The sequence below is a fragment of the Battus philenor genome, unplaced genomic scaffold (genome assembly GCF_028537555.1).
Source record: "Battus philenor isolate CCGP_79_NKW_IND1 unplaced genomic scaffold, ilBatPhil1.0.hap1 SCAF_18, whole genome shotgun sequence".
NCBI classification, from domain to species: domain Eukaryota; kingdom Metazoa; phylum Arthropoda; class Insecta; order Lepidoptera; family Papilionidae; genus Battus; species Battus philenor.
In genome coordinates, this window is record NW_027181680.1 from 7,620,297 (window position 1) to 8,197,012 (window position 576,716).

Below are 576,716 nucleotides of genomic sequence, written 5' to 3' on the forward strand. Positions count from 1 at the left end.
GATTAATTTTTTTTTGTTTTTAATAAACAATTTGTATTACTAATTATTGTAAAAATAGGTCAAAAAGCATGTGTATAGGAAACCCTTATTCAATTTGTACTTTGTATAACGAATGCAAAAAGTTAAATGCATAAATTTTTGGCTTTCATAATCATCAGGTCAGCCGATAAATGCCCACTGACTGCACCGAAAAATCGTCTCGGTGCCCGGTCTTGCGCTGCCTCCAGCGACTTCCCGTGACCTTGACTATGTCGTCGTGTACTTTGAATATAAAACTGTCGCTAAGTGGACCCTGGTGACAGTTTTATATTCAAAGTATGATGTTTTTTTTTAATTAATATTTAATATTTTTTATTCAATGAACATTAAGTTAGTACAAAAGTTGAAGATTAATTTTTGTGTTTAACTCTTCCGCGAAAAATTGTACTGTGTATTAAATATTCCATTTAGAAACGCATTATGGAATTTAAAATATTATTAGTGCGATGGTTCATGTTGGTCACGCTGATTACAAAACGGCTGGCAGAGCCTCGCAGCCTTGTGAAGGACGCGTACGCGTCGCGGGGAAATGCTTGACACGTATTGTCGTTGTGTATAATGTACGGGAGTGGGCTGACTTGGTGACAAATGGGCCGAAGTAATATTGTTTAATCTTGTGCAATATGAATACGCTTTCAAAAATAATTGTAACATTCTTAATTAAATGAGTCGATTTAAATTTTATGGTTTAAATCATTTTTTTAGGATTCTCTAGCGGCGACCACGATCCGGCACGCGCCATATGGTGAAACTTTCAACTACAAGTAGACGACATAGTTGCGGGAAGTCGCACTAGTCGCTAAACGCTGGCACTGCAAGAGATCGGGGATTTGGTGTAGTCCAATGTCTTCAGGGGGCGTCTATCGGCTGACAGGATGAAACATTACGGAAAATTAAAAAAAGCTTAAATTTTTTTAAAAATTATCTTAAGCATGTAGCTTATATATAAAACAATACCCCAATAAATTATGTAAAATAATGAAAAATGTTTATGTATAGCATTACCAACGTATATACTTAAACAAGTAATATTTGTAACAGCATGTAATATTTTTTGATCTGTATTTTATTAGTAGACCAGGAGAAGCAGGCGGGGAATACAGCCGCTCGCTAAGCATGGGTGTGTAATGTCATAAAATCCATTTATGATTATATTTTTATTTCCTAAAAAAATATTTTATTGAATATAAAATTTCTATTTTATATTTCCTTAAAAATATATTTTATCCAAGTTTTATACCTATAAGAACTCAATCCCTTTACCGTTTGCGGTTGGGATTTCGTAAAATTCGTACTAAGGCGAATTTTAATTTTAGAGAAAATCCTCTTATATATATATACATATATATATATACGTATATATATATATATATACATATATATATATACGTATATATATATGTATATATATATATATAGTTATTTAACTTAATTACTTTACTTGCAATGTATTTGCTTAAAATCGCTTTAAAATATTATTATATCATATTGTATCGATGAGCATCGACATAATATGATATAATCGATAATCGATGAGCGCAACATTATTAGTGTGTATACGAATTTCGCATAATACAATACTCACTTAAAACTTATGAGAATAAAGTTATTACATGCAATTAAACAAAAATGTTGTTAATAATTAAGGTCAATGCATGTACTTGTGATTAAATGTTTCAATGTTTATGGATAAACATTTGTATGATTCAATAAATTCTGTATATAAATATATTTATTTAATAGGCTGCTTCCATATAAGTTTTTTTAATGTCGAAAGTTAATGTTTTTTAAATATGTTTATGCTTTTATAAAACCAGTAAGATTTGTTGCTATTTTCTGAACAGGAATAAAATTTTATTAAAATTAAAATTATGATGAACAGACGACCTTTTCAAGGTCCTCAGAAAATTTTGCATGCGGGCGGGCACCTTCTAAACGAAATTTATTTTATATGAAGGCCTACACATCATCGGTTTAGCCATACGAATAATATTTATTGGACAGTGGAAGTATGGCTGGAACGATGATGAGAGAAATTTTTTTAAAGTTACGCCAAAATCGGTAATTTTATGATTTTTGCAATTACCACTTCATCGTAGCCTAAGCTTCTTTACAAAAACTGAGCTCGAGAGCCAAAATGATGATGATGATAAATTATAGTAATATCTTGGAGATCATAGTGGTTTTCCGGAAGTAGGAACGTACACCGCAGTGGCGTAGCTAGGGGGTGGCGAGCGGGGCGGCCGCACCAGGCACCACAAGCAGGGGGGGGGCACCAAAGTTGAAAATAATTTTTTGAATGATGAATAATGAAATGTTAAAAGAACAATGAAAACCATAATTTAAAGTAAATAACATAAAAAGAATATCGGATTTTACTATTTTTGTGCTAAAAAGTTGTTAAATAGTATGAACATTAAAAAAAAGTAAACAGTTACAACAGTTCAGTAAGTTAGTGTTTAAGCCTTTCATTTGCAAAACACATAGTGTTTTTTAAAAGGGTCCTGCAATAATGCAATAATGTCAATAGAACATGAACTAGTCGACACTATTGATTTTGAAAATGTGATTAATGACTTTGCAGGCCAAAAAGCGAGGAATGTTCGTTTTTTCAATTTTCCCAATAAATTTTATTAAGATCTAATGTTATTTTATATATATTTATTATTATTTTGAACCAAAAAATAATGTATTTTCTACATTCTGTTCTGAATTTTGAAATTATTTTCTTTGGGGGGGGGGGGAAGGGGCACCAAGCCCCAATCTGCCCCAGGCCCCGAATACCATAGCTACGCCACTGGTACACCGTTTGAAAATTATAGTCCTTTTCTCGTTTCATTTTACTATTTTGTATAAAATATAGATGATAAAACATTAGTGATTTGACAAAATAGTTTTTATTGTAATATTCCGTTTTAAATATATAAAATGTAGTAACAAATTAACCCTAAAATTTTATAGCTTTCGGCGTAATGAATATTGTTACGAGCTCAAGCTTTTCCAATTAATTCACATTTCCTTTAACGGATAAAAGTTAACTTAGACATTTATTACCGTTGCCTTAAAAATGTACATGAAAGAAAATAAATAAGATTTATGACAGTCATAACATTCGCAAAAAAGAATTTCAGTTCTTTCACTGACATATTTACATTTTTTTATTTCCTCAAAATCATGGAATAATTGAATTGAATTTAGTTATACTAATGACATGATTTTATATTAATTAAAATTATTACAAGTAGTTAATTTTAAAATATAACTATTCTACAAAAAACTATGCAATTTGCTTTTTTATCAAGATATTAGAAAAAGGTTTTTTTTTTTTAATATTTCTTAACTAAATGTATTAATTTGTGGTAGTTTAAGGATAAGGAGATTTTAAAAATGTACAGAGTTAAAATAATCAATATTGTCCATGAAATGTGGTTTACATGAGTCAATACATTATTGATACTATATGGCTCTAATGCACCGTTTCGTTGTTAAAAAATTAAGTTTTTGTTTCACGTGTTTATTTAAAAATAAATCTATACTTTATTATTGCACACAGAAGGCTATGATTTGCTATAATTACTAGTCACGTAGTTAGTTATTTATGCTAATACATTTTCTTGCGCTCCATTCGAATTTCTTTCACATATCAAGGCATTATTTGGCGAAAAACTTTCTATTAGCACAAACTGCGAACATTGCTCAAACTATACCTGGTCCATTATCATATGTAACTTTTTTAATTAGATTTGTTGCCAGCCGCCACATGTGGTACAATCAAAAATTGGGATACATACATAGTACCATTCACAAACAACAAAATATATACGACAGGAATACATATTTTTTTTTATTTACGTCTTGGTAGGCTGCATATCTATTTTCGGCTTTCATTTTTTTTTCAAACTTAACGATACCAAGAAGAATTTAGTCTTTATACCATATTCGTTTTATATTTTTATACAAGGATAATTGTTTGAAATAAAAATTAACGTGACGAGCAGTTCGTATATCCGACGCAGAGTGTTTGCTGTTTTATTTATGTATAATTTCTTATATACATATGCATCTGGTAGACCAGTTACCTAAACTATTATCCAGCTATTCCAACCTTTTTTTTTAACCTCATAAATGGAAAGTTTTTAAGGGGTAAGTTTAAAATACGCTTCTTATTTATGAGGGGTCGTCTCCTCCCATAACGTCATACTTGGTGTTCCTATTTCAATAAAATGAAATAAAAATGAAAAAAATAGCTATTAAAGAAAATAAGTCTCGTTACTTTTGAAGTCTATGCAAGAACAATGTAAACAATTAAAATAATAGTTTTAGAGAAGATTACAATTTTTAAATAGTTTCGCGTCTTTTTAGCAATATGTGTTACCCCGTGAAATCCGTGTAATACAGTAAATGTAAAGAATCGAAATTTATAGAATCTAGTGGTGAATCGGTGTGACCGCGATGTCTCAGCCCCGGCCCAGTTGCACAAGTAGCCGCTTTGTTTACGCGGCATTGTCCAGCCATTCCACTGGGCCAACTGGTACGTGCGTACTTGAATATATTTAAATTTGGAGATGCGGTCGGGATGAGGCAACCCATACAGGCGGCCGCTATAAATACTGTTAGATTCCAATGGGGTGCACAGTTCACAGCTCCAAGCATCCCTGTGCACAACAAAAACAAATAAAACAAGATGGTCTTCAAGGTACGCCTTTTTTGGATTAAGTGAAGTGTTTTCGCAACTGTGATCGTGATAAAGTGTAATGTGTTCAAGTAACTGAAGGAAATTTCTGTAAATCAAATTACTTCAATGTATATATGGTTCAAATAATGAATACGATAATAGCTTTCAACGAGAGATTCAATTTCTTTTTATCTCCCTATAATTAATACTGTTTTAATATTTGCAGTTCGTGATCTTCGCCTCGTTTGTGGCTTTGGCTCACGCCAGCGCACCTGCGGCAATCGCAGCGGCACCTGTAGCTTATTCAGCTCCGCTTGCGAAGATAGAAGAATACGACCCACTTCCGCAATACAGATTCGGATACGATGTTGCAGACTCTCTTACTGGAGATTACAAGAGCCAACAGGAACAGGGTGATGGGGACTTCGTGCAGGGTCAGTACTCACTCGTCGACCCTGATGGTACTCGCCGTGTGGTTGACTATACTGCAGACCCTGTGAATGGTTTTAACGCAGTTGTCCGTAAAGAGCCTTTAGTCGCCGCTGCACCAGCTGTTGTTGCCGAACCGGCTGTTGTACCCGCTCGTATAGCCGCTGCACCGGTCGCGGTGGCAGCAAAAGTCGCCGCCCCCGTTGTGGCCCAGCCTGCAGTAGTTGGTGCTCGTTACGTTGCCCCCGCCGTTGCTCCCGTTGTTGCGAAATACGCCGCTGCACCCGTCGCTGCTCCTTTAGCAGCTGCACCTGTTGCTGCCCCGGTATACGCTCGCTACGCCGCCGCACCTGTGGTCGCTGCTCGTTATGCCGCTGCCCCCGTGGTTGCTGCTCGTTATGCCGCGGCACCCTTGGTCGCTGCTCGTTACGCCGCTGCCCCCGTAGTCGCCGCTCGTTACGCCACCGCTCCCGTGGTTGCCGCTCGATACGCCGCCGCTCCCGTGGTCGCAGCTCGCTACGCCGCCGCTCCCGTCGTAGCCGCCGGTTACGCCGCGCCAGTAGCTACGGCAGTACAGTCATCTCAAGTCGTTTACAACGCCGCTTACACCGCTCCCGTTGCTGCCGCTTACACCGCCCCTGTGGCCTACGCGGCCCCCGTTGCCGCGGTGGCTTCACCAGCCCGTCTCGCCGTCGCTCCTGCCGCCGCTGTAGCTCCCGTAGCACCTGTCGCCCCAGTAGCCCGTGCAACACCAGCGAAACTCGTCGAACCCGTTGCCGCTGGATACAGATACCCTTAAAAAATATTCCGATGGCATCCAATATAAAGACTTGATTTGTACATAAATATTAAATATCTTTTCATTATTTCTATCTCTTATTACCCTTTACAAAAAATTACTCTTTTATTAAAAAAAAACAGTAATAGAAGACCGTTTCCAACCGATTCTGTTGCAAATTTATGGGAGAGGTCTTTATCCAGCACTGCACGTATTACGTACGACTGAAATGATGATAAAAGATTGAGTTAGTAGGTTAAATAGGTGATTTTTTAAACTTAAAAAATCACTATACTGAAGAAAACTTAAAACGTAGTTGTGTGGAAATACATTTAATATCAATGACAAGGTGAGGGAGTACAAGGAATTTCTCCTAGAAAAGACATTTAGTTTAGTATATAAATAAGTTCCTATTACTTAATTAATACAAATATTTTTGTTCATGTTCATAAATCTTATTAAAACATTTGGTAAAACGCTTAAGAAAATACATGTTTTTTGATAATATTCAGATAATAATTGGATTGGATGAGCTTAGCAGTAGCGTGATAGTTCACCAATAACACCGAGGACCTCAAGAAGGTATCTCTCATCATTAAATTAATCTATAAGTAGGCCCCAAATACCCAAAAAAAAATTGTGTCTTCTTTTTGAATGATGTATATTCATTTGAACAAATAGACATTTTTCAGAATTTTGCACCAATAATGGAGATCCACCATTATAAAGCACAATGTTGTGAATTAAATTTATTTTCATGAAAGAAAAATATCCATAATTGTCGACACAGGCGACAATCAACTCAAGATTAAGACCAGGCCCTCCGTAATATGTCCTAAGTTATTTTGGTTACCAGACCTGTGGATAGTGAGAACACTTCGACATATTAATGTTTGTAAAGTAAGTAAACAGTTAAACACAATATTAACGGACAAGGATTCCCTATTACTACTACTTCAGGGTAAATAGGGGATAGGATAGTAAAAAAAGAGCTTCTAATCTATTCAGCTACGGCGTTTCAAGACGGAACCATTAGAAATAAAAAAAACGTCTGAAAAAAAGATCTGTTATTTTATTAAAAAGGTCTGTAATTGAAGTATGTAGTAGCAAATATTTTATTCACATTCAGCTAAGATATATTCTAAATAAGAATAAGAATGTTTCAAAATTGCTCATCTCTCATTCTGTCTTTTTTACGACTGTTTCTATCGTTTTTTCTAAAAATACATTACAATAATAAAGATTTGCTTTAACAGATAATAGCAAGCGGTTATGGTCGTTGCATCGTTCTTTGGGGGAGGCGTATGCCTAGCAACGGGCATTTAATTGTCTGGTATGATGATGTTAAAATTGCGAAACCAATGAACACGAGTGAAGTATAAATAAAACTATTTTAGATTTTTTTGTTGAAGAGCTTGTGTCAAAACGCCACCATCCAGGCTATAGAACCAAATCTTGAAACAATCTAGTTGCAGGGAAACGTTAGACAAGGAGACGTAATCTCTCTGAAACTGTTCACCGCTGCACTGGAAGATGCCTTCAAGTTTATTAACTAAAACGGGGTTGGTATCAAAATAAACGGTAAGAACAAAACCTAATGATGCAAAAGGATGATCTCATTAGTGCCTCCGGACAACTAGGTCTTAAAGTAAATATGGACAAGACGAAGTTGATGTCTAATGTCCATGGCGTGTCTACTTATGTAGTTGTCGGAGGTGCTACGCTCGACGTTGTCCCCTCCGCCTTGGTAAGTCCATCGTCAATAAAGAGATCACTTGCTGAATCCAACTCAGATGGGCAGCTTTCGGAAGTTCCGAAAAATCTTCTGGTACAAAATATCGCCAGGCCTGAAGACGAAGGTCTTTGATCAGTGTTTGTTGCCGGTGATAACTTACAATTTCGAGACCTGTTACTTAAAAGAAAGCTCAATATCGATCAGAGAGCAATGGAGAGAGCTATGCTTGGGTTTCGCTGCGAGATTGAATCAAAAGCAGGAGATTCGCTGAACTATCGAAGTCACCGGCGTAACTCAAATAATTATCTATATGGTCCCGTGGGGGTCGGAAGATTCTAAGAAAGGGTGGCGACCATGAGCTGCTAGAGGTGGCTATAGTAAGCCCCCACAAGGACCAAAGACATAGTTAAGGTCGCGTGGATGCAGGCAATGTAAGACAGGTCATCAAAGCGATCTTCGGGCTTCTTTCAGTTGAAGATAAGAAAGAGATTTTTGTTATTTCTTAATAATAAAATCTAAGTGGATGTTTCCGAATTCGTCAATTGCCCCGAATGAAAAATCGTAGAGGATGTGTAACATTAGTCGATGTAGTGTGTTCGGAGGGAGGCTGATCGAACTAATATGTTATAAAGTATGAATGTGAGGTAAGAAACTGTAAAACTGTAGCGTTCATGCTCTGTATTACTGGCCACTACGGCCGCAGCACTTTTATGTTACGGAAGTAGGTTACCGCCCGAGTACGTTTCTGATTTTTCTGCGATGAAGTGCACGCATTTAGTGGGTAGAAGTGATTTACCACCCGAGCACGTTGGATAGGAAAATGATAGCCAAGATTGATCGAGATGATGTATTCACATATGTACAAAGAGTATTTACAATTTACCCTAACGCAACGGCAGCGACCACATCGGTGTTCGAATTTAAATTCGTTACTCCTTAATCCTAATCGATGTGTACTCAAATCTTTTGCACTTAAGACCACACACACTAATTGACAGTTCGAGAGGTTTTGTGACGCTTTCCGTAAATTTACTATTTCTAACATAAAATAATAACACACAAAACAACAAAATATAATTTTTGCGTTGTAGTATTTAATGTTTTTTATAAAGATAATTTTTTAAATATTAGTTGTGTAATTTATTTGTTATTTTTAATTTTTACTTAACCGAGACTTATGCTCGACTTTTCGGAACAAATACCACAGTACTAAGTCGTTTGATGTATTTTGCCGTGTTTGTTTTGTTATTTTTATCGTTTTCCGGCATTCAACCCCGTGGTGAGTGAGACTAAGCAGAGTCTCATTCATAGTTTCAGGCAAAAGGCCTGACAAATGGGTAAAACAGATTAGCAGTATTATTATTGTATATATGGCAAACTAGTAAAGGATTATATCTTCAATAATGAAATTTATTGTGATTCTTGAGCTGTCATCACACATCAATGTTTAGAAACACAGCACGTATCTAACAAGGTTAAGGTTTAACACCTAACGAAGGTGGACACGACACTTTATACTTTAACACTGATTGAATGTGAATACGCGTGATCTATATACACATTAAGAAAGCTTTTTGATTGTAAATCGAGACGTGCAAGTATCGCGAGCGATTCGCGTAACCCGTAGCACTTTCTTCAATTAGCCACAATATATTTTGATCACGTCCCCTGTTACGCAGTGGACGATATATAACGCGGTCTTGCCCCGGGACATTCACAGTTCACTTCTGCACTGCCCATCCAGCCCCAAGCAAAAAAACATGGACTCCAAGGTATGTACAATCGTTGACTTTTGCTTTTTATGACAAAATAATAATCAAAAAAATTATCAACAAATTTCACTCATCCTTTACGTCGATTTTATAAAAAAATTACGAAAATAAATATCTTGATCCTAATGGACAAGGTAGCATTTCTATAACAAAAGTAAATCTTGCTTTTTTAATGAGAATTTAAAAAAAATTCTGTTTAGTTATCAGCCGTTATTTACTAATTACAAAGAAATAAATAATATTTTACAATCCAGTGAAACTGTAGTATGTAGCGGCCCGTACCGTGGCTTCCATGAGGGCTTACGAGCTTTGTTACCTTAATAGAGGTTTAGGCTAAGCGTCCTCTTTGCTCTGTACACTAGTACTCGCGGTATTGCAATAGCCACTGGGGCAGCAATGTTAGCCAGGTGAAAAAAATAAATTGCTTTTACGTATACATTTTTATAGCGAAGTATCAATTTTTTTATCAGATGTATTTTTACAATGTCTTAAATGCATGTACCGTATTTGTTAATTTGGATATAAACTATTAATGTTAAAATTAAATTATATTAAGAATTGAAAACAAAGTTTCTGTAATAAAGCACACAAACTTATAATCAATATAAATAGGCAGCTTACGTAGATTAATGCATTATCGTGCAACAGTTACTGTACAAGTTTATAGACGTGATAGCATCAAGCCGCGTGCTGCGTGACTCTGTTTATTGACCAACTCCCCATACTGAGTGCTTTGCGACACCGAAGACAACCGTCGCTTTCGTTTCGGACTTATTCAGGAATTCGTTTAGATTAGATTTAGTTTTTAGATGCATGAATGCAAGCATTAGTCACTTTAACGCTACCATTTAGCTTAAAAGTTTGTAACAAATGTCCTGAGCTCTTCATATTCCTTATATTTAGTTTTAATTTGAAAAAATTATGTAAATCTCAAATTTCTTTGAGATATGTTTTAATAAGTTAATATTAAAACATCCTTCTTTATCAGAATTATCGGCTGTAATATATCTCATTTATATATTTTAATCTTCTTTACTTGTATATATTTATGTCAACACATCATTCATTTCAATTAATATATATTATTCGTAGTGGTTTAATGTTTACTGTTGTATTCAAACGTCGTACCACAATTAATTAAAAATGTAAACTAGCAAAACTCTTGCCTAGTTGACCATAGACGACGGATACTTTCTTACGACGATTATCAATTTAATATTCCATCAGCAAGCAATTGCGATAGGTAACCCTTTCTTTTCGTACGACGTCGTGTCGTAAGTTGGACGGATTCGGCTCGATGTACAAGTCCCGCATATCAATGTATTAAGTAGTCTGAGCTATTCGAATTAATCTTATGCAATATTTGATTTTTTTAAACCGTTTGTAGCAATTGTACAGGTTCATTGCTCTCAAATATATTAGTTTTATTCTGATTCTTTTTATACGAATAAAATAAACAGTTAATTTAACTTATTTACCAGCAAGGGGGTTGAGGGGTCGTTAATAAAGGTCGCCAATCGAGGGACACATATATAAAATAATTATCATGCTTAAAAATGTTACTCTTTAATATTTTTCAGATTGTAGTATTCATCTGCCTGATTGGCGCGGCTTGCGCCAGCGCACCGTTGGTTGCGGCCCGCGTTGACCCGTTGCCCCAATACTCTTACGGTTACGATGTCCAGGACTCCCTCACTGGAGATTACAAAGGTCACCAAGAAAACCGTGTTGGCGATTTGGTTACCGGTTCGTACAGCGTTGTCGACCCCGACGGTACCAAGAGAATAGTCGACTACTCAGCCGATCCTCTGAATGGTTTCAACGCAGTCGTACGCCGTGAGCCTCTGGTGGTGGCTGCTCCTGCTAGAGTCGTTGCCCCAGCACCTTACGTGGCACCAGCACCATACGTCGCACGTGCCCCCATCGTTGCCCCTGCTCCCCTCGTTGCTTCTGCCCCCGCACCAGTCTTTGCTGCCAGACTACCCAGCCCTTACTATTTCTAGATGAATTATTACAATTTTGTTGTGTTGCTGTGTATCCTAAGGCTTTTTTTATATGATTGTTATTTATGTTATAAACTGAATTGAATTTGAACTTTATTTATTTTCCTTCGTACCCAAACTTTTAATTTTATTTCGTTATAAATTTAAAAAAAATATTCTAATCAACAATTAAAAAATAATATGAGTGAAATATTTACCTTTTTATCACTATCACTATTTGAACCGCAAAAAGACCACTGCTGGACATGGGTCTCCCAATAGATTTTGTAAAGCTTGGAAATGATCTTATCAAAGTCAACCGGCGACTCTGTGGGTGGAAGTCCTATTTTGCGCATGGCGTTCTCTAGTCTTCGCTCCAGGATCTTAGGGACTCAGCGGTCATCTGCGCGGTATGTGACCTTCACTTTGCCATTGTTGATCTTCAATCCACTATCTCATTTTACAGCTATAATTATTTAGTATTATTAACTTATTCAGCAAAAATAAATCAGGGAGTGCTTCAAACGCCTTGAAAACAATATTTCGATCAGAGCGCTTCTATCTACAACACGTTGAAAAATGGGCAGAGTTCTTCAATTCAGATTTGTGCAATTTATCCAAACCAACGGTTGACGCTCACTCCTGTTCAAATGACTATCAACGATGATTAATATGATTGTAAAATTAGGAGTCGTGCAGGAAATTTTCTAACGATTATTTTTTGAAAGTTAAGTTAAAAATTTTATCATAAAAAGTAACAATTGCTTAGTTTAAACATTTGAAATAAAACTTCAATTATGCATTCATCAATGTTAGAAGAAAAAAAAATGGTTTTAGAGATTCTGCGAATATATTGCGCTTTTCTAGTAGCCCCAAAAAATTTAAAGATCAGGCATGTATTTTGCGTGTGATTTTGTGAAACATACATATTTATTCATTGAGATATTACTTCTTTCTCCAAAATTACCCAGTGAACTGCTAAATGCTGTTTTGATATTGCCCTAGCAGATTTGTAAAATAAAATAATATAGTCTCGTACATTATTTATTAAGATTACAATTCTATAAAAATGTATAACTACAATATCAAAATTAATTATTAACGTTACGTATTATTATAAATGTCTAAAAATAGAATTGTCATGTAAAACTGTATAACTTTTATATACATATATAAAACTTTATAGCACTAATATTCAAATATCAAATATCTGAAAACCTAATGTATGTGATTTCGGAGGAGGCGTCAATTTCTTTTCTGGCCCGGGTATAACAGAGAGACCTTTCTGTTTAAGTTTAGTACGTACTGCCGTAAGATCTGCTCCTTCCCGTTTTTGTGGTAAGACAGAGAATCTTCGACCTGCAGGAAGTGCAGACATCCTCTTAAATAAAACTCGTGTTTCTATTAGACGAGCATCATCCATAACACCTAAAATTTGCCGCTGCCGTTGTTCGATAGCCTTGCGCTCATCAGCAGTGACCTGTTCTGCCATCATTTCAGCACATTTGTTGAGGAAAGCCTGGACTTGTTCAGGATCCTGCAGCTTTTTGGAATATTCATAAGCCTCTTCAACTTGAATTCGAACTTCATTTGCGTTTCCTTGCTGCATGTCGCCACTCATTAAGACAAATAATCCATTTAACCACCATGTTGTGTTTGATATCTCTTGAGCCTCCCGTTGACATCGTTTGGCATAATATTTGGCAAGGGCATAATTTTTTTGAGTCGACAGTAATCGGGCCATTTCGTACATTAACCAACACCTCATAGTTGAATTTTCGCACATGTCTAGTGCTGCAGAAACTTTACTGGTAGCTTTTTTAATATCGATAAATTTATATGGATAATTTCCTAAAACAGAATCGAAAGATGTCGGTCGACCTACGGGCAGTCCCATTAAGAAAGCAATGCGGCGTCTATTGCTACGTTCACTTAGCCTATAAGATAGCCGATGTTGACACAAGTATGCCTCGCCTACAAATCTATATAACTTGTCAATGTAAATCTCTTTATCTGGTAAAGTACGGGGAGTTTTCGCATCCAGAAACGTTTGCAGCCGTTCCGCGTATGACATTACTTCCATGACTCGTTTTGCTCGCAAGCTCCTATCGATTTGTTTTAATAAACGTTCAGCATTTCGTGCACCAATTTCACGTTCTTTAGTCAAAACATCATCTTTGTACTTATTTTGATGTTTAGATTCAGCCTTTTCTGCTAATTTGATTGAATAATATGGCCTTTGTACTCGCAACATTTCCTGTCGCTCAGTTAATGATCTCAGTGCTTCAGTTACAATACCTTTTAGTTCAGTACTACCTCTTGAATTAGCTGATTGTAGTCTGTCGTCGTCTTTAAGTTCTTGAATAAAGAACTTGTCATTTGCCATTGGTCCGAGATACTTCATTGCGAGTACACGGGCTAACGTGAGGTGTTTTCGAGCCTCCATTTGGGTCAATTTTTTTTTCTTTTCTGGACGCGGAATGCGAGAAACGTGTAAGGGTTTCTGAGGTTCATTTTCGTCAGCACGAGCAACTTCAGATCGTTTGATTAAAGGTAAAAAGTCCATCATCACATTTCCTGAATTGACTCCTATGCAATCTTGTATAGTTTCTAAGCCCTGGATAATACCTTCTCTAAAATAACCAGGTTGCTGTCGTATTCGAGCACCTCGATAATTTATTACCAGTGATCTTTCGAAGTCAGACATTGTGTACATAGCTCGAGCTTGCATGTTAAGAGCAATCATATTGTCAGGTTGTAATTTTATGGCAAGTTCAGCATCTGAATACGCTTGTATGGGTTGGACTGCATCAGAACATACCTGGCTGCGTCCAACGAGCATCCTCACATCGGTGGGACTATTTTTAAAAGCTTCATCGTACGAGGCTTTGGCTTTTTCAAATTGTTCCAGTCTACGTAAATAAGCTCCCCGTTCCCGATACACAGTCAATGCACCGTACAATTGTTTTTCTTCCATTTCAAAAACTTTTCGAAAAGCCTTTTTAACTCGATATGTAATTAATTATAATATATTACATAAATGTTTTTAAGTACACGTTCAATTAATTCTTATTTCACATTACAAGGTTGATGACGTAACATTCTGACGTAAAGATGTGAGAAAGATGTACGCATGAATATAAAAGAGGTTAGTTAAAATCTTTAATAGTTTAACATTGTAAATTATTTAATACGATATTTATAAATAGCAAAAGTCATATTTTAGTTATTTTAAAGAATATTATTTTATAGTATTTCAAAAGTAATACGAAAAGCTTTTAAGGTTATATATCACAGCAAGAGAGCTGTTTGTAACTTGAAAGCTAAAGATACCTTGAAAGATGTTTTAATGATGTATATATGTTTTATAAAGAAATAAATATTCTAACAGTTACTTCACAATACTAATTTGACAACATATTATTTATGGCCCTAAAACTTAATATTTATATTAAAAATAGCGACAAACACATGAAAAATACCAGAAATAATAATAAACTCGTAATGCTTAACATTCATCTTTAAAAATTTAGGAAATACTTCCCAGATCTGAGTTTACTCAAATATAATAAAGTCCAATGAGATATCTTAGACCTATCTTTTCTTAGTTAATCTAAAATTAAAGGGATGATCGATTTGTGTGGAACTTGGTTTGTTGACTCATTAATATGATTGTTATTATAATGCACACATGAAAAATGATTAAAAGCAACTGTTCAGTTTATCAGATTAGCGTTGCGAGCTAATGGTAGCTTCCTAGTAAGATTGTTGAAATAATTGATGCTTTAAAAGCCCATATAACTGCCTACTCGAAAAAAGATATTTTAAGTTTTAATTAGATTTTTGTCAACTTATTTACATGGTTGATATTTTATATGCATGTACATCAAACATTTTTAAATTTCATTTAAAAAGAGCAACTGTTCAGTTTCTGACTTCCAGCTCTTCTCAGCAGATCAGCGTTGCAAGCCGGTAGTAGCTTATTATTTATAATGTTAAATTATTGGCAATTAAAAAGTTTGTGTAAATGCCCTCAGATAATAAAGATATTTTCAAAATTAATTTGATACTTCCATATTTTTTAAAATATACAGGCTATTTTTATACAATGTTGTGGTTATGTTAAGACGACAAAAAATTAAAATGGGGTTTAAGAATGAGTGCATAAACACGGAGGCGCCCTTATGTATTTTAATAGCCTGATTTGATTTTAAAATTTTAAGCTACTAACTTAGCGATTTACCGATTACATGGCGCTGAAAATTGAAAAACAATAATGCATGCGTGTGAACTAATAACAGGCGGTGAAAAAGACCTGCCTGTAAAGACATGTCATTTATTATTTCTTGTTCTACATTATAGAAATCATATCCTATTTCTAATAGAACAAACTATTGTGATGAACAGAATTTTAATAAAAATATAAAGCTAATTGTGCAAAATTAAAAGTTTTATTGCATTAGAAAATCAAAAATTCTAAAAAATGTTTTTTTATGTACAATAATCAAAGGTCAAAAATTTGGAAACCGAGGGTATCTGATTTCGGCGGGGGAACTAAAGACTTTTCTGGCCTGGTATAACGGTGAGACCTTTTTGACGTAGTTTACTACGTACTGATGGCTCACCCGTTGCCTCTTGTTGTATAGGAATAACGGAGAACCTTCTACCAGGTGGAACAGTAGACATTCGCTTGAATAATACTTCAGTGTTTATTCGCAAGGAGTCACTCATGACACCTAAAATTTGTCTTTCCCGCTGTTGCACAGCTTTACGATCATCACCGGTAGCTACATCTGCCATCATCTCTGCACATTTTTTGAGGAAGGCCTGCACTTGTTCAGGATCTTGTATTTTTTTAGAATACTCTAAAGCTTCTTCAACCTGAATTCGAACTTCATTAGCATTACCTTGTTGCATATCACAAGTCATCAAAGCGAATAATCCATTAAGCCACCATGTCGAGCTAGAAATTTTTTGAGCCTCACGCTGACACTGTTTAGCATAATATTTGGCGAGCGGATAATTTTTCTGCGTTGAAAGTAATCGAGCCATTTCGTACATTAACCAACATCGCATGGTAGAGTTTTCACACATTTCTAAACTGGCTAATACCTTGCTTGTTGCTTTTTGAATATCAATGAATTTATAAGGATAATTACCCAACACAGAATCAAAAGAAGTTGGACGCCCGACGTGCAGGCCCATTAAGAAAGCTATACGGCGTCTATTACTTCGTTCGCTTAGTCGATAAGAAATGCGATGTTGGGATAAGTAACCTTCCCCTACGGCTCTATACAATCGATCTATATATATATCTTTGTCTGGTAGCGTACGAGGAGTTTTAGTATCGAGGAATATTTGCAGACGTTCTGCATATGATATTACATCCATTACACGTTTCTTCCTTAGACTTTTGTCGATTAACTTAAGTATTCGCTCTACGTCACGGGCGCCTATCTCACGCTCTTTATTGAGATTGACTTCCTTGTATTTATTTTGATATTTTGATTCAGCTTTTTCAGCTAACTTAACGGTATAATAAGGTCTTTGCACACGCAACATTTCTTGTCTATCAATTAGAGATTGTAATGCGCTATCTACTATGTTTTTTAGTTCCACACTGCCTTTTGAATTTGCTGATTGGAGTCTTGCGTCATCTTTAAGTTCTTGGAGAAAAAATTTGTCATACGCCATAGGTCCTAGATATTTCATTGCTAAAACACGTGCCAACGTAGCACGTTTTCGTGCCTCCGCCTGAGTTAATTTACGTATCTTTTTAGGACGAGGAATACGAGAAACATGTAATTGTACCTGTGGTTCATGTTCGTCAGAAAGAGCGACTTCAGATCGTTTGATGATAGGTAAAAAGTCAAGCATAACACTTCCAGCATTCAGACCAATGCAATCTTGTATTGTTTCTACGCCCTGACTAATACCTTCCTTAAAATAACCTGGTTGTTGACGTATTCGAGCTCCGCGATAATTTATAACTAGCGATCTTTCAAAATCAGACATGGTGTACATTGCTCGAGCTTGCATGTTAAGAGCTATCATATTGGTAGGTAGTAGCTTTAAGGCAAGTTGAGCGTCCGAATAGGCACGAATTGGTTGCACAGCATCAGAGCAGACTTGGCTGCGTCCAAGGAGCGTCCGCACATCTTCAGGATTACTTTCTAATGCCTTATCGTAAGAATCTTTTGCCTTTTCAAATTGTTCCAATCTCCGCAAATATGCCCCCCTTTCCCGATATACGGTTAACGCTCCGAACAATTGCTTTTTTTCCTCTTCCATTATAAAAAATATAAAATATGTGTAAATTTATAAAAAAAATTATAAATCTTTGTGTTAAGTCAAAAGCTGTTTTTATGACATTTTGATTGAAAGGCATAGAGCTATTTTTGTATCTAAAATATCTAAGAAGTCCAAAATCAAGGGAAAACCATACACGTAGAGATATTTGTAAATGATAAATTTAGATTACTAAGAATTTCGTTAAAAGTTAAACGTTCATATTAACAAAAAATTTCATATATATTACATAAAGACATATAATTATTTTTTAAAAAATTGCCTGAACAGCTATTTTAATCATGTACAAATGTAAGTATTGTTAATGTAGAAAAAATTTTGTTTAGAAAGATATAAAACATTTGCTCATCTTCGTTAGAGTTTTGTTAATATGATTGGTGTAATTTAAAGGATATTGAAAAGGGAATAAAATGAATTGAAAAATAACAAAAAAATATTAGTCAATTAAAAAATTTAATGTCCATTTTAGCAAAAAATCAGTTTGTCGTTAGTTAAGTCTTAAACAGCAACAACAGGCGCAGCTAGCCTGGGCACAGGTGAGTAGAGTGGCGCACTTACTCTCGCGATCGGGGCGGAGTAAGCGACTGGAAATGCGGAAGTATAGGCGGCTACTTTAGCTACGGGGGCGGTGTATGCAGCATAGCTTAGAGGAGCTGCTACCGGTGCCATAGGAGCAGCGGCGTATCTTGCTGCTACTACTGGGGCGGACGCGATGGGTGCAGCAGCGTATCTTGCTGGGACTACTGGGGCAGCAGCAATCGGTGCCGCAGCATATCTTGCTGCAACTACTGGGGCAGCAGCGACAGGGGCAGCGGCGATGCGAGCAGGTACTACTGCAGGCTCGGCAACTACAGCGGGCACTGCCGCAACCAGCGGTTCTTTACGCACAACTGCATTGAATCCATTGACGGAATCTGCCGTGTAGTCTACGGTGCGTCGGGTGCCATCGGGGTCAACGAGAGAGTACGAGCCTTGGACTAAGTCACCGAAACGTTCCTCGGTCTGGCTCTTCTGGTCACCGGTGATTGCATCAGATACATCATATCCAAATCGGTATTGAGGAGCTGGATCAAATTCCTCCAGTCTTGCCAAAGCGGGAGCAGCGACGACGGGTGCAGAGGCGACCACTGGGGCAGCAGCCAAGGGAGCTGCGACCGCAGGCGCGCTGGCACGGGCCAAAGCCACGAAGCAGGAAAAGACGATGAACTGCAATATAAATACTTCATCAATATCACCCGATACACGCCTACGACAAGGCAAAGTTCTCTCCAGAGATTGCCCTTCTGACCATTCTTGCTTTGCCCGTTTAACCTATCCACTGATTTCTTGCGGCCTTAGCTATTTTGTTGGTCCACATAGCAGGGGATCTCACAAATACACTTTGAAGCAAATCAACAAAAATAACACGTTTTTTACAGTTGTTTTCATTATTAATTTATATTAAACAACAAAAATTATCGTAACAAGTTTATGTAGATACTAAATGGTTCAAAATTAAAACATGGTCTCTATAGTTGCTTGAAATTAACACTCGTGTATGTAATTGTACTTGAAACAGTGACACAGTTGGAGAGGGCAAGATTAGTACAATTACGCAACACGTGCGCGGAGAAATTACAAACAAGCTGAGGACCGAGCTTGTCAAGGACACACCGGTGATGTCTCCTGCATCTGAATGAGCTTAGACGACAACTGGGCCGTCGTTGTCGTGACATTGCATTGTTAGAACGACTGTCGTGAATATTTTTACTAGGTGATCGTTTACACTTTGTAATTTAAATAAAAATGTATTGCATTTATGATACAAAAAAGTAATGACAAAAAAATGGATTTTGAACTTTAAGGAACACAGCTTGTTTAGATCTCACGGAATAAACTTTTATAGGCCTGTGTATATCTATATATCAAATTTTACTGCAACATTATAAATTATTAATGCAACTAAAAAAATTATTGAATAACTATTAATAAAAATGTATTTTGTTAACCAGCAAGGTGTGGTCGTTTTCTAAATTAATAACGATAAAAATAAACTTTTGAGAATTCACTCAAACGTTTGTTGTTGGGTTGGTTAACATTACAGAAATATGGTTTATCTAATTTGTTAATTTTAAATTTGCTAAATTATTATATGACAGTTATGAAGCACTTTTTAAATGACATAACAATTATATAAAAAGTGTATCAATGGTAATAAACGTTTTATGATTTAAAATCGATAATTTAGTTACAAATAATAAAATGGGTCCCTTGAAATTATCTATGCATCTCATATGAAACGATGTTTCATTAAGTAAAAATGAATTGGATTTATTGCTTCGTAACTTCAAATTTATTATGTATCGTATTTCTCATGTATCGTATTTCTGTATGGTAACGGAGCTTCACTGTTGTATTCTGTAAGGGAGCATTTCTATTCGAGGCAAATTGGACAAATTATTTTTAAGAAGATGCTACTTGAGCTCTTCGACTTTGATAAATAAATTATTGTAAAAGAAAGTGATGATTTAGGAAAAAGATCTATTACCTTAAATGCCATTGTTCTGAAGATGGTTGTTTGAAGAAGCCGAATGTGACTATGCTCCTGTCCGGCCCGCCAGGGTATATATACCAGCCTCGGGTTGTGACACAGTACCAAGTTCTCGCTTAGTATTATTCAGGTGCATCACTATGAATGTGCACGCAATTGGAAATGAGCAGTAATTTGTCAATGGCGGAAAATTCAAACGCGTTCTTGACTTTAGGCCAACTGTTATGAAATTGAAGCAGATTGGCGTGCGATACGAGCTATCAGCGGAGCCCGCTGACTTTTACATACAAAGTACATTTTCCTTGAAAGTAGATTCACTTTTTTTAGAACTATTGAGCGCGTGGACGTGTGACAAAAGTTACGAAAATTTATTTTTTTAATGTGCTTATTATTTAACAAATACTATAGGACTTCGTAAACTTTTACTTTCATTAAAAACAATGTAAGAATGTAATTTTCTTACACGTTTATAAAATTATCATAATTAAAACATTGTGCTGTCAATCTCGTAAGGCCCTTGGCCTTGGAGAGGCTCGACTACGGTTTATACTTATCATTTTGTAGACTGCTTTTAAGAGAATAAATTAAAAGCTTTTAAAGTACAAGTAATTTACTTGAAAAAAGATAAGTAATTTTGTATATAGATTGTTAATAAGGCACAAATGTTGTTATAGAAATTTATTCAAAAGTTGTATTTGATCTTTGGTTAAAAAATCATTTGCAGACTCGAGGAAATAAATGGTGTTACGGGAGTGGTCTGTGAGGCCTATGTGTAGAGCTGAGATGTACATAACACGAAGTGTTCATAATACTATGTAACATGATTACATTCATCACTTAATTTTTAACTTCATTTCATCTGGTTTCTTTTGTGTCCAGTAGCTTTATGATATAGAGCAAATAAATAAATTTATTAATATAACTAATAAATATATACATACATATAAGTATATATACATGCATGTACTACTTAAATATATTACTTAATATATTATATATAAAGGCGTTAAAAAACTTTGGGCACGAAATACCTGACCCACTTACTTAAGTCCAAGTTTAATGGCGTACGAATTGCATTTGCATAAAGGTCTCGCTCGATATAACAAATGTCAAGATTTCTTTTGAGGGCGTATGAAAGTCTTTAAATTCTTTTCGTGATTGCATTTGCATGAGATTCTTAAGATGTATTGTGCAAGCTATTTAAATAATAATTTATAATCAATTCATTTGTTACGTGAAAAAAAAATACTTTGTAAGTTAGTTCCTAATATAAAAAATAAAACTTGACACGAACTACTTCACAATATTAAATTATGAAGAAATAATATGATAAATCACTGATAACTTTATTTGACATTTTAGATTGCTTTCGAAAAAAAAAACACAATGTTTTATTCATTTTATTTCACACGTAGGATCATTTTACGACCTGTGTACGTCATGAGAAAATGCCAGAAGAGCTTGATTTAATAGAAACTAGAATTTGAGTGGGCACCCCTGTATTGGCACCCTTAAACTTAAAGCCACGAAGATTCGCAACGTGCACAGATCTGAGAAGAGTTCACACCAAACTTGTGTTTTGTGGTCAATTATAATATCCTTAATACAGTAGAAAAGAAATTCATTCCCGACCTTTAATATCCTATAAAATCTTTCGCTTGTAAAAAATCCTATTATAGTCATAGGATTATTTACATGTTTTTGTATGATAAACCTTTTAAATTTATTATATGATAATTAAGAGACATTACAGCACACTCTGTATATCACAATACCATACTGCAATCGCCAACTTGTCTGCAAGCGAGGCATTTATGGTATATCCCTCCATACATACCTTCATAGCCTTGAGAGGTGTTAAAATATATAGTAGCTATATATTAGTTCATTTCTTAATTAGGATGGACTACCGCGAGGTAACGCCTGATTCTATTACATATTTAGAGGTGTAAATATCTTTAGAATCTTTGTTTCTAGAGATAATCTTATTGAAATTACTATTTTTTAAATTTCTTAATGAATTAATGCATAAAACTGTCTGCCGTATATACATCGACTATGTAACTCCATAACATTATTTTCACAAAATTTGTATAATATTTATTGGTTTTCAATAGTCCGTTCAAAAATTATTTATAGCAACAACGCGTGGACTAGTTATGAGTCAATATGTTACAAGGAATACAACAGGGCTTAAGGTCAATGTCTTGTGAAGGTGCATTTTGCTGAAAGGCAACCATTATACCAGAAGAACCAAAAGTTATATCTGTGCTATTAATTTTTCTTTCTGACAACATTAGTCGAAGTAGTTTTACGTTATATTATCTAATTAAATAGGCACAAACCTAATAGATAGGCTGTAAATAATTAATAGGTGAAAATGGAAATTAAAATAAAGAGCCTAGCATAGAGTAATCATAAAAATTATCGTCAATCGAACTAAATAAGAATTAAAACGTCTCTGTCGAATAATGTTAAATGTATAAACGAACGTGACATTCATAAAAAAACATTAGATAACCTAAATTTATCTAAATGATGTTGAACAGGTTTATCATTTACAAATAATAAGTTAAAGAAAAAATTCTTCCGTATTTTGTATGCAAACTAGAAACATTTTTCCAAAGATTATTTATATTTTACCATAATATATGGGTGGCATTTTGTTCGATATCTTTTTTGTTTTTTTCTTTGTCTTCTTCTAGCATTTTCTCATAAACAAGCTACTATATTGAAAGACAACTTAATTAAATATTACAAACATAATAAGAAATTTGTTTATTATATACTGCAATAAATACACATTCTATTTACAATTAGCTCATGTGTTCAGTGGTGGTAGATGGGTGCGGAGTAAGCTACTGGAGCAGAGTGCACTACGGGCGCGGCGTGGTAGGAGACTGGCGCGGCGTGGTAGGCGACGGGTGCAGCGTGGTAGGCCACAGGTGCGGCGTGGACGACGGGGGCGGCGTGGTGAGCGACCGGGGCAGCGACCTTGGCGAAGGCTGCGACCTTCACGGCGGCGGGCTCGTTCTTGACGACGGCGTTGAATCCGTTGTGCGGGTCGGCGGTGTAGTCAACGGTGCGCTTGGTGCCGTCGGGGTCAACTACGGAGTAGGAGCCTTGTACTACATCGCCGTCGCGGGACTCGTGTTGTGTCTTAGAGTCGCCAGTGACGGGGTCCTGCACGTCATATGCGAAGCTGTACTGAGGGTGAGCGTCGTATTCTTCAGCGGCGAGCTTGGCGACGGGCGCTGCTGCGTAGGCGAGCTTGGCGACGGGGGCAGCTGCGTATGCCACGGGAGCAGAATGGTAGACCGGTGCAGAGTATGACACGGGTGCAACCGGGAGAAGGCCGGCGCTGGCAACGGCCACGAGGCATGTAAGGACCACAAGCTGTAAATTAATAATTATAATTAATAATAAAATCTTTCTGGTACAAGTTAGCCCATTCATTTACTTTTTTATTAATTTATTTGTGCCCGTTATAAACATAATATAGAAACGACAATAAAGAAGTGTAATTAGCGGTCTTATAGTATTTCGTATTTTAATACAGAGCTATCGACTGATGCAAAAAAAGAAGGATTTTCATTTTTATTTTAAACATAAAAAAATAGTTTTTTTCAACAAAAATTTCTTATTAGCTTCATTAGAATACGGTCCGTTTCAATAAATTCACGGCATCGCGTTTAACAAATATATCGTAAATTTATAACTTACTCTGAAAGCCATTGCTGTTTGTTTCTATTGGAACTGATTATGAGAATGATATTCATATGTTTACAGCTGGCGCTTATATATTCACACAATGCACCCGAAGGCATGACGAAGCTCGTTGCTTTTCCGGTCGCGGCCGTTGGACGGCTTTTTTAGTTCAATTGCAAAAAGTAGTAGAGCAAGGTCGTGGTATCGATATTTGAAAGAAGAAAGCAATATATATTATGTCATATAATACAATGAAAGTATACATAATGTATGTACCATTTGCAGACAGACGCATTGATTTCATGTTACGCAATACAAGTAAATTTAATGGGGCTTTAGGTCATTTAGACATCGATTTACTCTGCAATATGAAAGTGAGACGCAGCATAAGAGCCTTGTACTACATCGCCGTCGCGGGACTCGTGTTGTGTCTTAGAGTCGCCAGTGACGGGGTCCTGCATGTCATACGCGAAGCTGTACTGAGGGTGAGCGTCGTATTCCTCAGCGGCGAGCTTGGCGATGGGCGCTGCTGCGTAAGCGAGCTTGGCGACGGGGGCAGCTGCGTATGCCACGGGAGCAGCATGGTAGACCGGTGCGGAGTATGACACAGGTGCAACCGGGAGAAGGCCGGCGGTGGCAACTGCCACGAGGCATGCGAGGACAACGAACTGAAATAGTATAATGTTTATTAAAAAAAAGTACTATTGATTAATTTTATTGGGTGTATACGTACTATAAATAATTTTAAGGTGGTCAAGGTGGATAGACGACCTAGTTAATGTCGTTGAAAGACGATGGATTCAAGACGCTTCCATCCGGTTCTATTGGAAAACTATAGAAAAGGCCTATGTCCAGCAGTGTAGACCTGAAATCAGTGGCGTACCTAGGGGGGGGCGGTGGGTGCGGTCCGCACCGGGCGGCACTTATCTTGGGGCGGCATTTTTTATATTTACTTATAGTTGTAAAAATCAACTTATTCATTTCATATTTATTTTCTTTCTTGAATAATAAATGAAAATTCTGTTCCCAACATTGTAATTTTGTTAAGAATTTTTTTAACAATTTCAATCAGTGTCGCTAGTTGCGAAAGAAGCTTCTCAAAATTGAAGTTGATTAAAAATTATCTTCGTTCTGCAATGAGTCAATTAAGACTACAAAATCTTGTCAATAGAACAAGAAATTACAAATAATATAAATTTTGAGAGCATTATACACGATTTTTCTAGTATTAAAGCTAGAAGAGTAGGTATTATATAAATATGTTTACGAGTGCATACAAATATGTATGTATGTAAATTTACTCTGTGTATTAATTAATATTGATTAAATAATTTAATAATTTATTTAGGTAATGTATTATTTTATAAAAACCACTATTTGATTGACTTATAATAGAAAGGGCGGCAAACTGGAGATCGCCCCGGGCGGCAAAAGTTCTTGGTACACCACTGCCTGAAATGATGATGATGGTGCACGTGGGTAAAGTGATAATCAAAATATTGTACAAGTCTAGGTAATGGATTACAGATAATCTATTTGGATTTATGTCTATCTAGTGATGTTAGTTCAGAAGCAAAAAACTTTGAGGCATTTTTTTATCTCCTATTATAAGTAAAATAATTAATTGGTTTATTAATTTAGTGCACTTACTTTGAAAGCCATTGCTACTTGTTTCTGAATGTAACGTTGTGTTTAACTACGCCGAGTTTATATACGCTGCCATGTGTACCCCGAGGTGACACCGTACGTCGACCAGCGCTCCAAAACTTAAAGTTCTTGGAAATAAATTTAAGGCTTTTACTAATTTGTCTGTGCTTAAAATTGCTTATTGTCGCAATGACGAAAAATAATTGTAATATATACTTAGTGTTCCCTTATACGTTGTTAAAAAAATTTGTACGTTAAATATAACAATATTTATTTTTATATTGAACGTAACATATATTACAGTGTATTAGTTTGATCAATTCATATAAAACTATTAAAATATATAAAGCTTATTCGAAGTGGTTTTCATAGGCTGCAATATATTTAGTACAATATTGTTAAGAAGCTAAAGCTAAGGTAGTTATACCTTCTAAAAAATCTATCTCGATACACTTGTGCCGATATTTTGATACTTTTTGTCACAAAAATACAGCTCAGTCACTCTTTCATAGCTCACACCCTAAGAAACTATCACTGATGTCGAATAATGCCCATGGTGTACTCCGTTCACTAATTGAGAAGTTTCGTTAGAGATTTAGCCATAAATACAGTCATTTTGTTTGTTAAAATATGGCTGAATGGTAAAAATTTTCTCATCCGTAAACAAAATTTTTCCGTGATCTTCCATGGCATACCGCTTACATAATTGATTTGATTTTACCACCCGATTAATTTTTAAATTATCAATTAAGAAATCATCATTGAGTCTCTTATAGGCTGCAAGTTCTAAGTCATCTTTTGAAATTCGCGACAAGGTTTGACATGCTGTCGCCAGCTTCCGAGAAAAAATGACTTATTACAAATTCAAAAGTAATATTTTGTTTATTATAAAAGTATTTATCGCCAGACTAAGTAGTATTCTTTATTACATATTATTTAGTAATGGAATTTTTTTTTCGTATAATCTTATAGAAAATTCTTATATTTCTGGTGCATATTAAAATGTTGGATTACTTTACTGCAATAAAATAGAATTAAAACTATATATCATTTGTTAGAACTTTTTTACGGAGTTATTTGTTAAAGTTTATTTGTAAGCGTTATTCGAGGATGGTTTTTAGTTTGTATAACTAAACCAAGTTAGACAATATTGATCCTCGTCTGTTCGTATTTGGCTTTGGGATAGCTATAGCCTGGTGGTGGCTGCGACATGAGTAGCTCGCGGGCTTATTTCCCAAGAAGCTCAATTAGTTTGACTTACCTCTCATTATCACTGCTCATTAATAGCGAAGGAAAAATAGTGAGCCAACCGGCATGTTCTTAGAACAAAATATAAAAGACATCCACCAGCCTGCACCAAGTGCGTGTCACCACACGGCCACGGCATATATCTTGTGATAAAACGGTGTGATAAAGTAATAACAAAACGCTTTGACGTGCAGTGCAATATCAAAGAAATTTGTAAGGCATTAAAAAAATCTGAATTTTGTTTATTTAAAAGATGCTTACATTTTAATGCTTATTTAATATAATTAAAAAGACCTATGATCTATACTATTCAAGGTTTCTTAACACAATACTAATATAATATATACGATATACAATATTAATATTACTGTTCGCGACTGGTTAACGAAAATGACTTTCACCAGTCTGCATCAGACGCACGTGGTGGTTCACTGCATATTATTTGAGAGGGTTTGCGTAGAAGCAGTGACAACATTACAATGCTAAGAAACGAGTGATAATAGAATGCATTGAAGCAGTGTAAAGACTTCACCAAGACTCTTCTTTCGGACGTCCTTTTCCGGTACAGCCTTCCAGAGCTTAGCATTAGTCTTTTGACTTTGCTGAATAGCCAGAAGTCGCACAAAGCCAAATCAGACGAATACGGTGGTTGCGGAACGACATCTATCGATTTTACTCTTTTTTAAAAAAAATTGTCTGTGTTTTAGCACCTAACGAGACTTGACACGTTTAATAATTTAAACATTTGTCAAAAACACGTGTAACTCGGAGACAATTAAACCTTTTGGCAAATGTTATAAATAGTCCTACCAACCTAGAAAAAAAATTACTTGCTTTTCTAACGCCCAAGAGTTTTAAATGACTATTTCGCCCTGCATTTAGATCACAGTAATATACAGTAAGAAAATACTTGTATCTCTTATCTTTTAAAACCATTACTACCTTGGTATAAGCAATATTAAATAAAGTCTAAGTATTATAAAGTGTACAAAGCCATAATAGTATCATAAAGTAACCAAGGACTTATTTGTTCGAACACTTTATCAATCAGTCCTCTCAGACCGAACCGACTCGTCAGCACTCATTGGTGGTAGGAAAAGGCTACGTGGTAACAACTCATAATCCTACTTAAGCAAGAAAATAATTTGTACTAATTTCGCCAATTTTTTTTGTGCATGATATAAATAGCGAAATGTAAACAAAGAACAATACTCGCGTCATAAGAATAAATAATTACTAGATAAATCAGCACCAAAAAGTTCTTGTCCTCAAATAAAGGTGCAATCGCAATTTAAAAATTATTTCGAGATTAATAATGGAAAATTTGACTGGCTAAATCATTACCATCCTATAAAATGAAATCAATGTCATATATGATTCTTTATCTCTAGCGTAATGTTCTGTAAAATTCCACTTTATAATAAATTTAACAAAAATTTTTTCAAGTCTTGAACGCAAAGTTATATTCCGTTATTTATATTTTTTAACAGATTTTTGGTATTCTTCGTCGTCGTCTCCGTCCATGATCTCTTAAACGAGGATTTTGTTTTTTGTTTATTATATACTGCTATAAATACACATTCTATTTACAATTGGCTCAGGTGTTTAGTGGTGGTAGATGGGTGCGGAGTAAGCTACGGGAGCGGCGTGCACTACTGGCGCGGCGTGGTAGGCGACGGGCGCGGCGTGGTAGGCCACAGGCGCGGCGTGGTAGGCCACAGGTGCGGCGTGGACGACGGGGGCGGCGTTGTAAGCGACCGGCGCGGCGACCTTGGCGACGGCAGCGACCTTCACGGCGGCGGGCTCGTTCTTGACGACGGCGTTGAATCCGTTGTGCGGGTCGGCGGTGTAGTCAACGGTGCGCTTGGTGCCGTCGGGGTCAACTACGGAGTAGGAGCCTTGGACTACATCGCCGTCGCGAGACTCGTGCTGTGTCTTAGAGTCGCCAGTGACGGGGTCCTGCACGTCATATGCGAAGCTGTACTGGGGGTGAGCGTCGTACTCCTCAGCGGCGAGCTTGGTGAGGGGAGCGGAGTAGGCGAGTTTAGCGACGGGGGCAGCTGCGTATGCTACGGGAGCAGCATGATAAACCGGTGCGGAATAAGACACTGGTGCAACCGGGAGAAGGCCGGCGCTGGCAACCGCCAACAGGCACAAGAGAACGACCAACTGAAATTATATAATATATGTTAACAAAGTACTATAAACAAATTAAATTAACCAGTAAATTAAGAGAGACAAGAAGAACAGATGATCTTGATAAGATTGTCAGAAAACAATAGATGCAGGTGCATTCAACCAGTACCATTGGGAATTTATGGGGAAGCTTACACTCAGCAGTGTATATCCTACAGCTGAAATGATGATAAAGTAATTTTTTAACATGTACAGTATTAAAAAAATGTTTGTTACGAGTATAATGATACAGAGATCATCCCGTAGAAATTATGTCCATTTAATCGATGATGCTAGTTCAGAAGCGAAAAAAGTTATGGCAATTCAATTAATAGTTTTATTTGTTTCTTGCACTTACTTTAAAAGCCATAGCTACTTGTGATTCAAGTTTCTGAATGTAATGTTGTTTGACTACGTCGCGTTTATATACGCTGCACTGTGTACCCCGCGGCGAAAACCGTACGTCAAGCAGTGTTCCAAAAATTGCAATTTATTGAATCGTGTTATCTCGCTTTTAGTTTATAAAAATTATTCTCTTCTATATATAAATTAAATCTAGGGGTTTTACTAATTTATTTGCGCTTGAAAATACGCCCTTATAAGGCAATAAAGCGAAAATACTTATTATTACCAATATTTTTATTGTATAATATTTATTTTAAGATGTTTGGCAACGTTTTGATATAATATTATTAAATTATTTTTTTTTATATTTTTAGTGTATATTGGTACAAGCGTCCTTCGTGGCTTAGTTATTGATTACACAATTACAGTAGTAGCTTTTGCAAAGTTAGGTAATAGGTATTTTGGTTTGTGATAATTTCTTTATTTAATAGGTTAAAGGCAGCCTTTGGTGTGGGCGCCTGTTCAATTCATGAGAAGCAGCTCAGTTCGTGTGAGTTATTTATCACACTTTCTGCTCACAAATGGCGACGAAACGGTCGTGAAGAAGCCGGCAATTCCTAAGTCTTATTGTTAAATGATATCCACCAGTCCGCACCAGACACATAGAACGACTTAATAGAATTCTAATTAAACACATTCGAAGTGCAGTTCAAATATTATCTAGTATGACAGGAACAACTTCTTTAATTTTGTTTATGTTAAAATTAAATAATTTAGTTGTACTTATTTTATGAAATTAGAAAGACTTATGTTCTGTACTATTGAAAGCTCTCAGGATTTGCCGTTAGACTTTTCCGCTTGGTCATAGGCCTCCATCAAAGATATCTGATAAGACCGGTTGGCAGCAGCCTGCATTCAGTGTCTACCAACGAGCTTAACAAGGTCATCTGTAAGAATGACTCTTATGTACATCTTTTTAAATATGTTATCGAATAGCACTTCTACTATAAAATATTCCTCATTTACGTATTAACTTAAGAAAACATAGAATATTTTATTGAGTACGTTAAACGAGAAGGCTATTAGAGCGCCATAATAAGGATAGGCAAGTAAAATAAGGTAGGCAAGGGTAAAGGTATGATGGTAAGCACTCTTAGTGGTGCGCCATCGAGGACTACAAACTTTACAAGAATCGAAAACGCTATATCGCGCCAGTCCGGCGCCAAGATGTAGTATAACGGTTTAAGGACTATAGCATGTACATTTTGACACGTTTTTTAAAACATCAAATTGATGAGGAAATAACCCGATGGATTACTAATATCTTATGTTCAATGCTATTATTGATTGTGTACGAAAATAAAAACGCTATTGTTTGTTGGTATTCGATACTGCGTCCTAAAATTCTTAATCATGACAACGCGTGGACCAGTTATGAATTAATTTGGTACAAGGATTACAAGGCTTAATGTCAATGTCTTGTAAAGGTACATTTTGCGAAAAGGCTATATACCACAAGGACCAAAAGCCAAGCTAAACAATGTATCTTTTTGTTAATTTTATATTTGAAGTCAATGTATGTGAAAAAAATATATTTAAAGGTATATCACACTCACAATAATTTAGTACAAGCATTTAAGGCTTTAATGTACATTCACTTGCAAATCATGTAAACGTAGCAAGTTACTCCGCATAAACAAAATCAATAATATTTAATTAATTGTATAATTTTATCTGAAATAACCACGCATAAATATGGTTAAAACTGTACATTCTGGTTGCTGTTACATAGCTTCTTTTCAATCATAAAGGATTCTGTGGCCGATTTTGTGATGTTTGATTATTCGTAGCTGTGCTTTATAAGCAATTTCAATAATTCATTCATCATCATCATTTCAGTCATAGAACCATCACTACTAGCCATAGGACTCCGCCATTCATTTATTATTATTTTTAAATGTTATTTTATTAAACGCAACAAAAAGGGTAAGCATTGATTTTGTAAATATCCTTCGGTTTAACATGAAACACTGTTTTAGAAATACCATCTTTATGTAACAACTTACTCTCCTTTAAAATACGCCCTTTATCATTCTTATTTTTTTAACTTTACTGCTCAAAAACAATCAATCAATTATCATAGCTAGTTAATTTTCGTTTCCTGTAATTTGTGGGACCTTGTTCAAATTTTGGCTTACTAGGTAATAGTTACTGATTACCCTAATATAATATATAAAGATATAATTATAGTATAATACCTATCAAGCTATTGTTTATTTCTGAAGTATTTTTTCCTAACCAAAAACAATGTTTGCCATTGTCTTGAAAATTATAAAACTGTAATCTCTAAAATTACTGCAAGCTAACTAATCATAATGATATAAAATTTTAATTTGTCAACTTATCAGGAATAAAATTACCAAAGCGCTGACTTATCAAGTGATATATGAAAAGAAATATGCACTGTAATGTCTTACATTTAATGTTCTCAAAGCCCCAACACCTCAAATAATATGTGACTTTTGTCCGATTATTTCACTAGTTACAGCACTCAATAAACCGGAACATTGGCGACAGGAAAAGATTACGTGATATTAACCTAGACACCTTCTTAGAGTCATTCGTCGTTCCAATTCATAGCTCTGTCGTCGTTGTTTCAGCCCATAGACGCCCATTGCAAGGCTTAGGCCTATTAATTCATAATAAAAATATTAATGGTAGCAATACTAAATAAATAATAGAAATGTTATAACAAATTTGTTTATTATATACTGCTATAAATACACATTCTATTTACAATTGGCTCAGGTGTTTAGTGGTGGTAGATGGGCGCGGAGTAAGCTACGGGAGCGGCGTGTACTACTGGCGCGGCGTGGTAGGCGACGGGCGCGGCGTGGTAGGCCACAGGCGCGGCGTGGTAGGCCACAGGTGCGGCGTGGACGACGGGGGCGGCGTGGTAAGCGACCGGCGCGGCGACCTTGGCAACGGCAGCGACCTTCACGGCAGCGGGCTCGTTCTTGACGACGGCGTTAAATCCGTTGTGCGGGTCGGCGGTGTAGTCAACGGTGCGTTTGGTGCCGTCGGGGTCAACTACGGAGTAGGAGCCTTGGACAACATCACCGTCGCGGGACTCATGTTGTGTCTTAGAGTCGCCAGTGACGGGGTCCTGCACGTCATATGCGAAGCTGTACTGGGGGTGAGCGTCGTACTCCTCAGCGGCGAGCTTGGCGACGGGCGCTGCTGCGTAGGCGAGCTTGGCAACGGGGGCAGCTGCGTATGCCACGGGAGCAGCATGGTAGACCGGTGCGGAGTATGACACAGGTGCAACCGGGAGAAGGCCGGCGCTGGCAACGGCCACGAGGCATGAGAGGACGACGAACTGTAAAGAAAGCAAAATATTTGTTTGTCATATAACTTCAATATAAACAATTTTAAAAATACTTATTATGTTATTAAAAAAAAAAAATCTTTATAAAGGTATCAAATAATTAATAAAGTAATAAATTCTCCGGTTAATTTTATTTTATTACACACTCACTTTGAATGCCATAGTTGTTCTTTTCAACCGAGTGATTGAATGAATGTAGCGTGCTATTGAACTACTGTGCGTTTTATACTTTTTACATCGCAGCCTCGGGCAAGGTGGTTAAAACTGATTACCGATCAGAAAGTTCATGACAGCTTAGATATTCTTTTGTATGTTAGCACATTTATTTTCTTTTAGGTAATGGTTATTTTATTAATATTTATTATTAATTATTTGATTTTTTAATATTATTACATAATCAAACCTTGAAATAAATATTTTTGTAATTATAAAATTTTATTAAATTTTTTCCTGCCTAGTTAAACACAAAAACACTTACTAACTTATAGCTTTAGAGTCATTATAATTATAAAAGCATATATTTCTTGAAAATATTTATTCTTACCTCATTTAATTTGGGAGTAAGTAATCTAAAATCACTATTCTTCTTAATAATGAATTAGGAGATCAAAGATTTTTAGAAAATCGTGTGCCAAAAAGTTATTTGCTTGTACGTAAAATTTACTTTCGTAAAACCTGCAGCGTAAATAAATATCAAATTTACTTTAGTAATTTATTTATTTTAATAAATTCTGGGCAATGTATGGATAGTTTAGAAACAAAATCTAACATCTTCATTTTGTTAAAAAATAACTTGCAAAAGATCATCATTTTAACCATCATCATGTGTCGCATGGTGTGTATCACAGGTTAGGTATAAATTTAATTTAATTTTTCTCTGGAATAAACAATCAACCGACACATTAAAACCAGATCCAAAGTAGAGACAGCGGTCTGTAGAAGAAACTATCATAATTATAAATATGAAATCTAATATCCTAAAATCGAACGTGGAATGGCTTTTACTCTCAAAACTTAATAATCAAATGAGTAAGAAAACCTTGATCCGTGAATAAGTTGTAATGTTATTTGTATATTTTATTGTAACTATCGAAACAAAGAGGTATATATACAAAAACGACAAAATTTTCGTATCATAATAACTACAAAAGTTCCCATCATCTGCAAATACGTTACGACAAATATGTAAAAATACAATAACATTCGCGCCTTTTTTAAGTGTTTAAAAACTCTAAATTGTGGTTTACACTAGAAAAAAAAAATAAAGGCCATAAATCGACATAACAAGATCAAAAACTTTTGTAGTTTTTGAAGAGAAGTTTTGGAGCGCGGCTCGGCATACGTACGCCGCCGCGGGGTACACAGTGCAGCGTATATAAACGCGACGTAGTCAAACAACACTACATTCAGAAACTAGAATCACAAGCAGCAATGGCTTTCAAAGTAAGTGCGCAAAAAAGAAATTTCCTTAGGTTTAGTTACATAAATAAAAAATAATATTTAATTACCAATAAATAAAATAACAAATTTAATTACCTATTACATGAGATGTGGGTCGCCATATGATTTTTTGCTTTTGAACTATCCAAAGTTAATATATTTATGTAAATCCTTTCAGATTATGTGTGCTTCATCATCTAAGCTATTTTTTTATTGATACTGTATCTACGAGCAAATAAAAAATATACGCATCTTTCATTCAGACCTAGAACGTCCACTGCTGGACATTGACCTCCCCTATACAAATCCTATAGGACCGGTAGCAAAAAGCATACTTCCAGCGTCTTTGAACGACCTTAACAAGGTCAACTGTCCGCCTTCTCTACTTTAATACCCGATTAAAAAAGTTTATAGTTATTTTTAACAAACATTGTTTTATTTCAGTTCGTCGTCCTCGCATGCCTCGTGGCTGTTGCCAGCGCCGGCCTTGTCCCGGTTGCACCTGTGTCATATTCCGCCCCGGTCTACCACGCTGCTCCCGTAGCGTACGCAGCTGCTCCCGTCGCCAAGCTTGCCTACTCCGCCCCTGTCGCCAAGCTCGCCACTGAGGAGTACGACGCTCACCCTCAGTACAGCTTCGCATATGACGTACAGGACCCCGTCACTGGCGACTTTAAGACACAGCATGAGTCCCGCGACGGCGATGTAGTACAAGGCTCCTACTCCGTAGTTGACCCCGACGGCACCAAGCGCACCGTTGACTACACCGCCGACCCGCACAACGGATTCAACGCCGTCGTCAAGAACGAGCCCGCCGCCGTGAAGGTCGCAGCCGTCGCCAAGGTCGCTGCCCCGGTCGCTTACCACGCCGCCCCTGTGGTCCACGCCGCGCCCGTGACCTACCACTCCGCGCCCGTCTCCTACCACGCCGCGCCCGTCGCCTACCATGCCGCACCAGTAGCTTACTCCGCGCCTATCTACCACCACTAAGCACCTAGAAAATTGTACATAGAACGCGTATTTATTTCATTATATAATAAAAAAAATCTTACAAATATTTGTACAAGTTTTTTTTTTTAAATTATTGTCTTTTACAAAACTTATTAAGTTGTATAATGAACCTGTACAGCCTTTGCTACTTCTTTTAACTATTTCAACAGAAACAGTCACAGCTTTTTGTTAGTAAAGCAGCTTGACTTTAGAAATATATATGAAATAACCGGTTATTTTGTGCTTTTATATACTTATCAAAGCATAATAAAGTACATGGGTTCCTACGTTACATAATATCTTATATGTTTTAAAGCGAAATTCTTCTGAATAGCACGTAAATCGAACAAGTAGAGTAATTCCGTTTTACAATATTTAAATATTTACTAATACGATGTCACCGACGAATCTTAGGCTATGTAAAATAATTTGATTTTAGTAAGATTTTCTTTTTTGATGGATAGTAAAACAAAACATAAGCCAAGATAAGTAATAATATCAAGCAATTTCTAAAATAGGGTTTAAATATCGTAAAAAACAAACAATGATGATTACTAATAAACAATTTAACACAGGGCATTAATAATTGTTAACGTTTGAAAAAGTTCGTGTGAAGCTAATCACTGGTCATACTCAAAGCAATAACATTAAATATTTATTTCTGTAAGGTCAAGGTTAATATAATTGTATTAGTCGTTGTAGTTAAAAGTAAAATTAATCGAGTTAGGAAACAGAACCATTGAAAAATCTCTGATAACATTTTTAATCTAACTGACAATTATATTGTCAGTTCCAAAAGCGGACTTGCTTTTTTGTGAGGACCGATGCTAGAAAACAATAAGACGATGAAAATCATCTTAATAAGAAGCCAATTAAAAATGATATCACAAGGAATGCCAACCCCTGATCATATTAGACAAAATCGTTGCTCATTTCTCTCAGTCCTGACGCTTGCTAGTAATGTTAACCAGGCAATAGTAACTGATCAACGAAAGGTTCTACCCTCTCAAGCGGCTTACAGTTGAAATTCTAAACGCGTATAGAAGTACGTCAGGCCAATATTCCTTCTCGGTGGTCCCTGAGCCAGCTCTAGTCTGCGCCTGGATCTAGCAACATGGCAGCCTCCTATTCCTCTTGTACAATAGAATGCAGGGGTCCAAGCCGAGACTCCCGAGGGAGTCCGTTCAAAGCCACTTTGGGAGCAATGTTATCCAATCCAAAAAAATATCTTCTACAACATTATTATTTCAGCCGTATGACGTCTACTGCTAGACATAGTTCTCCCCAATTGATTTCCAAATATACCGATTGGAAGCGGCCTATATCAAACATCTTCCGAACAAAATGTATAACATTATTTAACCATCATATGCCTCCGACGCTTGCTACCAGCGGCTTGACTATGTAGTCGATCCTCCTAGTGAGGGGCCTACCCTACCTACCTACACGCTGCATCGTGATCGCCACTACTAACTGTTTGGCCTTATCGGCAATCAGTTGCATGAGTTTTGAGACCTACCTGCTGCCACTTCAGACGGGAAATTCTTCGAACTGCTTTGGTTATCCTACGGATCCACTCTTTTCTCATTCGATCTCGCTACAAAACTCCGAGCATAGCCCTTTCTATTGACCTTGAGCCTTCTTTTTCAAAGACCTTCGTCTTTAGTCATTGGGGTATTTTGAACTAGATGATGTTTCAAATACTAACAAATACTATAATTTCGCAGTGAAGTAATTTCGTGTGGCCAACATATGTTACAGATTTACCCATTTTTAGTAAAATACTTTAAATAGCATACCGTTAAAGGCATTTGCGACTTTAATTTTCTCTTATTCCTGTTTTATTTAATGATATCACAGTGTAACTACTACATTTTTAATTAGATGCTTTCTCAGTCAACGGTATTTTGACTGGTTGTGTTGGTGGTTTTGACCAGATACTAATATTAACAAAAGATACTTTTTGCATATTCACGTCTATGGGTCAGCATTGAATTACAATCGATATTAAAAAATAATCAAGTTTACGACTAGATGTGTTTACGAGTTGCGTATTTCTTTGAGCTTGGTTATATAAGATGCTTCCGACGACGTTAAAACTTTCAAGATTGTAATAAGTTAAATAAAATATATTTAATACAAATTTTACTAAAGAAACATATATTAAATAGCTGAAGTTACGTAAAATCCTTTCTTGTTTTCTAAAACACTTTCTATGTTATATATACAATTAGGTATAGTTGAGTAACGGTCTAAAATTGGAGCGTGGGAAGTCTGCATGTAATGATAAGAATAAGTAGAAGCTGGTAATAGTTCAGCCAACTTAAAGTTTACTAAATTAAAATATTGAGTCTGTAGAACCTTTTCTTAAAATCGCTAAACAAAATAAAATAAAAATAAATGCTTTACAGCGATAAACTGATAAGCAAACTAAAAACATGTATGAATAAATTAATTTCATTTCACAACAAAGTCGAACTTAGCGTAAATAATATTATAACAATTTGTATGACGGACTTAAAACCATTAAATATGAAAATAATATAGATATTCAAAAACAGAGAAAGATAGATATATTTTTTATATATCCTTTATAAAAATTTACTGCTTGTCATATATATATACCTTAATTCACATTATTCAATTTTGATTACATATCTATGTTTGTTATGTAATGTCCCATCTAAGTATTAAGTTCAAACCGCACCAAAGTTCATACCATAAAAAATACCCGATTTTATTGAATATAAATTTTACATTACCTACCAAAATCTCATTGCTTTTGCACAAAGATGCCCACTGCGTAACCGACGGGCGGGTTGGCGATCTCAGTGTGATATTATGGTTTGCTGAGGATGTGGCTGACTGATCTGGAAATTTGTTTGTGAGCAGTAGCAAACAAATTAGTTTAAAAACACAATTAATGCACAAAGTGAAAAAGGAATCGAACCCGCGACCTACGATCGCAAGTCCCAACCCTTTATTGCTGGGCTCGCACCACTGCACGTCACTACATACCACTGTCATCTATCTACCATAATAATCATTTTTACTACATGGGAAGATTGTCTATGTGTATAGAAATTTATAATGCGTGAATGTATAGTTCGTTTTCTGTCAATTAATGAATGGTACACCTCATATAAAAATTAATGGATTTGAAAATAATAAGTAATGTAATGATAATGCATAAATATACGTTTTTAAAATGATTATCGTTTATGATTTGTCCCTGCAGACTTTGTACTGCCAGAAGTTAAAGGCATGTCGCATTCCAAAAGTTTCAGTCATCACATTATACAGAGTAAAAACTTTAAAGTTTTTTGCTGATAAATGAAATTTACATTCACTCTTATTAAACTTTTACACGTTTTTTTTACGTAATTTACGTGTTAACCTACACGGTTTATAAAACAAGATTATACTATAAAAGTATTTTTCACTTAATTTTTTTTTGTAAAAAATCTCCTGAAGCTTATGAAAGTAATGTGTTTAAAGAATCGCCAAAAATTATTTAAGATGTTCCTGGAAGTTACACTGTGTCTCAGAATGTATGCCAAATATGACACAAGAATTCTGGAGCTCTTAGTTTTTATGGTCATAGATTAGAGCGTGTCTATGGTGTATTAAAAGATGATGTAGAAAATAGTTGATTTTTTTAGATACTTTTATTATCAATTAATTTAATCTTTCATATTTTTTATATATTTTTTTTTATTTTCATTTTAACTAGAAAGATGTGCTCATAATTTGGAATAGAGGTTTATAAAGGCGTCTGACGATTTAAAGTATAGGTACTGCGCGGTATGCGTCAGAGGCCACAACTTTAAAAAAAGCTGCATAAACGGCACCGGTCTTCTTGATCAAGAGGTCATTTTTATGTTTGAAAAAGCCTTAACAGTCAACATCATCGTCGTCATCATTCTAAACATAGGTCTCCCATATATTTCCAAGAAGACCGTTCGGATGTGGCATGCATTCAGTGTCTTTCGGCGACAGTATTGTTCGTCCACCTTGTGGGTGGACATCCTTGAAGGCCTTAGTTTCCATTTATTCTTCGTGCTTCGTCGCTTTTCTACGGATCTCTACTCCTAATTCGATCTTGTAAAGTAATAAAGAAATAAAACAACCCTTTTGCATACCGTTGAGCGATGCGAAGTCCAATTTCTTTCAACGACGGTACTAAAGCAATACTTCCAGTCTTAACTCCAATTATAATTTTGAGTTTTCAATGAGAGCATTCTATATTTCAGTAGGATAACTGTGGTAGTCTCAGTTATTCAGGTTTCTGAAGAAGCGTAAGATGGCGCTAAATTTATTTTTCTATATATTTCTTCCGTGTAAACGAGATATAAGCTTAGGCATGGGACATGCACTTAGAAATGGAATACAATAAGAATTTTAAGATAGATTAGGATGGAACATACAATAAAAAAATAAACCGATTAAAACTTAAATTTAATCATAAGAGTAAGTCTAGAGTACAGAGATAGAGTAGTTTGACCTCGATATAGTGTCATAAACTTTTACAGTGTCAATCAAAAAATAATGTTCGCGTTTTGCGTCTCACTGTCACATTACAGAGTAAATCGATGTCTAAATGACCTAAAGCCCCATTAAATTTACTTATATTGCGTAACATGAAATCAATATGTCTGTAATGGCAAATGGTACATACATTATTTATACTTTCATTATATTATATGATATAATATACATTGTATTATATGATAATGCAAAAATTAAAATAATTAAACAGTCCAGATAGCAAAATATAAAGTGCAAATAAGCTTTCTTCTTTAAAATATCGATACCACGACCTTGCTCTACTACTTTTTGCAATTGAACTGAAAAAGCCGTCCAACGGCCGCGACCGGAAAGGCAACGAGCTTCGTCATGCCTTCGGGCGCATTGTGTGAATATATAAGCGCCGGCTGTAAACATATGAATATCATTCTCATAATCAGTTCCAATAGAAACAAACAGCAATGGCTTTCAGAGTAAGTTATAAATTTACGATATATTTGTTAAACGCGATGCCGTGAATTTATTGAAACAGACCGTATTCTAATGAAGCTAATAACAATTTTTGTTAAAAAAAAAACTATTTTTTTTATGTTTAAAATAAAAATGAAGATCCTTCTTTTCTTGCATCAGTCGATAGCTCTGTATTAAAATACGAAATACTATAAGACCGCTAATTACACTTCTGTATTGTCGTTTCTATATTATGTTTATAACGGGCACAAATAAATTAATAAAAAAGTAAATAAACGGATTAACTTGTACCAGAAAGATTTTATTATTAATTATAATTATTAATTTACAGCTTGTGGTCCTTACATGCCTCGTGGCCGTTGCCAGCGCCGGCCTTCTCCCGGTTGCACCCGTGTCATACTCCGCACCGGTCTACCATTCTGCTCCCGTGGCATACGCAGCTGCCCCCGTCGCCAAGCTCGCTTACGCAGCAGCGCCCGTCGCCAAGCTCGCCGCTGAAGAATACGACGCTCACCCTCAGTACAGCTTCGCATATGACGTGCAGGACCCCGTCACTGGCGACTCCAAGACACAACACGAGTCCCGCGACGGCGATGTTGTCCAAGGCTCCTACTCCGTAGTTGACCCCGACGGCACCAAGCGCACCGTTGACTACACCGCCGACCCGCACAACGGATTCAACGCCGTCGTCAAGAACGAGCCCGCTGCCGTCAAGGTCGCAGCCGTCGCCAAGGTCGCTGCCCCGGTAGCTTACCACGCCGCTCCCGTCGTCCACGCCGCGCCCGTGACCTACCACTCCGCGCCCGTCGCCTACCACGGCGCGCCCGTCGCCTACCACGCCGCGCCTGTAGTGCACGCCGCTCCCGTAGCTTACTCCGCGCCCATCTACCACCACTAAACAAACACCTAAGCCCATTGTAAATATAACGCGTATTTATTTCAGTTTATAATAAACAAATCCCTCTAAATATGTAATCATTTTTTCTTAAAAAACGATGCCTTTTAAAAATTACCAATATATTTTAGTTTTTACAATATTAATAATCACTATAATGGTTGAGTAACAATAATATAATAATAGTAAAAATTAGAAACTGAAACTTCGTTTGTAAGAGACAGTTTCGCCAAAAATATTATTTAATAAATATATTAATATTTCTACAATCACAATTATGAATAATGGAATGTCAGCGCATTGCTTGAAAACCAAAAAAAATTATTTAAAACAGTATAGATAGAGGCTTACCTGTGAACATTTACTAAGAAATCAACGGAAACATTTAGAGCTGGTACTCCTGAAGTGGTCGATATTCCCTTTGGTATCAAAATCCATTTCTCAAGGGTCGACATAAACGATTATTGTTTTTTTAAGGACCATGGGACCATCTAAAACATTGAGTTTTATCGCTATTAATGAAAGTTTTTAATTAAAAAGTTGATGATACTCTACAAGTCGTGTTAAGTGTACGAAATTGTCATATAAAAGACTAATTTATTAGAAAGAATCGTTGCAGAACTTTTGAAAACTAAGTAAGTACATAAACATGCTTACACTAGTTCGTACAAGATAATATGTACGAGCGTTCAAATCTTCCAAACACTTCACATTTTGTCTTGATTTGTATTTGGTTTGTAGTATGACGCACGTAATAGGCAAGCTCGTTGTGGTAATTGGCAGATGCTGATTGCAGGCCGGTTCAAAATGATCCTATTTGAGATCTATAGAACAGACCAACGACCAGCAGTGAACGTGTTACAGCTTAATTTAAAAATAAAAAAGATTCCCATTCTCCCGGTAGAATGTTTAATACAATGCCACGAACCGATACCTCTGGTTAAGACCCTAAACTTTGATACAGTAAAGAGGCCTAGGCTGAGCGTCATTTGGCATATATATCGCAACCTTAGTGAAAGTGGAAATGCGAAAGTGTAAGAACAGACTAAAAAGCAATGACCATGCAAAATATTAATTTTATATCTATCTACGGTATACCATTACTTAATTAATAGTACCAAAGTTTAAACATGCAAAATAAATACGTAATTAAAATATATTACATATAATTTCATATATATTTCATGACCATAAGTAGCTTTAATAGAAATTTCTAAAGTATTCCAACAGGCAGAAGAAAAAAATAAAATAAAATAATGTGAAACAAGAGAACTTTGATTTAAAAGTTTGTAGATGCTAGAACCATAGACTATTCTTTGCGAAACGTTAACATTTTAAACAAATACATGTGTGGCGACTTTCTCACTCCACTAAATATTCAACGTTTCCAATGCCAAAACTAAACATCCCTGAAGTTACTCATGCGTGCTACTTGAAGACACACAACCCGTATCCAGCATTCCTATGACTTTAATCAGGTCTTCTGTCCACCTTATGGGCGAACGTCCTACGACTAGAAAATTTCTTTTTTGATAGAACTACATGCGGATCTGCGGTGAAGTTATGTACTTGTTGCTCAAAGAGGATGGTGCCATAATGGAGTGGTCATTGTAAACATATCTTGTTATGCAGGTAGAATAAGTAAAGAAATATACAAATTGATGAAGGTTTCCAATTACGAATCAAATTAATTTAATTAAACTAGCATAAAGACTACTCATCTTCCAGATTAACGACAGCTTATCTCTTATCTGTCTCGTACATTGAGAATCTCGTCAGGTAACTTAGATGATTCTACTTATTTTCAAAAAATTACAAAGTTTCCCAGTCGCAAAAAGCTTGCTCACAACCTCTAGATGGCTATTTTTTATAAACGATATAGGTGAGAGATAAGCAAACTTTTTATCGAACAGTATGTATTATCCAAATGTGGCGCTCAGAGATTAGGAAAAATAAAATTCTACGCAGATAGACGGAAAAAGTGGCTTACTTTAGATCTTCTCCAATTTTTGAAAAGCTCGAAATCATTACTTTTTCTGTTTCAAAAATAACGCAAAAGTGTATATAATAAGAATGATAAATTCATGATTATATAATAAATTATAACATTCAAAATCGATTTGAATATATTCTTGAAAATTTGAAATAATTCTCCTCAATATTTTCAATTTAGAAATGTACGTACAAGCTTCTATACAACAATAAATTTCATTATTTAAGATACAATTCCTCTTACTCTAATAAAAAAAATGCTTTTTGAATCAAATGCTCGATGGCTTTTTTTTCTATGTGTATGAGAAACGTATGAATTACATGTAATAAGATGGGGCAAATATAAAAATAATTTTATATGAAGATAATTTAATAAAGTAAATATAACGCACAAACGTTCTAAACAATATATGATAAAACTAAAAATATAATTCAGAATTTATTCATATCAATAAATATGCTAAAGTAATTTATAATGTAAAAAGTAATTATTATTGCATTTTAATGGTGGTAGATAGGTGCGGAATAAGTTAGGGGAGAGGCGTGTACGACTGGGGCGGTATGGTAAGCTACGGGAGCGGCGTGGTAGGCCACAGGGGAAGCGTGGTAGGCTACTGGTGCAGCGTGGACAACAGGAGCCGCGTGGTAAGCGACAGGGGCAGCTACCTTGGTTACAGCAGCGACTTTTACACCAATAGGCTCCTTGCGAACCACCGCGTTAAATCCATTGGTTGGATCAGAAGTGTAGTCGACTGTGCGTTGAGTACCATCAGGATCAACGACAGAGTAAGAACCCTGCACTAAGTCACCGTCTCGGCTCTCGTGTTGCGATTTCGTATCCCCGGTCACAGCGTCGTGCACGTCATATGAAAAGCTATACTGTGGATGGTCGTCGTAATCAGCATCAACTTTAGCAACGGGCCCGACTGCATACTTAGCAATTGGAGCTGATATTGCCACAGGCGCTCCATGGTAAGCAGAAGTATAGGATAGAGGTGCAGGAATAACGCCAGCGGTGGCCGCTGCCACCAGACACGCAAGTACTGCAAACTGAAAAGGAAAACACCTGGTTAATAATTCTTTAATGATTAAATAAGAGATAAACGTGCGTACTAGAATTAGTATTATGCTGTTTTTTACTGAAAAAGAAAAAAATGGAGATATATAAAGAAAAAAGTGATCGTGTTAAAAAGAAACCATCGCGTTTCCTGCCAGGTTCTTCTCGATAGAATCAACATACCGATCCTGGCAGTATATTTGAATGCAGTACATGTGAATACACATTTAAATATACGTTATATCTGGCTGTCTTGATTTTGGATACCTTCTTAGCAAAACCTATTCGAGAGAATAAATAGCTGTTTTATCGTTATTTATAACTCAAAAATGCAAGCAAGATATTGATAAAATTTTATTTTTTGTGTCGATCGCAATAAATATGTATTTACTAGATTTTATTTTTTAAATTTATAAAATGTACTCACTTTAAAAGCCATTGTTCCGATTTCGTATGTCTTAAAGAAGCGCAGCAAGGAAAGTGTGCAGAATGAAAAGAAATTTGGTATTTTATACCATAAGAGCAATGCCTCAGGCTACGCACCCTCGGACTTGGGAATGTACTATAGTGTAAGCGAGAGCGGAAAAGGTAGGCTGTTTTATTGAACTTCGTGGACGAACTCTATGTTGATAATATTCAGTAATGTTATCCACATAATTTAATAACAATTATTATAACATCTATATGTCGTACTAAAAAATGTGTAGTTTTCTAATAACACAATTTCATTCTCTATATAGTAGTACAAATATATTAAATTTAGAATTTCATGTTTTTTTTTGTAAAAAATATGTATTTATGATACTTGTTTCCAAGCAGAGGAATATCCCAAGGCTAACAATATGTTACGTGGAATAAAGTATTAATAGGTGAGGAGTTTGAAGTTTTGACTGTTAGGCGTTAGGTTTTGTACAGCTTCATCTAAATTAAGCTCGCGAGGAAGTATACCCATGTAGATGAATGAAGTGTGGTGGAAAATGCGAAGCGAAGACTACCACGCGGTAGGGGAGATATAGACCTCTTCACTATAGGCCTTTGCTTGAACACAGTCGAAGCTGACAGGAAAGTAGAAAATAATTGAAATAATATTAACTATGTTTGTAGAGCCAGTAATGCGGTGTGTGTACCCCCCCCCCCACCCCTAAAGGTGAACCGACGATATAATTATGGTCGCGGTTGCAGCAGCGTTAAACCTGCCAATGTGGTGATCTTCATGAGAGACCTATGCCTTGCAGAGTGCTCTCAATCGGCTGACTTGAATGGATGACCTTCGTTTAAATTTTTATAGTATTTACTTAAATAATAAAGAATCGCTGACGTCTCCGCTTATGACTGTCCGAGAGGCCTAATATCGAAACGCGACCGATGACAAGTTCCGATCGACCCATGAATCAAGCAGTGGCGCAAGGACTACCAGGTGGTAATGTCGAACTTAAAGACGATATGAATTTATTCGCTTTGCACAACGAGGACGACTGTTTACAGTGCAAAGGTTACCGCCATAATGCGTCTTGCATTATAACAGTAAAAATGCGCTTCAACTACTTATTCTACATATGATGTTTTGTGCTTTTGAAAATTATTCAATATCTAAAGCGACTTCTCCGTATTCTGACCGTATTTTAAAATAAGAATTTACTTTTGCATTTCCAAAAAATGTTTGTAAATGACACTATCATACATTTTTTAAATGATTGTTGCTAAAAATCTAGAGATATTGTTTTTACAATATTTGACCACTACATTTGACCAATAAATATATGTGTTAATCCACTATAGTGTTATAATATATATATTAATTTTCTTGATAATCATCATTATCATTTCCGCCGTATGTCCTTCACTGCTAGACACGTGCCTAGCACATAGATTTCCAACAGGACCGGTGAGAAGCGGCCTGCATCCAGCGTCTACCTACGATCTATAAAATGGGCAGGGCAGGGCTTTATAGATCGTTGATGTCCTACGCTGGCGGACCTTATTGGATCGTCTCCACTCCAGGATAATATAAATGAACTTTCTATAAGTTTCCCAAGGAAAGTAGAAGAAAGGATTGCATAGAAACAAATCGAGATTGCTTGAATCGTGGTATTTCAAGATGCACTCGTTTGTCAATTATGAAGAATACGATATTAGAAGATTTAAACATTTTCATAATAATCTCGTAAATGACTTTTATGTATAAAACAAAATTTTAATAAGCGGTAAATGACTTCTCTGATATCCTCGGTAGGAAGTAAACACGAATATTTTTATAGTTCTTTTAATAACATAATAAAAACAAAAATATAAAGGTGATGCTCCTTACATACTTAAAAATTCTCATCAACTTTCATCTCTCTATCAATATAGTCAGGATGTCCTGTAAAGATGGGACTCAATTCGGCGCATAAATCGGTTTGGATTACAAATATTTATAAAAATGTCAACGTAACTACGTTGTCATTTTTATAATTATTCTTTTCATTATTCACCAAGGATTATTAACAGCTATCACTGCACGCTATAATTCTTTTCATCGCATACAAAAGGAATCGCTAAAAAATTAATCACGTAAATTCTAGTTAATATTAGATAGATAGATAACTAATAATTCATAGTACAGAAAATATCAATGTGACATCAATTAGTATTAGGTTCAGCTCGTATATCATGGCATCCTTCAAATTAAAGCTATAGGATATCCAGACGCGCGCTGACCTTAGAAGAACCCACTAAACTCACACAGTTTATTTTTATGAGATTACTCTCACAATATTTAACACTTTGTTTTGTATGTTCTTTTAATTAATTGTATAATACTTTGAAGCTATTACATAGCAGTGTGTTGTAAAATTGTACATAGATGCCCATAAAAGAGTTAGTAATTTTATAGACGTATGTGAAGTAGAAGTATGTTAGTTTTCTAATTCACGTACTTCTACTTCACATAATAATTTGTATCATATAACTACCGTTATACGTACATAACTCAAGTTTACCAATCTTTATAGACTGGTTATTATATAAGAAATCAATGCACTAAAGTTTGTTAAAGACCAATTAAAAATGGTTGTCTAGTACTTCAGGAGATTAAGTTATTATATATAGTCAGACCGAATTAGTGAAGACTTTTGTGATTTTTTTAATAAATTATTAAACTGTTTTATATTTTGGGTTATTGAATTTTAAATAATTTTAAAGTAGATTACGTAGTTTGAATTAATTCTCCACTATCGCCAATTTCCCAACATTTTAACGGTAGATGTTCTCATAAGGCTCTGGTTTTGATCTAAATTAACGTGAAATATAATCTTCTAATTTGTTAATAATTCTAATCTGGTAAGAATTTAACTATTTAATTAAAAAAGTTTTTGAATTACGAAACAAGTTAAAATAATCGTTGTTCACTGTAAGCAGTAATGATTTCGTATGGCTTGTCCAGTTTATTAATCACACTATGCACATATGTAGTTTTAAGCAAACAATTGAAAAGCTCTTAGGATGTAAAATCTGAGCAGTGAGATAATTATATCTTCAATCAAAAAACAGTTTTTTAAAAAATAGTTTAAGTTATCTAATATGTTATAAGTCGAACTTAACATTGTTAAGAAATAATTTGGTTTGGATATAAAAAAATAAAGTAAAACTATGGATTTTTAAAATACTACTTTTGTGTACATATAATAAAAAAACAGAAATTTAGTGAAACATCTTTATTAACTTATTCTTATAAAAATAATTAATACTTCTTTGTTTTATAATGACTAGCTGATATCAAGCTCTTAGTGATGGTACACGGGTGCAGAGTACGCAATGGGAGCGGCGTGGACTACAGGGCCTGAGTGGACTACTGGCGCAGCATGAACTACGGGGGCAGCAACTTTGGCGATGGGTGCACCAAGTGGCTCCCTGTGTACGACAGCATTGAAACCATTATGTGGGTCAGAAGTATATTCGACAGTACGCTTGACACCGTCTGGATCAACTACGGAGTAGGAGCCTTGAACTACATCCCCATCGCGGGTCTCGTGCTGAGATTTCGAGTCACCGGTAAGGCCGTCCTGGACATCGTAAGCGAAGCTGTACTGCGGATGAGTATCATATTCTTCGGGAGCGACTGCAGCGACTTTAGCGATAGGGGCGGAGTATGCTACCGGAGCGGCGTGTACCACTGGAGCCGAGTGAACAAGAGAAGCTGCAGCGTAGGCACCAGGGGCTGGATGCGCAATGTAGGACACTGGTCCAACTCCCCCAGCTTGCGCCGCTGCGATAGCGCATACCAGAATAACGAGCTAAATTAAAAAAAAGAGTTTATTAAAGATTATATTTAAATAGACTCTTGTTATATTCTATACGCAGAATACTGTTTAAGCCTGTATTATTATTATTCTTTGATGTTTCACAAGCCTCCGGTGAGGGACGAGATATATAAGTTTTAAAAAAGGAAAATATGATGAAATTTACAGTCAAAAAGTAATGTTTGACTATAAACTTTTAAGTATGTATAGATTTTGTTTTTTTTATATAATTTTACATTATGTATCTAAGAAAATTTTAATAAATAAATATAATACCCACCTTGAAAGCCATTTTGTAGAGTACTTGTGTTAGCTCTAAGAAGAACTCAATTTAAATGTGTCTCGACAAAGCATCTGAGAGTTTTTATACGCCTCACCTCTGCCCGGGGCATTTCATTATGCCATTGCGCTTTCGTTTAACACACGACTATAAACCGGTCGCTTTTAAGCGTTGCATCACAAAGCCATTTTTTTAAGGAGTCAGTGCCCTTCCGAAACGGTTAGTATAACAAGATAATAAAAACAAGTGGGCTATGATCGATCTGTCACTTAAATATCATTCGCATTTAAATTGGGCCGGCTTTGCACCGACGCAAGAGTCATTGTGGATGTATTTTGTTGCATTTTGATAGATTTCATTCAGTCCTTGTTTTTTCTAGTAGTATTTTTTCTATTGAATTGCCATGTCTAATTAGATAAAATCAAAAGTTGTAAAAATTACAAGTTATAAAGGTTTTTGAAACTAGCCAGCTTAGTGATGGTTAAAAAAACATTTAAAATTCGAAAATAGAATTCTTTTCGTAAACTTTCCCTAGCAATCATTCTGTCATTTACTCTAGCAAATTTGCGCATCCCTAAAATGATATTAGAGCATTGTTATGTATTCAACATAATAACAATTTCATAGCCCAATTTTGAGGACTGACGAGACAGTTATCCAATAGCAAGCAAGTTTAAGCTAGCTTGGGTATTGTTACGAGTTAAGTTCTAAATATTTTGCTCAAGTATTTAGGTATTAGTATTTAGGCGTTTGGAAGCTTTCTGCTACAAATTTTAATCGCAGCTCAAAACCACGGTCGCATAATTTAATTTCGTAAAATTATATTGAAATTCGACGATGGTGCCTCAAATGCTGTATTTGACATTGTCAGAAGTGTCGAAATTCGGATCTATGGTTTTAATCCTAAAACTAACTTCTTCACAGTGGACTACACCGAAGAAGCAGTGGCTGTGTTGGAAAACTCTATATAAAAGATTAACTAAAATGAGTAGGGTTACTGTTTTTACAATGATTTTACAAAATCCAATGGTCGATTGATTGTCAGATAAGATAATCTTAATAATTTATGCTATTCTAAAACTGTCAGTGTCAATTCCCGTATTTATATTTTAGAATTTAACAAGTGCACTGAATTATTTGGTTAAAGTTTATTACATATACGATATATTATAACTCTTGAATAGGATATATGATGTTTGTTTTTTTAAGTTTATAACAATACAATATAGCACAAATACTTTGAGGAATAATTTTACACAAAAATGAACTAAGTTGAGTGTTTATTATTTCAAAAAAAATCACAGGAAAATTCTGTGGATTTAATAGTTTTACTTCATTGAAATGAAATAGATAATTATGTCATTACATTACTTAAAAAAATGTACAAATAATATTATAAACATTTCATAAAAGTCTTTACTGAAAAGTCTTTACTTAAAAAGTCAAGTATACCAGTTTAAAATCAGAACATCTTAAAGTGCAAAGGGGAGAACGTGTCAATTAACATATGTATATCTCGTAATCTTATAATTATCGTCCTCCACGTATAATCCTCCACAATTTAATTTTTCAGGAGAAATATGAGAACCTAAAAATAAAAATAAAAAATATTTAATATTTTAAGGAATATTTTATATAATAAAAGATTATATCTTCGTAAATGAAAACTAAATGAATTAAAACTTTTATAAAATTGCGTAACAAGAAAAACGAATATTTACATCGAAGATTTTCATTTATGCTCTTCCCTGTAAAAAATAGATATTATGTGTACCATTTAACAAAAATAATACGTATTATATACTTTATTTATATTCATTCATTAATTCAAAAATGTCTATGAGATAAAAATATTATTTCTTTTTTTAACATATACTGAATGATTTTGCTGCCTACCAGTAACTGTTACTGGTATTTACAAAACGTTGGATGCTGTTAAAAAAATATAATAAACAACTCAATGACAGATTATCTGAAATTGTCAAAGTATTTTAAATCGCAAGCAATTAAAATATGTAAGTATCTTATCAAATATGTTAGTACAGTAGTTCGGAGATGCTACGCTCAAAGTTATAGACTATATCCCTGCATATATAATCCTACATATAAATCCCTACGACAAACCTTCAAGCTAGGTAAGTCGAATCTTTGTCAAATCCGATCGATGGGCAGCGTTGGGAAAGCTCTGAAACATCCTTTTGTCTGAAATACCGCAATGCCTAACGGCTAAGGTCTTTCACCAATGTGTGTTGCTAGTGAAAACTGCGGATCGGAGATGTGGTCGTTTACGATGCGCCTTATAAGAAAGCTCAAGGCCACCCAGAAAGTAATGAAGAATACTATGCTCTTAATTTCGCTGCAAGATCGAATCAGAAGTAATGCGATCCACAGAAAAAAAGTCCTCTTCTGTAGAGGATGTGGGCGGGGCATATCGATCACGAAAGCGACGGTCGTTGGGGTCAAAAGGTTCTCGAATGGCGACCACGAGTCGGTAGACAAGGCGTGGATAAGCCATCCACTAGATTGACCGGCCACATAGTCCAGGTCCAGGATGTTCAGAGGACGCCTATAACTTGCAGAGGGCATCTATACGCTACATTATGATTATGATGATATTTTTTGATGATGTAACGGTCATGTTCAGCAGTAATAAATTCGAAAAATCTAAATTTATGGTTTGAGTATATGTATGCTATTAACTCGCGAAATCTGTTATCACGTGTAATTAAGAATATTAATAACAGATTCCCGGCGCATGTTTTTAAAAAAAATAAATACCGTGTTCACAATTTTTATAACAGGTAAGTGATTTTGTTCCAAATCTTGGTCATTGCAAAACATGGTATTTTTTTTTTTGCTGATCGGAGCATTGTCGGACAGACTTTGTGTTTGTGAATATAGATAATAAATTTTGAGACGTATTATTTATAGACACACAAATATATTTAAATCTGCATATAATATTTTTAACCAAACCGCCTACTTAGAAGTAATCATTAAAAACATGTTCCACTTTGCCTCTACTTCGGTGCAGTATTCAAAAGGCGTTTAATAAAAATCCGTACAAATTTTACTTAGCATTTTACCTTTTAAAAAAATTAAATACGATTCTAATTCATTTTAATAACTTTTCTCGCGATTTTTAACTTACTAGTTAGTGATGAAGGTAATTTAAAGGTAGAAAACATTCTAGTACACAAAATCTAGACATATAAGTTTAATGGGTGTATTGCAACCAAAAATGTGTTTAATGAGTGTATTGCGAATAAATGCCGAAACATATGTCCTATCGTTTCTTCTACAAATATTACAATGTATTTATAAATGATTTTTGTTTATTTAGTCGACAGTACTAATGTGGAGAAGGCGTTCATTGTCGCTGCTACGTACCGGGACTAGGGCAAAAATGCATGACCACTTGGACCACGTGACCGGCCTGGAAAAGCGCGAACTTTTGGCTCATCTCGCCGGTGACTGCGACCCATTTCGCATGATGGCTATAAAAAAAGGTTACTTGATAATCCTGCCAAATAATAATATTAAACGAATTGTCATTTTATAGTCAATGACTGTTTACATTTCTTGAATGCGAAAGTGACCACTTTATACAGAGTGATTGAAAAGGGGTGTAGAAACTTTAAAGATTTTCGCTAACGACTAAGCAATACAAAAATAAGCGAGAAGAACGGGCAAAGGATCTCTTTTCATGCTTATACGCCTTTACCCAATCAACCTGTATAAAGATGACGTAAAGTTGTCTTGAAGTTAACGACAATTTGTGAAAATACATGACAACATGGCGTAATGTACATGAAAATATCAGAAAAGAGTTCTATTGTCGATTTTTAATAATTTAATTTATTTTTAAATTATCTTTAAACTAGCTAGTTCGTCTTTTATTACTATCATATGAAATAAGTTAAGTTGTACATAAATTATTAAAATATCAAGTCGTTGCTTTATGAAGTCAACAACGATTAAGTAATGGTAAGTGCTTCCAGTCTAATTAAAAAAAAAAAATTAAGTGGCATATGTCCAGCAGTAGACGCCCATCGGCTAGAATGGTGGTAATGATGAAGTGGATCGCATAATAATACATTGCTATTTTTACCTTAATATATTTTTAGTTATTACTAATTTTAAGTAATATAATGCAAAACCCTGTGTTTAAAGCTAAGCTAAACGTTAGTGCGTCTCGTTGGTCTTGATTACTTTTAACTAATTATTATATCACATTGTTTGCACAACGCATTTTTGTAGACCAAACATATAAATCGATAAAGCTCCATTGCAAGTCATGGGCATTGCCCAAAGATCGCCGCGATGAACAGACTTACGCTGCATCCTGAAACTTCTCGCGACCTTAACTTTGTGGTCGGTCCACCTAGAAGGTGGATTACCCACGCCTTGTTTACCGGCTCGTGGTCGCCAATCGAGAACCTTTCGGCCCCAACAACCGTTGACTGCATGAGCGGTTTGCCATACTCGCTGCCACTGCAGAAGAGCAATTCTTCGAGCCACGTTGGCAAAAGTGATTATAGCGAATTATTTTTGCCATAGGTCCAGGAACGTGGCAGTGTCCAAACCTGATACCTAGTGCGTTCAATAAACGCATCGTTGGCTGCGTCTGCCATCCGGAGACCAACCACATTGAATACATGTGGTTGCACATGGGCGAACCGAAGCGGTGTGGATGTGGATATTGGTTTGAATTATGTCCTGTTGCTCCTTTGTGAATTACATCTCATTTCATTACAATTACATAATTTTAGTATTATTATCTTCAAAATGTTACGATATACTTTAGCAATAGCGGTTATAATTAATTTGCATAAATAAAGTAATTTCGAATAACTATACTAATGTTATTATCGCTACCACCTTTATTTGTCTTTTAGTAAAATGATACAATATTTTCACTTAATACTAGTACAACAAATTACAAACCAAGGAACATATTACAATTGTTACAATAATTGACATTAATTGTAATTCTTTAGCGCATAAGTAATATTTTTTGTTGAAATAAGATTTTTATAGCGTTTTACACGCTTTTTTGATGGATATGCTCGTACAGACACCGACAGTTAGACGTAAAAAAATATTACGTTACTTACATAATAACATTTAATCAGTTAATTTACATAATTTTTTAAACATAAAACTAACAAATTTTAACATAGAACCTTTGAAAACAGAATATAATCTAGACACCAGCTGAAACAGAAAACATGTTCTAGAATCGCTGTATTATACTATTGTTCGGGTATATTGCGGACTAGTAAGGTCACAAAGAGAGTCCGCTCGCCGACCCACTTCCCCACACAACCTTGATGTTGGCCGTTCCACCACTTCACTCCTTAGCCTTGCTACCGTATCCTTTTAATTGAATAAAATGAAATAAGTTTTTTATTGTTACAAATTATGTAATTACATTATTTCAACGTTAACAAAAATCAACCATATTTTGGCTATGATTTAAGAACTTTTCGATCAATAATACTAAAATACATGTATACAAATTTGAATTTAAATTGATGAATAATCGAAGTTATTTAACAGTCTTATTTGACAAACTGTAACACACAACACACACATACATACATTTATTTAAATCCTACAGAAGTATATGGTTAGATAATAATAGCTGCTTGTGAAAATACAAAACACAAACTGTTTTACAAAGAATTTCGTACAGAATTGAAAATCCAACGTTATTCCATAAATTTAAAAAAAAGAGGACTGTTTTTGCTTCAAACATTTCTCCGATGACTGCTAAATTAATAACCTAACTACGTATGACTATTATATCACAATTAGAACATAGTATTGTTCGAAACTTTAAAGCGTTTTACAAATAATCAAATTTTGTTTGACTGATAAGTCTTGTTAGGGATAAAGTATTCGCCTTCATTTAATGCCGGTCTACGCGAGCCTGGGTTACCTGGAGTGAAGTATGCCCGGTTAACCTTTTTGAAAACTGGAAGGTAAGGCCGACCTGGTAAGGTATTGTGGACGTAGGGTATAGGTGCTAAACCTATCGAAGCCTGATTGTGGCGAGTTTGTAAGCTGTAATCTGGAATCGGAGGATTCTCTGGCTCGTTGTGTATGACAGCTTTGAATCCGATTTTTGGTCCAGCTGTGTACTTGACTGTGCGCCGTATACCGTCAGGATCGATGAGGGAGTATGATCCGCGGACAATGCCGCCGTGTCTAACCTCCTGCATACTCTTTGCGTCGCCAGTCGAAGGATTTATCACGTTGTATGAGTAATTGTATTCCGTACTAGTGGGGGGATAATCTGTCACTATTATACTCACGACCGCTGGCACCACGCATGCACAAAACAACACCTGCAATGAAAAAACTGGTATTAAACTCACTGAATAATTTCGGAAGTAATGCAGAAGTAATTTATGTTATTTTACCCTTAACATATTGCAAGCCGGCTCGTTGAAAGGGTTGAGAATAAATGGCGCATATAGGTTCGACGCTGGTCGTATTTATAGAAGCAGGCGTTCACTCGAATGTTCCGTATTGCACACCTTGCTATTACTGTCACAGAGTAATGCACCTGTAAATGATTCGAGATTAAAATTATCATTAGTATATTGCATTCATCTATCGATATACATGACAACCGTCTCAAGAAAAAATATAAAAGTTGACAAATTTTCTTCGGTTTTTTTTATTAATAATTATAGTAATATGTTATCTTAAAAATCACAAGATGATACGGGTTTAATAACAAACATATTGAAATATTTGAGTTTAAATTTTGTTTATTATTCTGTACCACGTAACACAAATGAGTAATATTATTTCCTGTAATACACAACCGACGCAATGCTCTATATTCTTTCACGAATTATTATGTATGGGAAATAGGTTATTTTACCTTGGCAATAAACGTTATAAGTGATTTAATCTAAAATAATAAATCATATATATAAATCAATAAGGTAATGATAGCATGGGTCTCTTATATTTATTTTTATCAAATGATTTAGCAATGGAACTGCGTAAATAGAAGGTAATGCTTGAGTCGATTTTTGTTACGGAAAATTTTAGTTTATTTTCCGGCGCGTATACCAATGAAGATATACTTCGTTCATTACAGCTCATTGACAATAATTGGATCTTTTTCTAACGGTCATACTGCAATTTTTGCGCTATTTTTGTAACAAAATAGGAGAATAACGCGAACATAAGGCGACATTATTTATAGTTTAACACAGTACGATAAACTACTTACGACTTACTAAATTTCTTAACTAATGATGAATTTCAGTGCATGTACTCTTGGCTCCTACATCTACAAACAGAGCCTTGTCTTCTTTCATATACTATACACAAGTCTCTAGGTGTTTACTCGTGTTATCCAGTATCAAAAAAATGTAACTCACTTTTTTAATAATGCTAAATGATAAAAAAATTGAGCGTGCTGGTTACACATGTACTGATATTTCATTTATTTATTAACTGTATTAACTTCTACTAATTAATTGTTATATTATTTAAGAACTTGAAAACAAAATACTTCAAGACTAAAAGGTAGTACAAATAAGATAAAGCGCAATTAATTTCCTCTTTAACACGTAAGATAAATAGGTTGTCACGTCTTATCGCGATGAGAACAAATAATATAAAGATGCCAATTGATCTTTACATGTATTATATGTGAATTGAAGTAATCTCTTTTTAATTATTATCATAAATATGACGATTTACGATTTTTCTATCGAAATTTTTATTCGCCAAGATTTTTTCTCGTATATTAAATTATTTTAAAAAATTACCAAAAATATGTCGATTTTTCGATCCCGTTGTTCGTGTTGGTGATATCCGACACAAATGTAAAATTCACCACCGCGACCTTGGCCAAGTATTAAATAATTGTTAGTTACGATAAACATATTTATTTTAAATTGTATTTAAAATTTTTAAAAAAATAGTGTCTCAATTTTTTTTGAAAGGAAAAATTAAAATTGTCGAAAAAAGGATTGAATAATAAATTGAACAAAAAAATTACAAAACTCGTTATTTTAATGTGTAAGTTCGTGTCATTTATGACTGTTACGTCAATTACGGTAAGCATTTATAACTACAGGTAAATGCACAGAAAACAGCGTTAAATATTCATTACGCTTCGTTTCGTATAACATGCTATTACTTACGCCGAGCCATTTATAATTATTTCTCTTTTAGCTACTATTTGATATAAAGTCAATAACCTCTATAAAAGGAGTCAGATTCTTTGACGATAATAAAATGTGAATAACCAGTGTCAAATAATTTTAAGTGTTTTTTAAAATTTCATTATGTCAAAAAAGTAATATTATTTATGCACGCACGTTGTTTAAATAAAAGAACACCATTCTTCTATCTGTCCTTTTTTCCGGCTGTTCACTGTTGCCTTACTGGCATTTATGGACTTGTGATGTGGTGAAGGCAGAGAGCAAATGCTATTCTTAGATCAAGGCGCTATTAAAATTCTCGTGGCCTTCAAGTTGAAGGATGCCATGACAGAAGAACTCAATCTAATTCTAGTGTCTACAATTTGGGTTCTTCTAGCACTCTCATGGTGTACACTGATTGTCACTGTAATTATCTTAAGGTGATAATAATACGAAAAACTAAATAAATTCCGGAAACGGGACAAATTCATCTAGAGCTGATTGGACAGACATATCATAATAGATGGTATGGACACTGGATTATAAATTACGTGTATTTTATTAAGTAATTTAATTCTTAGTGACTACTTTCAGCATGACCGTTTTTATAATTTACATTCAAGATTTAAATTTCTATCTGTTATCTTCGTGTAAAGTAAATTATCATTAAACGTTTTCGGTTGTTACATATCTAAATATTATTTAACATGATTCCTTGCGAAGTGTAATATTTAAATATAAATAGTATCTGTTGATGTTAATGTTGCTAGCCCGGAGGCTTTTGGAACTTCATTTGAACCGATTTCGCGGAACTGTAGGATTCACGAACTAAAACTAGCCAGATTTCGCCTGTTGAACGAAGACATTCGCACAAAGATTGACTATACTCATGTGAGCGTACAGTATAATGAGAGTAAGTAAGGATTCGTCGTTCATTTATTACAAAGCTCTGAAATAACATAAAAATAATGGTTACATCTATGGCAAATTATTTGCATGTTTGTGTTGATAAGTCAATTATTTAAAAAAAAGCGTTGAACATTATCTAGTTTCAAATTACCGGTTGTAATAATATCGTAGGACAGATTAGACGAGTTCAAGCGACCGCAAACTTTTGTTACCGGTCCAGATTCGGATGTGGCGTAATATTTCTCACACGTAGTGTGTGCGCATGTAACACAATCTGCGACAAAAGCGCACATGAACAAGAAAACTACACATGCAGAAATAAATTGTAGGTGAAAGGGTATAGTGCGCAAAGGCCGTGTAATAATGAAATTTTTTTACATAAATAATGCACTTAAAACAAGTTCTGGCGCAAATAGAAAAAAAAAATACTCCTTGAAAACTTCTGTGTTAGTCATAAGAAGATGCCAACATAATGCTGTAATAAAATCTTGTTACTGAATCAAAACATGCCAGGAAGTCTTAAAGATAAACGAGACAGATATAAAAATATATATACAATGGCATAGTTCTAAAACAAGAAACTAAAAAGTATCATTATCCTAATTCTTTTTATGTTAATAAACTGTGTTTTGTTAAATAAGAACATACATTTTTTTTGTCACTATACTTCATAGATTCTTATAAAAAAATATTTGGATGCTGCTGACCCGTCTTGTTTTTTCCTCTCTCGTTACATTAATTAATGTAAGCAATTCATAAATTCTTTTTACAAATCAAATCTTGAAAATATAAAATTATATTTATCTGTTTTAATAAGCTGACTTTAAGTACGGATGGAGTCATTAAATAGCGCACTTTTCCGTTAAAATAACCTAAAACATAATTTTAGTGATAATAATTTGCATACAGTACGACGTCAATTTTAGGCTGTTTTAATGTGAAAAAAAAATTATGTATCATTACAGTAATAAATACTACTGTTGTCACACTTACTCAATGATCGCCGAGTGAAATATCTAACATACCTGGCTATCAGTTTCAAATTGTAAGATAATAATTCGATTCCTAATTTAAATATTGCTTAATAAATATTGTTGCCTCAAGCGACTGGACGCTTTGATATTGTGCACCTTTATTTACTTTTTGCTTAAACAAAGATTCAATGCGAACACCTGAGAGTAAATCGTTATATTTATGTCCGGTAAAAACAATTTGATTTTAATTGCTTCAAAAACCGCATTTTTATTTTTGGGTAATAATGATTGGGGCTCAAAATCACGCATGCTATGGCTATGCTCGGTGTTTCACCGCGAGATCAAATCAGAAATTAAGAGATCCGCAGAAGAATTAAGGTTGTGGACGTACATCGAACAATTGGTGGTCTGAAGTGGCAGTGAGCGGGGCACATCACTGTAGCCAGCGGCCTTTTGGGGCCGAAACGTTCTCGAGTGACGACCACAAGCCGGTAGACGTGGTGTAGGCAAGCCTCCCACTATAATGGACTGACGACATAGTCAAAGTCGCCGGTCATCGTGACGATCTTTGGGGACGGCCTATACCTTACAGTGGGCGTAAGCGGCTTGAAAGAAGTAGAAGAATTAATGAAAGATTTCCCACCCATGTACAGACTCATCACATAAGTCTTAGACACTTAAAATTTGGCAGGAATATTCCTTTCCCCGAGTAGATATCAAATGAAGTCGGACTTTACAAAATTCCAACTGCAAGAGGGTCCGACTAGTAATATTTTTAACCTATTGTTCCTGAGCTAGCTACGACTATTTTAGCGTGTTAAAATTTCCAATAATTTATTTTTGATTTTTGAAATTATATTGGTACAACTAGGACGAGGTACTTGATCATAGGTTTGTGTCATTTTCAATTTCAATTTCCTTTCAGTTCATTACACTTAATGAATTGACCATTACTTATGATAAGTATTGAGGTGTTCTAACCTATTATTAATGAATAACAATGTGTAATCGATATCTCGCTATTCCTGAAGTTTCTGAAGTATTCCTGAAATGTAAAAAGTGTACAATAAAACGTCAGAAAGCACAAGTCAAGCATTTGCTTCTTTTTGTTTGAAAATGCCAAAGCGCTAACAGCATTTCGCCATAAGAAAGCAAATTCTATTATTTAAGATGTCCGGATACAAAACTGTTTGCAGTATTATTTTATAAAATAACTTTCCTGCCGTTATATTCCTGTCGAGCCCTTGTACATTATTGTATATTTTATTACATTTACCTTGTATATTACATTTAGTATTCGCGTAACAAGATGGTGGGCGGGGAGTATTAGTTGCTCCATTCCATTAGACATATCCACCTCGCCGCGCTTTCCTAAGACGTGATACAGCGATTTCAGTAGCACTGGATAATCGTAGTGATAATGTTCAAATTACTGAAGTTAACTGTGTGCTTATGATATTTTAGTCCGATATTTAGTAATGATGGTAACTTCTAAAATAGTATTTTGATATGTAGTTTACGGACCCCTCCGTTCCGTGAACTCATTTCCGATGAAGCTGTAAAAGCCGCAAGGCTAACAGCAAAAACTCCACACGAGACTATAGACTATAGACTATAGTATTTTAATGATGCCGCAGTTGCTACATAACCCTTCCTTCCAGTGGTTTTCGATATGCTGCACCGTTAATAAATACGTATAATTAAAGGTTACCATTGCTCTCACTTACTGTAATAGTAAATTAAAACCAGTATACGATTCCTCTAATTTATTACTCTAGTATTAACATTGATCCACACAAACACTACATAATTAACAAAAATACATTATCGACAACGTAAACAATTCAGGTCACTTTAAAGGTGCACTTATTCTTACTTCATGCTTATACTTTTTTATATGTAATATTAAGACATTATCTAAAACGATACAAAATTTTTAAGGCAAACTTTATGAAAAAGTAGTTGTTATTATTTGAAGTTACAATGACGTTATATTTGTTTAAATTATTTTGTATCGTTTTCCAAAATTTGTATAAAGATTTATTTGAGTAACAATGGGCATTGTTCAATCGTCCCTACTGGTACGTACATATGTCGTGTATTTATACACATATATTACATATTATTTAATGAAGAAGTAATAAAACAAGTGCAATAGGTCATAAGATTCTAGTGCAAGTAGCCTGGTGCGACAGCCTTTACTACGCCACCAAGAGGTTCCTTGTGGACGACAGCGTTGAAGCCGTTGTGTGGGTCCGCTGTGTATTCAACTACACGTCGTGTGCCATCAGGATCAACTAAAGAGTATGAGCCTTGGACGACGTCTCCGGACCGCGACTCGTGCTGACTCTTAGAGTCACCTGCGTAAAAAACTCATATAAATAATAGAGAAATATTTTAAAATATAAATAAAATAAAAATCATTACTGAACACAAAGATGATGTGATTTTTTTTTAATTCGGCCTCTAAAAGTTCCAAAACAACTCTAACAAACACTTATTTGCATAGTATAATCGAAGCAAAGTAAATATTAAATAGTGTTAGCTCAGGATACCACATTTGTTATTTATGAACTGACCCAACGAATAGTTTCTTGTTTGTTTAAAAAAATAAATAGAGATTAGAAAATTATGGGCACACTTATCACTACATTTTTGTGTTTTCTTACCTGATAATAACAAAATATTCTGTGGTCTGCATGGAGGGTGCGAATCTAATTAGTTTTTATTATAAAAACAAGCTCATAATTTGTATTGCCAACGTGATTGATTCATTTATAGTTATTTATAAGTAAAATGCGAAATTAATCAATAATTTTTCAACTCGATAAACACTAACCAATGCATCCGTTAAATGACAGATTTACAGTGCGCGAATTCAAACGCGCGGGGCTGAAAGCGAACAGTCTAACACCGGAAAATAAATGCTTACTGTATAACGCATGATGTTGGTAACGACGCATGACGTTGTCAAATGCGAATAGTTCTAACAGTCATAATATTATCTGTTATTTTTTAAGTTTCTGTCAAGTTTTCTTTCCATAAAAACCTTCTTCTTTCTCTCTTATCTTCATTTATATATAGATATGGAGTTCTTTGAACCAACGGTTATAAACAGTATTTTATTATACCAAAAGGTAAATAAACATATAAAACATTTGTCTCGTGGTTATTCTTAAGCAGAAAAAATACTCCGCTAATGCCAAACCGAATATCGGTAACTCTTACACAAAACAGTTTCTTCAGACAGAGATCCAGTAGTATTAACGAGGGTTTACCTATGGAACAACGAAGTTCTAGCCACAAATTCACCAAGACCATTAATGTGCAGAGATTTTTTTTTAATTAGAGAGGATTTTCGCTTCGCATGGCTCGATATAAAGGAAGAAATATTATATTTTGTGTCAAACTGCCTAATTACCTACAAACTATAAAATTATTCCTATAAGACCTATAGTTTAAAAACATGAATTTTTAAATGAAGGCCTTCTAAGCTCTACATGCTTTAGCATGCATGTCTCTAAGCCAGTTCCAGAGGAGCCTGTGTAATAAATTTCCATCTTTTAAATAATGGACTTACCAGTCAGAGCATCTTGAATATCATAAGCGTAAGAATATTGGGGGTTAGGATCATAATCTTCGACAGGGGCCACCTTTGCTATGGCTGGGGCATAGGAAGCATAAGCCGGCCTTGCGAATGTCAGAGCCGGTCCAGATACCGACAGACCCAGAGGCCTGGCATAAGCATACGGTGCGGCAAAGGGTAAACCACCCGCAGCCTCTCTGCACACCATCAAAACGGCAACAAAAACTATAACCTGTCAGAACAAAAAAAAATTAACAAATAATGTTTACGAAATCAAAAATAATATATGGTTATGTTCTGTAAATAAATTATGTGGTATTTAATAATAATCCAAAGGTCTCATTATAGTCGAAATGGATTCCAAATTAAACATTTTGAAATACAAAAATAAATTTATTAATATTTTTACGTTTAATCACTCTCATACTCTCGTAACAGCGTTCTTGTACAGTTACGGGAAAAATTAATTAGTTAAAAAATAACACTAAATATCTAAAAAATAATATGCTAAATAAAAATATATAACGAAGTGTGATATTTACCTTCATATTGCAAGCCTACGGTAGAAGCTAAGACGTGTGTGCTTTTGAATGCATAGGGGTGCCCGAGACTCCTTATATACTCGTTTGACGAGGACTGAACGCACTGTTGCACCCACCTCGTAAAAACATTCGGATTGTCACGGCCCTATACCCTTTATCAGACATGTGCATTATTTATGCCATTCCAAATTCCAAAGCTTAATATTACTATAGTATTAGAGTTGTTATTTGAAGAAATCTAAAAAAAATATTAAATATAAACTATAATCTCATAAAAGTAATATCGAATAAATTCTTTAATTTCAGGACGCGTTTTGTAAAACTGTTTTGTTCTATTATTTCAAAATCTCTAATTTCCCATCCATAAATCGTATGTACAAAAATAACTTAATCATACCTTGCAATTAAAAAATAATTTGTTTTTTTAACAGTTAAAAAAATAAATTATATTAAGATTAACCAAAAAAATATATACTTTAAATGATTATCATAATGACGGTAAAATGTCGAATGTATTTGATGTATTATTCTCTCCTCAAAAAAATATTGTGTGCAATTATAGGTTATAGTTGTTCTATTTATTGTATCGCCGTTATTTGTATAAATGTCGAGAAGGAATTTATGAATTAAAACTTTTAATGTAATAAACGTTTTTTGTGTTGATTAATTTGATTTGTTGATATTAAGACACAAAGATGCTACCCACAAATTGTTAAAATAAAACAACAAACGTGTTTGAATTTTTAATAATAGTTACTAATATCATTACTTTGTTTTGCGCACATAACAGCTGCATATAGCAATAGGGAGGCTGCATTGCAAACATGATCATTTTTAGGTCACAGCTGCACCTTTACCACCGTGCTTACGTGACAGTGCATATAATTCATAATAGTTTGTCATCGGACTTATCGCGTCAGGTCAGGATTTATCCTACATTGCCAATAACACTTTTGAAAGGTTTTGCTAACAACCAAATATACAGACATTTGTAGACTATATACTTAAAATAACAATAACTATTATATCATAAAATACAATAACATCATACATGATAGAGATGTTTCATTATTTTATGTAGTTTTGGCAAGAATCTTAATATGTTGTATTAAATATTTAAAAAAAAAAACTCTTATAAATTCGTCTATAAAGAAAGATGAGCACTGATGTGACATGTATTGTTTATGCTAAACAATAGTATATAAACATCTATTGTGGGCAAATTTCATTACATTCTACAATATAAATGTCTTATCTTGCTCTATAAATAGAATAAAATTATTAATTAAAGATTTTTATATAAAACGCTGTAGACTGTCATCCCGTAAAAGCCGATCTATAAAGAAGTTTCAATTGAGGGAGGTAATATAGAGCGCTGATTGCATCAGTTTCCTTTCAAATTTAATGTATTTGAAGTATACGTGACTACAAGCTTTGCCTTTACAATTACATAGGATTCAAAAAACATATTGTTTACAATTGTTATTAAAATGACAGGCGCTGTCTTTAAAATAAAAATATATATTTATGACTGCATTTAGCAAAACGTCCATAAATATTTTAACACAGAAAGATGTTACACATTAACTTTATTACAATTTTATCAATAATTTATCAATATTTATCTAATAATTAATATTGTACTATAAATAAATAAATACTAAGAAACCCGGAAAAATCCTAGCTAACATAACCACCGATGATTGACCCTGGCAACATACAACGTTCTCACGTTACGGCCTGTCGAGAAGTTATTGTTTGAGTTCGAGGAGGTGAACAGGTTACGCTGGGGTATCTTGGGACTGTCCGAAGTCCGTGGAGAGGATGAGGACATAGTAAGTCTTAAGTCAGGTAACTTGTTCTACTTGTACTACTACGAGGCGTGGGTTTTTTGTCCTCGAGAATCTCGTCAACAATATTGTCAAGATCAAGAGGGTCTACTAGGGTTGCATATATGATACTCAGAATAACCAAACGGTATTCTTTGAAGGTCATACAGATGTACATACATGGCAATGTATGAAGATTTCAGTCATACGTGCCTCCAAAACTCACTATAAAGTTGTTACAGGGGACTTCAACGCAAGGCGTGGACGAGTATAGTGATAGGTTTGCGAAATAATAAATAATAAAATTTATTTGCTAGAAATATGGTTACAGGTTGTTAAAGTTATTATATGTTAATAACAACGTGAAAACAGAACAGCGTGTTCCACCACAAGTACCTGGTATGCAAATTTTGAGTAAATTAAACTACCGGAGTCATTAAAGCGGACATTTGAGAAGAAATATAATATTAACACATTTATTTAATACTTAATAAAATAACACGTTAAAATAATTACAACTGTAATAAATCTTTTTGGAATTTACTTATCGTGACATGTCATGAATTCATTGATATTGTAAAAACATTTACCAGTTTGGTACTAATCGAACTACCATAACCATGATATGCTACTAAGGCAGTCTTTTTACTCGCTAATTTCTTTAATACTTTAAGGCATGTTATTATACATTTTTTACATGAGCTTTCCAATTAAAAAGTTTATCAAGCTCTGCTCGAAGCTTCACTGTGAGATCGAATCAGAAATGAGGAGAACCGTAGAAGAATCAAAATCATGATGTAGCTCGAAGATTTGCTCGTCTGAAGTGAGAGTGGGCGGACACATATCGCTCGTGCAACCGATATAAAAAATTACTACTGCGTCAATTTTTATAGCGCCATCTGTTAATTGATGTTATGGATTTTATTTTATTACTCGCAATCTCATTGATTTAATACATAATTTTGTATTAATTATTTTATGTAGATAAAACATTAATTTTATTATAAAATCTATTCATATTCACAGTATCGAAAGTAAAATTAATCGTATATGACAACATTTTATGTTTATGAAAACGTCATTTGGTATTTCTTTTTTTTTATTAAACTCAAGTCTAACAAACACTGTGCTTTGTTATGTCGTTTGAATATAAAAGATTGTTTCTAATATCTTAAGTTAGTAAATAAGAAAATGGCAGACTTCGACGCAATATATCCGGACGAAACTGAAAGCGAGGAGAATATAGAAGAAACACATGTGACGTTAGTGCCCGACCCGATCGTCGTTCGTGGAGCTGGTAACATGACAGTGTAAGGTTTATTTTCTCAGCTGTTTACGCCACAGTGAAATTTTTGTTTTCTAATAATATTTCTATAAAATTGAGAACATAATCATGTAATACTTTCTTTGTCTTCGCCCGTGGCATTGAAGCTTTTCTCGAACGAAGGCATTGACCAAACGCCAATTCATGAAATTTAATAGGACACAAAATTGCAACAAAGCGAAAGTAACAAGCTTAATGTCAGTAAAGTCAACGACTACTTCATTATGACATAAATGCTCTTTAACACACATGTACCTGTTTTTCCTGCACTATAGAACTCCGAAACAAAAATAGATTTTCAGTCTAGCTGAAATATCTACGAATTGATTGCAGCTATATTCATAAAATTTAAGAAATGTTCAATGGTTGATCTTTTTGTTTGAAAAATAATGCTGATAAAAAATAACTACTTTTCATAAATCAAAATGATTATTATTACAAATGTCTTTAAAACAGAACTTTATAAAATAGAAGCTTTTTTAAAATAAATAGTGTGAATCATGAATTGTAAAATTTAAGGACATAGGAAACAATTGACATCTTTGGTAATTTTCTTTGTCTATTTATTTTTGCTATTGAGTTCCTACAATGATTGTAGAAAATGTAACTGAATAACTGCTATACAGATTTGTCATTGACAATAAACTAAACACTTCACTGTTTATAATTTTATACCATTAATTTCATGATCCTTCATAGAACAATGAGAGAAACTTTAGAACATTGAAATTACTTTTAAGTGTTTGTTGTTTTTTCAAACATAACTTGTCAATTATTTATTCTCATGTCTCATTAATAGTCACTGATAAATGCACACATTTACTTTATATTTACTGAATATAGTACAATCCATTTAATGAAAAAAATAAGTATCACATATCAATAAGTATCTATTGTACCAGTGTCTGTTCTTTTATAATATTCTGTTGGTTATTTTATTATTCGACAATTTCTGTTTTCAGATTTGGTTTAAGTAACCGCTTTAACAATGAGTTCCCTTCTGGCCTTCAATCCCGAGTCGCACCAGAAGAATATCAAGCAACAGTAGCTCGAATCAACAGTGTACTAAAGAAAACATTGCCTGTTAATGTGAAATGGTTATTCTGTGGTTGTGTCTGCTGTTGCTGTACACTAGGATGCTCTCTGTGGCCTGTTATATGTCTAAGTAAAAGGGTAATATAATTTTCTTAAACATTCATTTATTAAATAAAATTTCTTTCTTCAGTCATTTCTATAAGGATCATTGCTATACATATATTCTTAAAAAATAATCTGCATGACATCCTTTTAATATAACAGTGACAACACATGAAATACACCTCTTTTATAAAGAAACAGTTATATTTTTTAATATACAAAATCAATCTTGTACATGTAATGTTCATTCATCATTTTAACACATGTGGTGTCATTAAAACATAAAAGTATTATATTAATGTTTTATGATAGTTTATTATAAAAATCTATATTGATATTGATCTACTAAAGAGGCTAATGAAACAATATGCCTTATCTTACATTTTCACATAACTTATATTTTAATTAGAAACTATAGAGATACAGCTAAAATTATTTACTAATATATAATCATATTATTTATTGATTTATATCCACTAAGAATCATTAATAGTGACCACTTGTGTATGTCATGAGAAAAATGCCAAAAAGGTTATTTTAATAGAAACTAGAATCAGATTAAGTTTCTCTATAACAAATGGCATCTTTTAACTTTAAGCCACGTAAGTTCCATAGCATAGCATCTGCTTAAAGCCTTCAAAAAACTCAAATATTTTTTTTGAAGAAATCTTAATATTCTTAAGACAAAACAAGCCATTCATTCCTAAGCTTCACAATAACTTAATAAATCCTTCTTACTTCATTTTTATTACAAATCTTTGTGCCTGTCTATGCCAACAACTTATTGAACCAAACATTTTAAATTTTATTAAAATGAGATACTGTAGCAAATTCGGTAACCAGTTCATTGTAGCATCCTCTATATATATCTAGAAAGAACACCTTTTTGTATTCAGAATGCTGACGCTTTCTGTAAGTTAGCAAGACGTTCTTTATATTTTATTGTGATATTGAATCAGTTTTAATTAAATCTATTACATAACAATTCAGAGGCAGAAATTAACAAAAGAACCATTTAAGTGTAAAATAATCTACTGATAAAACTAATTTTATATAAACTCTTTGTACACTCACACAATGCTTAACTTTTTATCTAGAAATCCCGGAATATTTTTGATACAAAAAAAACTCATTAGTGTGTAATTAAACATACACTCAAATCTGAAAGATCATTAAATTTGGTAATTGTAAAAAAAATCCCAGGATATTTTGATACATATCTATTATAATAAATCTATAAATTTTGTATCATATTAGCACTAAAACTTAATGAACCTCTGCTTATATTCTTTAATATTTAACATTCTGTATTGTACCCATTTTAACATGAACAGGCAAAAATGTATATATATGTTGTTTATGGAATAAAATAGACTGGATAGCAGTTACTATAATATGAAGTCAAGTATTATTTGCTTACATATTTGAGTAGTCAAGGGTTGGTTTGAATAAATTTAGTTTGTTCATGCCATGTAGTCATGCTGTGCAAAATAAGTTATATTTATAAAAGATATAGGCAATTACATGTTTTTCAATAGATATTTATGTTTTGTCTGATTACATATGTACTATAGGTATGTTGTTTTTAGTTATCTTTAAGAACATAGCAACCATATTATTTAATAAAAAATTTGTGTATTCATAATTATATATTTTATAATGTTCTGGTTTACAGACTCAACACTCACTGAATAAGCTATTGGAATGGGAGAACAGTCGGCTTTACAACAAGCTTGGCTTACGTTGGCGACTAACAAAGCAACACTGCGATTCTTCTTCCATGATGGAGTATGTACTTCTTATAGAATTTATACCCAAAATACCTATATACAGGCCCGATTAAATTTCTCAATCAATATTATTTGTAAATAAATTTATACTTAATATTAAATACAAAATAATTTTTGACACAACTAACAATGATAAAATATAAAAGAATGGAATGTACCACGTACAATTTATTGTAAGAGTATCTACATAACACGCATTGTCATTCATGAAATGCCACTGTATATTGTAAATAGCGAATAAACAAGTACTATGTAGTAATAACATGCTTTTCATAAAAAGTAGTCCTCATATTAAAATTACAAGTGTTAAGTCATTTTAAGGATTGGCAATACACCCGATGATTGTTTAAACGACATTGTTGCTGTATTAGTAATTCTAAATTTAAAAATGAGGCTGGTAGAATATGTAACACAAAATTCAGTATTTTAATTTTTATGTTGCAAATAATATTTCATGATGAAATATAGACAATATAAAAAATTCCATCATGAATTTAACCTTCCCATACAAACATTGCTGCGGATGCCCCTATCTGATAGTTTATGTTGACTGCTTAAGGTAAACGCACATATCGAATATTGTAACATGTGGATCATTTGTTAATTTAATTAAAAATGAGAATAAAACTTTTAGACTTATTATCTCCTGGTCATACAGCTAGACATGGATTATGCACATCACAAAATGAAGAGCTTTTTGTAACTTTTCTTGATAAGGATCAATATAAATTTCTGTAATCAAACAAATAATTTATTGTGAATAATTTCATCAAATAAGTTTATCTTTAATTAGATTGTTATTATATACCTTTAAATGATCATAACAAGTCTTAACATATTAACATCAATTTTTATTAACGGTTTTTGTTGCTTTCTGTCCAAAAATATGTTTATTTATGTATGTTTTATATAACATGTACCTGAACGACGACTTTACCTTCGATGTAAGATTTTTCAGAGAAAAGAGTGTGTATCATATGCTTATTTTGTGAAATAACGTTAGGGAAACTTTTCGGGACTGTGTTATTAGGAAATTAATTTTGTAGTACGTATATTACTTTAGTGAACATTCTCGCCCTCTTTTCCCTTTTCAACATGTTGTGAACGAAGGTTTCAGTGGGTAGATGCTGTAATTGCAATATATATATATATATATATATATATATATACATTAAAACCAAAAAATCGAATTTTCTTTATATCAACAAACTCACTTAAATACAAACAAGGGAATGTTGTCTTGCCACCTCAATGTTTCTGTTGAGAACAACGGTTGAAAAGCGAACAGGGTATGTCGACATTAAGTTTAATTTAAGTGAATGTAAATATTTTAAGTACCTATAATATAGAATATTTTTGTTCAAATAATAAAACTCACCATGTGATGTATGTTTCTCTTCATATTCCTTTAATCAAGTTACATTTCACCCATGCATCTTACATAAAGGGATATACCTACCTATATGGAGTTTAGATATCTACATTCAGTTCATCTTTGATGTTTTTTTACAAAAATGTGAAAAACCATTTACAAAAAAGATAGAAACCTACTGAATCGGTGCTTGGTTGATTGCTACTATTTGATTATTAAGTTCAGGCGATAAAAGCTACAGTTATAGGTTGAATTGCGGTGATGAAACTTTTCAATATAACTTAAATTTTCATTTAGTGACAATTCACCATCATCGTCATAATTTCAGCTGACGTCTATTGCCGGACATCAGCCTACCCACAGATTTCCTATAGGACCAGTTGGAAGCGGCTGAATCCATCGATTTCCGACGAACTTAACAAGGTCTTCTGTCCATATTGTGGGTGAATGACCTACACTGTGCGTGCGGACCCTAGTCTCTACTCAGAACCTTAAGGCACCATCGGTCATATATTCTGCGCGCTTTGTAGCCTGCCCAATATCACTTTAGGTTAGGGCTTTTATGTTCGTCTTCTGATTCGGCCCCATATGGAAATCCCGAGTATAGTTCTCAGTTGACGTTGGGCAATTATAAGGTTACCAATGAGGCCGAAAGTAAAAGACTGTTTCAATGCCCTAAGTCAGTACTAGTAACACATTAGTGGTAGACTCGTCTTTATGTACTAAGAGATACTGGACGAGGTGCTTCGTATTTTTCCAAACGCAGCCCAGCCGAATAATTAAAGTTTATTTTATCACTATTGGCACCAATTCCGACTAATTGGATAATGAAATTGCCAAAGGAACTGTTAACTATAAGATTATAATTGCCTTATGTTTGTCGCAAATTGTCTACACCGAACATTGAGATGTTATTTAAAACACGATATAAAACTAATATTTATGAGGAATTCTTGCTTTTCCTATTTAAATTATTTCTACGCATGGAAAACAAAAATTTAAAGTATTTGGGGTAGGTAAATAAAAATATTAAGTAAAATTAAATAAAAAACAGCGGTTTTAGATTTTATTATAAGTTATTTCGAATTTTATATATAACTGAAGTTAAAAATACCTTTGTAAGGCACTATGTTATGGTCCCACCAGACAAAAATTACTTAAAAATAAAATGACACAAAAAACGTTAACGTAAGCTTTACAAACAAACATATACAACTTAATAAAATATTAATCTAGTTTAAAGCTACACATTATTTTTATTATCGACAAAACTAAACAATATCCTTGTGATTATCATTTACTAATTTCATAGGAAAAAAATAAAAAAACATTAGTAAAAAGCACTTTGGTCTCACAAAGTAGATTAATACTAATGACCACACGCGTTGTCTTAACATCGATAATGATATTAAATAAATTTTAAATCAGATCACTTCGAGACTACACGAAACTTTAACACAATGTACATACCAGTATTTTTTCAGTACAAACAAATCATACACAACTAGTGGTATTAAAGTGACATTTGCAACATTATCTTTATCGCACTGGCATATATACATACAGCTTATTTGCAATATCACCAACATCTCGCGGTATGTTTACGGCAAGCACATTTCGTGTAGCATGGTAATAAAGCTAATCACAATGTTGCCAACAATCTAATTGATTTTCTCCATGTAAATAGTTCTACCACCATTAAGGTCATAAATTCAAATATTTACAAATTAAAGCACAGATTAATTTTTGTAGTATAAACATGATTTTTTATTTTATTTCTGGTAAATATTAATGTATATATATTTTTTAAACAATTGCATTTATCTTATAGACGAATGAGGATTTTTATTTATATATTGCACATAGAACGAAATTGTTTGACATGATACAGAAAAAAAATCCAATTATTTTATTTTTAAGTCATTTGACAATAATTAGCTATTATATAGGAGAACATGAATTTGTATGATGTAAATTTGAGCTACATATGACATATTTACATTGCACCAAAAAACTTGACTGACTGGAGTACACACAGAATATACAATTAATATGACAGATATCAGTCTCTTATATAAAGTATCACAATAAATGGATGTATTTTACTTTATTATGTCTTATCAAAGCTACATAACGCAACGGTATTTTTAGGAGTATATCATATTTCGAAATTACAAAAAAAATGTACAAATGATTACAAAGTTTTAACATGTCAGTAAATAAACACAAAAATTCAATATGTAATATGTTTAACTGGGCGTATATTTCAATTAAATTTAATATATTCACAATAGTAAAATTAGTTCATCTGGCTTAGGTTTCAATTTATGGTTTTGATGCTAATGGTTACATAAGACATTAGCTCTTTAGAATCCGTATAAATTCCTCGGCCGGTATTACGTTGCCAATTCCAATTGTATCACATAAATATCACATGTATATTTCATAACATCGTCATTTATTCCTTTGTCCGAAAATGTGGTAATAAACTATTGAAAAAAGTGTATATGTTTTAATTTTCAATAACTTAATAACAGTTTAAGCTTTAAAATTAAAAAAAAATTCCGAAAGTAAAGAAAGTTTATATTCCCATCACTAGAAATTTATTTTCCTATACTCATTAACCCTCTTTATTTCTCTAGCTACCCAAAAAATACTTACAAAATATATTGTTGCAACTTATTCAACTCATTTGCACGTAATTCGAAGGAAATTGTCCTTTTAAACCGTTGCACTCACCGAAATACCACTCTTCGTTCAACATGTGTGTGACGTATATCGTGTCCCCGGCGGAAAACCGCAAGTCGCCACTCTGGACGGGTTCAAAGTCATAAACTGCGGTAGCTACTTTGACACTGGGCATACACGCGGTCTCATTTGGCAGCGGTACCTTGATCTCCACGTAGTTGGCCGGAAACAAACCCTGGACGCCGTTGCTCAGTCTACCGCAGAGCCATTCTTCGTTAATTCGGCTGATTAAGTATATCGTTGAATTCGCCTGCAAATATATTTCTTTGATAAGTAAATTGTTTTACTTTACAAGGGATATATATGTAAAAGCCTTTAACGGGTGAATGTACAGCTAAAATTTGTCAGCAAAAAGCTTTAAGACATCTATTTCCAATCACCATATTAAAACGTCCACTCTGATCTATACATTCATCTATTGAAATGCGTCAAGCATACTAACTAACTTAATACAATTAGTTTTAATACATAGTAATCCTAATTTTGAAAAAGCTTTTCTAACTATTTTATCATTATGTTATTATTTTTAAAACTATTGATTTTTGGATAGGGTATGACATATATTAATTAAAAGCCAATGAGCCGAACACGTCTAACCAATCAATCACCCTGTATAACAAAATGGCTCAACTGTAATTTTCGTTTATGAAAAAAATTATGAATTCTGTAAGCTGTGATTTTAGAAATAGTATATTATTTGATTATTTTCACTTGCAATTTATTGCAGCATCAAACAATAACACTGACATGGAAATCGTAGGTTTACAGAAAGAGCTTGTAAAGTATATGTATATACATGTTTTCAATGTATCGAAGATCAGGAGAATCGGCATTAAAAAAGCCTTATTGCGACGATAGCGCAAAAATAGTCAATTACATAACAAGTGATTAATGGTATCAATGCATTAACTGTAATTGGAAGGTTGTTGACTGGCAATAAGGTGATTGTTGACTAGTTGCAAGATGGTATTGCAACATTGTTTGCTAATGTATTTTTATATTGAATGGAATCGTTATTTTATTATCAATTATTGTTCGTAATTATTTGTCATAATATGTTTAGCTATAACAGTAACATTTATCAAAATTCATATAAACTGAATTATGTATTGTCGTCAAAATTTTATTTTCAAACTAGTTCATTGCCGACTAGTTCTTGAAGCAGTGTATGTTTTCTCACGTTGTATCCAAGTTCTATTGTCTGTAATTTTGCACGAAAACCAAAAATGAATCATACAGGTAAACAATTATAACGATAAAAACCGATTAAACTCAGATAAGTGAGGATTATTTGATAAGTGGGTGAATCATAAGGATGAAAAGTTTTTGTAAAAATATTTCTCTAACCATTGGCAACCCATTCCAGATATTAGGATAATGTTAATGTTTGGCATATTTTAAAATGAGTTCTGTAAGTGGTAGGCGATATCGTCGAGTTCCTGTCGCCATTGATACGCCGCGCAGTGAATGGAAACTAAATTATCGCATCGGCATATCGCTTTTGTCCCGCGAATCGACGCCCACGCACGCGATAAAAATGAATATAACAAAAATAACGTAAACAAGTCGCAGCACGCGCCCGTTGTGCCAACAAAAACATTCAACGCAATGTTATTGCGTCAAATCATACGCTCGATATTAGTTGGCATGCTTCGAAACAAACCTAACGACGTAAAAGTATCCTCATTAATTCTCAATATCTCGACAACATAAACATTAGGCATTTTATCATATAAAGAGTAGCGTTCACGTGAGAACTCTTCGTATTGGTGGACACTACATCCGCAATACTTTCTGTGTTAAATGATTCTACTGGGAGCTGGAACGCGGCATTGGCAACGTCGATTTTCAGTGGTGTAAGTTATCACCGGTATCACACGTTGGTAATAGACCTGCCACTAAGGGACACTAGACATTGGCATACTTTGAAACAAATCTAATAACGTAATATCACGCACGAAAAAACTGAATCGCTGTTTCGCTAACGTGATATTAAGTGTGCACTTTAAAAAACCTAGTAGCGCATTGTTTATAACATAACAAGTAACAATATATACATAGCTACACACAAACAACTTAGCCATTTATAATGAAATATATTTTCGCAAAATGTCCTCACTTCCTGTATACTTTCATGCAATTACTTCACATTACACGACTACCGGATTAATAAAAAATATATTTTTAACATTGCACCAAACCTAAATAGTTATTTGTCGTAAAAGTTATTTTACAATTATTTGACAAACAAATATCTAAAATTTATCATCAATTTGGCCGTATGACGTCTACCGCTGCACACATACCTCACATATAGTAGTGCGAATTGCTATATGAAAAATCCAATTATCACCAGATAAAGTCTACATAATTAGTTTTTATTTCAAAACGAACAAAAGAGAAAAAGTCAATGACTAAAAAGTTTGGCAGTTCGCACAAGCATTTTAACCGACTTAGGAAACTAATGTACAAAAAAAATACTTGGCCTTTACACTATCAAGATCGTTTAGTTTTTTTTTTGTTGAAACCTCAAGAAAATTATAAAAGATATTCATATAAATGTTATTCAAAAAGACGTTATATGAATCTGTAGTTTTTTGTTTAACAATTGCCAGTTCTTGTAAAAAGTTGCATAAAGCTTATTTATAAATTCTTCTCGCAAACGCACGTGTATATAAACAGGTACGTAAATAAAAAAATCCCTCAAATATCACCAAGACGGCCGGTCTTAACTGCTTGCTTGTGGTCACTACTCGAGTACCTTTTGGCTTCAGTGGCCGCCAATTGCACGAGCAATGTGCCCCGCCGCCCACTGCCAACGAGCAATACTTTGAGCTATGACAGCGACATCAATTCTTGTTTTTAATTCGAACTCGCATCGAAGCTATGTGCATCATCCTTTCTATTGCTCTTTGAGTGACCTTGAACCTATTTATAAGGCCCAAAAGTAAGTGAAGTAAAATTTTTAAAACCGTATCGTAAAATTAAAGCAACCAAATCATAATTACGCAATCTATAAAAGTTAAGAAATAAAATGGTATAGAATTGTGTTAAGATTATTTAGTTCTAAACGTGAGTTTTAAATTCCTGTCCCCTTTACATCACACAAAACCGAACAGAAATACGAAGCAGGTCATCGCTGATACATTACTAACAATAAGAAAACAATTATAATTGTCTGTCGATAATAACTACAAGACGGATTTATCAAACCACTGAATGGTCAAAAACACTGAATATTAGGACAATGAACTTAAAATTCGAGCTAAATGAACAGACAGGAAGCGTATATTTTGAGCATACCGAAGATTCCTGAACAAGTCATTGATATTAAATTTTGTACAAATGCTAAGGAAATATAAAGGAGGAAATATTTTTTTGACATAAATTTCGTTAACTACGTAGTAATAATGTCTTAAAAATAATGACAATCGAATGAAATGCCCCAGAACGCAATGGTGAGACTTTTAAATAGTTTAGAAATATGCAGAATATTACTACTCAAAACGTAATTACTATTTCATAGACTATTTTATGTAATGGAGTGGCGACCACGAGCAGCGGCGTACATAGGCCCACGCCTTAGGTGCGACTATATATTAAAGTTCGCGGGAAGTAGCTGACATATGACTTCTTCAAATATTTGAAGAAGTCATATGTCAGTGGGAGACTATCGGCTGACATAATGATAATGTTTTTATGGAGCAGTAATCATTTTACTCTTACTAAGTAATAACCATAATATCGTTAAAAGGAAAAATTCCTTTTAAAGCACCTACAATATTAAAATCTGTTACATAAAATATATGAAGACCATCCAAAATGATTTTCATTGACTTTTAAAAATGATTTAAAACGTTGATGCAAATTATAGGTACATTCACATACATGGAAAAATTATTCACTGTCAGTATTATGGATTGTTGTAGGGATGTTTAATCATCATGGCTTCTAGATCATGCCATAACCACTAAAACTATATAAATATTCATATTCGAGCAGATTAAGATCGGGAGTAGCAGAGTGCCAGTCTTCTGCTCTGGTGGAGTCTAATAGGTTCGTTACGCTTGGGTGGGTATTCCTTTATGACCTCGTGCAGAGTCCTGTTGAAAGTACCTTTCTTGATATATAGCAGACTAAAGATATATATGAAAGGTAACTGGAAGTTTTATGTTTCAGCAATTATTAAAATTGAAGGTGCTTTTGCAATGGATTATTAATGTGGGATAATTATGAAAAATGAAGTAACAAGGACATTGTTTTCAAGCAGGCCTTAGTGTCGCGGCGACATCGTCGAGTGTTGTGAGGCGCGTGCTGACAAAGGGCTATTTGTTAATGTAGTATTCTGAGTGTTTATTGGCTTTAGTAATTAAGAATGTTGTTACCAATAACATAGGCACAGATTTTACGACATTACTAATGAATATATAAATAATTATCAAAGTTTATAGACTATTATGTTATAAGATAGAAAACAAAGTCCATATTCTTTATTAACATTGCGATTTGAATGAATGTACTCGAGGTAAATTAGCATTGAATGCAATAAAGCGGCCGTTCCAATTGGCACGAGTGACACATTCGTTAACGGCTATAAAGTTATAATTCACGTTAATAAGTACGTCCGTGAACGGATATTATCATAAGCGATAAAAGTTTACACAAAATTATTTCAGGAAATAAGCGCCGGAGCTTTATTAGGCCAGCAGATCCGGGAGGAATAAACCAACTATATTAAAATTTTAATTCATGATTAATTTTATATATCATCATAATGTTAGCAGTAGGACGCCCACAGCTGGACATAGGTTTCAGCTATGAATTTCCTATAGGCCCGTTTGGAAGAGACCTGTATCAAAGAAGACACTATCTTTAGGCGACTTTGAGGTCGTCTATCCACCTTATGGATGTACGTACTACGTACGCTTGTCAGTCCCTGGTTTCAACTCTAGAACCTTAAGGCAACGGCAGTCATGATTGGTAGGCAGTTATGATAAGGTAAACTCCTTAAACATGGATTCATTCAGATTCGACGACACTCTAAAAGGCTGAACCGCTACTCGACTGGCAGCTATTGTCGGATTTTTATTTAGATTTCTGCTACATATTTACGTAAGATAAGGTTTAGTTCTAATAAATATAAAAATGTATTCAGAGTAAATGGTTATTGGTGTAAAAGGGGTGAACATATTGATCATTTGTTAGCTTTAAATATTTTACAGATTTTTACGCCGCTTTATCAATATTTATTACACCTATGTACTATATACTACATGACTTATTTATTAGATGTATTACGTTACATTAATTAATATTTTCTATTGGATCGCGAGAAGCCAATAACTTCCAGCAGTGTAAAGTCTACAGGGACAGATAGTAAAATACAATTAATTTTAATATGTAGTAATCCGTATTTTGTAAACGATTTTTCTTACAAAATTATCATTACGTTATTTATTATTTTTTCTGAAACCACTAATTTTTGGATAGGGTGTACCATACCTTAATTGACACCAATAGAGCTATAATTTTATTCTTTTAAAGCTTTTACACTCGTGAGGAATCGCCCTGTATAACTAACTCTTAGACAATCGATATAAATTCGCGACTTGTTTCGAATATGTATAAATCGCCATCGTATCACTATGTAAATCTTTACCAACGTACCAATTTGCGATGTCGTGACTACTTCGCGAGCTCGCGGTCGTGTAGTATCAACTTGCAAACTATTGCTAAACATCAAGTACTGCACACGATTATACTATACTGATAACGTTAATGCAAGGCATAAGCCTTTCGATAAGATCACCAAGAAGACGCAACAGCGACTTCTCGCAACCTTGACTATATCGACCCTCCACCGTGTCTACTGAGGCGTGGTCGCCACTCAAGAAACTTTCATATAGAATATTAATATAACATTGTATGCATGGATATACCCGTTCATCAATCTAGTTATCATTGCACTAAGTGTGTAAATCAATCTATGGGGAGAAGCGCGCAGCTGTATGCAAGTCGCTACATTTACATGAAAATATCAAAAACAAAATAAAACCCCTAGCTTAAATTAGTTACTAGCTGTATAGTTACGCTGGATGTACAAAAACAAATTCCAGTTGCATTTGTATCTATATATAAACAATCAAGACGTCTGTTTATAAAACGATTCGTAAACGTTTTCCACTCATCGCTCCTCGCTAGTGTTTCTTCTTACGTTAAAGCGGCAAAGATTTCAGTGGTAATAACACATGAATCTTATACTACACGGATAAATTGTTGTACATGGAATAATGAAATTTTTTTGAATGTAAGTTTAAATCAATGGGTGTTTAGAAATAGGTGCAAAGCTTCTACGCCTATTTCTAAACACCCTGTATACAGTTATTTCTCTGAAATATGTTACTTTAATTTTTTTATTGGAATGTGATAGGTCAATAATTTCTGCATGTCTGCAGGTACAGATAGAAACAATAATTATTTTGACATGTAAATCAAATTTTAAAAATACTTTTTCTTACTATATTACAACGTTACGTATTATTTCTGAAATCATCGATTTATGAATCCGTAAAGGACTTTATGTTTAAAAAAAAATAGGACAATTGCAAGTAATTAAAATTTGGTGCTTCCGTACCATTTATTATAATCTTAGTTCTTCTTTTCAATTACGTTATTTATGATTTCTGAAACCATTTATTTTCGGATAGGGATCGTACATTAATTGACATCAAACAGGCTATACATACACCACTTTCAAAGATTTTACACCTACAATCAAACATCCGATACAGACAAAGTAAACTAAATACAATCAAAGAAAACCTCACGTCTTTAGTAAATTATTTCTAAATGGTTAACAACTATGATGATAATATTTAGAAGCATACTCTAAAGGTAAAATTACGAATAGTAAAATATTGACGTACTTAAAAAAAATGTACTTCAATTGGCTTTAATGTACAAGCATAGATGCAATAACTTGTATGCAATTATAACGTACCAACGGCCCGCGTACCAACAATGAAACAATTAACTAATGTACATATAGCGGAAGTTTACTCCAATAAATATAATAACACGTATTACCTTCAATGATTTTTTATGATATAAGTACATACATAATGCATAAATCGGACGGTAAAAAATTATATTCTGTGGTGTATTTATAAAGCACTGTAAAAAACTGTCAAAACTAAAATTTTCGATTACTAAATATTATTGTATTAAACAGAATTACTTTTTTATAAAATTTTTAAAAAATTTATGTACCACTATTTATAAAATTCAAAAGGCATATTGAAAGTAAATTGTCGAAAAAGGCATTTTTATATAAACGAATATTTACATGACACATGTTTTGGTAGGAAGTGTCCATAAATCTTATTTCATAAAGCATAGTATAGCATTGTTAATCTTTTATTAATTTTATATTGAGGATTGTTGTTCTTCTTGCGTCTTCTCCACAACTATAATACCTTACGAAGAAAAAAGTCGACGATCAATAAATAGTCGTGTTAAAAGTTCCAATGTTTAATAATTAAATTTAAACTTATCTTTATAATGTAATCAGTTGTTACCGTCCCAGCAATGAGTATTAAATTGATTTCCAATGTTACAAGATTTTTTTATCTCAATTACTTAAAATATTTATGTACTACAATAACGAAATAATGTTATTTTAAATTAATCTCCATTGCATTGAAGCAGTCCGTTCAGGCCAGTTATCAAGCTTCGCAATCTTTTTAAGAAAATTCTTTACTTCCAATGTCATGGATTGTATCAGGAAATTTAAATTATCAAGTACTTTTACCTATGCCATATTCTATAAAAACTTATAACATATATAGTCTTCTGATGAGGTCCGAAACGTTTTTTTTCAACTACTCTCGGATGGATCGAAGTTTCTAACTCTGTGCTAAATCTAGCTGTTATATATTATTCTTGGTTATGTAATATGGTATTACTAAAAAGCTTAACCGCCTTTTTCAAAAATCGTGCCACGATACACTTGTTCCGATCTTTTGAGATCTTTTAAAAAAATATATGGTTTAGTCATTCCTTAATAGCTAACACCACACCAAACCATCACTGTAGAATAATACCGTCAAATGTTTTACTCTGCTGAATAATTGCAAAATTACTTAAGAGTTTTTTTTATAAACATTGGTTAATAATTCTCTCTCGTCAATTAATACATTTCTTGTTACCTTCTATATGATCACTAGCATTCCTGAGTTCTACAGAAGGTACTCGTAGTGCAAGGATAGTTTGTTCAAAATAATGCCCAGAGCATTTTTACGATCGACACCTAAAGTTAAAAAAACCTCATTGATTATAATACGAGTATCTCATCGTTTACAGTTCTTACTTAAGCAGTAGATAGTTAAAAGTTATTTAGTTTGAAGAATAAAAAATGTAAATAGATATAAATAAAATTTTTGTAATAATAACACAATTGTTTCTGTAAACAGACCAATCCATTACCGACAAAAGTTTTAAAAATTCCCAAAAAAACAATATGAAACAGAATATATTGAAACAACCAATTAGGAATGACCTTGAACTTGAAGGTGACGTGAGACGACCCGTACAAGTATCCGACGGAAGAAAACATCTATAATAATTGCTATAACAAATCTTCTATAATAAGACAGCAACTTGGCTTCGAGCCACGGAAAATATTTTAGCAACTCGATGTTTGAAGCTGGAGGTAGTTCTAGAATGCTTAAGGAATAGACAAAATAAATTTTCGATAATATTAAATTGTTAAGGTCGTTTGGGTATTTAGGTAAACTATACTTTTGTATATATTTTAAGGTAAGATACTTTCCTAGAAGTATTGTTTTTTAAAAAGGTTTTTTTCGCACCTAATGATCGGTACCGGATTATAATCTCAGTGGACATTTACAGTTTTAGCGACTTGGATACGGGAGAGTGCCTTCAGCACTTAACCTTTCGTGTGCTTGACCGCCTTGAATTGACGCTAGGAAGCAGCGTTCATTAAACCTAACATCTAAAGTATAATTTACAAAATCACATTAAAAGTTGTTTGTCGTGAATCTACGTTAAGCAAACAAGGGTAAGGTGTTTTCGAAAATATACTAATGGTTTCTTCGAGAGGGGTTCTTCGAGAACTTCGACCTTTTACGGTTAGATATTTCACCGAATTGGATCGTCGACGAGATTGTAAATAGTCGAAGGCGTTTTATAGGGTAGCCAAACAAAGAATGGGCCAGTCATGGAAACGCGTTAGGCATTTGGCCAAATTTGGCTTTAGTAAATAAACTATTAATGAAATACATGTTTTTCGTCGTATTTCTGTTAGTTTAACGGTCATCTCTCTTTAACGACAAAGCTACACGACGTAACGGTCCGCGATATTTTAAAACGGTATGAAGGTGCCGTCAATGAATTAAAGATTAAATTCCGGAGCTTTGCGACAGACGCGGGGTCACTATAGAAATTAATATTCCGCAAGCTAACAAGTAACAAGTTGTTTAGGTGGATTGCCTTCAAACATTCGCCGCTTTTTATTATTTTTTCAAACATAATTTCTATCTACTCCTCTAACTATTTAATTGACATTAATTTAAAAGACTTGAAAAACTTTTTCCACTTTCACCATGAACAAAAAAAAATATTATCGGTTACTTCTTTAAATAATATTCATTTCATACATAGTATATCAGCTTTGATAATTCGGAACGAGGTGACGACGGAATGATTGAGTATTTTTTTAATATTACTAACTAATGTGAAACAAAGTTACCAGGCATATTATTAGACTATTTTTTTGTATTATATGATTGATACTATAATTTAAAAGTCTAAGCTTTAAAAAAGGAACATGTATAATATTCTGCCGGTGTCCACACTAATTCCTATTTGATTTATTAATTATTTTATTTTGAGTTAAAACAAATAAGGAACTCACTGAAATTAAAAATATTCAATAGTAATATCTTTTATGACACGATTATTGTAATAAATAGACAATTCATAAAAGCATGGCTCATTTATGGTTTAAGAAAAGCATAGAAAAATAAACAATTGTACCTTACTGTACTCGAATATTTATAATTGAATTACAACACAAGAGATGATGTGATAAATGAATAGAAAAATAAACGTGACTAATGTATATAACCAATTGAAGCGACAACATTGCTCAATTAAATTTAATAAATCTCTTTTAAATCAACAATTAAAAAGATTACTATACTGTATTCCCCGGAAAGAGGTAGTTCTATAAAATGCCCAAAATATCTCATTGGTCATTGATAATGCCGTAAGGAAGCGTTTACATTATCATTTTTTCAGACGTTGCTTTACTTCGTCTGCTGATCTTCTCATTGAATCTAATCTAACGTTATTTGAAATATTTCAATATAAGCTTGTGTTTTATAATTCAACGGATTTGAATTAAACTTTCCCAAGCACTTATTAAACAAATTCAATTTAAAAGCATCGTCGTAATATTGTATCTGCCTGTAGCCTAGCTCTGGGTGCATGCGTTAGAAGCGTGTACATGTAACGTCAGTTCAGGTATTTATGATTATTTCAATAAACAGACTGTAACTAACTTCACCACACTAATATGTAAACCGGCCATATGCTCTAAGGTTTAAATTTGATCATCATTGCAACTACAGAACGTCCACTACTGGACCTACACCTCCCTACATAGATTTCCGATAGAAGGAGTTGTAAAAGACCGGCATTCAGCATTATCCCATGACCTTAATAAGGTTGTCAGTCAATCTCGTGGGTGGACGACAAAACCTCAAGGCCACGCTGTGTGGCCTGACTACTGCTGTTCCTGCTTAATAACTTCCTAATTTATGAACCGATAATAGGATAAGTCCCAGGAAATTCGTAAAAAAACCTTCAACGAAAATTTTCTCGTGTTACATTCATAGCGACACTGATAAGTAATTTCTTAAAGTTTTGGTGCCGCCAATAAATGAAAATCAATAACAAAATAATTTAATATACCTGAAAATATTTGTAGTGTTTTATTTTCGATTTATATAATATTTTTAAGCCGGCCAATCCTAGACTTTCAATATCAGTAACATATATTGGTACTCGGCAGTGTCACGAGTATGTATGTGTGTGTTAAATAAAGGCTACTGTGAGAACCGATATTTTTTAAAAATTTATCAAATGTCAGTTACAGTTGCAATTTATTGCAATATTACTGTAAATTTAGTATAACTACTTTAATATTTCTTTTGTTTTATATCTCTGAAAATTAGTGTAAAAATCGAATAACATTTTGACTTCATGTTTTATTACCAACAACAGACGAATATCTAAAAAAAAGAAATCTAAATTCTGAATAACTTACTGCAATTAGTAAACTATAGATTACTTATAATTGCTAACCTAATAATATTACCTTGTCCAAATACAACAAAAAAAGATCACTCACCGTAAAACATAAATCTTCGTCGTGACCAGTAAAGTAATCGAATAACGCCACAGCATGAGGCTCCGATTTGTTATCAGAAACTTTTAGATCTTCTACAAGGTTCTCGGCCAAAAACTCTTGGGCGTCTTCGGGCCACGCATCCAAGTCATCGTCAGTGATTGGCGGCGGTGGAGGCGGTGGAATAGTAGGCATGGGAGGAGATGATTCTCTTTCTGGTGAACTATCGTGATCCCAACTAAAAGGCTTTGAATCCTGGAGACAAAACATATAATTTATTTTTAATATAAAAAATACTGATATTAATATTTATTTTTATTATTATATTGAATATTTAACAAAACCAAAGGCAAGGTACCCTAGCATGTAATAAAGAGTAATGAAACCTTTGGAATCTTTAGTTATGATAATTTCAAAATAAGGTATAACACATCCTATTATTAATTTTATAGTGTAAAAGATTTTTGGTTTAATTAAAAAAATGTAAAATTAGTTTTTGAGTAACCAAAACCTTATGCTATCTATAGCATAGACTGCAAAACATAATATTGATATGATTATTTATCAGTTACAGATTAAATTAGTTCAAAGAATAGAAATTGTTCTTGCAAGATTAACAATTAATATCTTTTTAAATAGAGCAACAAGCTGACAATAGTTTACCTTAGAGGCATTTACATATCTGTGGATTGGTAGTGGGGTGAGAGTTGAGGGGATAAATTTAGTCTAAACCACCTATTTAGTGAGTTCAAGAATAGACATTAATCAAATATGTGGCATAAGTGTACCTCCGAGAAGAGACCTTGGCTTGGATTATAACTACATTAAATTGTAACGAACGGACGTTAAACTTTCCGGTGTCAATAGTGACACTATACTTATATTAATGAGATGTAATCCGGAAAAATAATATACAAAACTAAATAACACAACATTAGTACTAGTTACTTTAATTTAAGGTGGTATGTCTTGTTAATAAAACTCTTGAGCTGGCATGCTGGCTGCCCTTTTAAATGGAACACAGTACCATATGTACAGAGAATCCTGTCAATAGGTGCAGGTAATTTTTCTACCCCAAAAAAAAAGTTTTTTCTAAGAGAGACTTAAAAAATTACAATATAGGTTCATTGATATTTTTAAGTGGAAACCAAAGCTACTCCTATAATGCAAATAAGTACCTAACATAGCTACTTTTGCAACATTATACACCAAACATGTAGCACACAGGTCATTAATTATTTTCTACTCCTTCATCATTATTTCAGTTTATATTAATAAAGGCCAAACTCATAAAATACACTAGAGGAAAAACAAATTTGTACAATTATATTATTTTACAAATTTGCTGAATTTTACTGATTTTTATACATAAAAGTATCATATTTTCATTTTGTCATGCTGAAGTTATGTTTGCTTGTGGGCCATTTGTTTACCTGGATATTGGATGGCAAAGTTCTAAAGGCACTTTGCTCAGAGCATTTTAAAAGTTGGTGGAAACCATGAGGAGCCTCAGCTAGATCCATTACATATTCCAATGACCTATTTATCTACTTAGTAATAAGCATGGTATTTGGATGAAAATATCAAATCAATGTTTATAAGAAACAACTATAAATTTATTTGATATTTATCTTGTAACATTTACACATGTATTATTTAATTAAATTTTATTTTATGATATTTATATATCAATTAAAATTTTATTCAGAAATAAGATATTTTATTAGAAATTAAATTAATGTTTAAGTTGGTATTATAAAAGATGGATATTCTACTTTAATTACAATCTACAAACAAGTGAATTATGTGAAATACTTACAAAATTATCTCCAAATGTGTTGCTAACTTTCTGAATGGGCATAGTTGTATTCACATTCATAGACGTAATTGCCATTGTGCTAGATGTACCCTTCGGTATTGAGATTTCAGGTGGCTTGGGTCTTGCAGGTTTTGCTCTTATTATTGTTGGTCCTTTTAACACAGGATATGTTTGAGTATTACTTGTTAATTCATAAAGATCTCTATTCAGTGTTGGTTTCTTCATAATAGGAGGCCTTTGTGCAACTGGCTGAGGTGAAAATGGATCAGTTAGGATTAAGTCATCCAATGTATTCTCCTTTTGTATATTTTTTTTATTGCCAATAAAAAGATCAAAATCATCTTCAAATCCACTCTCAGCTTGTGAAATATTACCACCATTAAATAAGTTATGATGATTTGTGGATGTTGTAGCATCAGAGCCGAAGCTGTCCACACTGAGACCGTCACTGCTGGATCTTGTGGTGAAAGTTGGTGAGCTTGGTGGTGATGACAAATCAATCAATGCTCCTGTTTGAACATTTCGCATTTCACACTTTGGAAACATTTTACTAGTATCAACTTCACTGGGAAACTCTGACAGAGTGCTCTGTTGTTTAACTGTCCCATTTTGGTGAACCGACTTGGTTTTACGAGACAGAAGAGTAGAGAGAACTGTTGGTTTCCTTATGAAATGTGAAGGTTTAGAAGGTACATCAGGCTGCCTGGATAACTTAGGTGGAGGTGGTCGAGGTGGTGGCTTTTTCTTCTGGGCATATTGAGGTGTTGGTTCAAAAACATCAGCCCCGAAAGGATCATCATTCCAATCTGTCACAGGAGAATAGCGATTTACACCGTTCAGTGATGGTACAGATGGTGCAGGACGCATTGGGCCCTTCATACCTGGTAAGATGAAAAAATATTAAATTCATGATAATTTTTTAAATATGCATTTAACTAGATTATCAAAAAAGATTTCATGCAATAAAATAAAATTGTGTATTAAAAACCTGTTTCATAAATAACAACACTTTCAAAATATGTCTACGACAAATTTTAAAGAAAAATATTGCAAAAAACCTACCTTTTTTAAGTATTTTCAAAAATGTTAGTTTACTTATGTACACTTAAAATAGTTAAAACTGATGAACAATATAATGAACACTAATAACGCGGTACAATGAAGTTATAGTATCAAATGCTTTGGTGATCTACATTACACTGACCAGTTCCACCAAATACTAAACAAAAACAGCTCACGTAACGATAGCAATGCTGATAACGTCGAAATCCACCCACTGACGTACTCTTTTGCGTAGTATCAATGTATCACTAGCGGTCGTAGGTACCTGGTACGACGGAGAACGGCCTTGATTGGGTGTGCCGTAATAAAATGCATAAGATTTGTCTTTTACAAATTTTCCCTTATAACACTAACGGTAATTTAATTGATGGTGGACTTACATTATAAATGTCTTATTGTATGAAACTACGTACCATGCTTAAAAATGTCCATTATAAAATTATTTATTGTCCAAACTGACAGTTAGTTAATAGTTATTATTTGATTAAATTACTAAGATTGAATAAATTCGGAAAAATTTTCTATTATATATAAGAGCTAGTTAGATTTTAGAGCTATTAAATTCCTGTAAACAGTATAAAAATTTGCTTAGATATAGCGCCAACTAGTTGTTACGGGCTTAAGACACAAAGATGACTCACTGTCACTGTCAGAACTTGACAAATTTTAAAGTATCCATAAACGTAACGATTGTTGACAAGGTGGTTCTTATTAGGCGCATACCTTGTTGTATTTTTAAAGGAGTAAATAAAGACGTCAGATCATCGATACACGATACTGTAAAGAAAAAATGTCTATCTATTGGCAAATTTTAGAATTTTTAAAGAAATAATGTTATTAAATTCTTCTTTCTAGTAAATTGTAAATAATATACACCAAAAATCATAAACAGTATAATGATTCTATTACAAATTAAAAATTCAAATAAAAATGTAGTTATAAACACTTTAGAAAAAAATCAAAACCATTCTCTGTCTCCTAGTTACATTTAATTGCACTGAAAAACTGGTGTTTTTTTTTATTTGATCAATAAAGATGCACTTAAATTCTAACGTAAGGTAAAGCCAAAAATATCATGAGTACTTCAAGAATAAGAATAACAACTTTTAATGTCTATTACTTATAATATAGATACATACATACCTTTTGATTTGACATCTCAATAAAATTACTTATTAAGGAAAATTTATAAAAAGTATCCCACTATGTATAAGTTTGTTTATTGTGTGTTTTTTTTGTAGAATAAACTTATAATGTAAAATTTACTTTCAATAATTTCTATTGTTTAAAGTAAATTTACAATGTTAGATAATTGACTTATATTTTAATAAGTAATAGTATTATTATACTATTACTTATTAATAATTTGGAACTTGTGACCTTTAACCACAGCTTACATTTTTCATTAAAAATTAAATGTAATTGTCAGTGAAGTATGAGATCATCTCACCTCTACTGTCAACTGTCGCTGTCAACTGTCGTATTACGGGTGCAATCTAATTCAACTGTCATCTATCAATATTTGCGACATGAAATTACTCTGATTGGCGTTTAAATATAATAAACACAATGTTCCGAAAAAATATTTTTTCGTTATTAACAATGGTTCACCAAAAATACTATATTGAACATCACTGAGATACAAACTTATCTCAGTTACCATCTCCGTTTATACTCTAAAAATGCAGGGAAGAACTATACTGGAATTGCCGCTTGAAGTATTGGGAAATATATTTAATTTTTTAAACATATATGATCTGTGTAATTTAATGCGTACATGTAAAACATTCAAAAACTTAATTATACATGATAATGCAATATGGAGAAAGCGAGCTCGAGACAAATTAATAATTCGAAATCCATTAACTAGGTAAGGATGTAAATAATATACACCTTAATAAATATTGGATCACCAATTTATTATACATATATGTTTTTAGGGATCCTGAAAATCTGTGTTGGTATAACAGATGTCGAATTTCAAATAATTGGTGTCAAGGGATATACAAAAATCAGGTAAAAAAATTGGCTAAAAATTTTAAATTAATCAGAATCTGATAACAAATACTTAATTTTGTTCTGTTTTCCTTTTATCTATATGTATATCTATGTATCATTAGAAATGCATATTAAACCTAGGATTGTGTAATATGATACATACAAATATTTATAAATAATTAGGCCAAGATCTTGGTGAAGCCGCAAAATTTGTAAAGGTTGACATCAACTACTATGATTGAGTGAATCAATGCTGTAATATTTATATTTATTATCATAATAGAGTTTTTATACACTTATGGTCATATTTAAATCATTGCAAAAGAGGGTAAACTATTATAATAATAAGTCATTAGATATGGGCAATGCTTTGTGGCAATCCTTTAGGGAAGGTGTATACCTAGCAATGGGCTAATCTATTAAGTGATATGATAATTATAAAATATAGAGATTTTTATGGCAGTCTCACTATTTTATTTTTTAAAAATTCCTCATTGTGCAAAAAGGACTAAGATTCATTTTATTTAGGCGGTAATGGGGTCTTAAACTTAATTTTATTTTGAAAATAGTTATGTTTACATGTACTGGCTAAAATGTTATGACTGATAAAATCCATATTTTTTCATTGAATTAAAGAATGATGTACAGACTTGGGTGAGTATACAAAGCGTAAAGGATACAAGATTATATCAAACATATAGCAGTTCACACATTATACAGTATCTAAAGCAGTGGATGCTCTTTATTCACCACAGGTCTTTAAATAGTTCATTCTAACTTTGTTCATTCTGATCTAAATGGATGATGTCACTTGGAATGGGGTTCTTTGACTATTTACTGATTAAAGCAAATAAGAAAAGGTATGGAGATGATGAGATAGATATGCTTATTGTAACATTGTTAGAGAAAGGCTGTATTTGCTTTGAGCATATACCCAACAAGACATCCTAGTAAACAGGTCACTGATAATGGTTAGATATGTCAGCGATTATTAATAATTAGTGCACATTGTGACACCTTTTGCATTGCCAATTTATGACAATTTCACATAATGTATAATTAACATATGAATATCTTGTTCAGATAGATGTAAATAGCTATGACACTATGAGGAAGTTAATATTAAACGTGTCACCCAATATGAAAAAAAATCTTATTGGTCAAATGTCTTTACAATTAGTACTAACCATGCCACTAGCATTAATTTTCATAGCAATTTTTTAGTTTGAATTTTAATTATATTTAATATTTCCATGCAATTAATTGTAAAAATTTATACCGGACGTGGCCAAACTGCATCTCGTGAGCCACATGCAGCCTTTGAGTGATTATTTTTGGCTCTGATTGATTATCGAATTATTTTAATATCATTTTTATAACCTATGTCAGCTCCTTATTCTTCCTTATCCAATAATTATTAGTATTCTACCATGAAATTAGCGAAATTCAAACACCGATCATTATTAACTAACCGGCATCTTAATTATTATTAGGAGCGCTGTCATATACATGTAAATTTATATCTAATTTCAATACACGTTTTGTACTTCTGTCATACAATTTCAATAAATATAATTTTTGTAAAAAAAATTCGTTTGCGTGTTTTAAATACGTATAAAATTGCGTCCCGCGAAAAATTTCAAATTTCGAACAATGACTCGAACTGTCAAGGGGCGTGGCCATCCCTGGCTCATAAATTATGAACAAATGTGTTTTTGCATTCCTCAAATTATGTCCATGAATATATTATTTAACACGATCTAATTTTTACATATTAGTGTCACATACCATACAAACTTTGGCTTATGTATGTAAATATTTTCGTTTTGATCTATTGATCTCATTTTTGGTAGCCCTTGTTTAATTGAGATGGAAGGTGTTTAGTTGCTTCTTTCATAAGAAAACTCTAAGTGCATAATAATATAAAACTTATTTCTGTTCACAGAATCATCAATGAACCATATTATTAACTGTTCTAGATAGTCCTGCACCATGACACACTTTACATGCCCTGGCTTAAGTTTCATAATACAGAAATTTTACTATTGGCGCTCGGGTCAGATCTGTTCTGTTTTCCTACAGATAATAGAGGTTTTCCATACTGTAAATCCACCCTGTGGGCTTTAGATGTTCCAACTGTAAGAAGATATGATGTGAGGACAAACGACATATCAAGATTTGTTATCAGGGATAATATATTAGTTTGTGGAAACAGGTAACCTTTTTATCATTAATAATGTTGTGTTTTGGTTTGGCATTTACAGCATCCAGAGGTAAAGCTCTGTAGGTAATAAATTTTTAGTAGTATTATTTTTATAGTAACTAGATTTGAAAGTCTACAAGAGCTTCACTATGAACCAGTACAATAAATATTATACAGTATTACAAGGCCATTATAGTAGTCGTTTAGGTGAATGCTTCATAGTGTGTCCACAAGGCACTGTCTAAGATAGGAGCCATTTATCAATTACGTCACTTAAAATTTTCCTTTTTGCAACTCCTTCCTCCCTTCACAACACATTAAACTATCAGCAACTCCCCTCGGAAATATTAAGTCACAAAAGATAAACCTCCTGAAAACGGAGAACACACTATGATACATGCTGTTTTATAGTGGGAATATTCAACCAGTGGTATTCATTTAGGAGGCCCTTTGTAATGTCTTACTAAATGTAAATCTGTAAAAAAATAAATAGTATGACTGACCTTAGTAAAAAATATACTAAATTGTCACTTAGTGCACATGTCAACTGGACACTGGGGCCCACAAGATGGTCAGATATTCTTGTTAAGGTCATTAAAAGACACTGGATGCAGCCAGCTTCCAAACCGTCTTGTTAGAAATTGGTATGGGAGGCCTATGGCTGAAGTGATGATGATGATCAAAGAAATGAGATGTTAAATCAACATATGAAGTATCTCATTGACTAAGTTAAAGAAAGTTATAATTAATTTTTTTTGTAGAGATGGTTGTGTTGCTGTATTTCTTGTAAATAATCCAAGAAGGAAACCAACATTACTTTGTCATATTGAAGATTGCCATCATGGTGGTCAAGTAGAAGTGTCAGCAGTTGAAATAATTAAGACAGACAGCAGTTTATGTGTGTTAACAGGTTCACATAAAAGTTCACAACTGTGTATGTGGTCTTGGAGGCTAACACATAATGATTATGAATATTTAAGTGAAGAAATGCAAAACATGAACTATAGTAAGTAAAAACAAGTTGTGTGATCCCTAAAGAATTCCTCTCCTTCTCCGTCTTTCTCTCAAGAGACATTTGCTTTCGAAAATTTCTTTCAAACTACTTTCACTGCTATTGAGTGTTGGAGAAAAACATTAAGCATATGAAAATGTTTTAGCACCAAAACATTTTCAATACAAAGCAGATACGAGAGTCAGGCATAGAGAATCAATTACTATTTTATAATTATTACTAGACATTTATATGAAATATATACATATGTTCAATCACTCCTATCAGCCGATAGATGCCCATTGCAAAGGAAGCCCTCCCTCAGCTAGTGATTTCTTGCGAGTACATCGGTCCACCGGGGGTCTAACCAAGCAACCACTTCTCAGATCCATTTGTCATCTCTGGCAAACACACATTGGTCACAGACCTTCGTCTCCAAACATTACGGTATTTTATATATATAGACTTATAAATTCGGTATAATTAACAATTAAAAAAGCCTAGCACTATTTTTGATGGAAAAATAAATAGCCCATCGAAATATGAGAGGAAACTATGTTCTAACTGAACGAACACTTCTGTCACTACTGTAGGAACATTACAAGTAAACTATTAACGTTATTAATAAATGTAGTTATCCTTACTTGCCTGGTTAGAACCCTAAACATAAAAGTAAAACAAATCCACAATTTTTAACATTCTGAAAATTTTGTTATTTTAAGACGAGTTTTATTTACAGGAAATGACATCAAAACACTTCCCAAAAACCTTGGTGTTAGATGCCTTGCCACAAACAAGTCTAATGATAAAATTGCCATTGGTCTTACAGGAAACAATAGCCCGCTTGTACTTGACTATCAAATGTAGGGTTTATTTGTTATTTTTATTATATTTATGAGAATATAAGAGAATATTAATTGTAACTTTATTATTGCAGAAATGATTTTCAGCTAGACGTTGAAGTATCAAAAAATGGAAAATCTGTAATCAGAGACATACAATGGCATAATGAAAATACAGTAGCCCATGTATCTCATTCCGGAATGCTGCAACTTACAGATATTCGAATCAAGCAAATGGTTAATATTTATTTCTTTTGAATCTCACTAGTTTAATGATTTACTACCAATAAGTAAAATAATGTTATTTGGCATATGCCAGTTTTTGACACCTCCGTCTCATAGACCAATTTCAATATTTTGCTGGAATTGGTGGAACCCCTTGAGCGTCAAAAATGGAGGTTTTTATGCAACTACATTGCGTAACTAAACTACAAGTAACAGTCTCTGAGCTTACAATATTATCAGCCTATGTTGATAGCTGGAGTCAAGCCAATGTTATAGTTGTTCACTATCGAAAGCAAATATTAGTGGATTCCACATTCACCATCATTTCAGCCGCAGAACTTTCACTGCTGGCCTCTCCCATAGATTTACTATAAGACCGGTTGGAAGCAGTATGCATCCAGCATGTTTCAACAACTTTAACAAGATCCTCTGCAGATCTTGTTTGTAGACGATCTACGCTGCGCTTGCTGATCCATTTAATACGTTAATATGACTCTATTATTGTAAATATTAAACACAAAATTGTGCTTAAATAAAAAAATAATAATAGTAACTGACTTTTTTAGGTTTACGAGAGCATGGATCCATTTCAATCATCATTATATTGTGTAAAATCAGATGGCAACAATGCATTAGTTGTTGGTGCTTCAGAATATTCACGATGTGTACTTTTTGACGTACGACGACCCGCACGTCATGTACAGGTATAATAACATTTGAACTTGTTATTCAACATTTTCTAAAATATTTAGTTTGCTTTTTCAAAGTATGCGTAAAAATCTAAACTTTATATGGTCTGATAAAGTACAATGCACAAAATTTATTATCATGTCAGTAGATAGACGCTCACTGCAAGGCATAGGCTTCCCTTAAAAATCTTTACCGTGACCGGTCTTCCGCTGCCCGCATACAGCGCCTTCCCGCAATCTTGACTATGTCGTCGATCCATCTAGTGGTAGGCCAATTCATGTTGCGACTACTGACTCGTGGTCGCCACTAAATACCTTTATACTTTTGTGGCTCTCCTCATTTCTGATGCAAATTCGCAGCCCCCACCATAGTCCTTGCTCTCTAGCTGACTTTGAGCCTTATAAGGACCATTGTAAAATATAATCCAAAGCCTGTATATTTATAACGCCAGTTGCTTAAAATTGTTATTGATCATCATTCATTAAAACATGTTAGTTACAAAATAATGATAAAAATTTTTTATGCAACTTTCACTTCATGTGCCATAATTCAGGGAAATAAATTTTAATAATCATAAAAAAGTTTAAATAGGTAAAAAATACTTTAAACTCACAACATAGAAAATTAGTAAGTGTGTTGAGTATTGAAAGACAATATGCAAATCTATAAATGGTACCTAAATGATGTTCCAGATGTATTTCACACAGAAAAAGTCGTCGCCAATTTATAGCTTGGACTTCAGTTCGTCGAAGCTATTAGCTGCGGCTGATCGCAGCATAGCGTTGGTAAACTTTGACGTTAATCCTGCTGTTGCAAAAAAGCATGATTATTCCGATGTATTTGAAGTCATTGCAAGAAATTAATTTTTAATAAAAATTATTGCACTTGTAATAGTTGTATCTTTTTAATGTCCATTATCTGATTGCCTTCTTCTCTTTTCGACATCATACAGTTCCCACATAGCTATTTTGGATGTATGATGATAATATATAAGTTTTTTCAATGTTTCATTTTTATGAAAACACAACTAAAAATCAAGAAACACATATATAAATTCTTAAATTTTATAGAACATTAGTATGATGAAACGTTTGAACTTGTTCTATGATAAAATAATGTTTTTTTAATATGAAATTTAACGCTAATTAAATAGAATAAACAGCAAATAAATAATATGTAACTTTGACAAATACAAGCATTCCGAATGGAACAGTCATTCACATTCAGAGGAGGTACTTTCTTTTTTATAGCCTTTGTTCTTTGTACAAGTCTTTTCTTTCAATAAGGATAGAGAACCTCTCTACTGCTATAGTATTCTGGTCTTAAAATACTTAAAATCAAAATGGTATTTATAACATTGCGTTGCCTACTAATGGCAAAATAGTAGTAGCAACACAGTCTTATCAATCATTTGTTGTGATGGTTATGTCAGTGTCACAAATAAAAATGACACCATGAGTTGATTCAACAGAAATAAAATTTAATATTAACACACAAACTACATGCAATATGTTCAAAAATAGGCTATTCAATATATTAAGAGCAGTTCGAAGAATTCCATATAAGCTATCCGTCACGAAAATTCGAAATTTTACCCCAACAACACTTGGAATGCTTGCTACCACCGCATTTTGTGCAGAACAAGAAAATTTCGGAAGTGATTCCTATGATGGAAGTTTAGAGCATGAATTCCTTATACGGCAAGCAACCACTGTTAATGTAAATGCAGCTACACAGCTTCTTACAGTTACTCTTGTGGCAATACAAGATACAAGTGAGAGGTAGTTTATACAGATTCATTTAACATTAATTGTTATGGTCATTACTTATTGGAACTTTAAAAATTTTTACATTTGTAATAATGAAATATTTTGTCAAACAACCTTTTCCCAACAACTGCTGATAAACAATGCTCTGTTAACTATTAACTTGTTTAATATATACTTCGTGACTTTCTCAATGGCAAATTTTAAAATATTACTGTAGATTGAATAATTTTACCTTGCACTATGGTAATACATGAGTTTGAGAACAAAAAATCTTTTTCCTTCAATTCAATAGCTTACATTTGTTATACATAAATGCCACATTATCTTGACATAAACAGAATATGATTATATGGAATACATAAAAAAACTTGACCAGCAAAAGGGCAAGGGTTCTCTGGGAAACTAATATGCAATTAATATATTAGGTATAAAAATTTAAAGTATTTACTAACAATTAATGGCAATTTGATTGGTTTGTAGATTGTAAATTTTATTTTAATAATTTTCTTTAAAGATTAAGAGAAGTTCTTACAAAAGAGATATGCTTAGTCCAACAAGCGATGGAATGGGGTGAAACTACTCCACCACAACACTGGGATCAGCTAGTAGCCATCCGTGGTGCTCTTTGTGACTTGAGATACAATCTACGAACACTACACAGTATGTATTAAAATTTTTTGTCATTATTGTCAATGTAAAATTTTGGTGAAACCAAATCCAGTAAAGTAATTTTCCAGAGCAGACTAAGGTTGTCAAAACAGCCTTCAAGCTTCCTTAATGCAGAGGTCCAGTTTGAATACCTTTGCATTCTAAATCTCATAAATTCCAAAGATAAACAGCATTTTGGACCAAAAATTTAAGCCAATTTAATTTGCATATAAAAATAGGATTCAATTTCATTTACTGTTCCTTAATATCAAAACCTTTTATTGAAAGTTTAATAAGTTGATGCTATTACTTAAGTTCACAATAAAGATGTTTGAAAATGAATTATTAAACTTTTTGCTAACTTGAAATACATACATTCATTCATTAAATAATTGTTCAAAAAAATGTTGTCTAAGGTTACATGGATTATGCCGAAAAGCTAGCCACAGTTGCTGCAGAAATCTCTTACCTTTCTGGAAATAAAGCAGCATCTGATGCTATTTGTGAGAGAATAGATCATGCTACCAGGTAATATAAGAAAAAAAGTTAAGAAATAATTACTTTAATGCATATATAATTTTAATATAATTTCATGTATATTTCACTTGCAGTATTTTACATTTAAGCAATTAAGAGTTACTTATAACAAGAATATTTTTTTTTCACAACATTTATCACTTTAACTCTTACATATAATAGTAATTAGTACAAGTTGGGAAAAGAGAAACAAATATTTTACACATGTAATAAAAGCTGACCAATTATAAAATGTATCAAAACAAAATAAACCATATTCTTTTACTCCCTCTCTGCATTTTAATTATAAAAGCCATATAAAAACAATTTAATTAGGAACTACTTGTAACAAATACTGCAGATTTAAAACAATAAAGGAAAAATGTGTTGCATATTGCTTTTTTAATTTTAATATTATTAAAACTTTACAATATACAAAATTAATTTTCCTCAGAACTTGCAACACCGAAAAGCAGCTGAATAAAGTGCTTCAAGAAGAGAGCTTAGAATTACAACAGAAGGCCATCATCAGTGCTCCACAGCTTGAAGAAAAACTGAAAGATGATGATTTCAATGACAAAACGTCAAACATTGTTTAGTTATAAAAATAATAAGTATGTAATTTTGTATCCCAACAAGCACATATTATAAGGAAATAAATAGAACCATTAACTATATGCAACACTTATTTTTTACTCAATATGTTTATTTATGGTACATACAAAAATTTATCCTATTTTTATTAAAAAAAAAAACAAGGTATGTTAAACTGTTTATATATGAAATTTTGAACAAATATTCTTCTTATTATTATTATATTAGGAATTTAAATGAAAATAATTGAAATAATATTTCATAATTGTACTTTTATCTATCAAATTTGACATATACCATTACATTACCATTGTTTCGTTTTTGCTAATTTACTAACAAGTTTTAGTAATACAGCCAACTTTTTTGTATGTTCCTCATAGCTTGCAAATAAAAATCATGTAAGAACATGTGTAAATACAGACATGTTTCATAACTTTAAGAAATCATGCAATAGAGGTGCTAATGTTATTCTATTACATAAGTATTTATAAAGCAATCTATTATTTTTTGCAAAAATAGTTACAGAAATGCCCAGCCAATATTCAATCCATCGTCAAACTACAAAACATAAAAAGAAAAACTAAATTGAATTAAGAATAAAAATCAACATTGTTGTAAAATTTCATTGAGGTGAGCATGTTCATTACGGACTGGACTAAAAAATATGATCAGTATTTACTGATACGAGATATGTTGATAGATATGCTGTTGTCTATTTGGTTTAAAGAACTTTGTCTTTTCCCAATTGTATTATAATACTGTATAGATAAATTTCTATAAGCGCTGTCAAAATTAGATTTAAAAAATTATGAAAAAGCAGTTGGGTATATATTGGTATATAAAAAACAGGTTTAGTTATTATTCACAATTCTATATTGCCCATGGGTTGATTAACAATCTTTGGAGTATAATGCAAAAGTTTAAAATATTTCCTTATATTCCGTCTTTATTATTTTATACTTAAATAGTTGCAACACATTAGTCACTTGGTAAGTTTTCATTTTTTTATTTATTTACAATACCTTTAAAACGCTGGATATGTGTTTAAAACGTCTTTATTTAGGTGTGTCTCGATGTCAACGCGACAGATGGGGCAGTGTTTGTTCGTGCTTAGCCACTGATCGACGCACTCCATGTGGAACAGATGCAAGCAAGGCAGTCGTCTGCAAAACGATCATTATTCAGTTATTTATATCTCTTATGTAAGTTATAACAACAATGCTGAACTGAATTTAATAGAAACAGGGATCAATAGTCTGAGAAAAACCTAAGTCAGGTTTTAATAATATAATATATAATAGGAGTTATAGTAAACGGAGTTTGCCAGGGGCAAAGGGTAACTAACATGATAAGTATTTCTATCCTTTTTCGTTGGTAAAGAAAATAAAAGCCAGCTGTGATCTATCTGGTGTAAATTGAAGCGAGTATTACTATGATAGCTGATCCAAAAACAATAGCAGCGACCATCTGACTACCAGCCTGAATTAAGATCTATGTTGATATTTTAATTCAAACGTCACCAGTTTACATAAAAATGTGAATCTTTCGCACTGAAACAGATTTCTTATAGTTCTCATAAAGGAAGATTTTTTACGTAAGTATGTATATAAGTACATATTATCAGGTATTATTTGTATATATACATGATAATATACGGTTTCTTAGTGTTATTTGAGCAACGCATTAACGCATGTGTTCAAGATATTACCTGTTTGGAGAATTCAACTCTAGCGTTGACTGAAATTACATTGAACATTTTATGAGACGAGTTGTAGAGATGTGTTAAATAACATCCCAGATTCAGCTACTTTATTGTAATCGAAGAATGCATTATCTGAACGGTAAACTAGAAAATTTTAAATCATGTCATACCGTCTTAATGACGTTATAATTGTCCGTAAATGAAATGATAACTAATAAAACATCGAAATATATTTTATAAGGTCATTTTAGGTTTTTGTTATGATATATTTTTAGCTTAAAATAGTGTACAAAAAGCTTACATATTTTATTTTATGTATTATATTATCTTATTAATATTAGGAGTTCCAAAATTCATTTTTAAGCGGTAGATCCACGTGTCTTACATTCAATTATTTTTGCCGCCCACGCTGGGATCTATTTATAGAAACAAAAAAATATAATTCACTCCAATATTTGTATTTTGTACATTGGAGTAGTTCAATAAGCACAAATTATGTTACAATGCTTATTGTTATATTCAAAGGAATTGGTTATAAGTGTTAACGCTTTAAAGGGGTAAAGCTTTTTACCTATTTTTGATTATTTATACAGGATAGGACATTTATACAGGATAGAGCGATCACTATGAAATATGTAACAATAATTATTTTTTTCGGTTGGAATGCGAAATAGGCTTCATTTCATTGTCGGCTTCTTATTTCAAATTTGCATATTAGTTGTAAAAAAAAACAGACAAGAATTAAAAACAAAAAAAATATTCTGTAACAGTATGCAATACAATGTTCTTAGCAAATCAATTACGAGCAATTTTGAAAAAAGAACGCCGAAGATTTTGAAACAAGTTATTCAGGAGTTTTCGAGGAGGTTTAATGTGAAAATGAAGAAGTAGAGTAAGAATGACTAATAAAAATTTGTGTTTCAGTTGCCAACATTTGATCTTATAGAGAGTGCAGAGTATGTCAAAAAATACATTATCACAGCTATTTATTTATTTAAACTCAACTTATACAATGTATGTACTCGTATAACGGCGAACTTAACGCCCAAGAAATTTTCTACTAGTTAACCGTTTGGACGGTGCAGATATATATTAATGAAGGCAGGTGAAATAGGTAAACAGCATAAAAGATGAAGAAAAAGAAAATCGAAATGAAAAGGAAAGCAACAACGAAGGCACAAAAATACCTCATATGGATATACTATACTATAGTTATGTTATAATATTACAATAAAAATATTATTTATGACACCTATATTTAAACATTATTTATATATTTTATTCATTAATCATAAAATCACACGATTTTAAAATTCATTACATTTATATCAATAGTATATGTAGTTAATACATATGTTATGACATATTTATATATAACTAGCTGATCCCGCAAACGTGATTTTGCAAAAAAAAAAGTTTTTAATTAATAAATAAAAATGAGAGTTGATCGTAGAGGGATGAAAATTTAAGGTTGTATGTATTTTTGTATGCTGTACCATAAAAACAAAAAAATTGTTTAAAAAATAATAAAAATTTCAGGGGTGGACCACCCTTTGGTTTTATTTTTGGAACATTTAGGGATATGAAAAATAGATGTTGTCCGATTGTCCGCCCTGGCCGATATGCGCGCTAAGATTCACGAAAATCGGTCGAGCCGCTTCGGAAGAGTTCAATCACGCACACGATAATTTTATATATTAGATATACAGTAAGTAGCTATTAGTAAATTTATATAAGGCGTTTTTTATCTTAGTGATTATTTTCCTTCCCAATTTGATAATACTTTTTTAATTTAATTTTTGTCTTTTATGATATTAACTTGTTTCATTTACCTTAACTATATTATTTCTGCGCAGCCTAACGGTTAACTGGTAGCGAATGCTTTTGGTATTAAGTTCGCCGTTATACATAAATTGTATAATAAGTGTTTTAAATAAATAAAATCCAATTATTGTGATGACTCCGTCAGCTCGTCAAATAACAGCTTTTGAACCTTCCTTCGAATGCACAAAAATTCCTGATCATTCTAACATCGAGTAAAATCGCTTTCCAGAGAAGAATGGATTGCATTAAGTAGGCTGCCGAATTCACTTCCGTCTATTTAATTATTACTCAGAACCCATCATTCGTCAAAATTTTAAAAGAAAACAGTCTGCGGGATATCATTGGAAATAACACCATAATGTAATTGATTAATATTAATTTAAACTTAAACGTACATTAATTATGTTTACTTAATCTATGTATCTGGTTTGTGCTACTAATATAGCAAGGTACCAAACAGAATTAAAATATTTCAGAAGACGGAAAGATATAATATTTGTAAAGGGTTTTTGTAAAAATTCATCAATTCGTAAGAATGAAATTTTAATTATAATAAGTAATATTTGGTAATGATAACAAATTACGACAGATATCCACATCGGCAACCTTTATTGATTAATTTATTAAAATTTTCTAGCATATTAATTTTATATCATTAAATATATCAAATAATATATCATTAAATTTATGTACATTATCATAATTGAGCAGTGATAGACCAGCGGTTGAATACTGAGATGGTTTGTGGTCATACGTCGCTGGTCCGATTCCTGAGTGATACAATTCCCACTTAGTGCATTAATTATATAATATATGATTGCCACTGCCCACAAATACGTTTCCAGAGTATGGTTAGCAGCATCTTCGGAGTACCATAATATCACAGAGCGATTGCAAGCATAGCGATTATGGCATATCCCCCATAGATATTTTTGGGGAAAGCCTACGGCTTGCTGTGGGCGTCTATGGGCTGAGACGACGACAATGTCTGATGGTTAATATAATACACGACCCGATGAAGGAAATAAATTCTTGTGCAATAAAAGGTATTAATTTCTTCACATAATATTGTTAGCGAGTTCAGTATTTTAATTATAAATAAAAAATTATGAATATTTTATAAACTTATACGAATATACTTTATTATTGCATTATTTCTTTTCTGTATATTGGGTGTGGCGCCAATACCTAATATTACCATTTAAAACCCTGAATAAAATGAGGGGTTAAATAAGTTATTGTGAGTACAAACTAAGGCCAGCGCGTATTTAGAATTCTCTTAGCTTCAAGTTGTAGCCATTATAGACTAGTTTATTTTGATTCTAGTATTATTTCAATATAATTGCGCTCTTACGGTAGTGTTTTTCGTGACGCGTACAGATGATCCTATGTAAATAATCACATGAATAAATAAAAAAACAGAAATTTTATTTACTTTACCGACTAAAAGTAAAGAAGATAATTCTTGGCGACTGTTGTTATAATTAATAAAATTGCTATAATTCAGTTTTGTATGATAATTAACGCAGAGTTAGTTATTAATTTTATTATTTCATATTCCCAGTACAGTGTATTCATTTCATTTCAAAGTTTAATGAAATTTGTGGAGTTTCCTTTCGACTAATCATGGATTAACGTGAATAAATTTACATTTAAATAGATGTGTTGTTGTATTGCACTGCAAGGCATACACCTCTCCCAAAGATATCTATGAGAGGGTTATACCATAAATAGGCAAGTGGGTTCGCGATCGCTGCAGTAATATTATAGTACGCAGAGGACGTTGCTCCCCATCCTATGGAAAAAACATGTTTGTAACCAGTGGCAATTTTATTTGATTATTCCACAAAGTGTGAATTATTTAGGATTGTATTCCAGAAATAGAACCCGCGATCTACGATAGTAAGGCTCTGTACGGTTCCGCTGGGCTACCACTGCTTATTAACATTAGGGTTACCGTATACAATATTAATAATGTTTATTGATCTATTGCTATAGGTAAATTGCTGAAGCATGTAAAAAAAAAGTTGAATTTAACCGGTTATATGATTTTTAAATATTTGAAAATATATCGCATACGAAAATGTCTTTTCATATACGATATATTTTCGTATATAATTTATACAAGCCTCCTAGTCTATAAAAATTGATTGACTTGTTGGAGTAATCGAAAAAGATTACACGCATATGTATTTATTTATGTATTACACCACAACTTAACTTATTATTAACATGTGCATAAAATCAAAAAGAAATTGGTTTTAATTTAAAAATTGTGCTGTTGCATAGTTGTTCTATAAATAATTGGAACGTATATATTAGCCGTGAAAAAGTACCGCATAAATAAATATTATATTGGAAATATATGGATGTCATTCAGAGATTAGGTTATCGATGAGTGTACTGAAGTACGCAGTAAAGAAACGCGTGCGGAGTTGCCCCGTGTGACGTAGCCGCAGACGCTGGGGAATTACGGTTTACTTAAGAATAGATAGAATTGTCATCAATAATTATCTTTATTTACTAAAAATACTAATTATTTGTTGTTGTTTTGTTACAGAAATATTCATATATTTTAGTGTGGTTAAGAAAGATAATACTTATGTTTTGTAGTACCATTTCAAAACATTTCTAGTTTAAATCAAAGCATATAGGTTACATACCTAACCTCTTTATCGTCAAATATTTTTGAAGATTTGTATAGCATAATGTTCTCAAGAAGATGTGACGTAAATTTAAAATCTTGTTATAGCACCCGTAGTCACTGCTTTGGCGTTATCTCAAATCTAATGTATACATTAATAACCCATCTTTTCTAATGCCTTATCGAAGTTTACTTGCTAAGTCGTCGTACATAATTTAAAGGTTTTATTTTTGGAACATAATGAAAAGTTTTTTTTTAAATTAAAGAACACAAAAATATTCCTGTCTTACAAGATCTTTTTCAAAGGACATAGTTTGAACAATCAGTAAAATATTATTAACAATAAGAGAATATAATAAAATAATGTTATTATAACGTGGACATCCTTGTACCGAAAGATTCTTTTACGTCATTATTTTACGTCTATTCTTTTTGAGATTCACGTCTCTTCTTAGTCATTAAATTAAAATAATATATATCATGTTTTTTTTCTATCAGCGCGTTGACATTTCACAAAATTTCATAGATATGGTTGACTGAACATGTACGTCAAAGTATATATTTTAAATTAATTCCAAAGAAATCGATAGCAAATCTTTCTTTTAAAGTGTCTATTGCCTTATTGGCATTAACAGACTCGACCGATTTATGATCAAGTAGATACTCTTATTAGCCTAAGGTATTTTAATTTATCTAATACATTAGTGTAATCAACGTTCTCACTAAGGAATATGAATTGAAGTAGATATATTTGTACAAGCGTGAGGCTATTCCAATCTAGCGAACCCTTGGAATCCACAGCCTGGGCTGTTGTACAAAGTTATTACCCTATTAGTAAATCAGTAATTGAAATTATTAGTAATATCATCATTACTATTAATACTGACAGTATACACCTGTATATTGATATACACCTAAAGGCTGTTTACTAATTTATACATACAAATGACATTTCTGCCAAAGTACTGTATTTTACTTTAATGAAATAAATCAATAAAATAAATATGCATGTCGTTGGTGGTAGGAATATTTCTTATATAACGAGGTTAGTTAAGAATGGTTTTAACTAAATCAATCCACAATTGGTTTGAAGGCGTTCATTAAAAAAATTCTGACTATACAACTTAAAGATATAAAGCTTGGCTATATTTTTATTAAACTAAAATTGCAACCAAAATAGAACATTGTGAGCCACACAAAGCGAGGAGGAGGCAGATAATATAGAATATTATTTTAAGTGTCTTATCTAAATATTCATGAGCCTATAATGTGAATGCAGAAACTTCATAAAGCGCGTACCGGTTATTTGTATTTATAGTAACATCGTGCATTCGTATACACAGTATCAGTGAGCTTGCTCTGTAGAACGATCGTGTCTTGGCATATGGACAATTGTTACTAGTCGTATCTTATTAACAATATAACTACGAGGTGAGTTATTTAATACTTATATTATTATTTATTCCTTTTTGATCAAAATTTGTTATTAACAACAATATTATAAATTTTAATTAAGTGAGACATACATATATTATGACGTTTATGATCTCAACATAGGCCTGCGGTATAATGTCCAGAATAAGGTTCAGATTCTGGAAATCCGTGGGGAAGGCCTATGTCCAGCGGTGGACCCCCCTTACGACTGAAATAATGACGCTGAATTTAATGTTATAATATTTGCTACGATCACTGTTTATGTTCGTCGGTTAATATTACAAAAAGGAATTAATATCAAATGTAATGTAATGTACACACACTTAAGTTTCGATTTGAGGGGCTTGTATCTAGAATACATAGTTAATTTAGAATGTACCATTTAATGTTTTAAGATATAAAAGTTACATATATTATACTATATACAGGGATTTGTTATTAATTGCGGGTAGTACCACATTTTTATTTACGGTTCGAAAATGGTCATTGAAAAGCTACATAATCGTCTCGACAGTTATAGAAACTAGTAACAAAACTTGAAGTTAAGCGAGTAAAAGATTTCAGTTAATTTACTTTTTATTAAAGATCAAACCGTTCTTTGAATCTTATAACATACACGAGAAATAAGAATTAAGCAAAACGTAGAAAAATGTGCGAAATTAAAAAGAGTTTTTTGTTATTTACAGACACAATGGCCGCATTGCAGTTGGTTCTGCTTTTCGCGTCAGCATTTATAGCGATTGAAGCACAGAGGCCTTTTTACGCCGGCATCCGACCAATAGGATATCCAGAAATGGAAACCAATGAAATTTTGGCAAACAGATTTGGAGAAGACGTAGCAGCTCCTATTGAAGCTAGAGGGGACGGCAGCTTAATAAACCGATTGAACAAAATGCCAATCGACAACAGACCTTTTTGGTTCATTAATTGGCAAGCGTACGATGCTTTAAGAAATCGCCCGCAAACTTGGCCGTTGAGACAAAACGGCTTCATTGACAGAATTTAGAATAAAAACTATATTATTACGATTTAAAAGAAAGTTAAGAACATGGTTTTTAAACTATTTATGAAATGTGTACTTATTTAGTACATTCATGAACCAAAAATATACTTAAGTTTAAAGTGATAATGTAATTTTGCATTTATTAATATTAAGTTTATCAATAAACACATTTTTATAATATAGGTCCTTTTCTATCAACACTTGTAAAGAATACTCTTAAGTTTAACCAAACTGGTTGAAATCAGGTCATGTTTTGGGAATATTCGTAATGATCATTTAGAATAATGGCAAAACGAAAACGAGAGATTTCAACTACTAAATTATAAAAAAACTCATAAATAAAAAAACATGAGAATATTTATGATCTGCCAGTCAACTAGTTATTAATTATACGTCTATGCGTGCGTTTTAACTTAGTCGTCAAACTTTTGCTAATAATGCACTGGGGTCTAGGTTAACACTTCTGTTTGCTAATATTGCAGACGAAAACTTTTTTTTACGTGACCCTCATTTTTGGGGGCCTTCTGTACATTCTCCGTCTCTTCTAATTCTCTTGGGTACACAGGGACAATTTTGGCTTAGTAATATTTTATTTACGTTCTATTTTATTTACTTTCCTTACATTTATATTCATATCTTACACCCGTTTTTCTTTTTTCTCTTACATTATACCTCATTCCTATTTATTCCTTTATCTTTACCTGGTCTTGGCCTCTTTTTTTTCATCATCTGTTCCGGACTGCTACCTCAGAACATTTGTTTTGTTTTCTATATTTCTTTAACATTTTACAATTGACTTGTTATTTTTCTTTTATTATTTATATCTTATATTTTATATAAGTCACATTTCTGTCACATAATTTTAGTCGTAATTTACAATTTATATCCTTTTCCTACCTATATAGCGTTTCATTATTATAAAATAATTTTTTTAATATTTGTTTTGGCAGTAATTCAGAAAGATCTGGCTGCTTTTCTATTTGTTCACATATGAGGCGATGTTCCTTTCTTCTATCTTTTTGTGAAACTAAGACTGGCATTAAACCCTTAAGGCGTCAAATACTGGGTAGCTGGTAACTAAATGCACCACTGCGGATAACTTTTAGAAAGTAGTTATGGGCGAACAAAGTCTATCATTTTAAAGATCTTACCACCATAATACATCTGCAATGCTGAATTTCTGTTATAGTGTTATCAAAACCGCTGTACCGCACCTCAGGTATGCGTGCGGCAGACGAAGGGAAGTAAACCCTCTCCGAGTTCTCTTTTATGCTCGGCCCCCACCTCGCTGCGCTTTCTTTAATTACGGTACAGTGGTTTTCCTTAGTACTATACTATACAATTAAAAAAACTAGATATGTGCATTTTTTCGGGCATGTCATTAGATATATTCGAAAAATTGTAATGTAGTGAGACAAAGGCGTTTAATCTGCATGGTGTTATAAATGTATCATTTTTTTTTGTATCTCTTCTAATAAAAAAATATTTTAGATTGACAGTTACTTCAAAGAGTTCGGCAGTCTGTATTTAGCTGTGCCATTTTCACATTATCGTAGCCGCTCTAAAAATGTAATAGCCTTTGGGTAATGAATTAGCGAGGTTACGCTAAAAAAGAATGAAGATTTGTAAATTTTTTATGATGTTACTTTAATGCTGATACAGATAACCTATTGAAGAGCATGACAACAAAATTCAAAAACCTCTCAAACTATTTTCTAGATGGCAGCATTCTGAAAGCTCCGAAATATCTTCTTGTCCAAAATACCGCAATGACTGAAGGCCATAGTTGATTAGTGATGATATGGAGATGACTCGTGGTCATTAACGATAAGCCTTATTAGAAAGCCCCAGGTCACCCTTATAGTGATGAGGAGGACTAGGCTTTGGGGAAAAGTCGAATCAGAATTAAAGAGATCTGCAGAATAAACAAAGTTACTGGAAGTAGCTCGAAGAATTGCCCTTTGGAGTGGCTGTGAGTAGGCACATAGCTCATGCAATGAATGGTCGGGAAGGCCAAAAGTTTCTCGTGTGACAACCACGTGCCGGCAGATGCGAATCGTGATATTCTTATGGAAAGTGACCGGTCACCGGCGCAATCTTTTCGGCTAACGACAATGATGATGACCTATGGGGGTGACCTATTTCCAGTAGTAGAAGTTCTACAATTGAAATTATACTAATGATGCCATAGAATTTTAGTAGTATGAGATAAAAAGCGATTATATTAATGTTGCGATACCGAAAAACTGGCAAACAAAATTCTACAGTATTGCACCATATTTACACCATCATGAAGTATACGCCATCTTGACTTCCTATCGTCCAATAGCAAAAATAGACAGGATAAGTTTATAACTGTACTCAATACATTAGATCAATAATAGGAAAAATATTAATAAATATAAACTAACCACTATAAAAACAAATATACAAAATTCAATAACTCATGATATAAATAATATTAGTCACAACAAAATAATAATGTTGGTCAGTGGCTATAAATATGAAACAAAGGAATATCTTACGTTCGAACTTATGAAATACCAAAAATAATAATCTTTTATTTTATCAAATTGGTACAATTTCATTTTTAAGCCACATTTATGTAAACCTTAATTTTTTTACAGATTTGTTATACATATATCATATTGTTTTATTATGTTTTGTTGTTTGTTGTTTACACTATATTAAATATACTGTAATTGTGCAAAAAAAAAAGAATTTATTAGTAACTTTTTTCAAATCTATCAGTATTTAAGAACAACAATACGATATACAATTGACTATTATAGTGGTTTTTCCTGAAAAAGTGCATTATATTTAATTTTGTAATATCCGCAAACAGTTTTGTTTGTACAAAAATCATAGGAAATAGATGTGAAAACTTTAAAAGGGTGAATGTATAGCATATTTGTTAGTAAGAAGCTCTAAAGCTTTATCAGTTATTTTCAATAATTTATTTTCTATTGGATTACGATGGGTTAATAATTACTGTTAGTAAAAGTCTACAGGGACAGATAGCAACAATTATTAATTTTAATGTGTGGAAATCCAAAATTATGAAAAGTTTTTTTTACAGCATTTAGGAAATAAATATTTTTTACAAGGTTTCAAAGCATAGCAAAGCACCATAATCTTAACGATTGAAGGTATGTGCGATCGTAGTATTGTAATATAGTACGCACAAGGTGCTGCTTGCCATCCTCTAGAAACCTTTTTTGTAAACAGTGGCAATCTTATATAATTGATGCACAAAATGTGAATTATGTAAGATTGTATTCCGGAAATCGAACCCACGTCCTGCGATCGCAAGACCTCTACCGCTGGGCTACCACTGTTCATCAAGATAGGGTTTATCATAAATTAATTAACGGAAAATGAGCTTTATATTTATCACTGTGTAGCTTTTACGCCTATTTTCCTGTGTATTCTAAAGACTACATTAACATCTCCAGCTTTTTATAAACTCAAAATCCGTAATGTAATCACGTCTTGATTAACATCTTTAAGTTGTAATATCTCTAAACAAAATTACAAAAACGTTCACTTATAAAAGTTTAATGGCGGTTTGTTTTATAAAAAAGTCAGGAAGTTAATTGGTCAAATTATCCTGCCCCAGTAAATTGAGACGGCGAGCAGCAAAAAACGTAATATTGTTTTTTTTGGACAGTGTATTGTGTATCACAGATATTGCAAATGAAGACAACGAATAATTAGACGAGAATTATGTTACTGAATTTTAAAGATTTTTTTTAAGAAAATATAATCTTACAGATGAATATTTATTTTGGTCATATCGCCAGCAGATATAGATATTACTTTAAGAAACTATTGCTTGTAAACAAAATAGAGATCCGCTAATCTGTCTAAGCAAAGTTAATAACAGGACTTCCTATAACTACTGCCTCAAGGAAAGAGGTCCATAAAATGGCATGGAATCAGAACGTCATCAATTCCGTCAAGGCGTTGTAAGACGGACACGGCCTTGAAATGAAGAATGGAGATATTTTTTATTATTATATGTCTAATATCAGATAAAGTTTAGATGCAAAAAGGCATGATGTTTCTTGCACGTCCAGTAGCAGAAGTTGAGCAGTGGTAGCCCATCGGTAAAGGGCTAAGACTTACGGTTGCAGATCGCGGGTTCGATTAGCGGGATTTAATCTTAAATAATTCATACTTAGTGCGTTCATTATATAGGATTACCATTATTTACAAAAAAGTTTCCAGAGGGTGGGCATCAGCGTCATCTACGTACCATAATACTACACTGCGATCGCTAGCTCTGATCGGCGATTATGGTATATCCCCCCATAGATATCTTTGAGGCAGGCTTATGTCAGCCTAAACTTCGAAAAAGGCGTGTATGAACTGAAACGACGATTTCATATAGTTAATTTATTAATTTCATTCAAGCTCCTTATCATTTCTGCCAAAGGTCACCTGATGATAGCATCCGGCAGCAGCTGCAGCATAAATTTAAAATAGAACCGGTAGGAAGCGCTGAGCATCCAAAATGACGTCCCAATTTATTATTTATGAATTCCCGAGCAGTAAGGGGAAAAGGCATTAAAAACAATCTTTCTGTCTTGGTGATTAAGAATTTAGTAATCGATTAGTTAACTTTAACAACATCCATCACGAGAGTGCTCTGGACGTAATAGCACACAGATTTCACATCCATTGTCTCTCTCTTTTCATCGAAGCCATAAAAATCGTAATAGGAAACATAAATCAAATATACCTAGTTTTTTTTGCTTAGTGAAACCATTTGTAAATTTGACTGTTTTTTGATTCCAACCCGAGAATAGTAGAAGAAACCGTTACTTTTATTTAAAAAATCAACCCACCCACGTCCGAAACAAATGTATTCTGCAAACAGGACTGCGGCTTTCTTTAAGGTAATGCTCCGTATAATTACTAGCAGCGAGGCGGCTTTTTTAAACCTATATTTCGATTTTTTTTTACTAAAAGTTTAATTTTGATTTTGGTCTTCCAGGTCGTGACGTCGTCAGCAGCACTGCTGACCGCCGATCTCCAAGATGACTGCTTCGCTGACAGCACGTCTCTGGCGAAGAGCCTCTGTACTGAGGGACGGGGCACAGGCCTTGCCATAGTCCTGATTAACCTGGCGACATCAGCCCACGTGTTCTGGGTTGAGTTCGTCGACATTGATGCCGGTGGTGCAAGCGATTCAGCCGGCATGGTCGGCAGAGTCTGACATGGTCCGGTCCTGCTGGCAGCCAATGGAGGGCTAAATGGCCGCCACACCACAGTGGAAGCAATTTGCAGTCGTTCGCGCCCTGCCGTCTGACTGGCTATGATTGCTCGATCCGGCCCGCCGCCGCAGCTCCGGCGGCGTGTACGAAGCCTCGGAGACAGTCCAGAGTGTTGCTAAGGTAATTCATTCATGTACTGCCCGACCCCGACATGTGACAACCGAAGCGAAGAAACCGTTACTTGTAATTGAGAAAATCAACCTACCTACGTCGAAGCAAATGTATTCTACAAACAGCACTGCCATACGTCGACTGATAGAATATCCTTCCACTGCAAGACCACACGTTCACTGATAGAACATACGTTCACTGCAAGACCACACGTCCACTGCTAGACCCTGACACAATCGAAACGTGTTTTTTTAAACACGCAACCCTAAATTGGTGGCCCTGTCGAAGCAAAATGGATCAACAACAGAAAGAGAGAAGCCTAAACAAAAGCTGTTCAAGCCTTTTGAACAAACGGCACAAATAATTTTCGATTTGTACCTCGCCGGCGTCTCGATAGAGTCGGTATTATTACCGTTTTGGCGTGAAATTCCACGCGCATGGTTCGTACAATTTGAAGTCGTAGTTGAACCACTGCATACATCAGACTACCAGAAGTACCGCTACGTGATGCAACAGCTCCAGATGTAATACATTCCTCAGCTCACCGATATCCTATACAACCCACCGGCGACTGACAAGTACAAAGCGGTTATGGAGCATCTACTTGCCGTGTACGGCAAATCGGAAGTGAAAAACTTCCAATAATTGATCAGCGGCATAAAAATCAGTGACCAGAAGTTATCACAACTGCTGCGCAAGATGAGGGAGTTGAGCGGCGGTATGATCACCGACGACAGCCTCAAGATAGAGTTGCTCGACAAGCTTCCCACTCAATTCCGCATCGTACTCTCTGTAAACACGGAACCATCGCTGGACATACTCGTCGCCATGACCGATAAAATGATTGAGTACGCGGATACGTCATCCATCGCCGCCGTGTCCAGTCAGCCATCAGCAATACCACATCTCAAGGTCTTGGCGCTGCCATTACAAATATTATCACCACGGCGAACGGGCACATCGATTGCGCACCGGAGCTATCGCCGTCCTTTTTACTCGCGCTCTAAGTCCGTACATCGCTCCACATCAAAGCCCGGTGATCCTATATGGTTGTGCTGATACCATCATCGATTTGGAAATAAAGCGAGACGCTGCGAATCGCCGTGCAGCAAGAAGATGATGAAGATGTCGGAAAACTGACTCCGGCGACTGTGGCGCACATCGGTGTCCTTAGCACCACCACCATCGGCGCCGACTTCCTTCGTCACTATCAACTCCTAGTAGACCTGCACAAGAAGTTAATTGACAAGTTCACAGATTTATCTGAACTACAACTGAATCATCAATCTCAATTATGAGCTCCAATCAAGCTACATACTACATCGAGACTGCTCTCTATGTAATAAGAACTACTATACTATATAATAAGAATGTATTCTCTAAGCTCGACTTAAAGATGGCATACTACTGGATCCCTATAGCTGAAGAAGACAGACATAACACCTTTTGGCCTGTGCGAATTTAACTGCATGTCATTCGAACTTCGTAACTCAAACATTTCGGCGATTTATGCACGAAGTGCTTAAAGGAATCGAAGGTTGTTTCTGCTACGTCGACGACATAATACTGCTCTGATGATGAAGAACGACACATCAAGCTGTTACACAAAGTATTTGAACGCTTAAACAAGTACGACATCTCACTCAGCATTGATAAATGCGAGTTCGGTAAAGAGAAAACCAACTTTCTCGGCTACGAAGTATCGGCGAGCGGCATCAAACCTACTGAAGATCGAGTACATGCGATATTCACGTACCCGCAACCGAAGACAGTATTAGAACTTCGCCGCTTCATAGGCATGCTAAACTTCTACCGCGACTTCCTACTACATCAAGCTGAGCTACAACATGAGCTAAACAAGTACCTGCATAACACAAAGAAAAATGACAAGACGCCTATCGAATGGACACCTGCACCTGAAGAAGCTTTTGACAAATGCCACCAAAGCATTTTAGAAGCAACTACGCTTGCTCACCCGCATCACGGCAGCATCCTGGCCATCATGAACGACGCATCTGACTACTCGGTTGGTTCGATCCTTCAGCAGCGAGTCGGTAACATGTGGAGGCCACTGTCATTCTTCTCAATGTCGTTGAGCACTACACAACGTCGCTACAGCGTGTACGACCGCGAACTACTTGCTATGTACATGGCTGTAAAACAATTCCGAAGACTTATCGAAGGCTGCGAAGTCGACATCTACACTGACCACAAACCTCTGTCTCACGCGTTAACACCCCGCGGCTAGAACGGCAACTCCACTTGATTAGTCAATTCTGTACCGACATCAAATACCTACAAGGCGAAGAGAACACAATTGCCGACGCACTCGTACGCATCGAAGAGATCGAGTGCCCCACTGTTATCGACTACAACAAGCTAACTATCGACCAAAGCAACGACGAAGACCTGAAATAACTCAAACTGCAACGAAACCTAAGCTTCTTTGACTCTGGCGTTAGACTAATGTCAAGCCGTCTGTCTCTAATAAGTCGTGTGCGTCTTGTCAATCACGGCCTCTCTTGTCTCATTGATGACCTAGTTCATTCACGCGTTTTTTGTTTATGTATTGTGGAAGGAACGAATATGTCTGGGTATGTTAATCCAGCTAAGCTGATCGGATATTCTTCAAATTGCTAATCGACAGGCAACCGTTTAAATTTGAGTTATGTTAATTTTAATATTTAATGATTTCTTCAATATCATTGAGAAAAATTCAATAAAAGAAAAGACTGAATTGATTCTGTAATATATGTAAGTAACTATCGTGGTAAGTAAATACAACATGTTTTACATTATGATATTCCACATTTTCTTTGTGTTACTAAGGCTTTTTTTTAAAAAATAATCTGACTAGTGACGATATAATTTTAAAAGTAAATTAATTGTTATATATAAGCTAAGAATAAATTAAAGATTTCAGTGCACTACTTGAAGATGTCAAAATAATTTTTGTCAAAAGCGCATTGAGGCTAAATTAAGTGTCATTGAACACGTTTATTTTTCTTTTAATATATTTGCATTCGCCATTGGTAAATGTTTTTGCAGCATTGGTTTCGCAGCAGCATCAAATGGTACATTACGAGAGAACATAGGACGTTTGTTCATAATTTTTTTTTAAATGATCTGTTATAACGGTTTTTAGCTTTTACTTCAAGGTCATCATGACCCAGTTCTTATGGTGTATCGCCATTCAAAAATTTATTGAAAAAATTATTTGTATTGAAATGTACACTGGAGAAGAGTGCATGGCTTTTTGATAAATTTTCATTGCAATATTATACCCATTCATGATCATTACATTTATGTTGAGAATAAAGTTGCCTTTTAGTAATTCTTATGTGGCATTTCTTATAAGCTTTTCCAAGCATGTCGGTTACCTGTCTTTGATAAAAATATAAAAATCTACAGATAAATTAATGTAAAAGAAATTTCTAAAAATCACCGTGAATTGGTCAATTTAGTGAATAAAACTAATTTCGCTTACAGCCCAGAGGCTGGTATCGTGAACAGTGAACTTTATTTCTATCTGTTCACATTTACATCAAAGGCTCCGATAAATCGGCAAAAATAATGAAAGTATCATGAAAGAAATATAGACATAGGAATGAAAGAAATGACAATTGTACGAAATTTTACTAACTTGTTTCTTTTTAATATGTGACTTTTTAATGTCGTCAAAACCAGTCAGATGTAAATAGTACAACCAAAGAAATTTTATTACAAGATACATATTATTTGCGTAAAAAACTTTTAGCCTACCTATTATAAAGATCTTTTTTTTCCTAATAATAATAAAATATTTATTGCACATAATATACACAAAAGCCACAAATTTATGATAAAAATTAAATGAAACTGATGAAGTTACTATTTAAATAACTAAACTAAATATCTTTTAATATTTTTTCCTAGATCATTCAACAGACAACAGATTACATTATATAAATTTTTCAGATCTGATAAAAGTGGGCGAAAAAAACTTAATATAGAGATAAATTGTTTTAAAAGGTTAAAAAATTACGTTTTTAATAAACATTAAAATAGCCTGGATCATTCTTAAGTTTACAGAGCATAGACAGTAACGTTAAATGACACTGCGATCGCCAACCTACTTAATAAGCGTGGCGATTATACTATATCCTCCCGTAGATCTCTTTGGAGAAATATGAATGATTTTTTACTACTATAGTAAAGAGCAATATTCTTAAATGTATAAAATAAATAAAAACAAACTGTGCCAACGTGCCGCTTCGTAACAAGAATCAGATGTAAAACTGTTTCCCCTAAAACGTAACAAAGAGCAAAATTAGAAGCAAGAAGACAATTCATTGATAAATGCGCCCTTTTGCTACTGAACCCATCAATGTAAAAATATGAGCCTCGTGGAGCAATTAACATCGTTTTTCCGAAAACAAGCATTGCAGATAGTCTTAAAATTAAAAATTTATGCTTCATTAATTTGTTTTGATTGTTATCATATAAAAATTCTGCATAAATCATGCAGAAAATTGCAAGTAATAATTTGCTATTACTTAAGTTCACAATAAAGGTGTTTAGAAATGAATTGTTCAACTTTTTGCTAACTTGTAATACATTCATCTAAATAATTGTTGAAAAAAAAATGTTGATGTCTATGGTTACATGGATTATGCAGAAAAGCTAGCCACAGTTGCTGCAGAAATCTCTTTCCTTTCTGGAAATAAAGCGGCATCTGATGCTTTTCGTGAGAGAATAGATCACGCTACCAGGTAACATAAGAAAAAAAGTTAAGAAATATTTACTTTAATGCATATATAATTTTAATATAATTTCATGTTTATTTCACTTACAGTATTTTACATTTAAGCAATTAAGAGTTACTTATAACAAGAATATTTTTTTTCACAACATTTATCACTTTAACTCTTACATATAATAGTAATTAGTACAAGTTGGGAAAAGAGAAACAAATATTTTACATGTGTAATAAAAGCTGACCAATTATAAAATGTATCAAAACAAAATAAACCATATTCTTTCACTCTCTCACTGCATTTTATTCATAAAAACCATATAAAAAAATTTAATTAGGAAGTACTTTTTAACAAATACTGCAGGTTTAAAACAATATAATATACAAGTAATGTTTTGGTACATTTTACACTAAATATATTTTTGAAGCAACAGAAATATTTGAACAGTAAAAGAAAAAATATATTGCATATTGATCTTTTCAATTTTAATATTTTTAAAACTTTATAATATACAAAGTTAATTTTCCTCAGAACTTGCAACACCCAAATGCAGCTGAATAAAGTGCTTCAAGAAGAGAGCTTAGAATAACAACAGAAGGCCATCATCAGTGCTCCGCAGCTTGAAGAAAAACTGAAAAATGATTTCAATGACAAAACTTTAAGCATTGTTTAGTTATAAAAATATTATTTTTAGTATATAATTTTATATCCCAACAAGCACATATTTCTGGTTGTTACTTGGTTGCAATTTTTTATTATTATAATTAAATAGAACACGTGAAAAAAAGGTTACCAATAGATGAAGTAAGGAAATAAATAGAACATTAACTATATGCAACACTTATTATTTACTTAATATATTTATTTATGGTACATACAACAATTAATCTTATTTTTATTAAAAAAAAAACAAGGCATGTTAAATTATTTATACTTGAAAAATTTGAACAAAAATTTCTTTCCAAGAAATCAAAATCATTAAGAATAACAAAATATTTAACCAGTTTTCCTTAAATTTAAACACGTGTTATTATGGGCTTACACAACCCATTTTATCTTGTTTTGAAGAAAACATATTTTGTTTATATTTTATCCGAAAATTAAGGTAAGAATATTGAACCAAATATGACAAACATTTGCGCATATTTGACGAGATTGGACATTTGGTTTCCTATTACCTAATGTTGACGGGTTGACATATTATGGAAACTCTTTTTGTAACAAATGATGGATATCTATACCACTGCAAGTGAAAGGGCAAACATCGCCTGCTTGTGCGCAGGGTAGACACTTCCAAAAAATAAATAATTCTTATTGGTAATTTATCTATTAATATCTCAATATAGATGACTCCATAATTTTTTATTAAAAAAAAAATAAAGTTTTAGGTAAATACTCATCCAAATATCCGATCTTTGACATTATCTTTATCTAGTATTTGCTGTAAGTGAAAAATTTACAGGTGCTCATGATTATATATAAAGGTTGTCTATAAACAATGGTAATTAAAATTATAAACTATCGATTTTAGGTTTCTGGCGAAAATTAAAGATATATTGAATGTCTTAATTTTTCGATAAATATTTGCGCGGAAAATAAACATATATCAATAATCAATAAAAATATAATAAATAAATAATAAATAAATGTGAAAATTTTAGAATTCCCTGATCAATTATATTTATATTTGAAGAGCGTCATAGTAAGTTATATTGTTGTTTTCAAATTACAAGATACTTAATTGCAGATTTTATATTTAACATTCCCTATTATCAAGGGATTTTTAGAGTATCTCATCATTTTGTGAAACGAGGGTAAACTATGGGTCTTCCTTGCATCATTAGTTCTCAAAATAGTTCAAGTGAACCCCCAAAGGTACGTGAGAGACTTGATGGAAGTAGAGTGATAAAAAAAATGAACATTCACAATTTGTAAGTGGGAATCCACGAAAATTTATCTGCTTTCGATAGTGAAAAGTATGCCACCTGTTAATGTACACAGATTCTAGGAAGCCCAGCAATTGTTACACATATAAACTTGTAAATTTTATGTTAAGAGCTGTGGAAATATGGTAGAAATGTACATACAGGAGGTCCACCAAAACCTATATTTTGAAAATAGTCTATGGGAAAAAGTCTGGGAACCTGTTTTAATTGCTTAATAATGTAGACATCCTTATGATATTTGCATCTTTATAAAATATAACGTTGAGAGCTTATTCAGGATAAGTTAGTGAAAAAGATTTAAGTCTTTTAATACAATTGACTCTTTATGTCAGGCACTAGCAGCTACGAAAATTTAGTGAAATAATGTTGAAATATTTGTGCGTGTGTCATGAACGTATGTGACACTACATACATGTCATTGCTAATACAATAACCAGTGTGTTAGGAATTTAAATGAATATAATTCAAATAATATTTCATAATTGTACTTTTATCTATCAAATTTTACATATTAATGCTATTTTTCTTCCCAAGAGTAATAACTGTTGTTTCGTTTTTGCTAATTTACTGACAAGTTTTAGTAATACACCCAACTTTTTTGTATGTTTCTTATAGCTTGCAAATAAAAATCATGTAAGAACATGTGTGAATTATAGTAAATATAGACAAGTTTCGTAACTTTAAGAAATCACGCAATAGAAGTGCTAATGTTATCTTTATTACATAAGTTTTTATAAAACGATTTCTATTTTTTTGCAAAAATAATAATAGAGATCCATCGTAAAAGTACAAAACAGAAAAAGAAAAACAAAATTTATTTGAGAATAAAAATCAATATTGTTGCGAAATTTCATTGAGGTGAGCATGTTCGTTACAGACTGGACCAAAAAATATGATCAGTATCTACTGATATGCTAGATATGCAGTCGTCTGTTTGGTTTAAAGAACTTTGTTCTTTCCTAATTGTATTTTGATACTGTATAGATAAATTTCTATAAGCACTGTCAAAATTAGATTTAAAAAATTATGAAAAAGCAGTTGAGTGTATATTAGTATATAAAAAAACAGTTTTAGTTATTATTCACAATTCTATATTGCCCATGGGATGATTAACAATCTTTGGAGTATAATGCAAAAGTATAAAACATTTCCTTATAATCCGTCTTTATTATTTTATACTTAAATAGTTGCAACACATTAGTCACTTGGTAAGTTCTCATTTTTTTTTTATTTATTTACAATACCTTTAAAACGCTGGATATGTGTTTAAAACGTGGCGTCTTTATTTAGGTGTGTCTCGATGTCAACGCGACAGATGGGGCAGTGTTTGTTCGTGCTTAGCCACTGATCGACGCACTCCATGTGGAACAGATGCATGCAAGGCAGTCGTCTGCAAAACGATCATTATTCAGACATTTATGTCTCTTATGTACGTTATAATAACAATGCTGAACCAAATTTGATAGAAAATGGGATCAATAGACAGAAAAATCTAAGTCAGGTTTTTTGGTGATCATAACACAATTACACATAACAACAATTCATCTCAAGTTATAATTTTTATCATCATCATGTATATTTTTATTAAAAACTACAGTCTGGTTGCTTTTTTACCTGTTTTGGTTTGATAAACTTTAATTACATGAACATTTTATAACAAAAGGAGTAATAGTAGCAATGTAAGTCATGACGTCGCCTTTCGAGCCGTGAACGTGTTTGCTGGTCCTTGTCATATGTCGAACACATTGAGAGGAAACTGGAATACTCTATCAGATTGTGGAGTACATATGTAAAAAAAATACTAAAGTTATTCAAATAATTTGTTACATTTGTATTAAGATTGTCGATTAGGACTAAAATAATACTGAAAAACTAACAAATTTCATTTTATTGCGACCGTGGTGTACATGAAAATACAGTATGGTCAAAAATGTATTTTTTTAAAAAACAAACTTCATGTTTTGAACACTGATTATGATTTTTTTAGTTATGTTTTGAGCTTATTAGCTCTACTATTAAATACTCCAACATTATCTATTTGTTAAGGGGCACTCTGTATATAGGTAAACTAAACGACTGAACGATAGATACCTGCAATCGGAGTCAACTTCAAATATAGAGAGACAAATGGTGCACTTCTCGTCCTGGTGATGCGGCGCAGGGCGTGCATACGCATGCCGGTACGTATTACGCTCTATGACAGCACGCGATGCGCCGCGGGACGACCGGCTGGCTTCAGAAGCCGATGCCGCGCGCACCATTGCCGCCACATGCGTCGCCAACGACAAAGATGGGCCCTGACAAAAAAAATATAATGTTAATAATCATCATCATATCAGTCGGAACGTGTCCGCTGACATATGCTTACGACATAGATTGCCTTAATTAATCTGTGTGAATAAAAATGAAGCGTCAAATGTGTTCAAAAATCCTCCTTCCTTCACTTAGGGTTGTTTCTTTAATGATGGTTGTTTGAGGAGAAAGGTCGTTCATCATGTGAACCACCATCTCCTCGTCATGTAATCCTCTTAATCCACCAACTTCTCGACATGGCTTATGTTGTAGCGCCTACCTGAAGCTTTCCTACAATATATCGTCATTCCGAACTCCCTGCATGTGTTAATTAGGTTTCAGAGATTAATAAAAACGTTATTACTAGTCTTGCAGTGTACGAAAAAGAAAACTTTAATTGTTGGTACAAAAACATTCAATTAATTAATAAATCGATATCTAGTTTTAAACAGAAATTGGCTTTCTGGAGGTTAATACGCAAGCAAAGCAGGAGATAACTTGTATTTCTTAAACTTTGTTTTAACGAATACTTGTGTGAAAGATTGAAATTAAACATTCGACGTCTTGACAAAACACAGCTTTACAAAACGTAAGACATCAGATAATTGCTTTAGTTCTAACTTTCGATCTAATATCTTTCGATTGTAATAAATGAAGTATAATTTTTTATTAAAAGTCTCCAAATAATAAAACTTGACTGACTCAGATATACGATTTATTAATTTATTATAGTGGAATATGACAGGCTTGTTTTGACATAACAAAGACTTTTGGGATAGATAGTTGGTAACTAAAATAGGTTTTTAAAATATATACAGTATTTATAATTTACCATAACAGATGGCTGGATTGAAATATGCACATGCGCCGGGTTCATCTGCAGATGATGGTGCATGTGGTGTTGAACATTCTGGCCGTCGCTGCGACAATATCAAAATTGTTAGATCAAGAGAATTGTTATGTAGTATATAAGAGTGATTTTTCAATGAATTCTTAAAACTTACAGCATTATCGACATTTGCGATCCCTCAGTACGCTCAAGAAGATCAGGGAACTGAAATAATTAAATATTAATTAATTATACTTGTTATTAGTTTGTATTTATTAATTTCTTAAATAAAAATATAAAACTAAAAATTTTACTAATATATTCTTAGGAAGCAAACCTTGAAAACAGATTTAACAGTCTAGTCTTCACTTATTGTCTAGTTATTGTCAGTAATTTATCGACGACATTGAAGAAATTGTATCTACAAACTTAGGGTGAATCTAAACTAAATCAGACTTGTGTCTCGGGTAACCATATAGAACATTTATTGTTGTAACAACAATAATCAATATTTTGTTCTGACAATGAAATTTTCTTTTTCTTTTCTTTGTATTTGTATGTCTCTATAGTTTATATGCATTAAGGATGTAGAGTCAACTTTCATTGTATTTCGTATTTTTATTGTTCATTGTAATCACCAAACCAACCAACCGACGACCCAACTATTACTACATATTTGTACATAAATGTAGATCCTGATATCGTAATAAAAATAAAACCATAATGATTATTACATATATGTAAGTAACCAACTGACTCTTGGCCTCTTTGGCAAGTTGACAGTGGCTCAGCCATGGATAGGGCTAACCTCAGGATGTGTTCAAGGTCGATTCAGGATTGAAGCTCCATAGACAAATAAATGCACACAACATAGCCGAGTGGAATGGCACCCTGATGTGGTAGTAGGCAAGCCATATGGCGCGCTAAACTGATGTCTGCTGCCCCTTAAGGTTCTGTTTGTTTAATTGTTACCAGTCTTATTGAAAATCTATGTGGGATGCCTATTTTTAGCAGTTGACGACCTAACTGAACTGGTGATGATGAAGTAACTTTTTGCTAACCGAGAAATTGTATGATCATGAAAAAACATCACAATTCATTGTTTGCTTTATTGTGAGTGCTTTAGTGAAATAACACTTGTTAAACTTACAGTGAGATATGTGGTGGGTCGCAGTGGACCTCCATATGTGAGTGGATGATACTGATTCAAACCTGAGCTCAACCCTCCACTAGATTCGCCCATCATACTACGCCTTTGTACTTCCTAAAAATTATACAAACTGTTTGTAGTTTTGTGATTTGCATAAAATCAGCTGAAGGAAAATGGTAACATTATATCTACCAGCATGTGTTGCTGACGTTGCCATAAACGTTCATGGACAAGGTAAGGCGGTGGTATTGGCATTGTGTTTCGGCGACGATCTCCAACTGTAAAGAATAAACAGAAATACTATTGAGTGTTTAAAATATTTCCGATTCATACATTTCTTTTCACCTTAAAAAAATATTGATGTGACAAAGTACAATTATTATGCTTAGTATTGAAAGACTATGAAGCCAAAATTTAAAAATAACAACGTAAATAAAACAGTAGTTCTTGCAAATCCTGCCATTTTACCTTGTAGTTACTTACAGGCTACATTTAATATATACATATACACCTATATATAATATACAGAGGTATAACAGGTGAAATGATTATTACTTACGGTGCGCCATGGGCGGAGTGGGATGCGTGGTGGGGACGTGTGTGTGTGCGTTGGGAGCACAGCAGCACGTCGGACATGGTACCATGCAGGTCCCCACTCGTACTCTAAACAAACATTGAGATAGTCACACATTGTACTACTTTTATTGTCTTCATCATCATTTCAGCTGCAGGTCGCTCACTGTTGGTATTTCCAGAGCCTTCCCTATCTATGTACCATAACAAGACATTAACAAGATCGTCGTCTGTCGGAAAGCTCCGAATCTTTTTCTCACAAAAAATACCACAATTTGTGAGCATGAAGTTGTAACCCATACTAGATGCGGGCAGCGCATAACCAACTGCGCGTCTATTGTCTGGCATGATGATAATGACGGCGGCAATTAATTATTTTTTATAAAGGATAGCAATTTTTGGAAATTATGCTTAAAGTAGATTTAAGTATTTTTTTATTCATTGCTAATCTTTAACGGCATATAAAACACTGTTTTTTTAATAGATATTTATTAATGTTGATCCATTTTTTATTTTTTGAGATTTAGTACATACATATTTTTTATGAAGAAATGAAAAACGATGGTGATAGAAATACCTTGTACGAACAAAGGGATGGTGAGGAACAAGTGGATGATGTTGGTAGACGGGTGTATCATTAGGTCTCTGGTGCTCGTAAGTGCGCGTCCCGTACGGCGATCGACCCGACCGACAAGCCATTCGGGGCGTAAGCGACTGGGGTGCAGGTGTCGGCGTATTGTGATTGGGAGACTCCGCAGGTACGCTTGCGCCTGGCGAACTGGTTAGATCTATCACTTCTTGCTGCAAATAAACATTACAATTACTTAAATGTCATGTGAAATAGTCAACATAACATGCGAGTCTTCTTTTCACAGTCCGAGGGCTAATGGGCCTTCCAATGTCCCCAGATAGAGCTGCAGCAAACTAAGAAGATGTTATTGTGGTCTTTGACGGAGTCACGGACAAGTTTTCTGACCTGACCAGTAGTGACGCGACTTCTGCATGTCAGTGTCAGAAACGAATACTATTGTTTATGATCCTGTGGTCTGTAGTGCATCCAGTGATTTTAAACGATATTTTTAAGGTAATTCGATATAATGTAGCCTGCTTTATTTCGGTTAGATCGGACCCGTTCGCACCCAGGGAGTTTGGACAGATATGTTCATAGGCCATTGACAGGTTAATGATTGATTGCACAGCACATCTCGAAATTTTCACTTGTAATCTGGCATTTTTATTCTATTGGTGTTCATTTAGCATCTGGATATTGGATATTTATCAGAGTTTCTATACTAAGCTCTCGTTCCTTCGTCATTTCGTATCACAAACTATCTCTGTTTCACAAATGAACAACACTCAATGGGTTGTTGTAATCACAAGAGTCGAGACATGACTGACAAACATTGAATGGTTTAACAAAAACAATATTCTGGGAGCCAGAGGGATCACTAAAAACATTTATCTATTGTTTATAATATAAATTTATTATTGCTACTAATTGTATCTTGAAATATGATAAGCAATATTTACGATAAGTTTTGGTGTGTTTTTTGGAGGGTGCCTAATACTTTTGGCCGAGTCTGTATAAATGTCAGATTTTGTTATAAAGTTTTGGCATATTGACAAAGTTACAATGCTACAATAATAGGTAATTTATTTTAATTATTACATTTTTACATAACCTAATTTATTAAAGCACCAACATAGATTGCACAATGTATTCTTGAATTATTACCAAAAAAAGATTCTTAATGAGAAAACATTTTTGTTCCGATATAAATATTCAAAGAATAACATTAAAAAATAATTTATTGATCCTTCCAGCATTACAGCATTATTTAAAAATATTAAAGAATTGTTATGTTTTATTACTATTTTCAGTCTGCACTTTTTCTCACAATTCTACCAGAATTTTTTTTTTAATATAAGCATACTACATGCTCTTCATCCTATTGTCCAATTAAAATTATTCTATACATTTGGCTGTACCAGCTCTTTCTATATTTATAATAACAATAGCAAAGTAGACAAAAACTAAACTAATAAATACACACTATTTATGTGAATACAATTTATATAAACATTCTTTTGTTGACCAAATGAAATTGTGTTTTGAAATGGAACTTTCACTTACTTGATTATTCTCTTCCCCTAGCACTTGAATGTCGTCATCAGAGCTATCTGTGACCCAGTCAAGCTGAAGGTCAGGAGCCGATAAACCACTGTTATCTGGTCTTCTCTCATTTACTGTTTCATATTGAGTCTCCTGTACATAAACATTGTTTAATTTATTTATAGTATAATTTGATTTAATTATATTTTGTTACATTATCTTATTTGTTGCAAGAAATTTATTTATAAATTTAGCATCAAATAAAACTGGGTGACCAAACAATATAAATAATGAAACCAAATAAGCAAAACATTTATAATATAATAAGTTTTCCCCTTTCCATTATAAATATTACAACCTAAAATTTAAAATATATAATTAAAAAGGTTTTACTACAGGTTACCAAAGAGGTAAAGGTGGACCCACGGGGGCCATGTATGATTTGACGGGAGTCTACATTAAAAAATTGATTTAATCCACAATTTGTAAGTGGGAGTTGACTAAAATTTATCTAGTATTGTGAAGTGGGAGTGAAGAAGTAAAATATTAGCTTAACCTCTCCTGCCAATGTAGGTAGACAATATTTTAAGAAGCTCAACAAGTGTTAGTTGTAAAACTTGAATATTCCATATTCAGTAACTGCTAATAACCAATCAGCTTGTTTAAAAATGAAATTTAGAAAAAGGCTGTGCTTCTCTAAGCAAAATAAATGTAGGCTTAGTATTTCTTATCATTTTTTTATACCAGTATGTTTCCTAAGACAGAATAATTACTTAAGTAAGATGGTATATGGAATGAATTACACTTTTATTTAGAAAAAAAATTCTAAGGACTAACTTTATCTTTGCTGTTGTTATGTGCTGTATTGTCTGCATCACTGGCCTGGCCTGCACTTGTTCCTGGTTGTGGCGATCTTCCTTTCACTTTTCTATCGCCTCCTGCATCTATACTACAGCACCATCTGTTTCTTCCACTTGTATTAGGTTCTGTTTTTACAGCAACATTGCCACTACTTTCTTGGTTCTTTGGTTGACTTGAGCTACCAGGCTCCGTTTTAACTGGAAACTGACATCTTGACTCAGTTTTGATTGAGCTGACTGTGGCTACAGGTTGACTTTCTTCTACACTAGTTGTTTGTGTTGAGACAGCTTCTACTTTTACAGAGGCCTGTTGGTTATCAGGCTCTTCTTTGATTTGTGGATTATTGATATTCATTGAGTTAGGATTATTGCATGTACATCTAAAAACCCTGTGGTGGTGGTGATGATGGTGGTGGTGGTGGTGATGATAATGAGATCTATTTGGAAGTACATAGTGGTTAGAATTGTTCCAATTGTGTCCACAACTTCTTTGGTTGTTATCAGAGCTATTTGGACAATGGTGTGGATGAATAATATGCTGATTAGATTCTTGCACTCCTGATACATTTGGAGAATTTTGGCGGCAACCACTTGGTTCAGATGTAGTGGGCCAATGCACAGGACAATAGCTGTTGCTGGTTAGCCCATTGTTCATTTCATTTTGCTTTCTACTTGATTCTGCATCTCCACCTGCTTGGGTAGACACTTCAGAGTTGCCAGCAGGCTCTCTCTTGATATCTACTCTTGATGTAGCACTAGAATTATTTTCACCCTCATGTACAGGTACTTCCATTTGTATATTGGATGCAGATTGTCCTGCTCCAACTTCACAGGGTCTTTTCCTAGGGCCAGCAGCATTATCTTCTTCTTCAGAACTAACTTCAATTAGGTTTGAATTAACTTCATTCTCTTTAGATTGTCTCCTACGAGGTGAGATATTTAATTTTCGGCTTGGTCGTTCTAAATTATTTAAAAGGTTACTATCAACATAACCATTATCCGTTGACGAGATATGGTTATAAACATCACTAATATTAGGTTGCAAATTCTCATATCCCCTATGCATATTGTCATGTAATTGTGGAGGGTTTGAATGCACTGCATAGTTTATAGGTTGGTTTGAATAGCCTCTAGCTTCATTATGAACAATTCTATTACTTGCATATGGGGTAGCCATGTATTCCATTGGTTCTCTTACTTCTGTGTTTTGCCCATAATGACCATAGCGTGGGTAATAATAGTCTTGAAGAGGAGGATAGTGTTTCGGTTGATAACGAATATTTATATCAGCAAACCTCTGATCACTTATGTTAGTGCTATCTGCATTATTGCCTCCCAAGACATAATCCAAAGAACTTGAGCTATCAGGCAAAGGTTGGTATTCTTCAGGTACAGGAGTGTGTGCTGATCCAAGATGTGACAATGGAATATTCACAACATATGACTGACCTGGCGATGTGGAGTTAACATAGTCGGAAGAAACCACATTTTTAGACGCGGCCTCATTTCTAGCTAGAGAATATTGTTCAGAAACTGCTGGGAGTACTTCTACTTCATCATCACTCTCTGCAAAAAGCGGGTCGCACTCCATTTCTTCTGAAACAGAGACGTAATGTTCAATATGGTAAAATATTTGCCACTTTTTAGTAATGTAACTTTATATATTATTCTAGTACCGTTTCTTGGTTGATTGTCAGACGAAGCCGTAAAAACACTATCCAAAATAGCAGCTAATGAAGACGGTCCTGGTATGTCCCACGAAGGAGAAGATCGACCACCTTCGCAACTTTTTTCTGTCATGTTTTAATTAATTTTTTTGTAACATATTGTGAGTATTTGTTCCTCATTTCGCCATTATTTGACTTATGTCAACAATACAATTTTTACATAAAATTTATTTACAGTTTATGTCCCATTATTCAGTTCATTTAAGTGCATTAAATTATGAATTTTAGTTTTTCAAATACTATACACGAATTTAGACTAGAGTTTCTCACTTAAAAGTGCATGAATTCAATAAATTTCTGAAAGAAACAAATAGTGCGACATCACGACCAAAAATTTGATATTTTTCCATAGACTATTTTATTTACGACAACCTTTTTTCAAACAGGTAAAAAACTTCTCAAGGCTACTAGTTGTTTATTTTATTCAATATTAAATAAAAATTAAAAATAATTATTTATGTTTATTTTAAAACTTATGACTGAAATTATAATAATTAAAAGAATTTTAAAATCTTCAGATAAACTTGGTAGACATAATTATTTTAAGTGTGTAAAACTACAATATGTAGATTATTATAAAAAATAAATTTTAATACGTGGTACAATAGCTTTCATTGTGCTGATTTTCATTAAATGCACCACTGAACACGACATCGATATATATATACAAATAACTAGGTGAAAAAACTCCTGTCTCTTTTTGGTTTGCAGGTTTTATATGATCCAGGTTACCAATAGAAAAATTTATCGAAGGAATGATTTCCGGAGTCTTTACTTATGCGTAATAAATCAGTTTTTAATTTCACTTGTATAAACAAGTATAATTGTTCCTCTAGCTCGCTTTTTGTAACACAAAGTATGATAATGTAGCGTTTTATACAATAAGCTACTGAAATGACTTTCTATTTTACTTTTTTTTTATTTCACAAATTAAAATTAAAGCGAAAAACTTTATCCTATAGGCTTTTTATTCCAAAATACCAAATAATTAAAATGCTCGAAGCAGGTTCATTCAATTCGTCAAATGTTATATAACTTAAATGGGCTGTGAAAAGTGTAAAAAGTGCTCTGTGGCAAGTTTGCAAATCCGTCAAAACTCTGCTCTCACTATCAATCCTTGTACAGCGCTATTATGTGTTGTTCTTTAATATAAGTAATAACATCTCCTTTAATAAATAAGTAGATGCTTAAAATTAAATACAAGCTGGAAAATCTTCAAAAGTGTATAAATTCCATCGTCAGTAGTGGTTGGAAGGATTGAAGATTGTTGTAGAATTATTAAACTACTAATTTTTCTGTTGAAGACAGTCCAATTGAACTTATTTTAATGTGGTAATGATAACAGCTGGTAGGTTTGGCACGAATAATGTGATTGAAAAATATATATAAAAACATTGATATGTTTTCTATAAGGGTTTAATACAAATTTTTAGGCGTTTCATACGCCTAACCTTCCTAAACTATGGTCAACTCTGTGTATCGTCTATTGCAATTTTTTTAAACCCCAATCATAATGATAATGCAAAAATAAAGTAATTAAAACTGCCAATGCTACTGTTCCAATGACACCACCGTTCCCAAGCCCGTATAAAAGAGGAGGGGTAATTGTTGGGCTAACCCCTAGTCATGGTATGATGAATCGATCGTACTTGTGAACTATGCGAAGGTGGGCAAAGAAAATGTATACACTGAAGTGATCAGCAAGTAGTCTCCTGACGAGACTGCAGTCAACAACCTTTTTATTGTCAGAAGGAATTCCCCATAAAGATGTTAATAAAGTAACCTGGCAAGTCACATAAAAACACATACAAATGCAAGAGATGACCATAGAAAAGTATGGAGGAAAATGAACATCCTTAAGAATAATAAGGTACAAGAACTTGAAAAATTGCAGAAAAAAAAGATTCCTATCAAGAGTTTTCTTTAAAAAAATAAATGCCCTCCGTAAAGGCTTTCAACTGTGCACCTATGTCTTTCTTCCAATACTCCTTGTATTGGAAGAAAGACATTTTGGCAAAGAACATTGAAAAATAGAGCAAGGAAGAGGATTGTGGAGGAGACCAAAAATCAAAAAAAATTATACCGTTACAGGAAAAAGAAATTAATTCCAATGTGTTTTTAGTGTATCTGTAATGTGGCATATTAATGGCTAATTTTTTTGTTATATAATGTATAATGTTGATTTGCTATAAACTCTGCATTTGGCAAAGGAGCTTGCCCAGAAAATGACACAACCTCATGAGTAGAATCTTCATATTATTTTTCCCAAAATCCTTTTTATTCTTTTATGTGGTTGGTATACGAGACACAAATAAAAAGCTGATTAAAAACGATTTTTTTATTTCCATTTAACCAAGCCAACATGATGTTTTGCAATCTTTCTCTTATTATACTCTTTCCCTGTTTGAAAATTTATTTTAAATGCAGTGTATGTATGTCTACTCTTTCACATAATCGTAGTTAACCTAAATACAAAAAGATAAAAGAAATATGACACACCATAGGGCATCTGGTGCCTTTATAGTATTTTATAACGATCTTAAAATAATTTCTCTGTGGTAGGTGGAAATTTTCCTGATATTAACACAATTGTAGTATAAACAGTTTTAATTCTGTAATCATTATGTACCAAAGATATAAGTAAAACTCATTGGCATAATGTTTACAACTTTTAACAACAATTGTTTATCCTATAATCTAAATTAGCACACAGAGAAATAACTTATTTCTAAATCAAAATTGCATAACTAGAATGTGTCTTACAAGACATAGTGAAAGTTTCGGTCGATATTTAAACATCGAATTAGAAACATATATTTTAGTAAAATTAGTTATGTCATTCGAGAATCGAATAGTTTTAAATTTATTATAAATGAGAAGGTTATCAGCGTGTTACAAATTTTGTTGTCTCTCAGTGCAAATGAGTATATAAGAGAAAAGTCCTGTGCTTTAGTGTATAATAAAATTTTTTGCATCACACTTGCAAGTAGTGCAAGCACAAAACACCTACTTAAGCATTTTTTTGCAACGAATTTTATAATTAAATCGTTAGTACGATTCTATACAAATAAAATACGCTTATTTTGATATGAAACATCCATTATCAACGGTGGTAATAACATTTTAATTGAATATTTTGCCTATTGCGATACCAAGTACAGAAGCACCATTACATGTGGCAGTATATTTATGTTTTAAGTAATATGTCATTTTTGACAGTTGTTAAAATTTCGGACCAATTTCATTTCGGGTTAAAACTTCAATTCCAAGCATCATGTCTTACTACAATTATAATGCTTGTTGACTTGATTTATTTAACCTTTGTTGTAGTGATTGAAAACATTCTTGTAATGGTGCTGCGGAATACATATAGATATTACATGTGTAAAAAAGTTTAGAAAAAATATGCAATGATCAATAATTTGTATACAATAATCACGATACGTGTATAAATATATTATTCCATAATTAAAATAAATATCAAAATTCATAATAACAATACAAAATATGTAATAAAGAATCTGAATACCGGTTTTCATTAAAAAGTAAACAAATTTCATTTCATGTTCCTACAATGTCTAAAAATAAACGGTAAAAATTGACTATTAAAAAATGATTCATTCAAATAAATGGTACTATAAAATTTCATTACAAAATTATTGTAAATATGAATTATAATATTGCTATTCAGTGTTACAATTATTAATTTATTTGTTTCATGTTATAGTAAAAATGTAAAATTCAGTCTTTAATGCAGTAAACGAATTAACTATTCATTTTATTTTATCATTCGGTTTAATTAATATAAAGCTGACATTTAAAAAGTCGTTTATGAAATTTTATGTATGATTCTTTTTTCTGGCCTTTTTGTAAAGTATATCTATTTCATACAAAGCGCACTCCTACACCTTCTAAATTAATCAATAATTGTACTAAAATAGGCATGCTTACATACAAAAGATTATTTGTCAAATTGTTAGTACGTTACATCTAAAACAGTAGTAATTTGAACTTCATCTGATGCAGATGATCATTGAGAACACTTTATTTATTTGCAGTTTTTTCATTATGAGCAATTTTCAAATTTGAAATCAATTCTTTAAATGCATTTTCTTCTTCCTTTAAACTATATATTTTTAGAGTTATATTATTTCATTCTCATTTAATTTCCACATTGAAATGGTGAATTATTTGTTTTTCTAAAACATGTCACACAATATTCTTACATAAAGTAAATAATAGAAGTTGAATACTTATTAACTTTTTTTTCTCTAAACATGTTAGTCACCAACTAATTAAGACATTCTTTATCTATCTAAACACATCCAAATACTTATAAATTATTGCTTCATGCAATTTAATCATAAACCCCATAGCTAAATTACATAGCTACATTAGTAGTGTCTTTGTAAAAAAAATAGAACAGAACACTACTTTTTATAGTTTCATTTCCGAAATCAAATCGTCACGTCCGAAAGTGAATTACTAGTAACTTTCGTACCATAGACTACATGATATAAGTCTACCGACTGAATATAGTTTTGTCAAAAATGTCACAACCTTGTTGGAAATTCGGTAAGAAATAAAATATTTCATCCCTACTTATGCAGATGAATATCGATAATGGTTCTTGAGTGGGCCTTTAGCCGGTAGACGCGGTGTAGATAGGCTTCCCATTAAGTGGACTGACCACATAGTCCAAGTCACTGGATACGAACAGCGCAAGACCGGTCATCGTGGCGAGTTTTTGGGGGGGCCTATGCCTTGCAATGCGCGTCTATCGGCTGATATAATGATATTGATAGTGCATATCGAATAACAACCGCGTAGCACACATTGGTGTGCTGGTGTCGTTCACATGGGCGGAGGACCGCGGACGTAGCGAAGCTGGGGGGTGAGGGTTTGGGCGAGAGAGTTGAGGGCGTCGCAGCAGCGTGGCCGTTCCACCAGCCAAGCCGCCAGCAGCAGTGCCACCAGGCATAGCTGTATGGGCAGCGACGAACGCACCACACGCCACACCCACCCACTGCGCGGACTGTAATCAGGATCTCCGGCCCCAGTCTTATTGCTTCCCACTGTTCCCACGGACTCCCTGACAAAATACAATAAAAATATTTAATTTCCATTATTTATAAAACCTAGATCTCAAGTAATTAATATAAAAGAACTAGTTCATGAATTAAAGTGTTGATGGTATAATTTTTTTAAAGAAAATTATTTATAATGTATTAGATTACCCGGATGTTTCCCAAAAAATGGCTCTTTTGTTACATATTCTATTTATGGGAACATGTAATACGTTTGAATTTAGGTAATTTTTATTTTATTGCTGTACTTTTGTTTAAAATTAAAAACATACATTCAAATCCTTATAGACTATTCATGGGAGCCTTATTAATTAGGATTTAAGAGGAAACTTACGAGTCGGCATCTATTTTTAGATCGGGGATGCTCTTTTCCACGAGTGCCCGGCAAGATTCTTGCAAAGTTTTTACTTCGTTCTCGGTCTGCTCCATACGCTATAAAAATGCAGACATTAAAAAAGAAATCCAACAAAAATGTATTAAAATTGAGCAGGTACTATTTTATAAGTGTACAGTTAATAAGTGTGATGTTGGTGTGTTTCGATCTGCAATTCAATAAAATCTAAATAGAATCTTTTAAAATTTAACCTTAATTTTTCTTGAGTGTGTATGTTCCCACTAATTCTATCAGAAAAACGAGAGTGTGATTTAAAATCGTCTTTTATCTCACATGTTTACGCATTTTGTTACTTATCAAGACTTTCAAAGTCCGTTTAAATAAACTTCTCGAAACCTAACAGATCAATTTTAATAAGCAAATACGTCAATTATTTCCGAACTTGCTCAACAATTTACTAAAGATGTCGAAACAAGGCGACATACTGTCGAGATCATTGCACTTCATTCATTCATCATCTTCATCATTTAAACTATGAAAATTTTGAGCTGTGTTGATACGGAAACATGATGTGGATGCTTCACTTTTCAAATCGATTAACCCCTGTAATCAAGAAAAAATTGTAGTAACAATAACAAATGCTTTAAGTATATTCCATCTTATACTTTTTTCATGTCATCAGATAAAAGATGCGCTTGCAATAATACAGTCTACATCGTATTTTTGAATTTGTAATTTGATTCTTTTTAAAAGCTACATATAATATATTGTCATTTTTCTCAACATCTTATTTCATAGTTAATCGATTTGACAAGTGGAGCATCCATATATGAAAGTAAAAATGTTATGTGTCGGTTCTTTGGTTATGTGTCTTTCATATTTCCTTTGTAACTTAAATTCCCCTGATTTTTTGTGTTGCGTTAACAAGTGCATTCTATCTATATATATTTTATTTCAAGTTTTAATTAATATTTTGCAGTAATTGGTTATTCTAGTTTTAACTAAAATATTATCTGTGTGACATAGACGTGCGCACCTTGGCGATGGCGCGGTGCGCCGGCGAGGCGGGCGCGAGCGCGGCCTGCAGACGGCGCGCCAGCTCCCGCACCGCGCACAGACGCCGCGCGCGCCCGCCCGCCGCCTCGCTGTCCCCGTCCGAGATGCCCGAGTCCGACAGAGAATCGCAAGTGGACCCGCTCTGCAACAAACGTACGCAACTTCGTCACTGTTCTTTAAAATAATTAAACAAATATTTATTCGTTCCAATAGGCTTTACTTAGCACTTTCCAAAAGTTGTTTGTTATTAGCTCGCGTACATTATTAATATTAGTAATATGATTGATCATAAGGTAAAATATTATCGATGGAAAATTTTTGACAAGGAGATTTTTTTTATTGTCCAACTATTTTTTGATCTACTGTACGTAAGTCAGTTTTTCGGCAAGCATGCTGCGAAGCAAGCACAGAGAAACCCTTGTTTAAATATATATTTATACCAAATACAATTTTCTCCATACACTATTACGGCTAGGTTTGTAATATCGATTATATCGAGAAAAACCTGACAAGAAACTCGATGGGTACTGCAATTTTACGATTTTTCTTTATAAACCTTCTATTTGTTACGTAACAATCATGATACTAATCCCAGGCATGTTTATTAGCCTAATTAGTCAATCTCGTCTTAACATAAGCTTTGGATTTTTTCGCTGACAAATGTAAAATGTATTTCGGGGACTTGACAATAGAAGCGTATACCTTATCTCAAAAACGAATAATTAAGCCCACAGAACGAAGAACTTTATTTATAAATACAGTGTTTATCGTACCTTCTTTTTATCTACCAGAGAAGCGGCCAGCTGCCGAATTTGCTTGGCAACGTCTGGCTGGTCCCCACCACGATCTTTTAAGGTTTGCAGCGTGGCCATATCTCCACGCAGCGCACCTTGCAGCTCTCGCAGTGCACTCTCCCACTCGGCCCAGGCAGATACCGCCTTCTCCAACGATAGCAGCTCGTTTGATGTACTGCAATATAATCAGTGGTAGAATGTTAGTATTTTTTTTCTTTCGTAACGGAACAATGAACTACATCATTTAATTTTATGTTTTGATAAATGCTTATGATAAGTATAAAATTTTATTTCATTATATGCTTGAGAAATGTATTTTATTTGTTTTTTTTTATTCTAATGATTTTATGCTTGGCATTACTTAAAATTATCTCTCGTGTAAGTTATGGATAGATCAAATTGGACTCCCTTATAATCGCATCCTTCAACTTAAAACTAAAAGAGCCGAAAACAAAATAAGCCAGATTTTTTGTGATCGAATAAATAAGTTTGTGTAATCTTTTTACATCGTTTAACATATATAATTTAAGAAGGTTATGATGTTGTTTAATTTATAGTGCATCCTTATGTTTATAGCTTTTTGGTCCTATCCTTCCGTTATGTTATTTAGTGAATAAAAGAGAGAATGCAGACCGTTGGTGCGCGTCGTCCCAGGCCGCCAGCAGGGCGGTGAGGTCCTCGGTCAGGCCTGCGTCATCCGTGCCCATCTCGCCCAGGGTGCGACGCACCGAGACCGTCAGCTTCAGCATGGACACCTTGCATTCCAGCAGACGCGACAGCCGCTCCTGTAATGCGTGGGATACATTCACCAAATAATCTAAACTATCTTTATTATAGACAATTTAGATAACTATCTAACTAGATAAATTACATGATACAAAAAAAGATCTTTGCTATAATAAAATTATATCGAATGAGCATATTGTACTGGATTTGAAGTTTTGCGAGCTCACGTGTAGAGGGCTATGTTCGGGATCAAATCAGCAGTGGTATAAATGGTAAAGTAACCGCCGTAGACCAGCATATTGGTAAGTTAAAATAGCAGGCCACAAAGCGCGCAGAAAAGATGACAGCTGGAACCAGAATGTGGAAAGGAGACCACGGATCGGTAAGCCTAGTATAGACAAAGTGGACACATGACTTTGTTAAGGTGTTCGAAAGACGCTGGACACTGCTTTCAACCAGTCATATTATAAATCCATAGGATTAAACCAATTAAAAAACTAAATTCAATAATTATTAAAGACGTTAAACTAAAACAGTAAATAATTTTGTGAGTAATGCAGTATTATTTTTAAATTGGAAACATGAATTAAATAATCGTATAACTGACACTTGTAATTTGGTGATTGATTATATTGATAAGTGTATTGATAAAATTTATTAATTAACGTACATCTATCATTTCGTTTTTTATTGTTATAACACGTTGACGCATGTGAAAAGCCGGAAATTTTCGTATATGCTCTCTACGTAATGATCGTCAATGCAACAAATTTAAGATTCGCTACGGAGTCGTAAGAGCACGTCGTTAGAGATGCAAAGTGCATTCCACGCACCCAAAGACAACGCAACATCGGTCCAACTGCACCATACTTATATTTTTTCTAAGAAATAGAAATTGATGACCTGAAAGAAATTTTCAAAATTTTCTTTATGCTGCGTAGATTTATTACCTGAGACATTCCAACAAGTACGTACTATGAAATAAATTAATTAAGAATAACGTACAAATTTCCTAGCATGTGTTATGCAAATCAAAGGAACTGAGGCGTCTCCTAATAAAAATAAAAATGCTGGTGGAGTTACTTTTAAGAATAGGATCAGTATCAACTTCATCAGAGGTACGTTGAAGTTGTCGACATGACGCTTAAAGATCAGACGAAACATCAATATTGGTACGATCAGATTTTACGGAGACAGAAGACAGTCACGTTAATAGGAAAGTTCTGGAAAACGCTGAACAGAAAAGACAAGGTGACTTCAACCAGAAATAATGCACATAGAGTGAAGATAACCCAATGAGATATATAGGGTGGCAGAATTCGGATTTCGTACTCAAATTTTTGCGTGACGTTAGGCGAAAGAGCAGGGGAGAGACAACGCTAGCTCTACGGTTACGTGATGCTCTAACAGAAGATTGGGATCGTTCATTGTTGCGGAGGTTCCGAGCAACAATTTTAACAACAAACAACTCTCAGCCGGGGAAAAAAAGATATTTGGTTTTTCTTCAGAAACTAAGATTGGTCATAATGTATAAAAAAACGCGAGCAATAACAAAGTCAACTTGACGTGTTAAGAAAAACTGCATCGTATGGTAAACATTCTCTTATTGTATCTATACCGAAACTTTAGTTTAAATTGCCTCAAGTGCGTCTTTGTCAAAACATCTTCCGTACTTTTTGAAGAATGAAACATTTTGACTACTTTTAACGGCAATTTTTGTATACAAATTTTATGGTTAATCGTGATCACGTGGTCAAAATAATGTGCAGCGCACCAGTCATCGATTCTTCTAATACTAAAGGAATACCTTACTGTATAGTTTAGTGCGTTCACGTTTAGTTTAGTGCTTTTATATTCAAAGTCCTAAAGGTATAATTCACACAGCAGGTATTGATATTACAACGAGGTACATGTTAGTAATTTCATTTACGATCAGGTGATATATTCTTTGACACTTCGAGGAACGACTTATGGTAAAATTATAGTCTTGAGTTTTAATAAAATTTTACCTTCATTGAAAAAGACCACGGGTAGTTTTTACGGTATTATATACTAAACCTTCACAAAGCATTATATTCTGCGTGATGAACGGAATAAAACCAAATATTTCTTTTAACCTTAAGTTATGTTTTGTTGCCCTGCATATAGCAGATATTGTTTTTAGACGACATAAATGTTAGGAATGTCAATCACATCCAGATAAAACTTTTTAATTTCTTGTTCTCTAATGTCTTAAGGAGGAAAAATCTAAAATCCGAAAAATTTTATCAAAGTTATTTCGTTTTAATTCTCATTATGTTAGTACTCTGAAAGTCCCTCCTAGTATTGAAGCGGATTGAATGTTGCAAATCCTGAATAAAATGTTCTGTGAAACATGTACACCTTATATGATATACCGAAACCATTCATTTATGAGTGTTGCAATAATATTTGTCATCTATAACCATCAGATTATATGTAACACATACTTTGAGCTCATCAATTCTCCTATTGAGCTGTGCACGGGTGTGGGGCTGGGGAGCGCAGTCGTCGGGCTCGCAAACGTCGTCGAGTGTCTCCCGCAGCGCTGCGATTTCGCGACGCAGCCGACGAGCTCCTCCGCGTCGCAGAGCAGCAGCACGCAATGCCGACCATCTCGCGGACACCGCTGCCAAATAACAACATATATAAAGATACATATAAAACACATTATGTATATAACTATTAAAACCAGTGTGAGGAAGACGCGACTTTGGCGTCTATAACGCAGCAATTATCTATTTTTATTTATTAACTTTATAAATCAAAAGCCTCTACCATCATAGTTCTAGCCGATAGACTCCCACTATATGGCACATGGCTTCCCCCAAAGATCGCCACGATTACCCGTCTTGCGCTGCCTGCATCTAGCTAATTTCGGCGACCTTGACTATATCTTCTACCTAGTCTGGTCTACCTAGTGAGGGGTTTATCCACGACGCGACTACCGGCTGATGTTGATACATACTTATTATTAAATAAAAATAGATAACATAACTATTTAATAAAAACAAATTATTTACAAATCTATTTATACAATACTATACATATTTATAAGGGTAAATATCTATTTTTAACAGAAACGATGCTCTTCTTTGTCACGACGATGTGCTGCTGTATCAAAACGTAACTAATATAACACGTGTATATGTTTTCTGCAATATTGACTGAATAGAAACGTCCTTCTCTCCAAACTGAATATTTATGCCTTCGCGCCTATTGACACACGCATTCAACGGTCGTTGCATTAGAGAAATTGCAAATTCTGTTTCTACATATATTATCTTTAAGAACTATATACTGTCCCATCCACTTAGGATTCTCGCCTACAATTTATATCCACTAATGGAAACGACGCCAAGCAGATAACACAGTCTTTGAATAATAAACAGTACGTTATCTGCCACCAACTCTGTAGACATTTAATGAGCTTTTAAAGACACTTATTCAAATCTATCTTTTTCCTGCATACCACGCCTTATGAGTGTTTTAATTTATATTTCTTAATCATCGTCATCATTTCCACTGCTGGACAAAGGCCTCCCAATAGATTTTCAAAGGACCTGTTGAAAGAGGCCTGCATGCGTCGCGCAAAATAGAGAATTTTCTTGTAGAGAGAAGAAATGTAAAAACCATGAGAAAAATAATGTTCCGAGCTGTGAAACTTTGACGCTAATCAAAACTAAAAATGGCGTGTAAAAGAAATACGTATAAAGCATTACAAAGAAAATATAATAATGACTGAGGTCTGAGTAGAACACGTAACAGAACACCGGTATTTGTGGGTAAGCGTTTTTATTATTTAATGTTCACTCTAAATTTTTTTTCAGCGTCTTATGGTAGGTCCATCTATATTAAGGGCGTAGGACACAGGCCGCTCCCGAACGGCCTGTCTTCTAGAGGAGGCATCATTTACAACAGTGAACGTCTAACGGCTGAAATCACGAGGAATGACGAAGATGACTGTTAACTTTTTGACAGTAACAAGTCTTTCATGACAGCTGCTATATAAGGTATATCAGGATTAATATATACTGGTTCCGGTGCCCTTCAACTCGGAAGACTAATGCATTTGGCGCCAGAACTATACCCGCTTAATGGTACCTAACTGGACAGGTGCTAGTCAAAGAGACAACATGACCAACTTTTTGCTGTATATTAAATCCTTATTTATTTGTAATATAATAAAATATTTAACTGGATATTAAAGTCTTTTTCCTTGAAATTAATAAAGTATTTGCGCTGTAAATAGGCAAATTTACATTGGCACGGTGAAACACAATGCGCAGTTAATATTACGATTGTATTGTCAAACAACTGCCAACTGTTAATGGAGGTTACATAAGTTATTTTCAGGCATTAAAACTTGTATATTGGACTGCCGCAATCCAGTAGAAAAAATACGTAATAATGTATTTCAGGCTATTATTTATTGATTTAACACATTGTTTTGTATTTAATTTATGTACATATGTATTTTATTTTATAACAAACAACGATTACTTACAAAAATATGTTTTTTATGCGAACACTACATGTTTAGTAATATTGTTATTATTTATTCAACGGTTCGTATATTTTTTGTTTGATTACTTATTAACGCACTTCTTTGTTTGGTTTCGATTGACGTTAATTTTTAAAAGCTTTGTAGCTTGTATAGGTATTGTTTTTCTTCATAATTTTTTCATATTCTGGCAACACTATAAGACGAATACACTACGGTGGCATATTATTTACCACCAAGTTACTGGACGAATTACTTTATTTAAAAGATTGACACAATACGGACCAAAATTAGTTACACGTTATTATGAAGTTGTAACATATTTTGTTTGGTAATATTTTCATTACCATCATCATTATTGTTTTATCCGTAGGAGTCCTACCGCTGAACATAGACCGCTCACATAGATTTCCAATACGAGCTGTTGGAAGCGGTCTGTATCCAACGTTATTCGACCACCTTAATAAGAAGACGTAGAACATCTACCCAAGTTTACAGACGAGCACGCTGTGCGTGATTTCCACTCCTGAGCTTTAAGACCTACGACCAGCCTTTCTGCACGATATGTGGCCTGTTCAATTCCATTTCAACATTTCAGTCTACTGGGCTATGTCGGTTAATACCGTTTTTCTACGGATATCAATGTCAAATTAAATACGGAAGCAAAATTTAATGTATATTAATTTTACAGTTTTGCTTTCACAAATATTGTGTAATTTTTTTTCGTTATTTGCAATAGTTAAGCAAAATTAGGTATGTTTGTACAACGTAAAACGTTTTAAAACAGTTTTTAGTATGTGCTCTGATAAGAAATTTAGTTTAATTATATTTAGTGTTACTCATCCATTGGGGTCATTAACTTTTGCAGTTATATCGACGGAATTTTTTACGGTGTTTCTGTTTAAATAAAATTTATACTCAGTCATACCGCAGGTGTATGTGCTGTGTTATATTGTAAAATACCTTGGAACGCGTATCTCTGCCAATTTAAAATTACTAGACTAAGACAAATGCGCTTTATTACGTCTCAAGGTGAGGACTTTCAATACGATGCAATTCATTATCTTTCAAATTCGTGGTAGCGTTGTGATTTTAATAATAGTTAGTACTACCATTATATAGATGCAAATGAATGGGCCAGGCATTAATGTTATTATTACGCTTAACCAATATCATTTCTGTAGACAAAAGAAGGTAATAGACATAGCCCATCGGATTCGCTAGTAGTAGTAGTAGTGGGCAGGCGCACACATAGCGCAAAATAAATAGATGCTCGCTGTTGCTTTAAGGCTCTGGAATGAAGATCACGGACCAGCAAGCGCAGCCTAGGACGTCCTCCCCCAAAGCTGACAGACGAACTTTTTAAGGTCGTCGGAAGACACTATATGCAGGCTCATTCCAACCGGTCCTATTGGAAATCTATGGAGAGGCCTTTGTGAGAAATTTTTCAAACCAAATAACAAGACAACGGTTTACTTCAATATTTTACTGTAATGTAACATTATGAGGACGTTTAGCTTGTAGCCTGTGTAACTACTGACGAACAGACGGCTCGCTATAATAAACTGCGGAAGTCTAACGACATCCACCGCCGATCCATCGCTCTCTTATTATGAAACCGGTGATAACGAAACCGTGATATCAAAACATTAAAGGCGAGACTCTGGCAAGCGACCAACACTCTCGTATTGACACGGACATTAACCCAGTAACTCGAATACGCACGACCCGGGCACGACCCACATGCAGCCAGGCCTCTATTGCACGTAAATATATTAACGGTACAGATGTTTCAGGGCTGTAAGGATCAAAAGTACGTGTAAAATCTAAATAAACCTATGTTTGTGAAGGTCCCGGGAAATAATCATGAAATGCGTACAACTACTATATTCGTACAACAAAAGTCCTTTACTCTTTTTATACAATCAAATAATTACATATAACGTTTTAGTTTATATTTAAAATTGATTGCTTGTAGTTTCGTGGCACGACTTTGCTTATTACTTGAATTTTTTAAAAAAATGTTAATTTTTTATTCATGTGGCACTTAGCAATTACATAATAATATCGTTATGTACACCATTGTCCTTACAATCATTGGAGTTAGTGAAATGGATTTGGTTTTGCTTCAATAAATAAATAATAAAATAAAAACGTTCATCTATTTGTACATGACTCACTTTACCCGTTAAAAATTGATCCAACTTCAGGTTTTAATAAAGAAAGTATCGCCATTTTGAAATTAAATGTTGTAACTCACTCGCACAGTAATGTTACTAGCCTACGGGTTCTTCTTCATATTAAATATCCTATTGTAGTTTCTTTTTTCTGCGACATAAGTATTATTATAACAATAAGGTTTCAAGTTTTAATATTAAACCAAATCACTCTTCACTAAATAAAAACTTTTTATAATTGTTTTTAATTTTTTTATCTCGACGTGGATACTTACATATTTTGTCTATGTAATAAATATACACCGATAATGTAATATTTAATATTGATGCGTTTAAAACAAATTATTTAATTTAAAACGCTGTAATTCTATGTTTATCGTGTTAATATTTGGATTTACAACGAATGCCGTAGAATTTACGATTTATTAAAGGTAAAATTAGAATTCAAAATAAATATGTTCGGTTACGGCAAGATGACGCGTAGAACTGGCCGCGATAAGATACTGTCCGTTAACTGGATTAACTGTGAATGTAATTAACCATGCCTTCGCAGGTGACGAACGAAGAGCATGAGGTGAACGTCGATCAGACAGTATATCAATGTATTTTTATAAATCGAACGATGCTATAACAAATCTTTTAATAAAACTTTTAATGGACCTGAAAGCAATTTGTATATTTTTTATTATGTATTTCATTATAAAAAACAATGTAAGATGAATACTGTTGGCCATTATTTATTAAGTACCTAATTCTTACTTTGCCGCTGTTATTCTTATTGGAATTAGACAATAGAAACAACCCCCGTTTGTAGCCCTTAATACAAACGACACTTTTCGAACATACAGTAATGTCGGTTGGCAGGTTCGGCCCTCTAACGCAACCTAGTGTTGACAGTTAACTGGTACCGAGTGACGGCCCAAGCCTAGCTTTCCACTGAAGGGACCAAAAAGCTCGGTAGCCTCCCAATCCGGCAACAAGTAATAAATCCCAAAAGAAAAAAAAATAATGTAAAATTTTCAAAGAAATGCTCTTACACTGGAAATCCCTTTTAATTATTTTCTAAAAGATTTCACTCGACAGACCTATTAATACGTAATAAATACCTTAATTGTAAATCTTTGACATTCTAATACTATTGATTAATGTTTCATGTTTTTCTATTTAAATCGAAAATGAACGCGCGGCTATTTTCTCTGCATACACGATATCATATGATCTTAATAATTTAACGCTACAGTGGTTCAGATATCGACTGTCACTCTAGCGAATGTGATACACGATCCGTAACATCGGAATTTCTTGTGCAAGTTGTAATTATTTTTTCTTTAGTTTACAAGAACATGTGAATTTGATTTAAATCTAGCAAGCCATAGTTTAAATTACTTTTTTTAATCGGTCTTTGTTGACTACTTAAAATGAAATAAAGAAACTTTGTGAAAACAATTACAAAAAAAATCTGACAGAGTATGTTGTGGGCCAGAGTTTGTAACACGTATAGATTTATTTTAAGCTGAATGTTATCTATGGGGGGGGGGGGTCCCGATTTGATTCTAATGTCTTATATATTAAACATAATCTTGGCCAATTTTTATTTTTTGCATTGGGCGGTTAAAATAAATGAATAATATGTCTAAGACAAAAACAACTTTTTTAACGTATAAGTAACGAAACACTAATATCTTGATTACATGACAACACCAGCTAATTGACAATATCCTTTTATGAGCCCCGAAATTGTAATTTCACGCCGGTATAATGTACAAAGATCGGGTCCTTTGACCCGCACGTACTGTCTATTTTCGTCGTCGTTTAATTTCTTACCTATATAAATGTTTAAAAAACTTAAAATTTTCAAGAAATATTTAGTTTTTTTTTTTTTTTTTAACAACAGGTGGTCAAACGAGAAAGGGGCTCACGCGATGATAATTGGCCATCACCGCCCACATAACTATCCAGTTTTGCAGCTATACCAATGTATATTACCAGTTGTGAGTTATACATTTATTCACAATATTATCTCTATTGAATTGTGTGCAGTTAATGTCAGAGGAGCCCGAAAATAGAAACTAGAATGATATTGAGCTTCCTTATTCACCTCCATCCTTCAACTCAAAGTTACGAGAGATCCAATCTGAAAAGGAAGGATCTATTCTGAGAAGAGCCCGCAACATAGATAGATTGTTCTTTAAAAAAAACACATGATTATTTAAATTGTAACTAACAATCACGTCCAAAATGATTTCAAATTTTTAATATAACGAGACAATAACTGGAGGACAACCAGCTTAGCGGTGGGCGAATAAAATGAGACCTCTGCGGGAATCTGATGCTGTGCATGACGGAAGGCGTACGTTCAAGACTACACTTCAAATAGTTTATAGCTAAGAATAAGAAAACTTTAACGTGCCTTTATCGACACAATGTCGTATGTTGTAGTGCGTCATAATAAGCTTGGTAGTGCATAATTCACGTCGGCCGGGAATTTAACCTAGCTACTGGATCACGCATATACATCGACGAGGAGCAAAGAGTTGTCAGTTGCGCAAGCGGTGAAACGCGAACCGCCTGCCACTCTGTATGCAAATCGCAAGTTCAAAATGGAGTTATCGACGTCCATGAATAAAATCCGTGTGGAAGGAAACGTAGACGATAATTTTAATATATACAACGAGCGTTTCATTTCTGGAAAATGAACCGACTTTATATTTTCATTCCATAATAGCTATTTCTGATCGGATTTTGGTTTTAATTATTCTTCCATTATTATTATAGTACAATGGCAAACCTTTGAAATAAACTGCGTCAAACCAATATCATCATAATTTTATCATTATTTCATATCGTATGACGTTCACTGCTGGATATAGAGTTCGCCATTAATTTTCAGTAGGAGCGGTTGGAAGCGGCCTGTATCCTGTATCCGACGATATTAACAAGGTCCACTGCTCAATTTGCGAGGCACGCCCTACAATACGTTTGGCAGTTCATGGTCATAAGATTCAATATTTTAAGGCCCCGGCGTTTACCACTTCTGTGCGCTATGTGGTCTGCACCGATGTCACTTCAATCTGTTATCAGCCAATTCGTTAGTCTACGGATCTCCTCATTACTGAAACGATCTAAGCGAAATCCCGAGGATAGCTTTCTCCAAGGCTCCGTCAACAAGCTTGGCTATGCACAAGTGAGCTTGTCAATGTGGTTCAGAGTGCGAGACTATGTTCACGAGATCTACACACATTAAATCCAGTCAACATGTGAATGTGCACGAGCAAATAACATTCGTCAATGTCATGACGACCGGACATCGGACGCTCTATATTTATTCAAACTTTAATCAAATTGATTTATCTAGTCATCTTGCAAACGCCCTTCAGTGCCAATTGGCACTGCATAGACTTTATTTAGTGCACGCCGGTGCAGTTACGTAACCGCGTACAAATGCTAAATGAGAATACTGACGTATACGAACTATCTTCTTTTTTTCAGCCAGCCTTGCGCTGCTTGCATACAGTCACTTCCCTCGACCTTCACTATGTCATCGGACCCACGTCGCCTGTACTGGCTCGTGATCCACTCTCAAGAATCTTTAGGGGATTCCGTGTCTCTTCCTCTGCACATAATCTTGCAAATGTTGTGGTAAGCAGTTGTTATATTTGGAGTTCACAGTCAGTTCCTTGCAACAAACTCTGATAGCACTAAACCATTATTATCAAGGAAAGCAATCTGCATCAAGACGACCGTTTAATTTCAAACCAACTGGCCCACGATTTTTCTCCTGCTCGTCATTTAAAAGTCTGGGAACAAATTTTTCACTGACTCGTCTCATTTGCATATCATCGGTTCAAATGCTTTGCGCGGACACACATGAGACGCCCAGTCCCTTACCTGTTTGATTAAACCATTTTTGCTATTCTGCACGTTTTCCTCGGTTTTTGAGGTCGCAGGACGCTCCGACCTTTGTTAATAACATATTCATTCCCGCTTTTGAATCGCTCATACTACTTGTAAACTGTCATCACAAAGACATCATATTATCACTATAAACTAATTTTAACGTTTCTTGAACCTCTTTGGCATTTTTTGCAACTTGAAACAAAATTTTATGTTAATGCGTTGTTCAAAATCCATGATGCGCTACAAATAGCGAATATAACCACACTTTTCTAGCTTTTGAGCCTGATAGATTAGTCGCAACTTGTTCAAATTTATTACAGACTATCTCAATGAATCAGACTATCGAAAGTATTTATTCAAATGAACGTAGATTCAGTAGTTCCTGGAATAAAATTTAATTACTGTATTTTTATCACACTTCGTATGTTAACAGTTACGCTATATTTCATATATGCGTACATTATAAGTGGAAGTTAAATAACCGGATGGATGCGTATTTGTCTAAAGAATTTTTTTTCTCTAGCTATTGTAGATTGTTGTCTTACTAGAACAAGTAGGTAAAGTTACTTTTCTGATTCGTTTATTTGCAAAACGCTTTTAAAATTGCAAATTTATGTTTACAAATAAATACACCAACTAAGTATTAAATCGCCAGATTCATGATTCAGAAATCACAAGGATACATAATTAATCATAAAGCGTAACATCCATGGATTATTTATTAATTTGAAAATCACTCGTGAATCCACGATCAATGTTAATTTAAAGATTACATTAACATGTTCTATAGATCCATTCTGGTTTACGAAATTATTTATGTATTATTTTAAATTAAGTCGCAAGTTATTATTAAAAATAAGTAGAACGCCTTTAAAAAGGTTATTTAGAGCATTACTACTACGAATCTTAAATTATTTTCTTTTATAATGCTCACAAATAAAATTTCAGAGGACGGGCACCAGCGTCCTTGGCGTACCATAATACCCCACACTGCGATCCCCAACCCGTCTGCCAAGCGTGGCGATTATGGCATGTCCTCCCACAGATATCATTGGAAGTAGCTTATTTCATGCAGTGGCCGTCACTTTGCAATTTTAATTGACGCCTGTTGTCTGTTGAAATTTTTAAGAAAAACTTTTCTGCAAATAGATAATTGTTCTGTTTAGAATACTATTTTCTATTATGTATTTATACTCCTAAAAATAGCTATTTCAAATCAAGAAGAATATCTTAAGCGCGCCATTCATCTGTCAATAACTCGCATGAAGGTACAACATTTGAATGGATACAACGTGACGGGTTTTCAAGATATTCGCGCTTACCCGTGACCTTTCGGAAACGTGTAATATGACTTAAACAAAGAAACTATGTACATGGCTAGTGTATATCAAAGGATATTATTAACATAATTGCGTACAACTGTACGGACCTGTGGTCTGATCTTAAGGTCGTCGGGTTCTCATGTTACACCTTCGCTGCACTCTAAACTCGTATTACTTGCCGGTGCATATGCCAATGGATTCATATATTGACTAATAAATTTATCGAAATTATAATTTTATTATGTGGCTTACAGACGCTGAACAAAATGTTGCAATTCTGTATCTCTACGCGGTTAAATCTGGAATGAGGAGATTAGTAGACGAATGAAAGTAACCGACGTAGTCCAGCGTATTGCTAGCTTGAAGTGGCAATAGATAAGCCTGAAAGCGAGCAGAACAGATAGCAGTTGTTGCCTTAAAGTTGTATAATGGAGACTATGGAATGACAAACGCAGCCAGGACATCCACCCACAATGTTGATAGAGGAGTTTATTAAGGTTGTTAGAAGACGCTGAATGCGGGTTACTTCCAACCTATTTGAAATTTATTGGAGAGGTACATAGCAATAGATATCTCACAGCTAAAACGATTATGATGGTAAAAAACTTTCTCTTAATAAGTTAATATTGTGTTTACACTTCAATAATCAAACAATCAGATTAATTAACAAGCAATCAATTCATCTTTAAAATATTATTAGAGTATATAAGTTTGTTCGTATTATTGAATTGAAATGTTATTTAACTGTTATGTCGTTTGAGCTTAGGCTCTTTGAAGTGTATAGGTGAGAAGCGTCTCTGGGTAATTCGACTTGGGCTGTCAGTACGTGTTTAGTACACTGAAATAGTTCCTACGACACATTCGTTGTTCTTAATATTTAAATATTTTTTCTACGTTTAAACATTAACGGGTCTTTGATTTGAGTTAATTACTTACAAAACGATCCATTTATTTAGCCTGCATATTTTGATTTCAGCCCGAATAATATTTATACCCTGACCGGAACCGCTGTTCTTCGGATTGGGAATGTGCCTATACCTAATAGACGGACTAAAGTAAATATAATGGAAAGCTTTTTACCTCGAAGTGACGTTACAATTTAGTTGGGATATCTCTTAACTAAGATTCGTAGGATACAACACATTATTGCACATTTAGATACTGTATTATGAGTTATTTATGATTACAATGCCCACATACTATGTACTGATAATAATCATGATATAGAAGACCAGATGTTAGGAAAAGCTCATGGAGTTTTGTCTGTCGAACTAAAATATTTCATAAAGTGAAGCAATATTTTTAACAATAAATAAATGTGGAACAATTGTTCTAACGTAATAATTGCATTAAATAATATTAGAGCAAGAGTAAAAAACGTTGCGTAACAAGAAAAACTACTAATCAAGGAAATGTCTTTGTCCGTTAACGATTGCACTCTATCAAGCGATAATATTACTTAACTATTTACGTAACATTTAATACTATATTACTTATTTATCTTTAGCGAGTGTAAAATATTATTAAAAGTAACTACACAGTTCTCTAAATTCAATTCAAGTAGACACATCTTTCATTAGCACCTTCATAGCGAAGATTATTTCTAAGGATACACTTATTGTGTTAAGATGCTTTACTTTTTAGACCGGATTATCAATGTTGAAAAAGAGCATACGTAGATTCCGCGAATTTGAGGCGGCAAGTGGCAGAGAGCGCCTAGCCTAAGACCTCTTTTAAAGCAGCTCGGGGGAGCCTCGGCTCTGCGCATTACATTATATACGCTATTTCACCAGATCGGAAGGTCGCACAGTTCTTAGATCGCTTCCGTAGATATTTCATGGGATGACTAGGCTCAAGGCCCCACGAGAGTACCTGGGCTTGAGCTGTCGCTCGTCCATAACTTCGTCTTGATCGGTTACTGTTGCGTGGCTAATATCTCTACATCACTTCAAAAAGCGTTAACGTTAGAAGAGGGCGGTAGAAACTCCTGTATCGCTTCCGTCCGTTATACTCGGGGCTGGAGTTCCCTGTGATATACGATCTAACCTCGATAAGACCGGTCGGTTATCGAATGGTGAGGATGATGGCGCGCATTAAAATGCTCAATGCCATGATCTACCAATAAATCTCATTGTTTATGTGAAAATTAAATTTCCACATATATAATGCATAGTACCTAGCATTTGATTTTTCCCAGTAGTACAGAATAGTTAACATCAATTGTGTTTATAAAAGATTCAGATTTTCGATGTGTCAAATCAAACGCCAGCAATAAAATTATAAGATTGTTGGTGCTCACAGTTTTACATTATTTTCTCTTATTTGTTCCCAATTTCGAATATGCACTTTTCTTACAAAATCGACTAAATTACGAAAAAAAAAGCCTAACGTGGTTTCTACCGTTCCAGACAAGGTTTTTAAGTGACTTTAAAATACATTATTATTTTCGCTGTATATTAATTATTTTCCAATAATTTATAATACATATTTAATTATTTAGATTTTTAGTTTACAACATCACAATGAAGTGAATTTATTTTTCAAGAAAACGTTTTTATAAGTTTCCGCATATATGACAGGACGGTACACGATTCTTTTTTAACTCCAATATTTTGTAAGCCGATACTTTGATTGTTGCACTGGTAGTGAATGTCGTTTATTGTCAGAAATGACCTTCAAAAGCCTTTTTATTTTAATAGTTATAATTAATACACGTTATGAATGTTTACAAAACAAAACAAGAATTTAAACGCCTTTAATAAGATTTAGTGAATAATAAAACAAAAAATTTAGGAAAATACATTTATTAGAGTTGGTAATGTTTATTATAGTGATCGGTGTTAGACTATAAACTGGCAGTGAGAGAAATAGTTTACACGAGTTGGTGTATGTGCCAAAATAGCATTCTAAATGTCATTGGGTCCATGAACTTGTTTTAGATCTTTGATGTAAAACAGTCCAGTTAATATACGGTCTAAGGCATCGCCATCTTTTTGGATGTCCAAACATTTGGTCTGGTGGCGGCGCGCTTTAATTCGCACTACTGGCAACACTCAACTGAATATGTTTTAGTAATGTGTACGAATCGTTTGACCGTATTTGAACGCTGAACCAATTTGCTCACCGGAGATGAAACCAATTTGCGATGGTCGTTTTCGTCGTCCTATTACAACTTCCTACAGGGACACAAAATCGGTACGGAGTTGAATAAATAATACAGAGTTATATTGATTTTCTAACTCGCTCGGCCGTTGTTATGAGCGATAATTACAGGAATTACAAAGCCGACATCAACATGAACATTTTTGTGTTCCAATCTCACTTTAGTCACTGTTATTATTTTACGATTATTTACCTTTATACAAATCATGGATGGAGGGGTAATTCTGTCCTGCCTTTGATTCTGGTACAAAATAAATGGGTGAAGGCAGTGAGGAAGTCAAATTTGTAAGGCTTTTTTCAGTTTTGGTGCCCTAATACAAGTATACAAGTCGCAGGTTAGATTCACGGGATACAATTTTATGGTTGTTATTTTTGGGGTGTTTCATGGAGTATAATTGTTAATGCGAAAGCTGTTCTTGAATACACAGCTTTTTCTTCTTTTAACTTCTCTGTGTATTTTAAGTTATAGTTATATGATTGAAAGCAAATAAATAAAAATAAAATAAGATTAAAATTCGTAATAGAAAATGTATTATTTTATTACTTCTCGTTTTATACTGTTGTATTTAAAAAGATTGTACTCCTTTGGTATAATGTGAAGGTAAAATTGAATTACAAAGATTCGAAGAGAACTTTAAAAGAATAGTATCGGAAATAGTATGTACACTTTAAAAGTCGACATTTAACCCCTTTTTCATCATGTTTTTGGGCCATGAAGGTTATGCGTTAAAAGACAAAGAAACGTGGAAATATACGGAAGATATTAGCGATTTAAATTTGACAAAATTTAAATGTTCTTTGTTTCTTAACAAAATCAGTGGCACGTTTTTTTTTTATTTAAAAGCAATCGTACAAGGAAAGATTTACGACTATAAATATTAAGAAGAATGTCTACTAAAAGCTTTCTAAATTAATTATTAAGTGTTTTATATTGCTAATATTTAAATTTCTACCATATAACATAAAATACAATATTGTAGTTAAATATAAATAAATATTTAAGGAGTTAAGACCTCAAATGAATATGCGACTAAAAACTGGTTCTTAATGTGATATATAAATTGAAATTTATGTTATGTTTACATTGTTATTCGATAAAATAAATAAAGAAACTTGTAGTTTGGCCGGAATGAGTGAGTTTGAATATTAATTAAAATGATACCGGCCGACGGTGAGTTCTCTGCGTGGCTTTCCAAAGCGAATGCTTCTACCATAAGAGGATTCCAGTTCGTTACAACATGCTCACATCCTCACGCACGGGTGAAAGCAAACAAATCACTAGCTGGCTGGGGTTGCGCAGACTTGAAGAATTTGGGCAATTTACATTTGAAGCGTCTTAAACATCAACCTAAAGCCGAAATTACAGGTTAGGACAAGTTTACTAACTTAAGTGAAAAAAAAAACAATGATTGGTTGTTATAATGATGGATAGATTACCACAGGGTACATTAAATTAATTTAGTTTTTGAATGGCAATAATTATAAATTTATGTCTATGTCGTTTTCAATTCTTATAACGCAAACAATGACTCAGCAATTTTTCTCAATAATGTCACTGGTATAATTCGTAATCATTTAATACATAAAGTCTAGTCATCACAAACTTGAACTAGTTTTGTTCCCAGATTATATTTTTTTTTTCGTATTATTCAATTTTATTTTTGTCAAACATGAGTTTTTAAAATTTTCTAGGTAAAATGTAACCAAACAAATCATAATCCTAATTTCGCTTTTTTGCAGTTGACATGTTTACAAAGTGAAAATGGAAAATGGCGGGTGAAAATACTTAAAAACTTTTATTGTCGTGGCAGTAAGAAACAAAAATTACTCCGCCAAGAAGTAATTTTAAATATAAATTCTGTTACTTTGACGTGTTATATACATAACGATAAGTTTTTATTATATTAGATATATGAACGTCGTGTATCTCACACATCACAAATAACCCTACGGAAACAGAATGACATTCGTGCGACTTATCGGGGCGGGAAGTATCTGTAATCTCTGACCGAAACGTCCACTGTACAGTATGTATTTTTTTCTCAAATCTAATTTTATTAAGAATTCATAGCAAAATTTTCTGAAACATGTTACCTACAGTACAAAAAAAATTAGCCAAATATTTTAATTATTTAAAACTTAAACTCAGATTGTTAGGATAGTAATGTTATACTTCAGATGGTGACGAATGAATTGAGACAGAGTGAAAACTAACGCTAACTGAAGGCCATATAGTTAAGCCAAACAAAAATCAATCTTATTTACTAGGCCGTGAAACTATGAAAAAAGTAAATGAAAATTTGCAACGGACAATTCAGGTGCAATGCGGTAAATGCAAGGTGACCCCGTTAGACTTAAGTATCGATGTGTGAAAGGTCTAGATTGAAACATCAAAGATGTTGCGAAATAAGCGTGAATTTGCTAATGCCTTATAAAATTTAATAAACGTGAAGGTTATCAATGCAGCGTGTGGGTTATGTCTCAGAGCTTGGCTATCATTGTAGTGAGCACGTAAAATAAAACACATTTATGATTAAATATTACGTAATTACTACTTGTATAAAATCATTTTTTTTCAATAGAAATATAAAAATGTACACGTGTGTTTTTGCTTGTTTAAATATATTTTGAAATAAATTCGTAATTTTATTTATGTTGTTTGATTCAGGCTTTTGAGTTTAAAGTTTTAATGAAAACAAATTTTTTCATACTATTAAATATATTTCACATCCTCTAGAAACTAACAAGTCATTGTCATTTTTCAAATAATGGTCACTCTTATAGATAAATAACCACGTGTGAAGCCTGTTATATAAATACAAACAATCAATATAAATAGAATCATAACATTCCAATTGAAACACGTGTACAGCATAACGAGTAGTTCTTAACCCAGAAAATGAGACAGGAACCATCAACGTGAATGAAATTATAAAATTGTATAATGAATCACGTAACAGTCGCAAACCGGTGAATGGAACTGGACGATGGAATAGAAGTTAATTAAGATTCTTAAGTAGTGTTAATAATTATCGGTGAGGTCAACGCGATGATTGATTGGAAGCATTTAAAACAAAGTTAAGATTTATATGATATTTAAAAGCTAGTTAGTTATCCGGTAAGTGATTGACAGTTTAATTCCGGCGTGTTTTTAAATTTGATAGCCATTTAAGAATTTAATGATAAATCAAAACAACATTTCTAAAAAAAAAGTATTCCCGCAGCAGAGTAGGAGTCTAGAATTAATAGTATTAAAAGATATTCTAGACATGGACATTAAATGATAAGCCTTACATTGAAATTCATGAGCTGCATGAACGACAAAAAAAGGAGTTGATAAAAAGTCACCAAAATGTTATGTCGGTAATGGCAGAATGCTTAATAGATAACTGTAGAACTGGGAACAAAGAAAAACATGTAGAAAATACAAGTTGCGAAATAAACATCAATAACACAGCACTTTCTTCCATAATCTGAAAGTGACGAATCTTTTCGCCAAGGTTTACGTAAGGCGCAGTTGCAACATCTGCGGCGATAATGCTCACATAAAGGCTTAAATATAAAACTCGGCAGCCTGCAACGCCGCGACCTACAATCGACTGGAGAGTGCTAAATTCGGAACTAAAATTTTATTGACATATCACTGTATCTGATTATTTCCTTATTAATTTCAATTGTTATATTTCATTCCAATTTTAATAAATTGGAAGTATATTTCAATGAACACCTAAGTCGATTCATATTGAACAAAAAAGCTGTTTTACAAAGCTTTAAAATAAATATGTAATTAGTGGTAATGTCCAAAATGATTTCTGAAAAAAAAATATATTAAGATATTAAGCTACTAAATTACGAGTTGTGTCTGTGAATAGGCGATATAAAAGACCAGTACAAATGCAGTATTGCGTAGTAAAAGTTGCTTCTGGAGCTACTGGTATTGAACTATATATTGTATGTACACGTTCGTGTGAATTATTAGACAGAATGCGATACGCAATTAGCGAAGAGGCTTGAAGGAGAAAACGTTAAGTCGGAGCACAGGCGGGCGTGGGTCGCGACAAGCCGTGAGCACAGCCGTAGGCGAACCTGACTTGCGTTCGGGTCAAGTACAGTATTTACTCGTTCCTATTAAAGTTATAAGCGTAAATAAAATATTATCCCAATATTCATATGATAATATTTTTAATATACTATTTTATATATCATTTTGCACGATGTCGAGTACTGTTGTTCTGGTCGCTTCCCTCACTGCTTAAAATAGTTATATCTATCTCAATCGGTTGCTTGATGAATTGCAATATTAATTCATAAATGTGGCTGTGACATCAGATCTGACAAGCGTTTCTAACGTCTGCCACTCTGTCGGTTTTTTTGTATATATAAGTTATTTGAAGTTATTGTAATCTCTTGTCTGCACAGCGCGAAAATTTAAACTTTTGTTTTTCAAGGATTAAGTATACATGTGTGTAAAAAATTATAAACTTACCGATTTCCTCGTTGTTAACACTGCCTGTACTGGATGCAATGTACGAACTCATTTTGATATCACTGAAGGCACGTCAAAATGTTTATGCTGTCATATTTCTCTACAGGTTTTAAAATGGCCTATTATAATTTCGATAATTATTACAATGTCCACCTGTGTGAAAATTCGGGGTTGTAATGACAGAAATTTGCTGTTTTGCCTTGAGTGAGGGCTGTGGTCATACTGGCAATAAATGATTATATATGACTATAGCTCTCATTAATATAATTATATATACATCAGAATGAATTTAATTACAATAAACAATATTTGAAAATTTTCATTTGTTATTTACTAATCAGTTCAGTTTAGTTAATAGATATTATTTTCGTAATTGTTAACATTTGTAATAATTATCATAAATTAACATTATATCATTAGAGCAGAAATAAATGATATTTACGTAAATAAGCCATTATAACAGAGTAATGACTGAGCTCTTTGATTCTCTAGATTACTGAAGATTGCACATAGAAACTGAGGAGGAGGCACAACGAGTGATTTAACAATACACTGCTATTCTCTTTATGTTACGCTAATGTAACTAAATAGTTATAATATGTCCCGACTTTCACTTTAAGCTGCGTTATCTAATGTTTTAAATTGAACAAAGACTCATTCTTTTTCAAATACTCACAACATAAGCATTGTTTTTGGAAAATTAGTAGTCGCACATGAATCAATCATGGGCGGATTGGATTAGATGGGCCTCAGAATAAAGGAAGCGATCAGGAAAGCAGGTCATAGAGACCTGCAAGGGAAATCCGTCTAATCCTCAAGGAATACTTTCTAGGTAGAGCGTTACCTTCAGCAATGAAGATAAACGACCAAGAGGATGTATAAATGTGTGCGACGACAACTATGGTGTATTTAATTTATATTTGATGCTGTCAGCCTTTATGACTGTTACAGATCGCCGAACTCGCTAAAAGATTGCTGTGTGACCTCGCAATATTTAATTAAAATTTAAAAAAAATATATCGAAAATTGATTACAATAGTTCTTCAGATAAAGCTATGTAATGCTAACAAATATATTAGATAAAGATATAATGTCTATTTCCTTTATCAAAATAAATACAACAAATAAACAAAACTACGTAAGGCGAGGACACGGAAAGGTTAAATGAACGAACCGTAACTACTTTGTTTACTTCCAACGACAAGGACTCGTCACACTTCACGCCGGACGCTTAGACATCGACGGCACCGGTTAGCGGGATCAACTAGAATAGTCAGTCCGATAAACCGTTACGCATGTCGATCTAAATTAATTTAGGAGTTAACCTCTATATATCAAACAATAAGGTGCATAATTGCTGAAAATCAAAGGTCACCACTAAATTAAATTAAAAGTGATAGATAGTAACGAATCTATTCGAAAGTACATATTTTCAAAAAACTAGATACAACTTTCCGTCGTAAATTATCATTGTAGATATCACATATGAAATGCCATGCAATTTAACGATCGAAGAGAAAATTACTTATAAATTTGTGCTATAATTTACAACTAACGCTTGAACGTCTGGAAAATGATGTAATCTTAAAAAAACTTGACCGAAGTATTATATAATAGAGATCATTTAGAAATGTTTTGATTAATTTACAAAATATTACATAATAACACTTCGTTATATCTCTAATTTAAACTTAAATGCAATTGCCTATTTAATTATCACATCGAATTTAAAATTAACAATGACGGCGGGCAAAAATCGATCGCAATAAATTGAATATGATATTGATAGTTGATTGAGCATTCGTCTACATTGACGGCGATGCAAGAGATTGTATCGGGGCAGTAAACTCGATCGAAAAGATTTTTGGACGCGAAACCGTACTAGTGGCATTGAACTGTGCATTTTGACGAAGCCAAATATACTGGGTATCGCAAAATCGCCTGAAAGCCTTGCGCGCGAGAGTAAAAATTGCAATTGCAGTTTTCCACATAGGTTTTATTAAATTTTTACTCAGAACTTTTTCGGTGGTCAGAGACGCGTGTTAAAACAAAATTAAAACTGGCAACCGTTAAAGAAAGAACTGAATAGTCTTTTTAAAATTAACTTTTTAGGTTTAAGAAAAAGCAACACTTGAAAATTTATAATTTTTTTTCATGTCACTGTAAATTATACTTGTAGGTTGTTAACTGCTAAATACTTTAAAATTGATGAAAAAACATTAAACGCTTTACTTTAATCAATAAAGTTATTCTCGGAAGAATAGAGTTACGTAATAAGGTAGAGTAACTGATGACCGTGACCAGAAGAATACGCTAATAGATCATCCTTGAGTTCCTTTAGACGATTAAAAGCGAATAATACCAAGTTACCTTTAAGGGGCCGGCGGGCATACGTCTTTAGTCTTGTAAGGAGCGGCTATGAGATCATCCGTCGACGCAAGACTTATGCAGCCGTTGGAAATTTAAGCGACCCAGTAATATGTGAGAATAAAAACTTCAATCGTTTAAGACTTGTATAATCAACGTCCGTAAAAATATTAATCAATAACAGGGTTTATCTCAATAGGAACGGACGGATCGAAGCCAACCATACTAATACACAGCGATGTGGACCAATAGTACAGGTTTACATGTCAGTGGCCATAGGTTCAATCTAATCACAAAATTAACAGATTATTTATATAGACATAAGTCTTCTAATAATATTGATTTACTTCGTAATAACAAATAAATGTCGGAATTATTGGTAAATACTCCGAAAAATTTCGAAAACGTATTTAAATAAACATGTACAGTTTGTATCTATAGTTATTTATTTATTATATAATGTACCTAAAAGTATTTACTAAATTACAAAGCAATCGATTTGATTATACCTAATCCGTATTATGTATTGACACTGTTGTAAACTCTCAGTTATTATATTTGTTTTTAACTAATAAATAAGATAAAGAGTCTAGTAACATTAATTAACTTCATAATAATAACAGGTTATTAAAATGGCTATCGTATTTGGCTTTCAAAGCTTTATGTAACAATAACTATTAGTAAAATATTTTCGATTGTTATAGCACGATACGTGCAAGGGTCATCCGTTGACCTTTAAATGGTTTAATAACAAAACTGTATACAATTCGCTTAAATGAACTTTAACGTTTAAATCAGACATAAACATTCGTGTCCGCGTACGGTTTTAATCTATTAATATCGGAATAACCCGTCCAGCGTCTGCATTAGTGGGGATACGTCTTTATGTGCAATGTTCGTCCTCGAGTACAAGACTGCATGTGTCATGAGATGTGTGTAATAATATTCATGTAGCGCCTATTTATATTACACTTAATGACATTGATTTGTGACACTGATAAGTACTAATGATGCGGAATTAAATTATATAATTATCTGAAGTAATTAAAAATGTAATAACAAATACTAAAAATGTTTATATCAATGGCTTTATATTAAATGCCAATATACGGACGTTAAAATAATTTATGCATTTCTATTTTTGCATTACGTAAGTAAAATGATTCTTATAAATTTTAAAGTTGCGTTTTAAAATATGATAACTTTCACGCGACACAGAGAAATCGCCATGACTCGTATGGTAATCAAGCTGATATATGCAATTTTTTATGGTTAGTTTTGTATCGTCAATTTTTTTCAGAGAAAAGAGCATTAAGCGTTATTTACTGTCAAACATGGTGAGCGTTGAGTATTTTGTGTTTTTTTTTTTGTATATATTACGAAAATGGTCAGTATTGTTCATAACTGTAATGGTTTTTTATTCAATCAAATGCGAATCGACAACTGGAAATCTCAATTTATTCTAAATTATGTAATTTCGAAGTAGTGCTTGTTTAATAGCATTTATTAAGTATATTAAGCATAAATAGACAATGTTTAATAATATTTTATAAGATGAATAATAAGTATTAAATAACCGTTAAATTTTAAGTTCCTTTATTTATTATTGTAAAAGTAATTCATATATTATTATAAAAATAATACCCAAGTTATAATTACATCGAGTAGATGGCATTAATTGTTCATGTCAATTAAGACATGTCTGTGGTATATTTTATTATACGAAAAGCACTATATCGCGAGAGATATACAGTAAGTGAATTTTTTCAAGCTTGAGTCACGAAAGCTAATAACTAAGACACATTTACAAACAGAAATCTGTAACAACACGTAGGTTCCAGTTTAGAAAACAGTTATTTATGCTTGTGGATGACTGTACTGTGAAATGTACTCTCAATTTATATTGTGTAACATTTACCAGTATAAAGCCATCCTTTATGCAGATTATTCATGTACTAACGACACTTGCTTAGATTGTAACAATTTGACTAACAATAAAACTAGACCCAGTGACGTATTGCTATGTCATTCTCAGACTTATTATATTTTGATTTGTTTTATCTGCTTTTAACGTAATATCCTAAAGTTTAAATACATATTTTTGTACGATAACATTGTTTAATCTGTGCTTCGAGATAAGATTGTAGTATGAAACTATAGTAATTACAACAGTATCAGTGTCATGGGAATGTGTCGATAACATTTAATTCAACAGATATATCTTTATATTGTTATGAATTACAAAAAAATAATTTTAATTCGGGCACTATAAAAATGATTTATTTAAAATATTTTTATTCAAGTTATCACATGCACGCATTAATATACATTATATGTAGTAAGCTTCCACCGGCTCAGAATGCTGAGAAGAGACTGCTAGTCATTATATATAGCTCAACAGTTGCTCTTTTTAAATAAAATTGAACAATGTATGATGTATTCATTAATTATAATGTGGTGGGTTGATATTAATAAACAAAATTAAAATGAGTCAAAATAATTATTAATATATAATGATAAATAAAAATATAAGGAATCATATAAACCATAAAAATATAAGTTAAAATCTCGTGGCAGAGATACAATTTATCTAATAAAAAGCATTTTGTATTCAATCGAATTTAATGTTTCACAGTTTAGCAGCGTATTGGTGCAAAAATTGTGGTCACAGCGGGCAAACAATTGCGCGTCTAGACTTTATTTACACGCGAAGGCCGAGTAGTATATTTGTGTAGCTATTTTACGTAACATATTCTATTAGCATCGATAATTTTTTTCCACGTTACTACAACACGGCATAATAATGCAATCTCTAAATAAGCGAAAGTGTTAAATCACTCGAGCGCTTCTAGCTCAGTTTCACTCGTAATTGCAAAAAAAAATTTCATTACAATTTTATATTATGATTTCTAAGGCAGCAGAGAAATAAATGGTGTTAGGGTGTGAAAATATTTGTCACGAGTCGATAAAGAAAACCTTTCCAGGCACTGTTCACTCGCGAACTGTTATACGAAAGTATTTGCTTCGACGGGCACGTCCGTCGCACGCGACGCACACAGCTGGTCTACTGTATACTTCACCTTCAAAGCCCACAACACCCATCGAGCGCTTGTGACGACGTTGTAAATTACATACATAGAACTACCGATTTTAATGTGTATATTGAAGAGCTATTTAAAAGTTTAAATTTATCCAAACATAACAATGTTGAATATCAGCTATTATTTAGTATTTTACATTCATAAGTCACGTTTAAAAGAAATTAAGTCAGTAAGCGTTCCAGTTTTCTTTCACAAACAATACGTTTGCAACTCCACGAATATTAAGCATGTTGATTGACACGTATAGCACAGATTATGCAAACTGGGCCAATATTACAATAGAACAGTATGTTAACTGAATCCATTATAAATATTAATATCACGAACAAAGAAATAGCATCGACTATCATACATAAAACAGTCCATCAAAAATAATTGTTGTATATCTTAAAACAAATAATACCTAATTTGAAAAGAATGATTAAAATTCGAAGTTTGAAACACAGTGAGTGCTGAGGGCTGCTGGAAATAGGATTTACTTAACATTGGTGTACAGTTTTGTTCTCGGCAACCTTAAAAAAAGGAAACACTCGCCTTGCGTGAGTCAATTACCTGCCCATTTAGGAAGCATGTTCCATGCTGCAAGCCCGTCGCTTGTTCTCTGTTAGAAAATAATCGCAGCTGCACTATGGTTTGAAAGAGCTTTGTGTAATTGGTATTTAGAAAAACGTAATAACGCGCCTGACTTGTCAGTTGGTAGTGATGAGTGCGTACTGTCGGAATGTGGTCGGAGAGAAAAAAATATTAATGGTTATCGTGTAACTAAATAACATTCAACTAAAACACTACTTTAATGAACAATTAATCTATTAATATGCCGGAAGCACATGAGGTTATAGCTTCAGTACAATTCGTAAATAATGTATGTATTAATACTGATACTCCGTAGTTAGACTTAATATATATAATGTTTGAACCCTTTAGGCATGGATCTCGTAAACTTTATATAATAGTTCAAAAAATTCAATATCAAATCGACTTGGCTCCAATGCCAAGGAATGCATTATTGCGGTCGCCAATCCGACTTGCGCTACCTGAATACAAGATGAGCACGTACTGTTATTGCATCATAATTAGGATGAGATACATAAATAATTTACCTTATTATATAAACAATTACGTAAACCGACAAAGTTGTTTTCTACCCCCAATTGTAAGTCTTGTTACATTATGAACTATGATGGTAATTTAACTAACAATTATTGTAATATTTATTTTTTGTTATGGTAACGGAATGGTTTTTGATCGGAGTGCTAATAATTTAAGCCCAACAGTACAGTAACCGGTCAATGACGTGACAGCTCAAGTCGAGGTCCCCTCGCGGGGCTCCCGCTTGATTACTCCATGGAGCATCCGTCATAGCGATACGCATAAAAATCGTTGTAACGGCTCGAGTCAAGACTCCGGAAGAAGCCGACAAGCTTGGCTACCAAAAACGAGTTTATGCCTAAGGACAGTTAGATCCTGCCCGACTGATCTACGAAATATGTAAATGTTAGAAGGCAAGTTTAGTGCTCACCCGAGAAAGAAATATAACATGTTTGAACAAGGCATAAACATGAAAAATACTTTCAAATGATTACCGATATATAATACGTTAGCTCTGATTTTAATATCCTGAAACCAATAACCAGTATTCAATTATCTTAATTAATATTGAAATGTTTACCATTTCGCGTAGGTCGACGTGCATTCCGAACAAAAATAAGCACTTGCTTCATCAACACCATTTTTTGAAATGGAACCGTTCCAATCACAAAACTTAACGAGAATGACAAAGAATGGAAAACTATTGGTGCATAACATGCCTCTGATATTTAGTTTAGCATTTAACGCACTGATGTCATGATGTCGTGATTCCGATGTTTACATACACGAAAAAAGTATATTGACTATAATGCATAGAGTAGGCGAAATTCACAGTTGACTGTGTAATTAAAAGTACTTTATTTTACATTATTTTAAATTAACATTAAAATTTAGGTAGTTTTTATATTAACTAATAATTAATTGTATAATCATTTCAGCTGTAAGAAGTTTACTGTCAGACATAGCCTTCCTACATATATTTCGAATAGGACCCGTTAGAAGCTGCCTGCAACGTTTTTGACAAATTTAACAAGTTTGTCTGTCCACCATGTGGTTAGACATCCTTCGCTGCGCTTCTCAGTCTGTGATCTCAAGTTCAAATCACCAATCCGGTATTTTGTCGTAACCCGCTGGTTGATATTGGACGAGATATTTCGTAGTTATGATGAATATACGTAATATTAAAAGACTTTATTTGTTCATATTAATAAATTGCAGAATATCTGCTATTTGTAATATCAAGGTTAGAACAACCTACTAAATTTCCACACGTTAATTCAGTCTTTGCCTAAACTAAAAGGGTTGGCTAATTACACGAGCACAGGGCAAACCTTTGAAGTGTAATATGTCTAGTAAACACCCCAGGTAGGTTTTTTTGTAACATGACATCAGTTTCGTTTATATTTATAGGAGTGGAACGTAGAAAGCAATGTAATTTGTAAAAATGTATTTATTTTTTATTATCATTTACAAATGCAATTTATAGCTTCACCGAATTAAAAGGCAGAGAAGTTTTTAAAAAGCCGACAGATGTTCGAGTAAGTACGCGTACTTGAGGCTCGTCAACCCTCTTTCTCCCTTCCATCGCCTTAAGGACGAGTACTTGACAATCGCCGCGCAACATAGTCAATGATTCAACCGGTTTGAAATTTTACTCGTATCCCGTCTTGGCTCGCACGGATGACAGCACAGCAAATCGCGAACTCCATATTATTTAAGGATCCGAAACGGTACATGTGATGCTTTTATAAATGTCTTGGTTTCCGTTATCATGGAATTGTACAAGTCAGTTTGCTAGTTTGTCGCCGTGTCGTCGAGTTGAATAAGTTCTCGTACTTTAACATTGCGATTATTAAGCTTGAAAATACGTTAGGGTTGCTAGATTTCCTTTTCGGAAAGTGAGAAGTGATTTAAAGCAAAGGCTTATGAGAGTGAACCTCGATTTGAGCTGAAAGTCGAATCACGTTTAGCTTTTCAATACAATCGAAGGATATGAATCTTGTTACGACTTTGAAATTAATGTTTGATATCAAATCTTTTTAAAAAAGTTAGCCAATTTGATACTTGCTTTATATTGAACATGCTGACGTGACAAAACCGCACATAGTTAAGAGACGATTCGTGCAATGCCTGTAATGTACTGTCGAATGGTTATATTTATAGATGTGTTATTATTAACCTCGAGAATAAAGTTTCTCAGCCTAACCTCCCCTTCCTTGTAGAACGGGGGAAATAAAAGTACTTAAAAGTAACTTTGGTATAAATAAATGTTTAAGTAGTTTGGATAGCGCGGCGAAGTTTTGTTTATACCTAACTATGGAAAAAATGTGTTATTCTCGTAGATTGAGTGAAAAATGAAGTAGGCGCCATACCGTACGTGTCGAAGAATCCCATAAAGAAATCAACGTCCCCTGTTTGTTTGTCATACTGAGTAATTTATATGAAATTTCCGCCGGCGCGGTCAAATACATGTGAAGTATTATTAGATGTAAGAAAGGATCCTTTTTAAATGGAATACAATTTCCATTCTGTTCGTAAATGTGATGAATATGAATATTTTATAATGCAATAAATATAAATAATTCTTTAGATAATAGATAATTATTATAATTAGTTATAGATGTAAAAATTTTAATCTTAATTAAATATGTAGCTCATGTGATAGCAATTAATTTCAAAGCTTTTACACATATTTCTGATTTCTTTGAAGTGATCACTTTTTTAACTCGAACTCGATAGGCTAATAACTTCTACGGTACCAAGTCTGCATGATCATAATTTTGATACCGATTTTTCTTGCAATATTGTCTTAAGTTATTATTTTAAAAAAACATTGATTTTTAGATAGGGTACACTACAAATTAATTAAAAGCAAATATGTTATACATCCTCAAAGCTTTAACAACTATGACATTCATCCTGATTATTATATCAGATAACTATTGTGAGCCTGGGCGTAATGCATTAATAAAATTAACTACTTTATTATAAGGGAAATAAAAAACAAATTCATTTATCCTTATAATGACATCTTAATTTTATGGTAGAAGAGTGTGATGGTGTGATATTTGAGCTTTAGTATGTATTATCTCTTTTGTTACCAAGTAAATAATTCGTATTCAGAACAATAACCTCACAGAAGTATTTGTGTTTAGATATGACGCATGTTCCTACTATATATTGTTGCAGCTGTTTTAACTATACTTTTATGACGTTTGATCGCAATATAGTATTATGGTACGCAGGGGATGCTGCTTTCCATTCTGTGGAAACTTGTTTTCGAGCAGTGGCAATCATATAATAATAATATATTAATTCACAAAGTGTGAATTATATAAGATTGTATTCCGGGAATCGAATCCGCAACCTGCGATCGCAAGTCCCTGCCTTCTACTGATGGATTACCATTGCTTCGTAACTAACGTAAGTCTAGTAAAAGACAAATATAATTAACATTCTGAGTAGTTACGCCATCTCATAAGAATTAGAGTATTTAACTTTAAATCAAACAAAATGTAGCCTATAAGCAAACTCAATACGGATAAAAATACAAATTGTACAAAAAATAACAAAATAAAACCTTTTTGGGTGCATCGAGCGAAACGAAAACGTCCTTCTAAAATTTCCGCCAAACGCGACAAGCGTTGACAGATACTGTCTTCTATTTTTAAATTGTAGAAATAAAATAAAAGTTGCAAAATGAAAACCGACGTTTCCCAACTTCTACTGCAAGCGACATCTTTCACGTTTGTAGAAATAGATTAGCGGGAATAGGAAGAAATTAGTTGTTAAAAAGAAATAAATATGAGAAAAAAATAACGGTGAATATTATTTTAATATTTGTTTGTAGTATCGGAAAGACCTTAATTGAATAAATGTAGTGCGGATATGATAGGGCCTTTCATCTCTGAGGACTAGCAATCTGAAGAATACGGTTCAAATAGAAACATTATATTTATTAAACATCATCTTCGATTTTAGATTTTTAACTAAAACTAAAAGATTTTCTTTACATTTTATAATTTTTTTCCTTATTTTTCTTTGCTCTTGTCTGCGCGCTAACTTTGTACCAAAAATACACGCAAGACTTATTAGCCTTACTATATATTCAAGTATTTATAGGATAAGATATGAAATGTAAACGATGTTGGTTTCTGAGTTAACCAATATAATGTTTTAGTCGAAGGATGTCCGCTGCTGAATATATGCCTCTCCCATAAATTTCCAATAAGGCCAGTTGGAAGCGGTCTGCATTCAGTCTGCAAACTATCTTAACAGGATCATTTGTCCTGTTTGTTTGTGGACGTCTTACTCTACTTTCGCTGGTTCTTGGTCTCCACTACGGAACCTTAGGGCTCCTGCGGTCATCTTTTTTAGATGCTATGGCTTACCCACTTCCTCAAAAGTTTGCCGATTCGCTACGCAATTTTTGTTCGACTACAAATCTCCTCATTCGAGCTCGTAAAGAAATCTCGAGTTCACAGTCGTTCAATTACCCATCATTGATCGACTGTAAGCTTGCCAATGAGAATTGAAGAGGGACCATGTTTCATCGTAAATCACCCCATACATTCATCATCATCATCGTGTCATCCGATAGACGTCCACTGTAAGACATATGCTCCCCCAAAATTCGCCACAATGACTTGTTGAGTGGTGCCCATTATACGTACACACATTGGACATCGAAAACTATTAAACGTGCTGAATCATAACCTCAATCCTAAAAAATGTAAATAATGTAGAAGGTAGAGATATCTTCATTATAACAGCGTATAAGCTTTCCTGCACAAATACTTCACCCAAATCAAGGTAAAAGTTATGTATTGCCCTGAGTTTTACTGTTATGAATTGAGGTAAATCATTTAATTAAAACTTTGAAAAGTCGATACGGCGAAGTTCCCTAAATAAAAAAAATAATGGTCGCCACGATCGCGTCCGAGATTGTATAAGGCTAAAGTCCGCAGACCGGTTGGGACCCGTGCACCGGGGCACAAACGCTCGCATTTTTCTCGTACAAAATCAACGCTAACGGAGCATTCTCTTGTATTTAATGCAATCGCGTTCGACCATTTATTTAAAAAAAAAAAAAAAACGATACATGAACACACGGTTCATTTTACATACTGTACCGTAAGACAACTCTACCGTTCAACCTGCTTGGGGGCTCTAAATTTTGAAATCAACTATTCGTTTTTAGGTGATTTTGAAGGCTTAAAGGTCATGATATGTTTTTCAAAAATTTAATAATACGTCATGATATTAAAAAAAGTAACAGATAGTCAACGCAAGCCTTAAAATTATATTAGCATGAAACTTGACACATCCCGAGGTTGATATGTCTGATGTTAAAAGCAGAGAGCAACAGCATGGCTCTAGACAAAATGAAAGAAAGAATAAACTTTTATTCAAACAGAGATTCCCGACACTAGATTTAAGAAAAAACAGATCTTAATATTTGTAAAGAAAAATATTATAAAAGTTGAACAAATATGTTTAATATTATTATTATTGATTGTGTGAGTGTTTTAAAACTAGAAGTTGTTTTCGGTAACATTCGAATTAAATCGTGTTTTCACAAAGCGTTGCAGAAGCGAGAAATTCTATTATTTATGATACCAGTTTGTTCTCCTATAAAGAACAGACGTGTCAAAGGACTGCGTTTGTTTGTCCGATCCGATTAATTAAAATATTCAAGTGAGGCACATTGTGTATTTTAACTCGTCGATTATTTTTTTACCTCACAAAGTTTACTTTTAACTTTTTAACTTGATTTTATTGGAGGTAATATTACATCGGTTCTTTTTTTTAAAACCTGAATGTCGACGGAAGATGACGTGATTTAGTTCATTGAACTGTTGTTAATGCAATCGACAATTTTTTTTCGCAACATCCTGAATGACAGAAGGTGTATAGCATTTTTATTGATGATTTAATCGTGTCCTTAGCAAGTTTTACAATTAAGAATAATTGTTGTATAAATATCATTAAAAATTTCTATTCACAAAAAAAAAAACGTTTTATATTAAGGTATAAAAATGTCGATCGTTATTTAACATACGTATATAGTAATTACTATATAAAAAATAAAACTGCTCAGAATATTATTTTGCGATCGCGTAATCAAAATAACGAGTATCACCTGTTTTTAGTTTATATAAAGTATCTAAAATCTTCTGCTCCAAAACAGGTTTATAGTCGTGCCGGTGTATATTTAAAAACATTTATATACTATATTAACGAGGAAATCCGTAGACATAGGAAAGTTACCGACATAGACCAGGGAATTGGCAAGTTAAACGGACAGCAGCAGGAATCTAAAGGTACTATAGTGGAGACCACGAACAGGAAAAAACAGCGCAGCACGTCCACTCATAAAGTGGACAAGACATGGGTGAGGTCGTCGGAAGACACTAGATGCAGGCCGCTTCTACCCGATCTTAATGTAAATATATAAAGACATCTTACGAATCAGCCATACCATTATGATGACTAAATCTTATTGATAAAAAATGTAGAGTAATAATGTAATATGAATGGAATTAACAGAAACATCATTTGTATATAATTTTTCTTTTACGGGTTTGAGGTAGCAGAACGCTGAACGCCGCTGAGCTTTCGCCTAGAACAGTCAACGGCAACTAAAGCTCTCTAAAGAGTCTTAGCTCGGCTGGGTACATTATTTATTGCACCGTATTTACATGTCGCCCCTAATTCGTAAGACCATCCATGGAGTTCCTTGAAGGACCCTTGGAAGAGAATCATGATTTGTTTGTGTCCATCAAAATGTTTTTAGCATTTCGATTCGACGGTGCCCGACATGACTCGAGCGAAAAGCTCGACTGTTTGCCAGTATCGCATTTTCTTTAATATTACTATTTCTTTAGTTCTTAAATAGCTTTACGTTCAAAATATCCAAAATTTTAAAATCGCTACAGGCGTCAGCTAGTCTGAGTAGCGCAATGATATTTAATAAGTAAGATTATCTATGTGATAACAATATTATTCACTGTTCATAGATAAGTAACGTTATATTATGAATATCGATAGCACTTGTACTCTAGCAATAAAAGATTACAATAGCAAAATATAAGTATTTACTTCTTCTTCAGTAGTAGAAAGTTCGCTTTTGGACATAGGCCTTTCCCATAGATTGCTAATAAGAACTTTAACAGGGCAGTCTGTTCAACTTTTGATTGGACGTAATAAGCTGCAATGCCTGCCTGCATGCCTGATCGTGGCCTTCACTTCTGAATACTTAACTAAGAATGAAAAAAAATAACGGCTATATTCTATTAGGTATAAATCAAACTTGTAAAAGTAACAAACCTCGTATGTCTCTTTGCAAAGCAGACGATAAAACAGAGCCGTCCGCGAGTGCCGCGTCCAATAAGTTGATGTTTTCACGACACCGCGTTACGACCTCCGTCTGTGCACCGAAAAATAAAATTCAATTCGCAAATAAACATAATAACGTTTCGAAATCCATTGCAAGAAATTAATAACAAACATTTTTTTAATGAAAATTTATTTTATAAAACAGAATTGAAATTAAAAAGAAAAAAATGCTCATGCTTCAACTATTTCAAAACCAAGCCACGTTTTTATGGAATAGAATAATTTTTACTTTGAACTGTAATAAAATGTGCGTAAGCAAAAAAAAAAAGAAAATTACATGCCACACAATTAGATAAGCAAGTTAATCAGCTCAGAAGTTCTAAGGGACAAGAATATCTTTAAACTTAAAAAGTTTAATGAAATATTTTTTACTGTTGAAAGAGAAGGGTGTTAATTGACTGAAACTCCATTTATACTTTTCAAACTGACGTATTTATTATTGTAAACAATTATACAAAGTTCACTTTAATCTTTAACATTTTGTAAAAAATCAATTAACAACCTAACCCTAATCAACATTATGTTTAAGTAGTACATTTACAAAGCTACATTGTGAGATATTGCGGAGTTCAGTCAAATCACATTACTAATATATTATGCGAGACCTAAGTTATTGTTAAAATTACATAACAAAAAAACAACCTCCGTTATTTAAATGATTACACTTTATACTATATCACTCAATGACAAGAACTCTCGTTTCGAAATTATTTATCAAAGGTTATAAATTAAATAATTTAAGTACCAACATAAGTTAGATTTTCGAACGACGGTGAAACGTCAACGGTGACGGCTAACAGTTCAAACAGAGTTCTGTCGTACCTCGTCACTGGTAACTGTCAGTGCGAACTGCCGTGTTATCAACCGCCATTTAACTTGAATAGATATATGTTAAGAGTTATGTTACCTGAATATATCTAAAAGTTAGGTCTGGTCTAGCACCGAGTTATCACCACCAACATAGGATAGGAGATACTTTAAAGAATGAAAACCAACGAAATAAAGTAAAATAAGCAGTTAGTGAAAAAAAAAATCATAGCTACAAAAATCACAAACACAAGACCATAACAAGACACTTGTTAGTATAAAAAATGATTAAAACAAAAAAAAGGGAAATAAAACACGGGAAAAAATATCATAACTAAAATAATATTACTGGAAGTTTCACTTTCTCTTCAAAATGTCTTAATTAAAAAAGTGATGCTGCCAATTTTATATAAAGTTTAAGGTATACAAATATAATTGGAAAGGTTTTGATTTTAAGTACTTCAACCGTCAAAATCAAATTAACGATTTGACAGCTGTCAGTAGAGCAGTGCGATACAAAAATAATCATAAATAGGTTACATAATCTGCGTTTGTCAGACTTTAAGCATTTGTATAAATGCTTTAGTTTGTACAATGTAAAATTTATCATAAATCTAAATCGTTTACAAAACTTTATTTATACGTGTGAAATTGTATGTATGCGCGCGCGTTTAAAACTAATGTGTGCACAAATGGGCATTTTTGAATTGCATTCTGACAATCGCAGCATACTTAATACGTATACTTATATAGATAAGGATAAATATCACAAAAGCCCAAGCCAGATGTCATTGTAGGTGTATGTAGACAATGACTAAGACTGAAAAGGCAGCTACTGCTAAACAGATTCTGGCTCTCAAACATGCGGGGCGCCGGGCGGTCACACAAGAAGGCAAATCGTCTTCTGCTTCGGTATAGCTACTATAATCTGTATCGAATTGTGTTCTTACGTAGTCGAAAGCGCGCAGGAGATCCGGGGACGAGTCTTGCCTCGCCATTGCCGCCTCCGCGACTTCTAACTGCATACTGGACCTCCGTATCAAAGATTTCACTTCTTCCTCCGAATCTGAGTCTCCTTCCCAATTTCTCCTACTATGCTTCTTAGGGCTCGAAGATTCTTCGGAATCAGCACCTTCCGTAGACCTCCGTCTTAATTCTGATAATGCCACTTTTTGTAATTCAGTTTCGCCGTCTTTGTCTGTATTCTTTCTCCTTCTATTCAAAGAGTCTAAAATATCAGGCCGGTTATTTACTTCGGTGTACTCTAACGAGGAGTTGATTTCGTCACTGGTGATGTTAGAGCTGTGACGTCTTCGGCTAAGAGCTTGGATGTTGAGTAGATCGAATTCAGGTGAACGTTTGTTTTTACGATCGTTCTCGGTTTGCTTGCGTCTCCGGCTCTCGTTGCTCTCGACGCTGTTCCTGGATTTTTCCAAGCTGTCGAGGAGGATTTTCTTGCGTTCAGCGCTGGGGATGGACTTTTTAGGTTTCCTAAGGGGGGATTCTACGGGGGAGTTTCTAGTGGGACGTTTGTATCGAGGCAGGCTTCGTTCGCGGGACATTTCGGAGGGGGGTCTGCGACGTCGCGTGCCGGTGGGGCTGGTGTCCTGCTCCGGGTGAGCAGACAGGCTGGAGCAACAGTCGGACTGGGAGTCGAGGTAGGCGCGGTAGTCGTCGCCGAACTCCAGAAGACGGCGCGCAGCGTCCGAGTCCGGTGCTTCTGAGTACGGTTCCGAGTTGTACTTTTCCTGGTAGGGAAGAAAATTATTTAAGTCATTAATATTTATGATTTGCATTTCATAAAAGTCATATGAAATTATATCACTACTACCAGGTGAATCGACGACATAAAAAAGGTCGCAAATAATTGCTGGACGCTGGACATCGTGGCGATCTTTAGGTAAAGCGTATGGTTCATAAATAATTGAATACAATTTTCATTAGATTAAAAAAAATTATACCTTTTACTAAAACATCGGAAATAATTACCTGGTAGAAGTCCCAGGCCTGCTCTGAAAACGAACTGTGCTCCTCTGTACCAGCAGTCACACTCTTGTCCACATCAGAATCCTTGTCTATACACAAGTCCCACAACTGACTCGGGTCTCCTAAACTCAAAGCTAAAAACGACCTCTCCCTCTCAGTGCTCCTAGCTAGTCTCGGTCTGACTGATCCACCTTCTGGACCGAGTTTGAAGCTTGGCGTCTGTACGACTTCCAGCTCGTTCTGTTCTGGGATGGCACTGTCGGGTTCCTTAGTGGAAATGTGCGTCTTCTCAATACTTTTGCGTAGATGAGCGATGGCCGTCAGCTGCTGTTTGATGAGTTCCTCGTCACTGTCATTGCCGGATGTCGATGTTGTATCAAATCTGTAATCGATAGTTATGAGGATACTAAATTGACTAATGTTACGAAGTAGTTAGAAAGTCTTTTTAATAATTGGCCTATACAACCATAGTTAGATTAGCAGATGACTTAAATAATATCAAAGAGAGATTTTAAAATTAATTTAAAAGAAAACCAGGTTCAAATACTTTAAAACAACTGAGTAAAATAAACAAGCAATTAGAACAATAATATATAAATAAAATAAAACAAATGACCTCTGGGGCCTTAAGAGACTACAGACCGGTAACCATCTCATAAGTTAAGGTCTTATTGGAACCCTTTGGAAGAGGTCTATGTCCAGCAGTCGATATCCTATGGCAGAAATGATTATGATGAAGTAAATACACAAGTACAAGGTTTTAATTTTAAAATCTTTTCTGGAAAGAATCCGAGTGCTATCGATATTCGTTATATAACGTTATTTATCTATGAACAGTGAATAATATTGGTATCATACGTGTTCAGTTTTAAGAAAGATGTTAAGAAAGACAACATAGTCAAGGTTACGGGAAGTCTGTGGAAGCGGCCAACGAAAGACCAGTCATCATTAATTGATTGACAGCGATTATGATTAAGAAAGACAATGTACCTGTTCTTCCTGCTAGTGGCGGGGTCGCTGGCGGCACTCCTCTCATTCTTGTCCTCTATTTCGGGACTCAGTCGCCCGCAAAACGACAGCGACTTCACGAGCCGGTCTCTCCGCTCCGAGGCGTTGTGCTTGCGCAGCTTGAGTCTCTTCCGCCGCAGCCAGCACTGCTTCTCGTTCGCCTCCACGCACGACGTACACGCTTCAGTCATTGTGTTGGTGCTCGATACGTGTCCCTGAGTAGATATTAATTCAATATATTCAGTTTCAAAATAAAAAATATATGTACGAGTATATGTATTTTCATGTCACGGTTGTGTATAAGAAACTGCCTCGACTGATAAGACCACCATAGTATAGTACCGTAGTACTTTTTTAAAATATTACAACTTTGATTTTTTTTATTAATCATATACATAAAAAATAAGCTGTAAAAAATTGTGGCCCTCGGAAACCTTGACGTGGGCTGTCATTCAATATATCTTAAGCAAATCGATCATTTGCTATTAAGAGAGTCGACAATAATGATAGGAATAAATTTAAATATTGTGCACATTTTTACATAAGAAGTAAGCTATATAAGAGTATATAAAATAAAGTTATTGACAAGCATTGGAGTTTATTAACATGAATGTCTTAAAGCAAGAAAGCTACCAACTGGTTGCCTGTATTGTCAAGGGTACGAGTTTGTAGGCAAAGTGTGTAAATGCACGTTACCTGCACAGTAGTGGAGCTGCCGCGAAGCTTAGAAGCAGAGCCGGAGGGCGTGACCCTCTGCGGTGAGGCGTGGGCGAGAGTGTTGAGTGCGGACTCGGATATGGACATGCTGTGCGTGATCGCGTCCTGCGCGGCCGGCAGCTGCGACAGGCACGACACCGACCACGGCCGAGGTCCGCCACGCTTTTTGCGCAGTTGAACCTATTTGTTAGTGTTGGTTTGTTATCCACAATACGCGATGAATTACGAACGTAGATATTTAAATAACTTACTTAAGATATAAGTGATGTCATATGGTATTAATTAAAATGTTGTAAGAGACTTAAAATGTTTTAACCAGTCAGATGTGGCGTAATGAAAACGTAGAACTTTAAGGTTCGTTAACACAAACAGCCCGTACTCGGTTGCGAGTCCGACTTATCCCCGCGTATCTTAACCATTATTTTCCAGCCACGGATGACAGTACAATTTGTGTTATTTGAAAAAAATAGTTTTCTTATTACACATCCGTTTATTTACATTGTCGTATTGATTTTATATTTATTTAATTTACACGTAGAGCCTAAAATGGTCTTTAGCTAATATAACTATAGGTTATGCAAAATATTTAAAAAAAGACCTTATAGATTTATCTAACATCATTTAATATTGTATTTTCTAACAAATTAGCTCTAATTATTTGATGACGCCACACCGAAGAGGTCAAAACAAAAATAGAGAATATTTTCGTCAGAGGTCGTTACAATTCAACAAATCTATTAAGACAAAAGATATATTTGAATATTTAATAATGGCTGGTTATAATGAAAAAAGAATATGAAATGTAAAACGAAGGTTAATATTACGTATCATCTTTGTTAATTACAAGAACACGTTAAAACATGGTACAAAAGCATTTCAAATTTAGAATGTAGACGTAAGGTTTATTTTACCTTGGCCTGGTGTGTTGGTGTTACGGTACAAGTGGAAGTACTCATGTCCATCGACGAATGCAAGTTGCGCTCTTCAGAAGTCAACGAAGTGTCCACTTCGCTTTCCGTGGTGTATTCACCCGATGCGTCGTAGCTCTCCGTGCACTGGAAAGACAACCGTAACGTAATACTAGTAGGTTTAATTTTACTGTCGAAGAGAGCGGACGAAGTAATAACAAAATGACATTTAGGCCCTCCGAAAGGGCTATAAACACTCGATATATGTATATAGACACAAATTGAATTATAAGGAACAAATTCACATGTGGACTGCAACAAAACCGTAATAAGATATTATTTAATCAAAGATTTCTCGTGTTGAATTTATAATAACGTTGAAAGTTTTAAATATCCTGAACTTGTGTAAATAAATGGAAGAATGCACGTGATAAGTGAAGAGTAAAATTTTCGTGTTTAAAATATTTTTTTACTTGTACTTTTATTTTTCTATGTAAATAAATAAAAACAAAAATAAATACGTACCTGATTGCTATCGTTTTTTGACCGCTCGCCTTCTGTGCTCTGATTAAGCCACTCCTTTATTCGTGACATCTTGACCCTGGTGACTGATTTCCCTTCTTCTTCTAGCATTAACGGTTTGAAACTTCTAGAATTTTTCTTTTTACCCATTTGATGCTGCGCCTGTTTCTGAACCAATTCCTCTGCCTGAATCACCAACCTCTCTATATCCTTACATCTCGCGTCCACTTTGATTAAATCCGGAGTTGTTGACTCTAGTTTCGGTTTGGTTGCCGGTGATTTTTCCTTCTTTCCATCGGATGGTAGTTCACATTGAATTTCTATCGACGACGTCATAACATCAGTGGAATCTTCATTAGCGATTTTTGGTGTACCGACATATGTCCACTCCTCCTCCGACGACTCTTGTGATTTCTCGTCGGTCTCGATCATTTGCCTGCCGTCTGAATCCGTGTCGTGATGTCTGAAGTAGAAGGTGGCACAATTCTTTGACTTTCTATCGGTTTGATTGAATCTGGACGTGTCAACCGGTTTTTTTCTTTTTATAACTGTAGGCGGTGTTTTGGGTTGTTCGTGAAAGTTCATCGTTTCTGTCTCTTGTGTACTGAGGCCTGTAAAGAAGGGAAGCGAATGATGAGACGCGTCCTGCGTACCACTGCTGTTTGTTTGTTTAAAAACGTCGGTATTTGGACAATATTGTCACTAGTAATCGATTCATCGTGTCATTGTTTATTTATGCAAATAGCGCGGGCGGCACTCGTCAAGTGCTCTGCGTGAGAAAATGGAAAGTCGGATGCGTAATTTGCATTCACGGGATGGATTGTTATTGATTGAGCCTTTGTTTACCACTTATGGAAATTTCATGTTATCTATGCGAAATGATCCAACTTTCTACAATAGTCGTTCGAACCTTAGACATACTTATGTATCTTTCTTAGTTTACTCTAACGATCTTGTCGTGAAGTTTTAAAGTATTTAAAAAACTATTAATACTAACCCTACCTAGTAGTGGTAAACATAAAAAATAAGTTACAATATTGTCAATAATAAGCATAGATTATATAATAAGATGTATATGTACTACAATTGATTAATAGCAAAAAAATTATGGAGGCCACTTCAACGAGTTACTAAACATAAATTATTTTCGTAGGCAATTTGCACAGAAGCAGGTGTTATCAGTCCCACTCGCCTATGCATGTCTAGCAATTTTTATGTCATTAAAATGCTCTTGAGTAACGTCAACAAGCCAACTTTAGATTAATTGTCTAGGATCAAAATTCCCGAACAAAAATATTTACTTTTCTTGGAAACAAATAAGTTATAAATCTAGAAATATTTACTATAACATATCTCTTCTTAAATCTTACTTCTGCCGCTCCTAAATCTATGTCATTGAAGTACCTCGGAGGAGGGCGGCGGACTGTGAAAAAGGTTAACTTCATGACCTCCATGATTATGAAGGCCCTTTTAAGAGCATGTGACTAAAATTTTAAGATTTGTCTTTTGTCATCAAGGCATTCGAAATCGTATCACGAAGGAGTTATAAAACTGCCCGCAGCTAAAGTGGAGGTTATCAAATTCAAATTCTACAAACCATTGAGGCGGCTGTTGGCGGCGGGTAGTGTGTGTCCGTCCGTGACGTCCGGCACGAGGTGCTCGTCGTCGCGGTCCATGGTGCAGAGCCGGTCTTGCTGCTGCCACTCGCAGTCCGAGCCGAAGTTATGCCACGTGCACGTCAGCACATCGTCCGTTTCCTCCTGAACATAGTAATAGTTAAGCGTATTTGTAACCGACACTGACGTCTTGTAATAAAATCGTTAAAACAATAAGTTACCTCAGAGGCAGACTGCCGACTATCGATCGAGCGATTCCTAGTTCTGGCCTGCGGTGTGCGAAGTCGACGTGGTGAGCCTCGTTTGCTCAACCTGGGTTGCTTCAGCGCCGGTTCCTCGTCGCTATCACTCGCGGCCTCAATCGGCAGGAAGCCCTGGAAACATTATAAATAAAATAAATTGGTGTAACTTTCCATCTAACACTACTTGTGGGTTACAAGATAAGTTATCTATCTGTCGTTGTCAAAAAAATATCTCAGATATCCAACGAAAGCATTTGTCAGTATAAAATTTTAAGCATTTCAAACACCCTTAACAACTTTTAGCGACTATGATTCAGTTTTTCATACCAAAGAATTTGACAAATAGACTAGACGTAATATAGTACTACCGAATCCGCTGTACTTACAATACCGTGATTTCGGGACTCCGAATACCGGAATTTTGACCGGTATTAAAAACCGGTATTTATTTAAAAATACCGGTATTTCGGTATTACATTATTTGTGAAAATTGAATTTATCCACAATATAAATCCAATTTAAGATAATATTAAATAATTACAAGATTTTTTTTAAGACATACAGACAATTTCATTGTATTAAAATCTATATCAGGCACACAACGGAGCCGAGTATGGCACCATCGAGAAGCGGCGGTGTCGGCAATACAAAACGATTGTTTATGTTTTATGTCTACTGCCCGATGAATAGATCTCGTTTAAACAAAGACAAAGTATGTAACACGAAAATTATTAAATTTTTTAGATTTATATATTTTTTAATAGATTAAATTGCTTCACTTTGGCAAATCAGCTGTAGTGTTTAGAAGTAAAAATTGTACGATTGATTGTTTATGTATTTTAAGAGCATACTTTGATAAACAAAACGCAAGTTATTAATATTATTTTATAAATACTTTCATTTTAATTATAACATTGGCTTCCTTAATATATACTGTTCGTAAGCATTATATACTGTTCGTGCCAATTATATGTAAAATGTAACATAGAATTTAATATTGGATTTCATATATTATTTGTAAACAAGTCAATATTGCAACTGAGGTAAGTAAAAATAAACTAGTCATTTTTTTATTAATAACACCGGTTTTAATACCGTTATGTCGATATTTCAAGTATTAAATACCGGTATTAAGATTTTAGTTCGGTATTGTAAGACCTAGCTGTACTAAGGCATACCGCGCTCATGAGGACGTTCAGTACATGTTCTTTTTTCCTTAGTCTCTATTTTGCCGCGCTTTTCCAAGGCGCAGCGCAACGGTTTCGGTAGCGCTGTAATGAACTTATCGAAATTTCTAAAAATACAAATAGCTGATAATAATCTGACCGCGACCGCGTGTTTTTTGAACTACGTTTCTTTTCCAAAATACCTTTTTTTCTATATAAGACGATGTGGTACCTTTATTTAGAATGGAAGTTCGCATACATTAAGGAACATATTCTTCTGGTTTTAAATTTAAAAATGAAGGATAAAAAATAGCACTAAAAAAACTCGCAAGAATTACATAATAATAAAATTGCGTGAATGTTTTATTTGCTTCTACGAACGAGTGGTATTTTTGATTCTCTGCACTAAATAAATGTTGTTGTGTGGTCAGCGATTTCGGCTATATATCCTGCGTGGAGCAATATGTGTTAACCCCGTTGTGAGAATTCTTTCATTAAAAATAGTACGCCACAATACATATTGCTATTTATTTTCCATAATAAATTATTAAACACAATTAAACGACGTTCAATAACTTCGACCATAATCGTGTATACACAATAAATTTAATGTCCATGCCTAGTTAGGACTTTCCAGCTATTCATACGATTTATGAATCACAAAAATAAATTAATTTATAGCTAGATAACGTCATAGTAAAGCCCTAGAGAAACATTTCGTGCCCATTACATAAATTAAAAGGCAAGCCCCGAATACGGTAATGGAATTAGGTCAGTTCTAGCCGCAAATAGTAAATCTCTCATGAATGAAATGGAGCGATTTATGAAGCAAGGGGCGCGTGGCAACCCTTCATCCTCTTAAGTTAGGGGTAGGTCAACTGACGGTTGTTAACTTTGTTATGCAAACACGTTTCACAAGTTTATATTACGTTTTTACTTTGGCTACGTAATATTAGCTTCAAGAAAAAATATGTCAACGAGAAAAGTTTAAATAAATCTTTATTGTTTAAGTTTACACCTATTCTATTGTTTTTAGTTATCTTTGAATATGTTTTGTGTGACATGGGCGAATGTTATTTTTTTAATCGTTGTTCGTTTTGCTACTCAGATCCGTAAGAAATAGGATTTTTATTTATCTTATTTCTTTTTGTTTTTTTTTTGTGGGCACTTGATGAACATTATATAATTTTGACGGCTAATGTTCATTTGAACGGCGTGTAGGGGGGGGTCTTGTTTGCGCAAACAATCGGGCGACGGGGGGTCGATTGCGCTATTGTCGTCAACGCCCCGTGTCAAAACGACTAACGAGGCGTCGCAAATGAAAGCGAATTGAACAAACTTTTTCACGGTTCCGTCTGTCCAGCTCCTGTGTGTCACTTGCTTTATGTAATAGCGAGAGTAGCGACGAATCAAACTGCTACTTTCATTCGCTTTGTTGAACTATTAATTGAAACTTTGTACTCACTTAAAGCTGTGAAATAAATATTTCGATGCTTCTATACAACGAAAAAATAAAAAGTAAATTCCAACGTAAACTACCTGGGTAATAGTATCTGTATATCAATTTTTACTTTTTTATATTACCGAGCAAAACAGATTTTTAAAGGTACAAAAAACTACTCAAAATTATTTTCCTCAGTTTACAAGTTCGTTGAACTCATGGCCAGAGAATCATCTTAACACATCTGCGCTCATCGTTATAACTTGAGTTAATTCATGTAAAGTTAATCAAACACTTCTTGGAGGAACATAAACTTTTATAACGTTATTAATTATTAAGTTTCACAACTGTCTCAACCTCTCTGAGTCGCTATCTTGTGAACGCTGCCTTGCCATAGCGCATTCAAGTCTATCTCTCCTATTTGTCTATGCTGCGTTCATACACATGCACTACATTCAATCTGTAATTGCACCTCTATCTCAGTTAAACTAGCTACGGTTCCTTCAAATGGGAATTTAGTAAATTCATTATGTAGCATGCGGAGAGTTCCCGCACGAGACCATCTGTTCGCGTAAACAAAGCGCAGGGATTCAATTTATGAGTGTTATTAGAACCGACACTGCGCGGGATCATATTGAACAATCTAGAGACCCTGTCACTTATAGTCCAGCGAGGTGTAGGTTGCAAAAGCGCATGCGCATATCTAAGGCGCGGTACAGCGGTTTCGGTAGTACTGTAATGGAAACGGTTTTTATACGAAGTGCCATGGCATACTTGAACAGAAATCTCCTGCAGCAAGTTCTAACCAGCAACGTCAATAAGCCGTTGCTCAATACTGTCCAGTGGCAAATAAAAGCGCTGTGGTGATAACTACTTAAACAAACTTATGCAAATTGATTTGCCACCTATTCAAATTCAATATACTAGCCCATGAATAAGATTACCTCATGAAATACCTTCATTATCTAAACTATTTCTAATTTATTGTTAAAAAACCAGTTGTATTGTTTCGGACACGAATAACCGAGTAGTGTTAACCATAAACAAAGAAGCCATTGAATTCAACAATAAAAAGAATAATGAATCGCATGGTATTGTTGTTTAAACGACACAAAGTTTATTATCAATGCATTGACTGTATTTTATATCGATTTCAAAGCCTATAAAAATGAAGACGTAGCCTATTTTAAAAGGGTTTTAAATCAACGATATTCTAACACGATAGTAACTTTTAATACGTTAGGGTGATATCTTGTTTCCAAATACACTTTAAGCTTTTAAAGTGTCAAATCATGTTTCACTTTATCTAAAATTAAATTAAAACAGAAATGAAAATAAAAATTCAGAAATAAAATTAAAAATTCAGATTGATACATATTAAAATAGATCATAGTTTACTATGTATCTGTGTATACTGTATATAGTGTTTCGAAATAGGTGTAAAAATTTTAAAGTTTTTTGCTGACTTATGAGTTACATATTCACCCCTATTGAGCCTTTACGCATATACCAATCATCATCTATAATTAGTATTGTCTTCAGTTTATCTAAATTTAAAAAACCTTTATAGGAGTATGTATTTTATTACATATGCTTTTGAATAGTCTATTATTTAACATTATAAATAATAAGCTAACACAGGCTCGGAAAACTTAACAGTTGCTCAAATGAGTCAATAAACCAAGTTCCGCACATTTAGATTTACTAAAACTTCTTGAATGGTTGTTACCATAATAAGATTTATTTAATAATATAGTTAAAACTTTATTTTTAAAAGTAAAAAAAGAAGATCTAAGACACCATGCGGATCTTTATAATTAATACGTACACCCAAACTCACGGAGAAACCTTGGAAACCGAGTGCGAAGCGATATCTGGCGCGTCATACTTTTTGATAATAATAAGTATTAACTTTCTTGACTCTTGTGGTCACTTGAAAGTGGTACTCTGCAAGTATTACGTAATAATAATAATGATGTGCGGCTAGTTCTAGCAGTTGGTTAATGATCATTCTAATTGAAAAAATTGTGAAGTACATCGAGTGGAAACTATTCAATACAAGTAAATTAAAAAGTAAATTAAATTAATAATATTATTTTTATAATGTTTGTAAAAGGTGAGATTTTAATTTCATTTACAATAAAAAATGTGGTAGTTTTATAGAAGTCTTCAATCTTCAGGCAAAGACCACTGAAGAAGTATGAGGTTTGTTATACTGTCATAAATCCCTGGAGTACGAATTCGCAAGAAGGCAGGCTATGTAGTGCGCAAAATCGAAGGCCCCTGGAGCCTTTTAAGTTATGGAGGGAACACCATGTACCGGTAAGGGCAGCGTAGGACGTTCCGGTTCTATCGGAAATCTATGGAGGCCTATGTCCTGCAATCAATTTCTTACGGCTGCAATCATGCTGATGATACTGGTGTTATGTAAAAGCTCGGGCAACTAGTCTGTTATGAATAGAATGCATCGCTAATTACTGTATAAACCGTTAACTTTGTCTCCTGACTTTATGTTTCAAAAATAATAATAAAAATGACAATAAAAATAATGTGCAGTCAATTATAAAATAGTAATTATTTGTTTTGTTGTGATACAACAAAGAACGACAGAAGTAAAAGTGACGAGTGAAGGGAATTTATTATAGTTAATTAATGCTCCCACGTTTTTCCTTTGGGCAATTAACCTTGCGGCTTTAAGGTCGGTATTCTTGCTTAGGGATATTGACTAATGTCACAGCTTTCACACAATACCTCTACTCTCATCTGTCCTCATTAAATTGATTACAAATAATTAATATTTATACAAGAGACCGCAGGTAATAAGTTAATTTAACAATTCTTTTAATCGAAAATTTAATTAAGATTGTGATGTAAAATTATAGATACAAAAATTTGCGAAATGTTGTTTGGTAAAATAATTTACATCTAAAATAACTACTGAAGTCAGTTTCAATAACAAGTAAATGTAATATAACTTTTTGGACTATAGTTCTAGACGTAGTGGACCAGCCAGATTCCTATGGGTCCACGGAAAACTAGATGAATTCGTAAATAACGTTGGCTTAGCAAAAAAATGAGGTTTCACAATTCTTAAGAGGGGTTAGGTCAAAATTTACAAATGAAGAACAGTATTTGTAAAAACTTGTGTATTCCATATTCGCAACGCATCTTAGTTAGTTCCGATCTTCATATTTTTTTGGGTTTTGGGAATATGGTAGAAATTTTGGTACGAGTAGTACACCGGCATCAGCTAAATTTTAAAATTGGTCTACGAGAAAAGCCTGGGAACCTCTGTTTTAGACTAAAAATCATAGTTATACTATTACATCAAGGTATCGCTAATCGTTAGAGGGTACAAGGATTGTCGTATCAATTTGATTTTGAAGCTGTAAACGCTGTAAACGTCAACATCGACAAGTGTGTGTAGGGCTACATGCCTGTGTATCAGACTTGGCGAGGCAGGCCTCGAGGTGGCACTGCCACTCGATGGCTCGCAGGTAGAGCAGATGCCAGCGCCGCTCGAGTGCGCGCGCCGCGTCCCCGCCGCCGCTCAGCCGCACCACGGAGCTCACGATGCGCCCGTGGCATTCCACGTCGCGTTGCAATACCTGCACACAACAAAATAAACTAACTTAACAAACTACATACTACCGATTTAACCACGAATAAACATAATGGCAGACCTAATAATTGACTTCTTTATAGTCGATTGGTTGACACAGGGTTCAGCGGCTGAACTGCAGGCGTCCGTTGGTCTATCGATGGCGATTGAAAGTCAAAAAGGAAAAAATCATGCCAAGGAAATGAAAATAGCGGAGGTATAATGCTTGAAAATTACTGCTAGAATGGCTAAAATTAAAGGTAATCCAAAGGAATACACTTATTGAGACTCTTCATCGGTCTCGGGGAGCTGTAGTTATGTTCTAATAAGTAGACGCATAAGGCTCCTAGCCAACAGAGTTTAAATACACAAAGCATTGCTACTAAGGCGTGTTAGTCGCATTTGACAGGGAGACGGTGAGGGAACGAAGGGAGGGTGGCGCATGAGTGGAGGAACAAGCATCGCGACGGAAGCACCACAGTATAGTGTTTAAATCGCGACTGAATCGTGAACTGGCTTCGTTCAGCTCGACCGCTTAGCGACAAAAAGTTAAATAGGCGAGGGTTATAAAGCCAGCGTCGATTAAACTACGATATTTTTGGGCAGAAGTTTTGACGACGTCAAAAAGATAAGTATTACAATTGCTATAAGTTAGACATGATCCTTTCGTTGCCCCAATAAAGGAAAAGTATCACATGTAGGATTTCTCCTTGATAAAAAACATAGTGTAAGTATAAAACAATATAAAGAAAAGGTTTGAACTAAAATAATACTTCACATTTTTTAACCCGTGTAAACTGAGAAGTTATAACTAGTACACATAAAAAAGAATAAAAAAGATAAATCAAACATCGAATAAACATTACTTTAAAAACATTTTGGTATACGTGATACTTAATCGGCTTATCGAATCTAAAATGAAAATTTCCACAGCAGGAGGTATGAAGAAGCATACCCTCTTCAAAGCGTATTCAAAAATTATTTTATTGATAATCTCATTTTATTCAAAATATAGTAAAACTAAAAAGTCATTACCGAGTACACAACAAATACATATTTAAATAAATCATACATAAAGCACAATAGTGGCGGTAGAACTGGACAAAATTTATAAAAACACGAGTTAAATCCGATAAGAGATTTTGATGTACTATATTTTTGGATAAAATCTTGAACCCGTAGAAGTTTTGATTTATTCAAATTGCATGTATAATTTTTTGGTTGTATGAAAGATGTCATATAAATATCTTTTTCGTATAAAGCCACATAGGTAAAACTGTAATTTTATATTTTAGTAAATGCATTCTGTGTAAACATTTATCTATTTTAATAAGACAGTATTTGTAGTACCTGATAGAATTAAATAATTTTAATATTATAATGCCATAAAGCTAAAAGCAATTTCATAGCAGAACATTGGAATTGCATTAATGGTATCAATAAATGCCATAATAAATGCAATACAATAAACGTAATCTAACTGACTTAAACAAATGAGATTAAATAACAAACCATAATTGTGTAACATCAATCACGAATAAATCACAATATGTACGCACAAGTGCCGATTGCCTGCTAAATTACAATATATCGAGACGGTTAGAGGTCGTTTCGAATCCGATTTGATTACGCCTCAGTAAAATATGGCTCCGTTGAATCGAAAGTGTTCGCTTTAGTTCTAAATTAAATGTTTATTACTTCGGAATCACATTTAGTATATTAATATATTTATTTTAATTATCACGTTTATTTATTTAAATAGATTCCGGACGCATATTGATGTCAAGGCTGACATACCTCCGTTGGTTTTGAAAAGGTTTTATATTAGCAGCCCTGATTAAACGAAGCGATACATCGATAGCTGAATGGATCGGTTCGATGCGGTGTACAGTTGACCCTATAGCAGCACGCTCCAATATCCTTAAGCCGATTGAAAGAACGTATTCTAGAGCTAGACTAGACTAGACTTCTAGACTGAGCACTTGTGCTCGTCCTTGTGCTGCTGTCTTTTTATGTGATTGAAAAGAACTTTTAACCGCTAATAGTAAATCTTAGATCATAAATAGTAATTCGACTTTCAAATTTTCATTCACCAGCCAATGGGGCGACAAAATTACTCATTAAATTTACATAATGTGATTGCGTGGGCTGCATCGGTAAAAGTAAATAGCTTCCAAAACTAGTCGATGCTCGAATTGAATTTGATTTTTATGCGCATGCGGTGGTGAGGTATGCTTAACGTGCGAGTTTAGAATGTGAGATTGCGTCAACAAAAGCTCTGGTAAATAAACACAGTTCATTAGGTGAACGGTGTGTTCGTCTGTCGCCTTCCTTCATAGTTATATTATTGGTTATTTTTTAACGACATACATTTTTTTATTATCGTTATAACATTCACCATCGTTATTCACCAGCACGATAACTTTAAGTGTACCATTATAGTCCATATTGAATAATATTATCAGTGTTCTACAAGGCCATAACCATTCACAACAGAAACTATGTGCGGAATACATCAAATTTCTCGCTATATTTTCTTACTTTTGAAATCCGCGCCCGTCTGGAATTAAATCTGCAGCTACTATTGTTTAGTCATTAACCATTAGTAATAGTTCTACTTACTACTTACAATGAGCTATGTAGTATTAATAAAAACAAACATAACCAAAGCGATCATATTCTATTAATTTCTTAAAGAAGGTATATCCTTTCCATGTAAAAGCAATTAATAAATAGATCAAAAACTTAATTATCAAGCATACACAAAGGTTAAATAGTATAACATTCAATAATAGGAGTCTATTCAACAACTCAGCAAACGATAACCATCGTGGATCCATGCGTTGCATTGGTACTACCGGTGATGAGGTCAAACATCAGCGCCGAGGGCTCATTGTTTAGGCAACTTCGTTTCTATGAGTCCCATTGTTATCATACTTTATTGCGCCATAAGTAACAATGGCCCGAACCCACGTAGCTTTTTCTGTTAATTTACATCTTATAAAATTCTACAAAAGTATGGGTTCTATAGGTTTAAATTCTTAAAATCCATTTTGTCGACGACCACAGCAACATTTAAAAATATACAAACAACTTATTTGCGAAACAGATGTTTACCGATTTGTGGCAAACATTTCCGATTTTTATAGTAAAACTAAAAAACAAGTTTATATGTCAAACACATCGAGGGGTAATTTGTTGTTTTTTACGTTCTAATGCTGTAAATTGACGAGACTTGCAGGGTCTTCACCTGATTATAAGTGATACGGTCTGCCAATGACTAGGGTTACCTGATATTACGTAGCTGTCTACGTATGTAATTTAGCAAAGAGAAAGCTCGTTAACTTTCCTAAAGATGCACCTTGGCGATTGTAGTTCCCCCGAAATTTCTATCAGATTATGTTGAGTACGGTACTACAGATTTTCAGTCCTTTTACAAGTCCTCTAAATAAAACTATTAGCAGCTGTTAGGTCAGTTTAATATGGATGTATATTGAAGATGGTATCGGATAGAGTATCATTATAGCAAGAATAAGAGATTCATCCAGAAGGAGTTACTGAGAGACCGAAGATCTTGAACACAATGTTAGTCCGGAAGCTAAAGTACTTTGGTAATGTATTGCGTTACGAAAAATACCATTTACCGCCGAAAATGCTTCTCGGGGCTGTAAAATCTCAAGTAGTGATTCAAGCTGAACACCAGAATGATGTTCGAAGGAGAGTCGAGAGTCCAGTCAACCCAATGGTGGTCGGATAACAGTAAACACTTAATCTTCAAATACAAAAATTTTCACAATACATCCCAGCTCACCCTCCGGAAATACTGGATATTTAACGCCGAGAAGTCATCTTTTTAAATGTAATAAAGCATTTGAGTGCCTATAACATAAGCTTCGTATATTTTCATCGTTTTTAAGACCCTGGTTATTTTCCCTTTATTTTAACGCATTTCTAACCAAAGTTTCAAAATTATTTTGTAGGATAGGTGTTTCAGACTATGTAACTAACATCATTATTACTTTATTACTATTAGTCTCGAACGTTAATTAAGAAAGTCCGTTTTAATTAGACACTTATAATGTTAATAAGTAAAAGCTCGACAAAGCTACCGAGAAATTCTGCAGATTACTTAATGATTGCCATGTTGGACATAGTAGGCTTATATAAAAACTTGCCTTGCAAGCGACTAAAGCTTTTTATTATGGTATCATTTAAAGACATACCTTTGTACAATATCTGTGAAATGTAAATTAATTTTTCCCGTGTAAAAAAACGATTATTACAAATTAGTTAAATGGGATTTTAATATCAAGAAACAATAGAGCATTAGATTATTCCTGTACTGTAACTGTATTAATATCCTACTGTGACTTGTTTAAAGATACTCGGGTTAGATTTTATCTAAAGTTATCAAAAAGATCTAATTCAATCTCAAACTATACTTCTGTTATAAAATGTCCAACGGCTGTGGTGAAAGTTGAAACAGTTCCATTGTTTAGACAATGGGTCCTTTGTTTTATCGGGGATCACGGTTTGCCGGCCTTGAACAAAATTATGGTTTACATTATCGCTAAAACTATCAGTGACAAATGAAAATTGCTAAATTGTAAATAACTTGTCTTAACTTTTCAGTGCTTTCCCACTATAAATTAACAGTACTAGTGATTACTATTTTTTTTTTATATTTTACTGCAAACATTTACATTACGAACACTTGTATTGATTAGTATAAGCGAAATGCCAAAAGGAGAGAAGTCAAGGCTGAACGAACTAGTGTTGTCACCAGCGTGACATTATGAAGAGATTGATTTCGTGATATGCCGCGATGCGGGCGTGATGTTCTCGATAAAGTGACAACGGCGTGGAGTTAACAAAACGTGATACCGGATTTTTTCCAACAATTAATAAAAAAATACATTTATTGAAATAATAATTCAGTAGGTAATAATAAAAATCAAAAGTCATTAGTTCACTGAACGTTCTTTGAAAGTTGTGTTACGCAGTTTCAGAGTTAGATTAGTTCCATTAATTAATTAATTAAAATTTTACTTTACAGTTATTTGTAAAACCATAGTAAATTTTTAATTCAAGCTGGTAACGGCGCGGGAGCTGTTAAGAATACAACCAAATTGTGAAGCGTCCGAGTAATAGTTTTTAAATTGTGTGCAGCGGAAGTTGGACTGATTCACAGGTGTTCGTGATAAGGAAGGTCATACGACAATTAACTAAAAAATAAATGTCGAATATAAAAAAATTCAAATGAATTATTATTGTAAACCACAAATGTTATAGCAATTTTAATAACTACAGCTTATTCTAACAATATCCCCGATTGTCGGTGCATGTTTAAATGAATAAAATCCTGATAAAGCTATTGTATATAACTCGTTTTAAGCAATCACGTCGTAATTTGTATTTTGGGGAAAGTCTATGTCATGCAGTGGATATCGATATCGTATATTAAGGTGGTATACTCGTAGTACGTTGATATTAATTCCAAAAATAACTTTTAACCATTTTTCACAACATTAAATTACAAGTAAACGCATTAGTTAATAAAACACAACACTAAGCACAGTATGTCTCGTAGAGTGAATTAAATTGAAATAACATTTTGGATTAGTGTGTAGTACAATTCTGAAGAAAATTAGGCAAAGATAAAGATCGATGTCGAGACGGTTAAACCCAATCCAGGCAATAGTAAAGTCCAAAAAAAGTAGGAAAAAACTTATATAACAAATTATACGTATTCCTAAATTGCGTCAAAGCACGGAGTTACAAGGCCACTGGAAACATCGTTATAAACGAACGTCTCAAATGTACTACATCGTAACTGTAAAATTTTGAAAGCGGCCTTTATTATTACTTATTTCAATACCATTTAGTGATCGTTTGGAAATACGCCGCGCAAAAAATCCCTCAATATCGGCGTAAACATATTTAGGAATAGCGGCAATCTATTCAAAGTGGACACGAAAAAAGATAAATTGTGAACACCGGACAGCAAAAAGTAATATCGTATGACCTCCTCGTGTCGAATCGCTCCACTATACATCGACCGTGATCATTTTTTTGCTTCAGTCTATCGTCCGACTGACTTACCTTTACTGACTATGCCGGCTTTACAAATATCCACCTTACTTGAAAGAAATAAACTTGGTACTTGCAAATATACAAACTTTATTCATGTCGAACGATCGCGAACAGAGATATTTGAATTCTACGTTATAGTAATAAGATTGAAAGTTCATTGTAATTATGATTAACAGATTGATAGGTCGTGAAGTGCCGAAAATGTGTTAGAGGCTTTTTCGTTGAGACCATGCATGCAGCAAGCGCAGGCAGGTTGCGCAAACTGGGAGCTAATAGGCGGTTCGGCGGGCAAGTCACGATCAGTTCGTACACAAAGCTTTTTCGTTGGGCGTCAAAGGTATATTTAGTTGCTAACACCTGAACAGTTTGCTGGAAAACAAAAACAATCACTGTAGGGGCTCATGACTCACGCAACCACGACTATAACTGTCAATAAATTACTGTAATTTTTTAATTATTAAAAAATAAATATGATAAATAATAATCAAGCTGGTTATTACCATATGCCATAGTTTCAAACAAGTTTTAGTTGATTTTAATATGATAACAGTATGTACAATCGTTCCAAATCAGTTCCAAATGCTACCTATGGCTTCGTTGATAATCGACTTCGCACGTCATGGAACTTGATTCCTCGTGTTAATATTTTTTCCCGAACAAAGTAAATTAAATGGTTTTTTTTAACTTTATTTCGACTTGACATAAAACCACAACGAAGCCTTTATATGAAATTTGCAATAAGATATTTTCGTAGTCATTTTTAAACATATCAATTCCATTAAATTTGTCGAACGTCAATAAAACTATTTTTTAATCATTACATTGAAGTAATGAAAATTAAATAAACCAAGTTAAACTATCGTACAGAAATATAAAGTGTGGTTAAAATCCAGTCGCTTACAAGACGCGAACATGAATGTGAAAAAAAAAACAAAATCGCCCCTTCCAGGGTGGCCTATGTAAAATTCTTATATCTACCTCTCTGTTGTATTTTACATTTAATACAATTATTTCAAAAGCTGTATATGTTAGTTAGAGGCATAGACAATACCAGTAACCCATCAGTGAGACTGTATACGAGTACACCCTTCACTAGTTCAGACCTCTCATTACCGATTGTAATTGTGCACATTAAAATCTGCACCAGAAACACTCGTGACTAACCCGCGGTCAAAACAATGATATCTATTTAAAGATCATGATAATATTGTTAATCAATTTATTATTATCAGCTAGCATTAGGTCATAGTTAATTCGTGAAACACGCAAAATACCAATTTGGTTAATAAAGGAACTAAATGAACATTCATTTAATGATGTTACGGGAGACTTAGAAAAAAGGGGGGGAGTAGTTGAGGCGCGTATATGTGGGCCAGAAAGATAATGCTTAAGGGTGTGTTACAATTACAGGCGCCGAAAAAAAATTTCTCGTGACTTAATAAGAAGTCTTAATAAGAGAATTATGAAGGTACAAAGGAGGTTTAAGCTAACCGCTTGTTTATGAAAAAGCTCGAGGGATCTTTTAGGAGCCTTAACATCGATCGTTTTATGTGTGTTTCGCCAGAGAGTAAAAAAAATATTACTCTTAATTGGTATAAATGGATAGTAAGACGAAGTCGCTATTTAAAAAATAATTTTGTAAATGTATTTAAAAAAGTATCTCTTGTAGATTTATAAAAAAAAAAAAATTCAATTACTGAGAAAGAAATCAAACATGGTTAGATTCCCGGAATCATCAAATGAAACAGTTAAAACACAAACAGTAAACTTCCTGTTGGTTATAGCGACATAATATTAAATATAAAACTATAAAAATACATTTATTTGTTATAGCAATAAGACTTAATAATTAAAATCCGTTCATTTCCTTCATGACCTACTGGCTTATGATTGTGTTATGCCCGTAAATATTAACGCCTTGGACCAAGAGAGCTAAGGCCTCCACGAAGTATTACAGTATCGGTATTAGACAACAAATAATTGTCGCAATTACCGTTCATTCATCACGAATGCAACAAATCACGGGGGAGGGTCGGCGCGTGCCGGTTTGTTCCACTGCGGCCGGCATTGTGTAATTGTAATTTACCTCTATCTTACCCGCCGTGTGAGACGTGCTTTATTGCTTTGACAGCGAGAGATATCAAGACTTTGTTATATAAAAACGGCTGTAACAAAAGGGCAGACTGGTCGGCTAAATAATAAATTTAACTGTTCGCGTTTTTAAATGACCTTTCACCTCATATCATTCACCCGCCTCGTTAGTCATCTGTGTAGTACTGCTACGGGACTTCATTGAAACACGTGTTTATGTATGTAATGAAATACTTTGAATATTAAAATAATATAAAAATGTATCCCTGATTTAAAGTGCCTATATACTGAATTTAGATTATTGATAGATTAACATACATCAGTGAGGGACTGCTATAATATTATAAAAGGTGCGACACTGGTACGGAGGGAAAAGAGATGAATAAGCATGTACGCTTATCAAATAAGGTTATAACAGTAAGTAAAAAAGGGAGAGTTTTACTTTTTTTATAATTTCAATATTAAACAAATGCTCAAATACTTCTATTTAAATATGAACGGCAATTAATATTTCTGTTTCATTAAAACTTTATACGGCAACTGATGTCTCATATAATATAATACATGCGAATGTTAGAGTTACATTGGTAGTTCACGCTAAAACTCACATCCTGTTTCACGCAAAAACATCATATGGAAAGTTTTTCTGTAGTATCTGCATCGAAGCGTGTAGAAAATAACAAAGTTCCTTGGTTTTCGCAGAGTAGGTGCAGCTGGTTAATATTATATTGAGAATAATTTTTTTTCCATTGGTCTTAATTTCAATGAATGGTATTTTGTACTTAGACAATAATTGCAAGTCATTTTGTTAGTCTGATATTAGTATTACGTTTATCATCAGACAGTTTGATAACGTAAATTTCTTTATTTATTCATATTATTATCTACATAAAGGTTCATTGAAAATGACCTCTTGTATACGAAGAATGTAAGAAGAGCCCAATTGAATACAAACTAGTATCAGATTATACTCCCCTATAAAGCATCCTTCAACTTAAAGCTCGAGGGTTCCAAACGCGCGTCCTGATTTTAGAAGAACCCACGACAAACTCTGACCGGCTATTTTCTGTGATCATTTTAACCATATTCTTAATACTGTAATTATAGCATTTAAATATCAAGCTCTATAATCACTTAAAAATCATACAATACATCATTGTTATTAATAAATTAAAAAGAAATAGGAGTTATACACAAAAAAATTAATTGAATATACTTGGGATTTTAAATTAACAGCGGTAAAGTCCACATTAGCACCTTAGTTTACATAAGGTATGCCGCTGGAGTCATTGGCCGCCGTCAACGGAATTAGCCGAAGTCGTACGGAAATAGCCGAATGTCCAGAAAACTTGGACCGCCTTTTCAGCGAATTCTTAGACAAGATCTCACGGTCAATGGCAACGGGTTTGTTACATGTACGACGAAAGTTTTAATTACATTTGCTTTTATGTAACATACTGGTACTTACACTTATTTTTAACTCGAGGCAATTAAACTGAGATTTTACACGTGGACTACTTATTATAATGATAGAAATGTGTTACAATGGGTGAAATTTAATTTTATGTATTTAATATATAAAATACGATAAACATATTTTTCTCTCGTCTTGTGTCAGTTTATTATACATTAGAAAAAAGCCCTCAATTCTCGTGTGTCATAGAGACGTGAGAAATCAATTTCAAGGTTTAGATTGAAACGTTTGTAGAGGCGCACGGACGGTGGCACGTGGCTATGGCCCACTGTTAATAAAAAAGTGATATTGAGGTAAGCTTTATATTTATTGTCGAAGGGAAGTATGAAAAAACACATTCACCGTTCAAGGCTAGAGAAGAACGTATAAAAAGGCTATAAACAAGATGCATTCATAAAGACATGACAGAATGTTTCGAAATCGTTTACAGCGACTCTCTCTAAGTAAAATTGTTTGAACACTAATTTTACGATAAAACTGTGATAGTACAGTTATTTTTTAATCTATCATCACATTGACTAACATTTTCATCAACACGTGTGTATGTTTATAGAAAAATATCGCAGAAAAAGGAAGTCTGATAAATAAAATGTTTTTAAACCCTGACAAATGAATATAATATTCTTACGAGATGTACAAACACAGCATTAATTACTATTATTCGGGTATTTTAACAATATTTTTAAATGACTTAATTATTTAATTGTTATATGAAATGCTCAAATTCACCCAGAGCTTGAATAATTGGTCGTCTGAAGTGACAGTGGGCAACATAGCTCGCACAACCGACGGCGGTTGGGGTGGAATGGTTCTCCTGTGGCAACCATGAGCCGGTAGACGCGGCGTGGCTATATCCCCCATTAGATGAATCGACGGCATGGTCAATGTCGAGGGAAGTCGCTGAATACACGCACGCTGGTATGATCAGTCATCGTGGCTATCTTTGAGGCAGGCATATATGCTTATTTATTATTATATAATGATTATTTATTATTCAATTGTAAAATATGAGCATTTGTTCAAAAATTAAAGCTATAATAATCAAAACTTTTAAATTTTTTATTGATCATTCTGGACAGTGATTTCTTCATTTGTTTCTATACGGTCCAAATATAAGACAATTTCATATATCTTGCGCATGCGTCGCGGTAGTAATAATTTTTTTTTTTTTTTTAGATGTCATAAACCCTAAAACGGAACTTTATGTGTATTTTTTACTTACTATATCAAATTACTTTAATTCGAGCTCCTGTCATTGTTTTATGTGAATTTAAGTAGTGATTGTTAATAAGTCCCCTAACCACGGCACCTAGGCCAAGTATATTTAGCAAACCAACTAACTGTACCGGCGGATTGTCCACTCTTAGGCATCGGACATTAAATACGTTAGCCGACATAGAAATCCATCTAGAAGGAACCGTTATTAAATAGATTATGTCACCGCAAAAGGCGCAATTTCCTCCGCCAGTTTCATATTACCGTGTTGAAAGTTGATAATTTCTGCTATCTCTACTTAGAGTTTATTTAATTAAAATTTATTAAAGGAATAACAAATATTCTACAGTAAAATTATAGTATGATTAATCCGACAAATAAATATTTTACGATATATTTTGCGGTGCTTCCACTTTAAAGTATATAAGCGATGAATTGATGCACTAAATTCTGACAAAAACCTTCGACGCTGAAGTTATCGATTTTTAACTCATTATTTACAACATAGTAAAAGTAATGTAGTTGAAAGTTTATTCATGGATCTGAGAAAAAGGGCAACATTACCGATAATCACATACAGAGCGAAAGAACAAATAAAAAATGTAAATAAATTATCGTGGAACATGAGAACTTATGCAAACAGATTGGGGGCCCTTACCGATGCGGTGGCACGCGGGCGTACGTGACGGAGCCCTGAATAATGCATTAGGCAAGAGCATAAGTCACGGCACAGCACAAATGGATGCCGCATAGGTAACACAAGAAATCGTTGGAAATATTGATCAATTCGTTTCCATGCGAGGAGACGTACAATTTGATCACGCGGGTCGTGACTTACCGCCTGTAATGTTTGAAAGTAACATCGCAAGAGAACATACTTAGGGATGAGTTTGTTCTCATAAGTGATAAACAGTACCTATCGCACACATTTGTTAGAGGTTCTAATTTACATGATATGATCAGTTTTAAACCATTTATAGTGTTTACCATGTGTATCCACGTTCGAAAAACATTGTCCTTAGTTAAACACAACGGAATTTTGTATGCGATTTTAAGAATTATTCTTTGAAGGTTTAGTTTAAGGAATGCTTGACGCTTTTTTGCGCCAATTCAAGACGGTTGGACATACGGCGGTATATATTACGGACCCCCACACGTTCATTATTCGTTTGTTGATAGACAAGTTTTGTGTCTCTATATAGAAGTATACAACACACTTGTTGTATAGGTCCAGCGCAACTTGATATTACACTCCAACTCTATATAAATTGGACGGAAACTGTAGTTACGTACAGTTTTTGCCTGGAAATGTTTGTAAAATATGGATATATAATTTATAGACTTAAGTTGCATAAGACTACAACTATATTGTAGCATGGAAACGTGTGTAATCGTGTCGGTATGGCGAACTACGTCCGGCGCACACAGATAAACTTTATTGGTTGAGAGTCGTGGCATGCTTCTGTGAGAACGGCATAGAAAAATCCCGATGGCCGACGACGCAGTCATTTGACACGTCTTGTCGCGGTTATCGATAACGGTGAAGGTGTCCTAAATTCATCAATATGACGATTAAAGGCGGATGGCGGATTAATGTCACCATGCTGATCGTGAAAGATAACAAGGAAAGTCGGTGCGACGCATGTTCAATGTCCTGTAATAGTAGCCACGTCAACGTTGATGACCGATTACCAAGGGTATTTTAGTACTTAAATCATATTTATCCCTTTGTTCACAATACAGGCAATCCTTGTATTGCCTTTGACCTGAAAATAAGAAAAAAATACGGGAAGAAGTATCGGCCGCATGTTTTCGTCAATCAGCTGTAAACGCTCGCAGCGGCAACTCTAATACACTATTTTCCTCACCCGCTACATCTCATCGCCTTTTCCTAAGGCACAGTAGCACGGTTTCGGTAGCAATATAATACAAAAGGTACGGTTTTGTATTATCAACGATTGATCTTGGGAGACTTCTATCTTATTTTCCAAGGAAAAGAACGTCAAGAAACTTTCATTAAAATGTCCGCCATATGAAATCATATGAAAATGATCATCTATTTTTATTCTTCTCGTAAATTTATTTACATTGCTTCGTTAGCAGAAGCAATTACACTGTCGAGTTACAAATCACTGACAGGTGTATAAATAAGTTTCTTTAAATGTTACACAATAGTTCGTTGGCGTCTAGTGTTGCCAATACAAATAATTTTTTATCTAATTGTCAAACAAAAATACACGATAGCAACTTCCGTTCAAACGGATGCTGTAATACAATTCGCTTTCACGGTAACGATGGTCTTGTTCCTTTTTCAGTGAAACTTTTACACACCTGTAGATAATTACCAGTCACAGCTAATTGACTAAGGAGATTGCGACTGACAGACGAATTCAAGAGAAACGTCAAACGCTAAATTTTTTATAGGCGGCTACGGAAGTTATTCGTCAGACGTCTTAATTAGATACCCGATAAGGCAAAAAAAAACTTTATACCATTTCAAAACCGTGAAGTCTTTTCTTGACTTAATATCCAATTTTATGAATGTGATATTTATTAAAAAGGAATTAATCGACAGCTTTAACAAATTTAAATGCGGTTAACCTTCACATCCGGTGGCGTCATCCATTTATATTTATGTGTTTGAAACAGTCAAGACGATATTAAAATTGCATCTTTCAACAAAAAATGAATCAGACTGTGATCCTAATATCTAAAACAAAACTGTTATTGCAAGTTCCAATTTTTGCAATTAAATAATAATATTAGACAGTTCATTATGATTGTACTCAATGGTCAATATAAAATATTATTTTTTTATTCAACTTTTAATACAAGTCAGAGCTAAATTAAAGTTTTTCATGTCTACACTACTTTTTCTACGAATATGGAATAGGCTAATCTGAAACCTTACTAGCACGCTAGGTTCGAGATCCGCATGGATGACAGACGTCGATCAGCGGCACAAATACGCCGACGTGCCTTCACTTCCCACAGCCCCGCGGTCGTGTGCGCAATTGGCGCGAATCAGCACACACAACGCCGCCATTTTCAACGGCATAGCGTATTTTGTAATTAAGTAAACGATTTAATGTTTTATAGGACTCGAAACTGTGCTGTGAAACCTAAGCTATGTAGGCATGCTTTGATGTCACTGGCCTCGCAAATGACGACTAATTTTTAAAAATCATCAATCAAGATATCCGTGAAATGTTCTTTTGATTACATGTAGCAATTAATTATATGTTAACAATATTTAATTAGCCATTATAGACATTATAAAAATATTTCTTGATTAGATATAAAGATTGAAATCATAAATGTGGAACGCACGTTTTTTTTCAAGATTACTTATCTACTTAATTAGAATGTATTTTAATTAGTAAAGTTGTGTATTCGGAAGTAAATAAATTTTTGATTTATTTATATCACAATTGAGGTGAAGTGCTTCCAGAGTGTTGCTAAAATATACATCAAAAATTAATTTTATTTCTTAGACAGACATTTTGGTTTTAATACAAGCGTTAAATACGTGGTTTAACTTGTGTAAAATTAACATCTAGAAACCTAAATTGATGTAAATTTTTCGCTTGCCGGACAATATTACTTGTAGTGCCGTTTAGAATATAGGACTTTCGTCCGTCTTATATTCTAAACGGCGCGCAAAGTTGTTTTGAAAACATACTTAGCATTGTTACAAAAGACAAATGATAGCGCGACGTAACTGTACAGTAGCGCCATCTAGTGAATGGTCAGAGTACTTTTTCCGTTGAGAAACTAGTCGGCGACTTATCGATCCACGGTGCCGTGTATAACATTGCCTTTATTAAAATAGCTATGTAATAACATTATAATTAAAAAAGTAACAAAGATTATTGCAGTATTACTTCTACTTTTCAAAAGGGTTACACCGCGATGGTTTGTTCAGTAACGCGAACTAGTTTCAAGAGTAGTGTACGTAAAATTAATTTTGGCCAAAAGTTTTGCATTCTATTTTGAATTTCAAGAATTTGTGTATGTTTACTATTTAACAGCAAGCCGAAAAAAAGTTATATTTCTTTTCGTAAGTTACGAGATTAATATTATATAACTTGTAGAAAAAACACTGTTTAGTAACAAATATTTTACAAGTGTTGATTAGTACGCGAAATGGATTCCTGTCATCATGACCTTATTATATATTTCACATCAGCAGTCCGACAGTCTAATAATTTATAACAATGTATATGTCCGAGATCGATACAGATGTTTTGGACTAACAAATTATCCGCATCTTGTTTCTACATGGGCGATCAATGTTGATGAATGCAAGCGGAAACAAGTTTCTGATTTCGCCTTGTTATCTTTATAATAGAAACAAATGAAATATAATTAGACATAAAATAGAAGCAGCGGTAGCGTGTCTAATTCACAAAACGTTTTCTTAACTGTTGTAATATTTAAAAGGTCTGTAACAAAACGAAACGACGGAAATGATTAGAGAAACACATGGTGATGGTAACGCCTTGCCTATTTGCAACATAAACTGATCGCTTTGGTTGCGTAATCTTAATAAGTTAGAGTGATTTAGCAATCTTATATAAGTAATGTTAATTTTAATTTCGAAATAATAATATTTTACGCTATGCATTTTACATGTTTGTGTAGATTTACCGTATTAAAGTGAAAATTATTAAGGAGCAATTGACGGTCGTTGGCACCGAAAGGTTTACGAAAGGAATGGGAACTCTCTAAGAGAACAGACATCATAGTCAAAGTCGCGAGAAGTCGATAGAGGGCAGCGCAGGTCACTGAGGTCATCTTTGGGTTTATATTGTCACTAAAATTTATAATAACGTTTTTACTAATGTACAATATAAAATGGCACTCGACATATTATTACATTTTCTAGTACGAGGTTAGAAATGTAAGTTACAGATTTCCTGCAATCAATTTTTACCAAGAAACCTCGTAATTAATAGCTTTTAATACACCGGGTACAGACCTTTCTCCGATCGTGACAGTGCGACCGTAGAGTGAAATGTATATCGCGCAACGTACTATCTTAATCTATGTGCCTTCGAGCGTATCATGATAATAAAGGCAAATAAGTAAGTCGTGCAAAAATTACACAGATATTACTTACGCAGTTGTCAATACGGAGTATATAAAACAAATGTAATTATACATGAAAACTAATCACTTTAAATTTAATTCGACGATTCACAAAAACAACTGGATATCTTGGGTAGTCCAGTCCTCATTGCAGAAAGCCCAGCATTTGGATTGTACAATGTCCTATCACTAAACAATAATAAGCAATAACGGTTAAATTTTTGTTTCAAATATTATAAGAATACCGTTTCCCAGTGAAACTAATCAACATAGAAATTAACATAAGATGTTTAAGTCATTTTATTTCATACATTCATGGTTACTAAAAACAGAGCTCATTTAAAATTTTATGTACAAAGAATAAAATTTTAATAAAGCATTGACGAACTGGGCCTATATAAAACACATTGCCCTCTAGGGGATGACAGTTATATGGGATTTCGACTTCCTACCCCTAAGCGTATTAACCCTTGGTTATTCTTTAGTACCTTAGAGTAAAGCTAGGATCTCCTATCTTCAGTGACGAAAATATATTTCCCTGACACCTTCGCTATGCCTGAGCAACTGCTGACCACGTCGTGTTGCAACCGCCACGGTCATGTATATGCCTTAATTTTATAATTTTATTTTTCAATTTCGGGTTGATCAAGTCAACCTAGCAACTTTCAACTTAACTGAACTAACAACTTAAATGTCTAAGCTAATTTTAGCACAGGTTTATTTCACAAGATTTAATATTAAATATATACGAAGTAAGAAAATCACAATACAATTGTTGGTTCGGCTCAATGGAATTTATAGAAATCACGAAGCAATTAATATTTCTCGATTAACGTTTGGAATTAAATCTTAAGTAAAACACTAACGCTTATTAAAAAGGAAGGCCAAAACTTACAATATACAAAATTTAGCTTCACAAAAAGTAATGGATATGCTGGCTGAAACAATGCTTGAGTAATTATATAATAAAGAAAAAATGAAACAAAAAGAAACGTTTGGGCAATTTAAATCCGTTTAGACTGGCTTGAAGGGTCGTTAAATATAATTTAAAATTTTCACCGCACCTATATGCAGCTTGTTTCCGTTTCTTACTGAGTTACAAATAGTAAGATAATTCAACGTTTTTTTGTAACGAATAATTATTAACTATTAGGTTGAATTTTCATATTTAAGCAATGGAAGTTGGCCCTCTACCATATATACACTGTGGAGTTTCTTTGGAGGCATACCAAACGTTTTGACTCAACGTTTTTGATTCGCACAGCTCGAGTATGGAACGATCTGCTGGCTACCTTGTTTCCCCTAGAATTATAACCCATGTCTATTCAAGGTCATAGTGAATAAGTTCCTACCAAGTCTGCGTGCTTCATCTTTGACCACATCGTCGCTTTTCATCAGGCCAGTTGGTGGTAAAAGGCATACAAGAAAGCATTCAAAAAATTAATTTCTGTTTTTGTTAAGAAGTTATGAAAAAAATTCTGCTAATTAATAAGACAGTATTTTCGTAGTTAATCTTGTCTTTTCATAGTTTTATATTTGTCAACTTTAAAACATATCATGTATGTACAAATCGATAAACAATTTGTTAAAGGTATTTAGATATTTTTAGTACACAATATTTGTAATTGCAATATATGTAGTAGTATGTAGTAGATAGATCAATTATTCCTATGTCCCCAAGATGGGGCAGAGAGCGTCCACAGTACATCGCCATCCCGAGCGGACTTGAGCCTCGCGCATTACTTCGCTCCATGTCATTCCAACTGCCTTCACTTTTGCTGTGATCGTCCGCCACCAGGTTTGCTTTGGGCGGCCACGACTTCGCTTTCCTTGAGGATTACATTCTAGGGCTTGCCTCGGTATGTAATCAGGATTCCATCGGTGCGGTCATAGATAGTGGGTTCGATTTCAGGGATACGAACTTATATCATTCTAAATTCACACTTTGTGCATTAATTATTTAGAATTTACACTGCTCATAAACAAATTTACAAAGGGTGGGTAGCAGTGTTCTCTCCGTACCATAATACCACACTGCGATTGTCAACTGCGTACATGTCGCACAGATTTTTTTGGGAGAGGCTTATTCCCTGCAGTGCTATGCAGGCGCCTATGGGCTGAAACGACGATCACAACGACAACTCTTTGTTAGAATCAAGAAAATTAGAAAACCACAGACAGGATTATTTCTTAAAAATTATTTCATTCCTTATCGCGGCAATTTTTTATTAGTTACAGAGTGTTGCCAATAATTTCTAATAATTATTAACAATTCTCACTCAAAGCTTTATATAGTAATTTAAAAAAAATTAATCCGCTGACGTCAAGCGATTGCTTGAACGAATTGAGTGACACAACTTTAAAAAAAAAAGATAACACGAATTAAGATACGGTAATTTATCAATGATACTTTATTTTTATTTTGATAAGAGATTTATCATGAAAGATATATTTTAATAACTTTGTATTCACTTTTAATAACAATACGTAATGCCTTATGTCATAGTCAAATTTATTTCATTCTATACGTGTCACTCTCAATAGTGTACCGAAGTTAATATCCATAAATTAAAGATATGAAAACGACATGGGAGTAGAATCCGAATCGAATGATCAAATCACGCAAGGCCGTACCACTTGCGTTCCTTCAACCGTGCGAGGTGATTCATCGCTTGCAAAACCGAGTACGCTTAAATTGCGAAAATTGAACATAAAATAAGAAATGCAAACATACGTACATAATTTTTACGTAAAAAAATTCCATAGTAAATAAAATTAGTATGGTGTTTGCGTAACGGTTAACTAGCATAAGATTTCCACTTAAAAAAATACCATTTATAAAATAGGAAATAAAAGATTGGGTTTTATAGACCACAAGTTGGCAATATTACGATCCAAATATATAAAAAATTAAATCGATTCAAAGATTCTGTTTTAATAACGAAAGTTATGTTTTTGTCATTTTACAATTAATAATTGGTATCACAACAAATATTCTCATTCTTTTGTATTTGTCACACGTTTTCGATATTTTCCGTCGAAATACATAAAAAAAACTTTCGACATATAGATATAAATAAGATAATATCCATTTAAAACATTCAAAAGGTATCCTTAATGAAATTAAACTCGCATCTGACATGAACATTATCTTCTCATTTCTTAAAAAGTAAGCGTAGTTTCAAAACGAACATTATTATTATTATTTTGAAACAATTTACAAAGTAAATTTTAAAAATTATTACTCTGGCCTGTTATAAAAAACTTTGGAGAACGAGCCACAATTTCACAACCACAGATCTACTCAATTTAAAATACTTTCTAAAATATAATATCATACCTTCATCATAATTTGGAAAATATTCATGATTAGACGTTGCACCTTAAATATATCATCAATGAAGAAGACTTGAGAGTATTTATTTTATAGTGTAATAATTGCACCCATTAAAGGAAAGTAAGCAAGGATATAAAAAAACGAGTTAAGACATGGCGTAAACAAATAAAGGAAAAAATACTTTGTAAAATGGTCAAAATTTAGTTCATAAGTTTACTGTATATTTTCCAAAATATAGTATAGTTTCAAATATTCCGACAATATAATAAAATACATATATATTAATTTAAAAAAAAACCTAAATCAAAATGAATTAGCAAATATAAATATATAAGAAAACTCACTATGACCCCGGTGAGAGTCACAATATACTCCAGCAGACTACAATAATTGAATTGCACCGTACCACAATTTGCCAAGCCAATACTGCATGTGAATAAGCTCTTACCTGTAACAAGAGAAATAAATTATTGTTATGAGCACAGCTGTCAAAAATAAACGCACCGTAATATATGCAACAGAGTTTTGTACCGAGAGCAGAGTTCAAGAACCTAAACCACTACACAATTCCATATGCACACACTAGCGCAATGAAAATATTTTCAATTCCATTGCCGGCTCTCCTTCCCTTACACGTTAACAGTTTGACCGCATTGAAGTAATGTGCTACTTACACTGCGTTGATTTACGGAAATAATTAAAGAACAAAGGTCGCACTAATCCAGGTGCAGAGGTATTCGTTTAACAAACAATAGGGCTATATGCAAGTTTTAGTTTATACAATACTCGTACTCTAAGAGCACTGCTTTGTTTACTTGTTAATAATGTTGTTGGGTTTTGTTATTAAAATGTTTTAGCTGAAGAGTGCAGTTTAGGGAAGCGGGTTCAACGCGCTTTATCAATATGACTGTTTCAAAAAGTATTTGAAACTAAACAACAAAGTAAACGGTTTGTTTGTTTCATTTAATACAATATATAAATAATTTTAATAGGCATTTGATTTAGTAGACAATTCAATGTTTCAAAAATTCAGAATTTTTTACCTGTAAAACTCTTATCACGTAATAGCAATTATTTTTTTCTATTAAATTTTGCTCTGACTTTTTCTTATAAAATCCGTCCAATAGTATTACAAATGCAATTTCAAGAAGAAAAACAACTCATCGAATTATAAAACGTATCCATCATTTGTCAAACAGTAAATTATCATATCGAACGCTTGATGAATAGTCGAAAGACAGAGAAATTACAATGGTAATTTTGTACTGACTAACAACGTGGAAGTAATGCAGTAGGACGTTATCGCAAGATGTTGTGTAACCGGCAATTACGTTATGTTACAAGCAGCTTCGATGCTAAAATTAATGAAAAAATCAATATTAGACGTTGATTGGAATATATACGTTGACCTTTAGTATTGTACTTGAAACGTAATAACTTTTTAGCTGCCAAAGATTGAGGCAATAGTTAAGTGGTCGGGCTGCCAATATATTGCAATCGTAGGTGTGATTGATTTAATATAATCAAAATATCCACATTTTTTGAGAAACAAAAAATAAATATATGTAGCAAGCATGGAATCAACAATTCTTAATGAACATATTAACATTTTTCACTTTTGTTTCGTTATATTTTGCTGTAAATTATTATATGACATACCTTATCCAAAAACCAACGAAATGATAAATAAATGAGCGTTTTCAAAATTGGCATTACTACACACTAATTATTGTTGATTATCTGTCCCTGCAGATTGCGCAGTCAGAAGTAACTGGCCTATCGCAATCCAAAAAATTTTTGTTTAAATCACTCGATACAGGATTTACAAGTTGGAAAGCTTTTTGTGAAATGTGTTATACATTCGTCCCTTTACAGATTTTACACCTATAACCAATCACCTTGTATGTAATTATATAAAGACAATAATATGCTTTTAAAAAAAATTATTAGGTTTGTGCAAGGGCAATAGAAATAACCTTGAAGCTGTGTGTTTAGAAGAGAAACGGTAATTTGCTTACAAAATTAGACGTCGAGATTTGAGCTTCATGAACAAAGAAATAGACGATAATACTACGTAATTGCAGTGTTCGTAACACTGGTACGAAACTCTTTTGTAATTGACCGTCAATAGGGCTGCATACGTATCTATAATAAACATTTTTAATACGAATGCATTTCGAGTTATGCTTATATCCCTAATTATTGGAATAATAATTTTAATTTGAAATACCTAATTATAACAATAAATATACATAAGGCTTAATGATATGTTAGTTGAAGTTTTTTTTACATCTTTTATCTATATTTTTGTGTTAGTAATTTATCATATTAATCTATGCATCCATTAGTCAAATATGAACAAACAAAACTAAACAAGCTCTGTCAGTAACACCGAATAACAAACTATTGACAACCCTAGTTGAAGAGCTTTAGCCAACCTTGAGCGGTTGTTTTTAAGAACAATGCCGTGATACATATTTATAGAGCAATTTGTGTGAACGGATAGGAAGATAATTGTTACACAATCGCCACAATAGGCCCATTACTTGAAATTCGTTTTAGAAACTATTAATAAACAAGTTAACTTAATGGCATATCATATGTCTCCAAAAAACTAATAATAATTAACAGATGCTATTAATAACTAACAAATGCGATTAATATTTAAGAATCAAATTATTTATTAAAGATTATTTCCAACACCAGACGAGACTCCATAAAACATCAAAATCTCATAAAAATACAATCTCCATTTGCCTGACCGCAAAATGTATTTATTATAAATATAGATTATAAAAACAATGTTTCTATTATTTTTCTTTTTATTTTTAAATAAAAATAATTGTCTTTCCTACAAGTTTTGCGAATCATTATGCATTCATAGTTGTAATTGACAGCCTAAATATAATTTTCAAAAGGCAATACGTAATATAAAGCATAAATGATTTAAAGAAATCCTTTCAAACATTAAATAATCAATCGTATTTGTAAGATATGGGGAGAAAAAAATAGCTCCACGAGTACCGTCAAATAAAAGAGAATATATTATACAATAAAGTAGAGCATAAAGGCACTTTAAGCAGGAGCAATCAAAGAGGTCACAGCAATAGAATTAGCAGCGGAACACCGCAATGAAACATCCCAGATTCGGGCCATTAACATTTCGTATACAAGACGGGTTGTTCACCTCGTCTAAAAGTAAAATTACGTTCAATCAGCCCACACCCACGCGATTTACTAATGCATTTACGATCTTCGCGAACGGGCTTGTGGTCCCACGTGTGGGTTGGAAACGTATACTAATTCATCACGAACGATCAAAGGGTTAGGTTTTGAATTGACGTACTCTATTGGTACATGATGAATGGTTGCATGACAAAGCAATATTAGCCCGTATGCATGTAATTTGTTTTGCGCTCGCAATGCCGGCTTAGAATTTCAAGGATTCAAAATAATATAATTTTGAGTCCATTATTCATGGTAAAATTTTGTTGTAACAATAACATACTTTTAAACAAACATTACTTTTCTGCATTTCTTTATTATTAAAGTGTAAAAGTCCAACCGGTATTTCTACGTAATTCTATTTACGATCCAGATTTGATGGATATTTATTGATCGTTTCTATTTTTAAGCATCGGATATTGGATATAAAATGGTAGCAATAAAAACAGCTTATAAAACAATATTTAAATTTAATAACGTGCTCATATTTTAAACTTCTGCTGCGTATACTTAATTATGGAAACGTCGTTTAAAAATTATTTAGTCTGTCTTACATTTTCTATAACTAAAAGTTTTTTCCTGTAATAATTTTTACTGCAAAATATGTTTTAATAAATTTATATATTTAAACTCCGATATCATGGAGATCATTTTATCCAGAAAGATTTTTTTCCTATAAATAAACGATTGGTTTGTCACTTGTAAGACATTAACAACGTTCATTGAATAATTATAATAAAACTAAGGAACAAAAGTGAAAATAATTGTACCATTGATAATTTTAAAATAACGGAAGCTGATAAAAATTAAACAAACGTTGTGTATTACAGCAGATTTAATAGAAAGGTTAACTTATCAAAACCAAATAAGAGTACATGAAAAACGCAGATTAGGATTAAATTAGATAACAGATAATTAAATCCATGAGTGTGATCTTACTAAAAAAAAAATCACAGCTTATAAAAAGAATTATTGTAACGCCCACCGTACACTAGCAACTGATAACTAGGTTCTACAGACGAATTTCTTCAATTACGTTTACATGACGGAAGAGATGCTCTAGTCTCGACGGTGGTTTCAATTTCAGAGATTTAGCATTTCCTCAGATTGTGAGTGGGCGAAGTCGTGGATCTTAATCACGGAGTTACTTACGATGGGGAAGGCAAATTGAGCCATTCTGTAGTCCACGGACGTCTAGCATGCGAACAAGTTGGATAGTTTCATGACAGTGTAATTGCGATACGTAATCAACAAATTGATAAGCTAAATGAAAGATCCAAGCGAACTTACGGTACACAGTTATGATAAATTGTGTAATATTGTGTTTTATAATGCTTTATTATATTTGTGGAGTCAAACACAGTAATTGTTTCTGAAATTGAATTTTTAATTTCGTTAATGCTGTACCGCACACAAATTTATTGCAAGTACACAAATTGTGGATAATTACCTGAAATGAAAGAAACGACGATCAAAGCATTAAACTCCTATTAATTAGTTTTAACATTAATTTCATGATTAAAGATCAAAGGAAAGAAAAAAAAAACAAAATTTGTTTCACACAAGTTATTGCCACATTGACACCTAAGAAGTTATGAAATTATAGATAATTCAAATAAATTATTATTATTTAAAGTATATTTTATACGTTATTTCGAAAAAATAAAGAAACATCTTTGCGTTAACGAGAAATAAATATATAATAGACAAATACTTGTTCTGTGGTTTAGTTTCAGACCTTGGTAAAAAATTTAAAGTTGATTAAAGTTAAAGGTTGTCGGTTCAATCAGGAAACGAAAACTTCATTGTATTATTGCAATTAGTTATTTTTTTCTTAATTAAGTAATACGTTCATTCTTTTGTGTACTCTGAATTCTATGAGTGTGATTTAATTCCATACGAAGTTTAATAAAGGTCATGATCATTCATGATGTTAAGATTATATTATTATTAATACAACAGATTTAGAAATTTTTTGAAATGAATTAATGTGGCAAAATAGGTAGTAAGGATAAGGCCATGTTATTACAGTTTCCGTGACGAGACCATAACGAAGGATGACTCATAGAATTCTATTAATTTGCGAGCAAACTTCTTCGCGCTCGTTTCAAACGTCATTGGCCCATTTAAAATGAATATTAATTTCAATACAACAAGGGGCGAGTAATAACTGCACGAGTTGATTTGAATAACTGGTGTCGGTGCGCGCATTGATTGCAACTATTTGATTTCAGTTAATTAGAAACTTGACGGTTGTAAAGAATTGAATAAGTGCATAGAAAGTCTTTCGCTGTTTGAGACCGAGCAACTTTCAGGTTTGACTAATAGCGCAATTATAATGTTGATATAAAGTCCGTCGACGATGTTACAACCGCATCACATTTCCATGCGGTGTTGCGCACGATACCGTATTACTATTGTTTGAGGGACATCGCTTGATGCATTTTGTTACAAGTGACGACAATATTATAAATATAAAAACCTATTTATTACGTTACACATCCACTAACAATAACATATTTTTCTATATAGGATATAACAAAGACGAAAGTAGGCAAGGGTTGCTTGTGCTGGCCGGAAGGGTGATTCGGACCAGCGCTGGTTTCCAGCCTTTCCTTGTTTCCAATGGGTCCCGAGGAAAATTTATCTCATATCGTAGTGTACGCATGCATTTGTGTGCAAGTAATAGTTTGTATGTATATAAACTGAAGATTATGAAGACTCAATGGACATTTCATTCACTTATACCCTGACTTAAATTTAGTGGTACGTACATAGAATATAAAGAAATGTAAGCAGAAAATAAATCAATGCTGGACTACATTTACGAAGAATATGCGCAGTTATACTGTATGTGGTGCACTTTACCGTTATAATAATAGCGTTCAAAATAACTAGTCTTAATCTACTCACGTAACAAAGGTTTACAAATTAAAAGCAGAGCATCTTCCAAGAAGCCAATTGTTTACTTATACCTTCTACGTATTAGGACAGCATCACTGCAAGACTGATATAACGATGGTCACGTAGATACGATATTACAAACATTATACCCATTACCCTTGTTGAAAGATTGAATGATATTTGTGTTTCTATATAATAAATTAGTGTAGTATATTTAAATATTTTTTAGGTCAGGTAGTTCGATGGATTGCGAGTGGCTGTAGCTGAAGTACATCGCTCGTGTAACCAACAAGAAATGTTCTCGGGTCCACGAGTTGGTAGACGTAGAGTGGGTTGGGCCCATACTAGGTGGTCCGGAGACATAGTCTGAAGACCCTGAATGCGGGCAGCGCAAGATTTGTAATTGCGGCGTTCTTTAAAGAAAGCCTATAAGGCCTTATACATGCCTTGCAGTAGTTATCAATGCATATTGATTACGGTAATAATTATTCCCGTATTAAAATGTTAAGAAACCTATACAATAATGACACATAATCTTAATACGAGAAAATAAACTAAAAAAGTTTGGAAAAGTATCTATTCTCTTTGAATATTCCAAAAAATTATAGCTTCTGGATAGTTAGCAAACAACTTTAAAATAATTAAGTACTTCATATCCTATATATTATTAAACAGCCGTCAATATAAACAAGCTATACCGGATGTCTATTAAGGTACGTGATGAAGTGAAATGTAACTATAAAATTTATTTCTGAAGTTATCGCACGTGAATCGATTAGCAGTTGATTTTAGATAATACAGTGTCGGAAAATATTAATGTGAGGTCAACAAACCTTTACCGTTCCCCGCACGACACTTTATCTACCGAGAGAAATTAAGGCCGAATGCATTTCTTTGAGAAATTGTCGATGTCTGTATAGATGATGTCTATATATAAACTAAAAGGTATAAGCCGTTTTACTCTGATGGATGTTTCCATTACTTTGAGTAGAGCTCGTTGCACTTCGTAAAGGTTAACGACATACTATGGATATTGTTGCTTAGCGTGAACATATACAGAACTAACGAAGTAATAACGTCTCCAAATCATTGAAAATAATGGCGATGACGCAATGTAACATGAGATAATTTATTTCAGTACTTGCAACTTTCCCGAGCATTTTAAATTAGACATCATGTTACACAACAAGTACATCATTGTTAGAAGTTGAATCCTCAATAACGATAAGTAAAATATTAAATCTATACACTTCAAACTTCAGTTATATCTACAATGAAAGTAATTAGTCAACGTTTAGCAAAGGCTTAAAGCTACCGACAGGAATGTTAACATCTGTGTAGCCTCTTAATTATCATTCCTTACCGAGTAAAAGCTTCCGTCTTCCGTTAAACCTTCTCTGTTGTAAGCTTTGAATCAATAACGTCTTTGGTGATTGCAAATCTAGAAAGTTACATTCTCTATGCGTAAATTTCTATTTTATATTCTAACATACTATTAAGTGTTACTTAAGGTGACTTGTTGTTTGCATGGCAAATAAAACATTATTGATACAATGCATAAAGTAAAAGTTAACAAATAATTTAATCTTTCTGTGTCATTAAAATGAAGACATAATGTAGTTTAATATTGCATATTAATGTATATACTGACGAGACGGAAGCAGATTTTAACATGCAAAGCCATACTCGACACTACGTGTAACGTTTATGTTAATATAGTGTCAATATTATGTTTGCGTGATTAGGTATCGAGGCTACCAAGCCTCTAATACCACGCTGACATGTTAACTGCATAAGCTAATTTAAACCGACAATCACAGTCTTCTTTGAAAGAATAAAAAAATGATCAGCGCCATCTAGACAAATAAAATGTTTAAAAAATACGAACTTTTAATAAAATTTGAAAAACGTTATAGAAATCATTTCAGGAATTTTTAAATAAAGATACATGTAGCTTAGATGTATCAGATGACAAACGACATCGAAAAAAACAACAGCGCTGCACTAGGAATTGATTAAACATTTATTTTAAAAAAGGTTAAAGATATTTATTCTAATAAACAACAATGAATTAGGAAAATCGTCTCTATTTAATTTTAGTGCACTGATTGCAATTATTTATGAATTGGTTCAAATATTGTCATGATCTAATAAGATAAGAGTAATTAAACGACTAAGATGTTTTTCCGACAGTTTTTCATATTATTTGTAAATATGAATTGTCTTTTTATCTAAATTTATAATTTTTATTATTTTTATGAAATAAAGGCACATCTGCAATACGAAAATTCTTAATAATTCTCAATTACGAAAATATGAAAAAAATATGGCGTGAGAGTTGTCAAAAGTCAAACTAGTATCCGGCCGGTAATTTATTACGGACCAAATCAAATAATTAATAAATATGGTAATAAAAAAGAATAAATAGACCGAACGCACCCACGTTAAAATTTTATGTAGGAATAAAAAAGTAATAGTAAAATTACGATAAAAACAGTTGACAGTTATAGGTTCAAAATTAAATTTACATTAATAACAATTACTATTATAAAATTTAAAAAGTATAATAGAATTAATTAAATAGGTTACTAATAATAATTCACAATACACAATCTAAAATAATAATTCATCATTTAAAAATTCGTTAACGATATTGTCGGGTGAAATAAACTGTCAATCAGTCTCACAACGCGGTTTGTTAAATACACTCTAGTTTATTTTATTTTTTTGGAAAATGTGGTTTTGGATTTTGTGCATGTTGTATTCCGTTCCGCTAAACATAAAGAGATTTGTGCAAGTGTATTAATATAGCCTCGTGAGCACAGCAGTTTCGTAGATGTACAACGACGGTCCCGTGAGTAACCTCTAAGTTTCTTAAAAATGGCCGCCCCTTGGTTTCAAATTACAAATTTCTTTGTTACACGTTTTCGAATTATAAACGTGTCTATTTTATATGTGCAATTGCCCTTAAACATTATGCAATATCACAATGTGAATGATATGTGGCTATGATAGGCCGTTAAACGTTCAGATGTTTGTTTGTCTCGTATGAATGCGCGTATGAATATTGGCCCAATTTGGTCAGTTTTCTTTAACAATAAAAAGCTGGAGGTAGATTGCTGAATCTCAGTACGAGCTGTGACTGTAGACTAAATTTCAGTCTATACGGTTAATTAGTAATAACGTTTATTGATGACAGGATTAATTCCGTTTTAACAGCCCAGATTGTAACAAAAGATATCATTGGTTTAAAAAAAAGATGGCGTCCATGTTTTAGATAGGCATAATGGCGCGTGTGAAAGTTAATGATTCGCGACAGTAATCTATGCAAGAAAATACTTCTATTTTGTTGAAATTTCTCGACAAAATTAAAAAAAAATCCATGCGATCATTGTCTTGGAATCTTTATATACGTCTGAAATCTAATTCAATAAAAAATAGTCTATTGTCTTGGCTACTTGAAAATGTGTGTATTGATTTAATTTAATTTCTTTATAACTTTTTTAATATTTTGTAAGGTTCTTATGGAAAATGAATAGAAAACTTGATAAACTTAAGGAAATATAATGGAGCATTGAAACTGCGCGATTATTAATAGTTAAGACGAATCAATGTCTGTCTGATTAACTAATTGGTTATAAAAACCTTTTGCTAGTGGACATATTTTAAAGGTCCATGAAATAAAATTAATTGCTAAAGAAATTTACATGTACCTGCTTTTGTGAGTTTTACTCACGACTCTTTCGACTTAATCATTGTTAAGTTATCTGAACGCATCTAGGCCGGGTAATGAGCGTAACATAATCTCTGCCATGTTTAGCACCGTTACAAATCGCTGCAAGGCGCATGCGTCTGTGACTGTTTCTCCTCTTACGCATCAGTTTCCCGGTAACACTTATCGTTGAATGACGGAACGTATACTTATTCTGTTCCCATATTTATTACAAAGCGAGTGTTTTGTACATGACTTAAATGAAATATCAAATAGACTTGTGAGCAATAAAGGGTAGAGCGAAATTGAAACTTAACTGACTGCTTTATAACAACATATTAATTTTTTTTATTAATTATTCATATGATAATTATAACTTTCTCTGGGCTTCATAAAATTAGTAACTCTTGTGGGTAATCCCATACAAATTATCTTTTAATAGATTTAAGTTCTTTAAAAAACTTGTAAAAGAATTCTATGATAGACTGAAGATATTTTTAAGTAATAAACTCGGGAATGAATTGTTGTGCTACTGTCTTTAAGAATAATGTCAAAGTAACAACAATAAAAAAATCCGTCAGAGTTTGTTGTGGGATCTTTTCAGATCAAAGGACATTGGGACCTCTCTTAGCTTTAAGTTGAAGGATGCCATTACAGTAACATTTAATTTGATTACAGTTTCTATATAAATTTGGGCTCTTTTAGAATTATTATCATGACGTGCACAAGTAGTGTCACTGTATATATAATAATATGAAATAATGAAAAAACTGGTCCCCGTTTACCTGTCTCGTTATACTTTTTTTTGTAACCTACAAGAAGTTAAAAATTAACACGTAATAGGCATAATGAAATAAACATAAGTTATAAATAAAATATACAAGCCGTGCATATGGTCTAATAAATATGTAAGTTGGATGGTTATCCCCGCCCTGTTCAATAATTTTGTTTAAAAGAGCCGGCTGCTGGGGCGACTAACCCCTGATAAATAGACGAAGGACGGAAATGCGATACTAAACTGTACAGAGTAGGCTAAAGGCTAGAGGCATTAAATGAATATATTTCGACGTTAGAAGTAAAATTTTATCCGTTTTAGGTAAATATGTACACAATCGAGAGAACATTTTGGATATTTAAATAATAATATGGTAAATTAAAAAAATTCAATAATAATTAGATTTTTTTTAAAATTTTGGTACATAATTTTTTCAAAACATTAATTTATATTAATTGTACTAACAAAACAATTAATAATTAAAAAACAACACAAAGATTCTTGTTGTCCTAATACATATTCTTAGTTTACAAGGATAAAACATTAAATTCTCTTTCGTTAAAATACTCTGTGCTCCCTAACCACCAAGAGATAATTCCCCGAAGAGACTAAACATCCGCCCTCACTCGCCCGTATCCAACGAAGGTCGAGTTTAGTTTTGATTGAATTTTAAGTGTAAAAACTCATTATCGTGTCACGCTAATAAATCGTTAACGTTATCAAGTTTATATAGGGGTTTTAAGAAGTTTTTTTTAACAAAAAGTGGTAGATCTTTTTGAAAGGTAGTTGAATATTTGTCCATTAATGGTATTAAAATTTTAGTGTAATTTAGATATATTTAGTGAGTGGGCAGAATGCACTATTTTTTATGTACAGATACCCCACTAATAAATAACATAAACTTGGAAATATACCAGCCGCATGCATTAGAAAAGGAGTTATAAAAAATATAAACCAATTATAATTCTATTATTAAATGATATCAAAAAGCTATAACAATTTTAGCGATTGGTTATGATGCTATTTTTATAGCTTTGAACGAATCAATAAGTTTTTGGGTCAATCTTAATACATAACATTGCGATTCGATTACATTAACGATTAAGGTAACAGGAACAATTGCACACTATAGAGTAATACTAATAACTCCATCGACGATTAACAAGATTTTAAATGAACGTAATGAATGCCTGTCGTTTTATAAAGACATTTGAAAGTATAATAATGACGAAACTACTAGATAACGAAAGCAACGAATTATTCAATTGAATAAAATTAGAATCAGATTGAAGCTCCTATTGTTTATAAATTACCTCTCGCTATCTTAAAAGCATCTCTGGGTTTAATCGCGGGGTGATATAACGCATAGCGCGAGAAAGTCGAACAACGGTGCCATAACGCACGTCGTTTAGATGAAGTAATTAAATAATATTATAATTAATGTTGCAGAATATCGATAGACTGATTGCTGTATCTGTTATAGTGCACTAGATTCTCTCGCAAACGTACAGAGAGATTAGTTATAGGTGTACAAGCTTTAAATGGAATGTACGGGTCGTTTGTTGTCAATTCTCCAAAAATCTAAGGTTTCACAGATAATAAATAAATTAATTATATTATCTTTACTAAATTTGTGACGCAGCACGAAAAATCATTTCATAATTAAAAATACTACATCTTAAAATTGATTATGGTTTACTATATCTTTCTGTAGACTTTGTACTGCCAGAAGTTATTGACTTGTCGCATTCCAATAGAAAGAAAAAAATAATGTAACATTTATTTATCACTTTATAAAGGCGAAAAGAAATTACATGTAAAAGCTTTAAAGCTTATTGTTGACAAATGATTTATACATTCATCTCTTTAAAGTTTTTATAGCTATAACCGATCACCCCTGTAAATAGTAGCAAACAAAACATTTTTTCGTAAAATATTTGTACTTTACGTAAAAATGTTTACTTGTATATATATGATAAAGTGACCTTATACAAGGGTTAAACATGTGATATAGATAAAATGAAATAATTTTAAATAAATGTAAGTTACGAAGGCATGCTGAAATATCAAACTAATTTTGTAATCAAGCTATGGTGTTATCCGTTGTTGCCCCTTTCAATTTAACATCTCATAATATAATATCTTATTTTAAAACGATACACATTTATATGTTGAAATTTCGATTGTTCCTAATTGTACATAAGTTTTTTGGGCACTCAATTGCCCTTGCCACCGGGCAAATTATACGGTGGACAACTAACGTTCATTAATAGGACATATGTTCAATGTTCAAATATCCGTTCTAATGTAAGCGAGCAGATGGCCAAACAAACTCTATACCGTTAAGGCAAACTGAGACAATAAAATAGGTAATTTTAATTCGATGATAAATTTTATGTCGTATAACGCTCCGATCCTGCACGAAACATAAATTATAAAAAGGGCAGCTTGATAAGATACTGTGACAGTGAACTCAAGGCAACGCAACGTAACATAACCAGTTGTTGTTTTCACACGACTATTGGAAAACAGGTTTATAAAAGTCTATCAACTATCGACCTACAAATCATCTATAAAAACTTGGATGAAAGTGAAAGCATCACTAAATTACGAATCAATTTAATAGAGGTTGCATTTAGTTTAAAAAAATATAAATTTTTTGATAACTACAATCTCAATTATAAACAAAAAAAATCAGTACAAAGAATTGAAAATTATTGAATTTTTTATCTGTGGCTTACGTAATTGTTACAAGGAATTGTTTTGTTGTCCATCTACTAGGTGGACTGGCGGTTTCGTCGAGGTTGTCTTAAGACGCTGGATGCAGGTTTCTTCCAACCGGTCTTATTAGAAATTTTTAAGATGACGATAATGATAAATAAATACATGTAGCGTTCACGCTGTGTATTGCTGGCCACTATTCATCACAAAAATTTTTAAGTTTTGTTATTCTTGTGTGTTTGAATTTCGAACGGGGATTTGAATTCGGACGCCATCAGTGATGTTGTAGTTGCCATTGCATGCGGGTGGAAGTTGAAAAAGAACCAAGTGCTCGGGTGATAGCTCACCTCCATCCACCCTCTGAATGCGTATATTGGTGACCCCGACGTGAAAAAAATATTTAAAATAATAATAAATTAAATTTAATATCACGATTAAACTACCTATTTTGTAAATGGCACCCTCCTTTAGACTCAATTGTTCGATTCAAAACGATATAACGGACGTAATTCACATGCATTAAATGGATGCTGCATTAGTCGGTAATCGATACTTTTAATTCAATGGAGAATGACGGGATCAATACACGCCAAGAGTAATTAATCATATTGCACCCTAAGTGTTTTTTACAAGCCGTAATCATTTGCATCTATGATAAATTTTCTTCTTATGACTTTGATATTTTATAATTTGTTCATTAACAAATTTTTTTAATTAACTTATTAGATATAATCTACGATCGTTTCACTCTTTCATTCCTATAATATGTTCCTAAATCAGATAAGAGTTTTGACTATAATATATGAAAAGAAAGGAAGTTTAAAGTTTTTATAAAGACTATGAAAAGGTTGATACTTAAAATTCTTGTATTTTGTTACCGAAACCATAGTGTCCCTTAGGTTTACATGCGCTGACACAAGGGGGATTATCAGCCACCCGATTCATACAGTCCGCCATCAAAGCTAGAGATTCATTTTCATAGACTCTTATATAAATTAACATACAAACCTTAAAAACCAAAAACACGTGATGTATATTTGTGGTATACGTGTTACGAAGTATTGTATTAGAAAATTCTATGTAGCATTAGATGATGATTATGTAGATTTTGTAACATAAAATATTTAGAACGCCAATCTTTAATCTTATTGGTTCTTGTAAAGGATTACAAATATGACAACTTTCAATAATCGTCATGTCCACAGTAATTTTTTATATAATTTTGATGATGTAACGACGGTGCGGTGAGCGTACGCATTTAGGCGCACCTTTGGGAACGTTAATTTTAAATACCATAAAAGTCGTAACAATGGAAAACGCAGTGGTTTATCATTGTTTTGGTTGATTACAACATTATAAAATTGGGCAATTACTAACATAGAATTATTACTGAAAGTGTTGATTGCATTTGTAATTTAAGATATTCCACTCTACAGATAGGCAGCTCGCGAGTTATAGACAAGATATATATCTTTGCAAAAGATATAGTCACTCTCTAGTTCGCATGTGTTTCAATTATATCTCTAGGACATTATACTTAGGAGTCAAGTATCATGAGTTACGACTCGTTCAGGGTTAAAGAGATAGAGATGGGCTTATATAGCAATTTACAGGTAAAAGAGTGACACGGAGAGTTGTTGCATGTTTGTATTAAAAATATAAACCACGTATTTAGCGTTTAGCTTTTTTGTGCTTCACTATAAAGGCACGAAATTTCCCTTCTAATTTTTCTGTACTGTGAATAGACATGTAAAAGTGTTCTTAGTGGTATATATAGTACATATTGCAGTGTGTTTTTTTTTAATTTAAAATGCTCTTATTTTAACTTATTCAAAACGAACGTGTTTCGTTCTTGATAATTTTTCCTTAATATTAGATTTAAACCATCTGTATCTAGAAAATACTGAAAAAAGGTAAATCATTTGTACATAACGCGTTATACGGGTATTCCCGTACTTACAAGGCGGAACAAATTGGATATAGGGAGGATTACGCTAGATTTCCTCTTAGTTATTAAGAGAGAGATCTTCTAGTAAAGCTAGTTTACCAATACGGGGCTACATTTTCAACAGTTCCTTTTCTTATAACATCTCTGTCATAGCCCGGTTTGTGTGTATATTTATTATTAGTGTAGTTTTTATTGTTGTAGTTTTGTTCCACTTTATAAGCTAAATATCTATAAAGGCATTCTGTGTAATAAATATTTTATTATTAAATAATACACACAGGACACAAAGGATTGGGAAGAGTATCTTCATATCCTAGGAAGACTTGTGCTCTCAAGCGTTGAAAACATAATAACAGTATTAACAAAAAAAAATTGTTTATTACAATAGATACATGGTCAATTTTATCACTAACTAAGGCAACTAAAATTAAAGATTCAAATAAGCGTGAGCTCTCATAAAACGTGCTAGACCAAAATTGTTTTTAAATATCCTATGGCACGAATGACGGTAGCGTTTTTACTTAACCCTTTCAGGACCATAAGGTTACGGTACCTTATTTAATCAATTTAGCTAGATGTAATGTAATAATAGGCATCCTAAAAACATAATTTATACAAAAAATTCAAAAAAGTTTTACATGTTTTTTGGAAATTTATGGGACAAATATGTCCCTATGGTCGCTAAGGGTTACTTTCTACTTAAACATCTAAATTTTGGTTTTCTTATTGCTAAGTCTGTTTTGTTGTAAATAATGTACATTTGTTACGTAGTGTACTTTTTTTTACTTGTTTATGAATAATATAAATATAATAGGGTAAGTTATTTGTGGTACTCGGCGAAACAATTCCTGTTGTTAGATGATTGGTTACTGATTAGATGGATTGTTTTTTTGAGATGTTGAAGGTTCAGGTGATTCTTGCCGTTGAAGAGTCGTCGTTTCTTCAACCTCGACATCAAATACCCCTTGGTCATCATCCTGTACTAGAAGTCTTTGGTCTTCGTCATCAAGCACTAAGTCATCTTCCTCATCGCTATTGTCACCCACAAAAATTTGAAGAATTTTATTTTTTCGAAGTTCAAAAACTTCACATCCCTTACGAAACATATTCTGCGAAAAATATGAATAAGAAAATGATAGCATTTTGGTATATCACCAAGCCAAAAGTTAAGAAATTCCGTATAAAAAGTATCCCTTTACGCCGACAGGGACATCCGTGTCCCATAATCTTTATAACGATTTATCACAGAATACAACATAAATACATTACTACTAAATATTTAGAATAACAATTTACTTACCAGGTAATGATAATCTGACACTGTAAAAATTTGAAAAGCACTTTTACAATATCAATTATTTATTCCAAACAGCAGATCATTCGCGCCAAAAGAACTCTAACGTTCCAATGACGATAGACAATAAACGGTATTAGTTATCATGTATTTCCAGTAAAAAATAATAAAAAGGTACTTTCCGAAATGTTAAAACAAAAAAATAATTTACAATGGTTACGTAAACATTTAATTAATCCATGATTTTTGCTTGGGACACCAGCGTCCCCGTGGTCGTGAAAGGGTTAAGTAAGTGAGCATAGATGCAGGAGATCTAATTAAAGACCTTTAGGTCTTTAAATAAATAGACCACATTTAATTCGGAATGTTAAAAGGTTGCAGTCTTTAGAAACGTAACCTTCTCAAACGATAGTGCAAACATTCAGATTTGTTTTAATCACGTTCATTAAAATGAATATGAGTTATTAAAACTGCAACAGTAACATAAATAACTCTTGTGGTATTCATCATTTCATCAAGCCTTTATATTTTTCTAATTACACACATCGTTGTTCTCCAATTTAACTAGAACCGGTTTTTATTTATTATTATAACCCTTCTGAATAAACATCGACAATCTTTAGTTGTTTTTCTGTTCAAATAAAATGTAACTGGATAGGACATAGTATCGAGCGCCTTAAAATGATTTCCCATGGTCGTCACGTTACCCAACTATGAGGTCAAATCGCGGACAAGTACTGACCGAGCTTCACTTACAAAAAGCTGATAAAAAACCGTCACGGCTCGATGTGATTAGTTACGACAAAACGTATTGTTCTTGCTCAGTCCCGCGATACAAAGCGTACTGAAATTAAATGTAAATCAAAACTTTGTATTTCGATTTAATATCGAATTACACAGAATTTACTTAACATATGTAAATTTAATAATAATTACATTATAATGTGCCCTGTAGTGAGCAATGAAATATAACCACAAATAAATGCAGCTATATGTCAAATCAAGTAGTTACATCGATATCCTCGAACGGTCCCGACCGCATACTTTCCACCGAGGCAACGAAGGCTTGAGGAATATTTTGTTACACGCGTTAAATGAACTTTAAACACGTTAGCGGCCGGTTTTGGATTACAGTTCGGCAAAAAATATTAATGTACATTATTTTATTCGCGCAAATAAACCAGAACAATGTTACATACTTTCACAAATATGTCGCCTTTGTTAATTCATTACTTATTTTTTGTTAATAGGCATCGTCGTATTTTTATTAATGAATCGCATAACACTGTATAGTATATAGCGTTCGACCTATATCACGATATCTCGGGAACCATAAGACTCTGAGACTTGAAATTTGGTATCAAGTATTTTTAGTAGAAGTCGGCAATTTTTTATGAAATTCCTCCTGCGAAGGGGCAGAGGGAGCGGTTGTTAAAATTTTTTAGTTATGTCAATAAGGACTAAATAAGGATTTTGAAAAATTACGCCTACAAAAGACAGTACAGACCGCGCACCGTGGGCAGAGGATAGCTGGTAAGTATATTCAACATTTTAGATATTCATATGCTTGTAGAGAAATGTGGGACTTTCTATTCGATCTATCTCTTATCGACATCCAATACCGACGTAAAACAAATGTAAGCGGCATCTTTTTTCTGCGCTAACTGCGTATCGGCTCACAAGGCAGTACCTTTCATGTACATTCGCGGACCTGTTGCAAAAAAAACCTGCCCGTCAAGCATCACTACAAATAGTACACATGTTATAACTTTCACCAGGAACATTTCTAATCAAATAGATATCGATGATTATAGATAAATATCGAACACCTTGCACTGCTTTGCATTAAAACATACCGATACCTTGCCTTCGTCGATGTCACTAACTTAAATCGAAATTATCTAATAATCAGTCATATTAACATGTAATAAGGTTACAAAATTTGACATAATCGTAAACAATTACTGAATCTATTTTAAAATGAACTATATCGTTCACAGGTAAAAGTGCTTCTTGATGTGTACTACTGCCATTGCTAAAGTTTTATTATTTTGGTTGAATGGGTGATCTTTAGTTTCATCTCGATTATATTTCAAAATACGGGAAAGCACTTAATTTTTGCATTTAAAATATATCAGGCTATTGCTCTTTAACATAAGTCCACTTATGTTAAAAAAATTCTTTGATTTTTATGGGGAATGTCCTTGGTTACAGTGAAAATTATGGCCACGTTGTTAAGATTTTAGTGGATTTTTTATGCGGGATTCAAATAAGCAAAGAGGATGAATCATGTAGTCTGCTAGCACATGGGATACACCGATAGTAGTACACGAGGTGCGAAAGCAAACTAGCTTCATCAATTATTCATGAACTTGTTTTACTTCAACGAAAGTGTTAGCGCACGTAACGAATGTTTTGACACAGACATTGTCATTAACATTTTTACAAAGATTAATTAAACGGTCATAACTTTTAGTTTTCTTCTTTGAAATTAAAATGTATTGATTTTATTTTTAATTATCATTAGATTTATTCTCTAAGTTTATTCATGAAGTTATAATTTAATAATATTAAAGAACAAACCTTTTTAATCCAAAAGATGTCGAAATTTTCGTTTTGTACAAATGTTAAATATACGTTCATTAAATATAATGGGTAAAAGATATCGCTCTTTAATTTGTTTTTTACTAATTATAGTGATAGACAGCTGTCAGATGTCCGATTTAATCGCTAAAGAACCACGCCTGCTAAATATCTATTAAAAGAAATTGACATGAACAATTGGCTTTGTTATTTAAAAAAAAGTTGTGTTACAGTCAAATGATATAACAAGTTGATTGACACTAAACATTTTTTTTTATTTTTGATACATCATGAATTTTTTTGCAGAGACTCTAGAGGAAAGTCAGTCCAGCTAGGCTGATTTAACGTTTCTATTTTTAATTAATATACCAGTAAAATCTTAAAATGAGTAACACAAATTTAAAAATTCGAATATCAGCTTACCGCCATGCAATGCAGTAGCGTCACTTCGGAGGAACGGACTGCGGTAAGGAAAGGGTTAAGTTGGCTGCCCGTAGATACAATGGGAGACTAATCATAAGACACATAGTCATTAATAAAACCATCGTTGTGTTTAGTTGTCGTTAAATAAGTTTGCTTAAGTGAGCTCTAGCATTAACTACATCAATACTAAAGGTCCCAGTCAAATAGTTTTTTTTTTATTAATTCTAATTTGTGTATCACTAGTGTTGTGTTTACAATATTTTTTTTTATCTTTTACTAAGCGCACAGTTGGAAGAGGGTTTGGTCCTATTTGATATGGATCTTTCTTCTCTCAGCTGCGAGTCATGACAGCGTTTTAACATAATTGACAATTTTTTATGGGTAAATACGTCTAAGATTTTTATACACATAAAGAGTACAATTTGGAAGTTTTACTGAATTATAATTTAATTGGTACATCATTTTATTTCAAGTCTTCTCAAGCGCTACAGACCATTGACCACAAATGCCACAAACTCATCAATAGATTCCTGCCCTAGATTTTACCCTGAGGAGGTCCAGTAAGTTAGTCGAAGGTATAGTTACGTTTTTTGGATTCGAATCTGGAGCTGTGCCTGAATAAGTAGTGAAAAGTCTGTACTGTGGAGCCTTCACATGGGCAAGTAAAGAAAGTCCGAGATTTGAGATTGCTTCTACAACTTTATCTGACCTGAAACGTAATTAGTGATACCTTAAACGATGTGTAAATTAACCTTACATATTTTATTTTGAAACACAATATAATAACAATGCGTACAAACTTTATCAGGCGATAGCTGTGCAAAACCAGAACGGCGTAAGCAGCCGTTGCAGATATCTCTAAGACAGTTGTAACGTCAACAAACATGAAAGCAATCGCAGCAACGGTCACATCCAGTCCGTGATTACACTGAAGACTTGTCCGATGTCAGACCGCTTAAAGTCACAGAGGCGAGTACGGGCACGGCACGATCTTGATATCAATTTCACACTAATCATTCGTTCGAATTACTTACGAGGGATTGAACTACGGTTTTAGATAGATTATGTATAAACATTAACTTATTTACAAGGGAAATATTATCATTTGAAATATGAATTTTCTTCTGTCGTTCACAGAAAAGTTACTAAGTTGTAACGTAAAGAATTGTAGTCATTGCAATAGAAAAAACATTAGAAGATGAAAATATTCATAACTTTTTTGAAAAGAAATAATTAAAAAAAACTTGACAGATATTTTTAATTAATTTTCCGATGCTAACGGCTTAAAGTTGATTTTTGGTGCATCTGTGCATGGATAAGTTTTATTACAGTTAATTTTGTTACTAACACTACTTCATAAATTTCATTTACAAAATTAAATAAAATTTTGAAAATTACATTTGTTCATATATTTTTATACGTAAAATACATCAAAAACCGTTAAAGGACGCTTTAAAACCTAAATTTTATTCGGATAACTTACGGATAAACAAATTGAAACATTGATTCTTCATCGGGCGGAACATTCGAAGATGTTACCGCCTGAATGATGACGCACAGAGCATTAGATAATATTTCAACAATAACTCGTATGACACGGCGCCACACTCTGTTATTTGTAATCTATTAGATTACAGTATTCAATATAAATCCACTGAATTAGACATCGTTACCTACAGTGAATAGATTATCTTCATGCACTTTCTATCGCTTTTAATAAACTTGTACGCAGTGCTCGTCATTTCCAAAAAAACAGTAGTAAGGATGCGCGAAGGCACTTCTCGAGTTGATATGCTGAGAAACTATTCGGCATCTTTTGAAAATTCTAAGTAAAAACTCGGAAGAACGTAGTAACTTAGAATTTGTGCAAATCACTTGCTTCAATTTTAATATTTAGTATATTTAGTGATAATATTTTTCAACTTTTTTCATTTTTATTTTAATGACAGCATTTTTGTTTTTATTTTTGTTGTTACATCACAATGTTGTTCGGCTTTAGATAAAAGCGCTGAGGTAGTTACCTATAAAATTTAAAAGGTTGCAAACGGGCTTTCTCATAAATTTCTATGATCGTTTTGAATTGATTTTCATTACGAAATACTCGTAGTAATCAAATCAACGACACATAGAAAAAGGGTTTATTGTAAAAATATTAAAACTATCAATCACTTTAATTATCTCGTAACATTTATTGAATAATTCGAAAACTTACGTCAGAAATATTACAAAAAGATTTACCTCTGTGGTAATTACGCAGACAATTCACTTTCTCTGTTCTTCTGCGTAAAAAGTGATGACTTGCGTTACTTATCGCGCGAGGCGGAAACACCGAATGGCATTCCAATGACATTGTAACAGGAAAACTTAGGTACTCGCGAGGTTTCCGCAAATATTCCTAACATATGTTATTTTTAAGTTTGGAAGGCAGAACAAATTTAACCGGATATAGTATCGTGTAGACAGCTATAAATAAACAAAAATTGAACTTAAAGTTTTCTTGTAATAAAGTATCACTTTTTGAATCAAAACGGAACATGATCGAACACCCAAAAGAATTTTAATGTTATTAACGAGCAAATAATGCTCTAATTGCATTAAATATACATGTAAGAAATGCAGCTGCACATTCGCAGGGTTAATGTGCATCCGTTCTTGCAGGTGTCTGCACACCTTGAGCAACCCAATACAGGAGATTCGAAAAAGGACAAAAAACTAAGAGATCGGTGCTCGGGCAGCTGTTACTGTAAGAACCGGTTTCATTCGAAAAGATTTCAATAAAGTACGAAGACTTACACATCAAATCACTAATGTACAGAAAACTTAGTGAAGCCTTCCATCTTCACTGTGTGTATCAATTACGACCATTTTTATAACATAAAGTGACCAGACAAGTACAGCATTTATTTGATAAATATTTCTGATACGTCTACAAGCTCAATACAGCCTCGCTCCACTCAAGGTTTAGTACAATGTTCTGTTTAACAAAAGAGCCGTGTTATGCGTTGTTGAGACATATGCTAGTGGTGGTATTCTTATCACTTAGTCATTTAACTATGTAGATAATACCTTTACGTAGGCATTATAAAATCGGAGACTCTTTTGTGAGCAACTACGTAGGGGTATCACAATTCACTCCGGTGTTATATATGAATTATCATTAAGTAAATAAATATAAGAATTTTATTTAACAAAAAAACCTTAGTACAATGTAAAGAGTTTTTAAATAATAGCGAAGTTTGGATGAATGATTATATCGTGAAAGTAACTACAATGCGGGCTCTTTGCAGATTCGGGCGCGTTTGGAATCTAAAAAATCTAAATGTCACGTCTATCAGACTAGGCTGTTCGGACATGCTTCTCATAACTTACACAAGTGTTCACTACAATTACAGTGACCACATGGAGGACCGTGACCACTACGATCATTATCCTGTGTAAATATTGATATGAATAAATTACTGCTAATTTATAAAATTAACATATGGTAATCTTTTGGTTACGGATAATTTAGATGCCAAACACAAAGTATATCTCGGGATGATTTCGGACCAGAAAATTGAAAGAATCTCTGAAGGGTTTTATAAAATTCCACCTATATGGGTGAGTATGAGAGGGCGTTCATTGAAAAAAGCATGCTTTAGAGCTATAGCTCTTATAGGTATAAAAACCCTGGCCTGAATATTTTTTTTGGCAAGTTAATAATTATCAAATTTGGATTTTCTGAAATTACATCAACAGTACGGGTCAATTGAAGGGCGCTGAAAACTGCTGAATATTTATTTTAGTAACCATTTATGTTACTGCTTATCCAAATTAACGAATCGGTGAAATCAAGTGTGTCACAGATAACGGCATTACAGGTCAATAATATTTTAAATTTAATTTGTGTGTCGATTGTAATTTTATCTCTTAATATTGTGATGTCATATTTTATTTTTAAAAATACTTAAAAACCTTTGCAGTGCATTTATACATCTATAGTATTTGAGTACCCGCTAGGCCGCAGTTAATTATACCGGCTTGGTGTAATTTACCAGCTAACCAATTGAGTCGAGTGTTCCAACGTCCTTGAGAAACTTTTCGGCATGAAGCCTGTTTTTGTCGGCGGCACGAACGAATCGAGAACTTTGGTGCTCGTGGAATTCGTCTTATATAAATGTGAATTGGATAAAGCGACGTATGCCCTACGGTCGATATATCACTACTACACTAAATACAGAAAAAATAATTAGAAATGAATTAATTTGTTCAAGCGAAAATTTTTTGACCAATTTAAAGTTGCTACTATCTTAATAAATATTTAATTGAACGAAATTTCAAAAATACAACCTTGTAGATTTTAAATAAACAGTTTAAAATTATAACATCGGCAATTATTAGCGCATCATGCGTAGTTCGTTGTATTAAATAACTAATATAAGGTTTATTGACACTGAAATAAATAATAAAAAAAAGGTTTTAGCAATAATTAACGTAATTTTTTTTGTTTATAAAATAAAGTGAGAAATATTTGTATAGACAAAATCATAGCTTTAAAAAATCACGGTCATTTTTTACCAGCGGCCTCCAGTAGAGATACACAAAGAGATATTTTGCTCGTTGATCACGCGAACGTTAAATAAAATATTGAGTAATTACACGGCCTCAAGCGCAACCGCTATTGCTATAACGATAAAGTTGAAAATTTAACAAAAAATATTGCTTAAGGCAACGACATTTTTGTAGGTTTAAAGCCTAACCGATAGTTATTTGGGTACAAACAAAACTGAACTCTGGCAAGATGAAATAAAGTTGATCGAAGAAGTTTTTTTTACTTTAAATGGCTTTAGCATAAAAACATTGAGGTTAGATTACTGGCAGTAGCTTTCTGGGCCGGCGAGCCTTCGCGAAAAAACTGGTCGTACGAGAGAATCACAGACTAATTAAAACGAGATTATTGATGAAACGAATTGTAAAGGTACACTACATGACATATTACGTGCATTGTATTACGATTTAAAATAAAATTGAACCATATATATTCGAGTTTTACTTAAATATTACTAATAATTTTTCGGTTTACTTTAATCTAGTGACCCGATTGCCTAAAATGCTGCAATATATTTAAATATTAAATAAATTCACACGATTATATTTTAACAAATTTTTATTTTTACCAACAATATTCGTTTATCAACAACCTTTTGCCATCTAGTATACAACGTCTTCCAAGTAAGTAATGAGCTACCAAATAACAATCAGATATTGAAATGGGCAGAAACTACATAAGTTTTCGTTACCCCTAATTTGTTTATCAATCCAAGACCCCAATTTAATACTCCGGTTTAATAGATGATTTCACTAAAACCAGATTGTACAGATTTTACTGGTGTAGTTAATCGCAGCAATAATGGTACATATAGAGATTATCTACCACCTATAGTGGTCTATACTCCAAGAGTATCATAGCTACAGAAATTATAGCACTAAAAGAGATAACGAGAGGGACCTACCGCACCATCGAAGTAATTAACGTATTTTTGATATTGTGGATATTTTGCACTGATTGGAGCAGCTGCCGTTACAATCAGATTAACCTACTTTGCTTTTACTTTTAAAATAAATGAAATTTCTTTCATTTTCAGTTATTTATATTGTTATCATATAATCAAGTTACAAAGAACTAACTCTGCTTATATTCAAAGTATAGAAAAATTATTTTTAATTTTTTATTTCAAGATTGCACATTACATAAGACCGCTGCAACTTTTCTAAATTTAAAATTTCTTAATTTTTTTTAATTTCGGGAAGTTTATTTGTCATACATCCTGGCAAATAGTTTCGAAATTTATCGTAGTACAAACAACTAAAAAACAAAACCGTATAATTGGGCGAAAGTCATTAAATTAAATGGCGGCGCAAATTTGCACAAGGCTAACAGTAAAGTCTGTCACATAACTAGCAAAGACACTACGGAAAACTCAAGCCGACAAAATCGTAAAGAGCAAATGAACCATTAGAAAGCACATTCAAAACGCTTTATCATAGGTATCAATCTGTATATGAAGAACAATGCAATATCAAGATGCATTTTCACTTAGACTTTCACAACACTACATTGTCACCGCAAAGTGATTCAATGGCCACCAAGTCGCACGCTCTGACCGTTGTCGCGTTATCCGTCGATGTTATAAAATGTAATGCGCAAGTTGCAACTCTTAAGAAACACTGGGAAGTTAGAGGTTTACCTAACTTTATGAAAAACTAAAATAAAAGATGAAGGATTTTTTTTGCAGGCTCTTTGCCATGCATATTTTTGTTTATTTGTCTTGGTTTGTTTTGTAAAACAAAGAATTTTACAAAACAAACAAAACTAAAACGAAGCGTTTCAAGCTTACAACCTTGTTTTGTAGTATATTATGACTTTTGTGTGTTTACTGCCGAGAATACAAATTCACATCGTTATATCGCTTTGATGGATGACTTCACGTTTCATATTTTTAATTGTTACCTTCTGTACATGATGATGTAAGTGGAATTTCACTTTCATATATTTTATTAATACCAAAGTTAGTAGAATATGTAATTAAATAATTTCTAATACCGTAGTAAATAAATTTATCAATAGTTGTAACACTCTTGTAAACTTTGTTTGGCTTATTAATGGTTTATTATTAAAATAGTTTGGGTTAGTCATCACATTTAAATAACCCATATAAATTTATCAAAATAAAATTTTAGTCGCTGCTTTACGGTATAAATATTTAAAGAAACGGCTGTAAATTATTGATATACCGAAACGACCCGAATGAAGTGATTTCATTAGCATGTGTTGCAAAAAGTAGGTTTAGGTGAAGACTCTAACTTCAACTCTAACTCTCTCTCTTAACTAAGACTATACATGGTTTATATTTTCACAGGGCCATTGACTGTCAGTTAATGCGTGGTCCAAAATAGTTGCCGACGTTGCCATATTCCAGTAGATAAAAATATTAATTTGACATATTTCACGGTTACCACTTGATAAAGGGAAATGGGAAATATGTGTATCGCAATAATGCTCTCAAAGCTTTTACACCTATAAGCAACCAACTTGTATATTTCACTCCTTAATTCTTTGTCTTTAACCAGTTCCTCACTTGTACTCACACAAACATAATAAATGACTCCGTTAGAACTTGTGATGGAAGTACAATTGATATTTATATCTTTTACTACACTACTAATATTTACAGTAACTTTTTAATTAACATGATTTATAATTAAATAATATGCAGATAATATAATGATAATTTTCCGGCCAAGACGTGTACACAACAGACGCATTAAAACAACAAGTGCTAAATTAAGCAAGAACAGAATCTTGCGGTTTACTTCAAAGTACATTAACCGCAACATTAATAGGAGTTAGTGCTTATTAAGTGAACGCCGAGCCGATATTAAACATAGATTACTAAGAACTGAACAGTGTAACATTACATGTTGCCTAATGTCGCCAAGTAATATTCGCCTTTCGTACTTTGTAAGAATGGTAAGTATTTAAAGAGGTTTAGAAACAGTTTAGATAGTTCATTTGTGTTAAATGATGTGTGAATTATATGTAAATCATCTACGAGAGAACATCAATGACTTTGTTTAAATGTACGCATGTCTTTAGAGCAAAAGGGACATAAGGATTGTATTCTTATGGTAACGCTGTGCGGTTTTCATTTTCATGACTGCTTTCGGACCTCCGAACACTACATAATTGGTGTCAGGAATGGGATGACAAAGAGCTATTAAAATATTATAGTAAGTAGTATATCTCCTCACAAAAGTTCAATCTTCGGTCAGAATAATTCCGGTTTATTGACGTTTAAATAACAATATATGTGAATAACACAGCTCCTTCAGTTATAGATGTATCTACATAAGTACAAAAAGGGCATTACATGCAGGAAATCTGAAATCAACCAGCCGAGGCATCCACTCGATAACAGCAGTCTACAAAGATCAAACACAGTAAGTCTCATCTGTCTACGAGGTTCGGCTACGAGGAGTTGGCGAGAGAACAAGAGTGTTACAACTATTGAATAGTTTATTTTATTTACTGCGGTATTAGAAATTATTTAATCACATATTCTTATAACTTTGGTATTAATAAAATACGTGAAAGTGAAATTCCACTTACATCATCATGTACAAAAGGGAACAATTAAAAAGTTGAAAAGTGAAGTCATCAATCAAAGCGATATAACGATGTGAATTTGTATTCTCGGCAGTAAACACACAAAAGTCATATACTACAAAACCAAAACGAAACTTTTCACGCTTGTAAGCATAGATTATCAATCCATCATTAGAACAGATTTATTAGCGATCAATCAATTTAAGTCAAGACATGATTTTTATGCGACTGAATTTGTAGTGAAAGTGACAAGTGAATGGATAATAAGCGCCGATGCGTATGTTACAGTACACTGGTTTTATCGATTCATGTATATTAATAAAGGCCATGTAAGTATGATAAAATGTTTACGAAAATCTCTACGACTTAAGTAGTTTAAGTGAAAAAGGAAAAAGAAAACATAGAAAAATTCATAACTAATCAAAACGATAATTGCATATACCTTACGAGTAAGAAAAGAAATTCGCTCACGAGATCGGTCACGTGACTTTAAGTGGTAGTGTGAAGGAGGTAGCATGTAATTGGCAAAGCGGTGAAGGACGGAGCTCACTCGGTGTTTGGCAAAGGTCGGTCCAACATGTCATGAGGATGACCCGTGGAGGGGTGAAACACATGTAGAGTAGATTAACGGTGGTAGTTGTATTACGCATTGTTTACCGCACGCGCATTTATCGACGGACGGTGCACTTCATTGCACGACTACTGCTGCATAGCGGAAGTAGGTATATATTAGTTTCTTTCTTAGTTATTAGAAACTTTAAATTGTAAAACTGATATTTATATTTAACATTATCATTATGTACCACATAACGATATTAAAAAGTGATGCGGTATATTTAATAAATATAAAACCGCCGAAAAGAGTTCTATCGGTATGAGTTTCATAGTAGTTTAGTTAATACACGAAATGCAATGTTGTAAGATGTTCTCACAAGCAATTAATCTACGCACAGTACGTCTTTATGTCTCGAACTATATTATTACCGTCATAATTCATCTTAAGTCGACGCCAGCTTTCTTTGGCAAGTGTATTTAGTTGTAAACAAAGCGCTTTCGAATGTGCGGCCGGTTATAACTATGATAGATTTACGTGCCGTATGGATTACGTTGTCTTCACTGAATCGTGTCGTGTCATGTGTCACTGTTACAAGGGAACCCGCGTGTTGTAACAAAGACACGAACTGTCCTTGCACAATTTAGCATTAACGATATTTTGTTTAGGAAGTTGGTGTAATAAACTATTATTGCCGTCGATCGGGCTTTGGTTTGTGTAATAAATATTATTCTACAAAATACCTTTGTTACGTGGCTACTGAAAAGATTACTATTGTACTGATAGCTAGCTATTGACCTACATTGTCTTAATTAGTCCACGATTACATCAATGATTGATATAATTAGATTTAGTCAGTTGAAAAAAAAAACAGAGCGGTTACGTTACAATAATCTTATTTTTCGATTATTTTAAAACAATTTTTCTTAAGTTGACTACATCAACACAAGCGTAAGTTACAGCGAATATGCATATATAACAGTGACAGCGAAATTAATATAAAAGGCAACTTAAAATTTACTTCTCTTTCTTGTCTAAGGTCACATTGTATCGTAACAGTTCAAAATAACAATTAATCACCGACCGTTTGAGACAAGTCAGCATTTTTTCTTTAACTTATGTGACATATGATGAAAGGTCGATCAGCCTTTGTACTTTATGATAATGGCCCATTGGCAATTTGTGTCCAACTTTCACCCCAAGAAAACACGGGCAATGTGTAACTTTCGAATGCCGTAATGAAGGATGGTTTCACGACTACCTTGGATGGACCATAAGGACATTTAAAATGACTACGATTCGATTCGCCTAATATACGCCTAATTCGATTAATATGAAACCACACAAATGAAGTTCATTTTATTGAATTTCTATCGTTAGCAAATGTTTAATTTATGGAAAATTACACAATTTTAAATAATCGGTATTTGTTAAGCGGTAGCGTAACTACCACACCAAATTTCACTTAGGTATATATATATATATATATAAATATATATATATATATTGTCTCGCTCGTGCAAAAATAATGGGCGGAAAACTTATAAGTGTCGTAATTCAATTTCCCATAAAAAATAACATTAGCTTACTTTCGCGATCATTTCAATATCAATGTTGAAAGATTTTACGAATATTTTAATATAACCTATTATTGATACTAGTAAAAATTGTGTTTTATAATTCTCTCAATAAAACATTTAAGAAATGAATAAATAGTTGCACTCTGCTGTTAGTCATTTGAATAGACTGACTTAGTCATTGGCTGAACTGAGCGTCATAGACTGAAATAGTCCCGAGCCCATCGCGGACTCTACTGCCAATAAACAAAAGTAAACCACTTCTTAGACGAAGCCCGTCATAACGCGAAAGAAAAAAATCTGGAACATATCCACTAACCTTGAGCCCCTTACGGCGTAGTCAACTCACGCACGACTGCAATTTATAGATCGCCCCAGTTTTGAAACCAAACATCGACGGCCATTGTCCGACACTCGTGTTATTGTTGGAAAGATTTGTTTGAATATTTAAACGAAAATTTTAGTATTCATGGATTGTGGTTTAATTATATAAACATACATAAACAGAAACTAAAGCTATATAAAATACTGAAATGTATAAAAACCTAAATAATTTTAGCAACGATACATTTTAGTCTGTACAAGTTTTTATGACACCAATACCAGTGTTATGTACATTTCTCTTTTTTGGACATCATCGCAACGACAATATGGTTCCCGTAGTTTTATAAAACAAAAAAAGTATACCTAAGAATATCTAGTAAACTCATTTATACAATCTTTCGTCGATTAAAAGAGATCTAAATTTTCTATAATTTTCGTACCTACCTACAGTCGGAAAAAAATCACTGAGTTAGTTCAATTAAATCTTTTTGGTTTCGCCGTGTGGTTCCGGCGTAAATTATGCTTACCCAATTTCCTTCCGATATCGTATGAGGCAAAAGATGAATTGGTTTCAAGGGGTTAGGTAGCAATGTTCTCTCGTATCATAACACCACACTACAAATCGCCAACCCGTTTGCCAGGCGTGGTAATTATGGTAAATTCTCCATGAATGGTATCTTTTTGGCTGAGGGTTATTATTTGTAGTGAGCCTCTGTATGCCGATATGATTATATGCCTTTAGTTACTATTTTCACAAAAGAATCGGAATCTTTGACAAACATAAAATACAATTATGTAACAGTAGTAATACAGCGATTACTTCGCGATGCAAACAGCTGACGAAGCAACAACCCAATCATCACACATATTCACACTTTGATACACGCACGCACTTCTGCTACAATACACTTTAGCAAGTCTAAAGCCGCACAGCAGCTAAGAACGCCGCCGCAACGCACTCTTTACCGGTTTACACTTACTTTCCAGTGAAATTTTATGAAAAGCGGAATCAGCCCCCAACACAACCGCATTTGGCCGGCTAGATGCGAGAGTCTGCTTAGGGTTAATATACTACTGTCTCAGAAACTCTCCGACATAAATAAACTGCGCAAACTCATCAAAACATCTTTTCATCTCACGCAACTGCAAAACGGGTACTGCAAGCAATACCTGCATGGTTTTAAAATAATTGGCCGCAGTGCCTGCCCATCTGAAGGCTCCACAGTACATGCTCAATTTTAAACACTTTCTGAGAGCCTGTTTCCGTAAAAACCTTGACACACCGTTGATCTAGCTGGACTTCCTCAAAAAAGTATCTACTGCAAAATTTTTTGATGAGCTGTACCGGTATATTGCTTTAAACTTTATGTCTGCAGCACTTGGGCATCGACTTCAAATAAAATATAAGAAATTTAATGTAGAAATGAATGTAAAATTTAGTATTGCATAATATTTTACTTATTAGTAAAGTATCTATAAATATAATATACTTATGCGCATTTTAAGTGTACTCATAAGAAAAATTTTATGTAATAAAACGTCGTGGCTCGCAGCTGGTAAGCAGAAAGATCCGTACCAACAAGATTCGCAAGCAAAAAACCTTAGCAATACAAATTAGAATTATGACCAAAACCCGGACTCCTTTCTTATAAAGTTAAAACGATTATTTTTCTATTACCTTTATTTAATCATAATAATTTTCTAGTCCAGTTTTTAACTAAAAACTATAGGTGTACTACTATCCTATTGCATAGATTGTATGTTTTCTAATATTTATTGGTCATGTTAAACATCAACTTGCGTTAAGAATAACAAATATCGTTAAATTTATTTCAGTCATTAAATACATACTAATTCAAAAGCAATTAGCGACGTTATTTGAAACCTAAGCTTTGATCACAAAAGTATTTTTGCTTTTAACATCAACAGTCACTTAAAGCATCCATGAATTGCTCTATAAAATTGATGTATAACGTAAATACTTTAAAAAGCCCCCATCAGTGGGACACATGTTACAGAATGTTGAATCGGGTCAGCTCGCCGTGAGGGATTTTACATGGCCGTTATATAAAAAAGTCAATCAATTTAGGTTAGCCTCACCCGAGTCTTTTCATGTCGGTTACATTTTTTGAATAGCTAGATTGCGAGTGAAGAAGTGAAAGAAGTCGCTGATTAAATATGTTTACAAGTGAAAGTATAAATGTGTACCATTCGCGACATTTGTGACGTATATTTAAATAAAGCTTTTACCGGTTATTGATTTCGCATTCTCGTTTCGTTTTAATTCATGCGTTGTTCAATGATCACGGTAATGAAGTTTCTTTTAAGCATATGTCAAATACATGGTTAACATTATTGACAAGCAAAAGCATGCTTCATGATATTTTGACAAAATAATAAATTAAATTAAAAAATGGCGGTAACAGAAGTTTAGAAATAATGGAATACGATATGAATAAAAATTCATAATGTTAAGGAATTAACACTTGATATTGTTATTGTTAAATAACATTTTGTTATTATTGGTTTTAAACCGAACAAAATGGGAACACAAAAGGAGTAACTGATCAAAAATATTTTTGAATAAAAGTATATTTTTTCAGTTCAATAAATACACCTTCAATAAGATAGATAAAATGTAACGTTTATTTTTCCATCACGTGTAGTAGTTTGCGAACTTAGTTAATTATTTATAGAAGTTGTAAAAACTGTAATTCCAATCCGCAAACAAGGCTGTCAAAATGACCAAACCTGCTTTGTTTAATTTTTTTTATTTCGTACAATAACAACATACCAGATACATTTTGTTACGCAAAGCGGCATTCACTGAGCACCTATTTCATGTTACTTATTCAAATGCATCAGAGAAAAATCGTTAAAATGAGTCTCAATACGCAATTAACGAAGTAACAGCGAAATTGCGACCTCAACACTCCCGGGGCGCATTTCGGAATGATTGATAATGGCGATTAATTAAACAATAAGCATGACTAGATTTTATAATTAAAACGTTTACTCACATTTTTTATTTTAAAACTGTTGAAACTATTTCAGTTTATATATACGAAAGACTGACTTCTCTTCATAATTATACAAATTATGCTTCAGACAGGCCTGGGTAGTCTGATTACCAAACATCTATTGTTGGTTGGTGTTAGCGACGCATGAATTGTTAAAGAAATAGTCAGTACGAATATACGAACCTAACGCGCATTCCAAGCTTCTGTTCATTGTAATTAATTATTACCCACTTTTAGTAATGCATAAAAATTCTCGAAAAATTTCTCGGAGTTATTTTACTATTTCTACCCCAAAGCTTTCTTCCTCTTATCTCTTAATACAATCACACCCCATCGCTGTTCTGAAATCGACAGTGCGTCTCGAAAAAAGGAGCTTTCTTTAAAAGAACTACCACTTCAATCACATGGCTAGTCCATTGCTAATTCATTACGAAGTGAATGATGGCAATTAGAATCGGCGCTGTAGAATTTCTCAATCGTGTTGGAAATTCACAAACATGATTTATAATGCAAATACTGTATAGGAAAAAGTAGACGAAATTACGTTATTCTTAATTTGCAAAAAATGTGTCAAGAAGAAAAAACAATGACGCTAAAATTCGTTGCCGCTACCGATAAAAATAACATTTTAACGTAAATAATAATTGTTGCAATAGTATCTGTAAAATACCTTTTCCGAATCTCGCTACGAAACTATTGGATCTTACCTGAAAATAAAGAAACAAAAATTAGACAGAGTTAAAAAATTGTCATTTAAATAAATTTATCCAATTCCTTCTTTATAAATAACGAACGGCCAACGGTTCAAAGTGTCCCGTGTCGTCGAAATAGATGCGTCACTCCCTAAAATTAGTGCGACCGTTAATACTGGAGCAGCACGGCTCTATGTAATAATATCATCATAGTGTTAAAATCGCCAGATGTCATCTCACCCACTATTGAGTCCAAGGATACAGCGTTGAACCGTTCCCTTTAAATTTGAAGGTTTCGTGTAATAATAAAATGACTACATCAATTTATCGTGTTATCAAACATTATATTTACATATCAGATAAATATAATATTTGGACCAAAAAGAAAAATTAGCATGCTGCGCTATTTTTTGATATTGTATCGTTGTTACAAAGTTTATGATTAGAAATATACACTGGTAACGATAATCTTTCTCCAAATACACATTTTAAGAACGTCACTATATGCCCCGACAAAAAGCGTGTTGCTTTAGTATTAATCTTAGTGTACATTGTTAAACCACCCAGTACTATAATCGCTTAGCTTAAACAGATTAAAGTTATATAAGCACTTATTTTTTTAAATATAATTTTGTGAATATGTTATAAGTGGAAAGAAATAGTGTTGTTCGATTTCCTCTCTAAATATAATAACGCCTATCTCTGATAATCCACTATTTAATTTCAGATTTGCTGATTCTCGCATTAACTAATTAAAAGAATCTGTGATAGATGATTGTGATCAAAGTTTACAGTCCTTAAAGACGAGGTTTAAAACATTAAAAAGCTTTCGGATCGTCGTATCCTCATCATCATATCTGCTATAAACATCCACTGCTGACTAGATCCGACTGTACTGTACTACTGTTTGGGAACGGCCTGCATCGAGTCTTGCAATAACCGTAACAAAGTCATCAATCTGTTTTTCAAGTTATCTTGAAAAAGTTACATACACAGCTCTTTTGAAGTGCAATCGTAAAGGGTGAACAGAAAGAGAGCATATACTAATAAAAAAATCACTGTCAATAAGTTCGTAGAGGAGTGGGGAAATCGGGTCGAAAGGTTCTCGCGAGACGTTATCACGACGCGCCTGAGTACCGATATCAATCCTAGATAGCGCCGCGCTGATAAACGATAGCGCGACGTATATTAAACAACAACTTTATCGCTCCACCAACTTCTATTCCTTTGCATATGTTGCCATGTTATTAAATGCTTCATGTGTTGATTAATTTCGAATTGAATATTCAAAATACCCTTATTCAACTAAGCATATACATACTTTTGAATTGTCGGTTATTTAAACATTATAAGTAGTAAGCTATCATTGGCTCCGGATACCGATCTGTTCTGTTCTATCAAATTAACAAATATGCAACCATGAAAATGAGTTAACAAACTAAGTTCCACACATTTAGATCAATTAAAAATTATTGAATGTTATAAAAATATTTATCTAATATTAGTTTTAAAACTAACAAAAGATCTTAAAACTTTATTATATTAGGGGGACCGGAAAGTTATGACGCGTTCTTAAGTTAAATTCACGTGACTACATTTTTGACAAGGCTTCATTTCTTTAAACAATATATTCACCGGCGTTATCAACAACCTTTTGCCATCTAGTATATAAATTTTCAATGCCGGAGCGGTAAAAATCAATCGGTTTCTCTGTACCATATGTCGACAGAAAAGACATTACTTTCTGGTCCCCCTAATGCTCGTATATGCGTACATTCGTACCCATGAAGGATTTGTTAACTTTGAATACTATAACCACATATATCTGTAGCCAAAGACTGTCTAGATACTCTCGTAAATTATTATTCACGTTAGTCGTATCCCGTAAAATGACCAAGCTGTTTAGAATTAATCTCGTCTCCGAGTGACGGACTTAATCGTGACGTTAAACAGGATTTAGATAAATCCATTTACTAAACAGGGCATAAACATACACCACCTGTTGTTTACGGCAGTCCGGTTCGTTTCTGATAGTGGCAATTTAGACCTTCACCTAGTTTTACGAAAGAGTAATTATTAAACTACATTCTCTTAACGAAAACGTCTATATGTAAGATATAGATCCATAACATTATCATAATTTCGAACTTAGGACGTTAACTGCTGGACATAGGCTTCAAAGTACCGGATGGAAAGGGCCCGCAACCAGCGTCTTCCCACGACCTAAACCACAACCGGTAATCCGCGCAGCGCTCGCCCGATCTATGGTCTTCACTCTTGAACGTTGAAGCCCCAGCGACCATCTGTTCCCCTATATATACATGATGAACTAATAAAATGGTTTCTGTATTTAGATAATTAACCTTTAATAGTCACGAGAAATTCCATTAGTAATGTGTATAGAAAATTATATATTATTGTACTATGTCCTTAGTTCCAAACATTTTAAGAAGAATATTAAATTCTCTTTTCATATGTATAGTTCTGAATATGACTTTTCTTAATATATGTCCATGGCATCCTCTATGACAAAAATCTGAAACGTTTATAAAGTTAGGGCTTCATCACGAAACACAACTATGTTCAGAATCCAACTGTCTTCACATAGGATTAGGAGGACGCAACAATCGAATTGGGAAATAAGAATAAGTTTAGGAAATATTTTCAGTATATTTATTTAAATATACTGAAAAGTATTGAACCTTAATTTGAACCACGGAACTCTTCAGGAAAAAGCTGAATCAGTACAGCATTAATTAGAAGAAGCAAGGCCGTTTTTTCTTATTAATCGAACGATGCAACACGTTAAATAATTACAGAGTACGCAGTTTAATGATCGAGAGACTCACAATACTGGGTTAAGTACAACTCAATCGCTGAACGATTAATGTCTTTGGATACCGGGTTAAACGAATTCAAATTGATATTTTGATGAAGATTTCACTTTGCTCTGTCTGTGAATACACTTAAATTTTATTGCGTTTAGATCGTAGGTTTAATATATTAGAAATCGATTTTGATACTTCATAGTTAACGATTTCAGTGAATAACCATTTATGTATTTTAGGAATTCAATTACTAAAGCGCTATAATAAAAGACGCACAATTATACTGCGTAGTGAAATTTAACTTAAAGAACCAAGAAAGCAAACGGCACAATAATCGTGTGAATGAGACACTAAACCATACAAACGATTGCACGAGTTAGGTACGTATTGATTTCTGCTTACCGTTGAAATATTGTTATAACGTATTTACACCAAATCTCAGTGACGTAACGTCGACTGGACGAATCGTGACTAACTGACTACATGTGCTAAGTCACGTAAGCACTGAAATTGTCTAAATCCGAAGAATGTGATAGAGATGACATTGAAATATACCTTTTTTGTTTCGATAATTTTCGATGCGGACTTAGGATCTATGTGAATTTTATTATACTCTTTTTGACTTAATAAGCTGTATTTTTATCTACTATTGTTCATAGTTGAAATTATACGCCTCGTCTATAACTACGTTGAGATACTTAGAAATTGAAAAAACTGTGTAGTATCGTGCGTGCAGTATATTTATCGACATTGTTGTTCTTGATGATATGACGTTATTTTAGATTACTAATTTAAATAATTGCAAGCCATTATAATTAAATCATTGAAAAGCTATCACGTCTATACAGCAAACAATAGATAGCCACTGGGGCTTTAAGATTAAGAAGTGGAGACCACGGACGAGCATGCACAGGACTTAGTAGGACTTCCACCCTCAAGGCAGTCATACGAAATTGTTTAAGGTCGCCGTTTTTTATGCAGCTGCTTTTAACCGGTCCTATAAGAAATCTAAGGAAAGCTTATGCTCAGCAGTCAACGACCTACAGCTTAAATAAGCATGATGATAAATGGTTGTATATACACAGATACATATACAACATATATATATCTTTTTACCTACAATTAGAACAACTAATATAACATAAGTAACCGCCTATCGGTATAAGATGCAAATCATTATGGTAAAGGTTTTTACTTTCATGGCATTCTTTTTAAATGTAAGCGAGAAATAGATGATGTATGCTTATATATTGAAATTGTCTTTAATTAAATAAATACACGATGTCTTAAGCATTACAGCCGTACGGTTTTAAAAAATAAGTGTTTATAAAAAGCTTAAATCATTAACAATGTTTTTCAAATTACAATGTCTAAAATATAAATTGTTGAACCGGTATAACATTAAAAAGAAAATTATTAAAAAAAATTACATTTAAATAAAAAAGCGACACTATTTTAACAAAACAAGTACGCAAACAAATTCTCAAGTAGCGAAGATATCGATCGAGATATCGTTGACAGTATCTGCGATGAAGAATGTTCTGCACGGCAGACGACAAGGGGACAGCTTACGCAACCGGCATACCGGCAGATTATAAATAAAACCGGTAATAGGTCGCGTCTCGACATGTTAAGATCGTAAGGATATACATAACAATGTTTTATCTCGTAACTATCTGAGGATCCGGTTGTAAGAGACATCCGTACATACTACTAAATACTGTGATAATACAGCAACTTCAATGTCTATGTTTACTAACAGAAAAATGGACAGTGGAAACAGTTTATTACACGCTCTATACACACACACATATGCCCCAATAATACAGAATAATACTCAATTTAAGCGACATATAAAAATGAAAAAAAAAAAAGTTTGTAAATTAAGTCTGTATAATTTGTTCTGTTTATGTTTTATGACTGAACAATTATTTCGGATATTCTAAGCGGCCATCAATATTTACCTTCTAACACAAATATATTGCAAAGAAATGTGACAAACGAGCCTAGCAATGCGACCGTTCTACATTTTGCAATGTTTCTCCGATCTTTATTATTTTGTTGCATTGATTTCAGTTGAGCATTCCTATCCATCGTTTAAACAGTAGCGACGATTGTGACGATTAGATAATAATGCTGTATAAATTGTATTCCATTTTGTGTTATTTTTACTCATGGGAAACAAATTACAACAAAATAGACGCAGAGATACAAGAGATTCGAAAGTGCTAGGTTAAAGAAAAACAACGGAATAATAAAGAAAAATAAACCGACATATACATATGGAATGAAATGCGATAGGTGATCAAGAATAGGTCTATAATTGTTGACGTAGTTTAAAAACATCTCCAACTGGTTAAAGATTAATGTTACACAATTTAACAATGGGCCAAGATATCTGTGAAATTGAAATAACCAATACCTGCAACTTTGAACTAAATATTTGGCATTTTTGTTTGGAAATCTAGTACAACTTTGTCTCGAAATTTATTATGCGTCCTTTATTTGCTTTTTAAGGAGGAAACTATGTCCAGCAATAGGCATCCTAATGGTTGAAATAATGATGATGATATTGTATTTCATCATTATCATGTTGACCGATAGACATTCACAGCCAGGTATACCCCAAAGATCACCATAATTAGCGGTATTGCGCTGCCGCCTAATAGCGCCTACACTTGCTGCATCTACCGGCTCGTACTCGCGACTCGAGAGCCTTTTGACTCCTACAGCAGTCCGTTACATTGGCGATGTGACCCGCCCACTGCCACTTCTTACGTGCAATTGTCACTGCGTGATGCTTGCGTTTATGGAAAAAATAAACTGTCGAGCCATTAATTACATTTCCGTTCCAAAATATTTAACTAAAGACGTGCCTCGAGGACGGTTTTATCATTTCAACATAAAAAGACATTTTAATTAGTGAAAATCTCCAATAATCTTTATAGGTTGATATATTTACAGGTTAATAAGGAAATTAGAATCATGCCTAATCACTGAATCTTAGCGGAAGGCGTACATAAAGGCACCTAATACAGTGGCAGGAACGAACTAGATTACGAATATAAACCGTCACATAGGAGCAGCGGCATGCCCATTAAGCTATACGGACTTTGATATAATCGTTCAGTTACTTTCTAACCTTTAATTGTACGTGTAAAGGTTTCTTATAAGCCAATTACGAGGGAAAAAAGAAGACGGCGTCTTGGAATACAATTAAGTTAAACGTTGGTTGCGTAACGTCAGAATTTGTGTATAAATATACGGAGAGCCGATCGTATCAAGATTAGAAATAGCAGCATCCTGGTGATGCGGAAACCGGGTCAGTTATTATTGAGGCGAGTGCATTTTCACATTTGAACGTAACGGGTAGAAGTGAATCGGTGAGTAGCGACGCGCTGCGAGCCATCTGTACGCAAGATGCGCTTCACTCGCACCTCCATATGGGATTCATAATTTTTTCACTTTCTGTACTTGTTCCGTGCTCTAACTGCGTTACATATATTGCTGAATATATCTCGTATATTTACAATAAATGTTTCATCATCACTTTTATATAATACATATAGGAGTTTACGTTACATCAACTAGGTGCTTTTTTTTTTCGGTTCAACTTAAAGATTGCGCAGCGAAATCTACGCAGTATATTAATTTGACACAAACGTCATTTTTTTCATCTGACACTTAAAACTACAAACATGCACAATTCCTTCAGTGATCAAGTCGAGTTTTGTGCTTGACAAAGAAAGTTTTCGGCGCGCATTGCTTTATTTATTTAATAAAAAAAATGTTGAAAGTCATCGTTTGCAGGTAGAAACTTATGGCGAACACGTTTTACCAATCAGTGCATGTGAGACAGGTTTGGAAAATTTTGAAGTGGAGATTTTAATATGAATGATAGCGAGTGCTCTGGTAAACCACAAAAATCTGTAAACGAGTAATTGGACGATGACCCTACTTAAACACAACGGAAATTAGCAGAAGCATTACATGTATCATAAGAAACAATGAGCAGATTTATACAAGAAATGGGAAAAATCAATTAACCTGGTAAAGGGGACCTACGCGGTTTGAATATACGTCGAAATGGAAAATTGCTAAAACACTTCTGAAATGCTGCTTCAATGACATAAAAAGAAATCAATCATATCTGTATCAAATTGTGAGGGGTGACGAAGAATGTTAAAAATAAATATTGAAAATCCGTAGCAGAAACAAATGAAGTTCTCGCCTGGCAAAGGCGGTTCATCAACACCAAGGCCAAATCGCTTCGGAAAGAAGACCATGCTGCGTCTCTTGAAGTCCAAACAAATGATTCATTTACACTACGAATTAATCGAAAAACTAACGAAATAAGTCTGAAGACATGGCAAAGTGGTTTTGTTACACTACAATAATGCGTCGTTTCACACAACATTATCAGTGAAACACACCTTAAAATCGCTTGGATGGGGTATCCTTTCGCACACGCCTTGCGCCATCTGACCATCACCTCTTCGCATCAATGGCGCACGTGCTCGCAGAGTAGCAATTTCGAGGAAGTTTAAAAATGACTTGACGTATGGTTTGCAAACGACAAGCAGTTTTTCTTGTATACCCGAAAAATGGGCGAAATGTGTAAAAGCCGATAGTCAATATTATGAATAAAAAAAATTATCTTCAAAATTACGTTTTTTTACCAAAGATCGTTAAAACCTTATGCACACTCCTGGTAATTTTGATATCAGATTCTATCCAATTTGGCTATTGAGGTATTCTTCTCTTGACGTAATCAATGTTAATGATTATAGGTTAGAAAATGAAGTGTATAAATAAACATTGTGTTTATGATCCAAATTCAATGTCATTTAAATAAAAAAAATTACTACTTCATTCGTTTACATCTAATATGGTAATAGTTTTAGTCTGAATACAGAATATCTTTTAATGTCACGCGGAAATGAAAAACCGGCGTCACTAACACACCGCCGAAACTAACAGAGCGCACGTCAATTAAGCCGCTATCGCAGGCGTGCGCGATCGCAGCCGGAGGATGTATGTGACAACATATTGTTATTCACTGTGTTCATTAAAAATGTGCTCCGCTAAGAGATCGGAACAACTTGTCCATAATAAACGTCGCCACTAGTTTCCTCGAAAGGAAACCGACGCCATTAGCGTTTCCTCTGAACCTGTCACGCCTGAACGCCGCACTAGAATTACGTCACACGGAAATATTAAAATTTATCCTTTGATGTCGCCCAAGATGCGAATGATAAACGTTTCAATATTCAAAATTTTATTAAAAACTTTCCATTGTTTGCTTTGTCGAAATCAAAAGACTATAAAAAACTTTTTAGTTACTTCTATCTAGTTATAAAATGCACAAAAATAAAATAATAAGTGTAGTGCATAATCCACTCTCGTTAACATCTGTAATCATAGCAAGAAAATTAAAAATCGTACGTACGTATGAATAAAATCAACTCTTGGGTTAAAAAAGTTCACGAATAACATTAAAAAAAAACCATGTCTTAGCCGATTAGTAAGGAAGACTGTTTTTTAGTGATGAACTTCAATTACTCCGCTTATTTATTCTCAAACAAGAACAAAGAACTCTTTAGAGCTTTCTAATCACTACAACGTCTGCACAGACGATGCCCGAGGGTATTTTGTAAGAATTATATTATAACAGCTCTATTCTTTTGGCTATAAGGGGTAAAATTAAACTTGGCTCAGTTAGGCGCATCTTACTTTTACCACGTCGTTATTTAATGTAACTATTCTAAACGATACAGTTCAAGTGACAAGGTTGAACAGGTCAGGGTGAATGACCTGTTGCCTTTTGTTAGCATTTGGCACGTTATAGGGGCGAAACACGCCACTGGGAATCTAGAACTTTTAGCTGATTAGAAACCGACGTTTACTGTTATATGTAAGTAGAAAGCTCTGTTTTACTGGAATACACATCATTATTATTACACCACTATTACTAGAGTTTATACATTATATAAATTTGAAAACATTTCCGGATGTGGCAAATGAACGAGACGTTCATATAATAGTATGAACAGTGTACAGCTAAACTACTTCCAGTCTTGACATCAAAATATTTTTTATGATAATGTTAATGAAGATAAAACATGTACAAATAAAAATAGTAAATAATAAAAAAGCACCTAGTATGGTTCTTCTATATATTTATGCTTATATTAAAATTGTTAGTGACAAAATATAAAAGTAATTTTTATTTATTATATAAATATACTGGTAAGATACTTCTTGTGACTATAAGAAGAATCGTTTGTTTAATATTTAAGAATTTTATTAAACTGATAAAGTTACATTGGTCGGCTACCATCGCCGTCGTCGGGCGGGGCTCGTAATGCCGTGACACGGACAATATGTAGTGTCGTCAAAGTATTACAGCTTTTTACTTTTAAATTAGATCAAGCTTTTACAACAATGGATTGTCACGTGAAAATGCTGAAATATGTTTCACATTTAGCATTACAAATGTACAGGGTGTGACTTCTTGTTCATTATGAAATAAGACACTATTTCTGAAATTTGAAGTATTTTGGAACTAAACAAAAAATATAACTTTTTTAAACGACCTCTATTAAGGATCGAGAATAGTTTATCATCATCATCATAGCAGCCGTACGACTTACATGGCTGGACATATAATTCTCACATAGACTAATAATACTATCGGTAGGAAGTTGCCAGCATCCATTGTCTTCTGACAACCTGAACAAGGTCGAAGAAGCTAGTTTACGGAAAAAAATTAAAACTATTTTATAACACAATTATTTTAAATCATTGAAATTTTTCAAAGTATTACTCGATTATGTATCAAAAAAAAGTTAAGGCGGTCGAGACAATAATTACATTTTGTTTTTTAGCATTAGCTGAATTAACAATTTGAATGTTGTTTCAAGGGACCCTAAAGTAGAGCAGGGCGCGGCGAAGTAAAAACACTCCCTTGTTTAATACAATATGGTTTTAGTGCCTTGTCTTTTGAAAGAATAGAATTACGCGCTCTTTGTTTAAAACAAACTTTTTTTTAAAGAAAAACTATGTTTTTACTTTCACCAGAAAACCAACTCCCCGAAAAATCCCAGCAGACCCTTGATGTTGCTGGCGATCTAGAAAGGCACCATATCCAGGAGTGTAATAAGTTAAAATTGTTCACGTAAGTAATGAAATAAGCTACCAATTTCTTATTCTTTCACTTGCTACAAATTTAGAATTTTTAATCAAGTAGATATTTTCATGTACTGCACCAAAAATATGCACAATTTACACATACCAGAATTGAATAGATCAGCTGAGTGACTGTCAATGAAACGTATGTTCAAATAGAGCGGTAGTATAGGATTTTTCTGGGTAGTATTAAGATTACGTTCAACAGCAGCAGATGTTGACACACCTTATTGTCCCGGAGATTTTTTTTTATATATTCAATATATATCCGTAAGACAAACTAGATATTGTGACTAGCGGTAGCCGGGATATTCTTACAGCACGGTAATGATTGCAGCCTTTCAACAAACAACGTGCCCACGTAAGCCTGCAATGAAAGCAATGAATCGAATTAGACCGAAAGCGTAGCCGACAACAAATTGCATAGGCTTACATTAATCCGCTAACCTGTTGCGGGGCGGAACGGCCCGCTGTATGCCACACACCGCCTATTAGAGCGATTTGCGTTGCTCGGGTAAATATCTCAAATTATTGTTAACATGATATGCAATTAAACCTAGCCTTACCCTATTTTACGAAGCGAGTAGTAACACATTTCGGTAGGTTTTATATACTTTTATATATGTCGATCTTAGACGACCAAAGAGTTACCAGAATTTTACTAAATATATCAACGATGGTATTATAAAAATCTATTTTTCATATTTTATATTTAATAACTTTATTTGGACCAAAAGATGGAGGCATTTACATATAAATATGTACTTAAAGGGTTAGAAGAAATCATCTCGGAGTGCTAAGGTAACAAAAAACATATTTTATAAAAATTATCTTATTTATTCGGTGTGTGTGTGTGTATTATTTCGAATGTATATATAATGACAATAATATTATTCCTTTGAGAGTAAATGTACTACATTTCATCGACCTAACATCAAAGGGAAAAATGTTTTGATTTATATTTCTAATAGATTTATTTATAAGCTACAAATATAAATAGACATAAAAATACAATTAAGTCATTGTGGCCAGCGTTCACCAAGTTCACTAGTTGTGATGTAATACGTTAATGTGAATTGAATTGAAACGTCATCAACATCGTTCATACCCGTAGCTGTTGGGCGTTCACTATGAGACTTAGACAAGATCTAGTCAAGGATTTCCAATAGCACTAGCACCGAGCAGCCTGCATGGAACGTCTTTCGAAGACGCTCTACGCTGCACTTGTCGATCCATGATTTCTACTCCAGAACCCTATTGCTATAGCGGTCATTTGTTCTGCACGCAATGTGGACCGACTACTGCTATTTCAAGTGGTCAATCCGCTGAGCGGCTATGTTAAATACTTTCGTAGGTCGAAATGAACATGGTGTTAATGGTCATAAAAAAATTACATTTCAATGTTCTGCATAATTACGCATTACTAAAACTTCTCTGGCGAGGTAAACGGAGTGATATTAATAAATGTTATTTTATTAGGCTATAACGCCAGTAATCTCATTAGTGCACTGAGCGAAGACCCACCGCACGGCCATTCGCGCTAATGGAACGTACGTAGCAATTTAGCCCAATGCCAAAACGCCTCTAAAACCAAAGGATATTAGTCATATCCGTCTACTGCCTTGCCCCGCCTCTATTTGTTGCTATTAAAATGTTTATAGCACAAAAACTAACAATAGTTCCGAGCGTGGTTGAAATTTTAATAGCCTTGCGTAGACAACCTTGAACTAGAAGGAATTGTTCGTTAAAAATGTTGGTAATAGTTATTTTAATAGTAGCGTTGCATTAAAATATGCTATAAAGTCTAGGTCCACGTTATAATTCTTTATTTTCAGTCATATGAATATTGTTATCTGAATGTAAGGTTTTAATTTAAAAGTATAACTTAACGTATTAATGATTCCGACCGATATTTATTTAAAACGCCAGTCTAAGTGTCAGTGAGCAGGCCACATAGCGTATAAAATAGATGACCACAAGGTCCTTAAGGTAATGGTGTGAGGAATACGGACAAGGAAAAGCAGCGTCATATGTCCATCACCTACAGGATAGGCAGATGAACTTGTTAAGTTCGTCGAAAGATTCTGAATGAAGCTGCTTTCAAACTATCCTATTAGAAAGCCAGTGGGAGGCCTGTCCGAAACGATGATGACTATAATCCAACTTCATTTTATAATTCAATAATAATTTTCAAATTTTTGCTGAGAATATTAACAGATATATCTAAAATAAATTAAATAATTCTTTAAATATCGTGCTAATTGATATAAAATTTAACTATAAAAATAAACATTGGCTGGCCCTTAGTGTGAAATCTTGCACACAAACGAACGATTACGACTAAGTCAATCGCAGGTCAATAACCCGTGTCCGAAATGGCCAATACAATACATGCCGGTACAATCGTAATCGTATTTTTTAAGATCGATTCGCGAAAGACATGCATTGTAATCCCCGTACAATTTGTATAGACTCGACGTACGAGCTGATCGAATGAGACTTTAATTTGGTTCTGCTCTGTTTTTCGATTACCAATTTAATTATGTTTACCAAAACAACATATTTATGTTACATGATTGAACATGTTATGTAAACATTAGAAATTACGTGCGTCTCGTTAGTAATCATAAATTATGAAATGTCTGTGTACTACTTAAGTCGATATTAACAAAATTAGAAAGAAAAAGTCAATAATGTTACGAGTAGTATGTTCCATTTATTTTGTAAGAGAGGATAATAACTGTGTTATCAATCCATAATTTTAAAATGTTGTTTTTATTAAACAAACGTAAAAATCGTTTGATAATGTATTGATATTGTCAGAGTGAACACAAAAGTTATTTAACGGCGCGTTTGGAGCTTTCTGAAAGCTTTAAGTTAAAGGATACCATTATCAGGGACCTCAATCAGATCAATCCAATTGGGTCGTTTTTCATGACGTACTCGAAAGGCGATAGTAAGTTATCTTAGATGAAAAATAACATTAGTAAGTTAATAAATCAATAAATTTAATGCCGATTTACAACAATAACTTATAAATATTAAAAGTTAAATGAAATTTCATTTGTAATAGCCAAAACCGGAGTTCCAACAGCTATTGTACCTTCAGTGATTCTAAAGCGTATCTGATTACCAAATGGCCTTCGATTTATCGATTAGATCTAGTCTTTATAGAGGACGAAGACTTTACGGTCGTTCTGAAGGTCATCTATTTGAGCGCGGTAAATAATCGGCAATGTGCAGTTCATTTGTTCGATTCAGACTCTTCACTTTTAATTTTGTAGGATTTAACTAGCTAACGTTGCTGGTTAAATCCGTTATCGTCCAAATTTGTGTTAAGTTTTAAAAAATTTCAAAGTTTTTTTGTCAATTAAAAACAATTGACAGATGAAAATCAGGTTGAGTAATACGTTGTTTTGACCTATGTGTTTATGCGTCACGTGTCGTAGCCCAATTCCGCGGGCTCTTCTATTCGTCTTACCGGCTTTCTACTGGACAAGTGTCGTCAACTGTACTGGCTAATATTAAACGAATGATGTCTAAATCAGTATTTTCTGTTAGGTTTTAAAACATTTCATTTTTTGCAAACCCGTGCTCCACTACAGTAGACTTTCCAATAAAGTTTAATTGCGGCCTTTATCCAGCGTTTTTCAAAAACCCTAAAAAGATTATTCCCACCTTTGTTGCTCAAATGTCGTTAGGACCGTAAAGTGTAAATGACCTTTAAGTCACTAAATGTCTAGAACTGGTGCAAGAAATTTCCAAAACAATAAAATACTTAATTTCGAACAACGATAACATATTCAAAAAAACTAAAAGTAACGAAAAACCACGGTTGGTTTTCCTTCGCGCGTTAACTAATAATATAGGAAGTGAAGTGTTCGTTACGTAAAAAGTAATTACATTGTTCCGTAGAATTATTTAATAACAGAGAAAAGGGCCAAAGAGTCTGCGTTCCAAGCAATTAATTAAGCCGAAGGTGCACAATTAGAAAACAGCGAAGCAAGCCGTTGTGGTACGCGTGTAATGCTAATTTCTACACGGGTACTGGGCACTGGAGGTGTAACAAGGAATATTTCACTCAGTCACAAACCGCGACGTATTTGCCACTGAAATGTTACTTTATAGATACAGGTAGACAAGTAAAAACTCGAACTCAGGGATTTCGTTAGCGCAAGCTCCAAAAGCCGTAAACGTTTACACCGAATATAGATGAAACTTGACAGACATCATAAATTGATTTGCATCAATTGTTACTTCAATACGGTGTTTTAAATATAAAAAAATCTCTTTATTCAGTAAAGGTGTAAATCGAACGCTTACTAGAAGTGTTTCTTCAACGAAGCCATTTCGATCATGAAAGATTATTCACATACTTTACAATATTATAATTATTTTATTTTATTTACCTGCGGTGTATTAGCGAACATTTATTATATACTATTACTATAGGAAAGCTTGTAATAATTGTACTTTTCTGCAGGCATATATAAGGGTTATAAATATTTCTCGTACTAAACAATTTTGTATATTCACATGATTGGACACTCTGTGGCTCATTAAGCAAGACCAAACTCGCTGAATGAACCATGGAGACCGACCAGCAAGTGAGACGTAGGATGTCTACCCATAAGGTGGACAGTATTAATCCGTTAGGGAGGCCAATGCCCAACAGTGGACTTTCTACGGCTGATATAGTGATGATGACAGTAAAAATGAATATAAGCAAATACCCACCATTATAATGACATAAATGTAGGCACTGCGTGTATAGATATCAAAGTTGACAGTAGCAGCCATTTAAGGTGGACGTAGAGAAACATTTAAGCCGCTTTCATCGCGATGTCTATCCCGCCTTTATGCAGAACCGGTCGAGGTGTTACTCCGCACGCGAGTAGCAATTGAGACATTAACTACGAGCCTTCCTTTCTACTGGAAGTACGCACGAAGGATTTATGCTAAATCAATGAAAGTGAAATGTTGATTTAGCGATTAGCGACCACTAAGTGCCCACAGTATTTCAGCTCATTACACTGCCATATATATCACCATATACACTTCGTGTAATGCCGTATTGACATTCAGTAAGTGGACGTGGATACTGGACTTATCTTAAAAGAAAACTCGAAAACTTAAACATAATGTAAAAAGGAATTATTCATACATCGGGTAGTTATAATACAACCTTCACTAAGGACCATAACAAGCTTGACTGTTTCAGACAGCTGTTGCAAGGTTATTGTCTAACGTTGGTTTAATTTCCCCTCTGCAAAATAACACATTTTTAGCGACCGCAGTTGAACGGATACTCGTTAGTACGATCTTTTTTCACGAAGATATTTTGTAAAGAATAGTGCTACTAAGACCGCTGTACCGCGCCTTATGTATGCGCGCGGCGAGAGTGAAAATGCAGCAGCGCGAATGCTCTTTTTTCATCAGCGCCCACTGCGCTGCGTTTTCAGTAGCACTTCACGTATCGCGATATGTGAATTATATCTTCAAAAAGTGCACATAACAGATGTCTGTTACAATGACGCCTATCCTTTTTGCACAATTCTTCTTCAGTCAACAGACGCCAGCAGCAAGGCACAGGCCTCTCCCAAAGATTGCCTCGATGACCACTCTCGTACAATACTACTACAAAGTGAAAGTGATTATAGCCGGACGAGTCATCAAAGAAAAAATATTGAATCCCAAAACAAGTGCATATAATTCAATGTAAGTACTAAACTACACTTGTAAGGACAGTAACAAGTCTCGCTGTTTAAAACAGTCGTTACATTCTATATTTAGTGTGCAGCGTTCAAGGGAGGGTCGCGCCGGGATTGAACACGTGTCCCGTCCACTTCCGCCGTCGTGTTTACGGCGGACTGTTTCACTACACGTTTGCCTTGCTTTGTTACCCGGTTCACCTAACCTGACAGTTGCAAAGAAAGCACTACTTCGAATTAAGACTAACTTTCGACTCTGTGATTATTTTTAAGTCAAATATAAGGGGTTCTTATAGTTAACGGGCGCGACTAGGCTCCCCAATAGCCAAGGTCCACCGCGAAAGTCGCTGGATGCCGGCACCGCAAGACTGGTCATTGTGGCGACCTTTAGGAAAGGCTTATGCCGTGCAGTTCACGTCGATCGGCTGACACTTATAAAGGAATAGTTAGAAGGATCGTCATCGAAGGTCTACTGGGATTTTTAGGGGTTGAATTGACAGGCCAAGCCTGACGCAAAATATGTACAATTTCTTTTGGTTGCGGTAAACAACCAATATTGTGCTTATTATGTAAGTTAGCCCGTTACAAAATAACTTTTGTACATGCATTTCTTATCATCAATCTCAAGTAATACTTATTAATCGTCTTTACGTATTTAATTCATCAACTTCACAAAGCACATGCAATCATATAATACAAAATTACAATCATACACACAATAGCATCGCATTCATTGAACAGAATACAGTGCATGCAATGAGTCCCTAATAAAGTCGGTCAACGAGCAGTAAAGTGTTCTACTGGCATAGACAATTTTATGTGCAGAATTAAATCTTGTCTATTCGTTAGCGGCATTACATCTCTTGATTACTTTGGCACAGATCTTTTATGACTTTATATAAATTTATTAGTTTTATCACGGTCTAAGTTAAAACTAATGACTTAAGCAAAGATATTCTAAATAATCATAAGTATTACTAATAAAACGTACAACATATCCTGTGTATCTTCTAATATAATATATAATGCATGTAAATATATATGTAGATGTAAAATTATTGGCACATTTATTAATATTCGATTAAAATATCTTTATGTATTCACGTAATAGGAAGTACATGAAGATATTTTCTTCGGTCTGAAGACGCCGGGACATATAGGGGATAAGAGGTGTGGGTATATTCAGTAGTGTAAATTCTACGGCTTAAATGATGATGATGATGAAGAAATAACGAAAATTGAAATTTATAACTGGTCGTACTTTTTTATTAACTCTCGAGGACTGTCCATCAGACAATTCAAATAAATGAAAATGCCCAAAAAATAACTAAACATGTCTTCAGCGCTTTACGACGGAGAAGATGTAATTATTAACATAAACAGCGCAATTCCGTGACAGCAATATGTTTGGAGTGTACTGTATATTTTTTGTATGTAATGTTCATACAAATTGAATAGATAAATAGTGAATGAAGTAGCCGACATGTACGCATGCCATATGTATCGCAATTGTAAGCCGCGTCATACTTCTCTCACGGTGCGTGGGAGTTTGTATACACAGAGTAGCTTTCGGGCAGATGTAACTATATTAACTAATTATAACATCAAAATATTTTTATAAATTCTTACAAACCCTAATAAATTATTACTTTCATTAAAAACATTGTTGAAATTTTAATCTAGAATTCGCCAAACTGATAATAAATTCAAAAATTTACTCGATCATAGTTAATGTGGGCAAAAATTCGAAACATTTGGCACGACAATAACATAAACATAAATCGTACGCGTTCTGATAACAAAACATATGTGTGATAAGGTCGAGATAATATTGCTTGGCGAATTGTTACGATACTGGTAATACTTGATAATGGAAATTTGCAATTATTTCTTAACCTTAAAGCCTATGTTGCTGAATTTATCATACTGTGGTTATCTAGATCCTAGACGATGTTATCATTTATATAATTATAGCAATAAAACGGATTGCAAGTAAAGGAAAGTTGTACATTAATGAACTTTACAGTGTTAAATATTATACGTTGCCTTTGCGATACACTGACATTATTATAAAACTTTCTATAAATCGAATTTATTATCACTTACTACAAATTATTAAATTAATTATGTTAATATGTCATCGAAACATTGAGGTAGGTAACGGCTCACTTCAAATTCGCAAATCGTTAGCCAATATTGTACACAAACACACAATAATAAACCGTCACATAATTTTCCCATGATAAAATAAGAGAACATTTTAAATTAAAACGGTACCTTTTTTTGTCTAGAACAGTATAAAGATTTCTTACCTGAAACAAAGAAATAACAATTTATCACACTTTAGAAAGACATGCACGATTGAAATTCATATTAGATAAGATATCTTATTGATAAGTATAACAAAGCACTATGGATTCGTCGCGATATAATCAATTGCAATAAAATCAATTTAGTTAATACAATTTCATCACTACAATACAGTTTTTCATAATAAACAATACAAGTAAATAAGAGTTTTTTTTTTGTAGAAATAAACGAACCAAATTTCTCAGAGAAATACGAAGAAAGAAGTGGTTTCGTACAGTTCGTTTACTGGTCGGTCCAGTAGATTATCTATGTGGCTGGAAGTGCGGAATCTTTATATCATTTTATCATTTTATTGAAAACATTATTGATTACATGATAATTAATGAAAACAATTATACTAGTCCGTAATATTAAATTGACCGTATATGGAAAAATTAAATTAAATTTTACATAAAGATTTGAATTATTGATTATTTTTAATGAACTAAAGGTTTAAATAAGATCATTATATGGAAAAATATGAATTAAAACGACAAATGCCAAGAGACTAATTGTTAGACCACTGCGTTACTAATGCGATAACCGGAAGTGAAGTGGAACGGGCTGTTGCTTGGCATTAATTTACCAAAGGAAATTAAAGAACGTTTCGCCGAGTTAATGAGAATAAGAGACAATTGCTATTTATAGTTGCCGCATTGTTATTAGTTAGGCGTATAGTTTTTCCATCGCGTGAGCGTCGTGCTGAACTTGTCACTGCGTTGTAATAATTACAAATAGTTTTATATTAAACATGACGGAGTAAGCTGATGGCCTATACTATCTAATATAAAGAGTATTTACAAGTTTAGATATGCCGCAGTAGATTTGAACGTCGGAGGAGGTTATACAATGTTTTTCTCTAACATGACATAATTTTGACGGCAGGTTTGCCATGATATTCGTAAATTGCCACAGTGCCCACAGTGCCGCGTGAAGTATTTCTGCTGGCATTTTAATTATAGAGACTTTAAATTCTTCACTAAGATGTAACATTAACGCGATAAATGTAAGTAGGCAAAAGTATAACAAAACTCCTTCGTTACCCACGAAGTAGAAAAGTATTCTATGTAGGATTTTGCCAGATAAAAGGATTAGTGTTAAGTTCTCGACTAAGTCAGTATAAGGAATATAAAACTTTTTGGATAAAAACTGGCATAATTATAACAAAGACTGTACGCCACGTGTATATAAATAGGCATAAATATATAATTTTATATTTTTTTATATGAAAGTAATGTAAACTTATATATTATTTAGACGATAGCGTGCTTGAAACAAATAAACCAAACGGCGAGTAAAATCTTTTCCAGTGACTCACAACCTATTTGCCGTGATACTTTAGTGTGTTGACGAATTTTATAGTCCAAATGCGTTTATTTAAGTAATATTTTACTAAGAGACCTTGTACCGCTTAGCTCCGAAATCTTTACAATGCCACAACAAAGTTTGAGAATCACTGTCTTAAGATATACGACACTAAGTCTCATTGCGATCAATTACACTAGTTTAGGTGCCCTTGACACCGGGATCGCAGTAACACTTTGCACAATTAGCCGTTGACGGAAATATATAGACCGTCCTATTTAATGAATGCAATACAAGAATAACAACCGTAATCGTCGTATCATGATACTTAAGCGTAAAACTTATCTGTTGTTTCCTACCAGCATGATTTATTCTTTATGAGTTTTGACTAGGTGAATTTATTGCACATTTGCTGTCAATTAATATATTATACACCCTTTCCGAAATTCAATGGTTATAGAAATGATAAATAACGTAATGATAATATTGAAAGAAAAAACCTTTTCAAGATTCGTATTATTATGTATTAACATTAATTATCGATTACTATCTGTCCTTGCAGGCTTGGTGCTGACAGAAGTTATTTGTCTGACGCGTTCGAAGAGAAAAAAAAAATTAATGTAACATATTCCACTTCATCCACGGTGATTGGAAATAGGTGTAAAATCTTTTACAGCTGCAATCAATCACTCTATATAGCAAAAACAGATCTTAAATTAATATTCTTAAAACTTTAAGCCCGCAGAGCCGTTGCGTTAACATTATCGTAAGAGTAATTGAAACAATAAAGCGTAGGCGTTATCCGTCGCAACAGTTTAGGCTCGGAGCCACTCGTTAACAATTACACTTGTCGCTGCTACACTTTGCCCGCTGATCCGCAGCGACCTGACAAGGCACGGCACCAATGAACCCGAATAATACGTATTCAATTACATTTCACTTTAGTGGATGCATTAAGTATTGATTTTGTCAAGAGGCAGACGATAAACGCGGTACACAATCAAGGCTGTGAAAAAGTAAAATTGATTCCTAAAATAAATACATTCACTATTTAAAAGGAAAAATAAACTTATCACATTATTTTAAAACTTTTTTACCACACGCAAAAACTATAATTTTTTGGAATAACTTTTATACTTTTTCGTAATTTTTATTACCTATGTCCAATTGCGACATAAATACTACTGTAAGCGTGTAGACGTATCTGTACCTTCTTAGAGGCGAGATCACCAATATTAGCGTTTAGCGATTAGCGGGTGGAGGTGAACTATCATGCGTATAAATTTGTTTCTTAAAATCAATCCAAATGCACACATTCGACAGCGTCCGAATTTGAATTGTAAATATTCATCACACCTTCATTTATGTATAAATAGTAAAATTTAAATCCTCACCCAAAGTTAGATTACATATAACAAAGTTATAAATATTTGATTCCATACTAAATTGAAATAAAAAAAAACTTAAAATAGTAGAAATGGTATTACAAGATAAACAGGTCAACAAATTACAAAATTATTGAAGAACGGAATTTATAGATCCCACGAATAAATATCATAGGGATTTGACAAATCCGCTCTCTCCACCTCCCACGTGGAACACGAGCCATCATTTCTCAGCGACGAATGCCGCGACCCCGGAGCCGCAGTAACGATGCATTCATTGCACATCTCCAAGCCTCTAATTAGACATTGCATGCAATATAAAAGGCGTAGCGACGGCTCCATTCAGGCGCTGGGTAACGGTGGAAGATCCCGCGGTTGGAATCAAGACGTATGAGAAACTACGATCGCCGAGTTATTTATAATGTACATATTTACTATGAAACCATTACTTAGCCACGGAAACATGAGCGACGTGCGCGGTAATGGATTGTAACTTAATTACGGTAGTTGTCAGGGAAATGGAGAGGTAATGGATATATTTATATCTATTTGGCGTTAGCATTAATACGTTTTACCTCATTTGTTATTAAGACACAGCCAATACAAATGATTAGTAGTTGATTGTTAAATCATTTGTTTTTGATTTTCTGTTAATGAGAACCCTTAAGCCCAGCACGCAGTAATTTAATGATTCATATTAAAAATCAGAATCAAACATCAGTGAAAAATCTATGAATGTTAGAAAAAGATTATTCATGTATTATACGTTCATAAAAAATAATAAATAGCTTAATAAGAATATAAGTAAAATGATTTTTAAAAATTAATACCGTTAAATTTTTAAATTAATTATTATTATCTATAATCGGTCCCTGTAGAATTTATAAAAGTTATTGGCTCGTCGCATTATATTAGAAAAATTAAATTAATGTCATATATTTCACAGAGGACTTTTTATATAGGTTGATTGGAAAAAAAAAAGTTGAAGAGTCACAAATGAACTTTTACACCTAGAACTAACCATCCAGCGTAGTTTCTTGAGAACAAAGAGTGCACCGTTAGGAGCAGACGTTGTTATTTATCAGCTTGAACCAAGTTAACTCGCTCGCTTGTTACAATTTTAAAGTGAAAGCTTATGTTTCTATTCATGCAATATCATTACTTTGTACGAGTAACAATTTTTAGTTTGCCCCACGGGCCGATTTGTAACAAGAGAATAATAACATACATAAATTTCCATAAATCTAATTAGCCTCGATTGCAGTATCGGCGTCTAAGCACGAAGCTCACTTTCAAATGCGTACGCACAAATGTAAATAGCCTCGTGTGAGATAGGAAGAAAAAATTAAAAGGCAGTGTTTGCGTGAAGTTGTCATAAAAAAAGAAATGACACTGGCACTTTCACGCTGCTATAACGAGCGTCGGAAAACAAAAGGGAAAGGCCAAATCTAAGACAATCATTCAAATATCACTACAGTGCAAATTTCGTCTAAATATATAACAGTTTCCTCGTTTCTTAAAAATTCAGTGGATTATATATTATTCTCGTCAAAAATATCGCAATGTCTGAAGACGAAGGCCTTTCAGTGTGTATTGCCACTATTAACATATGGAATTGTTTTCGTTGAGATGCTATTGTTTACGATAGATCTAATAAGAGGGCTCAAAGTCGTAGATCAGTAAAGAGAGCTAACTATACGCAGTGTTTCACCGCGAGATCAAATGCAGCAATGGTTTTTCTGGTAGTTTACTAATGTAGAACTATATACAATTTTAGGTGCAGGTTTATGGCGTCTATCGGTTGACGTGAGGATGATGACTTTTGATAGATTTAACGTCTTGTTATATATTACTGCGTAAAAATCTGGATACCTTACTACAATCCAAAATGAATGCCTTGCATATGCACACACGATCACCAGGTAAACAAGGCTGTTCTACAAAAAAACTGTAACGGGCAAACCGCGATTACAAGTCTGAAGCTAGGTAATCAACGGACGATCTAAATGAGCTTTTTCATCGCGAGTTTGACTGGTCGCGTGCGACGCCGGCTGCTATAAAATTATGTTAATTGACTATAAATTAGGAAACTCGGGCACACGACAAAACTTGTATCGCCACAAGTACCATGATGCTCATCTGAGTAAAGATAAAGCTTATGTTCTTAACATGTTTATACACAATCACAGAAATACAATTTTATTTTATTTATATACTATGTGTGCATACGGCTTGTTAGATTTATAAATACTGAGGAGAATATTTTAAGTGAATATCTGTTTTATCGTGTAATAATCGGTATATTGCCTGTATTAATTTTTAACTCAGTATAAATATAGGATAATAATAATTAACATACAACAATGTAGAGGAAGGATAAAGCATTGTATGTATATAAATAGGAAAAAAGAATATTACGTAGGTACTAAACAATGTGAAAGATTAAGTATTATTATCATGCTTTCTTTAAAATATAGATTAAAATATTATTTACGACACCACGTTGTTGTATACCTTACTGTTAGCTTACTAGCTGACCTAGTTTTTTTTTATTATTATTGTAGATTTTTAATAATAACATAACCTCAAAATTACGTAAATAATATGGATAGTATGGAAAGTATAATATGGATTTGAATTAAAATTGCTCGGTGTAAAAATCACCAGAAATTACATCATATGATGTAACTAGCATCACAACATCGTAACTAAATAATCATTTTATTATTTTTACATAGGCATTTATTAAAAGAAAACGGTTTTTGATTAATCACATTATTTTTATTATTGCCACGGGTAATCATTGAACAGTTTTAACGACATTTATTCTTTTATGCAATAACCAAAAAGTATTATAACAATTTGTACGTACTTTATTACGAGCAATTTCGGGTGAATTCACGTGGCTACATAATTTATATGGTAGTAACGTAATTTGTAAGCAGGTAAGGCTACGACACTTCATTCTACCGGTATCTAAGCAAAGATAAAGCGTTAGGTAGTGTTGCAGGCCGCGTTGTGTTGCTTCCCGGCGCGCAATCGGCCGCTGCGATCTCGAGGAGTTGCGTGCCCGGGCGTAGCCCACGGCGTAAGGTGATTTGTCTTACCATGCCTTATTGTATTGGACGGCTAAATGTTATTTTAATGCAAAAATCTCGTGTTCTGTCACAACTATTTTGTACGAACTATTTCTATATTTCAGTCGTATTCTATTACTTTTAACAAAACTTTAAAGTTAGTAGCCGTAAAGAATACTAATAAGTCATACACATTAAAGTACTTATATGAAGTACAGTACTGATTCTTGTGACCTATGTTTTAGATAGGCTTATTCATGTTTAATACCCATTGCTATAAACTTGTTAACACTATTTAAATTATATGATTTGAGGAAAACCACCAACAAGAACAATAACGAACAGCAAATGATGCTAAAATGGACTTGACAGTAAACACAGCTGATTATTTTTGCGATTTTAGTTGATGTATGAAATGGTAAGGTTTATTTTCACAACATGATGTTTCACATAAAATAGAAAGTAAATATATAATATTTTGTCGCGAAAACAATGGCGAGCGTAACAAAATTTCAATTCAACAATGAAATTACGCCCGTCGGCCAAATAGTCTTTTACGAGTGCGGAACTGGTCATTTACGTGAATTCTCAAGTGTTTTCACTCGAATCACCAGTCGGTCACACTCGCTTAGGCACTTTAACGCGACTTTCTCGGCTTTATTAAATCATCAATTGAATCATAGTGTTTCGCTGGCGGGCCTGCGATCGACAGGCGGCCTCTGATCGATGTACCCCAGTGACAGCGCGCAGCACCGAGCATACTCATTATCCAATTTGTATTGGAAAAGGTTGCTTTGATTGAAGCATGGTTCGCTTGTTATTCAATAAGGAGCTTGGTTTAACAACTAGAGGGTTTAGAGCTAGTTGTTACGGGACATTATCCGCTGCGATTCGATAACACAAGGTCGATAGCTTGTATAGCTTTCGAACTTAGTATAAGAATAATTTGAAACCCATTCTATAAAGATAACACGCGGAGTTTTGGAAAAAACGTTAGAAACAAAATATATCTCCGGATTTACCTGTTGTTTTCTGAGAACTTTAATTGGCTGCTGTTATCAATGACAACTTCAGTTAGGTTCTTTTATCAGTTACATGTTTGTGTGGTCATTTATTGATGCATGTGGCGTTCTCTGTGATTTGTATTATTGTGGATAATTTTCTTTAAGGTTTTTAATTTTTTCTCCTTCTATTTGGACCAGTTAATATATAAATTGTAAGGTTAACTAGATAGTTTTTATTTACCATATTTATTTTACACTGTTCGTTGCATTTCCCTGATGAGTAACTTCGTTTATCACCACCTCACGCCTAGTAAATAAAATTAGTAGTAGGGAAAAAATTGCGTTAAAATTTGCTAAAGTGTAATAGCTGTGATAAGACAAGCTAGTTTTATAACCATTATTTCAGCCATCATCATTTATTCATCAGCCATTCATCCACCATCTTTCGACCTTGACAAGGTCATCTGTCCACAAACCAGTTTTTAAATCTTTTAAAAACCAATCTTAAGGCAGTACGATTTTTGTTTTGAAAATTTTGTAACTTTTTATACTTAAAATCTAAAAACGGGTGTTTATTTAAATTCTTTATTTTTGTTTATATTGACTGAAATCTAACCGCAAACTGGATTTCATTTACGTTATTCCTTTAAGACTATTCCAACTCGTAACAAATTATTGGCAGGAGGAAAACGAATGGATAACCATTAGTAAGAGACAGGAAACGAGAATAATGTGTCTGGGCAAAATAGGGAAACTATTAAGTTGTCACTGCTGGGCCTATCAACTGTAACGTAGACAAGACGGATTTACGAGTAAACGCACACGTAGTCAAACGACACGAGACCGAAATAGAAGTCACCGCAGCACTAAGCGCACGACCATTGTTTTTTATATATCAGGTATCATCTTGATTAATAGTGAATTTAGATAGTATAACTCTATATTACCACATGTTTAAACCAGCTGTGTGAATACATCGTTGTGTCAATCAAAAAAAGTGCTAAAATGAAAGTGTTGCACGCGACAAACCCTTTCTTCTCCTAAACGTTTCATAACGAGCATCTCCCGTGAGTTGACACTTCGTTACTATATATTTTCTGAAATTTATTTTGTCGCAGGTTAAGCAACTAAACATCTAGCAGCTTATTGCTCTCAATCGCGAGGATTTATTTATCGAATGTCGTTAAGAATTAAAATTATTTATGGATGAGATTACGAAGACGCGCTTAGATCGATATTCATAGATTATTTCCAAAAAGAACCATTAAATGTAAATATAAACCATAACTTTTAAATTTTTGTGACTGTAATTTAATTATTTTTACAATGATTTTAGGTAAACATTGCAAGTATATATTAGCTATATGCCTTCTTAGTAATTTTGATAATATGACTTTGTGATTAGCTAACGTGATGTGACGTGGTTTCTCAACGAATTATGGAGAGGGCTCTGTTCGGGATTTCGCTACGAAATCAAATCGGGAATGAGAGAATTTGAAGAAGCGTGAAAATAACCGATGTTAGCTGGGCTAGGATTGGCAAGATGAAACTGCAGTGGGCAAGTACACAAAGCGCGAGAACACATAGCCACTCGGGCCTTAAGGTTCTAGAATTGATTGGTGGGCGCAACGTCCCTATAAGTCTGACAGAAGACCATGTTAAGGTTGTCGGAAAACGCTGGATGAGTCTGCATCCGCCGGTCCCATTGGAAATCTGTGGAGGAGGTCTATATCCAGCACAGGACATGTATGGTCGGAATGATGACACATAATTAACAATTAACACTAAAGATTTTGTAGTGTGATCGCCAAAAACATATTCCAGGAATTTTAAAAATTTACAAGTTAATCTTTATTTAATATCAGATTTATTTTGTACAAATAGCAGATGATGGGTCGACAGTGATGTTGTTAAAAAAAACTAGTTTACGGCACACAGGTGGTCCAAGATCGGATAACATTTAAAATCAGTTTCGATAATTTCTCCATACACGTCTACAATAGACCACAAATTGTTGTCAATACGCCCATCCATCGTGGCTATTGCACAATGCATTGCGTGTCCGCGACTATTACTGTACCGCGCACGGAGTCGGCAGACGGCCGCCATAATGCCACGGTTAATTCAAAGGTTGCCTCATCCGAATATCGAGCGATTTACGTCGAAGCCTGTTATAAATGCCTATTATTAGTATAACTTTAGTTAAGTTACGAAGAGATTTTTTTTATTGCAATCTTTTGGTTGTTTAAAACTATCTATTAATTTATTTGACAAGTTTCCACCAGATTATATATACCTTAAGTTTAAAAAAGGTGTACTATAAAAAATATTCATAATATGATGCACCTGCACATTGAAAGCCTCGTAGCTTTAAGTTGAAAAATGCTTTTATATATTAATTTAATTGTATTTTCTTCCAAATCGGGCTCTTCAGGCACTGTTTCACTTCTTTATTGTAATGTATCGAATATACATAAATAAAAAATATTGACTATATCATACTTATAACTTCTTTAACTATTTATTCTTTGCTATTTATGGTTTCTGGCTTGTATAAAAAGGTAGAGTTAAATACAATTTAGCATAAACAGATCTAAAATAAATAACGATTATAGTTTTGTTATGAATTTAAATAAAAATAAATTAATCATTTTCATAATCTATGGTAAAAGACAGTACTTTACGATTGGGTTTGACTAGCGACATTAATTTGTAAGAACTGTTTACAAACTCCGACGAGAACATTAAGCGAAAACTTGGTGTACGCGTACTCTAAGTATCTATATCGGATCCATGTCCCGTATCTTCTCTTTGAATTAGGCGTATTCCAGTTTTGTGTATTCAACACCAATTATATGACACTTCCTAGAAATGACATTAGGATAGCCATACATTTTTGATTGAATTATTTTTTTATCACTATCATGAAATAACAACTTCGTTTCTATTTAATCTTGACATGACGCTGGATGTCTATGTATTATCTATTCTCTCATTGTTCTCCAGAAACGTAATAGGAAATAAATTATAAATACAACTGTTACTCAATAGAAACGTACAAAGTGAACCGGCCGCAATCTCGTCCATGAACTTGATTAATGACAGTAAGCTGTTTGTTTACTACAAGCCGGCAAACGTGCTTGTATTTGGGTCCGATGAAGAGGTTATCGCAGAGAATATTGATAGGAGGTATAGTATATACACGAGACTACTACTGCCTGACATAAAATAGAAATGTATGAACCGTAGTATTGTTATTGAAGTTAAAATAAAATGTTTATACACGAAGCACGATATCTATTGTTGACGGGTATCTCATTAAGTAGTCTAATGAGATTTAATATGTCTTAGGATAGCGTATGATATCACAGTTATGTTCAGTTCAAGGCGTACCGTCAGGTAAAAAAGAATTTTTTTTGCCTTAATGTAACGAATTATAATGCAGTGTTTTTAATTTTAATTAATTGTTGTTTAGTATTTGCCTCTGCCTGAAGCAGTCAATATAAAAAAAAACTATGTAACATATTTTAGAATCGTCCACTTTATACAGTATGATTAGAAATGATGGTAAAATTTTCATTGATTTTTCGCTGAAATGAGCTATACATTCATGCCTTTACGGCTTTTAGGCTTATTATGTATTTGAAAACTAATTAATTTTTTGTCTACCTCCCCCGTCATACCGCTCACACAGCTCAGGAGTTGAATAGCACTTGTACGCACGCTAAATTAATTAACGTGCCACAAAATATCAAAAGAAAATCATAAGCCACAGTCAAGACTCCGTTTAAATGCAATTGTGTAAGTAGTTCCGGTTTAAAAGCTCCGTAGCAAGTTTAATTAGTCGGCTAATGAGACGTACAATCTTAAGGTAATGAGCGCAAATGTGGTGTTATGCGGACCGTATCACTCAACCTCAGATGAAGGCTTGTTCATCTTATCGTTTTTGTACTACACAACAGCTGTAACGCGTAACATCGTATCGACTGACTTTCTTTCTTTTATTCTCTTGCTCTTATTTTGACATTTCCTGTGTATTCTACGTTTTGAATTGATTTTATTTTAACGTGTGGTTTGACGTGTTCTTATGTAGATTCCTGTTTAATCTTTGTTTCGGTGTGTACGTCGATATATATTGTTATTACACAAATACACTAATCGAAACGCAGCAATAGAGATTGGTTACATATTTTTCGTCAACTTAAAAGTACAAGGAAAAAATTAAATTATAAAAAAGTATTAAAATTGTCACATGACAATTTAAAAAAAAAGTAGCCAAATATAATGTTTTTTTACATTTCTTTTAAATTGTTGACGGCTTCTATAATCGCCTATCCTTCGCACTTGTAATATGTAAAACTTTATTTTTTCTAATTTCTAGTAACTGTAAACTGATATAGTAGAAGATTTTCTTGCGTAATACAATAATGTACATTCATACATTGATGGCTTGGGAATAACAGTTAGAAACATCAAGAATATGTTATGTACTATGTACGTAATAATGTTAAGTAACAGTGTTTTTTGTAGGAGGCCGTAGCACTCGAGCCTGTGATTAAGCTTGCGGGCACATTGGCGGGCTATAAACAAGCGCAGAGAGGCACAGTGGTCAAAGTCATAAACATTGTAATAATAATGCACGTTACTTCGGAACGCTGGTGAGCCGTGTTCAACCGAGGCAGGATAAATATTAACGACACCAGGAAGGTGACGTTTGTCGTGTATTTACAAAGTTGCCGTGTTATTCTAAAATATATAGATTATTAGACTAAAAACTGCGCATATGAAGTATGCATTGTATGCTTATACTTCGTAACTCTGTTCGTCGAAATCTATTCTCGCGTCTACTTGGTGAATGTGTTAGAATATCTATTTAATTATATACAGGGATAAATACATATCATGACACATAGACACACACGTATATATTTAACAATATTTCTAGAAGTTTTTAATGGATCAGAGAAAACAATTAGACAAAAAAAAAACACAGAAACTGTGATAAAAAGTAATAAGCAATAATTATTAGCGATTATCTTTTTATACAAAAATGCTTTGAATCGTATAATATAACATTTGAGAATCTCTTCACACAAGATTAAAATCCTTAAACAGAGAGGTAAGCCCGATAAGTCGCAAACATTTGTGTTGTCTCTTTATGACCATCAGCATGCTTCGTGCTCTGTATCTTTACCACCTACCACGCAATACAATGTTAATTCTTGCAAAAAATTGCTTATTCTAAGAAATAACTGGTAACTGCTATTGAGGTCAACTAGTTCAATGAACACGCTAAAGAGACCTCATCTGTCAAAGGTTGACAACGGCTAATGTGTTCTGCGAGCTCAACAAAGATATCGCAGTGACCAGCGTCGACAAAAACTGACCTGGTCCGGTTATCAAGCAACTGCAACGCGTAACGGTTACCTTAGATTATATTTGTAAAGACTCCACTTTCTTCTGGCGCGACGCACTTTTCGGTTTGCGTTTCTGATTCCAACAACCATTTGTGGTTTAACTTTGCCAAAGTATGAGGAACATAACTGGTAAGGTTTATATTCAAGCATATCTCATACGATATAAAAATGCCAAATAAAACTGATAATAGCCCTTTAGATAGTTAATAAACCTAATTCTTTAAATGTAATAATTTAGAAGCTTTTGTTGCTTCAACAAACGCTTTAATCGAAGTCTTAATTTTGTCTAGAATAATAATATGTTAAACAACCATAATACCACAATGCGAGCGTCAATCTATCTGCCAAGTATGGCGATTATGGTATATTCCCCCCAAATAATCTTAGGGAGAGGTCTACGCTTTGCCCCGGACGTATATGTAATTTCTTCGTTAGGGTGCGGTAGAGCCGTTTCAGTAGCACTATAATTTTCGTTAACACTTCTTTTTTTATTATTAAGTTACCGGTTGTCGCAAATATATATATAATATATATATATATTGCTCGGTGCAGTTTTTATTAAATACGTCATAGTTAAACTTTTTGCATAGAGCCGGTAGTGGTTTAACAACGACAATAGGTGAGAATATTACAATGATAAACTATCGGGATATCTAAAATTTCACATTTACTTTCGTATATTATAGTCGAGTTTCAAACAGTGTTGAATGTGTCAGTGGAATCAGAGCGTGGAGTGCGGAAAGCCGGACGCGCCGAAATCCGCACGTGCCTAATATGTTGTTTTACATTGTTATTATATGCCGACAGCGCACTGCTCGGTGGTTTCAAATTGTGCTATGTCACAAAAATATGCTATACAGACGAAATTTTAGAAGCGGTCGATATTAAACAAAAATGTAAATAGAGTATTTAAAATTGCAAATTATTCAAAATGGATGAGCGCATAAGTACTAGAACTGAAACCGCGTAGACATCGCCGAAATTATGTACTGCAATCCCACAAGGCGATGTTCGTAACGCCTCATATATTTGTAATAAATATAAAACAATTGTATTTATTCATTCAATAATAATATGATTAATAATTTTTAATTATTATGAAAATGTTTTAAATTTTATGAGGAGTGTTTATTTGAAATAGAATAATTTTAAAACCATGAAAGTTTAAAAATGTTTCCAAAACTTCACTAGGATTTGAAATTACATATATAAAACTACGTAAATAAAAATTCCTACGTCAAATTGAAACTTACGCGTGTCTGTTGGCAACAAAGCTACAAACTTCGCTTGGTGATACGAGTACTCACCAGACTTTAAAAGTAATTAGGGCTAACAGAATGGAGCATTGTGCCGAAAGCTATTTCGGGACTGACATAAACAGGAGCTCCGGGAACAAGGATATTATTGTGGATGACGTATGTACTAAGTACAGTCGCACACAAAAACCCAACCTGGAAGTAGTAAAACTAAATAAAATTATTTAAAATATGATGCTTAATATTAAAGCAGTTTGTAGCAATATATAGGAAAACCTCGGGGTTAAAACTTTAACACAAAAAGTCTGACCTAATACAAGCTCTTAGGAAAACCATTTCCTTTTTTTTTTTGATATTAACAAATGCCATTTTTCCCTCGGCATTTACGGCTTTATTGGACTTGAGGTGGCATTATGCTGAAGTCACTTAGACTAGCTACCTCATTATTGTAAGTTTGTGAGATCCCTTTGCTCCGGCATCTGGTTGTGACATGAGATTTTTTACCGAATGAAGCGGCAAATAAACTCTATTCCTCAATTTCTAATGTTATATACCCTAAAACCTTATACGGAATTTACAAAGTTTATTGAATGTTAACTTACAAACTTCGCAGAAATTTAGTGTAACAGTCGCCTGTCTTTATCTGTATCAAATATTTTGTTTTATTCGAGAAGCGCATAACTAATTGAAGTGGCAGGTTCCAGAGTAAAGACCACGAGAACTAAATTTAAATGTTGATGTTGATGAAATAATGATAACAACAATACAGATATACAGAAACGTGCTTTACTATATGTAAGTATTCTTGTTGAAGCTAAATAAATCCACACGCAGGTGAATGATATACTCATCTCATGACTATTAAAATATTAATAAATGTATAAAAAGAGAAGCGTTCAAAATGAATGACAGCAATCGGAATAAAGTATTTTATGGCTGATTAATTCATAGCTTTATTGGATTTGTATAGATGGAAACATGGACTATGAATTGCTTTCAGAGGAGACGATAAAAAGCCTAGCACTGATTTAACATCGGCTTTCTTTGTGGGTCATTACAAACATCTTAAACGTTGGTCGATAACATATTTCTTATTCAGTTTATCGTGTGGTATTTAAATATTTCTTACATTTAAAGAATCACATTAAAAAAAATTAATTTGATTCACTTATAGATTCATGATGATGTTAACATATAAAAATCATGTATACCTTTATAAACAAGTTTCGCAAAATTGCAACACGTTTGTCTTTACGAAAATTTGTAGCGTAATATATACCATTCTAAAAATTTTGCATATAAAAAAACACACGATTTTGTGCTAATAAACATTAGAATACTTTTACAGTATTAAACTTATATATAACTTACTTATTACATTATCTAGCTTCAAATTCGCGTCTAGTCTGCATAAAGTATTACATAAAGATTTATAGAAAATTAGGTCTATTACTTATGCTACTTTTATTATATACGGCATAATAACAAGTTATGGTGTCATATAAACTGACAATGAAACTACTTATGCTTAGTAGAAGGCAAATTCTCCATATTAAAGATAATATTTATGTCTGTATTTAAGAGCGGCTCGCATGCTGAATTTTACAATATAATTGGCGTTGTTAAACTAACGTTTCACTTAATAGCACTTGAAAGAATCGTTTGAGGCCACTGGCAAGTTGGCTGCGGCTGGCGTTCCACTTCTTTACCAATTAATTAAAAAGCAGGAATGCATAAACAACGACGAATTATTCGCTGACGTGACGGAGAAAGCATACCAGCGGGCGTTGCGGTTTAAATGTTTCAAATTTAAACTATCCCAAACGAAGCGCAAAAAAAATTGCGGTAACGTTCAGAAACATACTAAGAAGTGTGAAGTTTTAATTTAATATTTTATTCCAGCATTAGTAATATGTACAAAAAAATTTAAATCTCTCCACCAAACTACATTTACGAACAACGTAAGCGGAAAGATATTTGTCGTATTGGTAAACAATGCGTGTTTTGAAAACATCGCAAACCTCGGGTAACTTTTCTATTATACAAAATACGTAAATGAGGCACTTTGCCTAAAATTAACCGCTTTATAGCCTTTTCGCTAAGATCAAAGTGTACCGTAAAATTAATAAGGTTAATAGCATCTACGTTATAAAAACAAGCTATTAGTGCTCTATAGCAGCTATATATAATACAGTTAAATATTAATTAAACATGTAATTGTAAAGTTAAAGTAAACGAATGACCTTCTGGTTAGTTATAGGGGGTGATTGGTAATAGTTGTGAAAGCTTTAAAGGAGTTCTTGTATAGCTGCTATGACGAGAAAAAGATTCATAACTTTTTAACTTAATTTCAATCAATCCGTTAAAAGTGATCATACTGGTATATGTATTTTTTGTAATAAATCTTTTAGATTGTTACAGGCTAATAACTTTTGCAGTACAAATTCTGCAAAGACAGATAACAAACTAAAATTAATAAACTCTTATTCTTTTTTATATTTTTGATTATTATGTCTTCTTTGGACAGAATAAATTAATGTCACTTACCTAATGCAATGTATCATCTTGGTAGAACGTAGAATGGACAAAAAGACGGCGATGACGATGACGTTGCCAACACAAACGTACAAGAAAAATTGTACAAAAAAATAACTTTTTAAATAATCGTACTTTGTACTTATGTTTGACTTAAGAGCACTTGTTATATCACTAAAATATATTAATAAGTTCGTCTGCAAAACGTTGAGATGTGTCTTTTCAGTATACGGCCTCGGGTTTTAAGAAAACATGCGGAGAAAAAAAACGTGAGAAACAAACGCCTTTTAAATTCGTATCATAAAAGCATGCTTTGATTCAACAAATTGAACGTAATTATATGAAAACCATATGTATAAAAATGAATCCCTTTTTGCTCTAGTCACGCCATAACAAGAGTACAACTTTATAGATTTCAAGCGTCTTTTTAATATTTTTATTTATGTTTCCAGAAGACTCCTTTTTTAGAAGTTTTTAAGCACCATCGGGATATAAACGGAAAACGTTTAATGAAAATCAAAAAACACATACAGTTTATTTCCATCATTAGATTTTGTCATCGTTTCATAGAGGCCTACTGCGGCTACACCCTGAAATACGCCTTCCCAAAAGATATCCATGGAAGAATATACCATAATCGCTGCGCTCGGGAAGTGGCCGCAGTGTGGTACGCAGAGGACATTGCTGTCCATCCTTTAGAAACTTGTTAGTGAGCAGTGGTAATCCTATATAATCAAACATAAAAATATATAAAAATGAGAATTTTATAAGATCATGTATCGGGAAACGAATCCGCAACTAAAGATCGCAAGTCTCAGTCCTCTACCGCTGGACTGCCACTGCTCACTGTCTACAGTAACCTTAAACATGCTATTAGCACTCATAACTTTTAGCACACATGATTCACGAAAGTTGCTACATAATGAGCGGTTATTTAAATTAACAGCTGCGCAGCTGCTGCTCCACGGCTAGTTAGCATTGTTATTGCGAGTTCGGAACGTTAATCACGTAGTAAGTAGATCATTTCATATCGTCACTAGAGAAGCTTGTGAGAGTTTTGACAACCTCAATTTTTACTTTTTTTCGTGAAGGGTATAAATATACATTTAAAAACATTAACATATTTATTTCGGCATGCCATTCATATAGTAGGTGTATTTTTGTTAAAAAGCTAACTCACAAAAACAAATTTAAGGATAAGGATTGTATTGGGTAATTTGAAACTCTATTGTGATTTTCAGTTAGATAAGAGAATTCAAGCGCTGCGATAGCAAAAAAATACAGCGATGAAGTCACGTTTGAGACGCGAAACGGAGCGTGCAACAAGTGGCAAGAAAACGAACAAATTCACGAAAGAACCGACTCGCCGACATCACAGCACAAGGCGAGAATGATCTGAGATTTACTTATTCACCGTGTACGGTACACGACTTTACAAAAAATCAATTAATAGAAGTTAAGTGGAGGCTAAGTGGCGTCAATAACATCTGCTCAACCATTTGATTCATTTTTATTAGTGATGAATGAAATTAGTCTTTAAGCATTTGCTTTCTAAATCATCTATGCAAAAAATTGTTAATTACATGTAAACGTTCAACAAAAAATATACAACCTCGAAATTGAAAGTGTGTATCGAGCTGCAGTGATACTATATTGTAGGGTCAAGGTAAATCAGTCTAGTGATTGGGTTTGTGTGTTATTATCATATTAATATTTACACATGACCGTGTAAGGACTTCGTCCATTTATGATACAAACATCTGAGATGACGTCAACGAATTCAGACCAGACGAAGATACATGGAGATTCTACTTATCGTTCATAAGAAAGGCTGCCCGCATGCAAGACGCGGGACAAACGAGAATGAACAAACCGCACGCGCAAACTGGTTTTAGTGCAATATTATTATTAAGGGCTCGTGCCAATATACGGGGCAAAACGTGCACCAACAGTTAACAAAGCACCGCAGTGCCTCGTAAAAGAATCCTTAATTGCAACAATATATACCGAAAAGACACAAAATGCAACGTTAAAACAAATAAAAAAAATCACACACAGTCACTTTGCTTCGGCGTTCAGTTGTTTGTTGCGGTTAATCCATGCGAACAGTAGCAGCACATCCATGAATAAGGCACTATATAAGATTGAGTAAAATAACAGTTTTTAAAAAGTTAAAATAAATTCACGAATTGAGCGTAACAGACTGTCTGCACGAGTCGGCCACGCACGATGCCGGCGACTCGCAAACTGTTCCGTTTGGTTCGAACTGAGCATCAACGGCCACGCGGACGCCCTACCTTATCCATCTCCCTCACTTTGCACGGGGGTATAGCGCAAGACAGAGACAAATGTAACTCACGCGTTGTTGATGTCTTATCGAAGGATAAAAATTTACAGCAACGTGAATAGTTACAAAGCTTCACCACGAAAGGAACAGAATGATAACTTTTTGTTCGTTTAGCAGGACTTTCAATCGTTTTTTTTCTATATTTTAGATAATCTGAATGTTCCGACGCCTATCCCGAAATAGTAAATTATAAAAAAATCGTGAAGTATAAATATTATACGATCTTCTTTTTATATACAGAAAAAAAAATTCTTTATATGAAAAATTGATGGTTTCAATGCGGTTCTTCCCCCTTAGGTATAATGACAATGCAGCCTGGCCTTAGTATAGTACAATTATAGCATTACTGTCATTCATTCTTCACTTTTTATTTTATTTATTTTTATAAAAATTACACGCAAAAATTACCTGATGCTGTACGACCTGTTTTTTGAACACACACAGCACCCATACACAGTATTTTTTTAAACAAACGTCTATCCATCCCAGTGTACTATTTAAAACGCTTTACAATCAATTAAAATCGTATAACAATAATATTTTCGCACAACTGTTTGGTGTCTAAAAGAGGGACTGCATGTGGACATAGCAATCGGCAGCAAATCAATAAACAATAAATAGCTGCAGTTCAATTGAAGCATCTCCTTAGAAATTTTCACGACATCAAAGAACTGCACTGTCTTAAAAAATCGAGAAAGTATAAGAAATTATTATTTTAATAATTCAGTAAAAAGTATTAATCGTAACAATTAATTGTGAAAAAAGTTGATATTACACAAGAAATCAATAATCAAAATAAGGGATCCACAATAAATATTTTAAGAAAGTTTAAAATCATTTTAATAACGTGTCGTAACAAGTTAATGTACTTAGCGTGCAAAAGGTTTCACGACACGCCCCTGTACAATTAACGCCTGCCCATCCAAAGATTATGCTGTGCGACCTAAATGTGCCCGTTATCTAAAAAGATCTCATACCCATCATTTCATATCACGGATCGGCACGATATCGAATATCCACTTGGAAACTGTACAATGAACGTCACTATGACAGATAGCAGAGCATATAGGAGCATCAGGAAAACAAAATAAAAATAATACTGTGTCAATTTAATAATGAAAAATGTGTTATATTTAGTGAAGACAACAACATTGCACAGTGGGTTGGAAAGATAAAGTGGTAGTAGGCAGCCACCGTAGCGCGCAGAATCGACGGTTGGACTTCAAGGTTCTGGAGTAAAAACCACTGGCAAAGTAAACAGACTGCAAGGAAAAGTTTGGATGCAGACCGCTTCCTATTGGTAATCTACGGTGGAGAACAGAAATCTTACGATTGTAATGATGATAATAAAAGAAAATTAGTTATTGTCGACAGTTCGACATAATTCTCCTTGTGTTTTCAAAGTCATATTTAACAGCAAACAGAAACAGTCCCGCATGAACGAACCTTACTCAATTAGAGGAAAGTGATAAAATGAAACAAAGACGGCGCCGAGTTACACAATGACTGCCTTTTGTTTTATTTACAGCAACTTTAGGAAATTTAAGAGTACAACCAGTAGCAGTAGCTTCTAAACACAATGTGTTTACGTTTTGTAACAAACAGAATATCGTGAAAGAAAAATGATGAACCAAACAACGAAAAATATTTCTCAAATTCACGAACATAATTTATTTGTATTATATACAATCATACATAGTTTTGTAACAGAATCGTCGTCATTATCATAAGAAATAAGTTTTTTTTTAATTTTTATCATAATGTTTAAAATGTATCATAAACTAAATGTAATTTTTTTATATTTCACCAATTGCATTTCAGAAGAATCATCAACCACACTTACTTATTACAACGATACGACATTTTTAAGTCGTGCTATTATTTTTATAAAATATTTTTTTTATAATTTAAAATACTTAAACTATATTACTATCTAAAGATAATACCTGATTATGGTTTTAAAAATAAATTACATAAACTAAGCTCATATGTTCGAAGAGCAACCGCGGGACAATAAAACTCATATTTACATCAAAATGACGTTAGCTTATATGGAAAGGACTTTAATAATAAGTGTGTTAGGCGTCGAACTACACAAGTCTTTACATGAGCACAGCAGGCGCATACAGTTTTTTTGTTAATTGATCTACTCGTTGGTAATAACTTTCGCTTTCTTTATGTAAAAAGCAAACATAATAAAAAAAATATCGAAAAAATCAAAAGGCGCAAGGAAAGTAAAGATCATAATTTACCCATTGTCATTGCATACACCGAACTATTCCGCGAAACATTACCCGTGGAAATGACAGTGACGATTGAAGTATCGCAATTGGTAATATTCTCATGCGTATGTGCTTTCTCCAATAAAATGACAAATGTAGGAAGCGACAGTGGCGGAGACAACGTTGTTCATAAATGCAATTCGTAATGCGGAAATAAAACTATAATAACCGACGCATAGAAATTACCCGGCATAATTGCGTAAATTGGTGAGTGACTAAATTTATACAGACGTTAAACTTTGCACGAAAGAAATATTTTGAGAATACTTTAAAACTAGCATTACTTTTACAAATCGCCCAGAATTTACAATCAACCAAATAAGTGTCGAACATATAATCACAACGATATAGATACGGTCTAAAAATTATTATGTTTAAAACGATTATCAACAACGATAATATCCCGATGACGGTCATCGGAGAAGATGTTCACGCGTCCTTTCAACAACCGAGTAGATTTCACTAAACGTTTTGTTTCAGGTCAGGCGACGCGTCTGATGTACTTGTCATTTTTTTTAATTTTACTGCTTTAAACGAACATGGCTGGTATGTAATAAAGAGTGAATTTTAGATCACGATTTTTTGATAGAAGTCTGATACGTAGCAGATTCACGAAGTGTTAATTTTGGTTTTGTGTTTAATTTCATTAAGGCTATATCTGGTAAAGTGTATCTGTATAAATTCTTAATAAACTTTATTAAAGGATGTGTTGTCGTGGAGTTTCTTCATGCTTCTCCACAACTACAACACCTTGCGAAGCAGAGTAGAGTCAATAATAAAACAAATTAAGAAATAAATAGATAATAGGTTGACGATCAATGAGTTATTAAATGTTCCTATATTAAATAAAAAAATTTAATATCTTTTATCTTTTTAAGAGTAATAATCGATAATGGCGTAAATCATTAAAACTTCAGTCTTGTTTTTATGGTGATATCATAAGTAGATACTGGTCAGATAACCATTATATGATAATAAATAGACATTAATCTACGTACATATAATGCTTTTGCATATATCCAAAATATATGCAAACTACAGCGCCTCAAAACTTTACTTTACTTTTACTAAGAAATTATGTAACGTCATAATAGTAATTTATAAATGAAGAGGTCGTGCAAAATAACATGATTTAAAATTCTAAAATCCTAAATAGTAACGCTTTGTTAGGTTACCCATTGCATCGTAGAACTAGCCATCATACAAACGTGCTGAATAACTGGTCACTTTATGGTATAAAAAAGATTGGAAACGATGTACTACAAGAGAACCGGCGACATTTAAAACAACTTGTATTTTACATGCGTGCCCAAGCATGCATGTAAAATATGGGTAGAACAAAAGATTGATTGATGCCTTGAGACAAATCTGGATCGCGACATACAATAGTATGGACTGATTCACGAAAGATGTTACAAACTTTCACTTGGCCCTACAGACCGTAACATTAGGAACATTTCTCTTTTTAACTTACGGCAAATAGTAGGTCGCCGGTATCGCTTGCGGGAAGGTGTTTAAATAAAATCTTTGTGCAATTATACTTATTTGTCCAATTACACGCAAAATTAGATTAAAGAATAATGAACTTATAAACATTAAACGTAAACTACGTCTTGTCCCGTTACGGTACTTAAGCAAACGCAAGTAAAATAACAATCAAGCTTTTCCGTGTTTTGTTGAAATATTGGTTTATAATAAGTTGAAGCAAATTTATAATTTCCTAAATAAAATGCGCAGCTATGCCAACACATAAAGCCAACGCTATATCCGAAAGTTTTTGGCAACTATCGTGCTCTCCATAAAATGTTATTCAGAATCTGCTAAATTTAAGACGCCCGATAAGACCACAACAATAACAACCTTTAGCGTCAGTTAGTCGAAAGAAGCTAGAAGTCAAAAGAAGTATAATAATCATATAAATAAATAAACTTTATGTTAATTATTATATTATATTACAATTATTTAAAATATTGTAATAATTTATGCGTGCAATAAGAAATATGCATGCAATAGAGAAAATGATTGATATCGAGTAATATACATAATAAATTTCATTAGCATGGAGCAAGTTCGTTTCCATCAGTCAATAGAAACTGCGGCAGAGATTTATAGTTCAAAGTGAACCTTTGGCGTTAGACATGAGGATCAAGTGACGTTTGACATAGGAGACCTTTCACCTTAAGTTGTTGGACATGATTTACACATTTACATGTAGAAGAAAACAAATAATAAAAGAAATGATAAGGGCATTAACTGAATTGGTTACATGAATTATAACGAGAAAAAAATATCTACAGCATTTAAGATAATATTTTTAAGGCAAGGTTTGAAGAGATTCTTAATTATTAGTAATGATAGCATTATTTTTTACTGGTTATTGCTTTGCAATGCCAGTTTGCAAATATTGCACCTTTATTAATCAAGTGTCCAATTTAAACATCACGTAACCGAATATCTACTTACTAATGAATAAAAAATGTATTCTCGCGACGCTATGAAATAGTTTACATTTTAAATAAAAATAGAAAATCTGTCCATTACGAAACTCACGGGCAATGCATATAAAAGTACTTCCGATAAAACACTTCGCACCAATACTTGTTGAAGTTGATAGAGATCAGACGCGAAAGCTCTTTGTGTTTATAAAACAAATCAAAAGTTATGTAAGTAAATGGGGTGGACTGAATTAACACTGATTAAGTAATCTCGGATTCTATTCATTATGAGATCAGTGAGTGATATTTTACGTAACTTAATAGGATAGCTATATATTTTAGCGTCAAAGAATATCAGATTTATCGCGTAAAAGGTTCGTGTGAAATTGCCTTAATAACTTCTTAGATAACATTGGTGGTAATATTTTAGAAGCGTAATTGTATTCGCAATTTTATTGTTAATTACTATTTAATTATAAATTTATGTAACCTCAAACGTTTCAACATGTAAGCATTAATTGGAATGAATACTAAAATTGTGTTAAAGAATACGTAAACTATAAAATACTTTTAATTTTATTGCATTTAATTTTCTAACAGAGATAACATCACGGCCACATTGGGAGGTAAGCGGAGCTAAATCAGTACGCACAGTGACATCAGTGATTATAGTGCGTTGGTAAGGCAACTATCCTTCCTGGCGAAACGAGCGTTATCTGTACATTAGTATCAAGTTACAATTACTGCACGCTTCCCGGTGCCTGACGCGTTGCATGTACTTCCGCGCATAGGCGCCGTTGGATGCGCCATATTGTCGACATTTTCATCTAAACCGTACATAAATACGCTAAGTAATAATCAGATCTTAATACATATAAATATAATAAAAACTAACTTAAGTAAAGAATGCTTAGGTTAAACCCACAGAATTTTAAGTAAATTCGAACATGAGATGCGAAATGTCGACAACACAGAAAAAAAAATGACCGTCGGATTGAAAACATGAAACTTTTAAGAACGTGACAGCTTTCATTTTTTGCGAACCCACCTAAAGACCAGAACACGCATGGACAAAACATATAGAAGAAGTGACAGCAACATATGCAGTTATGATCTTCATCTGTAAGCGATCAGCTCGAAAAAGATAACTGAGAGATGATAAACAGAAAATAGACGCCCCTAAAAATCAATTGTTACAAAACATCGAACGAAACAGAGAATTCACTTGACAAAGGTTACTCATAAATTCATTCCCATGATAGACGAGCGCATCAGCTGCTGTTGCAACGCCGCCCACACTGCCCACCCACTATAATCGCGTACTTGCACAAGCCCTAGCTCGGAAACCCGAAAGTAGATATTTGAGCTTTACTAGATATCTCGTATTCGGTAACTGATTTAAAAGACAAGAATATGACGTCGTGGAAGCTGTATGAAATGACATTTCCCAATAATTTTACAAAAACATGTCAATGTGCTACGATTTTGAATTTCTGTGGCAATAAATTAAAAAATATACTTCTCCATAGATAACTTTAAGAAATATTCAACTTCTTTTACATATAATATTAAAACAGCAATATTATAAATTTCATCATTATCGTGTCAACCGTTGGATGCCCACTGGAAAGCATAGAGGCCGCCTTTAGAGATCGCCACAATGACCGATTTCGCGCTACTCGTGTGTATTTAAAAAATAAAGGTAATGCAATTTTTTCCTTAGCAAATTTTTCATTTCACTTATGCCTAGTAATGAAAAAGGTAAAATACATTACTTTGAGGACGAAAACATCGGCAACAAGTTATCATTATTAGAAAATTAACGATCATTTCTATAAATTTCTTTGACATTTAATTTTTTTTATTTGTAAACGTAAACGTTATCGGAGTCATAAAAAACTATAGAACTTAAAAACACAAGCGGTTCAGCTAAAAATATTTTTTCTTTTAGACACTGAGAATATAAGCCTACCAAAAGTCCATTTTTATTCTATGTAATAGAATGTGAGATGCGTATAAAAATGTTCCCACGGCGTCTCAACTCACGTTGTTTCATGTTTCATCTTACAACTAAAAACCGTTGTGGTCACAGAGAAGAACAATAGAGTTGAAGTGTTGAAAAGCTTGCTAAGCATTTCTGTACGGCAATGATTTCGTAAGTACTATTAGGCAAAAGCCGTGTTACTTTAATTGTTTATTGGTCTTCATTAGATAACAAATAATAGGTTATAACCTCTATACTTTACCGATTTATAGTTTATAAACGTGTACGAGTTAGATTTAATTTTTTAGTTAGGCAAGATGTGGCTTGCGATCCCATTTTGAAAACATTGGTTAAAGAAAATACTGATAAACATGACTTTAAAAATGAATAAAATGTGTGAATTGTTCACAAAAATTTATATATATAAGGTCAGCTATATATGTATAGCAATTTGATAATATTAATTGCGTACCACATAAAATTAAAAGTAAATAGTGGTATGCTTATAACAAAGTCGACTTTACTTTCTAGTACTGTTTATGATGCAATAGCCTATTATAATTAATTTCTTGTTCACACGAAAATCGTGCGATCGACTCGATTCACATTTTCTTTGTTGAAAGTACTTGCGGCCTATTAATTTTTCTTACGAAAATTAATATTGGCCAAAAGAAATGGCTTATCTTCTGATCAAAGATCAATTTACCATTAAATATAGAATTACAATGTTAGATATTGATATAATTAATATTGTAATACCGAAACAATTATACGTGTCAAGCGTAGTACTAAAATATTTATAAAAAATTGCAATTGGGCTTTATGAATACCTATTCAATAACGCTAAGAGACAAGAATCTCGTGTAAGTTATGAGAAACAACAAGTTACATAAACAACAGATCTTTCAAGCTGATGTTCGCATAGATAAATACTTAGACCTTTGACTGTGCGCCGTGGGCGAAACGCCCCCTGAAATGGGCTTCCTTTCACACATGTTGGTAACGGTTTAACAACGAAACGCAAATTCATTCAATCGTGGCCGATCGATTCGGTGTCATGGGGTGACGGGAATCTTTACAAGGGTCGGTATACAGTGTTGTTTTGAGTGACGATTTACATTTTACTTGCGAATAAAAGTATTTTCACTACCATAGGTGTCTATGTAAATTTCCATGGCATGTTTTTTTTTTCAAAAAAAAAGCAAGGCCTGGTGAAAAGTACCCTTTCAAACTAAGCAGTTATTACCCATGCTCTTGAAATACCGCTGGTCGTTTCGAGAAATAAAGGGAATTTTTGTGTACGTAAAAATATGTGGTACGGACGTACTTATATGAACTAGGTTCGTCAGCAGAGGATCTATCACCACACCTCATAAAACATTTTGCAAGCGGTCAAGTCTAAAAGCAGCTGTGAGGTCGTATAATAGATATAAACAGTATTACGCTTCGTTTACTCGGCGGTCGTTCTTTCATCGTCCTAATGAATATGTGTTTTACTAAGCAATTTTACTACTACTAGAAACATCGGTGAACAATTATGTAAATCTATATATGTTCAAAAGATTGTTACCACATTGGTAAGTAACAACTAGATAATAAGACGTTAGGACGGCGTCATTTTACAAAATAAGTCTTGTATAATTTACTTTATTTCTCTAGAGACTCCTATGATTTATTGCGGAAAGATATAGGAGTACAATTCAATTTTAATTTCAGTGTCTGTATACAATAAATATATATATACGCTACTTTATAAATTACTTTTAGTATAGTTAATAGCAAAAAAATGTCTGATGTTCGAGCAATGGTCGTATAGTTTGTATACAATTAAGGGTTCTAACAAATGACTAGGCAATCATTTGACCTGGTTCTGACGTTTGGGTCACGCACCGGTACCCACGTGTCCCCAACCCCACTACGTTATCGATCCTGGAAACAATGCGTTGCTCGTTACTACAGGCATTTTTTTTCTTTACTTCTCAATAGCAACGTAACAGAATACGAATGTGATATTAAATTGCAGTGATGAAAGTTTTAGTCAAAATTATATCAAACAGTCTATGCCCTGTTTCGCTATTTTATTGTTAGAAATCACTAACTATTTAAAAAAATAACCATTTACCACTAAACAAACAGTTGCTATCCACTGTTGGACTAAGGCCTATATCTAGCAGAGAAAACAGTATGACTGACATTACAATGTTTATAATGAACCAAATGTTATTCTAGCCGTTTGTAAAATGCTACAAGTTTAACATTGTCGTCGAGATGACATTTGGCTGTTGACTAATATCTTAGTAAACCTTTTCTGTAATTGTGTAAACAACTGGCAGAAATATTTCTGAAGCCAAAGTTCCTTCTCTCGTTTTAGTAGTATTGCTTAAAAATATTATATAAACATGACACTGTTTACATAATATTTTTGTTCCATAATTTCGATCGCAAGTATATTCTTATAAAATCTGATAACTCCATTCATAAAATCACAAGCTCATTCATGACCTCAGTAAAAGTAATATAATGTTTGCGTTTGGGACTTTAAAATGCTGTGAAATTTAGTAACACAATTTTTGGATTGAAAATGGCAGGATAATATTCGTTTTATTATTCGAAACCCAATATTTTACGGATCGAAAAACGGTCGTAATGTAAAATAAGTGAAAAGCCATTATGTAATTCAAATAAACAAATGTAAAACCATAAAGTAATACTGATATTTATTTATTCTGAAGCACTTCACAGCTGATAATTCATACATCCGAGTTGCAATAACAAATACATTAGAAGCCCGATATTCCGATTGGTTGTAGGTATCCCTTACCAGTGTACGGTCATCTCAATTTTAAAGCCATCACTGCTTCTAGCTTTCAACACAATATAAACGATAACAGATACACTACGCCAACTTCGAAGTACAAATTAAATTATGACAGTAGAATTAAAATAAAAAAGAAACAGGATAGGGTATTCTGAAAATATGTCCGAGTTTCTATGTTGAGTGTTTGTGGAATATGTGATTAATAATTTCACTTTAGTTATATATAGTAAAAAGTATACAGTACATATATTAAATCAGTTCATGAGAAGATATACAAACAAATTACTGTTTGGTGTTGCTTCACATATTTTTTATTTACCAATTTTTTTTTTTTAACAAAGTAGACATCTATACCGTTTTGTTTGAGTAACGAGTGGTATCGAAGGAGTCTAGTGAGGAAATATCCGGTATGCGAAAAAAATATTCAAAACTGTCTATAATATTAAACTTAACAAATATGCTTAATAAGATTCAATTTTTAACTTTTTTCTTAAACAACAGATTAAAGCTGATGAGACACCAATTAAGTAATTTATCAATTACTAGTTTCTTAAACTTGTCTACAAAACTGTTTATTACTTACATCATTGAGCTACAGTTGTTGAAAGCGTTAGGTAACATTATTCGCCGATTCATAAGATTATCAGCATTTAATTTATTCCACACAAACCCTTTATCGTTTCGATGTTGGCCCTTATTCCGTAACAAACGACGTCGATCCGAATACATACCTGCAACAAAGAACAATCATTTTAACAATTTTAACGATACTATCTCCTAGTTACGGGTTTGCGTTACTTAACAGCTTTCGTATAAAACGCGATACAAAACAAAAGATTTGTAAATACAATACACGCTACAAATAGACAAAAGTACTTATCAATCAAACGTATAAACGTTTCGTGCTCACATAAACCGGATATAAACTGTAGTATCTAGAACAGATAATTCACTTTCTAGGATTGTTAACTAGTTGGAGTTACTAAATAGTTGAAAGTAATTATATAATAAGTAGAAAATTCACATGTTAAATAAAAATGGAATACCTAACAATAATGTTACAAAATGTAGGGGACAAAATGCTCATGAACATTATAAATAATTTTCAACTGTTTAAGGCATCGATATAGATAAAAAAATTGAGGCATATGAGTTAGCATAAGCTGTTAGTCTTCTAATCAAAATTATTATTATGAAAGAGCGCGTTGAACAAACGAAAATATAAAAGTAATACGATATACAGCTCGTAAACAAGCTAAGAGATACGCTACAGATACGCACGTCGATCATTGTAAAGATAAGAAGGTTTCGCCCATAATGTTGCAAGCTCACTTTCCTTAATGCAGTAATAACGCGTCGGGGGTGTCGCGCCGAGTAACCAGACCAGCCTATCGATACATGTACTGTTTCTGTCTTAATGCCCAAATATCCAACAAGACCATATACAATACACGGTTCAAACGCGTCATTCAAAAATCAGGGGCGGCACTACAGCAAAAGTCTTATGAATAACTTTAATTTTATTACCACGAGCATAACTTTAGGGGCTGTCAAAGAGTATTTTACAAGATTCGGAATGAATATCTCCGGAAGAGAACGCATTAAGTTTTAGTGGAGATGTCTGGCGAAATTGAATCGGCGATGTGAGAATGAAAGAGATCAAAACCGTAGACGAACCAAATTGATCCACATCCCAGCGGGCTAGCAAGTATTAGTGGCAGTGGCAGGCCACATACCACGACCAACAGGTGGTCACTTGTACCTTAAGGTTCTGAAGTGAAGATTACGAATCGACACGCAAAGCAAACGTCCACAAGATGGAAAGACGGTTATGCTAAAGTAGTCGGATGACACTGGATGCAGACCGCTTCTGACAAGTCTAACAGGAAAAGAATAGAGTAAGGCTTATAGCCAACAGTAGACATCCTAAGGCTGAATTGATGATTTACGTTATACAATATATCTGTGCAGTAACATGTATATCACTTTAAAGTCATAAAACTTTGTTATTCTAGATGTAATATTTCTTGCAACATTTAGTCTCAATGGGCATTGCGTATAATTTTGATTATCAAAATCCTTGCAAATACACCACTGTTAATATTAGTTGACACAGTTTACAGTCATAATAATCAAATAAATACGTTTTTATCTATTTAAAAATAAAATAATAACCACTTGTAAGCCTCTTTGTGTGAAGCCGTTTAGGCTAACGATATTGCGCAAATATTAGTGCTTCAGTTTAAAAAGCGCTGTCGCTTGTGTAATTACTGGATTAGAAGTATGTACCATCTTTTGTGTCAAGGTGACAAACGCATAACAGTACTTATGAACTTTATAGAAAAATTAAGTCTAAAAAATAATACTGGTAAAAAAATAATGTTTTTTTTTTAATTTTATATTTTAAAATTAACCACGTCGTCTATCGCACCGACGTGGTTATTGGTTTTAGGCGTTAAACAGGCTAGTGCGTGTAGCTCATTTATCACCTAAAAACTTTAAACATTTTACACTTTTTTCAAAACTTCTTGTATAAAGTAATAACTTTAAAAAATCTTTTATATTGCCGATAACTTCAGGCTAAATAAAGTCTCCTGGGATGGTTAGCAAACAATAGTTATTTTAATATGAATTTCGAAAACTCTACTTATTATCTTTATGTTGTAAATTATTTTTAAGTTTATTGATTTTTCGATAGTGTATAAGTGTACAGTATAAAGTAACGCCGAATATAGATGTTCACGCGAATTTTTAAAAAATACTTTCTTTTTAAATTAATTTCTGAAGTCAAATTTTTTTTAATATATCTTCCAGTCTAAACAGTATAATCGAGACATTTAATTTAGATTTTCAAGCTAATCGTTTAAAAAATTCGTCATATTTTTCTTTTATAATTGATTTGAGGCAAAATATATTTTAAAGTATTCAAATATTAATAGTATGAACGAAACACCAAATAATTTTCATGTTTATTTTTTAAAAATATCTCTAATTATACTTTTCAAAAATTATTCAAAAAATATATATGATCTATATAACATATAGTATAAACCGTAACACCAAATATGGATTATGGCGCTAATCTTTTAAAAATTTTCTTATATTATTTTTTAAATTGATCCTAAGCCAAAATATTTTTAAAAAATCATCAAATCTAAATAGTAGAAACGAAACATTTATGATTTTCACGTTTATTTTCTATAAATACCTCATAATTTTCTTTTAAAATGATTTCGGAAGCTATAATAATATTAAAAATTCTTCATACTTACATAGGTTCTATGCATTAATTGACAACAAATGGGTAATCAATATAACTCTACTTTATTTTAGACACGCTTAATATATTTACTAGATCACTTTAGAATACGCGGCAGCTCAGGCCTTAATTATAGACGTCATAGACGAATTCCAATAACTACATACATTTATATTGGCAGATATAAGGTGATAACACACTGCTCACACACTGTTCCTCGTTGTGTTGATTATGGGAGCCAAAAGAATTAATTTCCAGGCTTTGGAGTTTTTTTTTTTGATACGTTTTATTAGTTTAAAACGGCTCAAACGTTAGAACCACAAACGATTAACACCACATTTTTTTTGCCACAATGAGCAAATAAATACATTGTTGTTTCCCAATCTAGAGTAGGCCGTTTTTACATTCCTTACGACCGCCACTGTGAAGAAATTCACATTCTGCTGACTACGTAATGTTCAAAACAGATTAACAGATTATTTACAAAAACGCGTTAACCTGAACATTTGACGTAAAATGTCCACGAATTACGTAAAACAAGCGCGTGTCGCTATCTCACGTACCTGTGACGTGCATCGACAATCGACACGTTACTGCACGAGTGTTGTGACTACTCAACAATTTATGAAAGGACATATATAACCGAATATTATCCCCAGATTGTATTTTTATGAAATATGTTTTGATGGGTTATAGGTGTTAAAGCTTTAATATATTATGTGTGTATAGCTTATTTGCTGTCAATTAATGTATAGTATGGAAACTATACTTTACGAAATAATAAAATAAGTAATGATAATTTTCTTATTAATTTCGTAATTGGTGTATTAAAAAATGAATTAATGTAACAAATCTCGAGAGTGATCACTTTATACAGTGTAATTCATAATAGGTGTATAAATGTAAAAGCTATTTGCTCAAAAAAGAGCTATATATTCACTGTCTTGAAACATTTATTTTTATAAACGATACCCCAGAATGGTACACCGTGATCAACAAAACAAACTTTAGATAAAACTATCTAAATTTTTCTACCACAATATGCACTTATAAACTTTGTGTTCGGTTGAAATGTGTTAACAAATCTGCTCGTAGATAGTCTTTATTGTAAATATCGACAAGTGAGACGGTTCTAAAATAAAATGATGGTTAGCGTTACCGTAATATAAAAAAAGAATATTGAGTCGCCAAAATAAAGAAAGAAAGAATAAACATTTTTTTTCTCGTTTTTTTTAAACGTCCAATAATATTATTTAAACAAATGGAGAGAAAAACAATTATATTGTCTATTTAAAAAAAAATATTGGTACGTAAAATTTGGGACGAGAAAGCGTATTAAATAAAACAAAGATTATAATATTAAGTGACTTGTAAAATGTAGTGTATGTGTGTGTAGAGTAAAACTAATTGGGAAATAATAAAAATAGTTGTAAAAGTATCATCATTTCAGCTATAGGACGTCCACAGCTGGGCTTAGACTCCCCCGTTCACCTTATAGTAGAAGGAGATGTCCTTTACTCCACTTGCTGGTCCGTTGTTACCAGAACATTAAGGCCCCAAGCAGCCATCTACTTTTCTCTCTCTCGTTCTTCGCTTTATGTGGTCTGCCCACTGCAACTAACTTTACAATCCGATGGGCTATTTAGGTTACTTTCATTCGTCTACGGAGCTCCCCATTCCTAATATTGTATAGGAATCTTTAACATAGTCTTCTCCAGTGCTCGTTGTGTGACAATAAGCTTGCCAATGAGGCCCAGAGAGAGAAACCACGTTTCTGTGCCGTAAGTCATTACTGGTAACACACATTGGACGCAGACTTTCGTCTTAAGGCACATATTGGACTTAAATCAATTAATTATGTATACTACTTTTTAATAATTATAAAGTAATTTTAACGGTATGGATATATATATATATTACTGAAAAATAGTTAAATGTCAATGTTTTGGTCCATTTCGTGTACCATAATTTGGGACATATTTTATGAAACACCAGGCACTGAAGGATTTTGGACGAGAAGATGTAAAAGTGTAGTCAGCGTAATACTATCTCGCAAATTTGTGGGATCGTGCGGGTCGCGAGGGTCGCGCACGCCGCTTCGCAAATACCTTCTCACCCCACGACGCGTGCCGCCACGATGAGGTGATAATCAAGTGCCAATTTAAACTTCGGTCGCTTTTCCTTCGGCGATATTGGTACGTGCAATAAATCTTTCTAACACAGTTCGACTATACAATACTGTATTAAAACTGCATGATGGAAATTATTGTGGTTTATTATACTATACCTAAACTTTTCACAGCCATTTTAGTTCATCATCATAATACTCAGGAAGTCGGTCTAATATTAATCCTAAAAATGATTATTTTTTTAATGAATTAAGACGCGATTAAGTAGTTTGAAAGTACCTACTAACTTGTTAACTACCTTTGAATAACCATAGCATTCGAACAGTGGTAGCCCAGCGGTAGAAGAGTGAGACTTGTGATCACAAACTAATATCCAGACGATGGGCAGCAGCGTCCACTGCGTAGAATAACTCAGCAAACTTCAGCAAACTCGCCGGGTAAGCGTGGCGGTTGTGGTTCATGCCCCTTAAGATATATTTGGGGGAGGCTAACGCCTTGCAGAGGGCGCCTATGGGTTGACATGACAAAATATGACATTAATAGATGGCCGCGCAAGACTTAAAGTTATGTAGTGAAGACAAAGGACCGGCAAACATGCAACGCAAGCTAAATAATAAAATTGTATCTAATACAATAATAAATCCGTAATAAATTCGTTGATGATGTTTTACAATAAAAAATAAAAAACAAGTAAAAATAATTACTTTTACTTATTTATTTTTTCTTCTATAGTTTTAGGCAAAATATTGGTCATATTTTTAATTAAATAAAGCTAGTGAGAGCACGTGCCGACCCTCACGATCTCTCCTAGAAGGACAAAGAAGGAATGGTTAATCTATTCTTATTTATTATCATATATTGATAGCGTAAAGTTGAAAGCTATTTATTGAATACGTATAACATATAACTTTAAAGTTATTCTAATTTTATGTGTACATTTAATTAAAACAATGAATATTGATATAAACTGCAACAATGTTATGATTTAAAGAAACAATCGATTGTGAAATCTATCTAACGTCAATATTGCACCAGGAAACGTGTCACCCTGTGGTTAAGCTAGGAAATGACCCAGATTCGAACCCGCCCATTGTCTCCCGTCAAAGCAATGAGACAATGTCACAAATTCGCAACAACGCAGGCATTGGAAGGCGACAAGGGGGAAAACACGCTCAGCGGTTGCAGCGCGGAGTTCCGCGGCCGCGACCCCACGCGACAGCCGTTTGCTCCGGCACCGCCGCACGCTTCCTTGAATGAGCGCGTAGACCTCTAACGAACAAGTTTTGTTAGTTATATACTAACTCTTAATTATAAATCAACAAGACTATAGGAAATCGCTCGAAATAGGTGAAAATTAAGGTAAAAAGGGCGGTTTTATCGCAATCAGTGATTTCTCGAAAACTACCATTATACGGACTTGGTTAATAAGCTAAATAAGACGAGCGGTCGTCAAATAAAAAGTGTAGGATTTGGATTTACCCATAAATAACAAATTACAATTAAAACGTGTATCATAAAAATAACTAAGTATTCCTTACTGGTCATTGTATATAATTTTTAGATAAAAAAAATATATGTACGTAAAATGTCATTGTAGTATACAAAATACGTCACAAGCTTTACAGGCCTCAGGAAAACAACTTTTTGATGCATAAAAAAAAATATCAAAAATTTACATAAATACATCGCAATTAAAATTACTATATGTCATGTTGACGATCTTTGAATAAAATTTTTTTTGGTTATAGGTGTAAAAACTATAAACATTTTTACACCTATTTCCAAACAACTTGTATAAAAGGATCAGTCGGAATATGTTATATATTTTTTTATTAAAATGCAACAGGCCTCTAACCTTTGGCAGAACAGTCTGAAGGGACAGATAGAAAACAATTATTAATTATAATATGTAGTAATCCCACATTTAAAAACGACTTTTCTAACTAAATTATCATTAAGTTATACATCGTCTGAAATCTATGATTTTTGGACAGTGTCGTCGTTTCAGCCTTTAGCAGGGCATAAGCTGCCCCCAAAGATATCTAATGGGGGCATATACCATAATCGCCATGGTTGGCAGGCGGGTTGGCGATCGCAGTGTGAAATTGTGGTACGCACCAGACACTAGTGCCCATCCTTTGGAAACTTGTTTGTATTTATACAAGGTGTACCATGCATTAATTAAAAGCAATAGTCTAATAACCAATCACAGAGTACATTTAAGAAGAACAAAAAGGAATAATAATCACGAAAAGGAAAAAAGATTGCATACATCAGCTTGAAAGCTTTCTATTTATGTTTTTTTTTAAATACGACAGAAGTTTTTAGTAGTTATATTCAGAGATTGTGGTTCTAATTACCGGTCTCCATAGATAAAGTCTTTACTGGATCAAATAATATGAACCTTGTGTATCAAGGGCATAAACGCCAACTAATTGCGTCACAGGATTTTGTGATGCAAAAACTTGAGCAACACACACTATTTTGTTAGTAGTAGAACATGTCACTTAAATCAAAACAAATGTTCAATTGGAAAATTATGTAACTAAAAATGAACCAAAAAACCAGCTTAATAATGAGCTTGTACCAAAATTAAACTGACGAAAATACAACTTTGCTACAAAGTAAAACGAACATATCTACAACACTATCACATAAGCTCAAAGACCATAAATTTTACGATTCTATTGTTTGAGGAACTGCTATAAGTTAGTAAAGCATATGTAATAAAATAATATGAGTACGGTAAGATATAATAGGAGATAAAACTTTGGCCGGGTCTGTTTTTAGAAATATAACATAAAAACTTAGGTATGCTTAATGAATGATTTTCGTTTCATAATCGTATTTATTGCCATTAATCGTATGTTAATAATTGTTGAACTGATAGCGTCAAATAGTACTAATAAATAAAATTTTAATTTGGTTTTTATTTATAAATCTAAATCTTAGCGATTACATACTATTTTATCTTTGTACCTTTGTGGTAAAATTTACTCTGTATTTTTTTATCAATTCTTTGATGAATTGTCATTCCTCAGTATCTCGAAATTAACAAAAAAGTAATTTGGAATAAGATTCCCCACATAAATATTAAAAATTACCCTACAAATGTTTCGATCGTGCAGTTCGAATAGGAAACGAATGAAAGTAAACATACCAATTACGCGGTTAGTTTATACTATAAATTATTACGTAGTATAATAAACACGTTGATCGTACTGAATGATGGAATAATTAACCAGGAAGTCGGTGGCGTATTGGATAAGACAAAGCCCTTCATTTACATCGCTATCTAATTAAAGTGATGTTAGAGAAAATCCGGCACACACCGACGGTGGTTGAGTCGAAACTGAGACAAATCGACGTCGGGAACTGGAATTAAAACATTTCTCCTGCCACCGTGAAACCAACTGGCGAATATCGCGCCGGTGATCTGTAATTGAAAACGTTCAACTACGGCCAAATGACGGTTTACGATCAGGAGCGTGAAATGAGATAATGGACTTTAAATTCTTCCTGTACGTAACGTAGTAAATGAGACGTATTTCGCATTTATATCTCTTTACGCGCGATTACACTGTACAAGTTATCTCCAAAATATGTGCAACCAATAATCTTATTTGATGGTAGACTTTTAAATGTTATGCGAAACTCCAAACAAATACAAGTCCATCGATTAAACCAAAAAATTAAAGCGATCAAGTTTGTATAATAAATCGTTGCAGTCAATAAATAATAAAAGATACATTTAGACTTCACCATTAGCAAGTAGTGAGGCAAAATTACCAGTGCCATAATTCAACATATAGACAGCAAAATACTAGCATTATGATAGTGAAAATCATGTAACAGCGCAGGTGTAAGTTGCGAGCAGTGGAACAACAAATTTCATTTGATTAACTGCTTGTGGCGGAATTATGAAATTTTCTGTCCAGAGTTCAATTTGCCTTAAGGTATCTAGATTTCTAAGTCCTCAGAAATATTCTAAGACAAACATAAATATAGTCACACATTTGCATTTTTTACAAAAATTGGGTGCTATTGTTAACTTACGACAAATGTAAAATGTATATGATCGCAAGTCACGACGGGATAGAGGTTGCACATTAGTAAATCAAAGAGATAAGCAAAATAATAGACAGTTTGCAACCTGAAGCCGATGTGGAAGATGACTGCACCCGAGTCGAGTGTGAAAGCGATGAGTCGAGGTCAACGAATAGTGTGCGAGAAGCAAATAAACGTTTAAATGAAAAGCACACTGTACTGCGATTTGAATCTCGTCACAATCTCATTACGAAACTGAATACGGATTTCACACAAAAGCGACTATTTTTTTGGGTCAAATCATTCATGATAGGTTTTTGTCTTTATGTGAAATTTTTATGACACAATAATATAATAATACAATAATAGACGGACATCGAACAGTTTTGGTATTTCGAATAAAACAGTTATAACTTATTTAAACAATAAATTTCACAGATTTCTTAAGGCAAAAAATTTCATATGCTCATTACATGAAAACCCCAACGGTGAAGAAAAAACATTAATTTTATATTTTTTTAGGATATCAACAATTTACGTTGAAATTTGCAATATGTTGATGTAATGTGCTACTGTTGACAGTCTATCATTAATACCAGCTAGATTATACCTAACGGTTGGTAGCGACAGCAGCCGGGCAGAACGAGTGACATACGCGTGAGCTCATCACACGGTAATGTCTGTGTGGTAACGGAAAATTGCCAACAAAATGACAGTCCAGCAAAATGGAAACAGGTCGACGATAGAAACGAACGTATGAGCACATTGCCTCCACCACCGATTGAGGGAATAACGGGACAGAAAAATCACGTGAATAATGCAAGTGAAAAATGAAATTCTGTTTGATTTTAATCGACAATGCATTAAAGAAACTAAAAGTTATTTGATTTTGCTATTATTATTACTGTTTTGTTTAGGTCGTCGGAATATCATAGATGGAGGCAGTTGCCAACAAGTCTTTTTGGTAATCTATGCTGTGGTCTATATCCAGCAGTCGATGTCCTATTGCTGAAATAATAATATTGATTGCGTTTGAGTAAAAGCCCTCTTTTATTTCGGTTATTCTTATCGTTATTAACAGAAATCTATTTTAAATTTGTAGTTTTTATAAATACCAATCTTACTTAAAATACTAAGAGATTTCCACGTCGAGATACATACAAGGAAGTTTTTAAAAAATTTACTGAAAAACCTTCCTAACAAATGGTAGAAACAGAAATCTTATCTTCCTATTCTCCACCGAGACGCCTTGTCACTATCAACAGGTAGCAAGCCGTAAACGTTTGTAAACATGACAGGAAAGTTATACAATAGCTGGCACGCCGGATATTTAGATTAGGAAAGGGTCTAACCTTGAGAAGCGTAACGGCCTTTTAGTCGCTAGAAATAAACTGCACGGTGACACATTTTAAACGAAGGTACGAACTCAAGCTCGAATTAAAATGTTTCCCAAGATTGTTACAATAAAATTTCGTGTCAAATTTTTACCAGTGACAGTTTTTTAATCTCTTTTTTAGGAGTGAAGAAATCATCCTCAGCACATTCATAGTCAAAATATTTGTAATTTTGAAACAAATTTACCACTCTGTTAGTTATCTTTTTGCTTAAAAAAGAGATTAATGACATAACGAATATGTAAATAATGTCTTATAAGAATTTTCCCTCATGTAAAATAGACAAAATCTAGAAACAATTTAAAGTATTAAATATGAAATAATTAACATAACGCATAGATTATAACAGGGTGGTTATTACCCGAGCTTTCCGGGCCCCACGTGCCGCGGTTTCTTGCGCAACGCGCAGCTTGAGTTATGGTGCGGCTAATACGTGCCCGATAGAGGCAAGAACACCTCGCGCTGCACTACCGACTATCGCGACGATTTATTCACGCGGGTATCAAATGCGTAGTCTAATGCTAGCATTTGATAGCGGAACTAAGACATGCAAGTAATTGAGATGAATAGTTTTGCGGATCAAACAAGTATTTATGTAATATACATCAAATTTTTCACAACTGTTATACAGCATTCTATTAGGAGCATATTACTAGCAACTATGTTTTCAAAGACGCCTTCAGTCACGATTATTACGTGGTAATTACTAAAGATAAGCGCTTTAAATAATCTAAAATGATTATAATTTGTAATTAAAAAAATCTTATTCTTAAACGCTATTACAAGCGGGTCATCTCGATTACAATCATGCCATCGCTCTACCCGACTCGTACCTTCCTAAAATATACAAAAAAAAACAAATTGAACCAGAAGACGTAAAAACGATATTTTTAAATTGTTGATATGATCAAGCATTAAAATAGTACTAAATGGATATATTTATAACCAATCAGTAACATATACTGTATATAAAGACCTACAATATTATGAAATGAAAAAAACGTTTTAAATAAAAAATGAGAACTATTTTTACTTGATATTGATATTTTGATACACGCTTCATCAATATACATGAGGTAACAACGTTTAACGCAATATAGTTTGATCAATAAATTTGTTGTCAGAAGCTTATCAACATCATCTTATACATATGTTGTAGGTATATAGTATATACATTCGAATGTCGAAAATTCACCGTAACAGAATAAGTAAAACAACTACGAATTATAAATATAGGAAGTTAGTTAGCCGCATCCGTCTTAACACACGCAAAATTTTTTGTAATAAAAGTTTATTTTAAACGGGATTACAAATTTTATAAAATTTCTCCATAGTTATTTTAACATGGTAATCCTAGCCGGGCCGTCGTATCCAAATGGTCGCAACGGCTGAATAAATAATTCAAGAGTCGATCGATATGCAATACGATATTAGCGTTATCAGCGTACCCTTTCAACAAACTCGGTTTATTACAAATTCAATACTATTGTTAGCAGAATAAATAGCTCACTTTGCGTACAGGCGATGTTAGCGCATTAATCACTCTTGCGACATCGAAATTAATTATATAAGCAGCACTGTATTTTGACTATATTATTACATAAATGTGTAACAATGGATAGTTGACATTCCATCAAAAATGTTACCCACATGTTCTTTGATTACCAAAACAAACCAACTATCAAAGTAATTAACATATACACTACATTATTGCTAATGAAAAAAAAAGAACTAGAGAGACGACTAAAGAAGTTCAGTTTTACTTCAGAAAATAAACTCTTTTGTTGGCAACTATGTTCGATAATACACTACCATGTAATGTCCCTGAATTACCATGCAATAAATTTAATAAATTTTTAAATAAAAAACTTTAATTATTCTACCATAGCCTAAACACCCCTTTACGCGAACTTGGGAATCAATAGCTTCACTGTTCTATTAATGATATTAGAGTAATGGCCACAAAATCGAAAAAACCGTCTTAGTTGGTTGTATGATCTTCTCAAATAAGCGCTCGCTTGGAACCTTCGTAGTTTTTAGTTGGAAAATGTCAACAAAGGGATTGCTCAATCATAGTGTAATTTCTATTAAATTTGGCTCGTCTGGCGTTCTTCTAATTACGTACAAATGGTCATTGTTGAAACATGTTTGAAAGTATGGTTATAAAAATACATTGTAGCCTTTCATTGAGAAAGTCACGAAAAGGTATAAAATCCACACACATACTGGGAAATACTGAAACGGAACAGGTCTCGGGTGTGAAGCATGTGAAAGTTTAATTAATTTAATCCAAACTATGGCCTAACGCGAGCAAACGCCCATTAGTGCGATAAGACTAAATATGGTCGTGTTGATGCTATCCGAAGCCTGGCTAGCACTGGATGCGAAAGACGAATTCAAACTAACGATGCCGTTAGTTAAGTACTAAAATTCCTAAGCAGATTAACGGATGGTGACAGAGTTAACACTGGGAACGTGAATTAACTAACGTGGTAATTATATTAGAATTCAAAAGCAGTGTGAAGACAGAGACAAATCTCTGTTGAAGATAAGACGCAGTCGGAACTGTTGGCACATCTCTTTACGTTTTCAACGTGAAATAACATTATAAGTAAATATTGCGTTATGAATTTGATTCGATACAGTAAATACTTTGAAAGTAATAAATAAACAATATTGCATTATTACGTTCTAATTGTAGATAATATCGACTCCGCATTAGCTCTTTTCACGTAATTTAAAGATACTTACATCTACCGCTTCTTTTTTAAAGGTCATTACAACTAATACTTTATAACTTTTAACAATTGTTTACATTGCAAATTTACAATGACGTAAATGTACGTAGAAATCGAAAATGAAAACTACAATGAAGTACTGGCGTTATTAAATGGAAATAATTTAGATTTTCTAACTAAACTGCAAGTGAAAGTTTAGAACAGTTGGCGAAAACAGGCAAGTGTTCGGAAACGAGTTAATGCCTAAGCCACGAGCATGTGATGGGTAGCGAAGTAACGCCTGACCCTTCGGCCCGCTGCCGACGGTGGAAGATAGGGCCCCGCTCGCCGGTAATTGGGAATTAAAAGCTTACGAATGGTTCAAAGGAAATTTATTGCGAATATCTGTTTCATCTCCGCCGCATAATGTTTGATGCACGACATCTGAATTGACTGTAATATTATATTATTGGCTTTATAATGTGCTTATAGGGAACCCGTCCTCGTGGGAAATAAATAATTAAATGTTGGAATTGATTAACTAAAACATTTTTTCTCAATGTAATAGAATGAATTACACATGGTAGGTCTCTTTGAAGCTTGTCTAGTTGGTGTACCCACTGGGTCTTTTTAGTCACAGGCAATCTTGTTGATCTACCCATGCACTAGGTCTCTTTAGAAACAGATATTTTGATTGGTGCAGAAGTTAAGTATCTTTATTAAGACACCTTCTAGTTAGTGTGCTTACTAGGTCTCATTGGGAAGAGGCTATCTAGGTGGTGTACCCACAGGGTCTCATTAGGAAGAGGCTGTCTAGGTGGTGTACCCACAGGGTCTCATTAGGAAGAGGCTGTCTAGGTGGTGTACCCACAGGGTCTCATTAGGAAGAGGCTGTCTAGGTGGTCCAGCAGGTGCGTTAAACAGTAATGTCGAAATGTTATCATGTTCTATCACACATAGGAATTTTGTTCAATAACTTGTATCTCAAACACGATGCTGCTTAGAATTTTGTATTATATTTGGTAAAATGTAACATGGTGAAATTTGCATTCATCATGATATTTAAGATGTGTTGTTTATACAATATAATTAATTAAGTAAATAATTAAAATGTACAATTTATAAAATAATTTTATTTTATAAATTGTACCACAATTTTTCTGTAATTTATTTACTCAATCTATACACATGTACAAGTTCTTAGTGTTACAACACTAGAACGTGTGAAAATTACAATTATGGCTACATTTAATTTCCGTGGGTAGAGCAGATTTATACGCAAAGTCAAGATAACTGCTTTTCCCTAGCCATACCTCACTCGGGTTGCCGGAGGCTCTATAGGCGCGTATTGTGGGGAAATTTTTACCACATCACATTATCTCATGTTACGCGTTCAGCTTTCGACTGGCTTTCTAAATTTACAGGCAGATTATGGTACAGACAGCTTTGAACACAGGCTACGATGGTGGTAAGAGATTAACAACCACTGGTGATAAATTATTGGTTGTCGTATGATATTAACTCCAGTTATTAGATACGCAAATAGTACTTACTTTTTATCAGATTTAAATGAGAATAATTAATTTATCTAATACTAAGCGCAACAAATTACAGTTAAAATCACTGCATTTATAATTTTATTTCAGAATGAAAACAATGCTGGTAATTCTTGAGTAAAGAATATTATTAAAAATTTTCATAATCATTATTTTTGAATGTTAGTGAGTATTTGTACAAGAAAGTAAACGACATATCTCAACGAATTGCAACTTGAAATGACATTCGGCACGCCAGGAAGCGTGTAGTGCAGACGGCCGCATGAACCTGGCGTTCTGAAGCGGAGACCCCGGCAACCGCTGCGTAGAACGTATACCCAGAAGGCGCAATAGACGACTTTGTGAAGGTTATCTATCGGAAGACGTTGAAAGCATCGCTAACTGAGCTTATCACAAATCTATGGGAATTTATGTCCCATCGACGTCCTACGACTGAATTGATGATAGGATAAAGAAAATTGCGCGTTTTACTATAGAGCACGAGACGCATCGAGTATACGCACGAGTTACATATTAATCTCGTTGATTAAATCCATACAAACAATAGTACTAACAAACCAACCGTTTGCCGATAGCTTAATATTACAAAAGCCGCTCGCGCCCGCTCGGAGCGCGCGACAAATACGTTCCGCCCCACTTACTCAAATGCCGAAGGTGCAATTATAGATTATAAATACGCTCGATTTATTTTCGTGTAATAAATTTCTCGTGGACGCGGCTATCGGCAGCGCGCGCTACCAGAGGGCGCGATACTATCGCGCGTCGTCGCTCGGAGAATTATTGACCGACGTTCACCTACATCGCGCTAAACGACGGCTGCGAACTGTACCTCGGCTGCGCTTCGACAGTCTCGCACAATATTTACTTTGTAGTAAAACCCTAAGCCGATGACACGTCTGATACCACGCAACAATGTGATTACAAATGTGATGTTTCTCAGGATATTGTCAGCACTAATAATGCGACTCTCACATCTCGTTTAAATAACAAAGCTTTATAGGTGGAAGCTCGTAATTAGCGAACTGATTTCATTCAACATTTTTTTTCATCGAAACTCGCCAAAGTGTATTTAGTAAGTTTTCATTGAATATTAAACAGGTATTTATAAAATACTAATCATTTTAGTACTTAAATAAAAATTTATAAAAAGATGACGAAGGAATGAAAGTCAGAATATGTAATGTTTCTGCGATATAATTTAGAGTGAATTAGGGTTAGTTTATCCTTAATGTCTCTCTAAACAGCCGATTACAATCTTGGCGCAGAACATACTCGTGGTCGATTCGGAACGCAGCGGCCACGTCGAGGCGGTCACATTCACGGTAGATTTCTTCAACAATAATGGCGTTATCTCACGCGCAAAAACACTTTGCGGTGAGATCATAGACGGATACGAATAAAAAACGCCGTTATGCAGCCTCCTACATTTGAATAAAGGGGAACACCATGCTTTAATGATTTAGACAAGGCTAACTTAGCTCTTTTCTTTCTGTAAGAAGCAAAGTAAGCAACGATATAGAGAAGTACATCAAAAACGTTCTTAATTAGTCCACTTGTTACATTCATTGAAATGATTTATTAGAATACAAGTTACTCAGTTAGTAGTAGTAAATACAGTTTACTCGTAAGTCATTAATGACTCGTTTTTTCTATAAGGTTTTAATTTGTAACCAAAACAACATTTAAAAAAGTATATAATTTTAAGCACGAATAGTAAAAAATATTGATTAGTAATCGACCGCACTGTCTCTACAGCGACAATAAATCATGGCTATTTTAGATGAAAAAAGAAAAAAAAATACCTGGTGCGTTGTTGCGCCTAAATATTATAACTCTTTAACAAATTAAATATTACTATATTACTCTCTCCGCGATCGACTTTTAGATAAAATATGTCAATTACATTGTGTATCACCATTAAATATGTTTACCAAATTAATTAAAACATACGTTAATGATCAATTAAATAGCAAAAGTTTAAGATGTTTCTACTAAGTAAAGCAACAACTAATCGCATCATTGGTATGTCTTTTGTAAATGTTGGCTAAACATTAAAAAAAATTATGTTTCGATCACTTCAAAATCTGAGAGAAGCTTACTAAAAGCGTTTGTTAAATTTGTTATTTGTCTCAGCATCAAACACGTGTACCAGATTATGAAATGAGACGTTAATAATCTATGACAAAATAAAGCTGTACCATTATATGTTTATAGTCAATATGAAATTTCTTTAAAATTATAGACTTTAAAGAAATTATGTCTTGATCAATGCAAAACCGGAGAGCGGTGTCTAAGATGCTTTAGTTAGATTTAAAAACATAAATATAGTCGCATAAATCGCGAAGCGTGTCGCGGTCCGCCCGCGGGAGCGAAAGCCGCTACCGGTCGGGGCCGCACCATTACCCACTCGTTAATCACTTAGCCGCACTATCTCTACCGTTTGTTTACCGACGCCCGACAACGCACCTAATTTTGACGCAGTAATTACCGCCCGCTGTAGAACATCGTTTAGAAATCGATACGCCGAGACCGAGACATTTTCATTCGGACGAGACAGTTTTATGGTGTTCGGTTTCGACGATGAATAATGAGTTCCAGTTAATTTAAACGTACACGTCGGTTCGGATGCACAATCGCTCCGGAAACGTATTCTTATATATCTCTAGCTGTTCCTTGCCTGCTTCGAGTAGCGTAAAATAACAGAAACATTCATTTTTTTTAACTAGCGGCCTAATTATCCGATCCTTCAAATATCCTTGTGGATTGAATTCCGCAAAATCCAATCTTAGCTGACATCCACACGGCAAAAGGAAATAAATAGATTTTCTATACAAACGTTACTGGAGAAGAATGAGGAACGTGTTATAATGTATTAATTAACAAAAATAAAATTACCCGACTTTAATTCCTATACAGTATAACATTGAAAACGGTAGTGCAATAAATATAAAAACTAAAGCACTTATGTGCAATAGAATATAACAGTGTATCTATCTGTCTATAGTTGCTATGCTGCCTTGCGTACCTGTGGTATTTTTAATGGCTATTTTAACTTATACATATAAAATTGTGTCTAACAACTTCTTATACCCTTTTGCCATGATTGAATTTAAACTTTTAATTTGAAAAGAAAGGAATTCAAACTTTAATTTTTTATCACAAAATAACACAATATTTATTTTGGAACATATATATTTAAACAAAATATATGCTGAAAAAAATGGTTAACTCCTGTGATTAATTCTAACATATCTAGTATGTTAATGATTGTTTGAAGAAAAAACTATCTATTCAATAAGGAGCCAGGAACGGGGCCCACATCTCCATTACGCCAACGTTGTTTATTACAAGCTCAACTACCATTAACGGAATGACTACTTATGGAATTATGGGTGTAATCAAAGGCAATTTGAATATAACTAGTTACCTCGTTATATGGAATATTGAAAAATGTTAGATTTTAATACTCCAATTATATTCAAAACAAATTGTTCTGAAGATTAATTAAAAATAATACTTTGATAAATACTTATATACAAGTCGATATTTGGACCATGAAGAATAATGTCGTTGTCTAAACATTATATGCTGTGTGCATTTTTTTTAAATTTCTTTATTTTGACTAGCGTAAGATGTTTAACAACTCAACATTTATATGAAAGACGCAAGCAGAGATGATCGCTCAAAATATGCATGATAAAATTTCCAAGAAAACTTTTATTCGATATCTTGACATGTTATTTTTTGAGCATTGAGCATGATCGTCATCTTTTCAGCTATAGGAACATCAACTGCTAGACAAACTTGCTTAATAGTTTACGAAAAAGACCTATTTGAAACGGTCTGCAACTAACGTCTTCAGATGACCCTAACAAGGTCGTCTACGGATGGATTTTTTACTGCCCTTAGCGGAATGTGACCTTCACATCTTAAGACCTCAGCAGCTATTTTTTTTGCGCGCTACTTGGCTCACTGCCACTACAACTTGCCAATTCTATCGACTATCTCGGTAAGTTCCGTACGTCTATGGATCTCCTCAGAGCCGGAGAGGTAGCCCTCTCCGGTTCGTTAGGTGAATGGACTTGCCACTATAGCCTGAAGTGAGAGACCACGTTTCAGTGCATTAAGACATAACTAGTTAGTTGTAAACCTTCGTCTAAAGCTCTTAGGAATATTGGACGTAAAGATGTTCCGTAGTTGACAACGATAACTTAATTGTAAATGCAACAGTAATGGGATTAATTTAAAGGCCATGATTTGATTTTCTCTTCGATTATACCGATAAATTATAATAAATATCTCTTAAATCATGAATTAATTAGATAAAGAATAAAGATTGTTACCAACATCTTTTAGTGGGTGAGCATAAAAAAAAGTTAGTTACAGTTAAGTTGCCCCTGTTACATTACCGTGGTGAAGAACAATCTGAATAAACAAGAGTAGGTACTAGACTATTGATCTAACTAAGATTTTTGTTTACTCACAATTAGGTAGACAATTTAATTTAAGTTTACTGGACTTGACCATGTTAAAAGTAAATGAACTTGAAGTCTGAATGTCCGCGGGATAAAATAATAATGATAATGCTAAAAGAAAAGAGAAATTCTACGTTATTGATATGTGAAATATTCTATAAGGTAAAATGGTATTTGGTCTCATTCCATATACAGATAAAAAGGCGAGAGAAATTTAATGAATATTAATAACGAACTGTTAATGTGTTTAATAGTTCATCGCCAAGTTTCAAAACTATAATATGTCAATAAGATATCCGAATAACTGAATAAATCAAGCCTATAAGTTCATATTCAAAAAAATTATAGCTCATTTATAAAAATTTAAAAATACTATTGGTTTATTTCAAAAAAAATTTGAAAAAACGACGCCTTGTTGGACTTCAAAACACTGTTTGGTTAGAACTACATTGAGTCAAATTTAAAATTCAAAGAAATTTTAAAGAAAGTATAGGAAGTTATAATTTATTTCCTACTGTAACATGAATACGAAGAACTTCACTGTATGAAGGTTGTAGACGGTAATAAAAATATGTAAACAAACACTAAAATACACTTATGAGGAAATCGTGTAACAACATGAAGCGAAACAAGGATATACAGGGCACCGCTTTGATGTATCCAACGCAAGTATATTACTGGATTCTGTGTGCAGCCATACGTATTGCTTGCGCGCCTTACATAGCGCTTGTCAGTATGTTTAACAGAAACATTTACAAGAAACAGATCATTATTTTTATTATATTGACAAAGTATTTTTATTTGAGTGCCAATATGCATGCCGTTAAAATCGCAATTTAGGTACATATATACATGTACCAGTTTACTTCAATCGCATTGAAAAATTGTGATAACTGTAAAATTAAACGAATAGAGACTGTGCCAACTCTGAAATTAGTAACTTGAAAGTCTCTTCTCAGAGCAACGATATTTGTTTTACGTTATGTAAATGCAAAATCTAAAGAAGATTACAAAAATAACGTAGTCACAAATCTTTACTCAGACACTTAAAAACTATAATACCCTTTTTTGAACAAGACAATATATAAAACAAAATAATTAGGATAGATAAAATAAGACATTAGGACAAACCTAAAAATTAAACACACTGTAAAAAATAGGAATCTTCGTTGTAATGCTGAGCGGCCGCTACCCGCACCTGGCGACATTCCGCGACATTAGTTATGTCGTCGGTCCACCTTGCTACGCACGCTGCGTGTTCCGGCTTGTGGTCGTCACTGGAGGACACGAGCAATGTGCCCGCTGCCACTTCAAACGAACAATTGTTTAGACTACCTTGGTGATCATGGTTTTTCTGCAGATCTCATTTGGGATCCCTCTCTCTATTTCTCTCTGGGTGAACTTGAGACTTCAAAAGAGCTAGTATCCCGCAGAAACCTATTTGAGCAAGTCCAGGATTATAATGACAACGAAGAGCAAAACTGTTGCTTATCTTCTTATTTTTCATTTAAATCGCATCATTTAAATAGTAACTACCATAGATAAAACAGGGGAATGAAAAGCTAAGACGAAGCTAAAACAAAGAGCCGAAAAATAATGGTGAAATATAACGAAATCAACATAGGAAATAATCCTGGCAATACGTGTCAAATATTATTCGACACAAACGCTTTATTCCTGCAATATCACAAGAACCGATACAATACCAAAGAAATATTAAAGACATTTAACGAAACTAGGCCAGGTCGAATCACAATAGACTATAAAGATAGGCAAATACAATTTTACACGGCGCCTAATAGAATCCTACGCTCTCTCACAAGCTAATTAAGAACAGGCGGTGTCGGCAGAGTTATAGCAGCCATTTGTGAACGCGAGCTGCAGTCAGTTCGCGTTGCCTCAATAATGTGGTATTGATGTAGTGTTATTGCACACTATAAATTCGTTACGAACTTGAGAGCGCCTAATCGGTCCCGATTTATGGGACGGCTTCGCAGCCGCTTAGCGCCCTTACCGTGTTAGTACTTAACAAAATACCACAGACACTAGGGTTTTAATCTTAAAGGTTTCTTCGTACCATTAGTAAAGATCCATATTTATCTAATCATTGTCCTTCTCTTAAGAAAAAATACTATTATTTTTCAACTCTAAAGATAAATCTAGGGTTTAATTTCTCCATCAACTAGAAAGCGTGCTCTTTATAGTTTAAATTTAATAACTCTATATATAATCGTAAGATGCTTGAATTATCGCCAACATTAGTTTGTAAATAGTTTTTATAAAATCACTAGTATGAATGTATTTACTATATGATAAATTGGTTATAGTGATAAACAGGGTGGTAGGAGGAAAGACAAATAAGACTGCAAACTGAAAAGGATTTTTAGATAAAAATTTGTTTTTTCTTCTACTTTCGCAACACAATGTTTAATTTTAATTGTATCTTATGGATATAAAGTAATAACCTTATATTTACATGATATTTTATACAAACATTACATAATATAACTGTTAAAATGTGTTTAATGATAACTGTTTCAGCAGAATTGCCAAAATGTATTTCTCCGAATTAAATTCACCGTAAAGTAAAAGTAACTTAAACAAAAATTTACCTTATAAATGTATTATGTTAAAGACTAGAAAAAACTAGAAACAGTTATAAATGCGACGACTAGATATAATGCGGATCTAAATCTTAATGTTAATAGTGCAACAGGTCCTATACGGATTCCTAGTGTGAATAAAATAAATATAAACTTTGTTGCAAAAGGATTAAGTATCATTTTACAATAAAGCCTAATATAAATAAAGTGTGCGTAATGTGGGCTATGGGAATAATGTCGTGTCAACGGCTTATCATATCTCACGGCGGCGCGGCTTACTGCTCGGGCAGTATGAAATGAATGGAACACGTAGAAATAAAGTCTGTTAACATACACAGTATTGCTAGTACTTTAGTCAGCATTCCGTATAAAGGAATATAAAGATGAATAAAGGTGAACAATGTTATTGAAATGATATTTAATTATTTACGGTATTCCCCTATCGAAACGTTTTGCTAAAAAAATCGCCGTAGTGCTGGCCTGAGGCATGTGTGCGGTGAGACAGGGATAATGTGATTGACAACACGCACACGGGTCATTTATGTACAGACAGCTTGACTTTTGTTTACATCCTACGTCCTGCAGTCCACATATCTTAGAAGGTGACTAGCACTTAGGCACACACTATAGTACTTTTTTTTATTATCATTTAAATTTAATAAAAAGGAAATAGTATGAATTAAGTCTAAAGCGTTAAATAACTTTACGATATTGTTATATTAATAGTGATCGTAGAAGGCAATAGTTCTAAACGTTTAAGATTTACGTTTAAGACACAATCGCTCTTTTCTACCTTTTACGATCATCAATATTATCGTTATACCAACCGCAATTGATTGTTTGTGAATTTTACAATCCCGAAGACAAAAAGGAGATACAGAATATTTCTCCTTCTTCTTTTCAGTAGCTAGAGGCTCCCAAAGCAAGGCATAGGCCTCCCCAAAAAATCGCCACGAGGACCGGTCTTGTGTTATCCGAATTCAGTAACTTCAGTAACTTCCCGCGGTTTCAACTGTTCTTGGTCAATCTAGTGGGTGGCCTATCCACACTGTATCATCAGTTCATGGTCGGCACTCGAGAACCTTTCGGCCCCAACGACTTTCGGCACGGTATGTCCCTACTGCAGATCTTTTCATGTCTGATTCGATCTCGCAACAAATCTACAACACCGAGGTAGCAATAATGACCAAGGTATATTAAGAAGCCCATATATATATATATATATATATATATATATATAATATTCATAATTTAATATACTTATCGACATTACGAAAAATGTCTATGCATTAAAATTGTGATGCAGACAAGACTGTGAAATAAGGGTACGATTCTTCACATATCTTCATAAAAAAAAACTTTATTACACTAAACACACTGGCTACCAATTTTTAAATATTATTTAACACTTAAATATTACAAATTTTCTAGTACTAGGTCAGACAGGTAGTGGTGTTGGTGACTCAAGACTTTTGAGACTATTTTAAGGTGTAACGATTATGGATAATTTAAAGTATATAAACAAGAGTGTACGTGTATTTGAGGAAATAATAAAACTAGAAAAAAATGAGGAATGTGAGCCTGGTGGTTCAGCATAGCACTAAGCCCACAAGTGATTGGACATCACTAGTTGTGGTTCAACCCATGTCATGTATTGAAAGCAACGACGATAATTGTAACATCGGTGTCCATAAATATTGATAGAAATCATATAAAAGAAATGGGTATACCTTAGGACCAAAAAAAGGAAAGGTATAAGACATCCATCTTTTGGCAGTCATGGTACGTAATTAATGATACTTTGTACCCAGAGCTTCGAGTAGTTTGATTTCCATTTGTGAAAATAAAATACTAAGTAAATTAAGGAAATTTAAAAAGAACCTATAGCAAACAAAATAAACATTATTCGGATGTTTTGAGTGACAATCTTTAAGTCATACCGATTTTGTCAGTCAGACAAGGAACCCCTTTAATATTGGTTGTGCCTATTTTGGCCCTCGTGATAAATAAGCTAACCAATACTATGTTCCAAATCCAAGTGACGATCTTAAACACAATATTACTAATATTGGTATAATAATCGGCGAAGTTCTCACATATTACCTTTTTATTTGCTATACAAATGCAAGACCTCTGACATTTCTCGCAATTGTTGATACTATATGAAAGCTAAGTATAAGCGGTAAGAAGGGATACAAATCCCTTCGGTTATTATGATGTTTGTAGATTTAGTATTAAGATGGTAGAAGAGTTGTAATTTTGCTTTGGTGTAACATTGTTGCCATTCCCCAAAAGTACTAAAATGCACTGATATTAATACTCCCACGTTAAATGGAAGCATCTTTCAACTGCCCATTATTTTCATTATAAATTAACCAGTTATACTTCATAGGTAGGTTTAGTTAATAAATGTTAAAAGATTGTAATGTCAAACAAAATATCCAATAATATAAATATCATATATCAAAAGCTTGAACTTCGGTTTCAACACTTTATTACTTACATCGTAAAATGACAAGCAGCAGTAAGATTTTAATTCACATTTTTTTAGTTTAATCAAAGTAACTTTATCATTTTATAATAACAAACAGAAGAACTTTGATAGTAAAAATTACAGAATTTTATACATGTTTTCTTATTATTTTTGTACTTGCGTGGAAGATTCCTGGCAAACTAATAAATTACTATGTGCACAAAAAAAATGTTTGACTGACATAAATTTAGCAAAGCACAAGAATACTCGGTCCGGACCAACCATTAGCTGATACTAAAAATAACTAAACTTCAAACCCTTTATCTACGAACTGTATTTTTAGACCAATTAGTGATAATACAAATGAGGCGACGCGGTCGCACTTTAAAAGGTGAGCGATAACAACAAATCTTAACAATAGTGTCCTTCGTAGTTTTGTAACAGAATGTCCTGCGCAAACCACAACTAAGGATAAGACCTTAAAATGGTCTTAAAATGAAAGAAACGAATGCTTCTTATAGATTAGTTACTTCTTGTAGTTTTCGTCACTTAAATAGCCCGTCAACCTCCGACAAAAAATGCAAACTATATACAATCAAACAATTATTCTAATGTTGTATTATCATGTTTGATCGGATTAGATATAATGCAGAAACGTACCCGACAGGGAAACAGGATATTTTATACCAGAGCACTACCACTCATTTGTACATATGACAATTAGTAATATCATAATAAAATGTATTTTTTTAAGGTTGCATTATAGAACCATAAAATTTACAGATATTAAGGTCTCAAGGGGAATTAATGTTTGTTTTATCATGACAAAACATTCAATTATGCATTTCATTTGATGTTAAAAGATTAAACAGGCTTCGTTATTAATACGAATTAGCTTTAAATATGAAATACATTGCAACGAAGTCACAAATCCATACAATTAAAATGTTAGATATGATATTACTTTATCATTTGATATAAGGATCAAGAAAAGGATTTGGCAGATATTAAAGGAGTAAAATTAAATAATAATGACGATCTATATTTTTATAATACTCAGAACATCTATTACATTCGAAATCTTTAACAGAAATGTAATTGAAAACCATAAAATCTATTGGCAAGCAACGTGTCAAATGTAACTTTGTTTCATCTATATTTAATAAATAAAACTAAATGTAAAAATATGAATTGTAAATTGAAAAAAATATATACTTATTTTGCGAACCATTTTTCTGTTCAATATATATTTATAATTAGTTGTCCGCCCACTTTGGGTGCCATTTCCGGATATAATTTCATATAATCCATTCCTGGTAATTATAACCTGACTAAAAATATTTATATTCTTATATATATTCCTTTTTCTTTTATATATATTCCAGACAAGTTTATTTCTAGATTAGATATACTTTAAAAATATGCATAAAGATGGTATAAATCTTTCCATAGATATTATCTGTACTAGTTTGTTCTTTAAGTACAGAAAATTGTGTTTAAAAAATTCCGGTATTGAAACACCTATAATGTTTAAAGGATAACCTTTAATTGATTGTAATCTTCTTCAAAACTATTATTTATCTGAACCTTAAAACTTGAATTAATACATAATAATATAATAAATCATTTACAAACCAGGTGATGCTTACTGAACAAACTGTATTTTGAATAGAATATATTTTCTGAGGCTGACATCCTTTCTAACGATCGGATATTTTTCGAGAAGAGATCACGAAGTACAAGAATGATAATAAGCAATTGCATAATAAACTAACACTTTTAAATAAAAGAAGAAAAACCTCTTATTAATTTTATCTAGTATGTTTGATTTTTTTTGTATTATCTACATTTTTATGAATAGAATAAAAAATCCGCATTTTCGATATCGATTTATTTCTTAAATTTACTGAAGAGCTGAACATACCTGATGTTCCTTCAGTTTCCTGAGCAGGTCGTGGTAGGGCGCAGAGCAGATCGCGCCGAGCGATGGCGGCGGCAGTCGGCCTTCCATCACGTGCAGCCATCGGCGCAGGCATCGTAGCTCGTGAGCGGGATCTAAAGTTAAAGTCAAATGTCATCAGGACAATGTAGTCAGGAAAGTTGTGGTCATGAGGTTCATTCGACATGCATTTCCTTTCCATAGATAATATATATGGATATATACATATATATACTATACACAGGGCGATTGATTATACATATAAAAGCTTTTAATGTATAATTCATTTACTGTTTATTAAATGTATGGCACCTTTCTAAAAATCAATGATTTCAGATATTATAAATAACGTAATGATAACATAGCATGAAGAGCTTTTTCACAATTCGACTTACTACATATAAAAATTAATTATTGTCTACTATCTGTACCTACAGACATTGCACTGTCAGAAGTTTCTGTTCCCGTCGAATAGATAAAAAAAATAATGTAACATATTTCAGAGGGATTACTTTATATCGGGTAATTGGTAATAGATGTAAAAGCTGTAATGCTTTTTACTAACAAATTTACAAATAAACTATACATTGGCTCCTTTAAAGCTTTTTCAAATATAACCAATCAACCTATATACAATCGAACAAAAATATTATAGATATAATTGTTACAATAAAACAACGTCTTCTTACCAACTGTATCCGAACAATCCCCTTCGTTCTGCTGCTGTTCAGGATTCAGTAGGTGCTTGAGACTCTCCCACTTCACGTTCAGGTGTTCCATTCGCCATGTCACCTGCAACAACGTCATGCAGGACATTAAAAATAAAATATTATGGTATTTTATTTTATACGCATCTTTAATGACTATTGGTTACTTAATTTTACAACGTATTATTATTCGCACTACAGTTTGCGAAGAAACATGCATTTATAAATATAAAACTAGACATGGAATATAATTTCGTAGTCGCTTCGTAGGTTTTCACGAAATGTATTATTTTTTTTCTTATATACAGATTACAGAATTATAGCATAACAGCTATCGATGATTGATTTTATCATTTTACAATGCGAGGAATATACAAGAAATTCTTCAATGTGCTTAAATAGGCGCAAATGTATTTGTTTAAACCTTCTTTCCTTTTAAGTTTCATAAAGGAAATGTATATGCTTCTAAAATATTAAAAATAACAATGGAACTATTTAAAGTACCGTAGACAAAACTTAATCTTATGGTAACACGGCATGTATCAAGTTTTGATAAAAAAAATCAAATAGAATAGTTTAAACTAAAAAAAGCGATTTGCTAACACCGCGATGTCGTCAATTAGCTTTGTTTTAAACCTAATAGAAGTAGAGCCTATAATATAAAGACATTTTCTCGCTGTGAAAGTCGATGGTTTATTCGTTGTACATATGCATGATTATCAATGTCGTATGGATCACTGTGGAAGCTTCACAACGCTGCCGTATACGCCGCACAGGCCGCTTATCGGTAAGCCGTGTCTTTTTCTTTTCTTTTTGTATGTTCTTTATACGTAGTATGTGATAATAATCTCTTTCTCGTACGGATTCTTGGTAAGCACGTGACAAGAAAAAAATCCCAACTGAGCGGCACTTAACCGTTGTCGCGAACAATAACTTTGCCGTGACATGTACAAACTTGCACGTTTTCTTAGCCATACATTTAACTGATGCCGTGGTCAAGAGGCCTTAAGGATATATCTTATTAATCTTAAATTCGTTCTGTTATCTATTATTAATTACAATAACCGCTTACCTCAGCTCCCGCCTCCGGAATGCGCTCAAGTATGGCGGAAGCTTGCTCGATAAACTTAGTGCGGCGTGGTTCCACGGAGATCAGTTCCGACATGCGGTTCTGTAAATTAAACACTCCATATTAAATATCCCATTTGCTGTACTATTACATCGACGCGGGCTTTAATATAAATGCTTTACTATGAATGAAAAGTGTGTCTAATGTATATAAAATATTTTTCTATAATTAATTATATAAAGTATTTTTCGGTTACACTTGCTATAGTGCTAAAGAAACAGCTGTATCGCGCCTTAGTAAAACGCAGCAGGCGGACTCCAGATACAAGTAAATTTGTGAAATCTATATGAACAAAATGAAAATTATTCAGAACAAAAATTATAATTAACTTGAGATTTAATTATTGGCAACCTAGCTAAGATCATCGCAAAATACTGAATTCGAGCTGGTTCCAACTGGTGGACATCTTAGAGCTGATATGATGATAAATTATAAGAATTGCTCACCTTTCTCAATTTTCTGCTGGCCAGATTTTCAGGAGTAGAGTATATTTCTTCCTGTACATGTGTGAGCCACTGGCATAACTCTGAGAACTCTCCCTTGAGCTGGCTAAGTGACCACTGCCGGTTGGCACCAGACATCGGATTAAGTAGCCGGGGTCCACCTTGTACGGACCAGTTATGGGCTAATAGTTCGCCGTTTGCCTCCTGCAATAAAAAAAAATCTCTTTTACGTCGTGAAGAAAGTTACAACTCATATACAGAATGATTGGTTATAGGTGTAAAAACTTTAAAGGGTGGAAGTACAGCTCGTTAGTTGTCAATTATTAAAAATAATCAAAATGTTATCAGATATAAAACATAAAGTAAGCATAATATAATAAGAAAAAACTTCATTGGAAAACGTCAAAAATAAATATAAAATAAAAAATAAAATAAAAACAGGAACTTTTAACAGAGTTCTAATTGAACGTAACTTATTATCTATTTATTTTTTTAATCTATTTTATTTTTTACTCTACTCTGCTTCGCAAGGTGTTATATACAGTTGTGGAAAAGAAGCAGGAAGAAATTCCACATTCTCGCTGTTGTGGGTGAAAATAGGTAGGAATGCATTGACGCTTTAAAACTTTTACACCTAAAACAAATCAACCTATATACGATCGTCGGTAAGGTAAATGATTTGCCTATCGATAGCCTATTCGCTATTTTTAAAGAACTCACGTCATACTTATGCAACGATATGTTTATCGCGATTCTTATCGCGTAATGCAATGAACAATAGTACAGTATTTACGGACCAGTGAAATGTGCACAAATACGGATAAATCGACGTTTAGTTACAGCTTTACAGCTTGGAGACTTACCAAAACGTTAAATAAATAACGGAATAACCAAAATGCTAGTGGAAATGTAAGCTCCAAATAAATGAATCAAAGAAATATACACAACATAATGTATTATACTTATTTTTGATAGGAGAAGTTAGATAGTTAAGTTTTATGGCAATTAATAATTTATAAAATTAAAGATTATATGATAATTTATTAAAGATTCCCCGGGTTTGGCATGTGTATGGCACAGGTGTTTAGGTGGTTAGGTGTTCACAAACTTTGTTGTTTTAAGAAGCAAATTTCGGGGACTGTCTCAAGAATCGTGGTAATCTGCTTAAGTGAATGTATAATAATGATGTTATTTAGCAATCCGGTGAAATAAGTAATATATATTAACTCTTGAGCTTTGTTATTGTGAAAAGATCCGGTTTAAACGCCCTCAGCTTTGTTCTACCTCAAACCCGACGAAGATGTAAATGACCACGGCTAAATGCCATCATTTGTCTATGACATTAACTTGACCTAATGTTTCTATGTCACTCGTGGGGCAGGGAGCGCCCATAATGTGTTACCATCCCAATCTGTCTTAAGAATCGCATTTCAACTCGTTCGACGTCTTCCCTATTTATTTCATCTCTGTCATTATCGTATTTCGTCAGAACTGCTTAGAACGACATACCAGATGCCAGTCTATTCTACTCTAGGGCTTTCCTCAGTGTGTGTTGAATGTTTGATATGCTGGAAGATCAGAGCCTTGTTGCAACGTTCCTGTAGATCAGCGTTGGTGATTTTCTCGGGCAAGTATATACCGACAATTCGGCGGAGGCAGTGGTTCACGAAAACTTGTAATTGGCGAGTTATGTCCTATATGGCTTTCCACGTGTAGAAGTTGGATCGAAATATTATGAGCTTAATTCTCCAATTTTCGTGATTACAGTAAAGCGGCGTACAGAGGCGGTGGTGCGCAAAGGTTGATCTCGCCTTGGTAATTCTTGAAATGGTGACAGCTTCAGTTTCTCCTGTTTCTGGCATTAAAATATGTTACAAATGTGAGATTTTACAAACCTTGCAAGAATCGATGATCTGATTATCCATGATGTAGTCATAGTGGTGCTGCAACAAAGGCCATAGATCATCACCAGCGCTGCCGCCGCTCGCTGCTGACCCCCAACTTCGTCGCCAAGCCTCTCTACACGGCTCTTTCCTGAAATAAATAATTAAAAACAACATTAAAGGCCTGTTTATACATGTATAATCAAAACTGCAATCACGTTTCACATTATGTTGAAAAATCTTGTTAAATTCTTGTTACCCTGCCGTAGATATCTGACAGATTTTTAAAGGTACATTGGCTAATCAAGGTTTAACCTGCTATTTTAATTTTTACGTCAGTGAAACTACGTTCTTGTTTTTCTCGTGCATCTTTTTTGTACCAAATTAAATTCATAATTTTTTCTTAATTTCAGCGTAAAATTTAAGACGTGGCTTAGCCATGTAGTGTCCTTAGATAATTAGAGACGCGATGTGATGATTAGCTTGTCAAGCTTTTGATATCTCGTTAATAAAAGAAAGACTCTACGGAAAAAACGATTTCAGCTGTTAAAGCTATTAATTGATGATCAAATGGAAATTAAAAACAATGTTATGTCGAAGCGTTCTAGCAATACAAATCATACCAAACAATGATTTAGAAGAAATAGTCCGAAAATTCAAATTAGATAGCCAGGAATTATTTATTTTCAGTAGGACAAATTATCAAATGGTGGCGTGCTGGTAATTAAATAAATTTCGTGCTAACCTCTTCTTAGTAAGACTATGGTAGGGCCGCTCGAGTTGGTCGCAGCGTCCGCCAGGCGGAGCCGGTGCGGTTCCGAGCGATGACAACGAGAAACTGCTCTTCATTGCAGAGTGTTCGAAACCTGCAACGAAACAATAATGCATACAGGCATATACATATATAAGTCATATGTGGAAAATCTTTTTAAGGGGTTGAATTTATAGCTCATTTGCTGTGGATTAATATATCGTAAACCCTATCAAAACTCTATAGCCTTAATGTAACGAATTATAATGTAGCGCTTTAGGCTAAGTCTCAAATAGTCGAAATTATATTTTATAATACTCTTATGTATGCACGACCTGCCAAATTACTGTATATTGATGGAGGAGTACGAGACTATCAACGCGCACATTATATACAAGATGATTGGTTTTAACATAAAAGGAATGAATGTATAACTCATTTGCTTTCAGTTTATCTATTTGTTTATAAAAATCAATGGTAAAGGAAATAATAAATATTGCAATGTTAATATAGTAAAAAAAAATCGTTATTAAAATTCGCACTACTACGTATTAAAATTAATTATTGTTTACTATCCCTCCTTTTATACCAATCATCCTCATCATACAGGTGTAACGCCCGTTGGAAAATAGTCCATACGAAAATAGTAGTACGCCTTTTTTTTGGTCTGACTATAACAACACAGTCTCAAATTTTTTAAGAAAATCATAGAATCACTAGTTTAGTTTTGTAGTCTATCGTGTTACTTCATTGTCTAACGAGCAACAAAAGTTTGGAGATACCCATAACCCAAGTTTAGCACCGGGTACCGTTGTTATTAAAACGCTAAAACACAAGCTACATTTTGCAATACTGCATTGTGACAATGAACGTAGTGTTATAAGTAAATAAACATTTTTTGCCAAACAAAGTACTATAAAGGTTTAGGGATATTAACTTGCCTGTCTGGCAATCAGATTCCACAAGCTTGGGATATAACTCAAGTTTAATTTAATATATCTTCAGTAACTTTACTCATATATTTAATAAGGATGTTAACTTATTAATGATGTTTTTCAGACCTTCTATCGGATTAACTTAAATTGCCTATCGCAGTGGTTATAGGTGTAAAACTTTATCATTGTTAATTATCTTTCTCTACAAACTGTACCAGAAGTTATTGGCCAGATTGAAATATATATGATATTTCAGTGGAAAAAAATGAATATAACATATTTTGAAGTGAGGACTTTATACAAAAATATTTTATGTGTTATAAACTTCTATTTCAAAGAAACCATTAGACCTATTTATACGCAATAAAAATGACAAACAAATGAAAAAAAGATCATCCAATGTTTACTTAAACCTGTATTCCGAGAACATCGACAATCAATAGGCTGGTTCGAGATTTTTCGACCGCGATAGTGTTCCAAGTTCCCGGAAACCTTTTAGAATATGAGAATGTTCATATTTTACGTGATATTCTTGTGTAAAAGTTCATAGTGGCCCGTAATCAAGACAATAAAGGACCTTTACAGAACTCAGAATTGTAACCAAAGCGTTATTTTCAAATATATATACAGTTAAAAGTTTAAAAATGTAATACATCCTGATCTACTGATATTTTAAATTAAATGGGGATGTTCTGGCAGATTGTCTTTTACTGTCCTCGAGTGATTAATATAATTGATTCAAAATGGAAAACTATGTATACAAATTAAGATGAAAATACTTTTGTTTAAATAATTTATTACTATAAATATAGAAATACTATACTCACTCGTAGACATCTTGATTCGTTTTACAGCGGGAACTTCTAAAATAATCAATTTACTGCTAAATCAACATTAGCATTCCCGAGGTCGTTTGTACTTTCCCATCAATCTCTGTTCTCTTTGTACTTCGGAGGGTGTTGTTTCGAAATCAACTCGATGTTTATAGTTAAAGTCTAAATTGCTTCGTTTTTAAAAGAACTACAGCGACTAGAATCGTTTATTTTTAAATAATAAGTATAATAAATAGCGAATCGGTCTTGATCATGTAATCTTGCGGGACTCATGAATTTGAAGCGTGCCTGGGGTGTTTTGGTTCAGTGGTCGGTGGTCACATTTTGGGTTCTTCTCGTCTCCTGTGCCTTCTTGTTCTTAAAAGTAATTTTTTCTCGGGTCGGATTCTGAAAAGAGAAAATACATAAATTATTATTTATTTCCGTTTATACTCCGAACAATTGTGCACCTACCCAACCAATCTCGATTTAAATATACAGGTAACTACCAATTGATGACAGAGTACAAGCACAGGACGATATAAATTACTTAACTTATAAATAAAAACAATTTAAACTCACAGTTACTCAACTAACCAAAGAGAGGGCTACATTTTGGTTTTCCCTTTGAGATCGAACCGGGAATGAGGTTTGTAGACGAAGGTAAGCAACATATTCTAGTAGATTGGAGAGTTAAAACAACAGTTATATGACGATATAACGTGCAGAACGGATAGTCGATGGGGTAAAGTTCTGGCGTGAAGATCATGGGTCGGCTAGCACATCGTGGGGCATCCACTCTCAAGGAGGATAGACGACCTGGTGAGTCGCTAGACGTAGGCCACTTCCAACGGGTAAAATTGGAAATCTTCAAAGGAAGGTTTATGTTTAGAAGTGGGCTTCATACGGCTAAAATGATGATTAGCAAAAATAATATGATAACCAAGAAAAAACTGCCAGTGAACAAAATCGGACAAAGGTAACGAAGGCTCTCCATAAATAACTCATTTTGACTATTATGATTGATGGCCCTCCCAACGCCATTACACGTCTTGCGCATCACAAGCACACGTTAAAGCCACAAGTTTCACTTTCACCGAAATCAAATCGGTGTATCGTTTTCACTTTGCTTCGGCGGCAAGGGCATACAATGTTACTAAAGGAAAGCAACAGTTGCCGCCGCAATTTTCCAAGTTTCACACCAATTTACTGATTTACTAGACAAATCGCCGAGGCACGAAGCGCTGTCGCTGTAGGCCCATCAGTTTACGATATTGGTCAATAAGGGATAAGAGTTATGCTGCCTTCTTATAGCAAAAGATTTATTCGATCATTTTATTCGTGAAATGCCGTTTGAAATCTAAAATCCATTTGTTGTTTGTGGACGTTTTCTCGTGTTGTTTTTAGGGCACCGTTCGTCGATACTATAGGCTTGGTGGAACGGAACCCGCAACTTATAATTTGCATAGTGTAAAGTATTACTGAATTTTATGTTTGCACTAAGCTCTAGAGCTCCTTCAGAAACACTAGTTTAAGTGTTAAATAATTCGTCGGATAGGGATCCGCAAAGTTCTTAGTTCGCTCTGTCACTAGATCAGCAATATTTTATATAAATATATAAATAGATAAAGTTTTATACAACTGACAAAATTAGGGCTATTCATACTTATCTTTATTAGTGTTAAAGGAGAATTTTTCCTAAATGTACAAGGTATTCTGCCCTTTTTAGGAGGTGGATAGGGTTAAGGGTGACCCCTACACTCTAAAACACATTCGGTGCTCAACCTTTGCGGTAGTGTGAGAGACCGCGATGATTCCATTAGGAACTTTTTATTTATACTTCATCATTATCTTAATAATTTCAGCCGTTGGACACCTTTACTGCGGAACATAGCAAAATAGATTTCCAATAGGACCGGTGAGAAGCGGCCGGCATCGTGTTCCGACTACCTTAACAAAGTTGTGTGTCCACTTTGTGAACGTCCTACGCAGCGCTTGCCGGTGCGTGGTCGCCTCTTTAGATACTTTTTTTTAATTTCCAGTAACGTCATTCAAAGGTCCGAATATCATTACGTTACTTTATATTAGTTCAATAACTACATAAAATGATAAACAACTAAATGTTATATTTTTAAACATTACATTGTGACGATGTACTGTGATATAGTTCCATACCATCCCTATCAATTAGGTAACGGGAACAAACAATGAAACTGTGCAGTAGAGTATAGTAGAAGCGAAGATGATGACCCTAACGGATCTAACAAAGAAAACGCACCGAGTGACGCCGGCGGTCGGAAAGCGGCGGTTCACACGCCCCTGACACTGATTATAACGTACGACGACAGGAACGCTGATAACCGTTGTACTGCGCCCACTTAATACTCTTATTGATTATGTCGTTTAAGCGAGCAATCGATTTATGACGAAGTCATGTTGTAAACTTTATATCTGATTTGTAAATACTCCTATAGAGGTGTACTTGTTTTAACAAACACCATTCGAGACACATTTTAAAATAGAATGGAATATTACATTAGAAGGCAGTTTTAAAATGCGTATTATAATTTTGTAAATGGTATCTTAACCTTATAAAATAAATAGAATAAATCGTGTTGTCACAGAAGTACCACGTTTTAAAATTTATCACAATTACTTTCAACCGTAACTGTGTGATATATAAGTAAAATTTTTATTGAATAAAACGTACATGCTTAAAAAAATCAAAAGTAACAGGACAACTGCTGTCACACGTTCCGTCTTAAACTTTCGTCGTTACGTCTTAATCTTTATAAAGTACAGAACTTTTAAGGAACGATTTAAAAAATATATCACTTTCAAAGTTTCTTGACAAAACAATTGAAATATATCTCAATCAAAATAAAGAAAATGCACTTGGGCAGCAGTGTAGGCCAAGTCATAAACATACTATTTCTAATAAAATACCTTCTAATTATATTACTCATATAACATTACAACTTGAGATTATCTATACGACAGTTATCCGAGTTATGCAGAAAATTAGAACCTGCTCACTAACCTAGAGAACGCAGGAAAAGGGCCCAATTGACCCCCGACAGATCTTGTACGACTATTTAATCTGTCTACTTCACAGTAACGGTAAATGCGCCGGAGCTTAAATTTATGACTAAGATAATGGTGCTACGTGACCAGAGGTGTGGGGAGACAAGACGGCCGATATAGGAACGCCAAGAATATAAGACCTGCAACCAATAAACACGACCACGCTACGTGTTAATGCAAATACGACCTCGAAATAACAAAAGCAACGGCAAGTTAGACATACATTTTAATAACGCCCGTGCAAGATTGGTAGTAAAAGAAACTTTATAGAAACAAATCCGATAGAAGCAAACAAAAAGTTGATTGGTCTCAGAGAAAGTTAACATATTGACTTAAATATGTAAGGAAATAACTGACGATCATTCGCCGGAGTACTCGTGTAATAATGATAAATGACTTGTTTAATTTAAAGCGTACAAGAATTACGTCGTGTTGTACTCGTCGAGATTACGCCGTGCGAAACTGTAATACAAAAACACTTGTACAAAAAAACGGAAGATTTATTCAAAACTTTCGCTTTACAAACAGTTAACAACGTAATGATGAAAAATTAATTTTTAATTTATTTATAATTGATTCTACATGCTATTGAATTCAAATGTTCAATTCATCACAATCCAAAACTGTACGTAATGTAAATGTATTTTACAATTAAAATACATGATTACGAAACCGTCTTTTATGCCTTCTACATAATTAAACTAGCCTTTAATACGAACGATATAAAGAAATATCATACCAGCCTGGGATCGTAAGCGAACAGTAAATACAATACAAAACTGTCAACTTATACGGGGCCCTTTTACGTTTCCAGGTTTTTCATTATTATTTATGATTATAAGAGGATGCCCTAAAACTTCCGTACTCCATTTCTTCAAGCATTAATAACATTCTGGTCATTGGCTTATATAATTTGCTACGTGTATACGTTCTTTTAATTAAATATGATTTGTCTCATCAACGTGAAACGGATATTTCTCACCAAAAAATAGTTTGAAGGTATCAATCACTATATTCTGAGCAATGGTAGCCCAGCGGGGAGAGACTGTGACTTGCGATTGTAACGTCGCGGGTTCAATTCCCGGTATACTATCTTAAATAATTCACTGTTCGTGCTTTAATTATATAGAATTGCCACTGCTCACAAATAAAGTTTCAAGAGAATGGGCAGCAGAGTTCCCTTTGCGTACCTTAATGCCAAACAATAATCCCCACAAATATCCTTGCGAGAAGCAACGAATTCTGGTTTGTGGAAGATGTTCTTATCAAGTTTACTAGCCTTACCTTCACATGTTTATAGACAATGTGCGTAGACGTGGTCCAGCACACGATTTTGTATTGCAAAGCGTATTTGTATTTACCTTACTACCACTAAATAGTCGTACTAGCTGTGCAACGTTATTATTTTTAGCATAAATAACCAATAACCGTAAAACTACAAAACCTAAACAGAGGTGACATCTAAACAAACTATGTATCACATTTATTTATTCATAAGCAATAATTATTACGACGCTTGAGACAGTCATCAATTTGTAAATGTTTATATCGATTTGAACAGTTCAATGATTTAATGTGCAACGGTAAACATGTTAAACTTTTCCAGTTACTTGTGTTTGATATTCAGAAAGAAGGTCTCTGATACGTGAGAATTTTTTTTAAATCGATGTCGAGGTGATGACCGGCGACATATTTTAGAATAACATATGCAACTATTTGTAATAATTCAACGAAGTTTTATTGTCAACATCCAATAAGTTTTTTTAGTACCGGTGTATAATCAAACTTTCGAATATGCCACATATTTCTGAGGCTTCATGTTCTGTTACCCTACTATTTTAACCGAATTCCCCCAACATACATTTAAGTATGTAGCCTGTGTGCCTGAAGCCTTTTTTGTTTTTGTAAATGTCATGAATAATTAAAAAAAAATTTTCACTTTAATTCGATCGCGTGACTGGGTGTTTATCATATTTCCGCCGTCAGATCTTAACTTTTGGTTCATGAAGGTAATTTAGCACCATACATGGCACGCTCGACGGATGGTTCCACATCGGGAACTAAGAAGTATACGCTTAATTATTTATGTATCTACGCTCTTCAAATTTTTATACACAGTTACCAAAAAAGAATGGGACAAAAAAAGAAATGTAAATAAAATAAGTGAAATAAAAAATCATTGCTATTTTATATACGTTTCTTAAAAATATTTTAAGTTTTTTAAGCTCAATTTGATTCATTGTACTGCTCGTTTTATTGTACTGAATTCAATTTCTATAAATATAAGGAATAATTTTATACTTTGCATAATTTACTCTATATTATTGCGTAAGAGCCATCATTGCTACAAGCAAGCGAAAGCATTTCAATCCGCCACCCAGTCCCTCGATCGAATATTCGATTGCCTGACTATCTTATCATGTCGGCTCCTACGGTCACGTTTCGGCGTAAAACGCGTTGTCTTCGATGAATAGCATTAAATTTGTAAATAACAGTACAGTTTTTCGCAGTTTGTCAGTGTTTAGTTGTCTGTATTATCATCAACATAAAATATTAATCAATCTACGGGGGTGATTGGTTATATGAGTAAAAGCTTAAAATGGATGAACGTGTACCTTATACGTTAATATAGCTTAGTAACTTTTACTCCTATTATTTAATCACCATGTATAAAACAATCACTCCGAAATACTATACGTTATTGTTTTTTCTACTTCAATGCGTCAGGCCAATAATACCACACAATAATTGACGGCAACTGAGCTACATTTATCATTTTAAAGCCTTTACATCGATAACCGATCATCAAGTATCTCATGTGCGTTTAGTTAAAGAAAGTCTTCATTACATTATTATGAAATTAATGTTTAATTATTAGTGATTACATCATTATAATCAGCTGTTTAATACTTGTATCTAATTACTTTTTATATTAGAAATGAAACAACGCCAATTAACAATTTTCTTATTAACTACAATTGATATATTTTGGCTAATGTAAAATAATAGAGCAAGAGTGTTTTAGTAAATACCTTTGAAATAAGGTCTGTGACTTCTATCGAGATTCTTGAAAGGAGACGATCTTAAATACTGATAGCGAGGTTTTATGTCGTAGTTAAATGAAATTCTATTAACTGCAGAAAGCTTTCTCTCTACATACATGCTATTTAATAGCGTCTTGATGCACACTGTTATACCTTTGAAGAAATATAATTGAATGTTCATTTTATATCATAATCATATGTACTATCTACATAAAACAATAGTTAACTCCTATCAATTGAAAAAAATGCAGTGGCAGCCTAGCGGTAGAAGTCAGAGACTTGCAATCATAAGGTCGCGAGTTAAATTACTAAGATATAATATTATAGTTCACAATTTTTGCATTAATTATATCGGATTGCCACTGCTCACAAACAAGTTTTTGGAAATTTTATGTAATATAAATGTATATGTATGTATATATAAGTATTATCTCTGTACGAGCTTGTGTTGACACAAGTTAATATACACATAAACAAATAAATATATGCATCACGAATGATTATCTCACCAAAACCAAATGCAATAAACAAAGGGCGCTATATAAATATAGTGCAGACTTAGTACACAAACTTAAACTAGGCAAAGCGGGTCGAGCAGGTGCGGTGCGTGCTTGTACCGGTTATCGGCCAAAACGTTTTGTAGACGGGAGCGCGAGACCGAGGCCGCCGCGAGCCGCTCCGAATGCACTTTAAAAGGAAACGGCACAATGTTCAAGGTACCAATGCAAACTGAAATAATAATGAAAGGTTTGCGTATAACCTAAAGACTATTTACGTTATAGACTTAAATTTATTATTTAATATAATACATTGATTAATCATGGTTTACAGAATATCTACGATCGAACGTAACTGTCACCAGATTTTAGGTATTTTTAATTACCGTTTACATATGTCCTCTGTGATAAATACTGTTTGCTTTGACAGATTCGCCAGATTTTTGACGACGCTGAATGTGCTAAGCTTAAACCTAAGACTCAACATTGTCATCACAGTTTTCCTGTGGACATTGGTAAGCACTTGAAGATACGATTCAGAGACTGACTAGGTGCGAGGCTCTTCGATTGTCACTCTATATAATCATTATAGCTCAACGAGTGCTCAAGAAAACTGAAGAACGACTCGATCGGTTGCATTTGTCAGGTTATATGAATTGTGCGATGAATTGTCTGTAGAACGACAGACACCCTCGGGCTGTATAACAGTGTCCATCATGTGGTGGTGGTAATATCACGTCACACGAACTTGTGCGTGTATAACAAGGGCTAGTCCCAGGATACGATCGCGAAAATCATCAATATGCCGAATGGGACAACCACCCGACAAATACTGCCGTACAACCATAAGATGGCAATATGGATCAGGAATGAGGAAGTGGTCGCACTTTCGTCGGAGGGCGTCATGAAAATAGATTAAGTGACTTAATAAGTATTGTAACATGCAAAAGCGTGAGCAAAAAAATAAATCGGAAATATTAAACGTAAACATAAAAAAGACAAGGACTCTAATGTCTGTAGAATATAGATTCTAATAATAATATTAAAAACTACTACATGTAATATTTGGACAAGTTTATGTTAATAATCTTCCCTTTGGTATAAAATGCGGTCTACAGCCGATTTCTCATTAAAAATCCTCAAGCTATAACGTACCAATTTTATTAGATTAATACTACTATATTCTTGTAAATAAAACCAACTTGTGTCCATTGCATTCATCAATGTTAGTCATTGAAATATACAAAAAAGCAAATATGTATAATGTGCATAAAATAAAGGAATTTAAAATGTAAACATCTACTCTTGAGGAAATCTAAATTTCGTGCGCTCAAAAGTAACAAGGTCGTGATTTAACAAACGTGATGTATTGTCTACACTAGCATCTTTATTAATTTTAAACCAACTCGTCTTCATTAGATAAGTTAATATTCAGTACAGATTAACAGGTTGTAAATGATTATATTTGATTGTGTTAGTAAAGAAAAAATGTGTTTTTTATCTCTTCTAACAAAAGTCCCTTCCAGTATTTCTAAAGAAGCGAGCACTCACAATTAATTATAAAGAAACTTGAGCGCATTCCTTTATTTCACTCTCATTGAAACTTATTGGACCACCGCACCAGTTATCAACGGTGCATCACGTAATAACACTTGTGAGGCGAAACGAATCCTGTTGGACGGACCGACAAAAAATTGAAGCTTTTTATAGTAAAGAATGCCAACAACAATTCTTTGACCTTATTCCAGACGGCTTGTTCCAGCGGCTAGAGTTGTTGTTATGTTTTATTTTCTTACCGCCCCAAGGTTAAACTCAGTTATATATAGTTCTGATATAAAAAATCGCATATGTGGTCCGTGGTAAAAATAAGAAGTTAAATAAGGTTTTTATTGCTTAAATTACACGTACTACCTCTCTTTTTTCTTTTCTCATTACCAATCTATGTCTTTAACGACTTCTGCATATCTCGAATCCTGACATAATATGACAACGTATCTAGACAGGTTTTGACCTTTTAAATATTTTTATTATTTTTCACTGTTAGGGCGCGAACCTCGTTTGCTGGTTGAATTCTTCACGTGTGTTCTTTTCCGATTAATGGATGTCACATAACTTTTCTATTCTTTTTTTTATCTAGGCAGCGATTTCGGAAGTATTCCGAAGGATCGAAATTGGTTTCCTAAAAGTCGACATATAAACTACATCTAAAAATCAACTATTATTAATTACACAAATTTATATTTATGTTTTTTTTACGTATGCCAACTTGCCAAAAAATGACTATTTTTTTTAAATAATTAAACAAGTCGATTTGAGTGCACACGTTCTTACGTGGTGAATATAGATAAATTTTGATGATGAAATTAAATTTATTCGCTCAAATAAATAGTTAATTTTAAATTGATAAATATTATACACCTATAAGAATTTTTCTACAGGGTTTTTATTCGTTAATTTTGTAAAAAAATAATTAATAATAATTTTTGGTCAAATAATTTGAGCTTTTTCTTAGTTTTGTTATCTGTGTTATATAATTCACAGAAGACAGACAGTTTTTAACCCTTTAAACAAAGTTCGTATGCGAGGATTACTGGAAATCTATTTATTTTAACCAGGGGCACTCTATCTTGTTTTTACAGTAATATTCACCTAAACAACAAAGTATAAAAGATGAATTTCCTTTATTACCTGTATAAAGGTACCTATTCACTGTTCACTTTCCTTTGCTTATGACATAATGGACCATGTCATACGCTAGATAAGACAAAGCTTGTCGCAATTTGTCATACTCGATTTCTTCGAGGCGGATAAAATCTCCAATTTCAAAGCAATGAACCGTTATTAGAAACATTATAGATACAATCGATGTCTACTAAAGCATTTTAAAAGTTCTTTAAGATTTTGTAAGCAATCGCTCGGAGCGATGTACGTAATGTATCGTGATGAGTACGAGGCGAATATCAATTAATCTATTTTTGTTTTTGTTACTACTTACGAGCTTATTACACCTATGAAACATTATTACGACATCTTTAACAGACTTTAAAAAAGACGACTACCACTATCGACAGATATGATAATTTTTCGTCGGTAATAATAGTGATCAGTCCTCCTTTCTCTATATCGACAGTAACCATGTCCTTAAAAGAAATTCGAGAAGGTATTAGTGTAATTTCTCGAAAATTATAGTTAAGAATAAGTTTAAAAATCATCGATCACAGTGTACTATCATGTGTGTCACGATAAAAGATAATCCGGTTTTTCTGTAGTTCCATCTCTTAAATCAAGAAAAAAAACTGTGATTCAAAAGCTAATAATGTAACTCGTAAAGGTTTAAAAAAATATTATTATTTTGAAAAAACCTCATTCCTGATATATACTAATTTCTCACGATATTTCTAACATTATTGGTTATGACATTGTTAGCGGATTTAACCCTCAACGTACCATAACGCGTCAAATGACCCATTTTGAACTTTTGCATTGAAAATGTAAAAAATGCGATGATCATTGGGCCAAAATTCTTATTTTTTCCGTTTGTAACAGAAATGGTCAATATACTATTTTGTTTAATTATAATAAATTAAATATTTATTTCCATCCTAACAACCACATTAAATACATTCAAGGTAAAAATAAGTTCCTAGTAAATGTTAGTATGATAAGTGTTAACTACATTCCTGCCATAAGGAGGTTGAGAGAGCGCTCATTAAAAATGCACATTGTAAAACTATAGCTATTATATGTATGAAACATGGCCACAATATTTTTGGCATGTTAAAAATTACCAAAAATGGGTTTTATGAAATTACACTCACAAAAGGCAATGCAAGCCAAGCGAAGCGTGCAAAGGACGGATAGCTAAAAATATATATATATGTTTATCTTAATAGAAATCAATAATTTAAGATAAAGTTCTCGTTACATTTAAATAGATATGACTAGTTAATAAAAGTGATTGTAATACTATGTTTTTACTTGTTTAAAATTTTCGTTCTGTCAACAAAATGCGATGTCACTAACACACAATGTCAAAACAGATCGAAGGCTATTCTGAATGCATGTATTAATCTGTGCTGTCGTCGGCGAGTCACGCATGAGGAATAATTAAGTGGAACAATGGAGCAATGTCCGGTGCAGCGTAAGCCATTGCTCGGACCTATCGGAACGTCTCCACGTGGAAGCTTACGTTAAAATTGCCTCTATTATTTTATGAAAAACTAATTTCAGTTTTATAAGTTGAACTATAATTACATCACTAAGTTCGAAAGCGCCAGTCATGTCATCAAATAATGTCGGGGCGTATCAGTTATAGTCAGATTAACGCCATGCTTGTGACATATTCGTGATATCAGTTTACACACGAGCTTAAAATAATAATCCGCTATTTTAGATGGTTTAGTAAAAGATAATGTAACTATTAAAGTCATTTTTCATAAAATATTTAACTTAATGATCACTTAAGTCGTAAGACGTCCACAGCTGGACATAGGCCTCCCTCATAGGTTTCCAAAACGGCAGGTTTTACGATCTTTGAAAAATGTCCAGCATAGTCCAAGCGATAATAATTAAAGATAATTTTAATATTTAAATCAACTATCATAAATAACCTCGATAGCTTCTTTTAGAATTCTTACTTGAATTTGCACTCTAATACTTATTATTCTAAGATTTCATTCTACGTAATCTGCTTATTTGTTAAACTACTTCACTACACTTCTTTCCGCTAGTGAATGAAAATCTAGCATTTAAAATCTCTTCTAGTACTATGCTCTTAATTTACTTGTGTTGGTCAAAAGCTTCGAAGTTCTCTGTGATTACTTAATCGAGATTTTAATAGGCCACAGAAAATAAATTTAAATGCACACAGCTCATAAAACCTGAAAAACATTCCCTTTAATATTTATCAATAAAAATATTGTCATTACACAGATTTTTATGTGCGCTTCACCCAATCAAATTCTCTTTCACTTAAACAGGAAAGGAAACGTTATCTATTGATTATACAAATACATGAGTAATTGTTTTAAAATATTATACCGTTTCTATTCTTTTAATTAGTATTAGTACATTCAGCACATAGTTCAACTGTAAAAAAAACGTCATTATTTAAGCTCAATACTATTGAAATGTGATAGTCTATTAATACTTTTCATTTAAACACGAGTAAACATAAAGATTTACCCATCAGTCACGATCTTATTACCATCGTGGACGGCGCAGCCGCAGTGATCATTAGCTCTTAACTACGTGTAACCGTATCTTCTTCACCAATGACGCAAGATTGGAGAAAACAGAAATTAATCACACACACACGCTTAACGATGGGCGCCTAAAATCACTTTCGCTTTAATGTAACAATCAATTTGTTTATACCCCAACCAACGTGAGCGCTCGACTTTGTTTTATAATCAAATGTAATGGATAGCGTGGACTTCATAATGTAAATGATTTTTTCTAAACTCGATTAAGGAACAATGTTAAATCTTAATTAATCAGCATAGAAACTCTAATTAAGAGACATCGTGTTTATTGTTAAATTAAAAAAGGACAAAACCGTTGGGATGTATACAGTATGCAATAATTCTTATGTAATGGATACTCGGTGCATGTAGAGACAGTTTCTTTTTCATTTTTAATGAGCACAGACAACTATTTTAATAGTTTTTCTCTGTTAATGTTTCCATCCAAACTTGACATGGATATCTTTAAGAAGAGAATTAACACTGTACTGCCCAAGGGTTTATGATGATAGAAATGATTTGGACTGCTTTTTGAATTTAATTAGAAAAACAAGTATGTAATACCTTGTTATATGACTGTATATTATACCAGTGATAAATATAATTTGTTTTTATCAAATTTTATATACTTATTCTTCCACTATTTCGTAATTGTTTCATTCGTACCCCTCTAACTTATTGAGGGAAAGGGAATTTAATATTTTTAATAATTTTTTTACGTGTTTTTTTTGTCGCTCTCTTCTACCAGTCTTCACATAATCGTTCATTCACTCTTTTAACATACATATATCACATAATCAGTCTCATTCATTCTAAATTTTCTTCGTTGTATCGCCTTTCTTCCTCTCCTCAATTATCCGTAACAATGTATCACAGTAAAGAACATACTTTGACTGGTAAATATGTTAACATATCTTTCTAATTTCTAATTTTAATTTTTTATTATTGCTTGACTTTGATTTATTAAATGTTCTTAGTGAGATAGTTGTAAGGTAACAATTGTAACTAATTTTTTATTTCTGAGTTTGTAATTTCTTACTTCCTTTTGTTTCTGTTTATCTCCAATAAAGTAAAATAAAATATAATCAAGTCCCTCGTTTAATTAATAATTGGTCACTTGGCGCAGTGTGCAGTATGCACTTGGCACAAGTGATATTGATAAAGCATAACTTTTTACACTAGTACAATGGTATAAAACAACGAAAATAACATTTTAACGAGAAGTATTCATCGTTGAGTAGCTCACGAAGAAGCTAAGGTGTAAGGCCGTGCATTGTAAACGTTTCGTGGCGCAATGTAAGCCCTAAGGTTCACAAAAACACAATATTTACACACTAAACATTACCGAGCGCTTGATGAGCAGCCGGCTGTAAACTTGACACGGACAATAGATAGTTACCATAAAAATTTCATTACCAAAATCACGCCTTTTTACAACAGAATAAAGTTCACTATCGTAACGATAAGAATATTATGTAATATTTACCCTCATTATACAGAGGTGTCGTGATTGTATCACAGTTATGCTGGCGTTTATTATAAACGCTTGGTAGTGCTCTTTTGAAAATGATCCTGTGAGTATATAAGTCAAGAATATACCAAAATTCCGCGTTTAAATAGGTGTCACTAATTAAAAGGCTTGTAATAAAAAAAGAAAACACAACGTTATTATGTTTACCTTAGCGTTGCAATCTTTTACGCACTACCGTAGTTTTATACCATTTGGCACTTCATGCCTAGATGCCACCATTGTCATTAAAACAATCAAATTAATAACTAGTGTATGATAACTCGTTATGTCGACCTAACAGCCCAAGATTAAAGAGTGCTTTCAATTTTATTTCAATGAGCTTTCAAATGGAACTATTAACAAATATATTCAAATAGCGGTATAGATAAATTTTATTAACTCAAGATTATATGGTAGCAACATTCTCTAACAAGTTCTGTCTGTACGACAAATTTATAACATATATTTTAATGGAGGTATTTAGTGGATACGTAGAATTACTTTGGATTTACGTTTTTGTATGATGAAATCATCGTCTCCAAAACAGGAAAAAAGATAGGAGGTCAAATAATACATTTCTCGACACATGGGCCAAAACTAAAAACCCATATCAAATAGGGTGAAAGTTCAACGGAGGCACCGAACGAAACAGCACCGGTTAACTGCTCGTTACTCCCCGGAAATGGTTTCTCGCACGCAAACACCTAGTAATTGCAGTAATCGCTAACTATGCAATAAACTTAACTATGCCTATTTAGAAAAAAAGTGCGATAGTTTACCATTTACACTGTAAACAATTGTTTTTTATAATTAATTTTCTTTTGAAAATTGGGCGTACACCGTAATCAAGGTTTCGTGTCCAGGACGAACTGATAGTATTCATATACTAACAATTTTAAATTTCAAATTCTAATACCTAACAATTTTTGTATTCTTAGACACATCGGTTTTATTCGTCCGTCCTTAAGCTGTGGTTCAAACCATAGAATATGCTAACATCGAGGATCTAACACATATTGTACAACTGAAAGTCATATTCCTTAATCACTTTACTGTCGCAGTTAACTAAGTACGCTAAAATACTCTAAGACAATTAAACATAAAATTTCAATTCAAGTTTATTATTTTACCTGTAGCTAGAAAATATTTTACAGTACAAAACATAAGTAGCAACAAATTATTAAGTAAGGGTATTATAAAAATATTAAAATATCATTATCACATCGTTAATAGCTAATAAATCAGATTAAATATTTTAATCATAGAAAACTAACCAAAGAAGTACCTACTCGTACTGTGCGCTAACATTATCGTTTTGACACGAGTCGAACTGTTTCGTCGACTGTCTGTCCTGACTGACGCAGGGAATTGGATTCGGCAAGGATTATTCGCGTGACAATTGCTCGCCGACACGCAACCGGTACAGAATACCGATGAGCTTCAGGTTTAGAATTACTTTTTTATGATAATGGATGTACCGAAATACCCGGAATACATCGGGCTCCGATGATTCCACGAAAGTGGCAATGACATGTTGTTAAAAGAGACCACAAATAAATGTGTCAAAATATTTGAATCGTAAATCATATCATTATATTACATCGTTATTTATCGAAATATATCGTGATTTTATGTAATAGTTAATCGGTAAGAATTTAAAACGCTGTGATTTTTATATAAACGTATATTTTGTATGAAAATTAAAAATATTTATGTAAGAAATGTTATAACATATGTAGATTTAATATTAGTAATAGACAAGATATATTTGACATAAATTAAAACGTTTTTCATTAAAACGAAATTCGTAAGATGTATCAAATAAAATTGGTTTTACCAATTTTTTTTTCTATCTTTTGTTGAGCTGAGAATATTTTAAATAAAATAATAAGAAAAGAATATAACTACTAATACATCCTATCCTTACACACCATTTACTTTAAATTGCGTGGTAAGTTTTGAATAAGATTATGCTGTGAAATTTTTCTCGTCAGTAGAATAAAACACCTGCGTCGATAAGAATTGTCAATGTCTTGGGAATATATTCTTCTCTTGCCTCTTCTCTAATATTTATTGATTCGTATTAATAATATACAGTTAAATAAAACATTTGAGTCTTGTGAATTTGTTTTATAATTTATAATAAAACATAATCATTTTATTACTTTTTAGTAATACAACTTTATTCCTTATTCAGTATATAACTCATATTTTTTCGTATCGCTCGATATTCCTCTATTTAAATAAAATCCTTTTCAATCCATCCAATAGCTCCAGCGTATGAAATTGCATAACGCGCGATAACACAGCCAATAGTACTTCTAAATTATTATTGTAGTGCCTCTTAAATGTATTTTATAACATTAAAATATTATTTCTCATAATTTTAAGTATGCGAAAGAATATTACACAACAATTACTTAAGGCCCCCCATTAGGTGGACTGACGACTTAGTTAAGATCGCAGGAAATTGCCGGATGCGGTCAGCACAAAGCCGGTCATCGTGGCGATCTTGTAGAGAAGCCAATGTCTTTCAGTTGGCGTCTATCGGCGAAAAAGAAGGATTTACTTAAGTACGTAAATTACATGTCTTGAAAATTCAATTAGTAGCCATATTAGTAAATACTAATATGGCTACTTCAAACCCTCATCTAATTTGTTCGCACAACATTCGAAGCAACATCTGTCTATCAAAGCACATGATACGACAATTAATACGTTTCTACGATGACTAATCAACATGTACATTTCCATCACACCTATACACCTAATGCCGCAATTAACCGCGGCTTTGTCTCGTCCATCAGACTCTTACAAAACGCATACAATTACAAATAACTGACCCAACGCCATAACAATAAAACAGCTGATTACGTGCCGAACAGGTCTTACACAATTTAAATTAACTTACAAGAATACACGCCTGTGATATGTTACTCGAGTTATAATGTTTAAGAATGATCATTTACTTTATTTTCAAGAATTTTATATGAATAATATACTAAACAGGTTGAAATGCTAATGCAAGCGAAAATGGTTCACAATATGCATTGATGAAAAGCGTACGTTGTTTTAGTCATTTGTACAGTAAAATATTTCTTTCTTAATAGTTACTAAATTTGGATATGTTAATTTCAATTAACTCGAATACAATTTGTATTGAATGCATTTGTACCTGGTTAACGGAAAAATATCACGAATTGTTATAAATATATTAGTAAACACTTTAATTTTCAGTCTCTTTGTCAGTTTCTGCCCAAGGTGATAATAGTTCGTTTTATTTATTAGTTGATCATTTTATAATCTTTTAAAAATCGCAAAACTTATACAAAAATAATAAATTAAAGTAAACATTATCCGGTCAATTTAATATTTAACCGCATAGTGATGCAAATAACCACAAAAAAGTAAACAATATATAGATTGAATTGTCGCCACTCGAAATACGAGGCGTATGTTTTTGCGCGCCCACAAAAACCTACACAAGACTGACCGGTCGCTATGGCAACATCCATCCATTCATTCATTCATATCCATTCGAGTCGCGTACATTGCGTTCGCGCCGGTATTCCGACCACACGCCAGCCACTTAGTACACGATAGTTACACTTTTACACTTATGCTCTGAGTAATTGTATCTTATACTAATGTGTTAAGAGCTATAATTCTTTGACGTCATTAGAATTTGTCTGCAAACCACTAGAGGATGATTGTCGATGTTTTTGCACAGAATATATCAGTGACTCCAGAATGTAATGCAAGTCAATTGAATGTCGAAAGCTGATTATATATGAACGTTCTAATACAAAAATTGTCATTCGAAGGAATCGTATGGTGGACGTAGTTTAACCTATATAAATAAAAAATAATCAGTCTTTTTACAGCCGTTAAGGCACTAGGAAGGATTTAATGAAGAAAAGTGAATAAAAAAAATACGAAAAAATATTTTAACATTGTCTTAATATTATAAACTAGAGAATAAATAACTTTGACTTCAAACAAAAATAAATCGTGTTGGGATCAAGGTCAAAGAAAGAATTACGTGTTCCGAAAAACTTTGTGAAGAATCAGAATTACGAAGTGAACAAAATATGTTACTTATTTTTGTAAATAATTGTTAGTTATTAATAAGACATTAAATCGATAAAGTGATGATGACTTTTTTTTGTATTTGCCTGCGACAGTCTTTTGGAAGTAAAAACACTGTTGAGGCAGCTAGTAATTATAATTTTTTTACTAATTTTGAACCAGTAGTCACAAGCCGAAAGGTTGAGTTGAAGCGACTAACGTAACGAGATTCAGCAGCGGAATGTGTCGAGTTGGTATAGGAGCGATGAGTCACCCCTGGCCGAGGCAGTGTCGCAAGCGGCCGAGTGGCTCACTGGGTCGTGACAGTTTCAGATTTATTTACACTGTTACAATAATCCGTCGAAGTTCAACGCGGAACTGCCACAAGATAGATATGTTAAAACAGTATGTTATTAGGAAAGTAAGTAATTTCTTAATATAAATATCAACAACAGTGTTGTCATATGAACTTTTTAAATTCAAGAGAAACACCGCAGTTTAGAATATTTTAAAGCACTACGGGTCACAGGAAGGACTGCTCAAAACCAGTGATCCAACATGATCCCCTGCATCGATTAAACTAACAACAATAATTAACTTTGAAAGTACTTCAGTAGAACTATTAAATAAATGTATGTAGAAGCCGGGTGTAAAGAACTCCGAACGACAGGAACAATATCAAAAACTGTTAAAACATTTAGGCGTTTTGAAAATAAGTAATTTAAATGAAAGCAAAATTTTCAAAGGTTCCTGCAAAAAAAATACAGTTATTAGAATTTAGAGATTACTCAAGTTGCCTTAAAAAAAACTTTTTTATGTAAAGGACTGCTTGGATGACTCCCTGGAGTCAAATTTTACCATCAAACTGTAGTGCATAAATAACATATTACTTAATTGAACTTTGTGACGGTAGTCAGTGAAATAACTATACCCCATGTTTATACTACATAGTAAAAACCAGTATTTATAACATTTACGCGATGAGACAAAAAAAAACTATAGTAATTTTGAAACGTTTCACATTTTAAGCTTATCTACAAATGCAGCGTCACAAAGGACATCTGATACCGGTTCGACGGCAGAAGCAACTCTCGTATGTCTCACGTGCATTTAACGACGTATCTGGAGCGAATAGCGAGAACTGTATTCACTGATACTGTCGCTAACTTTTGTGAAGAATACTTATGCGTGGTAGCTTAACAAGTAGTGAGGTGACTTGCGATGACAGGTTGCCGATTCCATTGCCGGGCCTACACACATCCTTTACCATTAATCATAGTCCGTGAAGAAAAACATTGAGAAAATTGCGTACTTTCGAATTAAAAATCCAACATTTTTTAAATACAAATGATTGTAAATAGGTGTAAAATCTTTAATGAGGTGAATATATAGTAATTCGACAGTAAAAAAACTTATAATCTGTTACATCTATTTCCAATTACCCTGTGTAAGTGATCACTTTAAAATATATTGCATGAATTCGTTTTCCATATAGCAATGCCAAACGCCAATAACTAGGGACGGCAGGTGTATAATAATTGGTTTTAGTTATGTAGTAATACTAATTTTGAAAATTCTTAAAAAAATCATCCTTGCGTTATTTCTGGATACGGTGTATCAAAGATTAATTACAAGCATATCAGCTAAATCAACCGTCTCTCAGATTTGAGTCATTTGACCTTATAGCACCCTACAAGACAATAAACCTTAGTTTAATTTTTATTTTACTATATCTTTATATTTTTTATAACGCACAATTATTGTTTTTCTAAATCACACATTTATATTTCAAGAAATAATCTAAAATCTCTTGTACTTTTTCTTCCTTAATAGCTACTTTAACTCGATTATTGAAATACACATTATCATAAAAAAAGATATTGGCTTATTATGTTTGCGTATCGAAAAAAATCTTGGATGCGAATCGGTGAATAAGAGGAATAACTAGACGTGCTTGTGTGCAGGTATTTTATGCAGGCATTGTACCTTTTGTAAACGTATTTATAAATATACCCCTGACATCGTCTCTATGAATGCGTAGCCAAAAAATACAAAGAAAATATGCAACGATTATAAGAACTCTACTAATGACCGAAAATAGTAATTAACATTTAAGAAAAAGACTAATATTTAGCTACTTCCGCTTAGCTTTATATTAGTCCTTTTCTTACTTAGGGTGGACTTCCGCAAAATAACGCCTGAATCCATTACATAATTAACAGTTGTTCAATACGGATTCAGAGAATATTATTAATCTAAAGTATATTATACTTTATACAAGTAAACTTAACCTGAAATTTTTTATCACGACGTAGATAAATGTTTGAGTAACGAATATATTAATAGATTCGTGCAATAGAAACGTGTGGTGGTGGGCGGTGGTTACTTAGCGCGTAGACAAATATTACAGAGAAGAAACGCCGAAAATTTATTAACAGAATTGATATCTAAATAAAATTTATTAAAACTATGTACGGACATTACGTATGAACAAAGTTTACATTGCAGGTGGTTTTTGTGGTCGCCTATTGGTAATTGATTGTCAAATGTCATTTTTTTTTTGTTGGAAAAGATCAGCATGTATCTTTTGGCCTTCAACCTTCGCCGGGGTGTAAGAAAGCAATTAGCCTAAACCTCTTAGTAACTAGAAGACTCTCTCAGCAGTCTTGACTGTGGTGGTTATATTTCATACGCCACCCAATTCGGGAGACCGCCAAGCTTTCACGTCGTTAGGCCAATGCTTTCTAGTGTGACAAGGCAAAGGGTTCCGGGAGCGGAAATCAGCTTCAGAAATAGGTTTAGTGTTCAGATTCGAGAGGGCCTAATGACAGAACAACGGATCTATCGGTTGCTTTCATCTTAACATTTTATAGATATGGAACTAAACCTTCTGTTAAAGAAAGCACCTATCGAAATGTAACACCCGCAAACATAAAACTGTGTAAGTTTTTTGATTAAATTATTAATTCACAAATAAGAAAGGACCAATATCTAGCCACCTCCGCACATGCAGTGGTTGTCGTGCATGAAAGTGCACCGCCCGCCAGCCCGCTCGTAAATGCGCATGCAAAACACCGAGTTTAGCACTAATCTGTGTAACAACTCCTGAAGATGCCCCGTGGAGGGGTGAAACACGTGTTGAGTGAATTTACGGTGGCGGTTGTGTAGTTTGCATTGTCTGTCGCATGCGCATTTACGAGCGGGCTGGCGGGCGGTGCACTTTCATGCACGACAACCACTGCATGTGCGGAGGTGGCTAGATATTGGTCCTTTCTTATTTAGGATGGACTTCCGCAATGTAACGCCTGAATCCATTAAATATTAATTCACATTTATGTTTTGTTTTCGTCACTCATATAAAGCGACGACCAAAACACATAAAAATCATTTAACTGTCATAGTAAATGAATACATTTAAATAAATTATCACTAATCGTTAAAATATTTGTACTATGATATATAAATATGATAAGATTATGTTTATGTAATTAGGATCATCTTAAGTATAAGCTTTATTTCACCTAGTATTCAATTCACGGAAAATAAAATAATTATACAGTTATGATTTAAGAATGTGTGTATGTAAATAATTTTCGCCCTTCACACGAGACAATTGACGAATATTAGAAGAGTGCTTGAGAGAGAACAATTGCTGAAACCGAGGCGGGTACCGTTCCCGTTTTGACAATGCCGTTCTCAATCGAAAACAATTTTCACACCGGTTACAATATAAATATGTAACTCTTGACCGTTAAACGACTGTTATGCGGAATACCAATGAGAATCCATTCAAAATTTTACGGGTTTCAAACAGTTATAAGTCCGTATATAATTTATGAACTTGTTCCCTTTTCTCATAGAACTACCGTAATTAGAATTATTTATTTGTATGGTGATTTTGAATTAGATATGAATCGTATTGTAAATAATATTGCATTGAAACTAGCTTGAAACGACTGCACATTTCTTAAAGTCAGTTTAAATTAATTTTTTTTTAAGATAGATTACAATAAACATAATTTACGTCACCATCGGAGTAAAAAGCTGAATATACTTATGTTCACTATATTATTATACTATTAATACTATTAAGAAGAATCTAAAATTACGTATTTAGCGACAATTGAAATAACTCTGAAGCGAATACGTTATTCCCAAGGTTTGATATCTCCTATTTAGTCATTTACAGTGTAGTAACTCTTAGTGTAGTGTAACACACAAAAATCCTTTGGCTTTTTTTAAATCTAGATTGAAACAAATACATATATAAAGATGTCGTGTTCGTGCACTATGATCGTATATTATTTAATTCTCATATAATATACCAAGTGCCTGTTAAAATAGTAAATTTACACATACGTATTCAATTCATACTTCAGTTTTTTTTGTTATGAAAATATGAAGTAAGTAGTCATCTTCGTGTTTGTTTAAGAACAAGACATTCGTCGTTTTGTTCAATTAGCAACAAGCTCTTAGATATTAATTGCGACTAATTAGAAAGTAGTGTAGGAGCCAAATAGTCAAACCACTCGCAAGTTTGATTGTTCTCAGAAATAACTTTCTTTGCTACTTAAGTTAGACTTCCATGGGACTAGATTAAATAAGGTTTGATTAAAATTCTAATTGAAAGATAGCGAACGATAAGATCAGACTGTAATTAGAATTTTGTGGGATAGCTTTAAATTAATTACAATAAGATTAACGATCGAATGGGAGTGAATGACTGGCATACTTTGCGCGGAGAGGTCGGTTCCGTACAGAAAAAGACACCATTAGCACAGTTATTGCTCTTGAGCTAATTCGTTATTGTAGTGCTTGACGATTTCACACGCGTTTCACGGAACTCTCGGGCTGTGAGGCAGCAGTTGCGCGGTACCGGTGCCGAGGAAACTGCTTTCATGTAAATTGCTCGTTACTATGATTACCGTTATCGTTCGTAGAGATGATCGATGGATTTTCATCCACAAGTTTTATTCAAACTCATTAAGCAATGGTTTAAATTACATTAACACTTTATTTACACAAAGGCGCATTTATTTAGAAGAAAATTTTAACACTTTCTTAATAAAAGGTTTAATATTTTTGTATGTAACATTTCATTTAATAATTGTTTAGAATAACATTGAACGATATTTAACTTGTAAAATAATAATTCTTTCTTTTTGCAGAAAATTATAGTATCAAGTCAATTACATCCATGGAAAAAGATCTCTTTAATACCAACGTTTAATTATGTACAATCATCGCAGTTTTATACAGGTTGATTGGTTATAGGCGTAAAGCGTTTACGCGTATAACTAAATAACGAGATGGATGCATAGCTCTTTTTGTTTTCTCTTCTATGAAGAAATGTACCCTATGAACCGTATCCAAAAATCAATGGATTCAGGAATAATAAATAGCGTAATGGAAATATAGTAAGACAAAACCTTTTCGAAATTTATATACCTCTAATCTAGGATTTTGCCAATATGATACGCAGAGCATCGGTGCTGGCGCTTGTGTCAGTGCCGAACAAATTGCAAGGGCCGTAAATAACAGGGATCGATTACAATTAAATTACTCGGCGCACTACCAGCAATAACAAACCCACTCAGAATTATTACATCGAACAAATGCCTCTGTAACTCGCAAAGCTATGCTAAAGCCATTTGCGCGCTCGTGTCATTCTTCTTATATTAATTACGTATCGAATGAGATATATAGTATTACATCCATAAATGTTTAAAAATCTAGTTAAATTTTAGCTAACATAAATTAAAACTATAGGCTTAAACAATACATTGAACCATTCAGTTTCTAAATATTTACGGTCAAAAATTCATCGCTGACCAAGGAAAAAATTGTGTAGTATTTAAAAAATAATAAAAAGGGTCATGATATAGCCTTCCCCCAATATTCCCCTAATAAGACGGAATAAAAGTGTTCTGCGTTCAACGTCTTTCGATGATATATAACGACGTCGATTCTATGTTGCCCCTCGCCTATCCGGTAGTCCCCAAAACCGTTTAAGCGGCCATCTCACCTGCCCACTGCCAGTTAGGCTATTTCGAAAATATTCGTTCGTAAACAAATGTCCTCGTTCCCAATCCAATCTCGTCGAAAAACCCCGAGCATAGCCCTCTTCTTCGACAACTGTAACCTTACCAAAGAGGCCTGAAGTTAGAAACTACGTTTCAGTACCGCAAGTCGTCACGAAAAATTGACTGATATAATAGATTAGTACAGTCCGCAGGAATCTTTCTTTACAATAACTTCTTTTAAGTTAATTGTGTTATATTACTAATATCACACCTAATGCCCGTCGGTCTAATGCACCTGATCTAGCGGTCCTTGGTTAAAATAATTACATATCATGCAAAAGCAAATTAACAATCAATATAAATTTTATTTAAAGTATAAACGCAAAATGTACCGGAAGTCCTCGCGTCAGTCAATTCTTTTAATCATCAATAGAAACAAAATGTAAATGTTTTCATGTTTTGTGCTATTTTAAGATTATGAATTAAAAATTTATAAGATAGTTACTGATCACCCAGCAGCCTGCTATGCCTGAATTAGATTAGGATCTGTGTAACTTAAAATAGTAACAAAAAGCCCATTTAAGTTATTCATTGTAACAACGACTTCACCACTATAATGTAACAATGTATGCAGCGTTTGTAAGACAGATTGCTGCCAGCTGTTGTTAACAATGGCCAATTCCAGAACGCTTTCTACGCTGGGATGCGATAAGGGCGTCACAAGTTTCTAATCTATTTTACACATTAAGAGATTATTTGTATGCTCTGAAGAATGTTTTATGCATGAACTCTCTCTCTGCTTGTTTATATAAGTTGGAAAACACGAGATATATGTAAAGCTAATTATCGTTATAGATAGATTCCTAATAAAAAATTGCGTAAATTGTCGCCGAAACATTATTTACGCATTTTAATATAGGCTGTTCATGACTAGAGTGAAAGAGCCGAAAAGATCCTTTTGTGAATAGCTACGTATTTTGTGAGTACCTGTTCTGTTAACGGAGAGCTTTTTACGTGAATTAAGATTATAGGAGGATTTATGCAGGACGCTTTAAGGCTTCACCTTAATATAAGTTTTATTAAATCGTACTAAAGGTATGACATCGACAAAAATATTATTCAATAGTTACGTAAAATCCTTTACATATTTACTTCCACGATTTGATAAAAATGAACATGACGAAATTCTGTTGTTTTTGTGTAATAAAAAAAATATTTTTACGGAGTTATTTTGATTACTAACACTTCATTGGTGCGACTTTTCCTCCCTTGGCCTGCAATGCAAAGGTCGGCTCACGGTCGTGCAATTTATATTTTGATCTGTGACCACAGTGATGTCATTACACAGGTATCAAGTATACATTTTTAAAATTAATTATAATTATAGATCAAAACGCATTCTTAATCTATTTAAAGATTAACCACTAAGTAATTTATTCATAGATATCTTATTTAAGAATAAAAAATTATTTCAAAACATGTTTATTGATTATTAATCCATTGAATGCATCGATTTCTTCTTTCAGTAGACTCATTTATCAAAAAAAAATTGATATCGAAATCTAATTGACGGACAATTTTTAAAGATCTCAAAATCTTGCAAATAGGATGTAAGCCACGAACATAAAGAACATCTGCTTTAATATTAGTGGTCGAAATATTTTTTCTGTTGTGTACTGGCTTTCGATTTTAGTATATTTCGATTATAGACTTGCACTAGTCGACGCATTCTAGCCTAAACCACTTATTAGATGCTATAGAACTTTACCATCGTTACTGTTTTAATATTTAGCCGTTGATTGTCCAAAAGAGAGCATAGCTCGTAATGAAATTATAGATTTACCATTCATTAAAGCTCGGGGTGGGGCCCCCACACATAAATAATGAAACGTGCGCGCCGCGGACAATTTCAATGTTTAACTACCGACTGCTCCTATGGCCTTAGGGTGAATGCGAGTGAAAGTGATATTATACGCTGATTAAATGCGTTGGGACACGCTCGATATCCTTGCATCATGTTACTTATTTCTATTATGGATATCAGCAAAAAATCGCTCGTTATTAAACATCTATAGCATATTAAGAATCAGTCTTTACGTCGTATTATTGCAGGGTCGGGAATAATTATTTAAACATAGTATTTTTTACATGCAATAAGTTTATTAACTATTTACGACTAAAACACATTAGTAATGTCAATAATATAATAAAATATATATTTTTACTTTTAAACCATCCTATTTAATTTAATTTACAAATAATGTCTAAAAGCTCTTTTGTGACCTATAAAAAATTATATTTTTTATGTCAATTTTTAAGGAGCGTCCAAAAATTAGTTTGTTTCTGGTGATGTGGTTGCTGCTAGCCCGAGGGGCTTTTGCAGCTTCATCATTTATCATTGTTTATAAAAACGTATCACATTGTCATAACGAAACAATTCACTTTCTTACGCAATGTATAATAGATACAAATAGTATAAAGTAATGAATGTTTAGTCTGCTGCATATAATAGGTATTATTTTTTTTAATATATTTTAGTGTAACAGATAAAATTGAATCGTGCATAATAATAATTAAAGTTAAATGTAATTTATAATCACCGAACCAAAAATACATGTTTTTATACTTGAAGAACCTGTCGGGGGAATACTGCGCGCTGGGAACCTTAATCGACTCATTACCCACATAAACATGTTATCGACCAATAGTCTTACTAGGAATATAAAACTGAATAAATAGTACTTGTCAACCAATCGCAATACAAGTCAATAACATAAAAAAAATTAAACTTGTTCATGCAATAAACGTAACGTAGTTGTACACGACACTCAAGTTTTATGGTAATGCAGTTTTGCAGCGGAATCAACAACGAGATAGGCAGTGATCATAAACTTTAAATCAATGTAATTAATAGTTAGAGAGCCTGATTGCATTTAGTGCAGGGATGATGAAAGTGGACTCTTGTCGACAGAATTGTACTACACGTTTTATGCAAACATTAGTTGTCAATAGTAATTAAATAATATAAACCAAATGGGTTTGATGTTTTATATCTTTTTTAAAGAAATGTCATAAAAAATAGTACACATTGGTGTATCTAAATATTTTTATTCAAATTTAGTGCGTTAAATCGCGTATAAAACTCTATTAACTAACTTAGAAACGTACAAAAAATAAGAATATATTCCTTCTTTAGTATTATATTGTTTAATTTATTCTTTCTTCATAGATAATGCTAGATAAAAAGAAAGAAGGCTCTTCATTATTACTAAAACACAATAGGCTTATAATAGTAATAATTAAACTTGTGATTAGAGTAAGACAGAAGTAGTGCTATTTTATGCATAATAGTATAAATTCATTTATGTAGACGCAAAAACTGGTATTCTTAATAAGCATTACATATACCTCTCGTAACATTATCATGAGAAAAGATCCTCTTCCACTTTTATGTACCGACATGCAGTTTTTTTTTTTACTTGAATAGTTTTGTAACAAGTTTACTCGTTCAAGGTAAGAATTCCAAGTTTTTAGCCTCCAAGGTTACCGCTTCTGCGAGCTACATACCCGGCAACATATATATATATATACGAGTATATATAAATAGTACTAAAATAGTAATATAATAGTAATAGTAGTAGTATAATATAAAGATTCTGCGAGCAGTGGTAGCTCGGCGGTAGAGGACTGCGTTCGTAAGTCGCTGGTTCGATTCCTGAGATACAGTCCTACATATAATTCATACATACATATGTCCGCATTAATTATATAAGATTGCCACTACTCACAAACAAGTTTCCAGAGAATGGGCAGCAGCGTCCTCTGTGTAACACACTGACAAGCGTGGCGATTGAGGTATATCTCCCCATAGATATCTTTGGGGTAGGCCTATACCTTGTAGAAGGTATCTATGGGCTGAAACGATAAAAATTCTGTAGTCGCTACTCATTTGCATGATTATGTCAAAACATGGTTCACTTGATCAGCGTAGTAATTTGACCGAAGATTATTATTGTAATACATGATACTGTCTGGAAAAATAAATGGACACCGAGGTGATACCCGTTTTGACACGACAAGCAGAAAGAAGTACCCTAAATAAATTATCTAAGAGTTCTTCATGTTTACATCTTTAATTCGCAGTTGTCTAGGGTGATCCCTAGGTATCGACGCGAGATTCGAAGGGTGTCTACATTGGTGTGACAAAAATGGTCACAATTCGTAAGAAGCCGTCCACGTAAAATAAGGCTTTTGATTTGTAAAGAATTTTAGGTCTTGGCTTGACTTAACCAATCAATGTAGGCAGATATTATTTAGTGAAGCTTAGCGAACGTTATTTGAAAAAACTTGCATATTCCATGTCAGAATTTTGTGGATATGGTATGAATGTAGCCAGAGATGGTTAATAAATGTAAAGGGGTACATCGGCTCCAGATAAATTTTAAAAATGATCTAAGAGAAAAAAAAGTCTGGCAACCTCTGGTTCACAAGAATGCTCACTGGTATTGCCGAGACCCTTTTCAACCGTCGCCTTGTGCTCTGTTACGTGACTATCGCACAAGCGGCCAAAGTTCATGCCATTCGCTGGCACCACCCTGCACGACGTCGCGATCTATTGGCGCAAATGTCAAAAGGTATGCTAAAGATAAATGAGAAGTAATTACTAGTGGTTCCTGAATGCTTTCAGATAAACCACCTTGTTTTATAAACAATCTGAAATAAAACAAAGACAAGACTTTTCTCTCTATAATAGTGTAGCTATTAAATTAGTGTAGCTTTGAAATATTAATACCTTACTCCGCCAAACAGCGAGCTGCATGATGACCCTCAGCGAGAGCAGTAGGTACCCCAGAACCGACTAGAGCAATGACCACGACCAATCCAACAAGAGTGCACGAATGGGAAGAATATTTTGCTACTCTTTTAATCAACTTTTGTAAACAAGTCAAAGAAACAAATGCTTCAACAATTTAATGAAAATTTTTGGTTTAATTACAAACGGAATATTTTTTACAAGTTTTGATACCATCTAAGTGATTTTTTTCCGTCGTCTTAACCTTGACTAAAAATGAGAGTTTTCCGATATACTTATATCATTAAATTGTTGTTCGTGAAATAAACACAAGTAAATCTAAGTAATGTATTAACCAGGTATGTAAAGATAAAGAGATAAAATCCATTTATTCGACAATGAAACTTTTAACAGGATTCAACATCAACTTTTTTATCTATATCATTTATAACTCTGCTTCGCATGGTGTTATAGTTGTGAAGAAGAAGCAAGAAATAACTTCACAAACAACATATTATTAAAAAAGTTTAACAAAATGCTCTATTATGCATAGCCTAAATTAAAACAAAATCAACAAGCAACGTCATTGCTAAAGATTTTTGTCATTTAAATATCCGTTTATTAAATAATATAGCATTTCCATTTATTTACTTTCAGTGTGCGTTTTTAAGTTTATAAATGGTAGCCCAATAAGGTTTTGCGATATTTTATTAAAAATGTGTTTCGGTTTATTACAAATGAATTAAGAGATTTGCAGTCAAAATTTTGGTATAGCTGGTTGTTCACGGTGCCTTGTAAATATACTATAGACCCTATTTTTAATACATATGTATCAACACCACGGCAAATTAAGATAAATCCAAAATCATGGAAAATCTTAAACTGAAAATGAACATTGATTAACTAATAATCAACAACTATATACATTGCGCATTTTGTGATATTAACATTATGTAGCGAATATGGCATAGTCCTTTTTATTGACAATTCCATGTACTTCAGAAAAGAATATTAATTTAGTTTTACAATTACTTTTGTGTATCGTGTATAGTGAGTACTTACTTTGATATTTTGCCTACTCTCTGAACCATTACGTATTATAGTAAAATAATTTGTGTGGTTAATGAAGTTGTTTGCCTAATGAGACATATAATCTCACAAGGTAAAGAGCAAATTGTGGTATTGCACAGGACATGGTAGTAAAAAACCATCACGTACCCCGACTTTAACGGAGTGACATTTATCCAACGTATAAAGATCAAAGAGATACTTTGTCCATATTAAAGGTATCTAACAATAATCTCAAGAATTCTTAAATTTGATGAAATAAATGATAGAATTAAAACCAACGGAACTTAAAATATGCTTTTGGCTATGAATCTGTTGATGAATATGAATAAAATAAATAAAATAAAACTCCCTACCGATATTAAGTCTAGTCACGTATGTAAAGTTTTACAAAAATAATGTTTTCCCGAAGTATATAATTACTATTAAATGTTTATTAGAAGTAAAAATAAACTCTTCCTTGTACAGATGTACAGAATCGTGATTACGATCATATATAATTGATGTAATTATATGAATTTATGTAAAGAGGCCGATTTCTCATGCAGAATTGCGAAACCATATACTGAAAGTTATAGCGTCCATTAAAATGAATTAAAATGGTCAATTGACCCAGCGGTAGAGGACTAGGAGTTCCGATTGTTGTTAGTGGTTTCGATTCTCCGGATGCAATCGTATATAATAACGTAATAAGCATAAATTGTTATATAAATCCTTTTGTCGACATTAATTCATATTATAATCCGGAAAATCATTTACATAATAGACAAACACTGCAGTGAACAGACAAATCAGGTTAATCTAGAGGAAATTAACAATAATTAAAGTAAACTTTCTCACATAAATTCTTTATAACGCAACTTCGCACATAAATTAAAAATGCAGCCGATGAAATTTAAAAATGAAGTGTTATTATCTATTAAAGAAACTAACAAACAATAATAAATATTTGAATTTGCAATCAGTAATCATATGTCGGACGTCAGTGAATTTATTTTACATAAATGCAAATGGAACTAGAAATCATGTGAATTATTTCGACCTACCAATATATTTTACTGTTTTAAAATATCTTATAGCGTAAACAATCTACTCCATAAGAATTAGTTTATTGTTATCGCCTTAACAAAACACAATTTTTAAAACATGTAGGATAACCTCAAAATATACATTAGCATTAGTTTTAATGCTCTCCCTAGATTGTTATTGTTTATAAAGTGATTATTCTAAGTTAACTGAGTAAGTTAAGTTGCAAAACGTAACAAAGACGATAAACAAAGCAATTGCCGGCCTGATTCTCTTCTAAAGCAACGCACTAGGGCTTATTGAGGACGCATTGGTACTAGCCGCACCTTCGTCATGTATTTCCTTTGTTTGTAAAACTGATCTTTGAAAATTTGCATGCAGATACATTTTTAAAATATTACTTACTTACTTTACTACAATAATTAGTGTACTACAATAGTAACTTCTAGAGGATAAGGGTCACAACAGCCACTACCGAAGATGTTTATTATTATCAGGAACAAACACAATTTGTCCGGCATTTACTTTTTCTTCTCGGAGACGACCAGGGTTTTGGCTGTCACTTAAAAATCATTTAAGATTTCGATTTATGGTAACCAAGAGGGCCTGTCCGTTGCTATTATCGCAGAACCAAAATTGTGCGAGAGCCTTTCTGTCAACCCTAAGAGGGGAAAACACAGAACTACGTATAATCAGTACGATTCAAAAGTATTAAGGGGATCGGAAAGTAATGACATTTCTGTCGACATATTTTACAGAAAAGACGATTGATTTTTACCGCTCCGGCATTGAAAATGTATATACTAGATGGCTAAAGGTTGTTGATAACGAAAGTAAATAAATTATTTTTAAGAAATAAAAACATGTTAAAAATGTAGTCGTTTGTATTTAACTTAAGAAAGCGACATGCTTCCCGATCCCCCTAATACAATGTACCACTTCGTTCCATTTACTTTTAACCGGGCAGGCTTGCGAAAATCACAAATAAATACATAAATACACACATAAATATAAGCCTTCTAACTTCTATATATTTGGTGTAAACACATGTTTAATTTTTTTCCTACTAATGATCGTAATAGAAATTGGTATTTGTTTATAACCTGCATAAGTAAGTTAATTACTACTTGTAATGATTCTATTATAACAATATGACGAATACGTGATTATCACGGAAAAAGCAAGATATCGTTAGAATCGATGTTAACTAAATCATTATCTAGAAACGTAGCAAAAACGAAAACACATATTAAATGAGTATAAGTACACTTAGTCACTTATACACCGGAGATCAACACATTAATAAAGACTATATTACACTTGCGAATTACATTTCTATAATTTTCACTTCTGCGTGATCAACTTAAACTAGATACACGTGCAATAAATACGTTATCTTACTCCAGGCTTTTAACTTGTAAAAGAGGGTTTATATATACCCCTGTTACAAGTACTAAAAAGAAATTAATTAAAATATTTGGCGACAAAATATAGGGATTTTATAAACGTGAATATATATCGTAATTGACATATAAATCCACTCTGTTATTAACCTTTCAAAATTGACTATAGACAAAATGAACCAATAAAAGTAATAATATTAATAAATTATTTGAATAAATATCACTAGCTCCAGTGTAACCTATAATATTGAATACATAAAAGTTACATTAGCCAGACGTCATAACCTCTGAACAAATAATCAATCATTACGCACATTTCATATTTATCGTACCACAAATGCCTTTCAAAATGACGGATTTGATAAATTACATAGTATACTGCTTTACTTTCGAAATAGGATGATATATTCGATAACTAAAAATAGCCGTTATGAAGGTTAGGCTTTGTCTGTTGAGACATGATATTATTCTATAAACTTCTTATGTAACCGCCAGTGGTAAAAACTATTACGATAGCTATCACTTTATTTATTACGACAATATATCTGTTATATTAAAATCCATTTTAAATTATAATGCTGGAATTTGACCCAAGAATAGCAATTACCAAGTAAATAGCGTAACATATACCGCAAAAAATAAAAACCCATTTCATTTAAAGAATCTAATTGTGCTTATTTCTGTAGCCAACAGCGACATTACCATTATTTATATAACTGCAATAAAAAGAGAAAATTTTTGTAACGGTTCACGAGTAATATATATTTATTATCTTCCGCAAATTTTTATTCACGCCGTACATAAATATTTAAAAGTGCAAAGAAAAAAGAGAATTATAGGTCTTTAACATCATTATAGAAGTGTATTGTCTCTCTATTAGTATAAATTTCAATGTAACAACAAAGTCCGCTACATATGATTTATTATTTAATCAAAACGTAAGTTATTTAATATAAGAACAACGCACCAATAGTTAATTACCAGAAATTTTTAATACAATATATGAATATTGATGCTGGCATATTGTCGTCGTTTTAGCTCGCAAAGTCCCACTGCAAAAAATAGGCGGCCAGCCCATGACCTAAATTATTTAAAATAATTTCTTTTATAAAATTCAGTCCGCGATATGATGTATAATTAAAGCGCCAATATTCAACAAAAAAGAGCATAATGCAGTACGTAACCAAAATAAAAAATGCCTCTTTATCATCCGCAATACGCAATGTAAAGATAAAATATTTTTCTTCGGACATTCGCTTCCTGGTAGCGTGCAAGATAGCCTAAGCACTAAACATAACAGTTCGTTACATAACGCGTGTGCCGTTCTAACCCCGCCGTGCTGTGCCGTATTACTCAGCGCAATGATGTCACACTAGTGTGCTATAAACAACCGACGACGGGACGTATTAATAGACAATATCCTGATCGAAGTCGCGTACGACACGTGACTTGCAATCTGAATCAAGCCCACGAGACCTCAACCCCGGCGAATAACGATAGTATAAACTAACTGAACAAAGTGTAATAACAGCACATTTTGAATAAATACAGACATTTTTAATTGTAACATACAAGTTTAGCACTTAATTTAAGTGATATTAAAAGTCTTACTGAACTATTGTAACTGAGATAGCCCTGGGGATTGGCCAGTTGAAATGTCAATGAGCAGATACAGATCACTGGGCCTCCTAGAGATTTTCGAGTGCAGATTAGACCATCAAATCAAGCGCAGCTTATGACCAGTACAAGCATAAAGTGGATAGACGACGACATTGTTAAAGCCGTCAAAAGAAGCTGGTAGTTGAACGTTTCCAATCGGTCTTATTGGAAGTATATAAGAACATTATGATTATTTTTTAATTGTAGCACAATCTTTAACAATAATCTAATGCTATGTACATAGCGGAAGTAGCTATATATTAGTCCTTTTTTACTTAGGATGGACTTCCGCAAAGTAACGCCTGAATCTATTAGATAATAATAAAATAATTAAAAATCTTCAATTGATACATTTCTTTAATTATTGTAGATCAAACCTACCTACGATTCTTAATAATCTAAAGTATTATTATTAGTAGAATATTCACCCTTTGCTTCAAAATCTTCGCTTCTGCTGTTCGTGCTGCGAATATTGAATATATACGGGCTATAAATACCCTTTTATATTCATTGATTATCCTTTTATATTCATAGATTCTATATTCATTGATAATTGCTGTAAGCCCTTTGGCTTCACTGCGTTTTAGTTAATAAAGCGCTGAAATCGATTAGCCTAAACTACATTGCAGTAACTAAATTTGAAAGCAGTTTCTGAAGGCTTATTCAAGCGACGATAATATTTATTCTACTAGGAAGCTACATAGCCGTTAGGTGACTTAACTGAGTCAAAAATAAAATAGATAAAAAAAAACATTAATAAGTTGACGATCAATAAAAATTGTGTTAAAAGTTCCAATGTTGAATAAATGAATTAAATCTTTATAATCTATATATCTTTTACCTTTTTTGTCTAACCGCGCAAAACATAAGGCACTGTACATCGATTACGGTAGCACTATAATAGTAACACCTATTGCATTAATAGTGTACATCGATATATACACAAAAAAATGCTCCGCTAAACCTCTAATCGAAAAGCATAATAGTAAAAGTTCCATTAAACATCTGTTTTTAATGATTTGCCAGCGAAAGCGATACATTCAGTCTTATCCCGCATCGCTCTCAATGCACGACATTGGTATTATTACTGACCTCAAAAACGATAAAAACAACCATACCATGAGATCTACACGATGAAATATTTTATGTTAATCATCAACAGATTTGTCAATTTTTTAAAAGAATAATACATACACCGGTGTTCTTTTTACAAATCACACAAAAAAGAACAAAAGAGGCCAGTCACCTATATAAAAATTTATATATGTTACATATTATAAAATTATACATCGATGTTCTAATCTTGCGTTTATTTTAAAGACAAAATGATTGCACTTCGGGCGCAGAGCAAATACTTTCGCAAACGATTGCTTAAATGCTAAACTATTCTTACCGGCAATTGCAAATACCGAGTCGATACAAAATGATAGTTAAAGAATAGAAAAAAGAGTAAAAAAATTCAATATTTAACTTTTTTATCTAATCAATAAACACGTATACGTAATAATGTGTAATATGTGTGCTATTCAAAATATAACCAGACATTATTATTTACTGCAACATTATTTATTAAAAGACTGTCGACCCCCTATAATCCTGTAGATAGACTCCCTATTGCATGAGCCCAAGTCGTATGAGTCATACTATACAAGTGAATGAGCTTACCGCAGCGTAAAGCAATCAGGAAAGTTAAACATGGTGACAATTTAATACATTTTGTAATAATCATTTAACAGAAAATATTTGTACATATTCGGACGTAAGAAAAGCTTTTAGAGTCGATAAATTCTATGTGAATAACAAATATTTGTATTTTAACTCATCGACAAATATTTGTTGATGAGTTAAAATTAACGAACTGACGTTAAAGATCTATAAAATCTTTAATATATAGTATTTCGTTTTACAAAATTTAACATATTAATTCAAATAATTTGTAACTTAGAACATACTACATTTAAAGGTACATCACAGCTTTGTAATTCCTTGTAAACTAAATCACTCTTTATTCTATTCTAATATTATTTGATAGGATAAAATAGATATTTTCTTTCGTATAATCTAGTTATTTTGACTCGAATCCTTAGTTTTTATACAGGATTAGTAACAACAATAAAAAGTAATAAACACCAAAAAATCGTTGGTTGATTGCTTGATTCAAGTAAAATAATTGATGTGACTGATGAAATTTATGACACAAATTTATACATCTGTAGTATCTACACATTTTTAATGTAATTAATTTTAAAAAAAGGGAGAAAAAAAAAGAGTGCAGATTTGTAGTTTTTAAATTTTCACAAACACACACAATTTTACACAAATCTGCCCTCTACTGCACGTACTGGCTTAAATTTTATAAAATTTTGAAAAAAGAAACAAACTAAAAACTCTTTGCGGGTAAACTAGGGATCAGAACTAAAAAAAAATGTTTATCCTGGAAGCAAGTGCTCTAAAGAGTTCAAAGAGGAACTGGTGTTCGATAAAATCGCGTTACGAACCGCCGAGCATTACCATTTAGTAACGGAGAGTCATAAAACTGTAATATCCTGCTGCATGTATAATCCGTTACCTATAAAACATGTCAAAACAAACGATACGAACGCAATACATTCAGGAGTGGCATATGTGGTTTTTGCGAAATTAATCGACTCTCAATCTCCCAAAAGTCATCCATTTGGTTAGAAATGATATTTATCGTAATAGTGTAAAACTGATATAACATTTTTTTATTAATTCTTATTTGTATCGCTAGTGTTTTTTTTACGATATTTTTTTTTCACTTTTACTAAACGCAGACAGTTGGGAGAGGGATGCTGCTATTTGATACGGATCTTTCTTCTCCCAGCTGCGAGGCACGACAGCGTTAAATAATTTTTTACAATTTTTCTTACACAATTTTCTCTTATGGGTAAATACAGCTAAAATGTATACATATTAATAATACAATTTGGAAGTTTTACTCAATTATATATTAGTTGGTACATTATTTTATTTCAAGTCGCTGCCCAAGCGCTAAAAACCAATAAATGCCTTGAGATTTACGACAATATGCCGGGCCACCTCATCAAAAGATTCTGCTGTAGATTTTTTCTTGAGAAGGTCCGGTAAGTTGAACAGAGGTATAATAAGAGACGACTTTTCACATAAGGTCACATGGTTACGTCTTTTGGATTCGAATCGGGAGCAGTGTCTGAATAAGTGATGAAAAGTCTGTATGTACTGTGAAGTCGTCACATGGGCAAGTCTCATTATCAATTATTTTAAAACGAAGAGATACTGCTTGCAATACCCGTGCCTGCTTTGTAGTTGTGTAATGTGTGTGATGGAAAGATGTCTTGATGAGTTTTCAGTTTGTTTATGTCGGTGAGTTTCGAAAGGAGTCCTATGGTATGTCGACCCTGAGCCGAGCTCTCGTATCTAGCCTGCCAAATGCGGTAGTTTTCAGCGCGGATTGCGCTCTTCACGAAATTCATTTACATTATAGTACAATAACGATGCTTTTTAACCAAATAATCATCATCATGCTCTTCTAAGAATCACAATAATGACCAGTCTTGCTCAGTCTGCATCCAGCGACTTCCGTGTCTATGACTATGTCGTCGTTCCACCGAGCAGGGGGCCCACTCAAGCTGTATCTACCGGCTCCTGATCGCCACTAGAAAACCTCATGGAACCAACAGCGGTCAGTTGCACGAGCGATGTGCCCCGCCCACTGTCTTCAGACAAGTAGTTCTTTGTGCTATGTCGGTGATTTTATTTCTTCTGCGGATCTCTTCATTTCAACCAAATAATATAAATAAAGAATAATTTGTTTAAATGACAAAGTAACATTGAATCCAAACAAGAAAAAATACAAAAATAACATAATAATTTGCTGTAAAAATAACAACAAAGTCAGTACAATACCGATAAAAAAACGAAACCTAACCTAAACCTACATATCTAGGCGTCGTAAACGAACTGTGACGAATCGAACTCAGGCGTCGTTCAAACGATTCAATTCCGCGGATGTCGTGAGAACATTCGCGTCAGCAAATGTTGCGCCATCGTTGTCTGCAGCGCGCCAGATCCCGGAATGTAGGTTAGTAACACTTTAGCAGCAGCAGTTAACAACTCGCCGCCTAAGTACAAAAACAGATCGGAATGGGCGCTTTGTTTACGATGTTATCGATGGAGGCTTTCGAAAGTAATAATGAGCTACGTAGATTTATAATAAACCAATAGCATTCCTTGGACTCAAACAGTTAACAGTTAAACAGTTCTTTGGGTGCGGATACCATTCATTACCAAAAAAAATTGGAAAAAGTCACTGCTCATGATGAAACTTTGAATAGCATTAAATACAAACTTTAGAATCGTCATTTATTTTAACGCCTGATTCTATTAAATATTTATTTTAACATTATAAGTAGCTACCACCGACCCGGAATGCTGATGTGCTAAGAGGAGCCGACTAAAACTAAACAGTTGCGCTTTTTGAATGAAATTTAACAATTTTTAATGTGTACTTTATAATATCAACAATGTTAATGAGTCGACAAACCAAGTTCCACACATTACAATCAACTAAAAACTCATGATTGCTAAAATGAGATTTACTTAAAAATTACTTTTAATTTTAGATTTAAAATAAAGAAAAGAACGGTATCTTAGACCGTGAATCTAGTAGAACTTTCTTATATAAGGGGGACCGGAAAGTATTTCTGTCGGCATATTTTATAGAAAAACAAATTGATTTTTCTGCTCCGGCATTGTGTATACTAAAACTTAATGTGTATACTAGATGGCAAAAAGTTGTTAATAACTAAGGTGTATACATTTTTGATTAGAAATAAAAACTTGTTAAAAATGTAGTTGTATTAATTTAATTTAAGAAAGCGATATTACTTTCCGGTCCCCCTAATATGTATACGCGTACTCTTAGATCCATTGAGATTTGTTATTTTTTGACGATAAAATTCAAGTGTTTAACTATATTTTTATAATTATTCTTGTTAATTAAACCCCCATATAAAATATTTTTGACACTACGTAAGGATTTTCGTGAAGAGAATTTTGAAATAATCTTATCGTTTAATTATTTTCTAATGGTCGGTCGGTCAATTGAAAATGTATAATTAATTGCAAAAATTTGTCCAAACAAAATTTTACTAGTATAATAAGAGACGGAAAGTAACATAACACTGATGCCATCTATTCAACAGATTTACTTCTTTTAAATAGCTGATAGGAAACCTGATACGATATGGAAATCGAGGAATTCGACACGCGGTATAAAGCAACGGGTTTATTAATCGGCAATGTTTTTAGAGTGGCTACAAAAAATTTGCTGAATACGTTTCCTTTAAATATCACGTTGTTCTTTAACAGACTTAAATTTAAATTTATCTTGTTTTGATTAAAATACAAAAAAAGAACTAATAACTCTACTGTACCTATAATTCAGTCTTATTTAGATTTCTTGTAATCGTAATATCCTTTTCACAAAATATTTGAAAATTTTAATTATAAATATTTAACCTCTTTGGGCTCAACTGCATAGTTACACTTTAACGTGATTCCATTACTGTCCGTAAAGTGTTTTTTTTTTTTAAATTAGATAATTAAATATAACATGTCTATTACGTTGTTCGTAAATTTAAAATTTATGGAAACAAATAAAATAAACGCACAATAACCAAGAATAAAATATGCAAAGCTAACTTACACGTAACAAAAATTGTACGAGTTACGTATAACGTTACTGTTTTGTATGTACTGATTTTATTTGAACGCGTCATATATAAAGAATGCGGACTTTTAGTGTCAAACCAATCATCATTTTAATACACGTAATACAAATGAATGCACTGAAAATATACCTAAAAATGATATCAAAACTAATCTCAATGCAAAGTGGAAGTGGTTAGGAAATCAGAAGACCGCTAATGCTAGAAGGCGTTCAAGGAAATAAACATAAACCTGTAAATAAATTCAGGCCGCCGACTTAAGAAGACTACTAAAGAACTGTAGTTCCAAGCTCCATTACGTTTAGGTATTATACGGCTATAAAATAACTTTAATAGGCAACAAGTAAACGCAGCTGATGGGGTTAGAACTCTTACCAAGTAAACCAACTATATATTCTATAAGTCTAACAACAATCGAGAAATTTATGTAAACTTTATTGTTTATAAATAGCTTTCAGGCTAGTTCTTGAGTGACGACACGAGCTGGTAGACGCTGAGTGGGTAGGCGCCCCACTACGTGGATGATAATATAATTAAGTTCGCGAAAAATCGCAGGATCCGGGCAGCGCAAGAGCGATCATCGTAACGATATTTGTGGGAGACCTGTACTTTGCAGTGAGCTTCTTCTACCAACCGAAAAGAAAAAGGAGAACTATCAATTGCAAATAAAACAATTATTACATTACTATAACACAAGGAAAATATTTCGGCAAGTAGCGACCAATCAATGCTTCTTTAAAAGGTCAACAAGATTTAAAAAAATGTTTAATTAAAACAAGGAGTCTTGATCATAAGCGCTACGTTATGAACTTCCGTCGGCTGTAACGTGCGAGCTCGTGTGCGCGCGGTATCGCCCCTGAGAATAATTGTTCACTAGACTGTAACTATAACACGTACGTCGTGTTCATTTACGAAACATCAACGAACGTAATAAATTTAGTATAAACACAACAAAAAATCAATTTAAATTCTGCTAATGAGTGATTTTATGGTTAGGGTTATGTTAAAAAAAGTACTTAATCTCTTTTATTTTTTGCAATTACTAAAGATTTAAATATAAATATGAGAAGACTTAATTTTTTTAAAACAGAACAATAAGACATTAAGGTGCGAAATATTTTTGTGATAAATCTTCCCTAAAAATTAAACTAAATTGCAAATAAAGTTAGTATGTGCCGGGATCTGTAGTCGTGATATTCGGATACTCTAAAACTGAATGCCATTATGTATGGACACTGAATTACTGCGAATTACACAACTACTACCGTTAAATCACTCAACACGTGTTTCACTCCTCCACGGGGCATCTTCAGAAGTTATGTTACACTGATTAGTGCCAAACACAGAGTCAGACTCGGAAGTGGCTATATATTGGTCCTTTTCTTACTTAAAACACGTAACATAAATCAATGCCCAACAAACATAAAAGAAAAACGAACAAATGTGTACACTCGCCAATAATGTACAGTATTATTATCATTTACAATAGACACAAATTTTATCATAGCGTATTTTGTACCAGCGCATGTGTAATGCACAATCAAAAAACAGTTTTTAAGGGAATAATTTTAATATAAAATTTGGTACACTCATCCTAGAAGTCGAATATTATATTTATTAATATGAACATAGCCAATGTATTTTTACCGAGTATATATTTGTTTCAATATTGATGAACAATGAACATTGCATAAACGCTTAACTTTTTGAAAATATTCTGTAGCGTATTCAACGTCGAAAAGTTATTTTGCTAAAAATCGCATAAGCCGTTAAAAAACGTCTGTTGCTCGCGCGTTCTTTCTACTGAACTTTAAGCGTACATAATTTTCGGCTGAAAAATGATTAGGATAATAATAGTTTGGTTTATATTTCCAATATTTTAACGACTCAATAAAATGTTCTTATGTTTAATTGGATCAAGTTTTGTTCATGTTTTTGATGGTATTCGGTCTCAGGAAAATAAACATGAACATAAACAAGATAATGCTCATTAACCATGTCTAATGTAAGCTCCACATAAGCATAACATATGAGCCAGATAGCGCGCGCAGAAAAAAAATAATCAACTTTATGAGAAGTGTGATGGCCAAAATATATAGGTGCTTAGGCATATCGTAGAACGACTAAAACCGGTTAGGTGATTAATCAGCATAAACATTTTAAATCTTTTTTTAAAATAGTAATTAGAAAAGACAACTTGCCAACAGTTTTTGCATATTAAACATACCATCATATAATCTAATATATAAAATTCTCGTGTCACGGTGTTCGAACTTGAACTCCTCCTAAACGGCTGGACCGACTTTTACCAAATTTTATATGCGTATTCAGTAAGTCTGAGAATCGGCTACTATCTATTTTCCGTACCCCTAAGTGTTAAGGGTGGTCCACCCCTAAATTATTATTTTTTATTTTTTAGACAATTTTTTTGGTTTTTATTTTATTATGATACAGCATACAAAAATTCATACAACCCTAAATTTTCACCCCTCTACGATCAACCCTTATTATTATTTGTTAAATAAAAACTTTTATTTTTTTTGCAAAACAACGTTTGCGGGATCAGCTAGTGTTTAAATATAATAAGCCGATGGGCATCTGCTTTTTCGTTTTCTTTTTTATATTTGTCGTATTATCACTGTGTTGCACCTTTGCTTTTTACAGGTTCCGTGAAATTAAGCAGGCAGGACACGGATGGCGCTTCTAAGCCTCGTTTCTCAAGCCAAGCTCCCAAAGGAGTTTTAGCTCATGCCGATACTACTACGTTAATAACGGATTAGTAAATTTCGTACTACAGCGACACATAAACAATGGCTGCTGAATTTTTTAAATTAATTATTATCTTTATTTAGTCAGGTTTTTTAGCGTAGCTTTTAATCCTCCGTTTTCTGTTTTTGTGTAATCGGGTGCACATAACTGTGATTGGGAGTAAATGTTTAAGTACATTTTTATATATTTCGACATATGTTAAAATAAAATTGCTTTGCAGCGACTTTAATGGCAAATGATAATGATAGATCAAATAGAAGATATATATCACATTAATAACGCGACACAATGAAAACGAAAGTCCTATTCATAAACCCTACCACCGAGACCATGACACTACGGCGTTGAATAGGCAATCGAAAGTAAGGTTCGGGTATTTGTTTCGATTGCATCGCCGCAGTCTCACAGTGCGCCGCGCTCCTTTTTTATATAATACAACCTACATGCCATCGTTTACAAATAATGTATTTACTGCCTACGTATTAGGATTTCAAATTGCCTGTACTTATTTTAGCAGGTGAAGCCAGTTGTTCTTTCGGGTACAATGGTGCTTCTCGTATATTATATGAGCTTATAGTAATTGCATGCTGCGAACAATGTCCTCGTGAATATTTAAATCCTCACTTTCGCTCACTGATAAAAGTTCAAAGATAAATTGGATATTGAAAATATGAGGAGATTCGTATAAGAACGAAAGTAACAGACAGTCTAGCTTGACTTGCCAATACAAGTTGAAGTGGCAGTGGCTAAGCCAAATAGAGTTAGGTACGGAAGCGAAGACCATGGACCGGCAAGCGCAGCAAAGAACGACGACCACCCAACGACAAGGTGGACTGACAGTTTTTTTAAGGTTTTCGAAAGACGCTCAATGGAGGTCGCTTCCAACCGGTCCTTTTGGAAATCTTTGTAGAAAGCTGATGTCCAGCAGTGGACGTTCTATGGTTATTTTGATGCTGATTATATTAAGTAAAGCATGATATAGAATCTGTGCAAAAAACAATTTTTATTTTTCACAATATATGATAGTCCTGGAACATGCTATTTAAGTTCTGCTATTATATTTTCATATTTATGAAATATATAATTTGAAGAAAGCGGCAACTGCTACGAAAGCAAGCAATTATGTCGCGACAAGAAAATTTTCTTCCCGAGTGAAAGCAACAGAATTTAATACTTTCCCGGACATCTTCGCATGTGCGAGATGCAAATACTCCGTGCAAATATAATTAACTAATGGATATTTTTAAATCGTTATATGATAGGCCTCCTGTGTGACCGAACTACATAGAAAAATTACAATTACAATTTGGATTGAGAAAAAATAATCTATTTTTATTCGTATGTAATAAAATATAGTTCATTTGATTATACAACATTCCCAAATAGCCCAAACTTTTATTAAAATAATGGTAAAAAAAAGAAATACGTATTAATGTCACAGTTAAAACTTTACCTCTTAATAGGCAGACAAACAATGGCTGTTTGAATGGAATGAAGCATGCTTACCTGTAAAAGAATAAAAATTTAATCAGAGATGTGTGATACAAAATATAACAGTTTTAAAAACAAAAAAATAGAAAAGTGTAGTGAAAAATAAACCGTAACCTGATACGCACAGGATATATTTCTCCTTGAAACGGTAAGTTTTTATCGCGTTACTGTACATTACACCCGTTACAGTAACTGCATAACACACGGTGCTTATTATCGAACTATTTATTAGGCCTTACCGCGGCGGCCTAGACGCGACCAATTACAGGATTTTCAACGTAAACCGTGATACCGAAGGAAAATTTTCTTAGTAAATAGTAAGGCTATGTTCAAGGACATATAATCAAAGATCGACGATCGAGCTGGAAAACGATGTGTATGAATCCTAACATTAATAATGCCTGAGCATTACGGATTAAAATTGAAAAACTTTGTAATGAAAAACCCACATTCATAATGATCTAATTCAATATCATTTCTGTTTTTCTTATATTTGGGTATCTTGGATGATAAGCTTGCCAACCCCTACAACTAAACGTTCCCCAGCAAACGCATTGCGTCAGCTGGTGCGCCGAGACGTGTGTCGCAGTGCCAGATGTTGCCCTTCGCCAAGTTGAAAGATTGCAAACTGGCCCTCTTGGTAGGAAAATCATTTTTATGGCTTTCAATTTCGTAAACACAAGTTATTTTAAACAAGAACTTTGAATTTCAAACCAAAATAAAGCAAAGTAGCTTCATGGAAAAATGTGGGATAAACAACCACCGCAATCACACAAATGTCGGTTTTTTTGTCAAAACATACATGGTTGTTTGGCGGGGCTATTACGCTTATCACGACGCGGTTTTAGAGTTTTAAGGCTGAAATTGATTCAATTGGCTCTTTGCATAGCTTTACCTTTAACATATCCTTAAAAAAAATAGACCATTGATGTTACATCGCTTGAATGGATGGCCAATTGACAGTTGATTTTACGCGAGTATGCGACGGGCGAACTTGGATTGAAGTAAATTAATTTTTCTTCTTGAAATCACATGAGTCATAACCATATCTACTCAAAAACATGGACTCATAGAAACAACCTACACACGTAGTAGTTTGATTTTTGGGATATGATTGAGTGTTTCGTGGTAAGCAAGTCCAGCCAATCTGATCCAAGTTGGCAACTAGTAATAAGAACAAGATAATTCAATTTAATTACATCGTTATTAGTTAAGTCATCATAAATTGTAGTTAAAAACGTTAGCTTAACACAAGCGAGAGCGGAACCGAAAGAATACGCCAAATCGCATAGTATTAGTTGATAATTAGCTAAGATCATTTCCTGTTACCAATTTCTTCTCCAAACATAAATTAAAACGATGTCTAAATACGGTTGTTAATTGTAAAATTATATACTAGTTTACGGCATTTTCAAATACAAAGATAATTTAGTAACAATAAAAAACTTTAGTAAGAAATGAGGTACAAATAAAAAGAAAACTTAGCCACTTGATATTTCAACAAAAAAATTAATAATGTCTTATGTTCAAAACCAAGTACTAAGCAAAAGATTCAGGTCACGGTTACCGTACGCACTTCATCGTGTGTGGGCGTGACGTCACCGCGAACTGATGAACTAACTTGTAATCACAAGAGATTTTATTGTTAACATAAGAAATAATGCTCCACCGAGTGCGCTCATAACTTCCTTTATCATTTGTACGTAGCTTGTAACTTAATTGCTGTCACCTCAAAAAATTACAAATTCACTTTACCATATGATTTTTTAATAGTTGTATTACAGAAGTTTAAAATAAAACTACATTCATTTAAACAATAATTTTTAGAATTGCCAGTCCTTGCGATACATTATTTATTACATTTTATCATTCAAAACTCTTTTTTGTACATGTACATCAAAAAGTAAAACATGGTAATATAGTAACATAATTAAGGTACATTAATTGGGGTGGTCTCTATAGGGTACTTTATGATGTTAGATTACTCTTCTTGCAATAAAAAAAAAACATTAGAGACGCAGCAAAACTTGTCCATTCAAATATAAAAAAGGAAAAAAAGCGTACTCAAACAGCGCGCAAAATTTCAATTATGTATGTAATGGAATCTAAGCATGTTCACTCGCATCTATCTATGCGTTTAATTACAAAGTTTTATAAAATTTACTTACGTGTTAATATCTTACCAAAAGAAACAAAAAGTAATGAATGTGGAAATGAGTATAAAAACAACTTAAGCCAATCGAACGAACAAAAAAGTGTACCTCTTAAAACACTTCCTTGTCGTCTACAAAACTTTGATGTTACGATTGAAGATGGCGTCTAACTGTATTGATCGTCATCTAAGGAGGAAAGCGAGTAGCTGGTGCAACTTTTGAATGGAGAGCGATACACGGCCGCTAGAAAAACACTGCTCAATGAAGCGCGAACGCGCCGTCGTCATATCGACCCTCCATTTATAGACGGGACAGGGTCAAGAAGTAATCTCAGAAGTATCGAACGTTTTTCTCCGTGTATTTATAAAAAGAATACTTAGATATTGATAGCTAAAAAATATGTATATATAACACAGACATATAAAATAGACGCTTCGACGTTAGAGTTGCGAATGTTCATCTTGATGACTATAATATAACCGGATTTTAGCATTGCAATTTCTTGAAAAAGTATTCATAAGGGGCCTTTCTTATAATACGTTCGCACTGAAGAGGAAATGGGTCGTTTAAGGTAACACGGGAGGTGAGGATTTAAGAAAACGTGACGTAACTATAATAATTTGTTTAGATAGATAATTACGAATTATTAAAACATCACTTTTTGCCGCTCCCAAGAGGGTCGGAAAGTGGACCATGATGTGACAACTCCATAGAAGGTATATACGTGTTTATTACTTAAAGTGGTTTAATAGAGATTTTGCTTTAAGCATTTCATTTAATTATGATACATGATCTTAACCACATCACTTCATTTTATTGTAACATTATGAACATATACTGGCAAAGCTAAATAATAAGTAATAACAATTTAACAGACCATAATCATACTTGAAGCAAAACAGCAATATTAACATTATAATGTAATACAATTATGGAAAACGTTAAAGCTAATAGCACGGTGTCACTTCGCTAGCATTACAAAAGTCGCCAGCAGCCATTCTCAGTCACCACTTCCCGCAGCATTTCCCAGGCTTTCCTTTATGAACTAGATCGACGATTGATTTATTATACAGAACGGAACAGCGACACAACTTATTAAACGACTATATGGATAAAATGTTTCAATCTGTTCCTGTACATTTTTATTAATTATTTTCACATTTTAGGCATTGATACCATAATAGTTTGGACAACGCTATTGACCAGCCTGCGTATACAATAACAATATATTCACAGAAAAGCAAAAGATAAGTTTAATAAAATGCAGTAAAAAAGGTGACGATATTAATACAAAATTATTGTCTGAGAAAAAAACAATTTTGTGGTAAGAGCCTTAATTATTTTCACATTTTAGGCATTGATACCATAATAGTTTGCCAACAACGCTATTTAACAGTCTGGGTGTACAATAACAATATATTCATAGAAAAGCAATAGATAAGTTTAATAAAATGCAATAAAAGAGGTGATGATATTAATACAAAATTATTGTCTAAAAAAAACAATTTTGTGGTAAAGCCCTTTATGTACTACTTTTTTGGCAATTTTATCCGATTTCCTTTTAAGTTCTCTTGGTGTCCAATAAATAATACTTAGGTAAAGAAAGCTTTAGTTAGAAAAATATAAAAAAGTGAAATTATTTGTCTTAAGTTGATTCGATGGTTTTGAATAGTTATTAAATCTGATATGGCGATAGTAGACAAATATAAAAATGCTACAAAAATAACTTGTGTATAAGAATAACACAAAACATACTTTAGCACTAAGAATCATAAATTTTTGTCATATTTTCGGTTCATTTAACTGACATAACTGTAATGGCCATTCAAACAAAAGAACTTTATACATCGACAAAACAAATAAAAAGTTGTGACCAAATTGATGAGAAGTACGGGAAGTGATATCAAATTAGCGCCTCTGAAGCTTTTAATCGGTGTACACTGTTAATCTTTGATACAACGTGATAATAAGTAATTGATGTTTCGACACGTTAATCGATATAGTTACGTTATAATCAGACGATTAATGTGTGACAACAATGTTCTTATATCACTAAAAAGAAGTTATCAAATATTATGAGTACATCATATATTACGAGTACATCATAAATATTATGAGCTTAAATTTTTTTAAATTCATAATTTACTCCTAATTATTCTAATTTTATTCATAATAAGTAAACGTCAGGTATGTTAGTATGGTTAAGGTCGTTAAAAAGAAACTACTAAATAGTAAATACAAGGTGATAGATTTTAGATGTAAACATAAATAGAATAAATGCATATGCAAAAAGCAATAATAATTTAGTTTTTTTTTTATTGGAATACGGCAAGCTAATAACTTCTGGCAGACTCTGCAGAAGTTATTAGCATATATCTGCAGGGACAGATATGCTTGTTTTATTTTAATATGTAGTCATCCGAATTAAGAAAACGTTTTTTATTTAAGGACAGAAAGAGTGTACCGTACGTTGATAGACAGCAAATGAGCAATAAAGTCACCAGGTTAAAACTTTTGCACCTATGACCAACCGGCCTGTATATAAAACATAAAAACAATATAGCAGCCCCTTGTAAAGTTAGACGCAATTTACAGCTATTCAAACAACACGGAAGCTTCAACAGAAGACTGCATAATCATAGGTAAAACGATGAATAACCACTGCTTACGTCTAGTATAACGATCGACAGAGATCCGCTGGGATCGGGCCCTTAACTTATGGCAATCTTCATTTATTTTACACTCACAAAACAGCTTTACATTCACAGAGTTTATAAATTTTTAATTCCTTAAAAAATTGAAATATTCAACGAAATCAAATGCATCACTTAAAAAAGTTGTCTTAGTATTCATTACACGGTTAACATTACAGTTTAATGTGACTAAAAAGACGGATGTCCGTCAAACTTTTATGTGATGACGTAAAGGGCATAATCACATTAAAATATTCAATTTGCAGTCTACGCATAAATTACCTGTGATATTATATATCAACCTATATTCTCTCTATTTTCTTCAATCTGACCGATAATTTAAAATTAATTATTTATTAACTTTTTTTTAGAACTAAGACGACACAGACTTTAATCCAAGAAGCGGGCCCAATACATATTAGTGAACGTACCAAATGCCGCCATGTACATACATAAATACATTGGAAAAGGATAACTATATATCTCAAAAACTAGAATATAATGCGACTAACTAAACATGAATAAATTTTCTTCCAAAATAATTTGTAATTGCCTTCACTTGCTTTTTTTCTAATGATGTTAATGCTGTTAGCCATAAGGCTTTTACGGCTTTATCACTACTGAGTTCACGGAGCGGAAGGGTCCGTCAACTAGAATTGTCTTTAATGTCGATTGAGTTTATACGGGTTACCTTCATAAAAAGAACGTCTACCCTCGATAATTATCAATTTAAATTTTTTAACGATACAAGTAAATAACATTAAAAAGTTATAAAAAGTTGCAAGTGAATAATAAAACCACATATTCGCTTTAGCAGGGCAGTTATTAAACTATAATATTTGAAGTAGATGATGATAAAGTTTATTTAGTATTATTTACGTTTAATTATCAATGAGACTTATAAAACTGCCGAGTAAATTGCAACAACGCACCGGAAAAGGGCCCGGACTCCGGACTAACGACCTTCGGGTTTCAAGCGTCAAGCACAGCGGTGCATTCGCATTGCCGATTCCCACTCGGACGTGTTTTCGGTGACTCATCTGATGACAATCGACCAAACTCGAAGCCACAACGAAATATTAAAAACCAATTACTTTTAAATTCTGCTCTTTATTTACAGCAAACAAAGATTACAAATCGCTCAACACAATAAATGTTAGTTGTTGCTTTATCGACAGTAAATTAAAAGAAATTTCGTTAAATTCATTTTAATTCTTTGAAAGCTTAAATGTATTTATACTTTAAGTGATCTAAGAGCTTGCGAAATATGCGGCTTAAAGTTTATAGGAATTTATATATACCTTTATTACGGACATCGTGCTTCTTTCTACATTTAATTCATTAATTTTTTTTTCTTGAGACGTTTCCTTTGTTTCGCTCGTTCGTATTTCGAACAAGACTTAGTATAGAAGTTTTTCTTTAAAATGTAGTGACATTATAGCTGCAATTAAAACTGTAATATGTAGGATGTCCATTTCATACACCTTGTATCGCTTGATGACCTCCAGCTCCGTTGGTGTGTGGAAGAAATCACCGTGTTCTATAAGACCGTCCTTTGTACTTAATTTTTTTTTCCCGACAACGTATGATTACTGTTCGTATCTTATAGATGTACAATTAGAAGTAAATAAATAATTAATACTATTATAAGAACCACGAATTTTTTTGTAGTATAAAATGATAAGTAAAACTAGTCCATGAAAACAGTGAGGTGTCACGCGTGATTTTGTAATGCCGATTACTGTTGAGTAATTGTGTGCAACAACGTTTACGTTTATCATTTTGAGGCATGAAATGTTGGTCCTCATTAGTCTCGTAACTCCAAAGCTAACAGAATCTTCAAAGCTAAACACAGCTTTAATTTCCAAAACTAGTGTTGTGGGCAGTTACGGCGTCTTTTATCACTGTTAAAGAAAAATACTTTTATATTTGAATTAGATATACACTTGATTATTTAGAAAATCATTAACATTAAAATGGTCAATAATTTTTATCTATTTACGGTTTGAATTAAAGAGAGAGGTTTAATTATCTATACAATAATTACCACTCTTCTAGGCTATCAGATATTTAATATATGATTTCAATATTTCAAGTATCTTTTGGAATGAATATCTATGCACGTTGCATTTTATTTCCGTAAACACAATTAGCCGTATAATGCTTAAAATTTAATTGGAATATCTACTCTTCGAGAAATATATTGCTAAACAATTCATCATAGCTAAACTATATCGAATATTATAGTTAAGAGTTAAATAGTTTTAATACGAATTAGTATATATAATTTTTTAAATCGAATTCGTTAAGAAATTCACACAACAATGTAAATGAATACCTTTAAAGTAGATTAAAGTAATAATTAAATCGAGAGCTAGAAAACTTGTAAGTGACAGGAAATGTTCATAACGCAGCGTATATCACTATACGGCGTAGTAAAGCGAGCCGCGCGTTTCAACGATATTGAATATCAAGGTTGCCGAGGCGGCGGAATCGTAAAAACTACGCAAGTCTCTGCCGAAGGAAGTAAATTGCTATTGTTACACAGGCGGCATCCTCCGCGGTTAGGGCTCCCATCTCGCACTAAATTTTTTATTGTCATATCTTTCTTAATACAATTTTAATTTCATTTACTTTTGCTAATGATAACAAATTCATATAATATCAGCTTCTAACTTTTCTTTTAAGAAAGTAGTATAACAATAAAATACTATTTATAATATGAATACTGTTTTTACTCATTTTTCCATCGTCCTAGGCTCAAATGACATTTGCAGCTTCCGTGAGTTCAAGACGGCGGGGCGCAGAGAGCGCCAAGCCCAAGACCTGTTGAGGTAACGAAGCTCGAGGACTTCTAGATGAGTCTCGGTAAGAGCCACTACATACAATTATTTGAACAGATTGTTAGTCTAAAACATAGGTACACATATTTTATATTGTATTATAAATCAAGTTGTATGTCCTAGAAATATAAAAACGAGACCGACCATACTCATTACGCCACTAATCCAACTTAATACCGCAATTAGTATGAAAATCTTTCGTCTCGCACCGAGAAATGTTACGTTTGCATTAAGTAACCGGGATCCGCTCTCCGAACATTTTATATTTGCGTACTGCGCACATTAATTTATACATATTATTATCCACTTCAGATTATTTAAAGTGATCACTTTATACATTCGAACGTCAATTGAAAAGTGCCGGAGCCTGATATAATAGCAACTATCAACTTACATTGTGGCTACAAGTGTTCTTTCTATACGTGTCTTGATGTGCGAAGAGACCAAAAAATTTTTTATGAATTTTTTAATCACTTTCACGAATACTCATAAAACAGTAGTTTGAGTAACTAATGCTTTAATTTTTCTACGAATTTTTGTCTAATGGTAATAGTATATTAATTATCAGGTAGCAAATAAGAGGAAAAAGATAATAAAGATTAAATAATGTAATTGAAAACTTCATGCCTTCCGAGTTAAGAAATAAAAATTGTTTAATTCTAAAACGGTAAACGGAACCAAAATAACAAATTAGTTTTTGTATAAAATGTAGCAGGGCACCAAAAATTTAAATTGAATTGATTTGAATGATACGTTAAATACATATAGAAATAACGTTTAAAAATAAAACACAAAATCATTGTTACACTGCGATCAACTTAAAATTCTAATTTATTCTAAATGTAAGTAGAGTAGGTCCGTTAGCTAGATAATCGTTCTAAACAAATAAATCTCAACTAGACAAGTCCAAATTTGAGAAAGACGTAAATCGTCGAACACAAAACAATTGGGCTTCGTTCTGGAAACTACGAAACATCTTCTCGTTCAATATCCTTCAGTACCTTAATATAAAAGTCTGCGACGAGTGTATGTTACTAGTGATAACTTACGGCATTTAAACGTGGTCTCCCTTTTCGCTTAGCGAGCTACGGAAACGGTTATGCTCGGGATTTCTCTACGAGATCGAATTTGATGGGAGGAGATCTGTAGACGAACTAAAATAAATACCATAGCCCAGCGGATTGATAACTTGTTGTTGCAGTGCGCTGGCTACAAAGTCCGGAGAAGAGATGGCCGCTGGAGCTTCAAGGTTTGGAGAGACAACGGACCGGTATGGGGTAAACGAGAGAAGAGGCTAGATAAGGGGAGCTTTAAATCTGTCCTATTGGGAATCTCTTAAAAAGGCTCATAGTCCATAAAACATATGTCAAAAATTATGATGACGAAGCTCAACTATAGATCGGTGGATAAAATAAATAACGCTTTTGCGTTCCTAAAGACAGGACATTAAAACTATTAAAACGAAATCCTTATAAATAATTACTTAAATAGTAAGTGTTTGTTAGTAATCAATATTATTTTTTTCCTCTGCAAATTATATTGTTCTTCAATGAATAATCGATGACTCACATGACGACATTGTACCGTCTTATATAGAGTTTGTGGGTGAGCAGGAACCGTCTAACACGTACGTAGTAAATAATAATCAACCTATCCACTCCCGCACTGATAAATATGCCCCGTAATTACAATGGGAGGCACACAGATGGGGCGTTTTAGGATATATCGCAGGGCGTTACCAGACGCCTCGAGGTGAAATTGCTTCATAATGTTAAAGGAACGTTTCGCCCTTATAATTCGCTGTTTATGAAAATTTTCCACTACAAAGTGTAAATTTAATAAAGAGTGTTTATATTTAAATATATAGTTTTCCATTAGAACAACTTAATATTTACTACAGCTTTATAAAGACAATAGTTCAACACAAGATTAATCTTCATATAATAGCATTAACCTACATCACTCTATTCGAGGTTTATCGATATTGCTGTTATTCGCTACAATCGTGGAAGCTCGCCTCTAACATGCATTATAAGCAAATATTTCACTCTACACAAACTAATTCCTGTGCAGTAATCAAATTACAAAGTCGCTGGATACAAGTAGCCATGCTATATGTCCAGCAGCGAACATCGCACGGTTCAAATGATGATAATTTTTTTTTTATTTTTCTTCATATAATAGTCTATCTAATGTTTGTCTTAAATAAACATCGCTATTTGCGATAACACCGCCGTCTATACTTCTTATGTCTATTTCTTGATTTTTATTATTTTTCTGTCTTGATAAAGAGTTAAATAAGTAAATAATAATATCATGTTTTTGATGAATGACATAGAAATCATTGTGAAGAAAATTCTGCGTGTGAAGAAAATTCTACGACAGAAATAGCACTAATAAATAGCATCAATAGCTTATTGATTACAAAAAGCGCCACAGCGACGATTATAAAATATGAGCAGATAAATAACTAAGTGCGGGAAAGTTATGTTTTTGAAGAATACTATCGTGTAGAGACACAGTTGGTATTGTTGAGAAATGGGGCCGGCGCGTTTGATTCACGGCCGGAACTATTAACGCAATCATTATAGCCTCTTATTTTTCTTTGATATATTTTTTTTTATTTTGAACATTTTTGTATTATAAACTATTACAAAAACCACAAATTTTCTTACAATTAGATTGTTTACTTAGTTTGCTTACAGTTCCTTAACGACAACGGTAATGAATAATTAAATAGTTAAAAAACTGAGCGTTATCTCAATCGTTTCCTAAACAGCGTAATCGCAACAGCCATCTAAACCTCGCTCCAATTAGTCGGTTCCCAGACGGCGTCTGCAATCAAATCATTAGGTTAAGGAACTCCAATAATATGCTGTTGAGAACTACTCAATATTACACTTTATATATTATACAATAAACACGTTTTGACATTCAGTGTTATGCGAGAAAAATTACTTCCTTTAATACTTCCGGATTACATGATGAGATATTTCGTTTTTAAATGGTTTGAAAATCATAGCATATTGTATTTCAAATTTAAACCGGTGAATTAGTAAAGGATCTCTTGTATTAATAATGTCAAGCAGTGGACACCTTACTTTTCGGTAGAGGCTTATCGCGGTGTTATCTAACGAGTGATGGTATCAAAATAAAGGTAAACATAAATCTTAAATATCATTATAGCCGAAATTAGAATGAAATTACACAGCATAGACGGTAAAAAAATATTCCAACTTAACTTTTCTTTACTTTTGTTGCGCGCAATATTACTCAAGAATATATTAAGATGCAACTAATTTTTCTGCTTGTAGGTTACCGTCATAATTCGGCTATTCTATGATATTTCTCTATCCAAATAGAATATACACGATTGCGATTATGTGTGTGTATCTATACTTTTTGTGCTGTGCTCAACCATGACTTTTTTAATCAAAATTGAATTCAAATTTCAAATTCTAAATTAAAATTAACGACTGTATATAACTACCAAATCACCTATCACCCATCGGAAAATCCTTGAGTTTAAAGTAAAACTTGATAAAGTTATACATATTTAATAAAAATAATAATTTATTATTATTCATAACATGAATGATTCTTTTATAATAATTAAATATAATTGTTAATAATTCTTATAATTAATGGTTAATAAATATTTTAATAATAAGTTAAAACGTCAATAAATATTTACATTCAAAACATCCGGTTTAACATGACTTCTTCATAGCATAGAATACCGAAGTGAAAATGGCTCGACATTTAATACTCCATGAGTCGTAATATTTTATAGTTCGTGATGTGGGGGTCAAGAAGTCGACATGGAGAGATTCCGATTTGGCTTTTCAGTCATAGGATATCAATCTGCTCGGGTCAAACTCTCGAGGGCGCCGCACAACTTGTTTTAGTGCAAATAAATCGATATTTATGGGAAATTGCTTTCTTAAACGCATGCAGTAAATCTAGTCGACAATCACCATATGTTGCTATAATTAGGTAATTAAAACGAGTGATTCACAAATATCAAACCAACAAAACTTGACTTTATGCTTTCGTTAAAACTTTACTGTTGTTACTAATTATTTAAATGTAATTAAATCATTACAAAAATAAACAATCTAAGTTTGGAATAATTTTCCTTAAAAATTATAAGGTAATATTATCATGACATGAAATCGTGGGAACATTACAACATACATTATGTTTTCTGTAATAATAAGACTTGAAAACATAAAGTTCTGCTATACGCTTCCGATTTACATAACAATAATGATCGTCAAAAATAATTGTTTTTTCTTATAAAAATATATTTCTAATATCATGATTTTATAGTCTATATAATCCTATCCTATAGATTTACAAAATGTAACTCGTGTGGTGTAATTAGAATTTGGTCACGTATCGTAAGTCATTTAAAATTTTGCATACTAATGAAAATAAAATTCAAATCAATAGTTACAGCGGTAAAAGAAATTACAATAAATTTACTTCGCAACGTGATCTATAATCCATCTGAAGTAATTTCGCATACAATAGAGAACAGAATCGGAACCAAGTATATTCGCAATTAACCGACTCCATGACCCAGTATCGAGCGTTTCGTTGGCGTTAATTAATTTCGAATCGGTCAAAAGCCTCATCGGCGTTTCTATGGCTGAGTGCGCACTAAAAACTGCAGATGTTTTATGCTTTAACCATATTTTAACTTTTAAAGCGCTTCTAAGATTTTTGCACCTTTAAACACAATCCAATTGACGACGTTAATTTCTTGGCTGCGTTATTATCAAAAGTTTTAATTAGGCAGACGTATGGTGCAATTATTTTTACACTTTTCTCCGACCCCGTTTCCGAGGTTTACTTAGTAACTTTTCACTTGGATTCCTGATTAGGAAAACCCGTCACGCATTTAGTCAACTCCGGTTGACATTGGCTTACATCTGCGAACGCAAACAGGTTTGTTTTTATTTACAACAAAGTAATGAGTACCTTTTTGGATACAAGGTATTAAAAATAAAAACAAAAATTATTTATTATTTGGTTTATGATAACTATTAGTATACTTTTATTAAAAAAAATTACAGTGTTAATCAGGAACTCACCGTGCATTAAGTGGGCATAAGGAAAACAATATGCAACGGTCGCGCGAATTCAATCACAGGACATCGCAAGGCTCTTTGTAAAAACGAAACGTATGTCTCGTAGTATAAGGCGACGATGACACTTCCACTAAATTTGAACTACCACTATGCACTGATGCAGCACTAATTCCGCTATAATAACACTTGGAAGCTCACACACGTTTCCTCACAGTTATCTGTTAAGACAGGAGCGTAACAGCGTGAAGCAATATCACCTTCGAATCGCAATGCGAAATTTGAACGGCAGAGTAGAGTTCGCTGTTTAAAAGCGACAGCTAAACCGACTTTACTGGTCGGAAACGTTCCGAATTCGAATCGGAAAGATATTCAAAGCAACGCACAATGAAAGTCACGAGTGAGCTGCGCGGGTGGCGCGAGCAAACTGAGGCACAGTCGCTCCACGAGGCGACGCGGCCGAACTTGTCTTCGTCCGAACGTGGACTTCAAACCCATTACGCTGCCAACTTAAGTGATCGTTTATACCGCTACAACATGTTTTTGCGTAGGGTGACTGTTTAAATTAGTAGTATAAGATGTTGCAAATAAGCTCGTTTGCTACAAACATGGTCATATCACTTGAGCAAGGCTCTCGCGGAATGACTGCAGGCGTGCGTGCAACAATTACGCAGTGGCTCTGAGCGCGTCGACTGACGGATAGCTCGATATCAGCTGCACACCAAGATCGCCACATTCTTATTTACTAGACATGTTGTTAGATCCACTGATATTAAATTCTTCTTTTAAAAGTAATTGGAGGAAACATTCTCTTTTAAATTAAGTTAAAAAAATATTTTTCGAACTACTTAAAATAAATTTTTAGATATCGAGTAACACTAAAATCAATAATAATAATAAATATTATTCAGTATAGTAGTATAAATAGTATTTAGCAAAAACTTAGATCTGATTTGAAAGTGATTTATCGTTTTAAGTTTTGTTGTATGTGTTCCATTTTAAAGGATACAACTGAAATTCATGTGTTTAGGTTATGGACAAATGAAAAAAATAAAACAAATACTTACTATTTCGAGTTTGCTATGCTAAACACTTCTAAAAGTCAGGACAATGACACAGTGTACATTTAAATATGTATTTATACGCAGTGTTATTGGTCCGAATTTTGTCCATATACTACTGCGAGGCAGGCAACATTTTTTCTCAAGTTAGCTAGAGCCTTGGTGCAATTGTAATTAAAATTTCTACCTACAATCCCAAGTTCTTCGTAATTTTGCGCAGAGCGTTTTGTTTACCATCGTGTAGGTATCATTTTCAGTAACTTAAAAAATTAATGCCATTAAGCTGTATATTTCCCATGAGTTGAACAGGTTTAATTTTTAAGTAGGTGCCAAAAACGGTATCTGTTATGCGCCGGTCTCCCACACCGACGTCTGCTGGCTGTCGACGTATCAATACTATTTGACCGGATGTAAGTGAGCACTTATTTCCTCAGACATCGACACGATTATTACATCGAGATAACATTATTGTGTAAGTCGATACATTAATGCATACTATGATTAAACGTTACCTTGTCAATGCTTATAAGGAATTACATTAATTCTTTAAATGACGCGTTATGTTCTGATGTAAGAATAGGTAAGTTGTTTTTTTTTTTTACTGAATTAGGACGATTTAGCATGATCCTTAAATAAAATTGTATTAAAACATATACAGAAATCGATTAGGATATCTAATACATACAGTATTATAGACAATAAGTTTTTAGCTGACTACCGAATAATACTTTCGTCCCTTTCACGCTTTTAAACCCATTTCTTATCAACCTGCACAAAAAAAATGAAATAAGTCGCATTAATATTTTTTTTCCATTGAGACAGCACAATTACTGGGTGGTGAAGGACAGGGAGGTAGTGTACAGGAGCAAATAGTGAAGAATAATAATTTTAATACACTATGTATTACTTTTGTAATACGAATTTTAAAAAGGCTCATTTTTACTATATCATTACGTAATTTATTATTTCTGAAACCATTGATTTTCGATACCAGACATTAATTGACAGATAGCAAATACGCACTACACACCTTCATTCACATTTTTAAAGCTATTTCACCTCTAGCCAATTACCGTGTAAAAGTGCTATCATGTTAAAACAGTTGCTTAATAATGATAATTTAAAATTCCAACATACATATATGTTATCATCTTTTTATCTTATTCGGTGTTCATTCTTGCAAAAATATATTATTGATCGTCTTGATGAAACTTTCATAACTATCCTTGCACTTAGCAACCGAAACCTAACGTGTCGAGCAAGAAGCGTGTCTAAAAATACCCAAACATTTATTATTAAACATAATCGAAAGGAGCGATGCGCATCCAAAACGTGTTCCATACTCGTCGCAATTAATATTAATCGACTTCGGAAGAATTACTATATATACTGCTAATGGACCCTGTATTTAAGCGTTCTGCTCTCAAGGTTGATGAATTGCAATAATTTTGAATTTATTTCAGCTCATTACGTTTCCTCGTAATAGGGCTCTTTAATTCAGACTGTAGTAAAAAGATAGAGAATAACACTAATAATTTTATTTTAGTTAGTAATTTGTGAGTGCGCTGAAACTAGCGTTTAACTACGAATCACATTGCTAGAGTTATAGGTATATGCACTTGCGACTGAAATAATGATGATAATTTAGCTTTATAAGTAACCTAAAACGAAACCAATTGAAAAAAAAACCAATTTTAAAAAAAATCTACATTTTATATGGTATTACTGCATAGTTATTAGCAGTACCTACTACTAAAAATGACCTAAGTTTGTCAAATTAAAAATAACTAAGACTCGTCGCTACGTACTCATTCATGAAAATAATAGCGGCGCTTGAGGCTAGCCGACGCCTTCATTGCGAGCGCAATTAAGAAATATGCAAAATAACAACTACTTCAATGCACTAACAGGATCATCCAGTTTATAAGCATGTGACCATTCCAGAATGAGCTGACCGACCGCCTCATTATAAAAAATAACCACAACAATTTGCATTCACGCGCCATTAGCTTCGCACTCGAGAATATCGGATTAATGTTGCTCGCACATATATTAATTACGCTTACATTGCCACAAAATGAACAAACTTAAACGGTAACAAATACTGTTTTATTAAAGAACTAAAAAATTGGGCCTACTTTATTATCATGTCAGCCGCTAGACGCCCACTGTAAGGGCATGAGCCAATCCTAAAAATCACCACGATGACCGGTCTTGCGCTGCTCGTATCCAACGACTTCCCGTCGCCCCTGACTATACCGTCCTTTTAGTGAGGGGTCCTACTCACGCACTCGTGTTCACTTTCGCCCCCAACGGCCGACGATTGCACAAGCCCAGCCAGACTTTAAGACTTTGTGTTTTTTTTTATGTTCATGGTCGATTTTATTCCAAACGCCGACCGAATGGTGCATGTACCCGGGGGTGGATAGTAGTGCGGAGGCATTAAGTACTGGCATCACTTTAAATGGCGTTAAATAGACGTTCTACCTAACGGATAGGGGTGGTGAGGCAGAGATAATTTTTTATTGCAAAACGCACCTAACACTACATTCGATTTGAGAATTAAACCAAAAATCCTCGTAAAAGTACATCGATAAAGATGTTTCGGGAAGCTATTGAAACTAAAAAAAACAATCAAATTACTCAATGTAGTAAATGGCTGGATACTCGATCAACTTGGGAACCTATTAATAAAAATAAACATAAAACCAAATATAACACTGCATTACTTTAAGATCTTGAGATCACTCTGCTTAGTACGGACCAACAACAATAATTATAAAATTTGAAGGTACCTTGGATTAACCATATATGTTAGGTTTATTTCAACTATTCAACAACTCAGCGCCACAGGTGCGCTTAAAACGACGGGAAAGAAAAAGTGCGCTAAAAACGATAAACGATGAAAATAACACTTTTCATTTAAAAACTTTTTATAACAACATATGACATACACATACACACAGAATCAAACTAAAATCACATTTTAAATTCAAAATATCTCTATTCAATTAAGTAGTTGCTATTTTTGTTAACAATAACACATTTTTGCCTATATATATGTTTAAGTGATAGCAGAGTGCAAAGTAATGAATGTCGTTTCTATCGACATGTTTTACAGAAAAAACAATTGATTTTTACCGCTCCGGCTTTGAAAATTGTATACTAGATGGCAAAAGGTTCTTGATAACGAATGTGAATATATTGTTGATTAGAGATAAAAACTTGTTAAAAATGTAGTCGTGTGAATTTAACTTAAGAAAGTGACATTACTTTCCGGTTCACCTAATATATTAAATAATTAAAACTACAAATCAGGTTACATTTTTTCATGTGAAATTATTGGATGATAAAATTAACATTTTTAATATTTGATTTTAATAATATATCGTTTAATTTCTCTTTATCTAAACTAAACACAAAACTTTACCGATTAAAAATGAAATATCTCATAAATAGCAACGTAAATTTAAATCGCCGTCCGGTAAACGGAAAAGCAGTAAACGACAATTAATATTCAAGCTGACTACACAAACGTATCAATATTTATGGGTTCGACTTTATTCCGTCTGTGATTAGTTCAAAACAAGATATACGTAAAACGAATGCACCGCCGTTGACTTAACAAATTATAAGAGACGACAGCTAAATAAATTGTGATACGGAAGTCTTCACTGAATACGTAAACAATCGTAAGGAACCTAAACAGGAAAAGTTATAACTTACGACGCTTTCATTGATAAATCCATTAAATTTTATTATTTTTTTCGAATTTATTTGGTGAGAAAAGTGCTCATGAAGCCATCGCAGAAGTTCGATAGAACTAACAACTTAAACAATATACAGAGTGGCTATAGGTGTAAAAACTTTAAAGGTGTGAATGTATAAATCATTTATCAGTAAAAAGCTTAATTTTTTTTACTTTTTTATTTTTCATCCAGTATTAATTGATCACCTCTGAAATTTGCATTTTTCTATTGTTGGAATGCGATAGGTCATTTACTTTAGCAAATTTAATTTTAATATGTAGTAATCCGAATTATTAAAACACTTTTTCTTACTATATCATTACGTTATATCATACGTATAGAAAACTTATCTGAAATCATCGGTTTTTGGATACCTATTCATTAACTGCTAGCATATTAAGCTATACATTCACCAGTTTAAAGTTTTTACACCTACGACCAATCACGTTTCCTAATCATGATGTTTGAGAAAATATTTTAAAAAGTTGATAATATAAATGTTAAAGAATACTTAATAAAAGTATTGGTAATGATACTTTTATTAAGTATTCTTTCAATAATAAGCTACTTACAGCTAAAGTTACTAATAACCATAACCTAAATAATTTAAACCGCGGATTGGAGAACTCTTACAAATATATTAAATTATTTGGGTCAGCGTGCTAGGCGTGTATTTCCGTTAAAAGTTTATCATTGTAAAATCGTCTACCACAGGTGTCGGTGATTAGAACTGGTGACTTCCTTGTCCGTCTTGATACAAAAATATTATTACCCAAAATCGTCTTTAAATAACTTAAATTATTTCACCTTGATTAAATTCTTTGTATATTTCCTTAAACTAATGTATATTTACAACAGTGGTTGTTTAACAGATTATTATAAATAAATATTAGCATATTTTCAACGTATGTGAATATTGTTGTAGGCAAAATTCATATGTTTATTGGTTTGATTGCCTTCGGATGATAGCCCGCAAGGACTTACATCGATTGGTGATTGATGCTGTTAGCCTTTAAGGCTCTTACAGTTTCATCGGACTGCGCTCCGCTGTGGAACTTTGGAGCCCCAAGGGTGCGCGCGAGAGACTGCCGCTCTGCAGAGCATGTGAAGAGCAAACATGCTGGAGCGACCAGTAGGGTAAGAATTAGAATAGCTCCATACCCCGTCACTATTTAACTGTGTAGAATAGGACTCCCCCAGATGTATATGAATTTTGACTTTTTTTTTATCTGTAGCAGCAACCCTATTCTATAGCGAAAGCTACTTTATTGAGTGGCCATTATGCAAAGAATGCTGAAGATTAAACTAAGAATAAATCTAGGTGCAATGAAATTAATGATGGTAATATCGTGATTATAGCGCTATACCCCAAGCGGATCCCGTATGGAGCGTAAATTGACCGTCTTCAACTATCGGCGAAACGACGTACATATGCAAATTCAAAGAGCAATCACTCGCCAACACTCACTCAAACATTAAAAACGGATAATAGCAGATGCAAAAGTTAATATTTCTCGCAGTCGGCCTGATTTCTTTATCAAAGTACCGACAACTACACATTGCAGAAACAGGAGTACATATAGTCGTCAAAATTAATTTTAAATTATTATCTTAATATTGAAACAAAAATACTGTATCATTTGGCCTGGTAAAAAGTGGGTATTTTGATAGGTAAAGTTTTTTTTTTCAAATATAATAATTAATAATAATAATCGAACTAACACTTACTGTAAACATCGGTGACATAGTCAAGGTCGCGGGAAGCTGGGTGCAGGCAACGCAATGAACTGTTCATTATCTATCTTTGAGGAAAACTTATGCTTTGCAATGGACGTCTACCCGCTGACATGTTGATGATGATGAAAATGAGACCGATTTCATTACACAATTTCCATTGTTAAATAATTCTATTAAATTAACGTTATATGAAAATTAAATAGCAATTAAACATAAACTTTGACAAGTTCTCTACAAAAATGAATCTTTTTTACTACATAGTTGTATACAACCTACGTAAAAATTACAAAAAGAGCTAAAAACCGTGAAGAAATATTAATGGAATGTTTACATTGAAAAAATTAAATTCTTGAATTTTGTCTATCCGGATGATTTTGATTGTATGCAATCTTATTCACGCCAACTTATAAATCGCTACCTAACTGATAATTTAAACCAGCGACTAAATAACATACGTCTTCCTGATATATGTAAGAACAAGCGTAATAAATTGTTCCCGTACATTTACCTCAACTGCATCGGTTACGTCTGTAGAGGAGAGGTAAGTCGTATGAGATAACCGTGCATTATGTCAAAACAATGGCCTGCGAAACACAACAAATAGCTGCATCGTGACGCTGTGCATCAGGGTTGGACGCATTGAGATTTGCACACAAGTATTATAATTTACTGACAGACAAAACTCAACGACTATTTTTTTTCCTTTAATATTTCTTGACGATTTTTAACAATTCTGTAATTTTTATGTGTACTATATATAATTTTATATAATGTTTCACACTTTAAATAAAACAGTTATAGAGGGTGATTGATTTCTAGATATAAAAGCTTTAAATGATTTAATTTAGAAATATTTTCTGTCAATCATTGTATGGTACACCCTATCCAAAAAACTATGTTTTTTAAAAAGAAACGTAATAATAATCCATTAAGGAAAAGTATTTTTTTTCTTTCGTATTATTACATAAAAAATAATTATTGTTTACTATCTGCCTGCGAACTTTATACAGCTAGAAGTTAATGGCCATTACAATAGAAAGAATAAATTAATGGTCGAAAATAGGCGGTACACTTATAAAAAATAAAAAGCTTTAAGCTTTTTGGTCACATATAAGCTATATGTTTTCTCCTTTAAAACTTTTACATCTATAAGTGATCACCTCGTATAGACTGCGACCCAAACGGGGAAACGAATACCTAAGCACGTCTGGGCATCACCGTTAACAACTCGCGTGAGAGACCGCTACTCTAAAAGCAGCGTTTACCCGATAGGAATCACTTGTTACAATTACAGTAACAATAGATAAATTGAAATATATTTCCCAGCTAAACACAGTGTCTAATAAATAAATGAGAAATAAAATTTAAGACAATTGAACTTATAACGTTCTTTTACAGCTTTGAATTCGCTTACGATTTTACTAATTTATTACAGAAATCAAACTCATATTGTTGGAATAGTAAACTAATTATGACCTAGTGATGGGAGTAAAGTAATTAACAAAACTAAATCTGTTTAATTCGAGAAAGTGGTGTGTAAGTGCGGAATTTGGTATTTTTATAAACAGAAAAAAAAAAACAAAATAACGAACAATAGTCATAATCCTTTACAAATTTTCCCTTGTAGCTATGAATGTAAAAAATAACAAAAGATTCAACGATGATATAGATTGTAATTAAATCTAGGTTACAATCATTTCACACGATTGCTTTAATTCTCAGCCGGTAGAAATGAATTACTCGAAAATGGTCACATCTTGATCTTTGCTTTTCGATAAATTTTTAGTTTTTAAAATAAGTAAGCCGTTCGAGCACTTTGTGTTATAGGTAACTCGAATGATAAAACTTACACTTACAGTGTACAAAATCATTGTTATTTACAGATGTATCCAATATTGCCATAATCCATTTTGATAACCAAACAATTGTAGTAATTATATTTAGGATTTTTATCTTCATTCAATCGAACCAACAGGCGCAAGTATTCAACCACAGTTTTATTATTTAAATGAAATATCTGATGCTATCGGTAATTAATACCGATTTTGTAATTCGCCCTTAAAAGTACTTTTTATAATTATGTCCAGATATGAGTCATAACAAGAACAAGGCTATAGTTTTTAATTCTAATAATTTCAGATCAATAGTTTTACAATAACGTCCATTACTAACATGTTAAATTACTACGCTTAATTATAATCTTCTGTCTGAAATATGAGTTTAGAATGGGCTAAGTTAACACTAAAGAAACCTTATTTGAAAGCAACCTAATAGATCTTATTAACATGTTTTATTCTCCTTAAAAGTTACAACGGGTTACACACCTTGCCTGCTCGAACATAACATTAACCACGTGTCTCTTACACTTATTCCAAAACAATTTCCAGACAGTTGTTTACTAAATATAGAACTTGGTTGTTTCACCCTAGACGCAGGTGATTCTAATTACACACGGCATTTGCAAGACGGCTGGTGTTTTCGATCCAAATTCTTAAGCTCCCTTCCAGCTGCTGCCTTTAAAAATGTTAAAGTTTTTTTTGTTGAATTATTGAAATACTTTATACGGTGACCTTTACCAACGTATACTTTGCCGGTGCAGCCATTGTGGTGGCCGGCACCTACGCGCCGAGTGTCCGGATCGGCAAGCCGGGAAACCTCCCGCCTGCCGGAACTGCCGACTAGCTAAGGCAGACCGGTGGGACCACGGCGCATTCGACGAAGACTGTCCTGTGCGGAGAAAGTGGGACACCATTGCACGGGCGTCCGTAGCGTATTGCTAAGGGCACCCAGGTGACTCACCGCACTCTCCGCGCAGGGCACCACCAGTACCGCGTGGCGCAGCTAAACCTGCAAAGGTCCAAGCTCGCTACTGCCGAGCTGATATGCGAAGCACCGAAGAGAGGCTGGGCGTTCGCATTGGTCCAGGAGCCGTATATCGGCGCTATTGGCGAGATGAGGCACTACCCAGGGACAAGGGTGGTACAATGTGTCGCGCGAGGCAACGGGGAGGTTGTCAAGGCGGCCATTGTGCTATTCGACGACACTATCGATATCACTCAATGTCCCCAACTCACGTCTGGCAACGTTGCTGTGGCCAGGCTGAGGACTGGGGCTTGGGAGATAGGGGTGGTGTCCGTCTACCTGGAGCCTAATACGCCCGTCGGACCATACCTGGACCGGATCGGCTCGGCCGTGGAGGGCTTGGGGACTGCCAACGTGGTACTGGGTGGCGACGTCAATGCGCATAACACCTGGTGGGGTAGCCGGTCCACGGACCGAAGGGGGGAGGAGGTCGCAGCCGCCCTCGACCAACTGGGAGTGCACGTGTTGAACCAGGGGTCTGAGCCGACGTTTGATACGTATCGGGGCGGTAAGCATTACTCCAGTCGCGTCGACATTACTGCTTGCTCGACCACCCTGCTCGACCGAGCGGTGGGCTGGAGCCTCGTGGACGACATATCCTCGTCGGACCACAGGGCAATTGTGTTCAATCTGAAGTTTGAGAGGTCCCAAGGCACGGACGTCAAGCGGACCACACGGCAGTACACTACCCGTAGGGCAGACTGGGGCGAGTTCCATCGAACTGTCGCTCGGCTGCTATCGGATCGCTGTCTGACGCCTACCGAGGTGAATCAGATCACCGAAAAGGGGGCGTTGGACAGCACGGTCGGTCGGTATGTGGAAACCGTGAGGGACGCTTGCGAGTTGGTCCTGCCGAAGGTCTCCAAGCGGAAGAGGACGGAATTGCCCTGGTGGTCCGAACAGCTCTCTCTCCTCAAGGCGGATGTCTTGAGGAAGAAGAGAAGGATCAGGGCCGCGAGGCCGGCTCGTAAGGAGCTGGTCTGGCGCGAGTACTGCGACGCGAAGGAGGCATACCGCCTTGAGGCGAGGCGCGCTCAGACCCATAGCTGGAAGCGTTTCTGTGAGAGACAGGATCGCGAGACCATGTGGGACGGGATCCACCGTGTGATGCGTCGCACGGAGGTGAGGCGAGAGGACGTCCCCCTCGTCCAGTCAGGTAAAGTGCTGGACGCAGCGGGATCAGCCAGGTTGCTGGCGGAGGTTTTCTTCCCGGAGGACGACCCCGGGAAGGACAATGCGGACCACAGAACTGTAAGAGCTAAAGCCGATGAAGTCAATTCGGGGGACCATGAAGGAACATGCGACCCCCCGTTTACGATGGAGGAGCTCCGATGGTCCGTATCGACCTTCAACGCCAAGAAGGCACCTGGCTCTGACGGATTCACCGCGGACATCTGCCGTGCGGCCGTCGCCGTGGACCCCGTTCTGTACCTCGCGCTCTCCAACCGGTGTCTCGCGCTTTCCCACTTCCCCACGAGATGGAAGGAGGCAGTGGTCGTAGCGTTGCGGAAGCCGGACAAGGAGGACTACACGCACCCGAAATCCTACAGGCCCATCGGACTCTTGCCGATTCTCGGCAAGGTCCTTGAGAAAATGATGGTCCGTAGGATCCGGTGGTACACTGCACCGTATATCAGTAGCCACCAATACGGCTTCATGCCGCAGAGGTGTACCGAAGACTCCCTGTATGACCTGATCCAGCATCTGCGAACCCGGCTGAAGGAGAAGGAGATCGCAGTGCTGGTATCATTGGACATAGAGGGAGCCTTCGATAACGCCTGGTGGCCTGCTATACGGTGCAGACTGGCAGAGACTCGCTGCCCCGCGAATCTGCGGCGTCTTGTTGACAGCTATTTTAGCGATCGCAAGGTGTCCGTACGGTACGCGGGGGCAGAGTGGGCCAGAGAGACCACCAAGGGGTGCGTGCAGGGATCCGTAGGCGGCCCAACCTTCTGGACCCTCCTCATCAACCCTCTCCTGGAGGAGGTGGCAAAGACCGGGACACACTGCCAGGCGTTCGCAGATGACGTCGTGCTGGTCTTCTCGGGGCAGAAGGCCCAGGACATCTCGAGTCGGGCCAACGCCGTTCTCGCCCATGTTCATGAGTGGGGGGTCAGGAACAAGCTGAGGTTCGCACCACACAAAACCAAGGTGATGGTGCTAACCAACAAGCTAAAGTTCGACTACCCATTACTGAGCATGGGAGGTGAGCCGCTTGGCCGGACTGGGGAGGTCCGGATACTAGGCCTCACAGTTGACGATAGGCTCACGTTCAACAGTCACGTGAAGAACGTGAGCAAGAAGGCACAGGGCCTCTATCGTCAGCTGTGCAGGGCTGCGAAGGTATCTTGGGGTCTGAACTCGGAGGTGATCAGAACGATGTATCTGGCGGTGCTGGAGCCGACGATTTTGTATGCAGCGAGTGCATGGGCGCCGGCGGCTAGGAAGCTGCTGGTCCGCAGGCAGTTGGGCGCGGTCCAGCGGGGCTTCGCGCAGAAGATCGCGAGGACCCACAGGACCGCGTCCCTGCACTCGGCCCTTATACTTGCCGGGTTGCTTCCCCTGGACCTTCGGGTCCAAGAAGCAGCCCGCTTATTTGAAATAAGAAAGGGTCATTCCCGGCAGGTGGTAAAGGACCGAGACCTGGAGGTACCGGTCAGCTACCTGAGACTACCACACCCGTCTGGTCAAGTTGGTGTGGAGTTCTCCTGTCTGGGGGAAAGTGCGGAGGAAGTCCGACTTGCCACCGCGGCTGCCGATCTGGTAATTTATACCGACGGCAGCCGCATAGAGGATAAGGTGGGTGCGGCGTTCTGCGTCAAGCGGGGCGCCGTAGAGTCATACACAAAGAAACTCAAGTTGGGCAACTTCTGCACCGTATACCAGGCAGAGCTGCTGGCTCTAGCTGAGGCAACAGGGTACGCGGCCGGCGAGTCAGCGCAAGTCTGCGCCGTACTGAGCGACTCGCGGTCCGCTCTCGAAACTGTCGCAAGATCGGACACCCTCCATCCCTTAGCGTTAAGAGTGAAGGAGAATGTAATGAAAGCGAGAGAGAAAGGGAAGGATGTAAGGTTGTTCTGGGTGAAAGCGCACGCGGGGATGGAGGGGAACGAGAGGGCGGACCAGCTGGCCAAGGAAGCGGCCCTGAAGAGTAAAAGACGACCAGAGTACGAGAGATGCCCTGTTTCATTCGTCAAGCGGCAACTGAGACTGGAGTCGCTCGACGAATGGAACAGGAGGTATGTGGAAGGAACGACGGCTTCGGTAACGAGGATGTTTTTCCCGGACGCCGTCTCAGCCTACCGCGTGCTCCGCAGCATCGAGGTGGACGCGGTCTCGGCCCAGCTCTTCACGGGGCACGGGGGGTTCTCTGAGTACCTTCATAGGTTTAAGCTCAAGGAGGACCCCTCGTGCTTCTGTGAACCGGGCGTGGACCAGACCGTGATCCACCTTGTGGCCCGGTGTCCCGCATTCGGGGGACTCCGGTTCGGCTTCGAGTGCCGGTCTGGAATTCAAGTCAGGGAGGAGACAATACCCTCCCTGATAGGCGGAGAATATAAAGAATCATTCCTATCCCTTTGCAAAGAAATAGCGGAAAGTGCAATGAAAAGAAACAAAACGTAAATATAGGAAATAAATAAATAAATATATATTAAAAAATTAAAATAGAAAATATAATTATTAACTATTAAAATATGTAAATCTGTAATAAAAATTATTATTGTATAAGAAACAAAAATGTGAAAGTAAAAAAAAAAAAAAAAAGCTATTGAAAATGTAAAAAGCAAGGGAAGAATGATAGATGATCAGAGGAAAAGAGAAAGACAGACGAATTGTGGCATGAAAGATTAGAACAGAAAGAAAGATTATGTGAAGAATGAAAGAGAAGAGAATGAAAATAAAATAACTAAGTGAAAAAATTTAATGCTTGTAAAGTCCCTATCCCAACATAAATAGGGGTACGAGAGGCCCCCAATAGCGGGGGTCACTGTAAAACAAAAAAAAAACGTATACTTTGAAATTGGTATTCTCGACGTCGCTCTACAGGTCTGACATTAGGCCGATGTATTAAAGAGTCAATAATCATTGCTTTTCTTTTTGCTTCGATCACGCTTCGCGGTTGAATAATGGATAATGATTACTGTTGACTTAATGGCTTAATTCTATAACTATGGATATATTTTTTTTCTATTTGACCACTACATAGAGCTTACGAATGTTTAAATTCATGAAAGTGTACTTCACGTTCTTCGCTTTGAATAATAGAATGCGTACAAACAAGGAACAACCAGCTGCCAGGATGATAAAAATATTAAAACTATAAACATAGTTTTCCTAGATTCTTAATCGGTTAATATTTCATTTTTTTTATTCAATCAACATTTAATATAATAAAAGAAACTTTCAAAAAGCTATATTTGGATGTTATATAAACGTCAAAACACACTTCGAAATAAAATTACCAATGGATCCAATTTCAGTACTCAAAACACAAAGTCATATTACGCGCCTGCAAGGGCTAAGCTGTCCCTGATGTAAGTGTCATAAATCCTACTGACTGCACTCCGGGCTTACGACCTAGCGGTTCCAGTCCCGAAAAAAAGACAAGAAGCAATCTAATTATAGCGTCCGGTATGCAGCAATGTCCGTCAGAAGTCTGCCCGGATTTAGACAAAGACTTCACTAATTTTCGTTACCTTTAGAACAATAACCATTCTTTAGTTTTTCGTGTTTTCCATTCATAATATAACCACCGTAACACCCACCTATTTACCTACTTATAACTTCGAAAGCACCAAAGTTACTTTCCATGTTAACTAGGTTATGAATGTTTGTTAAGAGTACCTGTGGATTCAAAACATATATGAAAATCAAACGAGTTTTGAAGAATTCACATAAGTTATATTTATATGTTGCATACATTGACAGGGCTTGAAATAAAAATATAACTGCCGCGCTTAATACTACACTAACACACACATACAAATGTACTTCAATTCATTCACTCGCTAGCTCTGTCTGTTCAAGTGTAGGTAGACTTAGTCGTATTTTATGAAAACATTGACAAAAGATTGATGGTTTATCAAAAACATATTGTTCTGAATAAAAATTATAACAAAAACATTGGACAAACTATAGTAATTATAATTATTGACAATATTAACACATTGTCAATATTTATTTTCACATGTCTTTTGAGAAAGGACTCGTAAAATTCAGGAAAACGTAATCTTCACCTTTAAAAAAACCGTATATGTTTAAAATCTTTGCATGTAAAACCGCGTCTCATCATATAATCGATCCGATCAGGTTCCATCGACCACATAGCCACAAGGTTGACGCGTTTCGCATCGCCGCTGCACAAAGTTTTTGTAATACCCATCTGCCCGCTGTTGAAACAAAAAGTATAGAAAACGAATAGAATAATGAAAAATAAAACCGGTCATCGCTGGATGCCATACTTCGGCGCGATCTTGAACAACAATCATCGGTATAATATATTGACATAAATATACTTTTGCATAAGACTTACGACATAGTTATAAACATTAACTGCAACACACAATACATGTATTACAAAGACTAATAGCTTTTATCTGTCTTGAACAATACACAGCCAAAAATTACGTTACGATATCATTAATAATATCACAATATGTATAAAATTTTAGTGTTATTTTACCAATATTTATTACATACTTCGTAAAGTATTCAAAATTTTGTATAAAAGAAGATTGACTAAAAATTTCGTGACAAAGCACAAATGAACATAATTTAAGCTCCATAACTAACGTTTTTAAGTTTTTGCTTGAACATTAGTAGCCTACATTATTTCAATTTAATAAATATTATTAGGTAAAAATTGGTACGCTACTCGAAATACATTATCGACAAAATAGTTATGGAGGCGGATTCTTACTTTTTCTAGTAAATAATTCCCATATATATTATTGATTACAAATAGACGTAAAAGCTTTAAAGAGATGAATTTAAAGCTCAATTGGGCACAATAATTTTAAAGCACTTATTACCAATAGCTCTGTATAAAGCGATCTGTCCAATAAATTCTGACAGTAATTACAGTCTGCCAGTACAGATGGTTAACAAAAATTTATTTTAATGTACCACATATATTAGGGAGACCGGAAAGTAATGTTGCTTTCTTGAGTTAAATTTACACGACTACATTTTAACATGTTTTTATTCCTTATCAAAAATGTATTCACCTTCGTTATCAACAACCTTTTGTCGTCTAGCATACAAGTTTTCAATGCTGGAGCTTTAAAAATCGATCGGTTTTTCTATAAGATATGTCGACAGAAACGACATTACTTTCTGGTCCCCCCAATATGAGCACTATATTATTACATTTCTGAAAACATAGTCTTTAGGCTAGGAGGTACCACACATTAATTGACAGCAAATGAACTATACATTCGGGGTGAATGTATAGTATTTTATAGCTTTTACACCTAATTCCAATCACTATGTAGCCGCCTAACTAATGTAAAGACTTATCACAACCATTATTTGAAGTTTATTGTAGATGCAGAAGCTGAGTTACCATCGTCTGTCAGATACACACATGCCATCGATTTACGAAACGACACACGTAACAACACAAGCTTCGCTATCTTGTTTAAGTTGTTTCACAAGATATGATACAAGTGTTGCAAACCGCAACTAATACGTCGCATTGTTTGTCAAATGACAAAACCATGGGCGTCTCGTGTGTCCCATTCACTTGCGCCGAAAGTTCGCTTATCATCGCTCTATTGTCGCACTATGGGTGGAGTCTAATGTTTGATTTATTGTACGCAAATACGTTTCGAAAAAATACATGTAAGGTTACATAGCCTCGTTAAGAATATTGTTGTTACATATTATGAACACAGTTTTCTTTTGCGATTGTCTATATACCTTTTACGTACCGTAGATTGATACGGTTTAAAATTGTCCGCAGTCTACGAATGTTTTTTTTAGAGAAAAATTCTATAGAACATTTTTTTTGCCAGTGACAACTGCTATTTGTTTGTTGACATTTAAAACTGCACCGGCAGTTAAGTAGCTGAATGCGTTTAGCCTACACCTTTTCGCAGAAATAAATATGGCCCCTCTCGAGAGCCTCAAGTCAGGTCTTTACAACATAGGTCTTTACACAGTGGAACTGATGACGAATACGAACCTGGAATTTTTATCTATCATACACATGGTTTATGCCGATTCTAGTCACGCTCGGCACGCGAGCGCTTTTTTTATTTTAAATATGTTCGAGAAATGCTACAGTCCAGTGTCTGTATATATTTTTCACTTTTTCGGCTCTTGGAGTAGGAATGATTCTACGTGCCGGTACCGCCACGGCAAGATACGATTATTATAATCAGCTAAATCTATTCAATAATTCTATAATGAAGAGTGATTTTATTGAAATGTTAATGTCCATTTTTAACGCTTTTAAACGAATATTAAATAAGCATCAACAAAGGAAGATTGTTTTGGTAACAAACAGGAGTACACGTTCATACGAAACCAGCTGGCCCCTTCGTAGATCTGTCACTACAAACAGAACTTCACTGTATGGCTTTAAATTATCTTAAGCTGTTTTGTAATCGGAACTGATAATACAACATGAAAAACATTTTAAGGTTTTTTTTACGTGAATAATTTCATTGCCTCTAGCTTGGTAAGTCGTATTGAAATCAACATTTCCCATAATAAAAAAATTATAGTATTAATATCAGCTAATATAGGAATATAAAAATTTATACAAAGAGATTTATATAGATATACAAAATGGAAATATTAATTTGAAAGAAATAATATAATGCATTTCATAGCACAACAGATTCCGTTGAAAGTTACACCACAACCATTGACGTGGGACAGGTGTCAAAACATGAAAGACGTTTACGTCCGACATTTCTTGGACACACGACTCTAAGATGTACAACGGTGAGTTTTATTGCGCAAATTGGTCAATGGTGTACGTTTACTTTATATGTGGTCAGCGATCAGTACGTGATAAACGGTTATCGGATTTACATTACAAATTACTTTAATTTCAACTAATAACTGAAAAATAACACAAAAATGCACAAAGGTGAAAAAAACAATAATTAAAAATTAGTTTTCACTCCGTATGAAACATATAGTCACTCTATATGTTTATACTTTCTCTGTCAGTTTTTTCTATTGGAACTTACATTGTCATTGCATCGAATAAGGTATGAACTACTAGCAGCTGGCAGAGAGAAACTGCATGATACTATATCACGTAAAATATTTGTTCTTATATGAAGTTAGTTTTGGTTCAATCATGAAATCATGCAATCATTTTACAATTATTTGGAATATAATAATTAAGACTTATTTTATTTATTAAAATGAACAACTCAATACGTTTCATTACATTTTTAATAAACAATTGTATTAGCTTAGAAACCCTACCGCTACTAGTTTCATTTTTTATTTATTTAAAATTAATATATAAAATATTTATTAATAAAATACCGAAACATTTTAAAATAAAATTTTACATTGGTGAAGGAAAATTTACATTACATATACATACCTCACGAAAGAGTTTCTCAGTACAAAATAAAAGTTAAACTAGATTCACCTGAAAAGAATGATAAAATGTTGATTAATAAATTTTTTTCTAGTCATTTATTATAAAATCTAATAGATATGATACCGAGTCAAGGTCTAAATAGCAGTAGATCACAATAAAAAGGTAGAAAAATGGGCTACAAATGAAAAAAACATAAGCACAATAATTTTTAAAAATTAACCATTTTTTTATACTTTTTCACAACATCTTTGATAAAGAAATAATTTAAAAATAAATATTTTGATTTTATGAACACCAAAGGTATTATAATAAATAGTAGCGCCAACGGCGTCACAATAGCTTTTAAAATAAACATGGATAAGACGACAGTGATGTCTAATATCCATGTCGTGCCTACTCAAATAGATGTCGGAGATTTTACGTTCGAAGCTGAGGACAACTGTTTATACCTGGGACAAGCCGTCCAGCTTGGTAAGTGCAACCTTGACAAAGAGATCACTCGCCGAATCTGTCCAAAATAGTGCAATGGTTGAAAACGAAAGTGTTTGACCATAGTGTGATGCCGGTGATGACACACGGGTCTGAAAAGTAGTCACATACGACAGGACTCATGGTCAACCAGAAAGCAATGGAGTGGGCCATGCTCGGAGATTCGCAACGAAATCGAATCAGAAATAATATCCGTAGAAGAACCACGATCACCAACGTAGCTCGAAGAATTTCTCATGTAAAGAGGCAGAAGGCGGGGCACATGGCTCGTGCAACCGATGGTCATTGAAGCTGAGAGGTTTTTAAATGGCGACCACGAGTGGGGGGCACTAGGTGAACCGACGACATAGTTGAGGAAGTCGCTGGATGCGGGCAGCGCATGTTATAGTATGTAGATCTTTGGAGGAGTCTTATGCCTTGCAGTGGGCGTCAACCGTCTGAAAAGAAGAATGGCGTCACAAAAAATACCGGATGTATGTTTGTTAAGACAATATCGGACATACTGGCAAACTGAATAGACATCACAATGCAAATACTTAAAGCGGGCATACGCTATACAAATGATTTGACTCAAAGCATTAGATCTAAGAGTGCCATAGAATAACTTTCTCGTATATTGTTATTGGACCCATAATAGGCATCGAGACTTAGACAAAGTGGAACCTTATTAGGAAATCCAATTTACTCGGTACTGAGTCATTCGTCCGATCACGAACTCATCAGTATCGGCCGACTATCGACGCGTTAATACTTTACCTAACGAGCCCTCTAATAAGATACAAGTGTACTGGATATGGAAATGTATCCTTTATTTCATCACATCATGTTTTACTACGCCACTCTTGTAAATTATATCAAAAACAAATGAATAACAGCTAGAAATTTACATATACTAGGATGTTAATAAAAATATAGTTACAATTTTGACAAAAACATAAAGTAAAACATTTAAGTCTAAATCCATTTCATTATGACATTTACGTCCATACGACCTTTTGTATTTATTGCCACAAGCGTGCCATAGTAGATAACATCATTCACCTTTAAAACACGGCTATTCTTTCATTCCGTCAGAGGTGCGTTAAACATTATGATGCGGATAAAATTAGATATAAAGAATTGGATCATTTGTTGCAGAACCATGTCAATCTTTTTCTTACTTAAAGACACTACATCTAGAACAAGTATAGAAAATAAATAAATACTGAAACAACCTTAATGAACGTAATTCGTAAATACATAAATAATATAAACCTTATAATCAATATCCAACGAGCATTGCGTGTGGCCGTTTAGAGATATCATTGCTTTGCTTATATCTACGTGTCTACAGTAAGGTTTACTTACTTTGTTCTAGTTAAGCCCCGCCTAGTTAAATTCCATAGCTTATAACTTGCCGTCTTATGTCTAAATGAGACGAGTGGATATTTGGTATTGCGACAAATATTTTATTACAAATTCGTATGTCGCACCGCCGCTATTCATCCAAATCCCTTCGCGAATTATATAACAAATGAATATAATCTTCGCTTAACATGGAAGCCATTGAATTTCAGGATGTGAAAGAGCCAGTGTATTTAGTATCCATCGATAATTATACCTGTTTGTACTAATAAAAAAACAGAGTACACCGGCTTATGCGCAATCCTAACTCCTTTTCTTAATTTATCTGTAAGTATCTCAATGGGTGCCTGTATAATTTTTGAGCAAAATTACCTTAATATATATGCATCCGTACTTATCACGTAGCTATCCATTGTACGGTTATTCTTTTTTATATACGTTATACTATACGTAAACCCAGTTTGTTCTACTAACATAAGTGAAATTAAAAACGTGAATATACGCTAGAGAAAGTGATGAAAATACTTACCGAAAACAAACTACCCAACTGCATTACCCGAGCGACCTATCGAGGCGTTTGAAACGAAAGTAAATCAGAAATAGAATCAATTAAAATGATGTGAGATGCAACAGGCGAGAGTGGTTTTACACGAACAGTTTCGTCAAATTACAATAGCGTAGGTACTGAGCCTATTTGTTTCGTTTTCTTTTTATTATCTTATATGGATCTCTACTGTGTCGACAATAAAACCATTGTCCCTATCACACCGACTAAAACCCCACGCTTTCCTCTTGATACTATAAATCAAAAACGAGGGAAGACTTTTATAGTCACGTCTTTATTCGCACTTTACTTATCTTAACTTTGGTCTTATCTTGCAATTTGCTTAAAAGTGTACATTGTGTATTTACTTTTCATGTACTGTTTTCTCTGTGACCTTCTCTATTAAGAGCATAAATTAGCGCAGTCAGTTTTTATAAAAAGGCTTACTTATTTAAAGGGACTAAAAGCGCAGTATTATCAATGAAAATCTCCTTTACCCTAAAATAATATTTTTTTAACAATTTGTTTATTTTTTTTAAATATATAATTAATCTTTAATAAAAGAGTAGAAAATAGGGACACCGTACAAAAAGTTACCGTTTCTATGGTAATGAAGTTAATTTAAAGTAAAGTACATCTGGATTCCGTCGAAAAGTTTATGGAGATTATAAAAATAATGTTTCTATTGACATATGGTGTAGTAGGTGTGATTACAATATCTTAAAAAATAATGTCTCAGTCTAGATATTCGTGATATACATAGGCAACTAAGAACGCCTGCATTGACCGATAAAGATATTATCAATTGCAAGTAAAATGCTATATGTGACAGGTAGATTTTTCACCAAAGGGAACTTTGTATAAAAGCAAGAATTTATGCTATTTTATTTAAAGTCTAAATATAAGAAATAGGCGTGTTAAAACCAGAAAAAATATTATACTTTAAGCGACGAACTGATGTCATGGATGAATAATTAAAAAAAAAAGCGTTTCTGGTAAAATAAAAATCACATCATTTACTTTGAACTAGTTTAATGTGGTGACACCATTGACTAAAAAGAGAGAAAAGAAAAGAAATAAAGGGTATATTGTTCATATAACTTGAAAGAAAAACTGGCAAATTATTACATAAGTACAAACAATGGGAACTGTTAGCTACGTATTTCAGTACATACTCAACACGTGATACAGGGCTGATTTGCAGTAAATAACCCAGTTGTTTGATTTTTGTGTTTTTATTAGCGGCCGTTACTCTTCGCAGCTGTAATTTAAGATGGCATTTTAAAGAAATACTCATAATAATATAAAAAAATAATACAAAACGTATGAATAAAAATAATTAAATAAGTAAATATTAATAATAAAAAATTAATAAAACTAGTGTGAGCAGCCAGTGATTAGTTAGTGTCGTGCTTTAATAAAAATCATCGAAATACGGGGAACGACGTAACAATTTGCGGTATTACTTGGCCGAAATTTTAGAATATACACAAGTTCATGCAGGATATATATATATAGTAATGGTATAGTTTAAGTTTACCCGCAGATATTGCAAAACTTAACCGATAACGGATCATTTTTTTTTTTCGAAGAAATCAAAAATAACATCATAACTTGTTTCATAGCCAATATTTTTGTTAAGATTTACTTTAAAATTACATAACAAGCCCCAAAAGAAGAATCGATCGGCAATATTCAATATGCAGCGTTAAAATTTTTCCTTTATAAATACTTTTTGAGAAAAAATAAATTAATTGGTATACGTAATATAATATGCTAGCTTAAACAAGCGCATAATTCGGAAGTTTCCTCTTGTGTAAATTGTGGGTAAACATTTATCAGGTCCACGAAGTAGTTTTGAGATACAAGTATGCCTACATATATCCCAACAAGAATGGTTCTACCCACACATTGCGCGCCAAACGAGAGCCATATCCGTGTAAACTAGATCATATCTCGCATCTGAGCCATTCGTTTCGGCGATCAAATGTTCACGTCTGTGCGGCAACCTTACCAAAGATGGCGACAAATGGACATAAAGTTGTTACCTAAATGTGACTTGCTTAAAAAATTTATTCACAAATAATCCCTTTTCTAGTTTAAAAGTTATTTTTCGAAGGACTTTGTGAAAGAAAATTATTATTTTATAATCAAATCAAGCTATTGAACGTTATAATAACAAGTGCTCTCGTGTGCTTATTTTATCTATTATTATAATAATAAAATAGTTTACATTAGTTACATTGTTCAGAATGTTGATCAATCTTATAAATCTCTATTAAAAACTGTTTATGTAACTTTAGTAATTTATTAATCTTCGTATGAAAGACAAGATATTAACGAAAATTCTTCTTATATTCGGCCGATATAAGCCCAATACAAAGCATATCCTCCACCAAAGATTGCCGCACTGACGGGTCTGGCGTTGCCGGCATTCAACGTCTAGCTGGTGGGAGGCCTACTTAGACAGCGTCTAGCGGCTGCTTGTGGTTGCCACTGGAAAACCTCTTGGCCAAAACAGCCATTGGTTACACGAGCACCGACTGCAACTGGAGACGAGCAATTCCTCGATCTATGTCGCAAATGATAATAAAAAGCACTAAACACCGTAACATAAGACGTCCTTGCAAACGTTCGACTTAAAACGGAAAATCTCCGTTATTAATAAATCATTTGGCAGTGTCGAAACTTCCTCCGTATTTATTACGGCAAATTATAAAGGGACTTCCGCGTCCCGAACCGGCCGCTCTCAGCTTGTCAGTTGAGAAAAAGAAAACACCGTGAAAAATAACAGCGGCTTCCCGCCTTCGCGTCGCCCATAAAGCTGTTTGTTTTGGGGGAAATAACGCTCTGGAATTCCTTTAAATCTAATTCGAACCGAATAACTGCTCCCGCTACATTTGTTTTATTACATCTCTAACTGATTTTCTTTAACGGTCGGGTTATGTTAAACAAAACCGAATAAGCAAAAAAGCAATGAATAGACAAAGACCTAAAAATAAAGATACGGAAACCACGATGACAAGATATCCTGGCGTAATGACGTTTTAAACTACTGAAAAGGAAATGCAACATTTCCTTAACCGTGGATAGCAATTATTTAAACATTTTTAAATTTCAAAACAATTACTCATTTTTTAAAATTAAAAATTTGTTTTTAAAAAATCTAGTATTAAATGTAAAAAAATATAGTAATGTACGCAAATAAATAATACACGCAGTAAGTAACAATGATTTTACTAGATGAGCATTGACGCTCTATTATCCTATTAACAACTTTTTATCGAAAACTTTTTAAACACGGTACAAAATAAACATACAAAATGGTTCATTCATTTTAAGTATTGGATTTATTTGTTTGTGTTTATGTTATTTTTAGATACTTAAACTATTGTATTTTATTATGTGTATTTGATTTTCACTGTTTGACATAAGCCTGCTGTAAATATACATATAGATTCTTTTGTCACGTATTTGTATGTATGAATTACTTTTATGTATTTTGAGTTGGTTTTTTAATCTGGACTGACTTTCTTCTTATTTCTGTTAGAAATTAATTAAAATTCATTCATATATAAAGAACTCGAATAAACCAGTCTTTAGTGCAGCATTTTAATATTATAGTACAAATGAACATGGGAATGCGCAGCGCAGAACATCCATCCAAAGAAGATGCATAACCTTGTAACGTCGTCTTATTGGAAATATTTGAGGATAGCCTATGTCCAGCAGTTGACGTCTTACAACTGAAATGATAATGTTGAAGATTAAAAATAGTAGAACTTTAATTAATTTAAGAGAATGATAATGGTAAATTAAAATAAAATTTTAATATTTTAAATAATAAGTCATCTGTAATATATTTTATTTACTTAACATAATTTATGATAAAATCACAAAAATGCATTGTGCAATGGTGAAAATCGAATGACTTTCAATTAATCTACAAAATCGATTTTAAGCACAAATACGGAAACGGAACTGATAACATTAACAAATACGATAAATTTCTTTTATTAACGTAAAAAGGTATCATGTATTCGAACTCCACTCTTCTTGCGTAAGCATTACGTCATAAAATCCTGGTGCATCGAGTTAAGACTATTTTGACGAAAATACAAATTAACACATAACACTGTGATTTCTTCTTATGAAAGTTGAGTAAGTAATATTGGAAACAAGTTCTTTATTGGTGTTTGTTTGTAAAGCAATTTTAAACCACATAATAATGTATGTGTTATTGTTTAGAGGTGGCGAAAGCTGCTTAAAGGCATCCATATTGTCCTAAAACGTTTCATATTTATATTCACCGACATTAAAGAGATTAGCGCATTCTTCGAATAAATTTCTTCAAGTAGTTACACATACTTTTGAATCGTCAATTATTATAACGTTGTAAATAGTAAGCTACATTGGCCCGGAATGTTGATCGGCTGCGGAGAGCTTACCAGAAACTCAACGGGTATTCTTTTTAACCATATTTAACAACGTTTGATATATAGAGTAATAACGTCAATTATCGACTATGAATCAAGGAATGCTTTTATACAAGTTCAGCGGTTGGAAGTAAATTATCACCCGATTAAGCATCGGCACCTTCTTACGGACGAGATCACCAGTATACAAGCTTAGCTGGCAGAGGTGTACTCCTAATCATGCATGTATTTTCCTCAAAATCAACCTAAATGTAATGATAGCGGTCACAGACAAAGCTCGATTCAAATCCGTGTTCGAATTTGAATTCGGAGGAGCAAGAATAATTTAAAACAAAAAGTATTGTAGCCGTAGTAGCCAGCAATACGACGCGTTTAGAAAAAAAGTAATTATTTAATAGCTATTATATATTAGTTCATTTCACAGATTATGACTTAACAAAAACGAATCATCACGATAAATGGAACGCTGGTCTACCACAGTTAAAAAACGGACGAATTTTAGTGTTCCTGCATCACCTGTAGAGTCGTTTTAATTCTAAATAAAGATCCTTCCTTGCTGACTCAGGAAAGAAGAATGTAGAAATAATTTTATTGTATATTTTAAGCAACACATGTTGCAGGTGCATATATATGTCAACAGGAATGCATTGAAGGCGCGCTGTTGCCAATTCCTTCTTAATTAATGTCATTGTCTAGAAATAACATTTTATAATTTATTTTCGCGTTAACTGCTTATGGACTCAACAAACTGTACACCATTCGTAAATGTCAAATTGAAACCTTTACCTATATTTATTTATAGAACAAGAATTCAAATTATCTTCATTACATTTCTTTAGTACTGACGTTTAAGGGTGATACCGTACGAACTGGTTTCGTGGAAGGTATAATTGCGTATAAAAAAGGACTGTGATGGGCATCAATCAACCTGTCTACATATCCCTTGGCTTTCTACTTGCCACCTACAGAGAACTAAATATCAAAATTCTCAATATTTATAAAAAGTAATACAAGCAGTCGTAGTCCAGCGAAAGAGAACTAAGACTTGCCATGACATGATCGCTGGTTCGATTCCTGGGATTCGGGGGTTTTATGTAAAATTCACACTTTATCCATTAATTATATAGAATGGTCCCTGCTCATAAATAAGTTTAAAGAAAGGCTGCAGCGTCCATTGTGTACTTTGATACCACATTGCAAACCTCATAGATATCTTTGCGAGAAGACTATGTCTTGCAGTGCGCATCTATGGGCTGCAACGACGAAATATACAAGGTCACGGTTACGGCTGTAAAAGCTTTAAAACGCGTGAATGTATAGTTCATTTACCGGCAAAATTTTTAACAAAAACAATACAAATGTTTAAAATTTGACCAAAATAAACCATCAATATTTGCAATAAATAAGCAAAGTAATGCTGAATGTATAGCTCATTTGTAAACAAAAAGTTTTGAAGTTATAAAACTTGTTGCGTTAGTTTATTTTTTTTATTGAAATGCAACAGGCCAATGTCTTTTTCTTTTAAACTCTTTTTCTTAGTATGCCATCATTAAATTATTTATTACTTTCGACTAATAATTTTGAACTATTTTACCGTTAACAGCAAATGAGCTATATATTAACCCCTATAAAGATTTTATATCTATAATCAAGCACTCTATTAGTATAAAAGGTGATAAATTATATAGGAACAGGTACAAGTACAGAACTCTTACCATTATCACTTTCACATTGAAACTCAAACATTTACCAAAATCATTCACACATACTCAGTGAAAATGTCCACTGGTAGTTAGGTAGTTGTGAAATATTCGACATTGCAATCGATAGTACTATCCTATTTACTTTTGAAATACGTTTTGCAATTACAAACGAAGCAGTTTTGTCCAATCAACCCGTTCCATCGGTGGCCAATAAAACTGGCCGCAGCGAGAAAATGTTTATCCCTTAAACGTTAAAGATATCCATCATATCGTCGTACACATCGCATTTTACTGCAAATGCACACATTTGTCCAGCTCCGAGACAATCGCTTTCTCAAACATCAAGACGAGAATTTGTAATATTCCACTGTCTCTTAATTTGTATGAATTATTTTCTTTCATGAACCACAGACTACTGCTATATATAGAACTTACATATTAAATATAAAATTATATATTACAATTAATAAAAAAATCTGTAATTCTAGTACATATATGGAACGTCCCTCTTGATCTCAAGGGTCTTGAAAATTATACAATACATATGTTTAGACTTAGAAAGACGAGAACGAGACCTTTACAAAGCCGAAAAGTTAAAAAACTATGAAGGCTGTAGTTAAATCGTTATCTTGTAATTGACTCCATTCGACTTTATACTTTTCAATGTCTTTAATTAACGATTCAAGCCTTTTACGCATTAAATTTATATGTATTAAGTAAAGGCATGAATTGTATTGCAAATAGCACAGTGCACGGACTTGTAATGTATTGGAAAGCGCTTTTACTCCGAAGCCTGAACAGTTTTGAACGTCCATACAATATAACAAGTTATTTTCCGATGTAATGAATGTCATTGAAATTAAATTATTTAAACAAATTTCAGAGCGGTATACAGTTCGGAAAACGTCGTTGTTAAAAACATTACCAAAATAAATTATAATACTTTAATTTACATAACCTCATCTTGTGACGTCTTATGACTACATTTCCATTAGCGTTTTACGAGAGTACATTTGTTGCCCTTTATATAACTTTAATACTATTTATTTTTACAATTTTTGCCATTACAATGGAAGATGCTTGAAGTCGATTTGATGTTAACCTATTATTTATTAAAATTCATAATACTTATGGAATCATAGCTTTTATTAAACCATATAAATGGAATGGAATAAGTAAACTAAATTCATTTTTAAATATGTCTTTAATGTAGCTATGAAATGACATATTAATGACAAAATATCCTTTGTAAGCTTATATTTTTTACTTTAAATTAATCGAGCACTTTCTAAAATAACTTACAGAAATTGTTGACGATTCCGCAAATATCATTCATGAAATCTCGTAGGTGGTGCGCGAGTAAACCAATAAGACAAGTAGAATTTCTGAGACAATGCTATCAGTGCAATCTCAATGATTCAGGTGAGATATTGCTCTAAATCCGAATGATCGTAGATCAATTGATAAGGGAGTATAAATCGGTTTTCACGAGACTAACAAAACAGATTTACAAAGTTACTGTTTGTCGACTCTTGTTTGAAACACTATTTCCAGAGAACGAACGCCCTCGGCGTGTTATGGAGGAGTGGCAATCTCATCGGCCCATTCATTCATGTTCGTAGGTGTGGCAAGGCGATTATGTGGTTTTCCAAATTCATCTCACGACTTAAAACACATCATCTCTATAAACATTTTTCACGATTAATTTAACAGCTTATATTTGAAAAGAAATTGACTTGCAAACTGACATTATTTCAAATTTATTTCAGATATTTAAAAAAAAAATTAAGTATTAGGCATCACGGTAACTATAATATTTTTTGTTCGATGCTTTCATCAGACTAATTTCGACAAATGTAAAAAAATGTTTTAAAATCAAAAACCCTGACAAATTAATAAGAAAATATTTATTACAACACTCAACATAATCGGCAATTATTTGTTCTCTGACGGTAACGCTTTTGAGACATCAACGCTAACTTTCACTGGTGAAATTTATTTTAATGCGTATCAATATTGCCGCTTAATATCAATTGGAACGATCGAAGAAATGAATCTTAGGTGTGAGAATCTAAAAATAATAAAAAAATTCGTTAGATAGCCAAAGCAAAATAAACACATAACTACCTCGCTTACTTATAATTTTCAACTGTATATAAATTGATGTTTTATCTTAATCTTTCATGATTATTAAATTTTAATTTTTTATTGCAAAAATAAACCGGTGCAAAAATAACAGATTCCATGTGATATTTGCATTGTTTTATAGAAAAAATAATAATAATAATAATGCAAAATGAAGACTGTCGCGTGGACTCAGCTTCTAGGGGAGCCTAGTTAAAGAGCTTTGTTATCAAAAAGGTTTAATAAAAGACATTCTAGAATTTTTTAACAAATTTGTATATTGCGCTAATTTTCGTATATCGTACAGATAAACATATACATACACATATTGAATAAAAGGGTAGTAAACACAAAATCCAAAGAAATCCTTTGTATATTACCAGTGATGACAGCATTGAAACGTAGTCGCCACTCTGGGCTTCATTGACAAGCACGCAGTCGCTCAACTATGTATGGAAAGGGACGTGGTCGAAATTTATCAAGGCGACTGGATAAAGAATGAGAAGATCCATAGACGTACGAAAATAACCGTCACAGCCAAGAGAATTGACAAGTTGAAGTATAAGTGAGCAGGCCACATTGAAGGCAGAACAGGTGCGTTAACTAACGATTGATTATTTACCGAAGAAAATTGAAAGTGAGAAGGGCAGAAAAGCTGCTGCACAGGATTCTGTATTTTAAAAAGTTACTTTCTTTTTTATAGACGAAAAGTAACTCGTAACGTTATCGTCTAAACCATAAGTTCAATCGTGATACAAATTTATACAATTAATAAAGCAAGGATTGTCTACAGCTTCTATTAGACTCTCGGAATGTAACCGAGCCGCCTGTTTACTACCCGGGCGCGAACGCATTGCATTGCTGATTGCTTTATTATGAATGTGATTTATCTAAATCACACCTATTTGCAAGTCCGTTGCATTATAGCAGCATTAGATGTCCAGTGAGGCAATGGACTTGGAATCCAATGAACATTTCATTCCAAGTACTAAGGCAAATCATACACGTATTATCATATGTTATATAATCTTTGGTCGTTTTAATCTTAATGATTTAATACGGAGATCCGGGTTAAATACATAAATATTTTTTTCGGTATATGAGAACGTCAAACTTTTGATTATTAAAACATTTAGCGTTGAAGTAAGTATCACAAAAATTATTCCTGTAGACACCTAACTCAGTCGTCGTCGTTTCAGCTAATAGACAGACGCCCACTACAAATCATAGGCTTTCCCCAAAGATATCTATAGGGAAATATACCATATTCGTCACGCTTGGCAGAAGAGTTGGCGTTCTTATTAAGGCACGCAGGGGATGCTGCTGCCTATCCTCTGGAAACTTATTTGTGAGCAGTAGCAAACCTAAATTAATAATGCACAAAGTGTGAATTATATAAGATTGTATCCCGGGAATCAAACCCGCGACCAATAACCGCGAGTCTTAATCGTCTACCGCTGAAATACAACTGCTCAACATATATAACCGTAATTTATTAAAAGTTAAAGTAATTTATTAAGTTAATTAATAAGCACGGTTTAATAACAAAGCTACAGTGCAAAATTTTAACCATAGAATTTCACATTATTAATGCGCAATAGTCATACGACATGTTACGAATGTCTTAGTGTTATAGCACAGAGATTTGATGTACATAGGAATAGAAAGCTACTTTTCTGTTCCTAATAAAAATCATTCTCTACGCACAATTCTTCAAGTCATAACAAAGAGAGAGCCTGCTATTTACAACATAACGGTCACCAAGTTAAGAAAATCATCGCCTACCCGCGCCGCTGTGACAGTTACAGTTGCTCATTGCCACCGACGCCTACACACACATCATAATTTGTTCTCGGATTGAGCAAACAATACTCCAATTATAGACGGGGTGCTTGAAATGAATACCATTTTTCGCACTCTGTTAAGCATTAAATTATATCATAGCAAACGTTGAATTAGTTGGTTAGTTAAGGTATTGGTGTTGTACAGTTGTGTATAATTTATTTTATTACATATTATATTAAAACAAGCAATAAAGCTTACAACTGTACAGTGATATTTAATAACATTTTGTTAACATCGTAACAATAGGTTAAAGCCAAAGAAAAAGAAAGATGAATGTTGAATTAATCATTTCACTTACTAAAAAAATATTATTGCTGGTTCGTACTAAAACTGTATATTTATTGAAAATAAATAATTGTAAAATTACATTGCTGCCTATTTAAACAATCTTTTAATAATGTCGAACATTTCGTGTGGAAACGGGTATATGTAAAACATCTATTGTATATTGTACAGGTGTTAGTAGTTTTTTGAATGAGTATTGCTTTGTTCGCTACGAAAATATTGTAGACGTGTAATCAATGAATATTACAAATATTTATACATATATACATACACTTAAGTAATATTATACATACATTAGGTTAACTCATCTATAATTTTCTATGCCGTTTTATTCACTGTCACAACTGGGTCCCGAGAATAGTTATGTCATAATCGAGCGCCTACGAATGGACCTCAAAGGCCATTCATATTCAATAAGTGTCGTGTTGTGTTTAGAAAACCGGTGTGCCCTTTGTTAACAAAATTGCTGTTTGGAAACTAGATACCATTTCAATTGATTGCTAATTTACATCGTATTAGTTGGTACATTTAAATACAAAGTCTTAAAGATAAAAGTAAGTCACGGACCAACCATACACAGTCATCCGCACAACCTAACTTAACCTAAATCAATATCTGGTATTTACGATAAGTATAACTAAGACGATCGTTAAAAATATTCTTTGTACCAGTGTGATAAAATTGTACTATAGTTAATTAACCGTGTAATATTTCCAGTCACATAGTAGCTCTATTATACGTAAATTCATTTTACCGAAACCGCTGTACTGCGCCTTAGGAAATCGCGGCGAGGGGAAGGACTAAAAAAAAAAAACAAAATCGCCGCCGCGAGCATTAACGGTAGACTGACGAAACGAAACTTATTCTCGCTGCACGCATACCTAAGACGCGCTTCAGCGGTTTTAGTAACACTATAGTTAAGTAGTCAGAACATCAGTCTCCAAAAATGCATCAAAAAATAAAACCAGAATTAGCCAAGATTCTTATTATTCTTATTATAAATATGGATGATGTTAATATTTATTTTTTTCTTACTTTGATCGCGGTATACGGCAAAACCTTTGAACATTTATATATAGGAAGGAAAGGATAAGTGATACACTGGTTTTTACGAAACGAATTTTACTATAGATCGAATTTTTAATCCCAGAGAGCAATCCAGAATAGATGTAAAGGCCAGATAGGCATCAAAAGGCAAGACTTAAAGAAATTAATTTGACAAACATCAAAGAGCTACCAATCAAACAAAGAATTGCCCGTTTTCACGATACGTGTATTTAGACACCGTTACACCGGCGAACGTATTAGAATTAAAATATATTTGTCTACTCTATATTTGACTTTACTCAAAGCTTTAGGAATTTCGTCTTAATTTGGAACGATCGAGTTCATTGACCTCCCTCGGTATAGTGCTACAAGGCCATCGGTAATGTCCTCGTGGATCGTTGTCGATAGCATTAAGCGAATCGTAATTTGTTTGAATGATTACGTAATACATTAAAATCTCTAAAAAAAGACTGTTTGCAAGAAATTTTTAAAGTTCAATAGTGTCCTGATTATTGTCAATGAATAATTAATAAAGTAGATGATAGTATTATAGTAAAGTTTAAGCGGATTAACAAATAATAATTTTAGCTCCAAATTCAAAAATATCTTACATCGCTACAGTAATTTGGCTGCGATGAAATTATTGGTTAATTACCTGGCATACACTTACTGTAGTAATGCACTAATAATGCTGATTACATTGTTCTAAGTAAAAAAGCAATCGTGTACGATCAAACTTGCGCTCTGACTTCTGCTTGCTTAAACTCACATCAGCGGACGTGTTTCTGTAAGAAATATATATTTTTTGAAATTCGAATCTCTTCTTAATTCATAACTGATACCTACGTAGCGGGTTAGTAAATTAAAGTGGCAGAACACAGGCCACATAGCAAGCGTAAAGCGTAACTGGTGCCTTAAACACTTTGCGGCAAATCCAACACTGGACGTCCACAAGGAGGACATATGGGGAAGACCGATGTCGGGCAGTGGACATTCTACATCTACATGTTTATACTATATTACAGTCTAAACATAAGATAACTTTTTAACAGGTTTTATGTCTTAACAATTGTTAGCAAGCATACATTTTTTATTAAGGATAATACTTTTGATTTCTCACTTTCATTAATGAAATATTTGTAACTGCCATCATTATTACAATATAAAAGCGGATTGATTGTCTAAAGTAATATCGGTGCAGGTCAAGCTACGGAGCGTAAAATGACTTTGACCGCTCGTAAGACTTTTGAAGCCACTCGACCACGTCGAGATAATATTATGGACTAATTATCCTTGACGTTCCATTACTTTTACATTGTATAATGTTAAATATGGATTACTCTATAATCTAGACACGATGAAGTTTTTCACTTTCTAAAGTTTTGAGAACGTAGTATATATCTTTATCAAGCGGCGAAACTATTGAGATGGATTTTTTAATATCTGGCAATGAAACAAAGTAAAGTAAGTTATTCAAGTAGCTAAATATTTTAATCATTATCATCATCATCATTTTATAAGGTGTTCTCTACTGGATATATGCTTGTGCCAAAGACTTTCATAAAGACCAGCTGAAAGTGTCCTGCATCTAACATCTTCCGACGACCTTGTCTTGTCTTGTCACAACAGGCAGATGTCTGCAATTAAGTCACAATTTGTGACTTTTGAAATTTACGTTAATAAGCGCGATGTCTATATCTGCTGTAAAATAAAAGTAGTCCAGGATTGCCATCTTCCGCTAATGACATTTCTGAGGTAATAAGACACTTGATCCACGGATATGGTCCATATATCGTGATGAACACGAGTATGATGGTATACAGGCTGATACGCCCTCTCTGGCTAATTTATTATTATTGTTATATATTGAGAAGAATGCCGGAAAAGTCCAATTTAATAGAAACTAGAAACAAATTGAGTTCCTTTATAATAGCATCTTCCAAATTAACCCTACCACCTGTGAAGACCGCTGTCACAAACATCTTTAGAACACGGTGGTTAATTAGTTTAATTAAGGCTTTTTTAAGAGTTTTTGTTTTAACTCTTTAAATTTACTGTATAATAATTCAGATTTATTATCAAGGAGTATTTTAAGACACTTGAAAATTGGTAAGTTTATTTCTTTCGAAGAGGAATCGAGTAGAGGTCAGCTTCGACAGATTCCATGAAATTACACTCGCAATGCATATCTTATAACTATCACTCTTATACGAATGTAACTAGGCGGGGAAATTTGTTTTAGCATTTTAAAAATTATCAAAAGTGAATTTTATGAAAAAAGCAAGATGGCCACGAGAAGCAGGCGGAGGACAGCTAATACTTATTAAATTAGATGAAACGGTATCAATGTGAAACTGTCAACATCTTCAATAATCCATAAACCACCATGTGCTATGCAAATTGAATAAATACTAAGAGATAAAGTTCGGGAATTGTGACATAATAATTTGTAAAGAGGTTAAGCGCATTTTACCGCAGTGTAGTTTGGAACCGTATCAAAATATTACTGCAAGTCGACGGAACGGTACCCTATAGGAGCTATAACTTTGATTTACATTCCGCTCTCTTTTTCCTAGTCCGGCATCTAACGAGATGGCCGCCCCGGCCTGGCGGATTGCCAACCGCTCGTATATTTCTGGAAGCCCTTTTAGGTGTTTTATTAATTTGTCTTTTCTCCGTACTAGCAGCTCTCACCGGTTCAATGTAATCATAACTCCTAATTGAAATTTCAAATATACCGAATTAGCACCATGATATGAAAACTATAAAAATATTACATCGTTCCAATAAAAACATATATTATATAAAGCGGTATTAAAAATCATTGCTGTTGCTTCAAACTCCATTTCTTATGATCTAAACTAAGGCCATATCGACTGAGCCATATATCGCCATATACCCGTTACGTATTTTATATAAAATTTAATATACTTAAGGCGTATACGAGGTTAAGGTGTTTCCCTAACTACACTATGACGGACTGAGACTTGCGGACGCAGGTCACGGGTTCGATTCCCGGGATACAATCTTATGTAATTCACACTTTGGTGCATTAATTACATGTTTGACACTGCTCACAAAGAAGTTTCAAACATCTCTCTGCGTACTGTAATACACCTCTGCAATCGCCAACTCGCCAGCCAGGGGGCGACTAAGGTATATCTATCAACAGAAATCTTTGAAGAACCTATGCCTTGCAGTGAGCCATAAACGTATGGCTTGAAATGACAATTATCCAAATCCATATAGTTCTCAATCAATCAACCGTTATAGCATGCAATTAAGTTAGAACCTTTAAATATTGACAACATGACTAAATTAATGAAATATAATTAACAGGTACAGCGAGAGAGAAAACAACCTAGAAAAGGAAGAAGTTTGAAATTGAAATTTATATATTTACAATTAGTTCAGTTTTTCTCTATCTTTGATAAATATAAACGTACTGTAGGCATAATAAGAGTTACACTTGGCACAACTATAGGTATATAGCAGCTGCTTAAAAATACACAACTTCGCATAAAACCCTAGTAAAATTTTAATGCTCATCAAGTTTGTACACAACTATTTTATATATGGCATATTTATAAATTTTATTTCTTGCGTTTTAACACAATAAATAAAACAAAGAAACAAAATTTTATCTATGCTTAATGACAATATTTTCATCTGGTGTGCAGGATACTGTTATTCAAGCTTGAGATTCTATTGACGCAGCATCGGCCAATACCCTTGGGAACTACATTAATTACAGCGAGCCCAACAGCAGAGATTGCGCAACCGGTGACATTTTAACGGTGCCATTCGGAAGTATCTTCTGATATTACACGTCAGTTCAATCGCCGAAGTTCTTGGTACCTACCCACGTTACAGCTACAAAACATGTCGTTGAATTAGTACAAATAAAAGTCTTTCCGGCATGAGCATTTTTTTTCAAACAGTTTTTAAATTAGATATTCTAAGTAAAAATAGGCGATGTCTATGGCAAACTGAAAGCAAGTTCAAATTCTATTTTTATCGTTCACTTTTTCGATTTCTTTATGTATTTTTTTTTCAATTACCAAACAGATATAACATATGATGTGACAAGCCTATGTTATTTTTAATTTCATTTAATATTCTATATCGTACACGCCAGAATACCTATAAATAGTTTCGTAATAATAAACATAAGTTATCTAATAGATGTTGCTATAAGATCTTACGTTTAAGATCTCCCGAGACACTAAATATTCATCTAGGAATCTTAGACCGCGAAATCGCTATTTGTATCATGTTAACAATTCATTTACCCAGCAAATTTAACATAACGCAACACTAGTTCAAACGTATTTGTGTTCGCTGGCTCAAATTACGCCAACTCAATATCCATTGAATCGACATTTAGCTGTTAAACATAGCCTCTGATATTATTTTAATGAACAACTACATTTGTTATATGTTAAATTTCATGTTTATATCAAAAACAAGTTCCAAAGCTTTATATGGGTAAATATATAGCTCATTTGCTGTGAGTTTGTGTATGGTACATTATCGCTCTTCCCTATCCGAAAACCAAAGATTTCAAATATAATAAATATTTTCTAAAATCACATTACTACATATCAAAATGAATTATTGTTTACCATCTGTACCTGCTGACTTTATACTGCCAGAACTTGGCCTGTCGCATTCCATAAGAAAAAAAATAATATAACACGTTTCACAGTGATCAGGGTAATGGAAGGAGAGGAAAAGTTCTTGAAAGTTTTTTGCTGGTAAATGAAGTATACCACTTTTAAGCATATACATCAAAAAAACATGACTGACGTTAAATTGCGTAGACAGACCAATGATCTGAATAAACAATTATCGTTTTATAAAGAATAAAAGGCCGATGTATTATCATAAGTAAAAGTACGGAAATCAAAGGGAGTGGAAAACCATGATTAATAGAAAATAGGTTTACATTAATTTTGCATCAAATTTTTTCTTGCTTTTCGAAACTTTCTCAGAAAATGTAAATCACAATTAACTTGCGAAACCGCCGTCTGCGCAAATAAGTACGTCAATGCACATAAGGCACCGTAACAATTTCTACGCAGCACATTTTGAACTGACCGATAGCCGTCGGCAGGAATGCTGATTTGTTGCAATTCCATACATTAAGATCTAGGAGGCCGCTCCATACTGTATCAAATAAGCATTCACCGAGAGGTTAAATTCCTTTCCTTATGGTTACCTAATGTCGCCCGCGTAAGGCAATATAAAATAGGTTGATAGCGATTTGCGATGAAACTACGCATTTTATATACACTAGGTATAAAATAATGTACAATAGAACTTTAAATTGTACCAAGACCGCTTCTACATACCATATCACACTTTTTTTGTCACGGATTTTTTGCAGTAGTATTTTTTTTATTGGCAAGTTGAAGTGGCAGTGAGTAGGAACAGATAACAGGTAGAGCCTTAAGGTTTTGGAGCGGAGAACACGGACCAGCAAGCGCGATGTAAGACATTCCCACACACATAGTGAACAGACGACCCTTTTAAGGTCGTTAAAAGACGCTGCATGTAAACCGCTTTCAACCGGTCTCATAGGAAACCTATGGGAGAGGCCAATTTCCAGCAGTGGAGGCCCTCTACTGCTGACATGATCATGATACAGGAGTACGAATGGCACGTAATAACGACGTTTTTTAACGCGGTGTCCAGTTTCGACAGCGCTCACAGCTTGACCTCGACCGAGGCTCACGTGTTATCAATTGCACTAGAAGCTACATTTAATATGCAGTATTCTAATGTGGCAACCTTGCCATATGTCAAGTGAGAGCGTTGAAGACTCTCAGCTTAAGCTTGCTTAAAAAGCTGAAGGGTTTGCCGGGAGGCGTTATCTTTCATACTCTACTAGATTAGGCGGATGCCTTCATAGTTAGGGCGCGAGAAGGCATTTGCAAGCTGGTCAGTAATTCGAAACGCATTTCGCATTCAAATTCCGGGTATCCAAGAGAGCGAACTCTCGATCGGTGGCTATTATCGGATTAAAAGAATGAATTAGACACATTGTTATAACTTCGAAAACAACTTCCTAGAAATTTGTATAATCAGAAAGTATTCCTTTTGTATTAAGCAATTTTGTTGATATTTGTAAACAATTTTTATAGAGATCCGATTAGTTCAATAATCTGTTCAGGAAATTATGTAACAGTAAATTAATATAATATTTGCTATCCCGTACCACCTTAATTTCGAGGCACACCTACTTAATTTAGTTCTCGTGTAAATAAAAAATAATATTAATAACAGTTGCAAGTACCAATTGTTTAATTGTGTGAGTCGTCTGACATGAGATGGCAGTGACTTTAATGCACATTTATAATGAGAGAGAATCGAGACGCATTTGTACCCGATACATTATTCAGTTTAGATAGAAATTTCAAGACAGTTGATCCCTCAATGTTCCTACATATTTAATCTACTCATGTTAATGCTGCTAGCCCGGAGACTTTATCCAACCTCAGTTCACCGCTCTGATGCTAAAGTCGAAATGGGAAAAGAGGATAGAAGAAGGTAGCATCGCATCCCTTATGGGCGACGATAACCTTCGCCTAGCATTCGTACAGTTCTGCAGAAAAGTGGTGCAGTCTACAACAGTAATAAGACTCAGGACAAGGATAAAGTAAAAAATGATAGAATAAAGAGTCTATTGAGACTCCAAAGAGTTGGGAAGAAGAATATAAAATCTCTGAAGGCAATATTATTTTCAAATATAAATTATAAATGTGAATGAAAATATTTAAATATGATAATAAAAAGTTCTTAAAAGTATTTAAGATGTTAATAATTTAAACAAATGAGTAAATATCTGTGATAATTTAAAAACTGTCATAACCAATAAAATCTGTGATCTGGGAATGTAGATGAGGGAAAGAAGGCGAAGCGTTGATAAAATATGTAAGCGAGGAAAAGTAGATTTTGTGTGACGTATAAAGTATGGTACAAAAGAAAATGCGAAGGGAGGAAAGAGAATGTGGTAAAAAAATAATAAGGTCCCTGCTCCAAACATAACAGGGAGGAACAAGAGGTCCCCAAAAAGGGGGACCGTAAAAGAAAAAAAAAGGGTCAACGAACTTAACTAAATATGATAAGACTAGCCCAGTTTCTTTTAATGCATTGAATCCAGTGCAGGGCAGTGAATATTGCCTTTAGAAGTGGATAATTAATGGATAACAGGTCTTCCGGTTGCTTAACTGTTCAATTTTGATATAATACCCCGGATTATATCCTGAATTATGAAGTGCTTCAAAATTCATCATTATGTATATTTCTCAGTTATCGAACCCGAGACCTGCAATCGGTTGCCACATTATTTAATTGTTGGCCTACGGTAACTACCTTCCAATTTTAAAATAAATGAAAAAAAATTGAGTAAATTTGCAAATATCACCGTGATTCTAAGAAACGTTCGTATTTGTGCGCAATTGGTATAGCTGTTTTGATTTATCTCATAACTTTATTATTTTCAAGGAAATCGCTCACTAATAAATTGAAATAAAGCAAACATGAATAATCTTTTTAAACAAAAATTTAATTTTCCTTTAAGCATTATAATGAAATGATATCATAATTAGTTGTTTAGCAGTGTACGAAATAAGAAGCTTAATTTTGTGATTCATCGTTGTTTATTATTAAATAAACAAATAAATCAACAAATAAAGTGATAACTTTATAATACACTTTTTATTAATTTTTCTATTGAACTGCGAGGTTTATAGCTTGACAGTACGAAGTTTATTGTGACAATAATATCATAAAATCTAAAAGAAACTAGAGAGTCAAAAAGAAAAGGATAAGTTAACTTGAAACAAGTGTATGGTTGAAAAAGATCAAGACATATACAACGTAAGTACACCGTAACCCGGGGTTAAGCGTTTCATATTCGTACACGAGTTGTTCAATCTGCTATGCTTCTTATGCAGCCGTTGTCTCGGTGCTTATAATAACGACACTCATAATAGTAAACCGCTTTATCCTAGAAACCTAAATGGTATCAGATGATTGGAAAGCGTGTAATTCCTAAAGTACAGTGGAAACAATGAAGTAAACGCTTTCAAATCAATACGTATAAATAGAGTCGGATTTTACACAATACGCTGTGATGCTTTCTTAATGCTTTTAAAAAATTACAGATGCACAAAAAATATGATACAAAACAATTCTAAGGGGACACAACATGAAATACGTAAAAAATTAAATAGAAAAGAAAATGGAATCAAATGATGTTTAGATATTAGAGACTAAACTATTAAACCATATATTTATCAAAGAAAAATAAAATATTCTTTGACACACTTAAAAAATATGCAACTTTAGAGTTCCATTAACTTTGTATTGTTTACATTTAAAAAAAACTATTAGTGGAAATTGCTTTCCCTAATAAATCAATAATTTAAGATTGGGTAAACACCCATCCATATATATGATCTCTTGTAATATAACTTACCTGTATCCATTCAGGATACATAGAATGTAACATTAAATTAAGATAAGTTAATATAAATTTTAATTCTAATTACAAAATGGAATGTCGTGTAGTTTATTTGGTTAGATAATAAATAACTTCGTGGTTTAGTGCCAATAACCACAAACAACTGTTGCAATAGGTTTTCTTTCCTTGCACTCTGTGTCTCTGGTCTTCGCTTCCTGATATCAGTTGATTACACATTGCATTATCTAACATTAGAAATACTTCTGCAATTTTAGATTATTAAATAAACTATAACATTGTAGTTGAAATCTCATAAATTACAGGAGAGAAAACCAAAGGTATTAATTATGTTTGTCAACTTATAGTAAGGTTGCGAAATAAATACATGCTCTGCGTTTGTATACGTTTGTACATCTGCTTAAACTCTACGGTCGCCCAACGATTGTTTGACAGTTTGAAATTGGGTCAACTACAAAAGAACAGTTTTAGTTCGATAACATATAACAACTGTGCAAAATAGGTTAAGAGCAGTATAGGTGAACTCAAGAAGTCGCTTTGCTCTGTAATGGTTTTATTTTGATCTGTAATGGAAAAGTATACTTTTAAAGACACAGCTTAATAATGTTAAATTTCAACGTACCTTTATCGTTATTTATTATTTTTAATCCAATAAGTACATTCCATCTCTATATTAAATTATTATGGGTGTGTATACAATTAAGTCCCCTCACGACCATTACCCTGATACTATCGACCACCTATAGGGCTCATTGCATTAAGTCGATTTTAGAAATAAGGCGGCCCGCAGCGACCGAATAAAAACTAAATGAAAATGTAGTTATTGAGGGTTGAAACTCGTGATGGTATTAATTATAATAAGTTCAAAAGTAAAAATTAAGTGGCAATTGTTTTAATAACACATTTTTATTTGCATTCAAATCATTTTTATTCACAATAGTTTTAGAGGAAACATCGAAAATGTCTTGAATAACTTTTCTACCAGAACTATAATAACTAACACGCTGAATTTAATTACGTTTCTTCACAATAACTACTACATACTTTTAAATGAATCGATAATCGTTTGAGACTTTTATAGAAAAAAATCCGTAATAGGTTTATTTAAAAAAAAATTGGCATGTAAAACTTTTATCCTGGTTGACTACAAATTAAGCGTCAATTATAGACGAACGACTTCTTCTCTGTTTTCAGGAATATTTAACTATTTTACCCAAGTTTATTAAATAAGCTTTGAGTCCATATTTAAACCGGAGACCAGATAAATTACAAGCTACAAGTTTTTCTATGGAATCGTCATTTGGTTCCATCGTCATCAGAAAAAGAACAAACGCATCAAATTCTTCTAGGTGCATTACGCACGTAATTATTTTTTTATCCCCTCACCGCACGATCCGGAGGATTGTCGGGAACTGAGGCAAGTTTTATTTTATTTCTTACCTATCATAATGACATTTAATGATTACCGCAGCCGTCCACCAAATACAAATTCCTTCTTGGTATTCTCTATCATACAACAAAAAATGCATGTCATTATAGGGATCTAATGACTGCATGGCGAGATAGAAATAATTTAATTTTAAACAATTTTTTTAGCAATTTGACTTACACTGTGAAAGTGATGGTATATAATATTTTTATTAAAATATGATAAAATATCAAAACTTGGTCTTAGTTTTTGTATGTTACAAAATATATACAAAAGATACAGGACGTACATTAAAGACGGTATCATTATGCCACAAATGTATAATTCATTCGGGCATAAGGATCCTTTCACGCGCATATAAATAGTGAAATTACTAAGCATTATAAACATACTCACACAGTGTTTATTATTAAAAATGACAAGCATAATATTAAATGCGTCTAAGTCATTCATTCATTCATGTATTCGTCAGACAAAAAAAACAAAAGTGTACAACTTATTGCAATGTTTAATAATAACAAGCTACGTATTTTAACACCGTGTGGTCATTTTGCTGATATGTTATTTATTTCTTGTTTGCCCTTAGTATCGGCTTGTTTTTAACTGAATTCTTTTTAACTTATACGTGACATGTGGAGATTGTAAAACTCAAACAACAAATATACAACAAATATAGAAACTGAAACCGACTTACGATTATACCGAAAAAATATAATAAATTCAGTGACAAAGCGGTGGTAGCCCAACGGTAAAGCATTAGGACTTGTGATTGTAGATTGTAGGTTTGATTCCCGGGATACAGTAATACTTAATTCACACTTTGTGCATATAACTATATAGTATTTCCACTGCTCACAAACAAGTTTACAGAGAATGGTCAACAGCACTGTAATCGCCAACCCACCTCCCAAGCATGGCGATTATGATATATCCTCCCATATGTATCTGAGAGAGGCCTATACATGTATGTTCTGAAGACGCCCACTGCAAGGACGACAAATAGTCAAATATCATTTATAATCCCTAGCAAGAGCGAATCAATTTGACAACTACACTTCAAATAAATTACTGCAGTGATCTAATACAAAACTATAAATAAAAAATAAATAGCAGTTCGTTTGTAGTATAAATTATTTTCATTACATATGTATGTTAATGATAGTATATACAATATAGGATAGGTATAATCATTATGATCGTAATAAAATTAAATTAAATAATTTACATGCGTTTTAGTATAAACTGATTTATTTATAATAATTCATATATATATATATATATATATATATATATATTATTTACTCATATATATATATATATATATATATACATATATATATGAGTAAATAATATTTTATGACGTATAAATTTCTATAATGTTTATTTGGAGGCAAAAGCTACGGTATATCCGGCTTTCGTCGTACTGTTAAAATATAATCATTGAAACTGTTACAAGCTTTACGGATACCTTAACAATGGGTCTGAGCGAGAAAGTCATTCTCACATATCAAATTCAATTTCTTGTATCCACTATAAGGGACAACAGGTCTAACAGGCGGTGATATATCGACTGTCGGTTTATTGGTTTATACAAGCGCCGTTCGCAATACACTTTCGCTGAACCGCCCTGCAAACGACACCGTGTTAGTCGTATCACATTTAATACAATTGATGTTAACTTCCCTGTACATATTAAAACAAGATATGAGGATTATTTTTGAACCTTAGTAATTGTTAGAACATCACTATCATCATTTTTTACTTGTCACAAAACAAAATCCAATTAAATAAATTAATATAGGGAATAAATACGAATCTCTAATACAGATAAGTACCGTAAGCAAATAAGGTTCAAATTGTAAGGATTTTCACTAAATGGTCGTATTTTTATTTTAGACGTGTCTTTGTCTTTTAAGTAATCGAACTATTTATTTATTGGTTTGCATGGAAGACATTGCTGTAGGTAAAAATATACGAGTATTGTAGTGAAACAATATCGTACAAAGCAATAACGTAGTCAAACTAAAAACCACTTACAAAAATTCACTAATAGCATTTTTTTAGGATATTCAAAAGCCTTATAAAAGTAAACTCATTGTTAGTTTATTATTTTATTTACAAAATCAAATGATCAAAGACAATCAACTCCTTATAAGTGTAGGTGGTAAGCATAACCTACTACAAAATTATCTGCGGTTAGTATTTATTCAAAGGTCTAAAAAATAATATGGAAATAGACACATCACAATATTGAGAAGCATAAAAATTGTTATCAAATGTTTGTCAACCGACGTCTGGAAACGACAAAACGGTTCCTCACGAACTTATGAAATCAGCCAACAAGCGCACAGTGGACCAAGTTTGGCAGACAAGTTTACAAACACGTGTCAAAACGTAAGCGCACCGCTAATGATCCGTTCGGTAAGATTCAAATCCGACAATCTGTTTACACTCTGCGTACAATCAATGCTTCACTGCACAAGCTACGCACCGGTCCCCGTGTGTACGCGAGCTAATTAGCGTAAACAAAGAATTACTACTGAGTTTGTAGAAACGTACTATTGAGTAGCTTTAGTAATTCGACTTGTTAAATATTACCTTACAACGTTTAGCTTTCGCGTAAAGTAAATATTTTTTTTAATTATCTCAACTCCAATTACATCTTTAGTAATAGCTTTTTTTAAGTTGATATATCATCTTCATATCTGTTGTTGGACTTCTACTGCTAGCTCTCGCCCTTCCACACAGATCTGTAGTACGAAATGGCTTCTATCCAATGTATTCTGACGACCTTAACAAAGTAATTTGTCTATTTTGAGAATCGACGTCTTTTAAAGCAAGTTGAAAATGAATTAATTTTTAAGCAATTTTATTAAGACCTGTTTACTGTCGAAAATAAAGCCTATATGCTTCGACAGAGAGTGGAAAAAGATAGTTATTTGTGGAATATAGGTGACGCTGAGTGCCCTCAATTTGAGCTCTTGGAGTGCGGCATCAAAACTTTACACAACTTGGGCCTGGAGTAGCCGTAAAGGAATATAGTTTATGCTTTACTAGGACATCATTTTTAGCTGTGCACTTGCCTATGATACTTTGTGTACGTTACAAATAATCCGAGCAGCTTCAACAAGTTTTTGATCTTGATAAAAAACGAAGAGTTGTGTTTGCTTTACAAAATGTTGCCTTTACTGCAAGGATATTCTATTTCTGCGACAAAAAAGTAAGAAAATACTATTTAATCAAAAGGTCAATTAGCATACACGCTTTTAAGGAGTAGAATATCTCTGTCGAATGAATACTTGTACACTTTGTTTGAAAAACTCTACGAACTTATTCTCTACCTATTATTAAATACTAATTTGACTTTTATTTTGAAATTGTGGCTGCCGTTATTTTATAATTACTACAGCTGTAAACCTACTGTTTTAGACAATAAACTTCAAAAACAGTTTTAATAACAACAGAAATTTGTTGTTATTTGTATAAACATTATATTTGACGTTCACTTTTTCATCATTATAATCATTTGAGAAGTAAACGTCAGCTACTGGATACAGGCTTCTCCTATGATCCAACGACGATCTTGTTTAGGTCGTTGAAAGAAATTTTGCTTACAATACTGAAGCTACAAATTAAAAAAAACTTTCATTATTTCAAAGGTAAGTAATGTGCTTAAATAACTAATGTAATTAGCTAAAATTTTAACCATCGACCTTATAGTCAACACATTTTTTAAAGTTATTTATAATCGATAGTAAAAGTTAAGAAACGAACTAATATATTTAAAACGAAAACGAAAGTTTCTCGAAAGTTGTCATGTAGATCACATTTTGTCGATGCAAACAACGCTAGGGCAGGCATCTCAGGGTACATGATAAGCACCACCCGCGTCGGCCGCCGCGCCGGACCTTTAAAGGCACCGTTTAGAAAGCCGGAAAATCGTGAACGATGTTAGATCGCCTCCGAAACTTGTGCGCGGACTGTTAGATTCTCCGTTGGACAGAATCAGTCTGATACGGAATGAATTCGAAACCATGAAATAGAATAATTTACATTACCTATTCTTACATTCAAACGGAAAATTAATTCGTCGTAGATCTGTGGAACTAATTCTCAATCGTTCATCTATTTTTTTTTTCTATCGACTTACTATGTTCAGTCGTACAAGGTGATGATTAAAGGTATAAAAGATTTAAAGGGGGCTTTGCTTAAATCATTTGCTGTCAATCAATGGTTACAGAAATTATAAATAACATAATAATAATATCAAAAAATTGTTTTGTTTGTACTGCCAAAAGTTACTAGAACTGTAGCATTTTGTAACATATCATGATACATCTATATCCAATCATCCTGTATAAAAAAAGAGTTTGAATAAGTTTTTAGTATCAAAATTACATACGATTGTATAAAATTTAAAGAGCGCTGTGACAAAACATATGCTTCCGAAACTTAAAGATAAAATGTGCATCATAAAAATTAACCAAGGAGTTATTTCTACTGAGTTTAAAGGCGCGTTACTAATAATATACTCCCTGTCTTATCTTATACCCCTTTGTGACGCACGTGCTCTGAATAAAAGAAGAATATACCCTTCTTAAAGGTAAAAATAAATAAGACAAAAATATATTTACTAACCAATGACACGAGTTTCTAGTGTAAATAATTTTTTGTAAAAGATAGAGTAAACACACGAATGCATTAACCTGTAACAGTACAAATATTACATTCCGTATGCAAAAAAAATATTCTTTTATTTGCGGTTTATATGGTCCAATCTCGAAACTATTTTTTGATAATTCTTATTAAAGGGCGTAAAAAAGTGTAAGTTTACGATTAAGCCCACGCTGAAAAAAATAAAGCTTTGCCTGGTCCGTTAGGGATTTTATAAATCCGATTAATTCGAACTAAAACCGTCTACCGCCACGATATATAATCTAAAACCTATATAAGGTGTGTTCCCCTGATTATAAATTAAAGTTACCTTAATCACATAAGATATTTATGTTATGACTTTGCAACAAAAACAAACTTAATAAAGATAGAAATTATTAGAAACACATATGCCTATTAAAACAAATTAAATAAATTATAATTTAATGATGATATTCGTTATTATGAAACTGTTAACAGTGCAATAGTTTACATTTTTTTATAAATGCTAACGTATCGTAAATAGCAACAGATGACGAAAATATCAATACCGGCAATTATCCAATTACTTTACTACCAAGTCCGACACAAATATTTTAATCAAATGTTTCCTTTAAACAAAGATCGATGGAGACTGTTATAAACAACAGAGATTCTCCTGTATTCTGTAACAGCTGTTTTTTTTTAACTTTTACAGCTTCGTCTATATAGAGCTTGGCTTACTTATGTATTAGTTGACTACTAGTTTGTCATTATCTTATATACATTAATGAACAGAAGGAAATGGTATAATCATATAGGGTTCGATTCTCACAGTCACCCTTGGTTAGTTATCTTATTGAAACGCCGAAGTTCCCTGTAAAGGTCCCTTGCACCTAGTCTCTTCATGGAGCGCCGACCTAAGCGTCTTAAGAACTTGGCGGAATCCCGATCAGGTGAAATAATGTAACGCTCAAAGATATCAAGGAGGCGAGAGTCGTGTCTTTTACATATCATATTTTCTTAACATTTCTAGACTATGGCACCTATTCGTAGCCGAAATTATGTTGATCTAGATTGCGACGATGTCTCTTGAATAATCATTGTTATTGCCAATGATTTTTAATTCCGTACACTGAAAGGTAGTCTCTCACTTCTGAGCTCATTATCAAGCACAGTCTCGGGATTGGTTTAAGAGCACTATCTCTCGGGATTGGTTTAAGAGATCGAATCAAAAATGAAGATATCCGTGGATTAACGTAAATAAAATGTAGTGTAATAGTGTCAGTAAGAAGGCCTCAAAGCGCACCGGCAAGCGCAGCGTAGGATGTTTATGTACTAAGTTGAAGGACATTGGCAAGTTCGTCTGAATACTCTCGATAAAGGCCACATCTACCCGATCTTTTTGGTAATCAATGGCATGAGGTGTAGAACTTCTCACCGTAGGGTCCAAATGATAATGATGATGATCAATTATAAAGACATATTATAAATAACTTTTAATTTCATTAATAATACTATATGTATAAAATTTCTTGGTTTGAATTGTTGTTTTAAATAACCTTTAAACTAATTACATAGTTTTCATACAAAATGTGGAGGAAAACAAAACATATTTACCTAATTAACCACAATAAAAAGATAGGGAAAACCTAACCGAATTCAAACTCATGGGACCTATGGGAAAACATTATTCACACATTAGTCTTGTCATAAATATTATTACAAAAAAAAATAACATTTTTTGATTGTGCGAAACATGTGCTGTTTTTACAGTGTGTTTAGTTTAATACATTATTATAAAACCATTAAAATATATAAAAAAATTTAAAGGACTGTATTGCAGTCCTTTAAACATTGAGGCCAGTTATCAATATCAGCACGCACTTTTTATGGTAAAAATCTCCACTGCCCATCATTTGGATTGTGGTAGAGACTGCAAATCGTCATGTCGTGTAGCCTTACTCTCTAAAAGTGACCATAAATCTTAATCCAGTGGATTATTTTAATATTTGAATTTAATATTAATTATTTTATTGGTAGATTATTATTTATTAAACTATGATAATTAAATAACACAATAATTTTGGAAAATTTCTTTAATTTATGTATTATTTTGATTAATAAACGTAGAAATGATATTTTGTACCCTAGCCCCGATTCCTACAGGTAAAGGCAATCCAACAACTACAAAACTACTATACCACTGAAATGATGATAATTGAAAATATGATCTCTAGTTTAATTAATTAAAATAAATTTTATATGTAGTATAATATTTAAATACATTTAAAAATTAACGTAATGCCTAAAACCGTAAAAAATTTATCATGTTTTTTTTATTACTACGCAGTAAACCTGTATGGTTGCATCTATAAAAATGAAGGGAATTCCTTTAAACTAAATCTGTAGTCGGAAAAGTTGGCAACGATTATAGCAACAAGATAGCTGCATTCCATCTACAGAACTGTTAGGATCAACTTCCGGGTACCTCGCAATAAGTATTTTTTATTATGTTTGACAGTGCGGAATTTTTTGTATTATATACCAGCCTAAAAGAAGGATATTTAATTATTTAAAAATATATCATGTATATGCAATATTTGTTACAAAAAAAAATCGAAAAAAAATTAAATTATTTTTATGTAAATAAAATTTTATTTTACGAATAAAAATGTCGACTAGTTAATGTATGGGCTGGAAACCTAACCAAACTAAAAAAAATACGTTTCAGATATTCCTTTTAAATTACTATATTTTTTTCGAAAATAACGAAATTGTTACAAAATTGTTTTGAGATGAAAACTTCATATCACATCGTGAGTTCATAAACTATGTAATTAGTCTGTGTTACAAGAGATATATACATTTTTGACGGAAGCTTCATAGTTGTCAAAGCAGTTATTTCCATGTCTCATAGAAGACTATCAAATATATTGAAGAACAAATGTTCTGGAGCGAAGAGTACGAACCGGCAAGCGCAGTGTTGTGGTTGACTGACGCAGGACACAGGCCGCTTCTAACCGGTTCTGTCGCAATTCTATGAGGATACTTATGTCCAGCAGTGGATGCCCAACAGTTGAACTAACGATAGTAATAAAGTATGAGACGCGGACGCTTCTCTTTTATATTCAGAATTTCCTTACCGACGTATCGAATTCGTACATTAGTAGCAGTTAATATAAAACGCCAGCACAACTAAAAACTTTCTCATTGTTTATAGTCGGAAAGCTAAATAAAATTACTATAAAAGCGTTTTCATTTCATTACGAAAGTGAAACAAGGTTTCATTTTATTACGTAATCCTTTTAAAATATTACACGTTATATTGATGAAGAACTGTAGTAAACTAAAAGGAAACGCTGTACAGACCGTTCGCGTACAAACTCGTCGCTTGTTTTATATTTTTACAAAAAGTTTACCGTGGCACGTGTTACCTTGTTACGTAAACGGAAGGCGACAGTAAATACGGCGATGACGTCGTAAACCTGACGCTATGTGCAACTTTTGTAGCGACGCCGAGTTTATCAAAAAGCCCACAGGTACCGTTACAAATTTTACCTTAAGTTATCAGCGGAATAGACATGTAATTGTATTACATTCATATCATTATCATTAGTCGATAGTATGTTTATATGAGGCGTTTTTTATAATTTTTTTGCTCTATTTTATGATATTTATTTAATTTACTGTAATTGTCGTTTTAGCCCATAAACACCCACTGTAAGGCACGCGCCTTCCTTAAGATATCAATGGACTGATAAACTATAATCGCTACGCTTAGCGGGCAGGTTGACGATGGCAGTGTGGTATTATTATAGTACGCAGAAGACGCTACTGCCCATCTTTTGAAAATTTGTTTGTGAGCAGTGGCAGATATAATTAATGCACAAAGTGTAAATTATATTTCATTGTACTTGAGTGAGCTACCTACTGCTCAAAGTGGACTAAAACTTATTTCACCGATCTTCATTAATTTACTCCAAAAATAAAAAATAACTCTAACTCACTGCTTCGGATCACTGCTTATAAAAAATTATTTTTTTATAAGCAGTGATCCGAAGCTTTATACAAGATTTTACACGTTTTTATTTGTAATTGATTACAAATAAGTGTACAATCTTTGAACCTTTTTGCTGCCATATGAGCTATACATTCACCCCCTTGAAGCCTTTACGCTTAATACCAATATACTTTGTGTTGTCATAGTTATTGCTAATATATGACAAATATTATCATTTTATTGTACGTAACATTTATTAATATTACAGTGTGTTAGTTGACATATTTGTTACTTTAAAGCATTCATATAAATCCATTAAAACATATGCAGCTTCGTATTATGCAATATAGTCCTTTAAATGTTGAGGTCAGTTATCAATAGCTACACGTAAAATTTTTCAATGTCAATCGTATGGATAGTTTCAGGCACTCCAAATTATCATGGCGTGTAGTGCATGTCTTACTCTCTCAAACTGACCATAAATCATTATCCAGTGGAATAAGGTCACGACCAGATAACGGCTAGTCTTCAGCTCTAATGAATTCCGGGACGTTCGTTTTTAACCAAGATTGGGTAGATCGAGCTTTATGACCCAGCGTTGAATCTTGCTAAAAGGACCATTACTGGTTATTGAACATAATGTTGTTAACGGGCTTAACTACCTTCTGTAGAATGGTATCTTATGCTGATGTTTTGATTCCTGTTTAACAAAAACATGGCTCAGTCACTCTTTCAAGGCTAACACTCTAAATCATCACTGAAGTCCGATTAAGTCCACATTGTATTCTATTAATTATTTGGGGAGCTTCTTCAGAGTTTTCAGCATAAACACAGTCATTTTCTTTATCAAAATATTGTTCAATTTTAAAAAATTTCACATCCGTAAACAAAGTTTTTCTATAATCTTCTTTCTATAATCTTTATCATTTCGTACCGCATAAGCAGTTGTTTGGATTTTGCCATTATATTCTTTTTTAAATTATCAATTAAGAAATGACCAATGCGTTTCTTATAGGCTGCAAGTCCTAAGTCGTTTTTTAAAATACGCGACATGGTTCTTCTAGCTGCTATCTTCCCCCAAGAAAAATCTCATCTTCTCTCATCTTTAGCTTTCGGAAAGGATTTCTTACTTCTTCTTTCCTTACAGCCTTGATCGCCTTTTTCATATGAACACTACATGGACGGCCAGATATTTTTCTATCACAAACCGAAAAGGTTTCATTGTACCTAGCAATAGCCCAGTTCATAAACCTTTGACTAATACCAAGCACATGGAAGATTTTAAAAATTGTATTTGGCACCGTACCTACTTTATGTAAAACAATCACAGAATCCGGTGTCTTTATCACCCAACTCCATTTTAATTATCACAATATATTTTACAACATATTGGCGCAAAAATATGGAAACGCAATGACCAAAATCATATGAAAATGATTTTTTATAATTATAACAGATTGATTGAGAAACTATTGGGCAGACGAAGTATAACAGCGCCGCTTACACGTTTATACTTAGACCATACGTCGTCGTGAGTTAGGAGATGCATCTTTAGTCTTAATTGCAACTATGCAGCTGCCAGCGTCGCTATTTTAGTTTTATACGGGTGCGGAAGTAATGATATTAAACATAATATTTTATCAGTCGTTAACGAGCTTGATGAAAAATAGACGATGTCGGTTGACGCGGCGGAAATCTGTATGTTGTAATAAATCCATCAAAATTTTACTTCATTTATCACATCATGAAAGATTACGTTAATTTAGAAAACAAAACATTTCTCAAGTTCAATTAAGTACCTACACCTAATTTTGGTTAGTCCGCGACAGCCGTTGTAGATAATTTATAAACTCGATGCTTTTATTGTATCTTAATTACTTATAAAGAACGATTATCATTTTAAAAAACGACGATTATTTGTATTTCAAAAGTCTCCCAAAATACATGGTTTAAACTTAGACCAGGGAGTTATTCCCAATCCGGTAAAATAGTATTATAGTATGCAGCAGCCCGAGACGCGGCTGCTCCGGGAGCTCCCGAGCTTCGCTGCCTTAAAAAAAGATCTAGGCCAGGCGCCCTCTGTGCTCTGCCATCTCAACACAGTCGTGGAAGTCGGGTCCAAAATATAAAGCGGGTAGTATATTAAACCACATAGAATCAGTTTGAAACATTTAAATTGGTGATACTACAGAACCAGTAGTGGTACAGGTCCATATAAGTGACTGGTACTTACATATAACTTTAGGGGGCGCCACAGCTAGGCAAAATACTATGTTAATGTGACGTAACGCAAAGAGACATAAATCTACCGATCGCAATGGCCCAAAGCGACGACCGCAGACGTGGTACAGCGCAGGTTATTTTTATGACTTTGCTTGTATTTTGATAATCTATTTAACTTAAAATTGTCTGACTACTTCTCTCCTCCAGAAAAAGAAACAGAATACTAAAATATTACTTCTTAAAATATTCAATCTGTTACTGTTTTAATTAACAATTGGGAGTCATTAAAAGCCTATCCATTTATTGTTTTTAATGCATAGTTTATTTTAGTCTCATGCCAGTGCAAGTTAATATATTGTCACAACTTAGTTATACTTTATCTTTCGTAACGAATATAAGGTCCTGATCTGTTTGAAGAGAAAAATAATATATCGTTCAATTTTTTTTCGTAATTATTTTCGTAAATTTTCTCTCCAATTTAGGTCAACATAAAATATACGTGTCTATATGTATAATTAAACAATAATAATAATTAATAAAGTAAATGCATAAACAAAAATTCCTCTAAAAGCTAAACGACTGTTAACAACATTTTTTAATAAAGTTTGTACAAAGAGCAGTTTAGAAAATTGAAAATAAAATTAAAGAAATAAAAAAGAGTTTTGATTAAGGTACTCAATTTTATTAGTTTAGTGACAGAAGAGGTAGTGCCGAGAAGATTATCGGCCGTCGACCTGCGTATGTAAGATCGTCCCGAAGGAAATAGGAAAGGAAGGTTGATGAACTGCGTGTACATACAGTTCCCACAATGTTTTATATAGATTTCAGGTACATACATAAAACCTTTTCGGTAGGAATTCAAATAGGAAATTATGAGTAAATTCTAGGTGTTTACAACATTTGTGCACTTTATATAAGCGCTGATATTAATTTATAAATAAATTCATATTTGTGTTGGGCGTCGTTTTAATCAGTTTTGATCGAGACCATAACATATTGTCTTAATCAAACGAAAAAAATTTGTTTTTTTTTTTTGTAATTTCGTTATACTTAAATAAAAAGATATTTTCGTAGTCTCTTTCGCGTAAACTAGTTCTGCTATCTCACTCATTTAATCACAAAAAGGTTTTACGAATTCATTTACCCTTGCCCATATTTTTATCTGTACGTAAGAATATATATATATATATATATATATATATATATATATATATATATATATATATATATAAATATATATTTATTAATATTTATAATATGTGTGTGTGTGTGTGTATATATATATACATATATAATATTATGTAAATCGGAACTCAAAATACCTAATCTCATAAAAATATAAAATCAGACCCTGTTTGAAAATAGGATCATAAAAGAAATTCACAAAATAGTATGAAATTATGCACATTCTTACAAGCATAATACATAAATCTACCATTGACAACCATACAGAACATTTAACACACAAATTTGTTCAAAAAAAATGTTAATAGTGTTTATTTAACTATTACTTATCACAACTATTATAATACTTCATGTAAAATGTGAGAAGGCAACCTTTTTTAGCAACCTGTTGTTAACTATACAAGAAAAATTACTAATAATACTAAACTGAAATATACATTAAATGGTAATTTGTTCAATAGTTAGTACTTAGTTTGATAAATAGCAGGAGAAAAATATCTACAAAGAATCACCCCTGTAACATTTATGTTGATGAGTTATTTTTAACATTTCGGCAATGTTTTGTTTATTTTACACCAGATATAATGCAAAAAATATCCATGCGAGACATCTGTTAAACATACAAATCACATGCAAGATGTGCAATATGTGCTTTGATGAGAAATTGCCTATATAACCGTAATAACTTTATGTGAACAAAATGGTTATGAAAAACATACTTATGACAAGCATGCATCACCATAATTTACTGATGGTAGATCTCCTTGGTAAATTGTCACATTAGAAGGTTTTACCATTTCCACCATTGCTATCACCAAATAGTAGCATACAAGCAATAAATAGAATTTTTAATATAAAAGTCACATTACTCCCTAAAATATCCAGACTCCTGATTATGTCATGGCCTAGTTACCTTAGTATAGAAATAGGCATAGGTTACTAAGATCTGAAAACTGGGAGCCTGAAAACTTCAGGTCATAGGATGTCGTAATAGGGTATAGTATCTGAAAATGCCTTCTTTGTCTAATAAAATTAAAATATAATAATAACTATTAGCTATATGTTGAGCAAAATTAATTTACAATAAATACTTAACAGAAATCAAAACTGGGCAAATATAAACTCTAAAAGGCAAGAAATCAAGTAAATACTTCATTTTTGCAAATAAACAACTTTTGAACATTCTCATTACATACAAAACAGTAACCCATGTTTCTCAATTTAAGGTCATAATCTTATAGAATGTCTCCTTTAATATTCAACATATGTACTTAGGCATATTTTTCTATCAAGTATCCAATGTGTGTGTTTTGGCGTTTAGTGCTTAAGCCTTTTCTTTTTTCAACAATGACAAAAGTAGTATTGTGTTATTTTATCATAACACTTAACAAAGATAATATCTGTAGCAACAATAGCAAAAAGTTAACTTGAACTACAATTTAAAATCAGTATAAATTTGTTATTACTCTAATAAACAGGTATATATGCAAAGGTCTAAATTGAAACCATCAGGTGTCTATCAATACCGGCATATTAAAAGACTTTGTTTTCTCAACTGTAACCTTAACATTATAAAGTACTATTTTCTATTACACAATAAAATGTAATTAAACATAAAGTAAACTAAAATACGACAGATAAACAAATATATTATTAACAATAAACACAACTTGTAATCAACATGTTTATACAGAGGATGTATAATGATAACTTAAAAAAGAGGCAAAAATAAAGCATCTTTTTTCTGAAATACTTAGTCGAAATACCGATTGGTATATAGCAACAGAAACATTTTACGTACGAAACTCGCAGCAGTAGGTGACGTAAATCGATAAATCAAGGTTGGCAAAATGCAATTGCAATTCTACGACATGTAAATAGACAAATTTATTATTTATGCAGACATTTGTACAAAAATAATCAGCAGAGATATTTTGTTATCACAAGAGGCTCTTAAGCTTATATTAAAAGTGCAATTAACAAAAATGTTACAAGAATTTAAATTATAAATCGAGTCCTTACCCGGCGACAGGTGGTAATGATTCAATAAATTTGTATTTTATGATAATAAACAATGGGTGTCCACTTTTTAATTCAAAACACACAATTCATTCACAGTTCAATTTAAGTTTCATACAGTATTATGTTGATAATTAAAGTGCATTACATCGTCATGCAAGTTTATAGACACATGACAGAACCGCCCGTAACGCATGCACGATTATTATACGATAGAATCTGACATTTTTACACATAACGATTTAAATCCCTAGCCCATTACATAAATCCATCAAGAGTTAAATATTATTTAAGATTTTCTCTAATATAAATATAGAGTTAGTACTAATATAAGTATTAAAAATAAATATTTATCGACAATATGTGCTAAAACGCCGTAGCGTCGTCGTAAGACATAAAAACAGAAAAGAGAATACGTCGTTATAATCTATGAGAACATGTCACTGTCAGCTATTTACCGATTTTCTCACCACGGCATCTGTTAAAGAACGTAGATTTCTTCTAAGCTTTTAAACGGGTTTTAAATTAATAAATTGTATTTTCAGAAAAAAATAATTGTTCCTAAACGATTTTTTTACGTATTAATAAGATATAGGTTTATCCGATGTATGCGAGGTGTTTTAGGAATAAAAAATGATGCAGGCGAATTTAACTAGTTACTTATGTATAAATTAAAATCATAACCTATTTTCCAAAATGCCCAAGTAGTCGTAGTTTTTCTATCAGTCTTACTTTCCGGAAAATTATTTGCCTATTAATGTATAATCCGATTTTTAGTGATAAAAAAGGACAACTATTTACTAAATAATAAAAATTAAAGTTTAGGGTATGTATATATATATATATTTCCTAGGTAATATTAATCCACTAGTTATGAGACAACAGAAACAAATAACATTTTTTTCAATGTTAACTAAAACAAATCGATGTTGAGCTTATTTTGCGTCGGTATCTGTTTGCTACAGTAGTATAAAATAAACAATACTAAATAAAGTTTGGTTTTGTAACTACATGTAAATTTAATATTTAGCATTTGTTTTGTATTCAATAATATATTTAGTACATAGATCTGAAACATATATCTGTTAGAACAAATAAAATCAATGGCTTGTAGCTATCTATTTATTTCAATCATTATTTTTAAGCCAGCAGAGTCTTTGGTGCACTAATTGAATGTTTCTTGAATGTCTTCTTTCGTGATACTCGAAGTTGATTTAACTGATTATAAACTTCACCCCAGATCTCACTTTGATCCTCAACTGGAATTGTTTTTCTGAAAGAACGATAGTAACATTAAAAATAAAGTGACAATCCGTTTAGCAGTTAACATCTAATGTATATAAAAAAAATGAAGTAATTACAAACAAAAATGAAGTTATAAATAAAACTATTATTACAAAACTAAGGACTGTTAATATACAAATTGTTAGTTGTGGACATATGTAAGAGTCAATAGCGTAGACAAAATTTTAAATGTTTTGTAATATACCTGTATTGTTTCATCAAATCATATTTCTCCCATGGTGTCTTCCTTAATTCTCTTCTAACTCTATCTTTCTCTTTCAAGTGCTCTTCTATGTTCGAAACTCCCTTGAGTTCTTGTCTCTCCCACCTTTCTAACCATGGTCTGGGTTTTAATTTTACCTAAAAATAAATTTCATTGCTAAAAAGTTAACTTCAACTGTATATACAATGACATAATTTTTTTTAATACACATCAACAGAGAAACATTTACAATGTTTTTAACATTAAAAGGAATGTATGTTAATTTTTCAGAATGTTAAATATGATGCATACACTAAATTTGATGTTGGTTTGAATGATAAAATTTGAAATTAATTATTAGTTTTAATTAGTTGAATGACAGCAATAAAAATAACTAAAAATAGAGTAACCATAATTCAAATTACCTGAATAGTATTGACTCGAACGGGGCTGCCTTCGGGAAGTATTTCTGGGGTCATATCAAATGAAAATGTACTATATTCAGGAAGAGCATCTCTCAAATACAAGAGTTTTTCATCTAACCGCTTTTCAAGTCTAAGCACTTGTATTGACTGGATGGTAGGATCATAGAGATCATAACGAATCTATGAAGAACAACAACTGTATTATTTTTTTAATTCATTATACTATATATATAAAATACCTTGTTCATTTTTACAAATTTTCTTTAGTAAGTTAAACATCTGTACTTTATTCATTTCTCATGAATAGCAGTCACAGAAGTAGTATTTTAGAATAATTTTGCTAATTATTTTTTGACAAAATATTTTATGTAAAAAGTTTTAAATTTTATTAGACAATCTACAATGTTATACTCAGTACATAGATATTTAAAGATACAATTTTATACCTCTACACCTTGATGATCTACAACATTGCGCAGTGTAAACTCGGCTCTTAGACCACAACCTTTTCTTTCAATGCATATGCCAACAAATCTATTAGTTTTACCTTGGGCATGTGGATCGGAAATGACAACAGCCAAAACAGAACCTGAAAGTATAATATTCATAGCATCCATAAAATACTTCAAAAATTAAATTGATGCATACAAATGCTCTGTCCCATGTAGTCTTGTCCATAAATATTGTTACAAAAAAAAACAACATTTTTATTGTTTGTAACATTTCTTACCATTAGTGTGTTGTTTTATACATTAATATAAAACAATTAGAACTATATACATTCTATTTCTATTTCTTATCTGAAGTGGTCTCTATTGTCTGCAAGACAGTCCTTTAAGTGTTGAGACCAGTTATCATATAGCACACACTATGGAAAAATTCTTCACTACCAATCATTGGATAATTTTGGGCACACCAAATGATCATGGCGTTTAAAGCAAGCCTTAGTCTCTAAAATTGAACATAAATCATAATCCAGTTGATTAAGATCATGACTAGGTGATATAAGCCAGTTTTAAGCTCTGATGAAGTTCAGAATATGTATTCCTAACCAAGATTAGGTAGTTTCAGCTTTGTGACCTGCCAAGTCTTGCGGAAAGGACCATTCTTGGTTATTGAACATGGTGTTGTTAAGGACTTAACTACCTTCTCAAGAATGTTACTTTGATACACTTATGCCATTGTTTTGATACCTTTTTATCAAAACATGGCACAGTTACTCCTTCATTACTAACACCCTCACCAAATCATCACTGAAGGCATGTAAATGCCCATGTTTTAGTCTGTTGACTAATAGAGGAGCTTCTTTAGAGCTTTCAGTATACATACAGTCATATTTGTTAAAATAATATTCAATTGTGAAAATTTTCTCTTCTTTAAGCTAAATTTTTCTGTGACCTTATTTTGTGTACAGCTTAAGTAATTGTTTTCATTTTACCACCTTATTTTTTGTAAAACAAATTTAGTTAAGAAATGACCAGTGCATCTCTTATAAGTCTTGGGTTATCTTTTCAAACATGGGACATGGTTCTAGATAGAATCTTCATCCACCGAAAAAGAATCTTTTGTTTTCAGACAGCATTTCTTTCATTTCTTTCCCTTACTCCTTTGATTGCCTTTTTTGCATGAACACTATTTGGATGGCCAAATCCCTTTCTATTGCAAACAAGAGTTTTCATAATATCTGGCAATCACCTGGTATACAAGCAATTGACTAATACCAAGAGAATGAAGGATTTTTAAAAATTATATTTGGCACCATACCCATTTTATGTAATACAATTACAGCAACTAGGTTCTCTTTATGACTGCATTCCATTTTAATATCACAATATATTGGCATAAAAATTTAGTAAACCCAATGAACAATCATATAAAAATGACAGATTCCAAATTCAAAAGTAATATTTTGTTCATTTTAATAATAACAGTATTTCAGTCACACATAAATCAATCAAACATAAATTTACAGTTAAGGGAACATTATTTTAACATTAAATTTTATATTTATATATACTACGTCTCTTCGGGACATATTTTGCAACTAAGGAGCACTACCCTCATTTTGCATGGGAATAGCTTTACTCAAGCTAATCCAAATGCTTGAAAATTCTCAACATATCCTTAATGGCACTGGTGTAGTAAATACTAATAGGATCTTTAAAAAATTTGCCTTTGCCAAAAAATCAGTTTAATGGAATTGAAACAACAATTAATAACTACAAAAAGATGTCAGGTAATCGTGACATTTTTTTAAGAAAGCACTAAATAATGCTTATTATTGAACTCACCAACAAAAAAATCTGGAATATCAATTTGATTTCTTCTTTTTAACATGTCTGCTCTCTCCATTTTTTCACGTAAACTATTTCTCCATTTGGGATTAGGATCCGGCAGGAATTCAGGATAAATATGTCGGTATTCTAGAGCAGGATTTTCAAAGTGGATTCTTCGTCCCATGGGTCTACTTTCTTTTTCTTGGTTCGCATCTTCCGCTTTCTCCGGTAATGTAGATAGGGCGCGAAACTCTATAAAAATATTGACATTTTTTTCTACTTATAAAAAGAAAAGAGATTTAAAAATTTCATAAAATAACCTCTGCGCAGTATGCATTTTGAAACAGAAATGATATCGAATGATGATTTTCGAAGAGTTAAAGCCATCTTCGTGTTAAATTCCAAAATATGTAACAGTAAACTGTTTCTGTTAACACATTTATAGTGTGAAATAAATATATACTTATATTCAATAAAAGTGTAACAGTGACAGTAGATTTGACAGATATTCAATGATGGGTTTAGGATTGCCGATACCTATCAACCTAAATCCCCTTAAATCAAAGTTTAATTCCCCAAAATCGGGTTGAAAAAACTAAATTCCCCACACGGAAATGAAGAAAAAAATCGTGCAGTTTTATTTATTTTTATAAAGGCTTTTGGCATATCTTACAATTTAGCTTAATAAATAATAAAATCACGTAATGGCTTCTAAACCCTGAGGTATTTCGATAACTTCTAATATTCTTCGTTTCTTTTTAACAAAATAATCACTTTGCTTGCTAACCTAATAAAGTATCGCATAGAATTTATCATATCATGAAAAAAAATTTCTATTATAAATGAAAATAAAATTAACAATAAAAAAAATATGAGATGTGAATAAAAAATCCTCCGTGGTTATATTTATTATTTTGTCTAATTTCATGTTTTAGTGGTACCTTAACCGGAGTCTATTTACTAGGAAAATTTAATAATTTATTTATACGCAATTTTTATGACAAGTCTTGAACAAAGGCGGTTTATTCGTCTTCAGGTTCAGTTTTGCTAAGGGTTGCCGTTGTCTACCGCGGTTATGTGAATTGTTGTCTGTAGGAACAAAAGTGATGTGCCGGTTTTATAATTTGTTACCAGTTGCTTTGTTATCAGTATATAACTAGGGGTGCTTTTAATGTAATAACCGGTTGTTCTTCAGTTAGTAGTTTTATATAGTTCTAACATAGTTTTATATAGCTCGTTTTCTTAATTATATGATTGCTAAGGTAAATAAAATGTATTCATTATAGTCGATTGATTCGAAAAATAAATAGATACTTAAATATAAACTTACAATTCACCAAAGAACTAAGTTAAACTCATAATGTAAAAGGATGTTTATTGAGGAAGATTGTACGTTCTGTTTAGAAAATAAATAATTTTGACAGCTTCTGATTAAAACTAGTTCTGCTGGCCATTAATTACTTATCCCACCAAAGAAAACATTCTCTGTGAAGATACAAACTTCAGCTTCACGAATATCGGTAATGCTTTGTATTTCTGTGTATATTCTGAGAATGTTAATTGTAAGAGCTGTAGAGTTCACGTAACATTATGCTTTCCTTTGCGGTAAGACAGTTAAGTAATCTTGGTGTTTCAAATGCCTCCATTGTCCACAGGTCCGTTTGTTTTATTCAATGTACTATATTATTACTACCTATATTAATAGGTCAATTTTATTCATACAAATTCTTTCACACAGAGATTAGATTTACTCCATTTCTTATCACTTTCTATTTAGATATATATTTAGTTGCCTTTAATAATTTCTAGAAACCAGTACGAAAAAGATATCTGTAATTTTTGAATTTTCTTTAGGAAGTAAAAGACTCGATTGCAACGCGTCAGCGTCGCCTGTATAAGTTCTAAGCGTTTAGTTTTTGTGTAGCTATAATAGACTCCGAAAAAAATTACTGTCATTTTATATTCCATTATTGTGTTAAAATACAATTTATATAACTGGATGGAATTTTGATACATGTGGGTTAGGACATGGGAAAAGCATCAGTTTGTCGATTTCAGTAGTCACATATTTTGTCACATTAGGGTCATTATCTGTAATAAAGTTAATGTCTCTTTTTAAATACACAATTGTAAATTGTATATCAGGTTTATAACATTTATCCATCGATTATCGATTAGATAAATGACCGATTTTTTCTTACAGGAATAACGCAGTACATCACTACGGACTTCAACAATCTGAGATTATAAAATCTTGTACTTGCGGATGTAAATATAGAGCGATAATTTTAATTTTTATTTTGCAATGACATCTGAATCCAATATTAAGAAAGGTAAGCCTTTGCATGGCCAATCTCGTGAAATTATTTACAATGTGTATAAGTATTTTTTGAATGAAGCTGAATTGTTTAAAATGACTAGCAACAGACTCTATTTCAAAAAGGTTCAAGAACGAGTTGCAGAAGCTACAGGAGTATCGAGAAGGACTTTAAACCGAATTTTAAATGAGATAGATAATGAAAACGAAACATCATCAACTTCACACAAATTTGATACTCCCAAAAAGGGAAAAGCTAAAAAAGAATACCTTTTACATCTCGACAGTTTTGATTATGAAATAATTAGAAGGATGATTTATGATTTCCATTTAAGTTTTCACGAGTTACCAACATTAAATTCGCTTAAATTAAAATTATTGGAAGCTATTGATTTTAGAGGATCAGAGAAAACATTGCGAAGAATTCTTAGACAGATGGGTTTCCGTTTTAAAAAAATGGAAGACAACAGAAGAGTATTAATGGAAAAATATGACGTAAGACTGAAACGAATAGAATATTTGGACAAAATACGAAATTATCGCACTGCTGGGAAAAATATAATCTACATGGATGAATCATATATAAACACATCTTATGCTAAAGGCAAAAATTGCAGTGACAAGAATGAGATAGGAGTTAAAAAACCAATCGCCAAAGGGCAGAGATTGATAATTGTTCATGCTGGAAATGAGAAAGGGTTTGTGCCTTCTGCATTTTGGATGTTTAAATCAACTGATTCAGCAGGTGATTATCATATAGAAATGAACAGTGAAAATTATGAAAAATGGCTTCAAACCCAGTTAATTCCGAATATACCAAATAACTCAGTATTGGTAATTGATGATGCATCATATCACAATAAATATGTAGAAAAACCGCCAAATTCAAATACTATCAAACAGGAAATGATAGATTGGTTAATGCGTCACAATATTCCAATTGATCAAAATCTTACAAAGCCACAAATATATGAAATTGTATGTAAACATAAGGGACAGCTTACAGAATTTTCTGTAGATAAAATATTAGCTGATCATGGCCACATAGTGTTGCGATTACCACCCTACCATTCCCATTTCAATCCAATTGAAAGTATTTGGGCTCAGCTAAGAGGATATATTGCTTCGAAAAACATTGATATTAATTTGACCGGATTGAAAAAACTTTTGATAGAAAAAGTAAATATGATTGGCCCAGAAGACTGGAAAAAGCATTGCGATCATGTAATAGAATGCGAAGAAGTGTATCGAAGATATGAGCATGCTTTGGATGCATACTGTGACCGTCTTAAAATTAATACCGCTGATAGTGATGATGACGATGACCTTGAAAGCACTGACAGTGAAGTGGAATTATAAGATACAATATTTACATCTAATATAGTTTAAGATATATTTTATTTTTGTGTATTGCATATTATAGTTTTTAATTCCAAAGTTATGGCTTTTAACATCAACTCTGAAAATTACTACTTCTGTTAAAAGTAGTTTTTATGAAAGTAAATCATTTCACATTAGCAAGCAATAAAACATAAGCTGTATCAATATTATTAAAACACACATGGTTGATGTAGTTTAAAACCATGTAGAGAGAATGTACAACAGTTATGATTTATTATTCATGTAAGATGTATCTGTTTTAATTTGTCATACATACAACTGGTTTTTACCCTATATATATAGCAATGTGCTAAAGCAGCTAAAGCCAGGTACTGTATTACAGTTGTATAATCTTTTACAATACTATTGCATCTAAATTATGAAATTTTAATTTTATTTTAAAAATAATTCTCAAAAATGTTTTCTTCCTTCCAAACTTTTTCATTTCCAAACTATTCATGACTTCAATGTTATGTATTAAGCAATCTTTATATCTTAGAATACTTATTACCTAGTATTACATCTTGATGCCACATCTATATAAATAACATTTATTTATTTAGTCAATGAAGAATGCATATAGATATCAAGTATGCAATTTGTGTTATTGTAAAGTGTAGGCCCCCCCCACTAGGTGCACCAATAACATAGTTAAGGATGCAGGAAGTTGCTGAATGTGGATACTGCAGGACAGGTTATCATGGTGATATTTAGGAGTGGCCTATACCTTGCAATGGGCGACCATCAGCTGCAAAGAAGATTAACACTTAAAAATCTTTTACATTGTTACTTGATTTTGAAGGAGTATTATTTTCACAAACTTTTTAAATTTATTACTTATTAATTTAAATATTAAAAGAGATGTAAAAGCGTACACTGCTGCCAACAAATTATTTAATATTTTTTTAAATTTAATGTACTGTTGTTAATTTGTAAAACTTGATAAAGTCAATAGATCTTATTATACTTTCTGCGCAAAGTGCTAGTCACTTCCTGAGATATGTGAGCGGCATGAAAGGCGAGGCAGACAAATGTCAAGCAGTCTATTCTTAATCGTCTCATGTGCGTCTAGTCAATCGCGTTTCCCCCCTCATGCCACATATATGCCTTAAGCAATAAGCAGCTCTTAGATAACCTAACTGGTACATACGCCTCTGAGTTTTTATGCCACATTTAAGTTGATTATTTTGGGCACTATTTACACTTTCATTTCAAGCATCTTACAGTAGCAAAGTTTTTTATAAAAATGAAGCATTTAGAATCTTTTTAGTTATTTTTGCATATTATAATTACTTTTTTGGTATAGAGTTGTCTATGTGTGAATTAATTGGTTCCATACAGAATGCCTGTGTTGTGGGTCTTTATACATTTGAGAAAATAAAAGTTTCCCATAGTCACATGGTGTATGAACAGCTCGATGGGCGACTTTTGCCAACACTGTCCAGTTACACTTTAGGTGTTACTTGAACTCCGGTGTCTGTCAACAAGACAATTATTCTCTCTTCGCTTAAAACGTGTCGTCGGTCGAAACTATCGGGTTAACAATAACATATGTAGCTCTAAAACATTTCGTCCAAAATACCGCTATCCCCGAAGACAAAGGAATTGTGTGTTGCCGATGATGACTTACGGATTCCTGATATGATCGCTTACGGTGGTCCTTATAAGAATGTTTAAGGTCACCAACGTTATCGGAAAATGGCTCGTCTGAAGTGGCAGTGGGCGCGGCACATCGCTTGTTCAAACGATGGTTTTTGGAGCCAAAAGGTTCTCGAATGTCATCCACGAGCCGATAGACGCTGCATGGGTAAACCCTCCACTAGGTCGACCGACGATATAGTTAAGATCACAGGAAGTCGCTGGAGGCGAGCAGCGCAATACAGGTCATCGTCGCGATCTATGGAAGAGACCTTGAATGGGTGTCTATCGTCTGAAAATAATATGTAGCTTCAAGTGTCGCAGCTACAATTTAGGCATGCTACATCTTTAAGCACAATCCGTTTTAACTAACAGCCAGCATGAACAACGTTTACAGTTGAACATCGGTTTATAATACTGTCTTACCTTTTAATGTTGCTTATCAAACGAGCTTTATAGAGCTTTATTTTTCAATAATATTATGCTTTTAAACTTAGAGCATTCATCCCAAATATTGCTTAAAAATCAAATGGCAATAAATAATGAAAAAAATTGTTCATTGAACTCTATTGTTTTAATGAAATTTTACAAAAACGAAGGAAATCATTAATTAGTGTTTATAAATGGCGACGTAAACGATGTATTTCTTTCTTGCTTGTGTTTTTAGTTATTCGATCCAAGTATACACCTGGTCAAATCTAGGTATAAAATCGGTCAAAATTCAGTTAGTATAACCAGATTACCAGTAGACAACTGTGTGTGTAATCACTGAGGTTGATGATGTAAAGCAATCAAAGGTGGTCGAAAATGATGACAATAGCACAGTGAATCCATTACATTGCTTTGGTATACTAGAGCCGCAAAATTTACATAAAGCGAAAAAAATCTTTCGCCATACAGTTGATGCTGTGGTTGTATGTGTAAATATTCAAATGCGTTTAATTGATGAGGAACGTGGAAATATTAAAGGAATATAAAAAGTTACTGACATCTTAAGGGGCACACCTAGTGTGACAGCCAGAAAAAAAGGCGATTTTTGGGAATTAATAAAAAAAAACTAGTGGATCAATCGTTTTAAAATTTTGAGAGTATATTTATACATGTTTTGAGAATACACAGTATAATTTTTGGAACAATATACTAAATATTTTTGAAATAACACGCGATCTCCGGCGGCGCCAAAAAAAAAAGGTCCTCCACTGCTGGAGTGATTGCAGCCTTCTCCGTTGATAAAACCTAAAAAAAATAAATTCTCGTTAAACAAAAACATATTGTCTGTACGATGACCCTCGGACGAATCAAAAAATCAAAAATTGACAAAATGGCGGCATGTTGAAAAAAAAAGTTAAATTTTACCCAAAATTTTGGTGGTTTTTGGCCTACCAAAATCCGATTTTTGATCAGATCAAAAAACTGGAGGGTCATCGTATGGAGAACTATATAGAGAAGATGTGAAAAAAATTTGATAGCAATCGGATAATTTGTCTCCGAGTAATCACTCCAGCAAATTCGAAAAATGCTGTTTCGAGAAAAACGCGTTTTAAGATAAAATGATCATTTTCACTGTTATAAATGGATTAAAGTCATACTTACAGCTAATCTGCTATTCCAGGTCCATATGTTTCACCTTCCTCTTCCTCAAAAAGGGCTGAAGAAGCTGTCCACAAATTTTTAAAACATCCATCAAAAGTTTGATGGTAAAATTTGCTTGCTAGATCCATTAGTTCGCAAAAAAGATTGATCCCATTTATTCCGACGTCCAAAAGACGCATCACAGCAACAAGACGTCTATTTATTTCAAATGCATTATCGACCTTTGATCCAGAATTAATGTACGAATTACCACATTCACAAATGATAGCAATTTTAAATCCCAGGCCTCTTGGACTTGCTTGATTAAAAGTAATTTCCTTGTGACAAGTTTTGCACATCACTAAATTGCTGATACCTGGAGGCTCACAATAGAAACCTGAATCCTATTTGCAAAGGTTGGAAAAGACGGTAGACTCCGAACAGTAGCTCAGGCATTTCCCGTAGCCAATGCAACTACCTAACTGCCGAGCGGCTACTCTTTTAAATGGCTGTAACTCAAAAACTATTTAAGATATCGATTCAAAATTTTAGTATGTTATTTTTAAAGGTATAACCTATCGAAATATGAAAATAAAAAAAAAAAACGATTTTTTGAAAATTTCACACTAGGTGTGCCCCTTAAGTCTTAAATTGTTATTTTTAGAGTATATCCTTAAATTTTGAAAAGATGTTCAATAAAATAAAATTAAATATTTACGCAATTGTTTTTGTTTGGCTGCAATAATAACTTTTGACTGAAATGGCTGGGCATAAAACACTTATAGTAAGGTAAGTTTTTGTTATCTTATAATAACCTGCCAGGCATTTTGTAAAAGACCGTTCCTCGAATTTTAGTGTAATACCAACCTAACAATGGGGAAACCATTATCATTTTCGCCGCAGGATATCTGCTGCTAGACAAATACCTCCCCTATAGGTCCAATAAGAACGGACGTATAGGTTCGTGTTCAACCCCGTTATATGGAAAATAATGCAAAGGGTAATTAACAAAACACAGTTATTTATAAGAATTTAAATAAAATATACTCTTTTTAATCTTCTTTCTCATAGTCATGGCAGCAGTCATAATTATTAAATAAAAATAACTAAAAATTATAACAAAGTTTAACTGAGACAAAAGAGACGCAAACCGTGAGTTAGAATAAAATTTTAACTTATCACCAAATGCAAGACAATACACAAAGCGGGAGGCTTTCGCCTACAGTGACCTGGGGCAAACAAGGGACGAATATTGAAGTTCAATACAGTAAAGTGAAAAAATGCAGAAAATCATCGATACATTAAACCAGATAAATTCGATAAAATAAAAGTTAATAATTAATTGTTTATTCACGCTATTAGTTCCCAAAATGTTACAGGCTTGAGTGTCTAGTGGACACCTGGGGTGCACGATAGACTTGTCCGAGTCTACGTTGGCATGACAAAAACACAAGTTCACAATTCGTGAAATTTTAATTCATGAAAATTTATCTGCTCTCGATAGTTAAGAACTAAAATGTCGGCTTGGCTCCGCCTATCAATGTAGGCGGATGATATATTTGTTGTAGAAACATATACATTCCTTATTTAATACCAATAAAACTTAAAATTCTAGATCTAATGTTTAAATTTTCGGGCAAGTTTTGTGCATAATATGGAAGAAACGTAGCTACGTCGGATTTACCGGAACTATATTTTGAAAGTGGTGAATGAGAAAAAAAATCAGATGTCTCATTTATACCATAAATGTAAGATAAACATTTGTGACTAAATCTCCGCGGATGTGATTCGCAGATTTTGTTAAAGAATTTTTTTTATAGTTAGCACGTTTCCTTTCGCAGCAGTTATTTATATATAATATATTAGTAATGGAAGAAGATTGAAGGAGTTTCAAGTATTAAAAACTAGTACGAAAATGTTCCCGATGCGGATTTATTTGTCTAGAACATATAAGTACTATAAATTCGTAATGCGAGTAAAAAACATAAAAATAATCAAATGTTAAAAACATATTTATAACTCAGCAGCGTTTCATACAGACAAACTTAGCGCACATCTCTCTGAGTGCCCTGGTAAATGTTGAAAATAAAAAAATAGTTATGCAGGGAAAAATAAAAAAATTTCTCTTCAAAACAGCAATCTATTTTAATTTCACATAAAGGTTACTATCGGAACCTTTTATTACTTGCGAATGCCACGTAAGGTACGGATATGATTTTTTTGGAATCTCCATTAATAACATGTTTTTTTTACTATTAACATGTTTTTATCTCAATTAAGATATTGCAAAATGTATTTCAGTTATACATCTTTTTTGCGTCATGGTTATTTTTCGCAACACTAGAGCGACACTGAATTAATTGTTAATGCATATCAACATTTATAACAAATCATAATAAATAATTTACCGATCAATAATTGGTGTTAAATAGCTGGCGCGGTTTCACATGTCCTAACTAGGTTGAAAACTCTAATTAAAAATAAAGAGGACGTTTTATATTTAATAGCAAAATGATTCATTTTTTATGATAAATTGCTGTGATAAGTTTACAAATATTCCGTTTTATGTTAGAGAACATTTATTGTATAAAATTAATATTGTCGTTTTGTCACCAACTGGAATTTCCGCAGCAGTATTACTCCCAGTTTTAAGGGTTGTCCTATTGTAAGCAATAATGACTTAAAATTGAGATATAATGAATATTGTAAACAATAATCATTAGCAGAGACTGCCAAATAATGGCAAGTATACAGATTTTGTGAGTAATAAACCAAAACAATTGGACGATAATCTTTATGTTACAAAAAGTAATTAAACGTCATTTTCAATGTGATATAAAAAAATTACATATCGTGTCTGTATCATCTGTCAATGTCAAACTGCAAAAATCAACAAAGTATTGATTTAGTAAGTCGACATTCGTTCATGTCATTAACTTAGTTTCTGTTACGTTTCATAAAAATGTCGTCAATTATTCAAAAATGCAATGATGACAATATACCTTTAGCTGACGACGATCCCCAAGTCATAATAACAGACGACATTGAAAATAATCGTTTAGACCATGGCCGCTCAATGGATTCTTTACCAAGTTCGTATACAGGAGGTTCATCCAGCCCGGGACTTAACGGTCCTCCTAGTTTTGACCCTGACTCCGGTATTGATGAACAAGAAGAAAAAGCTCGATTAATATCACAAGTATTGGAGTTGCAAAACACTTTAGACGGTAAGTATCCACTAATTGACTGATGAATGAACTGAATTCCACAAGATATGTTTCATGCCTCTGGCATTTTATTATGCTTTGCACGGATTAATGTAAAACATTACCGTTAGTAAAGCAATAACTACATCAAAGTAAATGAGAAACAATGGACATGATATAAACCTTTCTATGGTCACAAGTATTTTTTGCGATAAGTGGAGATGCATCAATATTTTTTTCAACTGGCTATGTAGACTATTATTGTTTACAATTATTGATCTATGTAACTGATGGATAATGATTATTGTGAATCTATATAAATCACCATCATTATCACCATATCAGATGCTAGATGCCCACTGCAAGACCTTCTCTACCAAGTGACTTGCCACAATTGTGACAATGTTGTCAGTCCATCTAAATAAATAAATATCTGTAGAAAACCTAGCACAAAATGTTAGGGATCTTTTTCAAGTTATGAAACATTTGTTTAAGTGGCCATGGTGTTAATTGCTTACTAAAGAGAGAAATGCTATATATTTAAAGTAAGAAATTCTGACTTTCTAATACTTTTAAAAAATTGTGCTTTATTTCAGATCTGTCACAACGAGTTGATTCTGTTAAAGAAGAAAATTTGAAGCTTCGCTCGGAGAACCAAGTTCTGGGGCACTACATAGAAAATCTAATGTGTGCTTCTTCAGTATTTCAATCAACCACCCCCAATGTTCACAAAAAGTAAACATCGATCTAAATATAATCAAAACACCAGCATTATTAAATATGCTGCATCTATTTTACTTTTGGCAATTAAGTTAATCATAAAATATATAAAAATGGTATAAATAATAGTTCTTAAAAAGAGTAAATGACAACATTAAATTTTATAATTAGAACTTATTTTGAAATTATTTTGTCTTAAGCTTTAATAACATAAAGTAATAATCATCTGATGTTGCAATAACTCTATTTGAGTGTCATTTACAAGGTCTGCATAATGAGGGGCCATAATTAGATAACAGAAATTTTGTTACACTTTGATTTACGTGTAGCCAACATAATAACCTTCCACAAAAAAAACAATTATGAAAACAGCTGCTTTATGAAAGCAGCTGAATTTCAATAAATTAAAAGAGCACAGACTTATTCACAGCTTTGGTATTTTTTTTAAGTTTAAGTGTAAACACCATTTCTATTAGATTAATATAACTGTGTTCAATGCTGTATATATATATATATATATATCAAAACTTACTTAAATGAATAATCACTGCATTCCATTGAACACTGAATAAATTATCCTTATGTTTAAGTTCTCTTAGTTAATAATAAATCTCAAGTATATAATACATACATTAAGATTGTTTTGTCTCATAGCTTTTAAATAAATTTATATCTTACTGATTAAGTGTATTCTTTTAGATATTTATCATGTTTGTTTACTATGTTCACAACCTACTAATGTTACACTCCTTAGTAATTAGGTAAAAAATTAGATTAATACTTTCTAACCACCTTGATTTTCCAGTTGAAAGATCAGAAGGTGCTTATGCAACTTATATAGTTATAGCCATATAAATAAAGAATAGAACCGTCTTAATTTTGTATGTTCTAATTAATCACAGTAGAGAAATTGTTAATTGATGTGTGTTTATTTGTCATCATAATCATCATGATGGTCTGGTCTCATCCGAAGATCGCAATGACATGTCTAGCACTGCCTGCATGCGCCAACTTCCTGCGACTTTAACTATGTCATGAGTCCACCTACAGGGAGTCCTAGGTGATATCTAGAGAGCCTAAATCTATATGTGTAACATATTCCTCAGTTGAAATAATTCTTTCTATAAAGATGATTTAGTACCACTATTAATTTCAAAATATAGAAAACTATTAAATTGTGATATATAATACAGTCAAGTTCTGTATAGTAAATTAAAATAAACCCTGAATAGATACCATTAAATTATTATGATAGTAGATATTTAATATGATAGTAGATCCTATTTTCGTATTTCAGGGACAAAATCCATATTTTGAATAATATTAATTTTGCCGTAACTATACTGACTAAGTACACTAAGCCTACTTAACTAGTTGTCGGAGATGCTCGAAGTTGTAGACGATAATATATATCTGGGACAAACCTTCCAGCTACGTAAGTTGCTACTTTAACAAAGAAATCAATCGCCAAATCCATCTCGCTTGGGGCAACGTTCTCGTCCATAATACCGCAATGCCGGAAGATGAAGGAATTTGACCACTTTGTGTTTTCGGTGATGTCTTACGGATCCTAGACATGGTCGCTAATGGTGGACCTTATAAGAAGGCTCAAAGTCACTCAGAGAGCTATGTTTGGGGTTAAGCTAGAAGATAAAATCAGAAATGAGATCCACAGAAGAGCTGAGGTTAGACGTACCTCAAAGAATTGCTTTTCTGAATATGCAGTGGGCAGGGCATATCGTTCGTGCAACCTATGGCTGTTGTTGCCAAAAGCTTTTCGAGTGGCGACCACGAGTCGATAGACACTGCATGGGCGCCCTACCCCACTAGGCAGACCTAGTTAAGGTCGAGGGAAGTCGATGTATGCGGAGAACGCAAGACCCTGTGATCGTGGCGATCTTTAAGGAAGCTAAGAAAATTCTTTACCGTTATTCACTGATAATTTAGAACATTATGGTGGAGGCTATATTTATTTATCTTTATTAGCTGTAACCTAAAGATATCTCCATCATATACTTCGCCAAATTTTTGAAAATATATTGTTATATAACGTTGAACATTAAAAGTATTTTTTATATTATTATGAATAAAACAGTTGTTATAGTTTCTCCTGCATTAATAGCTTTATCTAATGGTACGCCATGTTGTGTCATCACGGCATGATTCGTTGCATCGCTCACTTCCGGCTATTCTACATTTGAAACAATTATTCTAAAGCAACTTCTAAACGCTGTGTTTTTTGTTGGTATAGAATTTGCATCATTGTCTGTAACATGCAACAACACCAGAAAGCACGAGTGTATGTCATTTGGCACAGGCTATAGGCTAAGCCAATGCTCCAGCAACGGATCGAGTCTGATCTCAGCAGAACCGACCCAAAAACAATACGTGGTGATAATGATGGTGGATGGCTCATTGAAGCCTCCTATGTCACTGAAATAATTTCCCGAATTAAATTTGAAGCCTTAGGTCCGTCAAGGAAAACGTATAGCGTACTTTTGGCCGTCGTTTGACCAAAGAAATTATTTTTATCGATTAAATTCTTGTGGTGCGAAAATGTTCTAGTTCAGAACAAATTTTTAAAACCAGAAATAGTGTCTTCTATTCTGATCAAAAGTTGCAGTTAATTTAGTTTTTATTTGGCTTTAAGCCAGAACACGGGGTGCCCCTATAATAATGTAAGGAATTATATCAATTCTTAAAAAAATCAGCCGTTTTGGATTTGTGTCAAAAGGATTGGACAGAATATTGTAAAATTGATAAGATCTGCAAAATAGGGTAATTAATTTTGGTTTTGTTTTCGAAAAAGTGTTTTGAAAATACTTTGGGGAATTTGTGAATAGTGTATTCAATGTTACGATATTCTCTCTAACTATAATTTATATTATTGTTAATATTTAAAAATAAAGACTATTATTTAATTATCTTTTAAATTAAATGAATTGTGCCTGTTACAAATGTTATGATTTCTCTTTTAAGTAAATTGCTCCATGAGAAAACCTGAATTAATATACGAGAACACGTGTTAGACACATGTTGAACATGACCTGCATTCGTCACGAAGCATTAATTACGAGTTGGAAGCATCATGATTTCACATAAAAAGAAATAGGCACGCCTAGGCTTGGAAAGCATCGAGCAGTGACGAAGTCTATGACACGCATCACAAAATTTACCGTGTAAAGAATCATGCAGTCATTGAACGACAGCCGCGTGAAAATTGCGTGACCAGTACGTGACGTATCAGAACTTTTTTATTGCCTCCATTTAAGTTTACCAATTTATCAGGAGTATAAATCTTCAAAAATCCGATATCGTATTGTTAGTTTGACAATAGTACAAGATTTCGGAAGCACCGTTTTTTTAATATATATATATTGCAACATAAATATTTATTATAACAATAGTCTCTCGCTGTTTCCTATTATTCTAGATTGTATTTGTTTAATAAATTTTATTTAATGGATACATTTTAAGGTAATAACTGCATCATGACCTTTTTTTAAAATAAATTAATAAATGTATAATCGGTAATCATTTTTTAAACTTTTATGTTAATACAATGACAATATTGTAACATTCAAAAAAATAATCGACTTCATTTATGATTTTCAACGATGCTCTAATTATATATCATACAATAAAATCTTTAAATATTTTCTTTTGAAAGATATTGATGATGTTAGCCTTAAAGCTTTTACAGGAAGGGTCCGTGAAATATACAACCTTTACAGTTATTATGATTATAGTTAAGTAAATGAACTTCAAATAAAGCATGGGGACTGATAGGAACTACTGATAATCGTTTTGTATACTATCCAGTTGGCTTATTACTACTTATTTTAAGGAAGTTGATAAAATCTGTACTGGTAACATTACATGTGCTATCTCTTTTACTCTATATGAATAATTCAGTTACGTTGTGCCTTTCAGTTCCTAACGAGAATCGAAATCAGTAGATTTCTGACAGTGTTGTGTACTGAATGTATCGATCGTTTCACTTGTTTTAATACAAAGCAAAAAACTGTACTAAGAAAATGCCAAAAAAATTGAAAGTTGTTGTAAAATCCTTGTATTCTCATGAAATACGCAAAGATGTTGGCTTAGAAAATTTAAAATCATTAAAACTTGAAGACGCATGGCCCTTTATAAGAGATGAAATAGAGACCGAAATCGGCAGTAGTCAATTGATTTGCATCCCGCATATTACCGAAGCAGATTTGTATAAAGTTACGTCGCTTTTTGTGCAAAATGAAAGAGCGACCAACGGTAAAATGTTTACACCATTAGGTGAACTTATTCAGAATATTAATAAAGATAAATCAAATCCAGAGTACGTTCAATGGCTTCAACAAGACAATTTTCAAGATTCTGAATTCAAATTTCCACACGAGAGCGTGAAGGTAAGTTCAATATTGTCCTTTAAATCACATTTTTTTGTTTGATGACCTTGACCTGTCCGAGAAGTAGGCTTAGCGTGCTTTCGGGAATGTTTATTGTTCGATCCTCTAGGAAATGTTTATAACGGAAAATGAATTAAAATTTTACTGAAATATAAGTTTTATTTTGATATTACCTAACTTTTCTGAAAATATATATGTAGAAAGATTCATTCTTAAGCTCTTTTGTTCACTGTTAGCTGCATTGCAGTGGTGTTAATGATATAGTTCGATTTGTTTTTCTCATAATTTTGACAATGTTGTCGGTTTCAATGCATATTTTAACTTTACTTTATCTTCTAATAAAACGAGTTTTTTTTAATATTTTGCGTGATTTCTGTGTGTAATAGAAAAAAAATGTTACTGTATTATACATAAATACTCAACAAATTAAGGCACATATTGTTATAGAAAAATCACATACAATTAATAAATCCATATTTGCAATGTTAAGTTTAATGTTTGAACAAATAGAGATTTATTCTTGATATTTAAATTTTTACTCTTAGTATAACTATTTTTTCTTGATAACTTAAAAGTAAAAAAAAACTAGTTCTACTAAAAGGGCTGTTGCTCTCATTGTTTATATTATGTCATTAAAAAAATATTTGTCAGTTAAAGTACATTTCATAAGATTTTGAAAATTTAACTAGATAAATTTTACACCCATAGAAACATTTTCTTTTTACAACATACAGGGATCATATATTTAGATGCATATTCAGTTGGAATTAATTGTTGGCTTATGGTGTCGCACAACAAAGAAATATTAAATTGGTGAAAAAGACAAATAAACACCTGTTTCAGGAATGTATTACTAACTCATTAAAGCAACAATATGTATTACGCTAAATATAATTAGGTTTACTTGTGTCCTGAGTACTAAGATTATTGCTAACTTATTATTTTGTGTATTTATTTTTAGATAACATTGCAAGATGAATCCATTAAAAATAAAGTAAGAGTGATCATGGTCAATTTCACCAAAAATATGATTCCTAAAGACAAAAATCTTGTTAACAATGTATATCTGGATATTGATAACAATAAAGGTGTGTATTTGTAATTTACCATATCTCTGTAAGAACCATTGTGAATAAAGTGTTTTTTTTTTAATTAGCCTGATATTATGGACACACATTCCAGTATACTATAGTCCATTCCTTCAAATTTTAATCTGTCATTTTAGCATAAAATCACAAAATTTACTCTGCACAAGTTTGTGGAGGTGAAAATGAAGAAGCTGTGGAGAATTTAATAAATAAAAAAGTACCATATTAACCACTGTTTAAATATTGAATATCTTTTTACAAGCTTCATAAAATAAGCAACTTCCTTGTGTCTATAGTGACTACCATTTGAATTAACATATATTTAATAAAATTATTGTGCAATAATCATTATTAGACTTGAGAATAAACTGTTTTGACTAATGTATGGAGACACAAAATGAGCAAAGTGCCCTTTGGTTGCAAATTAGCCTAAAGAGACATGACTGTATCAAGAATATTTGTGGGAGTTCAGAAAAAAAACTTGACAGTATGATATATTTAAGCACTATTTTATTAAGGATAGACAGGCTTTTAACACTCATCATAAGACGCTCTATTACCTTATTGAATAAAATATATGTGATTCAAACAAATTAAGTACTTTTCAAACTGCTCTATGGTTTTGTTTTTTTTAGGAAAGTTACATTCATTTATTGTATGGCAATTTAAAAGAAACAGTTGATTTTCTTTAATTAATCTGTATGAATTATTTTAGATCTCAAAGGAAAGAAATCAGTGTATATGATTACAAATGTACTTATGGCAAAAACAATTGAGTTTAGAGTAACAATTGGTACATCATCAAGAATTTTCCATTTAGGAAATGCATCACCATTGGTCTTTGGAATAGAAGAATTCCTTATTGGTGATGATGGAAAGCTAATTGCCAAGGTAAGATGCTTTGATTTCTTAAATTTAAGACAATGTTACTCATTGAAAAAAAAAAAAGAATTATTGTGGATTATTTGGCTCATATGATTTATAAAAATAAAATACAGAATTGTTGAAGATATGGTGGACCTTTAAGACCTAACATATTCCATAAGCATTAATTTTCTTAAGCAATGAATTGTGTTCTAATAGAATTACTATGACCTAGTCATCAAAATAATTCAGAATAAATTCTTAGTGAATTATATGGTAGAGACATGAGAGAGATTTATGCCTTTCAACCAACACAGGTTTTTAAAGTAGCATTGGTAGGATCATTTAATATTTGGTAGGGTAGGAGAAGAGTTTTGTGAGTAAAAATGGCTTTCTACCAGTGCTTTACAAGGTGATGGCTGTTAGACTTGAGCACTGCACCTGTCTCATAGCCCTGCTAAGGACTGACCCAGCACTTGCATGAAAGTAAGCTGTGTACTGACTGTTACATAACATTCATGGCTATTCACTTCTTACCCCTGTATCTTTAAATCTCCAATCTTGTAATTACTCAGAAACTCCGAGCACAAGTTTAATTATATAATTAAAGCCTTTAAGTGTATTCACGGTGCACTGTTTGTACACACGTGCTTTGTGCATTGTTTTGTTAATGGGGTAAAGAATTTTGGTGACCAGCGTAATTGGGAAATTTATATTTTAGAAAAAGTATGTTTTGATCTATACAAAAACAGGCATAAATAACACTTATACATTACAATAAAACGTGATTTGCGCGGCTGATGTTGACCGAAATAAAAGGCGCTAAAATTTATGCATTGTCATAAAAAAATTGTAACATTTTTAAGAAGTTTTTTATTGTTCTTTAAATAGCTAATGAATGAAAATAAAATTGTTACAAATGAAAACATTGTAACTTAGCAAAAAGTTCCTTTCCTCCACTCCAGTATTTTTTAAAATTATTTTAGTTAGCAGATAAACAATTTTCGAAAATTTTTATTTGGTTCATAACTTCGCATTTGCATATGCAACATCGTAAAAGATCGCATAAAATAGAATTGAGAAAAACAGGTTTAAGTGTAAACAATTTATGTTTGCTAGACCAATAAAAGAATCCGGTTTTCAACATTGAAAATAGTAAATACGCTCAAAAGCAAAAACTACTTGTATAGATTTATATTCGGTTTATGGTAATTGTTTACTCCGTAGTTGTTAAAATCTGTAGTTGTACTTTCCTAGTACAACTACAAATTTTAACAACTACAACATACCACGTCAGATACAATGAGAACATTGAAAAGTTTGAAATCGAGTAGAATATATTGATTATATACAAGATTTTTAAACCATTAGTACTCTTAAAATGAAAGCTTATTTAATTTTTGATTGCTCTGTACGGTTGGATTCAATCTTGTGACTTAAGATTATCGCCATGTGGTATGCTTGGTTATTTTCAAAGATCAATATTTTTAATTGAAGCGGTACACATTTGTGGAATTTTGCCAAATTTGTTTGTCTATATTTTTAAAGGCTAAATCATTGCGTAAATTTTATATTTTAACGTGGTAATCGAAAGTGTAATTTTGATTATGAAACACATAGAAACTGAGATGAATTATGTCTAGTTAAATCTCATAGTTTTTTAAAACTAGAAGAAAAAACAAAACAAAGAAAGACGTTTGTCTAAGGATTACTATGATTCTTCCATAATACATTACAGTGTGCTATTTATATTAAATAAATATTTTTTTTAAATTTGTATGTAATATATATATATATATATATATAAACGCTCTCTGTAGTAACTTTGATCTGACATTGGTTTAGGTAATTCCCGCTGCATTTATCGTAACAAAATCGAGTCAAATATTTATCAAATTATTATCTATGTTTATTCGATTATCGGTGTTTATCACCCATTTCTAGAAATATTTATACAGACACCATTGTCATGTTGAAACGAAACAGCTAATCTAACCAATAGATCTGAACATTCGTTAGTACATTTGAAACCGAGGCTCCGTACTAAAATAGCCGACCATTAGAAAACTGCATTGGCTAATAAATTTTCCTGTCGCTGATCATTAACTATAATTGCATGGCCCGGGCAGTAACATTTAGCTTCAGCATTGTGATGGTATCGTATTACTGCATACACGAATCGTAATAATTTTTTTTCTTTTCAGAATGCTATTTAAAAAAAATTACAACCTTGTCACGATAACTGTTAGCCATTTTTAACGTTTATCTCAGATTGACTTCCTTTTTCCTCATATAGTCTTTAGAAACATACAGTATTTTTTATTCTTTATTATTATTTTTTATTTACGCACCATATTTAAAATACGAATAACTCAGTCTTATGATTTAGAATATTTCCATGTTAAATTCCCAATATATTGCCGTGGTGACTGTCTCTTGCATCATTATTTGATTAGTAATCGTTAGTCATTCGCAATGAAATCGCACAAGTATTATCACTACAAAGTTTATCCATGATATGTATGTTGGTAATTTTCGTAGCTAGTACCAAGATACAATTAAATACAATTGAAGAAAAAGCATTATTTTTTATTTAAATCAGCTTAGCTGTTTCATTAATTGTCACACTAAAAATCCCTATACTGCTTCAATATACTTAACATATTCCGTGCCACATGTGTGGCGTATACGACCCCCGCAGCACTTTCCGTTCAGGCCATTTGCAGTTCTCGTTGAAAAACATAGGATTCTTAAAAAATGAATTGTAGGTTCGAATATAGATAACTTCACATCACGTATGCACGTACGTAATGCATATTAAAATTTATAACTTTTTCTCGCTAATTATAGCTTTGCAGTATTGAAAAAGTGTAAAGCATATACGTCTTAAACGACTTTTTTAAGTTTTATAGTGCCTGTCGAAAATCTTCCAAAATCGCTGTGGCACGGAACGTGTTAAAGTAAAAAATCTCTTCAATCTAATGTTATAATAATTATAATAACCTGAGGTCAAAGAAAAAACCACCGATTTCAGCCATTACGTAGAAGTTTAGGGTAAGCGCCTTTAGCGCACAGCAACCACCATATGATGCTGGAATTGTTAACTAGAAAAAATAATACCGTATTAATGTTAAGCAATATTTTATAAACCAAAATAAAAAAAGCTTTAAATAATCAATATCTTATTAGAAATGTGAAACAAGGAAAATACGTGATACCGTCCGTTAGAAACTATTTTCTCATCCGAATAATTATAATTGAAAACAAAATAGGCTCCTTAAAAAAGTCACAACATCGAAATAGTAGAACTGTGAAGAACAAACTTAAGAAAGTGTAACTACATAGCCTGCTACCGATAGTTAAGGGTTAAAAGATCCCAGTCTAATAATATTTTATTAATAACAACTCCTTCTTTCACAGCATTATTTTGAGCATTTGGAATGTACGCGCTTTGTTAATTAAAAATTAAAATGTAAAGGACGATTAGTATTTTTTTTTATTAGAGATTTACAGGTGTTAATTTGTAGCTGATGCACTGTCAATAAATATATGGTACATCGTAAAATCATTGGTTTCTGAAATCATAAGGTATTGATAATATAGTAAGTCAAATTTGAAAATACGGATTACAGCATATTATAATTAATTATTGTTTACTATCTGCCCCTGCAGGCTGTACTGGCAAATGTTATACTGTCGCATTCCAATAGAAAAACACATATAAATGTACGTATATCTACACAGGGTGATCGTTACGGGCGTTATATAAGCACTTTATATATATATATATACATATATATATATATATATATATATATATATATATATATATATAGTGCTGTGCTGTGAATCTTTTATGGATAGTCCAGTAGTTGACTATATTCGTAGGTTATATTTGATCTTGTTCTTTTCCGCGATGACGTCAACAATTTTTTGTTCCACCGAGGTCATTTTGTATCATCGAACTGAATGGCGAATGACCAATGTTATAATACGTTCGGTTTAACGTCACGCGGTTATTATTACATTATGGTATTATTGACAAGGAAACAATTTGCAGAGTTTCTTATCGATTATTTGATTTAATGTTATTAATATAAGAAACCTTATCGCGCAATCACCTTTTTATGAAGAACTAATAAATTCCGAACGATAAATTTTGTTATTTATTTATATTGTTAATAAAATAATAACATTTTATAACTCTCTTATCAAATAATCGTTTAAAAATCTGTGATTTGTTACTATTCTTTAAATGCCCTCACTATTTAAGTTGAAATTATTTCATTAATAGTAGGTACTGGCCGTTATCCATCTTGTTTTTTTTTATTCTAATTAAGTATAGGTGTAAATATTTAAACCATGGGACTACTAAACTACCAAGCTACCACCACTTAACTGATTGGGATGTATAACAATAAGCTAGCTATAAATCGATTGGTTTGACGTAATAAAGTATTCACGCCTCCATATTTAAGTGGAGTAGACAGCCTGTCTGCCATATCTGTCGGAAGTAAATATGTGCTAAAACGTTCTGTTAAGAACCAAAGCAATGGAACAAAAAGTAATTGAAAAAATTAAAAAAAAGTTTATATTCATACAGATTTTCATTCAAAATAATAAGCGTTTTTAAATCTATACAGGTGTTTATAGTTAATTGTACATTTATCACCAAAAATAACAAAAGCTTTTATAACTATTTCAAATCAACCTGTATAAAGTGAACACTCTCAAATATTGAATATTTCTATTGGAATGGGATAGTCCAATAACTTCTGGCAGTACAAAGTCTGCGTAAATAGAAAGTAAGCAATTATTATTTATTATAAGCAGTAATCCTGATTATGAAGACTCTTTTCAACCGATACATGCACTGGTATTGCAATAGGCGACAAGGCATTGCCTTTAATAAGCATGTCATAGCTTGTACGTGCTCAACATATACGAATTTGAATATTAATTTGGGGCAAATATGCTACTTTCTAGCGAGATATATATCTCACTAGGATCTAGGGAGGCGTGGAATATAAATCCGCGTATTAGATATATATTATCTCTACACATATATTTAATTATGAGTTTTTCACGCATACCGTAATTGTATTAGCAGCGTTCATGTGCCTTGTCACGTACACATTATTTCTGCTACGCGATGTTATGCTAAACAATGCGAAGCTGAAATTGTTAAAGCATTTATTATTGATCATAATCTTACGAGGTCGTGCACTTTATTACTAAGTAATACTATTATAATATGTATGGGAATTATTACTGGCATGTGACAATAAATAACTTTAAGTATATCACTGTTTCTAGAAAAAAACAAAACCATACACGTAGCCGAGCGTCGACTATAGTCGACGGCCGAAATATGACGCGCATGGCTTTGCGTCGATTTTAGTCGTCAACCAAGAAATAATAACTTATCTCTGCAATTACAGTTTATTGTAATAATATTAGGTGAACGTAATGCGTATCTGTATAAGCTTGTAATGTAAAACGCTCTCATCACAAGTGTGTTAAAGATCAAGAAGCGCTCAGTGTCACGGCAGGTAAATTGGCTTTTTTCACCTGTGCCTGTCGACTTTAGTCTCCGTCTCTTACCGAAGTGGTTAACCATTTGGTAATTTTAGATTTGCAAATACTAGACGAAAAATTTCAATAACATGACGAGAGCAACGCCTGAAGGAAATCAACAAGGTGCACAGAGAAGATCAAATCCAGGCCGCTTTTAACTGGTCTAATTGGTAATCTATTTAGAGACCTAAACCATACAGTCCATGTCCTACGTCTGGTGATCATGATGATGAAACTTCCTACACGTTTCAAGTCCTCTGCCAGCCATTAGAATATCCGAGACTAGGTTTGGTCTGAAGACCAACTGGCTCACTCAAGTTAATTTTTTTTTATTTCTGGAGTTGCGATCGATGAGGCAAAGGAATATATGTCGCTAAAAATATATTATTTGTTTTTATGTGCAAACAAATGGGAAGTGAAGCTATAACAAAATTTTGTACCGGATTGATTAGTATAATTCACGATGTCCTAGTTTTGAACTGCAGTCTTGTTGCAACAGTCATATGCTATTTGGAAAACGAATAACTCGGCTCGCTCTAAAAATACCTAAAAGCAAACTAGGATTCTGGTCTTAATGAATACGCAAATGAACGTGAATTGTAAGAAGTATACGTGATATCCTGATAAGTCAACTGACTATTTATACAATTTTCCTATTTTTGTGTATTTACTTTTTTATATAATCAACTTAATTACGGTTGCGTGCAGTAACGGCTTGTTATAAAAATACCATAATCAAATAACTGGTGTTCCGTTACATGAAAATCAACCCTCTCGTGCGTTTTAAAATATCAATCCTTGTTAAAGATCGCGCGTAACTGAATATGAATGATATTTAGCTTTATTTAACACTTCATCGACAATCATTATCATCGATATGTTATCAAGTTAAATTTTTTTGTTTAATGATTAATTTATTTGTATCAAGTACATTTATGTTTTGGATGCGGCTATGCTATATATCATGATTTTATTTAAATCTCACCATTCTATTAGAAGTGAACTAAATAATTTACAATAAAGTAAAAAATAATTTTAGTTAAAATGTTATTACGCAGGCTAAAAGTATATGGAATAAAATAATTCTATTAGGTATCCAGCACATAAATCAAGTATAGCACATACTATTTTTTTCATTGTTTTAGCATGTTGTTTCGGCGTGGTTCGACTGATGAAATGTATTCATCAACAATTTTGTATTTCCGTGTGTACCAACAATTGTATCAACAATTTTGTATACATATGATGCACATAATTATACAATACGTATTTTATAAGATTTATGCAATCACAAATCCATCATCGTCATCATTTCAGCAATAGGACTACTTGCATTCATCGTCTTCAGACGACTATGACAAGGTCGTCTGTCTACCTAAACGTACTAAAACCGTAGCATATCAAAATTATTTATTTATGTAATGCAATTTCTTTCGCAGGAACCAGTGATAATTAAGTCTAAAGCACTACATTGGCAGAAGCTGGATCCATCGGACCATCTTTACATCCCCGACAAGAAGGAAGAAGGAGAGTCATCTGAAGATTAAGTAGTATTATAAAGTAGCATAATACTATTAGAATTTCACTTAATTAAAACAGACAAGTTATAAACTCATTACATTAGACATTTCCGAATGTAACAAAAGTATTACAATAAGTAATTTATTTTTACATTACTTTATGCAAGGAAGTTATGTTTGAAGAGAAGTGATATTTTGGCAATCTGTTGCGGTTACGATAATTTTTTTAATTAGAATGTTGGAAACATAGTCCAAAATGCTAACCATAAAACCATATTGAACTAGGGCAGTTACTGGCAACTTATAAAAATATTTTTTTCTCTACAAAATTTTTGTAAAAAAGAAAACATTTAATACAAATCGCCTTTATACTTTACACCGTAATATGCATATTAATTTTAAAAGGATATACATACATTCAATACTTTTGTTATTTGTTATATATGTTGACTAATACATCTGCAAAATTAAATTCCTTTTCATGAGGTTCCATGGTGTAATGGTTAGCACTCTGGACTTTGAATCCAGCGATCCGAGTTCAAATCTCGGTGGAACCTGATTTTTTACTACCATTTGCTTTTTTGTTGTTATTTAAACACATGTTTTTAGTGTAATATTTTTCACGATTTAATATATTATGAAAACACTTTGTATTAAGAAATTAGAATTCAAAACCGAGTTTTTATTTTGTTTTCTATCAACGCCTTGTTTACATAATGATGTTAAGAGAATTCTGTGTTAGTATTTTAATATTTAATATGTGTTTGATAATAGAGATATCAATAAAAATGTTATACATTAATTATTAATATTAAACATACACGAAATTTTATTTTAATTCTCAGAAACGTATGACACAGGAACATTCCAAAAAAAAATTTATTAAATCTGTTTTACATAATTTACCAGCAGGGTCTGTGATTTTTAATTGTTGATTTACCAGTATTTTTTGATGACGTACGTAAATTTTAGGTAAGGTATATTGCGTTAATTGTGCTTGGACACTTCCACGCTTATAGTTGTAGTATTGTGACTGATGAAGTAACGAGTTAATTTTTTTATTTTTAATTTTTATATTGTGATTATTTTAGTATTAAAAAGTACTTAATTTTTGTTTATGTGTGCACACAAGCGTAACTTAGACAACCATGTTTGTGTAAAAGCTTAACTAAAATAAAATGTTTGAAGGTTATTGTTTTTTATTTTATTTACTTACCTTACAGAATGAGACTTAAATGGCTAAGACCAAAAGACCTATTTAAAAATAAAAATATTTTGTCTTTTAAAGAAGTAAGCAAAACAATAGTTTATTAAATATATATACATGTACACCAACTAAACACGGTAGTCAGATTCTTAGAAAATGCCGACTTGTGGGAAACCGTGTATAACCAGAAGCTACAAAAACCTAGCCACTAAACCAGAGCTAGTATAAAAATAGTTGTTTACATTCCTAAAACTTGTTTTTTTTATTATTATTTTTATTAAAGTATATAAACAAAGCAAAAAAACATGGTACATTGCGCCGCATGAGACAGGTATTGTACAAAACATTTTTTATTGTCAGCCGGTCGAAAACCAACCAGCCTCGTCGGAATCGAGGTTGGCTCGTGTATTCATAGTGGTCGATAACGCCCAATCAATCCAGATAGAAATGTTGCTGGAGTTTCTTCTGTCACTCCTTTTACCAGCGCTAACACATTATGAAGATTGTAACTAGGAAATATCAAGACGTTATACGAGTATTACCGACGAATTACAGCAAAAGCCGTGGGGTCCTTTGTATCTAGTCGGTCCTTGAAGTGTCCGCCAAAGCAAATCTAAGAGCTTGGCAGCTTCCCAATCCGTTGAAATCGTAGTACGTAGCAGTCTGAGCCGAGACTTCCCAAGAAACTCTTGATTTCGTTACCATAAAAGAGGGTTAAGGCTAAGCGTTCATTACGTCCTGTCCTATTGAGTACAAAATATTAAGAAGACTAAAAAATTTAAAAGTATACCCTTTTGAATATGGCCGTTGCTTAATGTCTTTTGTCTACAAAACAATTATTTTGGCGTCGGTTGTGCTCGCGGTTTAACAAGGGGTCGATAAAATATGGAAGTTCAAAGGGTAGCTATAAGTTTTTGGGCTTAAAACTTGAATAATAAAATTTTCAGTAATTTTTGAGGGTAGTGACATTCCACATCCGGGGGGGGACGCCTGACCGATCACCGTGGTAATCTTTGCCTTGTATTGAACGTCCAGTAACTAAAATAAAGACATATTTCAAACTTTTTTTATTTAAATTGTCAAAAGTACATAATTTAATTGAAAGTTGCTTAATTTTTTATTATACCATGCTGATTTTAATTTAAAGTTATATTAATCTTCGGTTTTTTATTTATGTTTTGGTCGAGTTGTGTAAAATAATCTATACGTGTTTGTCGTTGTCGTTGATTATCGATATTAAATAAGGCAACACTACTAATGTCACAACTTATTTTGTTTCTTGTGTACCCATAGTGTAAAGTTTTCATTTTAATTAAACGTAGAACCAATATTTTTATTATTAACATAGATTAATATTTACAAATTCTGTAAAGAGTAAATATTTAACCAAAGTTATGGCAAATAATTCAATTGGCCAAGGCCCAAACATGCCTACCATAGGAAATCTAAATCAACAAAGCGCTATCCAATACGTAAACAATCCTTTACAAAGTCCCCAACTACAGGCTACATCAATACAGGGCTCTCCATCTCAACACAGTCCTATGGGAACACAACCACAAGTTGGAACAAAAGTGAACCAAGTTGGTAGCGGAGATCAAACGACACAGGTGAGTTTTAACACTTCAAGGTGATTCCAAATTGGTCTTTATAATGAATTGTTGTTTTATAGTGTATAAGTGTGTTTGGTATATTACGGAGGATTTTTTTTTGCAAACATTTTGTGCGTAGCTTATGCCTTTTTTACAGGTAAAACCTCATGTGTCATCACAAGATTTTTTATATATAGTAGAAAAGTTCTAGCAAGAACAACTTAATAAAGTTTATAGATATTGTAAGATGTTCGTGTACTCTGTGTACCCTTCCAAGTTTAATATCTATTCCGTTAGTAGGTACTTTGAGATTAAGTTAACTGCATAATGCCATCTTCTTGTAGTTTATTTCTCTATTTTTTGATTACGCCTGGTTGTCGAAGACTAGATATCAACATAATTAAAATTTTTTTTTAAGGTGCCACTCTAGATTATTAGAGTTATGAATAGAATTCCTGACTTTAGTCTTATTTTATTGATGAAGTAAAATACCTTTTTTTTTAATGACCCTTGCTATTAGAGTATAACCCTCCTTGGAGTAGCCTTTATAACTTCTTAATAAAAAAAAATATATAACAAATTGCTTTTGGCTATGTATTTTAATTGTTTACATTGTTTATTAATGGCAATTTAAAAGATATTGAAGTTAGTGTATTATAACAATAATTTTAAATGAGGTAAATATGCACCAAAATGTCCTATTGCTTGTAAGTCTTAAAATAAAGGGTATAAAAATAAGAAAATAGTTTAAGAATCATGTGGCATGCTTTCCTTGTGTGTATCGTGTTTTATTGTCTTTTACAATGTCACTTTTTTATGTATTGATAAAATACTATTGGCTGTAGTTAACAATAAGTGTATCACCAACTACAAACTAAGTTTTTGTCTGCAATTATTTATAATGATCTTCTTATATTTTCCTTGCATAACTTTCTAAACAAGTGTGATATTAACAATTCAAACTTAAAATTATTTATGGGTAGGATGTTTACTTGTCTCTTAGCAGAATTGTTATTATATAATTTTTTTATTATATTATATTAATTATATTAATTAGTTATTATATATAATATATGCAATATTATTTCCAGTTGCTTAGTAGACCTCGTCTGCAAGAACTGGTTCGGGAAGTCGATCCTACAGTACAATTAGATGAGGAAGTGGAAGAAATGTTACTACAGCTTGCTGATGATTTTATAGACACAACCCTGAATGCAGCATGTTCACTGGCCAAGCACAGACATGCACCTAATGTTGAGCTTAAAGATGTACAATTACATTTGGGTAAGTCAAATTAAATGTTTATGTAAAATTTAGTAACAAACAATTAAATATTTTGTCTTAAAAGGCTATTTTAGAAACAGAAATGATTTAGTGTAAAGACTTTGTTGTGTAAAAACCAGTTAAAAAATTATATAATTTTAATTGACCAAATATCTAACAAGTATTATGTTGTTATGTAATTGTTGGATATAGTAGCATTGATTTATTTTTAAAAGCACTTTCGTATTTCAAATATTTATCTTGAGTGGGGCTCTGAAAATATTTATTTTTGTTTATTTATTAAGTTAAGGAATTTATTATCAATTAATATTAGAAACTGGAGACAAAATATAACAAGTGTAAGGAAAGAAAATCTATTGTGCCAGTTCTTTGTGGCTATGGATATTAAACTACAACATTCTTTATTACATAAGCAAATTAAACATTGTGACTTACCAATTAGTTATTAAAAATAGGATTTATATTTAATTACATAGAAAAAAATATTTACAACACAAATTACTGAAAAAAATTGCATGCTGAAGATTTTGCATACTACCATTAATTTCACTTATTTATTAAATCATTTTTGTGTAAGTTTGACGAGTTGGCTTAAAATGGAAAACACTTGTGTTAAAAAATAATCCTGCAATGGGCAAGAAAAACAAGTAATTGCTTGTGAGAAAAATAGACTGTAAAAATTTGAGAAAGAGATACATTGTTGTTTTGGTGACTTATTAAAGCTACTTTCATTAGTATTTTAGCAAAAAAACATTTTAACTATGAATCTGGTGAACAATTATGGTTTGGTTTATGTATAGTTTATTTCCAATAGAATATTATGTCAAAAGTGTACTGGTAATTTCAATAAAAAAAAGGTTCTGTTATTAAATGGGACTACAGGAAATGTATCTTCAGAAATTTCAATTCATGTGTTATTGCAAACAAAGAATAAGATACATTATTAGTTATTGGTTCTTAATTTCACATGCCACACAAAAATGCAGTAAATTTTTTCACATGCAATGTCTTTGTGATGCTGTAACAAAGATAAAAGTTTTATCTCTTAAACATCAACTAGTTGTATACTTATATGAAACAAATATAAATGATTAATATATTTATCGCTTATTTGGAAATAAAATGATTGTTATAAATAATTTTTATTTTCATATTGTAGAACGGCAGTGGAACATGTGGATACCAGGATTCGGTAATGACGAACTAAGACCATATAAACGCGCAGCTGTCACGGAGGCACATAAACAAAGAATGGCACTTATAAGAAAGACAAGTAAAAAGTATTAACACAACACTAGATTTAAGAAAACTGTTCAAAAAATGGTTGTAAGTAAATTTAAAAGAATCTTAAATTGTTCTGAAGTTTCATTTGTTCATAATATGCTTATTTATTAATCACTAGCTACCCTCATTACAAACTTCGTACAGTTAAGAATGTTCAGTTTCAAGTACATATTCTATTGCGTGTATGCCCACATGGCATAGACCTTCCCCAAAGATCGTTACGATGACCAGTCTTGCGCAGTCCGCACTAAGCTAGTTCCCACGACATCAACTATGTTGTTGGTCCATTTAGTGGAAGCCCTACCCACGCCCCGTCTACTGGCTTGTGCACGAGAAGTCCAAAAGAATAATTTGGTTAACAAAATGTCTACTTTTTAAAAGATAGTTTCTGACAATATTTTTCTTTTTGATTGACGTCAATCGTTTGAGAAGATATGTGTTTTAATTTGGCCTATGGTTCATATAGGAAAATATATTTTTTATTTTGGTACAAATATTTAATTTAATTTCAAACCATTCAAGATTGTTAAGCTTAGGAACATGTTTGGCGTTTTCTTCTTCCCTAAATATATTTTCTTTTCGGCGTACCTCTTGAAGAGGATATAACCTATTAACTTGTAACTTGATATTCATAGATTTGTATTTTGTAGAAATATTTAATTTATCTAGAGACATTGTGAAAATTGTTTCTTTTTTTAATAATTTAAACCATTTTCATAAGAGGTCCGTATCGTCAATTTGTAGTGTCTAATTGTATAAAAGTAAAAAACGGTTAGGTCATAGGGTTATTTATTAGTAATTTTGTATAGTATTGTAATGTTGGATGCTATATAACTATAATTTTTACGTTCGCCAATAGTTTGTCCTTTTCTTTTTAACAAAACGCAACGCTTTTGAGGCTATGAAAAAGTTCAGTTACCAAAGAGAAGCAAAATAATAAATCATCAATGTATCCAAGAAATGTATATAATAGTTATTAGTATCAGCGTTTGTCTGTGTAATTTTATACTGTTAGGGTTTGTGTTATTGTTACTTAGACATTTGGTTTTAATGTTGAACGCAGCCGCCTATTTCTATGCTCATGTGATGATGACCACAAAAATTTTTAATACCCTTATAATGCAACAAATTTTCCATTGCCAAAAATTTTAAAAAAATTCAGCGTCGAAACCAGTAATATTTTCAATATAGGGTTACAATAAATAACTCGTAGCTTAAAGATATTTTAATAAATTAATCAAACTCATCTGATGTTGCAATATCTGAATAAATATTTTCTTCTGTCATCAAATATTGGTTAGGTACGTCCTCGCGTTTTATATCATCAATGAATTCCTTTAAAGCAAGTCGTATATCCCAGTTGTGGGATATCAGGCGTCTGAAACATGTAATATTATTCGAGCCTAATATTCATCATTAATAGTGACAACGAAACCGCTGTACTGCGCCGTAGGAGAAAACTACGAGGTGAACCAAGCAAAAAAGAGTACGAGCACCGACATCGATACTCTATTACTAAAACCCCCCTTTTCCCGTGCGCGTGCACAAGGCGCGGCACTGCGGTTTCTATAATATAACAAATGAAATCTAATGCACAAGGGTAAATTAAAGTCAAAATATTACTAGACTAGATTTGGCCTATTAAGTCCGATTAAAGTGGCGGCATTCGAAATTAAACATGTACTTTTTGAAAACAGATTTTTTTACTTTTCTAACATATAAAATTTATATACTTGTTACTTTCTATTCTAAATTTAATTCTTTAAAATATGATGGTATGATAAATAATGATATTCTTGAGATTTCATTATTTTTCAATGATAATAGTTGACTATAAATGAAATCACATAAAAGGAACCAAATATAATCACCTTTCCGCTTCAGATTTATTTAACGTTGTGAGATAAATAAATGCTTTCATTATTGGATAAGTTTCTGTTGGATCTGGATCTATGAGGCTTAATGTACTCATGTTTCTTGCAGGAAACTAAAATTAAAAAAAAAATAGTTGATGATTTTAAGTATGTAACTTGGTTGATCCAATGTTCAATGTATATTACTCATTTATCAGCAAGGTTTGCTTGTTTATTTATGCGAACCATATAAAATACACATATTTATAAGTGTTAATAATAATTTACGTTATTTTGTAACAATAGCTTGTAAAATGGATTATAGAAATTTCTTTTATACTTTTATTTTGGCCTTGTAAATTCAAAATGAAGTGATACCTCTAGGGTTAATAGAGAATTTAATGTAAAATGTAGTCATGAACCATGTTCATTGATTGCCTAACAATAAAATAAATAAGGTAAAAAAATATTTTTAAACCTGACAACTGTTCAAACTTTCTTCCCGTTTCGCTAAGGATATGCTAAACATTTCTCGCGTGATGAGATACGACGAGACGGAGTTGACTGAATATATGTTAAAAAGGAAAGTCCGTCGAAATCTTATGTAATTTTCCGGTGTTTCCTTATTTAAATTACCATTGTCAACGCTTTTCTCAATATAGATCTCGTTTAAAAAAACACTTTTCTCTTTATAGATTCCATCTAAAACTATGATCATATGCTTGTTCTGTAAACAAAATATTATTATATTAAATATTATTTTAAAAAGATCATCGTTTTTTTTTTCAATATAATTATTCGAACATTTTACTAATTTTTTACACATTGATCAGATATTCTATAGTGTGATCTATACGCAAAAAGTATTAGTCAAAGTTACTATACGTTTGTCTTCTGTTTTATAAGTCGTTATAGATTAATAATGCTTAATTGTTGATCACCTATAACCATCATAAACTATGGCGCCTTCATAACGAAACAATAATATATACTTTTACTTATATTTAGGCGCTGCAGGGAAATTTGGAATTTTAACACGTTCCGTGCCACGGTAATTTTGGAAGATTTTCCATTGAGGCCGCATGGGACGTATACGACCCACAATAAAAATTTTAAAAGTCGTTTAAGACGTAAGCTTCACAATTTTTTACTACTGCAAAGCTATATATAGAGGGAAAGTTATAAATTTTAATATGCATTACGCACGCGCCATACGTGATGTGAAGTAATCTATATTAGAGCCTACAATTCATTTTTTAAGAATCCTATGTTTATTAATGAGAACTGCAAATGGCCTAAACGGAAAGTGCAGCGGGGGTCGTATACGCCCCACATGGTCATGGAATGTGTTAAGATACCTACATTTGAATCATCGTGTAAAAGCCCACTTCAAGGCAGAGGATTACCCAAAAAATCCCCATTATCACCGGTTTCGTGTTGCCTGTATCCTGCTACTTCTCGCGATTTTGACTATGTTGTCGGTCCACCTACTGGATGGCCAACTCGCCACTCAAGAAGTTTTTGTCCTCAACGGCCTTGGGTTAGCAACACGTGCAATGTGCCCCGCCCACTGCCACTTCAGACGAGTAATTTTTCAAGCCAGGTCAGTGACCTTGATATTTGTTACACTCTACATACAACAATTTGACTAAATAAAATAGTGAAAACAATGACAGGACTTAAAACTTACATCCTTTAGCACAACAGCGACATTAAATGAATTCATGTCGTGCGTCGATTTAGGGAACTCTGAGAGCACCGAGGTAATAGTATCCCGGCCACTAATAAACCGCTGATTATTGTTTGTACATGTTGAATTTAATGCGTTACGTGAATATTTAGCGTAATGCGGCATCGCCAGACTTTCGCATTCTGTAAATATGCATTATATATTATACATATTAAGTTTTAAAAATGAGGATAAAATGTGATAAAATTAATGGTTCTTTTCTCTACTGGAACTAATTTCCTGCTTCTAAAGTACATACATACATGTACATGTAAATATTATGTAAGGTTAGTTTTATATTTTTTAGCCTCCAATTTCAGCAATTCTAGGACTACAATCATCATACAAAGCTAACAATCATCACTTTCAATCGATTTATGGCCTTGTTTTTAATTATCAACAAACAAGGAAATGGCGAGACAATGCATTTCTTTTTGCGTTATCTCATGTAGTAAGTACATAATGTCCGTGACAATACAAAAAAAAATTAACTCACTGGAGAAATCTGTAGACATGGACCAAACAGCATTAACATCGTAAAACATATTGATCTTTGTTCTCGGCGTCGTATCGTAATGTGCAAAGTATAGAGTTAAAAATTTCTCCACAACCATTTTAGTCTTTTCATCTGGTGTGATTATAAAATGTTTTGCAAAAGGGTACAAAATACCATGTTGATTTATTTTCACCCCATCCTAAAATTTGTATTCATTTTCTTAATTAATACAATAAAGATGTCTTGTCTTGTCTTGTCTGCCGGCTGGTTCCAGCATCAGGTAGGACCACTAGAAACTAGTTTTTCATCATATTGGGATGTTGCCGAGCTCACAGATGGATGCTGCATGAAGTGACTAAACTTAAAAGCTCTTATTGGGGAACCTTGGCTTGGATTGTCCCTCGTCGATAATATCCATTTAGCATACAGACACAAAGGCTCTGAAAAGGGTCCAGCCTCGACTTGATCAGTTGCTATTGACTAGTTCGAACAGAGTTAGTGCTGGAAGAGGAAGTGGTGGAAGAACTCTAGCAATGCTTCTATCTTGTATGGTAGGGGTTGGAATCACCAATGACATAAATATCTATAATATTACATAAATATCTATCTATAATATGCAACTTAGTAGTTGCACCAGGGCAGATACAGATTCCTGGCCTTGGTGGCCATTACACTATTTGTTGAACCGAATTGGAAATTGTCTCAAAACTTACTAATTCAGCTAATCTTGGAAATTTGACTAGAATCCTCTTAATATAGTCATTTGGCTCCATATCCTCACATAATGGGTTTCCTTCTAACCATAGCCTTTCAATTTTACTGCTTGCTCGAACCTGTTCGTCAATTGATGGTATCTGAAATTAGAGCACAAAATTTTGTTGATTGTTTTGATAAAATCATATTTTTATAGTAAATTTTTTAAACTTACATTGTTATTACTTAAGTTGAGTCCAATTATTTCCCCTCTTATGAAGAAATTTAGCACATTTAATGGCACACAACTGAAACATGGACAATACTATATTAGGGCATTTACCTGTAACTATACATTTATTAGTATTTTCATAAATGAAAATCCCTATTAAAAATAAAAAAGGATCTAAGGTAGTATGTTTCCTGTTTAGTAATGAAAACAACTTTTAAGAGAAAGTTTAAAATAAATAAATACACCTAGAAGAAAGATGTATTTTAACATTACCGTTGATTTCGTATCAATCTTTTATTTCTTTCTTTAACACATGCATCAATTAATCATAAAATTTACACATTGATCCAGAGTCAAGAATTTAGTTGAATAAACTTAACTGTATCAATTAGTAAAATTAGAGAAAATATAATGCCCATACTCTAATTTATTGTTGCTTAAATTTAAAATCTTCGTTATTTTGCCCATTCTTAACATCAGTATTTTGAAGTTTGCCAAAAGACTTAACTTGTAAAACTTAATTTTCTTGCGAATAAATTCTGAAAGCAGATAATTATATATTAATGCTTTGTCAAATAAATTTTACATAGGTTTGAATATTTCTGATGTGAAATGATATAAAATACGTATATAATTCATACCTGGGTCATTGCAAAAATTAGACAAATTCAATTCCATTTCATCATTCAATCTGCTCCTAATAACAGAAGTAACTATGTCATCAATTGTTGTTCTGGTCTCAAAGCAGTCAGTTGATGACTTACAATTGAACAGAATGTCCACTTCATATGTATTTCTTCTATATGTAATTCTGAAATCTAGTTTAATTATGTTTGCTACAAGGGTGAGGCTGCTTGTATAAAAGTAAATATTATTATTTTTTGAAAAACTATCCACAGGCACAAATGAAGCTTGGAAGTAATGACATATCATATTAAAGAGTTCTATATCATCTTCCTTCCAGTTTTGAACCTAAAATTAAATAAAAAAATTAATGAGTCAAAGATACTTTGCATTACAATATCCACCATCTAAACTATAATTTTGAAGAGTAATATTGTTACTGTAAAAGATTCTAGGCTACTCAAAGAAACCATTTTATGCTTGAGGCATTTTTATAAAAAGAAAAGTATTATTGAAATAATTTTACTAGAGGTTTATGAGTATAACTTGTATAACTATTGTGAAATAATTGTAGTATAAAGGAATGCGATAAACATTTTTCGGTTTTATTAAAATTTACTTACCATAATTTTATGAAAACAATGTTTGGTGAATTCGTCATCCTTTATCAATAAATTTTCTACATAATCTATTATTTCTTTTGAGGCAGATGCCCGATTTAATAGAAATTTTGGATAGGAAATACATTCAGACATATTTTATAAAGATTTAAAGTTGGCTCAAATATAACATATATATATATATATATATATATATTCTGCACGTACACAATACACACTAATGTTTTCAATTATAAATTTGACAACTAAATTGTTACCTTATCCTCATCGATGGTAATTTTATATTGATGACACAAACTAAAAGTAAATAACGTAACAGTCGACTTCTTATATCTTAATTTTAATAGTATACTATTAATCGTTATCATTGTAACATATAATGTGTGTAATATGTAATATGTTACATTGACTCTTAAAATATTAAAAATCAATGTCAGGAAATATTTATATGATTATAAGTTAATCAAACATTAATAGCTAAAATTATAAAGAGTTTACATTTACTATTTAAATTTTTATCGGAACACTGTATAATTTTTACTTCTTAACCAGAGTCTATTGTAACACATCATAAAAAATTGCGAATCTGTGATCTGATTGTAACATTTATAACAAAGAATATTGTGCTTACTCTCCGTGTTTATGAATTATGGAAGATAACCTATACTAAAGATAAATAAATATAATTCAACGTGGAAACGCGGAAAGTTTGAATTATCTACAGATTGATAAATAAATAGTTTTATTACAATGAATGTTACAATCTTTAATATTTGCAAAGTTATGCTTTTTGTAATAATATTCATGAGTTTTGTTTCACAAGTTGTTATAGGAAATTCTGCGCCCAAGAAATTGCAAATCGGAGTTAAAAAGAGACCGACGGAATGTACAATTAAGAGTAGAAAAGGAGATTTGCTGCATATGCATTATACAGTATGTATATAACTAACGATTACAATTTTTTTAATCTTTTTTCTGCATTTTCATTCGGCCTGTACCATATTCTGCCCAGTTTTTATAAACTTATTTTATAAAGTACTATATTGCAATAAATTTTGTCTGTAGTTGAGTGATGTAGGTTGAATGAAGTTGAATGATGAACATAAGCTCCTATTATTTTGAAATATAAGTTATAATATTTCATTACTACAATTACACTAGTAGTACAACATAGTTATACAGAAACACAACTTGAAACTCTATTTATTGTCACAGGAACTGAAAAATCATTGTATATTCACCTAGATAACATCTTTATTTGGAAAGCTTAGTTTTAAGTCCTAATCTTGCAAAGCATGTTGCATTATTTTGCTTGTTTTTATTTCCTGGCCTTGTTTTATTGTCATTTAATTACATTGAATGCACTTTAAAAAGATATTCTGGATTAACTAATGGCTTACAGGGATCTGTACATAATAACAATTTTTGAGGAAAAAATCATAAAATATTTTTACTTATCTTACAAAAAAAAGTAATGCATATTTATTTTTACCATTTCAGGGAACTCTAGAAGATGGCACTGAATTTGACAGTTCTATACCTCGCGGTAATCCATTAACCTTCACTCTTGGTTCTGGTCAAGTTATTAAAGGCTGGGATCAAGGTCTTATTGGAATGTGTGAAGGAGAACATAGAAAATTAGTAATCCCTCCTGAATTAGCATATGGAGAATCTGGTGCACCACCGAAGATACCAAAATCTGCAACCTTAACATTCCATGTAGAACTTGTAAAGATTGAAAGAAAAGATGAGCTCTGAGAAAAAAATGCTAATATTTCTTAATTATAATTAATTTTAAGTTAATGAGTTAGTCTGTGTAGCAAAATTTATTTATAATTTTCAAAATATTAATTAGAAAACAAACTATTATAAGTATGTTGTCTGCAATTTGCACAAAGCATTTAATGTAATGAAGAAATAATTTAAATATTCATTTAATAAAAATGATAAATTGGCTGTACTTTTGAACAAATTTTATTAAATAACTTGGACATTTTTTGTTTCCTGTAAAATTAAAAGTGAATTAAAGTTATTTAAAATGTATATATAGTCTTTATTACTGTTATATCATTTTGTATTTCCAAATATTAAGTTTGTTTGTAACTGCAAATGTATTCCCTAATTTTTTTTAACATATCCTATTTTCTCTCTTTTATTGTTTGTCATTCTGTGTCTTATATTTATTTAAATTACATTTTTTATTGTACATGGTCACAAAAATAAAGTTACCTATGTGAAAATTAACATAGGCAATAATCATTTCTTTAACTTAGTGTGACAGTTCTATAAAGTTTTAATTTTGGTTTAACTGTCACTTATTTCAAAGACCTTGCAACAGATATTTAGAAAAACAAGTGTAATAATTCCAATCCATAAACTTTAATTAGAGTTTCCCAATACCCAACAATGATTAAACATAACATTTTTGAAAAAGAATATGTTTTCCTGGTTAATACTGCATTAAAATATTAAATCAAAATATAATTCGGATTTCAATTATGTTTCCATCTAAAATAATTCTTAATAAAAAAAGGTTCAATGGCCGAAGAAACATCAAGTTGTCTTGAAGGATATAATACAACCTTGTCACAGACAAGTTGATTTCATTTCATTCATTATCAAACAGTAATATTGCGTTTTAGTTTTTTACTATCGCCCAATTGCTAACCCAGCCCTGACCGACGGTGCGTTTCAAGTAAAGACAGAATAATCGTCTTATCGTATGATAGTAGACGACTGATTTCGAGTAGTATTTCATAACTAGTATTTTAGCTGCAAGTCATTCGAATTAACACGCACGTTTGCCGATGAATAGGCTTGATAAATTGCATTCATTATTCAAAATCTTGTATACATTTAATAAGAATGATATAAATTGTTGGAATATTTTTGATATTGTTTTGCTTCTGAGATTAATTAGGTGTAATATAAATTTGAACGAAAAAAACTGCATAAACGATATTGGAATGCGCTTATGTCATAATAGAGTTCTGTTTATCATTTTTGAATACTATGATTTTTTAAATAAATATTCCAGTAATGTCGAAATTGACAATTTTTATAAAATTGTGTAGGTCAACTGCGGCAATGTAATATTTATTGACATTGGCAGTAGTGTTGGCGTTTGACGTCTATCAGTGACGAAACTTGAAACACCGACGGAAACAAATTATCATTTATTACTCGATAAGTTTTATTATAGTTTAATGTAATTTAAATCATTAGTGTATCGTATTAAAATTATCAAATATGGTTAAGATATTATTCCTTCATCCGGATTTAGGAATTGGAGGTGCTGAACGTCTGGTACTGGATGCCGCATTAGCTTTTAAGAGTAAAGGACATGAAGTAGCTTTTTATACTAACCACCATGATCCCACACATTGTTTCCCAGAGACTAGAAATGGAACATTTCCCGTAACTGTTGTTGGAGATTGGATTCCGCGTTCCATTTTCGGCAGGTTTAAAGCCGCATGTGCTTATGTGCGCATGGTGTATGCAGCGGTATATTTAGCTTGGTACGTGATACCCGCGGAAGAACCGACACTTATATTTTGTGATCTAATATCCTTGTGCATACCATTCTTAAAAATGGCCAGAGGACCTTTTCGGATTGTATTCTATTGCCATCACCCTGATAAGCTTTTGACTACTGAAGGTGGATTTTTGAAGAAATTGTATAGAGCTCCTTTAAATTGGCTAGAAGAAATAACTACAGCCCGAGCCGACAAAGTTCTTGTAAATAGTAAATACACAGCAAGGGTTTATCAGGATGCTTTTCAAAAAATCAAAGACATCCCTGATATTTGTTACCCATCAATCAATACAGATTTTTTTAACACCACAGTTCCCAAACCATTAAAAGAAGTTGTTCCTGTAGGTTTAGATAAGTTTATTTTTCTGTCAATAAATAGATATGAGAGGAAGAAAAATCTGCAATTGGCTTTAAGAGCATTAGAGCACATGAAACATATCCTCAGTGAGTCTGACTGGAATAAGATTCATTTGATTATGGCTGGTGGATTTGACCCTATCAATTTGGAGAATATGGAGCATTACATTGAATTGACTGATCTGGCAGCTGAGTTAGATATTGAAGACAAGGTCACGTTTATGAAATCACCTAATGATAATGAAAAGGTTTCCTTGCTTTATCATTGTAAAGCACTTGTTTATACGCCTTCTAATGAACATTTTGGTATAGTACCATTGGAAGCTATGTATTACAAGAAACCAGTTATAGCAGTAAATAGTGGTGGTCCTACAGAAACCATAGTTAATGATGTCACTGGATTTTTATGTGATGCAAGCAGTGAATCATTTGCCAGAGCAATGAGTAAACTTGTTTGGGCTCCAGAATTAGTGGATAAGCTAGGGGAGGCTGGAAGAAAGAGGTTTGAGACAAAATTCTCTTTTGATGCATTCACGGACCAGTTGGATGGAATTCTTACAAGGGAAAGACAGATCATATCAGAAGTACGAGCCATTGAATATGAACAGAGAAAAAAGAAATAACATACTGCTGACACTCCTACAATATTTGATATTGTTTGAGTGTTTATACTCAGAAAATAAATTTGTTCACCAATTATTACATTATTAACTATTTGTACAAGCTTAGCTAGCTTTGATTATATAACACTAAATGTTTATTGTAAATGCTTTAATGAGAAGTATTCAAATATTAGATAAATGGCTTGATCTCATTTATATAGCTTTGACTATGGTTATATTATGATAAAATTGTAAAAATAAAATAAAATTTCTGTATATGCTGATTACAAAGATGATTCTGAAAAATCTGGCATTTCAATATCTTATATAAAATGGCTAATAAATTATGAAAAAGTTAGACCCAAGGCCTTTTGGAAAGCTTATTCGCTTTTATAAACTAGTTGTGTTCTAATGTGACATTCTTTCATTATTGTTATTGCAAAACTAGATTTAAATATGTAATTTTATATTTCGTCTCTTTAATGTTTAAGGAATTTTTAAAAGTTGTTAACATTTAAAGATTAATTATTACTAATTAGCAAATAGCCCAGTTGTAACTGAATTGACATTGTAATAACACTTTTTTCTTATGTACATAGCAGTGTGTATAAATAGCATTTTAATTGAAATTTTCATATAATTCCTGTTAGATTTAAGTCATTTCCAGAGGTCTGATACTCAGAGGAATAAATACTTAATCTGTTTTGTGTTTTCAATCAGTTAATAAACTATAAAAAACTAGTTTTCGCCTGAATTCAAGCAGATGTAATTTATCATGTTATTTATACAAATGAGTATAATTATGCACATATCTCTTTTTCTTTGTCAAATCTGGTGATTTATTATTCTATATCTGATACAAGTGCTCTCCATAATAAGCTAATACTTCAACTTCAGGTAAATAAGAATCTGAATAGCAGATCTCTGGTTATGAGATGTTGTTTGTAAAATCATTTATTTATTATGTATAGAGAGGGGACACTGTTGTATAGATATAGTTAGGTTACGATAAAAAAAATCTTAAGTAAACATGTTGATAGCTTGTTTTATTTAAAAATTGATAACAATTTTTTATTAAATTAAATGTGACTTTTGTTAATTTTTCCAACTTTATTTTTGTACGTTACAAATTAATACAATCCATATTATTATAAATGTATATAAAAGGTTGCTTTGTTTTATTTTTTAATTCTTAAAATACTTAATCTAGCCTTAGTGTAACCATGAAAAATCTTTTTCCTCTATTACATAAAACGTGAATATTATAGATGAATATAATAAAATCAAAAATTAATGAAGGTGAAAATGATCTTCGTGTTGTAAACCCTAGTAAATAGTCATTTAAACATGGAGACCACTTATCAAAAGTCATGTACTCCATTTGGGGCAAAAATGTTTCACTGCCAGCGTTACGCATTTTTTCAGTTACTTCAAATTATCATGACCGGCTGGATGACTGCCAGTCTTCAACTATGTTGAAATTCAAAACGTTTGGTTTCATCCACGCTCGTGTGGATTGAGCATTTTGACCAGGTCCTCGGTTCTGGTGCTTTCATACCTGCTTTGTGTTCTTTAACCATTTTGGCTAAGGAATAAGGTATTATTAAGTCTTAACCACCACAAGAATCGTATCTTGTTATATTTGTGCCTATATTTTGACATCTTTACAAAAATGTAGTTCAGATATATATAGCTTATATAGCTGTCACTCGTTATGACAGCTAAAGACTAAGCAAAACCATGAAATTGGATAATGTCCACATTGTACTCCGGTGACTAAGTGGGAAGTTTCTATAGACCTTAAAACACTAAAACTTGAAGTAAAAAACTGTATTTTGATTATTAAAACATTGCTCAGTAGTATAAAATTCGCGCCTGTAAATAAAATATTTTGTGACTCCTGATTCCTCCATGATTCTTAAATTATCGGTCAATTACCAGTGGGTCGTTTATAGGTTGCCTGCCACAAATTTTAAAAATACACGTCATGGTTCATAGTGCTATATTCATTATCCCAGAGCTTACGGACAGGATTTCTTTGAATTTTTCTTCACTGCTTAATTCTTTTTTTGTATAAATAATACATGTCAAGCCGGATATTTTTCGGCTACTAACAGATGAGGTTTCATTGTATTTATTAATAACAGAGTGCTCAAATATTCGATAATGAGTTTTCTCTATATATGTTTTGTGTAATGTGGTTACAGTAATTTGGTTCTTCTTTACTCTGCTCCGTCTTAACACAAAAATATTTAACACCGATTGGCGTCAAATTGAGAAAACGCAATCAATATTCATTTTGACATTGAAATGTATTGTCTTGTCCTTTTTTATTTTAATTGGTACTAAATTCATAGCCAGACTAAGTATAAAAATGTAAAAATTTCTGTGTTCTCTATCAAATAAGACACCGAGCACGTTAAAATCAAAATCCTGCTTAACACTTCCTTTGTGAGAGTATTTGTGGTACCATGAGTATTTTGAGTACAAAATTGTACATTTTTTTCGACACAAACTTGGTGACGTGAAAAAATCATAGATGATATTACGAAATCTTAAATAAAACAAAAAAATAGCAATATTTGATTTATTTTCAAATAAACAATTATTCAGTAACGATCTTTTCTCCGGGATCGTAAATTGAATCTACTTTCTCTGGCGGCAAAGGATCCATGAGCTCGAACTGTAAGTCATACTGTTGATCGAGACCCAAGTAACTGTCGCTTAATATGTATACGGTGTACACGATGCGGCCTGGTAACACAGAATTTTTTTTTTAAAGGCATGTAATAAAATATCGCATCTCATTTTCTTATTTAACTGTATGTTTTACACAAAAAATCACGAAATTTAATAATAGTATTTCGTAAAAATATTCATGTACATTGCATTTTTATAAATAAAAGCTGTGAACTTAATTATGGAGTGTTAATTGGATTATCTTAATTAAATATCTATTTATATTTTGAACTTTATGGTGTATAAGATTAACAACATGAATTTTGAAAGAACCAAATATAAGGGCAAAAATAAAACTGATCCAAAGTGATTTTTTATTGTAAACATGCTTAGTTAATAGTAAGAGTTAAAAGTACGCTCTCTAAACAGTCTTAAATTTTTTGGTCTTTCCCAATAACAAATTAAGTACTTATATCATATAAAGATAATTTATCGTCGTTATCGCATCGAGATGGATTTCAATAGCGTTATAGTTCATTTGCGTTAACAATTTTCACTGTGCCATCGTTGTCCGCTAGCTCAGATAAGCGCTGTAACTGTTGGATGGAAGTCTCTGTTGGACTTAGCCATTGCATTTTAATAAACGTTTGCTTTCAACTGGTTACTGCATTTAATTCTCCAATTAGAAACGGTAAACGATTATTCTCTTAACGCGAAAGAACTGTATATAGAGTTAAAATATTCTTTGTTTCGCGGTAACAGCTTAAATTCAACTAGCTAAAATGTATGAATCCAGGATCTTACTTGGTTAACACGCAATCACACACACGTATCACAATATCTATGGAACCATAAGGTTTAAAGAATTGAAATTTAGTAGAAATACTCATTTTTCTGAGTAGAGGTCACCGGATTTTATAAACAAAAGAAATTCAGATGTGTCAGTTAAATTAGTAAATGGTGGTATGGGAGAGGGCCAATTAATCATTTATTTAAAATAAAAATTACCTTTCGACGCCGGAGTGTAAAAAGTGACTAGGGAAGTTCCTTTAGGAGATACACGTTTCAATGCGATCAGTTCACCGTACTCCGTGGAGCCGAGGGTAATGAACCAACCCTCGTTCTTGCCGCGCGGGAAGCGTGGACACAGAACGTTGTTGGGGTTACCGCCTCTACGCTGCATGTCTATCAATATCGTGTATTCCTGTGGCCATTGAATAATTTCGATTACATACTTTGACACTAACTGATACTATTATTATTTATACTAAACTGATTTATTACAATGGGTATTTCATGAACTTATCAAATAATAATAGAATATAAGACAAGTCTAGCAATGTATTAAAAAGTTCAAACCCAAACAAATCTGTGATACCAAAAAATAAAGATAAAGATTGGAAAATAAAAATGTACCTAGCCACCTAAGAGTAAAAAGATGAGGAAAGAAAGGCGATGAAAGCAAGAAGGAATGAAAGAACAAAAATTGCAAGATATTGTGAAGGATAAAAGGAAAGAATAAAATAAATTGAGAAGTATGAAAGTGAGTGTCGAATAAAGATAAAGCTCTGAAAAAATTATGTGTAAATAAAGTCTCTGTCCTAAACTAGATAGGGGGTACGAGAGCCTCCCAATAGCGGGGGCCAAAACAATGGGTATTTCAAACTATACATATTATTATACAACAATTCTCCCGTTTTATCATCTCTGTGAGAAAATACAACTGTCATACAAGTTGTGTTAAATAGAACATTGTATAAATATAAACAGCGTATTGTAAATGGTTAAATTTAATTATGCTTTATATTGTTTGTATATTTTTTACTGTAAATTGGATCAGGTATATATAAGGTAAAAATTAGTGAGCTTATCTATAAAAGCAAAAATATTATCAAATCTGCACCGAAACCTGTGTATCACGTTTTAGAAAAGCGCGGCGAGGTAGAGAAAAAATCATAAGCGCCGGTGCCGCAGGAATAGAGGGCAAACTAACAAAACGGAGCGGCAGATACTGGCCCCCGTCTCGGCTCGCACATACCCATGGCGCGGCATGGATGTTTCGTTAGCGCTGTAGTTAATTTTGTACATATGATAAATTTGAAATACACCTATCGTTGATGTAAGATTTCCATTTCGGAACTAATTAAACAATTTAAAATAACTTATTAATTGATATATATTTATTATCACCTGATCAGCGTGCAAAGGCATCCAGAAGTCCCTCGAAGGCGGCTGCAGCAGTCGTTTATCTTGTTCACTGTCGCTGTCGAACCATAGTCCACGAATATGGAATTTTAAGTCTAACGTCGGAAGGTCACAAATCGCCTGCATGAAGTAAGATAATATTATAGAACTTTATACGTTGTACAAGGAATTTTTCTTAATTTATTAATAAATAAATTAAAAAAAACATCTTTACAAAAGTAAAGAATTCTTTTATTTAATATTCAAGCAGTGTTTGCTGCTTACCGCCATCATCTAATTTGCAAAATCCAGATATAAAATTAAATCAGTTCACTAAATACAAGCTTCCACCGATAAATAGAAAAATATAACATAAGATTAATAAATATAAGGCAAGAAAATTTTGATGGGTATGAATGAATTCATACATAAGATAGAATGTCTGTAGGACATTAGTAATAAATAAAAAATACCACAAAGTCCAACTCTGAGTGCTGGCAAAATATTTATGAAATCTACACTTAACATTTTTAATATGAATGATACGATTAATAATCCGTAAAACCGTGAAATAATTCATCTAACAGATATGTAACATGGTAAATTTGGTGACATGTTCCACAACTAAAAAATCGAGCGAGATGAGCAAAATCCAATAATTTCTCTAACAAACCGTGCAAAAGAAGTTATTAAATCTATAATACATATTAATAAAACAAAAAAAAATATGACAAAAATAAACAATGTGTATAACACAATTAAAAACCAATTTTGCAACAATTCATCGCTACTTCATAACAAGCGTGCATGATTATGGCAACAGATTGGCCCAAAACCGGGGTTATGGTTATTTATATGTATTTTGTTGCTGTTTAGATAAGTTTTTTAAGCTCTGTCAAAATTAGAATTATTAAAATTTGTTGTGTTTATAGGTAAGAATAAATATAATACATTTTTTACAATTTAAATTTATTCGAACTACGATATTTCAAAACTATGTAAAAAGACCGTTTAATAGAGTTGGGTATATACCAACGTGATTTCGTCCAAGCTGACATTGTTCTTTTTTAAAAATAACCGTCGAGTCTATTCGTCAAAAGAATACACTAATAATAAGAAATATTGATTCTTTGATGTGTTTGAAGTTGTGCTGTTAGCTGATTTAGGCTTTGTGCAGCTTCAACGACAATTAGTCCGCGGAGACAAGAAGTCCACGGACCAAAAATTTACGCTGGGTGATCATATCCCAGTTACATAGAAGACGTACGCACAAAGAGGTACTATACTATTACAGGTGTATAGTGTAGTGAATGAGGTGTAGCGTAAGTTAAGCGAAGCGAGGATTACTCGGTGGTCGGGAGTGACACGGACCACTCAGGACCGCCCTTGCTTGAACGCGGGCTAGGCGGGCGCGGCTGCTCGATGTGAAGGGAATGTCCTAGCGTCGATATAATATTGAAGGTATCTCATGTCATATATGATTTTAAGTTTTGTTACTTACCCTGTGTATCTGCTCAATGTGATTCTCCTCAAACTCCTTCCTCATATACTTTGCTAAGAGTTCATAATTCCTCATACAGGCCACCTTGAGGCCATTTAGAGCTATGCAGGGCTTATTGGTGTCGCGGCTCATATGCGAGAATAGGTAGAGATGCTGAGAGTCGACGTGCGGCAGTGTGGTCAAGGGGGAGTCTGACGGCCACCGCGCTTGCACAATGCACTGCATCAGTATCTGGCAGGACAGACAGACGGACAACCAACCGTTTTCTGCTGAAGTGTCGATCATGGCCTGTAAACAGTGTGTCGTCAATTTCACTATTCTGATGCCCCTGGCCGATTAACAAACTTAACGAACCCGAGCCTTATAGTTTCAGAGACATCGTGATAAGTTTGTGATAAATAATTTGTTTATAGATTGCGTTAAGAATGCAGAGAGTCAATCACGATCCGTAAACAATCTAATTGTTCAAATAAAAAGTTCAGTTCATTGACCAGAGAGCTAGTTAGGAACGGCTAGCGGATAATAATAATTCGCTGTATAAGTAATGCGATCAGACTGTAGGTACAACTATGTCTCTATTTAGTTTAATATTATTATTAAAAACAAAAAATATACAGATAAATATCAAAATCTGTATAGTCTTTACGTATTTAACAATTAATATAACTTTTGTAAACAGACTTATTAATCTAGTTTAGCTTGAAGCTTTTATGGCGAAGCAATTAGTAAACATGATGTAGATGCCCTCCGGGCATCATTTTACAGCTTCATCGGAACTGAGTACACGGAGCGGAAGGGTCCGTGAACTTGAAACCTCTAAGCGTACAATCATGTTATTAAATGCGACTTTACTCAAGAACAATTCTTCGAAAATATAGTATGTATTTGGATACTAAAATTTAAAATAAAAGGAAAGTATCATTGTAATAATAATCTGAGGTTGACTGAAAGACATTTTTTTTTTCAATTTATATATCAGTAGGAATAAATCGAGGAAAAGAGTGCGTTATTTGCAGTGCAAATGGCAAAAGACAGGAATCTAAATATGAACATAAAAATGTTAATGTGGGCTTATGTAAAAATCCCTTTTTTAAGATTTATCACAGCTAAATAAATTACTATGAACTGTCTTAACTTTCATTTTAATTAATCTACCAGTAAAACCTTAAAATATTACCAACCGCCATGCAATGTGCACACTTCGCGGCAATTAGCGAACATAATTGTTTACCTGAATAATTCTTATAGCTTGATCCAACACAGACTTGGTGTCTGTCAAATAGTCAGTGTTAGGCAGTGGTATTCGTGTGAGATGCGCTTGCAGCAACAGGAAGGCCTTTACATTTGAAGAGTCAAGTGTCAGCGAGTCTACAGGCAGGCGACACTGCTGAGAGAGCTCCCTGGAAATTACAACATAAAGTTACATTACTTTATACAATTAACCCATAATTAGAATTTTCATTAAACTATTTTTTGTGTATATTACTTATAAATAAATCGCAAGCGGGAGTATCGGCCGCTTTGTTTACTCAGGAGCCCATGTATTTTGTCGCTCACATCTTATCGCACTTTCTCACGGCGCTGTATAGCTTTTTCAGTAATACGATAATAAATAAAAATAAGAAACTACTTGATGCAGGTGTTGGTTTTAATTGTTACGGATATAGACTTCGCCTCATTATATACAAGCATTTCATTACCAAGCAGGTTTATCACAAATAAATCCTTTTGAGTATACTAGTATTTCATGACAATATTTTGTTTGACACATTTTTTAAAGTATTTGTATGGAAATTTGAAACCATTGCGTATATGACGATTATGTATGCGTATTTCAACTTTGAAATACGAATCTTATAAATCGAACATATAGATAATGAAGATAGAGATATATTACTAGAAAGTAATAATTTAAGTAGGAATATAGAAGTTATGTATACCCGTTGAGTACATCCTCGTTATGGCGGACAGGTAGCGTAGAGTATTCCTCGGCGTCGGCAAGTACACGCAGTAAGTCATCCACGTTTAGATTCCCATGCAGGCGCGAGCTGAAGTGTGCCATTGTCTTGTGCGATAAGTAATAGTATGAAGCGATACGTCCCATCCATGTGCTGTGTATTGTGCGTTGGTCCTTACACAGAAATAAATTCATTAAGTTAGCCATACTAACACTGAAGAATTTCACAATAAAACATTTATTGACCTCTACGAACGTTTTTATTTAAGATAAAGGAGATATTCATATTTCATATTATTTTCATATTTATTTATCATTTCATCATATTTATTTATCAATGTCTCATAAATCGTCAATGTAAAAATCAGGTAAACAGTGTGAGTAAAAGTTTTAAAAATGTCAAAGCTTTTTTGTTGATAAATATTGTATTATCCAATTTTTTTTAATTTTCTTTTGTTAGCTAGTATGACTCGATTTAGGTTTGAAGTTGAAATAGAAATATTCAAGTTTTTTTTAATAATTACTAATACCTTTTTATGCTCTAATTTGTTTTTTTATTTAAATAGATATACATACAAAATGGCAGAGTTTTAGATATTATGAGTTAGGGTTAAAGTATTAAATTTTATTCATATATCAGTCACCCACCATTTTCATGGAACCTTGATTCAAAGCAATTAACATTTTTTATTGGTATTATTAACATTACTTGCAGAGAAAAAAATTCAACGAGGTAAGTCAACCATCCAGAGAATTTATTGAATTTATATATTTTTTTATTAATGTGGTTACTTAAAACGGTAAAAGGCAAAATAAACATGCATTATATATATACATTAAAAAGAAAGTGTGTGAGAATGTTCAAAGTACCTCTTCAATTTCAATGCAATTTGCGTTCAACAATGCGTCGAGCCGGGTGTGTACCAAGTTGGATAAATAATAATTAACATCCTGCGGTTCCAAACTGTCCAAATTATAGTAGGAGGGGTTCTTCAGAAGTCGACGGAAGAAGTATGTCCACGTAAGATAGTCCAGGATGTCTTGCTTCGTTTGAACAGTGCCTGCAGACAGAATACAATCGATACTATTAAAATTACAAAGTTTGTATTTTTTATATTACGCGCATAAAATATTTGAACTATTCAATTATTTATGCGTCATTATTTTAAATGTTATGAAAAATAGTTATATGATAAATTCATGAAATAAATATAAACTTGGTAATAAATCCGACTGTACGGCATATACGAGTATAATAAAGTTCCACAATATATTTTAGAACATCTTTTTCTTAGTTTCAATACTAATATTAAAAGTACATTTTTAATTAAATTTTACTACAGAGTTTTTAATTGATCAAAACGTGTGGGACTTGTTTCGTTAACATATTTACATGGTTGATATTATACTATATATATGGTTGATATATACATATAAAAATTAATTAGATTTCATTTAAAAACCCAACTGTTAAGTTTCAGGGCGGCCCTTCTCAATAGATCAGAAATCGGAGCCGGTAATAGCTTACTACATTTAATGTTAAAATAATAGACGATTCAAAAACGCATATAAATGCCTACTCGAATAAAGATATTTTGAATTAGACATTTATAGGGAAAGGTTTTTTTAAAACCCTAAGGTTTTTTTTTAATATTAGTAAGAACGAAAAATGATTACGTTAAATCCGAAAGAAATTTATTTCATCGGGAACGCCATCATTATCTATCTAAACATGCTGGTATATTAAAAAATAGTATTTACAATAGGATTAAAAAAACTTCAAATAAAATAAACAAAACAAGTAAATAATGTGTTAATACACACCGGCAACAATTTCCGCGTTCAAATGATCCGCTAGCACTTCCAGCAGGCTGGATTCCACCGGAAAGGGCTCATAGAGGAACTTCTTGTAAAAGTTCTTCTTCTGGTCGTGTACAAGCACAACGGCCACTCCTTCATTGTCATACTGAAATGTATTTTACATTAAAAGCTCATCTTAACTACTATACTTTCGAAAATTTGAGCTGGCAAAGAAATATCTTGGCCTGGAGGATCAAGCTACAAGTGGATTCTGGGCTAGTTTAGTAACAGAGCTCGGAGGCAACCAGGGAGTCTCCATAAGCTGGTTGTCGTAGGAAAAGAAGGGGGAAAGAGACCAAGAGGACGATCACCAATTGATAGACGGACTATTGTGGGTGGCGACAGGCTTTACAATAACGAAAGCACTCAGAAAGCACGTCATAGAGACCTGTGGAGACAACTTGTCAAATCCTCGAGCAAGGCTTTCCAGGAAAAACGCGACCTTCAATAACAAGGATAAACGACTAAGAAAAATATATTATGTGTTACTGCGTTTAGCGGTCGTGGGGGTTTCAATGAACTCACATCTGTGTTATACGCTAGGAGTTGCATCTCAAGTAAATAATTTGAAATTAATTTGTTTGCACAAGGGAAGTTTCCCCTTCTCTATTTTAAATAAAAGAGTATATAAAAAAGTGTATATATAACAACATAACGAGCCAAAAAGGTTTTTTTTATTTCTTGACACGACACGAGTATGAATTTTTGTAAAATTAAAATTATGTTTTAGGTATATATATATATATATATAGGTATTTCGGGTGCCTAGGTATTGATTGCAGATATGATGATACGGCGAAATATTGGAGATTTTTGTAACAAAACAGCATTGTAGACAAACCTTATAACTTATAATCAAATGAATGCCCTACTTATCTCGTTAGTTTTTAATTTGCATAAAAGAGTCTTTATTCATTATTTAAAATAGAAATATTAAGAAGTTGCAGCTGTTTATCGTAATTTAATTTAGAATTTATTCATTTATTGTTATTAATATCCACATAGGACCATTTATAGTGACTATTTATGTATGTCATAGCCAGAATACCCAAAAAATCAGAATCAGAATTGTTTTTTATGTTAGTAAAACTAACCTGTGGTCTGCCAGCTCTGCCCATCATCTGCAAAACATCAGTGATTGGCATATCCACGTATCTCTTCTGTTTGCCGTCGAAGTATTCGGTGCCTTTAATCACCACTAAATGAGCTGGGAAGTTCACGCCCCACGCCAATGTTGCCGTGCATATAAGTACCTTTATGGAAAGATATATAAAATTTAATACTAATGTACAAGAATGACAACGATTAACATTTTTAACAATAATACTATAATGTGCCTTATATATACATACACAAATATATATATTTATATATATATGGACCGACTATAGTAAACTATTGCGTCTTGCTTCGGCTCGAGCACTCTCGAATATTATATAATATAAGGCTAATCCAAGATTTACCATATATCGTCCATCAAAGCGTCCGACCGAGGACCTTATTAGAATTAAGAATAGCCACGTGTCTCGTAGTAGGGTAAAATATCTTATCATGAGGAAGAATTACAATGTAATCTGGGCAGAAGTACCCTACAAAGCCTTCGAATATAACATAGAAACTTAGACATTTTAAATCCTGAAACATTTACTCTCACTGTCAAAAAGTTACCTTTCGTCAAGAAAAAGGTTTTTATTTCAATTGTATTATATATGAATTAAAACAATCGTATTTCAAAAATAATAATCATTACATACCTGTATCTTCTGGTTGACAAACAGTTCTTCCACTGTAGTCCGATCTTTTTCGTGCAAGCCTGCGTGGTGGATGCCTATTCCAAAAGCCAAGGTCAGTTTCAGGTTAGATTCACGGATGTTAGACAAGATCAGTTCCATTTCAGATTCCTGCATATGCAGCCATTGTTTCGGATTGTCCTCTGCTGCGAGATATGCGATGAGATCAAGTGCAGTCAATCTTAAAAAGAAATTCGAAATTTAGTTAAGAACACATTCATATAAAGGAATGAAGAAAAGAACTATTTAGCAAGTTTAAATAATATGATTTTTAATAAATAGAATATTTAAGACTTCACTATATTTAACGCTGGAACGACATATAGACTTTAGAAAAAATATATGTAAGCCACAGTATACTATAATAATAAAACTATTTATAATAAATCATGACTTTTCTCTAAAGAAATGAAAAATGATGATGATGAAATGATTTATAACCGAATTAATTATGCGCTATTACATATTTTTATACAAAGTAAAGACTTTTCTCATTACGAAAGGCGTTTTGTACCAAAAAAAAATTTCGAACTACATAGTTACACGTGTTTATATGTGCTTGTAAATCCAAAAATAGCAATATGCCCCAATAGTCACAACTTAAAAAAAGCTTTGAATAGGATAGTACAAGGGCGTATAGAAACGAAACTAAATTATTCTTGAAAACGGTGCACAAATTAATATTATACAGAGTTACACGTAATACCATAAATTTTCATAACTTATATCATTGATTAATGATAAGGATGCGTTAAGCATAGGGTGCGTTTACACGTAGGCAATGTTTTCGTCTACATGTGATGTTTGTATGGTGCAGTTCCGTTTTCATGTGTGTCATTAATCGTTTTGATTTGTCAACGGTATAAAAATTACCTTTTCATAAATGTCTAACTCCTTACAATTCTTCCATTTGTATATGAAAGTGAGACTGAAAGATTGCTGTAATAACACAATGTATATAATAATTTACTTAAGAGTTACTGACCTGGTTTGCCGCCGGCTGGATACGAAGACCAAGGCAGGGGAGCAAGGTGAATGCGTGCGTATGGCCTGGAAGGTCGGCTTGTTCATGCTCATCATGCGAGGGCAGTAGTGCCGGCCCGGGTGCCCAGAGATGTGCACCTGCGATATACATATATAAGATATATTGTCATATACATATACAGCCATTTTATTAACATACACAAATAAACATAAAAATATTCTATCTGAATATGAAACCATTTTAACATTCACCATGAAAATCAAAATGTAAAAAGTTATATGTAACTTATAAGGAAAAAGTTTACATGTTACTAACAATGATTCTTCTCGCCATGAAGTATACCTGCTCCACGTTAACCATGAAAATTGGCATAGATATGTAGTTTTTCACGGTTGCATTAGTGAAAGAGTATATACAATTTTTTAATATTATCAGTATTATTTTTTTCAATAAAATGATAACATAAAACCGGTTGATAGTATAATTTGTATTTTAAAATCAATACAGATTTTCACAAACTAGGTGAAATTTCAACAAAGCCCAAAAAAATCGAATGTCACAAAATTACTTAAAAATATTGAAAATTTTGTCATATTTGTACCGTAAGTTCAATAGCTTTATAGGAAAATAATAATTTTTTTTTCGCTTTTTACAATGTGCGACGGTCTTACATATACAAAATAGAAGGTGTTAAAAAGGAAAAAAGTTAGCGATATATGATATCTACCAGCGCGACAATGTCTACCGTGGTCAGCTTACGTATATGCAAGTTCACATATGAATGAAGTCAATATTTACTACAAAAATATACAAATAAATATAACGTTACATACCTCTAAAGGCACTGGACGAACTGAAGGCCTAAAGTTATATAGTCCCATTTCACCGATATTCAACCAGTTCGCCAGGTCTTTGGCGTTCGCGAGGGCCGTCGACAAACCGATTATCCGAAGTCGTCTCGACGTATGCGATTCAATGAAGTTTGTTCTAAAAGTAATTATTATTTCATTAATTTTATACGTGTTAATGTCAATTAAAATAGTTATTTTTTATAAGAACGCTTTTTAACTTTGTAAGGATATTACGTAAAGATAGTTTTCGTGTATACAGAATGATAAGTTATATATAAAAGCTTTGAAATGGTGAATATATAGCTCAATTGACAGCAAAAAGGTTTAAAGTTTTTACACCTATCATATTCACCCTGTACAAAGAGATCAATCTGAAATATGTTACATTAATTTATTACAGTCTGTAGGGATAGATAGTTAACAATAATTGATTTTAATATGTAGTAGTTCGAATTAAGAAAACTTTTTCTCAGTATATTATCTTCAGGTAGCACAATTTTTCTGAAACCATTCATTTTCGAGTGAGGTGTATCATATATTACTTGACATCAAATGAACTATACATTCATCCCTCTAAAGCTTTTAATTAACCAATCACCCTGTACATATCGTTCATTATATAAAGTTTATTGTGTTACTTTTGCGTAAAAACTGCTGCTATAAATATATTTTTGTCAGGACAGTTACAATTTTTTTTACTGTATTGGTATCTGGCATATTTTTATTGATACCTGACACCTGTTAAAGTCACTGTGAGTAGAATTTCATAGTCGGTCAATGCTTTGTCGATGTTGGGAGCATAATCAAAGTATCTATAGCTTGGTTTATAGTTTCATTTATATGGTTGAAATTATGATGTGCATATTAAAAACTGTTAATTTTCTGTAATAAAGAGCGACTGTTTAGTTTCCAACTGGTTCTTTTCAGCTGATCAACTTTCAGAGTCGGTGGAACTTTTAAAGTGTAACAGATATTTTGAATTTTTTTGTTCGTTAGCTTCTGTGAAAGTTACCTTGAAACTATAACTTCAAGAACAGGCCCTCTGTCCTCACCCAGCAGATGTATCTCGTCGATGACGATCAGAGCGACATCCCGTACGTAGTTCCTGGTCTGCCACGACCGACTAATGCCGTCCCATTTCTCGGGAGTTGTTACTATTACTTGGGAGTTTCTGATCGCCCGTATATCGGGTGATACGTCACCTTAAAGAAACGAATGAAGAATGTAATTATGAATTATGTTAAAATTGCTCGTTTAAAATAATCTACAAAAGCGCGACACGTAGTCGATTGCAACGGGTTTTATAAGAACACTCAAGGTCACCCAGAGAACAATTGCGTGGCGAACAACAGATAATCAGAAATGTTGAGATCTGTAGAAGAACCCAGGTCATCAACATAGCAGGAAGAATGCTTGTCAGAAATGACAATGGGCGGGGTACATTTGTCGTGCAACCGAAGGCCATTGGGGTCGAAATGTTCTTGAATGGCGACCACGAGACGGTAGACGTGGTACGGATAGGCCCCTCACTAGCTGGACTGATGACAGTCAGCGACAGCGAGACCGAACATTGGGGAGACCTATGCCTTGCAGTGGGCGTTTATCGGTTAATATGATCACAAAACCGCTCATGCTAACTTGGCCACGTTGCGTGGAGAAAACACAATCATAACTAGAAAAATTCTAGAAGTAGGTGAACCAAAATACGATTCTGAAATCTCTGTACTTTCGACTTCATATGAAATAAAAAAAATTTGAAAGCAGTTAACCAGTTGAAGATTCGATTAGATCAATGTGTAAGCTAGAGTATATATAACAATAGGTTATTATTTCAATATATATAATAAAACTAAATTATATATAAATAAGTATCCAAATTTAACTCACCTGTTAATTCAACGACGTTTTTACCGAGTCTTTCCTGCAGTCGTACCTTCCAGTCTTTTATTCGTTCTTTGACTAAAGCCTTCAACGGTGCGATGTAGACCACCTGAAACCATTTTGTTAAATTTAAGTTACTTTTGCTTAAACGTTTGTGTTTGTTACTCAATAAACGACCCCTAAGAAAATTGTAATGCCAAGGCTGTCGATTGTTCAGAAAAACGTCAATGAAATCCTCCATATGCGTCAATATATTCAATATTTGCTTATTATTGATAAACCTGTTATAAAAATGACGACACGCGCCCACTGAAAAATTAAAATCTTTATTGATTTACTGAATTACAAACATCTTACCTTACAACCTGGATACTGGTTAAATACTCTAAACATTGCAACTTCGGCAACGATGGTCTTGCCGGAGCCAGTAGGCGCACCTAGCAACACGTTGTTGTCGGTATGGTAAAGGCAGTGGAATATCTGAGTTTGTATCGGGTTGAAATGAGTGAAATTGTATAGCATTTCAAAGGCTGTATTGTTCAGTGCTGTCACAGGTAATGGTTGAAGTTCTAGCAAATCTGAAACATTAACAATAAAATGTTAGTATTTATTTATTCATTCATTTATTTAAACCTCATTGTACACCAAAATAACAATAAAATACATCTAACAAGAAATGTGAAAAACATATAATATCTAAAACTTAAATACTTTATGCAGAGCTGATAAAACAGACAATCTTTGGATGGATACATATTTCATGTATAATATATAATAATATATAAAAATCTGATATCAAAACCGTTAGAAAGCATATTTTGCATTGTTTTAAAAGATTCAAGTTTATTTATTAACAGAATTACATAATAAAATTAGATGTATATATGTGTATTCTGTAGTTATGCTATAAATGTAAGGTGAGAAAAGTAAGTAAGATAGAAAAATAAGTATGTAAGATGTCATTTAATAACATAAAAATGCTAGTAATTTTTTTCTCTTCGGTTATATAAGTTCAAACCATTCAAACGACAAATAATATACATAAATAGTTATATATAGTTAAGGAACTGGAATACTAAACTAAGTGAAGACTTTTCCAAATTCCAGCTTTTGTTAATCTCAAAATAATCACTTTACGGAGTAACTACCTAATTGCCCCCATTATCATGGCGATATTTAGGAGAGGCATAGGCCTTGCAATGGGCTGATATAATGACTTATATAAAATAAATATATATTACCTGTATGTGGAGGATGAGTTTCGGGCAGTATTAAATGTTGGAATGTCAAAGGAAGAACACTCTCGGATCCCAACCATCTGTGAACAATAAAGATAAAGGTTTAGGAGTTTAGGATAAGGATTAGTCTTACCTTTCCAATTTTTTTTGTAATTGTGTTCGTGTGTGTTTGTGAGTTTGTTATAGTGGTATTGTAAAAGTTTATTTAATTTAGATAGTAACATTAAAACCTTTTACCTTTCGGATGTCGCTCTGATGTAATACTGGGGCGGCAGAGGTTCCGATATAGGAATTGTGATGACCAGTTCTTGAGGCTCTCTCGTGATCACCTGTATAAATTTATTAGTATATAGTAGTATAGTTAGCATCAGTAATAGTAAAATCAATAAAAAATTAATAATCAATACCCTAACATTTATTTGTGATATTTCTTTCAGTAGAAGGGATTTCGTTTTTAAATTTCTATGTAGATCATTTGGCGTAAGAAAACTGAGGTATCAGCGGAACGTTTACAATCCTTTATCAAAAGTAGGCAGTATTACTAAAACAGTAAATCATTTATCAATCAGTTTTTAATTGCAGTATTTTTCTTAAGGCGTTACGAATATAACAGATAGTAAATGAGTGAGGGAGTAAGTGTAAGAGAGAGAAAGAAATAGAAAGGTAATTTCATTCTTTCTAGGGAAAGAGAAAGAGAAAAGAGATAGGGAGAGAAATAAAGTAAATGATAAATCTATTATTACAAAGAAAGAATTACTTATTCGTTATAGTGAATAATTAAAAAGTTGTTCCTATTATAAATAGTCTCGGGCAAGAGTTTACTTTTCGTACCTGTTTCTTGGTGATTAGGAAGTATTCGTGGTAATACATGATATCTGTGTCTGGATCTTCGACCCAAATCCAAAAGGCTTCCGGAGCTTTGCCGTGGTATTTATCGTTCCATCTAAATAAATACAATATTGTAATTTTAAACAAATTGTATTAACATGTTTAATAATCTACACAATTTAAAATAATTTGTCCCATGAAAAAGAATGAAATAATTACTAAATTAAAGCGACAGACTTTCTTGTAATAATGTTTAGTATATTAGTTTTGAATATATTTCATAATTGTTATTGGATATTCGGAGTTATGTTCATATATGATAATTTTAGGTAAGAATTATGGATTCTGTAATTATGGCTTCATGGAGTTAATAATTTTGACTTACTTATTATACATCAGTTGTATTACTTGCACATAAGCATCCTAGGTGACAAATTTTTTAGATGCAAAAGTGTCTTTTCTATTTTAAATTAAAATAATTACGCATAACAACAAACAAATTATTCTATTTTTTATATGTTTATTTAATATATTGTTAGCGTAAAAGTAGGGTATAACAATATAACAATACACTTTCCTATATGATTTCTGAATTATCATGATGCAATGAATTTAATATGTTCATTTAACAAAAACTAATAAAAAAATAAAAATAAAATATAATGATAGTAAATCACTCAAAAAAATCCTTGCTGGAGTATGTACTGGTTCTTAAAAAAAAGTGTGTGAATTTGTTATGGCCTCTTTTCAGATCAGGTGTGTTCGAAACCCTTAAAGGTTTTTTAAATCGGGCACTTCTAAGATTTTTATCATGACGTACAAAAGTCGTTACTTTAAATGGCCATAATTGTGAATAAATGAACACATCAAATATTTTAATATATTACTTATATTGTTAAAGTGACTACGAAAATAAAATTGAGTATGTTGTGGGTACTAAGAACTCTCATAGCTTTAAGGTAAAGGGTGCCGGCTCCTGGCATTATTCCCTCAAGGCCACTGTTAATGTTGAAGTGGATAATATTTAAAAATAAAAAATAAAAACACTTGTTATTATTTTCGTTACTTGAAGTTAGGAGTGATGGTCAGCCGTATCCTCAGCACTGTTCTGGTGATGGGATGCAGGCTGGCCTCCATTTCGAGGAGAGGGAATTCGTCGGCGCACTTTTTCATGTGACGGGCAGTCTTTGGATTTCGTAAAAGATCACCTGCATTAGAATTTATTGAAATTTTAGACAAGTGAGTAACTTTTTTTTTTCAGTCAATAGACGCCCCCGCAATGTTTGACCCAAAGATATCATCGTGTGATGACAAGCCCTGCGCTACTCGCATCCAGCGACTTCTTGATAAGTAATACCTATCAAGAATCTTTCGACCTAATAGTCATCGGTTGCTTGATTGATATGGTTGTGCACTGGCACTTCAGACTTTTTGTTTGCCTTCTATGACTTGCATATTTTTAATTAATTGTAATTGTAATCCGAATTAAAGTTTTTAAATAATAATGAAAATATCAACCACCAGATTCCTTTAATTTTCCAACACATAAATAATTGCAATGTTTTCAACTTTTGAAATGACTTTTGTCTTAAGGTAGATTAAGAAAAGGACTAATATATAGCTACTTCCGCTATGCATTATGCTATTCCGTATAGCGGAAGTAGCTATATATTGGTCCCTTTCTTAGTTAGGATGGACTTCCGCAAGGTAACGCCTGAATCTATTAGATATTTAAGGTAGATTTACGATATATACAGGTTGCCATTTCAAATGATAGCATCATTACATTTTTAATAATGCTATCGTTATAAATGAATCGGAAAATGGATAGTTAACTGCGAAATTTAAGAATGGTTCGATAAATTTGATTTTTAATTTTTTAAAGTGAGAAATAATGGAAAAATTGCGAGAGATGTAATAAAATCCACGTTCCTTTTCATATATAAACTACAAAAATAATTCAAACATATGTCTCCTTTGTTTTGAAACATTTTAAGTCAACCATAACCAAAAAAAATTGCGTGCAAGGATATAATCTAATATAATGACAACTAGGAAATATTTAATTTAACGCCTCCTTTTTTTTCTTTAAATATAGTGCGAGTACTTGAGCAGTGGTAGCCAAATGGTAGAAGACTGAGACTTGAGTTCGTGCGTCGCTGGTTCGATTCCCGGGATACAATCTTAATAAAATTCACACTTTGTACATTAAATGGGATTGCTACTATTCACAAACAAGTTTTCAGAGGATGGGCAGCAGCTGCCTATGCTTACCATACCACATAATACAACACTGCGATCGACAATCCGCCTGCCAAGCATGGCTAACATGATATATCCTGACATAAATAACTTTGGGAGTGGCATATGCATTGCATTGGGTTTCTATGAGCTGTGACGTCGAGTGTGTGTATTTATTACTGATCTAGTTTTAAATCCATGTTAATTAGTTAAATAATTATAATTATAACACACTAATCTACTTCATTTATTAATTCATTGGTTTAGTTAATTCTGTTTTATTTTTCTTGTATTTTCTTCTAATTATATGTTTTCGTTGTATATTCAGTCTAATAAGTATATTATTATATAGGAGTTCTTACAAATAACACACACCAAGTTCTTTCCAATCCATGTCCCTGATCTGATCAGGTTTGAGCATAGGGTACTCGATGTGCTTCAGGATCTCGTTGGGGAAGCAGTTGAATTGGCGCATGTCGTTATAGAAGTCCCACTGCTGTAGTTCCATCATCTTGGCCAACTTGAGATACAGGCCCGCCATGTACGCGTTGTTCTTGCGAAGGGTAATCTCAAATAGGGCACGTACTATTCGAACTGCGTTCTATAAATTAAAATAAACATAAATATTATATAAAAATAAATATTATTTTGACTCTTTTGGCATTTATATAATTTAGAAGCTGGTTATCAGCAAACTTGTAGTCTACTTAGCTTAATGATTTATTATTGGCCTGAAAGCGGAATTGATAGCACACTGGTAGAGGGCCGAGATTAACTATTGCAGGTCACTGGTCAGATTCTATGGAAACCTATATATATATAATAATTCACACCGTGCATTAATTATATAGGATTATCACTGCTGACAAATTTCTAGAGGATATGTGCATTATCTTAGTACTGAAATAGCACACTGCGATCAATTCGCCTATCAAGAGTGGCGATTCAGGTATATCCCACATAGATATCTTTGAGGGATACCCTGCAGTGGGCTGCCCTGTTGAAACGATGACGACAATGAGTCTAAAAGCTTACCTAAAGTTCTAAAATAAAATAAAATAGTATGAAGTAACCCAACAAAATGATGTTAATATGAATAAATAAGTGTTAAAACATTTTTTAGCAGCTATATAAAAACCAGTCAACTTTTATATATAGTTAAATGATAGATCTTGCATATAACAAAGTAATATTATATATGCAGTATCTTGTATTTATCTAATAACCCATAGCATAAGGTAAATCCCTTTAAATTATACACGGTTATTCTTAGATTCTAGTTCTAGAATGAAAACAACAAACCGGTAAACGCCTCCTAAGACGTCAAGTCATATGGTGGACAAATGTCTTTGGTTCGTTAAAGTCGTCCGAAAATGCCGGGTCACCAATCGATCGACGGCATATATTCAGCAGTCGATGTCATACAGTTGAAATAATGATGATGATATCTATCCTATTCAATATCAAAAATAATAACCTGACTGATGTAGTTTAAATCTGACTGCAGTGAAGATCCATTAACGCGTCCCCGCGAGAGGTAAGTTTGCAAGAGAATGTTGATCTTCCAATGGATGTCCTCGGGGGCGTCTTCGATACGAAGCTCGCAGTATTGATCTTTTAGACTCCACAGTTCTGTGAGTTCTTCTTTTCTGACCTGTAGTTAATAAAACGTTTGTTTTTTTATTTCGTTAAAGAATAATAAGTACTTAATAGATTTCTACCATGAAAAAAAATCAAACTAATGGTTTTATTACTTTTTTTTTAAAAAAATTCGATCTTACCTAAATATTATTTAACGGTCCTAGAGAAAACTCATGGGAAAGACCAAAATTTAGCAGTGGACGTCTTACAGTTCAAATAATGATGATGACATGTCAATTTTTATGGAATAAATTAACGAAGTGTCAGAAGTCAAAATTAATTGATGAAATTTCAATAAACATGTATATTACTAACAAATAATGAAACGGCTTTAGCGAGTTAAATAGGTACAAATGATACTATAATAGTTGTGTCGAAAACATCCTTTTAAATTTATTTTTGTTCTTCTTTGTTATATTTTATAAGCTTAAATATACTATCCCAACTTCCACATGCGAACAAAGTGATGACTATGCAATTGTTCGTTTTCATAAAAAATTATATTTATCGATATTTTCGTACCTTTAACTGCTGGAAATCAGAGCAACGAGTTAGCATTTCCAAAACGTAGCCCTGGGTCATGGACTTCCGTACCATTGAGTTGAACACCTCCATCGTCTCGCATGTTATGTAGTAGTGACTCGCCGTACGTCCGAGGTCTGCGGAAATTAAAATTGTTGCTATGGAAGTTTACATAGTTACAATCTAGCTCCAAAATATTACCTTCGTGGAGTCGAATCAGAATAACAATAAAAACAAATTGCAAATTTTTTATTCTCCTCTCATGATGTATTAACCCTTTGCACTCCAGCCTAGTAATGCATAGAGGTTACCAGCAACTCCAGCACTATATTAGTTCCAAGTACATACCTATGATGTAGAAGAAAAATAGAGTCGTTCCAATAAAACAAAATTTTTATTTCTTAGCTATTTTATAAACAAAACATATTCTAACTTATATTATAAAAGAAAAACATAAATTTTAGGACTTAAAATTTCTTAAAGTGTGATATCTTTCGAAACAATTGCCCATATGCATTCGCGGTTTACCGGGACAAGTATCACAGTATTCCGAAGTTTCGCGTCTTTGTCCTTTTTCCTGTCTATTAGAACAAACAATACAATCTCTTTTCTTGCCTTTTCGCAATATGTGCAGTTTTTTGTCCAGTCTTGTTTCAGTTGCTGAAGTGGAAGGTCTTGATCGATCTTCGCGGAATTCACCTACAAGTTGATCGACTAATCTCTTGACGAACTTCAAATGGGACAGTGGTTTTTCGTTCTTACTTTTTTTACACACTTATATAAAATGTATGCATTTATTGCAGACATCTCTATTCCCCAAAAGAACAGCTTCCTCCACCACTTAAGAGATTTTCTTAGAAAACAATATGATGATGCGTATTGATCAGCGCGATCAACACCACCCATTGAAGCCGTGTAGTTAACAACAATTTTTGGCTTTTCCACATTTTGTTGTTCACCTCCTCTTACAAATCTGGTTTTTGTAATGAATCCAGCGCTATCACTGGTGCTTATCAGCGTAACCACCCTTTTATCTTTCCAAGACAATATCATCGTTCTTCCCTTTTTGTAAGCGATCGATTTATTAACGAAATAAACTTAAATAGAGCACTTTTTACTCTTATTACAATGTAAGCATAATAAACGTATCATAAACACTATAAGATAAGCACAGACTGTTTTGCTTACCTAACTGTTAAGGGCACCAAGGCAGCAAAACAACCATGTCGCCGCTACGGCGACAGCGGATTTATTGTTAGCTTTTTAATGTCGCAAATACGGCGACAACGGAGTGCAAAGGGTTAAATTTGTTAATATTGACAAAATCCAATAAGCAAGTGCATCTGAATATTTAATAGATTATATCTTACTATAACAGTCATTTTAATGTATGTAGCAACATAACAGTGTTTTTAATGAGTAAATAAATGTTTTTGTCGAGAACTCTTTCGAAAGCAATTTAAAGATTTTAACATGAAATTCAAGTTAGGGAAAAAAAAATTGTATGAGGAATGTCGTCATATTTTCAGTCCTTAGACGCCCACGGCATAGAGAAGCCTCCCCCAAAAATATCTATGGAGGAAAATAAAATGTAATAGCTATTATGCGTGGTTGGCTGTTTGGAGATCGCAGTGTAACATTATGGTACGCAGAGGAAGCTACGGCCCGTCCTCTGAAAACTTGTTTGTGTAAAGAGTAGCAATCATATAATTAATCCTTAAAATATGAATTATTGAAGATTATATCTTGGGAATAGAAACTATGACGTAGGATAACAAGTTTCAGTCCACTACCAACATACTATAACTATGTTTGATAACGGGACTCTTATATATTCGTTTAAGCATGTTCGTATGATATAGTTTATATATGTGGGCCGATCCCGGCGGCACTGCAATGCCGGGCCGACCCGTGACGGGAGTGGAGCGAGCCCCGAACATCCCGTCGTTTTACAAAAATCAGTTTAATATACTGGTCCCGCAGTGCGGGAACTTTCAGATATTAAGCTGAAAAGAACAGATACTACACTTTGATCTTAGCCAAAAGGCCGAGAAGCGATGTCGAAACCAAGTCGTTGAAAGCTCTTATGCGCCGCCGAAAAATCTCAACAGCGCGATTTACAGTTTTACTTCACGCGGAACAACGCCATCTATCGTCACGTGCGGTATAGCGCTGTTAATAATTATATGCTTGCCAATCAAATAACACATGGGCTCAAAAGTTCCGGTCCTAACACATAGATGGCGCTTGTATAATGACATTCGCCTTTTTTAGATAGTACTAACCTTCAAGACAATAGAATAGTAGAAATTTCATATTATTGTATTCATTAGTTTATAAGTTATTGTACTAAGAATTTGCAAATTTTGTTATTTTCAAAATAATGGTATAAAATTAAATTCGAGCTTTAGTTTCATACTGCTTCTTTATAGGAAAAAAATACTGCTCAAGCAAAGTTAATGAGGACTCCGCTCCATCAAAAACAACAATAAAACGTTGGTTCACTGACATCAAACATAGTCGTAGAGACATTGATGATGTAGAAAGCAGTGCATGTCCAAATGAGGCGGTAACATTAGAAAAGAACGAAAAATCCACAAAATCGTTTTGCATAATCGAAAAGTGAAGTTTCGTGAGTTAGATGACATCCACCAATCACATCCGCCAAGAACATCCAACATCGTGGGAACAACAAGCCATCAAGTGACATCATCCATCTAAAAATCAGCTCCGATCGGTCGAAGCAGACGCACGCTCCGTTCGCGCCCTGCCCGCGATCAGCGTTGCCGCCTAGAGCTCTCCCCGCCGACTTTTCGCCAGCCAGCCGAACGTTCGTTCGCGCCCCGCAACGTACCGCTACTTCGCTCGCGTGAGTGGTGCGCACACACCGGTTCGCCCGTAACACACCGACCGTCAAGCAGTCGAATTTCCGCTCGGAACGGAACACGCATCTCGCGCGACTTGGCTCACCCTCCCGACTCACGCGTGGGTTCTCTTGCATAGATTAGGAAGTGCCGCTCGCGCTCCACCCATTGGCTCCCGTGAGCAAGTTCATTTATTTCCCTAGCAGGTGCCTTAGCCGCCGCCCCCAATCATTCTCCAGGACAAGAGAGCCCAGATCAAAATTTCGCTCTGGCTCGACAGCCACGGCATATCCTGCCCTAAAGCGCAGAACACCGCGCAGGGGATAAGAATACACCTATCAACGGTCGACCATTTCCGAACGCTCACGCGTCACGTCCGCTCTGTGGGACTCTCGTTCTATACCCACATCCTCCCGGAAGAGCGGCAATTAAGGGTCGTCGGTCGCGGCCTCCCTACGGAAATCTCCAAGGACGAGATATTGCCCGATTTAAAATCACAAGACATCCCTGCCCTCTCGGCAAAACGGATGACAAGCGCGCGCACTCAGAAGAAAATTCAGTTAGTGCTTCTCGTAGTTGAACTCACCCCGGAGGCTAAGCAAATCTTCGACATTAAGAAGATTTGCGCCCTCTCAGGTATCTCATTCGAAGCCCCTCATAAGGGCTTAATCGGGCAGTGTCATCGCTGCCAGCTATACGGGCACTCCGCCCGCAACTGCTACGCACGCCCTAGGTGCGTCAAATGCTTGGGTAGCCATGGCACCCAGGAACTCCCGAAACAGAAAGCCCTCTGTTTCGGGAGTTCCTGGGTGCCCTTTGGCAGAGGACGCATGCTGGAGGGCTCTCCAGCATGCGTCCTCTGCCAAAGGGCAGGCCACCCCGCCAAGTACCGGGGTTGCGCTAAGGCCCTCAAGCGACGGCTGGTAGGCCCTCCTCAAGGCGCACGTGTCGCACAGGGCCGTCCGGCCGCCCCCGTCAGAGGCCACCACCCCGCCCTCTTCCTCCTCCTCCGGCCCGCCCGCCTCTGAGTGGCCCAAACCCCTCTACCTTACACGGGTAGTGGCTCCCCCTCAGCCCGCGGTAATGACTCCAGCACTCCCATCTAAAGCCTTCAAAGGGCTCGCAGATTTCATGGAGGACTTAGCCTCCCTGACCTCGTTTCTATTGCGCGTATCAACGCGCGATATCCTCTCTGTGGCCACGAAATTTCGCGCCACTAAGGGAAGCGCAAAGCTTTTGGTGCTCGCCGAATACGGGCACCATATCAGAGCAATTGAAGAGAGCTTTCCCTAAAAGCCCCCTACACACAGAGTTTAGTCGGCGCCTCTTGGCCGTCACCCTACCATCGTCGGCGGCGAAATAAGGCGGCGGATAAAACCCGCTCTAACAGTCGTCTATCTCAACATTGACGGCCTCTCCGATAAAAAGGATGAAGTGGCTCAATTTCTGAGTGAGCATAACGTCGACGTTCTGCTCATCCAGTAATCCTACCTCAAGCTCTCCAATCGCAATCCCAAAATAGCTAATTACCACCACGTTAAGCATGACAGACTACTCAAGAAGAGAGGAGGCACTTTGATTTATTTCAAAAGGTCTCTGTACTGTTTCCCTCTTCATCCTCCACCACTCACCAACTTGGAAGTCTCAGCGTGTAGAATGTCCCTCATCGGACACCTTCTACTAATACTAATATCTGCATACCTCCCTGGTAACAAAGAGATACTCCGCTCGGACATTAGGACGCTCACCTCCTTAGGTCCAGCAGTCTTGATTGATGACAACAAGCACGGCAGCTGGAATCTCAGCTCTAACAATGCAAACGGCTCTAAACTTTACAAAATAGCAGACTAACTGGGTTAAGCCATAAGGGCTCTCTCATCACCCACTCGCTACCCCAACAACCTGCTCCCTCACAGGGCGTCAACTATTGGCCTAGCCCTATTTAGCAATGTCACGTTGCAAATTAAAAGCATCGAGTCGCTTCACGAACTAGACTCTGACCACCATCTCGTCTTAATACAACTAGGTCAGAGCGCCAAAGAGGTTGTTACAACCAAAACTAGCGTTAATTGGTATGCCCTCGAGTCGAGACTCAAGGACATGAACTCTTAGCATCTCTCCAGTATTTCCGACAAATTCAACTCGCCTGAGGAAACCGTACAGGCAATAAACTCGCTTGCTAAACATGTTCACTCAGCCACCGAAGAATCTACCCGGAAGACAAGTCATCAAGCGCAAATTTGTCGACTCTCTCCCGGACAATATTCGGCGCCTGATTATACAAAAAACGCTGCCATGAGACTCCTCGATACCTATCGTGGAGTCCCATGAATCCCACCGAGGAGAAAACTGCACCTTCGCAAACTCCAAAAGCTGGTCAAAGAACGGCTCGCGGAGCACAGAAACGAAAAATGGGATGATCTGCATAGTGACCTCAAGCCCACAAAAGACGCCTTCTGGCATCTCGCTCGAAGTCTCAAAGCAGACGATAGCTCTCTCATACGCCTCCTTATACAGCAACACACCCCGTCAAAGCTCTACGGCGACAAGCCTTAACAACGTGCGAGCGTTTCTGTGCAACTAGTAGGCGCCCCACCAGCTTTTAGTTTCTAGTTTTAAATCTAGTTCACGGACCCTTCCGCTCCGTGAACTTAGTACCGACGAAGCTGTAAAAGCCTTAGGTGTTAGCCCTTGCATTTTCAGAAACAATACAGATGACATCGTAAAGATATCAAAAGAATGTGTTCGCTTTATATTGCAAGAGCATTTGACTATGAGAAATCTTTGTTTAAAGTTGGCGCCGCGTTTGTTCACTGTTGACCAAAAAACAATAACGGTTTCATGATTCTGACTAGTGTTTGTCCACGTTTGAAGTAACAAACTGAATATTTTGCGTCAATATGTGACAATTGATGGAACATGGATGAATCAGTCTGGAATCAAATGACGGGCAACTGGTGTGTTAGAAGACTGCAATTACAAAGAAACATCTGTGTTTTTGGTCACGTTGAGGTCGACCAGTTTAGTTTTACGAGGATGAAATAGTAAAGTATTGAAAGCGGTTTCTCGAGATGTAGAATCAGCTCCTGTGAAGAACTGGGAGACCAAACTTAAAGACTTATAGGTCATAATTGAGGCCAATGTCGGAGGTACGCTAAGGAAAATAGCTTTTTATCTGCGCCACCACCCATAATATTTGACACTGAAAAATACTTGGAAAATTTTATACGACATTGGCGAATTAACAACACTTGGTCATAGATCACTATCTATAACGTAATCGTTCAATTCGGAAACTTGAAAGGAGGTTTCCAAATGCCTTAGAACCCTTTTAGCGAGCTGGTAGTTAGAATACTCATGTTTAATTATGTGGGCCGATCCCGGCGGCACTGCAATGCCGGGCCGACCCGTGACGGGAGTGGAGCGAGCCCCGAACATCCCGTCGTTTTACAAAAATCAGTTTAATATACTGGTCCCGCAGTGCGGGAACTTTCAGATATTAAGCTGAAAAGAACAGATACTACACTTTGATCTTAGCCAAAAGGCCGAGAAGCGATGTCGAACCTAAGTCGTTGAAAGCTCTTATGCGCCGCCGAAAAATCTCAACAGCGCGATTCAAAGTTTTACTTCACGCGGAACAACGCCATCTATCGTCACGTGAGGTATAGCGCTGTTAATAATTACATGCTTAACTCATGGACTTGAATCGTTTCTAATACATAGATGGCGCTTCTTTTATTGCACTCAAAAAATTATATAAATATCTATATATGAAATATACATATTTTTATATATTGTTATTTATAATATAAAGATATTTTTTCAGTTACCATTAAACTTCAAAAGACAGCAGTTAAATCATATTAATTAGTTCGTGAATTATTGTGCTAAGTGACGATACCTTTTCTAATTAACAAAATATTAGATCAACAAGCAATTTCATGGTTTCATACCGCACGCGGAACAACCCCATTTATTGCCATTTGAAGTATGGCATTGTTAATAACTATTGGCTTGGCGACTTAGCAATTGCCAAATTCGGTTATTGAGGTATTTCAATACAAATCTTATAATATCTGTAAATGTTATGAATTTCAGTAATACTTTGCTGAAGTGTAATGGAATCAATCTGTCTGTATATATAAACCCACCAGTGATGTTAAGGTCTCCGGTGCGTTCGTTGTAGCGCAACATAAGGGTGCGGTCGAGTTGCATGGCAGCCGCGGTGATCAGCTCGCGCCGTTTTGTCTCCAACATAGGCTCTTCTTGTACATCACTATATGTCAAACCATATACCTGAAGAAAATTAATAAAATAAAGTTTTTTACAGCGGTCTAATTCGTGACAGTTATGTTATTTTTGTTACACTGATGTTACAATTGATGAGTTGCCTAGCAGAACTTGAGACGATTTTTTCTGCAGTACCTTATTTCTTAGGCAACTCTGAGGAACTCGTTTTTTGATATTTTATTACAAAGATACCGTATTTTTGTCATTCACATCAACTAGATGACATTGTATGAGCTACCTAAACACTTAGGATAACGTGACATAAGATATATTAACTATCCCTAGATATTTATCCCTAAGTGAATATTATTCATAAGATCATGGTGTGAAAATGTGAAGACTGGCACATTCCAGAAGTATGTTATTGAAAAAAGAAATAATCCGTTTTCCTTCATAAGCTTATTTGTACTTAAATAAGCAAGTGAAAAGGATGAGACCTCTCATAATTAGCCACAAAAATTGCAAAGAAATTTAAAGACATGTTTACATGCTGTATTTTTTTAAAAAAAGGCGAAGGTGCAAGTAATTTTTTTTAAAATTATCTATACGGTTAAAAGTTGCTTCGTTTTGCTATTCGCTTAAAACATCTAGTGTCTTTTTTGTTAATTTATTAAACAGGAATAAAGCAAGCGCTGAATCACAGCTGATCAGAAGTTCAAAACACATGAGTCGACAGTACAAATGACAAACCATGGAAACGCAATCTTGCTGCATTATCACTGACCAATAAGTTGTACATTTTTCGGAATAAATAATTGTGCTTTTAGTACCATTTGTAATTTTTTAATTATTACCAAATTTGTAATTATTTTAACAAATAGTAAAAAATGTACACCAGAAAGTTTATTTACACTATATGCACATCACTTGGTAGGGCTTTTTATATTTTAATATTTTTTCGCTACAAAAATGAAACTATTATACCGCAACCTTCTGGTTCCAATATTGTTCTTTATTAAATCATGGCTTATTTATAAACACTTAATAACTTAATGTCACCAGTTATTACATTCACTTTGAGAGCCTGTATGTTATAATTGAATGAGAAGTGTTACCTGTAAGAATGTGATTTAAACTTCATGAAGAAAAATATATGCAGTACTACTTTAAACTGAGCCATTTCAAATTAAGTATCTCATTAGAATTGCAGTTTAACTAAATTTTCAGACAAGATTATGTATTAAAATTGCCAGAAAAAAAGGTTTATAGGTGTAAAATCTTTAATATGGTAAAATCTTTTAGATATATGAATAATAACAGGAATAATGAATAATATAATGATAATCTAGTAAGAAAAAGTGTTTTAAAATTCAGAGTACTATATATTAAAATTAAATATTGTTTACCACTTGTCTGACTTTTTGTATTCATTGGCCTGTCACTTTTCAATAGAGTTTAAGAGTGACTACTTTATACAAGGTGATTGGTTTAGCAATTGTATACATTTGATTACTATTTTTAACAGAGAACTATAGGCAGTAGTACAGATGGCAGTTAACAATAAATAATTATTACTTACTTGAGGATTGATTCGCATTCGGACAAACAAGTAAGTGTAACTTAACCACTCCACAGCCTCATCGATGTTAGTAACTGTACCAAGAGCAACCTGAAATGTTTACAAATATCTTAGAAAATATTGCATAACTAAGGAATGTATATGCTTTCCAGCTATTTCAACTTTCATTATATCAAATATATATATATATATATATATATATGTATATATATACACACACATATACACGTACGTAAATATAATATATATATTAATTCTGACTTTCTTTTGCATGGTCGGCTAAGGCCTAAGGCATTAATTAATTCACCGAACACGGGGATATTATGATTTCCGAATAAATGTACTGAATATTTTTTTTTTAAATTAGGTTCACAAAACCTGTTGATTATACACATGCACAAACATAAATTTATGTGAACACAACAAGTATAGAGTCGAAATGGATTTGAACATTATATTACACAATAGTATAAAAAAACTTAAATAGTCAAGTTATTGAAATAATTGTCGTATAAAAAATTACAATAAATTGCCAATTACCCACACCTCATGTTTACCTATTTCGACTGAACTGCCCGCAAATAACGGGTTTACTGAACTTTAATACCAATTATTTCACTTAAATGTTCATACATACAATTACACAACATACACTTATAGATATATAGTTCTATCTATAATATTTTAGCACATTTTTTTCTGTTTAGACTGATGATAAACTTATTATTATATATTGTTGTTGCCTAATACTATCCTTTTTTTTTGCATGTGTTCTATCTTACTGCCTTGAGATCACGAGGTCTAATAAATAACTGCATCTGTAGCATAAGTATCTAGTGTCAACATTACCAATGCTTATAACAAATTATTAATTCTTTGTAAATGATTTAAGACCTTATGACATTGTGCTACCGAAACCGCTGTACCGCGCCGTGGGAAAGTACGGCGAGGTGGGGGCCGAGTAAAAAAGAGCATGGGCATCAACACGAATGTTGACGGCCTCTTTAATGCAGAGTACAGTAGTATTGCACTACCGACAGTTTCTGCTTTATTAATAGGTGAAAGTCGTTACTATTGTAATTTTGGAGTGAGAGAATCATTAAAATATTCCAGTCTCTATAAGAAACATTTCACACTTTTATCGTATATGTAAGATATTTCCTATAGATACCATTTTCTTTTACCTCTGCATTTAAGTTGTCAGCCAGTAAATTGATGAAGTTGCTTTCAATAGGGAACTGATTGGTCATTGACTTTAAGTAGTGGGTCAGTTTATCGTGAGTGGTGATAATGATACCAGTCCCCGACGTGTCGAACTGCGGCCGCCCAGCGCGCCCGAATATTTGTAGTACGTCCAGTATACTCAAGTCTACGAAGGTACCGTGACTTTGATCGTAGATTTCTGTTCCCTGGACGAAATCAAATAAACAAACTTTACAACATCATATATATAAACTGGTTGTCCGCCGCCCGCTTGGCCAACTTTATGAATGCCCTCTCAACTCTTCCTGTGGTTGGAATTTCGTAAAGATTTGCGTCTTTCTTTCCTAATGGTTCCAAGATAGATAAAATGTAAATTTCTTTTAAAGTTTTTATATTTTATAATACTTCTAAATTAGCTATCATATAAATTATAAAGGCAAAACCTATTAATATTAAACAAATAATATCCAATTACATTTTCTGAAGTTTTAGTCAAATAATTATTGCTAATTAAAAGAATAATAAAAATATATCTTTTTTAATTAGAAATATTCACCCTTATAATGACAGCGTGTGCTGGCAAGTTAACGCCCCATGCTAAAGTAGATGTACATACTAGAACTTTTATGTAGCCTTCTGCGAAATATTTTTCTACCATATTTCTGAAAATAGTAAAGGAAAACATTATATAACATTATCTACTAAATAAACATTTTGTAAGCAACTAAAAAGAAAAACAATATGAAAACACAGCAAAATCTGTTTCACACTCTTAAAGAATCACGTAGCACATATAAATATTATGATATATATTGTGATATGGTAACATTAATACTAGATTAATCTTAAATTAAATATTTTTGTTCATATACTACCTAACTTTTTCTCAGATTATAGGAATACAGCCACCATACGCTAGAAATATAATTTTAAGCTGAAATTTTAAATAATTAAAACCATTGTGCGAAAACATTCAGTATGAAATCTTTAAATAAGTTTAAATACAAACGTATAGAGCATGTGCTCTACAAAATCATAATGGGATAATATCAACCGATAGAGTCAAGCTTCTGCACTTTTGAGTTACCTTTACTTGCATTGAATGTTTACCTAAAGTGAAATCCTGTCTCCTTGGACTTAAATATATATAAACGTCATGAAGCGTTTGCTTAAGTGGGCTTTTAATTCGGTGAAATTGTGCAATCCAAGCCTAATAAAGTAATTGAACTTCCTTACTGTAGAGATTTAAGCTAAGCCACTTTAAGTGCCAAGTCATACCTTTTTTATCAGTCATAATTACAAACCCCTTCCATTGAACGGAAGGGAACTGTTATAATCGAATAATTTTATCATCGGGGTTTCATTTTTAAAGTTTTTATTTACACTTACCTCTCCGCCATGTAAGATTCATTAATGTCTTTTTTTTGATTATGGAGAGAAACTTATAAAGTTAACTTCAATACAACTTTAGAAATTGTAGCGCTGGTGGAAGAAGATAGAAGTGTGCTGGAAACTCTTATTCCAGCAACACTTCTATCTTTATCGTGACTATGCAATACTGTTAGTAGAGCCTGTTTGCTTCCATATTGAAAACGGCATGAACAATTCATGCCTATGTCGTCTATATATATCGCTTTTCAAAATGCATTAAAAACAAAAATCGAAGGCAAAAGTACTCGGTTCTTTCAAATTTACAACAGCATATAATTTTTGTGAATACGTAAGTGAGAAATTCATAGGTTTTGTAACTTTTCTGAAGTGTTAACGAGGGAGTATTAATTCCAAGAACGCAAAATTCAACATGTGGGGCTCCAGAAACTCCAGCTACAATTTTTTTATTCAGAGGTAAGTAGGTAAAAATAACTGATTATATGCTTACCTATCGCTCCTTAACATACCAGCGTGATGACAAGCGAATCCACTAGCAAAAAGTTCTCCCAACTGCTTGTTTGGACTACTGCTAATGGACTTTTTGGCTTTTAAGAAACCTCCCGAATCTTCCGGCTCGAAGTATTTTAAATGGCCTTTCTTCTGCGCGATTTCCTTGAGTATCATTGCTGTTTGGTGTGTTGCGTTACGCGCGTGGACAAATACCATTACTTGATGTCCCTTTTGGACCATCTCTGCCGCTTTATCGTAGCATATTTCATTCATTAATTGGATCTGAAATTATTTAAAATAAAAGTTGATTCTTAAGCAAAATGATTCAGTATTTTTAAACTATTAAAAATATAAAACTGGAAGAATAGAGCAATCAAACCAAAATAAATGTTGCAACATGACAAAAATAAGAAATGCTTTTCAGGGATTTAATACTCTCAATAGAACAGTGACTATGATCTAAGATAAAACATGTTAGGGCTTGCCAGGTTTAGTTTCTACGAGATATGTGGGCGGCATGAGGATTTTAGAGGACTTTCTTTAATTCTGTATCGTTATCTTCATCGGTAACTGTCAAATATGAAAGATTTTTTTTCTAAACATTAATGTTTTTTGTACACCATACAAAGTAGACTACCGGCACGTGAAGAATCGACAGTTTCTTCAGCGACTACGAGACAGTAGTTGCGGAGTGGGTAGGGAACCCACTAGCTGGACCAACGACATAGTTAAGGTTGGAGGAAGAGCCTAGATGCGGACATCACAATACTGGTCAAATTGGCGATTTTTGAGTGAGAATTATGCCCTGCATTAGGTTTATTTCAGCTGAAAAGAGAAAATTTAATTTTTTGTTCTAAACTAATAAAATAATTACAATTGATTTTGTAGTGTAATGATAATAAAGTTTTCTTTGACCGAAAGTGATTCGATTGATTCTTAACAAACATACTCTCCGCTAGACATCTTTGTACATCTCTGGTGAATACTTAACATTTCTTTGTATTTTACAGAAAATAATTCGTCCGTATTTACGTAAGCTCTATTAATAATTTAATTTCTATATTTTTAATGACTTCAAATTTATTACATATTAATTGAGAGACATTACACAAGAGGTTAATTATTTTGTGAGGTCTAGAGAAAGGTATAACTAAGTAATAATTATTTCTAAATCATCGCTATTTTTCTTATATTCATAAATTATTTTAAGGATATAGAAGAGATTATCACACACATGTACATTATATATATAAATATATATACATATTTAGTAAATATTGTGGAGTGTTTCTTCCTTAGCTCTTATAATGTTGATTGCAACAGCTCTCTTCGGTAGCATAAAAATTATATCGCTATCAGCAGAATTAGCTCAAAAAATATCACATATATAGTCGTTGATTGACTACATTATATCATGTACATGTATGGATATATCTACATACCTGTCTTAGATGGGCGCCTCCACCACTGCCGACGTCTTTGACACCAATAAACTGTTGTTCCAAGGGCACAGGGCGAAATCGTGAGTCGAAGAAGAAAAGTCCAATGTTAGGATTTACGCGTAAAAATCTTAAAAACAAAAATAATACCCATTTATGCATATTACATACGTAGAGGTATTGGTTTGTAGGAAGCACTCTTGTGTGAAAAAAAAATCGCAACAGAAATCAAAACGCAACAGTTGCTCTTTTTTAATGAATTTTAACAATTTTGGAACATTTGTACGTTACAATATCAATCATGTAAATAAGACAACAAATCAAGTTTATTAATTGAAATGTGTGGAACATTTGGAACAATTAAAATTCTTGAATGCTATTATATGATTTATTTAATACTATAGTTTTAATTGATATTTAAAATTAAGAAAAGGAACGTTTGACATACCTTGTGGAACTTTATTATATAAGGGGAATCGGAAAGTAAACTTGTTTTTGTCGACATATTTTACCATAAACCGATAGATTTATGCCGCTGCGGCATAGAAAACTTGTATACTAGATTGCAAAAGATTGTCGCTAACGATAGTGAATATGTTGTTGCTTAGAAATAAAAAACTTAGTTCAAAATGTAGTCGTGTGAATTTTACTTAAGAATGCGACAATATTTTCCGGTGCACCTAATATATCCATACATTCACACTAATGAAGGATTGGTAACCGTTTGCTGACGAAATTAAGATGTAACGAGTTTATTTTTATTTACCTTTATTTTCACATTCATTTAGCAGTCACTATTTTTATTCAAGACATTAAATTTTTGCGCATAAATACTATCATAGTCAACATTTATTGAGAAGTAATAATTATAATAACAATTTCTTTATGAATATTTTTCTATATTATAAAAATACAACAAACTACACCTTCTTATAAACAGCTAGTGACACACCAAGAACATTTTATAATTACTCATAAGTAACTGGTTAAAGATGTCTACAATTTGAAAATAGTTCTATCAGCAAATATTTTACCTTGCAACATCGACGTAGTTAGGTAATGTGGCAGACAAACCAACAATTCTTATCATGTTCTGAGTGGATTCAACTTGACGCAACGTCCTTGCAACTATCGCCTCGACTATCGGTCCTCTATCACCGTGAAGCAAGTGAACCTCGTCTATTATAAGCAGTTTCACTATGGACGCCAATTCAGTGTCAGCTGTGAAACAATAACATGGAAATAGGATTAAAACTTTAAAAAGGACGTGGAGGTGTAATGCATCGATAGATAGAGATAGCGTGTCTCAATGTACAATGCGATTAAAATAAGAATAGGACTGGCCTAGCGCCTTGTTGTGACGTCACAACGGGAACTTGGTATAGTGTGCAAAAAAAGCAATGTTAAAAAATAATACCAGTGGCTAAAGTCACTCGCTCGGTTACCTTCGAAGCAGTTTCCAAATGCTTAATGAAACTTCCAAATACATCACGCGATATATGAATATTGCCATCTGGCCCTGGTACAATTCTTGCTTGTTTTAACTGGTCCTACAACATAATGGCACGTTTTTTCTCTTTCTCGAAGTACTTATCAACATTGCTGATAATCTCTCGAGCTCACCGATGTAAAACACTACCTCTTTTGCTCATTGTAAAACAAATTAAACAATCAACAAAAACAATTATTATTATTTTTTTATTTTATATATTTAATGCTGACCGTACTTATATGAGTGAAGTTAGCCGAGAGCCCGTCCTATTCTTATTTTAATCGCATTGTATGCGCTTCTTCAAAATTAAAATATTAAAAACATAGTAATCTTTAAATTTATAAAATATCTTTATTCAAGTAGGCATTCACATGCGTTTGGAATCATTGATTTTTTTAACATTATAAGTAGTAAATTACCACCGGAGTGAAACTTGACAGTTGCTTTTTTAAATTTAATTTAATATTATTTCCTTTATACATCATAATGCCAATCGTGTAAATGAAATAACATATCAAATGCATCACATTTCGATCAACTAAAAACTCTGGAATGCTATAATAAGAATTATTTGATATTGTACGTTTATTATAGTTTGTAAAGCTAAGACAAGAAAGATGTAAGGTATGCTGTGAAACTTTATTATGTATGCGTACACATAGACCATAAAGGATTTGTTAATTTTGTAAAGACATTAACTTGTAGTTCCAGATATATTGATATATTATAAACATATGTTGTAAGGATTTCTTTGTTATGTTGACAAACATTACTATTTTTTCAAGGCACACAATGAGTTTTTATGTGAAGTAATATATCAAACTTTTTTTGTCAATTTCGAGTACTTTTAAAAATGGCAGATATTTTTATCTGTCTATACGGAAGAGGAAAGTAATACAATTAGTAATCGTATATTAAACGAATATTTATAGTTATGATTATTTCAGTAGTGTATACATACTCTAAATTTTTTTTATAGTTTATATATTTTGCATTGATTTACATTTCGAATCATACTTTGCCGACCAACTTTTGGTCGAAATACACCTCACATAATTCCAACAATTTTATTATAAGTTTAAAATTATACAACGAAATTCAAATTGTTCAAAGATACACATTACAAAAAGTTAATTATTTACAAAATGCAGCTTAGGGCTTTTCGTCTACAGGAAAATTGTCGCTAAGGGTGTGTCGGCACAAAGTACGTCGGTTCAACTAGAGGGTACTGAATTTTTCAATTTAATATTACATCTAATGATAATGTTTAATATTGCAACTAGTAAGCCCTCTTTTGTTTCCTTCATTCGTTTCTATATACGTACTTTGTATGAGTGAGACAACATGAAACCGAAGTTTGAGTAGAAGAGTGGACTCCGAAGAGTTATTTTTATTAATTCATTATTAAGAAGCCACCTCTATAATTTCTTAGACAAAAAAGGCTAATTGACATCTGAATATCCATTCTGAGATAATAACTTACTTGCACCCTTTCGCGTAACGACATCCCATTTCTCAGGCGTAGTAACAATCATCTGTGTCTGCTGAACTTCAGTTTTCGTAAGTTTCATATCACCAGTGAGCTCCCGTACTGCGATCCCTAAGCCATGTAGACGTTTGCCGAAACTAGCTGTCATCTCGGAGGCAAGTGCTTTCATCGGCGCTATGTAAATTATCTATGCAAATGTAAAGTGACAATTTATAAAATTGGGGTAAACCCCGCTTTAACTGAATGCAGAGCATTCCCGTGGCATAGTTATCAAATTTTAGGACGAGAAAAATGTATTTTTACTCCATTACATTAAAAAAAAGTGTACTAAAATTAATCTATATTATTAAAAATAATCTAATAATTTATAATCAAATTTAAAAATTATAAAGCTTTGCTCCTTTTATTTATTTTTTTCTCGTCCAAAATACCGCAATACATGAAAACGAAAGTCTCTGACCAGTTTGTGTTACCGGTGATAACTTACAGGACAGAGTCGTGAAACTTATAAAAATGCTCCAAGCCACATAAAGATCACTGGAAAGAGTTACGTTATGCTTATTTTGCTGCGAGATCGAATGAGGAAATCCACAGAAGACCCAAGGTCATCGATATAGCTCGAAAATTGCTCGTCTGTTGTGGCAGTGGGCGGGGCAAATCGCTCGTGCAACATCGGCCATCGGGCCGCTAGGGTCGAAAGGTTCTCGAGTGGCGACCGCGGGCAGCGCAAGACTGTTCATCTTATCGATCTTTGGGAGAGGCTTATATGCCTTGCAAAAAGCTTTGTTTGCTTTGTCATTGAGATAATTTGGCAACTTATAGACCAGGGGTAGCCAAACTATGGCTAATGAGCCACATGTGGCTCTTTGAACAATTATTTTTGGTTCCGACTATTTGTCGAATTTTTTCAATATTTAAATTTCTATTACCTATGTCAGCTCCTAGGAAATCGAAATAAATTACTGGTATGAATAATAGTTATTATTATTTCACCATAAAATTAGCGAAATCCAAATACCAATCATAATTAATTACCCGGCATCTTAAGTATTATTAGGAGTGATGTCATATATGGGTGCCATTATATCTAAATTCAATACACATATTTTGTTTAAATAATTTCAATGAATATGATATTTGTTAAAAAACATTCTTTGGCGTTTTTTGAATGTGTATTAAATTGCGGCTCGCAAAAGATTTTCAATTTCGAAAAATGGATGGCACTATCAAAGAGTTTGGCCACCCCTGTAATAGATTATTCATCAACATCAACACAAGCAAATTAGTTTCTTCCATACTCTTTTTAAAAGAGATCATATTCATAGCTATGAAATAGGCATTACTGCCATCCTTTTGTACATACCTTGAACTTGTTTTTCATAATTATATCATTTTCTATATGTTGTTTAATTTGATGCACCACAGTTAACAATGCTATGTTAGTTTTACCGGCACCAGTCGGTGCACAAATAAGAAGATTTTCATTTGTGTTGTAGGCAGTTTGAAACACGACTGATTGTATCCTGTTTAACTCTTTAATATTCTCAAAAGCCATCTGTCCTATCTGTTATTGAAAAAAAAAATAGTTATTTTTTACTATTATATTTTCTAAATTTATTTTAAAGACTCCATAGTATACAGATAAATAATTATTGCTATTTACAGATATATTGTTTTTACCTCATCTAATTCAGAAATTGGGACCCGTTTATTTCCAATTTGTATAGGCGCCGGATCATTTTTGGGTATAACAACTTCTTCATATTCCTTATTATCCTTTCTTACTGCATTTTCCGGGAGGATAAGTTTCATGCCTGACACAAAGCCTGTAAATTGATAAAGTATAAAACTTAGCACAATTCATTTCCATACATATTTATCATGTACATCATAGTATGTTAGTTTGTTAAATAGAGTAATATTTGCCTTTTGCCAGAGCCTATGCTTAATAAATTTCTTGAATTTATAGAGCGATAAATTTACTGCTTCCAACAAATGGGTAAGACTCTTTATGGAATCTATTAGCAGGTACATCAAGTTTATTTTTATACCGCAGATTACCTCAACGGAGGTCACTATTTGTTTTCATTTTATTCAGGCTGGTCACATTTTTACAGAGTCATTCTGCCAATAATGCAATTAAGAGTTATAATACATATTGGGTTATGTAGTAAAATATAATTTAGTGCCACTTAAGAGTTATTAAGAGATATATTTAAAGAATTTAGTCTTAATAACAGAAGAAATAGCTTTAACTCCTTTTTTAGTAACTAAGTTAACACACACACTCAGAGACGAACACAGACAGGCACACACACACACACGAAAATAATTTTATAAATGTGTAATTTACTAAAAGTAAGTTTCTGAAATTGTGATCTTTCCAAATTATGAATATAAAACTCACCAGCAGAATTTTTAGCGTTAATAGATGAATCATATACATTAGGATATTGCACTTTAGTTTGAAAGTAAGATATTTTTTGTAAAATTGGATCAATTTTATTTGCTGATTTTGTTGTAGAAAACGGTACCACTGGCTTCGTAAGTTCTGCTATCCTGTAAGATTAAAATGTATTGGTATAGGTATATGTACATAATCAGATATGTGTAATAACATTAATTATTTTTTTGGCAGTAAAATTCATATCTCTTATGTAATTTTTAAATAAATTAGAGATATTAGCACAAAGTTTATTTTTACCACAAACAAATACCATTAACAATAAAAAAAAGTTTACATGCCTTTTGGCTCTCAGTTGGGCAATATTTAGCTCAGGTTCTTCTTCATCTTCTTCTACTTTTTTAGCATTTTTTGCCTTCTTTTCTTCTTTTCTTACAAGCTTGGCTAACATTTTCTCCTGTTCTGATAGTACAGATACTTGACAAAGGTATTGGGGCATTTTGTTTTCAGGTAACATTGCAGCAACTGCAAGTTTTAGTTAAGAATTGAAAAAATATACAACATTATCTATCAAGCATTACATGAAATAGAGTTACATATGCAAGATTTAATGCTGCATACACATACAGTGGCGGCTATTTCAATTCTGACTAAGAATAGATCTTAAGAGCATTTGATATATTAGATAACAGACTTTGTAAAAATATTCTTATTGTTAAACATTCCATAAGTCTTGTCTCCAGTAGGAACAACTAGTTTTCATTCCTCAATTCAACTCACCTGGAGCCGACACTTAATGTTCTTATTGAGTAAAATTTGTTTTATTGACTTACTTTCTGATATAGATGGCTGTGGAGGTGGAGCTTTCAAACTGTCAATAATTTCCTGTCTATGTTCTAAGACCTCTTGAATGAACTCAAATTTGTCAAAGCCAAGCAACTCAAAGAGATCATTTTGCATGTCATCATTACTTCTTGGCGAGTTAAGGAAGGTGATTATAGATTGAAGTATATCTGCGCTTGACATGCCTGCATCATTATCATACAAGCCTTGTACTTTATTTTCCAACCAAGTTTTGCCAAACTGAAACAATGAAAACATTATTCATTACTGTGCCGAAAGTATGAATTTGGCCAGATTTATTTCTATTCTCAAATATTGAGTTCTTTCTTTCTTTGTTATATACATATTGTTCAAGAATACATTTAATTATTGAATTAATGAGATGCCTTAAAACGTCCTCTACCAGTGAAATCAGAGCAGTGCAGAAATAGCCGTACTAGATTCTACCCACTTTAATTATAGATAAACACATAAGTTAGAGAATATAATACACATGTACTGACTATGTTGTGTATATATGTACTATTTTGAAAAACGGGAAGTTAGTTTTAGCAAAATTTCTTGTTCAAACTATATACTTCAAGTACAGGTTTTAGAGATCAATTTTGGTCATAAAAAGTTACCTCTCTACTTCAATATAATTTTGTTTTTAAGTTTTTAGTAATACAGCAGTATGAAACAATAACATACATTTTAAGAGAGCCCATTGAATAACTTTAAAGTATTTTAGTTATATAACAACTTTTAAAAACAGATTTAAAATAAAAACATAAAAGCTGATACACCTCCCACTACAAGGCATACACTATTTTTTAAAGATTGCCATGATGCCCAGTCTTGCATTCAAATAAAAAATTCACATACAGTGAGTTCCTGCAACCTTAACTTTCAGTTCACCTAGAGATATGTCTACTCATGCTGCATCATGATTGCATATGAATTTCAAAATATAAATTAATTATAACTACTTACACGAGACACAGGGATGGATTTTGGTGCATTGACAGTACTAGAATTACCAGTATTATGGGTATATTTCATAGAAAAATCAGTAACAAATGCACTTGTTGAGGCAGGTTTCTTTGTCAATTTGGTTAATGGTTTTTTTACAGGCTTATATGGAACATAGTTGCATTGGATGTGATCTCCCCAGTATTTTATGTTTTCTTTGTTATTTTCACTCATTTCCTCTCTTATATATTTCTTAGTATTTTCAGATATTTCACTGGATATGTTGTTAACAATCTATATAAAGAAGAAAATAATAACAAACATATAATAAACACATATGGAACAAATATTATGATTAATGATCATATAAAAAAATGGTATTTATATAAATGCCACATCAGCAGTAGGTTAGGCTAGGTTTGTTTACTTAGATTACTTATAAAAATTGGCAGCATTTAAACTCTCAAATCTGTAGTAGTAGAGGCATTAATATGAAAGGACCGAAAAAAAATTAAATAATCACCTCACAAATTTTATTAGCTGTACTAGACAGAACAGTTCCAAAAGTCTGTCGAAGTTGTGATAGATTTTTAAGCATTACAATATCCTGGTCCAAAAACATTCTCAGTGTAAGAACAGCTGCATCCTCGATAATCTCATCAGGCTGATCTCCAGTGAGTAGTTTGCAAGACTCTTTGAGTTCATTCAACATTTTTACAAGGTTACTTCCATTAGTTTCATTATTAACTATATAATTACAAATGTCCCCAAAACTTTTATACCTTGAAATACATAAATTTGTGTTGATAAAAATTAAATAACACTTGATTCAATTTGTGGCTTGACAATATTATAAATAAATTATTTGCTAGTTTAATGAACATGGTTAATTTTTTTAAAAACTTAGAAATTAACCCATATATTATATGAGCACAGAATCAATAAACTACAATTGGTTGATAATTTAAATTAACATATCTTATTTCATTAAAAAATTTTAACAGTTAATTAATACCTTTCGGCAGTCTTGTGGGGAATTGCCTGGTTAATGCTTTTGTTGTCAGCTGAAGGTTTGAGACAGCGAGGTTTATCCAGCTGTGTATGTGCTCTAAGAGCTCTCGTTATACGCGGTAGTTCAATCATGATTTAGCACTAAAATAAAATACATTTATATTATTCTTATACTTCCATATGAATAGAATAATGGAAAACTAATATATTGCAATATTGTGAAATAAGTAACTAACGTCAATTAAATAAAAAGAGTTAAAACAAATTTGCGTCAAATAAGCGCGTTTTATAAAAGTAATGAGAAATATTAATAAATACGGTGTTAAAATATTTTTTCCTATAAACTACATTACGAAAAACTATAATCTTTAATTTTAAGAATAAAATGCCGTTTCAAATCTTATTGACACACTTTGGCAGATAAGGATTTTGACGTTGGCGTATAAACATATGCTTTTCTACAAAATATTGCAACAGATAATGCTAAGAAATGAATTATACTTACTATTGGAAGATTGGTAAGAGAAAAGTGAACAAACTTCTATGTTTAACAAAATCTTAATTTTGGAATGATTATGTACTGGATTCGCCAATACATATAAATTAGTAAAAACAATTTTAGATGCATAAAACCTTGAAATCAAAAATCAAAACAACACGCTCGCGCCATGAAAACAATACATGTAGTATTGTTTTCATGGCGCGAGCGTGTTGTTTTGATTTTTGATTTCAAGTTTTCTCTAGTTAAATATATTTTTTCGAACAACCCTAGACCGTAATAAAATACTGTAAATTTATTAATTGCATTAATATATTTAGAATCTAGGAGTATTTTAGATAACGACGAATTTTCCCCTCATACTAAATGAAAAATTATATACATATTTTGTAAAAATACCTTATCACGAAAATTGTTTGCAACGAATAAAAAATATTGACACAGTATTCCTAAAAAATAAATCAACCTTTTCTCGTATATAAGCAAATAAAGCGTTTTTTTTACTTAATTATGATTTTCTAATTCTTTATCTTCTTATTTGCAGTAGGTAGATGTCCATTGAAAGGCCATCTTTCAAAGATTACCACGAAAACCATATTTTTTTCTCGTTTCTGAAGTGAAATGATCATAAATATCCATAACATTTTCTTATTTTGATGCATTGGGAATTATAGAATTGACACGTAAATTTGTAAACTTAATATGTAAGGCGCCATTCATACGAAATAATAATAATTTTTTACGTTCATTTTGTATATAGACATTATTCTTCGTACGTTTTGTATTGTATTATTTCAATATTCTACAAAAAGAAACTTGGGACGGTAATCAAAACAGTTATTAAAAAAGATTACACGTTTAAATATCTCTGAAGATATAAAGCACCCAATATGTTCATAGGAAGTACTATTTTGATAAACGTGAAATAAATATTGCAGTTTTCCTTTTTTAGCGTATTTTTCTACTATTCTTACCTTCAAACCAAGTAAAAATTAAACGACATAGTATTTATACTGAAAGTTGCTTTATTTTACCGAAGCAATAATTTATATTAGGTTATAGGTACATTCATATTTGTATACCTAAGGATCATAAAATTATCTACGATCTTCCTTTATAATGATTACACTGATTATGTTGTATTTATTATAACTCGACACACAGTTTTTGAACAATATTATAAGACAAATCTGTTAAATTTTCAGAACAATGTATTTCGTTCTAATTTAAAATACACTTTATAAACCTTTAATAATATTTATTTACTAGTTTAATAAACCGTTGGTCTAAATGTACGGCAGCTAAAAACGAATTTATTATGTAAATGCAGCTTATGATTTTTGATTAAATTTTCAAGTCGTTATTATTTGATTACATTCGTCAAAAGATAATTTAGCTAAATCTTTCAGGACAAATTCATGTAATAACCAGGTCTACGATATAAGTAAACTAGAAAACGTGCTATGTTAATATATCGTAGTACTATTTTCTTCGTTCATTTTTTCACAAATATTTATACTTGAATTAAACTATTAAAGTATTTAAATATTTTTTTAAAATACTACTGGTCTAATTACCGAGACGTGGTTAAATAATTACCGAAAGGTTTCCATGTTTTAATTAAAATTAGAACAATTATAAATTGCATGATGAACATCCAATAGCTGCATAAATTCAATAAAACATTACTATATAATTTTTAATTATATAAAAATTTAATAATTAAAAAATACGGAATTTTGTTTCAAAATGTAATACAGCAAATTACACGATCTCTATAATTAGGCAAATAATATTTAATGCATTCTAGTTTTATAGACATAGACTGATAACGGATAAAATCATAATATGCAAATTATTGTAAACTTTTTCATAACTTATTCTTATTCGTAAAGGTTTTTTTTATTTAATAACATTTATTTTCATGAAATTATACAAAATTGCTATAAACACTCAAAATGATTAGTTTTCAATTAACAGTTTATGCCTGTAGAACTGTAATGCTATTTCCTTAATCTAAATCCATACATACATTTCTGGTGTATTTTTCATTACCTTACAGTGATTTTAGGCCACAATCTTCGAAACACAAGCTTGCAGAAAAAAAATGAAATAACTATAAATGAATAAATATTTTTTTGTAATTGCATATATTTTTATACACTAAAATATTTCTGGTCTATTATTTTTCTACCATACACATAAAAAGAGAAATTTTATTATTTGCGTTACGAAAATTGCGGCAGAACATGTTTTGCGAACTATCGCTGATATATATATCTATCTATATTGTAGCTAGAATACACATCTAAAGAAGTTTTCAACAACAACGTAGTGCATAAAAAAAGACATAGCTTTAAAGCTCTTAAATATATAATGTTTGAATAATCACAATTAGGTAAAACACATACAAACATAAAGTAGATTTTACTGTATCATTTTCTTTTCCATTGCCATTACCATCTAAATAGTTTTAACGGTCATACTTCTGTTTTTCAAGATAAATATTTACTATAGTAAAATTATCACAAAATTTGGGTTTCATTTATTTATATAAACTGAAAATACATATTTCAAACCCATTTAAATACATTTTGCTAATACAAAAGTGTAAATTTACGTGTTCCGTAAACAATCCATTAACATTTTAACGCCACTTCCATAATCGTTTGGATTAAAAAATTAACACGAAAATCCGAAATAAAAGACGGAACATTAATAAGTTCATTGACCAGAAAAATATAATTACAAAATCGATGTACAATTTGTAGGAAATTTGATTTAAATCTTTTGTCTCAAATTCATTTGTAATATTTTTAAAAGGTGTGGTCTGTAACTATAAATTTGATAAATGATTGGAATTTATCCTGAATTCAAATTTGGTTACGTAATTATTTTATATTTATTCTTTTGCCGTTATTAGTTATTAGCTATCTATATATTTAGATATTTTAGAAAAATGTAATGCTTTAAAATATTAATTAGAATAAAGCTTTCGTTGTTAAGTTTTCAAGGAGTTGACTACATATTACTCTATCTTTATCTGCGTGAGATTTTATGTAATTAAATAAGATATTTTTTTTAAATTTCAGTAACATTTAAAATAAAAAATTAAATCAATATATATCTTCATAAAAAAATTTAAGTTAAAAAATTTGTGAGGTAGATTACGTTATTTATCACTTCATATACATTCCACATTCATTATGCATATTATAACAAACAAATCTGCGATTCTAATCCTGAGTGTTTATTAGGGTAGAAAATTCTGAGAGAAATAGATTTTTTTCGGTTTTTTATATATGTTCAATTGTTAATAAACTATTGCAAATAATTGTAACGGAATGCGTATAAAAATAATTTTATAATAATAATTTTTCATTACATTTAAATCCGGTGAAAGTTATAAAACTTAATTCATCTTCGCTTCATTACGATATCCAAATTTGAATTCAGAGATATTTTTCTATCGCTGTAGCAATTATTTTTAATAAGAAAAAGTTTCCAAATGTCGATAGAAATTCCGAAAAGTTCAAAACGTGTATTAGGTATATTAGTATAGATACATCATAAAATACGGAGTAAGTCACAAAGTTATCATAAATTGTAATATTGGATAGAAAGGGTCATACATCACAAAAAAATACTTATTGTTACTATTGAATTGTTTGATAGATTTTGACGGCGGGAAAACAAAGAGAAGTAAAAAATAAAACTTACTTAACTTATATATATTCTTTTTGGAAGCTGCACAAGAGATTTTGTTATTCATAGGTAAATATTTTTATGTTCTGATATGACTAATAAATAAACATATGTGTAAATAAAATATCACCTAATACAACATAAAAATACGTTTGAGATATGGTATTAAGTTGTAAGCCTTATCTATGACTAAGTTTTAAAGTAGGATATTGAATTTTAAGGTAAATTTTTCAACAAAAAAGATCGTCTAAAAATACTCTATATAGTTATTACATAATTTTGATGATAGTGACAAAAGAAGTCAAAGGACGCGTGATTTGTATTACTGATATAATATGCTTTGAGATATATAACTTTCATGGCATAATTTATAGATTCGAATGATCGAAACGTTGGTAACCTTATATTTGTTATCTATTCGAGAACATTTTAATAAACACTAAATCTAATGAAATAAACGTTGCCGGCACCAGTACGTAGATGTTGAACAGTACCTGAAAAACATGTTAGTGTAATAACACAGTTGTTTTACGAACATTTTACCGCAACGAATAAACAAATCTATTCAATTAATAAGTATGATTAGTCCATTTAACTACAATCTCATTATTTACCGACTATCGCAACATATTTAGATATTTGTTAATGAAATCTGTGCGATCTTTTCTCAATAAATTGATATCACAAAACGGATAGCGAGGAAATGGAGTAACTTACTGTTAATGCTCGATAATTTTTTAAAAATTTCTGCAGATCCAGTCTTTTGATATGTCGGTGAGGATCGAATAATAAGAATTTACTACTAAAACAAGACTAGGAAATAAAATATATATACTGAATACATACGCGGCGTTAATCCTTTGGAGTTTACAGACCTAGAAAATGTAAGAAATTCATTTAGTTTTATATGTATATACAAAACAATTTTAATAAAATAGTTTTTCATTTACGTCGAAATTAATCGTGTATTTATAAAAATTTTATATTTTCGTTTTGTATTTTTTATACACAAGATTTTCACACAGGATTTCAAAATTTTATTGGCATTGAAATATTTTACAGTTTATGACACAAAAATATGAGAAATAATGAGTTTATTATAATAAAATTTTTCATACTTTGTATTTATACGAATTTGCTTGTATGAAATTTGAAATAGTAGTACGTTATCGTATAATAAATATAAATAAATTATTGACAACGGCAGAACGTATGAAAATCTTTTAATTTGCACAAGTAATTTCATTTGTTAACGAAGCAAAACTAAACGGGCTAAATGGGATAAGCAACGCATTCTTGGACAAGAAGAACACTTTTGTTATTAAGCAATTTGTAAATACTAAATTATTTATACTGTAGGGAACATTGTTATCGATTAAACAGTATTCATACAATAACGGTTAAATATATTCAGAGCAATTTGACACAAGTAAAACAACGCTGCAAAATAAAGCTTCAAAGTTTCTATAAGTTAACTATTCAAGTAAAAATATTGACTGTAGTTTATGGTATAATAAAGTATTATTGAATATTAGTACTTATAAAAGATTGTCACGTACTTAGAGAAGGAAAGACCAACCTAATAGTCAACTTATAGCAGCTATTATAGGATTTGAAAACAGCATTTTAATAGAGACAGGTACGGATACATACGAAGTGAAATAAGAACAGATAAAGCCAACATTTACAACGACATTACACGTTATGCCCACTTACCAAAAAAGGCTTAGTATCAACATAGTAAATATAAAAGTAAACAACATACGTCATATAACTAGTCATTAACGTTATAACAATTAACTTCTAAATTAAACTTCGATTACCGAAACTTGTTCACACAAAGTTGGCTGAAAATATGGAAAAAATAATGACATGATTAGTCTAAAACATAATTTATCGTTTAAAGAACATAAGAATGACATTCTCTAGAAGTGTAGGAGAATGTTGTTGATCTCATGACAACTTACCGATGATCAAAGCCAAGATGATGATGCCGATAACAGCAGCGATAATCATCATCTGGAAAAATAGTATTTTAATACATTTTGAATTTGGTATATATTTTTGTTAATACATTTGACATGTAAATTGTTTTTTTTTCCCGCGCTACGGTACCTTTAAGTTTTGCAACCAAAATTTGCTTTTCAGCTTGCCAGCTTGCTGTTCGAACTGCGAAGCTCCTTGCTGTAGTGCATCTGTAAGGAGTAAACAGAAATGAGAAGAAATAAATCTGGATTTTCTCTTTTCTTGTACTTCTTTGTTGTAACAAAGTGAACTAAATCTCGTATTTTTAAATTCTGTACATCTTATGCAGATATTGAAATAATTTAAATAATACCATGATAGCATCTTTTTATTGTATATAAGTGAACGATGTTACTACAGCAAACAAGAAAACAGAGGTCGTTAACAAATTACAATAATCCTCTAAAATAATTGCGTGTAGTAATACTGAATACTTTTTCGAAATCTATAAAGATTCTTTTTTTTAATAATAAGAAAGAGGAAAAAAGATTGTTCTTTTTTTAAAGAAAAAAAGAATCTTTCTTAATATTTTAATTGCTTTTACTCATTATAGAGACGTGTTTATATATAAATATTACCAGTAAATATTAGTTAACTATTTTTTGTTTTCTTAATATTTTATCTATTGGACTATCATTTGTTGATTAAGACATCAATATAAAATGTGTACAATTGTTTAAAACGTTAAATTTTCGTGTATTATTCATTATATTTTATCAATATAATTTAAGAAGTTCATCCAATTAAAACAGTTCCTACTATTGTATTAACGTATTTTCTAACCCATAGGAATGAATTGTTCTACTACATATTAATAGAAATACTCGTCTGAGTTTGTTGTGATCTCTTTTTAGATAACAACGCATTACTAGAGCTTATAGTTTTCAGTTATAGGATGCGTGTAATGATAGGAGAGGCCAATCCGATTTTCGCTATTCTTTTGTTTCGCCATTAGTTCGTGCAACTATAAATGATATGATAAAATGAGTAAATATCCATGACGTCATACCTGCTCTGTCATCTAATTCCGAGAGCTTCTGATCTCGCTCCAGTACCTTCTCCACGTTTGTTTTCATAATATCCACCACCTGGCAAAAGTTATTGAATGAAATTTTAACGTTAAAATGGCCAGAATTAATCAATAGTACGGGTGTCATGTTTCACCCTGGTGTCGCTAAACCACACATTTTTATATTAATACCTATAACACGGTATAGCGTCATCGAACAAATTGTGCATCTATCTACTGTAGTTAAATGTAAATAAACTTTTGTATAATATATTTGAAACTTTTTTCCTTATAAATATATGAATATAAGATAGTTAAGATATAATTAGAAATATTTAATGTATGAGTATTACTGTAAATATTATTTTTTATGTTTGAACTACTTGTGTTACCTCATCGACTTGCGCCTGTGTTTGCTGAAGACGACGCTGAGCGGCGATTTGCTGGGGTGTTTTAGGCCCGCCCACTGGCATGTCATCGCCACCCGGTGCCAGTCCCCCTTCTGTCGTCGCCCTGCCGTGAAATTATAAATTCCTTAGTCTAATATATTGAACAACGTTAGTGCAAACTTTTCAAAATCATTTAAAACTACAGCAATAATTGACCTAAGTCAGCATGTCTGGTAGAGTTTGCCGCCTCCGATACGACCGGCTTTTGTACCACCGCTGCATAAGTTGAATAACCTTAATTGTTGTATTTTATGGATATTTTTAATATATTATAGTCGCTTATTTCTTTTGTCATTGTATCTAAATAATTATTACATTAATATTCTCTGATTATGGTGTTAAATATTATTAAAAGGTCTTAAAATTTTTAGATGGGAGCTGGTTGGTTTATTCTTAACGATTTCCTTCTGAAATGTAGATCCAGTGGCTTATTTTTTTTCTCAGTGATCTGTATATTTATTTACTTACCATTTTTACATAGTATTCTCTAACCGAACCAAATGAGATGATGAATGAAATCAAAACCAAATGTTAAAAAAAGTAAATTGGTTACAATGATGTACTTATTTATGAGTAAATACAATTATATATATACAAATATACATATGTACATATATTATATATATGTATATATGTGTGTGTGTATGTGCTGTATACATAATTTGTTATTAAGCCTACAGGGCTCGGAACCTTTTTTTGTAACTAATACCGGTTTACAGGCTTTCTAATGCTGAGAGGAAGTCCTTTCCAAAAGAAAATATTTTGGATGATAAAGCAAGAATAAATAAAGTAAGATTTATGCGGAGGACAAAGCAGTAAATGATTATATGACGACCGTACATTTCTGTCAGCTTGAGTCACGGAATTGCAAGGTTGGAGTCAAGTAGGAAGGCGAAGTGTTAGACCTAAGTAAGCAATAGAGAGTAGTTCAGGCAGGCAAATATCTTCGCTAGTAAATGGACAACCATATGGTATCCAGTCACGAGTAAATACGTGGTAATATTTCCATATGTTAAAAACGAATAGAATGCAGTTATTAAGATTACTTTCTAGGTTATTGAGAACATCTGCATTCAGGTCAAAATAGCACATATGAGCGTAAACGATGTTATCAATTTTATAACCATTTTCTCCTCCTTAACTTCCTTACTTCTACTTTTACATCTTATATTTAGTACTATTTACTATTACTTTTGCTGTTGATCTTTTATTTATCTGACATTGTTTGGCTTATTTTCATTTAGAAATAAATTTTTAACTTTGATTACATTTGCTTTTCTTTTCTTAGTTTAGTTTGTTATTCATATTGTAGCTATGTGTTGGTTTACGGTATCATAAAATCTCGACACGAAAGATGGTAAAAAATATTAATTAAAAATTCTCCTGTGTATATTTTAACTGACTTAGGAGTATTAACTAAAAGTCAATTTGAAAATATTAAAGTGACCACCAACGAACAGCCTTACGTCAGATAGTCGCTTTTTGTTTTCGCGTGAGTGATTCAGGAATTCTCTTAGAATTTGTAAAGTTCCACCCCTCTTGCCTATGGCGATGGCGTTGAGACTCGTATCTCATTTGAAGCATTCTCAGCGCGTTTTAAGAGCTCTCGGAGACTTTTGCTTTCGACCTAGTAAGCTCTTAAAAAAGAGAAACCCGATAAAGCTACTGTGAAACGTACACCTTTTTATATAAGTGAAAACGTATATGTATTCTTAAAAAGCGACCGACATTTTTAAAGAATTGACGCTTTATGCAAATGAGATATGTTTTTCATTCATGCGTTGAGTTTTTCCGAATTTTTACATGTTTTCAAATATTATCTATAAACGAAGAGGCTCAATATTTGAAATATCGGAAAGTTTTTATTGAGTCTTGTAAATTGCAATAAAATAAAAAATTATCATTTGTTTGTATTTACCATTTTCACATAAGTTTATTATATTATATTTTTGTTTTTCTGATTAGAAAATAATATAAAAGACGTCATATTTGATATTTGTCATCGCGATCATTAAGCCATTTCTATTGGCTATTGAGAAGTAACGTGTCCTCCAAATTAAAGGTTTCATACGCTTTCTACTAAAAAAAATAAAAATGGGTAAAGTTTTATGTTCAGTTATTTAAGAATTAACATTTTAATGTTCCATCGAGTGTTTTAGTAAACTATGTTCAGGCAACTCTAACATTAAATTTGCAAAACATTCTTAAATGTATTTTGCATTCGAAGCGCTCATGAAAGCCTTATACAAAGTTAATGGAATCACGATGCTTATTATTAAACGAGTCATACTAACGAGCTCAATATTACTCATTTATGTTTTATCTTTACATCAATATAGAAGAAAAAAGTAAAAAAGGTTAAATAGACAAAAGATGATGATACAAATAACGGTCTTATCGCAAACGGCATTTTCTTTCAGAAAACCACTGGTTATATTTTTTGTATTTATATGTTTAGTTAATATGGAAAAATAGAGCGGGTAGTCATCAAGTGACAGATATTGGAAATGATCATCATCATGATCATATCCGCTGATAGATGCCCACTGGAAAGGTAGACATAGTAAAGGTCGCTGGATGCTAGCAGCAAAATATCGTTCATCGTTGCGACTTGGGGGAGGACATTGTCTTGTAATAACTGTCTATCGGCTAAAAAGAAGTAAATGTTTCTTAACAAAATCTGTTAAGGTTGTATAAGTCTTTGCATAAGCTCCTTTTATTTTTTTCGTCTCAAGAGAAATCAAATTGTATTAAGTTAGCGATGATCTGATACATTTCAACTAGAAATTGCTTTTTAGCATCCCTATATTTAGCAGCGCAAGATGTTCATAATATCTACCCTATAAAATATAATGTGACCCAAGTGAAAATTTTGTTTTTATGTACACTTTTTAACTTAATACACTAAGATCATCCATTCGAGCGTTATTATAAATGACAATAATCAATTTTTATGTATGTATAATTCAACTATGTATAATTGTGAAATGCTCAGTTTTGGTTCTACAATACGTTAATAAATACCTCTGTAGTTGTTAATCACGCCAAAACAAATATAATACTGGGTTAAATCAATGTGAATTAATTGAATAAGCTTGTTCGATCAAACGCCAAATGAACTCATTCATACAAAATTGCATTCCGGATATAGACTCAACGCGGGACCGATTGAAAATTTCAATCGCATTCGTTTAACATTCCCTTCGAGACATTTCTGTTTTTTTTAAAACAAAAGATAATAAAATATTAAAGATTGTTTACAATGGTTCCTCCTTTTTTATATTGTGTATAATTATTGTTAGCTTAGGATTTTTTTTTTTACTTTAATTAGTTTAATTGACATGATTGCACTTATTTCGTCTAGTTTACGAATTTTTATTTAATTAACACTAGTGTGTGTGTGTGTGTTTTATCCTTATTTTGTCATTTTTGTGCTTACTGTATGTAATATATAAAATTATTTAAAATAAATATTATTTATATTATTATAATTAATAAATAGTATCTATATATAAATTACAGAAATTTAAATTTATAATCTATATAGTAATAACTGTTGTTCTTTCAGTGTTTTAACATTTTTTATTTAACTAAGAAAACAGTTACAATCACTCTTTACATAGGAGTTATTGCAAGTTCCTCTTTATAATTATATTGAAACATATGTTGTATATGATTTGCATCCCTGATGTATGAGTGTGATAATAACATTTCTATATGTATATTAATTATGTTTCTGTGCGAAGACATTTCGAATTTCTCCAAAAAGAATCTCCAAGAAGAATGAAAATACAGATAAATTATATATCAGTTATTATAAACAGGATATTTTATTGGCACATAATGTACAAAGTTTGATAAGGTATCCTTCTTGTCAATAGCAGTTGATAAAGAAACAATTACTCCTAAAAGATTGCGTGTCTTATCTGTCTGTAAATGGCAAAATCTATTTAATATACAATTAAGAGTATCTATTATGTCATGGTGTTCCGAGTAGAAAAGATAAAGATAATGAATTGTTCCAGATAAATATTAGATGGACTTGGGTAACAAGGAGAGATTGAGCCGGGAGTCATCAAGTGATCGGCGTTGGAAATGAATGTACATACATCATATTATCTTATCCATCGATAGACGCCCACTGGAAGGTCTTCCTGTGACCTTCACTATGTCGTTGGCCCATCTTATCAAGAGATTTATACTCCTGCTTGTTATGGTACTATGTGTATCGTATTTTCATTGTGTAGTTTACGTATTGTATGAAAAACAGTTATATAATATATGTACATGGAAAAAATATTTTTTTTTATTATTGTATGTATTATAAATACTTTGTTTTGTATCTGCAATGTGTGTTTTCATTTATATTTAACACCTATTACTTGATCACTCGCTTTATTTTTCCTTATAAATCAAATCTATCCAATGGTTTTTTGGTATAAATCGCCATAGACGATAACACGGGCGGCGTACTCATTTCTTTTGGTTAATTTATTTGCTAAATTGTTTTACAATAAAGACTTAATAAACATATGTAGATGTTTGTTTTAATATTAATTGTTCTTTGTGGAACCAATCCCAATGTGAAAATGACAAATATAATTTAATTCTATCTTGAATATTACCACACATCACGATAGTTTAAACCAGGACAATCTGTTATGACAGATATTAAACCAAAGTAATATGAAAACTTAGATAACCGTTAAAATAGTTGAAGAGGTGAATTAAATTCATAATATGATGTTTGAAATTATAATTTGAGTGTCGGTTTGGCGTACTACGAATTTTTATTGGAAAGTTGCCAAGTCGAAGTAACAACTTGTTACACGTTTTTTATTGTTTAATAACTGTTGCACTTCATTTCGTTTATGTGGAATTCAAATTTTTGTCAGTGTTTTTTTCAAGACTTGTTGACGTAGTATTATTTGTTAATTATTTATTTTGTTATCCACAAAATATAGTTTACTGTGAACACTTGTGTACATTATAAGAAGAGTTTTAGAAGAGCCTAATTTGGTAGAAAATTTGGTTAAAATCAGATTGACGTCCCCTATAATGCCATCCTTTAACAGAGTGACAACAGACTTTTCTTGAAAGAGTCCACAAACTCAGACGGTTTTTTTTGTGGACACTTAATATCTTTATTACAGTTGTAGAGCAAAAATCTTTTGCACTATTATAGGTCTTGTTTCACAAGTTTTTGTTTACAAATCATTCGGGGATACTATATGGGAGATAATTGTTAAAACGTAGATTGTTGCCCACAAAAGAGAAACTAATTTTACTAAGTGTAAAGAAAATAAAAATAAAAAACTTATCTTTATATCAAGTGCTAACCCTAAAGGCGTCATTATGTTTGAGGGAAATTTATGTTAGTGAGTTAGCATAAGAAAATTTTATTGGTAAATAAATTCATAACATTGAATGATAAATAATTTAAATGGAACAAACCAACATCAAATCAATAAACAGGTCAGTGGATATTAGATCCATATACATGCATAAATTGAAAGCGAGGTTTCAGTTTAATTTACCAAATTAATCTTTGAAACCCTGAGCTTGGATTCTCATTTCGATCTGTCGTGGAGATAGATATCCATTCAGCTGAAATGGAGTTCAGGTAAGCAATTTACTTGAACAAACTTTTAGCAATGATTTGAAAAGCGACGGTCGGATAAACGTAATAAACCTTATCGACGGTGAGTTTATTGAGTCGGTAATATTAATTTTATTCGCCGAATTATTTGGCAACTGCTTGTTTGTGTTACCATAATTTATTTAATGATGTAATGATAATCTCTTAGTAAGTGAGCCTTATAATTTATTTTTCTGCAAAGTCGAAAAATAAAGGAATTTTTCGTTACATTTTCATATTATGGGTTATAATTTGAAATGTGTCATATAAATTCATGTGAAGTATATTTTAAATATGAATATAGCCGCTAAGAGCACGCTACAAGTTTTTGCATGGCTAGACCATTAAAAACTTAAGGCAGCTTTCACGGCACCTTGCCAAATACATTTACACTTCAAAACTGGCAACGCGCTCTCAATGGAAATGTTCTCGTTTTTTAATGAATCAATTAAAAATGGTGTTCCAAAATAAGAGGTATTAAAAATATTTTTATATTTTAATAAGCCTATTAAGAACATATATACATTTGTTATTATTACACATAAATATTTTCGTAATTCATTGTGATTAATGTAATGGAGGGATCTAAGTATATGTTTATTTATACTTAGTTCCTCCATTGCAGAGAGAGCTATGCTCGTGATTTCTACATGATATTAAATCAGCATGTCTAATAGAATCAGGCGTTACCTTGCGGAAGTCCATCCTAAGTAAGAAAGGGACTAATATATAGCTACTTCCGCTATGCAGCAGTAGTCGTGCAACGAAGGGCACCGCCCGCCAGGAGTAATGAGATCAATGTAGTGATGTTACACCGACCAGTGCACTAGTCGGTGTAATGTTACTCCTGAGGATGCCCCGTGGAGGGGTGAAACACGCGTTGAGTGATTAGCGGTGGTAGTTGTGTAATTCGCATTGTTTGCCGCATGCGCATTTATCAGCGGGCTGGCGGACAGTGCACTTCATTGCACGACTACTGCTGCATAGCGGAAGTAGCTATATATTAGTCCCTTTCTTAATTAAATCTGGATCCAGCAGATTCGTAAACGAAAGAAAGTAATTAACGTGGCCTATGAAGTGTCATGGCCTGAATCTCAATCTACAAGATAGACAGATGACTTTGGTTGTCGGTGATCTGGATCCAGGCCACGTCCAACTGGTCTTATTGGAAATTTATGAGTGAGACCTATGTCCAGCAATAGATGTCCCAGTGTTGAAATTATAATGAATTATAAATAACCATAATTTATTCCTTCACAAATTATTAACATTATAGAGAAATTCGTGTAAATATAGGTTAATTACGACCAAGTATTTGAAATAATTTTTGTAGCCGTTTAATCTTATTAAAGATATAGATGATACAAATAATATAAAGTAAAACAGAGAATATAATGAAATAAAAATTGCGGTTTTGTGTACTGTATATGCAGAGATAATTTCGTGACCTACTCTGCATAAGGCGCGGATGAAATCTTTTTGTTTTACGCTTTTGTGAAAAGGTCATAATCTTCAAGTTACATTTTAAGATCTACGCCATTTCTAGGTTAAAGAATAATGGAACTGTCAATCATTAAAACTGTATGTTGAGAAAATTTTACTTTTGTTTATATTAGGGTACAGTATATGACTTTTATGCACAAATGCTAAGGTATTATTATTTTAAAGTATTAATATATACTTCAGTTTTTTTTGCTTTGCATCGTTTTTAATTTTGTATTTTTTTTTCCATTTTCTGTCTTAATGTATATTGCAACAAGCTCAAAAATCAATGTTTTCTGTAATAAATAATGATAACATAGGAAGTAATATTAATAGTATAGTATAAACATGATGATTATAATCTAAGAAGACGTATTTTCAAAATTCGGAATAATACACAATAAAATAATTATTATTTACTATGTGTCACTGTGGACTTTATACTAGAAGTATTTACGCAAAACAAAAAATATATTAATGTAACATATTCAGTCTGATCACTATATATAGGGTGTTGGAAAAAAAAAACGTTAAAGCGATGCATTTAACACCTTGAAACTTTACACCCACAACCAATCATTCTGTATATTATACACACAAAATACAAATATTTATTTAAATTGCTATTATTAAAGAATTTTGGAACATTATTTTAACTATTATCGTCGTCATCATCAACGTCGTTTTAACCCACAGACGCCCACTGCAAGGCTAAGGTCTCCCCCAAAGATATCTATGGGGATATGCCACAATCACCATGTTTGGCAGGCGAGTAGGTGAGCGAAGTGTGGTAAATGAAGATATGGTACTGTAGTATATCCTCCATACCAAACGAAATACGTGTAGAGATCGAATCAGCAATCAACGAAACGGGTTGGCAAGTTAAATTGGTAGTGAGCCGGACATAAAGCGCGTACAACAAATGGTCACGGATTGGCAAACGCAGTAAGAACGTTCATCTATAAGTTGGAAGGACAGACAACCTTGTTAAAATCGTCGGAAAACGCTGGATGCAGTTTGCTTTCTATGTGTCTGAAAATCTACGAAGGAGGCATATATCCGGCAGTAAATGTTTTATGGCTGAAAATATGATGAGGGTGACGTTATCTCTGATGTATTACTAGTAAATTACAAAGCCAGGGAGTAAATGTAGACTAACTCAAATAATTGTGAATAATACTAACATTTTATTTGTTTCTGGATAGTTTAATTAAAATAGCAACGTTTTAATTTTTCTACGAGCTCTTGCTTTGAAACAAAGTTGAAGGTTATCCACTCTCAAAAGGCATGAAATAGCTGATGCAGAGAAATACAGAGACAATTATTTCTTAAAACTGTATAAAATAGATTTTTTGTCATTAAAGACTGTGTATTAAATAATTTTGCATTTTAATTTAATTTCAACAGTTACTATATTATCATAATAATATATATCATTATAACTATGTTATCCAAATATCTGAGGTAAGATCTAAATTGTTTAAATAAATATAAATAATCCATAAGTGTTTTATTTTAAATGAAATTTACCTTTTTATAGAACGTTTTGACTTTATCCCTTCCATTATTTAAGTAACTCACACAAATAACAAATAATTATTAATTAATGTTGCAATACTAATGAAATTACAGCTAAAAGCCTCAATAACATTGATTGTTTTAAACATCCATCAAATCTTTAGCAAAAACAACGAATAATTCAAAATGATGTTGTTCAAAAGTTTTTACTAAAATGGCTGTTATCTACATAGGATATATTGTGTCGTTATTAGATAAACATTAGTTTAATTGTTATTACGCTGTGGCCAATATAATTTATAAAAAGATATATATTTTTTTAAAAGACAACCTAAGACATTGATTGGGTTATTTTTTTTTGGATCATTGTAATGTTTCTGAATTGCTTCTGATTTATTAAATATCAAAGCATACTAAATATTTCAGGCCAAGACCGATCATCGTGGTGATCTTTGAGGGAAGCTTTGCAATGGGCATTTATCGGCTGATGAACAACTTTAGATTAAAAATAGATAAATTGGCCCACATTACGTAATAAGACAATATTTGGTGTTATTACTTTAACAATAAAGGACTGGTCTACGAGTAGGCTTTGATAATGTCGAGTAGCTCGACTCGGAATTCTGAGCAACACAAGTGGAGTCTGTATTTTTTAATAGCGGTCTGGCGGCCTTCCAGAGAAGGGCTTGTACAATGCACGAGCCTGTCGCCCCATATAGCCAATTTAAAAATACAACGCATTGCTGTTTAACTTTACCGATTAAACTCCTCTTCCTAACTAACACAAATTTAATTTATTTTCACAAAACTATTGGTAGGTGTCTGTTCCATGAACTGATGTTTGATCTTGACAGATTTAATTCTTCCAGCAGGTTACAGAGAGATTTCACTGTTATACATCTAGCACTTACCTCCACCGCTAAACTGATTATTAATTTATTGTTATTTCTTTGGTCATGTCGATATTTTAGTTAACAGTTAAAAAGTTACTGGCATATCATATTTTATATAGCAATTTTATATTCATTCTCTGGATACGTGTATAGTTAAGACTTGCTTCCAGGATAACATACGTACTAATGCGTTCAACTATTGCCAACGTCATAATATTTATAATATATATTATGCGCTAGAAATAGTTTCTCAGAGATGTTTAAAAGACACTTCATATTTTTTTTAAAAGAGTCAATCGTTTAGTACATATTTTGAATCCGTTTAAATTTTGAAATTGTTCCCAGAGAATATTTTAAAGAGCCAAAAGTTATAAATATTTACGATTCTACAAGATTGATTCTTAAATGTTTTTCATTGAACAAAATTTTGATTATTGTTTTATTTCCTGGTATGTTTTAGTATAGTTAAAATGAGGTGTAAAAGAATTGTGAATAATTTAACAAAAGTGTATGAGTTTTCTTTGTGTTTTAATCATTTAGTTCTGTATCTCTCTTAATATTATACAAAACCTTGCACTTTGTAGGTGTTAATGCTTTAAATATAGGTACGACACAATTAGAGAGAAAGGTTAAGTAAATTTTTCTGTGAGCTTTGAATAGAACCGTAATAATCCTTAACTCTTTCTCTTATTTCCTAATTATAGCTTCCAAAAATTATATTATACATATTAGTCAGAAATATTGCTGCAGTCCAAAGTTCTAAGATTGTCAAACTGTCTTAATTTTTCGAAAAATGATGCGTAACAAAATATTCATATACGTAATATCTGCCTCAAACGAGTGCTTGAGTATTTTGTGTATACTGCTAGGAGGATCAACAATTTGAAGAAGCTGATGATAACTGGCAACGTAGGTGAAATGATGGTCTGGTCGGAACGGCACCACATTGGTCACCACGGCATACAAAGCCATACAGGTAACCCACTAGCAGGAACGACACCGTAAATTCATACAACAGAATATTGAGAGAGATCCTTGGTATTAAGGATAACGACACGAAAAATGGTAGGCGTGGCTAATGGCAACGAAACGTTCTAAATTATAGGTTTTTATTTAAACCATCCTTAAATTATTACTCATTTAATAGACATAGTAATATTAATAATAGCCTTTATTTCAAACTCACGGCATCCATAGAATATTAAAAAGTTATCACCAATTTTCACTTAAAGGTTACATTACTAATAAATTACTTTTTATAAATTGCGTAGTATACTCAAAGTAATAGGTTGCTTTCTATTCTTGCCACTGTCTGAACACATAACAGAAAATATTTAATCTAGATTTAGTAATAGTCAGTTCCTTCGTTCGTTATCTTAACGGGGTCATTTAGACAAACGTTACGTTACGTATATAATTTACTGAAATTTAGCTAATGTAATTAATTTGCGCTTTCTGTGTTAAATATTTCTATGATTTCTTTTCTGGAATTTATATTATGTCACCCTGATAAGTATACACCAGCAACAAATTATTTCTATAGTAGTTAGACTATGGACTATTACCTTCGACTGTAATTAGTCAAAACATTTATATGTATTCTGTAAAAGCCTTTTAATGAGGTTGGATTGATGATTCTGATTTTATATTATATAGATGATAAAACTACTACTAAATCTGAGATACCAAGGTAAGACACCTCAGATTTGATACGGGGGTTTATATGAAGTTGATAAGCTTTTGAAATTAGATTTATAGTGTTTCATCTATTTTTCTTTTCGGAAAGAGTCGGATCCTACCATACAAGGCAAATGTACTCGTGGATGACACATATTTTTGGACTCCATAATCCCGTGATTCGTATAATTGGTAATGATATTTATCTTCAATGTAAACTGGTGATAAACCGAGTTTCTGGTATATGTTCGTAAGATCGCTCTATAATATCTAAGCCGTTAACGTTTTTAAATATACCCAAATAAGTATACATCAAGTTGGACAAAATCATGGACTGGGTTTTCGTTCTGTATAAATAATGTATTCCACAGGTGTTAGTAACAAATCTGCTTCTTTTGAGGATTAAAAAACGTTAAAAATGGGAAAGTTATTCTTTTGCATAATGTTGCCATTGTAACTTCGAACTTAGTAGAAATCAGTCACAAAGCAAACGTGACAAATTGATTGCACATCGAGTGCGGTGACCTCATTAAAATCGATATTAACTTGCGCCTTGCTATGTCTTCAATCCTAAGATTGCATGTTTACAATTGGATTTAGATTATATACGTAATATGTGTGCAGATACACCTTTAGTATTGACATTGGTAAAATGCCACTCAATGCCAGTAATAATAAATTTTAAATTTTTAGAGGATTGTCACTTTATAAATATTATTTAAATTATAATTGAAATAATAAATACAAACAAGATTTAATTTGCAATTGATTCGTCCTTTTTAGCAATTTGTTTTGTAATATTACTTTATCAAATTACCTATTTACTGGTTACACAAAAATTTATAAACTTTTTAGTGTCTGAATAATATTTTGGAGTACATTTTACCTCAACTGTGTTTCACCATGAAGCATTTCTAAGATGAAAAACGAAATTAAAAAAGAATAGACAGAAACAGATACAGATATCACTTATTTCATTTAATATTTTGTTATCAAAATCTTTCGACCGACTTTGATTCGTAAACCTTAAAAGATGTTTACTATTTATTTGTATTTAATTACTCGTGAAAAAAAATTAAATCAAATATTCTTGAATAATGGTATTATACTTACATTTCGACTTCTCTTGTTAGGTTCGCGGTCTTCTCAGAGAATTAAGGCAAAACTTGTCGATCAACGTCAACAAGTGAGTTTTATTACTTAAAAAGCGTTTGTTTGATCACTGAGAAAATTAAAATATAGTCTCTTCCGACCTATATACCACCACAGCTGAACACCAAATGAATGTATCTTATGAATGGGAAGGTCTCGTTAGATTTTCCAACAAGTATGACGAGCTGTGATCTATTTTTAGTTTCGACTTTAACTGATAAAATTCACTTTGATTGGAAAGAAATAAACCGTCACGGATAATTATGCAGCGTCAAGCTTAAAAAATGATTAGAGAAACTTTAATAAAGTATTAAGTTTTATAAATTTTCATGAAATACAGAGCGAAGAGAAAACCTTCCACGAATAGGTTTCCCGATGTGTATGGGAGAGGGCGCGTCGGTATTTTCCATAATAGGTACGAATGGTCTAAAAATACAATATCACAGTGTACCTCAAAAAAGAACCTAAACTCTTAGAAAATAAAGTTAAAAATTATATTAAATATTTAGTACGCATGTGTGAATTTGGTACTTGTGGGTGTATGTGTGAAGCATTTGGCGCATGCGTATTTGAAGGTTTAGTTGCGAACAAAAATCAATTCCCGGTACGTGGGTGTTACGTAATGGTAAAGACAAGACTGTAGACAATGCTATTTAACGAACCTAATTGTATTAAACAATAAAATATATGTCTACTAGCCCTTGAGCCACCATTATTTTTAATTTTATGCAACTTGAAGTTTGTAGGTTTTATGAGTTGACTAAATATTGCGAGGTTCCACCCATAGACGTTCAGTTTTGACTCACTCTACAATATTGTTAAACGATAGTTGTGGCACTACCTTGTGAACTATCATAAACCAATTTATTGATATATAAAAACATGTCCTGATCCTGAGCAGCCCCGCCTGGTCTATGTTAGATATTCTATAAAATCAATAATATACGAAGTGATCACTTGACGACACAATTTTCATTGACTAACTTTTTTTATATCACAGTCGAGATGACCTATTTTTTTATAAAATCCGAAACCTTTACATTATATATGGTATAACAAAAAATAAAAAGGAGTAATATTCCACTATATATTAGTTTTAACAATTAAATGCTTTAGATACGTCTAGATTATTCTTCGTACAGCAATGAGATGTTTGGTGATTCTACAGCAAAGAACGTTATCAAAAAACATCGGCTGAAACTAAATTCGCTCAGAGAAAGTAGACAATAATTCACAGAAAGATGATAATATTCAATGATATATTTAATCAGAGAGATGTCATGACCGAAGATGGTTCAAAAACAACTAACATGTTTTACATTTCTCATTTTATAATATTGGAAACGTCCATACAGATCCCCCATTTATATGGTAAATAATAACTAGTTACTAAAAATGATGTTATTGCTAAATCATTAGATACATAGCTTAATAGGAGTTTCATTAACATTATTTCAGTGGAGAAACGTCCACGGCAGGATTAGTTGGAAGCTACTTGTATTTACTGTCTTCGGACAAGGTCGTATGTCCTTGCGGATAAATATCCTAAGCTACACTTGTCGGTCCGGAGCCTACAATTTAGAATTGTATGATTCCAACATCCTTCGCTATATGCCACTTTAACTTGTTAATCCGCTGCGACATGTCTACAGATTTCCTCATCCACGATTCGATCCCGTAAAAAAATCTCTAGCGTACCTCTCCCCAAATCTCGACGTGTAACTGTGAGCTTGTTAATGACGGCTGACGTGAAAGAGAATAAGAAGGAGAACAAACTTCATTATTATAAATCAACACTGATAATGCACATTGGTTAAAGACTTTCATCTTTAGGCACTGAGGGATATTGGACGAAAAAATATTTAGTAGTTTTTCGAACGCTGTCCAGCCGAGTTGGATTCGAATATTGCACTCTTTCTGAAAGTTGGAATTACCTAGTTTTACAGTGCCCCAGGTAAACTTACGAATCAATTTTACATTAACTTTAAATCTTTAAATTGAAAAATAACGAAAATATACTCAAGGTATATTTGCTCGGCTCTTTGAAAACTTTGTAAGGCGTCCGTTTTGTTCGACATTATTTTTCATTAGATGGTAGTAATAGTACCACGTCCTACGGCTGAAATGATAATGTTGACAATGATGCATTTAAAGATATATCGTAAAAATGGCAATAGTATTGTATAATTAAGTAATTTTCCTAAAACATTTAGACACTTCCTTGTTTGTTATCTATGCTTCGCTTTCGTTTATATGGTAAAGAATGTAGAGAATGCGTGTACGAAATTAAGCCTGCTATTACACAATGTGATAAAAAAAATGAATAAATGAATAAAAATAAGGTTTTCTGATGAAAGATTTATCGTCTGTTCCGGTGATGTACTTTAATAAAGCAACGTTCTGTTTTGCTAATGAACTAGTCATGACAGGGCACGACAAACCCGTTGACCTCGTAGCCTCGTGTTGACCGGTTCGATAAATTGCAATCGGATTTCCGACCAATCTTCCGTATCTTGCATAAAGCTGTGATTAAAACGCATTTAATTATATTTGTCAATTACTATACGCTTAAAAATAAATTTAACTAAATTTGAGTTTGATTATTATAAGAATTGTAGTGTTACAGAAGGAACTGTGGAGATGGAGAAAGAAAAAACATCGGATTTTCTAATCCTCAGCTGTAGGCCTCAATGTCATAGGATTATACGCGTACTTTTCAAACTCCCTACCAAGGCTGTGGCTACAGGTTCTGGTTAATCCGCCGCATGTATATCTAGGCTCCTCGTTGATGCGCAAGCAAATTCTGCTGGCGTTTTGAATGTAACGGGTGGAAGAGACGCAGCTGCACTCTAGGATGTTAAGGCTAAGACCCCGCCTTTGAATCTACGGTGGTATCGGAAGGTACTCTTGTAGTTTTGAAAAAAGGTGTCAAAAAGACCGTGTTGTTTTTGCTCTTGCAGTGGAATGATATATCATGTTGGATTTATCCACGAAACAAAAAAAGGTTGTTACCACCATTATGTTATTGCGACATGGACTTTTATTTTAATTTCAATATTGTCATAAAATGACTTATTTTAATTAATATGCATTGTTTTGAGTTATTTTATTGCACGAAATTAAAGTTACATACTAGTTTATTAGCACATACAGAAAAAATAAGCATTTTAATTAAATATTCTGTTAGGAATTTTTTTTTTCTGCTTGACTCTACATTTACACATTCATGGTAAATGCAAATCAGCTTTATATTTTATGAGGAATGTGTTTTCATTCAAAAAATGTGGTTAGTTTAAGGCGGAGAATCCTCTAACAGAACTGTACAGGTTATTGCAATCGAAAATCCAGGAGTGCACTGCGTTGTTCAGAGTGAATTATTCATTTTCACATGAATGCGTGCAGAGTCCTCATTTTTATCGGGAAAAAGTAATGTTTAGAAAGAAACAATCTGTTAACAGATTGGCTAAATGACGTCTACTTTAGACGACACAGAAGATAGAAAGATAGAAGTTTTATATTAAAGTTAATATCAATAAAAATCATAATTATCCGTACCTAAATGGTTAGATTAGACTTAATTTAAAAGAGTACAGTAACAAAAACAACACAAAAAACTTTGTCACTCTTAATGTAAAATAAGCAAAATGAAACAAATTAACAATGGGTATATATTAGTGTTAACATAATAAATAATATTATGGTAATAGATTCACAGCTTCACAAGAAAATTTAAATATAATCTTGCTCCATAATTCATAAAATAGCTGACCAAACAACGATTTTTATTAATCACTTCAATGAATATTATTCCTAGAGACAGCAAACATTAACTTCATCAAATGTTTTAGCGAATGAATCGTGGCATGAAATTGTATCTCTCTACCAAAGACTCCAATACCTAATAGAATACGATTTCAAATATTTTATTATTTATCTAGTATAAATGGATACGAAGTATCAGATGATATTTCTCCGTTGTCACTTAAAATACAATTATATTGTTGTGGTTACTGGCGATCTATCATGTCTACATACATATATGTGCCGTAAGAGATTTTCACTATGTAAGTGCAGAAAATTGGAGACATTATTAGAGACATGAAAATTGTTACCAACATTCCTTTTTCAATTAAACGTTGGTGATGCCGTTTAGGGAGCATCAATAAAATATAATAACTTGTCTTTTCTAAAATTTATCCTTTTATACTATATCTTATGGGTAAAAAACGTGGCCAGATTATTTTTGGTATGTTAAAAAAGGACTCGTAATTGGTTTCATGAATTTACACCTATAAAAGGTAGTCCGCACCATTCGGAGCGGGCGGCGGACAATATATGAATAAAACGAAAGTATAGAAGAGACATTAAAACGAAGAAAAGTTTTATTATACATTTTCCTGAGAAATAACTTGTTTGTTTTATTTCCTTACAGCATATATCTACGCTAATTGTAAATAGAAAAATGAAGGAAACCTTTCAAGTTACTTTGAAACAGAAGTGATTTCTTATTTTAGCGGAAGATCCCTGCTGCTTTACTGGTAGTTACAGATTTAGCAGGCTTAAGGGGCAGAACGCAGAGGGTGCTTAATCTAGACATCATCATAGAATCTTGGGCGCGGTACGCTATATTTTACTTTCATTATCGGATTGGTAGTGCCTGGCTCATAGTTCTCTTGAACGACGTTTCAGGGAGTGACCTGATCTCGACTTGGGCTGTCAGTACGCGTTCAGGATTCGACATAAGTACACCAAAAGTGCCGAAAATTGACTTGATAGGATGCTATTGCCTCCTTTAAATGTTTGTAAATCTTTTTGTTGACTGATTAAAAGTACTGATGTTGAATAAACTTAACTTTCAATGTGTTGGCCGAGAAAAAAATCGTGTTTTATACTTTTAAGATAATTCATGCGTCTTGGCCGATAATTGGTAGGTTTTAGATTTTTCATTCTCTCGCCATACCTACTTCTTAATATTTGGTAAAAGTCTCTGGTTTCGCCTTTAGCAGTTGTCTCCCAAGAAAGCGGCCTATTGCAGTTTATTGGATACGTTTTTTGTGAACAAGGTGCCGGCGATGTGTTTCGGGATGTAATATTTGATGTGGTATTAACTGCACTTCCATTATGATTTGTAGTTGTAAGTAATTCACTATGAGGTGTAGTAGAAACTATGTTTTTGGTAGCCGTTTGTAAGGGCTTATTGGTGCTTTTTACAGTTGCAGAAATAATTGTTGGTATTAACGTACCAGTATTTACGGTAAATATTTTTGTCGATGCGATAAAATCAGATGAATGTGGGTATGCGGTACTAGTTACATTTGAGTTGGTTTCGTTGTAAGATTCCGATCTATCCGTGGTTATAGGAATACTGGATTCTGCTGTTACATTATTATTCGACGTTATTAAAGTTTCTTTAATGATTGTAATAGCGGTTTCTGTAGGTTTGTATGTTGATTCTTTCACTTCTTCTTTAGTGACTTGAGTAGTGGCAATTGGATGTGTGACTGGATGTGCTTGGCTTACGGTCTTTTTACCTTTATAGTTACAGGTACATTTACCTTGAGTTTTATCATTGATTTTACTACTATTTGAATCCAAAGTTAAACGTGTAGGATATAAAACTATTGGCACAGATGAATTTAAAGGTTTTCGAACTGTTGGTGCAACGGTTGATACAGTGAACGAGCCTTTTCTGGACTTATTATTAGCAAGTTTATTTTTATTATTCTGTTTGCATTCTTCGAAAGGTATTTGAACGTAATCTGTAATCCAATTGATTCACATGTTAAAGTGGTAAATCTGTAAACGTAAAATTTATATTACTTGATTAGTAATAAAAATTTTGTACGAAATGAGAATCAACAACTGCCTTTAAAAACGTATATGAGGTCCTATAACAAGGTCAGTTATATGTCCCATTCATAACAGAACTTATTAGGATTAACAAAGTTACCTTTTTTATGATCACAGTTATATTCCATTAAATCACAATGATCCTTAAAAAACCTTTTCACTAAATCATTCTTTTCTTTTCCACAGACTGAAATGCTTGTATGATTGCAAGTATCAGCCAAAATACAAACTTCTAAAGGCTGTAAAAAAATTAAAAAGTATTTTTTTTATTAAGCGTTTTAATTTTTTCAAATAAGGGAATAAATAAAATTGGCATTGAAAACTTTGGTACGTACCGGTTTGAAATGTTGTACGCTTAGTTTTGGCAACAAGATAAGAGGCGCTATTGTCATTAAAATATTATACATAGCACTTGATTTAAAAATGTTGTACATTTTGTTTACACAAATAATTTTAAATAGAAGCAAGAAGTGAAAACATGGAGGAAACATTTTATTTCACTGCTTTAACACTTTAAGTTAAAATTTAATTCTAAAAGTTTACCATACTATTTTGGTTTGTCATTTTTTTTCACAATATAAATCATTTACTGCATACTCTCTCCATACGCATTATAAATTAATAATTATTGCGTTGTTATGTGTGTTAAATTAGTTTCGTTTTATGAGATGTATTTCTTTATTGCCATATCAATAGCTCAGCTATAAAATTGTATCTCAAATCAGTATTTTCAAAGCGTCACTCTAGTGTAGATTCATTTCCGGAATATAATAGAGGTTTCACGTCACGCACCTGTAATCATCTATATATTTATTTAATTATTTTCAAAATTTATTCTTAGTATAAGCAAGCATAGCTTTAGATGTTCACTCACAATGTGGACAGACGCCCATATTAAGTTTGTCGGAATACGTTAGATGCAGGCTGCTTCGTAACGCTACTTTTGGAAATCTACGAAGGAGACCTATAGTGGTCGTACTATGGCTACAATGGCGATGTCGATGTCGATGATTAACACAAGAACGTCTACAATTGTATCGCAAGAACGGAAAGTAAGTTACAACAAAAGAAATAATTTTGTAGTAAATAAAAACCTTGACATAATGTTTACGTGGTTTGTAAAACATGCTGGTGTTATCGACGTCGTTTGAATTTGAAAAGAATGCAACGCAATTCTACGTGACAGCAATATAGAGTATAAAAAAAGTATATGTCCTTACATTGCACTGGGTAAAACAAATTTTATTTATGAATTCTTTTTCGTAAAATGGAGTCAAGCGTTCTATATTGTATTGTGTCATTCTTTGTTGAGTATATACAAGAGACGTTTTATTTTTTTATAACTTAAGACATTGGCTATAACTAAAATGTCTTCAACCATTGTAAGCTCTTGATTATTTTAAGAAAATAACATACTTTTTATGTCAGTATCTCCAGAAGATATAGCATTCGAATTGCGTTTTAAATTGCATACACTTATTTAGATATAAGTTACATTTTTATTATTGCAGTATGATGTCTACTACTGGACAAAGGCATATTTGTGGGTGAACGTCCTACGCTACGTTTGGCGATCCGTGGTTTTCACTCCAGAACCCATCGACTTCGGAGAGAAATACCGAGCATGAACCTATATATCAATTAAAATGTTACTTATATTTACACCATACTAATCTGTTAATCCTTAAACTAATAACAGATATAAAAAGGTTATATGTTTATTTTAGTACCCGACTGTCACTACTACCCTGATGTCATTTGTAGATTCCGCGCGTTTGAGGAGGAAAGTAGTAAAACTAAAAGACTACTGTTTTGTCGGATTGGGTGGCTGTCGAGCTTTTAGATCGTTTTTGTACTTTGGTGGACACTTCATGGGGTTACTAGGTCCAAGGCCCCACGAGTAAACCTGGGTACGGGCTGTCATTCGTCGGAAAATTAGTTATAATTGGTTTGATCTGATTTATATGTAGCCGTAGGTTTAACTGTCATTTGGATTTCGGACCAAATATGCACCACACCTAGCTCCATTTTTAACGATGTGATACAGGTGATTACAGTATATAGAGTATCAATGCCATGACGGTGGATGAAAGAGGTTTTCACGACCCTCAGATATGAAGACCAGCAGTGGTTTTTAAAAACTATAATAAGTAAGTCGTATATGTAAATTTTTTATGTAAACATTTTTTACATCACCTACATCATTTTTGTTGATGGAACAAATGTTTTTGATTCATCCAAAAGTCTTATTAGATTCGCCTGTTCCAAATATCCATCCATGATTATCGAGGATGTGTTTTCGTAATCCCAACATCGAACCGTATGTCAATGCGCTTTTTATGTAATATATGAACTTGAAATACAACCACGAGAGACTAAAGTCACTTGACATTGTAATAAAAAGTCAAATTTTGTTCTCGTGCAATTTTGCATCGTTACATGCTTCCACTGGTGAATTTTTGTGCGATATTAAAGTCACGTATTCAGAATTGTGTCGTGTACAATGCATTACGTAAGTATATGGCAACAACTCTTAACAAACTGAAAGTATTATTAAACAAGTTATTAGGTAGCATGTTTTATTATTGTTTTGTTACTAAATAATTACACATTAAGTAATTGTTTTATTTATTCCTATTAAATTAATGTCTATTGGAGTTGTATCATCAGGAAGCAACTATTAATAGGAGGAAAAGAAATTTTTAATCATTGAAAGCTACAAAAAGTGAAATGTAATCAATAATGTAACTTATTCATATAAAATACGAATCTGAAAATTAGTTAAAAGTAATAACATACACATGAAAATAATATACACATGAGCAGTGATAGCTCAGTAGAGGATTGAGACTTGCGATCTTAGGACGCGAATTCGATTCCCTGAATACAGTCTTATATATAATTCAAATTTTGTGAATGTATTATACAGGATTTCCACAGCTAACAAATAAGTTTCCAGAGGATAGGCAGCAGCGTCCTCTGCGTATCATAATGCCACACTGCGATCGCCAACCTGCCTGCCAATCGTGGCGATTATAGTATATGCCATTGATATATTTAGAGGAGAAGACGATGAATATACACATGTATATATGCTCACCGACGCTTAACGAGCTATGATCTACGTACGGGATTTTTAACGAGATCGAATCTGGAATTAGAAGATCGAATTGATGAAGTATGGTGTTATTAACCTGTACAGCAACTTCCAACCTTTTGCAACTTCGTCAAACTTGTATGTAGGTGTAGGAATTATATTCATTTGTAGATTTTTCTCATTAATGTAATTGTCGTTTTAATAATAAATATTTAAAATGTATCTGCGTTTTATAATTAATATTTGTTTTTCTTCCGATGACATAAATTAGCTTTAAGTAGGTACAGTAATTGCTAAACTGTGGGAAACTTAAACCTTTGCAATATTGTAATGTAATAATAAATGTGAAGCGGATTAGGAAAATCCCTAATAATATATACATACCTAATAACGTAATGTGTCTGTAGTTAAAGTTAAACGAATTTACATACTTATATGTAAATTGTCCGGCGTTAATTTCATCGGATGAGGTAAGCCAACGTCGCTATTAAAATTTTTGATATAACTTTGTTAAAAGCCGCCGCAATATCCGTCGTCGTCTTGAACCACAAGACCAATAGTAACAGCGCTGCAAATCGGAACACTTGAGTACTAAGCTTGCAAGAAACCTACAATCATTAAATATGTGTTTATGATTCGAAATTGGTACTATGAAATAAATTATTACTATATAATATAACTAGTCTCCGGCTACTGTAGACAATTTTCATCATACATAAAATGACTGGTTAGCCTTCGTATTTTCATTTCTAGTTTTACTTTTGAATCATTAGAAAAGAAAAAAATGACCTAAATGACAGTCGCAGACTCCACGGGTTTGAGGCGGCTGGCCGGTGAGGTCTAACCTAGCCCGGCATAAGACCCCTTTTAAGGCAGAGAACCTTCAAGGCCCAGATTTGAAGGGTGCCGAAATCATTTGATCGCTTTCACGTACGCTCCATGGTACTTTAATGTATTTTTTTGCTATTATACAACTAAATATGTGATTAGTAGTATAAAGCGTTCTAGCGCCTTGTAATTATAACATTACAACGTTGGATCCTCTCTATTAATTAAAATAGTATTGGAATATTCTATACTGGGGTTGGAGGGGAGACCGAGTGTTGGTGTATTAGGAGGTAAGTCAGTCTAGCCGAGTTGTTAAAAGTTAGATACCTGTGAGAACAGTGAGCGAATCTAACAATAAGCTACATCGTAATTGGTTGAAGCGTAATTTAGTTAAGTTATTGCTAAATAAGTTAACCTTTACTTTAAACATAACGTCGAAACTGTCTAGAACCACCGCCCTATACTGCTCCAAGTCTAATAGTGTCAGTTGAGACACAGAATTGTTCTTAACAACGCATTGGGTTTTCATAATGGTATACTTTTTATGTATGGAAGATCATCATCTTCAGCCGTTGAAGCCCACTGCTGGACACAGGCCTCTCCCAGAGACTTCCAATAGGACCAGTTGGAAATGTTCAGGATCCAGCGTCTTTTGACGTCATTTTTGTATATATAATATACTATATAAAATGGAAGGCTACACCGTATATTTATTTATTAATACATTTTACATATACTATAATAAATTAAGAGATTGACTGATAAATAATCTCTTACTGGTTATGTAAGCCTAAATTGGAGGCTAAGAAAAAATGAAAGTTGATTAATTAACACTGTACTGTTGTGTGATCTGGAGTGATGATGACCTATTTTATATCATTATTAATAATCCAAAAAGCGTTCATATTTTCGCAGGAACGTTGCTAAGAAAATTATTTTGTATAAATATTACTTGAATTAACGTTATAAAGTAGGGTGTAACATATAGAGACGAAATTACGTTATTTAATTTGAATGCAGCACCCGCGTGACCTGGATTCGCTTATCACGTGCCTCGTAAGCAATCGATGGTAATCCTCTTGATGGCTTTATTACGGATTTCGAAGGCTCTATTATAGGCTGGCAAAGAAGAGTACAAATTATTAGAACAGGTATAGGACAATTTATATAAAATTGTATGATATTATCTGTTAATTGAGCAATGAAGTGTTTGAAAAAAAAAATAACATTAAGAATATCTTAATTGTTCTTTTAATTTAAATAATATTAGAGGTAATATTAATACAATAATTAGGGCAAAATTGTGTGACCTAACAGGAAATTCGCTTATTTACAGCAGGAAGCTTCTGAAAATAGGTCGTTTAAAAATGGTCGAAATTTCCGTCGAAGACCTGATTTTGTCTGAACTACGCTTAGACCGGTAATACGAGATAGGGGATGCAGATACGTTGCAAAGGACAATAGTTCCCGGGGAGTTCCTCGGGAACGAGACGTACCGTCGTAAAAGATAAAGTAATAGAGAGAAAGGTAACAAAAACTTTTAACATATAATAGATATCAACATTTATATGATGTCATAAAATGAAGATCCGGTAAATTCGTCTAAGCTAAATTCAAGTACGGGTGTTAGTTTAAATTTTCATTGCGAATATTTTCACAAGATGCTAATAAGACTTAATTTAAATACAGGAATATTCATAGTATATAATTGGACGTATTTAGAAATTTCCAGTTGTACAGTACATTACATAAGTTTTTATACATTATTTTCACTGCTGTCTAAGTGACATATGTTTCTGTAGATTCGAGAAGGCAGGGTGCAGATGGAGTTTAGCCTAACCCTTTTTTGTAAGTAGCAACGCCCGAAAGTTCCTTCGGAAGAAAAGAAATATTGATAAAGGTAAAATTTCGTGTTTGTTTACTTATGGTCACTGCTAAATTAATTTAAAATATACTTTAATTACTTTTAAAATACGTAACACTTAAGCATTTATATTTATTTGGATCATCATTAAAATTTTTAAGATTCTTGTTCAATTATTTAAACTCGATTGTTTTTTACATATTCTGAAAATATATTTAAAAAAAGTGATAAAATTACTGTCAATAGCCATAGTTATTTCTAAGTGTTGTGATAATCCACATATTTATTTATAATGTAATAAATTACACAATATTATCTTTTAGTCTCTTTGAAACGGGTAATTGGAAATTCTAGAATAATTACCGCGTGATTTATAATTGAATATTTAAGGCATAATTTGAATGAGAATAATGCAACCATCGATGTCCCAAGGCATATCCAACGCTCTTTAGATCGGCCGTCCGACTTCTGAGTTGCATTTAATTACGTGATGCCGACCTTGCCCTAGATTTTATCTGCTATGTACTTATTTAAAATGATCACTTTCATTGTATTAATTTCGTTTACAGTTTCTCTTCTCATTTTTGTAACACCATACGTTTTGTTTGTGATAATATAAGATTTATTACTTCATCATAACTCATTTAATCTTATATAACATATATAAACATACATAAATGAAAATATATCGCTAAAAGTATTGATAACCATAATAACTCATGAATTTATCTACCATTTTGGATAAATTATTTTATAATATACTTTCGTTAAGGCACATGGTAAAACTGCGAGCTTATATATAACATATGTAATATCAAACAAATCACAGAGTAAATAAAAGCACATGTCCGGATATTTCAGCTGTAAGATGTCCAATGCTGGACATTAATGTCCTCCATATAATTCCGACAGGACGGTATAAAGCGACTTGCAATCGGTGTTTTCCGACGGCCTTACCCAGCTATCAAATATTCGACGTCAATGAAAACCAAAAGGCGTTAGAATGGAATCTAACTAAAAATATCATATACCATAAAGCACTACAAGAAAATTTATTTTAGTAAGTAATCATCATTTATTATTAAATCAAAAAATAAAGTGATCAAAACATTATCAAAGTCAGTTCGGACAGCTTTAAACAATGTTTTTCAAAACAACAATTTTGATTTTGCACTCAATGTTAAAAATAATTTCAATATTTTTAAAATAACTAACAGATTTATTGATATTTCATTTTATTGATTGTGTTCATAGGTATTTATTAATATACATACACGGATGGACATAAATGAAACAACAGTTTTGTTATTGTATATTGTCCGTGCAAGAACGAATAGAAGCTGGGTTCTTAATGTTCTGAAGCGGAGAAATCACGGAACGGCAAGCTTAACGCAGGTCGTAGAACCACAAGGTGTATAGTTATTATGAAGAACCTCTTTTGGGAGAGATCTATGTCCTGTAGGGAATGTCCTACAGCTGAAATGGTGATGACATAGAGATTTTAATTAAAGAAACTAATGATTAGTCTCTATATTTTACAATTTACTTAAACAACTGAAAGACAAATGGCCTTTTTCATTGTTTTAAATATTTATTCGGAAAACACTATGACTTTATTTTTAGTAAGAATTGACGCGAATCGTGCAATAGAGGTAGTACAGCGGTAGAGGACTGAGTCACGTGATCGCAGGTCGTAAATTCGATTAATGAGATATAATCATATATAATTCACACTTTGTGCATTAATTACATAGCATTGCCACTGCTCACAAATGAGTTTCCAGAGGGTGTGCAGCTGCGTCCTCTGCGTACCATAATTTCAGACCGCGATCGCCTACTCGCCTGCCAATCGTGGCGATTATGGTATATCTTTATGAAAGTCTCATACTTGCAATAAGCGTCTATAGCCTTAAATGACAGTGATAGATGGTTGGATGTCTCATAATTCTTCGACTTGTTTGTTACTATGTTTCGGGTTCCTCACGATGATTTTTAATATCTATTTTTGCACCAATTGTCATAATATATTATATGTTAACATATATTTATAACAATGATATATTTTCTTGATGAGAATATATTTAAAAACCACTTTTAGTTCAAAAATAAACTATACATTTATCTCTATAAAAACGCATCTATAGTCAAAAACATGTAAACACCGAACCCCTTCAGTCTAGACATAACAACACTGTATTAAATAAGGATATATTTAGATAAAAAGTGACATTTATTTTTGGATTACATATTTAAGTTCATAAATATTCATTCAAAACGTATTCTTTACGTCAAATTTTACTTAAATTTTAATATGTACTCATTTATGGCATAGGAAGATACAGGTTTGCGTGCCGCTGACAAATATATGAACTTAGAATATACAACATATTTGTATACAATATTTATGTATATATTATTTGTATGTATATTTTAAGGATTGTTTTGTATTAGAAAATTAGAGTTCGCGATACGCGTGTCACTGTATAAGTCAATATAAAAAAATATGGTAAAAATATTCATAATTATTATAATTTAATTTATTCCATAACATTTGCTTATAGATTGAAACTTACAAAATTGAAAGAGACATTACGTTTAAGCTAATGGACGTGTTTAACTCGTTGTAGTTGAACTCATTTCATATTAATTGTAATTTGGCTATCGAGTTATATTAAGAATACTATAAAACCAAACATGGTAGACATTAAAACGTCTGCGTGCTAACATTTCGCATTTAAACGGCGCCTATCACAAATATTATTTAATTGCTTTCTAAATTCAGTATTAATGAAAATCTCGTTATGAAATTGTAATTAATTTTACTTATATCTTGATTATACTATATGCAGGTAGATATTTGTTACTAAAAACAAGTGCAATTGCCATTGTATAAAATAATATAAAAACCACACTTTTAGTAATTTTTGACAGCAATTTTCGCACTAATGTGTACAGGCAATATAAAAAGTTATTGATTATAAGAAAGTAGACATTATTAGATCCAAAGGTGAACAAAGTTGGAGTTGTATTCATTCAAAGAACTGTATATAATAGTCAAGGTACCTTTGGTCTATAGTTACGGAAATATTGTCCCACACCTTGTGATAGCAAGGCAATCCACATCGATCCACTTCTGTTATTTCTCTTAAAACAATATGGAGCACATTTATTAAGAGCACCAAGGTGACTTCATTCATTTATATTAACAAGTACGCTCGCGGGTATATCTTTACCAATAGTGGTATATTTCTAAGTAATGGATAGATTCATTATCTTTAACATAACTGGTATGATTGAAATATTCTTTTAATGAAAAAAAAAATAAATATATAGGTTTTTTTGTTCAGCATTAAGACGTCCACTGTTGAATATCAGCCTCTTTCTCAGATTTCCAATGGAACTGGTTTTCCGAAGTCCTTAACAGTTCGTTGAGACCGTCTTGAGGTTCGATGTCCTATGTTGCGCTTTATGGTTGATTCAAACTTAATGCTTATGGTCTGCATATTTTCACTTCAATTTGTCAATATATTTTTGATTCGATCTCGTGGGGAAACTTCTAGCATAGCTCACCATGGCTCGCTGCGCGACTGTGAATTTTCCAATGTAGCTTGCACTTTTTTAAATTGTTATTAATTAAGGCATTTTTTCCTACGTGGGTATGTAGAAGTGTAATATTTATGTAAGCCATAAATTTGATATATTCACATTTTTATTCTTTGTAAGCTGTTTTAACATTTTACGAAGTGTCGAATTCTTGACGTATTGTCTTAAGCCTAAATTATTTTAAAACTGGAGGTTATTCCTTATTAATACTTTTATGATTTATACATTTATAATACTGTTAACGTTTGACATCATGATGTTTAATAGTAACTTATACTGTGAATAGTAACTCGTTTTGAGTACCGTATAAAAATAGTAAATAACATTGAAAACATATTTATTGAGAAGCTTAAAATAGTTTTTGGGTCATACTTATAAGAACTAGGTAGCAAATTTGAGAGCCGATGAAATTGGAGCAAGTATTTACAGAGGCACAAGTCTTGGCAAACTTATGCAGGTCACTCTAGATATGAGGTCGGAGCGCCCAAGGCGGGATACAATTTTCTATGAACATCTCCGCAATACATATAAAACTTCGGAACTTTAAACTATACCTCGCATTTGGCGTATGAAGATTGACAATATTAAAAACAACATGCCTAGAAAGTCCTACGAACAACATTTTTTTATGTGTACCATCGATGATTCGAAAATTGAGTAATTTAAAAGTAATAACATATTTATTACAAATTTAAATGTTAGTCCAAATTTTTTCTATGGTGTTATGAAACTATTATGTGTTACAGAAAATTCAGTTTGCTTGGGTAATATTTTCAAATATTCTTTATCATTTCGAAAAGTTTCATTGTAATAATAACGATGTAGCTACCAGTGGTCATCAAGTGTTACATTAGAAATATTTTATTTTACAAAACCAAGGAATCGATCACGAAAATATTCAGCATTCTTAAATCAGATCGATTAAATGTTTTTTTTTCTCACTAATTTTTGGGTGTTCAGCGTTTACTGATGTGAAAATGTACACATAGATGTAATTTATTGTCATAGGATGCTGCATTCTCAGCGGACCTTGATTATTAAACCATGTTGTTATGATCGATTGTCGCAGTTGCTTGTGCAACGAAAATAATTATACTTTTCAAGGCGCACCTAAGGGCAAATGTGTGTTAGGGCCAAAGTTTATTAGAAATTCATCTAATGCATAGTTATTACTTTTGTTTTTTAATTATTTAACCTTGTGGCTTTTGTTAACTTTTCACTAAATCTATATATACAGGAGATATCCACTTATTTATGGCTTATCGTGATATCTCTGGAACCATTAAACATAGAGGTTTGATATCTGGTAAGAATATCCAATTCACTGAGTTTGAGGGTCATTCACACATTTAAAATTCGTAAAGCGGACAGGAGGTACCCAGTGGTTTATAATTGGATAAATTAACTCAAACGTAAGTTGGAAATTAGCATCCTTCTAACTATAAATTATTACAGCATTTCATGTTTAAGTTTTTGCTGTAAAAAATTTGATGACTAAATAATACCTTATTGTCTCTTTTGTGAGAGCCAATAAAAAGTGTTCAAGCTTAAAGGATATGTCGTAGCTTGTAGAATTATAACTTTAAATATGTGTCTTGAGTTATATAAATAAAAATTAAAGAACGCAGCTAAAGTGTTGCATCAAATGTTAGTATTTGAGAAACCTGCATAACACCGCATTATTATGGATACAGCGTCTCACTTGTGGACAGTTGAATACCCTTTTCGTACCTTCTCTTTACGGTAAACAAAACTCATACAAACTCAAAATTTGCAAGACCATTGAAACTTTTTAACTTGAGAGAATTGGTTTTTATTATGTGACGCTCACTAATATTGTCATAATTATCGAAAAATTATGAATACTGTCTTATACTTGTTTGTGTGTTCTTGGCGGAACAACCGCGAAGCCGTACGCCTCCAAGGAGTTTTTGTAAAGTTTTCGCAGCATTACGCAGCGGACGCTATTTACTCACGTGGTAGACAAATGACCATGTTAAGGTCGTTGGAAGATATAGTCCTTCCGACCGGTCCTATTTGAAATCTATTGGTAAGCCTGTGTTTAGGAGTAGTCGTCCTTTGGTTAAAATGATGACGGTGAGCAGGGAATTCGAATGCACAAGATTCGTCAAACGTAAAGTAGGATGTAATATTCATATATTGAGTCAATAACTCTACTCTTGCCAAAAAGTATTTCCATAGCGTCGTCATTATTATATAATATAGCTAGAGTACGGTAAAATTAAAGTGTAATGAATGCCGAGGGACGTTGCTTGATCTCGAACTTCTGGAGAGAAAAAAATATAATGCGTCGTTGTTCATTACGCTGACAATATTTTTGTCCAACTATTTCAAAGCATTAACGCGTTTCGTTTCTCATACTCTTTTTATCACCATTTTAGCTAGAATGCGTCTACGGCTAGATGTAGGTGTCGCCTACAAATTAAAATATATCCAGTTGAAAGCGACCTGCACCCATCGTCTTTAGATGACATTAATAAGATAGTCTATCCTACGCTACGCTTGCCGGTCGGGGTTTTAACTTGAGAATTTTAAGGCCACAATACTTTATAGTGTCTGGTTAATAATAATTATCTAATCTTCTTCTTCTATCTTTCTTAATCTAACTACATTGTAGAGAAATCTAAAATAGTTAAAATTAGAAAGCCCATTTTCCTCCATCAACATGCTAATGCAGTTATTAGAGCTTGCTTACGTAGTGAGAACAAAAGCGCTTTTGCATTATTAGCACGCTCAAAATGTTTTTTTTTTCACAAAGCTTTGTTGCAGAAATGTTGCTTTTTCAAAACCAGTTATTTTTTTAATGAAACGTTGAAAGTCAACAATTGTTTTAATAAGTAGAGCTGTTATTTAGCAGTTTTTGTATTTTTAGAAGGTTTTTGCTGCGTTATATTGTATATAACGTGTTTTAATCAGTGTTTTTATATTTAAAATGAAAACTCTGTTCAATGTTATACATACTAGTACCTAATTTTCTTACGCGGCTTAGTGATATTATTTGTACTATTCTTTTAAGTGACGCCTGCAACATATCAAAGATTTCGTATGCGATCGTGACTTGAATATCTGGTGATGGAATTAATGACGTTTATAAGGGATTTCATTTCGTAAGTAATCATTTATCTAGACTATTAACCGTGAGACGCGGCGTGGGTGGGTTCTCACTATGTGGACCGAAGGCATATAGTTAAGATTGCGAGAAATCATGGTAGTTTTAGCTGATATAATGATGATGAGTAGTATGTTGTTACCGTCTATTCTAATTAATATTTATAATTTGTTTTTTCACGTAAAGAATATTTGTTTAATAACAGGTTTATGTATACTAACAATTTACCAACATTTTTTCTTCCTTATGTGGTGTTTAATAACTTCCTCGAAACGGCAATTTTGATCGATATAAACGGAACGAGTGCTTCTACCGATCCCGGAAGCGGCGGTAAGGTTACGTTCCGTTGTAAAGGCTATTTATATCGGTTGCAGAAGTTGTGCCCGCGCAGTTAACTTCACGCTGCGCTGTGGTACTAATGACCGTGACTTTTGAGAATGTGAGTACATATACTATATCGTATAGTGCTGTTCTAATTATGATGTAATTTTTAAATAGTTATTTCTAAGGAATTTTTACAAGTGAATCGGGAATATAATTTATTATTTATTTATTTCCTACGTCGAGAGTACTGTAATCTTATTTGCTATGGATCTTTTCATCAGTAATATTTGATGTTTTTCGCGGAATTTTCTGGACACTGTGTGATTTCCGAGGACTGATTATTGAAAGTGTTTTGGTGCCTCCTTTATTTAAATATCTAACGTTCTATTTATAGTTTTCGATACGCTGTTATAACTTTAAAATCTTAAACTTCTTAAGAGTTTTAAAATGTAAAGTCGTACCGAGTAGTTACATAAAGAATATGAGTTATAAAGTTGTTTTAAGTTTGAGTAAAGCTAACTTTTACTTAAGAACAATTAACATTGATTTATCATGAACTATACGTATCAAATCAAAATTTATTTTATCTTGTTTCTTTACGCATTTTTATGAAAAAATCATAATGTGAATGTATCAGACAAAGGTTACAATAACTTGAGATTGAAATGTAATATATATCATATATTTATTTTGTCCAAATCGAGGTCAAACTGTAATTAAAACGGTAATTAATACTTGTTTTGGCGGTTTTGACAGATATTATATATCTCTCAATTCTTATGATTATCAAGATATGGATTTTATATTGTTAATGTGCACAAATAAAAAAGCAAATGTCTTTAAAACTTTATCATTACTCACCGGAGATTTAGAACTTATTGTGTTATTTCGGATCTTATGTCTTTTGATATTAAAGACTTATAGTATTTTCTACGCAGAGTTGCGGAGTTTGTCGATTATTGGTGTTTATATATGAATTCTATATTCTATATTTTGTTCTATATATGTTTTAGATTTATAAAAACGTACCATTATACATAATAATTATGTTTTAAGTCGAATAATACTCTTGTTAATTCTATTATTGTTTCTCTTATTGTTCCTGCGTAAATTTGGTCCAGACGCTATTATTTTTAATCATTATAAATCTGTATTGTTATGCAGTTCTGATTCGTTTCTAATCAGTCTTAAGTTATCTATCTATAGCCATTTACAATAACGCATACTCACTTTGAGTGGACTATGATTTTAATTATTTATTTATACTATTTTCCTCGTATTTTTTCATCTATAAGAACGTTCCCCTTACCTTAACGAAAAATTTAAAAATTGTCGAATTAGGAATGCCCTTCTAAAAGAGGGGGCTTTCCCACGCCGAATCTATCAGCACCCGCGGTCGCCAATTGATAGATTCTTATTTATAAATAGATATTGTTCATTTAGACACACTGTCACTTAAAAATTGATATAAGCCGACAGGAAAGGACCTAGATGTTACCGGAAGGATGCACAATTCTGAAAAGAGGGTAATACAACCATCCTCCCATAATTGGACATGTAAGCTTTGAAGGGATTGGTAGACATAACTTATTATTCTGGAATTTACATAAGTCTATTATTTAGACTAATTTTGATTTAATACATTTTTGCAAGATTATGAAGGTGTAGTCATCATACAATAAACACATTTCTTCTTGGTCGTTTATTTTTCTTGAAGGTCGGGTTCTTGATGGAAAGCCTTGCTCGAGGATTGAACCAGTTGCTTCCACATGTCTCAATGATCATGTTTTCTGGGTGCTTCACATATATTTATTTAGAAATCTTTGGCGGACAATATATCTATCCAAGCCAATAACGCCCGCATTTACAATTTTGAGCGATAATACGTAAGAGGCTCTGGCACGAATTAATGCCTGTTGATTCTACGATGATAGTCGAGTTTATTCTTTTTTTCGCATGGCAACTTGCCTAGTAACAGCTATATAGCGTGTTTAAACATTTGTATTTTACGTATTTCTCTTCGTATTACGTATTTAGTTTTCGGTTCCGCGAATCAATTGTTTTTTTTTGAGCGTGCATTATCTAAATGTCACTATAGCCACCATTTAGATTTTTAAAGCTTATAAGCTAAATTAAATAACATACTGCGCGTTATTAATACATATTTCCGTAATCGCTAAATAATTATTAAAGTTATATTAAAAAAAAACAAGTACTTTGATGTTACTTAAATTCCGACAAAGTATAATTAAACTTCGATATGTAAAAACTTAAGTTTATAGGCTTTAATCTCAAATGGTCGTACACATTATGTTAATAATTACACAACTATAACATTAACGGATAGTGATAATATCGAAAATAATGAACAGATGCATGCATTTAAAGTCTGAAAGGCGTGACATTTACCAAAACGCTTTAGACGAAGAGTGCTAGATTACTGCCTTTATATAAGTAGCATACGGTTCTGAATCTCTGAGCGTGGCATGACTTTTAAACATGTCGTTAAAATAACAAATTGAAAGTATATTTAAAATCATTTTCGAAATCGGACACGTAATATTATCGTATTTTTTTCAGAACAAAATGCGCTATCTACTAATTACGGTTGCGATCTTCGTGACAGCTGAGTGCAGACCGGGCTTAATATTCACGCAGCCCTTACAGCCAATCGGTATACAATATGCTCAGCCAGCGGTGCCAGGAGTGCAGCCTCATCCAGCTGTGGAACTGAACGCGGCCAGCGAAGCTCTACTTCCACCTGAGCTGTTGAAATCTAAGCGGTTCTATGATAACCCGGCCATAGCTGCAGGTCTTGCAAAGGAGTCCTGGTTTGCCAACAAAGAGATGCAAGTGGTAGAAAGAGAAGCGGAAAAGATTCCGCGGGAAAGAATTTATAAGATTGTTAAAAACGCCGGATTTTTGGATAATCATTAACAATGTCATGTGTATTTTCGAAACGCGTTAATTTAGTTATAATAAGATTTATTTTGTGTGAATGTATTTTTATTATTTATATTATCTTCATTTTTCTATGCTTTATTTTAATTTATTAAATAAGTCTTTCACATTTTGTTATATTATAATATGTACCTTAAGTAATTTAGACATTTGGGAAATAATTTAGTGCGATAAAGTTGTATAGGTAATGTATATAATCTCTTGTTTTGTATGTATTAGGCATTAATGTTTGTTAGGTTTAAAATTTATCTCACTATATATAATTTTTGTAAATTATAATTGCACCAACGTGACGTCACCTTGAATACCTTAGTACTAATTATTTGTGTTGTGAGTCTAAGTCATAAGTTATTGTAAATAGCCTCAAATTTTTTGGTGTTCGGTGTTTAATTAGGTTATACTGTTATTTGGTTATAGAAATATTTAACTATTGTTTGACTACGGCGCCATAGTTACATTTATTTCTTTTAATTGTAGCAAGTTAATCATTATCACATTATCTTATACTGAATTAGTAATGACTACTTACTTTTATAATTCTAGTTAATCAACTTACTGTGATCTCGGAGCAATAAGTACGTTTGTAAGTTATTGTTTCATATTTATCAGATTATTTATTTTAATAAAAATTGTTTTGATAAAATGTCATATTTACACCATATTCTCTTTGTCACAGTTTTCTCCATATAAAGGCTTTTTGAAGCTTCGTCCGCGCTTGCATGTTACCCAACACTCATGCACGGGTTTTTGGATAAAATCTAAAAAAAATAAATTTAAACACTGTATTTTTGGATTCAATGTCATCATTATAGTAGCCTCATAACGTCTACTGTCCGACGAGGAGCTGGCTACAAATTTACAATAGGATTGGTTAAAATTGGACAGCAGCGTCTACCGACAACTTTGAAAAAGGGCCGTCTACCATGTGGTTGGACAACCCACACTGCTTGCGGGACTGTGTTTCCAGAATCTTAAGGCCTATAATTAGTTGTGCGCGTCTTGTAGCCCGTCTAGTCATATATGCATATCATTATTGCTTTCGTTCGTCTACAAATTTCTTGTATTAACTTGCAAATGAAGCCCAAAATGAGAGACAATTCAGAATTAATGAGCACATAATACGCTTGATATTTTTTTTTATGTTTTACATTACGGTTCATCATCATCATTTCTGTTGATAGACGTCTACTGTAATGTCTAGGACCCCAATGATCGCCACGGTAATCGATCGTAGACTGTTCACATGCAGCGACTTTCCGTGACCTATGTCGTCGGTCCGCAAAGTAATGGACTTATTTACGTCGAAGTGAGCTTTTATTTAAAAAGCATTATTTTTTATTTTAATTTATGTGCGTTAATGAAATCTCTGAAGTAAAAGACAAATTATACTAAAAGGTTATCTTAAAAGTTTTCTATAGCACCACGTGATATTCTCGTCTGTATTAGCTCATGTGATATTACAAAGATGATAGGGGTACAAAGTGAACCAATCAAAGTCAAACTTCCTTTGTTTTACACTGATAGAAAGTTCTCGGGTTCGTTAACGCTGGTAGGTCGGGGAAAAGGGCATTGGTTATCAGGAATATGGTGCAAGTAAGTTGTAGTCGTGGAGGGATGTTCTCTGAACTTAGTTAATACGTTAAAGTGACTATGTTTTATGAACTATCTAAAAATAATAAAGTTAATTTTTGAGAATTTTAATAGTGTTAGATATCACGAATGAGGCGATTAAAAAAATATTAAGGAAAATAGATATCATAATTGTGTTATCGAAATTGTCGTTACGCGTCATAGCTATGTGCGCGACGGGACGGGGTACAGTATTAGTCGTTATGTTGCGCCAGTTGGTCTCATACTCTTTTTTCTTCGGTCCCCACCTCACCCAGATTTCCTAAGGCGTAGCACAGTGTTTTCCGTAGCACTATAGAATAAGTTGCGAACACCACAAGACCGGTCATCGTCACGATCTTTAAGAGCCTTGCCTACTTACCTATGCCTTGAAATGGGCGTCGATCGGCTATTAAGATCACGATAATAGAATAAGATTTAGACATTCAGTGAACTATACAGAGGATTCAGATCAGGGTTCACGTTCAGCCAGCCATATATTCACCCCTTTATAGCTTATACACCAATAAGAATTCATCTTATATATTTGCTCGCAAGTTAGTAAACCGATTTATTAACATAAGTAAATAAAATTATTTTTTCTACATATTCAAAACTAATACCATATGGAAGTACAAAGCGAGTAATTACTCAGTTAGAATATACCCTCCTATCCAATTTGTTAAAAAAGCCTTTCGGATGCGGAAGATGTAGTTGTGGATAATTCCTAATTAATTTCAATACTTCATCATTTAAAAAGACTCGCATTAATCGGATGCAATATTAAGGGGTGAGATTAGTTAATTAAGATATTATTTACCTGTATGAGTAAACAATACTAACAAACCTTAAAAAAAAAAAAATAAATAAATTACGACCACTCAAGCACATTTTGACGTAATTGAAATTTTGAACTAGGTACCTAACTGAAATCACACGGTATTGCTTATCGCCTTGTATTAGAAGCTGTACGTGCTTGAGACGCCACGTTTAAAAACTGAAGTGGGCGTCTTCGAGTGAACTCAGTCATTATTTTCTCATTAATTATGTACGTAGGTTTCAGTAAAATCTTCGTTTAATCTATTTAATTTATTTATCTGTTTTTGCCTCCGTTTTTAGCGTGTTTTTTATCATCATCATTACAGCTTTGTTGTTCACTGTTGGACATAAGATATTAGGCATAGAATAAAAGTAATCTATTATACCCTGGTTTGACACTATGGAATCGGGGAACAAAATGCATATCAAATGAAAGCCCGTATCGAAATCTTCTTCATGGGTCTTTTACGGCCTTACGGTCATTCGGAATTCTCCCAATTAGCAGGAACTTTTAAGGTAACAACTACATAAAGGATAGCACACGCCATAATTAACACAAATGTTCGCCTCCAGGCTATTTCTATGTTCGGTCTTTTAAATGCGATGTAGTCTGACTAAGTTTAATTCCATCTTATGTTTGTTGAATTTTAACTTACGTGGCTAAAGCTCAAAGTCCTACTGCTCGGGATCTTTGGTAAACGCTAATAGGTGAACAGTATTTGTCAGTGACAAAAAATAGTTGATTATTTTTGATAATATGTAGCATAAATAAATAAATAAAAAATTTCGAAAGGAGAACGAGAACATCCGTAGTAGAACGAAAGTTATCGACATAGCCTAGTAGATCGGCAGTTGAACGAGGCGGTGGGCAGGACTCTAACAGATGGCAACTGGGGTGCCAAGATTCTGGAATGTACACTACGAACCGGTGAGTGCAGCGTACGCCATCCACACACAAGGTGAACAGAAGTTCCCTATTAACGTCCTCGTACGACGCTGGATGCAGACCGTTTTAGACCAAGACTTTTCGAAATAACTAGAGATTCCTAGTGGACATAGGACTCTTTAGATATTTCGACAGTAGATAGGCAGTAGACATTTTACTACTGTAACTTGATTATGATTAAATAACAAATTCTGGTAAATTTTTGTATAATTAGATACGAGCATATGTATTTCCAAATCTCTCTGTTACAAATATGTTATATGTAATCTATATAAAACGTAATCAGCAATAAAAAAATCCTTGATACCTTTTTTACTATCACAGTTGAATTCGTGCATGTCGCAAGTGTCAATAAATGTTCTCATCTCTCCGCAGGAATCGATCCCGCATACCGGGACTTGATCGTGGCGGCAGATGTCTGCGATCTTGCATTCCTCTTCTAGCTAAGTCATAAAATTCTACGTTAAACTGAATGTTTTTTAACTGGTTGAAACTGGCCTGTAAAACCTTAAGGCTGTACCGGTTGTCTACTCTGCGCGCTGTTCGGTTTGTTTTTTTTTTGTTGCGCTGTTCAACTTCCATATTTCTGGGCTATATCGATTTCTTTCATTCGTTTACGAATTTCCTCATTCCTTATTTTAACTTGTAAAAAAATGATAATCATAAATTATAGCTTCGACCTCTATTGCTTATTGTATGAATCTAAAAAAGTACAAGAAAAAAAATGTTGTAGATATTACTTATCCTTCAGAAATTTCTGGTTTGTTTTAAAAATGCTTTTGGATTTGAAGTATAAATGCGAAAATTGTCAAAGGCACAGACAAAAGGCGCCTAGTCTGTACATACTTTTGTTCGTAAGCCCACTTAACCCGCTTTCTGAAAACTGGAATTCCTCTGTTGGCACGCAGTGAAGGACATCCGTTAGAAATTGGAACAAATGAACACAATGGCTTAATAAAATTCATACATAAAAATTTAGGAGTCAATGTCCTGTATTTTTTTATTCTACATTGAGTAGGTATGTATAGTAGTAGTTGATAAAGATATATGTGTACAAACGAAAATTAACACAACACTGAGTTGTTTATATCTAAAAAGTGATAATGTAATAAGACACGATCGTATTTCTAAGAGTGATCTCTTCCCACGACTATAGGAAAGAATCACTACAGCAGAAAAGGAGGACCACTCACTCGATGTACATACAAATATTTTTAACTAAGCAAATACATGCATATAAATATGTATACATTCGACAGTAATTGGAAAAAATAAATATTTCAAATAAAAGTTTTCAATTATTAGTAATTAAATACAACATATATTAGTTGTATTTTTGAATAGAATTTATATATTTAAACTGGATGTTTCATTACAGATGTATAAACTTTAAAGGAGTCAATAAAATCGTGTAAGTCACTATACAGAAAAATCAATAGTTTTAGAAATAATTAATAACGTTATGATAATATAATAAGAAGAAGGGAAATTTGGATTACTAAATAAAAAACAGTTATTGTTGTTTACTGTTTACAAACAGAAGTTATTGTCCTGTCGCATAACAATAGAAAAAATAAATTAACTTGAAGTATTTCAGAGTGATGACTTTAAAATGAGTGACTGGAAGCAGGTGTTAATATTTTAAACATTCACCCTTTTAAAGCTTTAACACAATCCCTGTATAGCAAGAAAAGGACCAATATTTAGCCACTTCCGCACATACAGTGGTAGTCGTTCAACAAAGTGCACCGCCCGCTAGCCCACTGATAAATGCGCATGCGGCAAACAATGCGAATTACACAACTGCCACCGTTAAATCACTCAACACGTGTTTTACCCCTTCACGGGGCATCTTCAGGAGTTATGTTATACTGATTAGTGCCAAACACACAGTGTGAGCACTCTGTGGCAGTGGCTAAATATTGGTCCTTTTCTTGCTAAGGATGGACTTCCGCAAAATAACGCCTGATTCTATTAAAGAAAAAATCCCTGTATAATTTTATGTCTCGCAGCGTATGCGCGTAACTATACCTCGTGGTCGCGCACGGACGACACAGACGAGCCACATAATATCCAAGTGTTGTACGAGAACGGGTTGAATTAGTTATCGGAATCATTTTAAATTTTGTCGCGAGGATCCCTTATACTCGAGCCATGTGACTGTCACTGCTCTAAAGGCCCCATAAGGCTAACAGTGTCAAGCAAGTTATACTCGTGTGTTTGTTTTATTAGTTTATCAACGATCTTCATTATTCTAAAGATTTCAGTGATAATTTTTGAATATAATATAAAAGAAAATAAATAAAGCCAATATTTTGCTTCTAGCTATATTCGAATGGTGATGCGCGCTGTTAGCCGTTTTGGCTTTTACAGCTTCGTCGGACTCAGGGCTCGCGGATCCAAAATCCGCGGGCTAATAAACTAAAAAAACATCTACGTCAGATGCTTCACCTGACGTATTGTATTAGCTACTTGTTACCTAGTCGGTTTTCGGAGCAAGGTGTGATTTTGCTTCTGTGGTACCATTATTCGTATGATATGTTCTTGTTCGTGATAGCTTGATATTGTTATACATCAACTTCGAATACGTCTTATGAGTCTTGTAATCTCGTTTGAAATTATTATAAGATTGTTAGAAATTTATTTTGATAAAATTGAATTTAATAATATGGAACTACAGGAAATTTTCTCCATTAACCTTTACTCTACGCACTTAATGGAAATTAAGTTATTAAATCATTGAATATCGTACTATTCCTCTTATAAAATTTAAATGTTCGTACAGTTTCATCGTCTTTTACCCACGCGAAGTCCTCCTACGTTAGATGAAATTAATTATTTACAGTTCAATGACTTGCTTTGTGGTATATGTTACTTTATCGTATAATAGAAAAGGACAAAGTTGAAATTATATTATATTAAGTGATGAATGAAGCAATTGATTTAAATCAGTCTTATTAACTTATCTTGTATTATCTAGTTGTCGATGATAATGAAGAAATAAAATCTAAGCACCTAACGTAAACTAAAATAAACATCACTTAGGCCTCCAGAGTAATCATTTGTACTATATTTTTTTTTGCAGTATAATGGAGTATTGTTATTATGAAGTCACGGTCATTAGAAGTAATGACAGTTCTTAGAAGTAATTAACTAAATTTTAAATAGAAAAATTTCGGACACGTTGTTAATATATATTTATGTTGAAGAGGTTAATGTAGAAAGAAAGAGAAAATGCTTAATTGGAAATGGAGTTAACTTCTGATAATGATTGAGTATGATATATGATTAATGTGCTGACTGAACTGGTTTCTGCTTGTTTTGGCTGAAATGCCCACTAGCCGGCGCTTGGTAATCCACGATGAACATAAGAAAATCTTTTATGACCAGCTAGATACGTGTTGGTCCGAGATGGCCAGACGAACTAGCTTTGAATGCGAGCAAGTAGGCTGTAATAAGCGGTTAAGCGGTGTCTCTATGGAAAATTAAACAACCTTCAGGGCTCATGAAGATAGAGACATGTCTTCCGTAGGGGTTTGACAAGGCCCGGCTTTAATAAGAAAAATAAAAAAAAAACATTCTTTCAAGTATGGGCTCATCTATGGGTTCGGTAAAGTAGTTTTTGTATTCTCTTTATACTTTTGTTTCTGATTTCAATTTAATTGAAATATTTCAAATACCTTAGCGCTATCGACGTGGCCAGAACAAGTCCGAATTGTTGTAATTATCACCACACATAGAAACAGTAGCTTTGAACACATATCACATAATACAATATTAATTTTTTTATGAAATACTTCTTGTAACGATTTCGATAACTTATTTGAAAAACGCTATAAAATAAATGGAAATTTGCAAACCATACAAAATGCATATTCTTTGTGTTATTTTAATTTTATTTCAATTTACATGTTCATTGATGTATTATAATGTACGCCGCTTGGGCTACGATTTGCCAATAACTTATTGAACAACATTTGCCTTTGAGTTTACTTCCAATGATGAGGTTAAAGCTAAATGTTTTAAGCGCTATACCTTCAAGTGGACTATGCTGTAAATGTTAAATCGGCCCCTAATTGCCTTGATATTGTATGTTTCTTTAGGCGAGGAACATTTTTATCAATGGAACATAGAAATACTCGCATTTGCGACTGAAGGTAAAAGCGGTAGCAGGCATTTCCAGTCGAGAAGATATTCCTATTTTTTTTAAACAGCAGTGTGTATCGCTGGTGTTGACAAGATGTTTACACATGATTAAAGGTGATTAGATTAAACTTTGTGTTGCATAGGGTTGTATGTACAGAATTGTATCTAATTCTGATTAGCAACGTGTTGTATATAGGGCGTATTATTTAACACTTGGGGAATTTTATTAATATTGGAAGACTGTTAAATGTTCATTAATTATTTTCAAAGTTAGCAATTAAACTTAGCGTCTAAAGATTCATCAAGTTTTACTTAATAATATAATGTTTGCCTTAAACTCTTTTTAAGGATGGTTTTATTTTAATGCATTTTTACAATAATAAAGTTAAACATAAAGTGTAAGTTCTAAAGTGCATTGATGCAAGTAATGTATAAAATGTTTTGGACACGACAAGGGAATGCTGTAAAAACTGATTATAGAGTGTCATAAAAGGTTTCTATATAAATTTTTTTAATAAGTTGAGAGTATATTTTATTAACATTTACATATTAGGCATAAAAATAGTAAAAATCCGAATACATAACGTTACATTTATATTAGATTAGAAATATATTTTTTTACAAAGTTATTCTTATTACAGTTTATGGTTCAAAAAAGAAACTTAAATCCTTTCGTCAAATTCTGCCGGGTTTTACATTCAGGTTGCAGTCTGTGCGGTACTCGGGTTTTTTGAACGATCGACCCCTTTTGCACGTCACCCAACATTCATGGATTGGACGCTGTTTGAAATCTGAAAATTTTTTGTCAAACAAGTTGTACTAAGTGAAAAGCATTTGTGCTTTAAAAAACTTTTTGGTACTATAGTGAAGCATAAACGGAGTGATACGTAATCTTTAAAATATTTTTATCGTTTAATTTTTTTTCTTAAGGTCACCCTGGGAGAAACAGAGAATTTTGTTTAAAGTTTTGCTCCGAGGTCACCAACATTGCTCGCTGATTCTACACAGGGACTCTGTGTTTGGCACTAATCGGTGTAACATAACTCCTGAAAATGCCCCGTGGAGGGGTGAAACACGTGTTGAGTAATTTGGCGGTGGCGGCTGTGTGATTCGCATTGTTTGCCGCACACGCATTTATCAGCGGGCTGGCGGACGGTGCACTTTGTTGCAAGACTACCACTGCATGTGCGGAAGTGGCTAAATATTGGTCCTTTTCTTAACCGGTGACATAGTAAAGATCGCGGGGAATTGATGGATGCGGACAACGCAAGACCGATTATCGTGTTGATCTTTAAGGGAGGCCTAAGCTTTGCTGTGGGCGTCTACAGGCTGAAAAGAAGTAGGAGAGACATTGTATGTCCGATTTCATACAAGACAAAAATGTTGACAGTCCTGTAATAAAAGAAGTCTATAGAATACTTTGTTGCAGTAATAGATTACGAAATTATTTATATTTAAAATTTAATTCTAGAACTATTAAATGACAGGGTTGACTGGTAGAGTATGTCTATAATCCATAAGTCCAACATTACGTGTGTGCAAAAACTTTTAAAACATCAATAAATAATTTGCTCATAGTTATTACACTTCTTTTATTTATGAATCGAATCGTATTATTGTAATCGAAACGTCAAATTTTAAATAAAGGATACAAGCTTAACGGTAAGATATGTCTATGCACAGACATACAGTGCGATACATGTACTATAATGGAAAAATACTTGACATTTTGTCACTTGTAAGCTTTGTCTCAAAAACCTTGCAGTTCCATCAGCTCTTTATCACATTAAAATAAAAATTGACTATAATTTCAAATTAGTTTATAACGAGTGGCTCAGAATGCCTTGCAAAGGGAACAGGGTAGCATCAATAACTCATTTAATGACTAACGGAGACAGTTTGAATTTTATTGAATTATCGTACCTTTTCTACTGTCGCAGTTAAACTCGTGCATGTCACACGTGTCGATGAAGGTTCTCATTTCGCCGCAAGAGTCAATACCGCACATGGGCACTTTGTCGTGAATACACAGGTCCGCTATTTTGCACTCCTCTTCGTTCTAAATCGAATAAAATAATAAAACCATAAAAATAATATTTATATAATCGTTTTAGATAAAATATGTCCAAAACGATTATAGCTTGAAGCGAAATCTGCATTGTAAACGAGAAAAAATACCAAGGAATGTATATCACTATTCATATAAATTAAACAAAAAATAGGTCAAATGAAGAATGGAAATAAATCTATCGGTTAAATATACAGATACGAGAACCATCCTATAATCGGAATTCAGTGAAATAGTTGTATATAGCAACTTGAGGTGAAGCTGTCCCAGGAGCCACAGAGATTCGCTACCTTAAAAGACGTCTTAGGCTAGATACCCTAGATAAACCTACCGCCTCTAACTCCTAGAACGCCGAAGGACGTTCTTAAAGCGCAACCTGGTTAATTTCAAACCTATACGAAATAAACGAACACAATAGAATTTTCCAGAAAACCTTTGACATCATTCATATCATCATAGCTACGTGTTATTGTTACAGAAAAGTCTAAGCTGCGAACAAGTAATTAAATTCTTTTTTGACATATTTATCTACAGAATGTATGAAAAGATAAATACACTACCCTGAGTTTTCTCATTAATAACACCGTTGTTAGTTACATTTTATTATTTAAAATTATCAAACTCATACCTTTATTGATTCGCTATGTCCTCTTATATAACTCGAATGTAAAAGAAGGACTGAAAGTGTAAAGACCAATTGAAATGTGTTCATAGTAAAGATGTAATTAAAAATATAAAATTATCATTATATATGATGCATCTAAAGATTTCAAATATTTATAACTTACTAAGAACAATGAACATATTGAATTCATCGTCGTATTCAATACTTTATATTTTTGTTATTATAAATAATATAACGTGGCGATAAATGCTGGGACCCGTTTTAACTACGTCATAAACTTCGTGTACTAGTTTTATAACGCAAGCGCAAACAAATTCGATTGCAATCAATGTTTTACGCGTTTCCTGTGAAATTCAAAACTCATATTAAATAAAGAATAAAAGTCAAATTTACATTTTGGTTTTTCGTTTTTATGTGATGTATGTTATGTAAAAGATAAACCTAAATTTTATGGACATTTCGAAAGAATTTAAAAAGGATCTTCTTTATGTATTGTTTTTATTGTTTAAACCTGTAACCATTATTTAATATCTGGTTAATAACGTTGACAAAGAATGGAGATAAAGCTACATTGTTTAGTTATAGGTTTTTAATTCGTGAATGTACAAACGGAGTGACGAATTACCATTGGAAATCTATGGGGAAGATCTACGTCTACATGTGTCTACAGTCCAATAGCACAAATTATTAAGAATCATAAGTAATTATGCTTACATGTTAGATTTTGTTTCTAATTATTGAGATTACTTTTAAAAATCTGAAAGGATAGATTAAAAAAAATAATTATAGTTTTTGGTAATCTGGAATTAAAGAAAGAGTTATTCTGTTGCCGATCTAATAGATTGGAATATTTTTCTCGGAGACCCCATTCCCATCGGCCTGAAAATACAATAATAAAATATCTTGAATATGTGTGGCCAAAATTCGTGACTAATATCAGTAACAAATGCTAAATTATTTACGTTATATTTTTAAGGTGGCCAATTATCATCCATCGAGTCATAATTATATACTTTGTTGACCCTGAGTAATCTTTTGCACATTGCCATAGACATGTGAATAAATATTTACTGTCTTATGTTTAACGAACGTAGATCTTAATCAGCAAATTCTACAGCTATTTTGTTTGATTATCTTTTATAAAATAGTGATTTACGCCAATTAGTATTTTTTCTCTATTGTAGTTAGATATAAAAAAGATTCCTTGGTATATTCTTCTTTTTGGCGTATGAATGTTAATTTCCACTATACAAGAGCGTGACAAATACAAGATTAATCAAACAGTACATTAACAAAAAGGCGTATCGCCGCTCGTAATTCAATCATTGTGCACTAATAAATCACATGAGACCTTTCTACTACTAACATCTAATCTTGATACTTGAAAGTATTCTTTCATTATTTTAATGTATATTATATATGGTTAAGGTATGTTGGAGTTAAAAAATAATTCACAAAAACAATTGTGTTTATTAAAAAATCATTTTTTTTTCAAATCAAATTATTTATTTCTGAATATAAGTTACGTGCATGTTACAGGTGTAATGTGTACTATTGTTACAATGCCTCAATTACATTACATTATTGCTTTTTTTAATGGAATCAGGCGTTACCTTACGGAAGTCCATCCTAAGTAAGAAAAGGACCAATATTTAGCCACTTTCGCACATGCAGTGGTAACACAGAGTCCTCTATGTTTGGCACTAACCGGTGTAACATAACTCCTGAAGATGCCCCATGGAGGGGTGAAGCACTTGTTGAGTGATTTGGCGGTGGCAGTTGTGTGATTCGCATTGTTTGCCGCATACGCATTTATCAGCGGGCTGGCGGGCGGTGCACTTTGTTGTACGACTACTACTGCATGTGCGGAAGTGGCTAAATATTGGTTCTTTTCTTACTTATTCATTACTTTAACTTTATAATATTACAATATCTATAACTAAGAAATCAACAATTCAATAAAAGCGTCTTTCGACAAAAATACCTTTACTTGTAAGTAAGGCAAACTCAACCACGTATTTATACGTAATAAACTTATGATAGAGTGAAATACGTCAGAAATATTATGATCATCATAATTTTAATCGAAGTCCATCCACTTCTGGACATTTAGTTGTGGCGAGGACCTTTCGTGACTGACTTAAAAATATGAAAAAGTAGAAATGTTTGAAGTTTTAAAGATTTAAAGTAAGTTTTTCAAAGGAGCTATAATAGAATAAAGTAGTTTCATTGACTAGATGAAACTACGAGTATATTTTTACTCCAATAACTGCACGTAAAATGACATTTCATTTTGGATATTATTTAAGACACTCTTTATTATTCATTCCGTAAAATTACAAATTCAAAGTAAACTAAATCAAGTTCGCATAATTTAATAGCGCTAAAACAGTACGCTTTGTTTATCTTTATTTCGGTTGACCTTTTCCTACTTTACAGACTAAATAAGAAAATAAATTAAATTTGGGATTTAACCGAGTGACGTTTTATTTATTCATATATTATTATTATATTTGTCTTTGAATCATGTATAATAGTTGATTTTGGCCATCATCTGATCATTATATTCGAAAAGCCCAATTTATTATAAACGAGAATCAAATTGAGCTCTTTTATAATGACATCCTAAATGGCTTCAAGCGCCCAGATCTGAGAAGAGCCCACAACAAAATTATTTGTGTTTTTTGTAATCAATTTCACCTATGTTATTCAAAGGCGTTATAAACAGGACTTTGTTGAGAAAGTTTACGCAATCGCATCCTGTAGAGTAGCTAATTTTATAGAAACTAAAGAAAGATATATCAAACTCGTCTTTGTTTTTATAGCTTACCTTGCGTACATTCCTTTCTATTCTATATTTATTTATATTTATCTCTTATGCACATATTCAAGATTTTCGTATATGTATATTAACTGATGTATTGTTATAATTCTTACTATTCGTAACTATAATTAGAGAACCCTAAAGTTTTTATGAAAGTGTGTATTCTTAGTCTATGTGGTGCTTGATATACACTTAGTTTATCTGTTGAAGATCGTGCTATGCAACCGTGGGTTCAGCATTTATTTTCTTTACGCTCTCACCTTGACTGAACAATATGACTGATCGTATTATCTATAAATAAGCTTATGTTACAAGAGTTCTGACATTATTATTATTACATTCACTATTCAAAATATTAAAAAAAGACAAACTCTGGAGTGTTTTAAGTCGGAAAATGACTCAATTAGTTAATTTTAGACACTGTTTCTTCTATTGATTAGGGTACTTATTGAATTTATGAAAACTTTTGCAAAAGGAAAGAAAATACGTAGATAGAGAAATCTCAAATTAGGTAACATTTTTAATATCGATAGCATTCTACATTGATATAAATTTGAAAGATAAATAATACAAAAAAAAAAAAAACAAGTATGTAAACTATTTGCAAGAGTAAACAATTATAGACGCTATAAGTTGCATTTCTTGCACACTCTAACTTAATTGAAGAACGTCCTAAATAGATCGTGGACACTATGAGGCGGTTAACTCTTGGTAAGACGATATTTGTCAGAAATTGTATAAAACATTTTCAGTACTTACAACTAATTTTGTTTGAAATTTCAGTGGCAATTGTTTCAATTCTAATAGCAAATTCTATTCAAATTGAAAAGTTAGAAGATGTCCTAGTGTACGCAGTGGAACCGGCAACAGTAAGCATAAACGTTTACTTCAAATCTTAACAATGTATAACATTTCTTCCTAAGTATAAGATTTTTGATTATTTTGCCAGAAACTTCGAAAACGCGAAGTTACCGATTCCGCTAAGAAAAAACAAAGTTTTAGCCAATTTAAAGAGTTTGTTGAAGATAAATTGATTCAACATACACAAGCATTGGAGCATCTTGTTAAATTGGTACAGACAAACGAAGAAACAACTAAACAGCTGCTCGAAAATCTGAGTAACAATGTTGAGAAGCCAAAGATGCCTGAAAAAATCGAGGTACATCAGCTGCGTAGACCGATAGACGTAGAGGATGAACAAGCTGATCATCCAGTTGTAAAGCTTGGAAAAAATGTTACAAAATATGGAATGTTAGTCGGCAATATTTTATTAAACGAATTACAAAATCAGTCTGACCCTATAACTATTGTAGAAAAAGAACCAAAATAACATCGAGTCAGAATTACAAAGTATAACTGATCAAGTTTACTTTTAATAATAAATCTATTTTCTTTAAATGATTTTTCTTTATCACCTACTAAATTCAATTCATATCTGTTTCATAATTTATCCTTTTTAATTTAAATTTAACGTTTATACTTTGCACTATTAATGTTTATCATTTTGACTAGAGTAAGACTTTTATTTTTTCTTTTAAAGATAGGTTTTGAATAATAATTAATTTGATAAATTTAAAAACAAACTTAAGTAACATTTTAATTGCACATAAGGTTTATTTTAATTTCAGTTAGTGTCACGAAGGACCATCAGTTCTAAACCGGCGTTAGTGCCCGAATCTTCAAACAGTAAAATCAGTCCTTGGTGCGGAGTAGCTATTCTGTGCCGCAGAACATATTCTCCTGTTTGTGGGTTTGATGATAACTTTGGCTATGGAAAATTTGATGACCTTTGTCATATGCTTCAGGTTAACTGTTATTGGAAATACAGTGAGTAAAGAATAACATATTTTTAATTATCAATATAGTTACTAAACAATTTTTTTAATGCAATGAATGTTTGCCTTTCAGATTTTGCTCTTGTACCTTCTTGCCGGCCAGTAGTATGATTACATATAACAATATTTAAGATACATATATATCTTATAAAAAGTTAAATATTTTAGTTAAATATGTTATTTTATCCGACGCCTGGTCCTAGTTCCTTTTGATTCGGGCATACACCTTCATCTTCTTTTACATGTCTGAAAACTAATCGGTGTTTTGTTTGTTATTTGTTTAAAATTTACACTTTTATAATGATTCAGCGATTTTTCACTATCATAGTGTATTTTGTATAGTATAATATATGATATGTTTTAAAGTGGTGTAATTATTTTAAAAAATAAGTATAAGTAAATGCTGTTTGAGCGACGACATAGGCAAGGTCACGATCTTTGGAAGATGTATAACATGTATAACATATTCTATGTATAAAGAGTCGTTTTTTTTTGGTATTTACCCATATTGTATTCGCAGGAATATTCGTACAGGTCGCAAAGGTCTATGAATGTTCTTGCCTCGTTAACTGATTTGCCACAAATAATAACCGTGTCGTGAAAGCAAGTGTATGCGTGGTCACAAAGTTTTTTCAGCTCGGCCTGCAATAGAAAGTATATTGTCAATATTGTGATATATATATATCGTTTTACAATATACTGTTAGTTTGGTTCAAGTTTTCTGGTACTCTATTAATATACTATACACACAACGTGGATAGCAATAGTTTTCAATGCTACTTCACAAAAAATCTGATATTGTCACATATATTAACATTTGCAAATCAATATATGTTTTCTTAATTTTTTAGATAATTTCAATTGATCGGGCATTAGATTCCGCAGTGCTTTATATACTTATATGTTACCTTGTATACTTATTTTGTAACATATAAGTTAGCCATGCGATAGTATACAAAGATAACATAAGGTAACATATCTTGTAGATAGTAGATATTTTATCATTAATTAGAATGTATTTTAATTATTCCTCAAATAATATGATGTTTATATAGATTTCCTTTAGCCTTAGATAAACTAATAAATGGTTATTTAATCGATTGACTACAGACTTATATATTTTGGTTATGCCTACGAAATATTTTTTTTCTTAGCCTTTCTTAACGTCAATTACTACGTGATTGTATGTATACATGACTGTAACTATTGATGTAAAAATAATAACGTTAAATAAAAGTTTCTTTAGTACTGAAAAGGCATTTGAATGTTTATCAGTTTTTTTATCTATATTTTAAAAATTAACACAATAAAACAATTGACTGAAGAAAACGTTAAATCTGGTACTTACCACATGAGTCCTGTCTCCAATAAGATGTGGCTGCAAGAATGAAAGGAAAAACTGAAAAGTAAAAACTGTTATAAAGGCATACATGAGTCAAGTGTAAGGACTTAAAGAAGATAAGTAAAGATAACGACTTGTTCCTTTCAATGAGTTAGATAGAATAGTAAAGCTTTGATCACAGACAATAAACGGATATGAGGATATTAACTTTGTAAATACATTTACGTTGTGTAAACAATATCGATACAAGCAATTTGTTCGTGGAATTATTATGAATTTGTACTGCCGTATAGCATTTTTGAAATTACGTGGGAATTTTCCACTGTGGAATCAATACATAGCTGTCGCTAAACTGTCGGTTGCATGGTTTAAGGTTTAAGAATAATTATTTTCATAAGATTACTATGTTCATCACTTAGAAATTTTTTTAACATATATTTGCAGAACAACATCATATTAGAAAGGGGAATTACGAAAACAAAAGGAAACGAACTATATAAAACGCAATAAGAACACAATAAGCATAATGACACTTCGTATGCCGAACACATAACTGTGGTGGATAATTTTATACAAAAGTATAAGCTGAACCAATTCGGCCTGAGCAACGCCAATATTGTATTGGCGTATGTATTTAATTACACCGCAGATGAACGCGGTTTACTTTTATGAAACATATCCTATAGGTTACCGATGCGGACTTATATTTTAAACTATGTGTAGCAAGATACTTTTACGGGTGGGGCGGGCGTATTGCTTGACGGATACTGTGCTATCTGTTCTTGTCTTTTGGAACGATAGCTTTTCTATAGGAAATGGTTTATCTGAATATAGAGTAAAATGGAAACATTAACATTTTACATTTACAAAAGCCTTTTTTAATGATTTTCTCTTCCAAACTATGCTCTTACACATTGTAAATAATATATCATTTTAAGCCCCTGTTTGGACACGTATGAGGAAAAAAAAATCCTGTACTCCCTGAGGATACTCCTATTTTCGAAATCGTTGATCCCTGTAATACTAATAAAACTCTCCATTCTCCGGTAAACAAAAGTACCTATGACGACACAACTGAAATGAACACTACGACCTAGACAGTGAGAGAAGTAACTAATAATAAATTCGTAGTGAATTTGTATGCGGTGGAGGTAGAAGGTGTAATTGCAAAATCTATAGATATTTCGCCTGCTGTAAGATATAGGCCTTTCGAGAGCGAAGATCAGCTTATTTATGAAAAGCGTTCCATTCCAATAAGACCGCTTCTAAAGCAGCATTAATAGCATTATTACAAATTCGGCTAGGTAGGGAGAGTAATCTGATCAGTGAATATGATCCCTAACGCAATGCTTCATTAAACTTGCTACGTAGATCCATAGCCGGTCCCTCCTTCCCGTGTTGGACCTGGCATTCGTAAGGTGAATCCATAAAAAAAGTTATGACTCTAGGCCAGTGTTTTCAAAGTGTCGAATAAAATCACATCACAGTATTGGCTAATTTTTTTTGTACAAACTCTCGGTTACTGCTATTATAATGCGTATGAAAGCTTCGCTCATTTGACATTTTATATATTTAAATTATTCCTTAATAGACGATTTAATATTGCAAATAATTGTTCAGGATCTCGTTTTACTTTCATGATTTAAAATTCATGTAAAATGCTAAAAAAGCCTGTGTTAATATATTATTATTCTCTTTTAGTTGCTGTTAAAATATTCTTAGGATAATAGAAGATATTCTTATTTGATAGAATCAAGGGAATTGGAACTGAATTTAGAATTTCGATTTTGACAGTTTATTAGTTTGAATGTAACTCATTATTTGTTATTGAGAAAAGTTGCCTAACAGTAAAACTATTAGAAAATACAAGTTTTTATTTATTTAATATTTTCCTCTTAAAAATACTACACATTGAAATGATGAAATATACAATTACTTTTTTTAAACTATTTTACATAATGTATGTTGATATAATTGAAAAGACATATTTAATTGGTTTAATCGTCGTAGTAACTGTTCGTGGGTCTGCGAGAAACGCTTAATACGGACTTGTCTTCCGGACACGAAGTTTGCTTGTAATCTGAAAATAAAAAAAATCTATTATTTATCGATTGTTTTTGTGATTAATCAATTTAAATTTCTTATTTAGTAAAATTAGTATTTCTATAAGAATATTTTTTGAATAATTTCCGAACGTGTTATGTTAGGCTTGGTAATACCTTTAGCCTCTTCGCTTTCTTTTATCTAATGTACACAATCGATAATCAGCGAGCTTAAATAAGTAAAGATATTGATTTTTAAATGAATGAAGTAATCATCAAAATTACTGGCAGTATTGCAAGACTTAAATGGTAATGGGTCAGAAACATCATTCGTACATCTGACGGCTGTTGGTACCGAAAAGTTGAGTAGATAGTACAAGCCGATAGACCAGAACCTACGCGAGGTCGAGAGAAATCGCTAGAGCCGGGCAGTAACAGGCAAGGCAGTCTGCATCATCGGCTGATATGATGATGACGATGATTTAGCAAAATAAATAAAAAATTATTTAACTAGAGCATATCACTATATAAATTATAATTTAATTATAACATTCATAGAAGGTATACTGAAAAACACGATACAAGTATAATAAATGTAAATAATAAATCATTGAATTTAGTTTTGAAGAACTCACTTCTACGCCGAATGCAGTTGAAGTCAAACATATCGCAGA

The 576,716-nt window shown here is 33.2% G+C and overlaps 32 protein-coding genes and 3 non-coding genes across 46 annotated transcripts in view; 15 read left to right on the top strand and 20 right to left on the bottom strand.

Moving 5' to 3' along the window:
- Positions 1-4,662: 4,662 nt before the first annotated feature.
- LOC137920136 (cuticle protein 19.8-like) lies at positions 4,663-5,942 on the top strand. Its single transcript, XM_068763375.1, is given in 4 exon segments — positions 4,663-4,707; positions 4,709-4,735; positions 4,941-5,508; positions 5,590-5,942. Coding segments are annotated over 4 exon segments (993 nt in total).
- A 3,474-nt stretch (positions 5,943-9,416) lies between these two features.
- LOC137920139 (larval cuticle protein A2B-like) lies at positions 9,417-11,431 on the top strand. Its single transcript, XM_068763379.1, has 2 exons — positions 9,417-9,428; positions 11,009-11,431. The coding sequence occupies exons 1-2, from the start codon at positions 9,417-9,419 to the stop codon at positions 11,429-11,431; spliced, it is 435 nt and encodes a 144-aa protein (XP_068619480.1).
- A 1,174-nt stretch (positions 11,432-12,605) lies between these two features.
- On the bottom strand, positions 12,606-14,387 carry LOC137920131 (outer dynein arm-docking complex subunit 4-like). The gene has a single exon (XM_068763368.1). The coding sequence runs from the start codon at positions 14,385-14,387 to the stop codon at positions 12,606-12,608; it is 1,782 nt and encodes a 593-aa protein (XP_068619469.1).
- A 1,527-nt stretch (positions 14,388-15,914) lies between these two features.
- LOC137920466 (outer dynein arm-docking complex subunit 4-like) lies at positions 15,915-17,701 on the bottom strand. Its single transcript, XM_068763834.1, is given in 2 exon segments — positions 15,915-15,979; positions 15,982-17,701. Coding segments are annotated over 2 exon segments (1,785 nt in total).
- Positions 17,702-18,217: 516 nt separating this feature from the next.
- On the bottom strand, positions 18,218-20,258 carry LOC137920467 (larval cuticle protein A3A-like). Its single transcript, XM_068763835.1, has 2 exons — positions 20,247-20,258; positions 18,218-18,925 (listed from the first exon to the last, which is right to left on the bottom strand). The coding sequence occupies exons 1-2, from the start codon at positions 20,256-20,258 to the stop codon at positions 18,218-18,220; spliced, it is 720 nt and encodes a 239-aa protein (XP_068619936.1).
- A 2,816-nt stretch (positions 20,259-23,074) lies between these two features.
- On the bottom strand, positions 23,075-24,011 carry LOC137920137 (larval cuticle protein A2B-like). The gene is made up of 2 exons (XM_068763376.1): positions 23,973-24,011; positions 23,075-23,645 (listed from the first exon to the last, which is right to left on the bottom strand). Exons 1-2 carry the CDS (start codon positions 23,982-23,984, stop codon positions 23,079-23,081), a joined length of 579 nt encoding a protein of 192 aa, XP_068619477.1. The 5' UTR covers positions 23,985-24,011; the 3' UTR covers positions 23,075-23,078.
- Positions 24,012-24,245: 234 nt separating this feature from the next.
- LOC137920140 (cuticle protein-like) lies at positions 24,246-25,619 on the bottom strand. Its single transcript, XM_068763380.1, has 2 exons — positions 25,608-25,619; positions 24,246-24,625 (listed from the first exon to the last, which is right to left on the bottom strand). The coding sequence occupies exons 1-2, from the start codon at positions 25,617-25,619 to the stop codon at positions 24,314-24,316; spliced, it is 324 nt and encodes a 107-aa protein (XP_068619481.1). The 3' UTR covers positions 24,246-24,313.
- Positions 25,620-28,375: 2,756 nt separating this feature from the next.
- Positions 28,376-32,936, bottom strand: LOC137920134 (larval cuticle protein A2B-like). 4 transcript variants are annotated; one of them, XM_068763371.1, is made up of 3 exons: positions 32,911-32,936; positions 32,186-32,751; positions 28,376-28,872 (listed from the first exon to the last, which is right to left on the bottom strand). In XM_068763371.1, exons 1-3 carry the CDS (start codon positions 32,920-32,922, stop codon positions 28,458-28,460), a joined length of 993 nt encoding a protein of 330 aa, XP_068619472.1. In that variant the 5' UTR covers positions 32,923-32,936; the 3' UTR covers positions 28,376-28,457. The 4 variants fall into 4 exon arrangements, with proteins under 4 accessions (XP_068619472.1, XP_068619475.1, XP_068619473.1 ...); XM_068763374.1 differs by lacking the exons at positions 32,186-32,751; positions 32,911-32,936 and adding an exon at positions 29,386-29,397 and having other exon boundaries at positions 28,376-28,521; positions 28,606-29,021; XM_068763373.1 differs by lacking the exon at positions 28,376-28,872 and having other exon boundaries at positions 32,185-32,248; positions 32,333-32,751.
- Positions 32,937-34,179: 1,243 nt separating this feature from the next.
- LOC137920133 (cuticle protein-like) lies at positions 34,180-41,086 on the top strand. Its single transcript, XM_068763370.1, is given in 3 exon segments — positions 34,180-34,203; positions 34,645-35,198; positions 40,579-41,086. Coding segments are annotated over 3 exon segments (1,074 nt in total). The 5' UTR covers positions 34,180-34,191.
- A 2,490-nt stretch (positions 41,087-43,576) lies between these two features.
- On the bottom strand, positions 43,577-44,571 carry LOC137920468 (larval cuticle protein A2B-like). Its single transcript, XM_068763836.1, has 2 exons — positions 44,560-44,571; positions 43,577-44,125 (listed from the first exon to the last, which is right to left on the bottom strand). Exons 1-2 carry the CDS (start codon positions 44,569-44,571, stop codon positions 43,577-43,579), a joined length of 561 nt encoding a protein of 186 aa, XP_068619937.1.
- A 3,325-nt stretch (positions 44,572-47,896) lies between these two features.
- Positions 47,897-55,139, bottom strand: LOC137920469 (uncharacterized). The gene is made up of 6 exons (XM_068763837.1): positions 55,121-55,139; positions 54,565-55,045; positions 53,279-53,420; positions 52,083-52,189; positions 48,693-48,727; positions 47,897-48,406 (listed from the first exon to the last, which is right to left on the bottom strand). The coding sequence occupies exons 1-6, from the start codon at positions 55,127-55,129 to the stop codon at positions 47,897-47,899; spliced, it is 1,284 nt and encodes a 427-aa protein (XP_068619938.1). The 5' UTR covers positions 55,130-55,139.
- Positions 55,140-60,921: 5,782 nt separating this feature from the next.
- Positions 60,922-62,886, bottom strand: LOC137920470 (larval cuticle protein A2B-like). The gene is made up of 3 exons (XM_068763838.1): positions 62,881-62,886; positions 62,333-62,570; positions 60,922-61,112 (listed from the first exon to the last, which is right to left on the bottom strand). The coding sequence occupies exons 1-3, from the start codon at positions 62,884-62,886 to the stop codon at positions 60,922-60,924; spliced, it is 435 nt and encodes a 144-aa protein (XP_068619939.1).
- A 2,921-nt stretch (positions 62,887-65,807) lies between these two features.
- Positions 65,808-70,345, top strand: LOC137920259 (cysteine-rich hydrophobic domain-containing protein 2). The gene is made up of 3 exons (XM_068763541.1): positions 65,808-66,019; positions 66,996-67,206; positions 68,846-70,345. The coding sequence occupies exons 1-3, from the start codon at positions 65,901-65,903 to the stop codon at positions 69,011-69,013; spliced, it is 498 nt and encodes a 165-aa protein (XP_068619642.1). The 5' UTR covers positions 65,808-65,900; the 3' UTR covers positions 69,014-70,345.
- Positions 70,346-71,391: 1,046 nt separating this feature from the next.
- On the bottom strand, positions 71,392-88,122 carry l(3)05822 (lethal (3) 05822). Of its 4 annotated transcripts, none has more exons than XM_068763454.1 (4): positions 88,034-88,122; positions 86,331-87,211; positions 84,515-84,766; positions 71,392-73,330 (listed from the first exon to the last, which is right to left on the bottom strand). In XM_068763454.1, the coding sequence occupies exons 2-4, from the start codon at positions 87,207-87,209 to the stop codon at positions 73,016-73,018; spliced, it is 1,446 nt and encodes a 481-aa protein (XP_068619555.1). In that variant the 5' UTR covers positions 87,210-87,211; positions 88,034-88,122; the 3' UTR covers positions 71,392-73,015. The 4 variants fall into 4 exon arrangements, with proteins under 4 accessions (XP_068619555.1, XP_068619552.1, XP_068619554.1 ...); XM_068763451.1 differs by lacking the exon at positions 88,034-88,122 and adding an exon at positions 87,806-88,023; XM_068763453.1 differs by lacking the exon at positions 88,034-88,122 and adding an exon at positions 87,569-87,789.
- A 743-nt stretch (positions 88,123-88,865) lies between these two features.
- LOC137920253 (F-box/WD repeat-containing protein 4) lies at positions 88,866-95,212 on the top strand. Its single transcript, XM_068763530.1, has 8 exons — positions 88,866-89,262; positions 89,333-89,408; positions 91,370-91,605; positions 92,355-92,599; positions 93,324-93,447; positions 93,522-93,663; positions 94,218-94,355; positions 95,034-95,212. The coding sequence occupies exons 1-8, from the start codon at positions 89,075-89,077 to the stop codon at positions 95,202-95,204; spliced, it is 1,320 nt and encodes a 439-aa protein (XP_068619631.1). The 5' UTR covers positions 88,866-89,074; the 3' UTR covers positions 95,205-95,212.
- A 562-nt stretch (positions 95,213-95,774) lies between these two features.
- On the top strand, positions 95,775-97,941 carry LOC137920367 (uncharacterized). The gene is made up of 4 exons (XM_068763674.1): positions 95,775-96,122; positions 96,625-96,770; positions 97,175-97,286; positions 97,729-97,941. Exons 1-4 carry the CDS (start codon positions 95,851-95,853, stop codon positions 97,871-97,873), a joined length of 675 nt encoding a protein of 224 aa, XP_068619775.1. The 5' UTR covers positions 95,775-95,850; the 3' UTR covers positions 97,874-97,941.
- An 18,747-nt stretch (positions 97,942-116,688) lies between these two features.
- On the bottom strand, positions 116,689-128,374 carry LOC137920291 (E3 ubiquitin-protein ligase Arkadia). Of its 3 annotated transcripts, none has more exons than XM_068763583.1 (12): positions 128,041-128,374; positions 126,342-127,957; positions 125,526-125,657; positions 123,969-124,192; positions 123,378-123,481; positions 123,011-123,096; positions 122,819-122,932; positions 121,844-121,893; positions 121,672-121,759; positions 120,639-120,844; positions 119,792-119,937; positions 116,689-117,232 (listed from the first exon to the last, which is right to left on the bottom strand). In XM_068763583.1, exons 1-11 carry the CDS (start codon positions 128,162-128,164, stop codon positions 119,814-119,816), a joined length of 2,868 nt encoding a protein of 955 aa, XP_068619684.1. In that variant the 5' UTR covers positions 128,165-128,374; the 3' UTR covers positions 116,689-117,232; positions 119,792-119,813. The 3 variants fall into 3 exon arrangements, with proteins under 3 accessions (XP_068619684.1, XP_068619682.1, XP_068619683.1); XM_068763581.1 differs by having other exon boundaries at positions 126,342-127,960; XM_068763582.1 differs by lacking the exon at positions 116,689-117,232 and having other exon boundaries at positions 117,971-119,937; positions 126,342-127,960.
- Positions 128,375-130,897: 2,523 nt separating this feature from the next.
- Positions 130,898-428,118, bottom strand: klar (klarsicht). 3 transcript variants are annotated; one of them, XM_068763773.1, is made up of 24 exons: positions 427,963-428,118; positions 316,010-316,402; positions 314,242-314,362; positions 313,509-313,647; positions 311,617-311,817; positions 311,114-311,212; positions 310,024-310,126; positions 309,320-309,450; positions 183,460-183,630; positions 177,395-177,547; positions 177,155-177,317; positions 175,561-176,168; positions 175,039-175,182; positions 174,107-174,307; positions 173,393-173,625; positions 172,406-172,784; positions 171,367-172,164; positions 169,541-169,640; positions 138,557-138,735; positions 135,996-136,147; positions 135,342-135,537; positions 134,549-134,710; positions 133,513-133,610; positions 130,898-133,183 (listed from the first exon to the last, which is right to left on the bottom strand). In XM_068763773.1, exons 2-24 carry the CDS (start codon positions 316,017-316,019, stop codon positions 132,946-132,948), a joined length of 4,779 nt encoding a protein of 1,592 aa, XP_068619874.1. In that variant the 5' UTR covers positions 316,020-316,402; positions 427,963-428,118; the 3' UTR covers positions 130,898-132,945. The 3 variants fall into 3 exon arrangements, with proteins under 3 accessions (XP_068619874.1, XP_068619875.1, XP_068619876.1); XM_068763774.1 differs by lacking the exon at positions 427,963-428,118 and adding an exon at positions 390,164-390,199; XM_068763775.1 differs by lacking the exon at positions 174,107-174,307.
- Positions 428,119-428,906: 788 nt separating this feature from the next.
- Positions 428,907-432,637, bottom strand: mRpL19 (mitochondrial ribosomal protein L19). The gene is made up of 6 exons (XM_068763563.1): positions 432,467-432,637; positions 432,162-432,398; positions 430,317-430,459; positions 429,871-430,050; positions 429,449-429,603; positions 428,907-429,232 (listed from the first exon to the last, which is right to left on the bottom strand). Exons 1-6 carry the CDS (start codon positions 432,531-432,533, stop codon positions 429,100-429,102), a joined length of 915 nt encoding a protein of 304 aa, XP_068619664.1. The 5' UTR covers positions 432,534-432,637; the 3' UTR covers positions 428,907-429,099.
- Positions 432,638-434,390: 1,753 nt separating this feature from the next.
- LOC137920328 (uncharacterized) lies at positions 434,391-436,210 on the top strand. Its single transcript, XM_068763628.1, has one exon. It carries the CDS (start codon positions 434,452-434,454, stop codon positions 435,820-435,822), a length of 1,371 nt encoding a protein of 456 aa, XP_068619729.1. The 5' UTR covers positions 434,391-434,451; the 3' UTR covers positions 435,823-436,210.
- A 5,739-nt stretch (positions 436,211-441,949) lies between these two features.
- Positions 441,950-443,577, top strand: LOC137920339 (short coiled-coil protein homolog). The gene is made up of 2 exons (XM_068763639.1): positions 441,950-442,280; positions 442,856-443,577. Exons 1-2 carry the CDS (start codon positions 442,016-442,018, stop codon positions 442,996-442,998), a joined length of 408 nt encoding a protein of 135 aa, XP_068619740.1. The 5' UTR covers positions 441,950-442,015; the 3' UTR covers positions 442,999-443,577.
- A 3,348-nt stretch (positions 443,578-446,925) lies between these two features.
- LOC137920269 (uncharacterized) lies at positions 446,926-457,623 on the top strand. The gene is made up of 4 exons (XM_068763553.1): positions 446,926-447,382; positions 448,344-448,470; positions 449,186-449,361; positions 456,351-457,623. The coding sequence occupies exons 1-4, from the start codon at positions 447,017-447,019 to the stop codon at positions 456,456-456,458; spliced, it is 777 nt and encodes a 258-aa protein (XP_068619654.1). The 5' UTR covers positions 446,926-447,016; the 3' UTR covers positions 456,459-457,623.
- TRNAQ-UUG (transfer RNA glutamine (anticodon UUG)) lies at positions 456,917-456,988 on the top strand. Its single transcript has one exon. It is a non-coding gene; the product is annotated as a tRNA-Gln (tRNA).
- Positions 457,624-458,899: 1,276 nt separating the features above from the next.
- On the top strand, positions 458,900-463,817 carry Taf12 (TATA-box binding protein associated factor 12). The gene is made up of 3 exons (XM_068763506.1): positions 458,900-459,248; positions 460,322-460,514; positions 461,674-463,817. Exons 1-3 carry the CDS (start codon positions 459,033-459,035, stop codon positions 461,799-461,801), a joined length of 537 nt encoding a protein of 178 aa, XP_068619607.1. The 5' UTR covers positions 458,900-459,032; the 3' UTR covers positions 461,802-463,817.
- LOC137920229 (nuclear RNA export factor 1-like) lies at positions 463,009-468,126 on the bottom strand. The gene is made up of 10 exons (XM_068763503.1): positions 468,049-468,126; positions 467,443-467,773; positions 467,223-467,340; positions 466,805-466,877; positions 466,590-466,730; positions 465,877-466,075; positions 465,342-465,523; positions 464,130-464,378; positions 463,670-463,785; positions 463,009-463,176 (listed from the first exon to the last, which is right to left on the bottom strand). Exons 1-10 carry the CDS (start codon positions 468,049-468,051, stop codon positions 463,032-463,034), a joined length of 1,557 nt encoding a protein of 518 aa, XP_068619604.1. The 5' UTR covers positions 468,052-468,126; the 3' UTR covers positions 463,009-463,031.
- A 548-nt stretch (positions 468,127-468,674) lies between these two features.
- On the top strand, positions 468,675-470,087 carry LOC137920233 (peptidyl-prolyl cis-trans isomerase FKBP2). The gene is made up of 2 exons (XM_068763507.1): positions 468,675-468,978; positions 469,546-470,087. Exons 1-2 carry the CDS (start codon positions 468,796-468,798, stop codon positions 469,801-469,803), a joined length of 441 nt encoding a protein of 146 aa, XP_068619608.1. The 5' UTR covers positions 468,675-468,795; the 3' UTR covers positions 469,804-470,087.
- A 1,192-nt stretch (positions 470,088-471,279) lies between these two features.
- Alg2 (alpha-1,3/1,6-mannosyltransferase Alg2) lies at positions 471,280-473,668 on the top strand. The gene has a single exon (XM_068763504.1). The coding sequence runs from the start codon at positions 471,295-471,297 to the stop codon at positions 472,558-472,560; it is 1,266 nt and encodes a 421-aa protein (XP_068619605.1). The 5' UTR covers positions 471,280-471,294; the 3' UTR covers positions 472,561-473,668.
- A 1,444-nt stretch (positions 473,669-475,112) lies between these two features.
- On the bottom strand, positions 475,113-516,451 carry obe (obelus). The gene is made up of 39 exons (XM_068763508.1): positions 516,320-516,451; positions 516,088-516,224; positions 515,596-515,854; positions 515,094-515,366; positions 514,112-514,361; positions 513,620-513,803; positions 513,282-513,433; positions 512,555-512,700; positions 512,238-512,438; positions 510,869-511,061; positions 508,928-509,114; positions 507,897-508,023; positions 506,453-506,736; positions 505,130-505,235; positions 504,555-504,779; positions 503,371-503,460; positions 501,713-501,857; positions 494,698-494,834; positions 494,012-494,188; positions 492,910-493,135; positions 491,360-491,501; positions 490,297-490,408; positions 489,703-489,794; positions 489,469-489,545; positions 488,585-488,805; positions 488,234-488,336; positions 487,359-487,548; positions 486,329-486,482; positions 485,496-485,632; positions 484,475-484,691; positions 483,815-483,973; positions 482,685-482,826; positions 481,731-481,921; positions 480,844-481,034; positions 480,135-480,303; positions 478,904-479,191; positions 477,409-477,543; positions 476,227-476,422; positions 475,113-475,293 (listed from the first exon to the last, which is right to left on the bottom strand). The coding sequence occupies exons 2-39, from the start codon at positions 516,213-516,215 to the stop codon at positions 475,145-475,147; spliced, it is 6,555 nt and encodes a 2,184-aa protein (XP_068619609.1). The 5' UTR covers positions 516,216-516,224; positions 516,320-516,451; the 3' UTR covers positions 475,113-475,144.
- On the bottom strand, positions 496,564-496,756 carry LOC137920722 (U2 spliceosomal RNA). The gene has a single exon (XR_011106978.1). It is a non-coding gene; the product is annotated as a U2 spliceosomal RNA (small nuclear RNA).
- LOC137920721 (U2 spliceosomal RNA) lies at positions 500,926-501,118 on the bottom strand. The gene has a single exon (XR_011106977.1). It is a non-coding gene; the product is annotated as a U2 spliceosomal RNA (small nuclear RNA).
- A 5,669-nt stretch (positions 516,452-522,120) lies between the features above and the next one.
- On the bottom strand, positions 522,121-536,156 carry LOC137920471 (neuronal synaptobrevin-like). The gene is made up of 6 exons (XM_068763840.1): positions 536,092-536,156; positions 523,714-523,834; positions 523,322-523,400; positions 522,403-522,482; positions 522,255-522,306; positions 522,121-522,134 (listed from the first exon to the last, which is right to left on the bottom strand). Coding segments are annotated over exons 1-6 (348 nt in total). The 5' UTR covers positions 536,094-536,156.
- Positions 536,157-554,915: 18,759 nt separating this feature from the next.
- Positions 554,916-557,945, top strand: LOC137920378 (uncharacterized). Its single transcript, XM_068763687.1, has 2 exons — positions 554,916-554,941; positions 557,407-557,945. The coding sequence occupies exons 1-2, from the start codon at positions 554,921-554,923 to the stop codon at positions 557,761-557,763; spliced, it is 378 nt and encodes a 125-aa protein (XP_068619788.1). The 5' UTR covers positions 554,916-554,920; the 3' UTR covers positions 557,764-557,945.
- Positions 557,946-565,883: 7,938 nt separating this feature from the next.
- Positions 565,884-568,343, bottom strand: LOC137920368 (uncharacterized). Its single transcript, XM_068763675.1, has 4 exons — positions 568,163-568,343; positions 568,003-568,052; positions 567,230-567,365; positions 565,884-566,097 (listed from the first exon to the last, which is right to left on the bottom strand). Exons 1-4 carry the CDS (start codon positions 568,176-568,178, stop codon positions 565,982-565,984), a joined length of 318 nt encoding a protein of 105 aa, XP_068619776.1. The 5' UTR covers positions 568,179-568,343; the 3' UTR covers positions 565,884-565,981.
- A 3,082-nt stretch (positions 568,344-571,425) lies between these two features.
- On the top strand, positions 571,426-573,160 carry LOC137920372 (uncharacterized). The gene is made up of 5 exons (XM_068763679.1): positions 571,426-571,534; positions 571,607-571,692; positions 571,773-571,982; positions 572,452-572,650; positions 572,732-573,160. Exons 1-5 carry the CDS (start codon positions 571,516-571,518, stop codon positions 572,767-572,769), a joined length of 552 nt encoding a protein of 183 aa, XP_068619780.1. The 5' UTR covers positions 571,426-571,515; the 3' UTR covers positions 572,770-573,160.
- A 2,736-nt stretch (positions 573,161-575,896) lies between these two features.
- Positions 575,897-576,716, bottom strand: part of LOC137920374 (uncharacterized) — a 4,062-nt gene continuing 3,242 nt past the window's right edge. For both annotated transcript variants that reach the window (XM_068763683.1, XM_068763682.1), the window contains exons 5-6: positions 576,678-576,716; positions 575,897-576,080 (exon numbers count right to left, since the gene is read on the bottom strand). The exon at positions 576,678-576,716 is cut by the window's right edge and continues 100 nt beyond it. In XM_068763683.1, coding sequence (XP_068619784.1) covers positions 575,998-576,080; positions 576,678-576,716 — 122 coding nt within the window. In that variant the 3' untranslated portion in view covers positions 575,897-575,997. The remainder of the gene's footprint in view (positions 576,081-576,677) is intronic.

What these genes read in the sequence shown, in the direction of transcription:
- LOC137920131 (XM_068763368.1), bottom strand. Translation starts at nt 14,387, where the DNA reads ATGGAAGAAAAACAATTGTACGGTGCATTGACTGTGTATCGGGAACGG.
- LOC137920134 (XM_068763371.1), bottom strand. An exon ending in GCGCCCATCTACCACCACTA is followed by an intron (nt 28,873 to 32,185) that starts AACACCTGAGCC and finishes CGCTCCCCTCAC; the next exon opens with CAAGCTCGCCGCTGAGGAGT.
- LOC137920469 (XM_068763837.1), bottom strand. An exon ending in TAACAAGACTTATCAGTCAA is followed by an intron (nt 53,421 to 54,564) that starts ACAAAATTTGAT and finishes TAATTCACAAAG; the next exon opens with GAGCAACAGGACATAATTCA. An exon ending in TTGAACGCACTAGGTATCAG is followed by an intron (nt 52,190 to 53,278) that starts GTTTGGACACTG and finishes CTTTTTTTATAG; the next exon opens with CCATCATGCGAAATGGGTCG.
- LOC137920470 (XM_068763838.1), bottom strand. An exon ending in TATTCAAGATGCTCTGACTG is followed by an intron (nt 61,113 to 62,332) that starts GTAAGTCCATTA and finishes TTTTTTACGCAG; the next exon opens with GTGACTCTAAGAGTCAGCAC.
- LOC137920259 (XM_068763541.1), top strand. Translation starts at nt 65,901, where the DNA reads ATGGCAGACTTCGACGCAATATATCCGGACGAAACTGAAAGCGAGGAG. An exon ending in GGAGCTGGTAACATGACAGT is followed by an intron (nt 66,020 to 66,995) that starts GTAAGGTTTATT and finishes TTCTGTTTTCAG; the next exon opens with ATTTGGTTTAAGTAACCGCT. An exon ending in TTATATGTCTAAGTAAAAGG is followed by an intron (nt 67,207 to 68,845) that starts GTAATATAATTT and finishes TCTGGTTTACAG; the next exon opens with ACTCAACACTCACTGAATAA.
- LOC137920253 (XM_068763530.1), top strand. Translation starts at nt 89,075, where the DNA reads ATGCAGGGAAGAACTATACTGGAATTGCCGCTTGAAGTATTGGGAAAT. An exon ending in AATGCAAAACATGAACTATA is followed by an intron (nt 92,600 to 93,323) that starts GTAAGTAAAAAC and finishes TTTTATTTACAG; the next exon opens with GAAATGACATCAAAACACTT. An exon ending in CTTGTACTTGACTATCAAAT is followed by an intron (nt 93,448 to 93,521) that starts GTAGGGTTTATT and finishes TTATTATTGCAG; the next exon opens with AAATGATTTTCAGCTAGACG.
- LOC137920367 (XM_068763674.1), top strand. Translation starts at nt 95,851, where the DNA reads ATGTTCAAAAATAGGCTATTCAATATATTAAGAGCAGTTCGAAGAATT. An exon ending in ATACAAGATACAAGTGAGAG is followed by an intron (nt 96,123 to 96,624) that starts GTAGTTTATACA and finishes TTTTCTTTAAAG; the next exon opens with ATTAAGAGAAGTTCTTACAA. An exon ending in AGAATAGATCATGCTACCAG is followed by an intron (nt 97,287 to 97,728) that starts GTAATATAAGAA and finishes AATTTTCCTCAG; the next exon opens with AACTTGCAACACCGAAAAGC.
- LOC137920291 (XM_068763581.1), bottom strand. Translation starts at nt 128,164, where the DNA reads ATGACAGAAAAAAGTTGCGAAGGTGGTCGATCTTCTCCTTCGTGGGAC. An exon ending in TAGGGGAAGAGAATAATCAA is followed by an intron (nt 124,193 to 125,525) that starts GTAAGTGAAAGT and finishes GTTTATTTGCAG; the next exon opens with CAAGAAGTGATAGATCTAAC. An exon ending in CACTCCGCCCATGGCGCACC is followed by an intron (nt 123,097 to 123,377) that starts GTAAGTAATAAT and finishes TATTCTTTACAG; the next exon opens with TTGGAGATCGTCGCCGAAAC.
- klar (XM_068763773.1), bottom strand. An exon ending in TTCCGGAGGCGGGAGCTGAG is followed by an intron (nt 310,127 to 311,113) that starts GTAAGCGGTTAT and finishes ACGTTGTTGCAG; the next exon opens with GTGACATGGCGAATGGAACA. An exon ending in GGAGAATTGATGAGCTCAAA is followed by an intron (nt 136,148 to 138,556) that starts GTATGTGTTACA and finishes CACGCATTACAG; the next exon opens with GAGCGGCTGTCGCGTCTGCT.
- mRpL19 (XM_068763563.1), bottom strand. Translation starts at nt 432,533, where the DNA reads ATGGCTTTAACTCTTCGAAAATCATCATTCGATATCATTTCTGTTTCA. An exon ending in AAAATGCATACTGCGCAGAG is followed by an intron (nt 432,399 to 432,466) that starts GTTATTTTATGA and finishes ATATTTTTATAG; the next exon opens with AGTTTCGCGCCCTATCTACA. An exon ending in TTCGAGTCAATACTATTCAG is followed by an intron (nt 429,604 to 429,870) that starts GTAATTTGAATT and finishes ATTTATTTTTAG; the next exon opens with GTAAAATTAAAACCCAGACC.
- LOC137920328 (XM_068763628.1), top strand. Translation starts at nt 434,452, where the DNA reads ATGACATCTGAATCCAATATTAAGAAAGGTAAGCCTTTGCATGGCCAA.
- LOC137920339 (XM_068763639.1), top strand. Translation starts at nt 442,016, where the DNA reads ATGTCGTCAATTATTCAAAAATGCAATGATGACAATATACCTTTAGCT. An exon ending in GTTGCAAAACACTTTAGACG is followed by an intron (nt 442,281 to 442,855) that starts GTAAGTATCCAC and finishes GCTTTATTTCAG; the next exon opens with ATCTGTCACAACGAGTTGAT.
- LOC137920269 (XM_068763553.1), top strand. Translation starts at nt 447,017, where the DNA reads ATGCCAAAAAAATTGAAAGTTGTTGTAAAATCCTTGTATTCTCATGAA. An exon ending in TTCCACACGAGAGCGTGAAG is followed by an intron (nt 447,383 to 448,343) that starts GTAAGTTCAATA and finishes ATTTATTTTTAG; the next exon opens with ATAACATTGCAAGATGAATC. An exon ending in ATGGAAAGCTAATTGCCAAG is followed by an intron (nt 449,362 to 456,350) that starts GTAAGATGCTTT and finishes TTTCTTTCGCAG; the next exon opens with GAACCAGTGATAATTAAGTC.
- Taf12 (XM_068763506.1), top strand. Translation starts at nt 459,033, where the DNA reads ATGGCAAATAATTCAATTGGCCAAGGCCCAAACATGCCTACCATAGGA. An exon ending in GCGGAGATCAAACGACACAG is followed by an intron (nt 459,249 to 460,321) that starts GTGAGTTTTAAC and finishes TATTATTTCCAG; the next exon opens with TTGCTTAGTAGACCTCGTCT. An exon ending in AGATGTACAATTACATTTGG is followed by an intron (nt 460,515 to 461,673) that starts GTAAGTCAAATT and finishes TTCATATTGTAG; the next exon opens with AACGGCAGTGGAACATGTGG.
- LOC137920229 (XM_068763503.1), bottom strand. An exon ending in TAATTTTTGCAATGACCCAG is followed by an intron (nt 467,341 to 467,442) that starts GTATGAATTATA and finishes ATCTGCTTTCAG; the next exon opens with AATTTATTCGCAAGAAAATT. An exon ending in CATGTCTACAGATTTCTCCA is followed by an intron (nt 465,524 to 465,876) that starts GTGAGTTAATTT and finishes GCATATTTACAG; the next exon opens with AATGCGAAAGTCTGGCGATG.
- LOC137920233 (XM_068763507.1), top strand. Translation starts at nt 468,796, where the DNA reads ATGAATGTTACAATCTTTAATATTTGCAAAGTTATGCTTTTTGTAATA. An exon ending in TGCTGCATATGCATTATACA is followed by an intron (nt 468,979 to 469,545) that starts GTATGTATATAA and finishes TTACCATTTCAG; the next exon opens with GGAACTCTAGAAGATGGCAC.
- Alg2 (XM_068763504.1), top strand. Translation starts at nt 471,295, where the DNA reads ATGGTTAAGATATTATTCCTTCATCCGGATTTAGGAATTGGAGGTGCT.
- obe (XM_068763508.1), bottom strand. Translation starts at nt 516,215, where the DNA reads ATGATTGAACTACCGCGTATAACGAGAGCTCTTAGAGCACATACACAG. An exon ending in CAATTTCTGAATTAGATGAG is followed by an intron (nt 512,439 to 512,554) that starts GTAAAAACAATA and finishes TTTCAATAACAG; the next exon opens with ATAGGACAGATGGCTTTTGA. An exon ending in AAGCTATAAGAATTATTCAG is followed by an intron (nt 479,192 to 480,134) that starts GTAAACAATTAT and finishes CACTGTTTACAG; the next exon opens with GCCATGATCGACACTTCAGC.
- LOC137920471 (XM_068763840.1), bottom strand. An exon ending in GGAATTAGATGACAGAGCAG is followed by an intron (nt 522,483 to 523,321) that starts GTATGACGTCAT and finishes TACTCCTTACAG; the next exon opens with ATGCACTACAGCAAGGAGCT. An exon ending in TTTGGTTGCAAAACTTAAAG is followed by an intron (nt 522,307 to 522,402) that starts GTACCGTAGCGC and finishes CTATTTTTCCAG; the next exon opens with ATGATGATTATCGCTGCTGT.
- LOC137920378 (XM_068763687.1), top strand. Translation starts at nt 554,921, where the DNA reads ATGACCGTGACTTTTGAGAAT. An exon ending in TGACCGTGACTTTTGAGAAT is followed by an intron (nt 554,942 to 557,406) that starts GTGAGTACATAT and finishes TATTTTTTTCAG; the next exon opens with AACAAAATGCGCTATCTACT.
- LOC137920368 (XM_068763675.1), bottom strand. An exon ending in GACATAGCGAATCAATAAAG is followed by an intron (nt 567,366 to 568,002) that starts GTATGAGTTTGA and finishes TATTCGATTTAG; the next exon opens with AACGAAGAGGAGTGCAAAAT. An exon ending in TAACTGCGACAGTAGAAAAG is followed by an intron (nt 566,098 to 567,229) that starts GTACGATAATTC and finishes AAAAATTTTCAG; the next exon opens with ATTTCAAACAGCGTCCAATC.
- LOC137920372 (XM_068763679.1), top strand. An exon ending in AGATGCCTGAAAAAATCGAG is followed by an intron (nt 571,983 to 572,451) that starts GTACATCAGCTG and finishes TTTTAATTTCAG; the next exon opens with TTAGTGTCACGAAGGACCAT. An exon ending in TAACTGTTATTGGAAATACA is followed by an intron (nt 572,651 to 572,731) that starts GTGAGTAAAGAA and finishes TTTGCCTTTCAG; the next exon opens with ATTTTGCTCTTGTACCTTCT.